We start from the raw sequence: 576,716 nt of genomic DNA, 5'->3' as shown, positions 1-576,716 counted from the left end.
CACAAAAATAGTGTTAAAGGTATTAGATCAGGGGACAGGAAGAAATGCCTCCCCTCAGAGAGCCTGGAAAACATTTGAAGAACAAACCTGCAGCCAACCATGTCTGTTCCAGCACTGCTCCCATACAGCACGAAGTCAGACAGGATAAATTCAACTCAAATAGAAAACAGATGGTCCTAGAAGTCTGTAGGCATAGAAAGATGTTTGAGGTGATTCATTACAGCCAAGTGAAGAAGGGTTTTGGTTGCTGATTTAATAAATTACTACAGAAACAAAAACTTGGAATTGGTTAGATATGGGTTTAATGTCTGGTAATCATAAGAAAAGGAGAAACTATTTAATCTTATTTTCCTTAAGCCTCCTAAAAAATTAAAATCTAAAACAAATGCTTTATAATAATTTAGCAAGTTTATATGCACATTTGAATCAATTAGCAGCATGATTTTATGAAGGAAATCATGCCAGATAAAACTAAAAGGCTTTAAAGATCACAACCTGACTAAAGGTTTGAAAGATATAAATAATGCTAGACCATATTATTCGACATTAGGAACATTAGTTTAAACAATCGTAGCTTCACAGTTCCTCTGTCTTAAAAAGGTTTGCAGTAAACAAGATACTTGGGATTTATGACCAATAAGCAACACAATGTCTTGAAATCTAATGTGCACGGTTGGTGTAATTTACTAGAGCTCAGGTCCAGCACTGAAAATCATTAGAAAAAGCACAAAGAAGATGAAAGACAAATTAATAGCACAGTGTTTCTCTGTAAATCATAATGCAATACTTATCAGGCATCAAAATGACTTTTTGTGTAGGCCGATACCAGCTTTCATCTTCATTATTATTGTTTTAGATGTAAAATATAACATCCCCCAAAATTAAAATGAAATATAGCATCCCTGTAAAAACACATATAAAACATAAATGGGCAGTTTAATGAGTGATAATCATAGTTATCCCTTTACTTCCCCCTCAGGGATAACTACCATCCTAAATTTTATGTTAATCATTCCCTTGCCCATTTTATAGTGTTTCTACTTATATGTGTATCCTCGGATAGCCATCTTGTTTAGCATTAGCTACCTGTGTCCTAGCCTTTGTGTTGACATTTAGAGTTTTCACCTTTCTACTGAGTATGAAATTATACTTCATTGTGGTTTTAATTTACATTGCCCAGTTACTGAGTTTGAGCCTCTTAGGTTTTATGGAACTGTGGGAATGACTCTTTCAATAGCCACTTTGCCCATTTTTGTATTAATTTCCTATTTATTTCTAGAAATTCATTATGTAGTCCTATTAGCTATATGTTCTACAGACATCTTCTAGTTTGAACAACCATACTTAATATGTCCATAATGTATCAATTCTCCCTCTATGGTTTTTGCCTTTTCTATTTGGTTGGGTTGGCTCTTGTCCTAAGCATAATCAGTTTTCATAAATGTTTCATGTAGGCTACATATTAGTATGCCAAATTAGTAGTGTATTTTCAAGTCATTTAATGATTATTATTATTTAATTTATTACATTAAGCTTAATTGTTGAGTTAAAATCTTCTATAGCTTTACCAATATTTGTCTGCCTGATCTATTAGTATTTTAGAGAGTACTACAGTAGATTTGCCAATTTTTTTTGTAGCTTGTCAACTTTTGATTTACCTGTTTCAAAACTACATTACCTTTATGTTTAAAGTTTAGATTTGCTGTACTTCAGAGTGAACTAAAAATTGTAACATTATATTGTGGTTTTTTAAAATTTATTATTGCTTTATAATCATTTTTACCTAATATTAAAATAACTGCTCATGCTTATTTCAGTTGTTTTGTTTATCTTCTTTTCCATTTGGTTCTAAATATTTAGATACCCTTGTGAAGTATGTGGTTTGTTATAAGTAGTGTAAGCCTGGGGGAGTTTTATGAGGTTTTTTTTGTGTGTGTGTTTTGTTTTTTATCTAGCCTAGCCACCTTTATACTTTACTTGCAGAGTTTAGTCGATTTATATTTATTGTTATTAACAATATAAAAGCATCTCCTGCTTAATGTCAATAATTCATTCTTAAAATATCAGATATTTTGCATAAAAAACTAACTAGGAGTTTATTTTCTTTTATTTTAACTGAGAAAATATAAAATGCATTGTATGTTAATCTCACCTCCCAACCATTTTCTTAAGTAAAGTACTTAAATGTAAATAACAAATTATCATAATAGGATGGAAATGTTTAAAACATTGTTTTCTGATTAACAAACATGTAAAGTCTACATGTGCACTTTGAATATTATGTTCGCAATTTGGCAAGGCAAATGACAACAGCAATGAACAGATTTGTTAGAAAAAGTTCAGTGAAATTTTTCCAGTAAAAACAGGATAATTACCTGTAATGAACAGTCAGTCACCAAGTAAGAAGAAAACTTAAAAACTGAGATAGAAGCAGGACTGACAGTAATCATCACTGACTGTACAAAGTGTTGATGTGGATGAATGAATTTATAAAGGGTGGTTTCAAGCAAATCATCCAACTCAGAAATTGATAGAAATTCTCCATCATTTGCACTGTTGAAGGTGTTCCTGAACAACAAGACATGAGAATTTTTCATATTTAAGTGTGAAAATTTTTGCAAAGTGGAGTTTTGTTTCAACTCCCATTACTTGCATTTGTTTTCTTTTTTCTTCATAGTTTCTTCTTTAGCTGGGTGTGGTGTTGCTCACCTATAATCCCAGCAACTCAGGAGACTGCAACTGGAGGATTCAAAGCTCAAGGTCAGTCTGGGCAACTTAGTGAGGTCCTATCTCAAAATAAATGTATAAAATAGAAAAATGTAAAGGGTTGTGGATATAGTTCAATGGTTAATCACCCCAAGTTTCAATCCCCAGGAAAAAAAAATATATATATATCCTTTTTTTAGAGGGCTAAATATGAAAGGCACTTTGGGAATGTGTTCAGGGTAAGCACACTATGGTGAAGGGTAGTTTTTGCTCAGTGTGAACTATGATGTCTTGCTCAGAGCCAGCATCCCTTTTGCTGGAACTCTGCATGCTTTTCAAAAGATCATCATATGATTATAATGATTCATCCATTGTATTGAATGCAACCTGATACCCTTTCAGCATATCATTTTATTAAAAATGCTTTGAGTACTTGGAAAGTAATTAGACACTCCTCTTGCATAACTACTAGCAGGTAAAAATCATATTCAGTGGTATGGAAGTTCTATGATATTTGGTTAAAAGGAGAGGTTCTACTAGAAAGATACTAGCTGAAGAAACCTCTGCAATATATGCCTGTTTTAGTTTACCTTTATAGTTTTATAATTCTTTTTCCAGTTCTATCCCTCTTCTCAGTTACCTTCCTTCCCTCCCTCTTCTTTTCTGCCTTCAAGTCCAAATGTGGGCTAGCTTACAGCTCTGAACTATCAGCAAAGACACTAGACACTTCTCTCATTCCCAACACCAAGTTTCACTGGGGCGGATCCTGCTGTCTCCTTCCTGGGAATGGGTTTCATTTCTCATTTTCTAAAGCTCTAAGTAGACAGCTTTTCAAAGTCCTGGTTTATCTGGAGGTCACCTCCGAAGGCATTCCCAGCTTTAGCTGGCTCCTTCCCCACATCAGTACCACTGCCAAAGCAGAAGCACGAGGACTCAGTACAAAAGCCAGCTGGGTGCACCCATGCTACCCAAGGTTCTGCCTCAAATCTCATCTCTGAGAAGTCCTTAACTGTGTGCCAGCTCAGCAATAAATTCAGAATTTTTTTTTTTTTAATGATTCAGTATTTAACTTTTTTCCGTCAAGAAGGCTGCTGCAGGCATCTAATCTGCCTGCACTGCAGCCTGCACGTCCATCCTTTTTACCATTGTTCCCCACGCCCAGCGAGCCAGAAGACTGTCAATTTACTTTTCCATTTATGCTAAATGAGTCCAGAAAATAAGCCAGCAGACCAAAAGTGCTATAATATTTTATTATGGCAAAATGAAATTTAAATCAGAAGAGTAAAATTAGGGTGAATCATATGCCCAACTGTCACAGAAGAGTTGTGTACATAGAGAGGCAGGTTGCTCACCAAATACAGAAGGATTTCAGTTTGAATAGGGCCATTACTATTTTGGGATATCTTTAAGGAAATGTTACACTGATTTTGTTTAAAATAGTATTCTGATCGGAAAAAGTGGTTTTATCTGGGTGATGGGAACTCTACCTGATTAGTACTTTATATCTGCTTATACTGTTCCCCCTAAAATATCTACAATAAACATGCCTCTTTCTTGTGAAAAGAAAAATGACAATAATTTTTTTTAAGGTCAAGATAGAACGTGAAATATATAGCATTTGGGGACTGGGAGGCAGTGTCTACCCGAGGGCTTCAGAAGGTCAGTACTTGGCTGTGGATACCATGGAGCAGACGGGTGCGTTTGATCAGAAAGAAGAAAAAAAATGATCAAATGACTTATGGTAGCAAATGATAGCAAGTGGCATGGAAAGTTTTAAGTAGGAAGAATTAATTTGGCAGAGAATGGATTCAGAATGTTATAGGTCTGCATACTTAGGGAGACATGTTCCTTTAACTCACAATACAATGATGTAACTAAAAGATTTAAAATGAAAGCGGTTCTTTTGAAGGCTGACAATGACAAAAAAAACTTCCTGAAATTGCCTAAGATTAGAAAATACATTTAAATTTTAATTAGGATGATGAATCGACTCAATATTCCTATACACACAGGAAGGTACAAGGAGAAAAGCAGGTTCCTCTTGAGGATGCCCAGGCTAAAGTCAGCAGAGAAGTTTCCTTATGTAATCCACTCATTCAATTATTGGGTGCCTACTATGTGCCAGCTACTATGGTGGAGTCTAGGATCCACAGACAAATAGTGCATCATTTGCCCTTAAGGATCTTAAGCTCTTTTTAGGAAGACAGATTTGTCTATGGTGCCACAGTATAGCATGATAACAGCATGTATGTGAAGGACTAAATCTTTTCATGAATTCCACACAGCACAGTGTCCTCTCTTGGTATCTGACCCATTCTCCAGCCCAGATGCATGGGTTCAGTTTTACTAGGTAGGCATTTACTGAAAGCAAAAGAGGCAACCACAACACCAATTTCTTGAACAAGAGAGACCTTAACTAAATTTACATTAGAATAAATAGAATTTCAGTTTGTGGTGGACTAGTCATGGCCAATCCCTGACCTTCTGGCTCCACTAAACAGTATCTGTGGTTAAAATACTTGACCACTGAATGTGGCCAAGAAAGAGAATTCAAATACTGGTGTTTTGAAGCAGAGAATATACACACTGATGTTCCCTGATCCAGAAATTTTCAGAAATTGATTTATTTTATAGTTTCTGCAGAACTGAACTGCTATTAAAAAAATGAAATGCTATAATGCAAATGATAAAGTACCGGCATGTGGTAGCATTGCTCCCATTTCCAAAGCAGCTCTAAGAAGTAAATGTGAGATAGTAAAGTCAGAGATGAGAAAAAAGTTCATGGTTTATCATGTTTCATAGCCTGGGCTTCCTAGCACCAATGTTATGATTTAGATATCAGGTGTCCCCTCCAAGCTCCTGTGTGAAACAATGCAAGGAGTTTTAGAGGAGAAATGATTGGGTTATGAGAGCCTTAACCCAATCAGTGAATTAATCCTCTGGTAAGGATTAACTGAGTGGTAACCGAAGGCAGATAGGGTGTGGCTGGAGGAGGAGGGTCATGGGGGTGGGGAGTATATATTTTATATTTGGCTAATGAAGTCTCTGTTTCTCTCTGCTTTCTGATCATCATGTGAACCACTTCCCTTTCCTACACTCTTGCTGTTCAGTCTCACTTCCAGACACAAGGAATGGAGTCAGCTGTCTATGGACTGAAATCTATGAAAATCATGAGTCCCCCAAATAAACTTTTCCTCCTCTAAAATTGTTTTTGTCAGGTCTTTTAGTCACGAGAGTGAAAAGGGTGACTAAAACGGCCAGTTCTAGAGAACTCGTCCCATCCATACCTTGAAAAGAAAATCCCAAAGGTGACACCATATGGAGAAGTTGGGCCAATCACATTTTCAGGAGAAGAGTTTCAGCAATAGAAATTGTAGGGAAGCAGAGGTCATGACAGAGTTGGAGCTGTGGCTTTGTTGTGTCATAGGCAAGATTAGTAAGAAAAGAAGCTGACCAAAAGAGCAAGAATAGTCTGATGGCGGTGAGGATGCGAAGAATGGTAGAATGAGATATTACCCTACATACAGGAATGAAAAAATTTTTTAATAAAAAATAAATTAAAAAAAAGAATAAACTGATGAGAGAAAAGCAGGGGGTCAGTGGGGAGGGGATAAAAATGGCCCTGAGATACAGGAAAAGCATCAGTCCTTCCCTTTTGTACCTGAATCCATACACATACATGGAATGACATGAGGTACCTATAAAAGAGCCCACTTTTTTTTTTTTTTTTTTTTTTTTTTGGATTCTAAAGAGTCCTGACTGAGACAAATCAGAACACAGTTGAGCAGAACCACTTTATTACTTGGCATAAGTAACATTCAAATGCTTCAGTGGGTAAACAAGCTCTATTAGTGAAAATCAACAGAATACTGCCAAGCAAATGGTGAAAAAAGCACTGCTGGCTACCTTAGCACCCAAACACGAGAGGGCAGAATGGATCGCATGTAACTTGGTTTCTTGGGAAACCAAGATGCATGTCACAGGGGACGCTGTACATGCACATCTCTGATGGAAATAACAGCCTGACTGCCTAGATCAACTACTGATCTCAAAAATGTTGTGAAATCAGGTGTTCCCAATAGCAGCAGACACATTAATTTAAGTGTAATTCATTATGTATTACAGAAAGATAAGGTTTCACAACAGTCTCTGGAATTTTTCAGATCACACTATAGTCTGATGGACTGAATGCATCAGCTTTTGTTTCTAGAACAGTGTTTATGTACATGAGTCATATATGCATTTACACAATCTTTTTCGATACTTACAAGTCATCTATTAAATGGTAATGGTCTAACCCTCCAATAAAGACAGATTAGCCTTCTGCTTAGGAGATAAACCTATAAACTGGTTTCTTGTCTATGACACTCATCCATTATAGATCTTGTGCCTTCTGAAAGATGAATAATTTTAGCCCCTGAAGATATTTGCTATATATATTACTGTGGTAGTCATCAAGTTGGAGGGAGGGCTGATAGGTGTGGGCAACAATGATAAAACGAACAGCCCTCCTGTCTGTCAGGCAGCAAAGTAAATGGGCAAGCACAGCCCTCATTATCGCGAGTTGAGTGGGTATGTGTGGCGTCCAATTTCTGGGCATGTACTCCTTCTCTCTGTGATGAAATAAATATGATGCCACAAAACTTACTTATCATAAATAAATTCATCTTATGAGTAAGTAAAAGAAGATCATATGTGACTTACAGATGAGTTCATTTGGGGCCCTGTTTTTTACAAATAGACTGCCCTTTAAAATAAAATAGCCACATTATTTTTTGCCGCACTGAAAGACTATATTCCTTGGGGAAAAATGGAAGATCAGAAATCAGAATCTAACAAGCTGTGCATAATAAATGTGTAGCATATGTTACGGCTGAATTCATTCCCACTGTTTTCAGGATATACATCTACCTAGAATTGCAGAAGTGCTTGTTATCTTGACAACACCAAGTCAAGGAGAGCAGATGACATGAAGCATACCATACATAGCTCGAGTTATTGCCTCCTGGGACAATATCAGGATTCCTAGCAATAAATCCTTGGGAATAAATTCTGGAATCACTAGGGCTTAAAATTACAATATCCCAATTATAAATTGTTCTCAGCAGACCCATAGTTCCCTTGGATTATTTTTATAAATTGTATTGATTTAATTACAATATACATCCTTTACAAAATGCAGGTTGCAAATAAATGACTTGAGCCTTCTATTAATTCATTCTGTTCTTTGGATGAATCTTCCCTAACAATTGTTACTAGAGTAGCAAATACTTCTCTCTTCTTCAAAATCCCCAGTTTCTTCTCCTTAAAATGTCTACATGATTTATTATCTCATCGTTCATTCAACAAATATTTATTGACTGCCAACTAGTTATAACATTATACTAAACACTGGGAGAGATGCAAATGTATAATACATACTCCTAGCCCTCTACAAATTAATCTTTCCCAGGACAATCTGACAAGCACACATGAAAAGTGAAATATCAATACAGAAATTAAAATAATGTAAGGTTATAAAAGAGATATAAAGCAGTACATTTTGAAATGCTATGCAACTGGTATAGGGAAAAAAAAAGAGGAAAATAGAAGAAGCAATAATATTTCAGTGCTGGGTGGTCAGAAAAGCTTCCAAAAAGAGGAGCAGATAAAATAATTTGAACAGTTTTACAGGAGGCAGGTCAGGCATGGTCGAGGGTACAGGTCAGCACTCAAGGTAGGATAGGCATGGTGTGTTGGGAGAAAATGTACCACTCCACAGGGAGGGGACAGGTTTCACAGGAATGCAGAAGAGAAAGCAAGAGAGACACTTGAGGATCGTGTGCAGTCTATGCTTAATCCTAAATGCAATGAGTACCCACGAAAGGTTTTTATTATTAAATGAACTTTTTAAAAATCTAATTTATATATAGTCAAAAGTGCATATTTTATTTTGCCTTTCTAAATTTATTTTTAATTACCAAATAAAATTTTTATATATTTATGGTGTATTACATAATGTTTTGAAATATGTGCTCATTGTAGAATAGCTAAATTGAGATATTAGCATATGAATCACCTCATATGTCTATCTTTTTTTGTGGTGAGAACACTTAAAATCCCTTAGTGATTTCCAAGAATACAATGCACTGTTATTAGCTGTAGTCACTACGACATACAAAAGATCTCTTGAACTTATTTATTATGTCTCAGATTTTGTATCCCTTGACCAACATCTCCCCAGACCCCTCAACTTGGCCCCTGGCAAGGATGTGAATTCAGCTTCTTTTGATCTCACATATAAGTGAAATGTATACATTTTCCCTATATTTCTAGTTGAGTTTTAACAAATGGAGACTGTCACTTCACTACCATAGCAATTGAACTATGATACCTCTCCATCACTCCGGAAAGTTCTCTTATGGCCTCTTGCAGTAAATCTTTCCCAACCCATTCTTTTGCAGCAATGCACTGTGGTCCACTACTTCCCGTCCTTTGGCATTTTGACTAGTTGCACATTAAACTAAGTTGTTCTATTATTTTTTTAAGTTGCTCTATTATATTTTGTATTTGCTACACCCATTTCAAAAAGAAGAGTTTTTTTCTTTTTTTAAGCTTTATGAATCATTTTCTTATGTCCAAGATTCCAAAGTGCTATTACTGGGTTAAACCTTGAGATACTCCATTCACCCCCACATGCACACCTGATTTTGAGTGTGGTGTTAAGTCCGATGCAATAGTTCTACCTTGCTCTGACTCCCAGCTTCCTGGGAGAGACAATAGGGTTGTTGTTGTTGTTCATTTGTTTGTTTTTGTTTTTATTATTATTTTGTAGTTATGCATTACAATGGGGTTCATTTTGACATAATCATATGTACATGGAATATAATTTATTCCATTTCAGTTCCCAGTACTTCTCCCTTTCCCTTCGCTCCCCCCTCCCCCCCGTGTCCTTGCCTCTACTCTACTGGTCTTCCTTCTATTTATTTTTTTTTAAAGTTGGTGTTTTATATATATAAAGGTGAAATTCATTGTGGTATATTCACATATGTACATGGCATAATTTGGTTAATTTAATTCCACAGTTCTTCCGTTTTCCCATTCTTCCTCCTTCCTCTCAATTCTCTTCCTCTACTCCATTGAGCTCCCTTATATTTTCATGGTGTACTGTTAGCCACTTGCACTTTTTCCCTTTATTTTACTCTAGTTTCTGCATATGAGACAAAACATTCCATCCTTGACTTTCTGCATCTGGCTTATTTCATCTAGCATGATGTTTTTCAGTTCCATCCATTTACCAGTAAATGCCATAATTTCATTCTTTATGGCTGAGTAAAATTCCATCGTGTATATAACCACATTATCCATTCGGTTCTTGACTGGCACTTGGCCTGGTTCCATAACTTGGCTATTGTAAATTTTGCTACTATAAACATTGTTATTCCTGTATCACTATGCTATACTAATTTTTGTTCTTTGGGATAAATACCAAGAAGTGGGATATCTGGGTCATATACTGGTTCTATTCCAATTCTTTTGAGGGATATCCATACTGCTTTCCAAAGTGCTTGTACTAATTTGCAGTCCCACCAACAACATATGAATGTACCTTTTCCCCCACATCCTTGCCAGCATTTATTATTCTTATTCTTAATGATTGCCATTCTAACTGTAGCAAGGTGAAATCTCAATATAGTTGTGATTTGCTTTTCCCTGATTGCTAGGGACATGGAGTCTTTTTAATATATTTGTTGGCCATTCATATGTTTCCTTTTCAGAAAAGACTGATTGTTAATTGGGATTATTATTATTATTATTATTATTATTGGTGTTGTTTTGAGTTCTCTATTCTATATATCAATCCCTTGTTGGAAGAGTAACTGACAAAGATTTTCCCCTATTCTGTAGACTCTGTCTTCACACTCCTAATTGGCTCCTTTATTATGCAGTCTTTTTAATGTGATTCCATCTCAATTATTGATTCTTGCTTTTATTTCTTGAGCTTTAGGGGTCTTGTTAAGAAAATCAGTGCATAAACCAATATGTTGGAGTGTTGACCCCATGTTTTCTTTTAGCTGTTTGCGAAGTTTCTGGTTCAATTCCTAGGTCTTTGACCCATTTTGATTTGACTTTTGCGCAGGATGAAAGTTTCATTCTTCTATATGTGAATATCCAGTTTTCCCAGCACCATTTGTTAAACGTGTTTTCTCCAACACATTTTGGGTACCTTTGCTGAATATCAGCTAACTATATGGGCTTGTCTCCATGTCTTCTATTCTATTCCACTGGTCTTCATGTCTGTTTTGATGCCAGTATCATGCAGTTTTTGTTACTATAGCTCTATAGTATAGTTCAAGATCAGGCACTGTGATGATGCCTTCAGCATCACTCTTCTTGCTCAGAATTGCTTTGGCTATTCTGGGTCTTTTATTTTTCCAAATGAATTCTGGGACTGTTCTTCCTAGTTAGTTCTGTAAAGAATGTCATTAGTATTTCAATGGGGATTGCATTAATTTGTATATTGTTTTTGGTTGTATGGCTATTTTGACAATATTTATTCTGCCTATTTAAGAACATAGGAGGTCTTTCCATCTTCTAAGGTCTTCTTCAATTTCTTTCTTCAATGTAGAGGTCTTTCACCTCCTTAGTTAGATTTATTCCCAATTTTTTTTTTTTGTTTTGTTTTCTTTTTCAATTTTTTTGTAACTGGAATAGTTTTCCTGATTTCTTTCTCAGCAGGTTCATTATTAGAACATAAAAAAGCTATTAATTTTTGTATATTGATTTTGAATCCTATTTTTTTTTTTTTTGGTCTTCTAGAAATAAGATCATGTCATTAGCAAACAGATAATTTGACTTCTTTTTCAATTTGCAGACCTTTAATTTTTTCTCTTGCCTGATTGCTCTGACTAGAGTTCCAAGGACATTGAAAAGGAGTGGTGAGTGTGGACATCCTTGCCTTGTTCCTAATTTTAGAGGAAGCATTTTTGTTTTTTCTCCATTCAATGTGAAACTGACTTTGGGTTTGTCATAGATAGCCTTTATAATGTTGAGGTAAGTTCCTTTAATCTCTAGTTTCTCCAGAGTTTTTAACATAAATAGCTGTTGGATTTTGTCAAAGACTTTTTCTGCATCTATTGAGATAATCATGTGATTCCTGTCCTTAATTCTATTTATGTGGTGAATTACATTTTTTTATTTGCATATGTTGAATCAAACTAGCATCCCTAGGATGAAATCCACTTGATCATAGTACATTATCTTCTTAATGTGTTTTTAAATACAGTTTGCTAACATTTTATTTTAAAATTTTGCAGGTGGGTGCATTGGTATATGCTTGAAATCTCAGAAGCTCAGGAGGCTGAGACAGAAGGATCATAAGTTCAAAACCAGTCTCAAAGGTAGATCAATGGTACAGAATAGAGGACACGGACACAAACCCAAATAAATACAATTTTCTCATACTAGACAAAGGGGCCAAAAATATGCAATGGAGAAAAGATAGCCTCTTCAACAAATGGTACTGGGAGAATTGGAAATCCATATGCAACAGAATGACACTAAACCCATATCTCTCACCATGCACGAAACTAAACTCAAAATGGATTAAGGACCTTGGAATCACACCAGAGACCCTGCAGATTATAGAAGAAAAAGTAGGTCCAGATCTTCAACAAGTCCGCTTAGGACCAGACATCCTCAACAGGACTCCCATAGCACAAGAAATAAAAGCAAGAATCAATAACTGGGATAGATTCAAGCTAAAAAGCTTTCTCTCAGCAAAGGAAACTATCAGCAATGCGAAGAAAGAGCCTACAGAGTGGAGAAAATCTTTGCCAATCATACTTCAGATGGAGCACTAATTTCCAGAATCTATAAAGAACTCAAAAAACTCTACACCAAGAATGCAAATAACCCAATCGACAAATGGGCTAAGGAAATGAATAGACACTTCACAGAAGAAGATCTACAAGCAATCAACAAACATGAAAAAATGTTCAACATCTCTAGTAATAAGAGAAATGCAAATCAAAACTACCCTAAGATTCCATCTCACCCCAATTAGAATGGCGATAATCAAGAATACAAGCAACAATAGGTGTTGGCGAGGATGTGGGGAGAAAGGTACACTCATACATTGGTGGTGGGGCTGCAAATTAGTGCAGCCACCCAGGAAAGCAGTGTGGAGATTCCTTAGAAAGCTTGGAATGGAACCACCATTTGACCCAGCTATTCCACTCCTTGGCCTATACCCAAAGGACTTAAAATGAGCATACTACAGATATGCAGCCACATCAATGTTCATAGCTGCTCAATTCACAATAGCCAGATTGTGGAACCAACGTAGATGCCCTTCAACTGATGAGTGGATAAAGAAACTGTGGTATATATATACAATGGAATATTACTCGGCCATAAAGAATGATAAAATTATGGCATTTGCAGGCAAATGGATGAAATTGGAGAATATCATGCTAAGTGAGATAAGCCAATCTCAAAAAACCAATGATCTAGCTGAGAAGTGGATGATGGCACATAATGGGGGGTGGGAGGGGTTAGTGTTAGGGTTAGAGTTAGGGTTAGGGAGGGGGGCAAGTATGGAGGAAGCAAGGATTGTATAGAGGGTAAAGAGGGGTGGGAGGGGTGGGGGGAAGGGAAAAAATAACAGAATGAATCAAACAACATTACTCTATGTAAATTTATGATTACACAAATGGTATGCCTTTATGCCATGTACAAACAGAGAAACAACATGTATCCCATTTGTTTACAATAAAAAAAAATTTTTTTAAATAAATAAATAAAAATTTTAAAAAAAATTTTTTTTTAATTTAAAAAAATTTTTAAAAAATCAGTCTCAGCAACTTGGCAAGGCTCTAAGCAACTTAGCAAGACCCTTTCTATAAATAAAATATTTTTAAAATGGGGTGTGTCTGGGGCTCGTTGTTAAGTATCCCTGGGTTCAATCCCCAATACCAAAAAAAAATTTTTTTGCACCTATGTTCATCAGAGATATTGATCTGTCTTGGTGTGACTTTGGTTTTGGTTATCACAGTGATACTGGCTTCATAGATGAAAGCAGGAGTATTTCTTTCCTTTATTATTCATGGAATAAATTGAGGAAGATTGGCATTCATTCTTTAAATATTTGGTAGAACTTGGCTGAGAATCCATCTGGTCCTGTACTTTTCTTTGTTAAAAGGATTTTAATTATTTCAATATCATTATTTGATATTGGTCTGTTTAGAGTTTCTATATTCTCATGATTCAAGTTGGGTTGGTCATGTGTGTTTAGAAACTTGTCTACATCTTCTAGGTTTTCCTGCTTATTGGAGTATAAATTTTCAAAATAGTTTCTAATGAAACTATTGGACTCTGTACTTCAGAAGTGTCTGTGGTGATATCTTCTTTTTCATCTCTGATTTTGTTGATTTGGGTCTACTTTCTCTTTCTTTTGGTTACTTTGTCTATGGGTATTTCAATCTCATTTATATTTTCCTGAGAACAACTTCTCAATTGCATTGATTATTTATATTTTTTAATTTTCAATTTCATATAGTTTGGTTCTGATATTAATTGCTTCCTGTCTTCTACTAATTTTGAAATCAGTTTGTTCTTCCTTTTCTAGGGCCTTCAGATATAATATTAGATTATTTATCTTGGATCTCTTTCTCTCTCTCTTTTTTTAATATAGTCACTCAATGCTATCTTTCCTCTTAGAACTGCCTTCATACTGTCTCAGAAATTTTGATATGCTAAAATTTCTGTTTTAATTTATTTCTAAGAATTTTTATTTTCTTTCCCCTGATTTCTTTATGACCATTCTTCATTCATAAGTATATTATTTAATCTCCAGGTGATAAAATAAAATCTATTTTTTATCTTGTTATTGACTTTGAATTTCAGCCCAATATGATCTGATAGGATGCAAGAATTTTTTGTTGTTGTTAAGACTTGCTTTGTATCCTAAAATACAATATATTTTAGAGAAGTTTCCATGTAAAGCTGAAAAGGAAGTAAATTCAGTTATTGATAGATGGAGTATTCTATATATGTGTTAAGTCTATTTGATTAATAGTATTTTTTAGTTCTGAAAAGTCTTTATTAAGTTTATGTCCGGATGACCTATCTATCGGTGAAATTAACAAATATTATTGTATTGGGGTCTATTTGACTCATTATATTGAGTAGGATTTATTTTATGTATATAGGTGCACTGAGATTAGGAGTATAAATGTTTACAATCATTATATTTTGTTGTTGGATGATTCCCTAACCAGTATGAAGTGACTTTTATCTCTTCTGATTAATTGTGCCTTGAAGTCTACTTTGTCAGATATAAGAATAGCTTCTCCTGCTTACTTTCAGTCTCCTATTTCACAGTATATCTTTTGACATCCTTTCACCTTTAACTTGTGGATGTCTTTGTCTGTGGGTGTCTTATAAACAACATATTGTTGGGTCTTGTTTTTTTCTTCATTCTGCCAATCTGTCTTTTCATTGGAGAGTTTGGGCCTTTTACATTCAGTATTTTCTAGATGGTTTCTGTTTACTACTATTTGATTTATTTTTTATGTTTAATTTAGACTTCATTCTACTTTGACTATTCTTCCAGTGAGAATCAGACATACACTGGCTTTGATATTTATTTTTCATTTTTTCTGCATGAAATCTCTCATTCAGTTTGTTTTGTAGTGCTGGCCTAGTGGTTATGAATTCTTTCAGTTTCTACTTATCATGGAAAGTTTTTATTTTAACTTCAATTCTGAAATTTAGTTTTGCTGGATATAGCAATCCTGGTTGGAACCTGTTATCTTTCAGGGCCTGGTATATATCATTTCAAGTCGTCCTGTCTTGTAGGGTCTAGGGTGAGAAATCAATACAAATTCTAATTGACTTCCCTCTAAATATGACCTGCTGTTTTTTCTGTGTCTTTTATAATTCTATCCTTGTCCTATATTTTAAGCATTTTAATTATAATGTGTCTTGGAGAAAATCTTTTTTGATTACATATCTCAAGTAAAAGTGTTCTTCGCTCTTCTCAGCTTTGTAGACTTAACTTATCATTGCTGAATTGCTGATTTGATTCACTCCTAGGGAGTTGCTATGATAGTGTGGCTCCTTCTGAATTGCTTATTCCATTCCCCAAAGGGATAAACTATGTGGTAAAAAGGGTACTAAATATAGAGCTCATTAAAAATAAAGAGGTTGGGGTATGAAGGCAAGGAAGGTTGGAATGTTCCAAAGTTGAGAGGAGAGAAAGTGGAAGTAAGATCATGCACAAAGGCTCTAAAGAGGAAGGGAAGTGATGGAGTAGAAGAGAGAGAACAAGATATTTCGTTATTAGATGAAGAAATGAGAAGAGTAAGACTAATAAAACAAGCAAACAAGTACATTAGAACAACACCAATTCCACAATATTAAACAAGAAAACTGAAAAATAAAAAAAGCAATTTAAGAAAACAAAACATACAAATGTTAGTACCTCTTAGAACAAGAAACCAAAATAGTAAAAGATAATAAAGGGAAAAAAAAACACAATGAAATAGGGGAGGAAACCCAGAAACATACATGTATATGTATATACATGAACAAATCACTTAAAATTAAAATACCCAGAAAAACAACTAAAAATTTTAATAATAAAAATGAAAAAGGGAGACTGGGGTTGTAGTTCAGTGGTAGAGCACTGGCCTAGCATGTGTGAGTCACTGTGTTCAATCCTCAGCACCACATAAAAATAAATAAAATGTGTATTGTGTAAAAAAATGAAAAAGAAAAACTTTAACTAAAAATACTTAAATTTTTTCATGGAGTATCCAAAGTTGAAAAGTTACCACTTATTCCGAACTATCCTTTTGTCCCTTACTTCTTGGGCTATGAGTCTCTTCAAGGGAGCCAAGACTTGCTAACATTAAACCCAAACTCATTTTGTAATTTTCACCACTCAGCCTGATAGAGTAGATTGAAAATGTAGTCAGTAGAAATGACTCTCAGCTTCTCTGCTCACCTATATAGGGAACATGGAAACAGAGGTACCTTCTATTGGGATTTTTGTCTAGATTTTTAAAATTGCTGCTATTACTGGTTGGAAGTGGTACAGAGATTTATTTGGGAAATTCCCACTGCTGGGGTTGAACTAGAACTTTGAACCTTTGTTTGGGGTACGTACTGTGGAGAAATTAAATCCTTGAACCCCTAGGGCTGAGTAGATGTTGATCCTGACAAGACATGTGAGTGTCTAGTGTCTCCCCAGAGTTCTACTCAAGGACAGGGTGACAGACCTCTCTGGGATGGGTGTGTGTGGCAAGTTTTCTGTGTCCTGCCTACCACCTGAATATGAATTTCCACCTCTCCATCCACAAGTGTAATCACACCCACCTAATAAATTTTCCTTGATCTTTTTCTGCTAGCCATTCCCTTTCTACCAGGCTCAAAGGGAGAGTAGAATGCATTCTCCTCTGTACCTCTCTGTCTTGAACCCCTTTGGATCCACTATTCTCCATAATTTATTATTATAAATTATCTCCATTATTTCAGGACTGTGATTTTTTCCAGGTGTGCTTTAGGTCAGGCAGTAAGCATGGATCAAAATAGAGTGGAAGTATTTGTTAAGGACTCTCGGGTTCCCATAGGAACAAGATTCAGCATAAATTTCTTGAGCTGGATCTCCACCTCAATTCTTCACTTAGATGTTGAGAAACATGGAGCACATTTTGTGAGTCACATTTGTCCACTGCACTGTCCCTCCCTTTTCAGTGACACAACACTACTGCTGCTGTTGGACTCAGGTATATTTCTTATATCCCAGTCACTACACCATAATCTCTGGACTTCTCCAAAACTCTGACAAACAAATGTTTTATGATGGTTTTCTTCACACACTCACCTTGTTATGAAGCTGTACTCATGTTATTCAGGTTCTAAACAACAGAGAAAGTGGGAAGTGCTCCTTCTACTCCACCGTCTTGCAATCCTCCTAGGTTTCTTAATTAGTGTTTTTATGAGAATCAGCAAGCCTGCTTCAGGCTTCAGGTTGAATATGCCAAATCAATCGCATTTATGCCCCCTGTCTCTCCCAAGACCTGACAAAATTAAAAAAAAAAAATGAGAGCATATATGTGTATCTACAAGGATAAAACTAATGAGGGATATCATCAGACAAGAAAATTTGACACAACTTGAGAAGACAAGAGGCAGATGGGGCTTCAGTAATTATCTTAGCAGAACATATCATATTTGAAAGAGCTTCCAAAAGGAAAAACCATTTTATCCACAGAATCTCTGAATTGCTCAGACTACTGATCAGACACTGCAGAATGAAGGGACTGGTTGAAAGTGTGTTCATGAAATGATTATACCCCCTGCTTCTCTCTCCCACGTTATTCTGTCAGAAAAATGCACCATCTACTCTCTCCAACCGATGCATCAAGCAGGAGATGAGAAAGTTACTTAAGAACCCAATAAATTTCAAACAGACTCATATTAAGACATACTATTATAAATTCCAGAACACTAGAGATAAAAAGTTTGATAATAATTTTTAAAGACTTTCTGAGAGAAAAATAAAGCCACACACAAAACAGCATGGATCAGAATATTACTAGATTTTTCAAAAACTACACTGGATGATGCAAAACAATAAAGCAATATTCTCAACCTTTGAAAGGAAAATTATTTATGAACTTAAAATGTATACCCAGCCAAACTATCATCAAGCATGAGAGTAAAAGGAAGACATTTCAGAAAGGCAATGTCTCAAAAATTGTTTTCCTAGGCACCATTTCTTAAGAAACACCTGAAGCATGTTTTTGATAAAAATAAGAAAATTTTTCAAGATAGAAAAAGGACATAGAATTCAGAAAATATAGCAATTCAATGGGAAAGAGTAAGTGAAATTTCCAGGACAATGCTGAAGGCATGTTTCCTTGTGACAGCTGGGGAGAGCGTGGAGAGAAGCAGGGGTATCATTTGTTCTGGAAGGGTATCTCCAGTGGGAAAAAATGAAATTGATAGACTATCTGAAATGTTTTAAAGAAAACTATATAAGGAAGAAGTAGGAAGCAATCAATAAATTCAAATTGGATATGTAACAATGCAAGTTAGTAATAAAAATAGCCAGGTGAGTTGTCTTTAAATAAATAGGTCCAATATGAGCAGGGATAGGTATTATGCAGGAGGTGATCTATAAATGCACATGTGTGTGCACATGCATAGGTAACTGATTTGCATGCTTGTGTTGTGTGTGCACGTATGTGTGTCACCTAGGCAGAATGTGAGCACAGAGGATGAAGGAAGAATCACATTGTATCTAGAGGTCCTATTGCTGACACAATCTCAGGATGCTTTCTGGAAATGTCTCAGGCGATTACAGAATCTGTTTGTTTTTGTTTGTTTGTTTTTCTAGTTTACTGCAAGGTGAGAGGTCTTTTCTATTTCTGCCAAGTGGCCTGTGGTGTGTTACATCTTCTTGGGAGCCATGTCCCAGGCATAGCACTTGAGTTGAGGCTTGAGAAGTCTGATGGTGGTGTGAAGTCTATTGATGTGAAAGGGTTTCCTGGGGTCTACCTTATAACCCTTATACAGGAGTCTGTTGTCACATCCCAGAGCTAAGTTGTGTAAAGTAGACCAAGTAGAATACAGCTCAAACATTACATTTTAAAGCCTCCGTGTGGTGCTTCCGCCCATTGAAAAGGCTTCAGCAAAGACTACATGAGACAGCTAGGCTTCCTGCTGATTTCGAGAAGGCAGACAACTCTCTGCCTTTTAAAAGTCTAGATGGAAGCCACAGTGGGAGTGCTAGTCTGCAAAAATGTTTGCTTTTTTACTTTTTTTCTTCTTTCACTCTGATTATGACTGTTATTTGTCGTTAAAGTCTGATGCTGTTGTAGTCTATTGATGTGAAAGGGAAACTGAAAAGTCTTTAAAATATTCTTTGTTTCACACAGCACAATGTGATAGGAATGTCACATTGTACTAAGATAAAGGTGGAATGACAACCTAGCCAAAAAGAACAGCAGGGATGTTGAGGGCACTGGACTGTGGCTGGTACCAGACCAATGAGGAGGATGCTAAATGGGTGTACCAGCTGGGCATGCACCCCTGGAACCTGGGCTTAGGGACTGGATTCAGGTGCTAGCACGAATGTATGCAAAATGATTTGACATGCTTGCAAAATAGAGACAATAATTCATATTGTGGGGTTATTTCAAAGAGCATATTGAAAGACTTTAAAAGTAAAAAGTCACAAAAGTTTGATTTATTATTATAATTCATGATAATTCATATACTATAGTTCACATCATATATGACATAATATAAAATTAGTATGATATAAGGTATCATTATTATTATACTCTTTATAATATAAAATATATTTCCATTTTCAAGTTGATTTTGATACATGGTTCCGACACATAGACAATTAAACTGTTTCTGATGTACAACTGAAGTCACTAAGGTGATAATTCTCAAATTCTCAAATTATACAAAAACCAACCTCTTAGCTGAGATAGCTACGAAATAGTAAAAAGTCCTGGAGACCTTAAGATCCAGGACCAGTTGTTTTCACTTTACCACTCCTTCCCATGTACCCTTGGTCAGTTCTACTCCCTGTCTGAGTCTATGTCTTCACATATATATAACAAAGAGGTTAAAAGGGTAGTCTCTAAGGTTCTGTGCCTACCCAGAAATTCTGTTTCTCATATGGAGTACTTGGGTTAGGCATAGGCATAGTCAGAAAATGTGTTAGTTATCTATTCCTGCATAAAAAATGACCCCAAACTCAGCAACTTAAGCAAAATCTATTATCCTACAGGTTCTGTAGGTCAAGAACCAGGGCTTTGTTTAGCCAGGGATCTATGACTGGGACCTCTGACTCGAGGTCTTTCAAAAGGTTGCATCCAGCTCTTGACCAAGGCTACAGCTGTTGCAGGTTCATTGAGGAAGGATCTACTTTTAAACTCATTCATATATCTGTTGGTAGAAGTCAGTTCCTGAAGATTGTTAGAGCCTCAAGTCCGTGCTGATCACTCTCTAGAGACATCCATTCCTTCCACATGGGTTCACCATAGGGCTACTCAAATCAGGGCAGCTGTTTTTCCTCCAGTGGGGGCTCTGGGAGAGTGAAAGAGAAAAAGAACCAAAAGTAGAAGCCACAGTCTTTTCATGACCAGATCTCAGCAGTGATATGCCATAATTTCTGCTAAATTCTGTACATTAGAGACAAGACAGTTAGTCCAGCTTGTTTTCAAGGGAAGGGTATTACACAAGGGTGTGTGCAATGGGGCATCTCAGAGTCTGCCAACAATAACTAAGGGAAACTCACCAGGGAATTGCCTCACAGTTGGAATCATATGCTACTGTTTACAAGTTTATTCATGCAACAAACATTACTCACTGCCATCCATGTCAATGCCTTGTATTATCTACTCTGAGGTAGCACAGACAACAGCTAAGAAGGTCCTTGTCCCCATCTACTTACATAGTTCTCTGTAAATGAGGGTGGGAAGCTACCAGAATCCCCTGGAGCCACTTCTAAACTCTGAGTGCCCTGAGAACCCAGAACACACCATGATTCCAACATGCTTTTCTGTTAAGAACTACTAATAAGAGAAGAGCTAAGCCTGGTCTCTATGAGCTACAGTAAAAAGTAGAAACATGGAGACCATAACAGGATCCTTCTGCCCCAGAGTCAGAAGTGCTTCCCCAAGAGGCTGTTCCAGGAGAGGTTATTAGTAGAAGCAAATGCCAATGCCATATTAATGTCATGTTCCAATAAGGAACTGAAAGTGATTGCTTCCATAACAAATACTCCCAGCCCACTTGGTCTCCCTCTACCTCAATTGAGTGTAATGGTTTGCATGCAGAATGTTTGATAAATTGTTGTTGACTTAAAGAGTAAAGTAAAAATGAGATACAGAGATACAAAGAGTACTACAAGTGTTTAGAAAAGGCAGTATACTTAACTAAGAATATTCTTTGAAGTCTTCCCAAAAGAGAGAAGGAATTTATATTTGCTTTCCTTTGAAATAAATTTTTCCTGTAAAGTTTTGACACCAGTTGCTGTTGGTGAGAGGACAGCATGGGTAGGAGGTAAGCCCCTTGTGAGAAACAGTGAGTGAGATGTGGGTGAGAGCTGCACATTCCTTCAGTTTTTAGCATGCTGAGTCTTGGGAATTTTCTGCCTCCTTTTATCTTTCTTCTGCCAAGACTCAAGGGGCAAACGATGTCTTCATCAAGAAAAACCACTGTGGTGGCTATAATCCCAGCTCCTCCAGAGGCTGAGGCAGGAGGATGGCGGGTTCAAGGCCATCATTGGTAACTTAGTAAGACCTCACCTAAAGATTTTTAAAAATGTAAAGGGCTGGGATCATAGCTCAGTGGTAGAGTGACCCTGGTTTACATTCCTAGTACTGGGAAAAACAAACAAACAAACAAAAAACAGACTACTATACATTGTGAGTCTGGTTGAAGTTAGCAGTCATATGAAGGGACACAAACAACCCAAGTGGGTTAAATAGTGTCCTCCAAAAATTCATGCCCATTCAGAACATCTGAATGTGAACTTATCTGGAAATAGGGTCTTTACTGATGTAATTAGTTATGAATCTTGTGATTATATCACCCTGGATTTAGGGTGGACCCTAAATCTAATGATTCGTGTCTTTATAAGAAAAAGAGAAGGCACAGAGACACAAAGGATATGTGAAAACAGAGGCAGAGATTGCAGTTAAGCCTACCGTAATACTGTGATTTAAAATTTTTAAAAATGTACATTTCACTCTGCCTCCCAAGTTCCTAGCAAAGAACTCTAAAACCCTTGTCATTTTCTGAGCAACAGAAGTCATAGGAGAATATTTTGTTCTAATATTTGGTCTTTGACCCTCATTCCCAACACAGAACAGCTAATCCCTTGGAATTTTCTGGCTGATAGTAGCAACTTTTGTTCAAATGAAGCTATTTTTAGTGGGAGCTAGTCAGGAAGACCAAGCCATGATTATACACTTGGCACTTCCAGTCCCATCCCCATCCTCCAGGAAGGGAAGAGGGACCGGAGATTGAGTTATAATCAATCATGCCCTTATGCTGTGGCTTTCGTAAAAGTCATTGAACTAGAGGGTCTCGAGAGTTTTCAGGTTGATGAACACAATCATGTGCTACGTGAATAGCACATCCCAATCCACAGGGACAGAGGTTCCTGTGCTCAGATCCTTCCTGATCTCCCCTGTGTATCTCTCCATCTGACTGTTTATCTATATTCTTTATCATATCCTTTATTAATATACCCAACTAAGAAATATAAGGAAATGGTCTCTCTGAGTTTGATGAGCCTCTTTAGAAAATTAATGAAACCCAAGAAGGTTGGTCATGGGAGCCTACAAGTTGGAAAGAAGTTATGAGTTGTGATTGGTGTCTGAAATTAGGAGCAACATTGTGGGATAGAGGCTTTAACCTGTGGGATCTAATGCTATCTCCAGACAGTGTCAGAGCTGAATTAAAATATAGGACACCCAGCTGGTGTCATAGAATTGCTTGGCATGAACAAAAACCCCACACACATCTGGTCACAGAAGTGTTCTGTGTTGAATGTGTATTGAATGGTTTGTTTTTTCTTATCTCTTACCCCTCCATGAGCCAAGAAATACCTGGAGCCACCAGAAATTGGAAGAAATGAGGAGAGATTCTTTGCTAGGCCTTTGGAGGGTATGCAGCCCTGAGGACACCTTGATTTCAGACTACTGGCCTCCATTACTGTGAGAGAAGTTTCTATTGTTTCAAACCATGAAGTTTGTGGTAATATGTTACAGCATCCTAGGAAACTAATACAGTCTCAAATACCCACAGAACTATGGGTAACTCCCAAATTGCATGTATCAATAATTATTTCCCTAATATGGGTGCTAAGTTTTTGAGTCCTCTTATGCCCTGGTGAGGTTATTTTCTGCTTTTTGAACATTGTGCACGAGAGGAAGAGGAACAGTATTTGCTTTACTATGGCCAAGGGGGTCCTTCGGTTACATCCTGTTGCAGCTTCTCAAAAGGGCTTAGCTCAGAAGATATGCATGGAACTTTAGAGTGTGTCCTGTAGAGTTAGGCAGGATAGTAAAATCACAGAATCAACATGTCCCTGTTAGATCAAGAGAACAGCAATTGTACCTCCCCTATGTGATGTCTGTGAAGAATTGATGCACTAACATTCATAGCACATAGGATTATATGCTTAATACATAGCTTAATCATCATCACTAGTATTATGAGCGAAGACACAGTGTTAACACGAACAAAAAATATATATTTTTGGAACTATCCTGATGTATGTGAGCAAGAAGGAGGTTTGTTTGATTAGAGAATCTTACAGGGGCAAGTCCCTTTCAGGCTCATTAATGAAACTTTCTTTGATCTCTCAACTGATCCCTTGAAATTCAATCAGTTGAAGTACAAACATATTCATTTTTATAAACTGAAATTTTGTAATAATTGATGATTAGGAAAGCAGTTAGTTTTATTTATAAAACAATTATTGAGAACTTTCAAAGATGTGAATAGGGAAATCAAGACAGTCATATTATAATGAATGTTAGCTAGCTTATGTTAGAAAGAATATAATTGCACTTTTGAGATAATATTCTTATAAAAATTAAAATATAACTAGAGGCAGACCATGGAACTGCACTGACAGTAACCACTAGCCACATAGGCTTGAACCATGGCCATATGAATTGAAAAGTGATGTGATTGTAAACATCATGCTCTAAAGACTTATTAGAAAAAAAGAACTTAAAAATATCTCATTAATTACTTACATTTCCAGGCATAATGGTGTTGCTCGTATGCTCCCAGTGACTTGTGAGGCTGAGGCAAGAGGATCACAAGTTTGAGGCCAGACTCGGGAACTTAGCAAGACCTGGTCTCAAAATAAAAAAGGACTGGGGATATAGTTCAGTGAGTGGTAAAGCACCCCTGGGTTCAATTCCTAGTACTAATAAATAAGTAAATAACTTTTATGTTGATTATGTATTGAAATGATTTTTGAAATATTGGGTTAAACACAATGTATTACTAAAGGTGATTTCACTTGTTTCTTTTCACTTTTTTAACATGGCCACTGGAGAATTTAAAACTGCACACATACACATCTTGCATTTGCTGTTCCACTTACACTTTGGACATAGTTGCCCTAGACAATGAGAGGCAGAAGTTCTTTCTACTTATTCATTAACACTTTTTTTTCTGCCATCGTTAGACCTTTGCAGTGGGCCTGCTAAGATAAACATGACAGTCCTGCCCCCACGACGGGCTGTAGCAATGGGGAGTTGTGGGGGTGCGTGGGCCAGCTCGCCCATTCCTGCTGTACGCCTCCGCAGCTGCAGGCCTCACCCCACACCTCTGTCTGCTTCTGGCTGCTCTACCCCTCATCACCCCATCTTCCTCTGCACCCCACTCACACAGCTTCTCTCAGCTCCAGGGGGAAACGGTCACTGTGACCTAACACACAGGGTCACACACAGAGCCTTCTCCAAATCACCCCCCAAGAGCCTTGAGGATTCTTTCCTAAAAGGTTCCAGGATTTTTTTTTTTTTTTTTTTTTTAACAAGAAACTATTCTACACAGGTCCAGATGTCAATACTTCTCTGCCTTCCTTTCTCTCTTCCTCTCCTCTGCCCCCACTCTACAAAATTCCACAGTGTCCCTGATAACCCAGTCAGTACCTAACAACCCAACATCGCACAGGAAGTGACTGTCACACCTGGATGCACCCTGCAGCTGTTCAGTCCCTCTCCGGTAGTTCTCACAGAAACACCGGGCACGCACGCTTGCGTGCAGTTGATGAATTCGTCTTGCTTTTTTTCCGAACAATTCTTTTAGTATTTCTTTGATTTTTGTTTGTTTTTGCCTTACCCTCGCCTTATTTGCCTCCAGTTTTGAGGCCGTAAACTATTTCATGCACTCTCAGGCTCTTATTTCCTAAAACTTGTTGTCTTTGATCTTTTTAAAGTCCCCCTCCCGCAAAGATCTTGGTGTTCCACTTAATAACTGAAAACAGAGCTTTAAAGCAAGATGCATGGAGTGAAAAAAGGACCCTTGGCTTCCACTTCCCACCCCTTCATTTATCCTCACACAGGTTTCCCTGTCATGGTAACAGGCCTGCGTTATTGATTCACGTTCTCCGCGCAGCCGCCCCTCCATCCCTTTCTGTCATTCTTGTGTTATCTGCGGTTCCCAACAGAGCATTCATGTCACAGTCTTTCCTGTTATCCTGCAGCTTTTCATCTGGATTCCATTCCCCTTGTTTTAAAATTGGCAAAGAAATAATATTAATAATGGTAAGTTTTGGATTGTGAGTAAAATTGTGTAAAATGGGAGTGCTAGTCTTTTTTATTTTTTAGTTTACCTTATTCCCAAAAGTGAAAAATGCACCTGCTACTTAAACCATAATTCTTTTGGAAGTGGTTTCTTGGTCTGAATCAAATTTCCTTTGCCTTTGAAATAGCAAATACATCAAGACAGTTGTTTCATTCTATATATTGAATTATAGAATACTCATAATATTTCCTGGACCTGAAGATTTTTTAATGCTTACAGGATCTAGTTCCAGAACACTATTGCTTCCTGTCAACCCAGCTAGAGAAACATAAAGAGCAGCATATGAATTTGGAGTCAGAAAAAAGATGTTTTTATACCTTGTTTTTATTGTTAGCATATAGATATAAAAGGCCAATTTGGGGTTGTAACATACAGTGGTCTACTGTGACTAAAAACACAACTGATAATTACAGCAGCTTTGTCAATTGATACAAGTTTTCAGTCAAAAGCTAACTTACAGAAATATTAAAACCACGTGCAAAGTAAAAATAAATTTTAAAAAATAAAATGGAAAAGAAATGAAACCCAAGGATTTAACTATCTTAATAAACTTATTGGTATATCCTAACTCTAAAAAATAATGCATTTCCATTATAGCTTCCCTGGGTAAGGACACAAAAAAGAAATTAAATTATTTTAGTGAGCTTTATTTTTTACATTTTTTAATTTATGGAATGGTTTTAATGTTTAAAAATCCTTCTAGCTCTTAATTCTTCTTTTTATTATATACTTCTCTCTCTCTCTCTCTCTCTCTCTCTCTCTCTAATCAATGAGAATTCTACCTGGGTTTCTTTTCATCCTCTTAATATCTACCATTTTATTATCTAGGTAGATCTCCTTCTCTACCAGCTCCTGAGTCTCCTCAAAAGCTTGATGACTGTGTGACAGAAAACAGGTTTCAATGTTAAGAGTTGATATGGAGTGGACCCTTCTGTGGACTGTGGAAGGTGTCGTGGTTCATTACCCCAGGCTGGTCTATCCCAAAGCTTATTTCACAGTAATATAGACTCTCCCTCACTTTTCTCCCTACCTCCCAAAGCATACAAAATTTGGGATTGGATCTCATATCACAAACTACAATCATGGCTTTGTTCCTGCCAGATACCATGTAACTCTAATATGGAATTGGGGAATCCATAATTTGCTGCAGAAGGTGGGGGCAGGATCATCCAATTTAATAAGCTATTAATTTATCATCATCACCCTCTCCCACCATGTGAGCTTGTCAGAGTCCCAGAAGCAATAAAATTCTATCAGGGTACCATAAATGTAAACATAACAGTCAGATATACTTTATAAAAGAAAAACCAGATACCTTCTACTTAGTGGGAAAGAATATTTGAACTCAACCTCACACCCTTTGGTCATCATGCCCTCATGTGTGGCAGAGTTAATTGGCACCAGAAACACAAAAGAAAAATGTGTTCTTGCCAGGAAGTCCTTTCCACCTCGACCTCCTTACTGGTTATATACCAAGAAAACAGGTAAAAACAGGTACTACCAGAGATGGTGTCAACATGAAGCTCCATATCACAGGAGGAAGAGAAATAAAAATTTTAGTTATATGACAAATACTTTTATCAAAATGGTAGCAAACACCCAGGAATTCACTTTTCAACTGTATTTTTTGTCAAATGTACAAAATCCTATTTCCCAAACCTTTGTGTTTCTCTGAAGACACCCTGCATTCTCTTTTATCGTATTGTCAGCCTGACTCCACATCTCTCTTGATCTCTGTTCCCATTCTGATCTCAGCTTTTGAAGAAATGTAAAGCAAAGCTTCCTTTGGCCTGGCAAACACAGAGCTTGGGTTAGTAACCTGACATATGTGAGTTTCCATAGTGGCTGTACCCTTTACACGATCTTAGGACATTACCTAAATTCCCTCACCTTGTTTCTCACCTATATACAAGGAACAGATAATACGTTACCAAAGAACCAGGAGTAGGGGCCCAATTAGAGATAGGATGGGCATGAATCCATTAGTTCTTAAGTGGAGCCTTTAGAAATTGGAGAATTCCAGAAGCTCCTTTCATGTGCAATACCCTTAGTGGATACTGGGAAGAACACAAAACCTTCAGTGAAATCACATACCTGCTCTCAAGGCAGGTACGGAAGCCCCGCCTGATCAAAATGGAGCCCTGAACAGAGCTGGAATAAAGGTGCTTTTGCAGAGACAGCTCTCCTGGAGACAGCTCAATCCCAAACCTGTTCTGTATTTCCCCGCAGGTGGGCAAGGGCTCGTGGCAATTTCCCTGAACTTTGACAGCCATTTAATCCCCTTCTGGAAAATATTTAAGTTGGCCTCACTCTGTTGGCCAGGCTCCCCTCCAGGGTACTTCAGCATTCAAGGATATCTTCTAGTTCTAAATACTCCATGCTCTGGAACTCCACAGGGCATCCTGCCATGAGAAAAAAAAAAAAAAAAAAAAAAAGTGCTAGTGATCTAGTGATGTTTCCTTAAAATTAGAATCCAGTTGACCAAGGCTGGCTTTCTTACCATCACTAATAGGAAAGTTTCCATACAGAAGTAATTCAGGTATTATATAAGGCATGGGTTTTTAGGATTGCATGACTTCTGGTCATGCAATTCTATGATTTCTGGTTTTCGACTTAATATAGATTATACTAAAATTAAACTTGGGCATGCACCAGATAAAGGGAACCCAAACATAGGATAAGAATTAGCATTGAATTTTACTAATGATCTTCCTTCTTATTTCTTTGAGTTGAAGAAAGATTTTTTTTTCTCAGCACTCTGTGCGACCAAATTAGGACCCTCCTACCAGGTTAAATTCTAAATCTAAAAAAGTTGGTTTCATATCCTCCCAGAATAATATTTAGGAGAATTTTGCTTACAATTGCACTTTTCAGGGAGACAGAAGGTTTCAGGGAAGTAGATGCCTATTCCCATGTGGTCGGCCTAATGGATCTGCCAGGAAAGGCAGCATTCCACCACTTGCTGTTGAGCATGATGGAGGGTCTCATGTAGGTGCTGTGAGATCTGCCACTTCATAAAGTACAACCATGTTATGATTCAAACTCCTGTGTCCTCTTGTTGCCCTGGTCACATAAAGCTATGAAAACACAAGTGGACTAAAGCACAGGTAGAGTGCCGGTAACCACAAGTGTTGGCCTCTGAGGAGAGGGGAGGACAAAATCATTGTCCGTGGGACCCAGGCCCACCTGAAGGGACCACTTAGGACCCAGCCTGGGGATCTATAGATTGAGAGGTATAATCAGCACCTTCCTGTTGAGCAGATACGCAAGGAGTGAGGACTCAGGGGCTTATGTGGGGCACATTGCCCACTCAACAGCTGAGGGACAGGGCCAGAGGCAGAATCCTGAGCTTGTGGGTCTGGACTGGCTACTATCCCCACTTCCCACCCCCAGACCCAGTGGACACACCAACAGGAGACTACAGATGTAGGTAGGTTGGGCTCACAATTTGATGCTAATGGTCAGATCCAGATACACAAAGCACACACCAAAAGAAAAAAAAAAAAAAAAAAGGCTGGGATTTTGTGATTATTCCTTCCATGGGATTAATACATCTTCCATAATGTGTACATGGGTGGCGGGTTTACACAGTTTATAAAATTAAATACTTGCTTTCACATCAGGAATGATGTTGAGACTTTGTGTTGGAGGGCATGTTAAGAAGTGGTGAGGAGCACCCCAAATGCATTCTGTGTGTGTCTGCTCCTCTCTCTCTCCCTCTCTCTCCCTCTCTCTCTCTCTCTCTCTCTCTCTCTCTCTCTCTCTCTCTCTCTCTCTCTCTCTCTCTCTCTCTCTGTCTCTCTCTCTCTGCCAGAGACAGGATATTTGGGGCATTGGTCCTTCTGGGGTGAGGAAAGACAGGTGGCCTGGAGCCAGGTCCAAGGAGCATGCCCAAGGGCAGCTATGAAGAGGGAGTCTCCCACAGCAGAGCAGCAGCAACAGCCAAGCTCGCGGTCAGGAAGTGCAGTCTCTGCACAGAGGACCATGGGTTCAAATATCTGCAGAAATAACCCAAAGGCAGGTGGATCAAGAGAGTGTGTGCTTTTGGCTAATAGAGATGCAAGGACCATGGCTCTCCCTGCAAGCCTCACAGGCCAGCTCTGTTCCTTCTACTAACATCTTCTCATCAGAGCTCTGACAACTGTTAATCTCTTACTTCAAAATATATATATATATATATATATATATATATATATATATTCATAATGTGCCACTTTAGAGGTGGTATTCATAAAAGGTGACAGTTGCTCCTCCTGGTCCCATTCCAGCTGCATTTCTACCCTGAATTAGCTGAAGCTGGGGGAGACGTAGTAGAGCAACTTGCTGGACCCCACACTGTCAGCTATGGGGAATGGGGTCAGGTCTAGACCCAGGTTTGAGCACACAGAGGACACAAAGAAGCATCAAATGGCTTCCACTGTGAGTGGAAGATCAGGAAATCAGACTTTCATGGCAACTTGGAGGAGCAGAGCTACAGATAGAGGAGAGTGGACAGAGGCATGGGTCTGCCCCTGACGGGTTGACCCCAGCTGAACTCAGAGTCTCTATTCCTAGCCCTACCTTGCCATGTCCTTCAGGTGCCTTCTACCTCTGGCCTCCATTCTGGGTGACAATGACCTGCCATCTTTGCTCAACCTAGAAATGTTAAATCAGTTTTTGCACAGTGTACCTTCTGATTCTCCTGGTCTTCATTCAAATGACCTGAGTTGGTCAGCTGAATGTTCTGTGCACAATAGCAGGGGTGATAATCAGTCAAGGCAATCCAGCTGCCTCTTCCTGAGTCGGGAATCTGGGGAATGATCAGCAGGCTGTTCAAGAGAGAGGAAGTAGATATGTAAACCACAGAACCAGGAGAGAGCCCTGGAGACAGCCACTGCTCCCTCCAACTACCTCCGGTCCAGATGGCTCTTCGTGTCCATTAACACCCCATCCATAATACTCTCCTCTCTGTGGCAATGCTCACCTAATGTTCTATTTGTCCCCCTACACTTCTCACTTCTCAGTCATTCCCAGGTAGACCAGTGGTACTAATGGGGCTGTGAGGAGCAGACGCTGTAAGTCATTGCTGAGTGAAGCTGTTGCAAAGCCCATAAGTGGCCTCCATTCTGCCTTTCCCTGCCTCAGTGGCCAGTGGTATTCCAAGCTTCTGGAGTTAAGTAACAGCAACAGCAGCATGGCCCCACTCCCACAAGCACCACCACTTCAGTTCCCAGCACAAGAAATAAACCTTGGGAATTTCAGGGTTACATAGCCACCACAGCGTCACCTCACATATCCTACCCAACGCATCCCAAAACCCTAGCCCTTTTTCTTAACCCAGTCTGAAAGAATTTTCTTATTCTTACAAGTCTAAGCCACCCACCCATATATATGAGATGACAGTCACAACAATGCTGAGGGAACATTTGACCAAAATGCACAGTCTCTGCCTCCGTCTTCACATCACCTCCTCCTACTGTGTCTATCTCACACTCCCTCTGTCTCTCTTGAGGATACATGTGATTATATTTAGGGTTCATGGGATAATCTGGGATAAACTCCTCCTCCGAAGAGCCTTAACTTAATCATATCTTTTTGTCACATAAAGTAATGTTCACAGGCTCTGGGGATTAGGACATGGACATGTAATTTAGTGGGGGACCAGGGGCACCATTTGACCCACAATACCTAACAAAATTTGAAGTTAGCATTCCCTAATATCTTTTAAACAGATCAATACATTGTAAGTTCATCACTCCTCAAAACCTTGACCTCCTCTGTGAAATTTGGTGCATCCTTCCACAGACTTGCCAGGGTCTGGCTTATGGACTCCCAGCTTGCTAGAAGCACGTCTACACCCAGTCTTCTCATAGCCTTCTAGAACTGTCGATTTTTTCATCTGCCTCCTCAAGCCACATCTCCCCACCCCAGAGCTCTTGAGGGCACAAACTGTGTAGCACAGTCTTATCTTTCTACTCTGGGGGACTTCCTTACTCTCTGACACAGAATTTAATGTTTCTTAAATAAACAAGTGACCTCCTCCTAAATTAACTACACGAATAAGAAAAACACTAAATTACTACACCTGAATCCTCACCCCTGGATATTTTTCTGGATTGCCATCGCTACATTTGACTGAGCCATAGGTAGGAAAAGACTTCATTGTGTCTACAGGAAGGTGCATTTGGCCCTGAACTTGTGGCCCTTGACTGGATTATACCTGTTGGCACAGTGTTCTTTTGGAAGAAAGAAGGCCTTGCTTCCCTTTGTCAGGTTGGTTGGTGGTTTAATAAAGTCAGTCACATGTTTAGTAAATCCACTGGAGTCTGAGGTTCCTTCTCTCAAGGCTGATGGGAGGATTAATCTCCACTGGTGAGACTTCTTTCTTTTGCCGTGAGTCAGCAGGAGCTCCAGGCTCAGAGTGTATCTCACCAGGTGGAAGGCTAGAGATCCAGGCACTGCCCAACATAGAACCAACACTATAATTATCAGTCACGTTAAAAAATCAAAGTAACTGAGCAGAGAGTCCTGCTATGGAAATCAGTATAAGGATCACTGGGGGGACGCGTGAACATCTCTTAGGCATGGCCCCATATCAACTCAGTTTTGGTGAGTGAACATTATGACTACTTTTCTTTCATAGGCAAATCACAGATGATCCATTTTTCTCTCAGGTGAACTGGTACTTTGCTTCTTGCAGGGACTTTGACTCATCTCAGGCATTATTTGAGATCTGCATTCCTAATCAAGCTGTTGTCTGGTGTTAATGTTAGAAACTCATACCATGGATTGACTTAGAGATAACTCTCCTCATATCAAATCTCAAATTTTGGATTGGTATGAATTCTCACCATCACTGAAGAATAGTAGGGCTGTCCGTAATGAAAGAATGCATTTGCCAGTGCACAGAACTGGGAACCTATTCTTCCCCAAAATTCTCAGTTGAGAACAGAATTGCTAGATTTAGCACACTGACATTTGGTAGTCCTACCTGCACCCGCCTTATCCAGAAATACGTGGCACGAACACACAGTAGCAAGAGTTCTCTGAGGAGCCCTGTGTTTCCAAATCAAAGCAAAAGCCAGCCCTCCTGCCATCAGGGGGCCAAAACCCCTGCGAAGGCAACTAGAGCAAAATGAACTTCTAGGTCTGATGCTGCTGGAAAGAACCCCATGAAATGTGAGAGCAGGGCTTGAAGATGTTCAGGGGACACAGCACAATGAGGAAAGGACCAGTCAAACAAAGGGAGGCAGCCTTTAGAAGGTGCCTGTTCCCGAGGGCTCTGGGCCCTGTGTGCGGTGCCATGAAAGCACCCTTAACCTTGAACACTAGTGTGGCACCTTCCCCTAGGTCCCTATGGTTCCATCTTGTGACTCGCATTCCTGCTTCCCTGCACATCCTCTTAAAAATCTGCTGCAGCTCTTTTCAGCTTCCTGATTCTCACTTCACCCCTCACAGCGGCAAGCCTTGAGCTGCCAAGAGGAAATAAAACAATCTCCACTAATCCATTTCTTCAAAACTGCTAGTCAATTAATGTGATCCTGACTTTCGAAAAATGAAAACACATATTCTTTTGCATATAAATAGAAAACAACTGGGAGAATGTACACCAAAATACGCACAGTGGTGCTTTGATTAGGAATAGGGGAAGGGATAAAAAACAGACTTTTACTTCTTTTTTGTTTTACTTCAGATTTTTTTTTTTTTTTTGCAATGAACCTACACTCCTTTTACAGTTAGAAGAAATCAATGAAGATATTTTCTATTTTAAAAAACAGCAGAGCAAGTACATTTTTGCTCCTTACTTTGCCAAAAGAAAGCAGAAAGATCATTCTGAAATTGCAATTTGTGGAGAGATGACACGTTTGGGTGTGTGTCCATGCACTCGCATTTCTCACAATGGCAAAGCATGCATGCACATGAAGAGTCCAGGAAAAACAGTGCCACACAAGGCTTTCGCCCTCCATCTGCAAGAGGCTGAAGTGTGAATGCTCCATCTGCACTTCCCTGGCTGTGTATGAGAAAGAGTCAACACTTCTTCTTCCTCTCACAGCTGTGCAGCAGGGACCTTTGTGCCACAATGGATTGGGCCTATTTTGGTGTATGCCAGGAATCTTCATGGAGAATCTGGTGCATTGTGACTGAAACACGTATCTTAAAATAAAAAAACATTGATTTAATGAAGATGATTAGGGTTGGGGATGTAGCTCAGTGGTAGAGTGTTTGCCTAGCATGCATGAAGCTCTGGGTTCAATTACCAGCACCACGAAAAAATAAAATAAATTGAAATGAAAATGACTGATAGAAACATACATGCACACATCAACCAACCAAGCATACAAAAAATATGGAGGCAAATAAACATCAAAGAAAGCAAAGAAAATAAAGGAGAAGAGATAGTGGGTATATTTGTCTGTTTTTCATTATTGTGGCAAATCACCTGAGGTAGGTTAACTTTATGAAGAAAAAAGCCTTCTTTTTAGCTCACGGTTCTGGAAATTCAAAGGCATGGCCCCATATCAACTCAGTTTTGGTGAGGATCTCATGGCAGATGTCATCAAGGTAGCAGGAGCACATCTAGGAGTAAAAGATCATATCACTAGAGAAGCAGCCAGGGATTCTAGGTGGGACTGGGCTCAGGCTTTTATAACAACCTTCTTGCAAGAACTACCAGGATCCAAAGAGAACTATTTTAGTCTCTTCCGTAGCTTCTTCAGAGACCCAACAACTTCCCATAGGTCCCAAATCTTAAGGTCCCACCTCTTAAGGTCCCACCACCTCTCACATCACCACATTGAAAACCTGGTCTTCAACACATGAATCCTTGGGGGACAAACCACATCCAGACCAAGCAGTGGAAATTACTAAAGTGATTTGGGAAAGGTGGGGTGAGCTAAAGATGGCCTTGTGTTGAGGGAGATGAGAAGGGGGAAAGGTGGTACAGAATCTCCCCTTCCTTACTTCTCGGCCTATAGTCATGACTTGGAAATACAATGACTCTCAAAAAAAACAGCAGGTACTCCTGTTTCCACCTTAGAAATGAAGACAGCATCGCAAACACACTTATAATTTAAAAAGCTATAACAAAGCACAAAATGACAACTTTTCTTGAGCCCATCAGAAAACTGAGTTCACAGGGCAAACATCCAACCTTGAATCAGAGAGATATGTCCTTTTGGGGATAAACAAAGTAACACATTTGCATTTGCATTTCTGGGCAAACATTGCCAAATACCAAATAAGTTGATAAGAGGATTTAGCTAAAATTTTAAAAAGTTACTAAAGGCTGGTCATGGGCTAGTGAGAAAGTACCAAGTCCCTGACGTACACAAACATAAGTGGGGTTCATATCCTTTTCAAGGTTTTACTCCACAGAAGCTCACTGGGAAAATCCTGAGAAAGCTTTTGTCCATGATACTGACTGGAAAGGGGAGAAAGCAGACAACAGTGAAACTTCACCTAGACTCATTTTTCCTCCCTCCCACATGGAGCAAAAGCTTTAGTCTTCAGGGGAAGCAAGAAAAATGGCCACCTAGGATCACTGCCAGAAGCCTACTGCCTCAGTGAGAAGGAACCTGAGTTTTGTAAAACTGTACCCAGAGTGGAATGGCAGGATCATACTCTAGGATCTGCACTGCTGCTAAAAGAAGACAGGAACACTGTGAGAGTCATGCCCCCAAGACCTGGGTTCACAGGGTCTGCCTAAGACTAAGACGGAATCAAAACCTCAGAGAACAGCTCCCACACACCCTGCCCCTACTCCACAGTAACAAACAGTGAGTAAAAACAACAGTGCAATACAGCTGGGGGAAGTATCAGTGATGGATTCTCTCTAGGGAGCAGAGAAAGTAAAGTCTTCAGGAAAAGTAGTAACCACCAGGCTTGGGATAGCTCAATGGTAAAGCATTTGCCTGTCATGTGCAAGGCCCTGGGTTTGATATCCAGCACCATGAAAGAAAGATAGAGGCAGAGGGAGAGAAAGAGTAACCCACATCCTACAAAGAAGTTATCACTAGAGAAACTCAAAACTTGTGGTACACTAAAGGTAACCCAGGGTGACAAGAAACTTCAAACAGCCTAACTCCTCACTTGGTTAACACAAATCCCACACTAAAGGCCTAGAAGAAAATAGGACATGCCTATCTCCAGGCATCAAAAAAAAAATAATAATAATTATCTTCTGTCTCTAAAGCATGTATAGCTATTATTGTGCCTAATAATTACTTATCTTCTACTAAACATAACACACATACATAAGACACAAAAAGGTCAGGAAAAACACATTTTAAAAGAGAAAACTTTCAACAAAAACAAATTATATATGACCAGATATTAGAATTATCAGAGAATTTAAAATAATTATGGCTTATATGTAAAGGTTCTAATGCAGGTTCATAAAGGTAATGTCAGCAGAAATATAGAAACTCTACAGAAGAATAAAATCAAAACCACAAGAATAGAGAGGAAAAATCCCTTCACGGAGCATCCGAGAGCCACAAGACAAGATCAAATGTCCTAATGTAAGTAAAATTAAAATCCCAAAAGTAGAAAATAGAACAGGTCAAAAGAAATACATGAAAAATAATGACAAAGAATTTTCTAAAATTAATGACATGCACCAAACGCTGGTTGAAAATCTAGAAAACACCCCCCAAAAAATTTACACATGCGCGCGCACACACACACACACACACACACACACACACACACCTGAGTTTATCATATGAAAAATTCCAAAAACCAAAGACAAATAGAAAATCTAATAAGCAGCCAGAGGAAAAAAACACATTACTGACAAAGGAACAAATTAAAACCACATAAGATATTACCATGTACCTATTAGAATGTCTGAAAAATAAACTGACAATATCAAGTACAGACAAGGATGTGAAGAACTGGAGATTTATATTACTGGTAGAATATAAAATGGTACAGCTACTCTGGAAAACAGTTTTCCAGTTATACATAAATATACATTTACCCCATGACCCAGCAATTCCACTCTTGATATTTATCCTGGAGAAATGAAAATGTCTATTCACACAAATGTCCTTTAATTAATAAACAACATGTATTATATCCTTAGAATGGAATTGCTCAGAAATAAAAAAGGAATAAACTACTGATACAACATCATAGATGAACCTCCAATGAATTATGCTGAATGAAAGAGAACAGTCTCAAAAGTTTGCATATTACATGATTCCACTTATAAGATATTCAGGATAAGGCAAAACTCTAGTAAGAGAGAACATCTCAACTGTCACCAGAATTTAGCGGTTAGGAGTGGGAAGGACTACAAAAGGGCAACATGTAGGATTTGGGAAAATGACAATGGTTTTGTATCAACATCGTGGTTGTTTTTACATGCATGGAAACCACAGAAACAGAGAGGAAAAATTCCTGCTCAGAGCATTCAAAAGCCACAAGACAATATCAAATGATCTAAAATTGGAATCCCAAAAGTAGAAAATATAACAGGGCAGAAGAAATATTTGGAGAAATGTTTCTAAAATTAATGAATTTAGATGTAATGTACTCTCAAAAAAGCCAATTTCACTGTGTTAATTTTTAAATATAATAACAAAAAAATAAGAAATAAAGATAGAATCAGACAGAGATGCTATGAAATTCTATAACCAGGAAATTCATACTCCAGCTAATGCAGCTTGTTCTTTAATACTTCAGACTAATTACTCTAGGTCCTGGTTTCTTCAATGCAAGAAGTTATCTTGACTCCTGGTAAGATTCTATTTATGTGTTAGGACAATCTCCTTTGCCTTGCTACCAGATAGCATACAACTTTGCATCAAGTTTGAGGTTTGCTCAGTGGAAGGTGACTTACTAGAGGTATGGTAGAGGGCTACCAGCACCATGATGAACATACATTTCAGAAAGCTGAAATGTCCTGACTCATTTTGATCTCACTGCAGCAGAATCATATTGAGTTATTAACTTAGGTTTTGTTCTTCCATATTTTAACTCCTACCTCCCATCTGAGCAGGTAGACAGACTTTTGTTAGCCCTTGTTTCAAAAGAGATTGAAGTCAGGGACTGAAGTCAGCCAGTCTTCCTGGCTTTGGTTTGCCAAAACTTGAGCTAATTGAGGGGACTATGCTTAGGTTTAAGGGTGATGGAGAGTTGTTAGGATTCTAAAGAGCAATGGCATCAGTCAGCAGCAGAAGAGGATTCAAACTTTCAAGTTCCAACAAATGAGGATCCATAGCCAAATGCCATCTAGCACCCTAGGGAGAACCTGGGAAAAAAGGGGAAAACAAAATGTGCCTGGGGAGACAAATCCATAGCTCTCAAGCATACAATCACATCTAAGCTTCCACACATTTTTTTTTTTTTAAATTGAAACAACACTGACTAAAACAATAAAACAAGGCTCCCCACAGAATTTCCTCTGCATAAATCTCCTGGAACCTTTGCCCAATCAGCAAAGGGCCAGGAAAAATACTAATAATAATTGGTGAGAAATTTTCTACCAGTTTTCCTGGGTGAGGGCTTGGAACAGGTTAACTCTCATCTAAAGACAATGAAGTATTGTAAAATCTCTTGAATCCAATCAATGTTATCAGGACCCCACCCCTACACCTTCAGCAGCCACTATTTCCATGCTTACAGGCCCAATTTCCAACTGCCAAAACCTGCAAGCCTGTTCTTCTAGGCTGTCTGTGGCTGCTGGAGTTGGTTCCACCCATAGGAGAGCAAGGCTTTTGAAATTCCAAAATCTTATGTACCTGAAAACAACTTCCCACCAATGACTGGTGGATGAATACCACAGCACCCTTGCCCCTCAAGCAGGATAATTTTAAAACATATGTTTTATACTGTTTCTCAAAGTTCTCCAGTGGGATTAAATGCCAGTTGTCCACAATGTAAGGTGCTTTATAAAACACCATATTGTCTCCCTGGAATTCTCTGTCTCACTTCCCCAATGATTTAGCTGCAAATAAATATCTATTACATGTTTTCATTTTTAAAATGATCTTTTAACTGATTGTTATTGGGAAAATCATTTATTCCCCCACCATTCCACTTTTCGTAATGGAAAGATAATTAAATAAATTAAATAAATAATAATTAAAATGTGATTCTTATTGCTCATTTACTCATACCCCTCTATGGGAAAAGTGAGTTATCTAGTGAGTTCAGAAAAATGAATTGAGAATGTTTAGCTGAACTCAGCCCATCTGGGCATCATTATCGTTTCAGATCTGTCTTCCTACAGAGAATATGCCTTCTGGTCTATCTGACCCTGTGGCAGTTACCAAAGCAAGATGTATTTGTTATTGCACAAGTAAATTTCTCACTCAGAGATTGCGGATTACTACTTAACCCAATTTGGTCACTGACCGAAACCATTCTCCATTTTTCTAACCAACTTGGTCAATAATAAAGCTCAATATTGATTTCTATTTCCTGCATTTTGTTTCTCAGCTAATTTCAAATTTAGGGGAAGAAGGGGGGAAAGTGAGATTGAATCATTTTTTAAATTGTTGCCCCAACTACTACTGAAATCAAGCCTAGCCAGGTGCTGTGGCACATGCCTGTAATCCCAGTGGCTCTGGAGGCTGAGGCAGAAGGATTGTGAGTTCAAAGCCATCATCAGTAACTTAACAAGGCCCTAAGCAACACAGCAAGACCCTGACTGTGACTCAGTGGTTAAGCACCCAGGGGTTCAATCCCCAATACAACATCAACAACGACAACAACAACAAAAAAGCCTATGTTTAATTTGTTGATAAGTAGAAAATTCTAAATTGACAGGGTTTTTATTTTCCTTTTAGTTCTTTAAAGTTGTTTTACTGTTCTGTTTCTAGGAGAAAAATTGCTGTTATATTTTATTCCTTTATAGTTACCATATTTTCTTTTCTGGCTACTTTTAATATTTTCTCTTTATCATTGGTTTTAGGCAATTAGAATAATAAGTACCTTGGTTAGATTTTTTTCATATTTTTTGAGCTCGGAGTTTTCAGGCCTCTTTTTGGATATACAGGATTATAATCTTCATCAAATTTGAAAAAATTTCAGTCTTTATTATGCAATTTTTCTTCTGTACTTCCCACATCAGGACTCTATTTGTACATGTCTGTGACTGGTGTTCCATAGTTCACTGACAATTTTAATCCTTTCTTCCTGTGTTTTCATTTTGGATAATTTTTACTGATGTCTTCAGGTTCACTAATTTTTTCTGCTGCAACATCTAATCAAAGACCAATTCTATCCAGAGTATTTTTTGTTTCATACCTTGAACTTTCTACTTCTAGAAGTTTCATTTGGGTCTCAGACCTTCCTTGACTTAACATTTTGAACAACTGGATTAGAGTTACAATAGCTATTTAATGTCTTTGTATGCTATTAACATCTGTATTAGTATTTTCTTGTTTGTTTTTTTATCCTCCTTATTTTGAATCATATTTTCCTGTATCTTCACATATCTAATAATCTGTGATCGGGTGCCACAAATTATGAATTTTACCTTGTTGGGTGCTGGGTGTTTTTATGTTCCTATAAATAATCTTGAGCAGCTTTGTTCTGGAATGCAGTTAAATTTCTTGGAAAGACTTTGATCTTTTGGGCTCTTACTTTTAAGACTAATTAAGTGGTCCAGAACAGCATTTAATCTAGAGTTAATAAATTTCTGCAGCTGAAGCAAGATACTACTGAGTATTCTACGCAATGCCCTGTGAATCATGAGGTTTTCCAATCTGGTTTATAGAAGCATTGAGCAAGGGCCACTATTCCTACTACTTCTGGGTGCTTTTTCTCATGTCTTAGTTTGTCTCAAATGCATGAGCTCATCAGTACTCTGCTGAGAACTCAAGGGTGCCTCCATACATCTCCAGAACTCTCTCTGGGACACTCTCTCCTCCCTGGGGCTTTGTGCACTCCAGACACTTTGGTCTCCCTGGATTTGAACTTCTGGATACCTCTGAGCTTTCCCTGGATTACCCTCACTGTGCTATGCTCTGAAAACTCAAGACAGTAAGCTGGGACAATTGTAAAAGTCACCTGGTTCAGTTCCTTCCTGTCCCAGATTACTCTTCTTCATTTCAAAAACAAAGATGAAATAAAGACTTTTTTTTCAGGCAAACAAAAGCTGAGAGAATTCATCACCAACAGATCTTGAACAAAACTGTTAAAGGAAGTTCTTCTGGCAGAAGAAAAATGATAACAGATGGAAATTTGGATCTACACAAAGGAATGAAGAGCACCATAAATGGTAACTATGTAGATAAATATAAAATCCTTTTATTCAAATGGATAGCCAGTTTCCCCAGTACCAGTTATTAAATAGTCCATGATTTTCACACTGAAATAAAATGCCTCCTTTATTATACATCAAATTCCTTAAATATACTTGGATCTATTTGTATATTGTCTATTCTATTCCAGTGGCCTGTTTGTCTATAATTACATGGTAGTACCATTCCATTTTTATTTCAGTCACTGTATAATTTAATTTGTTAGGACAAGTCCACTTCATTGTTAATATTGTTAATATTTCCTTGATAATTCACCCATAGTTATTCTATGATATAAACATAAAATGCAATGTGTCCATTCCTCTACCCTGCCCTGTGCAAAAATATGAAATCCTGTGGGGATTCTGACTAAAATTGTAATCAGTGCATTTGTTAATTTTCAGTGTAACAGTTAACTGAGAACATGTTTCCATTAAGATAGAGAAGGAAGTCCAGGGATTCTGGGTCTGGATAGCATCATGATATGCTTCACTTCATGCTGAAGCTGTGGTGGCTCAGAAAGTCACTCAATAAATGCTGTGTTGCATGCTGTCTAGTCAGAGGACATTGCTAAGGGAGGAGCACTCTTAATCAGCCAAGGAAGGAGGAGGGAGAGGAATGTATGCATAAAATAATAATTCTGACTTATCTGACTCAGTAGTCGCTCTTAGAAACATAGTCAGTGTCTCTTTGAGGGGTAAATTTATTGCCAGTGGATTTGTCTAGGAAAAAATGGGGAGGGAAGTTATCATAAATCTAAGGAGGTATGTAAAGACAAAAAAAAATGACCTGGATCTTTGATCATGGACTAACCCATGGTTCTGCCACTCATGCTATATGTGCTATTTATATGTGCATTCTCAAGGTAAAAGTAAAAGAGAACAGAAAACCATGATTTTTTTTAAAGACATGAAAAATATACCATAAAAGTGTTAAATACGTTTGTAAATAATGCCAGAATTCCAAGGATTTTAATTTCTCCAATGTGCATGGAGGGATCTTTAATGGGGACAGCTGTAACAGTCCCCATGGGTGAACTGCACCAGCCATCTGCCCCTGGAGCTTGCTGCAGGGATGAAAAGGATGAGGACAAAAACTCCTGAGCTTCTGGGCTCTAATCCACCTGAGGCAGATGCTGCTGTGCTTTCTACCTCAGAGACAGTGGGTGCCAAAAGGAATCCTTCTCTTATTCTTAGCTTTACTGAGAGCTGTCAGTTCTGTCCCTGGAATGGTTTTATTTCCCAACTGAAACTCTAAACTGTGAAGGCTTTGAGATAAAAGCTTATACCACTCACATATAAATGTACTTGTATTCTGCCTACATCCTTTCATATAAGAATCTCAGAGCACTGTGAAAACTACATGATGTCAAGGTTCACGTATCCCCATCTCTCATGTGAAGGAACAGAGGAGAAAGAAACATTGAAGCCCTTTGAGCTGGAGGACAACCTGAAGATAGAGCACAGAGGGGAACTTATGCCAGGAACATACACTTGAATCCATCCCACTCCGACTGTGGCTTGCTGCCAGCTTGAGTGGGCAGTTCAAAAATATTCATTTTGGTTCAGAGATGTTCCTGGGCGGTGGCCTGGTTACTACACATATTATAGCCTGAGCAAGTATTCCTGAATGCTCAGCCCATTAGCTACTAGAAAGACTCGAAAGAAGGGTTAAAATCCCTGAGATCAAGGGATGTAACATCCACTAAGAGGAGAAAATACACAGAAATATAATGTAGAAATGCTGTACCATGAGTTCCTGGAAGCCAGAACTGTTTTACTCGACTTTGTACCACCTACCTGGACCTGGCTCCAAAAAAAAGTTAGGGGTAATTTGAACTGAACACTTGCATAGTACACAAACGAGCAATCCGGGTAATCAGTGCTGAATGATTCCTAAGAACAGAGGGTTCCTGCTGGACTAAATGGAGAGTGAGGTCTACATGCTATAGGAAGGATTTGACCTATATCTCAAAATTCTTTGAGAATGAATTCCTGCATGACCATCTATCTTCATTACTTCTTTTACATTCTGTATTGTGAGAAAATAAGATATTCCAATTAACTCTTTTGTTTGTCCAATGAGAGCCAGCTCGTTCATTCATTCTACAAATAGTGTTTAGCACAACCTATGTGCCTGGCATTGCCCCAGGGCCCAGGGTTAGAAAAGTGAAGAAGTCAAGTAGCCTCTGCCCCTAATACTCCAGAGAGCCCTGGGTCCATATGCTGGCCTCCTCTTGCCTCTGACCTCCCCATTGTGTCCTAAGACCTTTTTCATATCAGAGGCTAATACATGCTTTTCTTTCTCCTTCCATCTGAAGACAGACAGCAGCCCATTAGGATCCCTCCATGTAGTGAAAAGGTTAGCAGTGACTGTAAACAGCAAATTATTCTTAGGCCCTTGGGAATCCCTAATGAGAAGAAACTGTCATGCTCAAATTCTCTAGTGACAGTTCCTTTGGGAATATTCCCTTGGGAAACATTGACTGGACAAAATACCCTTTTTTTGTGTGCTATTCATAATCCATTTCTACCAGGGAAAGAGTAGGATTGCAAATAATTCTGAAACCCTATAATTAGCAACATAATTCTCATAACAAAAAGGAAATCAGATGGGGACTCTGACCCCAGCAGCCCACCCACATCTTGCCTTCCTGCTCTTAGATTTTAGTTCCATTTTCATGGTTACCTCTCTGAGATAAAATGTGGACTATCTCCCATAAACACTAACTATATGGATTCTGACATGCCCCCAGATCCATCCTCTGACTTCAGTGGCTATGCACGTGTTCTCTGGCTCTATTTAAGTTCAACATATCCTCAGAGTTGCTTGAACACCTTCACTATTAAGCAGGGATTGGAAATCCATGGCCCATAGACCCAATATGGCCCAATGCTTATTCTTTTATAAATAAAGTCTTAAGGAATACAATTCTGCCCATTCATTTACATATCATCTAGGACTATTTTCCCACCATAACAGCAGGGTGGAACAGTTGTTTCAGGGACTGTATGACCCAGAAAACCTAAAATAATTGCTGATTCCTACAAGAGAGTAAGAGAAATTTAAGACAAATCCCATGTTTTTCATTGTATCAAAAATGCAAAAAAAAAGTATTAAAGAAAACTGTATTATTTTAAAATAATATGATTTCTATGTTGTTTGGGGTAGTTTAACTTCAAATATAAGATTCCAATGGGTTTTTATCTGTAGTTCTTGTTTGTTGGTTCCCAGTGTGTCAAAAGCCAATTAACAGTCTATTGGGTTCAAAGCAAAGCTGTTAAATGGAGAAGTAAAATGTTTGGGAATGGCCTCCTGTGGAGTTTTTGCCAGAATTTGTAGGGATATCCTGTCTTGACATGTGCCATTCTTTCTTTGTCAAACTATGAAGTAGAACAAAAGAAATAGAAAACCAGTCAAATAGTTCCTTATATTTAATGTCATTTTCATTTTACACAAAAGAAAACGACCTCAAAGAAAATTAAGGCCTGCCTAGGAATCAGGAGTTTCTGAGACATCATGTCTTTCCTTCTGTAAAGGATCTTAAAGTTATTAAACTTGCTAAAAGACCACAAAAGTTAAAAGACCTCTTATGAGCAAGTGGTCATTTTGGTTGATAAAGGATAATCTGTAACTACATATTCACAGCTAGCTGATAGTTAATTGTTTCTAAATTTTCTCGAATTTGTTAAATAAAGTTTCTTTCTATTGGGAGGAAAATTTGCTTGTCTAATGTCTCTAAGAGATGTACAGATCAACAGAGTACCATGTACATACTGAGTCACTGACATCCAGGGGCTGAATAGAAAAACTATTTCAATCCTGAGAAGGGAGACTAACTTGGGGGCTGAAAGGAGTCCCAGGAATAGGTCTCACAAGGTGGTTCTCAGATGACTTTGGTCACACAGGCAGTGTGAAACTTATTTACAGATGGCATAATTGTCTAAAAAAAAAAAAACTAAAACTCAGCCAGGTGTGGTGGTACACACCTATAATTCCAGTAGCACAGAAGTCTGAGGCAGGAGGATCATGAGTTCAAAGCCAGACTCAGCCTAAGTGAGGTGCTTAGCAACTCAGTGAGACCCTATCTCTAAATAAAATACAAAATAGAGCTGGGGATGTGGCTCAGTGGTTGAGTGCCTTTGAGTTCAATCCCTGGTACCATGGGGCGGGGGCGGGGGGGGAACACTAAGACTAAATGAATTAGAATTAATAAGGAAACTTGGTAAGGAGGCTGAAGATAAGATAAATATACAAAAAAAAAAGAAGTTGTTCTTTGTAATAGCAGTAATTGATTTGAAAATGGAAATGGAAACAAAAATTTTATTTACATTTTTTGCTATGAAAGTACAGAAGGACAGATGTCTCTTCCAGGAGGCACATCACAGTTTTAAAGAAAATATGTAGGACAAGAGGATTGATCTGATAGCACCCCCAGTCTTCCACAAGATTCTTAGGACTAGGCCCAACCTGGTTCCCATGTGTTTTTTGTGAGTCCCTTTTTAGAAGCCCAAGTCTTCCCACAGTGACTTGTCAAAGTCTCTGAGATGCTGCACTGCACTGAGCAAACCCTAATCACATCCCATTCCCACCCTAACCTCCCTCCTAGACTCTTTCACTAAACTCATTAATGCTCTCAATCTGTGATCAGAAACTAATCTCTGAATGGTTATCCACAGAATTCTTCCCCTTGCCTTCCTCTGACAGTCTATTCTTTCTTCCAACATGTCATGTTTCTTGGGACCAGGAAGGAAGTTAGCATATTTCTTATTCATCATTGCTGCTTTCCATTCAGAAACTACTAATGAATTCTCTTCCTTCGAACTCACACTCTCTCTCCCAAGTTCCCATTTGAACATCTTATCTTACACTTGAGTAAGAAAAGCAGAGCCATCATTAAAGAAACCTCCCTCCCAGCCTAAATATATACAGGCAGCTCTCAACCAAGAAAAATTTAACTCTCAGGAGACTTCTGGAAACATCTAGAGACATGTTTTATTGTCACATGTCTTAGGTAGAGGCTAGGGATGCTGCTAAATGTCCCATAATAAATAGGACAGTCACCAACTACAACGATCTATCTAGTCAGAATGTCAACAGTGCCAAAGTTGAGAAACCCTGGTTTTAGATCAACTTGCACAAATATTCCTTTCTTCTCTTGTTCCTATGAAGTATCTCTGCCCTTATCAAAACCAGTTATCTCTTATTTGCAAAGTTTCCTCCTGAAATTATCACCTCTTTTTGTACAGCTTCAGTTTTCCCTCTTATTGTATATATTTAAGCATTCAACAAAAATTACTATATGCCAGACCCTCTCTGTGCTGAGAACACAAAACAGTTGAAAGTTTCTGCCCTTTGGAACTTACATTCTAGGGGAGGAAAATGATCTCTGCTACAAATAAGTGAAACACACGGTGTTTACAGTGACCTAAAAGCGGGGAGTAAGAAGAGGAATCGAGAGTGCATGGGAGGACACAGGTTAAATTTTAAATAAAACGGCCAGGGAAGGACTCCCTGGTATACTGAGATTTTAGTAAAATCTTAAAGGAAGAGAGAGAGAGACCTATGCAAATATCTGGGGGAGAAGCTTTCTAATCAGAGGGATAAAACAAGTAGAAAGAAAGAATAAGGCGAGTCTGGGGTCTGATGGGTCCAAGGAACAGGAGGCAGGTGCAACTGGAGCAGTTTGAACGAGAAGAAAGTTGTAGAAGATGAAGTTAGAGAGCTAGTGAATGTCAGATCAAGTATAATTTTGACTTTTATTCATGTAAGTAAGAACCTTTAGGGGATTTGAGCAAAAGGAGTTGATCATCTGATCTATGCTTTACTACAGGGGTCAACAAACTACAGCCATCTACTTCTGTAAATAAAGTTATGTTGGAATACAGCCACATTCACTTCTTTACATATTGATTATAACTGCTTTCAAGCTACAATGCTAGAAATGAGTAGTTAGGACAGAGACCATATGGTCTAGAAAGTCTGGCATTTGCTGTTTGACACTGTACAGAAAAGAATAGAGAGACCTTCTTAATAAAGTCAGGAAGCTTAAAAACCATTCATGAAAAGATATATTTCACACAATAAAAATTCAAGTTTATGTAGCAAAAATTATTATAAACAAAGTACAGAAGCAAAATAAGAGATTGGACAAAATATTTATCACAAATAAAGAGTTAATATTGCTAATACACACAGTCCTTGCAAATTGACAGAACAGAAGCCTAAAATTCAGAAGAGAAAAACAGTCAAAGGATACAAATAAGCAATTCATAAAAGAGGAAATACAAATAGCCAATAAACATTAAAAGATGCTCAACATCAGTAGTGATCAGATGAATGCAAATTAAAACAATGAAAAGATACCATTTGCTACTTCAAAATTTAAAAGCATAATAACAACTAAAGCTAACCAGGGTAAAGGGAACAGGCACTTTCATTCATTGCTGCTGGGAATATGAATTACTTCAGACTTTTGAAATGGCCATCTAATGATAGCTATTAAAATAGACAGATACAGAGATAGACAGATAGATATCTTGAACAAGCAATCATACTTTAGTAAATGTATCCTACAAAAATAAAATATCAACTCTTATATTCAGGATATTTTTGCAACATTATTTGCCCAGGCAAATAAGCCCTGGGGGAAGAAAAGAGAATATCTAGTAAAAAGCTTAGATACTATATAATATTATGTAACTATTTTTAAATTGTATTTGAAGAATTTTCTTAACATGCAAAGAAGCCCCATGAATCAATATTGAAAAGAAATAATCCAATTTTTCTAATGAGCCTAGAATAAATAATTCACAGAAAAAATTCAAATCTCCTCAAAGATAGAAAAGACAATCAATCTCATATGTAATTTAGAAAATATAGATTGGAACTATTCTCAGATACCAACATTTGCCTATCAGGTTGGCAAGGAGAGAAGTTTAATGCCATATTGGCAAGGATGGGGATTCAAGCCCTGCTTTATAGTAGCTCTGTAAATGACTGGATTTCTCTGGAAGACAATTAAACTATGGTTGTCAAAATTAAAATCACACACTTAATTTAACAATTCCATTTCCAAAAATGTACCCTACAGATAAGTGTATATGTGTGCTAAACGATATAGTTATAAGGTTATTTATTGCATCACCATGAAAGCTAGACCAGGGGGAAAAATAAGCTAAATGTCAGATGATAAGATGTACATTAAATATATTTTGGGTTATCTGTATAATGGGAAGCTAGGCAGTCATTTAAAAATGTGAAATCAAATAATAAGAAAAAGAATGAGGCAGCTTTACCTGCACTGATATGGAACACTTCCCAAGACATGTATTTAAGTGAAAAAAGCAAGTGAAGACAATGTGGGAATAGTTCTATCCAGAATAGGACACACATTTTCATGCACAAAATATCTTGGTAGGGCCTCAGAAGATAAATGATAGCAGAAATCACTCTGTGGAGGGGAAGTGGGGGGCCTTGGGCCCCGAGTAAAAAGAACACTTAAGTTTCATTGAATAACACTATTCCTCTTTAACTTTTCTATCATGCTCATGTGTCCCACTTTACACAAACAAATAAAATTTAATTTTAAAAAGAAGAATTCTGATATTTGGACCTAGAGAGATGGCCACAATGTATTATTAAGTAAGAGAAAACTGCCGAGAAATATGTACAATGTAATTCCATTTTTGTTAAAATGCTAAAAAGTCAAGAAGTGTGGAATGAGCTACGAGCACAGGTTATCTTGGTAGAAATGAATTTGGAGAGAGATGCTTAGTTTTTCCTTATGTGCTTTTCTTAAAAAAATAGCTTATTTTAAAAGCATCATTTTTAAAACCTTAATAGTTTTAAAGAAAATTGTCTAGGTGGAATTGGGATAGATGTTTATTCTCTTTATTATGCTTTTGCTGTATTTTCTGGTTGATATCACAACGAGTTCAAAGTCACCAACAAACAGTGTCACGTGGTCAGCTTCATTCTTCCCCATCTCCCTCTCAGACATGTGCACTCTGGTCTGCATGCTCTCCTGTCCAGAGATGCAGTACTGAATACAGTTATTTCAAGACACAGTCCCACTTAACTCCACTCTACCCTTAAAAATACTCAAAAGTGCACATTTACCTTGAACGCACCCCACGCAGGTGCTTCCTGTCTTCATTCTCTCTTGGCCATCAGCATAAGCTATTGCCTCTCTGCATAAGCAAAAAGCCATGTTGGAGCGTGAAACAAAAGGGAAAACCAGTAGCACTGATCCTGTCTTTACTTAAAATGCTTTGTTGATCATGGATTTTGCAACATGAACCTTGACTTTTTAAATGGTGAATTACTATCCAAATGAATTTTTTGGCTTAAATTTTATACCCAAGGCAAATGTCTCACTCACCTTGCTCAAGCCCAGCACTGCTCAAGCCAAGAGAAAAATGAAAAGTAGGATGGACTTATCCCAGGAACCCAAAAATTATCCCAGGGATTTATGTACTGCCAAGAGTCACTGGGTGACTTCGAACACACCTGATGACCCAACAAGAGCATGACCTCTGCTTGGTTTCTCCTCTTACGCTACAGCTACTCTGTCCAGTACAATAATCTAGCCATGCGTGGTCTATAAATTTCACTGAATTAAAATTACAAGCACAGAAGGAAAAGGAAGTCCCTGATACCACTCTGAGGCAGTTCTGTGAGCTCCCGTTACCCTATCATATCCCTCCACCCTGCCAAGCTTCCCTACACTTGGCAGGAAAAGTATGGACAATAAGTCAGAGTAAGTACAAAGTCATCTGTTTCTTCATTGCTCCATCAATAAGCATTCATTAAGTACCTACGGTGTGCTCTTCTAGGTATTGAGGATACATTAGTGAACACAACAGACCAAAAATTTCCTTCCTGGTGGAGTTGACATTATAGTGAGCAAGGTAAAGCAATAAACAAAATAAATGAGCAGAACATGTGGTGTATTTGGTGATGGCAAGGGCTAAAGAGAATAAAGCAGGAAGGAGCAGGATGACTATGCGTGTGATGGCACTTGGGGAGGTGCCACAGGAAAAGGCACATCTGAGAGAGACCTAAGAGGTAAGGGGGGCAAGGTCCTGGCAGAGGGATCAGGGAAGACCCAGAGGCCCGAGAGGTTTGCTGCATTTAGAAAGGGGAGGAGCCCCTGCTCTGCAGTGGTGAGAGCAGGAGAGGATGGCAGTGGTGCAGGCGCCCTCGGAGCCCACTGGACTGGTGAGCTTTGGTCACTTTTTCCCAGGCATGGATCTTGCTACTCCATGGGAATATCCTTGCTCATTTGTCTTTCTTTCTCTTTGTCTCCTATTCTCAGCTCCCACGGGAGGCTCTGTCTACTCTCCCACTCCTTCCTAGTGGTCTCTGGAACCCCACTACCACCGCCTGCCTGCATTCCTGCAGACTCCCTTCTGAAGCTCAGAGTCCTCACTGGTTTTCTTTCATTCCACAATATCTTTATTTTTTTGAAGTTCCATTCCTTAGGGCCAGCCACCAACACAGTGCATGCAGGGAGTCCCTCTGCTTCTGACCATTAGCCAGGACTCTATAATTTGAGTTTATCATCCTCATTGCCTTGTCTTAGTGAATCAAAAACACTTAAGACCAGGTGTGATTTTTCAAATGATCAAGTACAGTAAGGTCCGGCAAAGATCTTCATGAACCTCACTGTGCCAGGTTTTCTTTTGTTGCTGCATGGCCAAAGGTCTTTGAGGTGACCGGAGAGGCAGGGACACTCAGAGATCAGGGCAATGGCTACTTCCTCACTGGCAGAGAAGCACTGAATATTTTTAAGAACTTGTCAGGCCATACCAGAGCCTGACAGCTGAATATGTGCCCTGCCTAAGGCCACATGTACAACTTGATAAAAACCACTCTAGTCTCCTCTGTGACAGCTTGACCTTAAAGTTACAGCCATGGGCTCCTCTAGCAATGATTCTTCAGGAAGCTAAGTTTTTCTTATTTGTCAGTGAGTCAACTACATTTATCAGCCCAACCTTCCCAGAAAGAGTAGGAGCATCTTCCTAGAATCGCCTGCCATAAAGGAAGAGGGGTAAATGGACAGAATGCATCCTCTTTGAACTGTTCAGAATTGATTTGCCGGCGTGTACCACCACCAACTGCTCCTTTCTGTATCAAACATTCAGATCATGTTCACTGTCACTGAAACAACAACACTCTGGCCTGCCGAGAGATCACAGACAACCAGCATAATCTCTGAAGCTAACAGAAGCTCATTTGTGACCCTGACAAGTAGAACTTGTGTAAAAGAGAGGGAGAACCACCTCTGAGTTTGCCTGCCTGCATGCTTCTCATTAAATCTGAAGCCAAAGCCACTTCCTAAAAAGTGCCTTAGCCCTGGCAGTTCTTGCTACACCCTTGGCCGATGCTGAAGATTGCCCACTTTGCCTGCATCCAGCACAAGGCCTGGAATGGAAAGTACAAGGGGTCTGATGCCTGGGAAAAAGTAGAAGGACTGGAGCTGGTGGGTGCACTTCCTGCTGCCTCTCAACAGCCTGCCCACTGGACGGCTCCCACCAGGGAACTCATTCAACGCATGTTGCAGGGGGGCACCATCATGAATAGCTACCTTGTCAGCTAAAAATGTTGACAGAGAATCTCGATTCATAATGGCCGACTAGTCACACATATTTGCCTGCCATCACTATCGAGAGAGTCTCCACCACAAGATAAATATGCCAGGCACCCCCGGCCCCAGACCATCAGCAGTATGCTGCATGAAACTGGCAGAACCAGGAGGGAACCACTTGGCAGAGGGGACTTACAGTTTTTTTAGGAAAGAGCCTTAGGGTAGAAGTTAGAAAGTATGGTCTAAAGGAGGGGCCAGTCAGAATTTCTAAGTTGGACAGTTGCTGGAACAGTCTGTGGATTTAGGAACATTTAAGTCCACAGGGATTATTATTCATACAGCAACAGACATTAGTTTAGCTTACCCATTGTGAGTATGGAACAGCTCATCTGTTTTGCTAGTTATGGTACTACTACTCATTGCAAATTGTAGTTTCTGTTTTTCAAATTCAAAGAGAAATAAATCCGTAACAGGGGAGAGAACAGAAATGTGAGGCCATCAGTGAATGAGAAATTGCAGCAAATTTCTGGAAAACAAAATGCAAATGAAAGGAGTTTGATGGATGCACAGATGGAAAAGAGGCAACCCAGAATATTCTATGAGAGAATTGAAAGGAGGGGCCACCTTTATGTGTGACCAGATATCCAATAGTGATAACTACTGTGTCATGTACCACCTCCTGGCCCATGCCCTGTGCCCTGGGCTTCCTTAGCTTATCTCACTTCATCCTTGAAATGACCTTAGGCAGTGGGTTACTACCCCTAAGTTACAGATTAATAATTAGAGATTCAAACCCTACAGTGGTGATCCCAGATAATTGGAAGGCTGAGGCAGAAGGATTGCTTGAGCCCACAAGTTCAAAACAAGCCTGGCCAACACAGTGAGACCTCATCTCAAAAGCAACAGCTGAGCAAGGTGGTGCACACCTGTAATCCTAGCAGCTCAGGAGGCTGAGGTAGGAGGATCGCAAATTCAAAGCCAGCCTCAGCAAAAGCAAGGAGCTAAGCAACTCAGTGAGACCCTGTCTCTAAATAAAATACAAAATAGGGCTGGGGATGTCACTCAGTGGTCAAGTACCCCTGAGTTCAACCCCTGGCACCCCAAAAAAACAATAAGACAAACAATCAGAAAAGAATCTGAGACTCAGGAAAATTAAATAACTGCCTGATTTTTTTTCTTAGCAAGCATCAGAGCTTTTACTCAAATTCACAGAACTTGAATAAAAGCTTCAATAAAGCAAAGGTGGTATCTCTGGCTCACTATCACATGCCCGGTTCTTGCCTGGCCAGTTCAGTACCTGGCACGTGGCAGGCACTATGCATGCACATGCAACACACACAGAGTGGGTGGGAAGTTCAGGTGGATGAGTAGGTAAGTAGAAGGGTGCATGAGCTATTGTCCCAACCCAGATCCAAATGACTCCAAAACCACAACAACACATTGCCTTCCCAGGGTTCTGAGGTATCAAGTAAGGCAGGCTCTAGACAATATTCACAGATGTTAGTTACAGCCAGAGACTACGGATCTCAGAAGGCAGAATTCAGGGTGAGCAGGAAGTGGGCAGCAGAGATGTGGAATAACAAAGATTGATGTCAGACAATGAAAGGTCAGGAAACTGGACCAAAGGGTCCCAGCAGGAAGAACCAAGAGTTAAGAGAGTCCTGAGTAGCAGGCCTGGGCCACTTCCCAGTACAGGAACAGAACCTGCTATTACCTTGTGTTTGGACTGAGCCAAAAGGCCAGGAAGCAGTGAAGCATGATGTGGAGCCAGAGGCTCAGAGAGCCAGGTGCTTACTATATTTATTCCTGTATTTTTACCCCGCTTGGTTCTAGAAGAGCATAAGGCTCCTCACAAGGACACAGAGAGTACAAGGTAACATAAATAAAAGCTAGATGAGAAAGGAAAAAGCAAATAATAAGGACTGGGTCATAAGAAGTAGACAGAAATGAAACCAACAGGGATATCTTAAGATCCTATGCACTGGCTGTGAAGAAATCCACACATATGCCTCTAAGCTTTCTAGAGGCCAGCATGAAACACACACACACACACACACACACACACACACACACACACATCCCTATCTATGAGCTATAAACAAACCAATTGCTCAAGAGAACACAATTCTTCTGGTATTAAAACCAGACAAGAATATATCCCTTTGTTCTTCCGTTATAAAGATATTCTGAACACCCTCAGAAACACCTGTGTGAAAGTGCTCACCAGGAGCTGCCAGCCATCACAGGCCTGCCTCTGGTCTTACACCTCAGGCTGTTTCCTTACTAAAGGACTAGAACGAGACAGGACCCCAGGCCTTTGGACACCAGGTGCTGAGGAAAGTCAAGACCACGTTTCCCAGGCAGAGCTGAGTCTCCCCAGTCCACACCGCTTTCTCCAGATGCCTTTGGTGTGTATTTACTGCCAACTATTAGGAGAGGAAAGTAGAAGAAGAAAAAGAAGGACAAAAGCAAAGAGAAGGAAATCAAGCTCTGTTATTTATTGTCAGACAGTGCATGTCAGCAGAGTGGGCACCCCGCTCCTTGGACCTGCACATGGCAGAATGCACCTAGCCTTTGCCCCTATTCTTTTCTCTCACTTTGTGTTTTAGTCATTTTTTTTTTTTTTTCAAAAGACCTGACAAGAACAACATACAGAAGGAAAAATTTTATTTTGGCTCACGACTTCAGTTCAGTCCATGTTTGGCCAACTCCATAGCTCTGGGCTCAAGGTAAGCCAGAACATCATTGTGGAAGGGTGTAGCAGAGGAAGCCAGCTCAGGACATGGCAACCAAGAAGCAGACCGAAAGCTCCACTCACTAGGGACAAAATATAAAGCACACCCCAAGTCACCTGCTTCTTCCAGTCACACCCTACCTGCCTATAGTTACCACTCAGTAAGTTCAGGCTAGTGGATTAGTCTGCTCACTAGGTTACAGCTCTCATAATCTAATAATTTCACCTCTGGACATTCTTGCACTATCTTACACATAAGCATTTGGGGGACACCACATTTCTAAACCATAATACTCTGTTCACCATGTAGGAGGAGTCCCTGATTGGCGAGTGACAGTCAATCATTTCTTGATGGGATAATTCTTGCCTTGTAAAAATAATAAGCATAGAGGATTTGGTTTCTGTATATCTCTCTTCATCTTTACCCTCTTGGGTAAGAGCACCAGGCTGCAGACACAGATCATCCAACAGGAAGGCAATTGAAGCCCTAGACTTGAGGGGACTATGCTAGTAAAGACCATTGCACATCTTAACACTACATTACAACCCTTTTGTTACCATTTTAATTTCTATATCTTATTTCCATGTCTATGTCTTAGAAGTTCTATACTTGGGTGGGGAAGAAAGTGATTTCAGGTCTTCTCAAACTCTTATAAAAAAATAAGTAATATTTCTCTAACTGAAAGATGTTAAAAACTAGAATAAATCATTTGCTATGGCTTCAATGTTTGTGCCCCTCTAAAATTTACATCAAAACTTAACCCCATTGTGTTGCTATTAAGAGGACTCCATCCTTCTGAATGGAATTAATGCCTTTATAAAAGAGGCTTAGGGTTCAGGATATAGTTCAAAGGTAGGGCACTTGCCTAGCATGTAAGAGGCCCTGTGTTTAACCACCAGAACCACAGACCCATTAAAAAAAGAAAGAAAAGAAAAGAAAAGAAAGAGGCCTTAGAAATCTAGCCCTTCCATTTCTTCTCCCATGTAAGGATGCAGTAAGGAGTGCCATCTTGGAAGCAGAGAGGTCACCAGACACTATCTACCAGCACCTTAACTTTGGACTTGCTACCCTCTAGAACTATAAGAATGAATCCTGTTATTTTATAACTTTTTAGATGCAGTCTAAGGTATTTTGTTATAATCGCAGAAACAGACTAAGACACCACTCAAGAGCAGATCTTGTGCTTTATATTTGTACCATCAATCATATACAAGCCTTGCACCTAGCAGTTTTCAAAATACATTTCTAATTCCTTGTGATTTTCAATGATCTTTTATGCTATGATTCAAGAAATATGACATCTGAGAACTATCCAAGTTTCACTACCAGAATCTATATTTTTATAAATCTCATCCCTGAAATATCTGTGGTAAGGGTGTTGGAGACACCATAGTGTGTAATAGGCCTGAAGTAATGGTCAGAGCTTAAACAATCAACCTCTTAGTATCATGGATATTCTTCCACAGTCTGACTAAGAACATTAGGAGCATTTTCTAAAGTAATTGTAGGAGCTATACTTAAAAGCCTTTTCGGGGGCAGGAAACTGTAGCTCTTGAACATGAAGCAAATTTCTCTCTCCCACTACTTTTCTTCAGGAAACTCAGAGATCCTCATTTGACCTGAGTTTTGATCTATATCTGGATCTATGTAGAACACCAAATCTGCTAATAGTGAACATTATCATCATGTTATTTTTAATATTTTGGCATCTAAAGTTCCCTGACTAATCAATTATTTCCAGTTCAGCTAATTCTTCCACCTAAAACTATCCAGTCCCTTGCTCTGTCAGTTCCTTTTTTGATCTGTTTCACCTCAGAGCCTGCAGAGCAGACAGGATGCTATAGGATCCTTCAGCTGTGAAGTTCGCAGAAAGAGCATCAGCCCTGAGAGCCGAGGTGAATTCCTGAAGGACATGGAGTAACTTAGCACTTATTACTAGCTTTCTTCAAAATCATTTTGTAAGTATCCCCTTTCTCAAGAAGTTATTATTATTAAGCTAATCTAACAAATTGATGTAAATATTATGTGTGGGGAACTAGAAAATATTAAAGTGTAGTTGCTTCCATCACTGCAATAGAGTTTAAAAAAATGGATATCCATATTCCACTCAATAAATGGTTGAGTAACCAATTTGCACATCAACAAATACAACCAGAAAATTATCAAAGATAGAAATGCTTGACTCCATAGAAATAAAAAGTGCCAATTTAAATAACTTCAAGTTATCATTACACATCAATTTACACAGTTATTAAACATTGTTGCTGAATCTGTTCAGAAATAGTGTTACATATTTTAGGAGAGCAACCCATCAGCAAATATCAAATTAAAAAGATATGATGCAATAATTCCAGTTTATGAAATTTACTACAAACAAAAACAATGTATTAAAATGCTCAGAGTGGCATTCTTTACATTAGTAGAAAGTTGTTAATAACCTAATTCCTAGCAATAGAAGGATGGCTATACAAATCAGATATGTCAACACAATAGTTGCTCTACTGCATTTTTTAAAATTGTAAACAAATGGGGTACATCTTGTTTCTCTGTACATGAAGTAGAGGCATACCATTTGTGTAATCATACATTTATATAAGGTAATGGTGTTTGATTCATTCTGTTAGTTTCCCCCCCCCCACCTACCACCCCTCTTTTCCTTCTATACAGTCCCTCCTTCCTCCATTTTTGCCCCCCTCACACCCCGCATTATGTATCATCATTTGCTTATCAGTGAGATCATTCCTCTTTGGTTTTTTGAGATTGGCTTATCTCACTTGGTATGATATTCTCCAATTTCATCCATTTGCCTGCAAATGCCATAATTTTATCATTCTTTATGGCTGATTAATATTCCATTGTGTATATGTACCACAGTTTCTTCATCCATTCATCAATTGAGGGGCACCTAGGTTGGTTCCACAATCTGGCTAATGTGAATTGAGCAGCTATGAGCATTGATATGGCTGTATCTCTGTAGTATGCTGATTTTAAGTCCTTTAGGTATAGGCCAAGGAGCGGGATAGCTGGGTCAAATGGTGGGTCCATTCCAAGTATTCTAAGGAATCTCCACACTGCTTTCCAGAGTGGCTGCACTAATTTGCAATCCCACCAGCAATGTATGAGTGTACCTTTTTCCCCACATCCTCTCCAACACCTATTGTTGCTTGTATTCTTGATAATCGCCATTCTAATTGGGGTGAGATGGAATCTTAGTGTAGTTTTTTTTGATTTGCATTTCTCTTATTACTAGAGATGTTGAACATTTTCTCATATATCTGTTGATTGCTTGTAAATCTTCTTCTGTGAAGTGTCTGTTCATTTCCTTAGCCCATTTGTTGATTGGGTTATTTGTATTCTTGGTGTAGAGAATTTTTAGTTCTTTATATATTCTGGAAATTAGTGCTCTATCTGAAGTATGAGTGGCAAAGATTTTCTCTCACTCTGTAGGCTCTGTTCACATTGCTGATAGTTTCCTTTGTTGAGAGAAAGCTTTTTAGTTTGAATCTATCCCAGTTATTGATTCTTGCTTTTATTTCTTGTGCCATGGGAGTCCTGTTAACGAAGTCTAATCCTAAGCCAACAAGTTGAAGATTTGGACCTACTTTTTCTTCTATAAGATGCAGGGTCTCTGGTCTGATTCAAAGGTTCTTGTTCCATTTTGAGTTGAGTTTTGTTCAGGATGAGAGATAGGAGTTTAGTTTCATTCTGTTGCATATGGATTTCCAATTTTCCCAGCACCATTTGTTGAAGAGGCTATCTTTTCTCCATTGCAAATTTTTGGCCCCTTTGTCTAGTATGAGAAAATTGTATTTATTTGGGTTTGTGTCCATGTCCTCTATTCTGTACCATTGATCTATCTACCTTTCTATTTTGGTACCAATATCATGCTATTTTTGTTACTATTGCTTTGTAGTATAGTTGAAGGTCTGGTATTGTGATATGCCCTGCTTCACTCTTCCTGCTAAGGATTTCTTTAGCTATTCTGGGTCTCTTAATCTTCTAGATGAATTTCATGACTGCTTGCTCTAGTTCTGTGAGATACATCATTGGGATTTTAATTGGAATTGCATTGAATCTGTATAGCACTTTTGATAGCATGGCCTTTTTGACAATATTAATTCTGCCTATCCAAGAACATGGGAGATCTTTCCATCTTCTAAGGTTTTCTTTAATTTCTTTCTTTAGTGTTCTGTAGTTCTCATTGTAGAGGTCTTTCACCTCTTTTGTTAGATTGATTCCCAAGTATTTCTTTTTTATTTTTTTTTTTTTGAGGCTATTGTGAATGGGTAGTTTTTCTAACTTCTCTTTCTGAAGATTCATCACTTATGTATAAAAATGCATTAGGTTTATAAGCATTGATCTTATATCCTGCTACTTTACTGAATTCACTTATGAGTTCTAAAAGTTTTCTGGTGGAATTTTCTGATTCATCTAAATATATAATCATGTCATCAGCAAATAGGGATAGTTTGAGTTCTTCTTTTCCTATTTGTATCCCTTTAATTTCCTTGGTCTGTCTAATTGCTCTGGCTAGAGTTTGAAGGACACTATTGAATAGAAGTGGTGAAAGAGGGCATCCCTGCCTTGTTCCAGTTTTTAGGGGGAATGCTTTCAGTTTCTCACTATTTAGAATGATATTGGCTATGGGCTTAGCATAGATGGCCTTTACAATGTTAAGGAATGTTGCCACTATCCCTATTTTTTCGAGTGTTTGAGCATGAAGAGGTACTGTATTTTATCAAATGCTTTTTCTGCATCTATCAAAATAATCATGTGATTCTTGACTTTAAGCCTGTTGATATGGTGAATTACATTTATTGATTGCCTGATGTTGAACCAACCTTGCATCCCTGGGATAAAACCCACTTGATCATGGTGCACTATCATTTTAATATATTTTTGTATGCAATTTGCTAAGATTTTGTTGAGAATTTTCGCATCGATGTTCATTAAGGATATTGGTCTGAAATTTTCTTTCCTTGATGAGTCTCTGTCTGGTTTAGGTATCAGGGTGATACTGACTTCATAGAATGAGTTTGGGAGGGTTCCCTCCTCTTCTAGTTCATGGAATACTTTGAGGAGTATTGAAGTGAGCTCTTCTTTAAAGGTTTTGTAGAACTCGGATGAGAACCCATCTGGTCCCAGACTTTTCTTTGTTGGTAGGCTTGTGATGACCTTTTCTATTTCATTATTTGATATTGATCTACTTAAATTGTGTATGTCCTCCTCGTTCAGTTTAGGTAATTCATATGTCTCTAGAAACCTGTTGACGTTTTCAAGATTTTCTATTTTGTTGGAGTATAGATTTTCAAAATAGCTTCTAATTATGTTTTGTATTTCAATCGTGTCTGTTGTGATATTTCCTTGTTCATTCCGAATTTTAGTAATTTGGGTTTTCTCTCGTCTTCTCTTTGTTAGTGTGGCTAAGGGTTTATCAATTTTGTTTATTTTTTCAAAGAACCAACTATTTATTTTGTCAATTTTTTCGATTGTTTCTTTTGTTTCAATTTCATTGATTTCAGCTTCTACCGCTTTTGGTGTTGCTCTGTTCTTCTTTTTCTAGGGCTTTGAGCTATAGTGTTAGGTCGTTTATTTGTTGACTTTTTCTTCTTTTATTGAATGCATTCCATGAAACAAATTTTCCTCTAATTACTGCTTTCACAGTTTCCAGAGATTTTAATATGATGTATCTTTGTTCTGTTTACCTGTAAGAATTTTTTGATTTCCCCCCTGATGTCTTCTGTTATCCATTCATCATTCAATAGCATATTATTTAATCTCCAGGTTTTGGAGTAGTTTCTGTTTTTTATTCTGTCATTTATTTCTAATTTTAACCCATTATGATCTGATAGAATACAAGGTAGTATCTCTATCTTCTTGTATTTGCTAACAGTAGCTTTGTGGCATAATATAAGGTCTATTTTAGAGAAAGATCCATGTGCTGCTGAGAAGAAAGTATATTCGCTCTTTGTTGGATGGTATATTCTATATATGTCCGTTAAGTCTAAATTATTGATTCTGTTATTGAGATCTATGGTTTCTTTGTTCAAGTTTTGTTTGGAGGATCTGTCTAGTGGTGAGAGAGGTGTGTTCAAGTCACCTAGTATTATTGTGTTGTGGTCTATTTGATTCCTGGAATTGAGAAGGATTTGTTTGACATACTTGGATGAGCCACTCTTTGGGGCATAGATATTTATGCTTTCCTTAAGCAGTACAAAATGTCCTTCTTTATCCCTTCTGACTAACTTTGGCTTGAAGTCCACATTATCTGATATGAGGATGGATGCTTTGGCTTTTTTGCTTAGTCCATGTGCATGGTATGTTTTTTCCCATCCTTTCACCTTTAGTCTGTGGATATCTCTTTCTATGAGATGAGTCTCTTGCAGGCAGCATATTGTTGGATCTTTCTTTTTAATCCAATCCGCCAGTCTATGTCTTTTGATTGATGAGTTCAGGCCAGTAACATTCAGTGTTATTATTGAGATATGATTTGTATTCCTGGTCATTTGGCTCATTTTTGTTTTTTGACATGACTTGGTTTCTCCTTTATTTGGCTATTCCTTTAGGATAGTTCCTCCCTTTGCTGATTTACATCATTGTTTTTCATTTCTTCCTCATGGAATATTTTGCTGAGAATGTTCTGTAGTGCTGGCTTTCTTTTTGTAAATTCTTTTAGCTTTTATTTATCATGGAAGGATTTTATTTTGTTGTCTAATCTGAAGGTAAGCTTTCCTGGGTATAAGATTCTTGGTTGGCATCCATTTTCTTTCAAAGCTTGAAAAATGTTGTTCCAGGCCCTTCTAGTTTTTAGGGTCTGGATTGAAAAATCTGCTGATATCCGTATTGGTTTCCCCCTGAATGTAATTTGATTCTTTTCTCTCACAGCCTTTAAAATTCTGTTTTTATTTTGTATGATAGGTATTTTCATTATAATGTGCCTTGGTGTGGGTCTGTTGTAATTTTGTGTATTTGGAGTCCTATAAGCCTCTTGTACTTGATTTTCCATTTCAGTCTTCAGATTTGAGAAATTTTCTGATATTATTTCATTGAATAGATTGTTCATTCTTTGGTTTGTTTCTCTTTGCCTTCCTCAATCCCAATTATTCTTAAATTTGGCCTTTTCATGATATTCCATAATTCTTGTAGATTCTATTCATGATTTCTTACCATCTCCTCTGTTTGGTCAACTTTGTTTTCAAGATTAAATGTTTTGTCTTCAATGTCTGAGGTTCTGTCTTCCAGGTGTTCTATCCTATTGGTTATGCTTTCTATGGAGTTTTTAATTTGGTTTATTGTTTCCTTCATTTCAAGGATTTCCATTTGGTTTTTTTTCAGTATCTCTAACTCTTTACTGAAATGATCTTTTGCTTCCCTGCTGATATCCATATTGGTTTCCTCCTGAATGTAATTTGATTCTTTTAACTGTTGAGTGGCGCGATCATTCAAAGCCTACATTTGTTCCTTCTTCTCATCGTTTGCTTCTCTGATCGTTTTAATTATGTACATTCTGAACTCCCTTTCTGACATTTTTTCTGCCATACTGTCATTGGATTTTATTGATGTAGCATCTAGGTTTGTTTGGGATATTTTCTTCCTTTGTTTTCTCATATTGGTCAGTTATCTACCCCTCTATAGTGAAACTCAGATATTGCAGATTTCCTCTGTTGACTTAGAGTGTCCCTGTAGATTTCCAGTAACTCACCTCCTAGACTTCAGTAGCCTGAAATCTTGGAGGAACTTGACAATGCAGTGATCCACAAGGAAACTCCCCGTCTAGAGGTGATGGCCTTCAGGTGGAGTATATTCCCTGCTAGTGGGCAGAGGCACCTCCACTTTTTGACCGATGGTCAGCAAAGGGGGACTAGACTACAGGCTGGGGCATGGCTGGTTTGGGCCTGTGTTCTGGTTCTACCACCCTGGTGGGAAAGCCTCGCCTGGCGGGGAAGACTCACCCAGTGGGAAAGTCACACAGGGCAGCTCTCCTCCGAGAAATACTGCCTGGGCTGGGCTACTCTAATCTGCGATGTTGCCTGGGTCATGACCTACCAGCTGGGCCTGGGACCCTCGCCTTGGGCTGAAGCCTCTCACTGGGTGTCCACTCCTCCAAGAAGCTTCCTGCAGTCCGGTCCTGCCACCCAGGCCTGGGACCCTCTCTCTGCCATCTACTGGATTTTTTAAAATGAGTGTTTACTAAATTCACATTTAACACTAGCATTGATACACTGTTGTTTCTATATGCCTCATAACTTTTGCTGTTTCTCTGGTCTCCTTTCACTGCCTTCTTTCACATTAAACAAACATGTTTTAATGTTCCATTTTAATTCCTCTGTTGATATTTTATAATATATTTTAAATTATTTTCTTAGAGGTTGCTCTAGAGATTACAATGTATATAATTTACCATAATTGACTTCAGGTTTATACTGACTTAATTTTGGCAGAATATAGCAAGTCTATTCCAATATAGCTCCATTCCCCCCTCCTTTGTGTTACTATGACTATATACATTGTGAATTATACATTATATAGACATCGTATATACTGTGATAATGTATCATATGTAACCATATATGAGATATATGATTTCATATATCACATATAATACATCATATTATATATTATATAGTAGAAACCCAACAATATAGTATCATAATTTTTGCTTTGAGTGTTCATGTATTTTTTAAGAGGTGAAAAGAGAAAAATGATATATACATACCTATGTATATGTGTATATATACACCTTCATATTATATATGCACTCCTTTATATTTACTCATATATTTAACATTTTTTGGTGCTCTCCATTTCTTCCTATAGATTTATCTCACCATCTTGTGGAATTTCATCTCCATATAACTAACTTTCTCACTCTCTTCAGTATGTTTTATAAAACAGGTATTCTAGCAATGAAGAAATTCCAGCAAAAAGAAATAAAATTGCTGTTTCTTGCTCTCTTTCTCTCTCTCTTTCTCTCTCTCTCTCTCTCTCTCTCTCTCTCTCTCTCTCTCTCTCTCTCTTTCTCTCTCTCTCTCTCTCTCTCTCTCAATTATCTTGGAGTGTTTTTATTTCACCTTTATTTTTGAAGAATAATTTCATTGGATGCAGAACTCTTAGTGACCAGTTTTTGTTTTGTTTTTTAATTTCAATACTTGCCTTCTGGCCTCCATTATTTCTGAGGGGAACTCCATTCTAATGCTTTCCAGTTTGCATTCTTCTGTTTTTCTTGTTTTTAATATTTCCATATTCAGATGCATTCATTTCATTTCATTATTTTCCTTTCTTTAGTAGAGAGAAATTTATTTGATCCACATGTAGGGAGGAAAACAGTATTGCTTGCTTTTAGATTTTGCAGATGTTTGCTGTATGTTGTTATTATTGCTCATTTAACTTTCCAATCTGTTCATATGGCCTTATATGGTGTGTGGTTTGACCCAGGTTCATTCTCTTCTAAAGTAAAGACTTCTTGTCTGGTACTGGGTCAAAGCAAGTCCAGTTGAACTCAATAAATGGTTAAGATGGGAACGGGACAGAGTTGAAGCACTGAGGACCTGTAGGACCCAGGTAAGTGATGGCCTGAGGAAGGTCCAGCAAGAGGTAACAAGATGAGTGACAGACAGGCAGGGCAGTCAACAGAGAACCTTGGCACAGGCAACATTCAGATGCATAAGCAGGAAAGTAATCAGAATTAAGGATGTCTACTACCATATTAGCAGAACCCAGCCAAGTAGCTGGGCTCAAAGCAAGATTCCAAAGTGCCTCTGTGGAAAGGAACTGGCTTTATGCATTCAAGAAGCATAGCTTCCTTCTGCCTCTGTGATCTTGAGCAAGTTATTAACCTCACTGAGCCTTATTTTTCTATTTGTTTTATAGGGCTAAAAAGATAACTATTGTTGCAGAGGTATTATAAGGATTATGTTTTAGTAAGATTTTTCATGCTGTGACCAAAACCTGACAAAAACAATTTTAAAGACAAGTTTTTTCAGAACTCTTCGTTTCAGAGGTCTCAGTCCGTAGACAACTGACTCCATTCCTTGGGGCCCAAGGTGAGGCAGAAACATCATGGCAGAAGGGTATGGAGGAGGAAAGTAGCTCAAAACAGGACAACCAGAAGCAGAGAGAGATCTTCCTTACCAGGGACAGTATACATAACCCAAAATGCACACCCCTAGGAATCCACCTCCTCCAGCCATACCGTACCTGCCTACAGTTAACACCCAGTTAATTCCTATCAGTATATTAATACAATGATTAGGTTAAAGTTCTCCTAACACAATCATTTCACCTCTGAACTTTTTTTCTTGCATTATCATACCCATGAGCTTTAGGGGAACATCTCATATCTAAACCATAAGAGACTAGATTTATTATACACAAAATAGGTGGTGCATAGTGACTATATTATTGAAAATATAAGGGCTGATAAATAAAGCAGAGCCTCACTCATAGAGGACCATTAAAGCCCTGGTGAAGAAATTGAAGATTCAGTTCTCCGAATCCCAAATCAGGATAGTATTCCATTTACCTGCATGGGAGCAAAGATCAGAGCTGGATTGTATTCAGAAGTCACCTAAATATTGCACTAGATACCTCATATTCCTATTTGAAGCACCGGATGACACCGATACAAACTTAGCATCATTTAATAGTTTGTGAAGTTCTTTTTCTACAATGAAGCCAATATGTTAATACCTGTTCTAGGTCTCATTACTCAGTAACAAATTACTTCAAAATTTAGAGGCTTAAAACAATGAAAATGCTTACACTGATTGTAAATCTTCAATTTGGGCAGGTCTTGGCAGCGTAGCTAGTCTGTGCACAGCTCAGTGTCAGCTAGGGCAACTGGAAGTCTGGGAACTGCAGTCATCTAAACTTGTTCACTTGCATGATGCTGGCTGCTAGCTGAGACTCTAGCAGGGTCTTGGCCAGAACACCTACTGATGAACTCTCCCTATGACCTGGCCCTGGCCCTCCTCGTGATATCATGGCTGAATCTAAGAGTGAATGGTGAGGCCACTGTGAAAGACACCCAGGGCCTTTTCTCTAGCCGCAGCTGCCGCCTACACTGCAGCTACCACCCCAAGGTTGCCTGCAGGTCTTCTCTCTGGGCGATGCTGCCCCAGCAGCCACATTTGTCCCACTACAGTTGCCGCTGACCTGCTGCCTGCTGCCACCAACCCCGCCACTACCACGGCCACCATCACCCAGAGATCTGCTGCCAGGAAGACTACAGGTTTGGTTGCACATGGCTGTGTCCATCTTGGAACACTGGCCAGAGGCTGGGGGCCAGGGGGCCAGAGGATTTGCCACTCCCCCCATCTAGGGGCACAGCCACTTCTGTGGGACTCCAGCAAGGACCTGGAGGTCCAGTGTTGGGGTGCCTACAGGTTTGGCTTCACCTAGGGTCCTCCTGCTGGAAGTGCTGGTGGCCACCATTTTGCTGCTGCTTCTCAGAGTCGCTCCTTTGTGTGAACATATCCCTGGTGGTCTCTCAGCAAACTGGAGCAGCACTGAGATCTTGGGACTGCAACATGGCTGAGTCTGAGATATTTAAAGCTCAGATATATGGTACAGTGACTGGGTCTGAGAGGGCTGGTCTGTGCCTGGCAACCTAGTGAGAAATCAGAGGCAGGGCTGTTCCATCAAGATTTATTTTATTTTATTTTATATTTTTATTCTCTAACATCTCTACCATATTTGTAGTAAGGTATTTTTTATGCATCAGTTTGTGAAAAACACTGATATGTGAATGGTATTTTTGAAGTTTTGTTGTATTCTTATATTTTTTTATTTTTTTTCTTTGTATGTAGTCTTCCTCTCTCTTTTCCTGGATTCTCTTTCTACCTTTCCTCCAACCAACAGCCAATCTCTGTCAGTTCCTCTCCCACTTTTCCTGTGGATTTCTACTTCTAACTTCTCTCTTCCTCCCTCATGAACATCATGTCCTATGCTACTTCTGTTCCCTCCTGGTCCACCATTTGGAACTGTATACCCTTTTAGCAAATTTTCTGTTTATATTGTAGACAGTGATTGAAACTGTCCTTTCTGTTTATTGCAAAAAAGCAGTAGACCCCTTAGTAGGCGCTATTAGGTTTAGGCTATATATTGTTTTCACTGGGTGCTGTTGATATTGGTCTCCCCCTTAAAGGCGAAGTACTAGAAACCTTCAGGGACAATATAAATCTACAGGGCAGAATCTGTACTGCCTCAGATGTATACCACTAGTTGGGAAAACACACAAACAACATGAAAAAACAAGGAAACAAAGCACTCCAAACAAACCAAGATGCTCCAATAACAGAATCCAAGAAGTGTCTGAGAAGGAGTTTAGAATGTACATAAACTGATATATGAAGTAAAGGATGGTATAAAGAGTGAAATCAAAGAGAAAATACAGGAAGTGAAAAAAATCAATTCAATAAAGAATTAAGAGATTCTAAAAAAAAAAAAATCCAAGGAGAAATCCTTGAAATGAAGGAACCAATAAACCAAATTATAAATTCAATGGAAAGCATAACCAACAGACTAGACCACTTGGAAGACTGGACCACTTGGAAGACAGAACCTTAGGCAATGAAGACAAAATATATAATCTTGAAAATAAAGTTGACCATGCAGAGAAGATGGTAAGAATCCATGACCAGAACTTCCAAGAATTATGGGATAACATGGAAAGACCAAACTTAAGAGTTATTGGGATAGATGAAGAAACAGAGATACAAACCAAAAGAATGCGCAATCTTTTCAATGACATAATATCAAAAAATTTCCCAAACCTAAAAATTGAAGTGGAAAACCAAATACAAGAGGATTAAGGACCCCAAAAGTATGAAATTACAGCAGATCCACACCAAAGCACATTATAATGAAAATGACTAAAAAACAGAATGAGTACAAAATCTTAAAGGCCATGAGAGAGAAAATAAAATTATATAAGGGGAAATCAATTCGAATCTCAACTGATTTCTCAACCCAGACCCTGAAAGCTAGGAGGTCCTGTAATAATATATTTCAAGCTCTGAAAGAAAATGGATGCCAACATATATCTGGCAAAATTAAGTTTCAGATTTGAAGATGAAATAAAAACCTTCCATGATAAGGAAAATTAAAAGAATTTAAAACTAGAAAGCCTGCATTACAGAATATTCTCAACAAAATATTCCATGAGGATAAAGTGAAGAAAAAAAAAAGTGAAAACCAGCAAAAGGAGGAACGACCCCAAAGGAATAGGCAATCAAAGGAGAAAATAACTCAAATTAAAAATGAGAAATAAATCAAAATGACAGAGAATATAACCCATATCTTAATAACATTAATGGCCTTAACTCATCAATCAAAAGACATTGACAGGCAGATTGGATTATAAAACAAGACCCAACAATATGATGTCTCTAAGAGACTCATCTGATAGGCAAAGACAACCACAGACTAAAGGTGAAAGGATGGAAAAAAATATAACACTCACATGGATTCTGTAAACAAGCTGGGATTTCCATCCTCATTTCAGATAAAGTGGACTTCAAACAAAAGTTAATCAGAAAGGACAAAGAAAGACATTTCATACTACTTAAGGGAATTATATATCAGCAGGACATAAGGACTGTAAATATTTATGCCACAAACAATGGAGCATCTACATATATCAAACAAATGCTTCTCAATTTCAAGAATCAAATAGACCACAACACAATAATACTGGGTAATCTTAAAACAGCTCTCTCACTACTGGACAGATCTTCCAAACAAAAACTAAATAAAGAAACTATAGAAATAAATAATACAATCAATAATTTAGACTTAACAGGCATATATACCATATTTCAACCATCAGTGATTGAATATACTTTCTTCTCAGCAGTATATGAGTCCTTCTCTAAAATGAGCCATATCTTATGCCACAGAGCAATTCTTAGTAAATACCAAAAAATGATTATACCTCACATTCTATCAGATCATAATGGAATGAAATTAAAAATCAACAGTAAAATAAAAAATAGAAACTACTCTAACACCTGGAGACTAAATAACACTATCAAATGATGAATGGATGGTAGAAGAAATCAAGGATGAAATAAAAAAATACTTAGAGGTAAATGGTATCAAAATCTCTGGGACACTATGAAGGCAGCACTAAGAGGAAAGCTTATTGCATTGAGCTCATAAATAAAAAGAAAAAAAAAAGGCAACAAATAAATGACCTAACATTACATCTCAAAACCCTTGAAAAAGAACAAATCAACACCAAAAGGAGTAGAAGACAGGAAATAATTAAAATCAGAACACTTAAATCAATGAAATTAAAACAAAATAAACAATTGAAAAAATTGACAAAACAAAAAGTTGGTTCTTTGAAAAAATAAATAAAATAGATAAACCTCTAGCCCTGCTAAAGAAGAGAAAAAGACAGCTCAAATTACTAAAATACGTAATGAAAAAGGAAATATCGAAATGGACATGACTGAAATACAGAAGATAATTAGAAACTATCTTGAAAATTTATACTCAAATAAAACAGAAAATATCAAAGACATCAACACATTTCTAGAGACATATGACTACCCTAACAGAATCAGAAGGTCATACACAATTTAAACAGATCAATTTTAAGCAATGAAATAAAGACACCATCAAAAGCCTACCAACCAAGAAAACCCAGGACTAGGGGGATTTGCAGCCGAGTTCTACATGATCTTCAAAGAAGAATTAACACCAACACTCCTCAAAGTATTCCATGAAATAGAAAAGGAGGGAACCCTTCCAAACTCATTCTATGAAGTTAGTATCACCCTGATACTACAACCAGACAAAGACACATCAAAGAAAGGAAACTTCAGACCAACATTCCTTATGAACATAGGTGCAAAAATTCTCAATAAAATTCTGGCAAATTGCATACAAAAACATATTAAAAATAGTGCACCATGACCAAGTAGGGTTCATCCCAGAGATGCAGAGTTGGTTCAACATATGGAAATCAATAAACATAACTCATCATATTGATAGACTTAAAAGCAAGAATCGTATGATCATTTCAATAGATGCAGTAAAAGCATTTGACAAAATACAGCACCTCTTTATTTTCAAAACACTGGGAAAAATAGAGATAGTAGGAACCTACCTCAACATCATAAAAGTCATATATGCTAAACCCAAGGTCAACATAACTCTAAATGGAGAAAAATTGAAAGCTTTCCCTCTAAAATCTGGAGCAAGACAAAGATGCCCTCTTTCACCACTTTTATTCAACATTGTCCTTGAAACTCTAGCCAGAGTAATTAGAAGAAAGAAATCAAAGAGATACAAATAGGTGAAGAAGAACTCAAACTATCACTATTTGCCAATTACATGATTCTATATTTAGAAGATCCAAAAAAATTCCACCAGAAAACTTCTAGAACTAAGAAATGAATTCAGCAAAGTAGCAGGATATAAAATCAATACTCATAAATCCTATACATCAGCGATTAATCCACTGAAAGAGAAATTAGAAAACCTATCCCATTCACAATAGCCTCAAAAAAATAAAATAAAATACTTGGGAGTTGATCTAACAAAAGATTTGAAAGACCTCTACAATGAAAACAACAGAAGACTAAAGAAAGAAATTGAAGAAGATCTTAGAAGATGGAAAAATCTCCCATGCTACTTGATAAGCAGAATTAATGTTGTCAAAATGGCCATACTACCAAAAGTGCTATACGGATTTAATGCAATTCCTATTAAAATCCCAATGACAGGGGCTGGGGAGATAGCTCAGTTGGTAGAGTGCTTGCCTTGCAAGCACAACGCCCTGGGTTCGATCCCCAGCACCCAAAAAAAAAAAAAAAAAAAATCCCAATGACATCCTTCATAGAACTAGAAACAGTAGTCATGAAATTCCTTTGGGAAAATAAGAGACCCAGAACAGCCAAAGCAATCCTTAGCAAGAAAAGTGAAGCAGGAGGTATCACAATACCAGACCTTAAACTATACTACAGAGCTATAGTAACAAAAACAGCATGGTATTGGCACCAAAACAGACACATGGACCAATGGTACAGAATAGAAGACACAGAGACAAACCCACACAAATACAATTATCTCATACTAGACAAAGGCGCCAAAAACATTCACTGGAGAAGATAACTTATTCAACAAATATTGCTGGGAAAAATGGAAAGTCACATGTAACAAAATGAAATTAAACCTCTACCTTTCATCCTGTGTGAAACTCAACTCAAAGTGGATCAAAGACTTAGGCACTAGAATAGAGACCCTGCACCTAGTAGAAGAAAAAGTAGTCCCAAATCTTCATCATGTCGGCCTAGGAACTGACTTCCTTAATGAGACCACTAAAGCACAAAAAGTAGAATCAAGAATCAATAAATGGAATGGATTCAAACTTAAAAGCTTCTTCTCAGCAAATTATACAATAACGTGATGAGAGAGTTACAGAGTGAAAGAAAATCTTTACATCATACACCTCAGATAAAGCATTAATCTCTGGGATATATAAAGAACTCAAAAAATTTAACACCCAAAAAACAAATAACCACATCAATAAATGGGATAAGGAACTGAACAGACACTTCACAGAAGAGGAAATACAATCAATCAACAAATATATGAAAAAATGTTTAACATCTCTAGCAATTAGAGAAATGCAAATCAAAACTACTCTAAGATTTCAACTTACTCCAATCAGAATGGCAATCATCATGAATACAGGCAACAATAAATGTTGGTGAGGATATGGAGGAAAAGGTACACCCATACACTGCTGATGGGACTACAAATTGGTGCAACCCCTATGGAAAGCAGCATGGAGATTCCTCAGAAAATTTGAACTGGAACTACCATTTGACCCAGCTTTCCCATTCCTTGGTTTATACACAAAGGACTTAAAATCAGCATACTACAGTGACACAACCACATCAATGTTTATAGCATCTCAATTCACAATGATTAAACTATGGAATCAACCTAGATGCCCTTCAATAGATGAATGGATAAAGAAAATGTGGTATATATATTCAATGGAATATTACTCAGCTTTAAAGAAGAATAAATTATGGCATTTGCAGTAAATGGATGGAGCTGGTGAATATCATGCTAAGCAAAATAAACCAATCCCAAAAAACCAAAGGCTGAATGTTTTCTCTGATATGCAGATGCTAATTCACAATGTGGTGGGGGGCCACTAGAGAAGAATAGAGTTACTTTAGATTAGGTAGAGGGGAGTGAAGGGAGGGGAGGGGATATGGGGATAGGAAGGATAGGAGGAAGAAACATACATTATTACCTCATATACATATATGACTGCATGACTGATGTGATTCTATATGTACAATCAGAAAAATGAGAAATTATACCCCATTTACGTATGATATATCAAAGTGCATAAATGCATTCTATTGTTATGTATAACTAATTAGAGCAAATAAGAAAGTTTAAAAAAGAATGAATGGGCGGGAGACTGAATAGCAGGAGGTATAAAAGCCTACCTTTAATGAAAGAGTGTCAACATTACAATTTTAAAAGAGCTTGTTGGGTAGGACATAATGAGGGAGTCATCTTTAGGGGAAAAAAAAGTCTGACACTGAGCTTGTATTTTCTTTTTTTTTTTTCAGAAATGTATAAGAAAATATCCAACTGAAAGTAAATGAAATTTATTTAGCACAGTAATTTGATCTAAGTGAGAAGTCATGACTCCCAGAGTGATGCATAATGCACTTTCTGCAGCCACACATGTAAATCACTGTTTTCAGGAATAGTTTCTTAAAGTAACTACTAATTTTTTAAGTAAATGCTGATGATTGTTCAGGAGATTTATGTCTTCTGGTTTTCATGTGATCAATGATATCACTACAGTCCACTTTGGAAGTTGATGAATTTCAACAAATACTTGTGCAAAGTTATACATTCCTTGCCAAATTTCACAAGAAACAAAAATTCAATACTCAATATTGAAATATTATATGAAACATGAGCTTCTGTATTTTGATCTCACTGCCAGCAAAAGAGGAAAAAATAGCAAGAAATTAAATAAATTGGATAATTCCATACCATGGAATGTTATTCAACCTTAAGAAGGAAGGAAATTCTGACACATGCTCCAATGTGAATGAACCTTAGACAGATGCTAAGTGAAATAAACCAGTGACAAAAGAACAGAAGTTCTACATTGTCACTTACATGAATTGCCTGGAATAGTCAAATTCATAAAGATAAAGTAGCATGGTAGTTGGCAGGCACTGGGGAAAATAGTTAGTGCTTAATGGAAAAAAACAAGTTCTGGAGATGGAAGATGATGATGGTTGGGAAATCATGTGAATATACTCAATGCACCAAACCATACACTTAAAACTGACTCATATGGTAAATTTTATGTTATGTTGATATGATAAAATGATGTAATAAATAAATAACAGATGCATACTTACCCTACATGTTAAGTGACAAACCATTATATAAACTATTAAGAATACTTTATGAGCTCTATTGAAAGACTGTTGTTTTTCCATGTCTTGTACATGTTTTTCTTGTGTTACAAAACCTATAATTTTCCAAGTCCCCCGCAGACCCTTCCAACCAGCACTGTGGTGGCTTCAGGCAAATAGTTCACTTAAACAGTCAGTTAGGTCACCAAGTCACCAGTAGGAGATGATTGCAGCATCACTACCTCTCCATCCATCAGCTGAAAATGGAAACAAGTAGTTATCTACTGAGTCTGGGTGAAGCTGGTGTTACTTAAAAGTATGTCTTCCTCCTGCCTGCTGCATGTAAGGGATGTTTTAGTTACTTGGCATCAGGTAAGGGTGAGGGAGAAAATGATCATCTTCCAGATTTAACATCTTAAGTAAGAATTCTGTTCTACGTATTCTCCTTATTCACTACAGGACAAGACCATGACAGAGGCTGGAAGTACTCCATGGACATGGTGCCAAACCTATCCCAGATTGTTTTAATGCAACTATTAATCATAACACTATATTTAAAAATGAAAACATCAGATTTGGTGGGGTGGTGCACACCTGTAATCCCAGCAAATTGGGAGGCTGAGGCAAGAGGATCACAAGTTCAAAACCAGCCTCAGCAACTTAGTGAGGTCCTAAGCAACTTAGCAAGACCCCGTCTCAAAATAATAAATAAATAAATAAAAAGGGTTGGGGATGTGGCTCAGTGGCTAAGCTATGGTTCAAACCTTAGTATTAAAGAAAGAAAAAAAATGGGAGATAATGAAATGAAAGGAAGCATTGGAAGAACAACATAAAAGAGGTCTTCCTTGGGTACAGTGGGACTTATGGTCACAAAAAAATGGGTGTGATAATTAAACATGGCTCATTACAAGAGTCATTGTGGGAAAGTGTTACATGAATACCTATCTGTATATTGATCCATATTTGCATCTTTGCCTACCAATTATTTCAAAAAGAATTTTACCATCATTTTCTAAATTTCCATAAAGTATCTTGCTGAGATTTTAATAAGCATTGCATTAAATCCATATATTAACCTAGGGAGAACTGTCATCTTCACTATTTTTAGCTCTTCAAATAAATAGTATGGTGTAGCTCCTCACTTTACCCAAGTCCATCTTTATTGTCCCCATTAGAGTGTTATAGATTCTTTAAATAAATCTTTTTGTCCTGAATTATATTAATAGCCACAGATTTAATGTCCTGTTACTATTTTAACAGAATCTATGCTTTCATTGCATTTTCCGGCCTCTCATCACAAGTATATGTGTTTTCGTCTGTGTGGTGACTTAATCTTACATCCTTGGGGTGGGGAGATAGCTCAGTCGGTAGAGTGCTTGCCTTGCATGCACAAGGCCCTGGGTTCGATCCCCAGCACAGCAACAAAAAAAAAAAAAAAAAAAAAAAAAAAATCTTACATCCTTTTCTCACACATTCATCCCATTTGATCACATTGCCTCTTATGTCTTCAATTCCAGAATCTTAACTCCAACCTCATCTCCTCTCTACCAGTCAATTATCCCATAGGCACCTCATACCAAATATAACCTGAAGAAAATTCATCTTCCTCCCCCTTTGATATCCTCAATTGCAGTGAACCACACACATTCCCTGTTATACTAAATTAAAACTCAGAAGTCAACCTTGATCTTTTCTGTGTTCTCTTCCTCTCCCACATCTCTCCAGACATCCAATTGTGTACACTCTACCTCCTACATATCTCTCGAATCCAGTGTATTCTCTCTTTTCAGGTTCAGGCCTAGAAATAAAGATAGGTTTGGGGGGTTTCGTTATTGTTGTTTTACTGTTCTCCCACCCTCCATTTTGCATGACTCTCTTCTTTGCCCCAGACCCTCCCAATCCCTACACACACTCAAGTTATTCTTCATTCTACAGTCAAAGGGATCTTTCTGGAATCATGCTGCTCCTCAGCTTAGATTCCTTCAAAAAGTTACTCGTAGATTCTAAGAGAAAATATGAGCTTCATCCTCCTGAGGAGGATGCAAAAATCCCATGACTCTGTGCTGTCTGCATCTGTACCCTGGTCTCTCAATACTGAACCACCTGTCTACCCTTCACCCCCTTTACTATAGCCACACTGGTGTATTTCGACGAGTCCTATTCCCTCCATCTGAGAACATTCTCAAGTCTTTCAAGTCTCCTGCAAGAGCCAGCCCATCTCCAGAAAGCCTTCTTTCACTCTTCTGCGTTTGATTGTCAGTCTCCAGATGCAAAACCAGAAGTGGGCACCCCTGAGTGGGCATATGCCAAGGACTACATAGTACATTTCTTGCTCTTAAAGTCTTAACAATCCATAGGGAACTCAGATGGCAACTGAAACAGATCAGCACTTGAAAGTTGGTAGTTATATGAAATCAGCTACCTAAAATGGGAACTGCAACCTCCTCTTGTACTTGCTCAGCTTGCCTGGTGAGAACAGCAAAATCTTTGTCATAATGGACTAAAACCAAAGATAAACTATGGAGATAACTTCCGGCTCTGTGTCAGATAGTGACTCCTCCTGCTTCTGCCTGGGCTACTGACCACACAGGTGAGCCAGGGCAGCAGGGTTGTGAGGTATCAGAGGAGCTGCAGCATACTCTCGCAAAACATGGGGAAAGCCCTTGTTTGCTGTGTGTTTAGTCTTTTTAAATAAGAACTTAAATAACAAAGATATGTTATTCTGGGGTTAACATTCACAGAGTACATTGACTGGGGATGTTGGGAAGGGACATGCAGGAGCCCAGGAGGCAATCTACTGGATCCAAGCCAGTCCTCATGGAGGGCAGGAATATCAGAGGCGTCAGTGGAAGATGCTTGTTTTCTGTGGTGAGTTTCTATCTCTAAGGTACAACACATGAACAAACCCTAGTTTAGCATTTGTCTGTTTTTCAGAAATTCTAGCATGCTGTAAGAAGAGACGACATGGACATTCCAGTGGACCATGTAGTCTCCCTTCATCACCAACTCCTACCAGGACAAAGCAGAGTTAGTGCTTTGTCCTGTCACATTTTCTTCACACCAGCATTTGTGCCCACTTTAGATTACATTCTAATTTATTGCCACTTAGCTGTATTAATTTCAAGCATGTCCTGTGTGAGGTACATGCTCAGTCCTGACCTATAGTTTCGCTTTTGTTTCTATAATGGATCCCATTACATTTATGTAATATTATATATATTGTCCTGGAAACTTCACCATCTTTCTTTGCTTTTTCCTTTTCTTTTACACAGAAGGAATGTAAAAAGTTAAGTTCTTTTTGTTCAAAAAAGAAAAGAAAAGAAAAAGGCAAATTAGCATATATGGGTTGAGCATATACCCAACCTGAAAATCTAAAATCCAAATTGCTCCAAAAGGAAAAATGTTTTGGGTGCCAACATACTCTGCAACTGGAAAATTCCATTTGTGACCTATGTGACATGTCGCAGTCCATAGGGGCGCTATTAATATTGCTTAAAATTATATTCACGCTATGTTGTATAAAGTGCATATGAAGCATAAATGAATTTTATATTCAGTATTGCATTGCATTTCCAAAATATCTCATTATGTACATGCAAATTTTCCAAGATCTGAACTCTGAAATTCTTCAAGTCTCAGACAAATTCCTATACGGAATACTCAACATGTAACCTGCTTTGCTAACCTCATCTTCAGCAGAGATGTAGCTGGGTTTTTCCCACTTGTCACTTTCCCTAACTGCCTCTATGATTATATCTTCTTTAAAATTCTATCTTCACACCTGGTAGTTTTCAGAGCATATAAAGTAATCCAAGTGATTTGCAAACTCAGTCAGGTGGCAGACCTCTTATAAGTAGTTAGGATATTTTTATATTCATTATAATACCATAAATATTCATTCAACAAATATTTATTGATGTCTACAATGTACCAAATTTGAGGGTGCAATGGTATTTAAGTTTACTTTTTTGATATATACTAAACACCTCTAAACTTATTGGCTCTGAACAACTATATGTTGTTTCTCACAATTCTGACTAGAGACAGAGCAGTTCTGCCTGAGCCAGCTGGAAAGACCTCAGTTAGGCTTGCACATGTTTATGGAAACTAGCGGGGGACTGGTGATTGGTTAATCTGGATGTCCTCACTCATGTGTCCTGCAATTGGTAGGTGTTGGCTAAGGAATCTAAGTTCCTCTTCATATGGCCTCCCATCCTCCCAGGCTATCTCAATATTGCTTACCTGGCAGTTTCAGGGATCCAATTACAGAAAGCCCCTTTACACCTCTACCTGCATCATGTTTGCTAATCCCCTACTAGTTAGAGGAAATTGTATGAGCAGTCTGATTCAGTAGGTGGAGAAACAGACTCCACCTGGTGAGATTATCTACAAAGTCACACTGCAAGAAGGTAGATGCAAGGAAAGAACAGTATGTGGCTACTCTTAGAATCTAGAGTAGCCTCTTCTGATCACAAATTATTCATTCTTCCCACATAAAAGGACTCCACTGTCACCCTAATGAAAATCCTATCCAATGAGAACAGTAGGTTTTAAGTCCAGAATCTCATGTCCTAAATCAGTTACCCCATCAGGTAACTCCTCTTGACTCAGACACTGATGAGCTTAAAACCCAATACACAATAGTAAGGCAAGGACAGGCTAGCTCCATTTCCCTAAAGGGAAAGGATAGGAGTCACCTACCAGTCACTAAGCCCATAGCCCATGAAACAAATTGAGCATGTGTTGTAGAATTCCCTGCTGTGATACAGAGACTGTTTCTTGATTAGGGATCAGTTTTACTGCCTGGGAATAGCTTCCCTAGATATGGTCTCTGCTCCTCCCTGAGAGCAGGTCCCTAGTCCATTTTCCTTCAAAGTTATGGCTTTACCCTCCGAACCCTAGGCTTTCTGAGAGAATCTTCAGAGGCATATTTATTGTCTCATTAGATTGGCTCATATTTGCAGTTGCCTGCTGTTGGGAGACAATTCTCCATGAGTTTTTTGCATTTCTCCACATGTTAAAAGTAGAGATACAGACCACTTTTGTTTTGAATCCTTTTCAATGATGTTTATATAGTGAACAGTCTTGGAATGTAGAGATAGTGTCCCCCTCTGGAGTAATAAGCAGGTTTACTCACAGTCATGGAAGATAGAGATAATAAATCCCTTTGGAACAATGGGCAGGCATACTTACTATTCCCTATACAGGTTCAGGTTTCTAATCTTCAGAGTTTTTCTAGTGTAATGCAGCCCAGTTCATGTCCAGGTGTCATCTGTCTCATTTTCTATAGACATTTGGGAATTAGATATCAGGGAACTAACACAAATAGAATCATGCTGCTTGCTATGCCATGAGCAGCAAGCTGTTTATTTCCTCTGGCCCAGGAGATTCATGTCTTTTGAGAGTACCCATGAAATTATGGCAGGCTAACTTGTTACCTTGTAAGTAGGATAAAATAAGAGACCTTTCAACATTCTTGACACCTGCTTTCAACACACAGAAATCTAGGAGATCAGAAAGCTCTTTGCAATTTGAACAATTCCATTCTCTCTTTAGAACAAATGTGTGGTCCTTTGTTGGCACAATTCCTTTAAAATATCTATGGGTTTTTTTAATCTATCAGATTATATCCTCTCCCTTCAACAAAAACCACATCCACAGTAATTTTCAAGATAGGCTTCTTTCTACTTGAGCAGTATGTTAGATCAATTTTGCTGAATGCCACAGAGTTCTTAGAATCCCTTTTGTCTAACTGAGCAGATCTAATAGACTTAAGTCTAAACCAAGAATCTTACCAGTACATCCTTGATTTGACCTTTGGTACCAGCACTACTTTCAATTCAAGAATCATTGCAGTCTTGTTTTGCTTTCCAACTCAGCAAGTCTTGGGCTCTCTAATTCTCTCCAAATTCCACTTGCAAATTAAAGAGTTCCTTCTTTGACCTAGTCTCTCTCTTTCAATAGCTGATTATGTACTTCAGGTGCGTTCTAACACTTCCAGTATTTTGTTTGAAAATCTGCTTAGCCAGATCTAAAATTTTATTAAGTTCATTTTCTATCTTCCAATTTATCACATGCAATATTTGTAATATTTTTGCCAATTGTCTTACTCCTATGTGACATGTGCAGTCATCTTTCCAGCCTCCCAACACAATTCCCCAAGACAATTATCATCTTTGTTTTGGCAGCACCTTACTTGTAGGTATCATTTTTTCTTTTTCTTTTTCTGGTTTTTTTTTTTTTTTTTTTTGTATGATTTAGACTTTTCCGATGTATCAGTTGTCTTTTGCTACATAACAAACCAACTGCCTCAAAAGTTAATCACTTTATTTTCTCAAAATTCTGGGGCTTGGCCATTTGATCAGGGTTCAGATGGTCCATTATTCTTCTGGTCTCTCCTAGGACCTCATGCAGCTGTAGTCTCTGGCAGTTTGATTGGGGTGAGATGGTTGGTTTAGGATAGTCTCATTCATAGGTCTGGTGGTTGATGCTGATCTTGGACCCCACAACATCCTTCATTGGAAGTAGGCTGGTTCAGATTTCTTTACAATATAGAATTTGGACTCAGGGCTCCAAAAATGAGAAGCAGAAGTTGCAAGACCACTTGAAACCTACACTCCATTTCACAAATAAACTCCACCTTTGGATAGGAAGTTTCACTATAGTGGATGCTGGGTTACACTACCCTGATCTCTCTTTCAAGACCAAAGTACTTCCTTGCCAATTCCTGGAAGTGTTGGTTGTTTACAGTGCATAGCCAAGTCCATCCCCAGGAACTGTCCTTTGCCAAAGGGAGTCTCCTAACCCCAGGTTACGACCTATCCTCAGGGGCCACACCAATCCAGTTACTCAGACCCATTACCTCCATGAGAGACACCTCTGAAGCATCCTTCCATATTCAGAGCTCCCATGAGATTAACTAAGTTCACTCTTGTAACTGTATTAAATTTTTTCCTCTGCCCAATCCCATATCCTCCACACCCTCAATGAGAGTCTCAAGAGCCTCCCTTAGTATATTAAATCTCCTCTGAAACTGCTTCATGGAAAACCAGACCTAAGAGAGCAAAGTCACATCACAACCTACTTGCACAGTAAACCACCCAAAATATAATGGCTTACAACAGCAAACATTTATTACTTGCCAGGATTCTGTGTATTGACTGAGTAGCTTAATCTCATGGCCTCACTTACACATTGGGCAGTTTGCAGTCTATCCATTGAGCTCTCCCAGTTCTTCATGTGCCTTTCATTCTCTGGCAGGGTAGCTCATATTGCTAGTTAGCATTTCCACAGATTTTCTTCTATCCCTGTACCCATACCTTTGCAATAGAATGTTGCAAATCCCATAAACAGACACATAAATTGAGCAGAGGTCAGCTGAGACAACCCAGAACAAAAGAATCATGAGAAAAAAAAATCAACGTTTATTGTTTTGAGTTTCTACATTTTAAGGGGAGCTTAGTTCATAGCAAAAGCTACATACATTAATGTGATATGTAATGATAAGCAAAACAGGCCTTCCATCACATCAACTAAATAATTGCATTAGTAATTATTTATAACATAAATGTATGCAACATAAAATCACAAAAAGAATGAACATATGTCCATACAAATCTAACTGGTCAATCAATAATGATTGTCCTTTCCTGAAATTTTCCAGTAGTATTTAATTTCTGTCTATTCTCTCATATAGCAGGTATGAATGTTTTAATTTTTTTTTTTTTGACGAGGGAAAGGAGGTGAATGTTGAAAGTTATATTCTTCAACTTAATTTTCTGTACATTGGGAAAAGATTCCAATCATTTTATTTTTTATTAGGACACTGATATTCTGCAAAAAAAAGCTTTTGAGAATGACGTCTAATTTACCTACTGATTTATTTTATAGCATTAATCTTTCCTTTTAAGGACATTCCAGTCCACTTATCTCTTCTTAGTGTCTTTCATCTACTTTCAAATCCATAAAAATTCCTTGTAATGATCATGCCAACTGTGAAACTTTGTCAACAATACATCTTAGAGTAAAAGTCTACTTAACCAGGCATAAAAATTATGGTGATAACTCGATTTCTCTTGCCTTGCAGATCCCCCATCTGAAGCCCTTCTTTTCTCTAAAACTGAAGGTCAACAAAGTCATTATTAGTGTGCCTAGAAGTCTTTCTGGTTTCTTCTTAACAACATGTAAGTGGACTTTAAACTGCTAATTTCATGACAAAAGCATAACTGCCTTGGGAGAAACCAGGTCTCCTGTGAGATTAGAAGAGTTGGTTTTTTTTGAGCAGGGCACTGTGGCGCACACCTGTAATCCCTGCAGCTCCAGAGGCTGAGGCAGAGGATTGAGAGTTCAAAGCCAGCCTCAGCAATTTAGCGAGGCACTTAGCAACTCAGCAAGACCCTGTCTCTAATAAAATACAAAAAAAGAGTTGGGGATATGGCTCAATGGTTGAGTACCTCTGGATTCAATCCCCAGTACCAAAAATAAAAAAAGAGAAAGAAAAGTTGGGTTTTATTTTCATTTTCTCATTTGCTTACTCCACAAATATTTATTAAGCATCTATGATATGAAAAGCACTCTGCTGTGCAATGCAGTTGACTTACAGAGCTTTGCCCGTATAACCACATCCTAGTCTGCTAACTTCTACTTTTTCTCATGCTCTGATTATTCACAAATTCCGTCTTCTGTGGTGTTTTCTCTGTATTGGTTCTCTTGAAAACTTAGCTCTGATTAAGCTTTGCCGAGCTGTAACCTTAGACATCCTCAGTTTTTCATAGGGTGGTGCCTCTCTGTCCCTATAGTAGCTTTGTTGTCATTGTTATTGTCATTATGCATAATTTGAATTGCAAATGTCATTTATGTTGTAACAAGATGAAGTGTTGACTATTCACTAGAATAACTGAGCACTGAACTCTGGAAAGACTGAAAGTAGGATTTCAAGTCCTTGGGGGACTTGAAAGAGGGGATAGAGTATTTTCTATTCAGAGGCACGAGATGACTACAATTCTTGCCAGAAAAACTTCTTATGTTTTAAATTACAAATTGTATATCTGCTTACACATCTATTCCAAAAATGTTGACACTGTAAGACAATGCTTAAGCTCCCAAGCTCTGGAGTCTAAATTCTAGTCTTGCCCCCTTCCTGATTCTGTTAACTGAGGCAGACCCTCATACTAAGTCTTGGTTATCTCATCTGTAAAATGGGAGTGATGGTGAAATTCAATATCTAGGACTGCTGTGGGGAGGAAATGAGATATTCCATGTAAAGTGCTTGACATTGTGCCTACTCTGAATAAACATTTAATAAATGTTAATTATTAATATTACAACTGCCATCAATACTGATCTTTAATAAATGAGTCATCTGATTTTTCTCAAGCATTTCTTTAGAATTATAAATTTGGTCTCATCCACTACTTTTATGATAAAGTCATGACTCTGACCAAGAGGAAATCACGAATTAACAAGCTTTGATAAAATAAATGCAAACAGAAGACAAGTAAATTTATCCCAAATGTATTGTGAACATTGACCAATGTCTGGTCGTAGGTCACATATATCTTTAACTGAATTCTCATACTACTCCCAACAAAAACAAATTCCTAATACTTGCTAAAAGCTATTTTGGAACTACTCAAAAAGTGAAATGAAAGAAAATTCCAGCATTTCTGATTTGCCTACAAGTCTTTAACATCAATCTGAAAGGAGCATCACTTTCAGGATTCGCATGGAAAATAAAATAAGAACATTTCCCTTCTAGAAGTTTAGATTCAAAAGCTTCAATACAATTTACAATTCTTTTTTAAAAAACATTATTGTACAAAGAGATAATATCCTTATAAAACCATAACAGTAAAATTAAATGGCCAATATAAATTCCCAGGACAGCCAAAGAGAAAATGAAATGAAAATAAAATTTGTGTTATTGGGTTTCTCATTCAGAGCAAAGCTATTCAGCTTCTGTAATATTTTGGAAGCAATAAGAAAGTTTTTCACAGAACTGCTTTATTTAAATATGCAAAATATATCTGACAAATCCTGAGGAGACAAAGAAGACAAAAGTGAAGTTTACTGAGAGATACGTGGCCCCTCCCGACAGAGTTGCTAATCCTGCTTCTTCTGGAGTGTTTGCGTTGCTGACAGAGTTTAACAGCCAGTTCCCTGGAAATCCCTCAAGCGAGACTTTCTAGGGTAAGGCACTGGCTTCCCTGGGATTCCAGGGACGCAGCCTCTCCAGGAGCAACACAGATGTAGATAAAGAACTTCATCCCCCAGCTGAGCTTGAAAAAGAAGACCTGATGTTTGAAGACACTAAGAAGATTAAAGCATTAAAATCTTTTTATAAGCTTCAAAACACTATCTTCCAGATGGTCCTTATTGAGAGAAGGGAGTTTGTTGGTTTTAAACGTGTAAGATAAGAAATCGTCAGGCTCCCAGGTTACGACCCTCACAGAACAGGACTTTCATTCTCACTTCTGCGCATGGCTCCTGACGCCCCCCCCCCCCCCCCCCCCCGCCCCAGGCAGAGAGAAGAGAGTAGCCTCGTAGCCTCGCAGAAGCTCTCTTCCTCAGAGAAACCCCACACAGTCCCCACTGCCATTCCCCTGGCCCCTGGCACCTGGAAGAGTGCCGAAATGCCAAGCGGTGACTATTAGCATGATTCCAACAATTTCGCTAAGACAAAGTTTAAAACATGAAAATCAAACCTCATCTTCCCTCCCACCAATCATTCACTGCTGTTCTCAGTTATGCAGGCCAGAATGGAGGGGCAGGTCTGGTGTGACCTATGTGCTTAAAAGACAAGACCCAAGGACCAAGCTGTGTGTGCATTTGGGGTGGGACTTCTACCCAAGCAGGTGGGAAAGAAGGTGCTTTTAGGTAGACAAAGAACATAGGGGAGGTTGGAGGGCCTTCATCAAAACTTTATTCAGTTCTTTGCTAAAATACCACCTTCCAACAGAGGCCTGTGCACAAACAGCACCCCGTTCAGCGCTCTCTAATCTTTCACTTTGCTTCATTTTTCTCTGTAGCACTTATCACTCCCCTGAGTTGTATTATATATTTCTTTGTCCATTGATTTATTTGTCCATTCATCAGCTCTTTATCGATTACCTACTCTGGCAGGTCTATTCCAGGCGCTAGGATTACAGTGCTAAATTAAAGGGACCAAGCGCCTGCTCTTATGGAACTTGCTTCCCAGTTAGGGTCGAGGAGAAAGATTGATGATGAAAAAAGAAATGTCTAAATACAATGTCTGTCAATAATAAGCACTCTTGAGAAAAAGAATAATATAGGAAAGGAGGATGGGGATGAGAGCATGTGGAGAATGACAATTTAAGACAGAAGGGTCAGATCATGCAGAGACCTGGTAAGGATTTTGCCTTTAACTTTGTTTGAGGTAGGAAAGCATTGGTCTAGCATCGCAAGACCAGTGAAATACAGGACACCTTGTAAATTTTAAATTCAGACAATTATTTTTTAGTATATCTCAAATTCTGCACAAAGTATTCTCAAACAAAATAAGTATTCGTTGTTTATCTGAAATTCTCATTTAATTGGGAATTCTGTATTTTTTTATTTGCTAAATCTGGCAAACTTAACACTGGAGGACTTTGAGCAGAGGCCCGATATCATTTGATTAGGTTTTAAACAGGATTGCTCTGGTCGCTCAGGTGAGAACAGACCGCAGGGGGCAAAAGTGGAAGCAGGGAGCTCTTTTAGGGGGCTCTTTTATAATCCAAGATTATGAGACCTTTCCCAATGTTGAGGAAATTAATGAATGGTACACCAGCTTGACTAAGTGTGGGGCCACAGTGGGCAATGGGCTGCTAACACTGGAAATGTCTACAGGGCCAGGTCAGAGCAGGCTCTTAATGCCAAGCAAGAGCTCTGTACTTCATCTTTTAGGAAATGGGAAGCATTCAGAGGTTTTGAGTAGGAAAAGGACACTCTGTTACCATTGGATTAAAGAGGAGTTATTAGAAGAGGGAAATCAGTTACTGGACAATTGAATCTCTGGCTTAGCAATGCTGAGGGCCTGACCCAGGGCGGGCCCTGTAGTACAGTAGCTCTAGACAGATATTCCTCCTTACAAATAGAACCAAAACCAAAAATATTAAATATGTCTGATCTACTGCAACATAAAGCAAAATATGAGAAGATTCACACATCTCAAAAGCTCATTGATCCAGGGAATAGACCAATGGTCATGGCTCAGCCCTCTTATCAGGGAACAGATTCTTTCCTCTCTCCATTCCACCATCCTCTGATCCAGACTCTACATTATCCAGAATATGAAGAGAGAGTGCTTTTATTGAAGCTCTACCTGAGAATCAAGAAAACTTTTCTCACAGTTTTCCTTGATCCTATTTTTCCTCTTATTCTGTTAGCAAGAAATGGGCCTCATTTCCTGTGGAGGCACGTTGAGTGGCACGACTTAAATGCCTTCATGTCTGGCCCGTAATGCCAGCATGGCTTCCCAGAGAAGTGATCAGAAATGGAGAGGTAGGGGATGACCTTCAGGAAACAATTAGGTGACCCACCCCAAACCTCTGTTTTTAAACCTCCAGTTGAGAAAACAATTCTGAAGGGAGGGAGCAATCAGAGGACCCCAGGGCTGCGGAAAGCCATGGTCACGCCTGCTTCCTAATAGGACTCTGGGTGCCAGGCCTCTCCCTTTCCCACACAGTTAGGGAAGAACTTGCACCCTAGCCCAAGGGTAGGGCTGTGTGGTCTAAAGGCAATTCTGCCTCCCTGGCTTGGGATCGGTGAAGAGTGGAATGAGGCCCATTTCTTGCTAACAAGATAACAGGAAAAATGGGATCATGGGAAGATGGGGGGAAAGTTTCCTTGACTCTCAGACAAAGTTTCAGAAAGAGCACTCTCTCCTTCTCTTTGTACTCTGGATAGTGTAGGGTCTAGAAAGACCAGTAGTCTGCCCTGCTTCTGCACTTCCTGTAGCCCGAGACAAATGTACATGCTGCCTACATCATTGAGATGAAGTTTGAGAATTTGTGCTAACCAGATGTCAGGTCATGAGCCCAGCAGCCCTACTAACTGTGACCCAGAGGCACCAGGATTAGGGAACACTAGTTCACACCTACTCCATGCAGGCCTCCAGCAGCACCACCACCAGGGCTTACTGATCATGTATGAGGGGCCCTTCCTCAATCTCTAGGAAGGGCCTTCAGCTGAGGTAGCCCTCCTTGCCTCTCCCCACCTATGTCTCCCACTCTGTGCAGATGAGGGATGATCTATCTGACTGATTAGTTTGGGAGAGAAAAACCAAGTCTTCTTGTCTCTGCCTCTTCTCTTCCTCCTGGAGACATGACTTCTGCCCCTGCATAAGCCCTGATCCCTGTGGTTGTCATTCATGCCAGAGATTAGGTAAGCCAGTCTATTTCCAAAGTAAAGTATTAGCAAACCCACTTGGCCACAATTTTAAAGCCACATTTTCAATCTAGTTTTGTCAGTAACAAATCAGGAAAAATATTTTGATTCTGACCTGTCTGAGTCCAGCATTTCTCTCTCACATGGTTCTAAACTCAGGAAAGGAAGAAAAGGTAGTTCACTCTCACCTTTGTATTAGTAAGATAAAGACCAACTTGCTGTAAGAAAGAAGCCCAATTGAACAGTGGTTTAAATTAGACAAGTGCATTTCTCTCACACACAGAAGAGGTGAGCAGCCTAGATTGGCCACAGGTTCTACTTCGCATTCATCTGGGGACCCAGGTTCTCCATCCTAGGGTTTTGTCATCCCCAATGTCAGCCTCACATGTGTGGGTCATTGCCATATCCATATCCCAGCCCCCAGGAAGGGATAAGAGAAGAGAGGAGAACAAATGCTCAGCACCATAAGTCCTAAGGTCACACATGTCACATCCATTTCCTCCAAACCCAGTCCTGTGGCCACAGCTGACTGCAAGGCAGAGCATACCTCTAACTTGATAGCCATTCCCTATTCTCTATTCTGTAGACCTCTGATTTCCTTGGATTATTTTCTGATTCCAAAGCTGCACTATCTTCCCATTAGCAATGCTGGGCTGGATTTGAACACCAGAGAAGAAAGCAGTCATTCCTGGACAATGTGACTGCCAGGAAGCAACTCCTTCACACTGCTGCCTCTTAGCAGGGATGCTGGGGGCCTTTCCTGAGCAGGGGATGAAGGAGCTGAGCTTTCTTTGCCAGTTGCCATGCCTTGGAGCCAGGTCTCTGCCTTGCCTGATACACAGAAAGCACTTCATAAGCATCGGAGCAATGAATGAATAAATGAACCTGTAGGAGGGTAGGATCCGTCCTTCCCACAGGCGAATGCTCTATCCTCTGAGCAATGCCAGAGCACTACACCTGTTCCGAAGTGGGCTGTCCCCAGCAGGAACATTCAGAGAAACAGCCAGCAAGCAGCAGCACCTAACTGAGAAAGCATGGCAGAGAATAAGCGTGCAAAAAACAAGAGCGAAAAATCCTTTGTTCGCAAAAAACAAGAGCGAAAAATCCTTTGTTCTTTGTTTCCTTTGTTGTGAAGAGTCTTGCTACAAAGATGACACTCTTCTTTCAATATCTACAAGTTGTTTTTTTTTTTTTTTTCTTAATTCTTTCTCTAAGGTTTCTGCTGCCTGATGTTGGCTATTTCTCTGGGTTTTAAAACATGAAAGCAAACAAGCAGTAAGGGTCTGAACAAGCTCCACAATGGAGGGGGTGTGCGTGGGCAGCCCTGGGAGGGCTGGTTTATCACCCTGCTAGGGCTGCAGCCCTGACAGAGCAGCCATTTCCATTGCAGAAGCCCAGACAAAGCTAGCAACCTGTGGGCTGTGGATTAAGATTTCCGGTCCTCAACAGGAACAAGCCAAGAGGCTCTTATAACATCCTGAGCTTCACTAACAAGTCCAGTGCCTCAGTTCCCCTCCTATAAAAGAAGGTCATATGCCAATTCACAATGTAACATTGTTTTGAAGAAAAATGAAAATAAAATGATATCAGCTAACAACTTTCCTAGGCTCATGCCTCAGGTCTGCCTCCTTCCTTCCGTTCTCTCTTGTCCTACACAACACCACCAACTGTGCTACTGTGTTACAGAATGCTCAGATCCCTTCCTAAGAATAATCTCACCTTCTGAGTTGCCATCCAAAAAGTTCATGGTGTGGACAGTTAGGATAACCCCGAAAAGGCTATAAAATCACAAATTTGCTCTGTTGCTAGCATCCTCTAATGGCCTTTAACCCTTCAAGTCCCAAGTTTCACTTCTGTAAATACTCCAATGAAATTGACATAGATGCAGTAAAATAGGTTGGAAATAATAATTGGAGCTTATTATATAACTTATTAGCATTAATAATATTAGTGAATATTATCACTAATCATTGACCTATAATTTTTTCAAAAGAATAGGACTCTGAAAACAAATATTTATTTTAAAGTAACTATAAATGGAACATTTTTTTGCTCAGTTCCACAGATGGGACAAAGGTACATAACAGGTTAAAAATCTCCCTTTTACAGTGAATTAGACAAAGGGGAATGAAGGGAAGAGGGGGTAGGAATAGGAAAGACAGTAGAATGAATTGGACATAACTTTCCGATGTTCATATGTGAATACATGACCAGTGTAACTCCATATCATGTAAAACCACAAGAATGGGAAGTTATACTCCTTGTGTGTGTAATATGTCAAAATATGTTCTACTGTCATGTATTAAAAAATACAAAAAACCCTCCCTTTTATAAAAAGATAGGTGGGCATATAATATGCCCAGGAGATTTCAATGGAAATGCTTTTATCCTCCTAAGTGTCCCCTTGATTCTGAAGATCAAGCCCCAAGTGCTACAAAGTAAAAGCAGCAATGCCTTGAATTTGGGGGGGACCCTTTCCATATGCCCTGAATTGGAAAGAAGAAAGTAGAGAAGGAAGAGAGGGAGGGGAGGAGGGAAGAAGGCAGGAAGGTTGGAGGGAAAGAGGGAAGGGAGCTTCTGCCCTGAGTCTGAAAGCTGAACTTAAAAACAAATGGCACTTGCTGGCCTGTCCTTCAGGGAAGTACTTTGCTGTAACCTTCTCCTGACCAGCTCTGACACTGGCAGGAAAACATGGGCCCTTGGCTGCAGCGTGTCCCTGAGAACTCAGGAGGAATGGAAACTTCTTCCATCCCCATCCCATCAGGCTGGGGTCTGGAAAGTACCACAAGCACAGAAGATTAAGAGCAAGCAGGAAAAGTGGAGGGATGGAGGGAGATGGCTGAAACCTCAGGCCAGGGCTCCTGCGTGTCTCCTTTTTTGTTTGTTGTAAATGCTGAGTGCAGGCTCTTGCTTGCCAGGAAACACCAGGTTTATCACCGTAGAAAGCAAACGTTTCGTACCTTACCAGGAGAGAGCTTTCTTTTTAACACAGTTTGGGAGGAAGAAGCAAAACCCTCCCTCCAAGAGGTCTGAGTATTGTGTTTAAAGCACTCTACCATGTCCTTGTGCTCCTCAGCCAGCCTCGAGCCTCATTTGGATTTTAATTGCCAGCTCCTGTTTCGGACTCTGTCTTTCAAGTTCTCACTCTGCCCTAGAGCAGGCCCACACCAGATCCAGAGGCACAGACAACGCTTAGTAAAATCTAGCATGCTGGTTCTCAGACCCTGTGGCACATCAGAATAGCCTGCCAAAATATTTACAATCCCATGACAAATTGCCCCCAACCAACTAAAGCAGAATCACGGGGGATGGGATCTGCACATCAGAACCCTAGGTGTGCATAGGATATCTCTTGAGAAAATTTTTCAGGGTACAGATGTCTCATCTGATCCCCAGAAATGGTCTGAGAATCCTGTCTAGTGAATGTCTTCCAGCAGCCGGACCAGTCTTCCACTCTGTTTGCCCCTCCTGAGCCCTGTCCCCCACAATAGTCAGGACCCAGGGGTTCTCAGGCATTGGCCAGTCAAAAAATTGGGACTGGAGACACTGAGCTAGTAAAATAATGATAATGCTAATAACAACAACTGCCATGTGCTCAGGGCCAAGCATTAAGAAAAGCGCTTTTACATATATTATCAAATATAATCCTCTAACAATCTTGTGTGCTGCTTTCCCAATTCTACAGATGAGAAACCATTTCAGAAAAGTGGCAGAACTGACTGCCAGGGTCACACACTTAATAAATGAAAGTGCCAGAAATCCAACCCAGTTCAACTGATCCCATGGTTGAAGCTTTTAACCACTTTATCTTAAACTTTTCATGCTTTCTCTGTTGATATCTGTGACCTAAATCCTCCCAGATCTCCAAAAGCCAGTTTTCTGAAACACAAGTTTGCCCAAAGCTAATTTGCCAATCTATCAAGTCACCAGAGGTGTCCATGAACCTTCAAAAGAGTACATGAGTATATAGTTGCTTTTAACATATTTTTGAGGAGTCCCCTCTCAAGTCATATCCAAATATAGGTTTTGATGTATCCAGCCTGGTGAAGGGGTGAGTTCCTGTTCTAACTCCCCTTGGCTCCTGAGGCAGACGCTATAGAAGACCCGTCTCCTGCACCCAAGCCCTGCACATGTGTCCCTACCCCTCAAGACGCTCCTGGCCACATTGAGAGAAAGAGAGCTCCCTCAAACAGAGTAACAGAGAGATGGCACGCAGCCTGCTATCCTACACCTACTTCCAACTTTGCTGTCAGTTGTGATAAATTGGTTACTCCTCCAGCTGATCTTCAATGGATTTACAAGAGCTGTCCAATTCAGACTGCTATGCACTACGATGGCACCCGATCCCCACCCAAGGCAAACATTTCTCCTGCTTTACTTCCCTCCCTCCTGCTGCAGACTGGGAGCCTCACAAGGGCAGGAACCCTCTCCCCAGTCCCTATCACCTTTGTACCTCCCGCACCTAAAATAGCATATCTTGTTGTTAGAATGACCATAAAATTTCTCATTCAAACAAGGAAATTTCAAGGCCAGAGGGGGTGCTATCTTAAAGGGATACCAAAACTATGGTTGTAAACCTGAGCAATAAGGATCATGGTCATTCTACTGTTAGTGAATGCTTAAATGTTGGTTAGATTAATAAAGTCACTGGGACGCTCACAGCATGGCCTGGGTGTCTCTCAGTTGAGATAGGGTTTTCATGAGAAGCCTTGGATGATATGAAAAACTCCACTGAGTTCTGAACATGCTTGTTCCACATCTCCTCTGCGCTCTGGTTTCACTGCAGGGCAAATGATATGGGACCTGTCAATGAGAAAACACTCCATAAATACCTGTTTGAATTGAATTAACACACTTAGTTGAACAGTCAAGTGATTGAGGTCAAGGAGGGTATTTTTTGTTTAATTGTGCCCCTCCCCACCAAAAAATCCAAGTTCTAGCTCTCCATAACTGAAAGAGATCTTATTTAGAAATACAGTCTTTGTGGATGTATTCAAGTTAAAATGAGGTCTTACCCAAATCCGATGACTAGTATCTAATAAGAGGGAAATCTGAACACAGGCACACAGGAGAGCATTTCATATGAAGGCAGAGGCAGAGATGTGGGATGGTGTGTCCACAAGCCAAAGAACACCAAGGATTACCAGTAACCACCAGAAGTTGGGAGACAGACATGGAAACCTTGACCCCTGCAGCCTCCAGTAGGAACCAACCCTATTGACATCTTTATTTAGGACCTGTGACCTCCAGAATGCTGAAAGAATAAATTTATAATGTTTTAAAACCAACTAGTTTGTGGCAATATGTTCTAGCAGCCCTAGGAAACTAACAAAGATAATGTATTTTATTGTGAATGAGAATAAAAATGGAAGTACAAACATCATAACCTGACAAACAATCCCTCATTCCTACCCCTAAACTACCTCTGTACCCTCCTTTGTATGACTGTCTTTGAAGCTCTCTGAATCCACTGTGCCTAGCACAGGACTTGCTGTGACATGACAAGAATTCAAAGGATAGATTGGAGAAACTTGAACCTAGGGATCAGTGAGATTGCAGTAAGTAGTGTGTACAGCTGGTTGACGTTGAAGCTGAGAGTAGGAAGATAAATTGAAGCTGAGATTAGGATGATAGGTTGAAGCCAAATTGTGAAGAGTCTGAGAAGCCATGAAGTCCTGCAGACTTCTCAGAGCCTGTGCAATTTTTTCGTCTGTGACCTGATCAGACAGGTTCTGCGGAACCACAGTTCTTCTGGTGGTATGGAAGACAGGCCAGTGAAGAAGACAAGCAGGTGCCATTAAAGTCAGTCAGGAGGCATCTGCCCTTCGGGGCAAGGGGCTACAAGTGAATGAACTAAGGCAGAATTGGTTCAACTGGACTCAAACGATGCATCTGCATCACCTCAGGGGTCAGCCAAATTGATGAGCAAAATAGTAGAGAAAAAGAACCAAGGAGAGTTCTGTGGCTTCCAGCTCATGAATAAGGGTAGTAAATGATACCATCCAACCTGAGAGGAGCATGTTTGCAGTCAGGACTGGAAGTATCCAAAGGGTCACTGAAGATACCCAGGAAACCATTGTCTACCTGGTTCTGGATCTCAGGAAGGATGCAGATTGGAAATACAGACATGGGGGTGGTGAGGCATGGGTATGAGGTACCAAGGCAGAAAGAGAGGATGAGATCTTCCCAAGGAGTGTACACACTGCAAAAGGAGAAGAGGGCTACCAACGGACCCTGAGGAGCACCAACGGCAAGCCAGAGCTCCTCCATCAGGCCCCTCTCGGGTTTCCTACCTCTGAACCAGCAATGAGGTTGCCCTGCAGTTCTGCAGCAGCTGTCCTCAGAGTCCCCGGGCTGCCTCTGCAACAGTTCTCCTATGAGGAATAATTCTTTCAGTCTGCCATCTCTCAAAATTATTTTTCTGTTTGTTAATAATATTCAGGCAGAAGAACTCTGGCTCATAAGCTGGGGTTTAATGTGATAAAAATCCATATTCACCTTGAACGGGCTATTTCAGATAACACGTATTTATTTGGTCAGACTCCATTATGCCCTCAGCTATATCCCTGCCTACAACAAAAAGGGCTCAGTCCAAGGTTTGGGAGACCATTGTTCAGGGTCCTTCAGTCCCTGGAACACAGTAACCACAAGAAGAGACATTAAAAATTAATGAATGTGCTGTACTCACTGTCTCGCAGTCAAGGATATTTAAGTAGATAAAAGAGGTGGTGGGGGGAGTGCTGCTAATGTTTTTCTTTATAATTATTGGGTGAAAAAAAATGGCGAAGAAAGTGGGGGAAGGCCACTGAGACAAAACGAAAGGCCCGCATTAAGGAGTAAGGCCAGAGGAGACAAGGATGTGCAAATGGAGTATTTTTAGGCGTGTGTCTGGGGGGCGGGGGGGGGGGGGGGGGGGGGCGGCGCAGGACAAAATAAGAGTGCAGAGCCTGTAGGGAAAGGAGCAGAATGTTTCCATGCGGGCAGCTTCCCTAAAGCCTGGCCAGCCCTCACTTGAATAATGAGGCTGTTTGGACTAGCCCGAGGCCAGGAGCAGAGACTTACGTAACTAAACAAAACAAAACAAAAAAAGTCTTTGGCTTAGCTACCTTCCTCAAAAAAAAAATGAGGCTTCCACACATGGTAATTGTTGGTGGTGGTGGAGTGAGTTTTGTGCAGCTGCTGGGCTGCGGTTACCACCAAAGGAAATGTGTGTTTCCTAATAAGAAGTGAATTAAAATGGTAGTAATCAAATTAAATCATCTCCCCATGCATTCCAAACACGTAAGTGCATTTGCTGAACTTTGAACAGACCCATACTTGTTTTTAATAAACTCTAAAATCCACCGGTTTTCCCCCTGAAACAGAGCACCTAGTGAGCTAGAAACAAATCGATCTATTTTCTAATCCTACTTCAGTACCACAAACCCAGAACATCCACAAGCTTTCTAAATCAAGCCTGAAGCAAAAAGGATTGTGTTTGGTTCACGTTGTGCTTCATAAAGTAGACTACTATTTAAGGAGATGACTAGAATTTTATGGATTAAATCCCTATGGAGAGCAGATATCCCTCCAATGAGGCACTGGTTAAGTGTTGTACTATCTGTGAAACAGCGTGGCTTTTGGCAAGTTAGATCGATTGGGTAAAGCTTGAGGAGCCACAGAGACAATATAACAGCTATAATGGCTTCAAGGACCAAGTGGTCCCTGTTTTATCTGATACCATGAGCCAAAGATATTGGGAGTGACATATAGTGTGCTTTTTCTCCATGAGGTAGAGCTGATATGAGTGTTCTTTTCCCAAGCACCTCACACATCCCAAAGTGCAGAGCCTGCTTAGTTCCCCAACATAACAAGTTGTGACACTTGCTGACCCAAGGGAAGCTTTATGTATCTATGGACACTCAGACATCGCCCAGAGATTCCAATGCAATGGTGGGAGTGAGGACAGCCCTGGCATCTGTGGGTCACTAAAGTTCTCCCAGTGCTTCCAATGTACAATCCAGTTGAGAGCTCTGCTTTCTCCCTTCCCAGCTCCTAATTAAGTCCCCTTCCCTTTGTTCACATTTCTTCCAGGAGCAGGGAATGCCATTAATATCTTCTCCTCCACCAAGCATCTGCAGATGGTACAAAACCCAGTCACTCTGAAAGCTAAGAGAGTCGGTGATTGTCTCCAAGCAAGGAGTGATGCAATCTGATTTGTATTTTAGGAAAGTTACCATGTAGGCAGGATGGCAGAAGGACTGACGGGGCACAGCCCGAGGACAAGGACACCAGTTGGGCACTTGACCGATGCTGGCTGTCAAGGCTGTGGAGGAAGGGGGGTCGGGATGACAGATATGGGAGAGAGTCTGAAAGCATGTCTGAGACTGAACTGACAGATCTGGTGACTGTGTGGGAGAGTAAGGACGAAGAGGAGTTGAGGGTACAATTTCAAGACAGGGAAACAAGGTTAAGAGTAACAAAATTACCTAAAAATAAGACCAATTGATTTGAAGAGGGGCAAAGAAGATCTATCAGCCTGGAATGTGCATCCCCTTTTCCCATCCTGGGCCCTGGAAGAACTGGGGCAGGTTACACAGAGCTGACCTTAAGCCTGGTACCATGGATTTATATGGCAATAATTTGTGGTTATGTCTTGATTCTGAGCAACTGAAGAGTGGGGACCAGTGGTGGGTAAAAAATGAATGACATAATGGAACTGGGAATAGCCTTACTAGGAAATCTCACTGCTACTATGTTGGCCTTACGACAAACAGGTTCTGTATAAAGAAGAGCCAACATACCTTGTTCACCTGGACTGCAAATGGCATATATGTTGATGGTGTTACCTGCAACCTCTTGGGGAGGAAGAGGTAGTGAGGCAAGGTGTTTAGTACTGAGGCTTCCCACTTTGGTTTCCGGGTGGCCAATCACCCAACAAAGGCCATTGCCGTGGTAGGTGCTGCCTTTCTGAATGTGGCAGAGGAAGGAGGTGACTGGCACCCTGAGCCCAGAGCCAGAATCTATCCTTATCATGGACACATTGGGGTGAGGGTGGGGAGACATGGGGCCAGAGGTGAACTTGGCCAGCAGAACCTGGGGAAATGGTGGATATGCCAACTGGCTCTACAACAGAGAGAACTCTCTTCAAATGGGATGTATGACAGGGGTGAGACCACCCCCTAACACACCTCAAGGAGGGCAATCTCTTCCCAGAGTACAAGGAGACAGATTTTATGGCTCCTTTTAGAACTGCTATTCTTTGCTTTCAGATCTCCCTGCAACACACCTTTTTTTTCCCCTGAGTTCCCTAAAATGACACAGTGAATATGCTTAATTATCAGTCAATCATAGCCAGTAATCATCAGACAGCAGCCATGTGCCTATCACAGAGGAATCTGCACACACTTAAACCAGGGGTTAACCTGGACCTGCACACATGTGTGACCCCACATGCCTCGGGCAGCGCTTGACCTGTTGTCCCCTTCCCACCTCTCCTCACGGATGCTTTCTAAGCAGTTTGACCCCTCCTGTCATAAGAAATTGATCACATCACCTTTAGTTATATTTTTCACATAAAATCTCCCTGTTTGATTTTTTTTATTGAGAGCCCTCTCTCTCTTCTCCCCACCACCACCATCCTACTCCAGTCCCTGCAGGGGACACTGCTGCATTGCCAATTAGAAGTCTGATACCCAGACTTCTTTGCAGTGCTGTGAAAGCTTCATTTTCACATTTCTCTTTGGCTGCAAGTGTTAACTTTCCCATTTTGGAAGGTAAGGGTGGGTTTTCCTTTTCCTATCCATGAAATTCAGTATCCATTTGTTCTCACTTTCCCTGTCCTGCAGTTTTTCCTTTTCCATTTCTCATTTCCTTCATATCAGAAGTCAGCAAAATTCTGTGCTAGGCAGAGTCTATGGGAGCTGTCCTTGACAGCTTGGGAGGGCAGAAAGGAAAGAAAAACAGGAAGAAGAGAAATAACGAAGAGACCAAAAGGAGAAAGGACTCTTGAGACAAAGGGGAAGTATTTAAATGGCTTTGGAAACAACCCACTGCTCCTGCTGCCTACCATGCCTTTTGTTTACAGCATCCTCAACTCGGTCACTACCTTATTTACTCAGTTCTGTGAGCCCGACTCAGATTTAACATTGCCTGATACATGTCTAAGCATACTTCCTACAAAGGCATCCATCATGGAAATGAAGCTATGTTTCAAGAAAACACAACTAAAACCGAAGGGAAGAATTTAAGCTATGAGATGAAAAAAATTAACATATAAATATTCAGAGCCTTACCCTCTTGCCTGCCTGAGAGAATTCTGGGCTTTGTCTCTCTGTAGAACAGAAGGTTTATGGGGAAGAACCTCAATACCTGGTTGAGTTTGCTTCAGAAAAAGCAGAGAATAGAGCAGAGGGAGCAAGGAATGAGGGACCCTGATCCCAGCAATGAGCAGGAGAATGACTGTGGGAAGGAGAAGCTCTTGGTTGGGGAAAGAGGAAGCGGCTATATTTGGGGAGGGAGAGATGGAATTTCTGGAAATTTCCTGTGCATTAGGATTACAATCTGTCTTCAGCATTTTCTCAGCAAACTGTAGAAGAAAAATTCAAGTACTTTTGACAATTGAGGGGTGGTAGTTGTACTTTGAACATGACTCCATGCTGAGAAAGGGACACATGGCTGCTCATTGTTGCACGGGTTACAGGTAGTCTATCACTGTAGACACCAAGTATGAGGAAGAACTGGCAAGGAACATGGGGTTAGTGGGAGAGGGCTTTTCAGAAAATAAAGTGGGGGAAACATGACTTTCATAGTTATAAAGAAGTCAGGCTTAATTTCCTACCAAACTGTCCTCACAACTAACCTCTGTCATTCATGGAGCAAGGCCAATCGTGACATTCCAAGGGTGTAACTGATATCCAATGTGCCCCAGGACCCCAGGTCTCCTCTTGATGAAACAACATCCTTGTCTCTAAATGTCAATGGTTCCCTCTGGGGCCAAAGAAGTAAAGCTGACCTCCTGGGGGGCTAATGGGGAAATTTCACATAATGAAGTCATGCTATTTATCATGCTTCACCTGTGGATGAGGTGAAGCCACGCTCTCCCTTGGCAGTGAATCTAGATGTATCCTCCAACTCGAGGGCTAAAGGGAACCTAGAGAGAACAATCCTCCCCTTGGGACTCATTGAAATTATTAACAAATTACCACAAATGAGACCTCACTTGACAGCAAAAGAAGTGATCAATTCCCAAAAGTCACTTTGCAAGATATGTGAGTGAGGAAATGTTTGCTGGGGAAGTGGGCAGAGGAAGCTCCCAGCTTTGATGTCATGGCTCCAACCTTTGGCTCTAAAAGTTGTGCACCTGGGACTCCATCTGGGCCCCCTGGGCCAAAGAGTCTGCCACCCAGGCAAAGAATAAGGAAGGACTGAGTTGGTTGGAGGGCTTGACCAGAGTGCACAGGCTCCAACCCTCCCCACCCCCACCGGAGCCTCCTCAAGCAGAAAGGGTCTTCTTCCACTCTAGAGATGTTACTTTGTCAGAACAGCCACAGCAATCCTATCCTGAGCCCCAAAGAATGGCCCAAGGAGTTCCAATTCTCCCAGAGATCCAAGATCCAGTCTTGGTGTTTGGTACTTAAAACTGTATAAATACCATGAACACTGTTAAACTATGTAGGAGAGGGAGCGACAGAGACAGAGAAATTAGAAACATAACCAGCGTCCACTTCAGTTCTTATTTTCTCCATTGAATGAAACTTTTCTTTTCCCAATTTTCAGCCATGATCTCTTGTAACTTTTACAATCAGAAAATGTCTCTTTCCATTGTGAAAAGAATTAAAAGTTCTTGCTTTGCCCCTGATTGCCCAAGGGTAATTAACCTCTCTAAGCCTTGGTTTTCTCATCTGTGAAATGAGAAGGTTGTGTGTGTGTGACTTGCTTGCTAAGATCCTGCTCAGCACTAATACTCTGGAAATCTGTGAGAAATTCGATTACAAATTATACTAATTTAGCCACAAGAGAGTACAGCCCTTACAAACCTGTGAAGAATCCCAATTATCTGTATCTAACTTGACAGAAAAAAAGTAAACTTCGTGGGCATAGGAGAAAATAATTATATATACTACTTATATATACTAATTCTATTTTATTTTTCATAGAGTTTAATGGTCCATTCCCTTATCAGACATTGTGAAGGGCCAGTTATATGTTAGGAACTCTATCAATCATTGTTATAATCTTTAAAACAATTCTTTGGTCTTGACATATTAAGATGCTGATAGCTGCTGTAACAAATAAAGCTCTCAGTGGTTTATGATATGAAATGTTTGTAACTCACTCACTTGAAGCCCAAAATGGATATTTCTACCTGGATTTGAGGGATAGGCTCTTCCAAGTGACAACTCAGGGGATAGTCTGCCCTGACTATGTCCCTGCTGCCTTCAAGGCATGCTTTAATAAGTCACAGTTCTCAGCTACTTCAGTTCATCGTGGATGGAAGGAAGCACAGAAGTTTTTAAGGCCCAGTGCAGTAAGTGGTCCTCATAACTCTCTCATATTCCTTTGATTACACTCAGTGACATGAGCAGGTATAAAAGGATTTGATGATTGGCTGTCAGTCTTTACTTTGACAGGCTTCACCCCCAAAGATGAGGAAACTGAGGTTTAACCAATGACAGCTCGATAATTTGAACTCAAGACTTATGACTACAAGACACATACCACATTCACATAAACAGTAAGTAGACTATAATTTTGAATACTGGAAAGGGGAGCAAAATGCTAGAAGAACTCACTGGGGGAAGAAGACTCAAGTTACCTGTTGGAGGTTGTACATGACAGAGGATGAGAGAAGTTAAGTAAACTACTCAAGACCAGCCTATAAGCCTGGAGCAATGGTGCACACCTGTAATTCCAGCATCCAGGGAGGCTGAGGCAGGAGGACTGCATATTCAAAGCCAAGCTCAGCAACTTAGAGAGGCACTAAGCCACTCAGCAAGACCTTGTCTCTAGATAAAATATTTAAAAAGGATTTGGGGGTGTGGCTCAGTGGTTAAGTGCCCCTGGGTTCAATCCCCTCTGCAAAAGTAGATGATTAAACTGAGACTCAAAGACCAAAGCCCCTTTCTACCATGGTAACATATTGCCTTAAACTTCATCTTGAAGGATACAAATGTGTTTACTGGCTGACAGGAGGAGGCAGGGCACTGCAGGCAGAAAAAAAACACAAAAACACGTAAGTAAGTTGAAAGGCAGGACAAAGTCTACAAAGAAAGAACAAGTCACTTTATGTAGTCAGTTATCTTTTACTAAAGCAATCAAACTGCCTAAAGCTAGTCTGAAAGCAGATTATGTCTGTAGAATATTATTTCTTGGATAGCCCAATTGTTATATTGCCTGTCATTTTTATTTTTGCATAAAACTGAACTTTATGGTTTTATAGTAATAAAATCCTTTCATTTATACCATGTTCCTAACCACTAACATTTCACTAAGACATACTCTTTTATGTTGCTGCTGTATACTTTGATTAAGGCAGTTACAGACTCATCTAGTCCCACATTCGAATAACTGCCCTGATCAATTTTTATTTTTTATACTTTCCTTTTTGATCCATTATCCCATTTCTCCAGAATGACTCTAAGATAATTTGCAATCTCTGGCATTTGCTCTATGTATAGGTGCTGACCTATGCTTAATACTTGTGCAAATCAGCCTGACTCAATCTGTGTTATTCTTCATTACTTGCAACCTGATTAAAGTCATGAATCTCTGAAACATAACTATTTTCAAGATTGTCATCTAAATTATGTAAATAACTAGCACCATAATTAGCTCTCTTCTTTGATGAGCTTCCGTTCAAGTTCAAGGTGTGTTGATCTATATTTATCAGTTCAAGGTATGCTCAACTCCCAGACAGGCATGCCTGTGCTGAAGGGGAACCTCCAAGAGAGGTGTCCTGTCAGCATCCTGACCAAGGATGGCCACCGGGCCCCCTCAAGTACTCAACTCACATGCTTGTCAGCCCTCCACCCAGAAAGATTCTTTCAAGGAATGAAGATAGTTGAATTCTTATTTCTCCTAACTACTTTTCAGGATCTTAAGACAGAGCACCATTTATCTTTTTCTATATTCTCTCTGTCAGGGACAACTGAAACTGATTCCTGCTGCTGGTCAGAGTGCATGATGGGAAACTCCAAGGCACAGCCAGAAGAAATCTGCCTCTGTAAAGCTCTTCTGCCTGAGTAGCTGCAATTGGCTCTATAGCCAAGTAGGGATGATTATACCATCAGACCAGAAGCCAGGGAATATTCCCAGAAGGGAAAAGTCCTGAACTGGATTTTAAAACAGGTTTTAAAACATCTAGGAATCAGGGGAGTATCTTGAGTCAGGAAAGGAGATACTATCAATATTAGCTATAAGGTTTTCAAGCCAAATATCTCACACTTGAGACTGGAAGCCTACAGATCCATAGAAGAGGAAGTAGATGACCAGGTCCCAGGGGCTGGGAGGATATGATAATGGACTGTGATAGCACATGGGTATGGAGTTTCTTCTGGGGGTAATGAAAATGTTCTAAAATTAAATAGTGGTAATGGTTGCATGACTCTGTGGATATTCTAAAAACACTAAATGGTATATTTAAGAGTGAATTTTATGGTAATTGAGTTATATCTTAATAAATCATTTTTTTAAGAAGAAGAATGGAATCCTAATATGATCCCATCATAGAAAGGTCTCTCTGTTCTGCTGGTTCCCCTTGGGAACTGCCAGGAAGCAGATGTGCTCTTGGTACAATGCCACAAACCATGAGGATAAGCACAAATATTAATTGATGGTAGCATTTTTTCATCTAGCTCAGTGCTTCACAACCGGGTGCAATTTTGCCCCAGAGGACACTTGGCAATATCTGCAGACATCTTTGGTTATCACACTTGGCCAGGGATGCTGCCAAACATCCTACAATGTACAGGACTGTCCCCCACAACAACAATTATCTAGCCCAAAATGCCAGCAGTGCTAAGACTGAGAGTCAGATCTAGCCAAAGTTCTACAGGTTCCTTTTACCTCTTTTTTAACACAAGTTGTTTGTTTGTTTGTTTCAGTTCAAAAATGAATATCTAAAACAATGAAAATTTCTCTTCCCAAAGCATTTCTCCTATTGAACATTGTAGTGATGATTTCTTAGTTTTAGTGTGTTCCAGATTCACAAGGAAAGCAGACTTTTCCTGTAATTTCCCAATTTAATTCTCTTTTGCAAGAAAAACAAGATAAATTCCTTTCAGGAATAGGGTATTTTCAGTGAAAGTTTGTGTGTTCAATTTGATTATTTTCTAAGTTTCCTATGTGTTCCTTGGGGGTGGGAGGAGCTCTTATTTAACTGAACAAAAATAATATTGCCTTTTCTCTTAAAAATGAAATTTAGAAGACATATCTATTGGAGCAACAGAAGTGTTTGTTTATCATTAAGAGGTATCATAACTGAGAGTGCTTGGTAGAGGGAAAGAAGCAGAGCTTTGGGTTAAAATAAGTAAGTATGAGTCTCAGGTCTGCCTTTATCGTTTAGTGGGCAGGTCACTGACCCCTCTTAACCTATTCTGTCTTATAGAAGCAGGGGTGTTAGCACCTACTGCTCAAGACTATTATGAGAATCAGCGAGATGGTGCATGTGGGAGTACTGAGCTGGTGCTCAACGGTATTTCCCACTTGGCCCCAGGAGCTCTTGTCATGGGTCAGCCTGGACCACCCAACATACCACTGACGCATACCATCTCCCACCCCTCACTTATTCACATTGGCAAACACTCATGGTACCCCAGCTTCTTGGCAGGCACCAATAGTGGTTTGTAGGCATTAGGAAATAGATTTGCCTTTGGAGGCAGCTCTGCCCATTGCTAGGGCTGGGACGAGGGTGTCGGGATAGTTCCGTTATCTCCCCAGCCTGACATCTTGGCATGCTGCAACAGACATGCCCTTCCCTGTGGTCAAGCAGACTCCCAGGGCTGCCCTGAGAAGGCATGGTACAGACACTCTGGAACCTGCTTCTTATTTGCTCTCGATTCTTAGGTACTCCTTGAGTTTTTGCCCCGGAATCCTGGTCAACTAGAAAGTGACTTCAAGAAAGGCCACTTTAATGCCTATTGCACACCACCAAGGGCAGTGCTATGCTAGGCACTTCATGGGCACATCTCACCTGACACTTTGCAAGAAGTAATCATGATTCTAATCATAACAGACCTTTAATCATGGCTTGAGTCCGTGCCAGGCAGTGCTCAACACCTCATGTAGCAACTCACTTTATTTTTATAACTTACTTTATTTTTACAACTTTAAGATGATACTAATACTATCCCCATTTTTCAGGAGAAAAAATTGAGAAGGAAATGTTTTCAGTAATTTTAAGACATAAGACGAAAGTCAGGATTTGTACCTTGTATATTAAGGGATTTTATACCATGTAAGAAGTGACATCTCTCTCAGAATTTAGCATCTTGCTGTCCTCATCCTGACCCACTATCTTAGCACCTTCTCTGCTGCTATAACATTATATCACAGACCAGGCAATTCACAGGCAACAGAAGTTATTCAACTTGTGGTTCTGGAAGTCAGGAAGTCCAAAAGCATGATGCCAGCATCTGACTTCTGGGTCATCATAGCATAGTAGAGGCAAGAAAGCATGGGTGAGACAAAATCAAAAGTGGATCAAACACTTTTATTACAAACCCAGTCTCTAGATAACTAGCCCACGCTTGTAATTGAGAGGGCCCAGCCATCACCTCTCATGAGGCCACACCTCCCAGCATTGTTGATTAAGTTTCCAACTCATGGACACTGGGGGACACATTCAAACAATAGCACCACCTTACCCTAAGCTGACTTCTTCCTGCTTAACCTCCTTTAGTTCAGTTAGCACATGTGGAGCACTGTCCAAAACCCAGTGTCTCAGGACCAAACCCGCCTGCCTCTAGTTTGAATGTGAACTGCCTAGAGAATCAAGCACAGTCCATCTTAAACCCAGGCACCAAATCTGACTTAAAAGTCTAAAGCATACTTTCAAAACTGGATAATACCAAGGCCCTGCCTTCAAAGTACTTTTAATTTTAAAATTGGGGCTATAGCTCAGTGATAGGGTGCTTGCCTAGTATGTGCAAGGTCCTCAGATTTCTGGAACTGCAAAAACTAGCAATGATAATAATAAATAAAATGAGGTAGCATAAATAGTTTTTCTTTCCCCTTGGAGAAACTTTAAGAGAGTCCTTCATGGGCCAGTTCAGCTCTCAATGAGAAAGATCCCATAGCCTTCCTGTATAGACCACTACCTCCTTCGGGGATCCTGGCCTATGATCCAGAGTCTCTGTTCTGCAGTGAGCCAGTTCTCCTCCCTTCCAGTAAATCACATTTCCACAGGAAGTCCTAGATTCAATATTGCACCTCCAGACCTACCATGACCACACCTCCCAGGACAGCTCTGAGCAATAATCAGTTCCCATGGCCAATGCAGTTCAGACTCTGAACCAAGAAATGACCTTTGGGAAAATGAAATGTAGGTAATGGCAAGTCCCAAACAGCTCAATATTTCATCACATGTCACAGGAGTAGAAAGAAGCACAAGTAAAGGATATATCACTGATGAATCATCCATCAGAGAGCCACCTCAGATGACATTTTCCCTCTGCTGAGAGTGCCTGTTTTCACTTTTCTCCCACCTTCATCTCATTTATCCTCAAGCGATGCAGCTCCAAGGTTTCCACCCCTGGGAAAACTTTCCCCTGCACCCACTGAATGATTGTTCCCACTTCCATATTCCCATAGTACTTTGTACCTACAGCAACTTTAGCAATGGCTGGGCCTGAAATGACCTGCTTGGGTCTGTGTCTTCCACCTCACTGAGCTGAGGGCAGATGCCATGTTTACTCCTGTTGCCCATCGCTAACAGTAGCAGTGAAGCCCTTCATGAGAGGAGGGGAACATAGTGGAAGGAGAGAGAAGGAAGGGTGTGAGGGACAAAGGAAAGGATAGTGTTATGGTTTGGATGAGGTGTCCCCTAAAAGCTCACATGTGAGACAATGCAAGCAGGTTCAGAGGAGAAATGATTGGGTTGTAAGAGTCGTAACCCAATCATTGATTTAATCCCCTTATAGGGATTAACTGAGTGGTAACTGGAGTGGTAGGGTGTGGCTGGAGGAGGTGGGAATTGGGGCTTGGCTCTGGGGATATATTTGTATCTGTATAGTGTAGTCTCTTTCTCTCTCTCTCTGCTTCCTGATCATGTGAGCTGCTTCCCACTGCCACACTCTTCCACCATAATGTTCACCCTCACCTCGAGCCCCAAGGAATACAGCCAGGCTTCTATGGACTAAGACCTCTGAAACCATGAACCCTAAAATAAATCTTTCCTCCTTTAAAATTGTTCTTGTCAGATCTTTTAGTCACAGCAGCGAAATAACTGACTAAATACATAGGATCCAGTAGAGTGGAGTGCACACATCCTTAAGTCTTCCTCAGAAATCAGAGGGCAGGGTGGAAATGTATTCATTTCCTAGGGTTGTTGCAAAACTGACTTAAACAACAGAAATTTACCCTCTCCCTGTTCTATAGGCCAGAACTCCAAAATCAAGCTATTGGCAAGGCCCCACTCCCTCCGATGGCTGGAAGGGAGAATCCTTCCTTTTCTCCTCCAGCTTCTGGTGGCTCCTGGCATTCCCAGGCTGTGGTTACATAACTCCAGTCTCTACCTCCATCTTCACATGGCCTCCTTCCTTCCTTCCCTGTGTGTGTCAAATCTCCCCTGCTTTCTCTCATCAGGATGCCAGTCACTGCATTTAGCACCCACTCTAAATCCATGATGATCTCATTTCCAGACCTTAACTTAATTACATCTGCCAAGACTCTATTCCAAATAAGGTCACCTTCACAGGAACAAGAAGTTAGGACTTGCACATATAGGAACCCAATTCAATCCGCTGCAAAAAGGAGATCCTCACATCCACAACAATGCCCATTATCCCCTGGGTCCCCAGAGGGAGCCACTCTATTCTAGGAGTTTCCAACCATGTTCACCGCGCACGCATACAGAAATGATATTTCAGTAGCACACTGGAGCAAGGACATAGCTTCTCATGGCCCAAGGCTGCCACTGAGCAGATCTGGCTGCTTCAAACCTGTCCCACAGCCCCAAGCTGAGGCAGTAATTATTTCTACAACCTTGTGACCCATTCCCAGCAGTCGCAGGTCGACCAATTGTCCATAAACACAACAAAGTCACAAAACTTGGTGTTACCACCTCTAATCTCACAGTATCTGAAGTTAACAAAAGGCTCCGAAGCAAACTTTCCTTTCGGGGAACCTCCTCCTCCTCCGCCTACTCCATCCCTCCTCCTCCATCCCCTCCTCCTCCATCTCCTCCTCATGTCCCTCCTCCTCCAACATCCATCCAACCAGAAGTCCTTGATCTCATGTCTTGACTTCTGAATGGCTAGAGGAAAGGTAAAACTGTCTCTGCCCTGGTCTGTGAGTTGTCAGAGGCTTCAGGAGCCCCTTTTCCCTGTGACCCTTCTCCTGCCAAGCAACACAGACCTCATCTTACTGACTGCAAGTCCAGATTGATTTTACATTTCTTTATCTCTTGTTATTACTCTGGGGGCTCCTAATCACATGCAGGCTATACTCAAGACCACACAGAAGATTGCTGCTTTTATTCCTCCACTTCTGTATGTGTCTGGGGAGGGGGCAGTTATGTGGATTTTTTGGCTAAGGTCTTGAGAAGAGGAAGATAGGATTTTCCCTTATGTGGAACATTTCCACCAGCTTCATTCTGGGATTCTGGAAGAGGCCTTTCCTAGATAGAATTCTATTCACATCTCTATTTTGTATTCTGATGGTGATTTGAGTATAATCTGTCCTTCCTGAAACACCCTAATCAACTAACTTGGCCAAGTTTTTCCCTAAACAAACCCTGTGCAGCTTCCAGTTCTTTTTCCATAAGAAATACTAAATTAGCTGCTTTGTGGTTTGCTGGTGAGCCTTGAGGCCTTCGTTTCATTATCAGGCACTCCCTTGCCTAAAGGGAGAACTGCCCAGAATATCTAAAACTGTCTATTGTTGAAGTTCATTTTGTCTCATTTCTGTGCCTGCTTCCGTTGTTGATCTTGAACATGGGCTGTATACCAAAATGCTACTAGAGAGGAAAGAATACATGAATAAGATGATTATGATGGCAAAAGAATCCAATTTGTTTAAAATGCCCACATTTCTTTTGAGATTTAATCATTCATTCTTTCATCTGTGCAAGCACGATAGTCAATGCTGGCTGATCATAAAGATAATCAGTTAAATTTCTCCAGGATCATATTCTCGAATATGCTGCATAATATACGTGGCTCCAGTTTTCATGCTTGAAAGGGAAGGTAATTTTTATAAAAGCAATTTTTTTTGCAGAGGATATTCAAACCATTGATAGAGCTGGGCAGATAATTCTGGTGGGTAGAGTCTCTCGATCCTTGCTAGGCTCACCTCTCAGCAAGGACCCTGACAACCCTGCAGATTTGACAAGGCTCATTTGCAGCTTCAAAGACAGGAACCATTTAAATTCACAGCCCCCACAACAGTTGGATGTAAGGAGTTATGGTAAGGCTGACATTTTGCCCCTTTACTCAGCTGTGAGTCAGAACACAAACTACCACAGTGCCAACATTCTCAAGTGATGATGTTAATGTTCTTATTGGATTAATATGGGCCATATATTTGGGCCCTGGGGTGACTATGTAATTTATGATACAAATGGGGATACTTCTAAGCATGAAAGGGGCTATCCTTTCATTAATTTGCAGAACCTTCCCAAGTAATATGGTCCATTCATCTAACACAGCTCCCACCCCTAGTTCTCTTCCCTTCTGCTAGGTCCCCATTTCATCCCACCTCATTCCTGTTGTTCAGTTCTTCATACCCCTAGTGATCTTGTGGACAGCAGTGCTATGGGCTGGGGCTGGGGCTGGGCTAGTTGAATGTCTGCGGCTACATCTCTACAGCGCCTCTCCCTCTCACCTAAAGATTCTTTCATTGTCACTGTGAGACCAATGGAGATGGCTGTGCACAGGCCTCAGCAGGGATGTATATGGCCCCAAATGGATTTGGAAAACTTTACTTCATCCTAGGTCTACTTCTCAATGATTATTATCTGCCTTGTTGCATGATACCCCACCGGCTCCTTCAACCCATTCGTATTATGGAAAGTAGGAGTGCCCAAATTTGTTCCAGCAAACTTAACAGCTCTTCTGGTTAACCAACATTTAGCCTTGATGTCAGAAACAGACTTAGGATCATAGATTTGTAAGAACCATTGAGAATCTGGCTGCTCTATCCACTGGTCCCAAAGGAAGATGTTTTAGTCACACAGAATAAATTTTGTTGCTAGAATTTATCTAGAGATGGAGCTTCCAAAAACTATTTCAATAAATCGGGTTTCATGTTTGCCAACATGAGCAGCCAGAAACTCCTTATGTTTAACATGCTCTGTGATTTAGGGCTTATTTCCTCTAGTCTGCTAATGTGCCTCATCCTCCATACAGCAATCCCTGCCATGGGCTTTTCCTTCTAGCACTTTAATCATCTGTCTGGTTCCATGGGGTTTCACAATCATTTTGGTTTCACAGACTATCAGGGAGATGATTTAGAAGTAACAGATTTTCTGCCTATTATTTCTAGATCCTGAAAACCTGACTTCTATTATGACATCATTATTTATGGTTTTATACAGTGACACCTATATGCATGCCCTTCTAGTCACTTGACCATTTCCTACCTTCACTTCTTGTTTCTAAATATGAATTTCACATCTAGAGAGTTCAAGGCTGCCATGTTCCCAGGTTGGAAGGTTCCCACTTGGTCATTGCCTTCTAACTCTTCATCTGGTTGATCAAGGACATTTGGGTTCATTATTGTTTCTCTACATTAATTAAGCCAATTAAGAAGAAAGTCAGGACAAAGTTAGTAGATAGAAAAGATCTATAAGAACCTTGTCTAAACCAGGTGCCATAGTGCATGTCTGTAATCCCAGAGGCTCAGAAGGCTGAGGCAGGAGGATCTCGAGTTCAAAGCCAGCCTCAGCAATTTAACAAGGCCCTAAGCAACTCAGCAAGACGCTGTCTCTAAATAAAATATGAAAAGGGCTGGGAATATGGCTCAGTGGCTAAGTGCCCCTGTGCTAAATCCCTGGGTCCCTGCTCCCCCAGCCTAAAAAAAAGAACCTTGTCTGGGGAGGACACACAATGCCTTACAATTATTAGGTACTTAGTGCACTTATTGACCTGAATTCATTTCAAGACTCAAATGTCCTGTTTTAAAAATGTACAGGCATGTTTGCCATGTCTCCAGTGAAGAATCTTCTGTCACTTACCCTGGAGTGTAGGGCATATTTCATCATTAAGAAGGCTTTGCTTAAGGGCCATGCTTATGATATATGTTGGGCAGAAAGCTATGGGGACTCTGGTGTAGATCTGAGCTCAATTCTGATGGTACCACTCTGTGACCTTAAAAAAAGAATTCACTTTATCTGTTCAAACTTAGTGTCCTCATTCATAAAACACAGTCCATAAGCTAGAATTATACTTTAATTTCCCAAGTAATAAATCCCATTATTTAATTCCTCTACTCAGGTAAACAGTGCATTTCCTTAAATTTAAAAAAATATATTTTTCACTTAAAACATACAGAAAATTACCAAGAAAAACTATAAAAACTATTTTCCAGCCACCAATATTTAACACATCTTAAAATTTGACCATATTTCTTTGAAATATTATCTTTTTTGCAAAAATGAAATAAAGGACTGGAGGTGAAGCTCAGTGGTAGATGCTTGCCTAGCATGTGTGAGTCCCTGTAGTTCATCCCGGTGCCACCAAAAGAAAGAAAGAAAGAAACAACTCAATGCATTTAAAGCCTTGTATGAAGTTTTTTCTTATCCCTTTCCTCTCTGTTTTCTCAGAATTTAACACATTCCTGGGACTAGTGTGCTGTTTATTTCCATCCTTGTTTTTATACTTTCACAACATATGCAGATAATCACAAACTATAATTACTATTTTCTGTGCACATATTTTAAATTTTATATAAATCACGTCATGGCTTAAACTCTTAAATCCTTCTTTCTTCTCACTTTAACTTTTGAGAGGTTTAAGATCAACACATATTATTGAATCCGCCTGTTAGATTTCTGGTGCAAGTTTATCTCACATAACAAATCCCTTATCCTATGAATCATTTTTGTCTTTCTCCTGGGAGTTCATTTTGATTCATTTGACTTCACTGAACTCTTTGTTCTTTTTTTGTCACAAACTGAAAGTGTATATTCTTGAAAGGAGAAGGGAAATTCTCTTTCTAAAGTTCAGAATTTATATACTAAATGAGAGCAACAATTATAGAAAATGATACCATTTTGTAGTGCAGTTTCTCTCAAGAATCATTAACGACCTCTAGTTGTTCTAGTTTGTCCTATGGAGAAACAATTTCCACAGGATGTAGGATGATGGTTTCATTTTATTTATAACCAGCATCCTTGGGGAAAGCCCCAAGAAAGGCCTGCTAAACACTTGGATGGACTGGTAAATTTCTCATACTTATTCATCAACGTTGTCTCCCTTACAAGGTAAGCCCCAGGGAACCCTTTGTGTTGTGGAGTGCCGTAGAAAATTCCAGCATGTAATAAAAGTTCTGTGATAATAATGATGACAGCCACTGTTCTGGATGCAAAGCACTGCAGAAAAAGGAGTGAGACAAATCAAAGCAGATGTTAACCTTTATTTGGACCAGAATCACATACTCTGTAATTATCAGACCAAAAGAAAATTAGAGTCAGCATTATTAAATCCCCTATAGCTAAAAATGGGTAAGAGTGATAATGACCACTTACTTTTGAAAATTTCACATTAATAACAGAGTACAAGTGGTATTTCAACATCTGGTGGAAAATAAAACTTTCTGCATTTCATCAATATCACTGCTGTGGGATTACTGAGAATCTGAGTTATTTGATAAAATTGTTTAAGTCCAGCCAAGATCTGGACTCTGATAACCATTCAAGAACCTTCCTGTAGGCAACGGAACACATCTCTAAAGCCAATGAACTACTGTGCATCTAAAATTATGAGCAAGTTAATTTCCCATTTGGGGAACATCTGCCAGATTGGTAGCTATCCACCTGAGGAAACAATCTTTTTCTAGGGCCCTATGAGACCAGAAACATGTGAGAAAATTCAGATTAGTATCCAATGGGGTGTGTCAGACAAAGCCTCTAGTTGTGGTGTTAAACTGTGTACCAGCCTGCATCTGAGACTCCAAATCAAAATTTAAAAAGAAAAGCTTCTTTGAACACCTTTCTGATAAAATGCCCAGGGAAATCAGAGATGATGAAGGGAATTTCTTAGGCATGAAAGAATAATATTTACAATGAGACACTATCACTGATCTTCTAGAAAATAGCAAAGGAAAGTCCAACACCCAGTGCAGACCTTGGTACATTTTCCCTTACCTTTCCAAGTTCTTCTCATCATTCATTACTGCAAAGGACAAAAATTTCACATTATTCTTAACTGCTAGGAAAACTAACACTTACAATGTTTAAATATTATATTGATTTACTCTCCTTTTGCCTTCACTGTAATAATGGTTACCATTTATTGAGTCATTTCCTCATATAAGGTACTGTGCTAAGCACTTTATATGCATTCTTCTGTATCAATCATCATAATTACCTGTATAAAGTAGCATTGGGGAATGCAAGTATATAACCCAATGTAAATTGACCTAAGCAAACAGAGAATAAAGCAAAAATATCACTTAATAATAAGTCCAAGGCAGGGCTCAGGATTTCTTCTCTCTTAACTCCCTGGCTTATTTTCTCAGGATTGGCTATCTTCTCCACTTGGCTTATACCTTACCTTCTCCAGATGGTGGCCAACAGGGCCAAATCTTATTTCCTGTCATGTTCAGGTCTAGAGGAGAAAATGTCTGCCCCTTTCCAGGATTTTCAGCAAATCTCTGATTCTAAGTGGGACACATTCAGGTCACAGAAACTGCCATTTCCTTAGGCCCAGGTCCCATGATGCACCTCTGGGTGGTAGAGGGAGTCCCACCCGGAGCACTTGGACTGGAAGCAGAGAAGGGGGTGGTTCCTAGAGGGAAATTCCAGAAGAAGGAGAAGTGGATTGTGAGAAAATGCCTCATACAAAATGTTAAATATTGAACAGAGGGCTAAACATATTCTGGGTGAGGGAAAGTACCATGATCCAAAGAGTAGAGTGAGATAACCATGGTTTTATGTAAGAACGTAGAATTTATTACATCAGCAGAATACAGTCATCCCTCCGTATCTACAGGGAACTGATCAGGATAGATAAAATCTTTGGGTGCTTAAGTCCCTTACATGAAATGTTGTAGTATTTACATATAACCTACACTTAGATTTCTATATACTTTAAATCATCTCTGGATTATTTATAATACCTGATGCAGTGTAAATCTATGTAAATAGTTGTTACACTCAATTGTTTGGAAAATAATGACAAGGAAAAAAGTCTGTACATGGTCAGTATACACATGAGTTTTTTCCCAAATATTTTTAATCCACCGCTGGCAGGATCTACAGAGATGGAAGTGGGGAATACTAAGGGCCAATCACTGTATTGTGATTGAACCATGGAAAATAGCACTGGATAGTAAGTATACATCCCAAACAGGAAAGGCTCTAAATCAGACCTGTAGTTTAGACTATAGTAGAGGCAGTAGAGGCATTGTATAGACTTGGAGAAATAGGTGAAAAATAATGAGAGTACATGGACTTTCTGGAACACCAGAAAATTGGATGCAGACTTGTGATTCATTTATACCTTTATTGTCCCATCCCAGATTGATGCTGAGTCTTATTGATACTGAGTTTGGCTTAAGAACAAGAAAATCCTGGGGGTGTTTATAAACATTCCTTTAAATAGAAACTCTTAGACCATTATTGTGAATTTTTCTGAAATATTAATATAATCCTTGAGATTAAAAGGGCAGGATCTTAGAATTGTGCCTTCATGATCTGGTCAGAACGACACAGTGTTGCTGGCAATGCCATGCCCTTTTAGGGATCTAAGGGTCCAAAGAGGCGCCACTGAGATAAGCGTAACTTGTCTCCCACAGCATGATCTCACTGATTCTTAAACATAGGCTGTTTAAGAGAGGAACTTTATAGAAATTTAAAGCTGAGGGTACTGCAGCAATCTGTGATCAGGGGCTGTATATACAGGTAAGAAGGGTTTTTCTGCCAATCTACATCCCAACTGTAACATCACAGTTGAATCAAAGTGAGGTTGGCACAAAGACTCTCCCATTAACAGAATTAGACTTTGGAAGAAGCATTAAGAGGTAAAAAAAAAAAAAAAAAAAAAAAAAAAAAAAAACTTAGATACAGATTAGATAGTCCATTAAGTGAGACTATGAAATTTTTAGATGAATTAAGGGAGAGACGTGTCAATAGAAATCATTGACTATTTCTTTACCTCCAACAGGTCAGCTCCAGCAGATTGTTTTATAAGTCATTCTCATGGTAAGATGTCCCTAGCTTCTCCTAAGTATGCTAATCATAGCATTGGGGACCATCAAAGATCTCTAAAGGAAAGGAAGGATTAGGACCCAGGAAGGCTTTGTTTCTTCCATCATCTGGGACAATGAAATGGAGGAGCCAGATGAGTCACCACCAAGGAGAAACTGGAAAACCGCTGAGGTTTTGGAAGAAGGAAGGTAGACGCACTTAGCTATTTACTTAACTGCTACTGTAGAACACGGTACTGTAGAACACTATAGGATGGCAGTTTGCAAGGGGAGATTAAGTCGATCCAAAAGACAATCCAAATAGCCTGTATCTAATTACTTTTTAACTCCTATTTCCTTCCTTTGACCTCTTGACACCTCTTCCAAAGTCCAATCCTGGTAATAGGAGGTCTTTGTGCCACACCCCCTTTGACACAACTGCCTTGATGCAATTGGGGTGTAGATTGTCAGAAATATTCTCCTTATCTGTATATACAGTCCCTGCCACCAATTGCTCATCTTTACTGATTTTTCAGGAGTAAAAATAGCCAAGGAGAACATTGGTTTCAATTTGAAATTTTTAATGGTGAGTAATTCTGTCTCTAAAATTGTGTGTAAAATAGTTCCCCTGACAGGCAAATCAGACCTTAAGACAGATTTGGAAAGATGTCCTGAGAACTAATTGAGTTAAATTTTGTTTTCCCAAGTTTCATGTTTCTCTTAAATAAGAGCATAGGATTTCCTTTGGGAAAAAGGTAGATAACTACTTCCTGAAACTTCTACTTGAAACAGTGTATACATGTGAACTGACACAGCAGCAAGGTACCTAAATGTATAGGCTGAACATAGAAGAAGAAGAATGTGAAGTACCAAGCAGATGCTCATAGTTTCCAAGAATACTGAATTAACATGACCTCAAGACAATTCAGCTAAAGCAGTAAGTATCTAATGTGGTTTAGACATGATTTTGTTTGGGGAATAAACAATCCTACTGGAGCAGAGCCAAAGAAGAGAGATAAGGGGAACCCTGGCCATGTGCCCAACATCTCCAAAGCTGGAAATCTTAGAGAAACAAGTGTTTTTTCTTTCTTTTGGGTTACCTTAGGATCTTGGCTTGAGGCCACAATTCCTTTTGTATATGAGTTTCTGTGATAAGAAGAACAATTAGACAGCTGCATCTCCCTACTTTCTTCAGCAAAGGGAAGTGCTGTAGAAGGTGGATATTTTAGAAGTGGGGGTATATGTGAAATGGATGGTCTTGTGTTGGGACTAATGACACGTTAACTAACACAGGCTGACTCCTTACTCCTTGGCGAGTGAGCAAGATCAAGGCCTCAAAGGCGGTTTCAAAAGTTAATGACACCCAGTACTGCAAAAAAAAAAAAGGTTAATGACGATAAATCGGTCCACCGTCAGGGATTGGTTAACAACAGTTCCATGAACGTGATCAGCTCGTGCTTGCCATATGGTCCTATGGGACTCTCACCTGTGTGAACCCCCCTGCCTTGCTGACCTTTAGGCTGATTGGTTCCCACCTAGCCCCCACCCTACATAAAAGCTGTGTGACTTCCTCAATAAACGAGTTCCTGCTGTGACTGGTCTCCCTGACGAGTCCGATTGTCCTCCGCCCGTACGGCTGGGTGCGGGCGGTCAGTCGGCCCTACCTTTCCTGGTCTGGCCTTGTTGGGGAGTGCTCCCTTCCCTTGTTGCTGGTCGAGAAGAGCAAGGGGGCTAAAGACCCTGACAGTCTTGGACAGAGGGCATAGTACTGAGTGTTGGAAGAGAAAAAACATCAGGGACTTTATTAGAAAATATTTCCTATTACTATGGTTTGAATGTGTCCCCCAAAGTTTATGTATTGGAAACTTCACCCCCAGTGCAGGGCATGGGGAAGTGGGGCTTTTAAGAGACAAGTGGTCAGTCAGGAGGGCTCTCTCTTCATGAATGGATTAGTACCATTACTGAGGGAGCATGTTCCTGATAAAAGGGTGGAAACCCTGTCCCTCTGTCATACATATGGGCTCTTCTTTTACTCTTTTGCTTTCTTCAAGGGATAATGTATAAAGAAGTCCCTCACCAGATACAGTTCTCAATCTTGGACTTCCCAGCCTCCAAAACTATAAGGAATAAATATCCATTTTTTATCAATTACCCAGTCTCCAGGTATTCTGTTATAGTAGCACAAAACAGACTATTTGAGAAAAAACAAAAGAAACAGAAAGAACTAGACAGAGAGAGATCACCAGGAAAAAAATGTGCACCTTTCCTTAGGGCACAGGTACAAAAGAAAGAACCAGACAGGGTAAGCAGGAGAGGAGCAAGTGGGGGAAGCCCCAGCCCCTGACTCCTAATAGGACCAAACCCTGACATCCACTCAACCTCCCTGTGCCAGAGAAATTGAGATGGCAGCCCCACCCAGCCCAGAAGAAGGACAAGGGAAAAAATCTTGCCAGCCTCTAAAGGAAAAGAGGGTGAGGAAGGGAAGGCTACATTCTTCAGCAGTGCTGCCCCAGACCTGGAGCCATGAGCACCCACTGCAGCCCTGCGCTTTACAGGGCCCTGTACGTTCATTCTCTCACCTGTTAATAGCAAATTTGAGAAAAAATAAGAAAGAAAACTTATGACTAGCTATTCAGAATTGACTGCAGACACATAGATTTGTTCAAGTTCCCAAATCAAACTACTAAAACACTCAGACAAAAAAGAATGTACTTAGAGAGGGTAGCACATCCCAGGACTGGAGACAGAGGTTGTTCAGGGACCCCAAGGTCTGCTGTTCTTGAGGTCAGTGGCCTTTGAGAACATGTGTGAATCTTACATGGAAAGGCAGGATAATTGAGCAGGACCTGGAATGGTAATATGTGCTAAGATCTGAAGTCCAAGCAGCACCAAGAACTGGTGGGAAACCTGGTATGTGGCAGGGTCACCAGCAGCATGGACCCCATAAGGAAACCTGGAGGCCATGGGAAGCCACCCAAAGAAAGGTCATCTCTTCCTGCCCTGATAGTTCACCTTACATCTTTAATACTTTGTGTTCTTGGCTAATGATCAGGAACTTAATGTCACCTCAATGTGAATGTGAGTTGTTGGGGGTGGAGGGGGTGTGGGAGGACCTCTTTTTGCCAGTCTATAACCTACTTGACACATTGCACACCTCATCTTGGAAAAGTGTTTACCTTAGCTAAACAAGCAGAAATGTAACTTCTGGGGCAAGTGAGAACGCTTAGATTTATCCACCGTCTATTTCAGAGAGTGCTCTTCACTGCTGCCTGACTATAAAGTTTAGCTTACAAATATTTTTCCCTTACATTCCACCAGAGGCTGTGAAATTTAACCAGAAGGCATTTATGATCTCTAATGAAAGGTGCTCATTAAGTGTAATTGTTATCATTACCTGAATTCTATTTTTACTTTCCTCATCTTTTAATATATAGATGATATAATGTGGTCCACAAGAGCTCAGGAATTAGCATTTTTACTCACTTTTCCATATGTCTCAGGGTGGAAAGTGGATATTTCAAAGCCCCAGGTCACTGACCACCGGCTCTGTGGCACCCAAGGTCTCCTGCTCCTGTAGGTGACACTTTCTGGCAAGTGTAACATTTCATTCCAAAACAAATGCGTTTATAGTTGGCTTGCTGTGGGTACAATTAGTCACTTTCTCAGAATGAGGAGCAAAGGGCTAATTGTTCTGCAAGTGGACAATTGTGGCTGTAATTATTAGCCCCTGTAATTTTTCATCCATACATAATTGCACATGAGGACGGGGAGGGGCTCAGGCCGTCCTCCTGCAATTCCGCCCAGGAGGCTTCTCATTGTTATGCTCAGGTTTTTTCCACTGTCTTGTCACAGTTCGTTGTGCTTTTCCATGATTGTCCTTTTTCACTCTGTAAAATATAAATGCAAAAGCAGTTTTTAAAAAGTTCCCCAGAACAATTTAAATACTGAATCAGCCCTCTAGTTATTTGGTTTGTATTAAATGTAATTTGTATTTACAAAGGCAAGTTTCTGGCTGACATTTATGGAATCAGAGAAAAGAAAGAAGCTCTGCTCTCCCTAACAGTCTGTGCTGTTCTCGAAGTCTCCAAGAAAAGGAATTGCACAGTCTTTCTTGGTAATCCCATTTCAGTGATATACCCCTAACTTTAAAATGTCCAAGCAGTGAGTGTTCCCAAACCCACTCAGGACTTCTAGGATCAGCATGGTGGCAGGAAATTAGTTGTGGGTTTCTCTAGGCATGGTGGAACCAAATTTGGTAGACCTAGGTTTATAGCCAAGAAACCACCTTGAGAGATAAACTAATTTGTTTCAGTTTTACATGAGAAGTTTAATACAAAATGGTTTTTGAAGCAGCTGCTATACTCATGAAGCATTTGACCAAAATCCACTCAGCTTCCCCGTACGTGCATCCCCAAGCCCTCAGCTCAGGGCAAAAAGCTCAGGACATCTGGGTGACCAGGGAAGCACAGAGGAGACTTGCTGCCTCCTCATTTGCCAAGCTGCTTGAGAACTCCTTGAACCAAAGGGTATCTCACTGTTCTCTTCTTCCAGAGCATGGCTGGGTGTCCTAGGCAAACAAGTTTACCCAGCACCTGCGGTGCCTCAGGCTTCTCTTCAGATGAAAACTCTGAATGCTTAAGAAAATTCTTTTCAGTTTTGTGAACTCCTATAATACAAGAAGTCAGAAAGCTTGGTAATGCTGGAAAGGCAAAATTGATTTAAAGGATTAGGGGGAGAATCGTGCCATGAGGCAACACTTTGATTTTTTTTTTCCTTATTCTTTCACTGGTTTCAAATAAAAGTGAAACTCGCTTTAAGAAATAATATGTACCTGCTGAAATTGAGAAGCGGGTTCCAGCGAAATAATTTACTATTAAGGTAAAGCTCAAAAAAAAAAAAAAAAAAAAAAAGAGGTAAAGCTGCACATGGACAGCAAATGGTCCCCCACATGCCTCAAGATCTCAATGGCAGCCTCAAATAACCATCAGCTGCTCCCGACCATATGACCCCTTATAGATATGACCCGAACCCCCATTTGAGAATGTTAATAGCTACTGCCAAGATTGTGCATTGCATTTCCTGTGCCAATATCCCCCTTTATTCCTGCTTGGAGTGAATAGGATCCTAAATGTGCCACATTTGCTTTTGTGAGGATGCATTTGCCAGTCACCCTCAATGCAGGCCCAAGTGCTTCAACAGCATTAATAAGAGGGGTGGTGATCTCAAGAGCCTTATTTTTGTCCCTAACATTCACCCCAAAAGGAAATGTGCTTCTTACTAATAATAGAGGATGTGACCAAAAGCACTGAGTCTATTTATCTGTTCCTAGTCCATTTTCCAAGGCTGATATTTCCCATCAGAGCTCTTTTAGAAAGGCTAAAACAATTAACCTCTTTCCCATTTGCCCTGCCAAACACCACGGTCTGGCAGATTTTGTATAGGAGTTTGGACTGAAGAGCAGCCACGCCTCCCTGAACACGCAAACCAAGCTGACATGTAGAAGTGATGACAGAGCTAACATTTATTGGGCTGGGTGCTGAGCACTGTTGTAGGACTTCACATGTGACTCATTTCATTCTCACAAGGACCCTGTGAGATACATCTCATTAGTCTCCTATTTGATAGTTGTGGAAACTGAAATACAGAGGTGCTGATTAACTTGCCATAGGTCACAGAAGCTGGTAAGTGATGCTCTCGACAGACTGCCTATATATTATCATTACTCTACAATGCCACCTTGGTGCTGTAGATCTTTCGGGTTTTAAGTTGTCATGAACTGACCCACTGCCCTCCAATTAGTGCCAAGTACCACAGAGCTGGACCAAAGGGCTCTCCCTCATACCTTAAAACCAGGGCTCCCATGAAGGATGCTACTATCATTCAGTACACTTTTGGTTTGGCTGGAATTCTGACTTGCAAGTCAAATGTGCTAAAAAAAATAATCTTGGGCCTTGTTCTACTACAGCTTCTTCCAAATTCGCTTAGAAGTCTCTGAATAAATTTTCAATATGGCACATATATTAGCAGGCAAGCTCATAATCAGGTTACGTATCTAAAGAAATAACAAGTAGCACACAAAATCCAGTCACATGCAATTTATAACCAATGAGCATTTGTCAACGGTAGTCACCCAAACTCATTGTTCTTTGAGAATTTTCCAAGAACTACAAAATCAAGCAAGAAGGCAGTTACAGATAAGCCTTGTTACCATTCATATCTTTGATTTGGTTTGTCTCTATATGCCATAGAACAATGATTTTTGTTAATTTGTACATAAATATTATTATTATTTTAAAATAAGCATTCAGAAATGTTGCAATAATTTGCAATAATTAAATGATCACTACTTTGCTGAGATTTTTTGTGTTTTAAACAAAAGTTAAACCTTTAAATGTTTTTCTAGCCTGATAAAAATGTATGCCTTCATTTTTAATACTTTCTGCAAAGTCTATATAGAAAATAAGCTAAGAAACAGAAATTGGCACCAAATTATTTTTCTTGATTATCTGAAGTCCAGGAAAATGCATGAGGGGGCACCAGATCTGTGGTCTACATGTCCTCCTGGGTGTATGTCCAGGTTCTGAGCCTTTTCCTCCTCCTGAAGTCAGCAAAGTCCACTGCCCTGTTTGATACCCAGTGGCCTACCCAACCCTTTCTTAAAGGGTTATAGAACAGCATCCCTCTAGATTGGATAAGTGGTGGTTTTTACTTTTTAATAGTGGGTCAGATTCACTGTACCTTTTAGGCCACAGAATGCTTTCCTCCACATGAGAAGCTTTGAGCAATATGGTTTCCAACTGTAGTCATCCAAGTTTTCTTCTCATAACTAATATTGTTTTTCTTCAGAGTAATTAACTCAAGGAGAAACCAGCAACCTGCCTTGAGCTTAACCTTCACTGGTTTCCAACTAAAAACAAAAGGAGAAGAATCCAACATCTGGCCCAGGGCCCAGCTTCCACTTCCCTTGCCAGGCATGTTCCCGACAGTTGCTGCTGCCAGCCGAGGGTGCTGAGACGCAGGGTTTGAGCAGCAAACCTTGTTTCCCTTCTGCCTTTGGCTTCCTTCTGCATCCCAAGACGATTGTGTTTAACAAGAGACCTACAGATCATGGAAGAGCATTTTTTTCCACTTCAAGTAAAGGAAAGCAGAAAGCCCAGGTTTATCAAAAAGGCAATTTCCAGGAGTACTTTAATTAAGTGTTAACCTTTCTGTGAAGAATTATAAATTGCATTAGAACATAAACGTCAACCGACGACATTTAAGACCTGAGCTGAACTTATGTAATGTTTCCAATAATAAGTGTGTCTATTTAAGATGTCAGTTAAAAGTTCAAAACCTTGATTTGTGGGTGCCACCAAAGAGAATGGAGAAAGCCCACACACTGGGGTCTTCAGAAAGAATTTCCAGAAAGGTAACAGATTTTGACCAGAATTAGCGCTTACTTTTGGCCTGAAGATGAGGTTGTTTTCCATTCTCCTGAGCCTCCTGGATGCTTGGGAAAATCTCAGTGATACTACATGTATTTACAAGTCAGACTCAGTCAATTTTATGGTCAAGATCCATCATGCCCCTTTCCTTTGTAACAAGCTGATAGCCTCCGACTGACATCCCTCACCCCCAGTGATGATATTGCTGGTTCTAATCTCCCAAATTCCTTTCAATCTGCTTACTGGTAGGAAATGGCTTTCCCTTCCGTCTGGCTGACAGATGCCATAAACTGCACATTATTTTGTCAGCCCTGAAGTGAGGGCATCGATAACTTCCACGGGGACAAAGTTGATGATAATCTCTTGGTATAAAATTGTCTTTTAGGAAATTAGATAAATGTGAGCCTCTCCACACTGTCAACCACGTCATTCAAGGCAGCTCAGTGGGTTTTGACAGCCCGTGACGCCAGGACACTGTGAGCGCAGAGAGACATGTGCATTTGTTTCCAGGCCTCTGGCTCTTCACAGCCACCTCCCTCTTCATTCCAAACAAGAAATGTGGCCCCGCTAAGCACCTTGGCTGCACCTGAAGGCTGAGCAGGCCTGACAACCCAGGGAACAGGGCCTGCGTCTCACAGGCCACTTCCCAGGCTGCCCTGCAAGCGGCTGACGCTGAGGAATAAATAATTCATCTCACTCTTGTGATACCTCTTTCTACAGAGATGTCTGTGGCAGAGACTTCAGACTTCAAAAAATGTCATTTTTTGTTAATTCATAGGTAGTGAGGAGCAGAACTGGGGAGGGAGAGGAAGCCCCAGCATGACTCTGGGAGGTACAGCACACTGTCGTCACAGTCCATGTTGGAAAGTGTTTTAAGGAAAAAAACCTTAGTGGATTGGTAGATGTCTGAACTGGCCATTGCTGCAAGAGTCTCTTTGGTCCCATCCGAGACGACGGCTGTTCTGTGGCTACTTCCAGTTTTCAGTTATCCAGGAAGGAATGGCTTTCCTCTGAATACTCTCTCTGCAGGTGGCACCTTTTCCTCCAGTGGTTTCTCCCTTCCCAGCCCTCCCTGGGTCACAGCAGAGGTTGCAGATCAGTGCTCCCAGGTGTCCCACCCCCACTCAGGGCCTAGCTCTGTGTGTTCCCATGACATACTGGTCACTCAGGTGCGGCCCTGCCCTTTAGGAGCTGATAAACTGAAATTTAAGATTTTGTGAGTTGGTCAAAGCCTGCAACCCTTCTCCACTTCAGTGTCCATGAAAGTTGCTACAGTCATCTTCAAGGTCGGCTTGTCTCTGCTGCTGCTGCTGCTGCCACCACACACATCCTGAAAGGTCTCCAGCCTCTCTCCAGCTCCTCTCCACCTGCCTGGCTCTTGCCTGAGCCCTTTATTCCATCCCACCTTAGGGCCTTTGCTCTGGCTGATCCTTCTGCCCTGAACTCTCAAACCTTGGCTCACTCTACCTCCCCTGCAGATCTTTGGCCAAATGTTCCCTTTTCAGTGAGGCCGGCCTGAAAATTCTGTGTCATACTTCAACCTCACCCTACTCCACACCCACACTCCTGACCCCTTTACTCTGCTCTATGGTTTTTTTCCCACATATTAATCACTTTCCAACAATTTTGTGTTAAATGGCTTGGTCCATGGTGCCGGGCTGTGTGGTTAAACATTACTCTGTGTACCTGAATGAGATTAACATTTGAATGAATAGACTAAGTAAAGCATATTGTCCTCCTCAATTGGGTGAGACCCACCTAATCCATAGGAGGCCTAAATAGATCAAAAAGTGGGGTAAGGAAGAATTTGCATTTTCTACTGACTGGTTCCAAGCTGAAGTATCAGTTTTCTCCCCCCTTTAAGGACTGTGAGAAATAAATTTCTGTTACTTATAAGCTACCCAGCCTCTAGTATTTTGTTATAGCAGTCCAAACAGACTAAGACACAAATGCACCTGGGTAGTTTTCACTCCATCATCCCTGGCTTTCAATCGCTCTGCCTTCTGTATTCTTTGTTTGAGTGCCCTTTGAAGCAGGGATTATCATCCCCATTTTGAATCTGGGATATTGAGACTCAGAGATAAGTTGCCCAAGTAACACAACTAGAAAGGAGCTGAGATTCAACCCAAGTCTGACCCCACAACCCAAGGCCTTTCTGCTGTCTCCCCAAGTTTGAGTCAAAATAGGAAAAGATGTGTGTGAATGAAAGCAGAAAACTGAACTTCTGTCCCTCCTTCCTTTGTGCCTAATAGACAAACATCTATATATATATATATATTTTTTTTTTTTTTTTTGAGAGGTCAGTGGAGAATCAAGAAAAGTACCAAAAATTGAGCCTAAAGGATCTACTGGGCATCATTGGGGAAGGCATTGGTCACTGAGTAGAAAACAAAAATGAAACATCAGAAAAACCCTTACTGAGGTTGAAAACAAAACTTTCATTCAGAGAATGAATAGACTGCACTGTGGCGGTGTAGATAGGAAATGATAGTTTACTTTGAAAATATTAGACCTGCCTATTGCTGCAACCAAAAAGGTCAGGAATATACTGAACATCATCCAGGACCATGGTTTGTACCTCCCTATGGTATCTCAGAACGACAGGGCAGATGCAGCTATGACGAGTGTGTGGGGCAGGAGGTATGGCCACAGAGGCCCCGGTTGAATCACCCACTTAGAGGGTAAGACCCTGCAGTTGGAGAAGACCTAACTGTCCCTGAGTTATATCTAGGATCCTCTCCTCTGGCTGGGGTGTACCTTTTGCTGCTTGTCTTTGTCATTGAGGGAACAAGAACAAGAAAGAGTTGGAACAGACACTTCCACACTCTGATACTCAATCTTAAAAACTCTTGTGGAGTTTCTCTCAGAGACAGACCTGGGCCAGGACATGGCCTGAGACCCAGGGCATATTAAAACTCTTCAAGCTGTTCAACTAGATTTGGTACTAGCTCAGGGGTCCACAGCTGCAGAGAGAGAGGGGACCTAGGTTGAGCTAGGCAGGGTACAGTCTTGGGATTTTGCCTTTGAGGCTTTTGAAATATTTTTTTAACAGGTCTTTCTATTTTGCCCAGGCTGACCTTGAACTCCTGGACCCAAATGATCTTCCTGCCTCAGTTTCCCAAGTAACGGGGCCTACAATGTTGCTGGCAAAGGCATGCTCAGCTGCCTTCAAGACATTTTACTGAAACTTCTAAATCCAAAGCAATGCCTGTATCATCTGGAACAAGAATCTCAGGTGAGGACAATGATGGAGATTGTGACTTCCTGGGTCGCTCTCACCCAAGTACACATATCAATACCACCACCATCCCTCACTCAAACGCTTAGAAGCAGAATTTTCCCCAATCTCCAGGTCCAACACAGGAACCCCCAGCACCCTATAGCCCTGATTCAGGGCCAGACCCTGGGCTCTGTTGTAAATGGCCTCACTCAGGGTCCCCATGATCACCCTGCTCTTAGTTCCTGGGGAAGGGGATACTTGTGACCTGGTGGGGCTCCACATTGGAAAAATGGAGGGGAATGAGTGCAGGAGAGAGGAGGGCACATAGCACAATGGGAAATGAGGAAAGCAAGTTGCAGAGAACAAAGGCCAGGCAGCCAGTCTGGCTCCCCATCCTAGTAGTGACTGAAGGAGGACCTGACACCGTCATGCAGCTCCTCACTGCACAAGGGTGTCCCTCAGAGTCCAGGATGCTTGCCTGACCCTCGACCCTGATACAGGGTTATGTCCACCCCAAGATGGAGACTTTTTCTTATTCACACAAAGATGCAGCATGCACAAGTGGCCAGCTCGGCACTTCCCACAAAGGGGTACTCAGCACACCACGGGCATGACTGTGATACAAGTGATGAGAGTGAGTTTCTTCCCTTTTCTTGCAAACACCAGGATTATGTCCAATGAGGTGCACCAGGGCATGGGCTAGCAGCTCACCAGCTCTGGCCCAGCAAAACCACATCCATGGTTGGCAAGTAGGGGAGAATACTATACAGGTGATGGGCTCTTTAATCTATAGGGAAAGTACCTGCCTAGGTTAGCCCAGCACTGAGCATCAGGTCTTTGCCTTCATCAAGAGCCTAAAGTGGTGGCAGGAGGAACCCTGCACACAGAACAGAGCAACGTCCCCATTGGGGCAGCCGCCCCCTCCCATTCCACCCATAGGCATAAGAATCCCTCATTCCCATTAACCAGCCATCTCCCAAGGTCCAGGGGATAATACCCTCCCGGTGGCCGCTCCACAGGGATGACATATAAGAACCATCCAAAGTGCAAGGGGATTGACCCTGCTCCGCAGCACGCTTTCTGCTTAATAGGAACAGCTGGTCAGTGAAGTGTTTGCTAGCAATTTAACAAGGCTCAAGCAGCAAGAGGCATCTGCCGATAAATCAAAAGGGAGCACCCAGCTAAATGAGGTTTAATTTAAATTCCGATCTCGAGCTCAGGGAAGAGCTTCATTGTGCCTTCCATTTGTATCAGTACCAGCAAGGCCTCAGCTGATGTGGCATCACCCCTCTGGCCTCCTGTTGGGGGGCTGTAGCCCCCCTGGGAACCAGCCAGAAGATTCAGCCTAACTGCTGAAAGGAAGGCAGAGAAAGAGAGGAAGGAGCAAAGATGCCGTTCCTTCTTTCACAGAAATAAAATAACAACAAAAAAAACTCTTCATTCCGTTGGAAGCCATAAAACTCATCATAGCCCTAAACACATCCACAGTGCTTGCCCCCACGACTGCAGAGGGCAGTAGCCCACGCAGGAGAGCACAAATGAGCCCAGCAGGGAGGAGGACTTGTTCTATGGAAATGTCACCAGTCAGAGCTGGGATGACACCCACAGAAAACAAGAAAGGCTTCGTTCCCATTGTTTCCTCACACAAAGAGCTGGACACAGATGTCACAACCCACACACCAGCCAGGGGTTCAAAGTCGGCCCTCCTCCCAAATGTGAACTGTTCCAGCCTTGCATTCCCACATGCAAATGGTCAGCCCGAGATGGACTTGATCCCCAGCCTTGCCTTCCACTTTCAAAGCAGGGCCCTTAGATTGACCACTCCAAACACATCCTCACTGCATGCGCATGTCCAGCAAAAGACATTCAGAAAGAGCCATGAGCCACTGCAGATGTGTCTTCCAACTTCTTGTCTCAGCATTTGTTACCACCTGGGCAGGGTGTCAAGGGTGTAGCAGGCAGCTCTGTTCCCAGAGTCCTTCAGTCAGGGGAAGAGACTCAGAAAGCAGCCCTGGAGGAAGGGTTCCCTCTGCCAGCTAATGCCAAAATATGACTTGACATTCATGTACATAATAAACATCATCCCTCATCTTCCCAAGGCAAAGTCCTTCCTCTTCCCCAACTATACACTCCTCTCCAACTTTGTCTTCCAAATTTCCCTTGAAACCAGCACAGATTCATTCAGAACAAGAACAAAGCTACCCCATATCCTTTTGGAACAACACTTAACACAGAAGCACATCTTTTTAAAATTTATTTAGCTTTTAAATTTTTACAGACTGCATTTTGATTCATTGTATACAAATGGGGTACATCATTTCGTTTCTATGGTTGTACACGTGTAGATTCATACCATTCGTGTAATCGTACATGTACATAGGGTAATGATGTCGGTCTCATTCCACCATTTTTTATACCCCCCTCCCTCTCATTTCCTTCTACATAATCTAAAGTTTCCCCACTCTTCTCTCCCTCCCAGAAGCACATCTTTTAGGAACTGTATTCAACTGATAGTGAAAAGGAAAAGACATGTTTATTTTTCTCTCAAATAAAACTTGACAGGTGGCAGTCCTGAGCTGGCATGTAATGGGCATCAAGGACCAAGATGGCTTTGATCTTTGAGCCTGTAGCTTTAGCTCCTGGTTTCCTCCCTGATATTTAATGCATGAAAATTGGTGCTGAAACATTAGCTACCACACCCAGGTTCCAGCAACCACAACAAGAAGCACTTAACAATTATCTGTCCTTTGAGAAATTTTTGTCTGTCTTTTAAGAAATGCCACCCACCCATAGCACAAGAAATAAAAGCTAGAATCAACCACTGGGATAGATTCAAACTAAAAAGCTTTCTCTCAGCAAAGGAAACTATCAGCAATGCGAAGAAAGAGCCTACAGAGTGGGAGAATATCTTTGCCAATCATACTTCAGATACAGTGCTAATCTCCAGAATCTATAAAGAACTCAAAAAACTCTACTCCAAGAATTCAGATAATCCAGTGGACAAATGGGCTAAGGAAATGAATAGACACTTCACAGAAGAAGATCTACAAGCAATCAACAAACATATGGAAAAATGTTCAACATCTCTAGTAGTAAGAGAAATGCAAATCAAAACCACCCTAAGATTCCATCTCACCCCAATTAGAATGGCGATTATCAAGAATACGAGCAACAACAGGTGTTGGCGAGGATGTGGGGAGAAAGGTACACTCATACATTGCTGGTGGGGCTGCAAATTAGTGCAGCCACTCTGGAAAGCAGTGTGGAGATTCCTTAGAAAACTTGGAATGGACCTACCATTTGACCCAGCTATCCCACTCCTTGGCCTATACCCAAAGGACTTAAAAGCAGCATACTACAGAGATACAGCCACATCAATGTTCATAGCTGCTCAATTCACAATAGCCAGACTGTGGAACCAACCTAGATGCCCTTCAATTGATGAGTGGATAAAGAAACTGTGGTATATATATACAATGGAATATTACTCAGCCATAAAGAATGATAAAATTATGGCATTTGCAGGCAAATGGATGAAATTGGAGAATATCATGCTAAGTGAGATAAGCCAATCTCAAAAAGCCAAAGGAAGAATGATATCGCTAATAAGTGGAGGATGACACATAATGGGGGGGAGGGAAGGGTTAGTGTTAGGGTTAGAGTTAGGGTTAGGGAGGGGGGCAAGTATGGAGGAAGGAAGTACTGTATAGAGGGTAAAGAGGGGTGGGAGGGGTGGGGGGAAGGGAAAAAATAACAGAATGAATCAAACAACATTACTCTATGTAAATTTATGATTACACAAATGGTATGCCTTTGCGCCATGTGCAAACAGAGAAACAACATGTATCCCATTTGTTTACAATAAAAAAAAAAGAAAAAAGAAAAAAAGAAATGCCACCCAATAATTTCTTTGCATATCCAACTGGTTAGAACTTAGTCATGGGAGACACAACAATAGTAAATATTTATGCCCCGAACAATGGTGCATCCCTGTACATCAAATAAATCCTTCTCAATTTCAAGAATCACATAGACCACAACACAATAATTCTGGGTGACTTTAATGCACCACTGTCACCACTAGATAGATCTTCCAAACAAAATCCAACCAAAGAAACCATAGAACTCAATAACACAATCAATAACCTAGACTTAATAGACATATATAGAATATTCCATCCATCAATGAGCAGATACACTTTCTTCTCAGCAGCACATGGAACCTTCTCGAAAATAGACCATGTGTTATGCCACAAAGCAGCCCTTAGGAAATGCAAAAAAATAGAGATACTGCCTTGTGTTCTATCAGATCATAATGGACTGAGAGTAGAAATCAATGACAAAATAAAAAAATGAAAATTACTCCAACACTTGGAGATTAAATAATATATTATTGAATGAAACATGGATAACAAAAAACATCAGGGAGGAGATTAAAAAATTCTTAGAGGTCAATGAGAACGATGATACAACATATCAAAATCTCTGGGGCACTATGAAGGCGATATTAAGAGAAAAATTCATTGCATGGAGTGCATTCCAGAAAAGAATGAATAGTCAACAACTAAATGACCTAACATTACAGCTCAAAGCCCTAGAAAAAGAAGAACAGAATAACAGCAAAAGTAGTAGAAGACAGGAAATAATTAAAATCAGAGCTGAAATCAATGAAATTGAAACAAAAGAAACTATTCAAAAAATTGACAAAACAAAAAGTTGGTTCTTTGAGAAAGTAAACAAAATAGACAAACCCTTAGCCACGCTAACAAAGAGAAGGAGAGAGAAGACTCAAATTACTAAAATACATGATGCAAAAGGAAATATCACAACAGACATCACTGAGATACAGAACATAATGAGAAGCTACTTTGAATACCTGTATTCCAACAAAATAGAAACTACCGAAGACGTTGACAAATTTCTAGAGACATATGCTCCTCCCAAACTGAACCAGGAGGACATACACAATTTAAACAGATCAATATCAAGCAATGAAATAGAAGCCATTAAAAATCTACCATCCAAGAAAAGCCCAGGACCAGACAGATTCTCAGCCGAGTTCTACAAGACCTTCAAAGAAGAACTCATTCCAATACTTCTCAAAGTGTTCCAGGAAATAGAAAAGGAAGGTACCCTACCAAACTCATTCTATGAAGCTAATATCACCCTCATACCCAAACCAGGCAAAGACACATCAAGGAAAGAAAATTTTAGACCAATATCCTTGATGAATATAGATGCAAAGATCCTTAACAAAATATTGACAAACCGTATCCAAAAACATATTAAGAAAATTGTGCACCACAATCAAGTGGGGTTCATCCCTGGAATGCAAGTATGGTTCAACATCCGTAAATCAATAAACGTAATCCATCATGTCAATAGACTTAAGGATAAGAATCATATGGTTATTTCAATTGATGCAGAAAAAGCGTTCGACAAAATACAACACCCCTTCATGCTCAAAACACTAGAAAAAATAGGGATAGTAGGAACGTACCTGAACATTGTAAAGGCTATTTATGCTAAGCCCATGGCCAACATCATTCTTAATTGAGAAAAACTGAAACCATTCCCTTTAAAAACGGGAACAAGACAGGGATGTCCTCTTTCACCACTTCTATTCAACATTGTCCTGGAAACTCTAGCCAGAGCAATTAGGCAGACTAAAGAAATTAAAGGGATACGAATAAGAAAAGAGGAACTTAAGCTGTCACTATTTGCAGATGATTCTATATTTAGAGAATCCAAAAAATTCCTCCAGAAAACTTCTAGACCTCATCAATGAATTCAGCAATATAGCAAGCTATAAAATCAACACGCATAAATCTAAAGCATTTTTATACGCAAGCAATGAAACAGCTGAAAGGGAAATGAGGAAAACAACTCCATTTGCAATAGCCTCAAAAAAAATAAAATACTTGGGCATCAATCTAACCAAAGAGGTAAAAGATCTCTACAATGAAAACTACAAAACATTCAAAAAAGAAATTAAGGAAGACCTTAGAAGATGGAAAGATCTCCCATAATTCTTGGATAGGCAGAATTAATATTGTCAAAATGGCCATACTACCAAAAGTGCTATACAGATTCAATGCAATTCCAATTAAAATCCCAATGACTTACCTCACAGAAATAGAGTAAGCAATCATGAAATTCATCTGGAAGAATAAGAAACCCAGAATAGCTAAAGCAATCCTTAGCAGCAAGAATGAAACAGGGGGTATCGCAATACCAGACCTTCAACTATACTACATAGCAATAGTAACAAAAACGGCATGGTATTGGCACCAAAATAGACAGGTAGATCAATGGTACAGAATAGAGGACATGGACACAAACCCAAATAAATACAATTTTCTCATACTAGACAAAGGGGCCAAAAATATGCAATGGAGAAAAGATAACCTCTTCAACAAATGGTGCTGGGAAAACTGGAAATCCATATGCAACAGAATGAAACTAAACCCCATCTCTCACCCTGCACAAAACTCAACTCAAAATGGATCAAGGTCCTTGAAATCAGACCAGAGACCCTGCATCTTATAGAAGAAAAAGTAGTTCCAAACCTTCAACTTGTTGGCTTAGTGTCACTGGCTCTTTGCGGTACCAAATCCGCAGATATTTGTCACCACTTGCAGCAACAATTTGCACGGGTTTTATGGGTGGTGGACTGGAAACTGAGCCACTTCTATCTCTGGGCTGCTTCCTTGCTTGCTTGTTTATAGAGGATAGAGGAAATGAGGCTTACTTGCTTTGAGAGAGAGAGGGAGAGACTTTGCTTAAAAGAGAGACTTTGAGAAAAGGACAGGCTTTACTTAGAGCTTAGAGGAAGAGAGACTTGCTACGCCTTAAAGTCTGCTGCTTCTTACTGGTGCGTTCTGCGTCCTGTGAACTAAGGGTGCGTCTACCTAATGTGCTTTAGTGATGCGTCTCAGTTCTCCGCTCTGCGATCTGCCTTCCACCGCTTTCTGCTTTCTACTAGCTGCTGCTCCGCTGTCTTTTCTTTCTGCTTGCCACTTCTTTCTGCTTCCTTTCTGCTAATGGCTTCTCTGCGCTTCTTTCTGCTAGCTGCTGCTCAGCTGTCTTTTCTTTCTTCTTGCCACTTCTGCTAGCTGCTGTGCTCTTCTTTCTACTAGCTGCTGTATTCTTCTGTCTCGCTCCACCTACGCTTATATTCCCTCCAGGAGGCAGAGAGCAGAGCCACACCTCTTACACAAAGATTAGGCCAGAAGCTAGAAGTCCGAGAAGGCACAATTAGGAGTGCTTGAGAACACATGAGCATACATTGTGTGTGTGGACAATAAATCACCTGAGTGTGCTTATGTCAATTAACCTCCTCGCTGCCGATGTGATCAGGCGCCGTTCTGGCGCCATCAATGTGGCACAGCCCCCAACAGCTTAGGATCAGACTTCTTAACAGGACTCCCATAGCACAAGAAATAAAAGCAATATTCTTGCTTTTATTTCCCAATAACTGGGATAGATCCAAACTAAACAGCTTTCTCTCAGCGAAAGAAACTATCAGCAATGCGAAGAGAGAGCCTACAGAGTGGGAAAATATCTTTGCCACTCATACTTCAGATAGAGCACCAATTTCCAGAATATATAAAGAACTCAAAAAACTCTACACCAAGAATACAAATAATCCAATCAACAAATGGGCTAAGGATATGAACAGATACTTCACAAAAGAAGATCTACAAGCAATCAACAAACATGAAAAAATTTTCACCATCTTTAGTAATAAGAGAGGTGCAAATCAAAACTACCCTAAGATTCCATCTCACCCCAATTAGAATGGCGATTACCAAGAATACTAGCAATAATAGGTGTTGGCGAGGATGTGGGGAAAAAGGTACACTCATACATTGCTGGTGGGACTGCAAATTAGTGCAGCCACTCTGGAAAGCAGTGTGGAGATTCCTTAGAAAACTTGGAATGGACCTACCATTTGACCCAGCTATCCAACTCCTTGGCCTATATCCAAAGGACTTAAAATCAGCATACTACAGAGATACAGCCACATCAATGTTCATAGCTGCTCAATTCACAATAGCCAGACTATGGAACCAACCTAGATGCCCTTCAATTGATCAATGGATAAAGAAACTGTGGTATATATATATATATATATATATATATATATATATATATATATATATACAATGGAATATTACTTAGCTATAAAGAATAATAAAATTATGGCATTTGCAGGCAAATGGATGAAATTGGAGAATATCATGTTAAGTGAGATAAGTCAATCTCAAAAATCCAAAAGACAAATGATCTCACTGATAAGCGGATGATGACACGTAATTGGGGGTGGGAGGGGGGCAAGAATGAAGGAAGGAGGGACTGTATAGAGGGAAAAGAGAGGTGGGAGGGGTAGGGGGAAAGAAAAAAATAACGGAATGAATCAAACATCATTACTCTATGTAAACGTATGAATATGCAAATGGTATGCTGTTACTCCGTGTACAAACAGAAACAACATGTATCCCATTTGTTTACAATAAAAATAAATTTAAACAGAAAAAGAAAAAAAAATAAAAGATTCTCCTGCAAAAAAAAAAAAAAAAAAAAAAAAGAACTTAGTCATGGAGCCACACATGGCTACATAGGAAGATAGGAGATGTGGTCAATTAGCAGGCATATTGCCACCTTCTACAATAAATAGGGATTCTTCTGCAGAGGAAGAGGAGGAGAATGGATTTTAGTGACAGCATTTGCATTTCATTACACTATTTAACAAGTCCTCCCATGAGATTCCGAGCTCAAGATGGGGCCACCCAGACTAGACAACCAATGTTGAGACTAATGACACGTTAACTAACTCAGGCTGACTCCTTACTCCCTGGTGAGTGAGCAAGATCAAGGCCTCAAAGGCGGTTTCAATAGTTAATGACAAATCGGACCACCGTCAGGGATTGGTTAACAATAGTTCCGCAAACGTGATCAGCTCGTGCTTGCCATATAGTCTTATGGGACTTTTGCCTGCGTGAACACCCCTGCCTTGCTGACCTTTAAGCTGATTGGTTCCCGCCTAGCCCCCACCCTACATAAAAGCTGTGTGACTTCCTCAATAAACGGGTTCCTGCTGTGACGGGTCTCCCTGACGCTTCTGATTGTCCTCCGCCTGGAGGGCTGGGAGCGGGTGGTCAGTCGGCCTTACCTATCCCGCTCTGACCTTGTTGGGGAGTGTCCCCTTCCCTTGTCGCTGGTCGAGAAGGGCGAGGGGGCTTAAGACCCCAACAAACCAAGGGATTCTGTCTATGCAGCCCTCAAAAGGTTTTATGACTGACAGCTGAGACAAAAGTCTAAAGTGACTGTCACAGGACCCAGCCCTGATCGCAAATGACATCAGAGGTGTAGATAAAATTTTCCTAGTGTACTAGAAGACAGGATCTTTTCGCACAGGGAAAGGGACACATAGAAAAAAGCAAGTAAATACACCACTATGTGATAGCATCTGGGGAGCCCCAGAGGAGAGGTTTCAGGACAAGGAAAGAGAAACAGAATGATTTGTCCTGAATTTGAACCCTAGAAGTTGGTCCTGGACCCTGGGCCCTCCCAAGGTCAGCTTGACATCTATGGAGATGCCAAAATAGTAAATAAATTACATTTCTTTTGCACACACTATGTCTATGCTCAGCAAATACGTGTCAGTTGGTCAAAATTAGCCACGAAGTTCCATACCATTAGTTTTCAGTGAAGTCAAAGAGAGGAGGAACCGACTCTGGCAGGGTGAGATTCATCTGCACTTGGAAAACCACCTTGGTTTCTCTCACACAGATATTTTCAGTTTGATGGTGTTTGATGCTCTTCAAGGAATTAGGTAAATTTGCCCCAAAGGAAGAGAGGCAGAGCAGGGTCTCTGGTCCAGTCAGAAATCCAGATCTGAACCTGAAAACTGCAGGTTTCTATGCCCAGTGATGGAAATTCTTCTTGTTCAGTCTTTCTGTTTTGCTTCATCTTTTACATTCTGTTTTGAAATAAGATTAGATTTATAAGACCTGTAAAAAGGAAAAGAAGGAAGGAAGGAAGGAAGGAAGGAAGGAAGGAAGGAAGGAAGGAAGGAAGGGAGGAAGGGAGGGAGGGAGGGAGGGAGGGAGGGAGGGAGGGGAGAAAATTCTTCCTTGAAGTTCTCCAAATTATTACAGCTTGCAAAACTGTAGGACAGCCTCAAAACCACAGGGTTGACATTGGTTCCATGTCATTACCTAACCTGAAGACCTTACTCATATTTTACTATGGTAGCACATGGATGTATTCTATAAATACCATAATCACCAGGACACTGAAGTGTCCTGTCACCAAGGAGAAGATCCCTTTTGTCTCTCCACCATCTCTGGCCCCTGGTTTTCACTGATTATTCTCCATTACTACGATTTTGTCATTTGAAAATGTTACATAAACTAATTGTGCAATGTGTAACCCTTTTAGATTTCTTTTTTCACTCAGTCTAATGTCCCTAAACTCATCCAAGTGGCAGTGTGTATCAGTAGCTTGTTCCCTTTTATCACTTAGTAGTGTTCCAAGGCATGGATGTCCAAGAGTTTATTTAACCATTTATTACTGAAGCAACTCTGGGTTGTTTCCAGTTTTTTGTCTATTATGAATAAAGCCACTATAAATCTATACATCCTGCTATAAACATTTATATACACATATTCATGTGAACATAAGCTTTCATTTTTCTAGAACAAATACCCAGGAGTGCAATTATGGGGTCACGTGGTAAATACATGTATAAGTCTATAAGAAACTGCCAAACTGTTTTCCAGAGTGGTCACACTGTTTTATGTCCTACCAGCAACATGAGAGAGTTCCAGCTGCTTCTCATCCTTGCCAGCAGTTGGTTTGGTAATGTGTTAATGTCGTCATTATGATGGGGTGCAGTGGCATCTCCTCCTGGCTAAGGAGGTTGAACATCTTTCCATGTGCTTATTTGCATCCACATGTTCAGTTTCGTGAAGTGTCATTCAAATCTTTTGCCTATTTTCTGATTGCATTTTTTTCCTACTGTCAAGGCCATATTTTCAGGATGTGAATTCTTTGTGAAATATGATTTGCAAATATTTTCTCCCAGGCTATGGCTTGACTTCTTATTCTATTAACAGGATCTTTCACATAGCCCAAGTTTTTCATTTTGATGAAGTCCTACCTAAAGAAATCTTCACCTAATTCCAGGCCACAAAGATTTTCTCCTATGTTTATTCTGAAATCTTATTTTTATATTTCACATTTACATATATGACCCATCTGGAGTATTTTTGTATGAGATGTGATGATTAGGTTGAGGTTTTATTCTGTTTTTGCCTACGGGTGCCCAATTTTTCCGATAACAGTAGTTGAAAAAAATGATGCTTTCTCTTTGAATCACTGTTGTGCCTTTGTAAAAGATCAGTTGGTTATACTTTCGGGGCCTTACTTCTGGCCTCCATTCTGTCCCATTGATCTATGTGACTGTCTCACATGGTTACTGTGGCTATATAGTAAGTCTTAAGATCAGATATTGTGATAATTTCAACTTCATTTTTCTTCTTAAAAATTGTTTCAGCTATTGTAGATCTACTGCCTTTACATATAAATTTTAGAATCAATTTGTCTATATCTACCAAAAAAAAATTCTGCTGAGACTTCCACAGAAATTGCATTAAACCTATAGATCAATTTTTGAGGGAACTGACATCTTTATTGGGTTGAGCCTGCCAATCCCCAAACAGCATGTTCTTACTTACTCAGGTCTTCTTCAATTCTTTTTGTCAGCATTTTGTAGTTTTTGGCATACAGAGGCTATATTCTCTCTCTCTCTCTCTCTCTCTCTCTCTCTCTCTCTCTCTCTCTCTCTCTCTCTCTCTCTCTCTCTCTCTCTCTCTCTCTCTCTCTCTCTCTCTCCCCCACCCCCTGACTTTCTTCCTCTCCCTCTCTCACCATCTCTCCAATTTTGGCATTATAGTAACAATTTCCTCATAAAAAGACTTGTGAAATGTTGTTTTCTCTTCTACTTTCTGCAAAAGAGTATATAAAACATGTTATTTCTTCTTTAAATTGTTGGTGGTAAACCTGAAGTTTTCTTATTCAGAAAAATTTTAACTATAAATTGTATTTCCTTAATAATTATAGGACTATTCAGATTATCTCTTCTATCTTGGGCGAGTTTTACTACCTCATGATTTTTGAATAATTGGTCCATTTCATCAAAGTTGTCCATTTTATTTGCATAGAATTGTTTGTAGTTTTTCCTTATTATCCTTTAAATGTCTATGAAATCTGTAGTAATATCCCTTCTTTCATTCTTGGTATTGGAAATTTGTGTTTGCTATCATTTTTCTTTGTCAGTCTCGCTAGAAGTTGTTCAATTTTATTGGTCTTTTCAAAGAATCAGCACTTAGTTTTACAAGTGTTATATTCTATTTTATCAGTTTCAGCTCTGATTATTTCTTACTTTTTTTTCTTTTCTTTCTCTAGTACCTTGAAATGGAAGTGTGGATTATTGGGTTGAGTCCTTTCTTCTTTTCCAATATAAGCATTTAATGTGCAAAGTTCTTTCCACACAATGCCTTAGCTGCTGTAGCACTGCCATCAAGATTTTGATGTGTTGTATTTTCGTTTCATTTGGTTCAATATATTTTACACATCTCTTGAGACTTCCTAAGGAAGATTCTGATGTGTTGGATGGACTGTTCTATAAATATTCATTAGAACATGTTGGTTGATGGTGGTGTTGAATCCTTTCATATCCTTGTTGATATCCTGTCTGCAGTTCTCTCAGTTACTGAAAGAGCAGTGTTGCAGCCTCTGACTACATGTGTATTTTCTTCTTTCAGTTGTGCTACTTTATGCTTCAGATATTTGAAACTGTCATTTGATGTGTACACATTTACATGTCTTCTTGGTGAACCAGCCCTCTTATTATGTAGTATTCTTCTTTTCTCCGGCAATTTCTTATGCACAAAAGTCTGCATTGCCTAATATAAACATATTCCGTTTCCTGTTGATAAATTTTGCACAAAATGCATATTTTTTCAGGTATTTACATTTAAGCAACCCTTATCCCTGAATTTGAAGTGAGATTTTACATACTACATAGTTATTTTATGTTTTGTAATCCATTATGCTAATTTTTCTTTTTAAACCGATGTGTCCAGACTACATCTAATGTACAGGCATTTTAAGACTTAGGTCTGCTTTTTTACGATTTGTTTCGCCTTTCCTGCCTTCCTCTGGGCTATTAGTGTTCCATTTTAATTTATCCACAATATTTTTGAGTATATATCTTTTCATAGTTTTAAGTGATTGCTGTAGTGATTACAGCATATTTATGTGTAAAACTCATTATAATCTACCAGTATCAACGACTTACCACATCAAGTGAAATATTAAAACCTTACCTTCCATGTAGGATTCTTCATAATCCCCATAATAGTATTGCCTCAAATATTGCCACAAATACATTGAGAACCACATCAGACTAATTGTTTTGCTTCTAATCATCCAAATGACTTAAAATTCAAAAGCAGTCTATTATTTGCCTAGATCGTAGTTATTGTTTATCTAGATATTTACTCTGTTTCTTTTTCTCCATGACTGATATCATCAGGTTTTCACTGTTTCTTTCTGTTTAAAGAATTTTCTGTGACAATTTTTTTCTTAGCATATTTGTAGACAAAAAATTATCTTAGCGCCCCTTCATTTGAAAATGTTCTTATTCATCTTCATTCCTGAAGGAAGTTTGCTAGATAGAGAATTTGGGATTGACAGCTCTTTTCTTTCAGCACATGAAAAATGGTCTGCTCCTTTTGTTCCGACTGCCACAGTTTCCGAAGAGGACTTTGTGCCATTAAGGCCATTCTTCTCCTTAGGTACTGCATCATTTCTCTGTGGCTATTCTCAAGAGACTGTCTTTACCTTTCAGGAATTTGATTATGTCTTTGAATGAATTTCTTTAAATTTGTCCTGTTTGAGAATTTCTCAGCTTCTAGAATCTGTAAATTTATGTCTTTCACCAAATTTGAAGGGTTTCCTGCTCTTTATTCTTTTTTTTTAAATTCATTTTTATTGTAACCAAATGTGATACATCTTGTTTCTCTGTTTGTGCATTAAGTAGAGGCATACCATTTGTGTAATCATACATTTACCTAGGGTAATAGTTTTTGACTCATTCTGTTATTTTTTCTCCCCCCCACACCTACCACCCCTCTTATCCCTTTATAGAGTCCCTCCTTCCTCCATTCCTGCCCCCTTCCCACCCCCTATATGTGTCATCATCCACTTATCAGTGAGATCATTCGACCTTTGGTTTTTTGAGATTGGCTTATCTCACTTAGCATGATATTCTCCAACTGCATCCATTTGCCTACAAATGCCATAATTTTATTATTCTTTATGGCTGAGTATTATTCCATGGTATGTATGTATGTATATATATATCACAGTTTCTTTATCCATTCATCAATTGAGGGGCATCTACATTGGTTCCACAAACTGGCTATAGTGAATTGAGCAGCTATGAACATTGATGTTGCTGTATCCCTGTAGTATGCTGATTTTAAGTCGTTTGGGTATAGGCCCAAGGAGTGAGATAGCTGGGTCAAATAGTGGTTCCATTCCAAGTTTTCTAAGGAATCTCCATACTGCTTTCCAGAGTGGCTGCACTTATTTGCAGTCCCACCAGCAATGTATGAGTGTACCTTTTTCCCCACATCCTCGCCAACACCTATTATTGCTAGTATTCTTGGTAATCGCCATTCTAATTGGGGTGAGATGGAATCTTAGGGTAGTTTTGATTTGCACCTCTCTTATTACTAAAGATGGTGAAAATTTTTTCATGTTTGTTGATTGCTTGTAGATCTTCTTTTGTGAAGTATCTGTTCATATCCTTAGCCCATTTGTTGATTGGATTATTTGTATTCTTGGTGTAGAGTTTTTTGAGTTCTTTATATATTCTGGAAATTAGTGCTCTATCTGAAGTATGAGTGGCAAAGATTTTCTCTCACTCTGTAGGCTCTCCCTTTGCATTGCTGGTAGTTTCCTTTGCTGACAGAAAGCTGTTTAGTTTGAATCTGTCCCAGTTATTGATTCTTGCTTTTATTTCTTGAGCTATGGGAGTCCTATTAAGGAAGTCTAATCCTAAGCCAACATGTTAAAGATTTGGACCTACTTTTTCTTCTATTATATGCAGGGACTCTGGTCTGATTTCAAGGTCCTTGATCCATTTAGAGTTGAGTTTTGTGCAGGGTGAGAGATAGGGGTTTAATTTCATTCTGTTGCATATGGATTTCCAGTTTTCCCAGCACCATTTGTTGAAGAGGCTATCTTTTCTCCATTGCATATTTTTGGCCCCTTTGTCTAGTATGAGAAAATTGTATTTATTTGGGTTTGTGTCTGTGTCCTCTATTCTGTACCATTGATCTACCTATCTATTTTGGTACCAATACCATGCCGTTTTGTTACTATTGCTATGTAGTATAGTTGAAGGTCTGGTATTGCGATACCTCCTGCTTCACTCTTCCTGCTAAGGATTGCTTTAGCTATTCTGGGTTTCTTATTCTTCCAGATGAATTTCATGACTGCTTGCTCTATATCTGCAAGGTACATCATTGGGATTTTAATTGGAATTGCACTGAATCTGTATAGCACTTTGGGTAGTATGGCCATTTTGACACTATTAGTTCTGCCTAGCCAAGAACATGGGAGATCTTTCCATCTTCTGAGCTTTTCTTTCATTTCTTTCTTTAGTGTTCTGTAGTTCTCATTGTAGAGGTCTTTCACCTCTTTTGTTAGATTGATGCCCAAGTATTTCATTTTTTTCGAGGCTATTATGAATGGGGTAGTTTTCCTAACTTCTCTTTCTGAAGATTCATCAATTATGTATAAAAATGCATTGGATTTATGAGCATTAATCTTATATCCTGCTACTTTACTGAATTTACTTATGAGTTCTAAAAAGTTTTCTGGTGGAATTTTCTGGTTCCTCTAAATAATCATTTCATCAGCAAATAGGGATAGTTTGAGTTCTTCTTTTCCTATTTGTATCCCTTTAATTTCCTTGGTCTGTCTAATTGCTCTGGCTAGAGTTTCAAGGACAATGTTGAATAGAAGTGGTGAAAGAGGGCATCCCTGTCTTGTTCCAGTTTTTAGGGGGAATGCTTTCAGTTTCTCACCATTTAGAATGATATTGGACATGGGCTTAGCATAGATGGCCTTTACATTGTTAAGGAATGTTCCCACTATCCCTATTTTTTCGAGTGTTTTGAGCATGAAGGGATGCTGTATTTTATCAAATGCTTTTTCTGCATCTATTGAAATAATCATGTGATTCTTGACTTTAAGCCTATTGATATGGTGAATGACATTTATTGATTTCCTGATGTTGAACTAACCTTGCATCCCTGGGATAAAACCCACTTGATCATGGTGCACTATCATTTTAATATATTTTTGTATGCAATTTGCTAAGATTTTGTTGAGAATTTTTGCATCATTGTTCATTAAGGATATTGGTCTGAAATTTTCTTTCCTCCATGTGTCTCTGTCTGGTTTAGGTATCAGGGTGATATTGGCTTCATAGAATGAGTTTGGGAGGATTCCCGCCTCTTCTATTTCATGGAATACTTTGAGGAGTATTGGAATGAGCTCTTCTTTAAAGGTTTTGTAGAACTCGGCTGAGAACCCATCTGGTCCTGGACTTTTCTTTGTTGGTAGGCTTTTGATGACTTCTTCTATTTCATTATTTGAAATTGATCTATTTAAATTGTGTATGTCCTCCTGGTTCAGTTTAGGTAATTCACATGTCTCTAGAAACCTGTTGATGTCTTTGAGATTTTCTATTTTGTTGGAGTATAGATTTTCAAAATAGCTTCTAATTATGTTTTGTATTTCAGTCATGTCTGTTGTGATATTTCCTTGTTCATTCTGAATTTTAGTAATTTGGGTTTTCTCTCTTCTTCTCTTTGTTAGTGTGGCTAAGGGTTTATCTATTTTGTTTACTTTCTCAAAGAACCAACTTTTTGTTATGTCAATTTTTTGAATAGTTTCTTTTGTTTCAATTTCATTGATTTCAGCTCTGATTTTAATTATTTCCTTTCTTCTACTACTTTTGGTGTTGCTCTGTTCTTCTTTCTATAGGGCTTTGAGCCATAGTGTTAGGTCGTTTTTCTGTTGATTTTTTTCTTCTTTTATTGAATGCGCTCCATGAAATAAATTTTCCTCTAAGAACTGCTTTCATAGCGTCCGAGAGATTTTGATATGTTGTTTCTTTGTTCTCATTTACCTGTAAGAATTTTTTAATTTCCTTCCTGATATCTTCTGTTATCTATTCATCATACAATAGCATATTATTTAATCTCCAGGTTTTGGAGTAGTTTCTGTTTTTTACTCTGTCATTTATTTCTAATCAATCCATTATGATCTGATAGAATACAAGGTAGTATCTCTATCTTCTTGTATTTGCTAACAGTAGCTTTGTGGCATAATATATGGTCTATTTTAGAGAAGGATCCATGTGCTGCTGAGAAGAAAGTGTATTCACTCTTTGTTGGATGGTAAATGTCCATTAAGTCTAAATTATTGATTGTGTTTTTGAGATCTATGGTTTCTTTGTTCAATTTTTGTTTGGAGGATCTGTCCAGTGGTGAGAGAGGTGTGTTAAAATCGCCTAGTATTATTGTGTTGTGGTCTATTTGATTTCTGAAATTGAGAAGGATTTGTTTGACATACATGGATGAGCCACTGTTTGGGGCATAGATATTTATGATTGTTATGTCTTGCTGATTAATGCTTCCCTTAAGCAGTATGAAATGTCCTTCTTTATCCCTTCTGGCTAACTTTGGCTTGAAGTCCACATTATCTGATATGAGGATGGATACTCCGGCTTTTTTGCTGTGTCCATATGCATGGTATGTTTTTCCCCATCCTTTCACCTTTTGTCTGTGGGTATCTCTTTCTATGTGGTGAGTCTCTTGCAGGCAGCATATTGTTGGATCTTACTTTTTAATCCAATCTGCCAGTCTGTCTTTTGATTGATGAGTTCAGGCCATTAACATTCAGCATTATTATTGAGATATGATTTGTATTCCCGGTCATTTGGCTCATTTTTTTTTTTTTTGACACGACTTGATTTCGCTTTTATTTGGTTGTTCCTTTAGGGTAGTTCCTCTCTTTACTGATTTACATCATTGTTTTTCATCTCATCCTCATGGAATATTTTGCTGAGAATGTTCTGTAATGCCGGCTTTCTTTTTGTAAATTTTTTTAGTTTTTGTTTATCATGGAAGGATTTTATTTCATTGTGAAATCTGAAGGTAAGCTTTCCTGGGTATAAGATTCTTGGTTGGCATCCATTTTCTTTCAAAGCTTGAAAAATGTTGTTCCAGGCCCTTCTAGCTTTTAGGGTCTGGATTGAAAAATCTGCTGATATCCGTATTGGTTTCCCCCTGAATGTAATTTGATTCTTTTCTCTCGCAGCCTTTAAAGTTCTGTCTTTATTTTGTATGTTAGGTATTTTCATTATAGTGTGCCTTGGTGTGGGTCTATTGTAATTTTGTGTATTTGGAGTCTTATAAGCCTCTTGTTGTTGATTTTCCATTTCATTCTTCAGATTTGGGAAATTTTCTGATATTATTTCATTGAATAGATTGTTCATTCCTTTGGTTTATATCTCTTTGCCTTCCTCAATCCCAATAATTCTTAAATTTGGCCTTTTCATGATATTCCATAGTTCTTGTAGATTCTGTTCATGATTTCTTACCGTCTTCTCTGTTTGGTCAACTTTGTTTTCAAGATTAAATATTTTTTCTTCAATGTCTGAGGTTCTGTTTTCCAGGTGTTCTATCCTATTTGTTGTGCTTTCTATGGAGTTTTTAATATGGTTTATTGTTTCCTTCATTTCAAGTATTTCTGTTTTTTTTTTTTTTTCAGTATCTCTAATTCTTTATTGAAATGATCTTTTGCTTCCTGTATTTGCTCTTTTAACTGTTGATTGGTGCGATCATTCAATGCCTGCATTTGCTCTTTCATCTCCTCGTTTGCTTCCCTGATCGTTTTGATTATTTACATTCTGAACTCCCTTTCTGACATTTCTTCTGCCATGCTGTCATTGAATATTATTGCTATACCATCTAGGTTTGTTTGGGACATTTTCTTCCCTTGTTTTCTCATATTGTTTCCCTCTAGTAGTGAAACTCTGGGATATTGCAGATTTCCTCTATTGACTAATATTGTCTCTGTAGATTTCCAATAACTCACCTCTTAGCCTTCAGTAGCCTGAAGTCTTGGAGGAACTTGATAATGTGGTGCTTCACTAGGAAGCTGGCCTTCTAGGGGTGGTGACCTTCAGGTGGGGATATTCCCTGGTGGCTCTGAGTTGGTCCTGAGTCTCTCAATACCTCCTCTTCTGGCTCCTGGGTCTTGTCAAAGGTCCTCTAGCCTCCTCTAGGTGTCTCAGGAAGGGAGTTGCCCTTCCAATGATGATGGCCACGACCTTAGGAGTAATTCAAAATGCCTGCACCAGCCTATAAAGAAGCCTCTGGCTAACTCCGTGATGGTGACAAACCTCAGCGTGGTGGTCGGGCAGGGTTGTTTGGTGATGGTGTCTGTATTTGGCCTGGTGATTAGGCGGGTTGGCTACCCACTGCCCCACTCCGCTAGGCAGGCGGGTTGGGTGCCCGCCTGCTACCTCCATGATACAAGCAGCCTGACTCTCCTGTCAGCTTGCTCCACGACTACGACCAACCAGTGATGGCACCAACCTAGGTGCAGGGGTCAGGCCCTGCCCTTTATTCTTAAAATATTTGTTCTGCCTCTTACTTTTCCTCTCCTTCTAGAACTCTGATGATATGAATGTTTGATCTTTTGTCATTGTTCCACAGGTCCTTGGGACTTGTTTTTTAAAACTGATTTTTCTTCCATCTTTCAGAAATAATAATTCTACTGAATTATCTTCAAGTGCATTCACTCTTTCATTTGTCTCTCCACGAGCCTATTGAACCCATTCTACAAGTTGTTAAGTTCTGATTATTTTGTTTTTCAATTCTACAATTTCCATTTTGTTCTCCTTTATATCTTTCACTTTTTTACTGAGAGTTTATAATTTTTTATTTGTTTCAAGAGCATTCATAATTGTTTTTTGAAGCACTTTTATGGTTATTACATTAAAATCTTTCTAAGATCACTCTATCACAATACCAGACCTTAAACTATACTACAGAGCTATAGTAACAAAAAGAGCATGGTATTGACACCAAAACAGCCACCCAGACCAGTGGTACAGAATGAAAGACATAGAGACAAACTCACATAAACACAGGTATCTCATTGTAGACAAAGATGCCAAAAGTATACATTGGAGAAAAGATAGACTATTCAACAAATGGTGCTGGGAAAACTTAAAATCCATATGTAACAAAATGAAATTAATCCTCTATCTCTCATCCTGCACAAAAATCAACTCAAAGTGGATCAAAGACTCAGACACTAGAACAGAGACCCTGTGCCTAATAGAAGAAAAAGTAGGCCCAAATCTTCATCATGTCAACTTAGGAACTGAATTCCTCAATAAGACTCCTAAAACACAAGAAGTATAATCAAAAATCAATAAATGGGATGGATTCAAACTAAAAAGCTTTTTCTCAGCAAAGGAAACAATCAATAATGTGAAGAGAGAACCTACAGAATGGGAAAATATCTTTACCACATGTATCTCAGAGCACTAATCTCCAGGTTATGTAAAGAACTCAAAAAAACACCAAAAAAACAAATAACCCAATCAATAAATGGGCTAAGGAACTGAAAAGACACTTCACAGAAGAAGAAATACAACTGATCAACAAACATGAAAAAATGTTCATTATCTCTAGCAATTAGAGAAATGCAAATTAAAACTAAGATTTCATCTCACTCCAGTCAGAATGGCATTTATCAAGAATATAAGCAATAATAAGTGTTGGCAAGGATGTAGGGAATAAAGGTAGTGGGACCACAGAGTGGTCTAGAAAGCAGTGTGGAGATTCCTCAGAAAACTTGGAATGGGACTACCATTTGACTCAGTCATCACACTCCTCAACATATACCCAAAGGACTTAAAATCAGCATACTAGTGTGACACAGTGTTTATAGCATCTCAATTCACAATAGCTAAACTATGGAACCAACCTAGATTCCCTTCAACAGATGAATGTATAAAGAAAATGTGATACATATACACAATGGAATATTACTCAGCTTTAAAGAAGAATGAAATTATGACATTTTCAGGAAAATGGATGGAGCTGGACAATGTCATGCTAAGTGAAATAAGCCAATCCCAAAAAACCAAAGGCCAAATGCTTTCTCTGATAAGTGGATGCTGATCCATACTGGGGGGTGTGTCAGGAAGAATGAAGGAACTTTGGATTATGCAGAGGGGAGTGAGTGGGATAGGGCAGTGGAGATGGGAAGGATGGTAGAATGAGACAGACATTATTACCCTATCTACATGTATGAAAAAAAAAATAAAATAAAATAAAATTTAAAAGATCACTCTAACACCTGTTTTCTCAGTGTTGGCTTTTGTTGATTTTATTTTCTCATTTGGACTGAGGTTGTTCTGGTTCTTGACATAAAAAGCTAACTCAGATTGTATTTTAAGAGTCATGTCAGGAGGCTCTAGTACATATTTAAATATTCAACTTCAGTAAGCCATCAACCCTTTTAGGTTTAGAGCACAAATCCTGACCCACTTCTGTGGACTTGTAGCTTAAATTTTGATTTAGTTTTCAAGACCTTTATGTAAGGGCCATTTTCCTCTGTTGCATTTGTATTCTACTGAGAGGTCAATCTGAAACCTGCATAGTATTATTTTGGTTTTCAAACCTTTTTGTGTGAATTCTGACCATTTTCACTCTGGGTCACTTGTGAGTCTGCCCATGACTTTATTAACGGATTTTGACAAATCCTTTTCTTTGGAGAAGATTGCAGAGAGGTTGCAGTAATGGGTGGGCAGGGCTAGGACGCCTCCTCCTTCATGCAGGGAAGAAATGGTCCACCAGGCTCAGACCATACTGTTCATAGCCACAGCAACAGTGGAAAGGGAGATGACTGCAACTTCTTTTCTTGTCCTTGCCTGATATAAGGTAGGAGCAATCAAAAGAATGTTGTCCTCCAGCACCATCCTTTTCCAGGTGTTTAAGCTAGAGAATGCAGGATTTTCCTGGGGCTTTTTCATCTTAGCCAGTAGGCATTTCCAGGTTTGGGGCCTCTCTTGTGCCTAGACTAGGATACACAGGAGGTATACACACACACTCACACATGCATGCATTCACACACACATTCACACCTCTAGTCATTCATATTTTTTCCTCCATTTTCTCAGTTTTCTGGTGGTTAGTGCTTTATCCAGGGTTTTTAGCTTTAACTATCAAGAGGAATAAATACCATCCATCTACTCCATATTGTCTGGAATCAGAAGCCCTTATTTCAATGGTTTTAATAGAAACGCTGTGCTCAGGCATTAGGGCAAACTTAACCTTGTAAACAGGAGCTCTCTGAAGCAAGTTTTGACCCATAGGCTCTGGGCTCAGCAGCCTACCTGCCATGCAGGATACCTCTGGTGACTGTGGGTTACACTCTGGTGACAAGATTGCATCCCTTCTTACTTCTCTACCAAACCAGAAGATCACTAGGTACGTATGCATGTATGTATGTATCTTTACATCAAAGAGAGGAAAATTAATTATTGGAGAGCATTAGGGTACAGCCCAGCAGACATTTGAGGGGTGATGCAGTTTTCTAGAAAAAGCAATAACCAACCCATGGAGTCTTCACCATGCTCAGAGGAGGGTGCATGAGAGAGGTGGCAAGAAATGAGGCATTTGCAACTTCTTGCTTACAAACAGTGATACTGGGCAAGAGCTGAGAAACAGCATGAGGCATTTTTCTTTGACAGGAGAGCTGTGACTCTAGTTCCCATGTGCCACACCCAGATCTCTAGAGAGAGGACATGACAGCATCACAAATAGAACACACAAATTCCTTCTCTTTGTTGAGCAAGGCCAGCTTGGCTTTAAATTTAAATACAGATTGACTTCAGCAACACACTTAGGCAGTAAGCAAAACCAAACAAGCAAAAGCAGAAAACGTTATAGGAGGAAGTGAGTTCCCTCATCACTGCAGTTTTGTAAGGAAGGGTGAGAACAGTGTGAATGACTGCAGTCTGTCACCAGGGTCTGATCATCACCCCAAAGCCAATCCTCTGGGGCAGCCTGGCAAAGACGCCAACTTCCTCAGCATCGGGAACATCATCTGCAAGACAGGGCTAAGGATGCCACCTCCTCTGAAAAGCACAAGTCCCCTTTACTAAGCAACCATGACAGACTCTGCAGGGGGAAATGCAAGACAGAAGCTGGGCGTCCTTGGCTTCCCATCCCGACAGAACGTGCTTTCTCTTCTTTCTCAGTGTTAGCAAGTAAATTCTCATTTCTGCTGTTTATGTGTTTTAAAAGCCAACATTCTCAGCGTGTTTTTGGTGTAGAAAATGATCGTCCCACAATTGGCATGATGAGATTATCTCTTACCAGGCATTTCCCTCGAGACTAACTGCCGTCGGTACAGTTTTGTTATTTGAGACAACACATTGCCTGGCTGCTCAAGGAACAGAATAGGCGTAAACTAAGGAACTTCTTTGGGAACTTAACAGCAGCGTCGGCTCCTGGTGAGGGAACAGACTGGATTTGGGAAAGCACCAGGCAGGAACAGCCATCTGCCTCACTTGTGATTCAGGCTCCAGGTTTGCCTGGCCCAGAGGACCCTGTCACATGTGTACCCAGCTGCCTGCTCCAAAGCCCTAAAGAGGCTTCTTACTCTGACCTCTGACAGTGAAACTCACTCAGGGTAGAAAGGCAGAAAAATGGCCTCTTCTTGAGCCTCATCCAAGTGGAATACGAGATCTGTGGGCCTGCTTTCTAGATCGGTCACTCCAGTGGGTGTTTGGGCTCCTCACACAGGTGCGTGGTACCTCGCCCCTCCCCTTCCTCATTCTCCAGGGTCTCAGAATGCTTGCTTCCCTGAGGAACTAGGCATTGAGCTTCAAAGTGCAGCACACTCAGCAGTTGGGGTGTATCAGCCACAAAATGAACTTCTTATGTGGTGCTTAGTGATCATATCCCTAAAGGTAAAGGCAGCAACTCAGGATGTTGGAGGATTTTTACTCAAAATAAACACCTAAGCCAGGAAGTATCACCTGTGGCTCTTGCTGTAAGTGTTTTTAGTGGATTCCCAGGAAATCCAATCAAACCCCTCCAAGACTAAAACGACAGATGAGTTTTTTTTTCATAGTCATGATCAGACCACCTCAAAGAGAAACGCTTCACAGTGGGCTGAACTGTGTCATCTCCCCATAAATTCCCTCCTCCCGATGCCACTCCACAGGGCTGGGTTTTCCTCCAGCTACAAACATACCACACAGCGGGGGAATCATTTATGTGGAAGCCAATCTTCCCTCTGAACTGTGTGCCTACACAAGGTTCCTAGAAAGAGCTATTGAATGGGGAGGAGGTAGGTGGAGGACTGGGGGGCAGGTGAAGGGGTGAGTAAATGGCTAGGTGGGTGAAAGGTAGATAAGTGGATGGATGGATGAATGGGTAGATGGATGGAAAAGGTAAAAAGAAAGCAAATGTAGACAACTCCATGACCCTTTGAAACCCCTGTCTGTGAGGCAATCTCCAGGCTTGTTGCCATCAGTGTCCTACAGGAAAGCCCTGCTTCTCCCTGGCTCTGCCCTAACTGGCGGATGCAGAAATAATGAGCAGGACTTGGAGTGTTCTCGCCCACACTGACATCTGTGTCTGCCGTGGCTGATGTAAAAGTATGGTCTCTCCCAAGAAAAGGAAGATAGTAATAGGAAAAGGCACTCAGCCAAGCACCAAGACATGGAGCTATTCAGTTTCAAGGCCAACATCAACCAGCTACCACTGCCCTATTCTTTATTTAAAAACTGATTCATCAGAATAAAAAAAAGAGAAAAAAAATTGTGTGCGGACACTTTAGTGTCTGTCCTAATAAATCCCAGCAGAAACAGGAACACCAGCATTAAAACAGTGTACCAGGCAGAGAGGTCCCTCCCTTCCCAGCTGCCAAGCAACATGGCCAAGAGCACCAGCCATGTGGTGGGTGGGAGCTGGGCTGGGATCCAGGACCTGCTTCCAGGCCCAAGCCTGAGGTTAGTGGCCCTGGGCAGCCGACCCCTGAGTCAGGTGCAGAGAAGGGACTGGCACTCAGGGCTCTGGGCAGTGCCCACTCTGCCCTGCCCTCCCTGGCTAACTAGGTACCTCCTCCCCCAGACTTCTTCCAGTCAACGTTTCATCATTGTGACACCTTGAGGAAAATGCTGCTGGCTCTGAGCTGGCTGGTGAGCAGAGCATGCGTGGCCCTGGGGAAGGAAGCATGAGTTCAGCAGGGGACTTCTTGGAAGGGGCACAAGTTTATGTCCTCTTCTTTCTGCCTCTTTCTACAACTTTGTGCTCTCATCTTAAACCCTTCCCTCTTGTCACTATTCATGCCTGCTGGATTGTGGGGGATGAGGAAACCCTTCCTTATAATCTACTCCTGCCCCCTCCTCTCCCAAACACATCACGAGAGCCTGCAAGGACCCAGCTTCCTCCTCAGTCACGTTAGCACCAGGCCACATGCTGGCTGAGCTTCCTAACAGCCCTGGCATTTTCTTTTAAGGGGTGATGTGTTATCTTCTTCCTCAGACCCCTAGAGCACAGAGGTGTAAACAAAATAATTACAATTACACAGAGTTTATAGTTCAATATTTCAGTTGCATGAGTCACTTTTCAATTGCTCAGTAACCACCTGTGGCCAGTGGCTACTACATGAGATGCTGCGGAAAAACATTTCTACCATGCAGAAAATTCTCCCAGGCAGTTCCTGTCCCCACAGGGTTTCACACAGTCCTAATGGCCCTGCTCCGAACTCTTCCCACCCAGAATATCCTCCTACGTGTCTTCCTAAGAATACTTTAGCATTAACTGTGAATCAGAAAGATCCCCACGTTCCCATACCTGAGCCCCAAATTGAGATTTTCAGCAGCAATCTTCCCGTGGTCACCACTGTCCATGACTCAAGACTTCACCCAATAACCAGTTCCTCAGTGAGCCCCAAGTACCAAACATGTGAGGACTGAGGGAGGGTAGGGGAAACAGGCCATGGTGCTAACCCTCAGGAGCTGGCTAGTCTTGCCCTCCAGGACACCAGTTTGAAGCAAGATACATTCTTTGAAATTTTCTCCAGTCAATGCCAGTATCATGGGCTGCCTCAGCTTCCCAACCCACCCAACTGATTGGGAAAAATGGCCAACAGGCTAGCTCCACTAGGGGTCCTCTGACCTCCATTCCATAGTCTAGCAGTCCTTAGCTAGAACCTAATTCCCTGTGTGCACAATGCAAGGACACGGGAAGCATGTCCTTGTCCCTGACCTCGGTCAAGGGGGGCAAGATCAGGTTGCAAGGCAGTTCCTATGAGAGATAAGTCTACCTACTGTGGCCATCTTTCTACCTAGTCCCCTCCCCAGGTTCCATCCTCACAGAGTCCAAGAGGGGTCTAGCTGCCTGGCCCCTTGCTTGCTTCTTGGAATTCATCCCTTGCTGGGTTGTGGGCTTCAGATCCCTTCCACCTAGTTCTCCTTCTCCCTGGACAACCTCACCTCTTACACAGAGGCACCTCTGTCTCACTATGTCCTCAAATACTGCATTTCCCACCTCTCCCCCAGACCCTATTGTCCCACTCCATCCACTTATGATGACTATTGTTCACTCACTGTTGCCAAATCCATTCTCCACACCACTGGGGGAGACAGGCCTTCACAAACTGCCTTACCACCTCCCTTGGCCTCTGGCCTCCAGCTGGGGTCAGTCAAGGAGAGATCTTGGCAGATCAGAGGCCGAGGGGACAGAACGCGGGGTATTGATGACCCTCTCCTCCTTGCCCCTTTCACAGTCTTGCTGAGATTCGGGGGGCCCTCATATTCCCCTGCCCCTATTTGTGTCCTCAGCAGCTGCAGACTCTGGGTCAAACCATCCCCTCTCCTTGGTCTCTTTAGTCCTAGGGCAGGAACAGCTCCTCCTGTTGTCCAGTTTTTCTACCTCAATGAGCACTTCTTTCAACGCTCTCCTTTTTACTCTTCTGCACGTACCACGTGTTTCTTGCCAGATGGAGAACAGGCAGCACCTCCCCATGCCTGCCATCATATCTGTAACTGCATTCGAAACCACCTGAATGCCACTCAGCACGGCACCTGCTTGCCTTTGCTCATGATTCTGGTGTTGACTTAGCCCAGCTAGGTGGCTCTCATTCAAAGTATTTCATGAGGCAGCTGTACATTAGCTGTGGCTGGGACATCCCAAAGGCTATCCCTTCTGCCTGGCAAACGGTGCTCCAGGATCTTAACTGGGGCATTCACCTCGGGCCCTCCCACCTGGTCAGGGCTTCCTCAGAGTTCCAAGGGCAGGAAGGAGTCACATGGGAGCTGTGAGGTCTTTAGGACCTGGTGTTTGGAAAGTCACATAGTTATTTCTGTCACTTCGTGTTCATTAGAAGTCAGTCACAAGGTAAGTCTATTCAGATTCAAGAACAGAATTAGACTCCACCTCTTGATGGGAATAGTGCTTTAATTTGCCAACATGTTTTAAAGCCAGCTTGGATGTCAAACTCCTGGTAACTTCTCCTCCAATCACAATCCTGAGCCAAGTCAGTCATGCCCCTTTGGGTCCCTGAGGCTGAAAAGAGTGATTCTACAAACCCCTGTAGATTCCACACCCACTGGGTGTCAGGTCCTGTGGACTCTACTTTCCAAATTTCCCCCAAATATCTCAGCTCCTCTCTGTTCCTCCTGCCACCGCTGCAGTGGGCTGCCACTGTCTCCTCTGGAGGGCTGCCAACCTCCTTCCTCACTCCAGGGCTTACTCCAGACACCACTGAGATGCACCTCAGACCACACCACAGTCCTGCACTCTGCTGCTTAGGAATCTGAGGACTAGAGAGGTAAAAGGACTTGCTCAAAACCACACAGCCAGGCTGGGGAGATAGCTCAGTTGGTAGAGTGCTTGCCTTGCAAGCACATAGGCCCTGGGTTCGATTCCTAGCATTGAAAAAAGAAAAAACCACACAGCCAACTGGAGGCAGAGGCAGGTTAGAACTCCGGGCTTCCACCCACTCCCTTCTTGAGGTTAGATCTCTGGTTGTTCTTGGAAAGCATACCCCTTATGGGGGCTGAGAATGGTCTCTAAGCCTCTTTGCTCCAGTCATGAAATATGGTCTCCATCACTGGATCCTGCAAAGAAACTAATGTTAGAGAAATAAAAGGCTACTTTTTTTATTTTCTTTATTCTAATTACCATTTAAAATAGGCGTTTCAGATTTCTGGGCATCATCAGCTCATGAAGGAACTATTCTTGCTCTTAAGGAACTTCCATTCTAAAATTATACAAGACACAGAGGAGATAGACACAGGGAGAGACACTATGCTTTTCTTTTTTTGGTAAGGGCTGGGGAAGTGCAGAGAAGGGAGAGAAAATAGAAAAGGATAGAGAACCATGGGCACTGTTTGGTGGATGGAAATAGCCTGAGAGTCAGCAAAGAACTTGATGGAATCTGTCCCCAGGAAGAAGGAATTTCGAAGCTGCACAACTATTTATTTATTTTTGCATATGGAATCTGCCATTTTATGCAACTGATAAAATCAAGGACAATTAGACCAAATTGAGCTTTAATTTTGGATTGAAAATGTAATTCTTCCACTGAGAACTCCCTCCCACAATATCTGAAATTACTAACTAGCTGCAGAAGACACCCAGAGCCATCCGCCTAGATAAGACTGAGCTTATTGCTTGTCAAAAATGAAGACACTGATAAGATCCAGTGAGCTCCTGCAGGGCATTAGAAAGTCTAGACAAGATGCAGATTAAGGATGCACTCCAGGGAGCATTATTTAAAGCAGTTGCTTATTTACATTTGGCTCAACTTAGGGACTGAGGAAGAGAAAAAGTAACCCCAGCACCCCAGAGGCTGCAGTGTTGCTGCTTATGGGTTATCCAGTTAAGAGCTAGATCTCTCCTTACAACTTCATTCTCCAAAATGTGCTAAACTTCCCTTATTGTTAAAAAGAAAAAAAAAGAAAGAAAGAAAGAAAGAAAGAAAGAAAGAAAGAAAGAAAGAAAGAAAGAAAGAAAGAAGAAAGAAAGAAAGAAAGAAAGAAAGAAAGAAAGAAAGAAAGAAAGAAAGAAAGAAAGAAAGAAAGAAAGAAAGAAAGAAAAATTCTATCACTTCTTTTCTCCAAATCTCCACCCTTTGCCAGTCTGGTCCTTAACAGTATAGCACCAAGGTTTAAAACTCTAACTCTCTGAGGTCAGACAGACTTGAGGTGTGACCCCCCTTTTTACCCGCTCATCTCCCAGAGACCTGGACAAGCAAATTCTCCTTGGGATTCAAGGCTGGGTGCCAGCAGCCACCACAACATCTGTATCCCAGGACATCTGATGAGATTAGAGCTTGGCCCAAAGTTGAAGTTCAAAAAATGTTGAACTTCATCATTATCATTGTTATTTCCTCACTTATTACTGAAAGGTCTGGATACACCTGGACATAAATTCTTTAAATAACAAAGTGCTGGGCTGGGGTTGTGGCTCAGTGGTAGCGTGCTTGCCTAGCATGTGTGAGAACCTGGGTTCGATCCTCAGCACCACAGAAAAAAATAAAATAAAATAAAGGTATTGTGTCCACCTACAACTAAAAAAAATATTTTTTAAAAAAGTGCCTAAATTATTTTTCAGGAAGCCTCCAGCATTCACTCAAGGATGGTTTGAAGATACCTGTACAAGAATGGACACCTGCAGAAGAAGCCACCTTTTCTAACCAATGACTTTTTTTTAATTTTTATTTTTCAGTTGTAGGTGACACAATACCTTTATTTTATGTTTATGTGGTACTGAGTATTGAACCCAGGACGTCATGTGTGCTAAGCACGTGCTCTACCACTAAGCCACAATCCCAGCCTCCAATGACTTTTTGATGTCACAAGCTCAAAATCCCCCATTCAGAACATGGAGAGAACTGGGACCATGTAAAGGTGTGGTGATCAGCTGTACAGGGGAACTCAAACTCCCCTTCTTGCCATTCTATCAGCTCATAGCTTCTCCCCTCTCCCTTTCTGCAAATTCCCTCCAAACCAACCAATCAGGGAGGCAGATGTGAGGGTTTTTGTTCTTTGCTCCTATCTTCCTTGTTGTTTAACCTCGCAATAAAATTTTCATTTTGTAAAAACCAGCACCATATTGACTTCTATGTATGTTGGACAGTGAGCCCTTGCTTGGTAGCACTGCTATAACCATATTGCCTGTCATACCCCTAGGCCCTTTTCTCCTAGCTCCTGCTGCTGACAATTTTCCTTTCCTCTCTTGGCCAGACTTCTGTTGGGAAGCTGAGAGGACTGGGCCAGTTTTGATATTCTTACTGGAAGGACTATGGGACTCTGCATCATTTTCTTACTTGTCCCCTTGACCAGGCAGAGAGGAAAAGGAAAATTTTCCAAACAGCAGGGTAGTGAGGTCCAGTTAAGATCAGAGAGAGGCAAGGACAGAGTGCATCTCTGGTCTTTATCCTTCAGGAAGCAAAATCCAAGCTGGCAGCTCAGGAGCTGTCTGATATAAGATGTAGAGTTTGCTTCTCTCTCAAAGGAATTTGATTCAGGCAGCATGAGGGGAACTGTTCAACAAGAGACCACACAGAGGATGGTTGCTTGCATGGCAGGAGAGGGACCTCCTGGTCCTCCCCTCTGTGCTTATGTGGTGGTGCCTGGGCTCCAACTAACATGGCAGAACCTGGTATCATGGGCCTTTCCCTTGGTCCTTCTGAAATTTGTTTGATTCCCCTTTCCATGTGAAACCTGGATTTGCCTCTCTTTTTCGTGGAGTAAGGGAGGCAGAAGTTGAGTAAGGTGTTGGTATGGAGGGGCCTTGCTGAGAAGGAGAACTCGAAGGAGAGAAGGAAAAGAAACAAAGTGAAGAATTTGCTCTTTTCTCTTCACTGCTTCCTTCAGGAATCAGAGTCACCTGGGCAACCTGTGGGCACAGTTCCTACCCACAAGGGGCTCACAGGGAAAGGAGTGACCAGGGAAGAACAGGAGAGGCACCCAGAGGAGTCAGGAAGGACTTTCTAGACAAAGAAGGGTCCAGACTAGGATTTAACAGGTAAGTCTGCAGGAGGTGGGGGTTAACTAGATCACGGGGTGGTGGAAGGCCAGTCCAGAATGACCACAGTGCTGGGGATGGGGTAGAGCTGGGAGTGTGACGATGAGCTTGTAGAGTGATGGGCAGGGCCAGTGTCACAGAGTTCCTGGAGAACATGGACTGGACTTTCTCTTGGAGAAGTTGAGACAACAGTGCTCTGGGGGAATGTTGGGTCTCAGATGGTCACACTCCTGGCTGCTGCACTTCTGCTTCTGTGAGTTAGTAGACGCGCGGCAACATTATCTGTTCATACGTGTGCTTAGGAATTGGAGCCAAACAAACTGATCTTTTGTGTCATCTTTGGCTGTTTTGTTGTTGTTGTTGTTGTTTTTAATCAAAGTTAGCACATGTGCCAAGGTTAAACAGGTCAAACATGGCCACCAGGTGTACAATAGAAAATACTGTGCCTGCCCCAACTCTCTCCCTCCTAATTTTTATTCCTCAGAGGCATTGTCTTTTGGTATTTACCTCCGTATACTTAGAAAGCTCTTTTCTTTTTTCTTTTTTGAGGGTAACAGGAATTGAATCCAGGGGCACACAACACTGAGCCACATCCCCAAACCTTTTTTTTGTTCTTGTTGTATTTTATTAGAGACAGGGTTTCACTGAGTTGCTAAGCATCTCTTTTGGGGAGGCTGGCTTTGAACTCTTGATCCTCCCAAGCTGCTGGGATTAGCGGCTTGAGCCACTGTGCCCACTCTTTTATTTTTTTCTTATTACTTCTTATCTATTATTTTGGAAGACCATGCCATCTTTCCTATATGTGTTTTGTAAAAATATATTGTATATATAAAATATATGTAAATATATATTGTAGAAGACATGATATACAGGGCTGGGTATGTAACTCAGCAGTAGGGCACTTACCTTGCATGTGTGAGGCACTGAGTTTGATCCTCAGCACCACAGAAAAATGAATAAACAAACATTTTTTTAAAAATGTTTTATATATACACAGTTGCCCTCTCCCTACTTTCTCAGTAATCAGTTTCCAATTAAATCAGTGGTTGGTTTAGAGTTTGTAGCAGAGCTGAGCCCCCTCATGTACTAGAAAAACACTTTAATCTTGTTCACTTCGTTTTCTTGGAGTTAGTACTAGAATTGTCAGTTGGCTTGTTCTTCCATGTAGCTGTCACTGATTCACTCGCAACCTCTCCAGCTGAGCCCCGTCTCCTTCCACAGAGTTCAGCACAACAAGTCTTGAGCCCTTTGCCTCAGAGGCCCTTTAAGGGAACATTTGAAGACCCTGCTTCCTCATGTGCAAGGGGCCGTGCAAAACATTTTTATTTAACTAGAATGATTGGGGGCTTTCCTTCAGTTGTATCAGAAGCTACTCTTACCCACACACATGCTTCAGCTTTGTGAGGGAGCAAAATCAATTCCCTTCCCTGGCTTCAAAGTCACTGCTGCCTCTATTTGCCAGTCTGATTTATACAATGGCATACGAGAAAATGCAGCTGGTATTCCTTCCAGGTGCACAGTAATTTAACTCAGTGCTATCAAAGCCATTCCAAGTAAAAAGGCCTCCTGGGCTTGTTTTAATGAATAGATAAAGATAATTTGTAATTAGTACATTTAGTTGTTAATATGCAAATTAGGCCTGCTGTTATCTGTAATTAGCACCAAATTCTTGATTGCTAAGGATACTGCTAAAATACTCAGGAAAGCCTGTAATCCTCGCTCAAGACCAATGACTGAGAACCCCCAGAACTCTCCTCCAGCCCAGATTCCCTCTGCACTCCCTTCCCAGGTGTTCCTGCCTGCTGGATCTGTGCTCTGCATGTTCTAGAAGCACCTAGAATAGTACAACTGAACTCAAGTTCTGCTCCCTTCCTACACTTACAGCCCCTTGTAGGAAATTAGGAGCTCTCTGCTTCTCCTCCCTCTTCACCTACATCCCACCTGTTCCCTAGGCTGCTACTGCTTCCTCACCTGCCCCCTCACCACCTCTAAGGTCGCCTCTTCCTGGGAGCCCTACAGTGGCCACCTCCTCTTCTCAGAGGGCCCTTCTATGTCTTATGTGGCAGCCAGTGTGGTTTTTCTCAAGCACCTGTTCAGTTTACACATTTCAGGTCTCAATTTCAACATGGTTTCCCCTGGAAAGATGTCCAAGATTCCAGATTCCCCACACCTGACACTGCACCACTTGCTCAGCAACCCTGCAGGGTTCAGGGACTTACCTGGAGTTGGCCTGGTGATGTGTCTGCTTCACTCCTTAAGAACAGGGCTGGGCTGGGGATATAGCTCGGTTGGCAGAGTGCTTGTCTCACATGCACAAGGCCCTGGATTCAATCCCCAACACCATAAAAAAAAAAAAGAAAAGAAAAAAGGGGGGAAAAAAAGGGGGGCCATCTGTGGGCTACCCTCATCAACTGATGCACATAGTAGGATATTGTTTTAGTCAACTTTTTCACTACTGTGACTGAAAGAGGAGAAAAAAATTGTTTGAGGGCTCACAGTTTTGGAGGTCTCAGTTGACAAACAGCAGGCTCCATTCTTTGGGGCTCGAGGTAAGGCAGAACATCATGGTGGAAGAGTGTGGCAGAAGGAAGCAGCTCACATGATCAGGAAGCAGAGGGAGAAACTCAGCTCAGCTCACCACATATATTCCAAAGGCACGCCTTCAACGACCCATCTCTTCAGCCATACACTACCCACTTCAGCTACCTCTCAGTTAATCCCATCAGGGAGTTAATGCACAGATTGGATTAAGGCTCTCACAACCCAATCATTTCACCTCTGCACCTTCTTGCATTGTCTCACACATGAACTTTTGGGGGTAACTTCAATCCAAACCATAACAGCCATCAATAAATGCTTGTCAAAAGCACAGTTGAGTCTCAGATTGTTTTTAAAAATTCCCCATCAATTCTTGTTACTTGATGAATACTTTTTAAGATATATATGTATTTTTTAGTTGTAGATGGACACAATACCTTTATTGTATTTTTATGTGGTGCTGAGGATCGAATCCAGAGCCTCACGCGTGCTAGGCGAGCCTGCTACCACTGAGTCACAACCCCAGCCCATACTTGATGAATATTAATGGCAAACTGTATACATGGGTAACCTTTGTCTTAACTGAACAATGGATGGTGAATTTAGAATGAGGAAGCCTGAGTGAGTTGTTTTCTCTAGCTTTATTGCTGCCCCCAGGTAAGTACACTGTTCACTCAGGGAGGGCGAGGTAGCCCAGAAGCTAGAGCCCTGCCCTGGGCACTGGGGGTTCAGGACCTTCCCATTCCTGGACTGTGGCTCCCCTGTCTGCCCTGTGTGGTTTCTCTGATGGGGCAGGGGTGCAACTCCAGGCAAGCCTCTCCTGCTCCGCCACATTGTGTCTGAGTCTCTCGCCACCACCATCGCTCACCCGCATCTGCAGCCACTGGCCCCAAATGCAGATTAAGTCTTTGACTTAAACACAAGGAAGATTTTCTCTTTGGTAGGAACATTTGAAATAACATCTTTTCAAGTGTGTCGAAGATCAGAATATGAATAGGATGGGGGGGTGGTAGGAAGGGGCTGAGGAGGGCCCCACAGCAGCTTGGACCACGCTGAAAGGGGTGGCATGATGCTCGCGTTCTCTACAAAAGGACAAAATCACTGTGGGGACATTTTCAGCCAGAATTTCTCTGACATTTTTAAATCTCCAAAATCATCAAAAATAAAACAGCGTATCATGTGCATTGGCAAGGGAAATGCTTTACATCGTGGGGTTGTTTAAAAGACACCAGTGGGGCCTGGTAGCTTAGTCAAGTCTGTGCCGAGTTTGGGTAATGAAGCATCCGTGGTAGTTTTCCAGGCAGCATTTCCTTGGTGTGGAAGCAGGTGGAGAAGACAAGTCACTCCACAAACCTACATCTCTCTTTTGTAAGAGAGGAAAGGGCAGAAATGAAAACATCTGGGGTACACAAGAGAAAGATGCATTCTCTGAATTAAACCAACCTTCAGAGTTGAGGCTTAGAGGTGGTACTGCATGCAGTTTACCGCTGCAGGTCTAGAAAATTCTAGGGGCCTTGGCTCCTCATTCAGAGGGTGAAGAATGGAGCCCAGAAATCTTTGGAGGGTCCTGGATTCTCAATTCCTTCCCTTGTTCCTTGGCCCTGGGTTCTGGCTTGTTGACCAAAACTCATGAATAAGTACTTTGCCCCAGAAGGCAGAGAAATGGTGACCCTGAAGGTCCAGCAAAGAGGTGAGTCAGCTCTCCTGCAAAGTTACTTGGCCACCTCTATATGAATCATATCATTTCCCCATTCACGCACCAGGTGAGATTTCATAATGACACCAGCCTCCAGTTTTTGCCCAGTTATTTGTCTTTTGGGATCCAGTGCAATGCAGCCCATTAGTGCTTAGACACAATTCCCAGCAAAGATGCCTGACAAAAGGGGAAAGCTTCAGTGTTGCAGGATATGCTATTCTTTGAGCAGAGGGAGCAAAAGTGAGGGAGAAAAAGGGTCTGGGCCTTGTAACCCCAACCTCAGAAAATGGGCTGAAGTGCACAGCACAGCTGGAACCTCAAACAGACTCCCTGGCATAGCTTGACCCTGGACTGTGCCTTCTAGGAAACCCAGGATATAACTGGGCGGGTTCTGAGGACCCAAATCAGTGATACCGAACTCTTTACAACTTTCTATTAACAGAAGCGTGGGCTCCACCCCAGCAGTATAATCCTGTCCCACGTGTAGGTTGGTCATTGCACGTGTAAACAGGGAATGGGCCAGTCAGCTTTGGAGCTGACGTTTCTTCTCCATCATCTTTGCAAATACACCCAGAAAAGTTTGGTAACAAGGTGCCAAGAATAAGGGGGTCTCCTGATCAAAACTTACTCCATGGCAGCAACCCACAATAGTTCCACACTGATACCCCAACTCCAAAATTGTCCAAAAGTTGCTTCTAGATTCTGAAACTTTTTAGATTATAAAAAGTTTGAGTATTAACTAGGCAGAAGCTCTGGACTCACATTGCACCAAAATTCTGCCTATAATTTCCTTTGAAATCAGGGACCTTTGGAGCTCATTTATAGTTTCCAGATAAAAGCCTGGCTTAGGAGTTGACCAACAAAAGCCCCTTCAAGAGGAAGATTCTTTACCATGGTGTGGAAATGATTTTCTCCCTGAATATATTATAAATGACTCATTTAACCAACATTCAAATTAGTTTCCATTTTTCTAGAAAGACTGCTGATGAAGAGACTAAGTTGGAGGGCATCACTGGGAAGGGTGTCTCCTGCCCCAGATGCTCTTCCTGAGCAGTGTTTGTCTAGCCCATGCTTAATGACAATGTCAGTGATGACACTGCCCAGGTCCCATCTTGCTGTGAGTTATTGCCAACTAGCCGGGTGGTGATTTTGTGGGCCTACCTGCCCCTGGAACAATTCTCTGGCAGTCAGGCCTCTTTCTGTCTATGTGGTTGCCACTCCTTCCTCCCTAACCCCTCAAAGCACTGTCTGTATTGGTCACCAGGACCAGGGAGGGGTTTAAGACTCACTATCCCATCCAGATTCCTAGCCGGGTTGGCAGAAGTGCTGGGTCACATTTCTCCAGGGGCCACTGAAACAGAGGAAGCTGCTGGCAGCTGGCACCTTTCTCTTGGAAGAGCTGAGGCGGTGACCAGGCCTGGCTCATGCCGTGTTGAAGATGCAGGAGAACTAGGAGCCTGCTCACTCTTGCCTTAGTAAGTTCTGTATCATTGGTGTCACATTTGCCATAGGAGGAGCTCTTTCTAATTCTCAGAGGCACTGTGTGGGTTTGCCAGGCGCTAGGAACCACCCCTCCATGTGGGGATGGTCAAGTCCAGGGAGGAGGTCGGGGAGGAAAGAAGGACCTGGGAGAGCAGGCCCGAGGCTCCACAGTGAGAACAGAGCACAGCCCACCCCTCCCCACTCCACTCCCCACCCCCACACCTGCTTGGCACCATATTCAGAAGAGGGGTTAGCTTCAACCTCCAAGAAACTCAGAACTCTCAGAGGAAGGAATAGTAGAGCTGGCAATGAAGAGGATCTGCATACTTGCTGCTTACAAGCTGGTGCAAATGTCTACCAGGGGTTTACACTGGGCACTTAATTTTCTCAACCTTGGCCTGAATTCTGCAAGAAGTGTGTCTGCCTTTTTTAAGGTCTGCCAAGTGCCACACCCACAGCAGCCCTTGGGGCCCTGGGTTCAACATACCTTTGTTACTCAGTCCCGACTCCCTCTGTCTCTGTCCACTACCAAGTCTGAAGTGACCTGAATACTCCCCACCCCAAAGACCCACCTTGAATGTCACTACGGGGTCATGTGGAGAAAGAAAACAAGGACCAAGTTCCAGCTCCCCCTTTTCCTGGCCCCATGGTCCTGGGCAAGTTGCTTGAGGCCTCTGAGCAAAGTCTTCCAATCCTGCACAGTGGGAGTGGCGTCTGCTTCCCAGAGCTGCATGAGGACTCGGTCACTGAGGGACTGAATTGTTCACCTCAAAGCTCTCAACAGTACCTGCCCATGATTATGGTCCTTCCTTCTGGAACTGGTTCCCTAAAGCCATCTCGGCCTCTCTTGAACCTCCATGGTGACCAGTCCCCTTCATTTCTTACACTTCCTGTCAGCATTACTAGTGTGCAATTTACAATAGTTGTCCCTCCCTGCCACCCTTGGCCCTGACACACATTCACAGACACACACACACACGCACACACACACACACACACACACACACACACACACACACACGCAGCGTCTAACACGGTTTAGGGTTAAACCAGCACTGCCTGGATTAAATCGTTGAATGTTGCAGGATAAATATTCAAGTTCTAAGAAGAAAAGTCACACATACACACCAGTGGGAGTGTTTCAAACTTGAAGATTTCCTCTGCAACAATACTGTTTTTCTATCAGCAGCAGGCTTAGCTAGCCATGTGAATAATTTTAAACAGCCTGAAAAATTACCATTGATTTCAAAGCATTGATTTTGTGCACCACAGTAATACATTTAATCTCTCTTCTGAATAAGACAAAGAGAACTAAAAGAATAAACTTTCACTCCAAAGAACAGGGTACAGGGTTACTTACGCAACATAATTAATTTAATAAGTTGCTCATTTCTATACTGGGTGACCTGCAAAGGACATTTTGCTTCTAGCCAGAAAACCCTGATATACAATAAGTGAAAGCTCGGCTGTGCCCCAAAGAAGAGAGGAGCACCAGGGAAGATGACTGCATGGTGGGGACCACAGGGACACCTCCTGCCCTGAGGCACTGGAATGGGCAGGAGCAGGGGCCAAGCCAGCTGTGTCCTCATGTCCCTATGTTGTTCTGCCTCTGAATCGAGTCTTGTCAATTGGGTCGTCCCAGGGTCTCATGTTTTGTTGTTGAAATTACACCTAAAAAGGAGTGTGGAGACTTTCATCATGACTCTCCCTTCTGCAGGAGTCTCCTCAGGCATGTGTGAAGACAGCAAGAACGTATTTTCCAAGTCAAGCCTGTTCCTGTGACCTTCCATTGTCTGGTTTTTCCCAGTAGGAAACACTTAATAACTGAAGCAGTTGCACTGTCATAACTTGGTTTCTACACTGAAAACAACTTTCCCCACCGTCCTCTACTTCCCCATCCCTCCACTGCTCTCCCTTCAAAACCCCCTCCCCCGAAACTTCCATACTTGGTTTCCAAACTCAAAGCAGATTTTATTTATTTATTTATTTTTAGAATGCATCAGTTAAATCTGTTCATCTTTTTTGAGTTGAAGGACTGGAAGAAATCACACATCGTTTCAGATGTGATATACCCATGGGCGGTTTTGCATCCTACCCAAAGATAGCTCAACTTCATTTTGAGATGTTTTGCCTTCTTTGGCAATCAAAATCAAACTTTTTAAAGTAGATGTGTACTTGTGGGTTACACAACGCCAGGCGCACATTAGCCTGTGCTGTGGTCTTCTCTTCACCTGGTATAAACTTCTGAGCCCCGGAGGTGTTCACGTGCACCAGGGCTCCCAGAGGGCTGGGGAGCTCACACTCAGTGTACAAGGTCAGGCTTAAGGAGACTGTGGGAAGAAAGGAAATCTATAAGAGGAGGGCTCAGTTTTGAGTGCATTCAGTATGAGGTGACTATTAGACATCCAAGGGAAGATGTCAAGCTGTCAGTTGGATGTTCAAGTTTAGCATTCAAGAGTGAGATGGGGCTGGAAATGAACTTGGAAATGGCTCGTGTCTGGGTGGTGCTCATGTTCAGAGATGAGGAGAGTTCACATGGAGTGTGCATGGAGGTTGGTGGGCCAAGCCTGGGCACTGAGTAGAGGTGGGAAGGTGGAGAGTGCTCAGCAAGGGAGACTGAGAGAGAGAAGCTGGAGGGAGGAGGAAAGAACCAGGAGAGCACAGTGGCCTGGAGGTCAAGTGCAAGCAGGGTCCAACAAGGTGTGTGTGCCAAGGGTGCGGGGTGTGGGGGAATCTTCCAGGTTTTAAAACAATCTTGTGCAGATGTGCATGAGCCAGTGGTGTGCAGATAAACAGGACTGTCATGGATGGAGCATTGCAGACTCTGGAAATTTCGCATTAAGACACACACACGCGCACACACACACAAGAAGCTGTGTAAAGTACCACTGACAGGTTGGTTATGAGGGTGGATCTGGCCCTGGAGAGGGCACTGATGGAAATGAGAGCCTAGGCAATGGGTTCAAGAGGTTCAGAGGGAAGGATATGGGGTAAACACATGAGATCAACTCCTTCAAGGGATTTGAAGAGCACTCCCCTGTGGACTACAGATTGGCTTTCTCAAAGGTCAATCTGTTTGCCTAATTGAAGGCATTTTTTGTTTTTTGTTCTTTTAGATCTTCATTTTTATTTCCACAGGGAATGCTGCCAAATGAACCAGGAATTAGAAGGGCACAGAACCAGCTGTGAGCCCTTGTTAAAGTCCCTTACTGTTCCCGAGTCTCTCCCTGCTCACCTATAAAATGGGACCAGATGGTTGTAAGGATCCAGCTTAAAGTAGTCTCTCAATTTTCTTTTCTCTGAGAAGATCCCAGGAGGTGATGAGGGTCTAAAAAGTAGCACCCTTCTCCCCAAACCTATTCCATTCAGGCAGCCTCCTGCTTGTTACTTCTTTCCCATCCTAAGAACAGTACAGGAAGACTGCGAAGAAAGCCAGTAGGAGTTGAGAGATGGGAGCTCCTTGATCAAGTCATTCTTGAAGCCACGTCTACATTCTATATTCTATATTCAGTCACCTAGAGTAGATGAGTTGGGCTTCTTGCTTGTTTGTTTGTTTTTGATTTGGAACCAAAAAGTCCTGATCCCTAGACTGGGGCAGCAAAGGCAAGTCAAGCATAAGAATAAAAAAATGGCAAGGCACATTCCCCACTGCCTGCTCTCCTTTTCTTCTTTCTTCCTTCCCCTTCCCCTTCTCCTCCTTCTTCTCCTTCTCCTTTTTTTTTTTTTTTTTTTTTTGAGTCAGTTATGTACTCTGATCTTGGGATCTGGTCCCTTTACTCTTTCTTATTGCCCAGACTGCTGTTGCCTTCTGACTTAATTTGATTTCTAGCCCATTCTGGGGTAAAGTTTGCCATCTTTCAATTTTCTGCTGTTTCACCTTGCTTTTCTCTGATCCTGAGCCATCAGGACAAAGTCCCCTACTCTTTTCCATATCATGACAGAAAACAGAAATAATATTGGAAAAGTGGTCTCAGGCAAACTAAAGAATTAGGGCATCTATATGGGTCTTGGGGAAGAAGCTCTTTGTATTTTCTTTATATCATATAGTTGTAATACAAAAAAGTAAAATACAAAGTCCCACGGAAGATATGGCTCTTATGAAACTTTGAAATAAGACCTTTACAAAATGTTAAGTGAGAAACTTGAGCTTGCGTCCCTGAACATAACTTTTTAATATCTGGTCTAATGCTTCAAACAGCTGTCCTCAAATCCGGATCAAATTTTTTAAAGATACACTCTTCAAATCCTTAGGAGTCACTATCAATGAGAAACTTTGCTCAGGTTGGAATAAAAATATTAAAGCCATGTTTTGCAACTTTTCAAAAATGTTATTGGTTCAATTATATTTAAAGAATCAACTTTTTTTCATTTCTACAAATTTCTTGCAATTTCTCACTGGCATTTCTTGTGACTTGTAAACAGACTTCTAATCCAATGGGATGATTTTTACAGCAATTCTTCATAAATAAGATGAGGCCCCAATGGGTTGAATGCACCAGAATTATTAAATCAGTCTTCCAGACCAGTAGGGTAAAGGAAGGGGGGTCAGTGAGAGAGGAAGGGAGGGAAAGGGAAGGTACTGGGGAATGAAATTGATCGAATTATGTTATATACATATATAAATATACCACCACAAATCCCACTATCATACATAATTGTAACACACCAATAAAAACATTAAGAAAATCAATTTTCCAGTACCTTCAAAATGGACCATCACATGTGAGGACAAAAACTCAGCACCACCTGCAAGAACCCTCACCAGACCCCCAGACACCTCCTTTCGCCAGCCACCCTGGCTGTGCTCTCAGCTGCTCTACAGGCCTTGTGCATGAGGTGGCTGCATCACACTCTGTGGCTAGCCTTTCCCTGTGGCTGGTCTCACCAGTCTCTGTGGTGGAACACCAAAAAGGCAGCCAAATGCACTTGAGCTGATCATGGTGCTTTCACCTGCAGGGACCCCAGAGTACTCTCTCAGGAGCCAGAGGCATCCATGGCTGGCAGCTACAGTCCAGGCCTCATCTGGCAACCTGGGTGTTCTTAGAGGGTCAACACCTATAATGCCCTAGGGACAATGCATTGGTGTCTTGAAACTAAGACTGGGATGCTCTGGACGGCCCCTGACATCACAAAGCTCATGTGCCCCCAGCAGCCACTACCTATGGGAACACCTGCTAATCACCTGTTGATACTGACTAAATGCCAAGCCCCACCACCTCAATTTCTTCCTATTTTCTCTTGACTTCATTCATTCCCATTTCTTGTCACCTACAAGCCAAATTCAAGGCCCTTTTCTCTGTCCTTGGCTGTCCCAGACTTTAATGGAGTGGCCACGATGCTTTTCTGCCTCTTGTAGAAAATCTTTCTTGAGTCTGTGCCATGGTGCATGAAATTCCAGCAACTCGGGAGGCAGAGGCGGGAGAATTGCAAGAGGCCAGGAGTTAGAGGTTGGCCTGGGCAACACAGCAAGGCCAGGCTTAAATTAAAAAACAAAACAAAAAGTACTTCTGCATTTCTTGAACCTCTTCTTGCTTCTTGACTTTTCTTTCCTTACTTCTTGATGCCTTACTTTCTTGGTTGGTTGATTTTTCTCATCCATCCATGGATGTGGGGGTCCCTGACCCTCTTTTTACTTCATCTCCTCTATTCACTGCTGTTAGCATCACTGTCTTGTAGGCAAATTTAAGGTCTTGCTAGCAATATGCCTATGTCAGGCAGCCCATCTGACTCCCAAACAGCACATAGCACTCATCAGAAACCCTCAGGCTTCCAGCCCCAAACCAACTCTTTCTCTCCCTCCTGCTTCTACCAACATGCCCTTGCTCCACCTTGGCTCAAACCCTCCACAGTCATCTTGGCTTCTCAAATGACTGTTGGATCTTGATGATTCTCCCTCCTGAAGGCCCATCACCTGTCTCTTCTATTTCTGTTGATGTCACCCTATACCCAGCTTTTGACTTTCCCCTGTATTATTCCATCACCTCCATACAGGTCTTCACCTGTTTTTCTTCCTTCTGTTTCTCAATTACCAGACTACTCTCACATAGCCAATTTCTTTGTTTAAAAGCTTTCAGTACTCCTTATAATTAATCACATTTAGCCAATCCCTTAATCTGCCCCCTGCCTATCCACATAACCCTACTTTATGCTGGAGATTTCAAGAAATATTTACTGAATGCCTATACTTTGTGCCAGACTGGCCCAGGTGATGGAAATACAGCAATGGATGGAATAAAATTCTCAATTTTCACATGGAACTTACATTCTAGAAAGGAGAGGTACAAGGGCAGACAAGTAAACATACATGCCAAATCAGACATGCTTGTAGAAAAAGGAAGCAGGGTAAAAGGATCAAGAGCAAATGGAATTGGTGTTTTAGGCAGAAGGGTCAGGAAGTTCCTTGTGAAGGAGAATTTATCTAGAGGTTTAAATAAAGGGAGGAATGAGCTTTGCAGAACTGGGGTAAGAGCATTCCAGAGAGGGGAGAGCTTGCTTGTCAAATTGGAGAAACAGCAAAGGAGCCAGTGTGGCTGAGCATATTGAACGAGGATGGCAGATGATATCAGAGAGGAGGCTGAAGCCAGGCGATGTAGGACTGTGTGGACTGTGGTATGCAGTTAGGACTTTATTCTAACTATGGTGGAATGCATTGGAGGGCTTTTGAGTAGTGGAGTGACATGTTCTAAAAAATATTACACTGACAGGATGCTTGAGAATCGACGGGGAGAGGGATGCAAGAATGGAAACTGGGGTAGCAGTTAAGGGGATATTGTGCTAGTCTAGGCAAGAGATGAGATGAGAAGTCCTGTAGAGAGTGAAGAGTTGTCAAGTTCATTTTGAAGGTAGTGGTAACAACATTGGCTGATGGATTGGACGTGAAGTGTGAGAGAAAGAAAAGCGTCAAAGATGAATCAGAAGCAAATGAAAAATGCAACTGCCATTAACTGAGATTTAAGAAGATTGTGGGAAGAAAGGAAGTCTATAAGAGGAGGGCTCAGTTTTGAGTGCATTCAGTATGAGGTGACTATTAGACATCCAAGGGAAGATGTCAAGCTGTCAGTTGGATGTTCAAGTTTAGCATTCAAGAGTGAGATGGGGCTGGAAATGAACTTGGAAATGGCTCGTGTCTGGGTGGTGCTCATGTTCAGAGATGAGGAGAGTTCACATGGAGTGTGCATGGAGGTTGGTGGGTCAAGCCTGGGCACTGAGTAGAGGTGGGAAGGTGGAGAGTGCTCAGCAAGGGAGACTGAGAGAGAGAAGCTGGAGGGAGGAGGAAAGAACCAGGAGAGCACAGTGGTCTGGAGGTCAAGTGCAAGCAGGGTCCAACAAGGTGTGTGTGCCAAGGGTGCGGGGTGTGGGAGAATCTTCCAGGTTTTAAAACAATCTTGTGCAGATGTGCATGAGCCAGTGGTGTGCAGATAAACAGAACTGTCATGGATGGAGCATTGCAGACTCTGTGGAAATGGAAGTTTATTGTTTGCTTTTGTCTGTGAAGTTTCGCATTAGGACACACACACACACAAGCTGTGTGAAGTACCACTGACAGGTTGGTTATGAGGGTGGATCTGGCCCCGGAGAGGGCACTGATGGAGATGAGAGCCTGTGGCTGTGGGTTCAAGAGGCTCAGAGGAAAGGAATGTGGGGTGAACACATGCAATCAACTCCTTCAAGGGATGTTGACAGAGAAACGGGGCATTGCCAAAGAGATCAAGAGGCCCAGGATGGGTGGTTGGTGTGGCGGTTAAGATGGAGTGATTACAGTTCTATTTCCAATCACTCCTCACACAGCTTTGGACAAACCCTTCCGTCAACTGCTTCCCTGCACTCCCTTGTCTGCACCTCCCTGCCCGGTTCATCCCACCCACCCGTCAAGGCCGAGATTCTCTCTCACTGTGTGCAGCACTCCAGTTGCACCGGTTGTCCCCAGTGTTCCACTTCTCCTTCACATATTTTCAACAAACTTTTAGACGTGTTTTGGTTGTGGTGTTATTCAATGGGGGTCTCTACAGCCCTCATCTTTTGTGTGTAACAGAACACACTGCTTATACTGAAGATCAAAACTACACGATGCTCCCCTGACAGCCTTCAGAAGGGAAGAACTCCTACAGAAACTGTAAAGTTTCTTATTCCTTTAGATCCCAGAAGAGAGCATTCAATAGTAGCCAACAAAAACAGGATCTTTCACTTGTCCTTCCCACTTGAAAAAACAAGGCTAGAAGCACCGATTCAAACTAAGGATCATAGGCTGGAATTTATTTTTCAAACAATCTGAAAAGCCTCAGCAGTTACCAAAGGATTTCTTTGAAAACATCAGAAAATGGGCGGGAACAGGTAGGTTGGGAGAACAAGCCTTCCAGTTTAAGGTAATGCAAGTTCAATGAAACTGCACTGAAAAGTAAGACATGGTTAAACACACTCCTCTCACACCTCCCTCAGAGTGCGTCACAGCAAGGAGACCAGGCACTTTCTTAAGATCCTTCCTGCTGAGAAGTTTCCCTCAAAAGCACTCATTTTCAATGCAAAAGGCAAGAACAGACAAGACACTTCTGATCAGGATTAAATATAAGATGTGTCAGAGGTGGCCTCTGAAGAAATTCTTAAGAAATGAGATGTTATCAGTGCTTCTGTTGTGAAAAGACTAGAGTGACCAAAATAAATAAATAAATAAAATAAAGTTTATGAATGGCTAACATGAGGGGGACAACAGCACAAAAGGGCATTTGAATGGATATGCCCCATTTCCTACCAAGTGCTCACTAGTGCCAAACTCTGCCATGGGTCACAGAGATGAGGCTCTGTGCTACGTCCAGGGCCCCTTGTCTTGACTGGAGACCAAAGGAGAAGAGTATAAATGGGTCATTCAGCAGACTCTCTGTAAGGGGAAGGCTCCCTTGATCCTGAGATGAAGAATTTGGGGGTTACCCACAGAAGTAGCACTGCCACCATGTGTGAGGGTTCTTGGGCTCAGAGAGCATGGGATTCTGGAAATAAAGAGCAGTGTCACTGCATTGCAGGGCAGGCCTGAGAGCAAACCCAGGTTGGGCATGGCACTAAGGAAAATAGATTGTGGACAAAATGAGTTGTTTTGTTTTTTGCAGTAGTGGAGACTAAATCCAGTGGTGCTCCACCACTGACCTACCTGCCCAGCCCTTCTTTAGTCTTATTTTTAAAATTTTGAGACATGAGACAGGGTCTCAGTAAATTGCCCAGGCTGGTCTCAAACTTGGGATCCTCCTGCCTCAGCCTCCTGAGTAGCTGAGATTATAGTTATGTGCTGCTGTGTTTTGCTTCAAGGTTGTGAAAATTGGTGGCACTCTGTTGGTCTGATTTGTCAAGGTCAAATTCTGTTTTTCTGTGTTGTTTCGTTATGCTCTGTCTGAGCCTCGAACAACTAAGTTTCACTCTTTTCAGGTATTTTAAAATATTCAGGTAACTCCAGTTGTCACCTATGTCACAACAGAATCAACTCCTATGATCAGCTACTGTGAAGCAGTCTATTCTGGCAACTCTGGTTATGGAAATGACCTTTGGTTATGGAACCAAGAACTGCTGCTGCTTTGAGTTTCCACGACCCCTTCCATAATGAGGAGTTCCTGCCTAGAATTCCACCTGTACAACCATGGTTTTGTACTGTGTGATTCCCAGCTTTAGTCCATGAAAAAGATTTCAACAGCCTGGGGTGAAATACAGAAGCAAAGGACAATGCAGTGAATCAATCATAAACTTTGTTCTATATAAAACCTCTGCTTTTTTGTAAAACAAGTCCTACTTTCATTTTGGGTGTTAAATTTCCTCTTATTTTATTAAATGATGACAATGAAATTGTTTTTGAAATGCCTTTGATGGAAAAATAGTTGGCAACCTCAGATCCATTCTCTGATGTCTTGGAATATGAAATCTGAGACTAGGTGGCCCCTGCTTGGAGTCCCCTCTACCACCTTCTTGTATCATGCAGTGGTCAGGTGTTAACAGTCAGGTGAGGGGACAGGAACATCCAGGTCAACCAAGGCTGCTGATGACCTGCCAAGTGTCAGAGCTAAAAAGCTAACTATACCACAATCAAGAAAATTTTGGCCCAGGATGTAATTTAATCACTTATTGCTTCCTAATTACAGCTCTGGAATTTAGCATCTTAATGAGAATATTAAACTTCCCTTCATGGTGGCTTAGTCACTCACATTTAAATATTGTTAATAGTTAAATAAGGTCCTAAAATATATTTACTTACCTGCTCTCAACTTTATGTCCTGTTGGAGAGAGGTGTGTAAAGCCTATCACTCTGTCAGCACCAAAGAAACCATTTAAATAATTTGAAACCCCTGGAGGAAGGGGTCATTCACCTAGGGACTTTAAGGAAAGAAGCATTTAGGAGACTACTGTGCAAAATTTTAGCCATTGGAGTAGAAAGACCTTATTGGGTCTCAGTTCACAACTTAAATCTCAGGTTCTTCACATGAAAAGTCAGTAAGAGTAACCTATCTGCACAGAGTGGCCACGTTTAGGACAGTCTTGGCTCTTGGTGAAAATTTAGTCAAGGTAATACAGCTATAATTGCTAAGACAGGAGATTTACAAAGTACTGGCTTTTACACAATAATCATGGTTGGACCTGGAAGGGTTCTTTTTATCATCTGGCTCAATCTTGCCATTTCACAAATGGAAAAAAGTGGGGGAAAGAGAAAAATCAAGAATCAGTAAGAGGCAGAGTCTGGATTTGTTTCTGGGTCTAACCCAGGGATTTCTTCACTACATAAGTTTTTTTCATGTGGGAGTATTAGGTTGTTGACTTTTCTTGAGCCAGGAAGAACTATAAGCATAATTCAAAATGGTGGTATCATTTAAACATTTAAGGACGACAAATTCCATACAAAAATGCATAGTCAACACAAAATCTGGTAGTTTGCTACTTCATCACTTTGTGTTATTTATTGCTGAGTATTCTAAAAGAATTAAATACATTAAAAAAATTAATAGAATACTCAAGAATAACCTGCTAAGATGAGGTAGATAAACAGAAAATATAAACATCATATAAAGATGTGCCTCCCCCTACTCTCCTAGTTTTCAAAAAGAAAATCCCATGTCAATCAAGTTTGTTTCATATGGAAAACAAAAATCAGTTTATCGGGAACAAAAACAAGATATTTCAAAGACTTTATGTCAATCTCTAGAGTACAACGAAACTAGATACATCACATTGGGTGTGGCTGAAAGGAGCAGGATCAGATACCAACAACAGAAGAGACACAAAAGCAACACCAAGGAAAACAAAGTAAGCACTCTTATTTTAAATCAGTAGTTTTATTACAATACGCACTGACACACAATTAGAGAAGGAATGTTCTGACGTTTCTGGGCATTTCACGGAAAGCAAATGTAACCATCCAGGCAGTAGAGTCATCCACATCTTTTCCAAACAAAAAGCAAAAGCTTTTACATGTGATAACTCAGGAAAGCAAAGTTTTCTTATCCTTATCTAAAAGTTCAGTCTTTAAAAATAGCTGTTGTGAAGTGACCCAAGAAGGTAAGGGTTTCCTTCATGATGTCTCAAGTTCTGCCTCTAGGTTCCCCTCCTACGCCTGACTGTCTAAATGACTTGTTATGATACAGTAGATAGTAGCGTATTTGGGGGCTAAATGGAATCTACTTGTAAGGCCAACTATTATAGTTCACTGTAATTGAAAGGAAAAGTTAAGAAAATTAAGTCCTGCTAAAATGTACAAGGGCATGGAAAAAATATCTGGGTGTATTAAAAATGAGATGCTCTTTTCACATGACTCATTTAAAAGGTTGCGATTACCATAAACATTTTAACGCTATTAAAGATCATTGGCAAAAGCTTGCTTTTATATCTGCAAAAGGGCTCTGCCTTTGTACTGGCTCAGAAGCAAGCAACATACCACGTGAAGAATTGCTAATCCCGGGGAAGCAGGCATCAGACTACTTGGAGTTGCATAGGCATTTTTTTAGATCCACTTTGTAAAAGACACATGGAATCTTGAGAATTTCCTCCTTTTCAATAGTCACTGTGGCATTCAGGTATCTGAATCCCTTTAGCGCCCAAACATACAAAAACACTCTAGGGGGGAAGAAAAAAAAAAAAAAAAAAAAAACATTAAAATGGCATTATGGATAAGTTCACTACTCATTATGTAACTTGGGAACAATAAAGGAAAAAGCCCAAGCATGACTCTAGAATTTCACATATAAAAGCACTGCAGGAGAAAACTGTTTAAAAACATTAAAACTCAGGTGCATATAAATACATTTTTGGTTAATCTGTGCTATGTCATATAGAAATCCTGTCACATATTCAGCCTGCTAGGTAACTCAGTTGGGTTTTCATGTCTGGCTGTATCAGTAGAAGAATATACACTGTTGCATATACTTATATGTATATGCATATATATATATATATAAAATTCAGATCATGAAAATTTGTTTTAAATACACATATTTAAAACCTGTACCTCTAAAAATAAATACATTAGCCTCTAATCAGCTAATTCTCAGAGTTCCTTCACAAACCAATCAGAACGTAGTTTCTCAACAAAGGCAGATGACCAATTAGCTGCCCTTTAAACCCATTATCTCTCAGCAAACATTTTTGGAATTCAGATGTATCACTGAAACAACATACCTAGAATAGAATATAGATACAGTTTTGGCTTTGACAGTAAATGTCTTAATTTCCTTGATGTTTAGTTTCCATACATGTCTCTACTTTGTCTCTGCATTTGTCTAGCAGTGGGAGAGCATTTTCTAGTGACAGCATTCCATTACATTGACATTACCTTCTAATCAAAGGAGTCAGCTGGCATTTCCTTGACCATTTTGTTTTGGGGAATTAACACAACATCATCTGTATTTGATATCACTCCCATAGATCACAGTGAGTTGTGTGTTTTAATGTAATTTATAATGTGCTGATACCACTGAGGTAAAGCAGCCCTGGCATTTAAAAACAGGAAAGTCTCCCAGGAGAACAACATATAAAAGACCAGGTGGTGTACATCTAAGTTCCATAAAGTAATTCAAAACCACTGCCAGAATGGACACACTGGATATCTGATATTGTACTCCAAATAACAGAAACAGATGAAAATACTCAAAGACTTGTTAAAGAAGCAATGCAAGTCACAAAAATGGAGCTTTACTTTTTTACTTTTACATTTCCAAAACGGACTTCTTAAAATTATATAAACCAGACTAAGTTGTTTAATACACAATACCTAACAACTCTGTCCTCTGTTTTTGAATACAGGAATTTCAGAAATGTAGGGAATCATGATAAATGACAGCAAGAACTTTTAATGCTATTGCCCAAATTTTTAAGAGGAAAATTTACCATAGTTGAAACCCAGCTTCTAAAAACGCAGTTTTATGTGCTCACAGTTCCAGATTGCTAACTTTATAAATTAAAGGTAAAGATTATTCATATATAAACAAAGCCTCTTTTTCATTGATTTCAATCTCATTTAAACCTTTGGATATTTCAATCTTCAGATTACACAAGGTAAGGCTGATATTACCAGATATAAATTAAATATTTAAGTCCATTAGGTACTGTAGCACTGAGAAAACAAATGCATCAAATAATATACAGGATGGCTACAATACCTCTCTTTTTCTTTTCTTTTTTTTTTTTTTTTTTTTTAATTCAAATGTGTATCAACATCAAACCACACTTGTTTCTGAATTTTTCTGGCTACAAAAATGGGGCAACAGCATTTTTTTTTTCCTCACTCATCCTTCCTCTTGAGCCTGAAGTTAGAGGAAGGTAGGTCTTAGGTTGAAGGGCGTGGCCTTCTGGGAGGTGGTGGTGGCATGAGCTCAGTGTCAGGATCCAGGTGATGCTTTCTCTTCTGCCCTTGAGAAGCTGCAGCACATCTGTCAATGAACTCAAACAGCATCTCCTTGGTGACAGGGTTTGAGATACTATTGCACACAGCTGTGGACAAAGGGAGACAAGAAACTCACGTGAGGGTTAATTAGGGAGGCTGACTCACCACAGGCTTGTGAGAAAGGTTTAAACACTGCCATTTTACCAAATAGATGACATGCTTCCGATTAATCTCCTCCCTCTGCCCACCCTCCAAATAACTGCTTTCCTAGGGGTGATTCTTTACCGGAATATTAATTTTAAATCAAAGCTTTAGATATTTAGGTTATCAACATGTCTTCACCATGGTTTTCTAGCACAGTACACTGAACTATAGTCCATATTTGACTAAAACATCTAGAGAAAAAGTGTTCCCTCAGGATGTTCACTCTGAAACATGTAGCACAGCATTACTTACCATGCCTATGGCAGACCACATTACTTTATTTTAATAACTTCTTTTAAGTAAGATAATTGTCTAATAAATAAAGCATCTTTTCTTGAATGATCAAAATTCAGTACCAACCATTTTCATTTTATTTGCTTACTTGGTTTTGGGAAAAAATAAAAAAAAACACTGGCTTAATCATTGCTACTTTTGACTCATCCAAACATGGATGCTACATCCAACAGGAGCCCTTAAATATACAATAATAACTTTTAAACTGCAAAACCTAAACTGGTAATTTCTGTGTTTTCTCAAGCTTATCATATCATTGACTAAGCCTGCTGAAAAGTACACAACTTTATTAACCTTTAATCTTATTTTTTACCTTTTTCAACTCCAGTGAAAATGTGATCTAGGGCAACTGCTACTAGTAATAAGTGTACCCTATAAACTTCAATTAATTTGTGTTGTTCCTCATGAAAAAGCTTAATTATTCTGAATCCCCAAAGCACTCAGATTGTACCCAAGGAATACTCTGAAGGATAGCATAGCAGATTTTGTGTTTTTTAAAATGGTTGTCATTTACTTTGTTCTCCATTGTTTGTAAAGCTATTTTAGGAGCTGGAAATTACATTTTCCCCTGCTAATTTTGTCTTTTACCATCTGGCAAACAATGGGTTTTATAGTTTTGAATAGATCTGAAATTATCATGGCTTTTGTTTTTGTTGTTCAATAAATTCAACTTGTACATAGCCCAGTATCCTGCCCTTTACACTTCTCTTCTGGGCACATGGCATAAGCCCCCTAGTTTAGAGAGGAAAACCTAAAGCTGACAGAAGCCAAATAGGGCGCCAGACATGGCACTGTTCTGGTCAACAAGTGTGAGGTCCAAATGACTCTATGTACCATTAAATAGAATGGCACATACAGCACAATCTGGGTTCTAACAACTTAGCTTTTTTTTTTTTTTTTTAATGTAATAACTACTGGTAGGTTGTCATACTCACCCATGGCAGTGTTGTAGGCATTAGGAAAACTTTTGTCTGTTCTCTGTCTCATGAAGACCCAGCTGTTGTTCTCAAATTTGCATTCTATAATTTTGTTGTCATACTGTTTTAGCTCTTTTGTCACCTGTTTTAAAAGAGAATTGACAAAAATATTTAAATCATTTGAAAGGCTTTTTGTTTCCACTATATGACAGACACATTAGGAAATGCCAAAAACACCTCAGTAACTCTTCATGCAGAGCTCTTTGTCATCTGAAGTGTCTAATCAAGCCTAAAGATATGGTGTGCACTCCCCTGTACACATGCTCATTTATCCGACATTTTATAAATAGTCATGAAAACGGCTGTCAATATATAGCAATTAAAAAAGCTAAGCAGATAGCAGCCACTTCTGGGCCAAATGCAAATATGTTACCATGGGGACCAAGCCTTCAATACTGTCTCTGTGGCTTTCAGAAATTCTGTATACTGCTTAGGTTTCGTCAACCTTCAGAAAGGTCTCACCATCTAAATTCGTATGTCAAAACCCAAGAATTTCCCCTTATTTGTAAACAGAAAAAGTTGTAGATAAAAAGTAGATGATAGGATTAAATCCAAGCAATGTGCATCCTAAATATTTTGCTTTTAAGCAGAGATAATTAACCCAAAACCTAATCTTTAGGCTACTTCCTTCCCATCTGCCAAACCAGCATGAATTTAGAGATGAAGCTACTTTGACTTCAGTTGGAGGGTTTCTTGGCTTCTTCGCTTCAGATGATTGAATGTGGATTACAACTTACTTTATCAAAGCTAAGGAGTATCCATGGTAACTACAGAACCTTTCAAAAGATATTCCATTGGGTTGTGAGGATAGTTTTCATAAAGAGGAACCTAAGCTTATCTTTGCAGTTTTCAAATCAAATGCCAGTCATGGTAATATTTTAATTCTGTCCTCATCTTTCACAGCTAACAACTTTTCCTCACAATATGGTAGATTGCAATCATTTAACTTCATTAGCATTATTTGAAATGCTCTCAGTTTTCTACTCACATATTCACTATCACCTAGGAATATGAAGGGAAGCAAATTTTTAAAAGACACTTTCAATTCACAGATTAGGCAGTGCATGTCTTCATAAAAACTTTCAAATTGGATTTCTTGTCCCTTAATGAGTATTATATTTGATTGGACTACTTGCATTTTCAACAAATCTAACAGGTCCAACATTTCCAGGGGTTCTGGAACTAGACCCAACTCTAAAAAATGATGGTCCACACTCTACTTAGCAACCTTGCTATCTTTATTCTCAAATATTCATCACTGTAGTCTTATCTCTCCTGTACTTCTAACTATGGATCTACCTTTTTACTTTGATTTACTATTTATATCCAAGTACTGGGCAACTCATTCAATTAGGTAACCATATTTGTATTATACTATGTGGAGGATCTAGCAGAAATTAGTTTTTAAACCTTTCAAAGTCTTCATTTTCTTATTTCCAAAATGTATAAATGAGTTCCTAATATACTGAGTCACTGGAAGAATAATGAATGAAAGTGTCTGGGACATCATAGACAATAAGTAAAATTGGTAATTGAATATAACATTGGCAATGAAACATTTTTTTAAACTGGTAAAAACCCAAATGTACCATCTTAGCAGTTTTTAAGTATACAGTTCAGTCATGCTAAGTATATTCACACTGTTGTGCAACAAATCTCTTAGGTTTTTTCATCTTGCAACACATAAACTCTGGACCCACTAAGCACTAATTATTCCTTCTACCAGACCTTTCTATTTTCTGCTTCTATGCTTTTGATTACTTAAGATACTCCAAATGAGTAGAATCCTACAGTATTTGTCCTTATGTGACTGACTTATTTCACTTAGCTAAATGTCCTTGAGGTTTATTCATGTTATAGTACATGACAAGAGTTTCTTCTTTTTTAAAGCTACATAATATTCCATCACATGTATATATCATGTTATCTTTAACCATGTCAATGGACTTTTGGGTTGCTTCTACTCTTGGCTATTATGAATGATGTTGTCATGAATGTGGGGGCACAAATATCTCTTCAAGACCCTCCTTTGAATTCTTCCAGAGAGTCAGAAGTGGGATTGCTGGATCATACAGTAATTCTATTTTTAATTTTTTGAAGAACTGCCATACTGCTTTCCAAAATGGCTGTACCTTTTTACATTCCCACCAATAGCAAGGGTTCCAACTTCTCTGTATCCTCACCAACCTCTGTTGTCTTCTCTTGGGAGTGGCCATCCTGTTGGGTTCCAGATATCTCATTCAGTTTTTATGTACAATTACCTAAGGATTGATGATGCTGAGTATCTTTTCATGTGCTTATGGGTTAAATACATCTTTGGAGAAATGTCTACTCAAATCCTTTGCCCATTTCTTAACCAAGGTTTTCTGTTGTTGAGTTGTATAGAAGTTTTTTTTTTTTTTAAATGCATATATATATAATATATATTTAAAAATATATATACATATATTTAGTCATTGATGGACCTTTATTTTTATGTGGTGCTGAGTTTCTTATACAGTCTGGATATTAGCACCTTATCAGACATGATTTACAATTATTCTACGTTGTACTCTGCTGATTGTTTCCTTTGATGAGCAGAGGATATTAAGTTTGGTACAGTCCCTTTTAACTATTTTTAATGTTACAGCCTCTAGTTTTGGAGTCATATCCAAGAAATCACTGCTAAATCTTATGTCCTAAAGTTTCCCTGTGTTTCTTTTCTTCTAGGAGTTTAATAATTTAAGGCTTTAAATTTTAGTTTTTAATCCATTTTTCCAGTTAATTTCTTATGTGGTATAAAGTCAGACTCAACTTCATTCTCTTGCATGTAAATATTCAGTTTTCCCAGCACCCTTTATTGAAGAGACTATCCTTCCCCACTGTGTCATCTTGCGACGTTTGTGGAAAATCATTTGGCCCATCTATGCACAGGTTTATTTCTAGGCTCTCTAGTCTGTTTCACAATTTTGTTTTGCTTTGTGGGACGGGGGATGGGTACTAGGGACTGAACCCAGGAATGCTTTACCACTAGCTATATCCCCAGTCTTTTTATTTTTGAGACTGGGTCTCTCTAAGTTGCTGGGGCTGGCATCAAACTTGTGATCCTCCTGCCTTCGCTTCCTAAGTAGCTAGGATTACAGGAGTGGGCCACCATACCTGGTGGCCTCTCTATCTTTATGCTGGTAATTATGCATGCTATTTAAATTACTGTTGTAGTATGTTTTAAAATCAGGAAGTATGAGGCTTGTAACTATTGGGGATTCACTGAGATTCCACATGAGTTTTACTTCTGTAAAAAATACCATTGGGAGAGACCAGCACAGGGCGCCAGGGACTCCCCCAAGCAGCCCAGCCCCCTCCGGTGGGAAGCGCCTCTCTAGGCTAGCTTCCCGGGGGCCGACCGCAAAGTGAGAGCCTCCTGACGCAGAGCCAACCACGGGTCCCCAAGCCAGTGGAGACATCCGATACACAAGCGGCTTCTGGGACCAGGGCTGGGCAGCCAGAGACCTCTCCAGGCAGCATCGTCCCCCTCCAGCTGCAGGCTTTTTCCACGGGGCAATCCAAGATGGCGGACTAGAGGGTGACTGCATCTCCAGTTGCCCCAGAACCCAGGATCCAAGAAGGGGAGGCATTGAGAGTCTCGGACTAAAATAGAACCACGGGGTGAGTCTCCCCCACCCAGCGAAGCTCAGCTGGGTGGCAGGCCCGAATTCGAGTGGCTTATTAGAGTGGGACAGGGCAGATAGCGTCTCCCCCAGGCAGCTCTGTGCAGTCTGGTGGTGGGCTCCGCCCACAGGGACAGATCCACCAGCCTCTCGGAACAGGCCCCCCAGTGAGAGCCCTTCTGCACAGAAGAAGCCCAGCCAGCTCCGGCCTGCCACAGCCAGCTCCAGCCCGCCCCACTGCCAGCTCCAGCCCACCCACAGGTTGCTTCAGTGACCAGCACAGGGCGCCAGGGACTTCCCCAAGCAGCCCAGCCCCCCTCCAGCGGGAAGTGCCTATCTAGGCTAGCTTCTCGGGGCAAATCACCCAGTGAGAGCCTGTCTACACAGAGCCAGCCACAAGTCCCCAAGCCAGTGGAGACCTCCAAACTACAACCAGCCTCTGGACCAGGGCTGTGCAACAAGAGACCTCTCCAGGTCTCTCTCCCTGGAACCAGTAGCGGGCTAGGGGCAGCGTTCTTCGGAAGCACTGCATTATCAAATTAATCCAAGACTTCTGGCTACTGAAGGCTGGTAGGTGATACACTGGAAATCTACAGGGTCACCATAAGCCAATAGAGGAAATCTACAATATCACAGAGTCCCATAGACATCTGACCAATATGAGAAAACAAGGGAAGAAAATGTCCCAAACAAACCTAGATACTATATCAATAAAACCCAATGACAGCACAGCAGAAGAAATGTCCGAAAGGGAATTCAGAATGTACATAATTAAAACAATCAGGGAAGCAAATGAGGAGATGAAAGAACAAATGCAGGCATTAAATGAACGCACTAATCAACAGTTAAAAGAGCAAATAACGGAAGCAAAAGAGCATTTCAATAAAGAGTTAGAGATACTCAAAAAAAACCAAACGGAAATCCTTGAAATGAAGGAAACAATAAACCAAGTTAAAAACGCCATAGAAGGCATAAACAATAGGATAGATCACCTGGAAGATAGAACTTCAGATATTGAAGACTAAATATTTAATCGTGAAAACAAGGTTGACCAAACACAGAAGATGGTAAGAAATCATGAACAGAATCTACAAGAATTATGGGATATCATGAAGAGGCCAAATTTAAGAATAATTGGGATTGAGGAAGGCTTAGAGAAACAAACCAAAGGAATGAACAATCTATTCAATGAAATAATAGCAGAAAATTTCCCAAATCTCAAGAATGAAATGGAAAACCAAGTACAAGAGGCGTATAGGACTCCAAATATGCAAAATTACAACAGACCTACACCAAGGCACATTATTATGAAAATACCTAACATTCAAAATCAAGACAGAATTTTAAAGGCTGCGAGAGAAAAGAATCAGATTACATTCGGGGGGGAAACCAATAAGAATATCAGCAGATTTTTCAGTCCAGACCCTAAAAGCTAGAAGGGCTTGGAACAACATTTACCAAGCCCTGAAAGAATATGGATGCCAACCAAGAATTTTATACCCAGCAAAACTTACTTTCAGATTTGACGATGAGATAAAAATCCTTCCACGATAAACAAAAGCCAAAGGAATTTACTAAAAGAAAGCCGGCATTACAGAACATTCTCAGCAAAATATTCCATGAGGAAGAGATGAAAAACAACGATGAAAATCAGCAACGGGAGGAACTAGCCTAAAGGAATAGCCAAATAAAGGAGAAACCAAATCATGTCAAAAAACAAAAATAAGTCCAATGACTAGGAATACAAATCATATCACAATAATAACTGTGAATGTTAATGGCCTGAACTCATCAATCAAAAGACATAGACTGGCAGATTGGATTAAAAAGAAAAATCCAACAATATGCTGCCTGCAAGAGACCCATCTCATAGAAAGAGATACCCATAGACTAAAGGTGAAAGGATGGGAAAAAACATACCATGCACACGGACACAGCAAAAAAGCTGGAGTATCCATCCTCATTTCAGATAATGTGGACTTTAAGCCAAAACTAGTCAGAAGGGATAAAGAAGGACATTACATACTGCTTAAGGGAAGCATAAATCAGCAAGACATAACAATCATAAATATCTATGCCCCGAACATTGGCTCATCCATGTACGTCAAACAAATCCTTCTCAATTCCAGAAATCAAATAGACCACAACACAATAATACTAGGCGATTTTAACACACCTCTCTCAACGCTGGATAGATCGTCCAAACAAAAATTGAAAAAAGAAACCATAGATCTCAATAACACAATCAACAATTTAGACTTAACCGACTTATATAGAATATACCATCCAACAAAGAACGAATACACTTTCTTCTCAGCAGCACATGGATCCTTCTCTAAAATAGACCATGTTTTATGCCACAAAGCTACTGTTAGCAAATACAAGAAGATAGAGATACTACCTTGTACTCTATCAGATCATAATGGACTGAAATTAGAAATAAATGACAGAATAAAAAACAGAAACTTCTCCAATACTTGGAGATTAAATAATACACTATTATATGATGAATGGATAACAGAAAACATCAGGAGGGAAATTTAAAAATTCTTAGAAGTAAATGAGAACAAAGACACATCATATCAAAATCTCTGGGACACTATGAAAGCAGTACTGAGAGGAAGATTTATTTCTTGGGGCGCATTCAACAAAAGAAGTAGAAATCAACAAATAAATGACTTAACACTACAGCTCAAAGCCCTAGAAAAAGAAGAGCAGACCAACACCAAAAGTAGTAGAAGACAGGAAATAGTTAAAATCAGAGCTGAAATCAACGAAATTGAAACAAAAGAAACAATCGGAAAAATTAAGAAAATAAATAGTTGGTTCTTTGAAAAAATAAACAAAATTGATAAACCCTTAGCCACGCTAACAAAGAGAAAAAGGGAGAAAACTCAAATTACTAAAATTTGGAATGAACAAGGAAATATCACAACAGACACGAGTGAAATACAAAACATAATTAGAAGCTATTTTGAAAATCTATACTGCAACAAAACAGAAAACCTCGAAGACATCAACAAGTTTCTAGAGACACGTGAATTACCTAAACTGAATGAGGAGGACATACACAACTTAAATAAATCAATTTCAAGCAATGAAGTAGAAGAGGTCATCAAAAGCCTACCAACAAAGAAAAGTCCAGGACCAGATGGGTTCTCAGCCGAGTTCTACAAAACCTTTAAAGAAGAGCTCATTCCAATACTTCTCAAAGTATTCCATAAAATAGAAGAGGAGGGAACCCTCCCAAACTCATTCTATGAAGCCAATATCACACTGATACCTAAACCAGACAGAGACACATCAAGGAAAGAAAATTTCAGACCAATATCCTTAATGAACATTGACGCAAAAATTCTCAACAAAATTTTAGCAAATCGCATACAAAAACATATTAAAAAGATAGCACACCACGATCAAGTGGGTTTCATCCCAGGGATGCAAGGTTGGTTCAACATCCGGAAATCAATAAATCTCATTCATCATATCAACAGACTTAAAGTTAAGAATCACATGATTATTTCAATAGATGCAGAAAAAGCATTCGATAAAATACAGCATCCCTTCATGTTCAAAACACTAGAAAAAACTGGGGTAGTGGGAACATTCCTTAACATTGTAAAGGCCATTTATGCTAAGCCCATGGCCAATATCATTCTAAATGGTGAAAAACTGAAAGCATTCCCCCTAAAAACTGGAACAAGGCAGGGATGCCCTCTTTCACCACTTCTATTCAACATTGTTCTTGAGACTCTAGCCAGAGCAATTAGACAAACCAAAGAAATTAAAGGGATACGAATTGGAAAAGAGGAACTCAAACTATCCCTGTTCGCTAATGACATGATTATATATTTAGAGGAACCTGGAAATTCCACCAGAAAACTCTTAGAACTCATAAGTGAATTCAGTAAAGTAGCAGGTTACAAGATCAATGCTCATAAATCCAATGCATTTTTATACATAAGTGATGAATCTTCAGAAAGAGAAGTTAGGAAAACTATCCCATTCACAATAGCATCAAAAAATAAAATAAAATACTTGGGAATCAATCTCACAAAAGAGGTGAAAGACCTCTACAATGAGAACTACAGAACACTAAAGAAAGAAATTAAAGAAAACCTTAGAAGATGGAAAGATTTCCCATGTTCATGGACAGGAAGAATTAATATTGTCAAAATGGCCATACTAACAAAAGTGCTATATAGATTCAATGCAATTCCAATTAAAATCCCAATGATGTACCTTACAGAAATAGAGCAAGCAATTATGAAATTCATCTGGAAGAATAAGAAACCCAGAATAGCTAAAGCAATCCTCAGTAGAAAGAGCGAAGCAGGTGGTATCGCAATACGAGATTTTCAACTCTATTACAAAGCAATAGTAACAAAAACAGCATGGTATTGGTACCAAAATAGACAGGTAGATCAATGGTAGAGAATAGAGGACAGGGACACAAACCCAAATAAATACAATTTTCTCATACTAGACAAAGGGGCCAAAAATATGCAATGGAGAAAAGATAGCCTCTTCAACAAATGGTGCTGGGAAAACTGGAAAACCATATACAACAGAATGAAATTAAACCCTTATCTCTCACCCTGCACAAAACTCAACTCACAATGGGTCAAGGAACTCGGAATCAGACCAGAGACCCTGCATCTTATAGAAGAAAAAGTAGGCCCAAACCTTCAACTTGTTGGCTTAGGAGCAGACTTCCTGAACAGGACTCCCATAGCACAAGAAATAAAAGCAAAAATCAACAACTGGGATAGATTCAAACTAAAAAGCTTTCTCTCAGCAAAGGAAACAATCAGTAATGTGAAGAGAGAGCCTACAGAGTGGGAGAATATCTTTGCCAATCATACTTCAGATAGAGCGCTAATATCCCGCATCTATAAAGAACTCAAAAAACTCTACTCCAAGAATTCAAATAATCCAGTCGACAAATGGGCTAAGGAAATGAATAGACACTTCACAGAAGAAGATGTACAAGCAATCAACAGATATATGAAAAAATGTTCAACATCTCTAGTAATAAGAGAAATGCAAATCAAAACTACCCTAAGATTTCATCTCACCCCAATTAGAATGGCAATTATCAAGAACATAAGCAACAATAGGTGTTGGCGAGGATGTGGGGAAAAAGGTACACTCATACATTGCTGGTGGGGTTGCAAACTAGTTCAGCCACTCTGGAAAGCAGTATGGAGATTCCTAGAAAGCTTGGAATGGAACCACCATTTGACCCAGCTATCCCACTCCTTGGCCTATACCCAAAGGACTTAAAATCAGCATACTACAGAGATACAGCCACATCAATGTTCATAGCTGCTCAATTCACTGTAGCCAGATTGTGGAACCAACCCAGATGCCCTTCAGTTGATGAATGGATAAAGAAACTGTGGCATATATATACAACGGAATATTACTCTGCCATGAGGAATGACAAAATTATGGCATTCGCAGGCAAATGGATGAAATTGGAGGGTATCATGCTAAGTGAGATAAGCCAATCTCAAAAAACTAAAGGACGAATGATCTCGCTGATAAGCGGATGAGGACATACAGGGGTGGGGGGTAGGAGGGGTTATTGTTAGGGTTAGGGTTTGGTTTAGGGTTAGGGATAAGGAGGGTGGTAAGAATGAGGAAGAAAGGAATGTAGAGAGGGAAAAGAGGGGTGGGAGGGGGGAAGGGAAAAAATAAAATGAATCAAACAACATTGCCCTATGTAAATTTATGATTTTTAATTAAAATTAAAAATTAAAAAAAAATACCATTGGGATTTTGATAGAGATTGCTTTAGGTAGTATGGATATTTTAACAATGATTACTGAATATCTTTTCATTTATTTGTATCTTTGACTTATTTTAAAATAAGTATTAGTTATCAAAAAACAAGGAAATTCACTAAAGAAACTATGCTGACATAAATGGTATTCTTTGAATATGGCTGTCAAGAAAATTATATTCACTTTATAAGAATGGGGCTTGCTAGTCAACCACAGGCAGTCTGTACTTTTACTGGATAGCAATTATGGTAATAAATCTTTATCATATAGCTTATCATTCTCATGTTCTTAGTTTCAGAATTGCTATAAATCATGTGTTGCTCAATCTGACTATAACAATTAGTAGTATTTATTAACTATCTGTGTATCTGTTTGGCCAAGCATTAACAATCTGGGAAACAGAGCTTTCTAAAAAACACATGCATCTGCCACTACTAACTTAACTGCATTTCCATGTTCAAGAACAGTACTTTCTTCATTGATCATGCCTGTTATGTTCCCAAGATAGATGCACTGCAAAGCCCTCATTTGGGTATTTGGTAAAATATATCTAACTGATAAAAATAATATCTCCCATATGTGTACAAACTAAAGACAGATTTCACTAATACTCAGATCAAAAGAATGACTGGCATACAGGGAAGTAATTTAACTTTAGTACCCATATTATAATTTGTTACTATGATAACAATCATCCTTAGTCAATTGCATATTATTATTTGTTAAACCAGGACCCTATCAGGCCTTCTAAAATCAACCATGTTATTCTAGTTTGAGTTAATGAGAGCTTCAAAGTAAAAATAATAAAATATTTACAAATCACATTTTCATATCTGCACCATAATTACACTGAATTGATGAGCTTTTGTTTTTTTTGGGGGAATGGGTAAAAGCAATACATATTTTATATGGAAAAAATTGTTTTCATGCATCCATCTTATTGAATACCATACTTCCATAGTATTTGAATGTACCAATAATCTAGGGTTAAGTGACTGTCATATGAAACAGAACCTAGTACCTCCAAAGATTGTAAATTAGCAATTCAAGTATAACACACAGCATGAAAGACCCAAAACAGATAGACAGAATTACAGTTGCTCTGTACTACCACTTTTTTACAGACTGTTTTTCCCCCCCAAATCACAAAATCACACAATTGGTGTTGGCTGAAGTGACGTGCACACAGTAGACAAAAAGGAGTTTCTATTTCTAAGGGTAGGACAGGAGCCTCTAGAATTACTGTCCCTGCTCTGTGGAAGTTCAGTTTCAGTATCAAAAACTCACTTTATTATTATTATTATTTTTAGTAGACTGCACAAAGGCTTAAGGGAGGGATAGTTTCTCTGAAGTAATTTGTTTTGAAGTCACTTTGAAATAACAAACACCTGCATACTGAAAAAGTCACCAGGGAGTTGGTTTTCTTCTTTTTTGAACTTCTAATTTTGAGATAATTATAGATAGAAAAGTTGTAAAGATAGTACAGAGAGTTTCTATATTTCCTTCACCCAACTTCCTCTAATGTTTATACTTTACATATTATGTTATATTATCAATTCTAAAAAAGTTAGCATTGGTACAACACAAATAAAACTATACTACATATTTTATTAGTATTTCCATTAACATCTTCATCTGTTCTAGGACCCCAAAGAGGAAATCATATTGCATTTAATTGCATATTGCATTTAATTTAGTGGCAATCCAATTTCCACATCTCTTTCCAGACGGTTTTTCATTCTTTTTGAAGAGTACAGTTTCTTAGACAGTTTGATTCTTTTGAAGAGTCCTAGTTAGATATTTTGCAGAATCCTCTTCAGTTTGGAATTTTCTGATGTTTGCTCATGATGAGACTAAGGTTATGGGTTTGGAGGGACGTATGCCGGGAATCACCCATAGCTTGTATGCGAACTAAGCTTGGTTGAGCTATTATACAGGAGGATCTAGCCTCAGAACTGCCTGAGTCATGTGGTTATCCTGTGTTGGTTCACCACGGAAGTTCAAGTGAAAAGCCCTGGACCCACTAGAGTCAAATGGCTTCCTTAACTGCACCCCCCATCTTGTTTTTCATTCAAAAAGCTCCTACCAGTCCCCTTTTGATCTATACTGCTATAAATAAACCAAGGATCCTTCCTTTGACAGAGCCAGACCCTTATGGATGGCTCAATCAGTCATGCCCCTGCTTCTAAGATAATTCTGTCTTCTGTCATTATTTCTGATAATGTTTTTATTTCAAAGTCAGCACATCCGTCCTACAGGAACCCTTGCCCTTGTGCACACAGGACATGTGGCCAAAGACTCACCCTTCTCATTTTATCAAATCTGAAAGTATTATTGGTGATGTTAACCCTGATTACATTTAAATGTGCCTGCCTGGTTTCTCTACTATAAAATTACTATTTTTTTTTTCTTTCTATAGTCCATGGTTAGTTGTAAGTCATTACATCTAGCTCTATTCAAGGAGAGGAGAATTAAGCTACACTTCCTAGTAGGAAGGGTATTAAAAAATTTGTGGTTACTTATTAAAATTATCATAGAAATTATAAAATTTCTTGGGGTAGATACTCTAACACTATATAAATAACCTGTTTCTCAAAGTTTCCATCAATTTTAGCATTCATACACAAATCTGGCCTGCAGCTATCATTACTGTAGTATCCCAAAGGAATTTTCTATTTCCTCAATTCCTTGTACATTTATTATCTGAACTTCTATAATGAAGATTTGTTCCTCAGCCCCTATTTAATTGCTTATTTATATCAATATGAACTCATGGATATTTATTTTATTCTTTGGCTTATAATAAAACACTGTCTTCATTTAGTTTGTTGCTCAAATTATTTCAATTTTGGCCACTGGGAAATTTGAGATTGGCTCCTGGGTCTTTTAAACCTGCTCCTACTTTTTTCCATGGGGCCCTCCAAGAGATTTTTTAAAAATATATTTTTAGTTGTAGATGGACATAATAATTTTATTTTGTTTATTTAGTTTTTATGTGGTGCTGGGGATTGAACCCAGTGCCTCACACGTGCTAGGCAAGGGCTCTATCACTGAGCACAACCCTAGCCCTCAAGGAATTTTTTTAAGAACAAAATTTTCTTTAACAGTCTAGGTTATGCTAAGGAAGTACTACCACCATCTGTTTTGGCCAAAATTTAAAATTACTATTGAAAGAAAGGGAGAGAAGCAGAAAGAAAAGAGAAGGAAGAAAGAGGGAAAGTGTAGTGAATACATGAGATGTAAGTACAGGTTCACACTTAAGAGTTTTTGTGACTTGCTGTCAGTAGTCAAATTAATTTGGCCATTTTTTCTTTCCTGAAGTTACAATTCTGTTTTTTGATCCTTCAAGTTCTACCTTGATAGTGTGACAAAAGGTGGATTTTTAAAAACATATCTCAAGAAATCAACTTAAAATCTTGTTTTCACATAAATAACTACATTAGAGAAAATAAAACAAATCAGAAACAAAAAGAAATGATAAAAAAATTTTCCTTGTGATGTCAGAATGATATGAACAGTGGAAGACTAAATTATTAGTTATATAATAATACATTAATACAATAAATAATACATCATGTTATTATTACTTTTAGAAAATGAATTCATTGTCTAGAGGATTGACAAAACTTACCTTTTTGTTTAAAAAAAAATTATTTTGGTACCAGGGATCAAATCCAGGTATGATTTACCACTGAGTCACATATCCAGCCCTTTTTATTTTGAGACAGGATTTCACTATGTTGCGGAGGGTATCACTAAGGTGCCCGGCCTGACCTAGAGCACGCCATCTTCCTTCCTCAGCCACCTGAGTAGCTGGGATTACAGGTGCATACCATCACACACTGTGAAAGTTACGTTTTTAAAAAACATGCTAGCTCTACCACTTTAAAAAAGTTCCTTCACTAATATCTATTATTTGTTTCTTTATAATGAAGAACTATGTATATACATAGTTATAAATAACTACAAATAAATGTCATACTTCACATTTGCCAAGGTAGAAGCTCAATAGCAAGAATTCTCTCCTTCATGAGCAGGAGATGTACCCATGCTTCTGGTAAGCTAACATAAAACCATCTTAAGATAGGTCCAAGACTGGTGCAGACATCACAGCAGGGTTCCACAGCACAAAATTACAAAAGACCCTTTGAAACAAGTTTTTCTCATCTATTGTAAGTTTTAAAGAGCCTATTCTAATACTACAATCAAAACAGAAGTAAATGTTTCAGGTAAACAAAAACTTATAAAATATACTCACCTATGTGGGCATATGAATGTTAGCTGATATACTGAACTCAACAAAAGACAACTGTGCTGGAGAGTAATAATTCTGTAGTTTACTATTCATCAACTAGGTGGGTATGGTGACTCACACCTGTTATGCTGGGTATTTGGGAAAGTGAGGCAGAAGGAAAGCAAATTCCAGGCCAGCAGGGCAACTTGGTGAGACCGTGTTGCAAAATAAAATAACAAAAAAGTTATTTCATATTTACTATGATGGGTATCATTCTTCAGTCTATTCCAGTGTGGCTTTCACTTTTCTACTCCAGCAAAACTTTTGTTGAGTTCATCAATGACCTCTATGTTGCTAAATCGAATGGACTCCTATATGAATCCCTCAGCACTGCTTTGGCACAGTAAACCCCTGCCTTCTGAAAACATTTGTCTACAGTCCAGGATGCGCAATCTGGCTTTCCTCCTCTCTCCTTTGCACACCCTTCTCAGGCTTATTTGCTGACTCTTCTGAAGTTATCAAGTTCCCATATGCTTGCACTTAAATGCCATTTATACATGGATAACCCCCAAATTTTATCTCCTCCTGTTTTCTGAGCTCTAGATCCATCTTCTCTCATCCATGCAGGAACAAATTGTGGATTGGTAATATAATAGAGAAGGCAGACACAATCCTTACCCTTGGGAATGTAGTCTGATTTGAAAGGCAGGCAATAAACAAAGAAATAATTACCAATTATGATAAGGTCTACCAAGAAAACATTATGTGTAATAGAGACTAATGCAGGGGGAAAGACATGTAGTTTTGGGGGGGATCATCTATGGAGATGATATTTAAGCAAAAATTTAAAGGATATAAGATATCAGCTTACAAAAGGGAAGAAGAAAGGGGAAGAGAGAAAATAAGCTCAAATAAGCAAGAGTGGAGGGAGAAACACATATATCAGACAGTAGTGGTTAACAAGGTTTCCAAAGGCATAAGTGAAAAAGATTTTATAATCTTGGAATGTAGAAGGTACAAAGGGAATGCAACTGAAAACAAAAACTGTCTCTGCAAGCCTTTGAAAGACATTCCACTAGACCTGACTTTCTCAAACTCTTCCTCTTATACTCTCTATGTACCTTTTAGAGAATACATACATATTGTATATACATTACAGCTACTTACCTAACACCTTTCTCTGCCCCTCTGTGGTGCTGGGGATTGAATCTAGGGCCTTGTATAAGCGAAGTTCCACCACTGAGCTACATTCCTGATACCTACTTGACACCTTTATTTGAATGTTCCACACCCTTCACAAACTACCCTGTTCAAAACTATTTTTCATCTTCTTTCAAATCTATTTCTTCTCAGGCTGGGGCTAAGGTTCAGTGGTGGAGTGCTTGCCTCACACATATGAGGCACTGGGTTTGATCCTCAGCACCACATAAAAACAAATAAAATAAAGGAATTGTGTCATCTACTATTAAAAAATATTTTTAAAAAATCTATTTCTTCTCTTGTCTTCTCTAACTCAAAAAATGGTGACTCCATTCACCCACTTCTTCAAGGCAAAAACCTAGGAGTCCTCCTGATTCCTTCCTTTTCTTTTCCCTCATATTCAATCCATTACCACATTCTACTAATCTTACCTCCAAACTATGTTTTTAATGTCTGACTCCTCTTTTTAAGTCACAGTCCAAGCCAGCACTGTCTCTCAGATTCCTGCAAAAACTGCCAAACCAGTGTCTTTGTACATTACCCCATCCCACTGATTGTTTTATACTGCTGACAGATTTACTTTTGAAAAATATAAATCCAATCAAGATGTTCTCTTGCTTAAAAGGAAAACAAATAAAAGACCTACAGGCTGGAAAGAGGGAAAAAGAGTGTCACTACTCACAGATGATATTATTTATGGAGAAGAAATCTATAAAGAGGTTCCTAGAACTAATGAATTTAATAAAGTTGCAGTATAAAAGGATATTAAAAACATATTAAAGTAGATATAAAATATGAATACCCAAAATTTATTTCTATACACCAATAATGAACAGATAGAAATTAAAAAATTAAAAAGTAGTATTTATAATAACACTAAAATATGAAATCGGTATAAATCTTTAAAAATTAAACCGTTTATATGCTGACAACTATAAAATGCTGAAAACTACGAAAAAAGAAATACAAGAGGGTCATATATTAATGGAAAGATATACTACACCCATGAAGTGGAAGATTCAATATTGTTAAGGTATCAATTCTTTCCCAAGTGATCTACAAATTGATACAATATCCAGAGAGAATTTTAACAGATATTAAAAGTCTTATTCTAAAATTAAATGAAAAATCAAAGAAACTAAACAGTCATAACTATTTTGAAAAAGAAAAAACTGAAGAAGTGATACTGACCTTCAATACTTAGTATAAAGTTACAGTAATCAAGACACTGGGGTATAAGACATGGAGTCAGGCATGGGTCAGAACAGAGAACTTAGAAACAGATCCATTCACATAAAGTCAACTGATACTTGACCAAGGCAATGCCCATGGATAAAGAGTAGTCTCTTCAACAAATGGTGCTGGAGTAACTGGATAGCCATACGTAAAATATGTAACTCAATCCATATTATTCACCTTATACAAAAATGAACTGAAAAGGGAAAGCACATCTAAACATAAAATCAAGAGTATAAAACTTCTAAAAGAAAACAGAAGAAAAATCTTTGTGAACTTGGGTTAGCAAGATTTTATAGAAATAACATCAAGAATATGATCCATAAAATAAGTAATAAATTATAAAAATGTAAAACTTAGGGCTGGGTTGTAGCTCAGTGGTAGAGTGCTTGCCTAGCATGTGTGAGGCACTGGATTTAATTCTCAGCACTGTATATAAATAAAATAAAAACTAAACATTTTTTTAAAATTTTTAACTTATGCTCTCTAAAGACACTATTAAAAGAATAATGAAAAAGCAAACAGATTAGATCAAATATTTGCAAATCACATAACACACAAAGATATATACATCTAGAATACATAAAAATATAAAGAAATCTTAAAACTCAATAAAAAGAAAATGAACAATCCATTTTTTAAATGGGCCAGGTGTGGTGGTACATGTCTGTAATTACAATTAAAACCACAATGAGATACTACTGTATAGCTATTAGAATGTCTGAAACAAAAATATATTGACAATATTAAGTGCTGACAACACATAAAGCAACTGATCTCACATATGCTGCTATTGGGAATGGAAAAATGGTATAAACACTTTGGAAAACAGTTTGGAAGTTTATTTATAAAGTTAAACATATACCAATCATAAGAACCAGCAATTACATTCTTAGGTATAACCCAAGAGAAATGAAAACAAACATTCACATAAAATTCCAAATTACTAGTGTTTACAACAGATTTAGCTAGATTAAAAAGCTACAGAGTTCATGACTTCATTTATAGGACATACCAGAAAAGGAAAATTAAAGAAACAGAAAACAGATCAGTGGTTGGTTTGGAAGTGGAAGAAGTGATTGATTACAAAGAAGAGTCATGTGAGAATTACTGGGGAGTGATGGAATTGTTTTGTTTCTTGATTCCAGTGGCAGCTATCTGCCTATATGCATTTACCTAAATTCGTAAGACTGTATACCAGGAGGACTGAATTTATTGTATTAAAATTTTAAAGGCAAGTTAAAAGAGAAAAGAAACGTCAATTAAAAAAAAAAAAAGGTAAATCCAATCATATCATCCCATCAATAGCTTACCATTGCAAATTACTAATGACATAGTCCCTGCTTATCCTTCTGGCTCTTATGAGTTATCTATGTATACCCTACAACTTTCCATTATTTATCATTACCTATAAATTATTTGTTGGTTATTAATTTAATATCTGCCAACCAGAATGAGTAATAATTATTATTTAATACTTCATCAGTATGGAATATTGTTCTAAGAGCTTTAAACGAATTTAATCCTCAAAACAAACCTAGAAAGCATTATTAGTATCTTCATTTTATATACAGGGAAACAAACACACAGGAGTTAAATATCCAATCAGGATTTAATAGATGGTAAGTGGTACAGAGACATGTTGTATCCCTACTACATTCTCTAATATAGTATCTAATTTAATCTGTACACAAATCCTGAGATTTCTAGAGGTGTGGAGACTGAAGCCAGAGAGTTTAAGTAACTTGCATAAGGACACAGAACTAATTTTGTTTTATAATCAAAATTCAAATTCTAGGCTGCGCGGTGAGACACCCCTCCCCCCGCTGAAGCAGCGAACTCGGACAACTGGGAGCGTCGTAGAGGAGGCCGCTCAGCACAGCGCTGGGACTCGGAGCAACCACTGAGGCTCCGCTGGCTGCCCAGGGGAGGACCGGAGAGGAGAGCTGTGTGGACTCAGAACACCGGGGCCTGCCCTGAGGAGGAGGAGGAGGAGCACGGCCGCTTGGATTCGGAGTGACTACACCAGAGCTACAGGCGGTTGCCAGAGGAGGAGCGGCGCGGCGAGCTGTATGGACTCAGAGCAACTGCTTCTGAACACCAGGGCCTGCCCTGAGGAGGAGGAGCATGGCCGCTTGGATTTGGAGTGGCTATACCAGAGCTACAGGCGGTTGCCAGAGGAGGAGCTGCGTGGCGAGCTGTTTGGACTCAGACCACTTGTGAACACTGGGGTCTGCCCGGAGGAGTAGGAGGAGAAGGAGGAGGAGTGCGGCGGGTCGTTTGGACTCGCAGTGACTGCATTAGAGCTCCAGGCTGCAGCTCAGAGGAGGAGGCGATTGGTGAGTGGTTTGGACTTAAAGCAACCGCTCCTGAATACAGGGGGGTTGCCTGGAGGAGGAGCACAGTGGGTCGCTTGGTCTCGAGTGGCCGCACCAGAGCTCCGGGAGGCTGCCCAGAGGAGGCGTGCAGCGGGTCACGTGCATTCAGAGCCACTCAGAGCGACCGCTCCTGAACACCCGAGGGGTTACCTGGAGGAGGAGGAGGAGGAACGGGGCGGGTCACTTGGACTCAGACTGACTGCCCAGGGCAACGGGTGGTTGGTGGGAGGAGGAGGCACGCAGTGAGTTGCTTGGAATCCTAGTGACTGCACCGGAACACCGGGCGGCTGTCTGGAGGAAGAGGAGTGCGGCGGGTCTCTGGGACTCAGAGCGATTGTACGGGGCCCCAGGTGGCTGCTCAGAGGAGGGGCCGCATAGCCAGGCGATTAGGTGCAGAGCAGGGTCCCAGGTTCTAGGAGGCTTCTGGGTGGAAGAGCCGCACAGAGACACCCTTAGGGGCGGAGCGAAGGTTCCAGGACTGCAGGCATATTCTCTGAGGAGGGGCAGCCTAAGGAGATTCATCTGCGAAGGGTGAGGCTCCCAGGCCCAGGAGGTAGGGCCGGGCCCCTGGGAACTTTGCAGAGGAAGGCAGCCCAGCCCAGGCGGTAGCTATAAATTGAGGGGAACCTCTAGGAGGGGAATTGACCAGCGAGACCTCCCCACCAGGTGAGTCTTCCCTGCCGGGTGAGGTTTCCCCACAGGGACGGTAAAACCAGAGACACAGGCCCAAACAGGCCTTGCCTCAGCCTGCAGCCTCGTTCCCCTTTGGATGACCATTGGTCAACAAGTGGAGGCACCTCTGCCCACTAGCAGGGAATATACCCCACCTGAAGGCCAACACGCCTAGAGAGGCAGCTTCCTTGTGGAGCACCGCATTATCAACTTCCTCCAAGACTTCAGGCTACTGAAGGCTAAGAGGGGATATACTAGAAATCTTCAAGGACATTGTAAGTCAATAGAGGAAATCTGCGATATCTCAGCGGTCCACTGATAACTGAACAATATGAGAAAACAAGGAAAGAAAATGCCACAAACAAATCTAGATGTTACATCAATAAAACCCAATGACAGCATGGCAGAAGAAATGACAGAAAAGGAGTTCAGAATGTACATAATTAAAATGATCAGAGAAGCAAATGATGAGATGAAAGAGCAAATGCACACACTGAATGATGAGATGAAAGAGCAAATGCAGACATTGAATGACTGCACCAATCGACAGTTAAGAGAACAAATACAGGAAGCAAAAGATCATTTCAATAAAGAGTTAGAGATATTGAAAAAAAACCAAACAGAAATCTTTGAAATGAAGGAAACAATAAACCAAATTAAGAACTCCATAGAAAGCATATTCAGTAGGATAGAACACCTGGAAGACAGAACCTCAGACATTGAAGACAAAATATTTAACCTTGAAAACAAAGTTGACCAAACAGAGAAGATGGTAAGAAATCATGAACAGAATCTACAAGAACTATGGGATATCATGAAAAGGCCAAATTTAAGAATTATGGGGATTGAGGAAGGCCTAGAGAAACAAACCAAAGGAATGAACAATCTATTCAATGAAATAATATCAGAAAATTTCCCAAATCTGAAGAATGAAATGGAAAATCAAGTTCAAGAGGCTTATAGGACTCCAAATACACAAAATTACAACAGACCTACAAATTATAATGAAAATACTTAACATACAAAATAAAGACAGAATTTTAAAGGCTGTGAGAGAAAAGAACCAAATTACATACAGGGGGAAACCAATACGGATATCAGCAGACTTTTCAATCCAGACCCTAAAAGCTAGAAGGGCCTGGAACAACATTTTTCAAGCCCTGAAAGAAAATGGATGCCAACCAAGAATCTTATACCCAGCAAAACTTACCTTCAAATTTGACGATGAAATAAAATCCTTCCATGATAAACAAAAGCTAAAAGAATTTACAAAAAGAAAGCCAGCATTACAGAACATTCTCAGCAAAATATTTCATGAGGAAGAGATGAAAAACGAAGAAGCAAATCAGCAAAGGGAGGAATTATCCTAAAGGAATTGTCAAATAAAGGAGGAACCAAGTAATGTCAAATAAATAAATAAATAAAATTTAAAAAATGAACCATATGACCGGGAAACCAAATCATATCTCAATAATAACCCTGAATGTTAATGGCCTGAATTCATCAATCAAAAGACATAGGCTGGCAGATTGGATTAAAAAGAAGGATCCAACAATATGTTGCCTGCAAGAGACTCACCTCATAGAAAAAGATACCCATAGACTAAAGGTGAAAGGATGGGGAAAAACATACCATGCACATGGACTCAGCTAAAAAGCTGGAGTATCCATCCTCATTTCCGATAATGTGGACTTCAAGCCAGTTAGTCAGAAGGGATAAAGAAGGTCATTTCATACTGCTTAAGGGAAGCATAAATCAGCAAGATATAACAATCATAAACATCTATGCCCCAAACAGTGGCTCATCCATGTATGTCAAACAAATCCTTCTCAATTTCAGAAACCAAGTAGACCATAACACAATAATACTAGGTGATTTTAACACACCTCTATCACCACTGGACAGATCTTCCAGACAAAAAATGAACAAAGAAACCATAGATCTCAATAACACAATCAATAATTTAGGCTTAACGGACAGTTATAGAATATACCATCCAACCAAGAGCGAATACACTTTCTTCTCAGCAGCACATGGATCCTTCTCTAAAATAGACCATATATTATGCCACAAAGCTAATGTTAGCAAGTACAAGAAAATAGAGACACTAGCATGTATTCTATCAGATCATAATGGATTGAAGTTAGAAATAAATGAAAGAGTAAAACACAGAAACTATTCCAACATCTGGAGATTAAGCAATATGCTATTATATGATGAATGGATAACAGAAGATATTAGGAAGGAAATTTAAAAATTCTTAGAGGTAAATGAGAACAAAGAAACATCATATCAAAATCTCTGGGACACTATGAAAACAGTACTTAGAGGGAAATTTATTTCATGGAGCGCATTTAATAAAAGAAGTAAAACTCAAAAAATAAACGACCTAACACTACAGCTCAAAGCCCTAGAAAAAGAAGAACAGAACAGCACCAAAAGTAGTAGAAGACAGGAAATAGTTAAACTCAGAGCTGAAATCAATGAAATTGAAACAAAAGAAACAATACAAAAAATTGACAAAATAAATAGTTGGTTCTTCGAAAAAATAAACAAAATTGATAAACCTATAGCCACAATAACAAAGAGAAGACGAGAGAAAACCCAAATACCTAAAATTCGGAATGAATAAGGAAATATCACAACAGACAGGATTGAAATACAAAACATAATTAGAAGCTATTTTGAAAATCTATACTGCAACAAAATAGAAAATTTCGAAGACATCAACAGGTTTCTAGAGACATATGAATTGCCTAAACTGAACGAGGAGGACATACACAATTTAAATAGACCAATTTCAAGTACTGAAATAGAAGAAGTCATCAAAAGCCTACCAACAAAGAAAAGTCCGGGACCAGATGGGTTCTCAGCCGAGTTCTACAAAACCTTTAAAGAAGAGCTCATTCCAATACTTCTCAAAGTATTCCATAAAATAGAAGAGGAGGGAACCCTCCCAATACTAAGGAATACAATTCTATGAAGCCAATATCACACTGATACCTAAACCAGACAGAGACTCATCAAGGAAAGAAAATTTCAGACCAATATCCTTAATGAACATCGATGCAAAAATTCTCAACAAAATTTTAGCAAATCGCATACAAAAACATATTAAAAAAGATAGTGCACCATGATCAAGTGGGTTTCATCCCAGGGATGCAAGGTTGGTTCAACATCAGGAAATCAATAAATGTCATTCACCATATCAATAGACTTAAAGTCAAGAATCACATGATTATTTCAATAGATGCAGAAAAAGCATTTGATAAAATACAGCACCCCTTCATGCTCAAAACACTAGAAAAAATAGGGATAGTGGGAACATTCCTTAACATTGTAAAGGCCATTTATGCTAAGCCCATGGCTAATATCATTCTAAATGGTGAAAAACTGAAAGCATTCCCCCTAAAATCTGGAACAAGGCAGGCATGCACCACTTCTATTCAACATCATTCTTGAGACTCTAGCCAGAGCAATTAGACAAACCAAAGTAATTAAAGGGATACGAATTGGAAAAGAAGAACTCAAACTATCCCTGTTCGCTGATGACATGATTATATATTTAGAGGAACCTGGAAATTCCACCAGAAAAATCTTAGAACTCATAAGTGAATTCAGTAAAGTAGCAGGTTACAAGATCAATGCTCATAAATCCAACGCATTTATATACATAAGTGATGAATCTTCAGAAAGAGAAGTTAGAAAAACTACCCCATTCAAAATAGCCTCGAAAAAAATAAAATACTTGGGAATCAATCTCACAAAAGAGGTGAAAGACCTCTACAATGAGAACTACAGAACACTAAAGAAAGAAATTAAAGAACACCTTAAAAGATGGAAAGATCTTCCATGTTCTTGGATAGGAAGAATTAATATTGTCAAAATGGCCATACTACCTAAAGTGCTATACAAATTCAATGCAATTCCAATTAAAATCCCAATGATGTACCTTACAGAAATAGAGCAAGCAATTATGAAATTCATCTGGAAGAATAAGAAACCCAGAATAGCTAAAGCAATCCTTAGCAGGAAGAGTGAAACAGGGGGTATTGCAATACCAGATCTTCAACTCTACTACAAAGCAATAGTAACAAAAATGGCATGGTATTGGTACCAAAATAGACAGGTAGATCAATGGTACAGAATAGAGGACACGGACACAAACCCAAATAAATACAATTTTCTCATACTAGACAAAGGGGCCAAAAATATGCAATGGAGAAAAGATAGCCTCTTCAACAAATGGTGCTGGGAGAATTGGGAAATCCATATGCAACAGAATGAAACTAAACCCACATCTCTCACCATGCACGAAACTAAACTCAAAATGGATTAAGGACCTTGGAATCAGACCAGAGACCCTGCAGATTATAGAAGAAAATGTAGGTCCAAATCTTCACCTTGTTGGCTTAGGACCAGACTTCCTTAACAGAACTCCCATAGCACAAGAAATAAAAGCTAGAATCAATAACTGGGATAGATTCAAACTAAAAAGCTTTCTCTCAGCTAAGGAAACTATCAGCAATGCAAAGAAAGAGCCTACAGAGTGGGAGAATATCTTTGCCAATCATACTTCAGATAGAGCACTAATCTCCAGAATCTATAAAGAACTCAAAAAACTCTACTCCAAGAATTCAAATAATCCAGTCGACAAATGGGCTAAGGAAATGAATAGACACTTCACAGAAGAAGATCTACAAGCAATCAACAAACATATGGAAGAATGTTTAACATCTCTAGTAATAAGAGAAATGCAAATCAAAACCACCCTAAGATTCCATCTCACCCCAATTAGAATGGTGATTATCCAGAATACAAGCAACAACAGGTGTTGGTGAGGATGTGGGGAGAAAGGTACACTCATACATTGCTGGTGGGGCTGCAAATTAGTGCAGCCACTCTGGAAAGCAGTGTGGAGATTCCTTAGAAAACTTGAAATGGAACCACCATTTGACCCAGCTATTCCACTCCTTGGCCTATACCCAAAGGACTTAAAATCAGCATACTACAGAGATACAGCCACATCAATGTTCATAGCTGCTGAATTCACAATAGCCAGACTGTGGAACCAACCTAGATGTCCTTCAATTGATGAATGGATAAAGAAACTGTGGTATATATATACAATGGAATATTACTCAGCCATAAAGAATGATAAAATTATGGCATTTGGAGGCAAATGGATGAAATTGGAGAATATCATGCTAAGGAGGAATGATATCGCTAATAAGTGGATGATGACATGACAGTGTTAGGGTTAGAGTTAGGGTTAGGGAGGGGGGTAAGTATGGAGGAAGGAAGGACTGTATAGAGGGAAAAGAGGGGTGGGAGGGGTGGGAGGAAGGGAAAAAATAACAGAATGAGTCAAACAACATTACTCTATGTAAATTTATGATTACACAAATGGTATGCCTTTACGCCATGTACAGAGAAACAACATGTATCTCATTTGTTTACAATAAAAAAATACATTATAAAAATAAAAAAATAAAAATAAAAAATAAAAATAAAAAAATAAAAAATTATTATAAGTAAAAAAAAAAAAATTCAAATTCTAGGTTTGAATCACACCTCTGTGCCCTCTATTTCCCTCAGAATCCAGGTTATAAGTTGAAAAAATTTGATGGGAGCAAAGGTAGACCACACTTATGAACAATTTTATTTCTTCAAAAATAAACTGCCACTCAAGTAATTATTTCCAAGGATTACATTCCACCTTGGAGAGTCCATTGGTGGGAAAGAAAGTAGCATGTGACTGATGAAGGGCAGAGGGCATACATAACATGTTGGCCTGAACCAAGCACAGTATCTGTTGTTTCTTTGCCTTCAATTTCCAAATGCACATCATTCTGACCTGTATCATCTCTGCTGTTTGCTATTCTAGAAGCAGGATAAACCACAAATAATAGCAAATTGCAGAATTTCTCAATCATTAAGGATTTACAATAGGTTAATTTTAAAATGGGCTACATTTCACAGCTGCAAAGCTTTTGTCTGATTTCTAAACCAAATGAAAAGCTATTATTGGACTGAATGACCTTTCTATGGGTACAACTAGCAAAAGGAAAAGGTCATGTGGAAAAAATAGTCACTTCTCAAGGTAAGGTGAGGTTATGGCAATGGCTTAGTAGAGTGCCAAACTTTATATAGCATAGTATGTTGGCTCCCAGTCTGTTTAGTACCAAGCAGGGTGAGAATTATAAGCAGATCATAATTTCACTGAATGTCTGAGATAATAAAACATACACAACCAAGGAAAGCATTATAATATACCATTAACACAAGGAGGATAAAATACAATATGTATGTCTGAAAGTTTTTTCAGGTTTATCTGATCTTGCTCACTTTTAAAGATGTTTGTTGTGCAATCAATACAAATAATTCATGAAGTTTATTCTACTGAATTTCATAAACAGTCTATCCACTTCTGGCACTAACATAAATCAAGCTGAAAATCATTTTAATGATTATTAAATATCCATGTTACCAAAAGTTCATAATATGCTGAAGCAGATATTTGAGCTAGGCAATTCATTAAGATGTCAATGTACATTCCTCTTTTTTTTTTTTTTCCCTCTGCAGTATTGGCAATTGAACCTAGAGCCTCACAGCTGCTAGGCAAGTGTGCTCTACCACAGAGCTATACCCCAGCTCTTTTCTAAACTTTTATTTGGAGACAGAGTCTTGCTAAATTGCCCAGGCTGTCTCCAAAGTCATAATTCTCCTGTCTCAGCCTCCCCTGTACTAGGATTAGAGGTGTGTGCCAATGCACATAGCAGCTGTCAATGTATAGTTCAAATGAGTTCATTATTTACTTTCAAGGACTTGCTAACAATTTAGATCGAACGATATTTTTAAATTCCTTTAGCAAAATGCAGGTTGGTTATATATACTATTATCTCCTTTCTCCCACATATTATAAACTCAAGGATTTAACTATGCTCTTCTTAAAAGGCTAGAGCCCTCAGACATCTACATGGGTATGTGGCAGTAAACTAAAATGCTTCAATAATAATAAAGGATTTCCTTCCCATTCAGTTTAGCATTTAAAACACCAACAATAATGCTGAGGTTCTTCTCCTCTGATCATCTAGAATAAGCACTTTCTCTTTAAAATGACTCAGCTTGCTTTAGTGGCACTATCAGAAACTAAATCCCACAGACCCACACATCCTTTGAATCATTAGATTAGATACACAGAACTCCTTAATTTAGTGAAAATGTTCCTGTGATTAGGATTCATCTGACCAAACAAAGCTTCCAGGATTCCTTCTTACAAGTCTGTACCTAAAATCAATGCAGCATTATTGAGACTTCTGACCCCAGCAGCTGTAACCTGACTTTGGTATGTCCAATCAGTCACTTAAAGAATAACTCTTTGCCAGGTACAAATTATATGCCTTCTTTGAGAAAAAATATTTGGAGTTGTTGACAGGTATTATACAAATCGAGATAATAATGCTTAGAATCAATGGGTTCCATTTTTTATGCTCTCTTTGAAAGACATGCATGATGGATTTACACAAATCTGCTTCATCAGCTCCAGATACTAGAAATATAAAAAAACATTCAAAAGATATTGAAAGTTTGAATATGATTGCAAAAAATTATCTGCATTGTGTCATACTTTCTAAATATCTTCCTACAAGAATTTTTTTTTTTTTCAAAGCTTACCTCAATAACCCCTCAAAAAATCAAATACTGAGGTTTTCAAGATGGCGGTCTAGAGGGTGGGTGCATTTCATGTTGCTCCAGGACTCAGGATTCAAAAGAGGAGATATTGAGACACTTGGGACCAACTCAAAGCAGCCGGGTGACTCTCACTCGTTGGGAAGGCGTCCCGGATGGGACGGTGGTCCCGGAACGCAGGAAACTTCGTGAAGTAGAGCTGCCGGTGAGACACCACTCCCCCCGCTAGAGCAGTGAACTCGGACAACTGGGAGCGCCGTAAAGGAGGCCGCTCGGCACACCGCAGGGACTCGGAGCAACCACTGGGGCTCCGGCGGCTGCCCAGGGGAGGAGTGGCGAGGAGAGCTGTGTGGACTCAGGACACTGGGGCCTGCCCTGAGGAGGAGGAGGAGGAATGTGGACGCTTGGATTCGGAGTGACTGCACCACAGCTACAGGTGGTTGCCAGAGGAGGGGCTGCGTGGCGAGCTGTTTGGACTCAGACCACTTCTGAACCCCGGGGCCTGCCCGGAGGAGTAGGAGTAGGAGGAGGAGGAGTTCGGCAAATCGTTTGGACTCGCAGTGACTGCATTAGCGCTCCAGGCGGCTGCTCAGAGGAGAAGGCGAGTGGTGAGTTATTTGGACTTAAAGTGACAGCTCCTGAACACAGGGGTCTGCCTGGAGGGGAAGCGTGGTGGGTCGCTTGGTCTTGAGTGGCCGCACCAGAGCTCCGGGCGGTTGGCCAGAGGACCCATGCAGCGGGTCACGTGGATTCAGAACCACTCAGAGCGACCGCTCCTGAACACCCCAGGGGGTTATCTGGAGAAGGAGGAGGAACGGGGAGGGTCACTTCGACTCGGAGTGATTGATTGCCCCGGGCTACGGGTGGTTGGTGGGAGGTGGACGCACGCAGTGAGTTTCTTGGACTCCTAGTGACCGCACCTGAATACTGGGCGGCTGTCTGGAGTAAGAGGTGTGTGGCGGGTCTCTGGGTCTCAGAGCGATTGTATGGGGCCCCAGGTGGCTGCTCAGAGGAGGGGCCACATAGCCAGGTGATTAGGTGCAGAGCAGGGTCCCAGTTTCTAGGAGGCTTCTGGGTGGAAGAGCCGCACAGAGACAGGCTTAGGGCGGAGCGAAGGTGCCAGGCCTGCGGGCAGATTCTCTGAGGAGGGGCAGCCTAAGGAGATTCATCTGCGAAGGGTGAGGCTCCCAGGCCCAGGAGGTAGGGCCGGGCCCCTGGGAACTTTGCAGAGGAAGGCAGCCCAGCCCAGGCGGTAGCTGTAAATTGAGGGGAACCTCTAGGAGGGAAGTGACCAGCGAGACCTCCCCACCGGGTGAGTCTTCCCTGCCGGGTGAGGTTTCCCCACAAGGACGGTAAAACCAGAGACTCAGGCCCAAACAGGCCTTGCCTCAGCCCGCAGCCTAGGTCCCCTTTGGATGACCATTGGTCAACAAGTGGAGGCACCTCTGCCCACTAGCAGGGATTATACCCCACCTGAAGGCCACCACTCCTAGAGAGGCAGCTTCCTTGTGGAGCACCGCATTATCAACTTCCTCCAAGACTTCAGCCTACTGAAGGCTAAGGGGGGATATATATAGAAATCTTCAGGGACATTGTAAGTCAATAGAGGAAATCTGCAATATCTCAGCGGTCCACTGATACCTGAACAATATGAGAAAACAAGGAAAGAAAATGCTGCAAACAAATCTAGATGTTACATCAATAAAACCCAATGACAGCATGGCAGAAGAAATGACAGAAAAGGAGTTCAGAATGTACATAATTAAAATGATCAGAGAAGCAAATGATGAGATGAAAGAGCAAATGCAAGCATTGAATGATTGCACCAATCGACAGTTAAAAGAGTAAATACAGGAAGCAAAAGATCATTTCAATAAAGAGTTAGAGATATTGAAAAAAAACCAAACAGAAATCCTTGACATGAAGGAAACAATAAACCAAATTAAGAACTCCATAGAAAGCATATCCAATAGGATAGAACACCTGGAAGACAGAACCTCAGACACTGAAGACAAAATATTTAACCTTGAAAACAAAGTTGAAGAAACAGAGAAGATGGTAAGAAATCATGAACAGAATCTACAAGAACTATGGGATATCATGAAAAGGCCAAATTTAAGAATTATTGGGATTGAGGAAGGCCTAGAGAAAAAACCAAAGGAATGAACAATTTATTCAATGAAATAATATCAGAAAATTTCCCAAATCTGAAGAATGAAATGGAAAATCAAGTTCAAGAGGCGTATAGGACTCCAAATACACAAAATTACAACAGACCCACACCAAGGCACATTACAATGAAAATAACTAACATACAAAATAAAGACAGAATTTTAAAGGCTGTGAGAGAAAAGAACCAAATTACATTCAGGGGCAAACCAATACGGATATCAGCAGACTTTTCAATCCAGACCCTAAAAGCTAGAAGGGCCTGGAACAACATTTTTCAAGCCCTGAAAGAAAATGGATGCCAACCAAGAATCTTATACCCAGCAAAACTTACCTTCAAATTTGACGATGAAATAAAATCCTTCCATGATAAACAAAAGCTAAAAGAATTTACAAAAAGAAAGCCAGCATTACAGAACATTCGTAGCAAAATATTCCATGAGGAAGAGATGAAAAACAAAGAAGCAAATCAGCAAAGGGAGGAATTATCCTAAAGGAATTGTCAAAGAAAGGAGGAAACAAGTTGTGTCAAACAAATAAATAAATAAAATTTTAAAAATGAACCAAATGACTGGGAAACCAAATCATATCTCTATAATAACCCTGAATGTTAATGGCCTGAATTCATCAATCAAAAGACATAGGCTGGCAGATTGGATTAAAAAGAAGGATCCAACAATATGTTGCCTGCAAGAGACTCACCTCATAGAAAAAGATACCCACAGACTAAAGGTGAAAGGATGGGGAAAAACATACCATGCACATGGACTCAGCAAAAATGCTGGAGTATCCATCCTCATTTCCGATAATGTGGACTTCAAGCCAAAGTTAGTCAGAAGGGATAAAGAAGGTCATTACATACTGCTTAAGGGAAGCATAAATCAGCAAGATATAACAATCATAAACATCTATGCCCCAAACAGTGGCTCATCCATGTATGTCAAACAAATCCTTCTCAATTTCAGAAACCAAATAGACCATAACACAATAATACTAGGTGATTTTAACACGCCTCTCTCACCACTGGACAGATCTTCCAGACAAAAATTCAACAAAGAAACCATAGATCTCAATAACACAATCAATAATTTAGGCTTAACGGACAGTTATAGAATATACCATCCAACCAAGAGCAAATACACTTTCTTCTCAGCAGCACATGGATCCTTCTCTAAAATAGACCATATATTATGCCACAAAGCTAATGTTAGCAAATACAAGAAGATAGAGACACTACTATGTATTCTATCAGATCATAATGGATTGAAGTTAGAAATAAATGAAAGAGTAAAACACAGAAACTATTCCAACATCTGGAGATTAAACAATATGCTATTATATGATGAATGGATAACAGAAGATATTAGGAAGGAAATTAAAAAATTCTTAGAGGTAAATGAGAACAAAGAAACATCATATCAAAATCTCTGGGACAGTATGAAAACAGTACTTAGAGGGAAATTTATTTCATGGAGCGCATTTAATAAAAGAAGTAAAACTCAAAAAATAAACGACCTAACACTACAGCTCAAAGCCCTAGAAAAAGAAGAACAGAACAGCACCAAAAGTAGTAGAAGACAGGAAATAGTTAAACTCAGAGCTGAACTCAATGAAATTGAAACAAAAGAAACAATACAAAAAATTGACAAAATAAATAGTTGGTTCTTCGAAAAAATAAACAAAATTGATAAACCTATAGCCACAATAACAAAGAGAAGACGAGAGAAAACCCAAATACCTAAAATTTGGAATGAACAAGGAAATATCACAACAGACAGGATTGAAATACAAAACATAATTAGAAGCTATTTTGAAAATCTATACTGCAACAAAATAGAAAATTTCGAAGACATCAACAGGTTTCTAGAGACATATGAATTACCTAAACTGAACGAGGAGGACATAAACAATTTAAATAGACCAATTTCAAGTACTGAAATAGAAGAAGTCATCAAAAGCCTACCAACAAAGAAAAGTCCGGGACCAGATGGGTTCTCAGCCGAGTTCTACAAAACCTTTAAAGAAGAGCTCATTCCAATACTTCTCAAAGTATTCCATAAAATAGAAGAGGAGGGAACCCTCCCAAACTCATTCTATGAAGCCAATATCACACTGATACCTAAACCAGACAGAGACTCATCAAGGAAAGAAAATTTCAGACCAATATCCTTAATGAACATCGACGCAAAAATTCTCAACAAAATTTTAGCAAATCGCATACAAAAACATATTAAAAAGATAGTGCACCGTGATCAAGTGGGTTTCATCCCAGGGATGCAAGGTTGGTTCAACATCAGGAAATCAATAAATGTCATTCACCATATCAATAGACTTAAAGTCAAGAATCACATGATTATTTCAATAGATGCAGAAAAAGCATTTGATAAAATACAGCACCCCTTCATGCTCAAAACACTAGAAAAAATAGGGATAGTGGGAACATTCCTTAACATTGTAAAGGCCATTTATGCTAAGCCCATGGCTAATATCATTCTAAATGGTGAAAAACTGAAAGCATTCCCCCTAAAAACTGGAAGAAGGCAGGGATGCCCTCTTTCACCACTTCTATTCAACATCGTTCTTGAGACTCTGGCCAGAGCAATTAGACAAACCAAAGAAATTAAAGGGATACGAATTGGAAAAGAAGAACTCAAACTATCCCTGTTCGCTGATGACATGATTATATATTTAGAGGAACCTGGAAATTCCACCAGAAAACTCTTAGAACTCATAAGTGAATTCAGTAAAGTAGCAGGTTACAAGATCAATGCCCATAAATCCAACGCATTTTTATACATAAGTGATGAATCTTCAGAAAGAGAAGTTAGAAAAACTACCCCATTCACAATAGCCTCGAAAAAAATAAAATACTTGGGAATCAATCTCACAAAAGAGGTGAAAGACCTCTACAATGAGAACTATACAACACTAAAGAAAGAAATTAAAGAACACCTTAGAAGATGGAAAGATCTTCCATGTTCTTGGATAGGAAGAATTAATATTGTCAAAATGGCCATACTACCTAAAGTGCTATACAAATTCAATGCAATTCCAATTAAATACCCAATGACGTACCTTACAGAAATAGAGCAAGCAATTATGAAATTCATCTGGAAGAATAAGAAACCCAGAATAGCTAAAGCAATCCTTAGCAGGAAGAGTGAAGCAGGAAGTATTGCAATACCAGATCTTCAACTCTACTACAAAGCAATAGTAACAAAAACGGCATGGTATTGGTACCAAAATAGAAAGGTAGATCAATGGTACAGAATAGAGGACACGGACACAAACCCAAATAAATACAATTTTCTCATACTAGACAAAGGGGCCAAAAATATGCAATGGACAAAAGATAGCCTCTTCAACAAATGGTGCTGGGAGAATTGGAAATCCATTTGCAACAGAATGAAACTAAACCCACATCTCTCACCATGCACAAAACTAAACTCAAAATGGATTAAGATCCTCGGAATCAGACCAGAGACCCTGCAGATTATAGAAGAAAAAGTAAGTCCAAATCTTCACCTTGTTGGTCTAGGATCAGACTTCCTTAACAGGACTCCCATAGCACAAGAAATAAAAGCTAGAATCAACCACCTGGATAGATTCAAACTAAAAAGCTTTCTCTCAGCAAAGGAAACTATCAGCAATGCGAAGAAAGAGCCTACAGAGTGGGAGAATATCTTTGCCAATCATACTTCAGATAGAGCACTAATCTCCAGAATCTATAAAGAACTCAAAAATCTCTACTCCAAGAATTCAAATAATCTAGTGGATAAATGGGCTAAGGAAATGAATAGACACTTCACAGAAGAAGATCTACAAGCAATCAACAAACATATGGAAAAATGTTCAACATCTCTAGTAATAAGAGAAATGCAAATCAAAACCACCCTAAGATTCCATCTCACCCCAATTAGAATGGCGATTATCAAGAACACGAGCAACAACAGGTGTTGGCGAGGATGTGAGGAGAAAGGTACACTCATACATTGCTGGTGGGGCTGCAAATTAGTGCAGCCACTCTGGAAAGCAGCGTGGAGATTCCTTAGAAAACTCGGAATGGGCCCTCCATTTGACCCAGCTATCCCACTCCTTGGCCTATAGCCAAAGGACTTAAAATCAGCATACTACAGAGATACAGCCACATCAATGTTCATAGCTGCTAAATTCACAATAGCCAGACTGTGGAACCAACCTAGATGCCCTTCAATTGATGAGTGGATAAAGAAACTGTGGTATATATATACAATGGAATATTACTCAGCCATAAAGAATGATAAAATTATGGCATTTGCAGGCAAATGGATGAAATTGGAGAATATCATGCTAAGTGAGATAAGCCAATCTCAAAAAGCCAAAGGACGAATGATATCGCTAATAGGTGGAGGATGACACATAATGGGGGGGAGGGAAGGGTTAGTGTTAGGGTTAGAGTTAGGGTTAGGGAGGGGGGCAAGTATGGAGGAAGGAAGTACTGTATAGAGGGTAAAGAGGGGTGGGAGGGATGGGGGAAGGGAAAAATAACAGACTGAATGAAACAACATTACTCTATGTAAATTTATGATTATACAAATGGTATGCCTTTACGCCATGTACAGAGAAACAACATGTATCCCATTTGTTTACAATAAAAAAATAAATAAAATAAAAAATAAAAAAAGAACTAAGAGATTAGAAAGCAGACTTTGTAACATGACCATAAGAGGTCATCATTTATAATTCCTTAACCTATGGTTGAATCAACAAAGGAAAGGAATATACTATTGTTTGACTTTCTTACAATGAAGATTTATTAAATTTTGTAGCATAAATTTCTTATTGACATACAAACACATGCAGAAAAGTACACAAATCCCAAGTGTACAACTCCATGACTTTTGCAAAGCCTGTTCACCCAGCAACCAGTACTCCATTTGCAATACAGGACACCATCGGAATTTCAGAAGTTTATGTCTCTTTTACTTACTACCACCTTTATCCCAAGGATAACACACACACAATTTTCCTTCTTGCTGAACTTTCTATAAATGGTGAATTATAATAGCTTTAATATATTTTGATAGTTTTCCAAAGTGGTTTTATAAATCTACTGCTGTCAATGATTTCAGAGTTCCAATTGCTCCCATCCTCACCAACATTTGATAGTGTGCACATATTACTTTTTTAATAGCAATAATAATAATTGTTAGTAATAAAATCTTCTCAAGTCAGAGGAAAAAATATGAGGCCCAGACCACTTACAAAAAAATAGTAAATTTTATACAAAAGACCACAAGTATTTTAATTCTTAAATTATTATGAAAATATTTATTCATACAAAGTTAGAGAAGAACACCACGTTTTAGTAGTAATTGCTATTGCGTTGCATTGCTTAACTTTTTCTCAAGTATTTAAGTAAATTACAGATGTCAAGATATTTCAACCTAAACATTTTAGTGTTTAGTTCAGTTCCACTTTTTTATGGAGTTACAGTACTTTTAAGACATCTAAAACATTTGTAATTCCCTTATACAATACCTAATCTATTCTTACCTTTTCCCTACTTATGCAAAATATCTTTTAGGACTGTTTTATTTGAACCAGAATTTGTTCAAGAACCACACATTGGGATCCATTTGTGTGTTTGCCTTTGAAGTTTTTGATTAAGAGCATATGCCCCCAATATTTTAAACAAGATTGACTTGTTGAATAAACAAGGCCAGTTGTCCTGAAGAATGCAAATAACCCAATCGACAAATGGGCTAAGGAAATGAATAGACACTTCACAGAAGAAGATCTACAAGCAATCAACAAACATGAAAAAATGTTCAACATCTCTAGTAATAAGAGAAATGCAAATCAAAACTACCCTAAGATTCCATCTCACCCCAATTAGAATGGCGATTATCAAGAATACAAGCAACAATAGGTGTTGGCGAGGATGTGGGGAGAAAGGTACACTCATACATTGGTGGTGGGGCTGCAAATTAGTGCAGCCACCCAGGAAAGCAGTGTGGAGATTCCTTAGAAAGCTTGGAATGGAACCACCATTTGACCCAGCTATCCCACTCCTTGGCCTATACCCAAAGGACTTAAAATGAGCATACTACAGATATGCAGCCACATCAATGTTCATAGCTGCTCAATTCACAATAGCCAGATTGTGGAACCAATGTAGATGTCCTTCAATTGATGAGTGGATAAAGAAACTGTGGTATATATATACAATGGAATATTACTCGGCCATAAAGAATGATAAAATTATGGCATTTGCAGGCAAATGGATGAAATTGGAGAATATCATGCTAAGTGAGATAAGCCAATCTCAAAAAACCAATGATCTAGCTGATAAGTGGATGATGACACATAATGGGGGGTGGGAGGGGTTAGTGTTAGGGTTAGCGTTAGGGTTAGGGAGGGGGGCAAGTATGGAGGAAGCAAGGACTGTATAGAGGGTAAAGAGGGGTGGGAGGGGTGGGGGGAAGGGAAAAAATAACAGAATGAATCAAACAACATTACTCTATGTAAATTTATGATTACACAAATGGTATGCCTTTGCGCCATGTACAAACAGAGAAACAACATGTATCCCATTTGTTTACAATAAAAAAAAAAAAATCAAATACTTTGGAGCTGAAACTCCAAACAGAAAATTTGGCAATCATCAGATCAAACACTTTCATTCTGCAATATTCAAGTCCTAAAGTGCCCCCCATTCTCTGTATTGATTAGTGTACATGCACATGCATGCACATATGCATGACCATTCATGTATAAAAGTGGTACTAAACCAGGGGAGACAGCAACTTCATTATTTTGATAACCTATACTCAAAACTATTTTAAGACTTTTCAACCAAGATAATTATTCTCATCAGAGATATTTATGTTTAATTATTGACTGAGTTTTTTTCTTCATGGAGAAAAGAAAGGGAGACAACATTTATTAAATGTTAAATTAAATACATTAATGAATTAAACAAATATAAGATACATAGGATGGCACTTTGCAGGTATTACTATCCTTTTTATAATAACAAAGAAATTAAGGATCAGAATAATCAATTCTTGCAAGGTTGTATTTGGATCTAGAGCTATATATTGTATTTTCTCTTAGTAATAACAGTAAAATTCAACATACTAAAGAAAAAAAGCCTTTTTATTGTCATTTGCTCCTAATCAAGAAATTTCAGGGACTGGGGTTATAGCTCTGGGGCAGATGTGCTTATCATGTGCAAGGCCTTGGGTTTAATCCCCAGCACCAAACAAATAACAAAAAACAAAACCAAAAAATTTTTTCCTAAATAGCTAAACCAAAGAGCTAATGGAGTTGAACTAATGAAGTAGCCTTCATGGTCACCATAAACTAAGAGACATGTGGACTCCAGTAATCGTGCTCTGCTCAATGAAATATAATCATCCAAAATGCAAATTTTTTTTTTTTTTAAATAGGCTGCATATGAGAAAAAAACAGAGCCAAAGCGTACCATGAGCCTCAGTGCCATGTGCTGGCCAATACCTGCTTGGAGAGAAGAGGTCTAGAAAGAAGATAAGACAAACAAAGTGCAAGAAATCTCATATGTGGGTAGTAAAAAAGATTCAGAAAAAGAGACTAAGTTTTAAGTGTCCTAGGTTAGGTCTGTGGAATACAGTGCTTTTCAGTTGAGTAATATGCAAGATTTCACTGATAATTAGTGCTATTTAAATATTTTAGCAGGTCCAGTGATTTAAAGTGTTCTCTTCCCTGGCAGAGAACCTGCTTTTATTTTTAAACCTGGTTTACCTGCTTTTATTTTTAAACTTAAAAAGAAGGTGGGGTGGTTTTGTTTAGAATTTTTCATGTATGTAAAGTATATGCTATTATCTTGAAAAACATCTACATTTAGAAATACTGATCACCTGCTCTTTCAAAGATCACAATTCACAATTTTTAATTCCTAAAGATTACATTTAGAATCAGATTAACTTGTCATTTTGTTCCTTCCTTTCCCACTTCTTGAACTTTCTGAGCTTTTTGTTCTCTTTCCCAGTTAGGATAATTGGAATGTCTCCTAGTGGTAATAAAGAATAAAATCTGAAACTACATGAGCAAAAAAAATCTCCACACTTTTGGATATTCACCACCCAACTGCTCTTATCAAGTCTCCAGAGGATCTATTCTAAATGAGGCAGCTGTGGTTATCTATTATTTGCTGGGAAATTATTTTCTGGGTACTTGAAATTAAGTCAGAGAACGATTAAAGTAGGTGGCTTTTCACTTTTCCTCTAAAAAACATATAGCACAATCTTGGAGTTTATCAAAAATAATGTATCAGGTAAGTAATATGCTTGGCAAGAATGTTTACCAGTTGTCAGTATTTTATAGGACAGTCTCATGCTAGTGTGTTGACTCCCTCTAATTTTGACACAGTCAGCTCAACTCTATGAGGGTTAGAAATCACTGTGTGAATCTTTGAAGAGTGCCATGCTGTACCTTCACCAACTTTTACACAAGTACACCTGCAATACTGAGCTCCTGAGGTTCCCACTATGGTGACTGTTGTGTAAGTAGCATACTTGCTATGGAGGCTCTGCTACAATCCAATGATAACACAGGAGGGGTGTTTGGCGGTTTATTAAAAATCAGACAACACTATGGAGCATTAGAACACAAAAAGCAGAGAATACATCACCAGCTTTGTCAGCTGCCACAGCGGGCACAGTGGATCACTGCCTGGTGTCTTTCTGTGCCCAGAAGCTCCAAATTATCACTTCTTTAACTGTATCAGCACCATGCTTCAAATGTTACCACTATCATTTCCAGTTTTGTTTTTGGAATATTCCAGAGATAACAGTCCTTCAAATCCTACCATCTAATCGGTGTTAAATTTAGATATAGTCATGCTTCCTTCATTCTGTTGTAAAATGAATATTCTAGTCATTTTCTGGCCTTAGGAAAGGTGTGTGGGAGGGGGATGAAGATCCCTGTTTTCAACTATTCCCTCTCTTGAAGGTTCACTAGCAAATGAATGCTGTGTAGCCCTACTTCAGAGGCTGCTCATGGCAGAACAAACAGCTGAATTTGACCTTAGATTAATCATGAAATAAGAACTCAAGAGTTAAACAGACTACCAATGGATTGGAAAGGCAAGAGAAGTAGCAAAGTGAATCTTTCATCATATGACATGATAAAAGGAAAAACTCATTCTTATTTTGTTTTTTTAGCAGCTTTTTTTTTTTTTTTTTTTTTTTTGCTTAAATAACTTTTCAGAAATCAGAGCTCAACAGTGAGAACAATTATGTTAATAATGCCAGGAAATTTGTTTGCTTTGTCAAATTGAGCTTCAAAAGCACTTCAATTGAACATACATTTGTGATTGCAAGTAACGCCTATTCTCATAGCCATTTAAAATGTTTACTTTATTACAGCTTATTATAAATGTGAAGTCTGAAATGCAGCACCATGGCTGCTCAATTTCCAGACCACAATTATACGATAATCATATGAAATGTATTCATGTGTCAACAGAACTGCTTCACAATGCCCCATATGGAGCTGTTAGCAGCTCTGTTTTTCTGATGGTCACACAGTTCTTTGCTTCATTAGAAGCACAGTTACAATCAGAGAGCTCTTCATTTGAGAATTTTAACTTTGTAACATGCGCTATTTTGCTATACTTAGTTTAATTGCTATTATTCAGCATACAGGTAAGCTCTTACAGGAAAGGACCCTAAATACACAAACATATGAACAGAATAAAAGGGTTCTGTTACCTATTATATGGCTAGACACTCTTTTTAGGCAACCTTCAAGTACCAGAGGAGTTAAGAATACAAAATTCCTCAATATTTACTGCACGGAGGTGGAAGATACTTTCTCTTGGCATCTCACAAAGAAGTGAGGGAATCACATATAATATATGTATATCCAATAACTGGAAATGAATAACAGGGCTAGACATGTCCCTTCCTCCCCAGTAGTATCTCCATGCTTCCTTCATTTTTTTGACAAGTAGTCCATGTAGCCATGTCCAGCCTAGAGGTCAAGATCTCTAGCAACACTTCTTCATTTAAACCCACATTTTGTTTGCATGCAGTGAACCATGCACTTTGGGAGAGACATCAACCATCAGAAATCAGGATCACATGATAGCAAGGTATGTATATATTTGCTTCAGGCTTTAAAAGAAAAACAAAAACTCCTAGGACCACTTTTCTGAACTGATAATAGGGTTCTGTGCAACTTTAACAGCAATTCATTTTTTTAATGCCTAACTGCTTCTGAAGGAATATCATGTCCAAAATCTTGGCTGGAAGGGAGTATAAAAGCTCAGCTAGACCAACTCTCTTTTTAGATGGAAAACACAGGTTTACAGAAAATCTGCAACTTGTCCAAAGCATATGTCTCTTGGGTGCAGAACTAGAACCAGGGTCCACACTTCTGGCATCTTAGTACAGTGCAATGACTCTGAAATTTTCTACAGAACAATAATTAATAAACAAAGGGGAGAACATTTTGCAAGTTTCTTCAAAGTGGAGAAAAATGTTGATATAATACATTGTGTTATTTCCTTTACTATTTTAGTTCATTAAAACAAAAACAAAAACTGAACGAGATCTACTACAATGATTTCAAAATAATCACCAAAGTTTGGGGGAAAACATGTAGAGTATACAAAGAAAACAATGGACAGATTAAACAAGCAGCAAGGAAGTAAAGAAAGCAATTTGCCTTTTCTATATAAACAATGGAGGTGGCCAACTCTCAGGACAGAAGTCTTGCTCAGAATGCCACCTTCCTTTCCCACTGATTGCCTCCTTTCCAACCACAATTGCATTATGAAGAGGTTGCGTGGCTGGGCAAGCACTCACACCCATCTCTTCTACAGTACCTTTGGTATAACACACATGTAAAGTGTAGCAGATGCTTGACTTTAATGATTTCAGATGGCATTTTTCTCCAGAGAATTGAAACTATTTTGTCAGCTTCTGCAATACTACATGGCATATTATTTTAGAATATAATTCCTTCTTTCCATGTACATTCTGCCATATAGATAATAAGCTCAAAATAAGGACCATTATTTTGTTCACTGCCAAATATCCCACTGAACACATAACAGGTGCTCAACAGTCATGGCATTATTCCTCCTTCTGACTAGTACATCATCATCTCCACTCTGCTAACCACTTTCCTTTTACCAGGATCACTTTTTCTACAAAATCCTTTCTGATTCCACAGATTCTATGCTTCAATGATAACATACCTTATTTCCCCCTTATCTTGAAAAGATAATGTGTTGAATTCTCTATGTGACCAACTTGACAATAACTTCACCCAGTATTTCTTTTCTTCTTCTTCTTCTTCTTTTTTTTTTTAATATATATATACATAATAAAAAGTTACATACTTTGGGTCTGAAAACCAAACCAAAACAGAATAAGCCTAAGCTAATGACCCAGGCGTGTGGGTACTTAGAAGTTGGATCAACTACAGCTATCTGAGTAAAATTCCCTTAAAACCATGTTGCAACATAAAATTAGTCTTCTCCTATCATTGTGGCAGTATATATGATTTCTAGCCAAAAAAGAAACAGAATGTTACCTATTGGGAAAAAGTAAAGAAGGCAAAAGGGACAAGCAGGAAGTATACCTTCTCCCACATATTTTTATGTCAGATGGAAAATAAAATGGCATCCTACTACATCATATTCAATATAAACCAAGAATTTCCTGCTTTCTAAAATATGAAAGATGACACACACACCCAGCATTTATCAATATTGTTCACAGTAGGGAAAAAAAAAAAAGATAAATACATCATTCCTTTTTGCATGAAGTGTCCAGTTAGGAGAAACATTATATATACACTGTAAATATGCAAACATTAAATAAGAAATGAATCTTACAGAGCAAAACCCATAGGCATTCAAAGGTTTTATGAACATTAACCCTCCACATTCTTGTGAGTTAGTTTAGTGAACTCTGGATCATGTAAACAAGAATGAATTTAAAACAGGTTTTGGTCTGTCTGCCACTCTAAAATAAGCCTACAACATCTCCTTAAAACAATTTTCCATAATAAAAAATCTTAAGAAATGTCTCCAACATAATTTCCCACCAAATCTATAGATAGAAAGATCAGTGAATTTTTCTCAATAAATATGACTTGCCGATTAGTTGGTAATAATTTTAATTTGGACTACACAAGGCTGAAAATCTACAGAATGAGAAAAGATATGAATCTTAAATGAAGTATTTTTGCAAAAAACATGCAGGAAATATAACATGCAAAAAGTATAAAAGATTTTGTCCTTATAAAATTTAAGTGAAAACAGAAACAATCACTGGGGAGAGAAAAATGACAGTAAAAAACCAGAGCTGGATTTAAAACAGAAAACTGTATTTTTATATTGTTATTATTAATAATTCTCAGTCTACCTGGAGATGAGGTAATAGGGGAGTGCATTTGTATCAGAAAAACCAGTTACAATTCCTCTATGGTTAAGGATATCCATAGTACCTGACCTGTTGAGGAGAAAGACCTGGCCCCAGAACTTCATTTGAAATCTCTAATACATATACTACCAAACACACTGGAGTTGATGCAGTTCTTTTAGGAAAAGTCAATTTGGTTGGAGCCTCCTATAGATTTAATTTATTCTGAACTCTGTGGTAAAAGAAAGGCTGTTTTAGGGTAAATGTAACTTATTATATTATTATAATATATAATTATAATATATATTATTATAATTTATTGCCTTCTGGCAAACTAGATCAAATTTGTAAGGAAAAGCAGATAATATATACAATATATGTTATATATTACTAAATATTATATATAACATAGTTTTATATATACATATATATATATGATCATAGACAGTTTCAAGCTTACTTGACCCAACTCTAAAGCTATTGCCAATATATTCTGAACAGTAGTCTCAAAGCATTTATATTCTTTGACTTTTAATAGTTTCACTTTTCTTTTCAAATCCTTGAAGTCAAAAACAAAATATATACAATTAATAAATGTCAATAAATAAATAAGATAAAATACAGTAGTTACCTCTCATCCACAGGTTATATGTTTCAGGGACATAGTGGATGCCTGAACTGCAGATAGTACCAAAACCTATGTATACCATTATATATCATTATACATGTTAGTCAGCTTTCCACTGCTGTGACAAAACACCTGAGATAGTCAACTTACAAGGATGAAGGTTTTATTTTGGCCCACCTTTTGAGAGGTCTCAGTCCACGGCCACTTGGTCCTGTTGCAAAGAATATGGCAAAGAAGGCCTGTCCACCTCAAGGTGGCCAGGAAGCATAGAGAGAAAGAGAAGAAGGGACTATGGTTCCAGTGTACCCTTCAAAGGTATGCTCCTAGTGACCTAACTTCCTTTCAGTAGTCTCTACCTCTTAAAGGTTCTACTGACTTCCAATAGTGCCATAGGATGAGGACCAAACCTTTAACCATAGGCCTTTGAAGGATATTCAAGACCCAAACTATAGCAGTATTAAAGTTTAATTTATACATTACACACAGTAAGTGATTATCAACAATAAGCAATAATAAACTATGAAAACTGCAATAATACACTGTAATAAAAATTATTTAGGAGTTACAAACTGTTAATTTCTGTAATTTTCTGTTTAATATTTTCAGATCACAGATGACCATGGCTAGAAATCACAGAAAGTGAAACTGTAGAAAAGGATGGGTTACTATGATCATGAATGACTTGTTTGGGTTTTTGTTTAACAATAACAAAAGCTATAAAGTGTCCTGGACATGATTTAATTAAAACCACATTTTAATTTAGTAATAGTAATTTTAAAAAGTGTTTTAAGGCAAAGATGAGAACTTCAAATCTCACACCCAATTCTGAGCTCCTTCCAACATACCATACTGCTTCCTTTTTGCTTCTTCACAGGTAACTACATATTATGCAATTTAAGGACAACTCTGGATAGTAACTTCTTCATCTTTTTAGCAACTTAGGAAAGAGAACAAGAGACTATAAATTACTCTGGAGTAGGCAGAACAAGATTAAAACCCTGCATCAAAGCTTTGGATAAATGTGCATTGTGTTCCACACTTCAGAAACCTTCCATTATTCAATGTTTAAGCTATGTAACCTAGAGCACAATGCTTAGAAACTGACAGATGGTTGCTATGGGGTTGAAGGAGTCAACCTATGTAAACCATTTGGTAGAACATCAGGGGAATTGCTTCTGCTAGTTTGTTTCCCAATATTTCCTGGAATTATTCTATACTCAACTTATATAAAAAGTATAATATATTACATAAACAGAAGAATTGTCTTCTATCCCATCACTGAGTTCCATTTTAAACAGCAAGAAAATAAAACTAAATCACATGTGATTCACTCTTATTCAACATATGCTTTACTATAAAACTATTAGTGGTGGTAAATGAAGGCAAATAATAGACTCCTTGGTTTATTTTCATTTGTCAACCTGAATTGGAAAAGCCTGGCTAATCTATAAGGTATTTTTGAATTATAAACAAAGTAGTGGCTTTGAAACAAAATACCTTGAGCTCAAAATGCCTCCATAAAAGGAAACTCTATATTACAGATGTGAATTCCCATGCACAATGCCCCAAACACCTTACTTTTTTCTGGAAATGGATATCAAGTTCTAGGGATCTAGAATACTCAAAAAACATACCCTGTGTTTTTAGTTATTTGCTTGATCAGTTTCTCAGGTCACATTTTCTGATATGAAAGAAAGATACAAAAAGAAAGTACGTCTGAGGATTCTAATGATCTAGATCTCAAGGCGATAAGAAAATAAGGCCCTCATAAGTGTGGTTTATAACTGCCTAGGAGAGAGGAGGGGTGGGGGTGAAACAAACACCATTTTTATAAGAAACTTTTATGGGCCTGGTATTGTGCTTAAGTATTTTATTCACACTACTCCATATAATTCACAGAATTCTGAGAAGTATATATTATCATTCCCATTTTATAGACAAAAGCTCAAGGCACAGTCACTACTACATTGGATAAGAATTTCTCACCATCCCCATTTGTATAGTTCTAAAATCCATCCTAAGGTTCAGGGATTAGTGTGCTTTCTAATTGAATAGCAAATCATCCTTGTGTATTTTAATAGATTCATGGCAAAACATTTTCCATAAAGATTTCTAAAAACTAATTATGAAAGTTAATCCCACACCCCATAAAGGACATAAGCATATCTCATACCAGCCTGCCACTTCTCTCAATCTAAGTAAAAAAGCACAAAAGTCAAAACAAACTAAAAAACTAGAGTTTTTTATTTTTTGGATACGATATGCTTTATCTCTAACCTGCCAAATTTCTCTATTCGTTAGACAGTGTGAGCAGTTTTCTCACAGGAAATCTCTTTTATTTATAGCAAGCTAATTGCTTTTCAGAAGTGACTGTCACATGTATGTGGATGATTTTAAGATTCAATTCTGTCAAAAGCTGGAAAATTAATTCATGCTTCATCCCAGGCAAGCCTCATGTTTTAAGAGATTAAAAGTCAATGCAAACACCTATTATCATGGAATTTCTAAAGTCTGCTCTTAACTAAGAAATCCATTCATCTAATTTTGGGGGGTGATCTAATATACAAAATAAAGGATATGTTTATTTTGATAAGTTCAATGTTCTACCAATTATGAAAGAAATGTTTGATAAAATAGTTTTAGATTTTAAAGTTTAGATCAAAAAAGAGCTTGCATCTTAATCACAAAAGTGTACTGTACTGACATTAAAAATTTTTTTTCCAGAAAATAAAATATTCACTAATTTTTCTTTCTTTTAGTAAATAAGGTTTATAAAATTCCTGGCTGCAACATGTTCAAGAAGGTCCTACTTCAATCACTAGCACCCACAAAAAAGCAAACAATAATAACACAACATGTGAGATGTTAATACTAGAAAACACTGGTCTCCCACCAGTTAAACAGGCATTTTACCATCTTTACAGATGTTACGTTTTTAACACACACTTTCCTCAAAAGCTTCAATATGCTATTTGCTAACAACTGTTTTCTTTTGGAAGAGAAATGTTAGCATTTTGGAAACTTCAGTTTGTTGAAACATGCAGCCTTCTGTGAGGCTCATAGTTTTATCAGCAAAAGTGAAGTATGCTACTTTTGCTACTGTGTCAAACAAAACAAATTTTAAATGATTACCGATTTTGATTCTTATTCTAATTTTTTTTTAGTTCAAAAATGATGTCAAGGTGCCACTTTACTACAGGAAAACATTAGAATAGATATTTGTTAAAATCAACAGATGGTGCATCCATGAAAAACTTTTTTTTTTTCAATTTCAGAGGAGGCAACATGTAATTTTTCATCTGCACTGAATCCCTCTAAAGTGTGTGACACTATTACAATAAAGGTTTTAAGCAACTGTGAAGCTTTCTAAGTAACTCTAAAAAGTGTAATAAGCTTTTAGAACTATTTAACATTTGAAGCACCCTACTATTCATATGCATATACTTCAGTCTGTAAGATACATACTTTTTTTCTCCAAATGAAAAATTTTAAATGGTAAAGACATAATGCAAGTAAAATCTTAAAAAAGTAAATACATGTACAAAAAATATAAAATTTCATAGGCAGTAAATGAGTACTTGCCAAGTAAGTGGCATAAATCATATATCACACTCCCAGAGGGAAAAACTGCTCCTCACCAGAAATTGGCTTGCACTTACCTTATGGTTTCTGCAATATTATTCTTTACCCTGTTTTAGAAGTTTCACATGCATCAAATAATGTACTATTATTTTTCTCTTGGTATCTCTACTTTATAAATGAGGGAATGAAGGCATTGAGAAAAATAGATTGTCCCCACTCATCTAATTCCTTTCACACCCTTCAGTTATTGGCTTAAAGATGGCTTTTTCAGGGAGGTCTGTGACCCACTAGATAGGCCTAACTGCCCTTGCCAACCATATGTATAGTCCCTTTATTTTCCCTATTATTATATCCATTACTCCTGAGGTACTTGTTTAATTAGCAGTCAGCCCTTTGGACGGTAAGCTCCAAAAAGGCAAGGCCTATGTCAGTCTTATTCAACAGTTGAATCCCAATACCTATCAAAGAACTTGGCATATAATGAGCGTTTAATGAATATTAGTTTAATTATTGAATGATGCATAACATATGGTAGGTATTCATTAAATGTTCACTTACAGAGTAATAAAAATGAGTGACTCTAATGTGATATGAAAGTCAATGTGATGGCCCAGCAGGCTGCTGAAGATTCAAAACTAAGGTTTCAGAGAAGAATAAGGATTAAAGAACTGAAAGTCACTAAGAATTATTATCCCGTACTTACACATGACTATGACAAAGCTCAGACACTGCAGTTGACTTAATGCTGAATGCATACTACTTGCATGGAGTTTAAGTTGTAAGTTCTCAAAATAAAAATTTGGGAAGGATTCCAATTAACTGATAAGAATTGATCAAAAACTGATGAAAGGTTCTTCTGCATAGTAATGATAAGCTGCTTGAGTTGTTTTCATGTTTAATAATATACTGCTTCTTTGACAGTACCTGGAATAGGCTATTAACACGTTTCTATTGGGTGGAAAGCTCTTAATTTTAAAACAGCTGTGTGGTTTTTGTTTGTTTGTTTGTTTGTTTGTTTGTTTTTTGGTACTAGGGATTGAACCCAGGGCACTTTACCACTGAGCTACATCCCCAGTCCTTTTTATTTTTTATTTTGCAACAGAGTATCCCTAAATTGCTGAGGCTGGCCTCAAATTTGTTATCCTCTTGCCTCCCAATTTGCTGGGATTACAGACATGCACAACTGCGACCAGGGTGTGTTTTGTTCAAGTCAACCATGGTGAAGCTGAAATACAGTGCACCACTATGATTAACCACCATAAACACTCAGATGTCAGAGATGAGTTGTGTACTGAAGAGACAAGCAAAATATTTAAATCTGCCAGTGGACTTAAAAGAGCAATAATGGATTATAAACCATACTACACTGTTACTGCTAAGACAAAGTGAAAATTCCAGCAAGTTACAGACTGACAAGAGAATAGCAGAACTGTTTCAGTCATTTTGCTGGAGAAATTTGAAGATACACATGTGCAAGTTAAGTTAAAAGAGAAGTATTTTAAGTTTGAAACCTGTTTTACATCACTTGGTATAGCTGTGAGTTACAGTGGCAGAGACATCAGCTGCTGCCAGAGTGAAGAAAGGGAGATATTTTGAGTAAAAGCAGCAGGTTCACTGAAGAAAAGAAACCAGTGCAAATGAAAGAACATTCTTTCTGAGCATAACTGCTGCTGCTATTTTTCTTCTGGATTGTATTCACACATACACATCCAGTAAGTAGCATTACATTAAGATATTTAGGAACACAAAAGCAGTAAATTTAAGTATATATAAATGTAGGATAAATAAAAGTCTTTAAGCATCTAAGACAGGGCACTAGCATAGGACTCCCTTAAGAAAACCAGAATTAAACACCCTTTCAGTGGAAAGAAAAAACAGGAATGCAATGCCAATGAAACAAATTACTATACAATTCTATAGAAGGGTATAAAGATATCTTTAAGCCTAAAGGTCAAAGGTTACAGATAAAATACACTTCAGTTCAAATTAAGATCACTGATTTAATAAGTCTAGTTACCAGATTTTCCCTATTAACATCAATACTTCTAAAATTACTAGCGGAGAAACAACAAAAACAAAACAACCCAGAAGCAGCAAGAAAAGAACTATCAGAATTTGATCTTAAGAAATAATAATTCTGATCACCAACCTTGTAACTGTGGGTCACTTCTCTAGGCAGTAACTGAATTAAGAGATTACAATTCCTGAAGACGTTACTTTTAAAGTACCAGGCAATAGCCTAAGATGATACCCAAAATAAGACATTAAAACATAATTACGGCAAATTTTGTCTGAAAAGGTATTTCTAATTAACAAAGGAAAAAGATTAATAGAAATGCTTACTTTAAAAACTACATGGAAGCTCAGTGGTAAAAGTGCTTGCCTGGCATGTGCAAGGACCTGGGTTCAATATGCAGCACTATTTTTAAAACTAACAAAGGATCTAGACCTAAATGTAAAAAGCTACATGAAAAATACTTCCTTTAAAGCAAGTGTTTACTATTTTGCATCTCTGTAGAGCTTGCTGTTTTCAATGCACTGACTTTATATGTTGGTTCCCTCAAAAGACTGGATTGACATTCTCAAAAGAAAAATTTAAGCCAGCTATAATTACACAAAAACAGTGTAATAAGAACAAGAAGAGTAGGTCCAGGGAGTTGGAGAAACCTGGGCTCTAATCTCCATTCCATCATTTACTTGGTGCATGATCATGGGCAAGTTATTTAACCTCTCTATATCCCAATTTTTCTATGCAAGTGTGAACAGAAATAATATTTACTTTACAAGACTGCTATAACTATTAGAAGGCATAATATTGGCCACACATATGTGCTCAATAAAAATGATTTCTTAGGCTTCTTTATAAAATACTTTATTTTCTTTTACACCTAGTACAATTAAAATCATACAAGCCTGTTTATGCCAGTGTTGTTTTTAAAAAAGTATCTTTGATCTCAATACAAACATCTAATTTTGAACACATCTAAGATTATTTCCTAAAAGAAAGTATACATATTGAAGCAGATATATGTGAATTCTATTATTAGACAGTATAATGCCACAGTACAGGTTTCTGCTTCCAGATTACCATGTAGAAATACTGAAAGAAATGTAATAGAAATGGTATACTACAGAAACTAGATTTTTAGACTTATATAGTATTTACAGTTTATATAAATTTACTTACTTTTTACTCAATAACAGACTTTTGAAACTACTTTTTTAAAAGCCACAATTATGAAAACAACTTTCTGAAAAAGCTGTGAATACAATAAAGGGTAATTATTGCCTTCAATTGAGAAAAGGGTGCAATGAACTGGTTTCTCTTTCACAACAAAAATCTGCATTGAATGAACTTGAACCAATCAATCTGTTATCATTTCTTAGAATACAATTCTCTTGTGAGAAAAATATGTCTAACAGACTTAGGCTTAATCTTAACTTCTCAAGAAACAAAACAAAAAATGAAAGTGACTCAAAGAACAACCATGGAAAGGCTGAATCCTCCATGGCTTGAACTGTCAGATTCAAAGATAAAACTAGCCATATTCAGAAAGGCTCTGTACCCATTGCATTCATTCCCTATCACATATAATAGTTCAAAGTGAGCAGCAACAGAATGCCAGAAACAACAAACAGAAATATTAACTTGAACTATCCTCTTTGTTTTTTTGAGAAATCTGTATTTCAAATGTGAAGAAGATACAAAAATATATTAACCACCTGACATTTAGGACTTTAGGAATCCACGATACTTTTGTTATCCATGACAATATCCATTCATTATTAGTTTCTTTAGCTGGAACCTAAAAAAGCCATATGAAACACTGATTTGAATTACCAAGAAAGTATACGTTCTCTATGCTAAGAATGGTTCTTACCTAAAATTCTGTTGTTTCTCTAAATAAGTATTGATGATTTCCTCCCACTAGTTCCAATTTAGAAATTCTCAATCTTGCTGTTAGTACAGTCATGTGCTGCATCATTTTGGCCAATGATGGACTGCTATATAACAGTGGTCTCACAATGGAGCTGAAAACTTTCTACTGCCCAGTGATATCATAGCTATCATAACACTATAGTACAATATAGTTATTCACATGTGTTGTGATGATGCTGGTATCAACAAACCCCAAACCTCCTGTGCTACCAGTCATATAGAATTAAAGTTCAGTACATAATTCTCAGTCATGATAACAAATGATAAGGTTTCTGATTTCTGGTTGACATATTTACTATATTTTTAATCCTTATTTTAGAGTGTACTCCTTCCACTAATCAAAAAAGAAAAAAGAAAAAAGAAAGAAAAGAAGAGAACACATTAACTATAAAACAGCCTCAGACCCCTCAGGAGGAATTCCAGAAGGAGGCTCTGTTATCACAGGAGTTGACAGTTCCATGCATGTTCTTGCTCCTGAAGACCTTCTAGTGGGACAAGATGTGGAGGTGGAAGACAGTGATGTATTGATGACACTGAGCACACATAGATTAACATATATGTCTGTTTGAGTTTTTAACAAAAAGTTTAAAAAGTAAAAATATAAAGACATTTTAAAATAGAAAAATCATTGAGAATAAGGATATAAAGAAAAAAAAGTTTTGTACAGCTATATTATGTATTTGTGTTTTCAGTTAAGTGCCATTACTTAAAACAGTTGGTTAAAAAAAAAAAAAAAATCAAAGTTTGCATGGTAGCACACACCTGTAATCCCAGCAACTTGGAAGGCTGAGGCAGAAGGACTGCAAGTTTGAGGCCTGCCTCAGTAATTTAGTAAGGCCTGAAGCACCCTCTAAGACCTTGTCTCAAAACATAACATAAAAAGGTCAGTGGTTAAACACTCCTGGGTTAAACCCTAGCAACACGCCCCCACCCAAGTCAAAGTTTATGAAGTAAAAAAGCTACAGTAAGCTAAGATTAATTTCTTTGTGAAGAAAGAAAAAAAAATTAAACCAGGTAACCTATACATAGAGTGTTTAAAAAGTCTATTGTAATGGACAATAATGCCATAGGCCTTTACATTCACTCACACAATGACACCCAGAGCAACTTCCAGTGCTGAAAGCTCTATACATGATAAGTGCCATAGGGTATGATCATTTAAAAAAAATCTTTCACTGTATTTCTTCTGTACTTTTTTTATGTTTACATATACAAATACCATTGTGTTACAATACATTGTGTTACAATAGCTTACAGTATTCAGTACAGGAACATGCTGTATAGGTTTGTGACCTATAGGCAACTGTTATAACATATAGCCTACGCACATAATAGGCAATGCTGTCTAGGTTTGTGTGAGTATGCTCTTAAGATATTCATACAACAAATTTCTCAGAATGTCAAGTGATATGTAACAATATTATATAATATGTTTTTGCCTTTAATTCTCTAACACCAATTTACCTCTTCAACTATATCACCTATTATTTCCCTATATAAATCTTTGCTCCTATTGAACTACTGCCTCCTGTACTCAAGGAACAAATCTCCACACTTTCCTTTTGCCATCTTTCTATAATACCAAGCATCCTTCTATCTCCATAAGAGGCAAAAAGAGAAAGATACATGGACATATTCTAATGATCTACTATTCACCTGTACTGGTGGTACAAAATAGTTCCTGCTTTCTTTGTCAATCTACCTCACCTGCCCCAATGCACAGTCTTCCTCAGTTTTTGACATTTATAGTCAATTCCAAGAATTTGACATCACATGCAACCTTTTGGTGAAGGTATTTCTTCACCAAACAGTAAGCAAGTCAAGGACATGTCAAATATCTTGTTATAAAAATTAATGGAAATTAACAATAAGGAAAGTGACACAGACTTATTTTAGGCATCCAGAAAAGGAGAATATTAACTATTGTGGCTGACAGAGTTTACTTTAAGGAGGGAACTGGTCTTAAAATGTCTCTAGGAAGCATATTTGGGACTTTACCAATAATAACTGAAATTCAAATTGTCTTTTTTCTCCCATAATGTAATTTTTTTGTAGGGAACATTCCTCATGGTCATGGTCTAAGTAAACCAAACAGTCTAGAAAGAGAAACTGAGGTAATGGTAAAGACTCGCCATGGAATGAAGATCTTTGCAGCTGCTGAGGCTGAGTTAGAAGCTGAGGGGAGGCCTCACTTTTCAAGCATCCCAGCAAGCTGTGATGTGAGCTCGCCCCGTGCTGCCTTGCCTCATGCTGTGTGCAGGAGCTTACCGTCCCCCCAGTCCTTTGTCTCAGACCTGTTGCTGGGCAGAATTGCTTACACATGCTTGCTTTGTTTACACTACCTTGACGTATAGTTCACCTATAGGCTGATTCTGTTACACTTTAACAGGCGTGTTAACCTGATTGGATAATATGCCTATAAATGTCCTATACAATCCTAAGTAAAATTAGATCTGTGCCTTCAGAGCCTGATCTCCGATGTCTGAGTGCACTGGGGTAGACATCGGTACATCCTCATCCTCAGCAGACCCCTGTTTCCAAACATCCATAATTTTTCATATTTTTGATTCATTAAATCATTCAAGTCAGTAAAGGTATTTGAAAGTCAACACTGAACTTAAGATTTTACTTATTATGGATAAAAATGACTCCTAAAGGGGCCTAGGAAGCTGAATACAATAACCTCCTCTCACCAATACAATGCCCATTTTATCCTCATGTGGCTCCACTCCACTCCAGACCTGTCCACTTGGTGACATTTAATGACCTATACATGTGCATATTACTTTATTTCATTCATCTGTTTTTTGCACCATAACTACCCTGGGAACATCTCCATGATTATTCTCACAGTCACTGCCTTTTACATCATCCAATTACCCTTGTGCTATGCAACCAACCTACTCATTCTGAAGCTTAAAAAACATCTGTTCCATCTCCCAGCAATTCTGCTATAATTCTTTTTGCAGCTAAAATCAGCCTTGAGTCATCAAAATGCCTCCAAGATACACTGATATGGAAAAACATTAAAATGTTTTAATTCCAGCTATGCTCACAAGGCATACTCAACTTCAAGATAGAAAATGAGAAACTGTTTTCCCTCTATCTCGCATAACTGCCACACCTGCTAGAAAAAAAAAATCTGGCAAATGAGATATTAACTTTTTCTTTCTGAACTAATCAGAACACTCAAAGGCACAGGCAATTTGTTTAGATACCTGATTTTCCTATCAGATGATTCTCAAAGAAATAAAATAATTTCTAGAGACTTTAAAATTAATAACTATATAATACTTTAATCCAAATATTTCAGATATTAAAAAGTAATAAAAATAACTTTGGATTATGTAGAGGGAAATGAGAGGGAGCGGGTATGAAAAATGGTAGAATGAGACAGACATCATTACCCTATGTACATGTATGATAACACGAATGGCATGAATCTATATTGTGTACAACCATGGAAAGGAAATTATGGAACCCATTTGTGTACAATGAATCAAAATGTAGTATGTAAAAAATTAAAAAATAAATATTTTTTTAAAAAAGCAATAAAAAAGTATTTCATACAGAAGAAAAGTGAGTAGGGTTGGCTCTTCTAAAAAATGATGTCTAGAAGAAACATATCACTAAGTGATATGTAAACAAATATGACACATTGTGGGTACAGAAAGGAAAATACTTTATAACTGTATAGAAGATAGTATAATTAGATGCCTTTTAATTCCTCAGAGATTCACAAGTTATTACCAGTGTAAGAACTCTTAGCTCTTCCTATTAACAAATAATGAGTGTAAACACTCAACAATGGCAAAATATGTAGCAGAGGTAAAATCATTATCCCCTTTCTTTTTATGTATACAAAACACAATGATTCTCTAGTTTGACCTTTGTAATAACACCACATTCCTTTGGTCAAGTCACTTACTCCAGTAAATGTCTTTAGTAGTATTATAGAAATTATAATTTGGGTCTGCTGCACAAGCAAAACTCAGAAGGCTTCAAGAACTATAATAATGTACTATACATGATAATAAATCAAAAAGAACCATAACTAATTATTTCAAAATAGTATAGACTGAAATTACACTAAAAGGCAATTTAACTCTCCTATATATTAGTTTTGTTACAGGGCCACATAGAGGAGGAAAAGTTTATTTTGGGCTCACAGTTTCAGTTCATAGATGGCCAACTCCACTGCTCTGGGTCCACAATGAGGCAGATCATGGTGAAAGAACATGGTGGAGGAAAGCAGCTTGAAACATGGCAATAAAGAAGCAGAAAAAGTGTTCCACTCCCCAGGGACAAAAAATATTTCCCACAGGCACACCCCCATTGACCATCCTCAGTGACCTGCCTCCTCTATCCACATGATACCTGCCTACAGTTAGCACCCAATTAATCAATATCAGTGGATAAGTGAACTGATTAGGTTTAGGCTCTCATAATCCAATCATTTCATCTCTGAAAATTTTTAGATTATCTCACAAATGAGCTTTTGGGGGACACCTCATATCTAAACCATAATACCATGTTACTAAACCTTCTTCCTTATCTACAAAACTGGAATGTTAATAGTACCTATACTTTACAGGTTGTTTGAGAATTAATTAGAATAGTGCCTGGCACATAATGCTTAACATATGTTGGTTACGGTACTTTTCTATTTGATAACAGTACTAACTTTAAAGGTTCAAAATGCAATTGCTCATTCCTTTGGATTTTTGTTTTGTTTTTATTTTTAGTACTGAGAATTAAACCCAGGGGTGATTTACTACTAAGCAACATTATCAGTCCTTTTTATTTTTTATATTTTGACACCGGTTCTCGCTAAGTTTTTGAGGGCCTCTGAAAGTTGCCAAGGGTAGCCTCCAACTTGCCAAGCCCGTGGTATTATAGGCATGCACCACCATAACCAGCTGCATTCCTTTGGGGGTTTTTGTCCACATTTTTAAAAATTTGTGCATTATAGTTGTATATATTGATTGGAAATGTTGTTACATATTTGTATATGCACATAATAAAACAATATAATTTGACCAGCACTTGCCCCATCCCTCCCTGCCCTCCACCCCTGGGTCTCTTTCCTCTATTGATCTTCCTTCGATTTTTAGGAGATCCATCCCCACCTTTCTTTTCCTTTTTTCTCTCTAGCTTCTGCATATGAGAGAAAACATCTGACCCTTGACTTTCTGAGTTTGACTTATTTCACTTAACATGATGGTCTCTAGTTCTATTTTCCTACAAATGCCACAATTTCATTTATGCTTATGACTAAATAAAATTCCATTGTGTATATGTGCCACACTTTCTTTATCCATTCATCCTTTGATGGATACCTACGCTGATTTCACAGTGTGGCTATTGTAAATTGTTCTGCTATAAACATGAGTATGCATGTATCACTTGAGTAAGATGACTTTAATTCTTTAGGATAAATACCGAGAAGTGGTTAAATTATCCTGTTTTTATTTTTCATGTTAGAAAGTTAGAGAATATTGATGGGGGGAGAGGATGAGATTTCCAAAAAGATATCAATATAATTATAACACTTCATGGAAAAATGGAAAAACTACTATATATTAGTGATATATTAAATTTAAATATACATCTACAAAGTCCCTGACTTATGACAGTTCCATTTAAATATGTATTATTTTACTTTACGAATGATGCAAAAGCAATATGCAATCAGCAGAAATCATATTTCAAATTTCAAATTTTGATGTTTTCCTAGGCTAATTATATGCTGCTGTACAATAGTCTCTTGTGAAGTTGAACATATCCCAGTCAGCCAAGCAAATAATCAGGGTAAACAATGGATACTCTACTATGTACTATGTTGCCAGCATTTTTTGGCTATAATGTTTTGTGTTTTCATATCCCATCATGTCTACAAAATGCCCATCTGTGTGTATACATGAGATATTCCAATACTTGCTTATAAAATAGGCTTTGTTAGGTGATTTCTCCTAACTGCAGGCTAATGTAAGTGTTTTGAGTACATTTCAGGTGGGTGAGAAAAAGCTATGATGTTTGGTAGGTTAGCTGTGCCAAATGTATTTTGACTTGTGATATTTTCAATTTATGATGAGTTCACCAAGATTGTAAACTGAGGAGCATCTGTATATTACTTGTTTCTCAATGTTTCTGACTCCTCTGCCCTCCCCCTGCCTAAATTTATTTCAAACAAGACTTTCTACTAGAAAAGTTTTTATTGACTAAGACTTAGAAAGTCTAAAATGCTGCCTACTGAGAAGAAATTCTGGTTAGTGAGATGACCTAAAATGTCATTTTATGTTTATTCACATATATTGTTGATAGATTAATTTTTAAGAAGAGTGATACACATATGTGTTCACTTTTAACACTTTGACAGTTCTCCAGACTTAAATCCTGACAAAAATTTAAATAACTTATAATTTTTGACTATTATTATTAACAAAGGAAAGTTATCTGAAACTATTTTAATCAGAAACAATATGTTTGTTAGCAGATGAATGATTACTTACAAAGCTATTTCCTGGGTATCAGAAATGTTCTACCCTAGTGACTTGGTATAATTTAAATATTAGTTTAGTATTTAATACATTTCAACATATTAACTATAAATATCTAAATGGGACTTCAATGTGGATGTATTTCCAATGTTAAATTTATAATATTTTCTCCAAATTTTATAGTTCACTGAATTTAGCATTGTTTGCGAACTGAAAACTTGTCATTTTTAGCTATAGGCAATTAATTCTACAGACAATGAAACCTCATGACATGGACAAATATTTAGCTTGCAGTTTAGAAAAACACTACTTCAAGAGAATATCAGATTTACTTGAATCTATCTCTTTGTTTCTATTTAGAAAATTCAGATACCTTCCACCCATAACACATTTATTTATGACAGGAAATCACCTGTTCAGCAATATCAAACTTCTGAAGGTACTCAAGTATCAACTTTAATATTACCTATCGCCATGTTTGGCAACATTTATAATTTGTATTATCTAGACTGTTACTGCTCTTTTGGCAGGGGCAGGGGGAATAATCAGGAGTAGGAGTCTTGCTTTACTCTCTAGGGGATATTTGAAATGCAGTGTTGTCAGAAGAGTCAAGGAAAAACAGCAGCAGTTTGGAGCTTTCCTAATTGCCTAAATCATGGCATGGACCAGCTAAAATGGGTCTTTCTTATTGTACCTGCATTTGGGTAGGAGTGGGAGAGCTGTTTTGTATTCTGAGACTATGAGGAAAGAAGACAAGAGAATATTCTTTTATTTACTAGAGAAATAACTTTTCTCCTTTCAGTGAGAACAGAAGTAGCATACATAACATCTAGATGTCTAATATAAGGCCAATCAGAAACTGGGGACTGGGCCCAGAGCGCAAAAAATAAAAGCAAGAATCAATAAATGGGACGGATTCAAACTAAAAAGCTTTTTCTCAGTAAAGGAAACAATCAATAATGTGAAAAGAGAGTCTTCAAATTTCCACACATACTTCAGACAGAGCACTAATCTCCAAAACTTATAAAGAACTTTAAAAACTTTACACCAAAAATATAAAGAACCCAATCAATAAGTGGGCTAAGGAACTGGGAAGACACTTCACAGAAGGTCTACAAGCAATCACCAGATATATGAAAAAATGTTCATCATCCCTAGTAATTAGAGAAATGCAAATCAAAACCACGCTAAGATTTCATCTAACCCCAATTAGAATGACTATTATCAAGAACACAAGCAATAACAGGTGTTTGCATGGATGTTGGGAAAAAAATATATTCATACACTGTTGGTGAAGTTGCAAATTGGTACAGCCACTCTGGAAAGCAGCATGGAGATTGCTCAGAAAACTTGAAATAGATCCACCATTTGACCCAGCTATTCCACTCCTCCATTTATACTCAAAGAACTTAAAATCGGCACACTACATTGACACAGCCATATCAATATTCATAGGAGCTCAATTCACAATAGCTAGATTGTGGAACCAACCTAGACGCCCTTCGATTGATGAATGGATAAAGAAACTGTGGTATATATACACAAGGGAATATTAATCAGCCATAAGGAAGAATAAAATTATGGCATTTGCTGGTAAATGGATGGAGTTGGAGAATATCATGTTAAGTGAAATAAGCCAATCCCCCAAAACCAAAGGCCAAATGTTTTCTCTGATAAGCAGATGATGATACATAAGAAGGGGGGAGGGTAGTGGGAGTTGGCAAGAGAAGAATGGAGGAACTTTGGATTGTGTAGAGGAAAATGGGGCAGAAGGGGGTGGGGGAAGGAAAGATAGTGAACTGAGACAGACAATATTATCCTATGTACATGTATGATTACATGAATGGTGTGAATCTACATTGTGTACAACCACAGAAATGAAAATGTTGTACACCATTTGTGTACAATGAATCAAAATGCAGTCTGTAAAAAAATTAAAACTAAAAAAACAAAAAACTCACTCCACTCAAAAAAAAAAAAAAAAGAAAGAAAAAAACAAACAAACAAACTGGGGACTGGTGAAGCATCTCGGTGTAGACCACTTGCCTCGGATGCTTGAAGCACTGAGTTTGATCCCCAGCACTGGGAGAAAAATACTATTTAAATCTAATCTGCAATGGTACCATTATTTGTCAGACATATGACTTCCACAACAGCCATTTTAGATTTAATTTTTCATATTTTCATGACTATTAGTTATGAAATTCAAATCAGAGAGCTGCTTTTTTTAGAGGTAAAATAGCAACAGGGAAAAGTCCAAAGGAAGAAGAAGTACTACATTATTTCCTTTCACCATAATGGGAGGTCCACTGCATTGCCTACTGAGTAGACAAAGTATTGCATGAGATCATTACTTCCATTTTTCTTTTTTTTTTTTTTTTGAGAACTTTTCAAATTCACAAAATAGCAATTATATACTCTTTTTTGTTATTCTAAGGCATGTTTAATAAGAACTCACCTTGATATGATAATACAATGTTTAAAAAGGGATTAGAATAAGCCAAAATAAATTTCAATATTTTTCAAGAAAGTATCTAGCTCAAGACAGAAAGACACTGCAACTTCTAGCTAAAAAAAAAAAAAATGCTAACTTAATAGGAAAACAATTTTTGAGGGCTATTTTAAAATGCTCTTAGCATAATGTATTCCTAAAAATCTACATTTCAAATAAAGCTGCTAATGTTAATAATAATTCACAACCACAATCTTACATTAGAAAATAAAATTAATTTATATTGCTACAAAGCTAATCACACTTGAAATGTAATAGAGATTGGGAAAGAAAATTTTAAGGCAATAACTTTTTATGTAATTAGAACCAGAGGTTTTAAATAGCTTGATAAACTTTATGGTGAATTCTTAATGGTAAAAAAAAAAATTTTTTTTTTTTTTTTTTACTTTCTAAGCATTCTTCAATAATGTTAATAAATATTTATTTAATGTTTTTATGTGCCAGGAACTAGGCTAAAAGCTGAGGATACAGAAGTGAACAAAACAGTCCAGCCCTAATGGAGCTGATTATTCTTGTTGATATAGTATCTGAAGATTTGAAGATAAGAATACTGAGGTTAATATATGTAGATCATAGGCCTTAGTTCTCACTCTTTAGGCAATAATGCCACTACCTAGGCAGGAAAACTGGAATTAGAGTTATACTTTTTACAAGTCTGGTCTGCAATTACTGTATGACCTATTAAAAAAAATGTATAATTTTTAACATCCAGAAAGTTACTATCCATTTATTGCTGGGCTCATGTGAAAGCCCAGCAGTGACCCTGAAGCATTCTCTCAGCAATTGTGGAGGACAAGAAGCTGTCAACAATTTAATAGCTATTTCCTGGAAGTAGAGAGAATTTCAGGTTCCATGAGAATTTTTGTTTTTGTTTTGTTTTTCAACAAAGGGATAACCCCTTCATCCCTATTACTACAATATGTGACAAATGAAAATTTGCCTCATTATTAATAGTACTACAGAAAATTTACCCATTGATCAGTGAATATAACTACAGATCTAGGTCTGATTCTCACTCATCTTAATTTCTATTTTTTTCATGTAGTGGAGAATTTACCTTGATTTCTCTATCTTCAAAGTACATGAAATCACTTGGAAGACAAAGTAGGTGTGGATGGTGCCCTCTGTTTTTGAGAATTAGGATTTGTGAAACAGAAAATAGCTTACTTGGTTCCACAAGAAATGTTAATTCATTTCTCATTTATCTCTTTGTATTATCTCCTCCTCCCTCCTCTCAGGAACTATGATTTCTCATCTTTTTCTTCCTCTCCAAAGCCACTCTAAGGGTTACCATCAATTCAAGGGCAAGTAGCTCCCTCACTATGATCTGTTTCACATCAATGTGACATTCTCCTGCCAGAAGCATATGGCAGCATTAGCTGGACAAGTCCTACCCCAAAGCACTGTTTGCCAAACTGTGAGTCATGACCCACTTTCAATAGAGAAATTAATTTCATGGGTTAAGACCAGCATTTAAAATTAAACACAGTGGGTTGGAGATATAGCTCAATGGTAGAGCATGTACCTAGCATGCATGAGGCCCTGGGTTTATCACCAGCAATAAACACACACACACACACACATACACACACACACACAAATAAGTAAAGCACAGAAGAAGAAAAACAGTGTGACCTTGCATCTATTTTGAAACTTCAGTTTACATTTATGTGTATAATATGTGAATGTATGTGTATGTATATTGGATCCTGATATGCACTTCTTATCTTCCTACAAGTTGTGGTCAAAAGTTTGGAAGTCATTAAGCTAGAATATTCAGTTCTAGGGACTGCATCTTTATCTGAATACTTCTTCAGATAGTTTAGAGATTTTAAGTATGGTGTTAGATAGTTTCTTTAAAGCAAAAGTAGTGTTGATCTAATAGGCCAAATATTTTCCAAACAATTTTCAGTCAATAAACAAACCAAATCATTTCCATGAATTTTCCTAGAACAGTTAATTATTTTCATAATAGAAAAATCCAAAATAAAATACCTTACTTTTAAATTTAATTTAACCTTAAAATTAAAATTTCCTCAAAAAATATTTTTTAAATTAACAACAACCAAAGCACCAAAGTACCTTAAAGAAAAAATAACCTATCTGAGGGGATGGTTTGATGCTCTTTTCAAATATGACTTCAAAAGAAAACAAAAGATAAATATTTCTTTGTATCTACCATGTATGGCACCTGAATACAGACACACCAACATTATATTCCTTAGCACTTTTTTAGATATTATATTCCTTAGATATTTTTTAAAAATTCAAATTCAGGAAGCTTAGAGTATGTGACTGTGACTAATTGCACTCAGTCACTCAGCATGAATAGAAGCAGGAATAACTTAGCTGTACTGACTGTAAAATAACTAACTGCCTCAGAAAAAGTAATTCTGAATAATAGTTATAGCCTCACTTTTCACATATAATTGCTACATGGAATTCATATTTAAAATATGGAAGACATCTTCTTAGCCTTTCTGCAGTGTCAACATTGAAACTTGGGTCTCAGCCTCACAGCCTCTTACACTTCTTGGGATGTCAGAACTGGAAGAGGCAACTAATATCAACCCCTATGGGAAGGGACAGCCCTGTGGCCTTGAATCCTTCCATAACAACCCTTTGGATGATTAAAAGTGATGCTGACAGGCTTCAATCCTTTTTGGTTTTATGAATTTTGACTGCTAAGTGGAGCCTCCAGGACTAGAAAGCAATGAGAATTAGTTTTAACTGGCTATGAAATGTTTAAGAAAACAACATAAATGAAAACTATTTCTGAAACCTGACTGTATCTATAAAAATAAGGCATGAATAATCGAATACATACATAAAACACACAAAGATAAAGGTATTATACAAAGATGTACAGAAATACCCAACCCCAACTTCCATATAAAGGACTTCAAAACAAAAATGTTGATAGCTTGAAAGGAGTAAACCAAAATATTATTTTAATCAAACTTCCCTTTTTAATTTCAAAGTCTACATATACACATATACACCTATCTCTTAATAACACCCTAAGTTGTAGACAGTTCACTACCTTTAGAAACTCAAGTTAATCTTGATAAAGTTAAAAGAATTAGTCTTAGATGAGGATGAAATCTGTTTCCTTTACAGTACAAAACAATAACTGAGGACACATGAGGCAATTCCTTCTTTATTCTGTGTGTAATTCATTATAAAAGAATCCGTTTTATTTAGATTATTATATTTTAAAAAGACAAATAACCATACATGTTTAAAACTGAAGTTTTAAACTGAAGTTGAAAACAATAAGTTCCCCTGAAAACTTAAATTTTCATGTATCCAATTTTTTTTGCTTAATAGAAAAACTTAGGGAAACATTCATCTGTTAGGATTCTTAATTTGGTGGCCTTTAATACACTGAAATTAGAAGCAGAAGTGTGTGTGTGTGTGTGTGTACATTTTTCTAGGGAAAGGATTCATAACTTTTAGAGATTTTGAAAGTGGTCAGTGATCTGACAATAGTCACTGCTTTGGGTGAAAGTTTTGTACAGGAGGACCTTCCCATGAGTTACTGAAAATGTTGAGATAAAAGTTGGAATAATTTCCCGTAACAACGAGACCTGTAATTAGCAGGAAGATACACCAGTTCTAAGATGCTGAAGATTATATATATTTATGTCCTTATGTAGGGCTTAGATAAACAATGAAAAGTGTGTTTGTTCAGCAAGAAGGATGGTTGTAAGGACCTGTGTTATATGCTAGTAGTACACATATCTACTAGCATGCTGCACCACATTTCTGAACTCATTCAACATTTGTCCAAGTATCTAGTATCCTTTTTATGCATTTTTTTCTTTTTCTGACCTTTACAAAATGGAGCTCCTTTTAGAAATACCTCTTTGGCAAACAGAGTCTCTAATACCATACTACCCATACTGAGAAATTTTTAAAGTCCTATGATGTTAATAAATGAGAATTCTTTTTCCTCAATAATCAAGAAAGCAATTTGACCCTGATTTGTTTTTAAAAATATCAAACCACTATTCTCTTAAGAAAAGCAAAGCTATCTCCATTTTTCAAGGTTTTACTTGATACCTTTGAAATATAATACATTATCATTACACTTAGTTTAATGTGAGTAAAAGAAATGTAACAAATACTGGTATTTCATGTCCAACAGAAATTAGGTATAAAGTAAGGTAGGAAATGAACCTTAAATTTCTAGCCTAATCTTCAAGCAGTTATACACTGATGTATTTTACTATTTTCCAATGAACTCATAAGTATTCTAATTAGGCAAAGATCTAATTAGGTAGAGCCATAGGAATTATGGAAGCACATCAATAATTAATAAGGATCAGAAATCTTTTCATGGTGAAACCATTCCCATAAAAACATGAAAGGAAAAAGACAACTTAAAATAATGGAGTTTTCTTTTCAACAAAGTTGATTAACCAGGAAGAAAGGGTTGACAAAGAATTGACCTCTGTCACTAAGCTTTGTTAGCAAAGACCCAAATAAAGAAAATATTACATTAATGAATCAAATGAGTGACAGAGAAATTACCATCACATACATACTGAGATTATGCGTCTGGGACACCATGTAACTCACACCCATACACAAAAAATTTTATCCTTCCCTAAATGTATCAGATGAGTCTCTCACTTTTTAGTTATTTCAGTTCTAATAAGGAGGAACAGGATTTTCCAAACCACTGGACAGAAAAAAACCAGGCTGTCAGAAATGGTTCTTGCTGAAACCTATTAGGATTTCTGACTTTACTTCTAAATTCAGTCAATGGGATAGTGAGGGGGTTTAGGAGACTCTTGCAATACCACTTATGTTTCAGAGAAATTAAAAATTGAAGGAAAAAAGCATACCAGAGTGTCTATCATTACTTAAGTAAAATTTTAAAAGTCTGGAAAAGTTTAACAGGGCCTATAATTTGAGATCCTGACAGATTTTTAAAAGTGCTTTGATTTAGGTTAAATTAATGGAGGTATTTAAAGAGGCACTGATTCTACAGTAACTAAGATAAAATTTCTCATTTAATAATGTTGATACTGTGATCAAACTCCCTTAGTATTAAATATTTCAAATATCCTATTCAGGATCTACTCTGAAAAATCTGTGTTTTTCAAAGCAAGAAATATTTTAGAAATATACAGGTTAAAAAGAGTTTAAATTTATACCCCTGAAATAAACTGAGAAAAGTAGCTTACGTGTCAAAGAAACAAATGTAAAGAACAATTTTAAAAACCAAATAATGATAAAATCTGTGAAACAAACTACACAGCTCTCTCAGAAAACGTTTACAGAAAGTTATAAAAAACAAAGAAAATGATCTCAAACTTTCCTTTCTATTAACTGTCTTGAATATTTTTTCATTTCTTACAAGAATGCTCAGAATTAATCAATCAATCCTTAAGTAATGTTACAATAAAACAACTTTGATGAAAGATTGAAAGATTGAATTTCACTCTAAAATTAGGAATTAAGCAAGAATGTCTGTTGTCATCATTTCTATTCAACTCCGTACTGTAGATTTTAGCCAATATATTTAAAACAAAGCAAAAGGCATCTAGACCAGAAAGGACTCTCTTTTTTCAGTAGATTATATGATCGTTATATAGAAAATTCCATAAAATCTACAAAAAAGCTATTAGCACTAATAATTGAGTATAATGGGATTTCAGAATTTTAAAAATCAACACATTTAACATATCAGCTTTTTGCATACTAGCAATGAACCAGAAACTAAAAGAAAAAACTACTTATAATAGTGTCAAAAATACAAAATATGTATAGACATTTATTTTTTAAATGTGCAAGATCAATATGCTGAAAACAACAAAATATTGCTAAGAGATATTAAAGACCTAAATAAACAGGAGAGATACAGTCTTCGTGAATTGGAAGAGTCAATATTATTAAGATGTTAGTTTTCCTCAAACTGATCTATGGATTCAACATAATCCCAACCGTATCCCAAGAGCCACTTTTATAGAAATTGATATAATGATTCTAAAAATTCACAGACATGAAAGGAACCTAAATTACCAAAACAACTCAGAAAAGGAATGAAGTAAGAGGATTTAAACTATGTGATTTCATGACCTATTGAAAAGCTACAGTAATCAATTGATATTGGTAGAGGAATAGACACATAGGTCAATGGAACAGACCTATGTGTTTACCCAAGAGAAATACAGGATAATCCATTACCCAGGAGAAAGAAGGCATATGTCTATACAAAGAATTGTACACAAATGTTTATCTGTAATAGTCCCAAATTAGAAACAACCCAGATATCCCTCAAAGGGTAAAAAGATAAACAAATTATATTCCAGTCATATAATGGGACACTACTCAGCAATTAAAAAAAAAAAAAAAAAAGAATGAACATTACCAGTATGACTACACCATATACAGCCAGAGGAAGGAGAAGTTGTGTTTCTTTTGTGTATATTCTGTCAAAATGCATCTACTGTCATGTATAACTACTTAGAACAAATTAAAAAATGAAAAAAGAATGAACAAGTGATAAGTGCAAGAATGTAAATGAATCTCAAAATAACTGCTGAGTCAGAGAAAGAGAAAGAGAATATTATCAAATGGTTCCATTTATACTAAGTTTGAAAAGATGAAAATTCATCCATAACACAAATCACATTAGTGTTTACCTGAGGACTGGAAGGGAAAAAGTAAAGGCGGAAAAGGGAAATTTCAAGGGACACAAGTAAACTGGGGTGATGGATATGTTCATTATCTTGACTGTGGTGGTAATTTTCACAAGAGTAAGCATGTCAAAATTTATCAAAATGTACACAGTTTATTATCTGTATTATCTTCATCAATAATGCTGTGTAAAAAATTTAATGGCAAAAGGAATTTCCGAAAGATGAATCTGTGTAAATCTTAATATACTCTTCAAAATTAATCCTGAACTGCTTAATCCTTAAATCTAAAAATGCAGCTACTGATAAGGTGTATTATAGTATTTATTTATCATATGAAAGTAGCAAAAGGTGCTTGCTAATGGAGGAATCCAGTCAAGTTTGAATAGATGAGATTTGAACTTAGCCTTAAAGGGGAAAATTTAAACAAGTTTCTGAGAACAAGGTTATTAGCAAGGTTTGAGTGGGTTCTGGACAAGTGATGTCTAGGAAAAGTACACTAAAAATGAATGATCATACCTTGATTTGTGCAAAGGGTCTCTCATAACCTCCAACATAGAGAAGGCCAACATTCTGAGGAAGTAACCTATAAGGTGGAAGAAGAAGCATTATTTATAAAATACTCTTCCTTAAATGTGATGTTGTACTATAATAAAAATTTTATAATAGGTACTATGAAAAATTAAATGTCTATGTAATAATCCTTGTCCTTTGCACTATGGGATAGTAAACAGCAAAGGAATAATTCTTGTATTTCAGAAAATAATGGGAAAATGTTAAAAATGAAAACTTACATGTAGAATAACATATTAGCAATTCTAATAAAATTACTAGTGTCTCTGAGAAATATATGTATCTAAAAATTATAAAGTTTCAACTGACGAAATATTCAATGCATGTCAATACTATGCACTGCAAGAGATAATATAAACCTAAATAATTCGGTCCCAAAATCCAACAGAAAAAACTTGACATACAAACAAGTCTAAAAATGCAGCTACTGATAAGGTGTATTATAGTATTTATTTATCATATGAAAGTAGCAAAAGGTGCTTGCTAATGGAGGAATCTAGTCAAGTTTGAATAGATGGGATTTGAACTTAGCCTTAAAGTGGAAAATTTAAACAAGTTTCTGAGAACAAAAAGAAGTCAAGACAGAATAGACAAGTTGGAGTAAGGAATAATTTAGTTGGAGATAAGAACCCAAAGAAAATTAGGAATGGAATATGAATAATTTTAAATGCCAAATACTGAATTTTGTAAGTAATCTGGGACCATACTTTTTAAAGATGTACTTTATAAAACAACAAATGCACACAGAAATAAAAACCAAACCATATACAGGTCATAAAATTAGGAAATAGTGGTTACAGATGGGTATGGTGGTATATGCCTGTAATCTCAGCAACTCAGGAAGCTGACACAGGATTCCAAGTTCAAGACCAGCCTCAGCAAATTAAAAAGACCTTTTATTGAAAACAAACAAACAAAAACCCTAAAAAGTGAAGGGGCTATAACTTAGTGGGAGAGCACCCCTGAGTTCAATTATCAATACCCACATCAAAAGCAAGAAAAAGTAGTTATCTTCCCTACTCCTTCCTTTCTTCCTAGTTCTACTTATAAGAGGTCTATCATTCTTGATTGCAATGAAACATTGTGAATGACAAAATGCCACATTTAGATCTATATTTGTGAAATGTATAAAGAGGAATTGGTAGTGGTGCAGGCTACAGGAAAGACAAATGTTCTTGTGTTTAATTAAGCTAAATGTAGATATATATCATCATACTTTTATCATAAATCATTTTCTAATGGACATCATGAATAAACAAATACAACTCCAGTCTTAACACTACTATACATAAAGAAAGAGCAAAAATAATTGCCTTACTCCTTTGCCAAAGGTTTCTAAACCAAAACACTTCTCAGAGTCTGGAGAATTAGTTAACAGCCTTTAAAGGCAAGATAACAAAACACTAATGATCTCTCTGATAGTTGTAAATTCCATCACATGAACCTGAAATGGAGAAAACAAGCCCTGCAAACTTAAAATATTCTAACGGAAAATTCTCAGTATACCATACTGTCCTGATGATAGATTACCACAACCACCTTAAAATTTTAGTTAGTGGCTTAAAATAACCCTGCTTCAACAATTCTAGGATAAACACTTATGTATAGCTTCTCTGAAACTGGGGTGCCTCTGATACTTGATGATATCTTATAATTGATGTCACCAGGGTAACAGTTGTGAGGTAACAGTGTTATTACTTTCCACTGACAGGAACTAGTAAGATCATGAAAGTACACTCTCAGAGCAACTTAGATTCTATGAAATAAAAGACATTTTTTCTAGTCTCCTGGGAATATCTTCTGTTACGCACACTGTACAAGTGCCCATAAAGCACCAAAGGTCACTAACGGAATGTTAATAAGAGGAAGACAATCCTGAATTAAGCCAACTTAGTAAAAAGTTTTTTTACTTTTGGAAAGCAGTGATGAACTGTAGTAACACATATTAACATATTGTTTAAAGTTACAAGCAAAACTAAAAGCATTTGTTTACTGTATTCAAGTAGAAAGTATAGGAAATGTCCCCAATCTTAACAGTGAAATGGAGAATTTAGCCATCACTTGACAAATAAGAAATTAATCCAACTTTAAACCATTTCTGGTTCCACAAATTTAGAATCAGCTGTATATAGCAGTGGTAATTTATTTCCTGTACAACAAATGTTCACAGAAAGCTTGATAAAACCCCTTCAGGAGTAAGAAATAATCAATGTTCTTACAAATAGATGCTAGGAAAGGAAGAGAATAAAAATTGGCTGACATTTAAAATTCAATATGCTTCTAATTACTATGCATATACATTTCAGGAAGCTTGCCAATATACTATTTAGTGTGTTCCCCTTCAATGTGCCTATCTAATAACTACCCTTTTCTAAACAAAGTTCCTAAATGTACCTGTTAAATAACATATTTCACTTTTAAATTATAGTTCTTTCTTATTCATGTACCTAATATTCCTTACCACACATTTTATTACTACTTTCATTTGAATAGGTTTTAATAAGTATCATAATTTAAAGGCCTACTAAGTATAAGATACATATTTCCATTTTTAAAATGGAACATTTCTTTAAATGTTTTTACCTTTAAAAAATTATTTTTTTCAAATTGCATACATAATTACTGCCAAGTAATAGGCACCATTTTGTCATGACAGGGTTCTTGTATACAACACAGCAATCACACATTTTAAATCCCCAGGGTAAGGTATTAATTCAGCACTGACAGACACATTCATAAGTATATTTTAAAACAGAAATCCTGACTCATTTAACACTAAGTAATTATTTTGGCCTTAAGTTAGATGAACGTTACCATAATCTTTGTGAAAATGCTAACAATCTCTAAAATATTTGCTTGTAACTAAATTCTTCTAAGTGTGGCTACCAAAAAGGATGTTTTGGGAAAGCAGAAATAAGAGGCATTGTGGGGAGTGGAAAAAAAAATGTCTACTACAGCTTTTGAAAAAGATTAATACTGATTTTATATTGCTTTCAATTTCCCAAACACAAATATTAACAAATATTTATCCTTAAAAGGAAGTCCCAATATTGTTTCCAGAAATCTTTCACACAAAGGAAAGTAAAACCCATCAGGTAATAAAAGAAACATTTAAATAAATTTCATATATCTGAGATATATTGATACATCACATATACTGATGCATTAAATACAGAAAAACTGTATTAAAGGGGAATTGAGTCTATACTTATTTCAAATTTAAAAATTTTAAGAGACCTTTCAAAAATGCTAAATAAGTAAAAAGTAACTTCCGTCTATAAGTTATAACTATAGTACCTACTACTAGATATACTCTAAAATTACAAAAAAAAACTTGAAACAACTTATAGTATGTTGAATATCAATTTACATAAAATCCCATTTCTTAGCCAGTAAGCTATTACATCAAATTACATCCTATGTATATACTAGGATAAAAATCAACAACCAAAACCAAGCACTTCTGTACCAGAAAGAAAATGCACTTAACATGAAATCAACAATACCATTTTTAATAAAAGAAAATGAGACGCTCTCTGAATCTTGTAATAGATATAAAATTTAAAAGCATGCCATAGGGCAGAAGACAGGGTCTCCCTAAGTTGCTTAGGGCCTTGCTAAGTTGCTAAGGCTGCCCTCCAACTTGCATTCCTCCTGCCTCAGACTCCAGAGTCAGGGTGGGATACAGGTGTGCACCACCATAACTGGTCATAGGGCAGTTTCAAACAAATGATTCAAATTGTAGTTTCAGAACACAGTAATTCAGCCAGAAATCAATAACATAAAAAATAACTGGAAAATCTCCATGTCTGAAAAGACAGAAGTATACTTATAAATAACCCATAGGTCACAAAGGAAATCTCATTTGAAATTATAAAATATCTTGAACTGAATAATGAAATAACAATATATCAAAACCTATGGTGTGCTGGGCACAGTGGTACTTGCCTGTAATCCCAGCAGCTCAGAAGGCTGAGGCAGGAGGTGAGTTCAAGGACAGCCTCAGCAAAACTGAGGCATTAAGCAACTAAGTGAGACCCTGTCTCTAAATAAAATACAAAATAGGGCTGGGGATGAGGCTTAGTGGTTGAGTGGCCCTGAGTTCAATCCTGGATAACATACATACATACATACACACATACATACATAAATAAATAAATCTGTGTTATGCAGTTAAATCAAGATTAAAGAGAAATCTATCACCCCATTATATACATACATATATGAAATGCTTTACACAAATTGATGAGGTATGTGTCAACCTCAGGAAATTTGAAAAAATTAAATCCAAAGAAAAAATAATAAAGAGATAAAATTTATGAAACAAAAGTTACACTAAACAGGATCAAAAAATTAAAAACTATTTTTTAAAATAACACTGAATTGATTCCTAATTAAGACAATGAGAAGATAAAGCACATAAAACCAGTAACAGAAATTAAAAACATATTAATAAAGAGGACATTATAAACACTTTTATATCTACAAATTTCAAATCAGAATAGAAAAACTGCTACAAAAATACAATTTAGTAAAACTGACACAATAAAGAGAAAATCTGAGTAGTGTTACTATAGAATTTGTAAAGTTATCCCCACCAAGGACACAAAAGGCCTAGATGGACTTACCTATAAATGCTACCAAACATTTCAGGAAAAATTAATTCTAATCATACACAAAGGAAGAAATAGTTCCCATTTTATTTAATACTTAGATACAAAAAAAATGTTGATCAAGACAGAATAAGACGAGCTATAGACTGGGTGAGAATATTTGCAAAGGACACATATTCAAAAGGACTGAAAATATTTGCAAATGAAATATATAATAAAGGATTGTTATCTGAAATACACCAAAAAAACTCTTAGATCTTGGTGACAGGGAAATAAACAACCCTACTGAACACTGGGTAAAAGACACCTCACAAAACAGAATATATACATAACAAATAAGCATATGAAAAGATGTTCAGCATCATATATCATTAGGGAAATGCAAACTGAAACAATAAGATACCACTACATACCCTTAGGAATGGCCAAAATCCATAACACTGACATCAACAAATATTGGTGAGGATGAGGAGCAACTGGAACTCCTTCATTGCTGGTGGGAATGCAAAATGATACAGCCAACTTTGGAAGACTGTAATTTCTTACAAAACATACTGTTAACATGTGATCTAGCAATCACACTCCTTAGTATTTATTTATCCACAGGTAAAAACTTATGCCCATAAAAAAAATCTGCACAGGGATTTTTATAGTAACTTTATTCATAATTGCCAAAACATGGAAGCAACCAAGATGTTCTTTGGTAGGTGAATGGATAAACAAACTGGTACATTCAGACAATGGACATTTTTCAGTGCACAGAAATGAGTTACCAAGCCACGAACAGATATGTATAAATCAAAAGTGCTTAATATTAAGTTTTGGGGTTTTTTTTTGGTATCAGGAATTGCTTAACCACTGAGCCACAACCCCAGCTCCCCCCACCCCGCTCCCGTTTTAAATCTTATAACAGGGTCAGAAAGTTGCTTAGGAACTCACTAACTTGCTGAGGCTGGCTTTGAATTCACGATCCTCCTGCCTTAGCCTCCCTAGCTGCTGAGATTACAGGCATGTGCCACCTCACCTGGCTAATATTTTTAAGTCTTAAAAGAAGCCAATATGAAAAGGTTATGTACTGTATAAATACACCTAACAAACATTCTGGGAAAGGCATAAGTCAGGAGATAGTAAAAAGATTAGTGATTGCCAGGGGCTGATGGGAGGGAGAGATGAATATGCAAAGCACAGATTATTAAGGCAGTGAAATTATTCTGTATGACACTACATTCTACAGATATATATCATAATGTATTTGTCAAAACCCACAGAATATACAACACCAAGAGTGAACCTTAATGTAATCTATGAACTTTGGGTAATAATGACATGTCAATACAGGTTAATAAACAAATGTACCATTCTGATACAGGTATACTGACAGTGGAGATAGGTAGTATATATTGAAGGGCAGGTATTATATGAGAACTATGTACTTTTCACTCAATTTTTGCTGTGAGCCCAAAACTGCTCTGAAATACATAGTCTAGTTTTTTGGGTTTGTTGTTGTTGTTGTTGTTGTTTTAAGAAAGAAAGGAGCTATCAAACCACAAAGATATAAAGGAAACTTTGAAGTGCATATTACCTAGTGAAAGAAGCCAATCTAAAAAGGCTACCCTATATGACCTTCTGGAAAACACAAAAACTATGGAAATAGTAAAAAATTCCATGGTTGTCAAGAATTCTGGAGAAGGAAGAAAGGGATAACTATGAGAAACAGGGACTTTTTAGGGCAACAACAGTATTCTGTATGACACTCTGGTGATTAATTCCACTTGGACATTATGCATTTGCTTAGATTCAGAGAATTATATGACTATGGACTTCAGTTAATAATAATGTTAATAATAATATTGATATATCAATCTTATACCACCCAAATACAAGATGATAATAGGGGAAACTGTATGCTGAGGAAAAAGACTGTAAATGGAAACTCCTTCTGTAAACTAACAAATAAATTAATTGAAAAAAGAAAAAAAATCCTTAAAAAAAGCCCTAGTAAACAAAGTCCAATAAAACTTTTTAAAGAAGATAGTATATCACCATCAAATTAAGTTTATTCTAAGAATGCTTTATCATTAAGTAACCCATCATGGTAATTCCACCCAATGAACAGGACAGAAAGAGAATACCGTATTACAATGACAGGAAAAAGTTGAAAAAAATTAAAAATACCCTTATGTAAGTACTCTTAGCATACAAGAAAGGCAAGCTAACCTCTTCAATTTCATCTGAAGGATATACATAAACAAATATCCTATAGAAAACACACTTCCAGGGAATCTTTAAATTTTAGACTAACAAGAATGCAAGAATGCCTTCCCTCACTACTTTGTTAATGATATACTACAGGTCCTTGCCAATGCAATAAAGAAAAAAAAAAATAATGAAAGGATTAGACAGAAAACAGTCATCTTAATTATAAATGAATTACACAATTACACACACACATACATATTCCCCAGAGAATATATAAATAAATTATTAGAATTAACCAGTGAGATTTATGAAGATTCCTGGGTTCTAGATAAATTAGAGGAAAATACCAATTGTGTTTCTATACCAACAACAAGCAGTTTTAAAAGAGGAAACTAGGGGCTGGGGATATAGCTCAGTTGGTAGAGTGCTTGCCTTGCAAGCACAAGGCTCTCGGTCCAAACCCCGGCACCACAAAAATAAATAAATAAATAAATAAAGGAACATCAACAACTACAACTAAAAAATATTTTTAAAAAACCATTTTTAATATAGGAAAAAATAACAAAAAAGAGTGAAAAGACTTCAATTCATAAAATTATCAAACATTACTGAAAGAAACTTAAGAAAACCTAAATAAATGAAAGAATATATTATGTTCATGGGTAGGAAATCTCCAATCTCCAAGTTGTTACCATATAAAAATGACTACAACCTAATCTATATTGCTCAATGCAATCTGAAAAAATCCTGACAGGATTTGTCTGAGAAACTTTAACTCAGTTGAAAACATATAACAGAAAGCAAATGAACAAGAATAGAAAAGATTCCCCCCGAAGAAGAACAAAGTACTAGGACTTGCTTCACTAGATATCTAATATAGACTTTTTATCAAGTTTCAGCAACAAAGATAATGTGGTATTAGCAATAAGGACAGAGAAGTAAGTCAGTCAAATCTGCAAGAAAACCTGGAAATGGAACTACACATTTATAACAAAGAGCAGTAGAGAAGGAATAATCTTTCTAATAAATACTGCTAGGAAACCTGGCTATCCACATAGATAAAACCATACCACAAAGGAAAATACTGATAAGTGTGACTACATTAAAATTAACGATTTTTAGACATCAAAAAGACAATTCACTTACACAAAAAATAAAACATGGACATTAAGCATATGTAAAAATATTCAAACTTGTAATTAGAAAATGCAAATTAAAACAACATTGAGATTGCACTCAGGTTGACAAAAATTAGAACATAAGGGAAACATTCTGTTGACAAGGCTACAGAAACAAATACTTTCATATACTGTTTTGTTTGCTTTTTTGCAGTGCTGGGGATTGAACCCAGAGCCTGATACAAGCTAGGCAAGTGTGCTACCACTGAGCTACATCCCCAACCCTTTCATATACTGCTGCTGGAAATGCAAACTAAGAAAACCTTTCTGGAGGGAAATCTGGCAATATCTTAAAAACTACATATGCACTTCACTTTTGACCTGGTATTCTTTCTTCAAACTAAGCATGATGGCACATTCCTATAATCCTAGCCACTCAGGAGGTTGAGACAGGAATGTTCCAGGTTTGAGGTAGTCTTGGCAACTTGGTGAGATCCTGTCTCAAAATAAAGTTAAAAAGGACTGGGGGTATAGTTAAGTGGTAGAGCACCCCTGGGTTAAACCTCCAGTACCACCAAAAAAAAAAAAAAGAGGCAAAAAAATGAACAAAAACCATATGGGCAAGGCACTGCAGCATTGTTTACAATTTCAAAACGTTGGAAATAATCTAAATGATCATACATAACAAAATGATTAAATAAGTTATGATAAATCCACACAATGGAGCAATATGTCACTGTAAAAAATAATGAGGACAATCTCTACTAACAAGAAATGATTTCCAGGATATTGTTACCATTAAGTGGAAAAAAAAAAGAAAGCACAGTAGAATATATGGTACACTACCCTCTGTGATAAGAAAAAGTAAAAAATATTCATATATTTGTTCATTTGTGCAGAAGAATTACAAGAAGACTAAATTGAAATTACAGAAACTAAAGAGATTGGTTTCCTAGAGGGGACAGGTACAAATAGAGAATAAAACAATGAGGAATAAATAGTGTAGTGGGAAAAGTAGAACGATATTTCTAGGAGAATGATTTTTGTGTAGTTAAGACTTAGAATCATTAAAATATTTCACACACCAATCAAACACTAAAATTAATCAGTATGTTGGGAGAAACTAAAATGGAATAGAAATAATTGTATTACAGATGAGTTAAGGAACATGGGGAAGAAAAAGTACTAACTTAGGTAACTTTAGAAAATAGTATTTTGGCTATATTCTGTAAAGCTATAGGGAAAAAACACTGTACACAAGTATTGAATTTTCTTTGTTTGTTGAGACAGGGTCTCTGTATGTTGTCCAGGAGATAAAGGCTGTCCTACTTTAGCCTCCTGACTATTGGGATTACAGGTATGTGTCACCACACCTGGCTTACAAATATAGTTTATGTTAGTAAACTTTTTTTTTCCCATAGGGCTGTGAGCCAGTTATTCTGTAAACACTTTATATGTATACTAGAATTTAACAAACAAATATATCATGGATAGTGTGATGCAGACTTCTCACTGTACAAAGAGAGACAAAAAAGAAAAGGTGAAAGGCAAGTTGTTCCTTGGCTAGGGATTCAAAAGGTGGAAATAGTGCTTCTCAAAGAGGTGGGAGAAGAGGGAATTCACGGAAATGCAATATCAGACGGTCTCTTAGATATATACTCAGAAATTTGGGTGCATTGAACAAAGAACAAAAAAGAGTATATTGGAGACAAGTTGATTACTGCAGTGGCTTTAGTTCACCACAAAGGGAGGGATAACAAAAAGAGAAAAACACAATGGACAAATCTGTCATGAAAAAACCTGCAAGAAGAACAGTCTGCACTTAGCTGATTCGGAGACTGCACAGTGAACTGGTATTTGAAAATGCTGTTTCTCAACTGGCAGAGAGCTAAAGCCAGGAGTCACCTTGAGGAGGCTAACTTACTGCTGCAGGAACGCAGGACATTGTAGCAAACTGTCATACTGTCCCAGCCCAGCAAGCACCTACTTTGTGGCCTAGGGAGTACCTAACAGAATGTGAGTGAAGCAGGCACAGAGAAGACTATGCCCAATGGGATTCAAGTCAGAAATATGGAGGAGAGTACAACTAATTTTCTCATTGAGTCTGGTAGTTTATGTGACCAGCTGAAGAGGGTTAGGGAAACTGAACAGGTGGGTGTGAATACTCTCAGGGTCTAAGCCTGGGAAGGCTGTATTCATGGTCAGTGGACTGTGTGAGACTAGTAGAGGGTTGGCTATCCTACCCTGCAAGTATAATTCTTGGGAGGTTTCTGAGACCCAGAATTCTAGCAGAGATCAGCTTCTGCCAGGCCATAGGGGTGTGTTAATCTAATCTCTCCAGAGCATATAACACCCAACAAAGTCCCTAAGGCCTGATTAGAGCTAAGCCCCAGTCACTGAAATTCCCCTCCCAGAACTCTGCAACAGCCCCACCTAGGAGCGCATCAATCTGCTGTACAGACAAAACTCCAATCCACAGTACTTCCTATTACATCCCACCATATTCTGGTGAGAAGGAAAGCTGAGACTAATTTCAAAGAGCTTTACTTCTAGGTTACCAGCTTGCAGTTCAGTGAGCAACTCAAAAAGAGGAAAGGGTTAACAAACCCCAGTCCTTGCTCATGCACTCACTCCCTGTGCACACCTGTACTCTTCCCTGTCCCCCACACCCTATCTGTAGCCCAAGAAGAAATGGAAAAAAGGACAGTTGGGCATAGACTCTGAACATCCATCCTCATGAATAGTTTTGATCACCTCAATGGAGACAATTCTTTCATTTTGCATTAAGAATCTTTTTATTCTCCTCTTTGAATGTGTTTGTTTTTGTGGGTGTATTCTTGTTCTGCTGATTGGTTCATGGATATATTTATATATGCATATTTGTTTCTTTGTTCCTCATTTTCAGCATTTTTAAAAAATTATTACTTTTCTTTTGAGGGTTCTGGGTTTTTAATTATTTATTTTGTTTTTGGTTTTATTTTTACTTTTTTCTACTCTTCTCATACTAACAAATTCTCTTGTTCTCTCTCTCTCTCTACTTTTGTTCTTTATTCTTCTCCTTTATAGCCATCACTTGTCTCTTCTGCTTTCTCTGTTCATATTTTGAACATTTTAAACTTCCTTGTACCTTCCTATTACATTTTTTTCTCATCATGAACTGCATTTTTACTAACTTTTTATATAACTCCTGCTTCAATCATTCATGTTGCTACAATTATTATTATTGTGTTTGTCCCAGCTGACAACTGTCATTCACTTTAATGCCAGATCAAGTTAATTGCTATTTATTATTTATACTGTTGACAACTGCTGACCCCACCACTTCTGTTTTTGTGGTAGTGTTGTGGATGTCATAGTAGGCACCAGGTGTTTATTTTAATGTTATATACTATTTGCTGCCGAAGTTGCGATTATTTTTCCCCCTTTTCTTTGAGGTGCTGGAAATCTATAGGAATACCCCAAGTTCACAGGGTAGAGACTCTACTGCTGAACTAAAATTCAGCAAAGGGACAGCACCCCCTAAAATTTCAGTAATACTTTAATAAAAAGAATAAAACAGACAACACACCCAAACAAATGACCACACCCCAAGTAGGAATGGCCAGCTAGGCCCTCAGGCCCCATTCATGGACTTCTGCTACTATAGCAAAAATATAGAGAATTAACACAAACTCTGTGGATACCACCCTTGTGAAGGGTTTCAATCTAGATCACTCTAGGACACTTTGTTAAGAGAAAGCTGGGACCTTAAAAAGGGCTCACATATAAAAGTGAAAGAGAAATCAATTCAAACAGATACATAAAACACAGCACTGGATTAAAAGAAATTAAAAAATAAATATAAAAAATACCAAGCTAACACAATACCTCATAAAGTTCATAATTCACTAGCAAATGAATCAAAAAATATTGAATTGGATGAAATATCAGATAAGGAATTCAAAAGAGTCATTTTTAAAATGTTCAATGAATTCCAAGAGAACACAGAACAACTGAATGAATTAAGGAAGTCAGAGCAGGATATTAATGAGAAATTCAATAAGGAGACAGAGATAAAGAGAAAAAAAATCAAACAAATCTTAGATATGAAAGACACAATAGATCAAACAAAATGTTCAGCTGGAAGTCTCTAATAGAGTACATCATGCTGAAGACAGTCTCAGAGCTAGAAGACAAAGGGGCCAGCTTTGATCTTTCATATAGTATTAAAGAAAATAAATGACTAAGGAGGCCGAGGCAGGAGGATCATAAGTTCAAGGTCAGCCTCAGCAACTTAGTGAGGCACTAAGCAACTTAGCAAGACCCTGTCTCAGAATAATAAAAAACAAAAAGGACTGGAGATATGGCTCGGTGGTAAAGCACCTCTGGGTTCAATCACCAGTAAGTAAGTAAGTAAGTAAGTAAGTAAGTAAGTAAGTAAATAAATAAATAAATAAATAAATAGAAAAGAACCAACCATGACCAGAATATACAAAATCTCTCGAACACCATTAAGAGAACAAATTTAAGAATTGCTGAAATTGAAGAGGATTGTGAGATGCAGGCAGGTCAATGGCATAGATAACCTTTTCAGGGAAATTATACCAGAAAACATTTTCAAACCTTGAGAATGAGATGGACATCCAGATACAGGAGGTATTCAGAACCCCACACAGATAAGATAAAAACAAACATCCCCATGATGCATTATATTTTAAATGCCTAACGTAATTCTAAGGATATCAACTTTACTGTATCTAGCAAAGGTATATTCTTCAGAATAAAGGAGAAATAAAAACCTTCCAAGATAAGCAGAAACTAAAAACATTCACAACTACTAAGTTGGCACTATAGAAAATATTTAAAAGAAATAAAAGAAATCAGATACAAATCTTAGAGCTCACAAATGGACAAATCTCATCTGAAGAGTAGCTAAGCAAATAAGAAATAGGGCCAAATTACACATTAGAAATAAATAAAAATGGCAGGAATTAACCTTTTCCTATAATTATACGGAATGTGAATGGTCTTAACTGTCCAATCACAAGACATTGGCTGGTGGAACGGATTTAAAAAAACAAGTCCAAATACCTGGTGTTTGCAAAAGGCTCACAGGCAAAGATGACTGACACAGACTGAAAGTGATAGGATAAAAATTAACATACCATGCAAATTGGACCTGAACACACAGAGTTGCTACTTTTGTATCCAACAAAGCAGACTTCAAGTCAAAATTAATCAGAAGAGAAAAAGGTTACTTCACAACCATAAAGGAAACAATCCAACAAGAAATATGCTGATAGTAAACATCTATGCTTCAAATGTTGGTGTACTTAAAGCTCTTCAGACCTTAAAAATTTCATAAATCAAATTAATTTAACAGACATCTCTCTCATCCAACAAAAACCAAAATACACATTCTTTCAGCTGCTCATGGAATCTTCTCCAAAATAGACCATATTTTAGGCCACAAAGTGACTCTAAGGAAATAGTAAAAAAAAAAATTTAATATAACTCCTTGTATCTTATCTGATCTTAATGGAATGAAATTAGAAAACAACACAAAATAAACCTACATAAACTATATAAACACATGGATTGAATAATACACTTTTGAACAATGGTTGGGTGATGGAAGAATCAATAGAGAGATTAAAAAATTCTTAGAAACAAAAAAGAATAGTGATAAAATATACCAAAACCTCTAGAACACTCTGAAGGCAGTTCTAAGAGGAAAATTTATAGCTATAAGTACCTACTAAGAAAATCAGAAAGATCCAAATGAACAACTTAATGACGCATCTCCAGGCCTTTGAAAAAGAACAAAACTATTCCAATAACAGTAGAAGGAATAAAAGAATTAAAATCAGAGCAAAAAATCAATAAAACATAATTTAAAAAAACAGAATCAACAAAGAATTGGTTCTTTGATAAAATAAACAAGATTGATAAACTCTTAGTCAAACTAACCAAAAGAAAAAGAGAGAAGACTCAAACTAATAAAATTAGGGATAAAAAGGAGAAATCACCACAGACATAGAAATGCAAGGAATCATTAGGGACTATTTTGAAAACTTACACTCCAATAAACTGAAAAACCTAGAAGAAACAGATAGATTTATGGGCACATACAACCTGTCAAAATTGAATCAAGAGAACACAGAAAACCTAAATAGACTAATAACAAGTATCAAGATCAAAACAGTAATAAAAAAACCTTCCAACCACAAACAAACACCACACTCAGAACCAGATCACTTCTCAGCTGAATTCTACCAGACCCTTAAAGAAAAACTAATAGCAATGCTGCTCAAACTATTCCATGAAATAGAAAGGAACAGTACACTTCTGAATTCATTCAATGAAGTCAGTATCACCCTCTTACACTTAGACTTGATAAGGACACATGAAGAAAAGAAAACTACAGACCAATATCCCTGATAAAACTTAGAAGCAAAAATCCTAAAACATTAGCAAATTGTATTCAACAACATAGTAAAAAGATTATATATCATGACAAGTTGGTTTCATCCCAGGGATTACAATGACAGTTTAATGTACACAAATCAATGAACACAGTCATCTACCACATAAATAGAATTAAGGATAAAATTTACAAAGTCATTTCACTAGGTGCAGAGAAAGCTTCTGACAAAATTCAGCATCCATTCATAATTAAAAATACTAAAGAAACTAGGGACAGAGAAAATTACTTCAATATCACAAAGGGTATATTTAACAAACCCAAAGTCAACATCATAGTGCACATGAAAAAACTGAAAGTATTTCCTTTATAATCTGAACAAGGCCAGGATTTCCACTCTCACCACTCCTATTCAATATAGCCCTAGACATTCTAGCCAAAGCAATTAGGTGAGAGAAGGAAATAAAGGGAATAAAAATAGGAAAGGAAGAAGAATAGGAAAGAAATTATCAGTGTTTACAGATGATATGATCCAATATTAAGATCAAAAAAAGCTCCACTATAAGACTGCTAAAGCTAATAAACAATTTCAGTAAAGTAGCAGGTTACAAAATCAACATACAAAAATCAATAGCTTTCCTATACAATAACAGTAACTACTGAGAAAAAAATCAGGAAAACAATCTCATTCATAATTGCAATAGCCTTAAAATAAAATTAAATAATTGATTAATAAATAACAAACCTAGGAGTGAATCTAGCTAATGAGGTGAGAGACCTCTATAATGAAAACTAAAGAACACTGAGAAAAGAAATTGAAGACGACACAAGATAGAAAGAACTCCCAGGCTCAAGGACAGGCAGAATTAATATTAAAATGGGCATACTATCAAAAGCAATATACAGATTCAATGAAATTCCCATCCAAATACCAATGACATTCTTCAGAGAACTTAGGGGTAGGGGGAACAGTCCTAAAATTCATTTGGAAGAAAAAAAGACCATGAATAGTCAAAGCAAGGGTGGAAGCATCACAATACCTGCTACCAAAATGGATCAAAGAACTAGGAATCAGAAGGAAATATACACAATGGAGTTTTATTCAGCCATAAAGAAGAATGAAATTATGTCATTTGCAGGAAAATGGATGGAACTTGAAAACATTGTGTTAAGTGAGATAAGATAAGCCAAACACAGAAAGTCAAGGGTCATATGTTTTCTCTTGTATGTGGAAGATAGAAATGAAAAAGAAAAAGAAAGATAGGAGACAGATCACATGAGTATCAAGGGGAGATCAGTAGAGGAAAGGTACCAGGGGGAGGGATCAAGGAAGGGGAGGGGAAAGGAAAATGTGGGGAATAGTACTGGCCAAATTATATTGTGTGCATGTACCAAAATGTAACAACACCTCACATTATGTATTGCTATAACGCACCAATAAAAATGGAAAAAAGAAAAAGAAAAGGAGAAAGGCTGGAAGTAACATCACAATGTTGGATTAGAACCAGTGGCATCAGGAAAACCTCATGGCTTTTAACATATTCATAGATGGATAAAGAAATGGATCTTGTTATATTATATATAATGCATTACCACTTCTGACAACTGAAAGCCTGGAATGATGCTCTACAACAATGACCACACCTGGGGATCTAGATTTTTGTTTCTAATTATCATTTACCAATAAAGGAAATCAGGGTTTCTTAGAGAAATGGTGATTGCCAAGCTAAAGGAAAAAACAAACAGAAGATCATGAAGATTTTGGGGTAGCAGAAAGTAAAGAAGTGCTAAAAATGATGGGAGTGTGCCAAAAAAGCAGAAAACCCAACCTAAAGACGCTCCCAATGGCCAAAGTCAAAAGAGCAAAATAAACTGATAGCACTGGATCACCCCTAGAATAAAGAATTCTTATGTTCAAAAATAAATATATGGGGAAGTAAGGACAGTTCTTCTTTAGCATAAAAGTTTATTGATAAACAGAAAAAGAATGAAGGAAATTGAAATTTACCATTATTTGAAATATTCAACAAACTGAAACACCACAGTAATGATTGCTGCAAGAAAAAATATTGAAAGATTTCATTTCTTCCTTTTTCATTAAAACATGAATTATTAAAGACAGTATAAGTTCAGTTTGGGGATGCAGCTTTGTGGCAGAGCACTTGACTAGCAAGCTGGAGCCTCAGGGTTTGATTCCAACACCACAAAAATAATAATGTTCAGCAAGAGGAATATGGGGGACAGGAGGGGAAAAGTCACCATAAAATACTAAGCATGTCTTGGCACAACCTTGAGTATTGTACACCCAAAGACATTTATGGTAAAAGGAGTGGGGATATAGCTTTGGCCTAGCCATGTACAAGCCTTAAGTTTGGTCCCAATTGTGGGGGAATCGAAAACAAAACAAACAAAAACAAAAAGAACCCTGCTGCAACAGGAAAATGAAGCTAATTTTCTTATTCACCAATAGCTTGAGAAATCTGGCAGATGCCAGCTCACCTATTTTAGTCCCTAACTCAGGCTGTATTACTAGGTGAATAGACAGCAGCACATATTCTTTCTGTTGAAAGACTCCACTTCCTCTCAATTATTGAGCCATTTTCAGATATGAATCACAGCAATGACTAAGCCTCTTGCTGGTTTCAACACATTTCCATGCCCCTTTCATTGCCCAGGGGTAACTGGCATTAGAATACTCCTGGGAACCTGGAGAACACTTAAAGTTTATAGAAACAGGAATTCCTTCTATAGGTTAGAAGCTAGGATTCGTAGTAACTTCCCCAACTAAGACATGAATATCCAAAGCAGCAATACCAAGTACTATACCTGGACATGAATATATAGGAAATAGGGCTAAAAATAGAGGACATCAGTGTCCTCATAGCAGGATCCCAGTATAATACCCTCTAAGGAAACCAGTTTTCCCTTTTCACTCCCAAAGAGCTTCTGTCCTATTCAGGAGTGGGCAGCATAGACCAGGAACCATGAGGCCCAAGATTCTATCCACTCCACTGCCCCCACGCTCAGTCCTTTACTTCTCATTCCAAAATATATGTTGGTCTTACTTTTGAAATTAAGAACTGATTCACTGTTGGGTCTAGCAGCCTAGAAATTCTTATAGGCTGGCCAGCAGGATGAAAATCAAGGAAATCTAGGTAAGAGTTTTTGTTGCAAAGGTCAAAGTCACGCAGCCTCTCAGATGTTTTCCTCAAGCAGTATACGGAATGGTTTTAAAATTAGAAACTATGATGAGAAACCTGATATATGCATAGTCTCAAAGTTTGTCCCCAGAAAACAATTAACAAATTACAAAAATAAAAACAGAAAACAACCTTAACCAAGTAATTAAAGTTAACAACAAAGTATTAAGTTATAGCAGCATGGCTCCTCATCACTATCAAATGACGTACTAAGAAGGATACAAAATCATTCCCATGATGTTCCTGACCAAAAAAATAAACAAACAAACGAAAAAAAAAAAAAAAAAAAAAAAAAAAATAACCAACCAAACAAACAAACGAAAACATCCCAAATAGGGGTTAGGCCACAAAATATCTTACCAATAGTCTTCAAAAAGTGTCAAGGTCATTGCTGTGATTTAGATATGATATGAAAGTACCACTGTTTAGGTCTTCAGTGTGAGTACTGAGATAGGGAAATCTTTAAAAGCTGGGATCTAAAATCAGGGAATTAAGTCAGTGGAGTGAGTTAGACATCATGAAAGGAAGTTGTTAGAGCAAGCCTGGCCCCGAATCACTCCAGATTCTTGTTTCATGGTGTGATCTCTTCCTCTTGTCCATACATACTCCCACCATTATGCTACCTGCCACATTGTAATGGAGCCAAAAGTCATCACGAGAGCTGGTAAATATCAGCATGATGCTCTCAGACTTTCAGATCGATGAGCAAAATCAACCTCCTTTCTTTATAAAGCACCCAGTCACTGAAATTATGAGAGATTTGATTAAGGAGACATGACAACTAAATGCAATATTGGATCCTGGATGAGAAAAAGCACATTAGTGGGGAAAATGGCAAAACTAGACTAATTAATATAGGAAGTTAATAGCACTTTACCAATATTGATACATGTTTATATAAGATGTTATTAACAAAGGAAGCAATGTGTGGCTGATACAGAAATAATCTGCAATATTTTGCAACTTATTTCTATGTCTAAAATTATTTTAATTAGACATTATTAATAGATAAAAGATGCCACAAAATACAAGAAATTTATAATACACATTATCTCCTAAGAGGAACCATACCCTTAGCCTGACAATTGTAATTCTGGGTATATACCAAACAGACTTGAGTGAGTATGTGAGTATATGTGAATACGTGTGAGAAAGTATGTTTGGATATTATTGGTAATCACCTCAAACCACTCTCCATCCAGATGCATGTGCATACACACACAGTATTATATATCAGTGAAAATGAATAAATCCATACATCACAAATGATTATGAAAATAACAATACCAGAAAAGAAGTCAGACATGAAAAACAAGAGATAAAATACGTCAAAATATACTCTTTTCATGTATATCTAAAAATAAAAAATTTTTGAAGTATTAAAAACTGTTGTATTTATGAAAAATTCACAAGCATATAACACCAAACACTTATACATTTATAAAGATGCGTACCTAAGTAGTAAAAGTATAAAGAAAAGCAAGGAAGTAAAAATGACAGGTTGGAAGAGTGGCAGCTTCTGTTGGGAGGGAGGAAATTATGATTAGGAAAGGCATGCTAGAAAGTCTGGGATGAAAGCAATATTTTCTTTCTTGTCCTGAACAGTGGTTAAATGGTTATTGGTTACATGAAATTTCATTATATATATATATATTATACATATATATATTTCACAATTTAAAAGATGTTAATAAATTCAAAAAAAGCAAAGAAATATGTCAACACAAGCCATCAGTGTTCCTTCCTAAAAAAAAGTGGTACAATACTAATTGATATAGTAACATATTCCTGTATAAATGGATGAGTATTTTAAGATACAAGCATCTGTGGTTTCCTAAAGCCATTCATTCTCTTCTTACTGATGGAGCTGCATATTCTATGGCATAAACATAATAAAAAATCAAAGAACTAATATATCTGGGCGTAATGGTTTTAAATATTAACATATGAAAGCTGAAAAAAAAAAGTACATTCAAATACACAGATTTTCCACCAAGACACAGGAACAGACTAGACTAGCTCCCTATTCCAACTAAACAACTGAGAACATAACAAAGAAAAACTGTTTTCAGAAATGGGACCATAGTGAGTACAAGTCAGTGGTTCTAAGAGTTTATAAATGAAGGGCATCCTGGGATAGCTCCAACTTACTACCTGGAGTTTTCAGACTGCAGTGCAAGGATGAAGAATACAAGCCTATGAAATCTAAAATATTTGTCATCTGGTTCATTTGGGAAAAAAATTGTCAACCCCTCCTCTAAAGAAATGACAGCAGCTTTATTTTAATAACCCAAATTAGAAACACCCTAAATGTTCATCAACACATAAATAAAAAAGAAATGGTGATACAGCCATACAATAATGTACCACTGAGCAATTTTAAAAAACAGACTGATGCGCACAACATGGATTAAACTAATATTGAAAGAAACCAGATCAAAAGTACATATTGTATGCTTTCACTTACATAAACTTCTAGAAAATGAATACTAAACAGCAGATGGTTGCCAGAGAAGGCAAAAGGAATAGACAAAGAGGGATGCAGGAAGAAAAGTATTAGGATTAAGATGAAATTTTTTGTAGTGTTGGGCATGTTCATCATTTCACACTAGAAATGATGATTTCACCTGTAAAAACCAAACTACGTAATTTAATCATGCACAGTTTATCATGCCTATGATAAACAGATATATCTCAAAAAAGCTGTAAAAATATGACTTCATTTTCTAAACTGCTGGTTTTTTTTTTTTTTTTGGATGCTAAGTTCTAAATTTCATTTTTCCCAGCCAGCTTTTTATACATTAAAAGGTTGACAGTTACACATGTTTTTCCAGAACAGAAAAAGATCACAAGGAAAAATAACAAAAATATCTTGTGTAATCATTACTAGTCCAGGCAATGAAGTATTATAATTATTTTTAGTAATTGCTTACTTGTGATAACCTATAACTAAACAATAAGACATATTAATATTGCTTAACTAATCATACAGGTTAAAGGAAGTTCAACAGGGTTGAGTAAATGTCAGCTGTGTGGCTGTTGTGGTTAATAAGTGCTAGACAGTTTAAGCTAACAATAATATGACATCATCTTCTACTGTGTGAACTTAACATTCTAAACTGCTTTATATAAATACACATACACAAATGTTTACATCTATACAGAGAACTGAATCAACAAATAACTCTACATCGAGAAATTTTTAAAGTATCTTGAGAAAAAAAATGGAAACAATAAAAGTTGAGGAAATCAGTCCTTGGAGGGAAATTTATTTACTTTTTTTATTTTGATTCATTGTACACAAATGGGGTACAACTTTCGTTTCTCTGGTTGTACCCAAAGTAGAGTCACACTGTTTGTATAATCATACATGTACAAAGGGACTTTTTTTTTTTTGGTCTCATTCTATTATCTTTCCTTCCCCCATCACCTCCCCGCTCCCCATTTTCCTCTAAACAATCCATCCTTCCTCCATTCTTGCCTGCCCCCTATCCCTGTTATGTATCATCTTCCACTTATCAGAGAAATTATTCTGCCTTTGATTTTTTGGGATTGGTTTATTTCACTTAGCATGATATTCTCTAGTTCCATCCATTTACCTGCAAATGCCATATTTTAATTTATTTTCTTTATGGCTGAGTAATATTCCATTGTGTATATATACTACAGTTTCTTTATCCATTCATCAACTGAAGGGCATCTAGGTTGGTTCCACAATCTAGCTATTGTGAATTGAGCTGTTATGAACATTGATGTGGCTGCATCACTGTAGTATGCTGATTTTAAGTCCTTTGGGTATAAACTGAGGAGTGGGATAGCTGGGTCAAATGGTGGGTCCATTCCAAGCTTTCTGAGGAATCTTCATACTGCTTTCCTGAGTGGCTGCACCAATTTGCAACCCCACTAGCAATATATGAGTGTACCTTTTTCCCCACATCCTTGTCAACACCTATGTTGCTTGCATTCTTGATAATAGCCATTCTAATTGGGGTTAGATGAAATCGTAGGGTAGTTTTGATTTGCATTTCTCTAATTACTAGGGATGATGAACATTTTTTTCATACATCTGGTGATTGCTTGTAGACACTTCTGTGAAGTGTCTGCCCATTTCCTTAGCCCATTTATTGATTGGGTTATTTGTATTCTTGGTGTAAACTTCTTTGAGTTCTTTATAGGTTCTGGAGATTAGTGCTCTATCTGAAGTGTGTGTGGCAAATATTTTCTTCCATTCTGTAGCTCTCTCTTCACATTGTTGATCGTTTCCTTTGCTGAAAAAAAGCTTTGTATTTTGACTCTATCCCAATTGTTGATTTCCTGCTTTTATTTCTTTATAGCCAAAAAAAAAAAAAAAAAAGAAATATCCCAAAGTTACCAGAAAGAAGAATAAAATAAAGGAAATAATAATGATCAAGGCAAAAATAAACAAAATAAAGATTAGGAAAAAAATAATGGAATTAAGAGTTGGTTCCAGAAAGATAAAACACAATCTATAAACCCTTAGCTAGATTATGAAAAGAAGATATGACTGAAATAAATAAAAACCAGAAATAATAAAGTATTAAAGAGATACTATGAATAATTATATGCCAACAACTAGGATAACCTAGAAGAAATGGATAAATTTTTAGACACACACAAACTACCCAAATGAATCATGAACAAATAGAAAACCCTAATAGACACTTAATAAGGAGATTAAATCAGTAACTAAAATTGTCCCACCAAATATAAAAAGCCCAGGACCTCATCACTCTCCATTGCTGATTCTACTAAACATTTAAAGAACTAATACCAATTCTCAATTTCTTCCCAAATACTGAAGAAGGAATATTCCCACTCTCTTTACAAAGCCAGTATTTCTCTGATAACAATGCCAGACAAAGACATTACAAGAAAACCAATATTAGTGATAAAGACAGATACAGAAATCCTCAATAAAATACTAGCAAACCAAACATAAAAGCACATATGCTATGATCCAATGGTATTTATCCCTGGGATGCAAGGCTTGTTTAACATATGCAAATCCATAAATGTGATACATTATATTAATAGAATGAAGGGCAAAAACCAGATGATCATCTCATTATATGCAGAAAAAGTATTTGACAAAATTCAACTCGTTTTCATGATAAAAACTTGCAAGAACAACACAAGGAATGTGTCTCAATGTAATAAAGGATATAAATGAAAGCCCACAATAAATACTATACTAAAAAGTGAAAATGTAATGGTTTTTCCCTCTAAAACCAGGAACAAGTCAGGATGTTTATTCTCATCACATCTATTCAACATGGTACTGAAAGACTTGCCAGAGCAATTAGGCAAGAGAAAGAAATTAAAAAACATCCAAATAGGAAATAGTGAAATTATCAATGTTTGTTGATCTTATACACAGAAAACCACAAAGGTTACACCAAAAAAAAAAAAAAAAAAAAAAACTGTTAGAATGAATGACACAGTAAAACTGCACAATACAAAATCGACAAAACAAAAATCAATAGCATTTCTATACACTGACAACAAACTATCTGAAAAAGAAATCAAGAAATAAATCCCATTTACAGTACCTACAAAAGAAAAATACTGGGTATAAATTTGACAAAGCATGAAAAGACATAGTAAAAACTATAAAACTGATCAAAGAAATTAAAAGAGGCACAAGTAAATGGAAAGATATTCCTTGTTTATAGACTAAAAGAATTAATATTGTTTAAATGTTCACACTACCCAATGCAATTCTTATCAAACTTCCTGTGACATTTTTCACAGAAACAGAAAAAGTAATAATTCTGTAATTTTTAAAAAACCACACACACACAAAAAAAAAAACAAAAAAAAAAAAAAAAAAAAAAAAAAAAAACCTCTGCAAATAGCCAAGGCAATCATCATTTGCTTGCAAAGGACATGATTTCATTCTTCTATGTGTCTGATAAAGTTTCACTATGTCTACATACCATGTTTTCTTTATTCATTCATCTGTTGACAGGGCTGATTCCATGACTTGGCTACTATGAGTTGTGCTACTATAAACATTAGAATACATGTAACTCTAAAGTATATGGAACATACTTTGTAAATAACTCAGAGACACTCTTAATCTCATAGTAAAACTAATTTAATTATTCCCAGAAAATGAGATGGAGGTTATCTAACAATCACAATATTTTTCCATTTTATTAAGTGACTTACGTGATATGAATTTTGTGTGTATGTGTGTACATGCATGTACATGTTAGGGATTGAACACAGGACTTGTGCATGCTAAGAACATGTACCCATGGGCTACAACCCAAACCGAATATGAACTGTGAAACAGACTATGGTCATCATAACCTTAGAATGTGCTCAGCAAAAACATGAGTAGCAGTCATATGTTATCTGCTCCTCAGAAAAATTAGACTTTCTAACTAGTATACATGGGAATATACTTAATGGTAACATTTGCATATTTCAAAATGCTTAAAATGGTAAATTCCATGGTATGCATATTTCATAACAAAAAATCCATTCTAAAGCACAACTGTACCATGAACTTCCAACATTTTTCTCTTACTGACTGAACACTAAGATTCCCACAGAGACTGTTCTGGACCTTATCTTTTCTCCAAATCTCACGTCCATTCTTTTCTCTTCTCATGTAAGAAACAAACAAAACCCAAAAACCCAACAGTTTCATTTCTCATTGAGGAGAAATCTAGACATGATCTTCATGTTGTACACCTATTGATTCATCTGTTAGCCCTAGACACACATTGATTGTTTTCCTTCTTTCCTCCTCCTTGCTGAAGTTGTCCTCCAATTATTGGATCCCTTCCTAGCTTAAATACTTATTCTTTCTCTTCTCAAGTATTTTAGTCTCTTTATTTTCTTCTACTCTGCCAGTTAATAAGGAGGGTTATAAGATTAGGAAAGGTTATTCTGAAGTTGAGTAAACTAAAAATCATGACACATTGGATAATAGTTATAGAAGTAATCTACACTAAGAGAGATGACTCATAAATGATGGCAGTGCTTTGAAAGGGTGAAATCATGAAGAAAATCACTATATAACTTTAGGCAACTCACTTAATCTCACTCACTTTAGCCTCAGTACTTGGTGGAACAAATGGATAAGACTTCCTTCACAAAGATGTTTTAAGAAATAAATGAAGTAATACATGTACCTACTTGATGTCTACATTAATCACATATATTAAAAGGACAATGTATATTCTCAAAAATACATATGTTGAGTCCCTAAGTAGGGACCCACTCAGCTAATTCCAGTCCCAGAGCTACATATGACATGCCAGCCAATATACCATCCTTGCTGCCATCTTTCTGCCTTACTCTTTTCTTCTCCCTTCTGCTCAGTTTGAGAAGTATAAAAGAAGGTCCTGACCCCTTTTTCTGCCCATCCAAAATGACACTACTGGTAAGCCCTCATCATTTCCTCTCTATTCCTGCCTCTTCAGCATAAGGCAGATATATTTTTGATGGTTGTATTGAAACTTGCTGGCTCTGAAGACCATTTTGTATACACTGAATTTAGGGAGAAAGTCCCACCCTTCTCATCATTGGTTTTAATATGGCAACAGTAGAATATAAGAACATTTGTTTCAAAATGTGGGATGTTGGTGGTCAAGATAAATTAGGCTAGAATGCCCAGGACTTATTTTTGTGGTAGGTAGCAATGATTGTAAGAGAATTCAGGAAGGAACCCAAGAACTGCACAAAATGCTTGAGAAAGAGGAGCTGTGAGACGCAGTGCTGCTCCTCTTTGCAAACAAATAGGATTTGTTAAATTCTGTGGCCATCACTGAAAATGAGAGATAAATTAGATCTTCAGTCTCTTTGTAACAACATGATCTATTCAAGTCACTTGTACAACACAAGGAACTAACCTCTGTGAGGGACTTGACTGGCTATCAAATGAGCTTTCAAAACATTAAATAAAAATGTATACCTAACAAAAGACACACTTAATTGGTATCGGCTTGTTACAACAAAATTACGTTGCATCTTGGTTATTAATCAGGATATGGGATCTCCTATGTTCATAGATAGAATTAATATGTTAAAATTGCCATATTACCAAAAAATGGTCCTAAAATTCACTTGAAAGAATAAAAGACCTAGAATAGCAAAGCAATTCAAAGCAAAGCTGAAGGAATCACAATACCCAACTTCAAATTCCACTGCAGAGCCACAATAACAAAAACTGCATCATACTGGCATACAAACAGACACACAGAACAATGAAATAGAACAGAATACACAGAGACAAACACACACAGATATTATCATTTGATCCTGAAAAAAACAACAAAAATATACATTGGGAAAAAGACAACCTATTTAACAGATGATGTTGGGAAAACTAAATATTCATGTTTAGAAGAATGAGACAAAAGTCAATCCAGAAGGAATCAAAGACCTAGGAATAAGACCAGAAACTTTGCGACTTCTAAAATAAAACACAGGTTCAAACCTGCCACATACAGGTGTAGGCAAGAACTTGCTCAACAGGACACCTTTTAGCTTAGGAAATAATATCAAGAATTAATAAATGGGTTAGGACTGAATTAAAACACTTCTGCCCAACAAGAGAAACAATTCAGTGTGAAAAGAGAATATACAGAATGGGAGAAAGTCTTCACTAGCTAATCTTCTGGCAGAGAATTAAGATCCAGAAAACATAAAGAACTCAAAAAACTTAACACCAAAAATCTGATAACTCAATTAACAAATGGGCAAATGAACTAAACAGACATTTCTCAAAAGAGAACCAATCGTCAAAAAAACCCAAGAAGAGGGGTTTCAAGATGGCGGCCTAGAGGGTGGCTGCATTTCATGTTGCTCCAGGACTCAGGATTCAAAAGAGGAGATATTGAGACACTTGGGACCAACTCAAAGCAGCCGGGTGACTCTCACCCATTGGGAAGGCGTCCCAGATGGGTACGGTGGTCCCGGAACGTAGGGAACTTGTGAAGTAGAGCTGCCGGCGAGACGCCCCTCCCCCCGCTGGAGCAGTGAACTCGGACAACTGGGAGCGCCCGTAAAGGAGGCCGCTCAGCACAGCGCTGGGACTCGGAGCAACCACTGGGGCTCCGGCGGCTGCCCAGGGGAGGAGTGGCGAGGAGAGCTGTGTGGACTCAGAACACGGGGGCCTGCCCTGAGGAGGAGGAGGAGGAACGTGGCCACTTGGATTCGGAGTGACTGCACCAGAGCTGCAGGCGGTTGCCAGAGGAGAAGCCGCACGGCGAGCTGTTTGGACTCAGAACGACGCTTCTGAACCCCGGGGCCAGCCCTGAGGACAAGGAGGAGGAAGAGGAGCGCGGCCGCTTGGATTCGGGTGACTACACCAGAGCTACAGGCGGTTGCCAGAGAAGGGGCGGCGTGGCGAGCTGTTTGGACTCAGACCACTTCTGAACCCCGGGGCCTGCCCGGAGGAGAAGGAGGAGGAGGAGGAGGAGCGCGGCGGGTCGTGTGGACTCGCAGTGACTGCATTAGCGCTCCAGGCGGCTGCTCAGAGGAGAAGGCAAGTAGTGAGTTGTTTGGACATAAAGTGACAGCTCCTGAACACAGGGGGGCTGCCTGGAGGAGAAGCGTGGTGGGTCGCTTGGTCTTGAGTGGCCGCACCAGAGCTCTGGGTAGTTGCCCAGAGGACCCGTGCAGCGGGTCACGTGGATTCAAAGCCACTCAGAGCGACTGCTCCTGAACAAAACACTAGAAAAATTAGGGATACTAGGAACATACCTCAACATTGTAAAAGCTATCTATGCTAAGTCCATGGCCAACATCATTCTAAATAGAGAAAAATTTAAAGCATTCCCTCTAAAAACTGGAACAAGACAGGATGACCTCTTTCACTTCTGTCCAACATCGTCCTTGAAATCCTAGCCAGGGCACAGAGAGATGAAGAAATTAAAGGGATACAAATAGGAAAAGAAGAACTCAAATTATCACTACTTGCCAATGACATGATTCCATATTTAGAAGATCCGAAAAATTCCACCAGAAAACTCCTAAGACTCATAAATGAATTCAGCAAAGTAGCAGGATATAAAATCAATACCCATAAATAATCAAATATATTTCTATACATAAGCAACAAATCCACTGCAAGAGAAATTAGGAAAACTACCCCATTCACAGTAGCCTCAAAAAAAAAAAAAAAAAAAACCTTGGGAATCAACCTAACAAAAGAGGAACTCTACAATAAAAACTATAGAACACTAAAGAAAAACAGAAGAAGACCTTAGAAGAGGGAAAGATCTCCCATGTTCTTGGATAGGCAGAATTAATGTTGTCAAAATGACCATACTACCAAAACTGTTATACAGATTCAATGCAATTCCTTTTAAAATCCCAATGACATTCTTCATAAAAACAGAACAAGCAATCATGAAATTCATTTGGAAAAATAAGATACACAGAATAGCCAAGGCAATCCTTAGTAAGAATTATGAAGCAGGAGGCATCACACTACCAGACCTTAAACTCTATTACAGATCAATAGTAACAAAAACAGCATGGTATTGGCACCAAAATGGACATATAGACCAAAGGTATAGAATAGAAGATACAAAGACAAACCCACATAAATAGGGTTATCTCATACCAGACAAGGTGCCAAAAATATACCTTGGAGAAAAGACAGCCTATTCAACCAAAGGTGCTGGGAAACTAGAAATCCATATGTAACAAAATGAAATTAATCCTCTGTCTCTCACCCTGCACAAAAATTAACTCAAAGTGGATCAAAGACTTAGGCACTAGAATAGAGACCCTGTGACTAATAGAAGAAAAAGTAGGCCCAAACCTTCATCATGTCAGCTTAGGACCTAATTTCCTCAACAAGACTCCTAAAGCACAAGAAGTAAAATCAAGAATCAATAAATGGGATGGATTCAAACTTAAAAAGCTTCCTTTGCAGAAAAGAAAACAATCAATAACATGAAGAGAGAACATGCAGAATGGGAAAAAATCTTTACCACACACCCCTCAGATACAGCACTAATCACTATCAAGAACTTAAAAACTTAACACCAAAACTACAAATAACCCAATCAATAAATTAGCTAAGGAACTGAATAGACACTTCACAGAATACAATCAACAAACATACGAAAAAATGTTCATCATCTCTTGCAATTAGAGAAATGCAAATCAAAACTGCTCCAGAATTTCATCTCACACCAATCAGAATGGCAATTATCAAGAATACAAGCAATAGTGTTGGGGAGGATGTGGGGAAAAAGGTACACGCATACATTGTTGGTGGAAATGAGGATTGGTGCAACCACTTTGGAAAGCAATATGGAGATTCCCCGGAAAACTTGAAATGGAACCACCATTTGACCCAGTCATCCTACTCTTCGGATTATACTCAAAGGACTTAAAATTAACATACTACAGTGATACAGCCACATCAATGTTTACAGCAGCTCAATTCACAATAGCTAAACTATGTAACCAACCTAGATGCCCTTCAACAGATGAATGGTTAAAGAAAATGTTGTACATATATATACAAAATGGAATATTACTCATTCTTAAAGAATAAAATTACAGCATTTGCAGGTAAATGGACGGAACTAGAAAATATCATGCTAAGTGAAATAAGCCAATACCAAAGTAACCAAAGGCAGAATGTTTTCTCTGATAAGTGGATGCTGATCCATAGTGGTGGGGGGGTGGGTACAGAAGAATGAAGGAACTTTAGATCATGCAAAGGGAAGTGAGGGGAGGGGTAGAGCAGTGGGGATGGGAAAGATGGTAGAATGACACAGACATTATTACCCTATATACATGTATTAAAATTTTTTAAATAAATAAAATAAAAACAAGGACAAGGGAAGAGCAAGGGAAAAAAATCAGGTCACACTCCTTTTCTTCTTGGTTCTCCCCCATCTTCTCTCCAATCATCCACTGTTTAATCATTCATTATATATCATTTACTTATAGAATATGTCAGACTTTGGACAGAGATATAAGGATGACCCCACCTTTTTAGGAGCTTAGTGTCTTAAAGCAGCAGCAAGTCTGAAGAAATTAAATTGCAAGAAACTTAGACCAATGGGCAAATTCAATTATGAACTCACATGAACCATGTACTGTGCTTGTCTCCTGACTGTTAAAAACTTCTAAAATGTGGAAAATAAAGGCATGCATATTATATTCATGCTAGTTTTATGACACTCCTTTATATATACTATGACTCAACACTGGAACCACTGATGTTTTCATATTTTAAGATTCTCTTATCTTATACTGTCTATGCTGTCAAGAGTCACCATAAAACATCTCAGCTTTTATCTGAATACTCCACTAGAGTGTGTGACACATAGCAGATGATCAAATGATTGCTTGGTAAGAAATCTAAGAAAAATCAAAAGAAATAAAAAGGAATGCATACTTCCTTAGAAAAAAAACTAACAAGTGATACAATGTGATTATACTTGAAAAACATCAGTACGTAGACTTCAGTGAGTGAATACAAAGCAAATTTATATGTAGATTACTCTTCCATAAAATATTTTGATACACAAAACTAAAATTGAAAGCTGAAGTTCTGTGTGTTCTAAACAAGACAAAAATTACCTGGGTCTTAGGGAAATTTAAAGATGGACTCCTACAAATGGGATGACAGATGAGTTATACTACCAATATAAAGAAGTTTAAAAGCTTCTTAAGGCGGATCCAAGACGGCAGACTAGAGGGAGGCTGCATTCCTTGTCACTCTGTAACTCCAGTTTCAAGCAGAGGATATCTGTTTCTTGGTGAGGCAGTTTTTGCTGCTTCTTGATCGCCTGCTGTTTACCTCATTTGTATGCTGTGATCAGCTGCAATCTACCAGCATATGGACGCCTTTTTTGAGTGCAGATTGCTGTCAGGCGCCTATCATCCGCCATTTGCCTGCCTCTCTTCTGTCCATCGTCTGCCTTACACCTATCCATCACCCAACGCACGAGGTTCACCTCCCAATCGTCCAACAACAGTCAGCAAACTGATCGCCGACTGCCAGTGGAGCACCAGCTGCCTGCTATTGCCTGGAAGTTCACTGTTACAGTACCTGCAGGTTTGATTACACGTGGCTACCACCATTTTGAGACAACAGCCAGGCCCCATAGGACCCCTGGCCAGACTGACTGAGCCCCATCTCCAGGATCACTCAGCCCGACTGATCACTCCCTGCCTCTGGGGCCCTCACATCGACTGATTGCTCCCTGCCACCAAGACCCCCAGACCAACTGACTGCGCCCTATCACTGGGAACCCAGACTGACTGATTGCACCCGGCCTCCAGGATCCCACAACAACACCATACACACCCGACCTCCAGGACCCCTGCCTGACCAACCGCATCCTGCCTCCAGGATCTCAGCTGACCATGTCCACACCCTGAGCTGCAACTCCCCATTTGAAACACATTTCAAAGCCAGAGCGGCCATCCTGGGCAATCCTGGAAGCCGCAGCTCTGATCTTTAGGTGGGGCAAATTCCATCCTGAGACGCCTGCTGGAGATTTGAAGCTCATTGCCAGGTACCTCTCATGCATCAGGCTACTGAAGACTGGGAGGTATCATTACTACATGACTGTTACACTGTAGATTTTCTTTTTTTTCCTTATTGAAAAATTTTAAGTTTTTGTTTCTTTACTTCTCTTGCTCTCTTTTCCCTTTGTTTACTTGTTCCCTCAGAGTCTCTTTTTCCCGTTTTTGCATGCTAACACCCAATTTCTTTTTATTACACTCTCAACCTTTCTATTATCTAGAACGTCTGGATATTCTTTTCTTATCCCATTAACACCTACATTCTACACATCCCTCTGCATCCTCTTTGTCCTCCATTACAAACTGCAGACCTTATTGCAAATCTGTTTGTTTTACTGAAGATAATATCTGAACTCATTTTGTTTATTGTGACAATTTTGTTATTGTCCTCATAGGGGCTATTTGGTCTGGGATTGCATACTGTCTGAATTGGGCACTGCTAATATTCATCTCCCCTTAAAGAAAGGGTGTTAGAAACCTATAGGGCCACTATAAGCCTATAGGGGGAAATCTGCAATACCCCAGATCTGCACTGCTAGAGGGGAAGATACATGAACAACATGAAAAAACAAGGGAAGAAAATGATCCAAACAAATCTAGATTCTATAGTAATAGAATCCAATGACAATAGGTTAGAAGAAATGTCAGAAAAGGACTTCAGATTATAAAAGATTAAGATGATTTGTGAAGCAAAGGATGAGATAAGAGAGCAAATGCAGGTAATGAATGATAATACCAATAAGCTGAAAGAGCACCTGCAGGAAGCAAAAGATCATTTCAACAGAGAGATAGAGATTCTCAAAAAAAAAAAAAGGAAATCCTTGAAATGAAGGAAACAATAAACCAAATAAAAAACTGAATGGAAAGCATCACCAAAAGACTAGACCACTTGGAAGACAGAACCTCAGACAATGAAGACAAAATATTTAATCTTGAAAATAAAGTTGCCCAAACAGAGAAGATGGTAGGAAATCATGAACAAATCTCCAGGAACTATGGGACATCAAGAAAAGACCAAATTTAAGAATTACTGGGATTGAGGAAGGCACAAAGGAATGAACAACCTATTCAATGAAATAATATCAGAAAATTTCCCAAACCTGAAGAATGAAATGGAAAATCAAATACAAGAGGCTTACAGAACACCAAATGCACAGAATTGCAACAGATCCACACCAAGGCACATTATAATGAAAACGCCTAACATTCAAAATAAAGATAGGGTTTTGAAGGCCGCGAGAGAACAGCATCAGATTACATATAGGGGGAGACCAATACTGATAGCAGCCGACTTCTCAACCCAGACTCTATAAGCTAGAAGGGCCTGGAGCAACATATTTCAAGCTCTGAAAGAACATGGTTGCCAACCAAGAATCCTATACCCAGCAAAACTAACCTTCAGATTTGAAGATGAAATAAAATCCTTCCATGATAAACAAAAGTTAAAAGAATTTACAAATAGAAGCCTGCACTACAGAATGTTCTCAACAAAATATTCCATGAGGAGGAAATGAAAAACAACAATGGAGGTCAGCAAAGGGAGGAACTACCTTAGAGAAAAACCACTCAGGCTGTTTTCAAGATGGCGGCCTAGAGGGTGGCTGCATTTCATGTGGCTCCAGGACTCAGGATTCAAAAGAGGAGATATTGAGACGCTTGGGACCAACTCAAAGCAGCCGGGTGACTCTCACCCCCTAGGGGAGACATCCCAGATGGGACGGTGGTCCCGGAACGCAGGAAACTTTGTGAAGTAGAACTGTCGGCGAGACGCCCCTCCCCCCGCTGGAGCAGTGAACTCGGACAGCTGGGAGCGCCGTAAAGGAGGCCGCTCGGCACAGCGCTGGGACTCGGAGCCAGCACAGGGGCTCAGGCGGCTGCCCAGGGGAGGAGTGGCGAGGAGAGCTGTGTGGACTCAGGACACCGGGGCCTGCCGAGAGGAGGAGGAGGAGGAGCGTGGCCACTTGGATTCGGAGTGACTGCACCAGAGCTACAGGCGGTTGCCAGAGGAGAAGCCGCGCGGCGAGCTGTTTGGACTCAGAACGACGCTTCTGAACCCCGGGGCCTGCCCTGAGGATGAGGAGGAGGAAGAGAAGCGTGGCCGCTTGGATTCGGGTGACTACACCAGAGCTACAGGCGGTTGCCAGAGAAGGGGCTGCGTGGCGAGCTGTTTGGACTCTGACCACTTCTGAACCCCGGGGCCTACCCGGAGGAGTAGGAGGAGGAGGAGGAGGAGCGCGGCGGGTCCTTTGGACTCGCAGTGGCTGCATTAGCGCTCCAGGCGGCTGCTCAGAGGAGAAGGCGAGTGGTGAGTTGTTTGGTCTTAAAGTGACAGCTCCTGAACACAGGGGGGCTGCCTGGAGGAGAAGCGTGGTGGGACGGTTGGTCTTGAGTGGCCGCACCAGAGCTCCAGGCGGTTGCCCAGAGGACCCGTGCAGCGGGTCACGTGGACTCAGAGCCACTCAGAGGGACTGCTCCTGAACACCCGGGGGGTTATCTGGAGAAGGAGGAGGAACGGGCAGGGTCACTTCGACTGGGAGTGATTGATTGCCCCGGGCTACGGGTGGTTGGTGGGAGGAGGAGGCACGAAGTGAGTTTCTTGGACTCCTAGTGACCGCACCGGAATACTGGGCGGCTGTCTGGAAGAAGAGGCCTGTGGCAGGTCTCTGGGACTCAGAGCGATTGTTCGGGGCCACAGGTGGCTGCTCAGAGGAGGGGCCGCACACCCAGGCGATAAGGTGCGGAGCAGGGTCCCAGGATCTAGGAGGCTTCTGGGTGGAAGAGCCGCACAGAGACAGGCTTAGGGCGGAGCAAAGGTTCCAGGCCTGTGGGCAAATTCTCTGAGGAGGGGCAGCCTAAGGAGATTCATCTGCGAAAGGTGAGGCTCCCAGGCCCAGGAGGTAGGGCCGGGCCCCTGGGAACTTTGCAGAGGAAGGCAGCCCAGCCCAGGCGGTAGCTGTAAATTGAGGGGAACCTCTAGGAGGCAACTTACCAGCGAGACCTCCCCACCGGGTGAGTCTTCCCTGCTGGGTGAGGTTTCCCCACAAGGACGGTAAAACCAGAGACTCAGGCCCAAACAAGCCTTGCCTCAGCCCGCAGCCTAGGTCCCCTTTGGATGACCATTGGTTAACAAGTGGAGGCACTTCTGCCCACTAGCAGGGATTATACCCCACCTGAAGGCCACCACTCCTAGAGAGGCAGCTTCCTTCTGGAGCACCGCATTATCAACTTCCTCCAAGACTTCAGCCTACTGAAGGCTAAGGGGGGATATATATAGAAATCTTCAGGGACATTGTAAGTCAATAGAGGAAATCTGCAATATCTCAGCGGTCCACTGATAACTGAACAATATGAGAAAACAAGGAAAGAAAATGCTGCAAACAAATCTAGATGTTACATCAATAAAACCCAATGACAGCATGGCAGAAGAAATGACAGAAAAGGAGTTCAGAATGTACATAATTAAAATGATCAGAGAAGCAAACGATGAGATGAAAGAGCAAATGCAAGCATTGAATGATCGCACCAATCGACAGTTAAAAGAGCAAATACAGGAAGCAAAAGATCATTTCAATAAAGAGTTAGAGATATTGAAAAAAAACCAAACAGAAATCCTTGACATGAGGGAAACAATAAACCAAATTAAGAACTCCATAGAAAGCATATCCAATAGGATAGAACACCTGGAAGACAGACCCCAGACACTGAAGATAAAATATTTAATCTTGAAAACAAAGTTGAACAAACAGAGAAGATGGTAAGAAATCATGAACAGAATCTACAAGAACTATGGGATATCGTGAAAAGGTCAAATTTAAGAATTATTGGGATTGAGGAAGGCCTAGAGAAACAAGCCAAAGGAATGAACAATTTATTCAAGGAAATAATATCAGAAAATTTCCCAAATCTGAAGAATGAAATGGAAAATCAAGTTCAAGAGGCTTATAGGACTCCAAATACACAAAATTACAACAGACCCACACCAAGGCACATTATAATGAAAATACCTAACATACAAAATAAAGACAGAATTTTAAAGGCTGTGAGAGAAAAGAACCAAATTACATTCAGGGGGAAACCAATACGCATATCAGCAGATTTTTCAATCCAGACCCTAAAAGCTAGAAGGGCCTGGAAGAACATTTTTCAAGCCCTGAAAGAAAATGGATGCCAACCAAGAATCTTATACCCAGCAAAACTTACCTTCAAATTTGACGATGAAATAAAATCCTTCCATGATAAACAAAAGCTAAAAGAATTTACAAAAAGAAAGCCAGCATTACAGAACATTCTCAACAAAATATTCCATGAGGAAGAGATGAAAAACAAAGAAGCAAATCAGCAAAGGGAGGAATTATCCTAAAGGAATTGTCAAATAAAGGAGGAAACAAGTTGTGTCAAACAAATAAATAAACAAAATTTTAAAAATGAACCAAATGACCGGGAAACCAAATCATTTCTCTATAATAACCCTGAATGTTAATGGCCTGAATTCATCAATCAAAAGACATAGACTGGCAGATTGGATTAAAAAGAAATATCCAACAATATGTTGCCTGCAAGAGACTCACCTCATAGAAAAAGATACCCATAGACTAAAGGTGAAAGGATGGGGAAAAACATACCATGCACATGGACTCAGCAAAAAAGCTGGAGTATCCATCCTCATTTCAGATAATGTGGACTTCAAGCCAAAGTTAGTCAGAAGGGATAAAGAAGGTCATTTCATACTGCTTAAGGGAAGCATAAATCAGCAAGATATAACAATCATAAACATCTATGCCCCAAACAGTGGCTCATCTATGTATGTCAAACAAATCCTTCTCAATTTCAGAAACCAAACAGACCACAACACAATAATACTAGGTGATTTTAACACGCCTCTCTCACCACTGGACAGATCTTCCAGACAAAAATTGAACAAAGAAACCATAGATCTCAATAACACAATCAATAATTTAGACTTAACGGACATTTATAGAATATACCATCCAACCAAGAGTGAATACACTTTCTTCTCAGCAGCACATGGACCTTCTCTAAAATAGACCATATATTATGCCACAAAGCTAATGTTAGCAAATACAAGAAGATAGAGACACTAGCATGTATTCTATCAGATCATAATGGATTGAAGTTAGAAGTAAATGAAAGAGTAAAACACAGAAACTATTCCAACATCTGGAGATTAAACAATATGCTATTATATGATGAATGGATAACAGAAGATATTAGGAAGGAAATTAAAAAATTCTTAGAGGTAAATGAGAACAAAGAAACATCATATCAAAATCTCTGGGACACTCTGAAAGCAGTACTTAGAGGGAAATTTATTTCATGGAGCGCATTTAATAAAAGAAGTAAAACTCAACAAATAAACGACCTAACACTACAGCTCAAAGCCCTAGAAAAAGAAGAACAGAACAGCACCAAAAGTAGTAGAAGACAGGAAATAGTTAAACTCAGAGCTGAACTCAATGAAATTGAAACAAAAGAAACAATACAAAAAATTGACAAAATAAATAGTTGGTTCTTCGAAAAAATAAACAAAATTGATAAACCTATAGCCACAATAACAAAGAGAAGACGAAAGAAAACCCAATTCACTAAAATTCGGAATGAATAAGGAAATATCACAACAGACAGGATTGAAATACAAAACATAATTAGAAGCTATTTTGAAAATCTATACTGCAACAAAATAGAAAATTTCGAAGACATCAACAGGTTTCTAGAGACATATGAATTGCCTAAACTGAACGAGGAGGACATACACAATTTAAATAGACCAATTTCAAGTACTGAAATAGAAGAAGTCATCAAAAGCCTACCAACAAAGAAAAGTCCGGGACCAGATGGGTTCTCAGCCGAGTTCTACAAAACCTTTAAAGAAGAGCTCATTCCAATACTTCTCAAAGTATTCCATAAAATAGAAGAGGAGGGAACCCTCCCAAACTCATTCTATGAAGCCAATATCACACTGATACCTAAACCAGACAGAGACTCATCAAGGAAAGAAAATTTCAGACCAATATCCTTAATGAACATCGACGCAAAAATTCTCAACAAAATTTTAGCAAATCGCATACAAAAACATATTAAAAAGATAGTGCACCATGATCAAATGGGTTTCATCCCAGGGATGCAAGGTTGGTTCAACATCAGGAAATCAATAAATGTCATTCACCATATCAATAGACTTAAAGTCAAGAATCACATGATTATTTCAATAGATGCAGAAAAAGCATTTGATAAAATACAGCACCCCTTCATGCTCAAAACACTAGAAAAAATAGGGATAGTGGGAACATTCCTTAACATTGTAAAGGCCATTTATGCTAAGCCCATGGCTAATATCATTCTAAATGGTGAAAAACTGAAAGCATTCCCCCTAAAAACTGGAAGAAGGCAGGGATGCCCTCTTTCACCACTTCTATTCAACATCGTTCTTGAGACTCTGGCCAGAGCAATTAGACAAACCAAAGAAATTAAAGGGATACGAATTGGAAAAGAAGAACTCAAACTATCCCTGTTCGCTGATGACATGATTATATATTTAGAGGAACCTGGAAATTCCACCAGAAAACTCTTAGAACTCATAAGTGAATTCAGTAAAGTAGCAGGTTACAAGATCAATGCTCATAAATCCAATACATTTTTATACATAAGTGATGAATCTTCAGAAAGAGAAATTAGGGAAACTACCCCATTCACAATAGCCTCGAAAAAAATAAAATACTTGGGAATCAATCTCACAAAAGAGGTGAAAGACCTCTACAATGAGAACTATACAACACTAAAGAAAGAAATTAAAGAACACCTTAGAAGATGGAAAGATCTTCCATGTTCTTGGATAGGAAGAATTAATATTGTCAAAATGGCCATACTACCTAAAGTGCTATACAAATTCAATGCAATTCCAATTAAAATCCCAATTGTGTACCTTACAGAAATAGAGCAAGCAATTATGAAATTCATCTGGAAGAATAAGAAACCCAGAACAGCTAAAGCAATCCTTAGCAGGAAGAGTGAAACAGGGGGTATTGCAATACCAGATCTTCAACTCTACTACAAAGCAATAGTAACAAAAACGGCATGGTATTGTTACGAAAATAGAAAGGTAGATCAATGGTACAGAATAGAGGACACGGACACAAACCCAAATAAATACAATTTTCTCATACTAGACAAAGGGGCCAAAAATATGCAATGGAGAAAAGATAGCCTCTTCAACAAATGTTGCTGGGAGAATTGGAAATCCATATGCAACAGAATGAAACTAAACCCATATCTCTCACCATGCACGAAACTAAACTCAAAATGGATTAAGGACCTTGGAATCAGACCAGAGACCCTGCAGATTATAGAAGAAAAAGTAGGTCCAAATCTTCACCTTGTTGGCTTAGGATCAGACTTCCTTAACAGGACTCCCATAGCACAAGAAATAAAAGCTAGAATCAACCACTGGGATAGATTCAAACTAAAAAGCTTTCTCTCAGCAAAGGAAACTATCAGCAATGCGAAGAAAGAGCCTACAGAGTGGGAGAATATCTTTGCCAATCATACTTCAGATAGAGCACTAATCTCCAGAATCTATAAAGAACTCAAAAAACTCTACTCCAAGAATTCAAATAATCCAGTTGACAAATGCGCCAAGGAAATGAATAGACACTTCACAGAAGAAGATCTACAAGCAATCAACAAACATGGAAAAATGTTCAATATCTCTAGTAATAAGAGAAATGCAAATCAAAACCACCCTAAGATTCCATCTCACCCCAATTAAAATGGCAATTATCAAGAATACAAGCAACAACAGGTGTTGGCGAGGATGTGGGGAGAAAGGTACACTCATACATTGCTGGTGGGGCTGCAAATTAGTGCAGCCACTCTGGAAAGCAGTGTGGAGATTCCTTCGAAATCTTGGAATGGACCCTCCATTTGACCCAGCTATCCCACTCCTTGGCCTATACCCAAAGGACTTAAAATCAGCATACTACAGAGATACAGCCACATCAATGTTCATAGCTGCTCAATTCACAATAGCCAAACTGTGGAACCAACCTAGATGCCCTTCAGTTGATGAGTGGATAAAGAAACTGTGGTATATATATATATATATATATATATATATATATATATATATATATATATATATATACACACAATGGAATATTACTCAGCCATAAAGAATGATAAAATTATGGCATTTGCAGGCAAATGGATGAAATTGGAGAATATTATGCTAAGTGAGAGAAGCCAATCTCAAAAAGCCAAAGGACGAATGATATCGCTAATAAGTGGAGGATGACACATAATGATGGGAGGGAAGGTTTAGTGTTAGGGTTAGAGTTAGGGTTAGGGAGGGGGGCAAGTATGGAGGAAGGAAGCACTGTATAGAGGGAAAAGAGGGGTGGGAGGGCTGGGGGGAAGGGAAAAAATAACAGAATGTATCAAACAGCATTACTCTGTAAATTTATGATTACACAAATGGTATGCCTTTACGCCATGTACAAACAGAGAAACAACATGTATCCCATTTGTTTACAATAAAATAAAAAATAAAAATAAAAATAAATTAAGAAAAAAAATAGTACATTTGAATTGATGACATTATCAATACCCTCTACGACTTATGGTTGAAAAGATGAGATTTTTCTGGAGCAGGCAGGAGGTTCCAGGGAGGGAAAGGCCCAGGGAAGGAGGGATGAGGGTAGCCTCCCAGAGGATGCAATCTAAGGGCTCTATTTTCTACGCCACAGAGAAAAATTCTCTCTTTATAATTCCTTTTTTTGGTGTCATGGAATCTAGAAGGACCTCTGCAGCCAGCTTAGTATCTCTAAGTTGTTAGTTACCTCAAGACCACTAACTCAAGGATAATAGCCCTGCTTTCTTAAGGTAACCTCTAAACCTAAATATATATAAATATATATATATATATATATATATATATTTTTTTTTTTTTTTTTTTTTTTTTTTTTTTTTTGCTTATTTGCTAAGACCTTCTCCCTCTAGATATTTTTCAACAACTTTCATCTCTCTTTCTTCCTTTCCCTGTACTGGAAACTATTGCCTGATCTTAGATCTCACCTTTGACCACAGTGGTTCCAGCTCCAGTTTTTGGAGCTCTCTATGCCTTATGTAGCCCATCAGAGTCAATGTTTTCTGAAACCTGTCACCAGTCTGACCCCTTGGCTCTTCCCAGGCAGCAGTCTGACACTCAGTGCTGTGAGGCAGTATTTCAGTCACTTGTGGTAGCACATTAGAGTTTGAAGTTTGGTGTTTTTTCTGTCTTCTAAAAATGGAATTTATAGTTCCATTTATTTTCCCTGTTGTTATATATGTTTTCCAGAAGGAAAAGGGATGAGTTTTGATCCTAAACTATAAGCTTCAGACTTTGGCATAACATAAAGAAGCCCTATGCATCCTTCTATGAAAAAAAGAGAAATCTGAAAAGTAGCTGTAGATTTCACTTTTTCAAAACACATTGGATTCAATTATTCATATTTAATGCCTCTGACCTGTAGAGAAAGGAAGATAAAAATCTCGATTTATAAATATTTATTTTTAAATATTAGAGGGACTAAGAAAAGAAAGAAGAAAATCCTATGCTGGGACACTAGCATAGGATTCAAAGTGAATTGGGAATGAATGGGAGGGAAAAATATAAAGAAGGAAAAATGAGGCCAAGACAGGCCCACCATCTGAACTGCTTTTAGAAAATAAGTTAAGCTATAGTTATCTAACACATTTGTGCATTTTAATTTTTAAAACCATATAAATTAGTGATGTCTAATAATGCTGTGTACAGATGTGAACAATATATATTGTATATATATATTATTTTTAAGTTTTGCAGCAGTACATTAAAAATAAGGAAAATAATGAAATTGATTTTAATAATTTTAATTGAATATTCTAAAATATCAGCATTTCAAATAATAGTAAATAAATATCACATATTTGTGAAATACTTTGTAGTTCCTTTTTTGTATCAAGTCTTCAAAATCAATCTCATTCCAGGCTAGACACATTTCAGGAGCTCAATTTCAAGTGCTCAACAACCTCCTACTGCACCTCAAGGTAGAATCTGTTGTAACCATTATAGCCAGGGGTGGAAAGCAAATCACCATGTATTTCTTGCCCCTGAGAAAACTGCCTAACGAACTGTCGAGGACCTTGAAGCCAAGACCTACACTAAACACCATGCAGGAAAATTACAAGATAGAGCTGATATGCAATAAGTAATCATCTTGAGTCTAGAGGTTATCCCTTCCTTGTAGAAAGAGATTGTATTCTGATTCATCTCTGTTTGAAATCAAACAAGTAATCTTATCATTTGTGCATCTTAAGTTTTTTTTACTAATTTATTTTTTATTTGTTCTAATTAGTTGTACATGACAGTAGAATGCATTTATATATTTTGATACATCATACATATATGGAGTATAATCTCTCATTTTTCTGATTATACATATTGTACGATCACACCAGTCATGCAGTCATATACGTAAATGAGCATTTTGAGTTTTTATAATCTATGTGATACATATATAAACACCACACTACTTAGTCACATTTTTTTCCATGTTTAATAATCTTTAATTCAAATGTAAAAATTCAGTACAAGTCATTTGTAGGACTTGGGATTTGTTGATTTTACACTTAGTTAACTTCTTTTATAATGTTATTGTATTTTTATACCTTATTTTAGTTATTTACTTATTTGTGGTGCTGAGGATCAAACCCAATGCCTCTCACATGCTAGACAAGCACTCTACCACTGAGCTACAGACCTAGCCCCCTTAGTTAACTTTTAAAATCAACAATGTTAACTATATTTTATAGTCAGTTTGCCATTTCTCTATTTCTCTCATTCAACTTTGTACTGTTACACAAGTGAGCATATGCAAAGTAGAAGTTATAGTAGACACTGTAAATAGCATATTGTTTACATACAAATGAATAAATTTAAAATTGCTTAGTGATTGTTTCTTCTACCAGTAATATTAAACATACTTTCTTTAAAGTATTTATAAATAGCAATTTTTTGAGCCAGTTTCTCTATAAAGTCAATATAAAAATGACTTCTACTTAATCTATATCATATTACATTAGGCCTTACAAGAGTCTGATCTAAAAATAACAAGATCTCATTATACATAAATAATGAAGATTACATTTACATTAAATGGTTATTTTATTTATTAAACACTGGATTTTAACTGTCCTTCATATATTTTCCAAATATAAGGTCTGAAATTATTCTTTTTTAAATGCTGCATTGCAGCCACATCATCTAAACAGTTAAGTTCAACTCGTTTATAACTACAAGTAATAGAGGTGTAGACAGTAAATGATCCCTCAGAGGACATATTTCCAATGAAAAATAAATCCACAGCATATTGTACTATACCCTATTATATACAAATATAAGAACAACATCAGAACTGCATTATCAAAAGGAAATTTTATAGAAAAGGGTAGATGCTTTCTTTTTGCATGAGAAAATTATATGGGTTTTAAAGTTTCAGCATTAAAACTAGGAAACATATTTCAAAGTGACTTTAAAGTTAGATTATCCTTTGTAAAGTAAAAGGCCAGATAGTACTAATAAATATTCCCTTGGGTAGAAGTAGGAATCATTTCCAATGACACAATATATTTGCAACTATAAAAAACCCATTTCACTTTTCTTCATCATTTCTAACTTTAAATACACAGAAACTCTACTCTTGTTCTTAGATAATTCATTAGACAAGTTTAATATTTCAATGTTCAGTCTTATAATATTTTGTACAAATAAATCTGTACTAATATTTCATCCAAGATGAACCCCATAAAGCTTCACTTTTTAATTATAGCACTGACATTTAGAAATTTGCTCTCTAATAACAATCTATTGAAAGTATACACTTCAGGGACTGGCGGTATACCTCCACGCTAGAGTACTTGCCAAGCATGTATAAAGCCCCAGGTTTGAGGTCCAGCACAGGGGAGGGGGAAGATACAATAGAGAAGAAGAAAAGGGAAATATACGCTGTCAACTTTGTTATTTATAATCTTCATCATAATTGCATCCTTCTAGCTATTTAGAAACACTGAAAGACACTTTACCAAGAGCTTGATACTCCTACAGAGCTTAATTCCAATCTTAGTCATCTATAAACAGTTCAGTCCACATGATCAAACACACTGCATATTCTTAGAAATGAAATGATACATTTTGCATATTCTAGGAAGTGTAGTCACAGTCCAGTCATACTGTGTAACGTCACATTATCGATTCCACATTAATAAGGGTTTGCTTAATGAATAGACTAATCTTTGTGTAGTACTTTATAGACTCCCTTCATGCACACTGTATCTCATATAATTTATATAACAATTCTATGCAATTCTGCTTAATGGTCCCAAACCTATCAATTTACTTTGCAAAACTATTAACTTGATGTATCTTAACAGATTTTATGTATGTTCATGTCCACTTTTTACCATACAGGACTTTAAATGAAGAACTTTCAACAACCACAAATACTTGAACTAGCAACTATGCCCATAAATACCTAAATGGATAAACAATCAAATGGACAGTAATAAATACCATTCATTCCATAGATCATTTATTTATTTTTGAGCACCTACAGTGTGACAGACATCATTACGGTTGGATTAGGTGACTAAATGGCAGCTATTAGAGTGAAATTTACAATTATAAGTAAATGTAATCTGTTTTTGCCTTATAAAATTAAAAGATTCTAGGGGAACAAAATCTTAATAATTCAACCAGATGAAATAAACAATCAGTATATAATTCGATAGTCCAGTGATAGGCAAGCTTCAACAGAAGCTCAACATATCCCTATTAAAAGATCATATATCAAAGAAATCACAATGATCCTTTCTTCAGGGAACAAAATTTAATTCAAAACATGTACCTGAAAATAGGTAATTTTTCAGGGTCAGGTCAACAGCTCTGTATGATATAAGGCAAAATACAATTAATGCTAATAACAAAGAACTGAGACTTCAAAGATAGGGAGAATTAGTGTGGGCTTAAAGAACAGATTTTATAATAATTTCATTTCATTCTAGGCTTTCTTAATCTTACATAACTGAGACATGGGCTTTAATTTTAAACTTCTTTAGTATCATCTCAAACTGGGTCATTTGAAATAAAATACCCAACATGAAAAATGCAAGCACTGAATGGAAACACAATATATTATTATCTAGCTTTACCTGCTGTTGACTAGAATTTTAACAATAGAGTACAAACAGAGCATCTTAGGAACAGAGGAAAAGATAAAAAGAAAAAAAAAAAAGCATAAAAGAAATCTTAGTTGAGCACAGTGGCACAGCCCCAACTACTAAAAGGGCTGAAGCAGGAGGACTGCTTGAGCTCAACATAGGGGCCAACCTGGGCAATATAACAACATCCCATCTCTTAATAATAAAAAGAAAAAAAGATATAAAGAAATCCCCATGATGCTATGATACAAATAAATGCTACATTGGGATTCTAACTTCCAAAGACAACACTGCAAATATGCTTTCATGACCAACATATTTAGTAGAATTAAGAAATTTAGAACTCAGGCCCTTAATACATGGTGACAAATTTTTCCCAGTACATTAAAACAACTGCTCTGGAAAAAACAAAAACAAACAAACAAAAAAAAAAACACCAGCATTTCTTTTATTTTAGGGGCTGTACATGTGTCCCTCCAAATCATATACTAACATGCTAACCTAAAAGATTTGACAGTCATAGGAGGAGTCTTTCAGACATACTTAATTCATGAGGATGGAGCCCTCATAATTACATAAGTGCTCTTATATGAAAAGATCTTGTTCCATTCTCTCACATAAGGATGCAATAAGAAGGCAAGCCACTGGCGAACAAGGAACAGGGCCCTCACCAGAACCCAACCATGTAGGCACCCTAATCACAGACATCCCATCCTCCAGAACGGTGAGTGTTTTAGTCAGCTTTCGCTGCTGTGACTAAAAGATCTGACCAGAATAACTGCAGAGGAGAAAAGTTTATTTGAGGGCTCATGCTTTGGCCTCACAGAAGGCCAACTCCATTCCTCAGGGTTCAAGGTGAGGTTGAACATTATAATGGAGGAAAACACTCACATCTGATCAGGAAGCAGGGAGTGTCTACTCACCAGATACAAATATTTATCCAAAACCATGCCCCAATTTCCACCTCCTCCAGCCACACCCCACAACTTCAATAACCACTCAGTTAATCGCTATCAGGGGATTAAATCACTAATTGGGTTAAGACTCTTACAACCCAATCATCTTTCCTCTGAACCTTCTTGCACTGTCATACATGTGAGCTTTGGGGGGATACCTCATATCCAAACCATAACAGTGGGAAATAAATTGGTTTAAATCACCCAGTCTACTGCATTTTTATTACAGCAGCCCAAACTAACACCATATTTACACAAATATTTCAAACTCAATGAGAAGACAAATATGGAATGAAAGATAAACCAGTTCCAAATTTCAGTTTAATTTACACAATATTATGCTAGCACCAATAAGTTTGTAAGCCTATCAGAAATTTCAGTAAACCTTATATTTTATATATGTAATATGTAAAATATAGTTATATAATAAATTAATGGCAAGTATATGCACTGTATTTTTATTGTTTGTTATGCATACCATATTTCTTTAAATACTAAAAAATAAAAGGAGTTATTTTGAAATAACTGTCATGTTTCTTATTAAGGAAAAATACTTTTTTAAAATTATTGTCTTATGTCATGGGCTTTTTATTATGCTGCATTTGAAAGACAGGATATGATAATGATGAAAACATTCTTGATGCACCAGACTGAAAAATTAGATTTTATGGACCATGTCTGAAACTGGGTTCTAACTGGAAAATCCTCTTCCCCCCTTGCTCTCATTGTGAAAGATACATCAATTTAATTTGGTTCCTGTTATGGTCTGTTAAACTAAGCACAGGATGGTAGTAAAAAAATATTTAGAGTTCCCATCTTGATCTATTGTTCCAGTTCTAATCTCAAATTCACTGTATGCTCTTGGATAAGTCATAAACTAAATGACTTTTCTCAATTTCTTCATCTGTAAAATGGAAATAACTATCCAACCTCTTGATGACACTAATTAACAACTGGGTAAAATACTGTGAAATTGAAAATGTTCAGCAAAATTATAATTTAAATTTAAGCCATTGTTCAAACTGAAACACAAATTAAAGCATTTTTAAAAATCTACACTGAAGAGCATTCTTTAAAAGATCACCTAACTTCATCTAACTATCTTTCAGGTTATAGGACAGCCTCAAAATCAATTAACAACTTATCATTTAAGAGAATGCTTTTACTGGCTTACCAGCTCTGTGCTTTTGTAATAAAATATGAGGCTCATTTAATCCAAAGCACCAGAGAAGAATTAAAGATTATCCAGAATTTCATGTAACAGAATCAGTTTGTAGATAACAGCAGAAATGATACTAAAAGACTAAAGTTATTGTTCAATATAATACTATCTACATTACAAATTATGTTTATTAAAAAAGTACAGAAATGGATATATTTGAAAACTAATTTGGTGAAAATGCTGCAGGTATTGATTTTACTCATCTCCTCCTCCTGTCAAGTCAGAGTTCTTTGATGGAAACAACTTTTCTAAAGAAACATGCACCACCACTTTGGATTCAATTCAACAAGTAATTAGTGAGCAATTAAATACAATGTTAATCATTCTTAAAATGTTATACATTATATAATATTTATAAATTAAATTATAAGTTACTTGAGCCTTCTGCTTATGGATGGAGTAGACATACTTTCCCCTATTCCTTTCACTAAACAAAACTAAAAATTACTGGATATAACAAAACAAAAGATAGTTCTAAAAAGTGTAAAGATGGTAGTAGTACAACTAAGGAGCTCAGGACCCAAGGTACTGCATGATGATGAAAACCCTGAGATTACTGTTTGCCTTACAATTTCAGACTGGTGCTAGAGAAACTAGCAACCCAAAAAATGCCAATGGAAGGAGATAAAAGGAAAGGGAGTGGGGCAGCGGGGGCCTCAAGAAAAGCCTTGTCTCTCTATCCAGAACAGAGGCATTGTAACAAGACAGAAAACTTTTCAATAATCATCACTCTAAAGCCAGCCAAAGAACTGGCCCACCCACAAGTAGACAACAAAGGTAGCCAAGATATCCATCCACCAGACCAGATGGAGTCCCAGTCCCCTGCCAGGATGGAGTCAGAGAAGGCTGAGTGGGAAACCAAGGGGAACCCCCACCCACCTGTCAGTGAAGAACAGGCAAGACAGCAAGACTTCCATTCCACCCTTCTGTAAATAAGTACCTTTCTACCTCTCTTCATGGTGGTATGAGGCCAGGCCTGGGAGAATCAGGACTTTCACCGTCACCTGGTGCTGATAAGGTATACCTCCCTAGCCCATAACATCCCTAGGGGCCACATGGAAAGCATGAACTTTCAACTCCACTTAGTAGTAACAAGAAGTACCCTCCATTCCTTTACCCATAGAGAACACAACTTTCACCCCCACCTGAGAGTAACAAGGCAATGCCAGCCTTTTCCCTGCTGAAGTGGAGTCAGGGGAGGTCGGCAAAAACAAAAAAACTGATGGAAGACACAGGATCTCCAAAATGGTTTCAACCAAAAATCACTAGTCACACCAACAATTAGGAAAACTGCAATTTAGGGAATAAGAAATATATACTTCTACATACTTTTCCTTAATTTACAGATATTCTTTCATCATTTTCAATTTTCATTTTTATTTTTTGAGGCAGGCAGTAACTGGGAATCAAACCCAGGGCCCCAGACTGAGCTGGAAACATGTGAAGAAAACCCAAAATTCAAAATGCTTCAAAATCTAAGAAAATTCTGGCTGTCCTAACAGTACTTAAGAACTTTCAGATTTTAGAACAGTTAGGATTCAGATATTTGGATTAGTGATTCTCAATCAGTAAAGTCTATGGAAATATTTAAAAAACCCAAAACCTCTGAAATATGAAACACTCTGGTTCTAAGCATTTTGGTTAAACAACAGTCAACCTGTAATACTGTCATGTTAATTTATGTCCTCATATTTGGACAGATTGGAGAAGTGAAACTAGAATGGGAAACACAAGAAATATGAATGACTAAACAATATTAGGTTCACTCAAGTCTTAAAATATCGGCCCATATCTGATGACTAAGAAGGAAAAAAGTTGATGGAATAGATTTACAAAATGCTTCAGGTTGGTATTCCTACATTCCCTTCAGAATTCAACCTTAGGATTCAAGGAAGCATTTACATTCTTATTAAGGACTCCAAAGAGCTACGGTTGTTAAGGGTGATGTTCTGATGTTTACTATACTAAAAGAAAAACAAATTTTTTAAACCCATTTAAAAATAACCAAGGCAATCCATTATGTATTAACATAAATAATATTTTAATGAAAAATAACTATTTACAAAGCAAAAAGGTATTTAGTTAGAAGGGCTTTGTTTTATGTTTTTGTTTTGTTTTGTAAACCTGTTTACTGTCTGGTTTAACAGAATTTTCATATTAAAGTACATGAAAAAAAAAAAAAATCAAGCCCTATACAGCTATGTAGTTAGAAAGGGGAAAATTCTATTATTGAGTTTTCAGATACTTGTGGACAGTCTTTTCAGATACTGATGGATATTCTTCTTTGATACTATGTCAAAACACAAGGGCCAGTTTTATGTTTATTTAATCCCTTTATTGTGAGATAATTATAGACTCATAGAAAGTTATAAATTACTAAGATCACCCAGCCTTCTCCAGTGGTATCATCCTATATACCCAGAGTGCATTATGAAAACCAGAAATTAATACAATTAATTAATGTAATTAATTAGACAACAGACCTTATTTGGATTTCACCAGCTTTTGTAAGAACTTGTATTTTTTTTTTTTTAATCTTTGTGAGCAGTTTCTTAAAAGGTCAGTTGTGAACGAAAATCTGAAAATATAACAATGAGCTATGTATATTCCTTAAAGAATAATATGTTTAAGTATTATTATAAATATAGTTTTGACCTCAAAAACCCCTTTAAAGGGTCTCAGGAACTCCCAGAGTTCCCACACCACATTGAGAACCATACCTCTAGACCACACCCCTACTGCTCAGTCAGAGCTACATAATAATTATAGGCCTTGTTTAATTGTGCTTCAATTTATTGCACTTTATAGAAATTTTTTAATTGAAAATTTGTGGCAATCCTACATCAAGTAAATCTACTGATGCCATTTTTCCAATAGTTCGGATGATTGTTAGCTTTTTTTTTTTTAACGATTAAGTATTTTTAAAGTAGGGTATACACATGTTTTTTAAAAACATAATGTCACTGCACATTTAACAGACTATAGAATAATGCAAATATAACTTTTATATGCACTAGGAAACCAAAAATTTCACTTGCTTCATTCACTTATTGTGATAGTCTGGAACTGAACCCACAATATCTTCAAGGTATGCCTGTACCTGCAAAATGCTAAGAGACGCAGTCCATTTCCAATGATTTTGATTTAATCAGTATGCTTACGGCTCAGGTAGTATGTATTTTGTACTAACTTAATGGGTGATTTTAAATGTGCAACTGGGGCAGAGAAAAACTGGTTTAGGCAAAAGAGATTCAGTAAATGATCTAGAACGGATTTCACGGTTTTTTTCCTACTAAGTAGTGAATACAGTAGGATTTTAAACAATCATTCCAATGTTATGCCACTCAACCTTGTTCTTTGGTTTTCTCTTTTTAAAAGTAGCTACTTCTGCAGCAATTTGGTGTGATTAGGACAAGAGTTGAATACAATACAGGAATGCAGAAGAAAGTGCTGACTCGCCAATTAAGTACCATTTATAGAGTTCCTAAAGTTTTATGGAACTATGCTAATATTTTTAAAAATTTAAGAGATGAATACTGACCTTTTAACTCAATCCTGTTATTTAGCCTAATGACAAAGAAAGCTTACACTTTTTTATAATATAAAAATGGTAAACTGCTATTATATACATTTAGAGTTACAAAAAATAAATATTTAAGTAACAGTTTCAAGGATAATGTGCGAGTCATTGGGATAAGAAAAGATGAAAAGAAAATAGCAGGCCTGAGATTAACGCTCACTATTACTATGTACTTCTAGTATATTACTGGTAAATTCAATAGCCTTAGTGAGGTGGTCATGGTTATTGACCCTCTTCAATCTCTCTGCCTAGTCTATTGCATGCTACCTGTAAATGCTTACTTAATTTGCATGCTACTGTATATGCTTACATAATGCAAGAGAATGCCACATCTGACATTGGGATTTCCCTTCATTTGGTGTCTATGAAACTTTTCTGACATGCTTGAAAATGACAAGTCATTGCTTTGAATTCACTTACATGCTATTCTTAAACGTTTTGAAGCATTTTATTTCTTTCTATTCATAGACACTGCAATTTTGAACTGAAATAAATGGGTCATCCTCTAATCTAAATGTATTCAACTAATTGCCAGGAAATTTTTAAATGTTTAAACCTTTAAAACTTTAATACATGTGTTCCAAATGTTCCAATATTTTTCAAATATTTTACCTTTGTAATAAAATAATTTACCTTTGTAATAAAAACAAATATTTTACATAATAATTATTACCTACCAACTTCTGTTTTCTCTGTAAAACTTGGGAAAAGTTGGCATTTTTTTACCTTGTAGGTTTATTCAGTTTAAATAAAGAATTTGATTTTTATCTATACAAGTTGAGTATCCCTTACCCAAAATACTCAAGATCAGAAGTGTTTCGATTTTGGAGGTTTTCAGATTTTGGAACATTTGTATAGACTTTAACAGCTGAACATCTTTTAAAGTTTCAGATTTCAGGGCATTTCAGATTTCTGTATTAGAGAAACTCTATACTAGAAAGCCTCTGAAATACAAGGACGCTTGTCTTTTAGTTTGCATATCAAAGATCTGTTTCAACAAAATGTTTTTTTCTTTCAAAAATATTTAATTGTAGTTCTCTTACTACTTGTATCAAATTATATACTATCATGAAACAGGTAAAAAAATTCACAGATGACCTTCGAGACTATCTTTGCTATCCTTTTGGTTATTCATCTATCAGTTCATTTATCTACTTCATTATCCAGCAAGTGTTGAGTATCTCCAGGCTGGCACTAGGAATTCAGTAAGAATGAAAATACTATTGAAAAATACTATTGAATGAAATAAGAATGAAAAATACTATTGAAGGGAGGTCCCTACCCTGTGGCTAGTAGAATAGGAGGTCTAAAACCTTGGTCAATCTCAACTCCTAATCTAATGTGCTTAAATTATATTGGTTATAAACTCAAAACTCAATTTTAGGATATTTTATTTCCCAACAATGGTGTGTGTTACTAATAATTAACTTTGCCATTCATTAGCTAGAAGATTCTAAATATAAAAGTTAAACTTTTCCACATTTAGTAAAGACTTTGGTATTATTAATATGCTACATAGTTACTATGAGAAGAAATCACTAGTAAATCCATACTTGGTTTGGTTTCAAAGCCTTCACATATTTAATGACCTACCTAAACTTTACAATGCAAACACATTTCTCTTATCATCAATCTCTTTATCAATCATTTTCTAATTTTCCAATCTTTACCTAAATATGTAATCCAGTCTCTTAATTTTTCACAAAAGTGATAAACTTCTTTGGCACCACTGCGCCAAGCTTATGTTTTTGAGGCTATTGTGAATGGGATAGTTTTCCTAATTTCTCTTGCCGTGATCACTGATATCAGGAATGCAATTGATTTATGGGTGTTAATTTTATATTCGGCTACTTTGCTGAATTCATTTATGAATTCAAAAAGTTTTCTGGTGGTTTTTTGGATCCTCTAAATATATAATCATGTCATCAGCAAATAGGGATAGTTTGAATTCTTCTTTTCCTATTTGTATCGCTTGAATTTCTTTCTTCTGTTAATCACTACGGCTGGCATTTCCAGGACTATGTTGAATAGAAGTAGTAGTGAAAGAGGGCATCCCTGTCTTGTTCCAGTTTTTAGAGGGAATACTTTTAATTCTTCTTCATTTAGAATGATGGTGGTCTTGGGTTTAGCATATGTAGCTTTTACAATGTTTAGGTATGTTCCTGTTTACCCTAATTTTCTAGTGTTTTGAACATGAAGAGGTGCTGTACTGTGTCAAACACTTTTTCTGAATTTATTGAGATGATCATGTGATTCTTGTCTTTAAGTCTACTGACATGTTAAATTACATTTATTGATTTCCATATGTGAAATCAATCTTGCATTCCTGGAACGAACCCCATTTGATCCTGGTGCAGTATCTTTTTTAATATGTTTTTTGTGTGTGATTTGCCAGAATATTTTTAAGAATTTTCACTTCTATGTTCATTAGGGATATTGATTTTAAGTTTTCTTTCCTTGATGTTAGATTGGGTATGTTAACCAACTTTTTGTCACTCTGACCAAAATACCTAAGAACAACAACTTAGAGAAGGAAAAGTTTATTTTGGGGTCACAGTTTGAGAGGTCTCAGTCCATGGTCAGTGGACTTCACTGCACTGGGACTGAGATGAGGCAGAACATCATGGAGAGAGCAGAGAAGGGTTAGCTATAGTGCAGGGTCACACCTCCAGTGACCTACTTCCCCAGTCATGCATCATCTGCCTACAATTATCACCCAGTAATCCATTCAACTATGAATAAATTAATCCAGTAAATGGATTAATCCATTGATGATGTCAGATCCCTAATCATAGCCTAAAACCTACACCTCTGAAACTTGCTGCATTGGGGGCCATGTATTTAATAATGAGTTTCTCAAGAGATATTCTAGATTTAGACCATAAAAATGGATAACAGTTTATAAAATTCGGGATTTTAGGGTTTCCAGTAAACAGAAATTTATAATGTACCCAAAACACTCCAGGATGCCTAATATACGATATCCTTGAAAATAGACATTAAGAAAAAAAATGATGCTACCTATTTCATCTTTAAAAATTCTGTACAATTATGTAACTAAAAAATTACTCTGTGAAATTCTGGTAAACAATCATGGGAAAACTGCCAGAAAATTTCTAATACTGCTGTTTCAAAAATACTTCCAAGGCTTTCTTGTAAGTATAAGGATTTAGAATTTATGTTACTTTTAAAATGAAACTTTTGGTTCCCAAAATCATGAAAATATTCTGGCACCAAAAAAAAATCCTTCCATCAGTTATATCTGTATAGAACTCCAGAATGAAGAAGAGGATCCATCTAATTTTACTCCTCAAACATAAAATTCTAAAAGAATGTAACATTCCAGTTTTGTATCTCTTAAAAATAAAAACTATTCAATGCTTATTTATTTAACAAATATTTACAAGTCACTTTTGAGAAAGAAACAAAAACTGATTAGAAGGGTATTTATTAAGTACTGTCAAAGGACAAAACGGTAGGTCCTAGGGAAACAAAGAATAATCGCTCCTTGATGAGCAAGTTCCTGACAAAGGTAGAAAAAAGTACTGTTTTTTTGTGAACCTCTGATCGTGACATTTTCATTCCCTCAACACACAATTTGTTTTCTGTGTGTTTCTCTTAAGGATACCTTTCTTTCTATACATGTATATCCTATATCTAAAATAACACATATATATATATATAATTCATTATAATTGAACCCATTGCCAACTGCACTGTAATTCATGTTTAAAAGACGCTTGTCTAACACATGTATTTCTCCATAAGACATCATAGTCATCTTGCAAGTAAGAACACTCTGTCAGTACATCAGCACTACACTTGAAGACCATTTAAACAGAAAAATCACCAACAAAAAGCACAAAATTGTGAAACACATGGCACTAAAAAGAATGAGAAAAGGACACTTATTTACAATAGAAAATCTAAAACAAGAAAACAGTACTTTTTTCTACCTTTGTCAGGAACTTGCTCATCAAATGACTAATTTTTCCACCACTTTATGCATATCTATAAATGACTACCAACATACAGCAAGTATTAATTTGGGGGTTACATATAAATTTTATTGAATAGGCAAATTTGCAACTATGAATTCTGCATAAAGGTCAACTGTATATAGTTGATCATAAATTTAAAGCAGAATTACTTTGGAGATCATGTAATGAGGAAAAAAAAAAAAAAAGGAAGAAGAGTTACATGATATATGCAAAGTCAGAATGTTAATTAATGAAGGTTCCCAAACAAACTCCTATGGTTCTTCACACAGAATGAAGAATCTGAGAGTGTTTAAATGACTTCTTTTGACTTGGTCTCACTTTCCATTTCCCTTTCTTTACCTTCTAGAAGGACACTGTCAATCAACAGGGAAATACTGAACTTTCTCAATTTATTTATATATATGGGGAAGGTTGGACACAGAGTCTCACTATGTTGTCCACACTGGTCTCAAATGATCCTCTCACTTCAGCCTCCCCAGTGGGTGTTATGCATAATGATGCCCAGCTACATTTCACTTATAAGCATTATTTGACTAAGGTTATCATTTCCAATTCCTTCATAAACTTTTTCAACATGGCTTCCAAGACATTATCTTTGCTTAGTTTTATTTTCACGTTAGTCTTTTTCGTTGATTCCTCTTCTCCCTAGCCTCTAAATGATGATGACAGGCCCCAGAGTTCAATCTTTCTCTTCTTTATCCACATTTCCTTATTTAGCAATATCATATAGCCTCACAGTTTTAAATTTCATCTACATAATGTCCAAAGAGCTCTCCAAAAATCTAACCTCATTAAGTTTATCATCTATTTGACATATAAAATAGATAGCTATTAGTCTATGAAATGAAACATATTCAAAACAGAACTCCCCAAGTATCTTCCTAAACTCACTCTGCCCACTTTCTTTCCTATTCCCAGAGGACAGCAACTTCAATTCTAGTGTTTAGGCAAAAATCTTGGAATCAACCTTCATTCTGTTCTTTTTCTTTCTCTAAAATCTGTCATGTGTACATTTCAGTTATGGTTTAAATTTGGGAAGCAGAAACAGCCACTGAACTCTATTCAGTGGAATCAGGGATTCATTATATGGATTAGATCTTATACCACTGTTGAAGAAGATAAGGAGATGGCTGAAAAATCACAGAAAAACCACTAAGTAAGGACCATTAATGGGAGCTTATGAAGAAGTCTACGGAGTCTTCTATAAAGTCTATTGCCTCTGTATTTGATGGCAGATCTATATTTGAAGTTGATGACAACAGGGCAAAAAGGAAAAACCCCAGGATATAAAAATAGGGCACTGGAATGCCTGAGAACAAACTGGAACTCATGAAGATAAAATGGAACCCTTGTCTGGATTATACCCACATGTAAATCTTAGGCTGTAAAGCATCTGTGCATCTGTGTAAGAATGTTTTCTTTTCTATAGAGCTACATATGTTCCTGATCCATGACTCAAAGAAGTTAATGGAGAATATTCAGGGAGAAGCTGTCAGACCAACTGCTGCCCCACACCAACAAGGTACGCCAGCAGAGCAATGACAAGGTGTATGTATGCCTGAATTTAATAGCTGCTGCTTTACCTAAGCTTTCCAAGTACCACACATTTTCCATGGCTAGCTCTATCCAGAACCATACAATAAAGAGAAATCTAGGAAATGTAATTTTTCTTTACCACAGTAAAGAAAATCACCACAGTACACCTTTAAAAGATATCTAGAATCTGATCATTTCTCACCAACAAATGTTACCATCCCAGTAATATGAATTCTTGCCCGAATTCCTGCAAAAAATTCCTATTAATTTTCTTGACCCTATCTGTTCACTCTCAGAATAGCAGTAAGAGGGATTCTCATACAGTAAGTCAAATCATCTCAATTCTCATATCCAAACCCTGCAATACCTCCTACTTCTCTCAGAGTAAAAGTTGAAGTTTTTACAACAGCCATAATATGATAAGTAAGGTTGAGGTCTAATCTCTTCTAATTTTATCTCCTTCACTTAGTCATCTCTTGTCACACTTGCTGCCATGCTGATTTGGGGATCTTCTGCTCTCTTTCTTCTATGTTATGTTCCTTTCTCATATATCCAGTTGGCTAATTCCCTTATCCCCTTTAACTCTTTGCTCACATATTACTTTATCAATGAGACTTACAATTTGTCCCTCCTTTCCATCAAACTGGAATGGCCAATCACTCATTTTACCTTTTTAAAAGTTGCTAACTAATTAGTGTAAGTTTTTCGGTGTAGTTGTGGGGTTTTTGTTTGTTTGTTTGTTGTTGTTGCTGCTGCTTTGGTATCAGGGATTGAACCAAGGGGCACTCAAACCACTGAGCCACAATTGCCAGCTCTTTTAATTTTTATTTTGAAAGAGGGTCTCACTAAGTTGCTGAGGTTGGGTTTGAACTCACAATCCTCCTGCCTCAGTCTCCTGAGCCACTGGGATTACAAATGGGCACAACATTGCCCAGATACAGTGCAAGTTTTAATTCTTTACTCTACATTTCTTGGTCTATCACAATCTAGTCCTGGTCTACTTTTATTCAAGTCTCCACTTCCATAAACTCTAGTTAATTTATATTCTTTCAGACTATACTTTCCATCTTCAATGCCATTCCTATGTATTTATAAAATTCTATTCAACTGAACTATCCCCTACAGAACATTCTTTGTGCTTTTAATAACAATGTAAACATTTTCGTGCTTCACTTTTATACTTTATATACACAAGATGCAAAGTTATCTTGAGTTCCTATAGCACTTTATTCACACTAGCAAATTCCATAGCATTTCTCACACTGATAGTTAACTTTAATCTATTCTAGTGAGGTTACTCACTCCTTCAAGATGGAAATTATTCATCTTTTTTTATTCCCAGCATCTTACAACATAGATGGTTTTCAATAAATGTGTACTAAATAGTGATAAATCAGTTATAACTAGCACTGCTACTTACGCTAAAAGTTGAAAAGTAAATGGAAGACAAGTAGGATAGTGAATTTTTCCTTTCACATAAATTAGATTCTGAAAAAAGATAAAAGGGTCTTTGTTCCTTAGTAATGAATTCATGTAATTTACAGTTAATTTATTCTAAATTCTCTTGAGACCATGTAATATGGTCTATACCTTCTACAATGAACCCACAACTTAAATGCTCATGCAATTTTTAAATCTAAATACTATATATTCCAAATCTACTTATACAACTTTAAATATTACCAAAAAGATAAATTTAACGATATTTAAGGAATTCATGTAACTACCTAGTGGTCAGTAAAAATATTGTTAATATTACATGTTAACTTTCATGCAGTTTAGATAATTTGTTTCAAACAATTAAATGAAAATAAAATGAACATTTAAAAAACTGCATAATCTAAGCTCCCTCTGATAACTGAAACATATTTCTAAAACCTGCAATGGCTTCTCTTTAACAATATGAATATAAAGTATCTTAGAGTTAGAAATATAATAATTTAGCTATAAATACAATTGCTAAATCCACAGCATTTATGTTAGACAATGCAGGTATAGTAAAACCTAAACTGCTATTACCCAGTAAAATGTATTCCTGTGATTAAGTATACTTTTCTAAACAAAAATTATAAAAAACAATTACTAACATATCAAAATTAAGATACTAAAAACTATTATCTTACCACTAAATGTAGCTTTGCAAAAATCTTATAATTGTTCCTACTATCCCTTTATTCAATACCTGGAAGTCTAGTTTTCTGATGTACACAAAGAATAATGTGAGCCTATCCCATACCCTCCCCCATATACTCTCCCTGGAGATTCAAAGCTTAATATGAGTTCCATTTTCCAGAGATAAAAGGCCTGCATTAACAATGATGTATCCTAGCTTTCTTCTTCTTATAATAAATTACCATATTTATATTTTGAAGCTGTCATATGCTACAGGATATTAAATATCCTCTCATCATAATTAACTCTTTATACAAAAATAAATTGGCCTGGTTCAAAACAAACTATAAAAGTTAAAGGAATATGATTCTATTATTAATTATTTCACAATTATTTTTACAATTAAAGCTCTTAAATTTATTCCTAACTTTAACTGAGAAATGCACACTGGCTAAAAGCTCAAATCTTTCTTCCCCTTATTCTTAAAATATAAACAAGAATTTGAAATAAGGGTGTTTAGCAATACATACATAAAGCAACTTCATAGATACTTCAGAGAAAATCCTAATATAGCAAACTGTAACTAATAGATAATTTCAAAATTCCACCCTCAATGATGTCAAATATAAGAAACTGGATTACAACATAATTGCTTCATTTTACTAGGGCTTAGTCACGTTTTCATTATAAATGATTGTTTCTGCAGTAGACTAATATAAAGTCACAGAAAATATTTTAACCCTTTAATCATATACAAAATATGAAATTAGAAGGAGGAATATGTTTTTAGAAGTAAATATGAATTCACTACTTTAAGGACAATCTAAAGATTTGTGATGATCTTAAGACATTAAGATTCTTTGAAAAAAAATTGTACAGTTTTTAAAAAGTTTCTGATAAAAATAAAAATAATACAATTAATAATTTCAAATGAACTTTTAAGATTTTGATAAAAAACAAACCAGTGAAGGATGTTGAATGAAGCCTTATAGTCTCCCTAAGATTAAGATAATTTTATTTTGTTACAAATTAAATCATAATAGGAACATTCCTTCTTCAAAATATTATGTAAATCTGTATTTCAACTAAGAAACAAGTTCTGAAAAGGGGATAAGGTCAAATATGAAATGACTATCAATGACAGTGCCAATAAAAGTATGGCTAACTTTAAATAATTATTAAATATGAACAAAAAAGACATTTAAATATAAATGATTTTAATCAATAAAAAGTCAATTAGATAATTAAAATATAAATGTAAGAAAACTTTCTGAAAGAAAAGATGAAAAATACAAACATAATACACGACTTAGATCTAAATGCATACAGTATACTGATAAAGAGCAAGAGAAGCAGAGAAATGGCTGAACAGTATATTGAGCTTCTCATTTTAAAGGGAACAGGGTTCACTCTACATTCAGATACTTGGCAAAATACAGGTTTAAAGGGCCTTTGACACATTTAAAAGTGATTACAAATAGAAGCTAACATACAGTATTAGACCATTTTTAAAAAAACATCTATCTCCCCCTTCCACCTCCCTGCCAAGGAACTATTTAGGAACATTATGTCATAATTTATAAAACAATTAAAAAATAACAATGAAGCCAGAAAACAGAAGAAAAGGACTACTTAGAAATTAAAAGTAAACTGCTTAGAAAACTGATCATTTAAACATCATATTGCTCATATCCAACTTCAAATTATCAGTCTGTTAAGCCAAATTATCTGTTGACCAACAGTTAGTTACAGAAGTTGAGTGCTTTCTGGCAGGAGAACTAATATCTATCTTTCTCCTTCAGAGGCTTGTAACAGTCCCAAGATGATGAAGACTGGAAATATGCAAATCCTGAGAGGAGGAGGACATAGTCATCTGCACAAACCCTGAAGATAAAGTTAACACTGACCCCAGGCAAAGTGTCTGAATTTCCTACCCACTAGGAGCTACAGCTTCAAGTGAGGTCTGAGGGGGAGGACAGTAGAGAATTGAGGAGAAAAGTTCTGCACCAGGGACTAAAAGTTGATACATAATTGATCCACCAAAATAAATTACTCATATTCTTCCCTCTAGAGTGTACTGCCACCACTGAGAGGACCCTAACAACTAGGTTTGAACCCAGTGAGCCAATAAACAAAAATAAGAACAAGATAACTCACAAAGAATCCAAAAGGCAATCCAAACAAAGATGTACATCTTGAGAATTCTATATCAAGGTAAGATATGATTAACCTCTCAAGAAAAACTAAAATACTTGCATATATGTAAGACCTCAGATTAATAATCTATATATACCCTTCTAAGAACAATGCTCCAAAGAACAAATAAATCTAGATGAGAAAAGGAAAATGAAGATAAGGGAAAAAATGAGAGGCAATAATTCTTGCAAAGTATAAATACTACTAATTTTACATTGGATAATGGTAGGCTGATTGGAAGTGCACAAGGTAGGAAAAAAAGGATTCTTGAAATAAAAGTCACATGCCTGGCTGTAAGAGAAATTCTAAAAAAAAAAAAAAAAAAGGAAAGTATTAGGAAATGTCCCAAGATTTTAATATGATGCAGGAATAGTGAAAAGAGTATCTTAATAGGTAATAGAGCTGGAATCATACTTTCACACAACAGATAAATATATCTGGAAGGGAAGAGAAGGGTAACAAAAAATATAATGAAAAGGTAATAAAAATTTCAAGCTAAGAAGGAGGAATATGCAATTCATAATCGTGATTATATAGAAACAAATATTAAAGGGAAATTAAAACAGGGAAAGTAATAATATAAATTAAGGTAGAAGAAATAGAACCACAAACTTCAGCACACTAATTGTTCATGGACTAAATTCTCTTGCTAAAAGGAGGCTAAAGATTGAATTAAATAAAACCAACTATATTTTTGAGCACACACTTGAAGTAACAGAATTTTTCCAAGGAAGGATTAGGTTTGATACTTGAAAAAAAATTAATCCATTGACAATAAACAAATTATACTTTATCATTACATTTTAAAAAGATATCAACAGGGTTTAGGAAGATAGTATCAAATCAGGAAAACTCTGGAAAATACGATAACTTTTGAGGTTTTGTTTATATTGTTCATTTGGAGGTAAGTGCTGGCAATAATGAGGAAAATGTCCAGATTGAAAATCATGGAAAATGCTAGGTGGAAATGCATGAAGAGGAAAGGGTACTTGCTTTTCATACCTCTTTTACCCAGACTGAAATTCTAGAAATTGTATCTAATGTAATGTTTTAAAAATTGTCTTTAGCAAGCCAAATACCTGGTTTACCAACAAACATTCACCATATCACACTGCTATATTACCAACTGATTTCTTAAAAAGGAATAGTCATCTATCAAACATGCACAGTTGCATTTTAAGTGTATAAACTGGTCCATGAGGATCAAATACTTGTTGTGTCCCAAAGCCCAGAAATCATAAGCTAATAGTTTTGGTCACTCCTACCAAAGTGAACAAAAAAGCTGCAGATGACCAAACAGAGAAGATGGTAAGAAATCATGAACAGAATCTACAAGAATTATGGGATATCATGAAAAGGACAAATTTAAGAATTATCAGGATTGAGCAAGGCACAGAGTAACAAACCAAAGTAATAAACAATCTACTCAATGAAATAATATCAGAAAATTTCCCAAATCTGAAGAATGAAATGGAAAATCAAGTACAAGAGGCTTATAGGACTCCAAATATACAAAATTACAACAGACCCACACCAAGGCACATTATAATGAAAATACCTAACATACAAAATAAAGACAGAATTTTAAAGGCTGTGAGAGAAAAGAATCAAATTACATTGAAGGGGAAACCAATACGGATATCAGCAGATTTTTCAATCCAGACCCTAAAAGCTAGAAGGGCCTGGAACATCATTTTTCAAGCTATGAAAGAAAATGGATGCCAACCAAGAATCTTATACCCAGGAAAACTTACCTTCAGATTTGACGAGGAAATAAAATCCTTCCATGATAACAAAAGCTAAAAGAATTTACAAAAAGAAAGCTGGCATGACAGAATATTCTCAGCAAAATATTCCATGAGGAAAAGATGAAAAACAATGATACAAATCAGCAAAGGGAGGAACTATCCTAAAAGAATAGCCAAATACAGGAAAAAACAAGTCATGGAAAAAAAAAAAAATGAGCCAAATGACCGGGAATACAAATCATATCTCAATAATAACCCTGAATGTTAATAGCCTGAGCTCATCAATCAAAAGACACAGACAGGCAGATTGGATTAAAAAAGAAAAATCCAAGAATATGCTGCCTGCAAGAGACTCATCTCATAGAAAGAGATACCCACAGACTAAAGGAGAAAGGATGGGAAAAAACATGAACTCAGCAAAAAAGCTGGAATATCCATCCTCATTTCAGATAATGTGGACTTCAAGCCAAAGTTAGTCAGAAGGGATAAAGAAGGACATTTCATACTGTTTAAGAGAAGCATAAATCAGCAAGACATAACAATCATAAATATCTATGCCCCAAACAGTGGCTCATCCATGTATGTCAAACAAATCCTCCTCGATTCCAGGAATCAAATAGACCACAAAGTAATAATACTAGGTGACCTTAACATACCTCTCTCACCACTGGACAGATCTTCCAAACAAAAATTGAACAAAGAAACCATAGATCACAATAACATAATCAATAATTTAGACTTAATGAACATATATAGAATATACCACCCAACAAAGAGTGAATACACTTTCTTCTCAGCAACATATGGATCCTTCTCTAAAACAGACCATATATTATGCCACAAACCTACTGTTCACAAATATAAGAACATAGAGATACTACCTTGTATTCTCTCAGATCATAATGGATTAAAATTAGAAATAAATGACAGAATTAAAAACAGAAACTACTCCAACACCTGGAGATTAAATAATACGCTATTGTATGATGAATGGATAACAAAAGACATCGGGGGGAAATTTAAAAAAATTCTTATAGGTAAACGAGAACAAAGATACATCATATCAAAATCTCTGGGACACTATATAAGCAGTACTTAGAGGAAAATTTATTTCATGGAGCATATTCAATAAAAGAAGAAAAAAAATCAACAAATAAACTACCTAACACTACAACTCAAAGCCCTAGAAAAAGAACAGAGCAACACCAAAAGCAGTAGAAGACAGGAAATAGTTAAAATCAGAGCTGAAATCAATGAAATTGAAACAAAAGAAACAATACAAAAAATTGACAAAATAAATAGTTGGTTCTTCGAAAAAATAAACAAAATTGATAAACCTTTAGCCACACTAACAAAGAGAAGACGAGAGAAAACCCAAATCACTAAAATTCGGAATGAACAAGGAAATATCACAACAGACAGGATTGAAATACAAAACATAATTAGAAGCTATTTTGAAAATCTATACTCCAACAAAATAGAAAATATCAAAGACATCAACAGGTTTCTAGACACATATGAATTACCTAAACTGAACTAGGAGGACATACACAATTTAAATAGACCAATTTCAAATAATGAAATAGAAGAAGTCATCAAAAGCCTACCAACAAAGAAAAGTCCGGGACCAGATGGATTCTCACCGGAGTTCTACAAAACCTTTAAAGAAGAGCTCATTCCAATACTTCTCAAAGTATTCCATGAAATAGAAGAGGAGGGAACCCTCCCAAACTCATTCAATGAAGCCAATATCACCCTGATACCTAAACCAGACAGAGACACATTGAGGAAAGAAAATTTCAGACCAATATCCTTAATGAACAATGATGCAAAAATTCTCAACAAAATTTTAGCAAATCACATAAAAATATATTTAAAAGATAGTGCACCATGATCAAGTGGGTTTCATCCCAGGGATGCAAGGTTGGTTCAACATCAGGAAATCAATAAATGTAATTCACCATATCAACAGGCTTAAAGTCAAGAATCACATGATTATTTTGACAGATGCAGAAAAAGCATTTGATAAAATACAGCACCCTTTCATGTTCAAAACACTTGAAAAAATAGGGATAGTGGGAACATTCCTTAACATTGCAAAGGCTATCTATGCTAAACCCATGACTAATATCATTCTAAATGGTGAAAAACTGAAAGCATTCCCTCTAAAAACTGGAACAAGGCAGGGATGACCTCTTTCACCACTTCTATTCAACAACATCCTTGAAACTCTAGCCAGAGCAATTAGACAGACCAAAGAAATTAAAGGGATATGAATAGGAAAAGAAGAACTCAAACTATCCCTATTTCCTGATGACATGATTATATATTTAGAGGAACTGAGAAATTCCACCAGAGAACTTTTAGAACTCATAAGTGAATTCAGTACAGTAGCAGGATATAAGATCAATGTTCATAAATCTAATGCATTTGCATACATAATGATGAATCTTCAGAAAGAGAAGTTAGGAAAACTACCCCATTCACAACACCTCGAAAAAAATAAAATACTTGGGAATCAATCTAACAAAAGAGGTGAAAGACCTCTACAATGAGAACTACAGAACACTGAAGAAAGAAACTAAAGAGAACCTTAGAAGATGGAAAGATCTCCCATGTTCTTGGATAGGCAGAATTAATATTGTCAAAATGGCCATACTACCAAAAGTGCTATACAGATTCAATGCAATTCCAATTAAAATCCCAATGATGTACCTTACAGAAATAGAGCAAGCAATTATGAAATTCATCTGGAAGAATAAGAAACCAAGAATAGCTAAAACAATTCCTAGCAGGAAGATGAAGCAGGGGGTATTGCAATACCAGAACTTCAACTATACTACAAAGCAATAGTAACAAAAACAGCATGGTATTGGTACCATAATAGACAGGTAGATCAATGGTACAGAATAGAGGACACGGACACAAACCCAAATAAATACAATTTTCTCATACTAGACAAAGGGGCCAAAAATATGCAATGGAGAAAAGATAGCCTCTTCAACAAATGGTGCTAGGAAAATTGGAAATCCATATGCAACAAAATGAAACTAAACCCCTATCTCTCATCCTGCAGAAAAATCAACTCACAATGGATCAAGGACCTCGAAATCAGACCAGAGACCTTGCATCTTATAGAAGAAAAAGTAGGTCCAAATCTTCACCTTATTGGCTTACGATCAGACTTCCTTAATAGGACTCCCATAGCACAAGAAATAAAAGCAAGAATCAATAACTGGGATAGAGTCAAACTAAAAAGCTTTCTCTCAGCAAAGGAAACTATCAGCAATGTGAAGAAAGAGCCTACAGAGTGGGAGAATATCTTTGCCAATCATACTTCAGATAGAGCACTAATTTCCAGAATACATAAAGAACTCAAAAAACTCTACACCAAGAATACAAATAACCCAATCAACAAATGGGCTAACGAAATGAACAGACACTTCACAGAAGATCTACAAGCAATCAACAAACATATGAAAAAATGTTCACCATCTCTAGTAATAAGAGAAATGCAAATCAAAACTACCCTAAGATTCCATCTCAACCCAATTAGAATAGCGATTATCCAGAATACAAGCAACAATAGGTGTTGGCGAGGATGTGGGGGAAAAGGCACACTCATACATTGCTGGTGGGGCTGCAAATTAGTGCAGCCACTCTGGAAAGCACTGTGGAGATTCCTTAGAAAACTTGAAATGGAACCACCATTTGATCCAGTTATCCCACGCCTTGGCCTATACCCAAAGGACTTAAAATCAGCATACTACAGAGATGCAGATACATCATTGTTCATAGCAGCTCAATTCACAATAGCCAGATTGTGGAACCAACTTAGATGCCCTTCAGTTGATGAATGAATAAAGAAACTGTGGTGTGGGTGTGTGTGTGTGTGTGTGTGTGTGTGTGTGTGTGTGTGTGTGTGTGTGTGTGTGTGAATGAATGGAATATATATATATATATATATATATATATATATATATTATGGCATTTGCAGGCAAATGGATGAAATTGGAGAATATCATGTTAAGTGAGATAAGTCAATCTCAAAAAACCAAAGGACAAATGATCTCACTGATAAGCGGATGATGACATATAATGTGGGGTTGGAAGGGGGACAAGAATGGAGGAAGGAGGGACTGTATAGAAGGAAAAGAGGGGTGGGAGGGATGGGGGAGAAAAAAATAACAGAATGAATCAAACACTATTACCCTATGTAAATGTATGATTACACAAATGGTATGCCTTTACTTCACATACAGAGAAACAGCATGTATCCCATGTGTTTACAATAAAAATAAATTTAAAAAAAAGAAAATGTATCTAAATAGGCAGATAGAATTGGACTTCAAGGGAAAAAAAGATTTCACATTTAATTAATAAAAAAATTTACTTTTAAAAAAATTCAGTAACAATAAAAATAAATCACCAACATTACCAAATATGTCTAGGTGAAAACATAAAGATGTATTTCCAAGTTACACCATAGAATTTCAATAATATTCAAAATTTGATGAGCCTATCACAAAAGTACATCTTACAAGTTAACCTTAAACCCCTTTTGAAATTTTCAAGCATCAAATAGCAACTTTTACTCTTATCTTTACATGTTTAACTAAAGACTTAAGCAATCTCCATCTGTCAATATAAACATTATTTTATGTTATGTTTCAGTATGCTAAACATCAGACAAATGTTTACTTAAGTAATTCAAAAGATTTCAACAGTACTTTTTTAAAAGATTCCAAAGCTCTCTTTTTTTTTCCTTCTACTATACCTCAAATTGAGTTATCTCAAATTGTTCTTGCTAACTTGATACTTTTGACTCTCTATACTGCATCATTTAAAAAGGTCAAGAGCTCACTCCTCATAAGGGAAAACAAAAAGTCTTTAAGTGATTAATATTTTGAAGTGTTTGTGAATTGCTCCACAATAATGAAAAGACTGATAAGAAATCACCAAAATAATTTTATAACAGTGCTGTGATAATTGTGATTCAGAAAATAGTGATTTAATTTAGAAAAGAATCACTGGATATACTTCAGTGCCTGGTACACAGGAAGGAAAAAATGAACAAATGCTCAATAAGGAAAGTGAAAGCAAGGAGTAGGGAAGTATCTCAAAGTTATTACACTTCTCAGACATAATATACTTTTATGTAAAAAGTTATCTATTGCTCCAAGTAGTAGCTGACCTCCTGAAATTGTATGCTACATTATATGCATGCATTTCTCAGATTTTCTTTAGGACCCTGACATATTTGCATAACATAGATTCCTTTAAAAAAAAAAAACAGAATATTTCACATATGAGATCTTTCTGTTCTCTCATCATAAGATTCGAGCTATACATCCACAGTCAGAATACTAGGTAACTGAAACACAGGATGTCCATTTTATTTTCTCTTCTAATGTTAATTTTCATAAGCAACTATATAGTTACCATTTTTCCCCTTGCAGATTATAAGCAATCTACAGAAAGATATATTAAAGCCGAAACTATTCTACTCCTCATATAAATTTCTCTCCTTGACTTAGTATGCACTTATTATTTTTGCTGGAACCAAACTTTATTCTGATGGTGACAAAATGATTCTCCCAGGACTCCGTCCATATTTACTAATATGCATTCTACTAAAGACAAAACCACTTCTTCTCATTTACAATCACTATGGACTCATGGATTCCTATTTTTGTAGATTTTTCTTTGTTTTCTCCTTCGGGCGGCCAGGGATTTGAACCATGGTTCCTTGCGCATGCTATGCGAGCGCTCTCCGAAAGGAGCTATTTCTTCAGCTCCATGGATTCCTATTTTTATCACAGTTTATAATTCATTAATGTCCTTTTGGTACACAAATTATCACAGATTTGACAAGGTAGCCCCTTCAAGTTCCTTCAAGTATGGGTTCCTTTAAGTTCTGTATCTTTTTGACATTCATTCTCTCTTTTTCTCTCTCCCCCCACCTCTCTTTTTAAAAGGGGTAAGAAGGTGTTCCATGTTTATCTTGCATCCGCCCTATCCAACCCTAAAAATAAGTCATTTCTCCCAGGACATCTGGTAAGTGAGGAATGGTATTAGACAATATTCTGGGTGACAGATATGCTCATTATTACTAGTGTATCTCTGTGTCTAGACCTTCTTAGTAAGGAGCTAAGAAACCTGTGTAAATGTGTATCACCCACCATATAAAAGAATCCACATATTTATATGTATTTGAATACATGCATATGTATGTGTGTATATATATATATAGAGAGAGAGAGAGAGAGTCAATAATTTAAATTTTTTTATCCATTCCACAGGGTTCTTCACTGTCTTCCTCCTCTCATATTTGTATCTTCTTTCTTCCTCACAGAAAAACCCTCATGCTCAACAATATCTCTACTCATTTTTTCAATCCTATCTCACTTCTAAAATAGTTTATAGTGTTTCCATACTTATAATACTTTAAATTAAAAAAAACAAAGCTAGTTAATTTGTTTTCAATTCTTCTCATCCCATCCCCTCAAGAGGCTCTATAAATATTGTGTTCCTAAATTACCTGGATTAGTTCCCCCATAACCTTCAATGTGAAGTAAAAATTAACTAGCATTTAATCTATGTAAAGTAACAAAAATCTCATAACAAAAACAAATGGTAAATTAAAGAATTGCAATTAAGGAAAATATGCATTGAGAACAAATAACACAAGTAAAAGATTCTCAATATAAAGAACAGTGTTTAAAATTAATAAACATGAAAATTTTTATAGATCCAAATGATGAAACAAAAAAGTATCAATTTCTCTTTAATAAATTAACAAATGAAAATATCAAAAGCAGAAAACTACGTTCTCCTTTTCTCCTACTAGTTATTCATAGGCACTTTGATTATGATATTGACTTTTAAAAAAATATTTTGTTTTAGTTACAGGTAGACACAATACCTTTATTCTACTTTTATCTGGTGCTGAGGATAGAACTCAGGGTCTCACGCATGCTAGGTGAGCACTCTACCACTAAGCCACAACCCCAGCCCAATATTGGCTTTTAGTAGGTGGCCTGGAAATAACTTTTCTGTAAGAAGTAGGGAGGCTGAAAGAAAAGGCTTAATAGGAATCAATAATACTTAAGAGATATCCGAGCTGCGGAACTAAAGTCAGTCACAGGCCTCCTTTCCTCTCCCAGGCCATACCAAAAATAAAACAGTCAAGAATATTCAGGGCTGGGGATATAGCTCAGTTGGTAGAATGATTACCTTGCAAGCATGAGGCCCTGGTTTCAATTCCCAGTACCACAAAAAAAAAAAAAAAAAAAAAAAGAATATTCATAGTAACCATTCAAAAACTGAAAGTCAAAGAGGCATTAGTCTTCAAAAATGCTTGGGTGATAAGAATATTTTCAAAGAATAAAGCAGTTACTTTAAGCTATTTCCTAAAAGATGAAAGTACCCATTGTTATACATAGAAATGTATATATGCTATATGCCAAACAGTCTTAAGTCAGAAGCATATTATGTATTAATATTGGTTATATTGAGTTTTTATCTTTAATTTCACTTCAAAATATTTTTTAAATGAAATAGAAATAAAAGGGTCAAGCTTCCATTTCAAAATAGAAGGGGGAAGAGCTCTTCCGAGCAAAGTAATAAAAGGCTTTTCACCCCACACAGTTCAGTTTACTAACTATATTCTTGCTGTCTTAATCCTTTTTTATATAAGAACACTTTTTCAACATTCTGAATATATTTACCATTATAATTTCTTTCTTTAAAATAATACATTCAAATAAGTCTGAAAAACAGAATTAATCACTATTTTTTAAGTAAATATAAGCAAGAGGAAAAAAATGTTCTAGTCAGCAGATTAAGAGAACTTTTTCAAGAGCAAGTAAAGCAGAGCCACTTAATCCATTCTACATATTCCACTGAGTTTCTATTAAGCTAGCATTTCTCATCTTCAAATGCACAGACCTTAACTGGCTAATAGACCTGAGCCCCTTTGAGCCAGATTCCCTTGCAGAAGTACCCTACAACACTATCACAAGGGTATACTATAAACTCGAGTTGGCAAACTACAGTTCTCCAAGCCTGAAACCAGCTATTGTAAATAAATTAAGTTTCATTATAACATAGTCATGTTCATTCATCCACATACTGCCTATGTTCAATTTTGCATTACAATGGCAAAAGGGAGTGGCTGAGACAGAGACTGTAATGAACCACAAACCCCAAAATATTTACTATTTAGCCTTTTAAAGGAAAAAAAAATGTGCTGACCCTTACTACAAATCTTCCAACTATTTTCCAAAGGACTGGCACCATTTGCTCGGATGACTATGCACTTGAAAAAAGGAATGCCAGACCACTTGGAAAATTACAAGATACTCACTTTAAAAAGACAATTAGTCAGGGACCTAAAATGCCCTCATGATCCATCAAGTAAACAGAGAACTTAGAATATCTGGGTGATAAATGTGTTTCTGGCTGAAAAATGAAATTCTGCCATTAGCAAAAATCATAGATGGAACTGGAATCATTATGTTAAGTGAAATAAGCCAGGCACAAAAAATCAAGTATTATGGGATCTCACTCATACTCAGAATACAAAAAAGATAATCTTAAAGAAGTTGAGAGTAGAAGACTGGTTACCAGATGAAAGGACAAAGAGATGATCCAGGGGACTACATTACAATTACATAGAAGTAAGAAATTCTGGTGTGCTACTGGCACAGCAGAGTGACTATAACTAGCAATAATATGTTTTTTGTTTTTGTTTTTTCAAAAACCTAGAGTGAAGATTTTGAATGGTTTCACCATAAAGAAATAGTAAATGAAGGGACAGAAGTTTGACCTGATTTAAACATTTAACAATGTAAACATGTATCATAATATCACATGGTATCCTTAAATAAGTATAATTTTTATGTTTTTATGTATCAGTTAGAAGTGAATTTAAATAAATTTAAAAAATAAATCTAAGTGGACTAGCATCTCCATAAATACAATCTTGGCTATTTTCATTACTGGATGTATAACTGGGAAGAAATACTAGGCAACTGGAAGAATTTCCACAGTGGCTGTCTGACCCATTGAGTAAGAGTCATTATTCTAGGAAAGACCAAATGAAAGCCCCTACAATTTGCCGTCCCCACCAGAAAAACAAACCAAAAGCAGTTATGCATCCCCAAGGGAGATACAGAGATAAGTGCCATCCTCAAAGACTTAGAATAATTATGAATTATCATAAATTTAATCAGGTTGTTATACCAACTGCAGCTGCTATTCCAGATGTGCTATCTTTAATGAAGCAAATAAACAAAGCCTCTGTGATTATACACAACCAAAAAACGACAAATGCTGTTATTTCTATACCAATCTGAAGTACTATCAGAAGATATCTGCCTTTGCCTGGCATGACCAACATTATATCTCACAGCCATAGTACATGGCTCTTCTGTTTTCTGCCATAGGATATTGTAAAGAGGCAGTAACCTTTTTAAAATTAATAAAAACAAATACATATTTAGTATTCATTATGAAATATGCAATAATCTTAAATGTTTTACATGTATTATTTTATAAAACTCCAACAAGAGGCAGGCACTACAGTTATCCACATTATAGAGTTCTAGAAATACACAAGCAATAGAAAGACTAAGTAACATTAATAAAGAGTGGCAGAGTTGGAATTGAAATGCAGGTGGTATAAATCCAGAGCCCCTTTGCTTAAGATCTACTACACTAGTGTGATGGATAGAAGAGCTATTTTGTCTGCATATTAATCCATTTGTCAATTGGCAGATATATGAGTTGCTTGCATCTTCTATTATAAATAATGTTGCTAAGAAGAATTATGGATTATCATTTCTCTTGGGTATGTATACCATGAAAGTAGAATTAATGGGTCATATGATAAGTCTCTAGCATTCTGAGGAACTACCAAACTGTTGGCCAAAGTGGCTGTACTAATTTACAATCTTAATATCAATATCTGAGGTTTTCTATTTCCCCACATTTCATCACCACCTGTTACTGTCTTTTTCAGAGACAACAGTCTCTTTTTAACAATTTATAATTGATGAAACAAATGAGCCCAAGATACATGCATTTTAAAAAGGAAAAATTAACAAAGTTTGGAATCAAAAAAGGAACAGCTCACATTGGAAGCTGGATTTATATGGTACACCAAGTAACAGGTAAAACTGTAGGAGTAACAAGAAAGGAAGATGGACTTCTAAATCCATTTCAATTAAAACAAAAATAATAGCAAACACTGAAATGTTTATCATGTGCCAGGATCTGTTCTTGATACTTTATATATTTAGTCCTCAGAAAAGTCATATGAGGCTGATTTCTATTTTACTGATGAAAAACCTGAGGCACCGAAACAGGTAATAAGAGATAGTCTTGTATAAAAAACTTCCCGAGAACTTTTCAAATCTTCACCAGCTTGCATGATTACTGATTTTCAGGTTCCACAGTTAACTGGCAACCCAGAATATCTCTACACCATACATTTGGTCAGGAAGAATAACCTTGAATTTACAAATAAATATTTATCCAACATTTGGATCAGAGGAACTATTTTGGAAACTGCCCCCAAAATCATTCATACATGTGTTTATAAATATGTGTTCTACCCATTCCTACCAATAGTAAAAAATTATCTATCCCTAGATTAAAATCAGCCAAGAGTGTAAAATACCTATTCAGGGGCCCCAGAAAATTATTCTCTAGCAATTTTTTTTGCCATTAAGTCTCAATGCCAAAATAAGTTCTAAACAGGATGTAAGGATGTAAAATATTAAATACCCTATTTTTGAAAAACTAACATCCATATGCCTAGTTAAACCCCTTTCTTACTTAGGATTCACCACATTGCACAGTATCCCTTCTTTGAGAATTTTTGCTCTCTTAAAAGACTATTTTAATCTTATGGAGTCTGGATTCCTATAAAAAAATAACATCCTTTCTTTAAAAAAAAAAAAAGTTTTCCACCTTTACTGAGGTATACATGACAAATAAATATTATTTAGAGTGCACAATGTGGTATTTTCATATCCCAATACATTGTGAAATGAGAAATATGACCACAATCAGGTTAATTTTCATACCTATCACCTCACATAGCTGCTATTTTTTATGTGTGTGAGTCTTAATACTTAAGATCTACCTTCTTAGCAAATTTCAAGTGTATAGTACAGCAATATTAACTATAGTTACCATGGTATACATTAGATCTCAAATTATTCATCCTGCATGACTGAAACATGAAACCCTTTGATCAACATCTCCCCATTTTCACCATACCCAGCCCCTGTCAAAGACCATTCTTCTCTCTAGTTCAATGAGTCTGACTTTTTAGATTCCACATACAGTATCTGTCTTTCTGTGTTTATTTCATTTAGCACATTTTCCTCCAGGGTTATACATATTATTGCAAATGGCAGGATTTTCTTCCTTTTAAATACTGAATAATATTCTATTTTGCATAGTAAGTTACAGTTTTCTTTATTCATTCATCTATTGAGGAATATTTTGCTTTGTTCCGCATTTTAGCTGCAATAAACATGGGTATACAACTCTCTCTTCAAATTATTCAGGCTGTTCCTTTGGACACACCAAGTTATGATATTGCTGGACGATCTGGTTATTTTATTTTACTTGTAAGACCTCAATACCATTTTCCATAGTGACTATGCCATTTCACACTCCCACCAATAGTGCACAGGAGTTAGGGGTTCCCTGTTCTCCACATCTTCTCTTACACTTGTTATCTCTTGTTTTGAGAATACCTATTCTAATGTATATCCTATCTACAAAAGGCACATCTGTTTTAGATTTGACAGGTAGAATGAATGTCATGGCATACATTGGTAAATTTTAATCTCTTTGCTACTGTTATCATATTTACATTTTTATGATTTCTCCTTTTGTTTAAGCAGTTCTTATTTTGTATTTATTTAAATGTCTTAAAAATGTGTAGAACAAAGTGAAATAAAACAATTTGAAAATATAATAAACATATTCGCATTAAAGCATCTTTTATTCTAAAACAGCAACCAATAAAATCATAAAGGAAGCACTCTAATAAATGAAAAACTTAAAACCTAATGAACATCATAAAAAACTTATTGTCAACATGAAAACCTTACCCTAATGAAGTATGAATAAATGTTTGCTGTGCACATGCAAATATGAAGTAGTATCCTTCAAAGTAAAAAATACTTATTTTCAATAAGTCTCATCGTAATCCCTTCGATTATATCTTACACTTATAATTCATTTGGTAAGATTAACTTTATTTTAATATTGCTGATAGCTATTTAAAATTTTAAAAAATTTTAAGGCTAAAAGTAAAATTTAAAGGTTGCTACAAAATGTTAGTCTCTGTAGGTCAAAAGAACAAGTAATTTGTGGAAATAAGAGAGATGTATACGTAAAGTATAAAATATTTCACATTCTTTTTTAACATATTGCAAAATACCCTAGAAATAGTGAAGTCTTAGAATATTATTTAATGTAAAAATCACAGATGGGGGAAAGCATTGGTGAGTGGGACACTTACCCTTCTCCTCCCATTCTTGTTATCTTTAGGCGAAAATCTACAGAATTCAGACTGGGAGGTTTCCATTTCAAAATATCATCACATCGACCAGGCTTATATTTCTAAAGTGAATTAAAATGATGGTCATAATTAGTAAGAAGCTAAAAAATTAAAGATTCAATTTATTAAATTCAACATTACTTTTACTAATAAGCAAAATTATTTCTTTTCTGAACATAATTTTTTTAATCTTCTACAAACATATGAGACTAAATATATCCCTCCTAACTGATGGCCTTTCTCCTTTTCCTATCAAGGACACAGACCCTTGTTTATGAAAGCCCAAAAAAATAAAACCAGTTATTTAATCTAATCTTTCTATGCCTTAAAAGAAAGCTTGACGATTTTTTCAAAAACCTATCTTTTTCCTTATTCATATTTCCTGAAGGACAAATTACAATGAGCAAAATTAGGCAATGAAATTTAACAAATAGATACAGTCATATAACTATCACTACAATCATAATACGAAACATTCCAATGACCCAACAGTTTCATCCTGACATTTGCAATCAATTCTCTCTCCTTAATTTTGGTAACAATGAACAGCTATCTATCACTAAAGTTGTGTAGCTCCTCAGGAATACATAACAACAACATAAGATTTTTGAGGTATAGTTATGCTGGTTATATATTAGTAGTTTGTTCCTTTTTATTTGAGTAAGATTCCTTTGTAATACATATAACACCAATGGCTTATGCATTTACAAGTTGATGGATATCTGGGTTGTTTACAGGTTTTGTCTATCATAAATGATGCTGCTCATCATTTATATACACATTTTCTTAACTCCTAGATAAACACACTGAAGAATGGAATGACAGTGTCATACACTAAATGTATATTTAACTTTGTACAAAATCATCAAACTGTTTTCCATCAAGGATGTAATATTTCCCATTCCCACCAGCAATGTATTTGGTTGACCTATTCCACATCTACCCTAGGACTAGGCATTGTCAGTCTTTTCAATTTTAACCATTTGCATAATTTGCATTACTCTAACAACAAAAGATGTTGAAGATCTTTTCATTTGCTTAGTTGCTATCTGGATACCCTTTGGTGAAGTGTTCAAATCTTTTATTCCTGTTTTTATTAAGTAGTTTGTTTCATAATTGACTTACAAGAATAGTTGTTTATATATTTGGACAAATAACCTTTGTTTCATATATGTATCACAAATATTTTCTAACCAGTCTTTGGACTCCCTTTTCATTTTCTTAACAATTTCTTTTGAAGAGCAAAGTATTGTTTTTTATTTTAGAGAGGTCAAAATTACTCATTTTTAAATTATATAATTTGCATTTTTGTGTCCTGTTTAAGGAAACTGTTTCTAATCTAAAGTCACTAGATTTTTACTACGTTTTTTTCTACTGTGTTTTCTTAGAGAACTTTCATAGTTTTCATAGCTCTTATTGTTAGGTCAATGATTCATTTCAAGTTTACTTATTTATATGGTGTAATGTAAAGGCTTAGGTTCACTGGCAGATATTAAATTAACCCAGCACCATTTGTTGCAAAAACTGTCTTTTCCAAATTGAATTGCCTTGGCATCTTTGACAAAAATCAGTTGTTAGAAATATATTTCTGTCCTCACTAATGACATTGACACATATGCCTTTCTTTCTGTTAACAGCACGGTCTCAACTTGTAAATTCTGAAAGCAGGTTGTGTAAGTCCTCAAAACTTTTTTCTTCTTCTTCAAAACACTTTTAGCTAATGTGACATTTGTATTTCCACCTAAATTTTTAAAAAAGCTTGTCAATTTGTATGAAAAACAAGCCTACTGGGAATTTAATCAAAATTGTACTAAATCAATAGATTAGGGAAGAAATGGCATCTTAACATGAATCTTACGATTAATAAATACTAAAAATTCCTGCACTTATTTATATCTCTTTAAATGAGCCTCAGCAATGTTGTTAGACAGTTTTATTAAATACATTTCTAAGAATATTTTTGGTGATATTATCCATGCAAAAACTCAGCTTTGTTCCTATATACCAGCAATAAAAATCCAAAAAGAAAATTAAGAAATTAAGAAAATTGACAATAGCTTCTATAAGAACAAAATACCCAGGGGCATATTTAACTTAGAAAATGAATGATCCATATAGCGAAAACTATAAAACATTGATGAGAAGTTAAAGAAGAACTACAAATGAAAAGAAACCACATGTTCATGGATAAGACTGAATATTGCTAAGATGTCAGTACTATTTAGAGCAATCTACAGGAGAATCAATGCAATTCCCATCCAAATTCCAACATTTTTTATAGGAATGAAAAGGCCAAACTTCAAACTCATGGAATTTCGAGGTATCCTGAAAAGCTGAAATCATCTTTTAAAAAGATCAAAAATAGTCTCACTTTCTACTTCCAAAACTTATTCCAAAGCTACAGTAATCAAAGCAATGCCTAACTGGCCTAAGGACAGACACAAAGACCAATGAAAATAAACCTATACATTCATAGACAAATAATGTTTTACAAGGGCACCAAGTCCATTCAATGAGGGAAGAATGCTCTCTTCAAGAAACAATGCTGGAACAATGGGATTTTCACATGCAAAACAATGAAGATAGACTCCCCACTTCACACTAAAAATTAACTAAAAATGGATCAAAAACCTAAATATAACAGCACACTAAAGTCTTAAAGGAAAACACAGGGGTAAATCTTCCTGACCTTGGATTTAGGAATGGATTTAAACTGGGCATCAAAAGTACAGACAACAAAAGAAAAAAATAGATAAAACAGACTTCGTCAAAATTTAAAACCTTTAACATACCGCAAGTGGTGCATACCTGTAAATCCTAGCTACTCAGGAGGGTAAGACAGGAACATTTTAAGATGGAGTCCAGTCTAGGCAACTTAATAAGACCCTTTCTCGGCAAAAAGTTTTAAAAGGTCTGGGGATGTACCACAGTTGTAGAGTGTTTGCCCAACATGCACAAAGTCCTTAGTTCAATCACCAGTACCAAAAAAAGTTAAAAACTTTGTGCATCACAGGACACTACCAAGACAGTGAAAAGATAATCTACATGATGGGAGAAAATGTTTGCAAATTATATATTTGATAAGGATTTAATATCCAGAATAAAGAACTTCTATAATTTAACAACAAAAAGACCAACAACCCAATTTTAAAATAGTCAAAACATTTCTCCATAGAGATATACAAATGAAAAAAAAAAAAAAAGCTGAACCCTACAGTTAGTCATTTTAAAAAAAGCAAGTCAAAACTAAAATGAGATGACATTTCACACATCTATAAGGATGGCTAAAATCAAAAACACAGAAAATAACAAGTAATGGTGAGGATGTAAAGAAATCCCAATCTGTATACATTGTCGGAAGAAATGCAGAATGGTGCAGCCACCATGGACAGCAGCTTGACAATTCCTAAAATACGAGATATAGAATCACCATCTGACACTGCAATGCCCTATGACACTGCAGTTCCACTCCTACCTGCACACTCCGACAAATTGAAAAGTTTATGTCAATGTTCACTGCAGCATTATTCACAAAAATCAAAAGGTGGAAATAACCAGTTTCTATCAACAGAAAGAAGAAACAAAGGGAATATATACATACAATGAACTATTATTACTCAGCCATAAAACAGAATGAAGTTCTGACACATGCTACAAAATGGATGAACCTCAAAAGCAGTATGTTAAATGAAATAAGTCAAACACAAAATAATATTGTACTATTCCACTTCTATAAAATATCTAGACTAGGCAAAATCATAGTAACAGAAAATGGATTAGAGGCCACCAGGGGTAGAGGTGAGGATAAGGGAAGTCACAGCTTAATGGTTACAGAATTCCTGTATATTGTGATTAAGAGTTTTGGAAATACAGAGTGGAGATAGTTTTATATCACAGTCAGGTAGTTAAATAGACTACTGGGAAAAAAATGTTTTCTTAAAAAAATACATGTGAACATTTACTGTGCTCTTATTATTGATTTCTTATATATAAATGTAAACATGAATAAATCACAGTAATAATATATTCATATATTCAGTTTATGGTTAACCCACTGGAATGCATTTATTCAACACAATCAAAACTTATTTGAATGGACTTTATTATAAATATTAAGGTATACAACATGATATTTTGATATAGTGAAACAATTACACACAAATTAACACATCCATTTCTTCACATTATTAGCATCTCTATGTGCATAAAAGAGTATGTAAAATCTATTTTCTCAGCAAATTTCCAGTACATAACATAATATTATTAACTATAGATGTTTTGCTGTACATTAGATCTTCAGGCTTATTCATCTTATATAATTGCAACTTTGTGCTCTTTGATCAGTCTCTCATATCTGACCCATGATAACAACTGTTCTACACTGTTTCTATGTAATTGACTTTTGAAGATTCCACACAGAAATAAGGTCATACAGTATTTTGTTTTTTATGCTGGGCTTATTTTACATAGCAAAATGGCCTCAGGTTCTATCCAAGTTGTCATAAATGGCAGAGTTTCCTTTTTTTAAACCTGAATAATATTCCATTTCATGTATATACCACAATTTATCCATTCATCCACTAAAGGACCTTGAGGTGGCTTCTATATCTTGGTTATTGTACATAATGCTACTGTAGACCCAGTAGTACATATATGTCTATAAAGGTGTTGATTTTCATTTCTTTTGATGCATCCCCAGAAGTGGCAAACAGCAGCTCTATTTTTAATTTTTTACAAAGTATACACATTGCTTCCCATCATGGGTATAACAATTTACATTCTCACTAACAGTGTTCAAGGGCGCCCTTTTCTCCATATCTTTACCAATACTTGTTATCTCCTGTCTTTGTGATAATAGTCCATAAAATATGCATGAAATGATACTACATTCTGGCTTTGATTTGCATTTGCCTATTGCCCAGTTTAATGTCTTCTTTGGGAAAAAGACTATTCAGGTCCTTTTTCATTTCTTAAAATTAATTATTTGGGGGATGTTGTTTGTTTAGTTGGTTGTTTGCTATTGAGTTCCTAATAGTGTACAGTTGATAATAACCCCTAACCAGATATATAGTTTGAAAATATTTTCTCCCAATGATAGGCAGCCTTTTCATTATGTTGTTTCCTTTGCTGTGCAGAAGCTTTGTGGTTTGAAGTAAGCCCACCAACCTATTTTTTATTTTTGTTATTTGAACTTTGTCATTTGGTATTAAAAAATCATTGCCAAGACTAAAAAGTCAAAATGCTTTCCCCTGTTTGCTACCAGCTTTACAGTTCAAGGTCTTAACATTTCGATCTTTATCTTTAGTTGATTTTTAATATGGTATAAGAGTTCAATTTCATTTTTGTATGTGGTATTCAATTTTCCCACTGCCATTTATTGAAGAAATTACTTTTTCTCCAGTGTATTATTGGTGATCTTGTCAAAAATTAAGTTGACTTGGAGCTGGAAGTGTAGCTCAATGGTAGAACAAGACGCACTTATTTTAAGAAGCCTAGGTTCAATCCCAGTAAAAACAAAAAGAAAAACTCAGTTGACCATAGATGTTTAGGTTTATTTCTGGACTCTCTATTCTGGGCCATTGTTCTATGTGTTTATTTTTACATCAGCACCACACTGTTTTGATTAACAGAGATTGATAAAACAACTTAAAATCAGAAAGTGTGATGCCTCCAAATTGTTATTCTTTCTCAAAGCTGCCTTGGCTGATATTCAGGGCCTTTTATGGTTTTAGATAAATTATACAAATTTTTTTCTAGTTCTACAATTCTAGCTCTATGGAAAATGCAATTAGTATTTTGATTAGGATAATGTAAATCTGTATATAGATCTGGGTAGTATGAAAAACATGAAATAAATTGAAAAAAAAAACAAAAGTAGAAAAATGCAGATATACTAAAGGAAAAGCAAGTATGTCAATTCAAAAAGGACATTATGGAGTTAGGAGCATATTATGAAAAAGATAGGAAGAAAAAGCTGCTGAGTATCCTCATTAATATTATTTTTAAATGTGAAAATCAAATTGCTTTTCTGAAATCTAACTGATTTTTATAAATTTGAGAAAAACTGCAAAACCCTAGTCATAGGATCACTAATTTCAAAGAGAAGTCTACATGACAATTTAATATAACTTAAGTTTTGCTATACCTTTTATTTGCAGCATATTTAAGAACATCTATTATGTTCTCCCAGGTCTTATGTTTAAACATGAATGAATATAAAATAAGATATAATTTTTCAGCAGAAATTTTTTCCATGTATTTATCATAAAAGATTCATTAGGTAACATATATACTTCTAGATGATCACAAATAAATTCCTCTAGATGTCCTTTAAATATAAATATTATAAAATGTGAACTCTGAAAAAAAAAAACTCTCAATCCATTAATGAAAAAAAATCTGATAAAAATTAAATCATTTTCCTAATAAACCATGTTTAACAGAAATATTACAAACCTTTTAGTAAAGTAGCTCAGTATGGTAATAAGGGTTCAACCAGAGTACAGGAGAAAGAAGTATCAGTAAAGTAAAATGGACTGAAAAAGAAATACTGATTCTATGTACTTTGAAAAAGGTTATGTCCATCCCTTTCCTACCCACTTAGCCTCTGAGACAAAAATATCATACATGTAGACAAATCATCATTTACTTTTGTTCCTTCTTTATTTATATGTGACTATGAGTATAGGATACTTAGAAAATAACAATCCAAGTTATTAAATTTAGTAACGTTTAATGATTATACAGTTTAAAATTATCTCATAACAGGCAATGTTATCATTTAAATGTGTCCCCCCCCAAAAAAAAAATTCATGTGTTATAAACCTCATTTCCAAATTTATAACTATTTGAAGGTGGTCCTTTAGGAGATAATTAAGATTAGATGAGATCATCACAGTGGGGCCCCTATAATGGCATTAGTGGCTTTAAATAAGAACACACACTGGCTCTGTTTCACCATACAATGTCCTCTGTCATGTTATAATACAACAAGAAAGACTTCACCAGATGCTGGTACCATGCTAACAGACTTCTAGAACTAAAGTCAAATTAGCACCTATTACATATAAACTACCTGGTCTCAGCTATTTTGTTAGGGTAACAGAAAACTGCTAAGTCAAGTACCTAACAGAAAATTCTAAAAGTATTTTAATACATAATTTTATTTGTATAATAAATATCAAATATCATTCACATTCTCCCCTTTAGAAATCAAGACTCTTCTCTAATGAAATTTCAGAACTATTTTATGTGAATAAATGAATGTATGATAAAAAAATTTAGGAAATGATATCTTTTAAGTACTGTAGTTTCCAATTTTTAAATGTAGATTCAACAAGAACACAGATTCCATGGATAAAATTATTGAAATACCTATTAGAATGTAACTTCTACTTCAGTAAAAAACATCGACTTGTATCATATCAACAATATAAAATGTGAGTGAAAGCTCAATCAGTACCTTGTAAAGAATAAAACAACAAGAGTCTAGAGTCTGGGAATGTAGCTCAATGGCAGAGCTTTCACCTAGCATGTGCAAGGCCCTAGTGAAAGAAGAAAGGAAGGGAGGGATGGAGGGAGGGGAGTGGGAGAAGAGCGAGGGGGAAAGAGGGGAGAAAGAGTTGAAGAGGGGGGGAGAGAAAGACAGGGAGAGAGAGATAGGGATGGGCGGGGTAAAGAGAAAGAGAAAGAAAGAATGAAAGAAAGAAATTAACAGAATTTTAAGACTTGCTATAAAATATCTGCCTCAGATATATTTAAATATATTTATTTTAAAATAGAATATCTCAAATGATGAAATAACTTAAGCAATATTCATGAAACAGTGTATCAATCACTATCAAAAGAACCATATTTATGATCTGCAAATAAGGGGGAAAACATTATATAATACAGATTTAAGCCTTTTAAAAACAAATATTCATGATCTATCACTTGAAATATAGAATCTTGCTGAACTATAAACAAGAATAAACAAGGGGTTGGGGTTATGGCTCAGTGGTAAGAGCACTTACCTAGCATGTGTGAGGCACTGGGTTCAATTCTCAGCACCTCATACAAATAAATGAATAAAATAACGTTTCATCAACATTTAAAAAATATTTTAAAAAGAACAATAAAAAAGAACACAAAACATCCTTTCAAACTATATATTCTAGTATTTAATTAGGTATTAGTGCATTTTAATTTCACTAAATTTGCCTACGTGGATCTAGATTAAAATAATTATCAAAACTGTATTTAACTGATAAATGCAATACTTAGTTCTGTAGAAATAAATCTAATTTTATCCAGTGAGCTATTAAATACAACTAGGAGTAGATTTGTGTCTGAATGCAATTTTCAATGTGACCTAGGATATTCCATTACCACCTTAATGAAACAATGCAGTGAATGTAAATATCAGGCAACAAAGTAATGTTAACACAGTATTTAGCAAATATGTGCTGACTCTGGCTTTCATGCAGATGGCCATATGCCAAGGAAATTCTCTAAAACTACAGAAGACAGAAAACTCACTGAAAGTTTAAGTGTTGTATTCCTTGTATAAAGCGGTGGCTCTCAATAAGGGGTGATTTTGCCCCAAGAGGATATTTGGCAATAGCCTGTCATTTTTGGTTAATGCTGGAAAGGGAAGGAGGTGCTACTGCCATCTAGTGGGTAGAGGCTGGGGATGCTGTTAAATAGCCTACAATGCACAGGACAACTAGCTATAACAAAGAATGATCCAGCTCAAAATATCCATTGTGTCAGGGTTGAGAAACCTTGATGTAAACAAATCTAGTGGTAATAAACAGAAAACAGGGTGAGATATTAGTCCTTCTGTGCTTCTATCAACTTAATAATTTTAAGCAAGTTCAAAGTGTGAGCTTCATCTATCTCATTTGTAAAAATATAGTAACAGCACTTTGCTTGCCTGAAACAAAATTTCTAGACTACAGGTATCTAAAATGGCTTGCAGCTGTTGGAATTATTCAATAAGTTCCAACTAGAAAAATGTGAGCAGTAATGATATCAGAATATACATTACAGGTTCTTCACTGAAATTAGAAACATACAATACCTTCCTCATGAGGCTCACATTAGAGCAAAGAAAGATCCCTGTCCTCACTATATTAGTTTAATTACTTATTGTTCTAGCAATTCATTTGAAAAAAACCCTAAAGAAATTTTTGATGGTAGTGCTACCAGAGACAGCAAAACAATGGAATCACTTTTTAATAATACACATTCTTCATACATTAAATTCTCCCCCTTTATTTTACTGGTACTCACTGTATGTAATAATACACTCTCTTGTAAGACTCCACATATATCCAAAATGAAAACTACTACCAAATCATCATTTCTGGTTCCAGTTTTTCTCTCAAGGAAATCTAGATTCTCATTTTCAAACATAAAAGTATGTTGATCAAAGACTTCCTTCATTAACATCTTGATGGTAGCCTGAAGTTTCAATTCTACAACTGAATCATTTTATATTTTTAAACAAAAAAACTAGTTCCTCTCCATTCTAATTTTCATTTCTGATTATTATGAATCTCCCCAAACAGGCAGGTTCTAAACTTCTGAATCATCTTGATACAATCTAAATCGTTCTCAGATTTCATCAATTATCTCCATTATTCTTTCATCCAGGCTACCATGATAACCTAATAGGTAACCTGACTATCAACAGGCCCTATCAAATATAACTGATCCTGACTACATCTGATTAGATGGTTTACTGAAATAATACAAGCTTCTTAACCAAACAACCAAAACCTCCCCACATCTAGTCTTATTAGTCCTCTCTAGTTTTGTTCAATCCTATGCTCTTTACATAGGAAAATAAAGACAGTAATAATTTCTAATGGCTATCATTTATTATTTATTTTCCACCAGTCTCTGAGTCTGAGTGCTATTAAGTCATTTTATTTTCAGAATAAAATTTATATAAATATAAGCATATTTATGTTCACAGATCACAAATCTGAGGTAATAAGGAAGTTGGGTAAGATGACCAGACAGGACAGATATTCAAACCCAGTTTTTTCACTCCAGTTCCCAAAATATATATTAACTACCACATTCAACTGAGCCAATGTCCTATAGTACATGCCAGGAATCCCAGCAACTCCAGAGGCTGAGGTGGGAGAATCACAAGTTCAAGACCAGCTTCAACATCTTAGCAAGACCCTTAGCAACTTAGTGAGACTCTGTCTCAAAATTAAAAAAAAAAAAAAAAAAGATGTATCTCAGTGGCAAATCTCCCCTGGGTTCAAGCCCCAGTAATACCACCACCCCTCCAAAAATCAAACAAACAAAAAGTAACAATTAAATAAATAGAACCAATGCAAAAACTAAAGAGTTCACACCATGACACATAAATGAACTCAAAATGAATTAAAGATTTAAAATTAAAACTTGAAACTGGAAAAATCCTAGAAGAAAACATAGGGAAAAATCTTCACAGTGGCCTTGGCAATAATTTTCTGGATATGACACTAAATGTATAGATGGCAAATGTACAAATAAACAAGGGGGGGACTCTTCAAACTAAAAAGCTTCTGCACAGAAAAATAATAATAATAAAAGGCAACTTACAGAATGGGAAAAATATGTGTAAAATATATCCAATAAGGGGTTGATATTCAAAACATATACATAAATCATACAATACTAGAAATATAAATAACCTAATTAAAACATAGCATAAGGACCTAACAGACACTTCTCAAAAGAAGAAATTCAGATGACCAACAAGAATATGAAAAGGCTCAAATTTCTAATCATCATTCTGATGCAAATCAAAATCTCATTGGGAATTTGCATCATACCTATTAGATGGATAGTACCAAAAGGCAAGAAATAACAAACGTTGTGGAGGACATAGAGAAAAAGCAACTCTTGTATGTTGTCAGTGGGAACGTAAATTGGTACTGCCACTATGGAAACAGTATGGAGATTCCTGAAAAAAATTAAAAGATAAAGCCACCATATGATCCAGCAATCCCACTTCTAGGCATATCAAAGAGTAATGAAAACAGGATTGCTAAGAGATATCTGCATTCCCATGTTTATAATAGGTTTACTCATAATAGCCAAGAAATGAAAATGGCCTTCAATATATGAATGTATAAAGAAAACACAGTATATGTTTAATGAAAAATTGTTCAGTCTTTAAAACAAAGGAACCCCCTACCACTTGTAGCAACATAGACAGAGCTAGAGAATATTGTGCTCAGCAAAACAAGCAAACACAAATGAGAAATACTGCATGATCTCACATGCGGAATCTAAAATAGTCAAACACAAAAAAGCAGAGAATAGGGTGGTGGTTGCCAGGAGCTAGAGGGAGTGAAGGAATAAAGTTGGCCGAAGAGTCCAAAAGTAGTGTCTATATAGAAATGACTGATATGTTAATTAGCTGGTATGCAGTAATCATTTCACCCTTGTAAAATCAAAATATCAAATTATATAACTTAAATATAAACAATTTGTACAAATAATGTCAAAAATAAAAAATTAAAAAGAAGAAAATGTTAAGGCATCATCTGTTGCAGTAAATTCAAAAGTTTTTAAAATTTTATGAATGTATAAATCTAAGATAAAAAGAAGTGAAAACTAAATCCAAGTCTAAGGCAGGGTTCTTCAACAGCAATACACTGACATTACTGACAGTAAATCTTCATTGTGAGGACTGTTCTGTGCATTGTAGGTTTTAACAGCATCCTTGAACTTTATGGTATGCCCAGTAGCAAAGACTACTACCCCCACAGTAATGACAACCAAAAATAACTCCAGATGCTGTCAAAAGTAAAATCATTGTGAATTGAACTGCTATAAATATTGATGTGGCTGCATCACTGTAGTATGCTGATTTTAAGTCCTTTGGGTATACACCAAGGAGTTGGATAGCTGGGTCAAATGGTGGGTCCATTCCAAGTTTTCTAAGGAATCTCCATACTGCTTTCCAGAGTGGCTGCACCAATCTACAACTCCACTAGCAATGTATGAATGTGCATTTTTCCCCACATCCACGCCACCATCTATTATTGCTTGTGTTCTTGATAATAGCCATTCTAATTGGAGTTAGATGAAATCGTAGGGTGGTTTTAATTTGCATTTCTCTAACTACTAGAGATGATGAGCATATATTTGATATATTTGTTGATCACCTGTATATCTTCTTCTGTGAAGTGTCTGCCCATTTCCTTAGCCCATTTATTGATTGGGTTCTTTGTATTTTGGGTGTAAAGTTTTTAAAGTTCTTTATAATCTCTGGAGATGAGTGCTCTGCCTGAAGTGTGTGTGAAAAAGATTTTTTCCCACTCTGTAGGCTCTCTTTTCACATTATTATTTCCTGTGCTGAGAAAAAGCTTTTTACTTTGAATCTGTCCCATTTATTGATTCTTGCTTTTATTTCTTGTGCTATGGGGGTCTTGTTAAGGAGTCTGGTCCTAAGCCAACACGACGGAGATTTGGGCCTACTTTTTCTTCTATTTGGTGAAGGATCTGAGGTCTGATTCCTAGATCCTTGATTCATTTTGAGTTGAGTTTTGTACAGGGTGAGAGATAGGGGTTTAATTTCATTTTACTGCATATGGATTTCCACCATTTGTTGAAGAGGCTATCTTTTCTCCATTGTAAGTTTTTGGCACCTTTGTCTAGTATGAGATAACTGTACATATGTCTCTGAATCTTCTATCTTGTACCACTGGTTTACCCTGTCTGAACCACAGTGCTATTACTATATTTTTACAAATGAGATAGATGAAGCTCACACTTTGAACTTGCTTAAAATTATTAAGTTGATAGAAGCACAGAAGGACTAATATCTCACCCTGTTTTCTGTTTATTACCACTAGATTTGTTTACATCAAGGTTTCTCAACCCTGACCAAACGGATATTTTGAGTTGGATCATTCTTTGTTACAGCTAGTTGTCCTGTGCATTGTAGGCTATTTAACAGCATCCCCAGCCTCTACCCACTAGATGGCAGTAGCACTTCCCTTTCCAGCATTAACCAAAAATGACAGGCTATTGCCAAATATCCTCTTGGGGCAAAAACACCCCCTATTGAGATGCTCTTCAACTGATGAATGGGTAAAGAAACTGTGGTATATATACATAATGGAATATTACTCAGCCATAAATAAGAATTATAGCATTTGCTGATAAATGGATGAAGCTGGAAAATATCATGCTAAGTGAAATGGGCCAAGCCCAAAAAACCAAAAGCTTAATGTTTTCTCCAATTAAGTGGATGACAATACATAAGGAGGGAGGTGGTGGGTGGCAGGAAGAGAAGAATGAAGGAACTTGGGATAGTGTAGAGGAAAATGGGGTGGGAGGGAGTGAGGGAAGGAAAGATAGTAGAATGAGACAGTATTACCCTATGTACATGTATGATTACATGAATGGTGTGAATCTACATTGTGTACAACCATAGAAATGAAAAGTTGTACCCCATTTGTGTGAAATGAATTGTAATGCAGTCTGTAAAAATTTTTTTAAAAATTTAAATTAAAAAAAAAAGCAAAATCATCCCCTGGCCTGAAGTAAGTATTCATTCCCCCAGCCAAACCCCCCAAAATATCTTATCAATAAACTACTAGGTCTGTGTCTACTTCTGTGCAAGAGGCCAGAGATAAAAACAATGCAAGATTTCAGACAAATTAAACAGCTACAATAAACTGTGAAGAACCTAACAAAATATAAAGTTTAGCATGCTATGATAGCATGGGAAATATGATCAGAAACATTAATAGAAGCTTCCCAGAGGAAATATATTTTAAGCTAAGAATTATAAAGGCAAAAAAAGATGAGAGTACATAGATACAACAGAAAGTACAGCAAAATGGAGGGACTAAGACATTCAGAATGCTTAATGTAAAACACAGTACTGAATACTCATCCCTGAGAATATACTTTTATAGGTACTAAAAGTATTACTGTAAACACAGTTTCTGCCTTCATAATACTTAGTCTAGTGAAAGAAGCAGAAGTTTTAAACATAACTAAAAATCAACTATGGCCTCAAAGCCCTTGGGAAGTCATGCTCCCTAAGGTAGCACACCTAATGAAATACTCAAAAAGAATGAGAGTAACACAGAAAAAAGAAAATAGTTGAGGCAGAAAGAACAACTTGTGTAAATAAGTACATTTCACAGATTATTTTGGTATTAGCGCTTACAAAACAAATTGGTCTACCATAGAAAGAGCCACTACAGTTCTGAACTTTAACAACAAAAGGAAAAATCCATTTTCAGACTCTAAATTGGCAAAATGTGCCCTATTAAATATTTTCTTCTAAAATTTGAAACAGTTGTAAGATAAGGAATAGGAGATGTCAATAAGAAATTATATTTTTTTTGCTATGATTCTCTTTTGTCCCCAGATGCTAACATCAGAGCACTAATGAAATATACATTTTAAAATATACATGAACAAACTTTGAAAAATAAATTACAAAATAATATGCTACCTTTCTTGGAAATTACAAAAGGAATAAGAATGTATGCTTATAAATGCATAAAGAAACCATGGAAGTATAGATATAAAACTAACTGGGGGAGGGAGGAAGCATGAGAGGGAAACTTCTATATTTCTTAATACATGTTACAATTTCTGGATCATGTATCTAGTAAAAGACTGAAATTAAAAACATACCACTATAAAACACAAATTTTTTAAAATGCCTATCACTAGTATTTCAACATTAACTGTTATCAACAAACAGAATCATCCCTAATTTATTAAGTGCTTAATACATATCATTTACATAAGAACTGATTTTGTACTCCATTTTTTTCTTCAAGGAATTCAATGATTCATTTGTGTGAAATTCTTATTTCAATTAGTTTGCCTTTCTTTTCCACCAATATATCACCATTACCAATTCCTTTTAATTATACAGTAAAATTATATACCTCTAGCCAGTTGAGAATGATTACAAATTTATCATCTGTAGCTTTTTGTCAAAATACACTGGAAAACATATTTTATTTATTAAGAAAACTAGAAAATGATATTCTTCTTCTACCTTACACAAAGTGGGCTAAGGAAATTTTGTTGTACTTTAAAAGTTCAATAAGAAAAAAAAACTTTAAATAAATGAAGTGTATTTTCCTTTATGGCATTTCACTATTACAATTCCCTGGAAATTATTATATTTTTTCAATAAAAAATAACACATTTTGGAAAAAGATGACACTTTCCCAGTCTGCCAAGAAACAGAGCCCTTCTTCAATTGAAGACCTATCAAAATATGCAAGCAAATGTCATGGAAACAGAAGCTCTCACCATGGTAACACCATCACTGCTACAGAGGAAAGCCACTCTAATTCGTCATGTACTTTAAGACAAGGTATTAGACTAATTCCAATTTTCATTTTACAATCTATCCATAACAGTCAATATACATGGCAGTAGAAGAGATTTAATAAAAATATTAGTATTTCACAAGAATATAATATTAAAACCAAAGCTGACTATAAATTTACATGCAACTGATTAATGCCGGAGACATAAAAACAATCTAACCCACCTTAGAGAAAATCAAGATAGTAATGAAAACATTAAAAAACAATTATATCACTACTGCTTGAGAGTAAATACTCAATCCAGAAACAATTATACGTTTTACTGGTAGATTTTTTTTAATTGAACAAAAATACTTTAAATATTTCTATCCTTACCTTGATTATGCAATCCACCATATATAATTGTCTATATTTCATTGAATGGATTATTTCCCCACATTTTTATTGCTGCATTATAGTTATACATAATGTTGGAATTTTTTGTTACATATTCATACATGCACACAATATAACAATAAATGATGGATTATTAATGGCATAAAAATTCTTGTTTGGAAACATAAGTGTCTGCAGATGATAAAAATAATATCAAAAGTGATTCTTAAAAGGCTGAAAATTAATTCATTCTGTTATTACCAAAAGTAAAAGCCTAATATGCTACATAAATCACGATTAAAATTCCCTTGTAAAAGCTGGCAAACAATATTTAATGTTATTATCAACTTTGTAAATTATATTACATGACCTAGTAGCTATCAAGTAAAATATCTACTACCCATAACATTAAAATGTCTATCATTTCAAAATATTCATTTTAAAGAAACCACAAAAGAAGAAATTCGAAATGGCAATAAAATCACAGAACTGGAAAATATATAAATAAAGGAGTCTAATAAAACCTATTTGGTTTATGATATACACTGACATAAGACAGAAAATTCAATTTGAAAGTGGTTCTTTCTTAAAAATGATCATTTCAGTTTGATGAAGTTCTGAACCTAAGGAAGAATACAGGTTTATACTGAAAATAAGCAGCTAATTCTTTTCTTTTCAAAGAAAATACCAACTTTCTTTTTCTCAAAATATTTAAATATTTTGTCACATACAGCTTACCTTTCAAATTAAAAAAAAACAAAAAACAAAAAACAAAAAAACACTATATGGTAGACTGAATGTTTGTTTACCCCAAAAATTCATGTGGTAGAAACCTAACTCCAATGTGATGGTATTAGAAGATAAGGCCTTTTGGAATGTGATTGGCTCATAAAGCTGCTTATGATGGTATTGGCATTCTTGGTAAAAAACACCTGGGAGAGTTCCTTCACATGGAACACTGAGAGGATGATCCTCTATGAGGATGATCCTCTATGAACCAAGAGGTGGGTCCTCACCAAATGTTGAATCTGTACACAACTTGATCTTGGACTTTCCAGCCTCCAGAATTGTAAAAAATAAAAATCTGTTATTTATAAACCATTCAAGTTTAGGGTATTTTGTTATAGCATACAAAATATATCAAATTAAGATATGTTATTTATGAATAATACAATTAAGTCACCTTTAAATTTAAAGTTATTTTTTTAGAAAATCATTAAACACCAAGGAAACCAAATGGCAGCATATGATAAAGAAAACAATGCGGGGGCTGCAAGTATAACTCAGTGGTACAGTGCATGCTTAGCATGTGTGAGGTCCAGGTTCAATCCCCGGAGGGAGGGAGGGAGGGAGGGAGGGAGGGAGGGAGGAAGGAAGGGAGGAAGGAAGGAAGGAAGGAAGGAAGGAAGGAAGGAAGGAAGGAGGGAGGGAGGGAGGGAGGGAGGGAGGGAGGGAGGGAGGGAGGAAGAGAGGGAGAAAGAAACCAACTGACTTCAAATCTAATTTTGGTCTCTAACCTGAAAATAAACGGAATGTACTATAGTTTAAGGAAGACCACTCTGGATATAGAATGAAGACTGGAAAGAGAAGGAGTAGATGTTGCAAGACCAGTTAGAATACCACTGCAATTTTCCAGGCAAGAGGCAATGAAGGAAAGCAAGTTGAATTAATGTTTTAACAGTGGCAATGGAGAGAAAAGGGATGCTTTTAAGAGATGCTTAGAATATAAAGTAATACTTGATAGGGAAAGGAGAAGGTGACAAAGATGACAGCTACATCTCTGATGTAAGTAACTGAGGTAGAAAAGGGCCGGGCTATACAGTTAGTATATTTGCTTACTTGGTAGTTTTGGGAGTAGAAAAGAGTTCAGCTTTAAAATATATTGAGTTTCTGGTGTTTCTTGTAGCAGTATCAAGGTAGGCAACCAGATATCGTGGATGTGAATGAGATTCCTAAAGGGAGAGTAGAACATGAGAAAGAACGAAGGTCCAGGGTCCCAAGCTTCAAGAAACTCTAAACTTCAATGACCAGTAAAGGATGAAGTGCTTGAATTGAGATAGAAAAGAAATGCAAAAGACTAGAAGAGCATCAGGACCATGTGGTATCACAGAAGTCATAGAAGACAGTATCTCAAGAAAGAGCTGACAACATTACAAACTAATACTAGAGGATCAGTGAAAAACAAGGTTGAAAATTATCTTGGTTTTTCAGTGGCAGTCACTGGCAACCTCTTAAAAAAGAGATTCTTCAACATCATTTACTTAGCCAGCAAAGCCCTTTTAAAAATATAGTTTTATCAAGAAGTACAACATATAGAAGTAATAAAATCAAGGCCACTGTAATACAAGCAAAATATTTACCTAGTATCCTATGTCTTCATGTGGTACCCCTGAGGCAGTTCACAGAAACCTAGTATTCTAGAGATTATGGATTGGAAACCAATGGACTAGAAAATCCTGAAGGTACCTTTTTCAGCTCTGAAATTCTATACTTCTGTCAATGTAATTTCTTTTACTTTGTTTGAATCAGGGCTTCCATGATGATTGTTAATGGCTGCTCTGTGTTTTAGTCAAAATCAGATACTGCTACATTTCATTACAAACACATAGAAATATCCTAAGCTTTATTTTCTTGATTAAATCAGTGATGGGTTATCCCTCCCCTTTTTTCTTATAAAAGTAGCAAGTAAACTATGTGCCATTCTGGGTGCATCCCTAAAAACAGAATATAAAATCAAAGCCTAAACACATTTGCTTCTAAGCTTATTTTGGGAGGTTAGCCCTAAATAGAATTATCACTTTAAAATAGTGTTTTTAGTATTATCATCAATATTTTTCCAGGATTCAAAACAATACTAACATCGTCTATCTTTTATTTGACTTAATTTGTTCATTATAATTAATGTAACATAGAAGAATTAACTTCTTGCTGAATTTTAAGTAACCAGGACCAAACACATTTTGGTGAAGGAATTCTCTTCCAAATAGATGCACAAGGAATCCTCTTCATCTTTCAACATTCATTTGCCTATAATATTTCTGTGGTGCCAAGGGATAGAGAATGAGCTAACATCAAACTCTGCCTGCCCTTCATCAGAACGTCTCCACTTTAGACGGACTCACTCATTCACACTGATAGTCCAATCACTCAAAACAATCCCTTTCTGATTTAGCTGAATTATTGAAGGATAACTATAGTGTGAGAATTTTTAGAGGATTTTTGGTATGACAGATTAAGCACATGCATTTATATTCACTTTAATTTGAAACCTCACTAAAATGACATTTACAATAAAAAAAAAGGTACCTATGGAAAAGGAAAAAGAAAGGAGGAAAGCCGACAACAGCAGAAAAAACATGTTAACACATTTATGAAAGCTAGAAAGTAGATGGAGAAGTTAATAGAGGTTAGGGGTAGGGAGGACACTGAATACTAAGTACTTGAAAAAAAAAATTTTAAAAGATGCCAGTGCAAGCACTTTACACACACTGCAATACTGCAGATCCAATCAAGTAATATAAGGATCAGATAACTGAGAAGAATTGCCAGGGTGAGACATGACACTGAAAACAATGAGTCTGATGAAAATCTATCTCAGGAGCATTAAACCTCTAGGTTCCCTACTCCACCCTTGACAAATAGCAAGAGACTGATGTCTATTACAAAAACACTAAAGGATGGAAGCTTCAGTCCAGAAAATTCTTTAAAACAGAAGGTAAAGTGAAAGTTTATCTACTGTAACTTCTTTACTCCATGAATACAGTTAGCCAGGGAAATGCCATTAAGCCAGAGACTGGAGAACTAGTCTCTGGACAGACAAGAATTCCAGAGAAAAGAACCACAGATTTGGATGGCTACCCCCCAGTTTAAAAGAGGGCAAAATTTATATACACTTTAACATTTTTTAAAATAATGTTACCTCCAATACATTGTATTATTTTTTCATAAGTTTATGTATCACTTACCCTGCACTTAATTACTAAAACTAAGTTTATCTAAAGTTTTGACTTTCCCAGAAGAAAAATTCTTAAATATTGGTAAATTTTCTATTAAAATTTTAGTCTGATTGGGGGATCCTAAATTTTTCATTTAGAACCTGTTTTGAATACAAAGCCTACAAAGATGGAATCAGGAGTTACACTGGACATTAGGGGCTACAGTTATTATTTGGTAATGTCATACTAAACTGTGAATATCAGTGTTAGGCTGAAAAATGGCCCCCTGAAGATATTCAAGAAACTGAGTATTACCTTACATGGCAAGCTTCATGAGTATGCTTAAATTAAGGGTCTTGAGATGGGGTGATTATCCTGGATTACCAAGATGAGTTCTAAAATGCAAACTTTATATGAGAGAGGTAAAGGGAGATTAGACATAAAAGATGGAAATGTGACCTCTGAAGCAAAATATTACACTCCAGACGTTGAAGATGGAAGACGGGATCACAAGTCAAGAAATGCAAAGAATACAGTTTATAGAAGCTGTACAAGGCAAGGAAATGTTTTTTCTCCTATAGCCTTCAAAGGAAGCATGGCCCTCCCAATGCCTTGATATCAACTTAATGAAAATGATTTTTACATTTCTACCTTCAGAACCAAAAGAAAATAAATGTATGTTGTCTTAAGCAACCAAGTTTGTGGTAAGATATTAAAGTAGCCACAGGAAACTAATATACTAACTAACACACACCACAGTAGTCTCTAAATTTTAATCTCTCAGGCAGGTACAGTCACATGCTTATGATACTCAGGAAGCTGAGGCAGAAGGATCACAAGTTCGAATGCAGCCAGGGCAATTTAGCAAGAACATGTCTCAAAATAAAAAATAAAAAGTGCTAGGGGGAATGGCTCAGGTTAGAGTGTCCTTCTGGTGAAATTCCTAGTACTTATAAGAAAAAAAAAAATATTTTCTATTTAATGCTCTCATGATTTTTGCCATATTTAAATATCACCATACTATAATCTATATTTCTTTAATTATTTCAGTCTAAAATCTAAAACATATATTTGTAAGTGGCAACTTAAAACAAATGGTATACCATTTATATCATAGAGAAAATGGTATTACTTATCCTAAATAATAATTAGTCCTAAAATTAGGTATGATAGAAATTAATAATTACAGAAAATATGCTGCTTAAGGAATAGTCTAAAATTAGACCCATTCTTTTGTTAAAAATGGAAACATGAGCAAGTCACAGATATTAAAAACTAGAAATAAATTTTCACCTTACTGAAAAACAAAAAATGGAATGGAACTAAATTTCTCATTGTATGAGGCAATGTCATTTAATTTCTTGTCCCTGGATCAGCTATAATCATGTATCCTCTCACCACTGGATGGTACACCTGTCTGTAATCAACAATCTTACTTTCTTATACAGAAGATATAGAACTGCTGAAAAGGAAAATTAAGGTGTTTCCTTTGAATATGTGATAGCAATAAAAAAAATTTCACCTGGTAAAGAAAAGGAACTTGATGAAAATATGTAAGTACAATAACTTTAATTCCAAAGAATTAGGTGAGAAAACTCTTAAGTATGCCTTCTTTAAAAGCCATTAAGAGAAATCATTAGTCAAGAATGATTAGAAAAATGTCTTAAATTCTGCTTTTCTTATCTCAAATATAGTGTTTCATAATGTCATTCTAGTTCACATTTTAATGGAAACGTGTGTGTGTGTGTATACACTTCTTTTTAAAGAGACAGAAAAGTCATATATTTCTGTGTAAGAGATAAGTAGAATCTCAACCTGGGGTTTTGGCAAATCGAAAGTCTGAAAGTAGACAGCATTGTTGTAGTGGTAGCATTTAAGATAAAGACATAGTAAGTACAAATTAGGAAAATCAGCCCTGCAGGAGAATCTAAGATCAAAACTACAAAACAAAGATAATTTCAAAATAACAAAAGTTACAGAATTGAATATAAGAATTTTTACGGGGGGTGGGGGGTGTGGGGGGTCTACTGCTTACCCTGAATGTATTCATGCTAAATTAGAACTTAGTCTGGATAGCATAGCTAATATAGACCTACATTAGAATACCTTTATAACGTTTGGCAAAAAATATGGTAGGAATGTAAAAGAACCACTGAATTAAAGAGAATGAGAATGTGACTACATACCACATCAGTGTAGCAAGATGCTGTTTCACTAATGGTGAAAAGTCACTAAAGGACCTACCATGAACCCAAGGAAAGGCATATATTAGTGGTAAAAATTGAGAGTTAAAGTTGGCAAAGTGTGTTTTGAAGAAATAAGAAACTAGATAGAAAATGATCATAAGAAATTGTAATGACAAATGAAGCATATCAAGAAACAAAGACTGAAACATTAAAATTTCATGGAAAATAAAAAAAAAAAACAGAGACTAATAAGTAGCCCAGTATAATGCTTTACCATCAATTAAACTTTAATCAAAATAGGCAGTTTGAAACATCTTTTCTAAAAAGACAAATGTTTCATAAATATAAATGAATCTGTTATGATAAATTACTATTATTGAAAGAAACTGAAAATGTCCGCTCAGAAATGTGATACTTTTAAGAGCCATTCCATACACTGTACAATCTTAACAATGTAGGAGGTAAAGTACACAAAAGTGAACATTCTAAAGAAGTGAGTGATGTCCGGAGAAAAATTAATAAGAATATAGTCACATAATGCTCATATTATCAAACTTTATAAGAAGTCTGTCTATTTTAATCATCTAAATTTCCATTTAAGAGATATATTATCTTTAGGAAAGTAAAATAAGAAGAGTTCCCTCCTCTTTTATTAATGAATTTTTATTAAAAATTCATTACTCAATGCATTTCCACTGACAGAAAGAATTCTTAAGTACTAATTAATATTCATGTACATTCATCATCATATGATCATCAAAGAAATTTCAAAGTTAAACTGTTATATCCTGTATTTTATAGATGAAGTACAGGAAAATCAAAGAGATATTTAGTGGCTTATCATAACCAGAGACCAATGGGAAATCTCACAGGAAAATGCAAGAAGCACAAAGTTGATGGTATTGTTTCAGGAAGAAGAGGTATAAGGATTCTTCAAGAAAACAAAAGGGAATTTAAAGAAAGTAACAAAAATTTCTTGAAAGAAAAGAGACATAGCATAATAGATTATACATATGCATTTGTAGCAAGGAAGACAGCAATCAATTTAAAAGATGTTTACCTACCTTGGTAAAATATAAAAGTAGTCAAATCTGAAAGGCTAAGGGAAAACAGAGACAAACATTTCCTAAGACCTACTGAACCAAAACCACTATCCTAGACACTATACACTTAAAGAGAAATAAGAAAGGACTAATTACCTTTAAAAAGATCATAGTTTCTATGAGACAGAAACCTAATCGTCAGATATTTGTGAGGTGGTGGTTAACTTCCTTTTCTGGTGTAAGCCAATAGCAAGGCATCTTGAGGGAGATGGGTTTTGCTGTGAGAATAATCATTTAAGTAGATGTTCATTCTAAAAAGACATTTGGCAATTAAATAACAACTGTTCAATTAGAAAGATGGAAAAGGACATTACTTTTGGCTCCACAAAAGCAAAGTACTCCCCAATAAAACCTATGTAACAGGAAGCAAAGAAGGGATTGAATATGTACAGGAATCCAAGATCTCATTGAGACGCAAACTGCCTCTCTTTTTAGAGATATAACATCTTTTTTGGATTAGTAGCCTCAAAAGGAGATCAAATGGTACCAGAGAACCTAGAGACTGGAATGAGGACCCTTTGACTGGAGTTACTTTAAAATCCTAGGATGCAATTATAAAAAGGAGGAATATAAGAAGTAGAAAAGCAATCCATGCAATATTATTATATACTATGATTTGGAAGGAGGCGAAGAACAGCGGGTTCAGCTATTTCATTTGAATAATAAGGAAATATAACCTTATTTTGTCCTGTCAGCTGGAAAATAAAGAAAAACATTATTATGTAGAGAGTTACAAGTAGAAGACAACAAATAAATTAAGTTCCATGAATGTATATAAGAAAGGGGACATGAGAAGTCAACGTATCTATGCCCATACTATTCAAGACACACATGTTCAAGACACATATGTTCATTAAACACTTGAAAACTAAAAAGTTCAAGATGTGCTACAAATAAAAAATTCTTACTAAATTTCAGTATGAAAATAATTTCTATACTGAGTAAATGTTTAAGTGATTTTTTTTACATAGTAGGTTAAACAAGTATATATTGTTAAAATTAATTTCATTGGTTTCTCTCTATTTTTCTTAGTGCGGATGCTGAAAAATTTGAAGTATATGTGTGGCTAACATTTGTGGTTTGCGTCATATAGTTAAGAACTGCTTAAGAATGGAAACAAGTATTAGAAATGTGTCAGAAAGCAATTCTGTAGATAAACAAATATCACAGACTAAATTTACACGAACTAAGATATTTAGGATACCACTAGGCAATATAATCTTATAGGACCAGTCTTCTACGTAGTACTTCATTGACTGAAACATCCTATGCAATGCATAACTGTATTTCTATCAGTTGTCACTGGTCTCCCTTCTATCATTCAGCCCTGGTCTCCTCCAAGTAGGGCTCTCTCCAAAATATAAGTTTATAAGGTTAAAAACTGGGGTGGATTGGAAAGATAATACACATAAGAGCAATTAAGAATCTACCACAATAGCTTAAGTATTAAACAATATGGATCAAATCTGACACAATTAAAAAAGAAATAGTAAGGACAGTCCAAAAGGACAAAGTGATGAGCAACTTAATACAGTTTAGTGATCATTTTAAAATACAACATCCTTCATAGAAATACATAATGTGAAGAGGTATTAAAGATGAAATAAAAGATTTGGGAGTCTACAACAGTTACAGACATAAAATAAGTATATCTCTCTAAAAAGAAGAAAAAAGGATAGCAATACTGTAGAGGAAAAGGATAAAAGAAAATATGTAAATTACCAGTAGATCTAAAACTTCTGGAAATTTCTGACATGTAGACCAGTGATCATGAGCTATAGAACTTACTGTGCTTTTTGCTAATACTCCAGTATACATAATAAAAGGTTGAGTCAGTCAAAATCATAGGAGGTACTGAGTCCTTTTTAGACTACTGAAAACAGACTCCTGAGTTTATAGCTGAAACAAAAACCTTCTAAGGAATAGTTACATTGCATCTGGTTTGCAAGATCACTCAAACCAAGAAAGCAGAAAACATATAGTTCAAGAAGTGGGGGATGGATCAGAGAAGAAAGATAATGGAATTTCCAGAATAAGACAGTAAAATGGAATCATTAAAACAAAAGGTCATGCAGTAGAGCTAAGAGAACAGAGTGCTCAGAAGGAATCCTTTTAAGTAAAAAGTGAACCTGATAAATTAGACTACACTGAAAAAAAGTTTTAGAGTTCTTTTAGAAAATATAAAGGTACATGTACCTAATAGGAGAAAAAGTAGGCCCAAATCTACATCATGCGAGCTTAGGAACTGACTTCCTTGACAAGACTCCTAAAACACAAGTAAAATCAAGAATCAACAAATAGAATGGAATCAAACTAAAAAGCTTCTTCTTAGCAAAGGCAACAATCAGGAATGTGAAGAGAAAGCCTACAAAATGAGAGAAAACCTTTACCATACACGCCTCAGATATAGCACTAATCTCCAGAATTCATAAAGAACTCAAAATACTTAATTCCAAAAAAGACAAATAACCCAATCAACAAATGGGCTAAGGAACTAAACAGACACTTCACAGAAAAAATATAATCAATCAACAAACATGAATAAGTGTTCATCATCTCTAGTAATCAGAGAAATGCAAACAAAAACTACCCTAAGATTTCATCTCACTCCAGTGAGAATGGCAATTCAAGAACACAAGCAATAATAGGTGTTGGCGAGGATGTGGGAGAAAAGGTACACTCATACATTGATGGTGGGACTGCATCTTGGCGCAACTACTATGGCAGTATGGAGAGTCCTCAGAAAACTTGGAATGGAACCACGATTTGACCCAGCTAACCCACTCCTCAGTTTACACCGAAAGGACTTAACATACTACAGTGACACAGCCACATCAATGTCTACAGAAGCTCAATTCACAATAGCTAAACTATGGAACCAACCAAGATGCCCTTCGACAGATGAACAGATAAAGAAAATGTGGTACAAATACACGATGGAATATTACTCAGCCTTAAAAAAGAATAAAATTAAGCCATTTGCAGGTAAATGGATGGAACTAGAGAAAATCATGCTAAGTGGAATAAGCCAATCCAAAAAAAAAAAAAAAAAAGGACAATTTTTTTTTTTTTTTTTTGGATAAGCAAATGCTGATCCATAGTGGTGGTTGGGGGAGGTAGTTAGGAGAAAATGAAGGAACTTTGGATTGTGCAGAGTGGAGTGAGGGGAGGGGTGGGGGATGGGGCTAGGAAGGACACTAGAATGAGACAGACATTAATACCCTACATTCATGTGCGATTACTCTACTGGTGTGACTCAGCACCATGTACAGTCAGAGGAATGAGAAGTTATCTTCCATTTGTATACAATGTGTCAAAATGCATCCTACTGTCATGTATAATTAATTAGGACAATCAACAGATATATGAAAAAATGTTCAACATCTCTAATAATAAGAGAAATGCAAATCAAAACTACCCTAAGATTCCATCTCATCCCAATTAGACTGGCTATTATCAAGAACACAAGCAACAACAGGTGTTGGCAAGGATGTGGGGGAAAAAGGTACACTCATACATTGCTGGTGGGGTTGCAAATTAGTGCAACCACTCTGGAAAGCAGTATGGAGATTTCTCAGAAAGCTTGGAATGGAAGCACCATTTGACCCAGCTATCCCACTCCTTGGCCTATACCCAAAGGACTTAAAATCAGCATACTACAGAGATACCGCCACATCAATGTTCATAGCTGCTCAATTCACCATAGCCAGATTGTGGAACCAACCTAGATGTCCTTCAATTGATAAATGGATAAAGAAACTGTGGCATACATACACAATGGAATATTACTTCGCCATAAAGAATGATAAAATTATGGCATTTGCAGGCAAATGGATGCAGCTGGAGAATATCATGCTAAGTGAGATAAGCCAATCTCAAAAAACCAAAGGACGAATGATCTCGCTGATAAACAGATGATGACATATAATGCGGAGTGGGAGGGGTTCGTGTTAGGGTTAGGGTTAGGTTTAGGGTTAGGGTTAGGGAGGGGGGCAAGAATGGAGGAAGGAAGGACTGTATAGAGGGAAAAGAGGGGTGGGTGGGGTGGGGGAGAAGGGGGAAAAAATGGCAGAATGAATCAAACAACATTGCCCTGTGTAAATTTATGATTACACGAATGGTATGCCTTTACTCCATGTACAGAGAATCAAAATGTATCCCATTTGTTTACAATAAAAAAATTAGGACAAATAAAATATATATATATATAAAACCTTCATTATTATGAATATATAAAAAGAGGGAAAACTAAGAAGTAACACAGTAGAAATCCTCAAGAAACTATTACAACCATATCCAAAGGAATAATTTAAAAATTATATATATCATGATGAAGTAGTGTTTATCCCAGGAATACAAGGATGGATCAACATGAGAAAAATCAATGCAATTTACTACATGAAAAGTATGAAAAAGAAAATGGCATGATCTCAGCAGATAAAGAAAAGGCAGTAATGCCTTTAGTCCCCCAAAAGAAACTTTTGGAAGAACATTAAGATAAGTATGTCTTAAACAATAAAGGGTATCTAACAAATCTATCATAAACATAATTAAATTGAGAAAATTTAGCTAGCTGTCTATTGAGGTTGAGAACAAAGTATACTGTTTTCCACTCTTCCATGCAATTAGAGTTAACATTTATTCAGTAGCAGAGATTCTGGCTAATATATAAAACTAAAATTAAGAGTATTCATCATGATAGCTTAATCAATAAAAGAAATCAATGGTATAATGATACACTAGAAGTACCAAATAAAGAGAAAACAAGACACCATTTACTGTATAAATAGAAAATGATAAACATCTAAAAATCAATCTAACAGCAATAAAAAACTTAAATTAGGTAACAGAAAAAACCTGAAAAGAGCCATAACTTATTCATTGAGATGGTTTAACACTGTAAACACATTGCTTTTTTCCACATTAATCTAAATTCAAAGTTATTTCTACAAGAATTTTTGGGTAACTGGACATACTTATTGTGAAATTTATATGTTAAACCAAATGTCTACAAATATTTGAGAAAATCCTAGCAAACAGAATTGCCTTACCAGATATCAATTACAAAGTCATTGTGAAAAAAATAAAGTTACTGGGATGGGTATAAGAATAACAAATCAACTGAATTTACAATACATCCGAGAAAGAGACTCATGTATTTGTCAGGTATTTCTCATACATACACCAAAGCGCATAAATGGATAGGTTTGAAAAATGAGTTTCACACACTTAATTTTCTGTAATTTAATTTTTCTGTAATTGCTGTTATATTTAATATTAAGTCTTTACTTCTTTTAATCTAGGGAGGGTAGGCCTAGAAAATTCTGGAACTTCAAGGTCCAATGTCCATCTTCCAAGCCTAAGACAGCATTTTCTATAATTTCTTTCCCCAGCTTCTAGTTCTCCTATATTTCCTCCTCCCTCCACATAAGATTCCCACCCCCCACCCCCGGGGACCTGTGAGAAAGACAAAAGGAAATTACATAGTTCATTATATCTAAATGTGCATTAAAACAGTCTAAATGTTTTAATGCACATGTAAAACATCTATAATATAGTGTTCACAATGTTAGAGTCCTTCCCTTTCCTCCAGTTCCCAAATTGATATCTTTATATGTAACTTCTCAACAAGCTCAGACCCATTTCTAAAGACAGAGTTGGTGAAGGCAAAATGCAACGAATGATAGATGATCACATAAGAAATACAACCCTTTACTACAGAGTAAGTAGTTCTCATAGTGGAACATGTTCAGAACCACTTAGATTATTAAAACACAAACTGCTAGACCCCATGTACAGTTTCTAATCAGTGCATTGAAGTAACTTGCACCACTAACTTCCTGGGTGGTGCTAATTTTCCTCTCTGTATCACAATTTTAAAAACATGCCCTACAGAGCACTAGTTATCAAGTGGGGACAAGGAATGCTAGTTATTATGTGGGGACAAGTATGCTGCTAACCATCTTACAATGCATAAGATAGCTCCCACAGCAAATCAAATCATTATCAGGCCCAATACATCAATGGTGCTAATATTGAGAAACTTATTCCAAATACATGATTTGATCATTAAATTGATAAAAATTTTTCTTTCACCAAGAAAATTCTATTTTTCTTTAGGTATTAACAACTCTTTGAATTTTACTCATTTATGGCAAAAAGAAGTTTTGAAGACATTAATACTTAAAGGTATTAGTTATTCCCTATTGTGGCACTTATTTAATGCTACTGGTGGATTTCTAGTAAAGAAATACAAATTAACATTCATTTTGCAAGAATTATAAGAAAACTAATTACATTAAAAGATTAACTTCCTTGAAAAATACTATTTCTTAAGCTGAGTGAACAGCAAACTGATGTTCATTTTAGTACTGTGTGTATGTGTACACACATATACATATATATATGTGTGTGTACTTTATATAAATGAAATCTTTAATACTGCACAATTTACCTTAAGGGAAAGCAGTGATCATGGCAATAATCAATCCTAAGTAAATACGACTGAGGAAAATGTACTTTCTATACAAATGTATATATGTATATGAACATACAAAAACAGACAATTGAACTTACTCCAATAGGTTGAAAAATAAGTCCATCCATTTCATGACTGACTTCTTTGGCAAAATTTCCTTCAAGTAGCTGTAAAATAAATAACATATATTCTTTAAAAATATAATAATTACTTTCAAATTATTTGAATTTCTTGATAAGCTCTATAAAAACATAATATATAACCCATTAGAATTGAAATACCAAAATAGGAGAGATGCATACAGAGGGATCTAGGTTAATATACTGTAAGATTTTTTTTTTAAATAATACATGAAGATTTCAATGTTACTCTTATTTCAATAAGTTACTCTGAACAATAATCCTAACTCAACCACACACAAAAACATGGATAAAAAGAGTGACTATAATTAATAATAACACATTGTATGTCTCAAAATAGATAAAACGTTTTTGAATGTACTCACGCTAAAGAAACAAAAATGTTTAAGGTGATGGATATGTTAATTACCTTGAGTTGATAATTATCCAATATACACATGAATTAAAACACTACATTGTGTCTCATAAATATGTACAAATATCATGTGACAATCAAAAAATAAAATAAAATAAATAAAATGATATTATGAATGCACTGCTAAGCCAGTACAAAAGGAAAAAAAGATGTACAAAAAATAAACTGAAAATAGAAACTCTGAAAAGTAAGTAATAAAGGGAGAAAAAAATAAAAACACATAAAAAACAAGACAGCAATGAAGCTGTTTGGGGACAAGAATTTGCAACCACAAACTAGTTTAAACATGAGGATTACAGTCCAAAACACGTTGACTGTTTTCCAAAAACCCTCAATTTTTTGACTCTTTCTTTTTTGTCTTGCTTTTCGCCTTTTTTTTTTTTTTTAAGCAAAGAATTTCATTACGAGAAATACAAGGACAAAATAAAATCAACAGTTTTTTCAATGTCTTATCTACTAAAGAGCAGATTTACAGGCGAAATACTTATAAATATACGTTAATGTGGTGGTGACAATTATGTGGTGAAATACAGTATACTTTCACAGTCAGGTAAGGCCATGTTACCAAGAATCTGGCCAATTAACAGAAAATTCAGGATAGTTGTGGGGCTCAAATATGTATCCAAAATTTTGCCTAAGTTGTGTTATGTATCCCCTTTATCCCAATCACATCTTTGTGAAAGCACTGATCTCCTTTTAATGGCAATGGTCTTTTATCACACTCAAAAAACAGAAAAAGACCAGTGTGATTGCCAGAAACTAAGGACTGAGGACAGGGAATGGATAGCTACAGTTTAATGTGTTTTGGTTTTAGAAAATAAAAAAGTTCTGCAGATGGATGAAGGTGATGGTTGTACAACAATGTGAATATAGTTAATACCACTGAACTGTATACACGAAAATAGTTATAAAATTGTAAAATCTATATTTATATGTAATATGTACACGTTTTTAACTGGCCTTAGTGGGGTTTTTGTTGTTGTTTTTATTGTTGTTGTTGTTCTTTTTATTATAATAAGAAAGCAGTTAGCCAGCTCAGGAGGCCGAGGCAGGAGGATTGTGAGTTCAAGGTCAGCTTCAACAAAGAAGGTACTAAGCAATTCAGTGAGACCCTGTCTCTAAATAAAGTACAAAAAAGGGCTGGATATGTGGCTCAGTGATCATGTGCCCCTGAGCTAAATCCCTGGTACCAAAAAAAAAATATATATATATATACACACACACACACACACACACACACACACACATTAGAGGAAAAAACTTTTGAAATTATGCTTGTACTGAGAAAAGACACACACTCATTTATTTATATATATATATATATACACAAATATATATATATATATAAAAGCTGAACTCTTTTCAAATATCCATGAACTAATGATGAATAAAGATTCAAGAAAAAAAAATGAATGACCTTGATATTTCTTGTTAAACATGATGTTAAAAAAAACTACTTGCTAAGATCATAGCACAAATTATGTTAGGCAATGATGCAATAAACACCAACTATCACAATCATCTCCTCTAAAAAGAGGAAAAAGATTTTAAAAAATTAACTTTTGATTTTTAATTGGTTCTTTTTATGTAATCATCAAAGCAAATAAATATAGCTTTCCCATTCTTCTATCAAACATCTCAAGTTCATATAATGGAATATATATATGTATATATAATATAAAGTAACAAAATGTATATTTTATATACACAAAGTATTAAGTAACAGTAAGAAAAAAACAGAATTGGCAAGTCTAGATAACATGATGTTACCAGCTACAAAATAAAAGTATGTTATAGAATTATCAAATTAAGACATTAAAATAATCTCAGAATTTTAAAACATCTTGAGGAAAAAGCTGAAATATGCATAACCATATATGGAGTTTCAGCAAAAAGATGGAAGATTTAAAAAATGAGACAGATGAAAATTCCAGAAATGAAAGACAATATCAAAGAAAAAGAATTCTAATAAATGTGAATGGTAAACAATGAGATTATCAGCAGATAGACACAGCAGAGGAAAAAATTCCTGAATTTGAAGAAAGGTGTATGGCATTCTTTTTAATTGAATGCAAAAAGAAAAGGGAAAAGAAGCAGAACTGGAAATCAAAAAAGGGAGAGACAAGAAGAGAATGTAATAAACTATATAACACCTGTTCAACTACATTGTGATACAGAAAAGATATAAGGGCGCAGAAAAAAACAATCAGGAAAAATAATGACCCCAGATTACTATTAATTAAGAATACAAAAACATATACATACACACATGGACTGAAAAAACATGAAGAAGGGTGTAAGAAAAAAATACATGTGGGTATATCATAGTTAACCACAGCAAGAAATGGGGAAATTACACACAAAAGAACAAAAATAAGATTGACGGCAGACTCCTTATCAGAAACTCTCAATATCAGAAGATAAAGAAACATCAAACTTTAATGTACTAATTAAACAATGTCGATCTAAAAATGTTAATTTAAGCAAATGAAAATAACTTTCAAAAGTGAAGACACAATAAAGATGTTTTGCTAAAAGACAAAATCTGTAAAATGCATTTCTACCAGACCACAAATTAAGGAATTTTAAAAGAAAAAGTTTCAGGCAGAAGGAATACAATACAGGGAAAAAACCTGTAATGAAACAAAAAAATAGAAAAACAAGAAAATGAAAGTATAAAAATAGTTTAAAGCTAGAATAAAATGCCTATTCCTCTTTTTTTATTTCTTTAAATAGCAATTAACTACACTGAGCATGGTGGCACATGTCTGTAATCCCAGTGACTTAGAAGGCTGAGGTAGAACAACCACAAGTTGAAGGCCAGCCTCAGCAACTTAGCAAGACCTTCAGCAACACAGTGAGAACCTGCTTCAAAATAAAAACTAAAAAGGGCTAAGAATGTAGTTCAGTGGTAAAGCATCCCTAGAACTCTCCCCACAAAAAAGGTAATTAACTAAAGCAAAAATACAAACTGTTGGAAGCTGTATACAAATTATGGGTTCGATGAAGCCAACATAGAAAGGAAGGTTACTTTTCTGGGAACTCTTGGGTGAAATTCCCCTCTTCGAGAAAGCCCAGATCATGCTGGCACCCTGCCTTAGATCACAGCCCCAGGTTCCAACACAGCCACCCAAAGATGGGGTAACTTGCCAAGTGGCAACCAACCTGTTTTCCCCACTCTTATCCTGTTTTCCTGAAGAGCCTGCCACACTGAAACCCTTTGATGTGTTCCACTATAAATAAAGCATTGGCAGTCTTCTCTCTTTGTTAGGATCACACCTATTGGGTCTACCCAACCCATCAATGCCCCCACTTTTAAATATATAATTCTTATCTTTTGTCTTTATATTTTAATATTATTTTTCTAGCTTTTACTTCCAGCCAGCCCACACCTCCAACAGTTACTACTCCCTCCCTACGTACTACTACGCTGTGGGCACAAACAATGTATTACTGTGTTAATAATGTATGGAGAAGAAATACATAAGAGAAAATATAATGATTCTATTATATGGTTTGTAACCCAACTATCAAGTGATATAGTTATTTTAATTGGTTCCTTTAATTACACATGACAGTAGAATGCATTTTGATATAAAATAGCTATGAAAAACTGAAGATTAAAAACCTTAAAACAACAACTACTACAATATAAACAATGATGATATGCCTGATACAACAAAAAAATGAAGATACAGTAGAATTAAAACTCTCTAACAGAATAATGGCAAAAAAAAGAGGAAAATATAAAATGGAACTACATGAGAGAAATCACGTAGTAAGATGGTAGATTTAAATAAAATTTTAGCAATAACTGTATTAAATTTAATGATACAAATACTCCAATCAGACAAAGAGTGCCACACTGAATTAAAAAAAAAAAAAAAAGATTCAGCTAGCTTAAAAGTACAAGAATGGAATAAGATGTTAAATTCCAACAGTAATGAATAGAATAGAAAGGTGACTTCCACAGGCTTACATTAATTAAGGACTTAAGAATAAGAAATATTTCTACATCGTGTACAATCATAGAAACAAAATGATGCACCCCATTTGTGTACAATGAATCAAAATGCAGTCTGTAAAAAATAAAAATAAATAAGTAAATAAATAAATAAATAAATAAATAAATCTTTTGTGACTTAAATTAGGGAAAAACAAAAGTAAATTCATCTCTTAAAAAAAGAATAAGAAATATTAATAAAAAGCAACAATACACCCTAAGTCAATTCAAAAGAATCTATAGTAATCTCAAATGCATGTACACCTTTTAAAAGAATCTCAAATGCTTTTTTAAAAATTCTGATATAATAGATAAGAAAATAGGAGGGAAATCCTCAGTTATACATGAAGAATTTAATACTGCTCTCTGAATAAATGAATTAACATACAGAAAAGTATTCATTAGGAGTCAAGACATCTTGACAAGACTTACAGAACATCAGCAGACAGAAAAATCAATATGGATATGAACAACTAGAAGATCACCATAAAACCTGGCCTAATATCATTTATAGAATACTCCACTCAACAACAGAACACATATTTTCCCAACTGCACATAATACATTTAAAAATTAAAGTCATACAAAGTATGTTCTCTGACCACAATGAATAAATTAGATCTTAATAATAAAAATATATTTGAAAAGCTGCCCAATGCTCAGAAATTAAACAGTATACTTCTAAAGAATTCATAAATAAAAGATTAAACCAATAGGAAATTTTTTAAATATTCTGAACTTAAGAAAAAATACAAAAGACTGACACCTGAAGGATTCACACTTTACAGGTAAAAAAAAAAAAAAATTCACTGCATTAAATGCCTACTTAAAAGGAAGATAGGTCACAAATCAGTAACTTTAACTTCTACCTTAAGAAAGTAAGGAGAACCCTAAAGAATTTAAGAGTCACAAATGTAAAAGTCACTTGAGATAAGCTAGTATATACACAAAGAAGATCGCTTTTAACACCAGGGATAAGTGCCAGTCCTTGCTGAGGAGGGTATATAGCCAAAGCTCAGTAAGCTGCAAAAAAGTTGTTAAAAAGCATCAATAGACTGTCTCTACATTGTTTGTTTTTAATATTTTTTAATGGCCAATGGGTCTTTTATTTTATTTATTTATATGTGGTGCTGAGTATCAAATACAGGGCCTCACACATGCCAGGCAAGCACGCTACCACTGAGCCACAACTCCAGCCCCAATGTCTCTGCATTTTTAAGGATGGAAGTTGTAGTCAGAAAGCAGCATATAAGCAAGGTGTGGTAGCAAATGCCTGTAATCCCAGCAGTTCAGTAGGCTGAGGCAGGAAGATCCCAAATTTGAGGCCAACCTCAGCAACTTAACCACACCGTCTCAAATTATAAATAAATAGGGGAAGGGCCATGACTCAGAGGTTAAGCGCCCCGGGGTTCAATCCCTGATAACAACAACAACAACAAAGCAGTATATAAGTTTTCAAAGTAAAAGTGACTAAATCAAAAGAAAGTCAATAAAATGAAAATTTCATAGAAATAGGCCAAAGTGATCAAAAGGTCAAACCAAACATGAACAAGTTGTATTCAGCAAGGATGATGGGCAATCTTTGAGGAAGAGTTTAAGTTAGGAATAGTATCCATGGAAAGAGGAAGAATTACCAAAAAGTCTTAGTGCACTTGAAGTAGCATAGCTTAAAAGGTCACATTTTACTTACAAACTTAAATGTCAAAAACAATTTAAAACTTACTTTGGTATTATTTTGTCTCTGATATGATATTCCAAAATAAAATATCTTATATTTTTAATTTACACCCTATCTTTTTCTCCTTTTCTACATTTTAAATAAAATTTAATCAAGTGTTACCCTGGAATACTAATGTAAGAAGTACCAGCTAAGCTTTTGTTAGATAATTTACTGGATGATCAACAGCTCAATAAAAATAAATTTTATATGCTGTGTTCATTAGGTAGTTATCTGCCAATTGTCTAACAATGCTAGAAACCAAGCAAGGGATACTGGGAACTCAATGATAATATAAGCCTAGACCAAAATGGTTAATTAATACCTTCATTTTAATATGATAGTAAAAATTATTAAATTAAATTATGTCATTAGTCATTTTCCCTGTCAATCTTTTGTCAGAAATACAGTTCTGGGGGCTGGGGCTCAGTGGTAGGGCCCTTGCCTAGAATGTGTGAGGCCCTGGGTTAGATCCTCAGTACCTAATTCATCTAATTAAGTAATTAATTAATCAAATTATAAAAAAACAGAAATACAGTTCTGCTTAAATTAACAAAGATGTTTCTAAAACATTTCTGATAAATAAAAGAATCTTGATTTAGAAATAACTGCAAAACTCTAGAGAGAATAAGTAGGCTATGTGTTCAATTACCTAAGTTAGGATACATTCCTTTTCAGAATTATAATAATTTTCTTGATTATTTTCCCTCTAGACAAAATTAGAAGATACCTGGATGAAAGGCAAAATGGTAGACATATCAAATAGGTTTAAATAAAACACAGTACTATTTCATAACATTTTATTTATAAAACAAATTTGCTCACATATATATAATCTTATCACTTGAATACCATTTAAAATATCAGACAGAAGGCATGCAACTTTCCATGGACCAAAGATCGCAAGAACTGACAAAGGTTATGCCAGATGACTGACTCTGAATTGGCATTTTAAATGCATAAGCAGAAAACAATAATGCATAAGGGCTTGAAATTAGAAACATGAGAAGGCAAAATAGAAACTGTGAAGTTACAAAGCATGCAAAAGAGCCTTTTAGAAATAAGGAAAATGATAGTTTAAGACTACATAGAAGAAGAAACTAAAATGACAGTGTTATCTGGAATACAAATTGGTATTATTATTTCATTATAGAAAAGAAAATACACCAAGGGAATATTTAAACAGGAAAAGAATAAACTCCACCTTGCAGTTCTGGTCTATTTTACTCACATTAGATATTTTCTGGACAGTCCACACAACCTCAGTTGACTGAGAACACTCAAATGAGGTAATCATATCTGCTGATCTCTATAACATGTTCTCATTGATCCCCTAATATCTGAGGTTTAGTTTTAACAATTCCCTCAAAATGGAAATTTGTACTCTCCTACATATTAGTACTTATTGTTTTTTCATTCCCAAAGTCTAATTCTGGTTAAGGTTAAGATTATTCAATGTGTCTTAAATATTCTTCTAACCAGAAAGTAATCATTTTATAATAAACCATCCTTGTTCACCACAAAGTCAACATAGTTATCATATTTTAAAATGAAATTATTTGATTATCACTATTTACCAATGTTACCTAAAACAACTCCAGTATCATGAAAGTTAGCTAATCAAAATACAAACAGCTTTTTTAATACTATTATTGGCTTTTTCATTATCCTCCCTAATTGTAATTAAAATTAAGCTTAATAGTTCTGGTGAATCACCAACTGATGAGGTAAAAAATATAAAAACAAAATTTTTCTAGAATAGTTTATTACTTTCATTGTTGTTACTGTCATTTTAACCAAAATTCCCCTGTAATTACACAAAGAAGCAGATGACTATACTCTAATAAAATGATTAAAGCTTTCTTTCACCAGATTTCCAATTTTCTTAATTTCATAATTCAGACACCATTTATTCATTTAACAAACATTCACTTAGTGTTAATAACTGAATCTTTAAAGATTTAAAAGAGATTAAGCTTCAATTTGAAAGAACTAATGGCAAGGTTCAGAGTCAAACTCAAAAGACTATAGGTGCCACGACATAAACCTGAGTTTACAGTAATAGAAACTTGTAAGATCTATGACCAACTATAGAGAGCATCCTCAGTTATAAATAGTCAAGTTTGATATTTTTTAATTATTATGAGTTTAAATTTATAGGCCTCTCCAATTTATGATTTCCAGCTAATAAGGATTTCTCTACATAACTATATGTCATTTTACAATAAGTGCCTTTAATAGAGATGTTCAAAGACTTTAAGGGAAGCGAAAAGCAATTACATTTTCACCTATGATTCAGAGATATATTGAAATGTTTACTGAGTATTAACTATATATCCTTTTTTAAATGATAAGAAGAACAAGAAAAGGAAGAAGTAATACATACAAAATCTAGGTACTTCTAAGCACTTACCAGTATTGACTCAGTTTAGCCTCCTAACCATCACATGAAGTAGGGACTACTACTATTACCCCATTTTAAAGGTGAGAACTTGCCAAAAGTCACAAAGCAAGCAACTAAGAACCCAAATTCATTCCAGCTCCAAAATCCACATTCTCAACTGATATTCTAAACTAGAACGTCACAAGCCCAGAACTTACTATTCTCTAGTCTAGATTAAGGCTCTTTCAACATACTCTCATAGTACTGTGTGCTTCCCTCCATTAGAGGTTTTTCCCATTTGTCTTACTATCAAATTGATCTGTAGGCATTTCAAGGTCAAGAATCACATTTGTCTAAGTTCCAGTAAAAAATTATTTTAAGACAAGTAAAATCTATGACTTATATTAAACCACCAGTTTTGAATTCTTAATTTAGTTTTTCTTGTTTCACAAATTTATAATTGTTTCATATTCCATTTAAACAATAATAATGTTAAAGAACTCAAAAAATCACATTTTATATTCATCATATCTTCAGCATCAATTATAGTAATCTGACACCCAGTAAACTCTCATTTCAACTAATGCATACTAAATTAATATAAAGTGAGTAATAGCGTAAGGATCTATAAAAAAAATGGATATATTATAGTCAGAGGTTATAGTACAAAATAGATGGAATGTAATATACCAATAAGTTGTGTAAAATAAAAACAAAAAAGTGTGAATTTTAAAGTCACAGATTTTTGACTCATGTGGTAGAGATTATTAAGAAGCTATGATTTAATAGAAATATGATTTTAAAAGAAAAAAACTAAAATAATAACTTTCTCACAAACAATTCCTTATTTCTTTCATCATTTCCAGTGGAGACAACAGTAAAAGTATCCAAACTGATCTGTTTGCTTGTAGGTTAACTTTCTTTCTCCAAACTATTTTTATTCCCTGATGTTAGAACTGACTGCAAAACAATTTGTCATGTATCACAGCCATTTCGAAAATGCTCTGAATGTTCTTCTTTTTATACGTCAATGTACCTTAGCCTAGCTTTGGGGTTTTTTTTGTTGTTGTTGTTGGTGGTGGTGGTGGTGGTTTGTTTCTTTGTTTTGTTTTGCTTTGTTTTGTTTTGTTTTGTTTTCAGTTTTTTGTTTTGTTTTGTTGGTACTAAAGATTGAACCCAGGGGCCCTCAACCACTGAGTCACATCCCAAGCCCTTTTTTGTATTTTATTTAGAGACAGGGTTTTGCTAAGTTGCTTAGGGCCTCACTAAGTTGCTGAGGATGGATTTCAACTCAAGATACTCCTACCTTAGCCTCCTGAGTCACTGGGATTATAGGCATGTACCACCATGCCCTGCCCGTTAGCATAGTTTTTAAAGTTCGCTTTTTTCTAGACAATCTTTCCTGTATGTATCTATAATCTAAACAAAATAAAAACACTCCCTTTTCTAAAATGTGTATATACTTTGATGGCATTAAAACTTTGTTCATCTAGACTCTGTATCCAGACTGTAGCTGTACGACATATATTTGTTTTGTGGGTAGAAACGCAAGATCCACTGGTTGGGAAGGCTATTAAACAGTTTTGGAAGGAATAAAATATGATAGATACTGTTTTAGTTAGATTTTTTGTCACTGTGACCAAAAGATAGGTCTTTCCTAACAAGAACAATTAGAGGAGAAAGTTTACTTTGTCTCATGGTTTCAGAGATTTCAGCTCATAGATGGCTGACTCCACTGCTCTGGGCCCCAAATGAGGCAGAACATCATGGCAGAAGGGTATGGAGGAGGAAAATACCTCAGGACATGGCAACAGCAAGCAGAGAAAGCTCTGCTCACCAGGGACAAAATATATAAACCACAAAGTGCCACTCCCAAAGTCACACCCTCCTCCAACCACACACTACTGCCTATAGTTACCAACCATTAATACATATTGGCAAATTAATCCAATATAATAATCTACCTACCATATTCTAATCATTGGGTCACATCTGTCATGATTTAATCATTTCATCTCTGGACATTCTTGCATTGTCTCGCACATCAACTTTGGAGGGACATCACATATCTAAATCGTAACAGATTCCTAACCATAAACAGGTACTGCAGTAAAAAGTAAAACTGAACTGCATATGTGCTTGGTCCAAATGTCACCAGGAATAAGAAGCAGAAAATTTTTTGTTTTAAATTCATTCTCTGTTTAAACAGGTGTTTATGGAAGAAATTAATTTTACCAAAAAGAAGTCTGGGTTTAGCCACTAGAAGATGATCTCTACATCCCTGGAATAACCTGCCTTATAGGAAGGCCTTTGTTGTTTGCCTGGTGGGTTTGGCCAGTGGAGAGTATAACCACCTAATTTTTAGATAAGGACACTGGGCTATGCCATAAAGTTCAGACCTCCAGAGGAACTGAAGACTAAAAGTATAAGCCTGAACTTCCAAGAAGGGATGAGACTTAAGGTCAAACACACAGCATTTGATTGAACACCTGTATAAGCTCTGAACATAAACAGCTTGTGTAAGTTTCCATGGTTGACAATAATCTTTGAGTATTATTATACATCACAGCCTGAAAGAGGTAATGTTGTCCATGACTCCTCTGTGAAAAGATAACCAGAAGCTTTGCGCAGGCCCTCATCCAAATTTTGTCATATGTGTCTCTTCATTGACTGGTTTTCATTTACATTTTTCATGCAATAATCTGAAATATGGTTCTTCTTGAGTTCTATGAGCCATTCTAGTGAATTATAAAACCCAAGAGTTACTAGGGACCCTAGAATTTACAGCCAGCAGTTAAAGAGAAGGTAAAAGGTAAAGTAGGGGCTCCCAAACTTAAGCCTGTATCTGAAGCAAGGGCATTCTTGTGGGGACTATGCAGTTGGCCTAAACTCATTCCAAAACATTTATCACTGTTTAGGTTGTCCTCAAAGTCATACCCATCTATGGGATAGTTTATAAATTCCACTGTGGGGCATTATTGCCAAGAGGCTATTCAGAAAGTGGCAGACTATAGAAAAATGCCAGAGTTGCCCTCTCAGTTAATGAATATAATTACCTAGTTACCCAACACAGATAGGACCTTTAGCTTAGTTTTAATAGGTCTTGAGTATCTCTGGATGAAAACAACCCACACTGGGATACTGAGTGGCATTCAACTGTAAACAGAACATGTTCTGTAGCCTAAAAAAGTATTAGAAAGCAGAAATGAGACCTCAAGAAATAAGCTTTTTCTTCCACAACATTTCTTGATTCTTTGTATCAATTTTAGCTAGGATAGAAATAGAAAGGTCAAATCATACAAAAATAAGACCTAAAATTCATATTAAAATTCTGTATTAAATTACTTCTTGAACAAGACAGCAAAATATGTATACCTCTATTACAGTGCTTTTATTTTCTGTACTTAAAGCTAAACATTTATCAACAATTTAATGCAGCAAATTAATTATATATTCCATAAGAATTTTACAAAAACCTTTACAATGTGGTTTTTCTGATTATCCCATCAAAACTAGTTCTGTGTGTGTGTTTGTGTATATATGTGTGTACTGAACTTGAACCACATCAACCAACTCAAGTCTGCCTAAAGATTAGTACCTATTTATTGATAGAATAAAACTGTTAAATCGGTAACCACTTATAACAGTTTAAAAAGTTTTGTCACTGTGCTGCAAAACCTGTAATCAACAGAAGAAAAAGAATTTTTATAGGATAAAGAATAATTTTAATAAAATTAGTTGATCTTTCCTCAAATCAGTAATGAACATGATCTTATAAATGTTTAAATTATTTCTTTTCTGCATAGAACTACATTTAGGTCCCCAAGATCACTAAAGTGACCATATATCTTTCTTTTTCAGGTTCACAGTAAATAGAATAAAAGTAGACTTCAGTTAATAATGACTGTTTTCTGATGAGTAAACTATATTCACATTACAGTTTCAATAAAGATAACACAAGTACTTCTTTAATATCTTCAAACTACTTTCATTGAGTTCAATATACAATAAACAAGGCAAATTATTGAAGATTTTAATTCTCAAATATGATTATTATAACACCTGTGAGGATAAGAACAAATCATTTAAAATCAAGAATAGTATTCCTCATAGCCTTAAGTGCCCCCAAATTAGATAAAATTTTACACTTTTTAGAAGATAAAGGAAGTAATATAAATCATCTCTTTTTCTAAGATGATTTCTTAGCATCCCAGATGAACTACAGAAAAAAGAACATCAAGAGGAAGGTTTCAAGTATTCTGTTACTCTAATAAGATACCGTAACAGAGAAGTCAAGGTTGGGCTCATGGATTAAAGAGCCCCAGCAGCAGCAGCAACTACAACAACATCAACAACAACAAAAGTGAAATAAACAAGTTATGAGTTGGGTGCTTCTGAAAGAGCTCAGTAACTGATAAACATGTCTAGCATCATCATCCAAATGGTAGAAACTACATACTCCTGAAAATTTAATCTTATTTACAAGATTTTGCATTTACTTTTCTGTAAAGAGTCCTAATACTTAGGTATTTTGTCTACCAACTAACTCTAATTTTTCAAAGCCACCTATAATTGTATCAACAAGGATTTTAGCTTTGAGTCATGGTCATCTTTTTCATGTCATCATCCTGTCAGCATCCATGCAAACAATCCACTCAGTATCATAGTGTCAAAGTTCCTAAACATTTTTTAACTTCACTGACAATCACTTCTACCTTACCTCAGTGGTTCCATATAAACAAACAACTGATAATAAACCCTTCACTATTTTAAATTAATCCAAATCAAATATATTTCCCAATAGATCACTCTTTGACAGCATTCACTTCCCATAGCAATAAAAGGGGTATTGCGATCTACTTGCAATAGCTGCCAATCTTATACCTTACCTTCCAAAAATGATTTCATTTACTATGACTTGACAGAAATATTTCATACTCATCCTCACACCCTCTGTCCACAAATGCCCCTCTAGGACTACAATTCTCAGCATGACTAGTATAACTAGGAATGGGATTGCACAGAATAGGATATGGGATAGTTTTGAGATTTAAGAAACAAAGCTAGAATATGAAGAATTAAGCCCTGGAAAGCCACACAGTAATATAATCTTAAGTCTGAACTCATTTATTATTTATAAAAGGAAAACCTACCGATTATCCAGTGAGAAAGTCTAATTTTAATATAATATACTACTGATGAGAATAAAGGTGATGATGGAAGACTTCTCTGAGGTTAGTGGATCCAAACTATTAAATAAAGAAAGCAAAACTCAAGAAAGTTAGTCTGCTATCCAGTTGTCTATATTTGGCTAATATTACATGGAGATTCGAAGCAATCAGGGGCAGGGAATGTAGGTGAGTGGCACAGTGCATGCTCAAGGCCCTGAGTTCAATTCCCAGCACCAAAATTATTATTATTATTATTATTATTATTATTATTAAAAATATAAAATTCAGAAGCTTTCTTGCCAAGGAAAATATCTATCCTTGGCACTCTTTTTTCAACATCAGACTGGAATTCCTAGCTAAGTGAAGTATAGCAAGCAAAAATAAGTAAATAAAAGATATACAAATTAAGAAGTATGAAATAAAACACTCTATTCATAGGCAGCATAACTATGTAGAAAGTCTAAAAGAATAAACAAGAAAACTCATGAAACTAACACGATTATAGGACTGTTGCAAGATTCAAAGTTAACATACAAAAAAGAAAACATAAGCATTTACCTATATTCTAGGAATGAAAAAGTAGAACGTGAAATTTAAAACGCATTACCATTTACATGAACATCTAAAAAATGAAATACAGGTTGAGTTTCCCTTAACCAAAATATGTGGACTAGAAATGTTTCGGAGTTTTTCAGACATTGGAATATTGGCACAGACTTTACCAACTGACCATTCCTAATCTGAAAATTCAAAATGCTCTGAAATTTGAAACTTTTTAAGCATCATGTTGGTGCTCAAAAACTTTTACTTTCCCAACACTATTGTGTAGGCTCTGATGTTGCATTCAAAAAGTTTCAGTTTTCCCTGATGCTGTTCTATAAGCTCAAGTATTAGATTCTGTGCCTCTGAAGCGATAATCCTAGAATTCTCTGAGTTTCCCAGAGCAAAGAAAATGAATACACCTCCAGAATCATGGTGCAGTCAAGTGCATAATAGTGACTCTCTTGATCAAACACCAAAGGCAATTCCAGTACCTTTCCAGCACCAATCTTTTTCTACAATCTTTCCCAGAGAAAAGGGTCACAAGACCACTCGCTGCTGCTGCTACTGCTGCTGCTGCTGTTGTCGTTTTTATTTTGCAATTTATCTGGGGTTTATTTTTCCCTTTTGTGGTGCTGGGGATAGAGTTCAGGATTTCAAGTACACAGGCAGGTACTATGTCACTAAATCACAGTTCCAGCCCAGCTGAGAGGATATGCACCTTGCTTCAGCCATGACCTAGTTCCTGGATCAAACTTTGGCAGTTACTCAACTTAAATAAAAAGGGGGAATAAGCCCCAGCCAAGGACCTAACCCCAATCAGGTACAGTTTGGGGGATCTGAAGGCCTACTCCTAGACACCCACTCCTTAGTAATGAGAGAAAAACCACCATCATACCCACAAAGATCTTCAGCATCAGTCACCTTCAAATAATATCAGATAACACACTGATGACAAGACTGGAGGTGAGTACACACATGAAGGGATGATATGACCCCAGCTCCTCCATCTCCCCATAAAACACCAAGATCTGCAGAAGTGTCTAAACATGGGATAAAATCTTTAGGCATTTCACTATAACTGGAACAGTCAGTTCCGGAATCACTTTCAAGTAACAGAACCAATATAATCAATAACTGAGGAGAATCCCATTACCTGATTGGAATTTCCAATCCCATTGTAACCACAGACAGTGAGTGCTACTTACTCTGCTGTCAATACCACACCTGCTAGAACTATCAGAGTGTTCAAACTCTTGCAAGACTTACAGAAAACAGTGGATTTATCAGGTTCCAACAAGGTACTCATCATATCAAAATCCACTAATCACAGTCAAAGAAGATAAAGGGAGACAACACTACAAAGAATAATACAACACAACAAAGTAATACCCAAAGTACATCAATAGCAGAAGGCTGCTTACCAAGAAGGCATATCTATCCTCAGGAATAAGAAAATATCAATACAGAAACAGAAGAACAATGAAAAGACAAAGCAAAACTTAAATTCCTAACATATCAAAGTAGATGAAATACAGGACAAAAAGTTCAAAACAATGACTTCTAAAAATCTCAACTCCGAGAGAATGCAAATAAACAACTGAATGAATTAAGAAAGACAAGGCAGGATCTGAATGAATATTTCAATACAGGGATTTTTTTTTTTTCTTTGAAAGACCCAAATGGAAATGAATAACTCAGTAAATCAGATTTTTTTAAAAAAATCCACCTCAGGTAAAAACCTCAAGAACAAACTAGATCAATCAGAAGAAAGAATATCAGAGCTTGAAGGCAACTCTGCAAATATTATATTCTGATAACAATTTTAAAAAATAAGAGAATGAAAAGAACCTACAAGATCTCTTTAAAAATATCAATCATCTGCATAATAGACACTATGAAGGGAGAAGAACTACACGATAATGATGCATAACGTATTCAGTGAAATACCAGCAAAAAATTCACCAAGTTTTGGGAAAGACATGGACATATAGATATAGAAGGCATAGAACCTCAAGTAGATTTGACCACAATCTCTCCATATTATAATTAAATTGCCAAAAGAACAAAGAATATTAAAAGCTGCAAGAGAGGAACGCCAAGTCACATTTACAAGCACACTCAACAGAATAACAATTTCTCAGCAGAATTCTAAAACCAAGAGAGAAAGAAATGATGTATTTCAAGTCCTGAAAGAAAATAACTGCCAACTAAAATTACTATATCCAGCAAAGTTATCTCTCAGAATTAAAAAAAAAAAAAAAAATAGACCTTTGAAGAAAAGGGTAAACTAAGGAAATCTGTGACCACTAAATGAGCACTAGAAAAGACACTTGAGGAAATCCTACACCAATAAACACAATCAAGAGAGCATGGAAAGAATCAGACATTATAAATATAATGTCTAAGATTATAAATATAATATCCAACATTATAAATATCATTATAAATATCAATGTCGAAGATGAATGGGAGGAAGAAATGAAGAAGAAAAATCAACAAAATGAAAGGAACAACTACAATCCTTTCAAAATTACCCTAAATGTAAATGGTCTTAATTCACCAATTTAAACACACAGACTGGCTAGGCAAAAATACTGCATGACTACAATATCCGTGACTTAGGCTGAGGCAAGAGGATCATAAGTCAGGGCTAACCTCAGCAATAGCAAGACCCTCAACAATTTAGTGAGACCCTGTCTCAAAATAAAAATAAAAAGGGTTGGGGAAGTAGTTCAGTGGTAAAGGATTCCTGGGTCCAAACCCTAGAATCAAAGATTTTTTTTTAATTTTTTAAAAGAAAAAGATTGGCAAATCAGCTTAAAAAGCAAGCCTCAACAGTAAGATGCCTGCAAAAAACTTACTTCACCTGCAAAAATAAACAGACTGAAAGTGAAAGGATGGAAAATGGTATAAGAAAATTGAATCTAAAAGTAAGCAGCAGTAGCTACCCTTATATTTGACACAATAGCCTTTAAGACAAAATCAGTTTGAATGATAAAGAAGGTTATTACATATTGATCAAGGGAACAATCATTATATAAAGAAGATATAATGGTTATAAATATATATGCACCAAACATCAGAGCACTCAATTTTATAAAACAAATACTAATTGCCAAAAAGGGAAAGATAAGTCACTAACAATAATAATGAATAACTTCAAAACCCCACTCTTACAAATAGATCATGTACATAAAAGCGTTTCCAAAGAAACACTGGAGTCAAACCACACTATAGATCAAATGAACTTAATAGCTACAGAATACACATTCTTTTCATCAGCACATACAAATTTTTCAAAAATAGACTTTATATTAGGTCATAAATTAATATTAACAAATATTTTTCAATGACTTCATTTCTTGCATCTGATCAAGGTCACTGGAATGAAACTGAAAATTAACCCCAGGAAAAACACCTCTGAATGAACACTAACTCACTAAAGAACTCAGGGGAGATTTAAAAATTCCTGATATCAAACAAAAATGGAAACACAGATGAAGCTATGGAATGCAGTAAAAGTATGAATAAAAGGAAAATTTATAGCAGTGACTGCCTACACTTTAAAAAGAGGGATCTCAAATAAATAACTTAATAATACATATCAATGTCTAAGAAAAATAAGAACAAGTCACACTCAAAATCAGCAGAAGGAAAGAAATTATAAAGAACAGAAATAAATGAAACAGAAACTTAAAGAACAAATGGGATCAATGATATAAAAAGTTGATTTTTAAAAAAGATAAAATTGACAAATATTTAGCTAAGCTAACCACAATAGAGAGAAGACCCAAATAAATAATATTAGAGATGAAAAGAAAATATTACAACAGGTACAAATGAAATTCAAAAGATTAGAGAATATTTTTAAAAACTACATTGCAATAAATTTGAGAATCTAGGATGGACACATTTCTGAACACATATGACCTAACAAACTGAAGCAATAATCAAGAGTCCCCCCCCAAAAAAATCCAAAAATCAATTAAATTTGCTGCTATATTTTGCCAGCCTTTTAAAGAAAAACTAGTAACAATGTTCCCCAAATTATTCCATAAATAGAAAGGGAAGGTGTTGCTGGCTCTTTGCGGTACCAAATCCATGGATATTTGTCACCGCTTGCAGCAACAATTTGCACGGGTTTTATGGGTGGTGGACTGGAAACTGAGCTACTTCTTTCTCTTTAGTGCACTGCTTTCTTGCTTGTTTGTTTATAGAAGATAGAGGAAATGAGGTTTACTTGCTTTGAGAGGAGAGAGAGAAAGAGAGAGACTTTGCTTATCGGAGAGAAAGGGAGACTTTGCTTAAGAGAAAGAGGGACTTCTTAGAGCTCAAAGGAGGAGAGACTTGCTACGCCTTAAAGTCTGCTGCTTCTTACTGGTGCGTTCTGCGTCCTGTGAACTAAGGGTGCGTCTACCTAATGTGCTTTAGTGATGTGTCTCAGTTCTCCGCTCTGCGATCTGCCTTCCGCCGCTGCCCCTACTCACTGCTTCTATCGGCTAGCCACTTCTTCTTCCTAGCTGCTATTCCGCTGTCTTTTCTTTCTTCTTGCCCTATTCCTGCTAGCTGCTGTGTCTGCTAGCTGCCGCAGCTTTTCCCTACTAGCTGCTGTGTTCTTCTTTCTACTAGCTGCTGTGTGTCTTCTTTCTGTTTGCCACTTCTTCTGCTCACTGCTGCTGTGTTTCTTCTGTCTCGCTCCGCCTACGCTTATATCACCTCCAGGAGGCGGAGAGCAGGGCCACATCTCTTATGCAAAGATTAGCAAGACGCTGGATGTCCGAGCAGGCACAATTAGGAGTGCTTGAGAACACATGCACATACATTATGTGCATGGACGATAAATTACCTGAGTGTGCTTATGTCAATTAACCTCCTCGCTGCCGATGTGATCAGGCGCCCCTCTGGCCCAGCCCCCAACAGGAAGGAACCCTTTGAAACTCACTCTACAAAGCCATTATTAGCCTGTTTCCAAACCTGGCAAATACAAACAGAAAACTATATACTAATATCCTTAGTGACCACAGATGCAAAAGTCCATAATGAAAATTTGCAAATTGAATTAGCACATTAAAAAGATCACATGCTACGATCAAACTGATTTCATTCCAGGAATCTAAGGATGGTTCAATGTATGCAATGAATATAAACACTGCAGTTCATAAATAGAATAAAGGATGAAAATCACATGATTATCTCAATAGATGCAGAAAAAGCCTTTAATGAAATTCAACAGTCCTTCATTATAAAACTCCTAAATAAATTAGGTATAGAAGGATAACAATTCAACATAATACAAACTCATAAAACAATTCAACATAAAACAAACTCATAGTCAACATCATACTGAATGGGGGAAAACTGAAAGCATTTCCTCTTAGATCAGGAATGAGACAATGGGTCAACTCTCACCACTCTTAGTCAATACAGTACTTGAAATTTTAGCTAGAGCAATGAGTTAAAGGAAAGAAAGAAAGAACAGGGATATGAACAGAAAATGAGGAAATAAAATTATTCCTGTTTTCGGATAATGTTGATTATATATACTAGAAATCCCTAAAAACTCCACCAAAGACTCTTAGAACCAATAAACAAATGCAGTAAAGTAGCAGGATACAAAATCAACATGCAAAAACCAGTAGCTTTTCTATTCACCAATAATAAACTCACTGAGAAAGAAAACAGGAAAACAATCATACCCACAATAGCATAAAATGAATGGATGGGTAGATGGATGGAAGGAAGAAGACAGAAAGGGAAATAAACCTAAAACGATCACAGAATTCTACACTGAAAATTACAAAACACCACTGGAAATGGTGGAACATGCTTATAATCCCAGCAACTCAGAAGGCCGCAGTAGGACAACCACAAGGAGCCACCCTCCTCAACTTAGAAAGACTCTGTCTCAAAATAAAAAATAGAATAAAAGGACTGGGGATGTAGCTCTGTGGTAAAGAGCCCTGGTTTCACAAGGGGAGAGGACAAACTGAATAGAAAAGAAAACCCAAAAATAAACCCATGCATCTAGAGCCAACTGATTTTTAACAAAGGTGCTCAAACCATATACTGAAGAAAAGACAGCCTCTTCAATCAATGGTGCCAGGAAAACTGAACACACACATACAGAAGACTGAAACTAATCCCCTCCCACCCCTGTACAAAAAAAAATAACTCAAGTGTTGGGATATAGCTCATTTGGTAGAGTGCTTGCCTTACTAAGTACAAGGCCCTGGGTTCAAATCCCAAGCACTGCAAAAAAAAAACAAAAAAAAAAAACCTCAAAATGGATCTAAAAATCTTAGTATTTGACCTGAAACTCTGAAATTATTACAAGATATTGGCATAAGCTCAAATTTCCTAAATAGGACTCCAGTAGCTCAGGAAACAAAAGTAAGAATTGACAAATGGGATTACATTGAATTAAAAGGCAAAGGAAACAGGATTGAGAAACTGCCTATAGAATGGGAAAATGTCTCCCAGTAATTCATCTGACAGATGGATATGTCAAGAACTCAGAATATATAAAGAACTCAAAAAATTCAACACCCAAAAAAAAAAAAAAAAAAAAAAAAAAAACAACCAACTAACTTAATCAACAGATGGGCAAAAGAAATACAAAATGGCAATTTCTGAAAATGCTCAATATCTTTAGCCATAAGGGAAATAAAAAACAAAACTACATTGAGATTCCATATCACCCTAGTCATAATAGTTATTATCAAAAAATAATAACAACAACAAATGCTGGTGAGAATGTGAAGAAAAAGAAAACAGTATATACTATTGGTAAGAATCTAAACTAGTACAGCTACTGTGGAAAACAGTATGCAGGTTCATCAAAAAGTTCAAACTGCAACTACAGCCTAGGTGCCCATCAACAGCTGAATGAATAAAGAAACTATGGCATAGATATACAATGGCATATCAGTCATAAAGAAGATTGAAATTATGTCATTTGCAGGAAAATTAATGGACCTGAAGGACACTGTGATAAGCAAATAAGAGAAATGCAGAAACACAAGTATAATGTGTTTTCTCTCATATACAATCAATCAATCAATCAATACAGATGACCTGAAAAAAGAAGATGGACTATTAGGGAAGAGGAAGGGCACCAGAAGAAAGGGGAGAACAAAGGGGTTCAAAGGGATAGTAGAAATGATAAAGGCACAATAGATGCATGCCACAGTGAAACTCATTAACTTGTAAAATTAATATTTGTTAATAATGTCTTAAAGCTTCAGATTTTGGAAGATTTTTGATTTTTGAATTAGGGATGTTCAATCTGTACTCAGGTACAATTTAACAAAATCTGTTCAAAAGCTATATTAGAACAACTACAGAACTCTTATGAAAGAAATAAGAATAGAACTAATTTCAGTGGAAAGATACTGCAGGTTCTGAAAGCAAGATAATATAATCATGATGCCAGTTCTTCTCAACTTGATCTATAGATTAAACATCATTAAAATCAAAATCTGAGAAAGCTATTCTCTAGATATCAAGAAACTGACTCTAAAATTCACATGGAGAGACAAAAGACCCAAAATGACCAAGACATTACTGAAGGAGAAGAAAAAAGTCATGAACTGACACTGCTGGACTCAAAACTTACTAAAGCCCAAAAATAGATATACATATATGTAATCAAGTGATTTTTCACAAAGGAGCAATGGCAATAAATGGAGAAAAGGCATGGGACCAGTAGAACTGCATGTGCAAAAAAATTAAAGCTGAGTTGCAGACTTATGATTCATGCACATTTTGGAAAATCTGTTACACATCATTGAAAAAATCTGCTTAAACAACTACATAAAGAAAGAATGTGCCAACTAATTTTAGAAAGCAATTTCTCAAATTTCTGAAAAACACAAATAAATCAAGCAGAATCAACTATACTAAAAACCAGATGTGTGAGATATAGGGCATGTCTAGAAGTCATCCAATAATACAAAAGAGGAACCAATAAAAATACAAAAGATAAAATGTATAAAAGAAATATTTTTAAAAACATGTAAAACAACATTTTAAACAAAACACAACTATAAGGCAAAAGTGTAGTAAGATAAGTTAATATTTCTAAGCAAATATGACTAGGCAAAACTCTCAACAGAAAAAAATATCAACTTATTTGGACAACGATTCACAATGGAAAAATAAGTGATAATGGTTTATGTGCTAAAAATGTTTTATATTAGAAAAAAGACTGTAATAGCACTGAAAGATTTTAATATTCCCCTTACTCTACGACAAAACTTAGAATAAAAATATGTTCATACAACATAAAAACTGCTGCTATATTAGGCAACAAAAATTCCAGTAAATTCCTAGAAAGAATTATACCAACTACAATCACTAGTTGGGGGGGGGGGGGGGTTTAGAACTACAAATATAAGTTTTTAAAAATGGGGGGTTTGACAAATTGGAGATTTTAAAACATTCTTTTAAGTATTACTCAGTCACAGTAAATGAAAATTGTAATGATCAGTGTGTGAGAAGGATGAAATATTTATGGCAGCCAATTTTCCCCTGGAAGCATTTCCCAATTCTAAACTAAGAGTAACTAGATTTTCCCTAAGAAAAGGACCACTGTTGAGGGACACATAAGATTTTGGTAGATTTACAGAAATAGAAAAGATTGGAAGGGACTGAAACACATAGGTGGACCTCCCCTTACTGTTATAGCAAATTTTTGAAGTTAGATAAACAGAAGACAAAATTTTGAAAACACGTTATGTTCAACACTAATACAATAAATTTGAAAATTCTGATGAAATTGATAATTTCCTAAAATTTACATATTAACAAAATATTAACCATTCAGCAATTTTAGGCTATAGAAACACAGGAGTAAATTTTCTATCACATTATCTGTCTCATCAGAAAGTATGCAACACATAAAATGTAAAAATGCATAGGATACCAATTAAAATCAATGATTAAATTATGATATTTTATACTATAGAATGTTAATATATGACAAAGGTGTCAATGCAATTCTGTGGAAAAGGAAGTCATTTCAACAAACAGTGCTAAAATATCTAGATATCCTTATGGGGGTTGCGGGGTGTCAGGCATGGAGCAGAGAACAAACCTCAATTCCTATCACACACTGTACACACCAAGATGAACTATACGCACAACTATAAAGGCTAGATTACAGGTTCTAAAAAAAAAAAAACAGAATACATTTCTGACCTTGGGCTAGGCAAGTTTAAAATTTTTTAACAGAACACAAAAGAACAGTAACCATAAAAGAAAAATAATTAACAAGTTGAACTTCAATGAATTTAATAATTCCAACTATCAAAAGACACTGTTGAGGAAATGAAATAGCAAGTTGCACAGACGATGAATATATTAGAAAAACATACTTACAAAAGACCAATATGCAAGATATGTAAGGACTTCTCAAAAATATCCAAAAGAAATTAAAACTGAAAATAAATGGAAATCTATAATTTATTATACACAATAAATACTACAGACAGAACAGGAAAATTACAGAAGTAAGCTAGGCAGCAAGTCCTGATCTCCTCACAACACAGAAAGGAGACAGCAAAGGAAAAGCAGAATTAGGCAGGCCCTTAAAAGAAAGAATAATCTTTCGCTTAAAGAAGAAATCATAACAATAAGTAATCTTTTGCTTAAAAGAAGAAATTGTAACAACACTGAAGGATGGATAGACACACAAACAACATGAAAAAGCAAGAAAACCATCCCAAACAGACCATAATGCTTCAACAAGAGACTTCACTGACACCACAGTGGAGGAACTGTCAGAGAAGGAATCTAAAAGTTCATAGTTAAACTGTTCTATGAGCTAAAAGACAACATAAGGAGTGAAATCAGAGAGAAAATTCAGGAAGTGAAAGAGCACTTCTATAAAAAGATGGAGATTCTGACAAAGAACCAAATGGAAATTGATGAGGTTAAAGACTCAATAAACAAAACTAAAAATTCAAAGGAAAGCATCACCAATAGAGAAGACCATTTTGAAAATAGATTTTCAGACCCTGAGGACAAAGTATATAATCTGAAAATAAAGTCAATCATAAAGAAAAGATGTTAAGAGACCATGAAGAGAATTTTCAAGAAATCTGGGATAACATTAAAAGGCCAAACTTAAGATTCATTGGGATAGATGAAGGCTCTGAAATATGAACTAAAGGAATGCAATATCTTTTCAATGAAATAATATCACAAATTTTTCCAAATCCTAAGAATAAGATGGAAATTCAAATAAAAGAGGCATATAGGATTCTAAATTTACAAAATCACAGTAGATTCACTCCAAAACACATTATTATGAAAATGCCTAACCTAAGAAAAAAAGGATAGAATTTTAAAAGCTGCAACAGGAAATGACTCGTCACGTTTAGAAGTGAACCAATCTTAATTCCAACTGAGTTCTCAACCCACACCCTCAAAAACAGGTGAGGTTTGGAATAATAAATACCAAGTTCTGAAAGAAAATGGATGGCAGCCAAGATTATTCTATCCAGCAAAATTAAGCTTCAGAATTGATAAATAAAAACCTTCCATGATTAAAAAAAAAGCTAAAAAGAATTCATAACTAGATAGCCTACACTACAAAATATACTCAATAAAATATTTCATGAAGAAGAAATTAAAAATGAAAAGCAGAACTGAAAAGAATTACACTCGAAGAACAGTCAATTAAAGGAGAATCAAGTCCAATTTAAACAACAGAAATGAATCAACATGGCAGGAAATAAAAATCACCTGTCAATAATAACATTAACTACAAACAGTCTAAACTCTTCAATCAAAAGACATAGGTTGGGGCTGGGGAGATAGCTCAGTCGGTAGAGTGCTTGCCTTGTAAGCACAAGGCCCTGGGTTCAATCCACAGCACCAAAAAAAAAAAAAAAAAAAGACACAGGTTGGCAGATTGGATTAGACCCAACAATATGCTGTCTACCACTGACTCACCTCATAGGCAAAGACATCCACAGACTAAAGGTGAAAAGACAGGAGAAAACATACCCTTTACACGAGACTCCTAAACAAGCAGGGTTTGCTATTCTCATACCAGATAAAGTGAACATCGAGTTACAATTACTCAGAAGAGACAAAGAAGATGACTTCATACTACTTAAGGCAATCATATATCAACAAGATATAATGATCACAAATATTTATTCCCCAAATGACGGAGCATCTATGCACATCAAACAAACTCTTTTAAATATTAATCATCAAATAGACCACAATATAATACAGTGTAACTTTAACACACCTCTCCCACCACTAGATAGGTCATCCAAACAAAAATGAAGATTTTACAGAACTGAAAAAATAAAATTAATAATATTAATAATAAAACTAACATCTATAGAATATTTCATCCATTAATAACTGAATTCACTTTCTTCTCAGCACCACATGGAACACTTTCTAAAATAGACCACATTTTAGGTCACAAACAAATCTTACAAAAACAAAAAACTAGAGATAATACCTTTCATTCTATCAGATCATAATGGAACAAAATTCGAAATCAACAATAAGATAAAAAATAAAAACCACTCTAACATCTGGAGATTAACATCCAGAGGAATTGGGAGAATTTTTAAAATTCTTAGAAGTATAATATATATTCTATATTCTTAGAGTATAATGATACAGCATATCAAAATTTCTGAAACAGTAAAAAGGCAGTTCTAAGAGGAGAGAGTTCATAATCTTGAGCTCATATATTAAAAGAACAGAAAGATACCTAATAAATAATGTAACATTACATCTTAAGATACTAAAAAAAGAACAAACCAACACCAAAATCAGTAGAAGGAAATAAGCAAAATCAGAGCCAAAATCGAGAAAATTTGAGATTTTTTGAAAAATGCAAAAGATCAACAAAACAGAGTTGATATTTTTTGAAAGAATGAACAAAATTGGTAAACTCAGCCAAACTAACAAAAGAAACAGGGGAAAACCCTCAGATTATCAAAATCAGAGATGAAAAAGGAAATATTACCAAAGACACTACTGAAATCCAGAGGAACATAAGAAACTATTTTGAAAATAACAAATTCCTAGACATATATGACCTACCAGGATTATATAGAAAACTTAAACAGATCAATTTTAAGTACTGAAATTGAAGCAGCTATCAAAAGCCTTCCCACAAAGAAAAATCCAGACTGGGAGCAGTGGCGCATGCTGTAATCCCATGAACTCAGGAGGCTGAGGCAGGAGGATTATGTGTTCCAAAGCCAGCTTTAGCAACTTAGCGAGACCCTAAGCAACTCAGTGAGGCTCTGTCTCTAAATAAAATATAAAAATTTCTGGTAATGTGGCTCAGTGGTTAAGTGTCCCAGGGTTCAATCCCAGGTACCAAAAAGAAAAACATAAGACTAGATGGATTCTAAGCTATGTTCTACCAATCCTTTAAAGAAGAACTAACACCAATCCTCCTCAAATTATTCCATGGAATAGAAATGGAGGGAACACTGCCAGACTCATTATCAAAACCAGACAAAGACACATCAAGAAAAACAGAACTTCAAACCATTTAGACCAATATCCTTGATGAACATAGAAGGAAAAATTCCTAATAAAACACTGGCAACCACATACAAAAACACATTAAAAAGACAATGTACAATGATCAAGTGGGTTTCATTCCAAGGATGTAAGGTTGCTTCAATATATGGAAATCAATAAATGCAATTCACTCCATAAACAAATTTAAGGACAAGAATCACATGATTATCTCAATACACGCAGAAAAAGCATTTGACAAAGTATAGTACCTATTCATGTTTAAAACACTAGAAAGGATAGAAGGAACTTACCTCAACATTATATATGATAAACCCAACATTATCTGAATGGAAAAAAACAAAGTATTTCCTCTAAAAACAGGTACAAGACAAAGATGCCCACTTTTACCACTCCTATTCAACATAGTCCTTAAAACTCTAGCCAGAGCAATTGGGTTAGATAAAGAAATTAAAGGGATACAAATAGGAAAAGAAGAGCTCAAATTATCTCTATTTGCTGATGACATGATTCTTTATTTAGAAGACCCAAAAAACAAACAAAGAAATAATTCTACCAGAAACTGTTTAGAACTCATAAATGAATTCAGCAGAGTAGTGGGATTCAAAATTAACACCCATAAATAGTCATGTTCCTATACTCCAATGATGAATCTGCTTGAAAAGGAAATTAGGAGAACTATCCCGTTCATAATAGCCTTAAAAAACAAAAAAAAAAAAAAAAAAAAAAAAAAAAAAACACTTGGGAATCAATCTAACAAAAAAGGTAAAGGACCTGTACAGTGAACACTATAGAACACTGAAGAAAAAAACTGAAGACCTTAGAAGATTGAAAGACCTCTCATGTTCTTGGATAGGCAGAATTAATAATCAAAATGACCATACTACCAAAATTGCTATGCAGATTCAATGTAATTCCCATCAAAATTTCAATGACATTCTTCACAGAACTTGAAAAGGCAGTTATCAAATTCATTCGGAAAAATAAAGAGAACAGAATAGCCAATGTAATCCTTAGTGAGAAAAGCGAAGCAGAAGGCATCATAATATTGGACTTCAAATTATACTACAGAGCTCTAGTTTAAAAAAAAAAAAAAAAAAAAAAACCAGCATGATACTGGCACCAAAGCAAGCATGAAGACCAGTGAATAGAAGACAAAGGTACAAGCCCATATAAATACAGTTATCTAATACTAGACAAAGATGCAAAAAACATACACTGAAGAAAAGACAGGCTTTTTAGCAAATGGTGCTGAGAAACTGGAAATCCACAGGTAGTAAATTTTATTCTCTTTCTCATCCTGAACAAAACTCAAAGTGGATCAAAGACCTAGGAATTAAACCAGAAACCCTTAACACAGTAGAAGAAAATGTAGGCCCAACACTCTAGTACAGAGCTCAAGAACTGACTTCTTTAACAAGACTCCTAAAGTAGAAGTAGTAAAATGAAAAATCAATAGGTGGGATGGAATCAAATTAAAAAGCTTCTTCAAAGCAAAGGAAGCAATTAAGAGCATAAAGAGAGAGCTAACAGAATGGGAGAAAATCTTTACCACCTGCTCCTCAGGGCATTAATATCAAGGATACAGAAAGAACTCAAAAAACTTAACACCAAAAAACAAATAACCCAACCAATAAATGGAAAAGGAACTACATAGACGCTTCATAAAAGAAGAAATACAAATGGTCAACAAATACATGAAAAAAATGTTCAACATCTCTAACAATTAGAGAAATGCAAATTAAAACTACACTAAGATTTCACCTCACTCTAGTCAGAATGGCCAATTATCAAAAATACAAATAAAAATAAATGTTGGCAAGAATGTTAGGGGGAAAGGTACACTTATATGTTGTTGGTAGGACTGCAAATTTGTGCAGCCACTCTGGCAAAGTATGGAGATTCCACAAAAAACTAGGAATGAAACCACCACATGACTCAGCTATCCCACTTCTCAATATGTATCCAAAGGATTTAACATCAGCATAACACAGTAACACTGCTACATCAATGTTTATAGCAGCACAAACCACAGGAGTTAAAGCTATGAAACCAACCTAGATGTTCACCAACAGATGAATGGATAAAGAAAAATGTAGTATACATACACAATGGAGTATAACTCAACCATACACAAGAATGACATTATGGCATTTGCCAGTAAATGGATGGACATGGAGACTAACATGCTAAATGAAATAAGCCAGTACCCAAACATCAAAGGTCAAATATTTTCTCTGATATGCGGAAGCTAATCCAAAATACGGGTGAGGAGGGTTATTAAAAAAAAAAAAAAAAAAGAAAAAAGAAATAGAAGATCAGTGGAGATGACAAAGGGAAATGAAGGGTAGGGAGGAGGGAAGAGATAGGGAAAGAGTGGAATGAATATGACCTCACTTTTCTATGTATATATATGAATATACCACAGTGAATCTCACCATCACGTACATCTGCAAGACACTAATTAAAAAAAAAAAAAAAAAAACTAAGTAAATAGCAGAAACATCAGTAGAGTAGAGGGAAAGAAACAGGGAAGGTAGAAAGAGAAAAGGGAGGTACTGGGGACTGAATTAGAACAAATTATATTCCATGCTTTTATAATTAAGTCAAAATGAATCATATTAACATGTACAACTAAAAAGAACCAATAAAAAAATAAATACTTCAGACAATAAAACTCAAGTTTTTATATATTTATGTACTTTCTAAATAAAATGTTGCTGGGAAAAAAATCAAACTCATCAAAGATTTGAAACCTTGCTGAGAACTAGAAAGAGGTAGTCACAAAATCTAAGGACAGTTTCAAACACAGTTTGAAAGTCTTAAAATAAAGTATCATGTATGGAATCCATATGTGACAAAAACACCAACAGACCTTTTAGTGAGTGAAAGAGTAAAACACCAATAGACATTTCAGTGAGTGAAAGTCATAAAAATTAAGCAGCGAGATATGTAAAAACTACATCATACAGGTTACTATACATAAGATAAATAATTTAAATTTTACTTTAAATCCAAAATAATCTATGATATAGGTTCAAAAATCCTAAATATCAGTAAATTAAATTTAGATATAAATGTAAACTGTGTCATCCAATACAGTAGTCACGTGTGGCTATTTAAATTTAATTTATATGAAACGAAATGAAAAATCCAGTTCCTTAGTGGAACTAGTCACAATTTAAGTACTCAACTACCATATATGGCTAGTAGGTATAATAACAGCAGATTCTAGAACATTCGACTGAACAGAAAATACACATATCATAAATATGTCAACAAAAGAAACCATATTAAAAACTGAAAGCTTGTTATGTTTTCTTAAAACATGTTAGTAATAACTGAAAAGAATTAACCTGAAAAATTACTTACAAAATGCCAAAATTCATGACAAATGAAAATACTTAAAGGAATTCTATCAGTTATCATCGGAGCAAACAATGAATGGTACATTCAGAGTTGAGCTTATACTGTGACAACCAATACAATATCCCAGTTATTTGGCCATCTAGTGTTCAGGAGCAAGCTAAGAATCCTATCTACACTGAGGAGAAAGGGATTATACAGTCACCTTTAAATTCTGCCTACCACATGAGTGGGGGTAAATAGTAGCAAACTTGTAGTGTATTTGATGACATAGATCAGAACTCAAATTCCATTTTTTTACTTTATCCTAAAGAAATACTCATGAATTTTCACTAAGTTATCTATACAAATATTAATCGGAACACTGTAACAAAAAAATTCAATAAACATTCATTACTTTTTTAAAAAAGCCTATTTCCAACTCAGTGTGTATGCATATATTTGCAATATATACATCTTTTTTAATTTTTTTTCTCATGCATGTAAATTGTACCTGTGTTTTGTGGCTGTAACCAGTTTGCTATACAGTAGTGTTAGTGTTTCTCCCATTGCAAAGCAGTGTCCTCTGCTGGTCTTCTATTGTAATAGTTCACTATTCTTTCCAGCAACTATTAGCTATCACAAAATTGCTTTAGTTATGATCACTGTCTTAAAATGTTGCCTCTGCACATGACACTTATGGTTGCCATATTCCATGTATTCATAATACTGTTTAAAAATGTCCCACTATCTTACGTCATCCCCTACACCCAGTACACATGTTCAACCAAATAAGGGAAGTCTTATGGCTAGTGGTAAAAAACATCTCAGCCTAAACCATATCTGGTTTATTAGAACCAATTTCAGAAGCTAGCATATGAGGAAACACAGTTTCTCCTTCAATTATTTCATAGCCCACACTTTTAAATTTCCAAAAGCAGGACATATCTTACAATAAAGGATTATATCATGGTTTAATCGGCAGAGGTTTCTCTTTCCAGTAATACATAAAATAAGGCCTGGTCTTCCAGTTGATGGTATCTTATTTGGTTTTTAAAAAGAAAGAAAGATACAGAAAACGTGGATCTGTGAACAAAGTTTTCTGACAACCTTCATGAACTTCATTATTTAAAAGCTGCAGATCCAATTATTCACTAGAATAGCATCTAAAATTTACAGATTTTTCTCATGTACTTATCTTAAAAACCTTAAGTCTTAAGAAAATTGCTTGATAGCTGCTCAATTCACAATAGCCAGACTGTGGAACCAACCTAGATGTCCTTCAATTGATGAATGAATGGATAAAGAAACTGTGGTGTGTGTGTGTATATATATATATAATATATATACACACAATTATATATATATATACACACAATGGAATATTACTCAGCCATAAAGAATGATAAGATTATGGCATTTGCAGGCAAATGGATGAAATTGGAGAATATCATGCTAAGTGAGATAAGCCAATCTCAAAAAACCAAAGGTCGAATGATATCGCTAATAAGTGGATGAGGACACATAATGGGGGGAGGGAGGGGTTAGTGTTAGGGTTAGAGTTTGGGTTAGGGAAGGGGGCAAGAATGGAGGAAGGAAGGACTGTATAGAGGGAAAAGAGGGGTGGGAGGGGTGGGGGGAAGGGAAAAAATAACAGAATGAATCAAACAACATTATCCTATGTAAATTTATGATTACATAAATGGTATGCCTTTACGCCATGTACAAACAGAGAAACAACATGTATCCCATTTGTTTACAATTTTAAAAAGTAAAAACAAAAAAATAAACATACCAAATTAGCATGATTATGCTATGTATCAGAGGTCATCATTCTAATATTCTATGACTAAACAGTCTATAATATATTTAAAGTAATCTGTAAGTAGAAAAGTACATAAGATAAAGAGCTATAAATAAATATTCCTAGATACTTATAAATTACTTTAAAATTTTATAGAAATACTTCAATGACAACACACAGGTTTCTATAATTTTCCTTTTGGTAACATTGGCTCTGGTTGAGGTATTAAGAAATATTATATGTGTTCAACAACCAACAAATATAATCCAAATAAAAAATAAGTCCTTGATTTTTCTTATCCACCCTAAGAGTTTATGTTTTTCTCGACCATGTCTTAAAGTTCATTCTCCTTCACACATCGCCCCCTGCAGTCGGTATGACAACACACACTGCAGGTTTTAGGCAAGTTTGAGGTCTTCAAATACATACTCTTCCAGCAATATGATGAAGATAGTAGTGAATTCCTTAATTTAAAAAAATTAAGATGTACTATAATAAAAAAAAAATTTACTTGTAGGACTGGGGATATAGCTCAGTTGGTAGAGCGCTTGCCCTGAATACATAGGCCATGGGTTCAATCTCCAGCACATCCCAAAAAAAAATGACTTTTAACCTTATGTGCTGGAACTAAATAAACTCCACCATTTCAACAATAACCAATATAGGGTTGGCTTCAGTTTTACACAACTGGGAAAGGCAGAACCTATTACTTAAATTTTAGCATTGTATTTTAAAATTTTAGTAAACCTAAGAAGTTGGTTAGACATTAAAGTATCTCTTCATGTTTCGAGAGTTTCTCACTTCTGAAAAACTGTACAGTTGAAGTGAACACAGTAATGAGATGTTAATCGTGAGCCTTTATTCACTTGCAACAAACTCACAATTGTAGTTTGTAGAAAAATTAATTGATCCAATTGTTAAGCAAAGTAGATGCCTCTTAATTTTTGCCAATATTTTTTCTTCTGAATCTCCTAATAGCTATCTCCTGAATGTGAATTGTAAAATAATTAAAATTTACTATACTTAGCAAAAAATACATGTTATGATTCTTTTCCACAGAAATGTTTAAAATATATTTGGCACAGGATATGATTTCTTCATGTTTCAATGAACAAACTTACTACCTCAAAAGAAGTTTTCTGGTATGATAAATCTTTAGGTACACTATACAAAAGCACTTAAGAATTTTATTATTCCTATCATTTTCTTAAATTCACCTTTAAAATGATAAATTAATGAGACTAAAAGGATATATCAGGCCATACTGAAAATTAATAATAAATAACATGTTAATAGAATAGATAATGTAAAAATGAAAACCACAAATAGGAGAATATATAATTACTATCATTTTATCTTAGATCCATCTGCCCTCAAATAAATATGCAATCTGACCAATATATCTGTAATGATGCAAAAAATTAGGCATATCATTGAAAACCTCTATATGTGAACAAAAGATCTTCACATTTAAGTAACTAATCTGTCTTCTCTTCAACCACAGTCGCATTAACAACCCCCCAAAGGTTCTTTTTTTATTATAATACAAACAATACAAAATTGATGAACAGAACATTTATATAAAAATAACAACCCTTATGGATAGATTTTTCTTTGTGAACTACTAGTCTTGGACAAACACTGAAAATTTAAGAACTGCAAATTTATATGTAAGGATAAAATAGAGAAAAGCAGCGCAATACCTAGGGCGAAAAATGAGTGTGAAATTAAATACGTAAATACATAGAAAGTCTAAGACTACAGTCTAACACAGTATGCAAGTAATAGATAAACATTTGTAAAATTCTTTTTAAACCAGATTTGTACATGCCCTTGGTAAATTAAATGCAGTTACAAAAACAGCTTTTGTAACTCTCATTTAATCCTTTCAACAGTTACTAGAAAGGAGATCTTAACACATGCTACTCCCTCACTGTAACAGTAAACGTTCACTGTTGAAACAGCAATAAACAAATTATCAAAATATTTTCAACAAATTTTTTCTAGTTTAACTGGACATGAGAAAATAAATGACCCCAAACAGAGAAAAGTTTTACTGCTAAGAATTTGAAAGAGATTCGATTTTCTTTTTTCTTAATTTTTAAAAAAATTTTATCATGAAATGGAGGAAGGGCAACATAGGTTTATTTTTCTAATTAAGAATAATTTCCTAAAATCATTCAAGATTGATTCTTTATGTGTGTTTTTTTCTATTTCATTTTCTTTATTCCCCTTGCCTATTCTTTGACTGGATGGTAAATGACACAACTGACTTCCATAAGGGAAAAGTACAGAGTTCAGACAGACAGACAATCAGGAATGAAGAAAGAACTTACTCTTCAACAGAAACAGAGCTTTACAAGTGGAATATAACCCAAGATCAGTCTTAGTCATAGTAAAGTAAAAATAGGAAGTGCATCAAAGAAGAGGATGAATTATTACTTTTGTCAAAAAGAAAAATAAATAAGCAATTAGATGGGCAGTAAGTCATGTCAATTTTACTGCTTTATAAATGTATCCTATTTTAGAGTGGTTTTTCCGTCTACTTATATACATAGATAACTACTATGTTATGAAAATAAGAAAAGAGGAAGAATTATAAAATGTAAAAAGCAGCTCCTTTGACTAAGCAAGCAATAATAGAGGATTCCAGTTTAAAATACCATCTCTGCCAAATGTAGTGACAAACGCCTGCAATCCCCACTTGGGAAGCTACGGCAGTAGCTCCAAGTTCCAAGTCATCTCACCAACTTGGGGAGATCCTGTCTCAAAATAAAAAATAAAAAGTGGGTATGGTGGCACAGGCCTATAATCGCTGCAGCTCTGGAGGCTGAGGCAGGAGGATCACAAGTTCAAAGCCTCAGCAAAAGCAAGGGCTAAGCAACTCAGTGAGACACTGTCTCTAAATAAAACACAAAATAGGGCTGAGGCACATGTGGCTCAGTGGTCAAGTGCCCTGAATTCAAACCCTGGTACCTAGCCTCCCTGCCCCACACCCCAAAAAAGGGAAGAGAGATGGGAACATAGCTTAATGGGAAAGCATTCCTTATTTCACTCCCAGTACAATCAATCAATAATCTGATTAACAACTCTGATAGAAACTTTGGAAAATAATCTACTAAAATGCCTATGGAAAACACAGGTAAAATCTTTTAACCTCAAATCAAGACAAAAAGTCAATATACTACCAGAACCTCAAGGTTGATAGATCTGCACCAAAAAGCTTCATCTACATAGTTTTCAAAATGTGCCTATGGACCAGTATGTGAGGGCAAAACTACAAGCTATTCATAATAGTACCACAAAAACAATTTGCCCTTTTAACCCCCAGTCTCTTTCTAATGTACAATCCAGCTTTTCAGAGGCTATGTAACATATGACAGTGTAACAGTCTAAATGAAAAAGAACAGGAAAATCCATCTGCCTTCAATTAAACCATTCTTTAATTTGCAAAAAAAATTAAAACAATGCCACTCTTCATACTAAGTTATTTTCTGCTTTGAATATATAATTGCTTTTCACAAAAATTATTTCTATCAATATAGTATACTTTTGTTTTTAAATGAATAAATACATATTTCAAGTTTTAAATTCTATGGTAAATATCATTAAATGTAATCTATACAAACAAAAGCTCTCCTCACTGCTTAAAGAACAACAACAAGGAGGAGATATAAATGCTCAAGAAAAAAGGTGGTATAATAAGTGAATAAGATTAGTAATTGTGACAATATCTGGAAAAATTTCAAGAGGAAAAATCATCCTCACAAAATATGAAGGCACAAAGGAAAAAATATAATTTTTAAAAACAAAAATAAAGGACATACAAAATTAAATACAACACAGAAAAAAGTTTACAAGAATCAGAGAATCAGCATTAGAGCAGTAATTCTCAAAAGTAGGGTATATGGAACAGCAGCATCAGACCCACTGAAAAACCTGACAGAAATCACAAGTGCTTCACCACCAAAAGCTGCAAAATAAGGAAATCTGAAGGTGGAAACTGGCAATCTATTTCAACAAGTTCTCCAGATAATTCTGCTGCACACTAAAGTTTGACAACTACTGCTTGAGAAGACAGAAAAGGAGACAACAAAGTCAGATTGTCTAAAGAGGAAAACCAAACGATGTAACGTCACAAATATTTAAAAATAAAAGTCTATAAGGGAATAAATACCAGAAAAAAACCTGATCTGACACAATCAATCCCAAAACATATCTAATAAATTATTGAAGTTTAAAGATAAAGAAAGAGTTAGGGTTAATAATTAAATGGCAATAATACAAAAAGTCAAATAGCATCATGTTGTTTCACAGCATCATTAAATGCTAGAAGATGATTGTTAACAATACTTTCAGGTTAAATGTGAGCCGAAGTTTTTATATTTATCAAATGAGCCTTCAAAAATAAAGATTGTCACATAGATATAGTTATCTCATACTAGACAAAGGTGCCAAACACATACAATGGAAAAAGATAGCCTCTTCAACAAATGGTGTTGGGAAAACTGGAAATCCATATGCAGCAAAATGAAATTAAACCCCTATCTCTCACCCTGCACATCACTACTCAATTCAAAATGGATCAAGGACCTAGGAATTGGACCAGAGACTCTGTGCCTAATAGGAGAAAAAGTAGACCCAGATCTTCATCGTGTCAGCTGAGGACAGACTAGACTTCCTTAACAAGACTCCCAAAGCACAAGGACTAAAAGCAAAAACCAATAAATGGAAGGGATTCAAACTACAAGGCTTTTTCTCAGCAAAAGAAACAATCATGCGAAAAGAGAGCCTACAAAGTGGGAGAAAATCTTTCCCACACACACTTCAGATGGAACACTAACCTCCAGAATTTATAAAGCACTCAAAAATCGTAACACCAAAAATACAAATAACTCAATCAATAAATAAATGGGCTAAGGAACTGAGCAGACACTTCACAGAAGATATACAATCAATGAATATATGAAAAAATGTTCAACATCTCTAGTAATTAGAGAAATGCAAATCAAAACTACCCTAAGATTTCATCTCACTCCAATTAGAATGGCTATTATCAAAACAAGAATGACCTATGGGTTACCTATAAAAATAGAAGTTATAAAACAATGACAGCACTCATATTCAACATACACATCATATGGATAACTGTAACATTGGAATTATCACTTTAAAAAATAATAGTTATACAGATGGTCATACAAGAACTTTTATAAAAAAACATTTGAAGCAGAATAATCAGCAAAAACAGCCCAAATATACATCAACTGAGGGATGAATTTTTAAAAATGTTGTGTATTCATACAATGAAATATCATTCAGTTATAATAAATAATGAATAAATATTGCAACAAGGAAGAACCATGAAAACACCAGGCTGTGTGAAAAAAGTAGTCACTCATGTATTCTCATATAAGTACAATAAAATTAAATTTTTAAATTAATAATAAATAAAAGGCTCCTCCCCTAGAAATGTTAAAACTTTAACAAGCTTGGGGTGACAGAAGGGAAAAACTTTGCAGTATTCTTAAAAGCTTCTTTACCGGGCTGGGGAGATAGCTCAGTCAGTAGAGTGCTTGCCCTGCAAGCACAAGGCCCTGGGTTCGATTCCCAGCACAAAAAAAAAAAAAAAAAAGAAAAAAGCTTGTTTACCAGAGGAGAAAAAAAATTAAACAGCTACTTTTATTTTTTAAAATCACAGCAGAGAAAAGAACCACAAAAACAGAAGAAATGTAATGCCATGTAAACAATTATTTTCTTAAACTTTAGCAAATAATGTAAAAACACAAATGAAAGAGACAAATCATTAAGAAATCTTAAATTACCACACAGAATCTGAAAGGGCAGTGGTTTGATATTCAGCACCATATACAAATAAATGCAATAAAAGATCCATTGACAAATGAAAAAAAAATTTTTTTAAGTACTGGTAATACAGTGTCCTGCTTATTCTCTTCAAAGGTAAATCATGCAGTGAACACATAATAGAAAGACATAAAAAGGAAAAAGTGGGACACAGGCCAAGTTTCTATTTGTAAAGACAAAAGACAAAAACCTGATTCTGAGAAATGACAAATTTCATAAAAGGTATATATCATTCCTTGAGGCTTCTTAGGAAAGGTAAACTAGACTTCTTTTCAGTGCCAAATATGACACTTTATCCTTTCTAAAACTTCTAAAATGTTTTAAATGTTTATGTGTTCACAATCAAGAACAGGATCACATGATACGAATGCTCAAAACGCATCTATGATCTGATAAAGTAGATCTTACAATAAATTAACATATTTTGAACAATTAAAACCATCAATTAGAGTTATTAAAAATGTTAGCCACTACCAAAGCAGACATTCAAAACTGTGAAGAAATAATAAAAAATAATAAATATTTTTATAAAAATAATAAAAAGGAGAAAAGGGAGAGAGGAGAAATTAAGAGATAAATTCAATTCATAAACAGCCTAACACACCAGAGGAACAGAGAACACACTATATGAAATTTGTAAGGTAAGTAAGAATCCCACAAAAACACTAGTAAGAAATGGAGAATGTTTTAGGCAATAATTAGTCAATATGCATTATATGCATCATATCTTAAATGTAAGAACTATGTAAACTCTAATGTAAACAATAACTATTCAGTAGTAATAATTGTAGTGGGATTATCTATTTAATATAATAATATAAGAGAAAAAAAAAGAAAAAGGAGAATAAACAGGAAAATGGGCAGATTAAGCATAAACAGAATCAGTGTGGTCATGTGGGATCACAAGGGCAGAAGAGAACAATGAGTAAAAGAAACTGCAAGATGATAGACTACAGAAACAGAAGATAATTCCCTGACGTAATAAAAGAAAAAAATATAGCACCTAAATGGATCTATAAACAAAATTCTAACAATACTATAAAATAATTTAAAGAAAAATTTGGAGAAAAAGAGCTTCCTAAGCAAGACAGAAAACCTAGAAGATGTAAGAAATACATTACCAAATTTGACTACATAAAAATTGAACTTTGCATTTATGGAAAACACTATACATAAATGACTGAGAGAAAGTATTTATAAACCCATACAATAAAAATAACAATAATCAGTTCACATTTATCAGGTGCTTTTCTACACATCAGATACTTTTCTAACAGATTTACATGCAGTGCTTCAATAAATCTATATAACAAAACCCATGATTTATAACCTCAAATTACAGATGAGTAAACTTTGGCAGAAATTTTAAGTATCATAGAGAAGATCCCAAAGCCAGTAAGAAACAGAGCAAGTCAACACTCCAGTCTCCTGCTCTCGAACTGATGCTCACCTGTACCTCTGCCTTGCCTGCAAGACAGGAAGGAAAGGAAGTAGTAGGCAGTAGTCAGAGAAAACAAGTGTCTCATTGCTAGAGTGGGAATGGCTTTATATGGAAGGCAAATTGGTAGTAGTTACTAATTCTGTCTATAATCTTTACACCAAAATTTCTATTTCAACATACCTGAGGAAATGCCCACTCATATAAGCAAACAATGAAACAATATTGTTAATAGCAAGAGTAGAAGCAATCTAAAAGTGTATGTGTGTATATAAAATGTATACAAATGTTTAAGTGTGCATGTAAATATATTTATATGTTACATATATTTTATACAATAAAGTACACACACACACACACACACACATGCACCCTGTCTTCATTTTTTTCATGTGAAGGATTTATAATTTCTTATTCCATACACTGCAGACAAATTTAAAAAATCACAATCTCCAACTGGACTGTGCCTGAATTAAAGAGAAAATTTTTCCAATTTGAACCCCAACAACTAACTCATCAACATAATTATCAAGGCAAACAGTGTGTGTGTAAAATATATTTTTAAAAAATAAGAATACACACCAAACAATGTCTACCTTCAGAAGGAGTAGGATTACACTTAAAAAATGGTTTTCAGTCTAAAACATTATAAGTTGTTTCCAGCTTTTTAGAAAACAGAATATAGACCAACCAAGTGTGGTGGCACATGCTTGCAATCCCAGCAACTCAGAAGGCTAAGGCAGGAGGACCACAAGTGGCCAACCTCAGACCTAGTGTTAAAATAAAAAGGACTGGGGATGTAGCTCAGTGGTAAAGTGCCCCTGGGTTCAATCCTCAGTACCAGAGGGAAAAAAAGAAAAAAAGAAAAAAAAATAATAATAATAATCTGTACCAGTGGCCATTAATCGAAACCTATTATAAGAAGCAGGGAAGCAACCTAATTTAGGTTTCTACCACTGAGACTATTACTAGAGAGGTCTGAGAATCACACAGGTTTGGTCAAAATATATCAATTCAAGTAATTTCTGGTAAAGTTAAGAAAATAGGCAACAAAATGTCATCCATATTCCTCTCACAAAATGAATTATGATACATGAATTAGAAAACAAAAATAACTTTACCTTCCTTGAAGTATATATGTCAAAAAATGGCTTATTTCTGACACTAAATGGTTCCTGTGTTTTGTCAATGAGCCCAGTCTTCATTTTTTCATGTCGAGGATTTATAATTTCTCGTTCTATACACTGCAGACGAATGTTAAAATCACAATCTCCAACTGGCTGGGCCTGAATTTAAAAGACAATTTTTAAAATTTGAACCTCAGCAACTAGTTTATCAACATAATTATCAAGGCTGACACAATGAATACAATAGTCTATGTAAACAGAATCCTGTACAGTTGTCCAATGCAAAGCCTATACAACCACCCATGCGAGTCCAGATAATTAGTCTGAATAATGATAGAAACATATCTTTATATACACACAGTTATTTAAAAATTGTAACTGCATAAAACACTATGAGAAAGTACCATAATCTAAGTTGATCCAGAAGTCTCACATCTGAATCTAAGCATTATTATACTCTCTAGCCATTTTATTACTTACATAATTCAGTAAAACACCTGTATAAAAATTAAAATCCACATAATTCAGGAAATGGCACATCAAAATAGCAGAATCATCTACAATGTTTTTTCGCTGTTTACTTCTAATACCTTAAAGCATTAACAATTTAGTAGACGAATACATCCTCTGAAAATACAAAATAAGTTTACATAATATGTTCAAAATTACGGTTATAAAAACATAGCTTTCTTCTCTTCTCTCCAATAAACTTTTCTTTTCTTGTCCTTAAAGCATATATGTTTGAATTATGAAATACAAACTGCGTGTACACTTTGTCTGAGTTGAGAATGTGGACTTGCCTCATCTAGACATACATAGGAATACAGGTATAATGCATCCTGTGGTTGACAGTAATCATCTAGTTAGAAGGCAGCATCTCAAAGGCATATCAACTACTCTTCTTTACTTTGCAACTGGTAACTTTTTCATGCATTTTGACCCATCTTTTCTGTCTTCTTTCTCTCCTCCAATCTTTATATCTAACCTAACATTTATCCAGCCTAATGTTCACACAGGGACAGCAGCACTTGCCTCAGGGATGAACATTAGATATACCTGGGCTTTTCTCAGTTTTAGAAGGATGATGACTTTGATGACCCAAAACAATAAGGTGTAAGATAAGACAACAAGAGCTAGGATTTAGGTAAAATCTATTCTCTTTACAAAGTGTACAACTGTTTTTAAAGGATATTTATTGAGGGAATGCTAGTAAATAACCACACAGTCCTCTTCTGTGTGTGACCTTTTCTATACAACCCACATCATCAACAAGGCTGAAAAACTAAAATGTTAGGCTTGTTTTTTTAGGTCTAATAAAGGAATTCAGACACCTACAAAATTAAAAGTGGAACAGGCAAGACTTTCTTTTTTTTTTCTAACAACTATTCAAATCTATGTAAGTAGTCTAAATTCCCTCCTAGATTCTTTCCAACTTAAAATATACATCAACTCACCAAAATAACAAGAAAAGACTAAAAGCAAGTTCACCTTCAAGTCCACTGTGCCTACAGTAAAGGAAGCACTTGACAGATATATGTAGAATCATTATGAATAGACTAGGGAAAACATTCAATAACTGCTGGCGAACATGGCCTCCCTCTTTTCTGTTCTTCCTCACTTCAAAACACTATCCATGCTTGTCACTGAAATTCTCCTTCAAAATGATAGCAATATAATCATTTCACTACCTTAATCAGTATCCTACTACATGAAAAACTAAGTTAAAATGCCTTATTCAAATAAACTGGCCCCTTCTCATCACTCTGTATAAATTAAATCTTAAAAATTTGTATACAGGTAGGACTGTATAATATATGTTAAAAATACAGCTTTCTTTTCTTCTCACATTCAAGTAATTTCTGGTAAAGTTAAGAAAATAGGCAACAAAATGTCATCCATATTCCTCTCACAAAATGAATGATGATACATGAATTAGATACATGATACATGAAGTATGATACCTGAATTAAAAAAACAGAATATGATTATGATACTTGAATTTTTTAAAAATAGAACAAAAATAAATAGTTCTATATTCTTTCCAAATTCCAATAAACAATTTATGGAAATGGACTTCTTTGGAAGCCAGTGCACTAATATATGAATTCTCTAAAACCAAGAAATCATGTATTATTCATCTCTATGTAACCCATACCTATAATACTTGACATATAAAAATGATCAATGAACTTTTTCCTTGTATTATTCATCTCTATGTAACCAATACCTACAATACTTGACATATAAAAATGATCAATGAACTTTTTCCTAGATAAAATAATAAACTAAGGTACTCAAAGGATTTTAACTAAGATTTGGGGCCTCTAGCCACCATAATTATGAGCCAAATAATCTTATTATAATATGTATAATAGGATATAATATATGTAATATATAATATAATATAATATAATATATAATATAATAATCTTAATAAATACCCAGGCTCAGATATTTTGTTATAGTACTGCAAAATGGATAAATCAATGAAAGTAAATAATTCCTACATATTAAGAAAAAAAGACAGACAACTAAATAGAAAAATGTTAAATTTATAAACAAAATTAAACCACAAAAGAAAAATGCAATAAATATAAATATGAAATATGTTCAACTTCATTAGTAAAAACAGAAAAACAAATTAAAACAGGATGAAATAACATCACTAATATTCAATTGGTAAAAACTTCACCGTTTCATAAAACTACAGTTAATTAGTATAACTACTTCAGAGAGGAATATAGAAAAGCAGCTAATGAAGTTGCTATTGAGAATTTAATGTGTACTATGATATAGTAATGAGCTACTGGACCTTTAAAAACACTTTACATGAAAAAAACAAAAACTTCCCAGGTGAATATATCCCAAAAATGAGAATGATTATCCTAGAGAAACTTTCACACATGTACAAGGAAAAACATACAAGACTTAGACACTTTTAATTCCAGAATTCTTAACTGTTTTCAGTTTAGCTTAAATAATAAATTATACAATTTGAACAATATACATGTAGAGGAATGATTATACTTTTTCAAATAAGTACACTGTTGAGGTTTTCACATTTATAGAAGTTGTCTTGTACTGCCTAAATAATTTAGACATTCATATTTTAATTAAACATGAACAGGAAAAGATTTTTGGGTAATCTAATATTGTAGTAAATGGGTAGAAATTTAATTTCTAATATTTTATATCTATTTTGCTTTTTACTTTGGGAAATTCTGCACTGTATATTTGTTTCTTGCTTTATTCATGAATAACATATTTGTACCTACAAGTTACATATTCAAACTCATAGCTTCATTTTCTTTTTTTTTTTTTTTTTTGTTTAAGTGATAGAAATAAAACTTATGGGCATTTTCTTAATCAAGCAAGGTAACTAAAACCAAAAAACATTCATTTTACAAAAGAATATTATTCTATCAGAATTGAACTGTTTTTCTTAACTCAGTTGAAGTTAAAGAAAACTAAAGGCAAAGATATATGCAAATATATTAGGCAATAAGAAAAAGAAAAGTAGATATGAAAGTGTTAACAAAAGAGGTGCTCAACAAGTAACCTGAGTCACAATTTTTCTTTGCTTTGAGATAGTAACAAATTTGTTACAAATATATCTATTGGGTTGGGATATGGTTCAGTGGTAGAGTGCTTGTCTAGTATGTGTAAGGCCTTGGGTCTAATCTCCAAAACCACCAAATAAATAAAGAAATGAAATTAAAATATATCTATTATTTCAGTGATAATTTTATTCTATAAAATATAAATTTTATAAATTACATAAGGTACTTACATTGAATTTAATTATGTCATATATCAAATATCTAGGAACGGCCTGTCCATTTACTCTGTCAATAATCATTTCCTTGAAAAAGAAAAGAAGATAAGTATCTTCATACTTTAATAGCAATGTATTTGATTGAAATATAGTACATAAAGCACATAAATCATAAGTATACAACTTGCTGAAATTTCAAAGTGAACTTAACTATACCCAGACCAAGTCTTAAATAGCACTGTGAAAATCTTCATTATGCATTCATTATACACTGAAATAAAAATCATACAATAATATCTCATTATATTTTTTATATTAAAATTGCTATGTAATATTTTGTTTAATGTCTGAATTACTAGGCAACATTTAAGGGTAAAGAGACTACAAACTTTAAAATTGGGGTCTAAAACATAAAAATCAGGGTTATTTTTTAATAAATTTTGTTTATTGCTTTAAATTTTGTTACTCTGATCATAAATTCTACAACTATAAATGGCACCCTTATTAATTCTGGTTTATGAAGAGATCTCTGAAAATCTATCAAAGTTAATAAAAAGTCAAAACACATTCTGCACTCTGACAGAAGTAATAGGGAGGAAGGGAGGAAGGTATAAAGTGCTGGGGAGTGATACTGGCCAAATTATATTGTTATATTGTGTACATGTTTTGAGTATGTAACAATAAATTCCATCGTTATGCACAACTATAATTCACCAATAAAAAATGTAGAAGGGAAAAAGAAGAAATGAGGACAATAAATGATGTTTACAAATATATAATGAATTATTTGATAAAAATTTTAATTCTTTATAGGTTTTTTTGCCTAAAATTATTTTTCTTTCCTCATAATCTTCCTGAGAAATTAGACGAGTTTTCTTGCTATCTAAGTTCATGACAGAAAATTCAAACACTACTTTCTAAAATTATTTTTAAAATACTAAGAAAAAAATATTTTGTCATTATAAGAAAATATTATCAATTAATTCATTTCCTAAATATGTATTTGTTAAGTTAGACATTAACTTATGGTTATCATCTTTAATCAAATACTTGACACAAACCATATTTGTTTACTGAAGTATTTTTATTTAAATACTTGCATCTAAGCATTTTACACTATCACAAGGTAGTACAGCAATAACAGATTTCAATTAATTATTGTTTTTGAAAATGCAAGGTTGGAAATAAAGTAGACTACCAGGTTCAAACAGTAGACACAGAATTTTTCTCCCCAATTTACCTGATAAAATGAACGTGAACATATTTTCCTTTAGATATTATGTTTAAAAGTCAAAAACCGAATTTATTATTAGTAAACAAAATAAATAAAAAGGAATAATAAAATATGTGAACTTTAAACTGACAGCCAAGAAACTACCAAGAATCTGGTATTTAAAAAAAAAAAAAAAAAAAACACTCAGCTCTAAAGACACTACACCCCTAGAAGTCCTATTTGTAAGAAGACAAATAATTGATAATTCTCAATATTATGAACAAATATAAACAGAAGCAAACTAAGTGGCTTTACTTTCTTCTTTTTCCTCTATTCTGACTGAAGAGTAATAAAAATAGCTGAACACTTTTTCTGTCTGAAGTAAAAGTTCTAAGAATCCACACTGCAATGGAATAACAAGCTGAGCATTATTGCAATAAAATACTGCTTCCAATTAAGTGAATAAGACATTCATAAAAAAATTCTTGTAAAAGAACAGAACCTCTGGGTTAGCTGGTAATACAAAAATACTGGGATACTGCATTCTTCCAAAAGACTCTACCATCACAATATCCCCCTTCCCTACAAATGCCACCACTGCCCTAGGCTAGAGAAAAGAGGGTAGAAATGAAATATGCAGCTTAAAACTTATAGTGAAATTGGAACCCCTGTGTACTGCTGCTGGGCTTGTAAATGATACAACTACTATGGAGAACAGTATGATAATTCCCTGAAAAGAATTTAAAACAGGTACCATATAACAATGGGATATTACTCAGCCATAAAGAATAATAAAATTATGGCATTTGCAGGCAAATGGATGAAACTGGAGAATATCCTGCTAAATGAGATAAGCCAATCTCAAAAAACCAAAGGATGAATGATCTCGCTGATAAGCAGATGATGATACATAATGGGGGGTGGGAGAGAGGCAAGAATGGAAGAAGGAGGGACTATATAGAGGGAAAAGAGGGGTGGGGAGAGGAAAAAAATAACAGAAAGAATCAAACACCATTACCCTATGTAAATGTATGATTACATAAATGGTATGCCTCTATTTCGTGTACAAACAGAGAAACAAGTTGTACCCCATTTGTTTACAATAAAAAAATAAGAAGTACCATATAATCCAGCTATCCCACTTATGGGCACATAGTCAAAAGAATTTAAAGCAACCAAAAGAATTTAAAAATTAAGAATTTAGAATTAAATGTAGAGTCTCAAGGAGATATTTGTACACACATATTCATAGCAGAATTAATCACAGCAGCCAAGAGGTGGGCATAACCCAAGATTCTACTGATAGATGAACAGATAAACAAAATGTGGGTATGTACATGTGGTGGAACATTATTCAGCCCTGAAAAGGAAAAAAAAACTATCACATACACGGATGAACTTTGACTTTGAGGATATTATGCTAAAGTAAATAAACCAGTCACACAAAAATATAACTAATGTATTATGATTTCACTTTCATGAGGTATCTGAAGCAGTTCAATTCAAACAACAATAAAGTAGAATGGTGACTGCCCAAGGTAGGGTATGGGAGAAGGAGCTTTTAATGGTAAAGTTTTGCTTTGCAAGATAAAAAAAAAGTTCTAGAGAACTACTACACAATAATGTTAATTAGCACTTAAAAATGACTAAAATGGTCAATTTATGCTGTTTCTTACCACAATTAAAATTTTTATAAGGAAAAAAAACTGTAGTTAAGAAAAGATCAAAAGAGCATAAATGCATTGGATTTACTCTTCTGCCTGAAACAACTAAACATATGAACAGCACATGAAGCAATGATTTTTCTTGACACTAGATATTTGATAACAAAGGTCAGTAAATCAGACTCAATGAACCCTGCAATTGTTCCTAGTATTGTCTAAGGAGTTTCCTGAATCCAATGCAGGCAAGGGGACCATAAATGAAGCCTAGTGGGAGTTGTGATGCATGCTTGTAATCCCAGAAACTCACAGGCTAAGGCAGGAGGATCACAAGTTCAAGTCTCAGCAACTTAGATCCTGTCTCAAAATTTAAAAAAAAAAAAAAAAATTAACAGAAAATAAATGAAGACTTGGTGGTCTCCATGAGTTTAAAAAAAAAAAAAAACTGAACAGGTTGTCTAGGGAGATCAATAAAATAAAAGTATTATGTCCATCTAGAACTAAAAAGAAATAATAATTATTAAAATAAATAAATAAAGGACAGAAAAAGCTAACCAGAGAAAGAACTCCAAAGATCTGTCAATGTGCATACGTCCCCTGAGCCCCACAGATATTTAGTGGAGTGCTCATCAGTACATATATCAGTACTTGAATATTCAGTAAGGAGACTACCCAAGAACAGGCGAAAAAAACCACCTATTGGGAACAGAAACCAGTACAAGGACAGGAATAATTTAGCCTATTCCCACCAGGTGGATGAGAAAAATCAAATAATTCATAGGAGATGAAGTACTGAGAAGGATCTGTCTTGATAGTAGAAAAGAACTTTATGTCTCTGGTCCATCAAACAACTCTCAAAAGCAAGATCTGAAAGCAACAAATTAGTTCCAAATAATGTAACTGATTCCAGAACAAAGCTCAAGAAGATTGTATGAGCCCATCCCAACAAGGTAAAATTCAAAATGCCTGACATTCTATCAAAATTTACCAGGTATTCAAATATGCTCCATAAAAATAAAATCAATTCAAACAGACCCAAAACTGACAGAGACATTAAAGTTAACAGATAAGAACATTAGGACAGCATACTATATATTCATGTATAATATAAAATTTCAAAAAGCTAAGTGGAGTCATAGAAGATACTAAAAAAAGACTCAATAAATTTCACGGGTGCAAACAATATTAGATAAGAATTACTATGGTTGGGATTAACAGCATTTTAGACAGTACAGGAAAAAAGGGGTTAGTAAACCTGAAAATAAAGGAATAGAAACTATCCAAAATAACCAGGAAAGAAAAAACAATTATTTAAATGAAAAGAGCATAGTAATTATATCTCCAAAGGGAGAGATGAAATTTTTTCTACTTTCAATGTTTGAAATTGTAAACTCACAGATGAAAAAAGTTCAACAACTCCCAGGCACAAGAATCTTGCAGAAAACCACATCAAGGTGCATCATCAATTTTATATTCCTCAAGAACTCACTAAAAATTGCACATTTGTTTTTTTAATGTTGCTGTGGAAAAATCTAGGGCCTGCATTCTTCAAAATAGCTCCCACCATACCCACCTATCTCAAAACAACTCAGTATGCTCATCTTTCTATCCACTGCACTTTCTATATTCAAAGGCACCCAACCCTTCTGTCTACCCAACCAATATATCTTGATCCAAACTAAGAATCAAGTGCTAGAGAAATAAACATCCCCAGAAAGAGAAGAAAATAATGACCATGTAATTTACTGTTCATACCAGGATACTTTTGAGAATGAAACAGTTATTTATAATGATACCTAAACAACAGGCATGTATCTATACTATCCCAGCCAAATTAGGACCCATGGTATAAGCCTATGTAGTAGTAGAACAAGAGAAAGTTTACAATAAGGTACATGACCACTAACTGAATCCTGAAAAAAGTGGAGGATGTTTTCCAGCAGGAAAGTGAATTGACCAAATGGTATAAGAAAAACATGAACATGTATGATTATACAAATGGTGTGACTCTCCAGCATGTACAACCATAGAAAAGAAAAGTTGTACCTCATTTGTGTACAATGAATCAAAATGCACTCTGTAAAAATTAAAAGAAAAAGAAAAACATGAAAAAAGATGGTTTTAGATAAATTGTCCAAACATCAATATAGTGGAACTTAAGGTTTAGAATTACAATAAATGAGACCAAAGATACACGCATGCTCCAAATATAAAGAATTCAGGCTGAGTAGTTTGGCCTTTATACTATAGATAATGAGACTAATGAAGGGTTTTAATGAAAAGAATAAAGTAATCTCTTTCCTCTCCTCAACTGTTCTCTGAAAAACCAGTGAACCTTCAAAGGTCATCCTCAGTAACCCATTCCTTCAAGTCTTTCAGATAAGGCCACTTGGCTCTAATTATTATAGTCTTTCTAGGTGATGGAATGTTCCAAAATTAAATAGCAGAAATGGTTGCCAATCCTGTGAATATACTAAAATCTACTGAACATCTAAAAATGGAATGTGAGCTGAATCTCGATTATTTTCAAAAAACTTAAACTAAATTTAAAAAATCTAAAAGCAGTTCTTCAGACTAAAGGAAATGATAAAATCCCAGATACACAATATATATTAAATCTCAGCTACTTATGAATCAGTTATACATGGTTTATAATATAGATACCAAAAAATGACTAAAAGGAAAAAAATCAAAATGTTTTCAAAAAACCTTTTCCAAAATTCTCCTTATTAACTTAAATGACTAACTGCTAAATCCTTTTTTTTTTTAGTTGAATGTTAAATTGATTAAATTTCATAGACTTGGTTCAACTGAATTGATGCCGTATTTCTGAACTCCCAATTCCACGTTTTGTGGGTTAAGGAACATAATTTAGCAGGGCAAAACAAAGCCTTGGTGCTTACATCCAACAGCTAGACAATTAGGTGGTTTCAATTATTCTTGAATTTGGAATGTTACAAAAACAATTTTCAAATAAAAATATAGAAGAAACAGGAAATTACAGTGGACTGTTTTAATTAACTAACTAGAAAAACCAATAAGGCAACTATAATTCTGGCCCAAGAAAATTGACATCATGAATCATATTGCTATTTCAAAACCTCATAAGAATTTATCATATTTACAGGGTGAAAATAAGTACTATTACTAGGTTAAATCTGTAAATGTTTAAACATCTTTTTAAGGATTATTTCCTACCTGAAATGCACTCAGCACAACTCCAACAAAAATCTTTTTCTATAACAATCTTCTATTTCTAATGCCAACTCCTACATCTTTAGTTCAAGTCTTCAGATGTGACTTATTTTTCCTCTGAACTACCATAGCACTTGTTTTAAATACCTCTTTGGGTTATGGTTTTATTTAAAGTTCTCTTTCATCATTACCAGTCATTCTACATCCTGCCCAATTAAGTAAAGTGTCTCAAGAGGATGGACCTCTAAACAATCCTCTAAGTAATGCCCATACTTTTGACACAGCAACTTGAAAGGTACTCGACATATATTCATTCAGTTATAAACTACACTAAACTCTGGCAAATGCTGTTACTTAAGAGTTCATTTCTTCCTTTTATTTTATTAATTATAATGCTAAAAATACTACACCTTGGGAAAAATTTATTTATTTATTTTACTATGTGCCACACATTATGATCATTACCTTACATCTTAATCTTCATAAAGCACAAAGAACTAAGTACCATTATAACCTCATTTCACTATAAATAATAAACTAAATATACTGAATAGGGTCCCTCAGGTAATAACTGAGGAAGCTAGTGAGGCGCCTGAAGTAAAGGCACTTAGTCACCGCCATACTGTCCCTTAAAATAGAAAGCCATTCTTTCCCTTATCAAATTAGAAAATATTAAACCAAAACAGTGTTTAAGGCAATATGCAGATCCTCTACATATGGCTACTATAACTGTACATGTGTCCAGAAATAAAAGTGATAATTATAAATCTTAACATTTTAAGTGGGCTATCCTTGAACCCAGCATGAGGTGCATGCATTTCATGGGAACAGTACTCCTACTACACTCCAGGTGGAAATGCAACTAATGAATTCCAAGCCTCCAATGTCATTGCCCCATTTATATATAAGAAAGATAGATGCTGAGAGAAAAAGTTCTCTAAATTTGGGCTATAATGCAACTTGTCTCCCATGTGGAAAGAACCTTCATTCAGAAAGAGACCAAGCAGAAAAGTAGAACAAAAAGATGGAAAGAAAAATGGAGCATAGCCCATATCATTTGAGACCCCAGATCAAACCATGTCTGAAGAAAATCAAGCTGAAACTCAAGCTGTTTAAACCAATTCAGATTTTTTTTAAGCTGAACTTCAATTACTTGCAACCAAAAGATTATTAATACACACTATAATCTCACCTATAAGATTCTTCTTTTTCTTTGTTTTATATTGTTTTTTGCGGTGCTGGGGACTGAACCCAGGGCCTCAGGCTTGCAAGGCAAGCACTCTACCAATTGAGCTACCTTCAAATGATGAATGGATAAAGAAACTGTGGTATGTATACATAAGGGAATATTACTCAGCCATAAAGAAGAATAAAATCATGGCATTTGCAGGTGAATGGATACAATTGGATATCATGCTAAATGAGATAGGTCAATCCCCCAAAAAACAAAGGCCGAATGATCTCTCTGATAATCGAATGAAATACAAAACAGGGGGTGGGAGGGAGGCAAGAATGGAGGAAGGATGGATTATCTAGAGGAAAAAGAGGGGTGGGTAGGGGCGGGGGGAAGGAAAAATAACAGAATGAGACAAACATCATTTCTGTATGTACATGTATGATTACACAAATGGTGCAACTCTACTTCATGTACACCCAGAGAAATAGTTGTACCCCATTTGTGTACAATGAATCAAAATAAATAAATTTTTTTTAAAATATTCTTCTTAAATGTAAAATCACAAAATTATGAAAGGAGAAAGATATAGGAACCCTGGCGTGATTCCATCCTGCGGTATCTTCTCTATGGCAGTAGCCTATTATCCGTCTGCCTTCTCTCCCATCTGTGTGCTACCACCCCATGGAAGATTCAGTGGATATGGACATGAGCCCCTTGAGGCCCCAGAACTATCATTTCAGTTGTGAACTAAAGGATGACAAAGATTATCACTTTAAGGTGGAAAATGATGAAAATAAACACCAGTTATAGTTAAGAATGGTCAGTTTAGGGACTGGTGCAAAGGACGAATTGCACATTTTTGAAATATGAAGGCAGTCCAATTAAAGTAACACTGGCAACATTGAAAATGTCTGTACAGTCAACAGTTTCCCTTGGGGGCTTTGAAATCACACCACCTGTGGTCTTAAGGTTGAAGTGTTTTCTGGGCCTGTGCATATTAGTGAGCAGCACTTAGCAGCTGTAGAGAAAAATGTAGAGTCAGAAGATGAAGAGGAGGAGGAGGATGTAAGACTCTTAAGTGTATCTGGAAAGTGATTTGCTCCTGGAGGTGGTAGCAAGGTTTCCCAGAAAAAAAGTAAAACTTGCTACTGATGAAGAAGGAAGGAAGGAAGCAAGCAAGCAAGCAAGAAAGGAAGGAGGGAGGGAAAAGGAGGAGGAAGGAGAGGACGAGGAGAAGGGGGACAAGGGGGGAGGAGGATTCTGATAATGAGGAAACTGAAGAAAAAGCTCTAGTGACGTAATCTATATGATATACTCCAGCCAAAAATGCACAAAAATCGAATCAGAATGGAAAAGACTCAAAACCATCAACCCCAAGATCAAAAGGTCAAGAATCCTTCAAAAAACAGGGAAAAACTCCTAAAACACCAAAAGGATCTAGCTCTGTAGAAGACATTAAAGCAAAAATGCAAGATGGTTCTCTTCCCAAAGTGGAAGAAAAGTTTGTCAATTACGTGAAGAATTGCTTCCAGATGACTGACCAGGAAACTATTCAAGATCTCTGGTAGTGGAGGAAGTATCTTTATGAAAATAGTTCAAACAGTTTGTTAAAAATTTCCATCTTATTTTGTTTCTGTAATAGTTACTATCTGGTTGTCCTTTTTATAATGCAAAGTGGGAACTTTCCCTACCATGTTTGATAAATGTTGTCCAGGTTCCACTACCAAGAAAGTGTAGTTCAAAATTCCTGTTTAGTTTTTATTAAAAAATGGAACTCTACATTTGGTTTGGTTTTTAAGTATGTATGGAATGTTATGATAAGATATAGTAGTAGTGGTGGTTAGGCATGAAAATGGTAGGGAGACAAAAATATACACATAAAATAAAGTCAGTGTTTCAATAAGGTTAAAAAAAGGTGAAGGATATACATTTGAAAGGTATGATATATAAATTTGAATATGTCTACCAAAAGAAAACTGGTCAAATAAATTATAGAACTGTTTCTCAAACTTGCCTAATTAGAATCACCTTGTCACTTTTGTACAGCTACCTAGGTCCTGGTAGATTCCAATTCACGAAGTCTAGGATCAGCCATTGGAAAGGGTCATATTTTGAACAGGCAATCTTTAACCCTATAATTTCCACCAATGAGACAGTTTAGACACTCCAAACTTTGATCACTATTTATAGAGGTATACTATTCAGACATTTGTAAGAAAATCATGTCCAAAACAAATTGTTTGGTGGAAAATTGTTATTTCACACAAAATTATATAACTATCCATGTTTGCACATATTTGATCAGAGCACTCATTTTCAACTAGTGCAGAGGTAATGACTATTCATAACCTTTTTGGGATTGAAAGGACTCTAGCCTTCCTAAAGATTCTGACACACTCTGTTTAAAAATGCATATACTACATTGCTATTACTAATATGAATGTGTTACATCCTTCAGGAGCAGATAGAAGATTGAGCATCCTGCATTAGGTCTGGAATAATGTCATCAAAATGGTAATACAAGTTACTCCTACATTAGGAGTTCAAGTGATCTTACCAGCTTTTTTGTAATGTTCTGCATTATTTTAATTTTTATTTAAATGAGCTAATGTTTTTAGATTTGAGGAGGGGAAGGCTATTTTCATGGGAAAACTATTTTTAATTAGGCAAGTTTAAAATTACTAAAAGCAGATTTTCTAGAACAGTAAAAATTTAATAAGCTTTTTAAATTCAATTGTAAAAATAACAGTGGTTACTTTTCAAAGGCATAATTCTCTTTAAACAGGGTTATCAGTCCTTATAGTTAAAGAGCCAAGGGAAATGTGATTATGTAGTATTACATAATTAAAATTCAATTCAGAAGTAAAATAATGCAATAAAATTAGTCTTTTTCAACAACAAAGGAAAAAAATTAAGATTTAATTTTGTACACTTAATTCTCATAGCAAGTAACAATGATAAATAAGTTCATTTAACTCACTTTTCACATCTTTGATAATTTTTTCCACTACAGAAAACATCACAAAATCCTGTATAGGTTTACAGATTAAGTTGGCAGATCCTTTTTTAAAAGAATGTCAATTTGATATAAGTGCAGATAAGAAATAAAATTTAACATTCAAATAAAAATTAGACAGGCTTGGTGGCACATGCCTGTAATCCCAGCAGCTTGGGAGGCTGAGGCAGGAGGATGGTGAGTTCAGTCTCAACATTAGCAACTTCGCGAGATCCTGTCTCTAAATAAAATATAAAAAGGGCTGGGGATGTGACTCAGTGGTTAAGTGTCCCTGGGTTCAATTCCTGGTTCCTCCCACCCTCAAAAAAAAAAAAAAAAAAAAAAACCCTCAGTTCTTAACTTCTTAATACAAATACACATTAACTTAAAAGGACAAGAAAAACAGCAATGTTTAATTTTGTACACATAAAAAAAAATATGACTCACCCCATCCAAGAGAGTGTTTGATAAGTGCATTCGGAGATCTTTACGAAATGGAAATTCCAAATTTGAAACGTGAAACACTGAATTATCTCTATCAATCATAAACACTTCATTTGTGCCATCAATTAACATCATATAACTGTAAATAAAACATTAAACAGGTAACATTAATAATTACAAGAAAAGCATTGTAAGAAATAATAGTTGAACTAGTTTTTCTTGAGTTTACAACATCTTAATAGAATAATGTTCACTGGAGTCCCTTTTCTCTATCATAAGAAATAAAACATCACAAGCAACTTTTTTTTTTTTTTTTTACTTTTTCACTTACTATAGAAAACAGAGTATAGGGAAACCTATGTTTTTTTATAGAGGTAATGTAATGTCCAGGAGCAACCTTATGACCCACTTTAAGAGAGAAAGTTTCTCTAATTTTTAATTAGATCTTAAACATCTAAGTCTCTCAAAGTTTACAAAACACACATACACACATATGTAATTGCATTTTAGGGATCAACAACTATATGAATTAGATATTACTCTCTCTACTTTGAAGTGAGGGGGGAGTGAAAAATTAAGGGATTTGCAAATGGTCAAATGATTCAATGTTCTTTCTACCATACCAGTTAGCAAAACAACTAATTCCTCTCTTGAATCACTATTTCTCATTCATAAATATAAAATTAACATTTTAAACACAAGCCACAAGAATTCTTTTCTAAAACCCAACATACGGAGGGATTTATATACTTAATTTGTCTCTCTGAATGGTCAAGTTAACATCTCTGATTTCCCACTGACAGGTCATCAAAAATGGAGCTCTATTTCACACCATATAAAAATAAAGTCCAAATAGATTCAACTTGAGGGAATTACACACTAAGAGGTTATGCTACCAAATGAACAAAGGCAAGACAGAGTGAAAATGGAGACCAAATCTAGGCACCAAAGTTGTCAAAAAAGAAAAGAAAACTGACAGCAAAAATGAGGGTTATAAAGTTAAAAGACATGAGCCTCAAAGAATCAGAATCATTTTAAGCTATTTTTATTTGGTGTTAAATGAAACAGTGGAAGAATAACCTAGGTGTACACTGAAAATGGAAGAAAAACTGTATCACACAACCTCCTACTCACAAGGTGTATCAGGTATATCAGGAAAAAAAAAATCAACAACTAAAAGATGGAGCTGAAGCAAATTAAGGTAGAGGACAGGAAAAAAAAAGTAAGATATGGAACATAATACAGTACACAGAGGCTAGTATAACAGAGGATAATTTGTTTACCATAAACCAAGTCCTAAAGAGCAAAGCACACATGTTTAGGATAGGTCAGGAGAAATAGGAGAACTGATTAAGGCAAAAGAAGTGTGCAAACAGGAAAAAGCAACAAGGAAGAACGAAGGAAGCTTGTATTTGGGGACTAGCATGCTGTGACCTGATGCTCCTAAAATCATTAGTTCCGGCAGACCCCTGGGGAAAGGACGGATTGCTCAAGACCCTGATACATATTGAACTGGTTGCAGCCCTGGTAGATGGGAAGTGTGTAAACTCAGGTTTCACTAGAAAAATAAATCAGTTTCAGTCTGGACTGAATGTGCATCTGAGAACTATTAGACCAAATGCTAGACTAGCAGTATCACAAAACACAAGTTATTTAGTCCCTCTTTTTATTCGCTCTTCAAAAGTAGCACTGGAGTTGTGGCTTAGTAGTAGAGCACTTGCCTGGTATGTGTGAGGCCCTGGGTTTGATTCTCAGCACCACATATAAATAAGTAAAATAAAAAGATCCACTGACAACTAAAAAATATATTAAAAAAAAAAGTAGCAACTCCTGGTGAGTAGGGAGAATTCAGGAATCTTAGAAAAAGTAGGATATGCTCTGGATTGTGTTTCAAAAAAAATTTAAATCAACATAAGAAAAGGTCAAATAAAAAGTAATTATGATATTAGTTACAAATATGATACTGAAGATTCACAATCCATAATGTTGTTTAAGGACTTGGGCGTGCATTCTGCAAAGCTCAATCAATGTTCACTAAAAAGGTATTTTATGGCAACACTGTAGGAAAACATTGCATCTTTCTTTCAGGAAGTCAAGATTAGGATATTTAGTCATAAGAAAACATACAAATAAGTCTGTTTATCTTATTGAGCCCATTGTTTCCTAATATCTGTTAATATTTAATAAAATTTGTGTTCTATATTCACAATTTGGGGAAAGCTAACTTAATGCTAATAAATTTTATAATTCAGGAAAAACAAATGGTTTGCCTGTTTTGAACATATGATGACAAATTAAATTTCATTAGCTTCCTATAACAGAATTAAATTTAATGTTTAAATAGAATAAATATTAAACATCTGAGCACACTAACTTGAGATATATCAGATCTTTCTTTTTACTTTATATACAGTATCATTCAAAAAGAAAAACATATCTATCAACAGATTTAAAAGACCAAGGAAGCAAAGGCTTTAGAGGACAGAACTTACTATAAAGGATTGCTTACAGAAAACATAACTTGCATCTGCAGAGATACCAGAATAATTATTCAGCAGTAAATATTTAGGGATTCTCACACACATATAAATTTTGAGGCTTTGGAACCAGTTGCTGGGCTATGATTTGGGGCTTTAATACTAGTCATTACATTACAAATGATATTACTTTTGTTGTGTGATACTTATAAAATGTAATGCACTATTTCATGTTAGGGAAGGAGGGTAAAAAAGGGGGAAAGATTTTCACGTCGTTCCAAAGTCTCTGAAAGCAACCAAATAACTTTGAAAAAAGGCAACTATCTCACATGGCAGATTCTTTTCTTAGTATATAACTATGGTTCTACTTTCAGTGAACATGAACCACTAGTGTAACATAATTTCTTACTAACTGGAAATCATTTCAATTATAAACAACATTCAAAATTATTTATAGGTATTTATATTATATCCATCTTATTAAAAGACAAAGTTTAATTAACTCAATACAAGTTTCACTAAATTAGAAAACACTCATTCACTTTTTATATTAAAGTGTACACATATCACAGAAAACTACACAGATTACAGAAAAGTCAAATTTATAAACTACTTTACTATAAATGCAGGTTTTCTAACCTGACTAGAAACAATCTCAATCTTTCTCTGTCATTGAAATGTGAGATGTGAGATATATGTTCAAAGCCCAAAAACATGTATTAATAAAATTTAGGCTGTACAGAAAGAAGGGAAAAACTGATAGAAAAATTGGCAACTTATAGCACCTAAAAATCCTTCATTCATATTCCTACCAGTAGTCTGTAAGTAAAATGGTTTCAAATATAATTTTATCACCTATTCAGATCCAACTCTGATAATCAATTATACTTCTAAAAATTCAACTTACACTTTGAAAACAGAGATCATATCTATATTTTATTCTTTCCCAGACCAGACACCTTGCACTGTCTACCTGAACACACACAAAAGACACTGGATAAACACTTGTTAAGCAATACTATACATTCAAGGAAGTTCATCACAGCATTTCATAACAGTAAAAAGTGAAAACTCAAATATCCACCAAAGAGCAGATAGGTTATGTAAATACCACATATCCATGTAAAAGCATACTATTCAAGCATTTCCAAAACAAGGATTAAAAACCATGATATGAAAAGCAATTCATAATCCGGAAAAAAACAAGTTGAAACTCAGAATGCATAACATGATTACAGGGGAAACAGAGAGGATAAAATTGTGTGTATATACTAGATAAAGACAAACAGGAAAGCCTAAACCAAAATGTTAACAGCTGCAATTTCTATGCAATGGAACTATCAATGATATCTGCTTGCCTCATTATACTTTACTCTCAGAAATAAAACACAAGTTGCTTTCTAAAGCATGGAGAAAGGTGAGAGATTAAAGCTACCAAAAAATAAATAAGAAGGGAGGAAGGGAGGGAGAAAAAGAGAAGGGAAAGAGAAGTAATATCTAATCAGATCTGGAGAAATATTTTCCCTTTCGGAAAGTGGCAATAAAATAAGGATGCTAAACTTCATTCTTCATAGTACAGTAGCTTCCAAACAGCAGATATTCTTCCTCCTCTAGCATAAAGTCTTCCATACAAGTATTTTTTAAACAGGCAATACAAACAGAAAACATTGACCATTTTAAATTGACTTATTTTTACCACCATCCCTATCCATTTTTGCTAACCCCTATCAAACTCACTATGTTTTTTTTTCTTTAAAAGATTTATTCAATTTTAAAAATACTTATTAGAGAACGAACCAGGAGTCAAGCCAGTGCTACATGGATGTAAGAGTGAACAGCACAGATTTTCTTTCCAACTTCATATAATTTATATCCTAAACAAGAAAATAAGACATTAAACAAATAATCCCAGGCATAAAAAGTACTGCAGAGATGAGTACAAAGTATTAAAGGAGAATGCAAAAGACAGAACTTGTCAGAGTTTGAAGATCAGGGAAGATATCCCAAAGGAATTCATGTACAGCTAATAACAACAATGGGTTACATTTATTGAGCAGTTAAAATGTGGTAAAAATAAAAAATAGGATTCAAAAAACTTTACATTTCTTAGCTCATCTAATCTTTACAATAACTTTACCAGGTAGAAAAACTACTATCCCCATTTTCAGATGAGGAAACTGAGACATACCTAAGTTAAGTGACTTACCCAAAGTCATAATGCAACAAAGCTGGTAGTAAGCCCTAGACAATAGTTAATCTCTACAACCTCTACAGTATACTGCCATCATGTAGAAGTTAGCCAAGCAAACTACTGTGGGTGTGCAGGGAAGGGGAAAAGAGGAGGGGCAAGATACACACTTGCAGGAGCAAAATCCTTGAGAAGAGACAGAATGTAGCTCGTTCTGGCAACTAAAATCTGCAGAATACTGATACATAAAGAGGAAGCAGGAAAATGGCATGGCACAAAGCTAGAGAAGTAGTAAGGTACACAGTAATTTTGAAACTTTTTTCACTTTATCCTAGAAAATGAAAAATCATTTGTACAAGACAAGCAGAAACCATATGGGTAACTGACATATGGGATATTTAATACAGAAATTAGTTACACAGATACTGGAAAGCTGAAAAGGTAAAACAGGAAAGTTGAAGTAACCCAGAGACTAATAATTCCAGGAAGTACTACTATCTGTAGGACTGGGGAACAAATGGGAGGGGTGTGTTATCAGAAGCTAGCAGCTTAGAAAAAAGGCAGTATGAGAGAATATGCTTGGAAGAGGATGGAGGAGGTTCAAATCTCTAAGGTTGGCACCATATGGTAGGTACCTAGACCTTTAAGAGGAGCCTACAAAGCAAGTTTGAATCCCTATTAAAAAGGCCCAGAATGGAGAATGCTCAATTCACAGTCCAATGGGTGAGAATGTGATATAAGTGGCACTTCATCTCCTATGATTCCTGACCCAAAAGCTGGTAGCTCTGAGAGGGAAACAACACTGATGGTGAATGCTCCAACAGAAGATGGAGAATGGAATGACAGGGGACCTCAGATGCTGGAGGCATCACTACAGAAACTGGAAATGAGAAGTCCTTTCTCCCACCTTCAAAATTCCTGCCAGTACCCACAAATGATAAAACTCAACAAGAAGCATGCCAGTGAGGTAATAGGGAAATGTATTTTATAGACTCTCGGCACACCCCTACCACCACCAGTTTAAAAAAGAGTAGATTGGAACCAAGAAAATTGGAAATAAATGCAGACCAATGAGAAGTTTTAAGCAAACTAATATTACACAATTTTATAAGCGTTTTTAGAAGTTCACCCATATATAATATATACCTGAACAGGGTAGGGACCAATGAGTACACAAGAGAAATTATGAGACCTCTGTAATAGATCAAGTGAGAAATCACAGTGGCTGAGACTATAAAGATAATCATAACTTAGAGATAAGTGGACAAATTCAAAACATTTAAGAGGTAGAATGACAAAACAATAAACTATTTGCTTGATATGAGGCTGAGAGACGGGAAAAGTCAAGGATAACTTCCAAGCTTCTAGTTTGAAAAACTGGGGGTATTTATTTGTTGAGCCATGCAGCATTTAAGGAAGGAATAATTGTTTCATTTTGTTTAGGACAAACAACAGACACCATGAGTTCGATCTTTGACATGGATAATTTCATTTTTACAATAGAAACCAAAGGCCTGGATTTCCTCTATCCCCATCCCCAATAAATAGTTTGGAAATAGGCTCAGGATCTAAGCCAGACTTTTTAGCTAGAGTGAGTGACAGAAGAACAAGAACAATTGAAAAATTACTCATAGCAACCACTCAGACATTGTCAGCAAGTGTCAACGGTGGCTTCCTACTCAAAGTGTTCCTGTGCCCTCACTTTGGCTCTTGTCCTTGCTGCAGGTTACCATTGTTCCCATCCACTTTCCAAGACCATTTCTCCCAAGTGTCTTCAATATACTTCTTTGCATAAATAGCCAAAGTTGATTTCTATTGTCTATCGTCAAGAATGCTAATAGATAGGCTAGTTGTTCCCAACCCCATTTCCTTTTTGCCCATTATGGCTAAGTTCAAGTAAGTTAAATGTGCCTGTGATGTAATTCCATTGTTATGTCCCCAACATATCCTCAATACCTACCAAGGATTACATAATACTATTTATATATAACTTCATGCCAAGTGATATGACATCTACTTTTCATCCTTCAACAGAGACAAGTGGTAAGCCCAAAGTTAACTTTCCCTATGTATCTTTTCTTTCGTAAGAATCTACTTCCAAATCTCTGTTCTTCCTATACCAGCTATATTCCCTTTCTACTCCAACAGAAATGGCAATCAAGCCCCTGAACCCTAATTCTCAAGGTTGTAGAGCTATACGGAAATAAATTCAGGTATAATAAAATTTCTTATAAAGAAAATTCAGAGTTTACATCCATTTTCCCAGATACAATTTATAAACCTTCCTAACCTAAGAGCAGTTGATCAGACCTTGACCCTTGTCCACCAACGCCTGTCATAACTTGTTCTAAAAACAATATAAGAAGACCTGACTTGCCAAACTCCAGCTTTCTTCTTCTCCATGGATCATGCACACTTTGCCTGTCTTTCTCACTAGCTCACTGCTCAGTAAATTCTACTCTGATCGTATCTATTACAAAGTATATCCATACCCACTTTAACCCATTTGAAATTTTTTTAATTTTTTTCTTACTCTAAAAAATTCCATGTTGAAGAAGCTTTATCATAGTCTTATTAAAAAGAAAAAAATATTTTCCTCCTTCTCACCTCCATTACTTAGTTCTTCATGAATTTTAAGTATGATCAAAACAAACAACAGATCTGTACCAAGCAAAATTAAAAGTAGTAAGATTTTTAACCCATCTAGACAAAATAATGTCAGAGTCCCATTCACAATCTCCATAAGAAGTCACTATCTCCTTGTCTTATAAAATCAAATCAGTTTTCCAAGAGTTTTTAAACATTCAAAGTGGTTTTTATAAACTTCTTATGCTTCAATTATACTTTAATCACTGGTCATTGCATTAATATTATTTTTGTAACAGATAAAAACAGTAATTTAACTATCCTAGAAATTAAATAAAATTTACAGGCTAAATTGGGAGCCCAACAAATGAATATACTATAATTCCATGAAAACACAGATTAAAGTTAAGGAGTCTCAGAAAAGCACTTCAGGTTAATTTAAAACATCAGGGCTAGGGATATAGCTCAGTTCATAGAGTGCTTGCCTGTCAAAGCACAAGGACCTGGGTACAATCCCCAGCACAAAGAATTAAAAATACATAAATAAATAAATTACTTCATTTTATCACTGCTGTTAACAACCACTGAAATGAAAACACATTATATTCAATTTATCAAAAAATATCAAAATTTTCATTTGGCATGATGAAAAGATTCCAATCCTATAGGTATTTTGAATGTGGTTTACTGAAAGCACAGCAGTCTTCTTCAAAAGGATTAGCTCCTCTTTCATCCTCATATCACATCGATTTAAAGTCATAAAACAGATGTGATTAAGGCTTTATGGTCTTAAATTCACTTTAAGCCCACAGCTTTGTTCTATTATGTGATCACTTACACACACAGTAATTAAACGGACAACATGTATTATTTAATTCTAAATTGCAAAGCTCATTCACTACCCCACCAATGTAATTGCTAAATCTGTCTAACCAGTCTTTTATCTTAGAATGTTAATTGTATATTAAATGGCAGGCCAGCAGCATATCACAGAAAATTTGGACAATCTGCCAACAATTAAATGTCTTCTAGGTAAGCACAGTCATTTCTCTTTTATATTTTGTTTACAATACAAATTTTTTACCATGTTCTGTTCACCAAGTTTTATTTAAGCTTAATTCAGTCCTTATTAAACTTTGCCTGTGAAAAAAGGTCAAAAGACTATCTTTAATTTCAATTTAATTCATTACAAGTAAATTTTGAAGACCTACCATAAAGAACTGCAAAATCTCCAAATTGTCCTGTGTATTTATTTCTATTAACAGATATTAATCATTTTCAAAATCATAGATGTTTCTGTTTAAAGAAAGCATATTCAAACGGCAAGATTAGAGTCTTCTGCAAAGTTTCCCATCAACATAAAAAATCAACACTATTAACAGAGTCTGGCACACCATCATAGGGTGCAATGTCAGTTTATGAATTCCTCTCTCCTATTCCACAGAATTAATGACATATAATAAAAATAATCAAGTGTATAGATAGATAAAAAGCATGTTTGTTCCAAACAACCCAACAATTAAAAAACAATTTAACTATCAATCAATGGTGAGGCTGCTATGGTTATGGGCTTAGGGGAAAGTTTCTAGTTCCAGAGCCTGTAATTGCAGACCCAATAGTGCTTGCTATCCAGATCCTTAAACAAGAGATTAAAACCAAATATCTCATCAAATATTATGAAATGATTATAGATGCCCAATTCCTAACTATATACTTTAACTTCAGAATTGCAACATCTTTATCCCCTTTTAATTTTGCCTTCCTCCATTGCTCAGAAATGTGTACATGTCTGTTTCCATGCCTATATATCTGTACTACTACAATATGTCTTAAACCATTTTTTCAAACTCCCGTTCAAAACTCACCTTCATAACATCTCACATACCACAAATATTAGATCATATTCAAATTACTCTAACATTCCAAGTTTTCCACAAATTATATGTCTACCATGTGCAACAAATAATCACCTCATGATGGAAAAGAAGCACACATGGAACAAATACAAAACTAAAGACGCAGTTCGAAGAATTTTAACTTCATTTTTTAATTTGGCTGATTTATAGTTCATGCAAAACTTTTCTAATAAATAAAGTTCATTTGCCAATGTAACTATTAAAGCTATTACTTATCATTAATTACATACTAATATACAGTTTAATAGAGATATAAGCAAATAAGTAATATAAGATATAAGTAAGCAAAATAGGCATTGTCAATATATAGAAAAACCTCTAGAACTGTATATGAAAATGTATATCTCTAATATTGTACATTAAATACTTTTTTTACCTTGTATGTGAGACAGTCTAGTCATTGCATGTGAATATAATTTATCATTTATTCTTTGTTATAATCAAACATGGATGACTTACTTTTTTGCTGGTAAGTCAACATTCACTAGATGTTTTCTCAAGTGAATGTTTTTGAAGCAATAATAGATTACAAGTCAAAATAAAAATATTCTAAGAAAAGAAAAATCTCTGGGAGTCTACTTTAGTGGCTAAGAACATGCATCTCACACAGATACTGGCTCTTACTATGAGATTTTGTACAAGTTACTTGTTAGCCCTGTTTCCTTATCAAAACTCCTTACCCTATTAGGTGGTTGTAAGAATTAAATGAGTTAGTTCAGAAGGAAAAGTGGAAATACTGGAGAATGACATTAGCCAAATTATATTGTTATATCGTGTGCATGTATGAATATGTAACAATAAATTCCAGGATTATGTAAAACTATAAGGCACTAATAAAAATATGACCAAAATTAAAAATGAGTTAGTTCAACCATGTTCTTAGCAGTATTATTCACAACAGCTAAAACATGAAAACAACCCACTGAAGAATGAATAAGCAAATGTATGTACTCACACATGCACTCACTGGAATATTATTTGGGCTTCAATAGGAAAAAATTCTGACATATGCTATAACATGGATGAACTTTGAAGATTTTATAGTAAGTCAATCAGAAAAAGATAAATTTTACCTTCCTTATATATATTTATATATTCCATATAAGGTACCCAGAGTAGTTAAAATTATAAAGAAAGTAGAGAGATGCTTCCCTGGGCTAGGGAGAAAGTAGAAATGGGGGAGTTCCTATTCAGTAGACAGAGTTTCAATTTTCTAAAATGAAAGCGTCCTGAAGGTATGGACAGTAGTGATGGTCATCCAATTATGTGAATATACTTAATATCACTAAATCTCTACACTTAAAACTAGATAAAATGACAAATTTTATGTTGTGTATTTTACTACAATTTCAAAAATTAGAAAAAAAGAATTAAACAAGTTAATATATAAAGGGTGTAGAATAGCCAATTGGCACACAGTAATAAAATGTCACCTCTATGATGCCCAAAGCACACAGTAAGTACTTAATTAAGTCTGGTGATGGTTTAGATGAGTGTCTCCACTGTCCATATATAAAAGCTTGGTCCCCAGAATGAAAGTATTATGAAATGCTAAGGACTTTAAGTGGGAGGTCCTTAGCTCAGCAGGGACATGCTCTTGAAAATGATTGTATGACCCGAGTCTCTGGATCTCTTTCTGCTTCCAGGTTCACAATGTGACCACATGCTATAACACACACTCCCCCACTGCCATCTGACACCGTCATAGCAGTCAAGCCAATAGCGCCCACTGCACTTGGACTTCAAATCTGCAAAATTATGACACCAACTCCCCCCACCAAAAAAAATTTCTATTCCAAATTAGCCTTTCTCAGGCAATTCATTGAAGAAAACAAAGTTAATAAAAGGCTGAATATTACCACTAGTACTACATTACACAATCCAAAAACAGAGTTGGGGTTAATAATGAGACCCTATATATATAAAGCACAAAGGATTAGCTTAAGAACCCTATAAATAGGAAAGAGAATAGAGAAGAGAAAGAGATGAGTAAACCCAGAAATTTTAAAATGTGGAGCAACAAAGCACACGTAACTTCCTGAAAAGGGTTTCTCATAGACCACAAACCCAAACTCATGAATCTATTTACTTAGTCAAAGACATTTTTTAAAGAATAGGTGCATTTTTCTACGAATACGTATAACTAAAATAAATCTCATAAAATTAGAAGCTCTACTAGCTTAGCACAGCAATAAAGCTGAACAATAAAATTCAAAAGAGAAAACTCAATCCAATGGATCTCTCAATATGTCTAAGAACTTATTTTGTAAACATCAGAATGATAAAATCAAGCCAGAGTCTAAAAAATAGTCCAATATATTGAAACAGTTGCTTAAGATTTACTGATTAGATCCAAGATGGCAGACTAGAGGGAGGCTGCATTCTTTCTCGATCTATAACTCGGGTTTCAAGCAGAGGATATCCATTTCATGGTGAGGCAGTTTGTGCTGCTTATCGTTCCCCTGCTGTTTACCCATTTGTCTACTGCAATCACCTACAGCCTGCCAGAATATAGACTACTTTTTGAGTGCAGACTGCTCACTGACTGGCACCTACCTTTGGCCTACTGACTGCCTCTTGCCTGTCCATCACCTGCTTTTCACCTATCCATCACCCACCGCCTAAGGTTCACCTGCAGATCATCCGACAGCAGCCAGCAGACTGACCACAGACTGCCAGTGGAGCGCCACCTGTCTGCTGTCGCCTGGAAGTTCACTGTCACAGTACTTGCAAGTTTGGTTAATCGTGGCTGCCACCATTTTGAAACAACAGCCAGGACCTGTAGGCTCCCTGGCCGGAATGACTGAGTCCTGTCTCCAAGACCACTTAACCAACTGACCACTCCCTGCCTCCAGGGCCCTCAGACCAACTGTCTGCTCCCTGCTGCCAGGACCCCCAGACCGAGTGACTGCACCCCGCCTCCAGGATCCCGCAACCAACCAACCACACCCCACCTCCAGGACCCTTGTCCAACCAACCACACCCTGCCTCCAGGACCTCCAACAAACCACATCCACACCCTGTGCTGCAGTTCCCCATTTGACAACACATTTGAAAGCCAGAGCGGCCATCTTGGATAATACTGGAATCCATATCTCCCATCTTTAGGTGGGGCAAATCCCATACTGACATGTCTGCTAGAGACTGGAAGCTCACTGTAAGATACTCCCATGCTTCAGGCTACTGAAAACTGGGAGGAATGAATACTATATGACTGTTACAATGTAGTTTTTTTTCCTCCTAATTGAAAAATTTTAAGTTTTTATTTCTTTACTTTTCTTACTCTCTTTTCCTTTTGCTTACCTGTTTCCTCAGACTCTCTTTCTACATTTTCTCATGCTAACGACCAACTTCTTTTGATTTCACTTCCACACTTTCTATGATCTATAACTTCTATATATTCTTTTCTTATCCCATTAACAGCTACATCCTACACTCCTCCCCATCCTCTTTGTCCTCCATTAGAAACTACACACCTTATTGCAAATCTATCTGTTATGCTGAAGATAATAACTGACCTCGTTCTGTTTATTATGACAATGTTGTTAATATCCTCAGAGGGCTATTTGGTTTAGGGCTGCATATTGTCTGTACTGGGCACTGCTAATATTGATCTCCCCATTAAAGAAAAAGTATTGGAAACTTACAGGGTCACTATAAGCCTACAGGGGGGGGAAACTGCAATACCCAAGGTCTGCACTGCTAGAGGGGAAGATATGTGAACAACATGAAAAAACAAGGGAAGAAAATGATCCAAACAAACCTAGATTCTATATTAAAAGAATCCAGTGACAGTATGGTAGAAAAATTTCAGAAAAGGAGTCCAGATTATACATAATTCAAATGATTCATGAAGCAAAGAATTAGATAAGAGAGAAAATGCAGGCAATGAACGATCACTCCAATAAGCAGATGAAAGAGCACCTGCAGGAAGCAAAAGATCATTTCAAAAAAGAGATAGAGATTCTCAAAAAAAACCAAACGGAAATCCTTGAAATGAAGGAGACAATAAACCAAATAAAATACTCAATGGAAAGCATCACCAAAAGACTAGACCACTTGGAAAACAGAACCTCAGACAATGAAGACAAAATATTTAATCTTGAAAATAAAGTCGCCCAAACAGAGAAGATGGTAAGAAATCATGAACAGAATCTCCAAGAACTATGGAATATCATGAAAAGACCAAATTTAAGAATTATTGGGATTGAGGAAGGCACACAGAAACAAACCAAAGGAATGAACAACCTATTCAATGAAATAATATCAGAAAATTTCCCAAACCTGAAGAATGAAATGGAAAATCAAATACAAGAGGCTTACAGAACACCAAATGCACAGAATCACAACAGATCCACACCAAGGCACATTATAATGAAAATGCCCAACATACAAAATAAAGATAGGATTTTGAAGGTTGCAAGAGAAAAGCATCAGATTACCTATGGGGGAAACCAATATGAATATCAGCAGATTTCTCAGCCCAGACCCTAAAAGCTAGATGGGCCTGGAACAACATATTTCAAGCTCTGAAAGAACATGGTTGCCAACCAAGAATCCTATACCCAGCAAAATTAACCTTCAGAACTGAAGACGAAATAAAATCCTTCCATGATAAACAAAAGTTAAAAGAATTTACAAATAGAAGCCCTTCACTACACAATACGCTCAACAAAATATTCCAAGAGGAGGAAATGAAAAATAGCAATGTAGGTCTGCAAAGGAGGAACTACATTAAAGGATAACCCATTCAAAGGAGAAACCAAGCCAAGTCAAAAAACAAAAATAAGCCCAAATGCCTGGGAATACAATCATATCTGAATAATAACCCTGAACATTATTGGCCTAAATGGATTGATCAAAAGGCATAGAATGGATTAAAAAGAAAGATCCAACAATATGCTGTCTTCAAGAGACTCATCTCATAGAAAAAGAAACCCACAGACTAAAGGTGAAAGGATGGGGAAAAAACCTTACCACACACACATATAGGGGACACACCCTATAATGGCGGCTGCACCCTCATGGCAACCTCTTCCTCATACGTGGCACTGCCTGACCCGGACTTGTTTGTACTGCCACTCTCCCCTGGCAACTGAAAGATGTGTTCTTACCCAGCAACCAGTTATGTGTAACTCCCTGACTGGCCTGCTTATCTCCACCCCCTACTGTCAGGGATTGGTTAGCAACAGTTCTGTGAACGTGATCAGCTCGTGCTTGCCATATCATCCTATGGGGCTCTTGCCACGTGAATCCCCTGTGCCTTGCTGACCTTTAAGCTAATTGGGTCCCACCTAATCCCCACCCTACATAAAAGCTGTGTAACTTCCTCAATAAACGAGTTCCTGCTGTGCTTCGTGCACTGACAGACCTCCCGGCTCTGGTGGGTTTCCATTGCCATCGACACACATCATCCAGCTTGGGCCCCGTATTCTCCTCAGGCGGGCCCTGAGGAGATACATCGGACCTTGTTGCTCAACAGGGAGCAACACACATGGACTCAGTATAAGATCAGGGGTTTACATCCTTATTTCAGATAAAGTAAACTTCAAGCCAAGTTAGTCAGAAGGGATAAAGAAGGATATTTCATACTGCTTAAGGGAACCATAAATCAGGAAGACATAAATATTTATGCCCCAAACAATGGATGTACTTAGTACATCCAACAAATCCTTCTCAATTCCATGAATCAAATAGATCCCAACACAATAATTCTGGGTGACTTTAACAAACCACTGTCACCACTGGATAGATCTTCCAAACAAAAACTAAACAAAGAAAGCATAGAACTCAAAAACACAATCAATAACTTAGACTTAATAGACATATGTAGAATATTCCATCCTTCAACAAGCAAATACTTTCTTCTCAGCAGCACATGGAACCTTCTCGAAAACACACCATGTGTTATGCCACAAAGTAGCCCTTAGTAAATGCAAAAAAATAGAGATACTGCCTTGTGTTCTATCAGATCATAATGGAATGAAATTAGAAATCAATTACAAAATAAAAAACAGAAATTACTCCAACACCTGCAGACTAAATAAAATGCTATTGAATGATGCATGAATAAGAGAAAACATCAGAGAGGAGATAAAAAAGTTCTTAGAGGTCAATGAGAACAACGATACAACATATCAAAATCTCTGGGACACTATGAAAGAAGTACTCAGAGGAAAATTCATTACATGGAGTGCATTCAAGAAAAGAAGAAAAAGTCAACAACTAAATGACCTACCATTACAGTGCAAAGCCCTAGCAAAAGAAGAACAGAACAACACCAAAAGAAGTAGAAGACAGGAAATAATTAAAATCACAGCTGAATCAATGAAATTGAAACAAAAGAAACAATTCAAAAAATTGACAAAACAAAAGGTTGGTTCTTTTGAAAAAGTAAACAAAATAGACAAACCCTTAGCCACACTAACAAAGAGGAGAGAAAAACTCAAATTACTAAAATTCATGATGAAAAAGGAAGTATCATGAAAGACACCACTGAAATATGTAACATAATGAGAAGCTACTTTGAAAATCTATACTCCAACAAAATAGAACATACCAAAGACATTGACAAATTTCTAGAGACATATGATTATCCAAAACTGAACCAGGAGGACATACACAATTTAAACTGATCAATTTCAAGCAATGAAATAGAAGAAGCCATCAAAAGTCTACTAACCAAGAAAAGCCCAGGACCAGACAGATTCTCAGCTGAGTTCTACAAGACCTTCAAAGAAGAATGCATTCCAATACTTCTCAAAGTATTCCAGGAAACAGAAAAGGAGGGAACCCTACCAACTCATTCTATGAAGCTAATATCACCCTCATACCCAAATCAGACAAAGACATATCAAAGAAAAATATTTTAGACCAATATCCTTGATGAATATGGACACAAAAATCCTTAACAAAATCCTGGCAAACCGCATCCAAAAACATATTAAGAAGATAGTGCACCATGATCAAGTGGGGTTCATCTCGGGAATTCAAGGTTGGTTCTATATCCATAAATCAATAAATGTAATCCATCATGTCAATAGACTTAAGGATGAGAATCATATGGTTATTTCAATTGATGTAGAAAAAGCATTCAACAAAACACAACACCCCTTCCTGCTCAAAACACTCGAAAAAATAGGGATATTTGGAACATGCCTCAATATTGTAAAGGTTATTTATGCTAAACCCACAGCCAACATCATTCTTAAAGAAAAAAAAACTGAAAGCATTCTCTTTAAAAACTGGAACAAGACAGGGATGCCCTCTTTCACCACTTCTATTCAACACTGGCCTTCAAATACTAGCCAGAGCAATTAGACAAACTAAAGAAATTAAAGAGATACAAATAGGAAAAGAAGAACTCAAGCTGTCACTATTTGCTGATGACATGATTCTATATTTAGAGGATCCAAAAAACTCCTCCAGAAAACTTCTAGACCTCATAAATGATTTCAGCAAAATAGCAGGATATAAAATCAACATGCGTAAATCTAAAGCATTTTTATACATAAGCGATGAAACATCTGAAAGGGAAATGAGGGAAACACCTCCACTCGCAATAGCCTCCAAAAAAATAAAATACTTGGGAATCAATCTAACCAAAGATGAGAAAGATCTCTACCAAAAAATCTACAAAACATTTAAGAAAGAAATTTTAAGACCACCTTAGAAGATGGAAAGATCTCCCATGTTCTTGGACAGGCAAAACTAATATTATTAAAATGACCACAACAGAAAGGTGCTATACAGATTTAACGCAATTCCAATTAAAATCCCTATGACATTTCTTATAGAAACAGAAAAAAGCCATCATGAAATTCATCTGGAATAACAAAAGACACAGAATAGCCAAAGCAATCCTGGGCAGGAAGAGTGATGCAGGAGGTATCACAATATCAGACCTTAAACTCTACTATAGAGCAACAGTAACAAAAACGACATGGTATTGGCACCAAAATAGACAGATAGACCAATGGTACAGGATAGAAGACACGGAGACATACCCACATAAGTACAGTTATTTTATACTAGACAAAGGTGCCAAAAACTTACAATGGAGAAAAGATACCCTCTTCAACAAATGGTGCTGGGAAAACTGGAAATCCATATGTAGTAAAATGAAATTAAACCCCTATCTCTCACCCTGTACAAAACTCAACTCAAAATGGACCAAAGATCTAGGAATCAGACCTCAGATCCTTCACCAAATAGAAGAAAAAGTAGGCCCGAACCTCTATCACATTGCCTTAGGACCAGACTTCCTTAACAAGACCCCCACAGTGCAAGAACTAAAAGCAAGACTCAATAATTGGGATAGACTCAAACTAAAAAGTTTTTTCTCAGCACAGGAAACAATCATTAATGTGAAAAAGAATCTACAGAGTGGTAGAAAATCTTTTCCACACACACTTCAGATAGAGCACTCATCTCCAAAGTTTATAAAGAACTTAAAAAACTTTACACCCAAAATACAAACAACCCAATCAATAAATGGGCTAAGGAAATGGGCAGACACTTCACAGAAGAAGATACACAGGTGATCAACAAATATATGAAAAAGTGCTCATCATCCCTAGTAATTAGAGAAATGCAAATTGAAACCACCCTAAGATTTCATCTCACTCCAATTAGAATAGCTATTATCAAGAACGCAAGCAATAATAAGTGCTGGCGTGGTTGTGGAGAAAAAGGCACACTCATACATTGCTGGTGGAGTTGCAGATTGGTGCAGCCACTCTGGAAAGCAGTACGGAGACTCCTCAGAAAACTTGGAATGGACCTACCATTTGACCCAGCTATCCCACTCCTCAGTTTATACCAAAAGAACTTAAAATCAGCATACTACAGTGAGGCAGCCACATCGATGTTCATAGCAGCTCAATTCACAATAGCTAGATTGTGGATCCAACCTAGATGTTCTTCAGTTGGTTGATGAATGGATAAAGAAACTGTGGTATATACACACATTGGAATATTACTCAGTCATAAAGAAGAATAAAATGATGGCATTTGCAGGTAAATGGATGACGTTGGAAAATATCATGCTAAGTGAAATAGGTCAAGCCCAAAAAACCAAAGGCCGAATATTTTCTCTGATAAGTACATGACAATATATAACAAGGGGGGAGGGGGTGATGGGGGGAGAGAAGAATGAAGGAACTTTGGAAGGTGTAGAGGAAAAAGGGGTGGAAGGGGTGGAGGACAGAAAGATAGTAGAATGAAACAGACAGTATTACCCTATGTATATGTATGATTACATGAATGGTATGAATCTACAATGTGTACAACCATAGAAATGAAAAGTTGTACCCCATTTGTGTACAGTGAATCAAAATGCAGTCTCTAAAAATAAAAAAGATTTTAATTAAAAAAAAAAAAAAACTAACACAAACATCCTGACAGATAGTGCTTTTAAGATGGCCTTTAGAAGTTTAGAGGTACCAACAACTCATAGTAAGCGAAGTAGAAATACTAGAGCTACTGAGACAAAGGGTGGAACAAGGACTCATAGGGCGGACTGAGGTATGTATAGCTCAGTTGCAGAGTGCTTGCTACAATGGGATTTTGTAACTAGATCACCCAAATGGTTAGCTGGCAGTGAAAAAACCTCTTCAATAGTAAGAAGAGGTGGAGCAGATAAGTTCGGGTCCCAACAAAAAATAAAAGATTCATACAAGTGGATGTGCTAGAATGGATATACCATATACAACCAGAAAATTCCATTAGATGGCTGTTCCACAGAAGGGCCCAGTGGACACTCCATTTGTCAAAGCAATAGGAAATGTAACTGTGTTGTGTAAATGTAACAACTCTAATGAAACCGTGTTGCTCAAAAGCTCAATGGTGGCTGTCCTCTGCAGGCCAGGACTTGCAGTAGTAGATCTGCCTGCAGTTCTGGGCTCCAAGGTAGCAGTGGGGATGATAGGATCCAGAACAAGATGGGCACAAAAATTATAATGAGAGGCAAGTTCAGAATGGTAGGAAAGGGTGCCAGTGCCAGAGAACTCCAGAGATGGTCAATGAAACATGGTTTCTCTTCGGGTAAGATAAACGGGCAATTATTGAGGTGCTAATCCACACAATAGGAAGAAATCATGAATATTTCCTTGACAATAAATAGTCATGACTCCTTGACCAGTTTCTGGACCTGAGTCAGTTTCATTCCCTGACTGGAGGAGAATCTGAGTCTCAGGAGAAAGGAACCTGTGTCACACAGTAACAGCAAGTGCACACAGTAAAAATTGCGGCCCCCATAACATAGGTCTCCAAAGGGGTCTGTGGCCATGTATATACACTTGGGTGAGTCTGAGTCTGTCCTCTAAGTTCACATGTTGGAAACTTAATTCTCAAGTTCATAGGTTGATGGCATCTAGTGGTGGGGCCTACGGGAGATCACTAGGATTAGATCAGGCCATCAGCGTAAGGCTCCCATCATTAGGCTGGTGGCCGTACAAGAGGCGGAAGAAAAGGACTAGCGATATAGCTCAGAGGCAGAGCACTTGCCCAGCAAGCATGAGTTTCTGGGTTTCATTCTTAGCACCAAAAAGAGGGAGGAAAGAAGGGAGGGAGGGAGGGAGAAGAGATCTGAGTTGACATGTTACCTTCAGCCTTACTATGTGCTGCCCTCCGCCATGTTTTGATGAAGCAAGAAGGCCCTCCCCAGATACTGGCTCTTGCACTTTCCAGCCTTTAGAACTTTGAGTAAATAAACTTCTGTTCTTTATAAATTAAAAAAAAGACATTCACTGACTAGAATGATACATATAACACTGCAGGGGCACATGGGCCGCCCGCTAGACATTCCAACCAGCACCTGCCATCCTGGGGCTCTTGGATTTCTGCCTCTGGCCAGGGATGCTTCCATTCCTAATAGGGCCCATTTTGGAGGCCTATGGGTGCAGGTACCAGGATCACTTTCTTCCCCAGGGTTTTCTGCAGACCTTCCCATGTTGGACAATGTGATTCATCAGAGAGAGAGTCCCTCATTCTCTTCCTATCCATGAGACACTCTTCCCAACTGCTCTCTCATCATCCACTGTCCTCATGTCTACCATACTCCTGAATCTGGATTTGGGGGGCTCTCCACCTGAAAAAGGCATTAGAAAGAAATGCCAAGCATCGAAAATTTGTTAAGAAGCACAGCTCTTGGAACAGAGAGGCTTTCTGATGATGATGATGTTGGTGATGATGATGATGATGATGATGATGATGATGAAGAAGGAGGAGGAGGAGGAGGAGAAAGGAAAAAGGAGAAAGAAAAAGAAGAAAGAAGAAGACCCCTAGCAAGGTGCCTCAGTTGCACTCAGAACCTCCAAAGAAAGGGGAAAATGGCACTTGGAAGATTCCTCCCTTTCAAAAAAAGACAGCTGCACCCAGCAGTGGGTCAGGGTTGTCCCTGGACAAGAAAGCTGCAGTGTCTTGGTTGACCCTTCCCATTCAAAGAAGGCTAATTCTGTTGCAGCTAAAGTAGATTTGCTGGTGGAGTTCCACAGATCAAGAACCACTCAACTCACTCCCAGAAGAAGGGCCACCAGAAGAAGAACCCTCCTCAACAATGCCATACAAAATTCCACCAGAGTTCACTGAAAGAATAAGTGCTCTGGAGCAGCCCAAAAGTTACAAGGGAAAGTGGTGACTGTGAGCTGCTGGGCACAGCAACCAAAAGGGCAATTTAGTTCCTTGGCTCAACATAGCATTGTCAACTATGATAGATATAAGCTTTATGGCAAATACAACTTTCCAGCTGCCACACTGTGGACTACGAGACCAAATGGAGTGGTAGCTGCAAGAAGCACACGATAAATACTGCACCCTTCAAGACTGCTCGGAGCCAGCCAGATCTAGAAGATACTCTTGGGGAAGATAGTAGTACCATCCACAATAACTTCAAAACAATGCAATACTTTTACCCCAAGTCCCTCACCCAAGACACCTCTCAAATACCCCTCCTCAACCAGAAGGCCACCTGCCCTGAGAATGCCACCAAGCCTTTGAAGCACCTTACCAGGCAGCTGCTACACAAGGACATTCAGATCAGGAAAAGGGACATTCCTCCATGGAATGGACTGTACAAGTTGGTTGAAGTTGAATGAGAACAACATCTGGTTCCTCCCAAAAACTAGCATCTGTGGGGAGATAGAAGCAGAACCCAGGAGAAACAGGGCAGGTGCCTGGCTTTACCAGCTTCACACCTATGGAACTTAGACTTCTTGTGGAGACCCACTCTATCCCAGGCTTAATATCCATTGAAATATCACCTCAGCTCTTATGCCCTGTAACTGGTGAAGTGTCCCATGAAAGGAGGAAACCTTCATGTCAGATTCCAGCCTTAGACCATTTACCTTAAATGTTGCTAACCACAGGTCCTGAGTGCTTTGTGCCAGACAAACTTCTTGATTTCCAGGGTAGGGAATTCTGGGAAATGTAGTTTCCCACACTGCCTTATCACTAGGGTTTTGGAGACTGTTTGGGAGAAGGTGGTAATGGCCAGGTTGGCCTCAAACTCCTAGGCCCAAGTAATCCTCCTACCTCAGCTTCCTGAGTAGCTGGAACTACAGACCTGTGCTACCATGCCCAGGATTTTTTATTCTCAAGTAATTAACAGCATCCTTTCACTTTCAAAAGTGTCCTGGTTGGATACTGAAGTGTATGGTCACATTACATATCCCAGACCCTGTTTTTGGCTTAGAGTCTACATTCAGCCTGCCAGGATACTACAGATGCCTTTCAGAAGAGCCAATGTTAGTGAGGTTTCATTCTTAGGGTTATAAGACAGTGAGGTAAGTGTGTAGCGTAGAAATCAACTTTTCTAATTAAGAAAAGCAGTATCTTACCTAGAATATTAGAGGATTCATTTAATTTAAGTTCTACTTGGAAGGTTGAAAATGATTTACATGGTTTTAATGTTTTTGTTTTTGTTTGTTTTTGTTTAGCAGTCTTTTACTGTGCTAAACCAAACCTCTAAAAGTCAAATGATTGCTTTGATAAGTTTTTATAATGGAAATAAAAGGTACATATACACAATAAATCCAAAGGTTATTATATCCATGAAAAATCATCATGTTCTTTGCCCATAATCTGTCAATAAAATAAAAATTAGTAAAAGCATAAATTATAATTAAATCTACATGGGTTTGGGACCTTACAAACCATCCGCCCAAAAAAATAACAATTACTGTAACAAGAAAAACTGACTGATAAAGTCACCCTTCCGTCTATAAGTTTATAAATTCAAATAATTAAAAGAGTCTGGAGAAGTACAAGTGGAATTTCAAAGCACACCTTTTAACTAGTGAAAGAACTGTCAAATCGGGATTTAATTTATTTGCCACCAACGACATGCATCTTGCTAACTGCCACTTCTGAGAGTTACAGTATGTGCCTTCCTTTCCATTAATCTACAAAGAATTAGAGAATTATGGAATCCTCATGGGCTAGAATGGTCCTTGCAGTCCTATTTCATCCAAGTGGCATATGCTCACACACATATATATAACCCAACTCTACCCTTGCAATAACAGCACTGAAGGCACAAGAAAAAAACAGGTTAGATTCAAATACAAAAGCGAAAAGTATTCATATAGGCACTACCACAGACATAAACCATCTCATTATATCACCTCCTCCATCCCTAAATGTCTAAAAACAAAGAATAAACTAGCACTTTACATGCACATGTGTGCGCACACACCCACAATGACTTACCCTATCGCAGCAAGAAGTTTCTGCATCAAAAACTACATTTTAATATAATATAGATATTTTAGCTTCTCTTAGGTTCACTTAAATTTCTTAGCAGTTGCCTAAAGTCCAAAATGTAAAGACTCTAAGATAATAATTGGGAACAGCATATACAAATAAATCAATGTATCCATTTGTTTCTATTTCTTCAAATCCTCAAAAGATAAGAACAGAAGAGAAAAATCTTAAAGAGATGTATCTTAAAGATAATAAAAGTTTAGCTTAATCATGAATTACCATTTAATAAGGTAGAGAGCTGAGTTTTTAAATACTTCTTTATGCTGTGAGAGATGACTTTTCTAACATTATAAATTAAAAGTCCACCATTACAGATTAGGTATAAGACGGGAGCAAACCATTTGGTCTTTCCAGCTCTGATATCCTCATGCTGAGAAAATGAAGTAAAGTCTTGCTACATAATGTGTGTTCCCTGGACCAATAGCACTGGCATTACATGGGAGCTTGTAAAAAATGCAGCATGTTGGGCCCCAGTCAAGTTTGAATAAATAAGAACTAGTAGTTTAACAAGAAATCCAGTTATATTAAATAGCCTCTAGTCACCCTTAACACTCAAACTGCAAAAGAAAATAGCAAAGTCAGAAAGCAGATGTCAAAAGAAATTAGAATTTATTAAAACACATGAAAAAAGGGGCTTCCACTGAAGAATCTGTCCAAAAGTTACATTCAATTTTTCCTTTCTTAGAAATGTTCTTGTCTGTAATCCTAGCTACTCAGGAGGTTGAGGCAGGAGAATCTCAAGCTTGAAGCAATTTAGTGAGATCCCTGTTTTAAAATTAAAAAATAAAAAAGGATGGGATGTAGCTCAGTGATAGAGCAAACCTGTTTTTATTACTGGAGTTGGAGCAGGGGGAGACAGTTCTTGTTTTGATCCTAACTAAGATAAAAAGAGCCAAGGCAGGTAAAAAGAAAAAATGGAGGGGGAAAAAAAAAAAAAAAAAAAAAAAAAAAAAAAAAAAAAAAAAACTAAGCATCATCATAAGTAAGTTCCAATCAGTTTTCTAATTTTCAAATTATTATACAACTTTTGAAATTCACTATTATGAAATTTCAAAATAAATAAATGCTAATGTAATCTACCTTTAGTCAAAGCTTTCACTAAATCCCAAAAAAGGTTCATCTAATACTCCCTGAATTATAACTAAAAATGAGAAAGTGCTGGGCGGATAACTGGGAGATAACTGATATAGGGTCTTCCAGTGCCTCCGGCTAGGAAGGTCCCTTGGTGATGTCTCCCAAGCTTCACTTTCTGGGACATCACCTTTGGTGAAGCACCTCTCCATCCACTACCACAGCAACTGTTACACAAAGTGTTCACTGCCCTTCCTTCTGTATAACTATGGAAAATATTCTCACCATACTCTATATTCAATTTCAAAAACAACTCTTTTAATGTCTCAAAAGCCACTGGGCTAAAACCCACTAACTCAGCACTTGGTGACCCTAATTTTTTAAAAGATTGAAATGAGGACCTCCCATCTTTCAGTTTCCTAAGAACAAGTCAATGACAAAATGTGAGTTGACTTAATAGTCAAAAAGTCAGAGACGCTTGGTTCAGCAAACTCTGATACTCTTCAAAATGTAAATAAAGGGTTTAAAAGCAGCAACTAGTACAACAATGTTCTTCCTCTAGCCTAAGCACCTGACTGCCAAGTGCTCGGAACTTACAGAGATTCCCGGTTCATAGCCAATTATCAGTAAAATCAGTCCTACTGAGGCTTTTTAAACCTCAGGACTTCCTTCTTGTCCTTGGCTGACATCCTCCCACCGAGACCTCCTCCATTCTTCCAGTACGTATCATGTCATTTATGTACAATTATACTTCATAATGTTCTCTCCTCTTCTCATTTTAATACCACAATTAAATTTTTACCTATTTAAGGGCATAAACATGTCTTAAGTTTTCTGTTTTTAATTATGCAAATTTATTCTCCTCCCAAAACTTTATTGGCACACATCAAAATATTTTATTTGGCAGATCCAAATAAGTTGTCCAAACAGTGATCACTGAAAATTTGTCAGAAATTAGAAACTTTGTTTAAAACAAGCTACATCTTTTTCATGTTTTCATGTAATTGCTACTCAAACAATGAATATTTTCAAAACAATATCTTACTGAAAGGGAAAGACCTAATCCACAAGAAATTTGAGAAAAGTTTACTTTTTTGTGTGTGTGTATGTGGTTCTGGGGATTGAACCCAGGGCCTTGTGCATGCAACTTACGCACTCTACCAACTGAGCTATATTCCCAGTCCAAGAAAAGTTTACTTTTAACGTATTCTATCATAAACATTTTACTATAAAGATCCTCCATTTATTTTAAATTTAGGAATGAGCTAATAGCATATCTAGGGGTTTCACTGATACAATAAAAAACATTAAAAGTATAACATTAATGGGCATCACGCAATGTTAGATATATGTATATATTACATGTTTAAGTCAAGTTAAACATACTTATCTCCTCAAACATTTATCATTTAGTTTCAAAATTCTTTCTTCTATCTTTTGAAAATGTACAGAACATAACTGTTATCTAGTCACCATACTATGCAACAGAACCCCAAAGCTGCTTCTTCCTAATATACCTTAGTACCCATTGATCAACTTTTCCCCATTCCTCTCCTACTGCCCTACTATTCCCAGGCTTTAGTAACCACTGTTCTACTCTAAACTTCTATGAGATCTACTTTTTACATTTCACATATGAGTGAGATCATGTCAAATTTGGACTTCTGGGCTCAGCTTCTTACACTTTACAAATCATCTCCAGTTCCATCCATGTTTTCAGAAATGACAGAAATTCATAGTTTTTATGGCTGAATAGTATTCTGTTGTGTACACTTACCACATTTTGTTTATCCAAACTAGTTCTACTCTTAGTTTTGTGAGGAGTCTTCATACTGTTTTCCACAATGACTATACTAATAAACACCCTCCCAGTAGTGTACGAGGGTTCCCTTTTCTCCATACCATAGCCAGCACTTGTTCTCTTTAGTCTTCTTGTTATCAGGCATCCTTATTAAATGAGGTGATATCTGATTATGGTTTTGATTTGCATTCTTCATATATATATGTATTAGTTACATATGTATATTAGTTGTAGATGGACACAATAGCTTTATTTATTTTTTTATTTTTATGTGATGCTGAGAATCAAACCCAGTCTCTCACACATGTAAGGCAAGCAATCTACTAGAGCTACAACTCCAGCCCCTGATTTGTACTCTTCTTCTGATTAGAGATGTTCACAATTATTTCACTATCTGTCAGTCATTTGTGTGTCCTCTTTTGAGAAATGTCTATTTAGATCTGTTGCCTATTTTTTAAATTGGGCTTTTTTGCTATTAAGTTTTGGGAGTTCCTTATATACTATGGATATCAACCCCTTGTCAGATGTACACATTGTAAATATTTTTTCCCATTCTGTAAGTTGTTTCTGTGATCTGTTGACTGTTTCCTTTCCTTTTTAGAAGCTTTTCCATTTGATGTAATCCCATTTATTTATTTTTTGCTTTTTTTTCTTCTGATTTTAAGGTCATGTCCAAAAAACCCTTGCCCAATCCAGTGTCCTGAAGTATTTCCCATGTTTCTTCCTAATAATATCATAGTTTCAGGTCTTACATTCAATTCCTTACAACTTTTGAGTTGTTCTTTGTAAATAGTAAGGAATGGACGTCTAGCTTCATTTTTCTCCATGTAGATATCCAATTTCCCCAACACCTTTATGATAAGTCCCTTCTCCAATGCATGTTTTTAGCATCTTTATCAAAAAGGTGCAGATGCTGGGTTTACTTCTAAGCTCTCTATTTTGTACCACTTCTTTGTGTGTCTGTTTTTATGCCAATATCATGCTGTTTTGATTATAACAGTTTTGTAGTATGTTTTCATATAAGGTAGCATAATGCCTCCTGCTTTGTCCTTTTTTACTTAAAATGGTTTAAAAAAAAAAAAAAAAAAAAAAAAAAACTCTTAGGATGTTGTCCAAGTTAGCCTCAGATTCAAGATCATCATCCTGCCTTAACCTACGAAATAGCTGGGATTACGGGTGCAGGTCACCATGCTTGGCAACTAAGGTATTTTTAAGAGAGATAAAAACACATGTGGAAAATGCACAACATGATAATGCTTGATTGCATTTAGTATCACTGCATGTACACAGGAAAAATGTATGTAAATAAGATTATATTTAAGTGTACCAAGTGCTTTAAATGAATTTTCATCTCTTCATTTGCAAGAGTCAAAAATAAAAAGGGGGCTGGGGTTGTGGCTCAGTGGTAGAGCACTCACCTAGCACACATGAGACCTTGAGTTCAATCCTCAGCACCACATAAAAGTAAAATAAAGGTATTGTGTCACCTAGAACTAAAATACATATTTTTAAAATAAAATAAAATCAGGGGCTGGGGATATAGTTCAGTTGGTAAAGAGCTTGCCTCCCATGCACAAGGCCCTGGATTCAATTCCCAACACCATAAGATAAAATTAAAATTAAATAAGAACAAGTTGGGAAAAATTGAAAATTTTTATTGTCATGTAAAAATTACAGATGGAAATCTGAAAAAATTCAAAACAACTGGTAAGGAACTGCAGTTACAGCAGTTTATAAAGCATAAAGGAGGAAGTATTTTGACCTTTCTTGTATTTAGACCTTTCTTGTATTAGATAGTAACATCCTTCTTAGGGTAAGTAAAGCTGTTTAATCAGTTATCTATAGCTAATTTGTTTGATTTGTTTTAAGGATAAGAACAGAATCATGTTGACAAGGACCAAAAGCTTATGTTCTGTGTTTCTTTTATGAGTATAGATAGCATTTCAGGAAATCAAAATTATTTCAAATTTGGGTTTCAAGTGTTGGCCTTGGTGTATAGCTAAACTATGATCTCCATTTTCATTTTTACTTAATACTAATAAGTAATGCTTAATGGATCAGACTATTAGAAATCAACTGGTTGCCACTAGTCTTTATTCATGTTCACATAAAATATCAGAAGAAATTCTAGATGTACTGTCTCAACAGCTAAATACTAAATACAAGTGACCAAATACTACTGAGACTAAAAAAATATAATATGGACTGACATTAATAGATGCAACTACCACAACCAGATTGCAGCATAGTTTCAATGTGCATTTGTTTGAAATTCATCATTTACATGGCAATTTGATTTATTCTGGTCATATACTGTATTCTATAATTCTAGTCAACAGTTTACATTTTATCAAGCTAGGATAACATATAAAAGGCTTAAATACTCTTCTAAATAATTCATGAGGAGCCAAAATTAAGTTCTTTGACCATGCAAAACTATTTTTAAATTAAATTTTCTAAATTCTAAAATGATACTAAAATAAAATTTTCCCAAGAAGCTCAACTACCAGCAAAAATATTAGCAACAGCAGCAACATTACAGCTGAAACAAAAGCCAGAGATGCCCTGTACTAAGAAAAGATGCTTACAAACTCTTCATATTGAATTTCACAATTTTTTAAAAAACTGTCAGAAATACAAATTTTTCAATTACTTTACCTGGTTCACAAACACTAATGCCTTTTAGGGACCAAAGTACCATCAAACATCAATATAGTTTCTCAAGAAAGCATAATTAAGTAAGTACTTGATAATATATAATTTTTTAAAATATGGTTATGGAATCTCCAAATATATAATTAGAGCACATTTATTAAAATCACTTTTCTTCATACCATATGCACGTAAATTAACTTTTCTACCTTATGAACATAAATTTCAGCATATAAGATAAAAGAGCTACATTCCAACATTGAGTTTTTCTATTAAACTACTTCACTCCAAACAGAAACAACTAAGGGGAAAAAAAAGAAAAAAGAAAGAAAAAAAAAAAAAAACCCACATAGGATAAAACAGAATTTTCACTTCACTCTCTTCCTTCTAAAATTCCAACATAAGAATATCTGAGTTTCCTGAAGCAGACAATACACTTCTAGAGACTTTATTATGGCTAATTTTTTTTTTACAAAAAACAATTTTAAAAAATAGCACTTTAAGGTCATCTACAAATAATTCAAGGGTCATGCACAAAAGAACATGTTAACATTGTCAAATAGCTATGCTTTCAATAATGTTGTATACATGATCCTGCTAATCCTTACTAAATTTTTTAAAAATCCCAAACTACTATTTTGAGATGTATTAGATATAAAATGCACTGGATGTCATCAGAATTCCACTGCAAGCAGCCTGAATTAAAGCTTGTCCTCTGCTGCCATCTAGTGAAGTCATGAAACATCAAAACTAAACCAGAGGGGACAAAGAAATTTTTCAGCAATAAATCTATTTAATAAATCATTGAAACATGTTAATCATTTTAAAATATGATCCATGAAATGCCACTGCAGAAAATGCTATAATAATAAATAAATGCACTGGAGTTTTTTAACTCTAAAAATGTGTATGTGTTCCTACAAGTGTCTTCAAGAGCAAATTAATAAACAATAAGATGAATACTCATTTGAAAAAAGTTAACTTGGGGCTGGGGGTTGTAGCTCAGTGGTAGAGCATTTGCCTAGCACACATGAGGCACTGGGTTCGATCCTCAGCACCACATAAATAAATAAAATAAAGATATTAAAGAAAAAGTTAACTAGAATAATATTATCATAGTATTGTTACAAAAGCAAATGTCAAAATAATCTAAATTTACAACCACACAGGAACTATCAAAGTAGTTACGATGGCATTCATACGATGGCATTACGAATCCAGAATTATTCCTCTTCCTCCCAAGTCATCATCAAAATAATAGCAAAGTTTGTTTTTCTTCTTAAAATATAAAGCTATCTGGTAGTTTTTAAAATAAATAAATAAATGTCTATAAGTCCACAAATTCTTCGATCGTCAAGAGACAGAGATTAATTTCCCTCCCCTTGAGGGTGGGCTAAGTTTATGTACTACTTCTAAAAATAACATGTGGTAGAAAGTGATTGCATGTCATTTTTGAAATTAGATGATAAAGGTACTACTACTTCATCTTGGGTGCTCTCTTTGAGCAATTGCTCTGGAGGAAGCTAATCACCATGTTGAGAGGCACTAAGGCAGCCTTGGGACCCCATCTGGAACCCTAGATTTAGTATGAGGATTATTTTAACCTGAAGATATTTTGAGATTCAATAGATGCAGAAAGAAGCCTTCTAGGATTTTCCCTTGTATAACTTAAAAGCAGAAAGTTCTGGAAATAAGGGTGCCATAAATCCGCTCCTTCTGGAAACTCTGATCCCAGAAAGAGTTAAATTTTCATAAATCCCCTCTGTGGAGAGTTTTATATCCATAAAGAAGACTTCTTCCACCTGCAAAAACAAACTATCACAAACTTAAATTACCATTTGTTTCCCCTAAACACCTATTTGTTTTCCTACAGAAACCCATTTATTCTCCCCATAGAAGCCTATTCTCTACCTTTCCTTTCTCTTATGAAGTTAGGTAAGTTCAGCAAACCACTCCTTTTGTGTATTGTCACATGCATATGAATAGTTAAGTTTTTTTCTCCTGCTAATCTGTTTTTTGTTAATATAATTTGCAGGTCCCCAACTACAGAACCTGAGTGGGTACAGAAAAGCTTTTTCTCCTAAACAGCTGATAGAGAAGCACAGATAAGATATGGAGGTCTCAAACCAACAGCCAGTGAGGAACTGAGGCCTACCATCAACCACATAAGTGATCTTAGAAGTGAAGCAATGAAATAAAGCAGCCCCAGTCAAACGTTTAGCTTCAACCTCATAAAAGCCACTAAGTCAGAACCACCCAACTAAATTGTTCTCCAAAACTAGGAAATAATATAGTAGGGTAAGATAAGAGCCTAAATGTCCTCATTATATGGTGGCCAGCTTCCTCCAGAGCAACTGATTCAAGAGAACACGAGAGAGAGAGAGAGAGAGAGAGAGAGAGAGAGAGAGAGAAACACAAGTTGTCAAAAAAAAAAAAGTAAAAGCAGATAACAAAAATGTATGTACTCTTAAAAATTAAAAGCTGCTGTGGTAAGTAATTTAATTAGCAGACAGGAAAATGACAAAACGCTCTAGAAATCTGAGAAAGAGAAATGATTAAAATTATAAGAATAAAGTTTAGAAATGGAAAAAAAAAAAAAAAAACCAGGAGGATTAACAATCGATAGTAGTTCTAGAAAGTGAAAATGGAAAAAAAAAGAGAGGAAATAAAGTGTCAGAGATAAGATCAAATTTACCTAAATGGAAGAACCCAGGTTTTCAGATTCAGAGATCACCAAGTACACAATCAATAGGGGAGAGGATATTAACACGCATGTGTGCACACACACACAAAATTACATATCATTGGGAAATTCTACAACAAGTATAAAGAGAAAAGTCTAAAAAGTGTTCAGTGACAGGGCAGACTAATGACAAGGAATTCAAATCAGAATAATATGAGAACTTTTATCAGTAACAGAGGTTACTAGAAGACACAGAAGTATGGGCTGGGGTTGTAGCTCAGTGGTAAGAGTGCTTACCTAGCATGTGTGAGGCACTGGGTTCAATTCTCAGCACCACAGAGAAATAAGTAAAATAAAGGTCCATTGACAATTAAAATAATATTTAAAAAAGAAGATACAGAAGTAAGGCTTTTTAGTATCCTAAAGGAAAACTATTTTAACCTAAATTTTATTCACAACCAAACTATTACGTATAGGGCCAATGCAATAGCATTTTCATACACCTAGGCATGGATATGGATTACTTCCTGCATATTCTTAGGAAGTGACTGAAGGTCACCTCTTAGGAGGGGTCTCTGTACAATGTGAGAAACCAGAAGAAAAAAACTAGAGGAAAGCCAAAGCAGTGGTGCACACCAATAATCCCAGCAGCTTGGGAGGCTAAGGCAGGAGGATCTCGATTTCAAAGCCAGTCTCAATAATTTAGTGAGGTGCTAAGCAACTCAGTGAGACCCTGTTTCTAAATAAAATACAAAAAGAGGGCTGGGGATGTGGCTCAGTGGTTAAGTACCCACCCAATACCAAAACAAACAAACAAACAACAACAACAACAAAAAAAAAAAAAGCCTAGAGGAAAGAGGGAAGAAAAACATAAAACCCTGAAAGCTAGAACCAACCAGAGTAACAACTGAGAACACTAGAGGCTAGAAACCATAAAAAGTTGTAAAAAAAAAAAAAAAAAAAAAAGAAGTCTTTGGAACAACAAAAAAAAAAGAACGGATAAAACAATTAAAATCTTGAAAACACTTCATAATAGAGTAAAGGCAATTAGTGAAGTATGAAAGTAACTTCTATTTAAATTCAACAACAGGCACATTTTATTTGCAAGGGCAGAGGGGTCATGGCATTAAACCCTGGGCAAGTTTGCTATATCTTGGTGCTCTAGCACACCTGGTTTGAGAAATAATAGACGCTTCCCTGAGCTCACAGGAGACTAGGAAAAAGGAAGGCAAGACCTACTTATTTCTTGCTTCTGGCAGCATCTCAGAAGTCACTAAAGCAGCAGCCATGGGGCTATGGGCTCCTCAATGGAAATTCCTCGTGGGGGCTACTTTGCTGCAGCAGACACTGTACTTCCAACAGCAGCAGCAGACCAACAGCTAGTGCTAACCAGGTTTAACCAGAAGTAGTTCACTAATCTCAAGATGACCCTTTTCTTCCCTTTGCATCTACACCTTCTGATGTCTTTGTAAGCAGTTCTAATTCTCTGTATTTTATCCTTATACCTTTCAATTATAGTGATTTCTTTCTTCTTGACATTAAAAACGAAATTTAAGCCTTTCCACAATCTAAACAATAGTTCCAGTGGGAGGGGAAAACTTAAGTATTTTCACTATTTAAAAATCAACCACAGAATTTTTTAATTTTTTTCAATTAATTTTTAAACTATGTTCAGCAGTCAACATGAAAATGCAATATAAAATTTGCAGGTAACAATATAAAATTGAGGGCATGTGGGGTTGAGGATGCAGCCTCAGAGGTAGAATACATGCCTGGCATATGCAAGGCAGTCCTATTTGATCTCTAGTACCACAAAACAAATTAACCAATCAATTAATTAAATAGAGCTGGCATAACTTAAGAGCTAGATGGAAGACAGGGAACTCTACATCCTCATCTTACAAGATGAAAAGTCAAAAAAAAACCGCTTTTAGAACATGAAAGAAAGGATTAAACATATAGACATGCTCAATGAAGAAATAACTATAATGGAAGACTTTAAATGAAGGAAAAGGGGGAACAAAAATTCTGATATGCTACATCAGAAGGAACTCAACTAAATTTGATTAATAGTGATAAAAGCATATATTAGAAACTTGGGGATAACCACAGAGAAAAATGTAAAAACTTAAAAAGTAGTATCTTCTGGGAGTAGAACTGATACAAAAGGAGGAGGAAAGGCTGCGGAAGAGTTCTAGCACTCTCTATTACCAACTTTCCAGTTCTACTTCACTTGTTTAACCACAAACAAGAATTAAAAAGAAATAATTTTATGTTTATATCCAATCCAAAAAGATTTACTGAAGTGGGAAAATACTTAGCTGCAAATAGCAAACTGTTAAATAATAAATCATGTATAATAAATAACTTCTATAGAAAACACAATTCACCTAATTGAAGTTTTAATATACAGGGTACACTGTAATTTTCTGCACCTTGAATGGGCACCAGGCTTATAATAAACACTAAAAAACTTGTGGAATGAATACACTTTCATTCAACTGATTAAAACACAGAGACATGGAGGAAGACCTAAAAGCATACACAACAAGATATAAGCAGCAACCACCTCTAAAAAAGTGAAATTACTGATTTTTTTTCATTTCTGTCCTTTGCCTAAATTCCCTACAATGAATAAAAATTACTTTATAATGTGAAAAATACTTTTAAAGACATTGTCACTTTTTTCAGTATTACAAGACCAGAATCACAAGACAAAAAAGATATTTTTACTGAAATGCGTATCAAGTCAAAATAAATTCACAACTACTAATAATGGATTAGGCTTAGTAAGGTACAGATATAATAACTGATCTTGACCCAGTTATAGGATTGGAAATGCTTCCAAAGTAACAAGATACTACAAACTCATTATTCATAGCATAGATCAGGTAATTAGTTCCAATACTAGTAAGTAAATCTCACCAACCTATAGCTAAAAAACCTCTTGGTTATTTTAATTAGTTACTTTTAGATTAAACACCTTTATTCATAATATATAGTGTTTTTATCAAACTTCAAAGTATAAAATCAAATGATTTATTTGCACTGAGTACCATGAATGCTACAGGTTATGCTTTTCAGAACTTCACAAACAAATATGTAAAATACTGCATTCTTTTCAGTGGTTTTCATCAGAGACTAATGCCACCTCCATTGCTCTGATATACCTTGATGTGGAATAAAATTTAAAAGTTACCCAAAATGGTTTGGGCAGCACAACATACAACAGAGATACAAAGATATGAAAAAAATCTTAATTTTTATATAACAATCAGTTTCCGTAAGAAGAAAAGATTAAAAGAAATAGACTTTTATTTTACACTTTTCACTGAAGTGGCTGATTATAGTGAATGTGGCTGTATCTCTTATTTATTTCACTATAAATTTCAAAATAAATCTGTCATCAATAAAAACTAAGGAAAAATATATCTATGAACACTCAATATATATTACTAAAATCAAAAAGAGCAGCCATATTTTATATGGAACATCTTTGGTACCTCTCCTTATTTATTTGTCTTCTACAACAAATAATTTGACTACATCTTTTAATTATCTTCAAGCTACTTGAGGGCAGGAACTGTACTATTTTGCTACTGTGTCTTGTATTACCTTAGATACTCCACAATTATAATGTAGGTAGAGCATCCCTAATCTGAAAATCCAAAATCCAAAATGTTTAGGTTAGAATATGAAGCCACAAGTGGAAAATTTACACCATGAAACTTTGTTTCACACATAAAAGACTACTAAAATATCATATATAATTACCTTTAAGAAAAGTATACAGGGTGTACATGAAACATAATGAATTCTGAGTTTAAACTTGGGTACTATCTCCAAGATATCTTATATGCAACTATTCCAAAATCTAAAAGAATCAGAAATACACAACACTCCCTGTCCCAACCATTTCAAATATGGGACATCCAACCTGTAGGTTAATCGTTATTAAATCAACAAATTATTTCTAAAAAGATACTGATCTCCCATTAGGTGAAAAGTGATACTAAATTTCAGTTGTCATCACAAAACTATGTCAAAGAAACTGTTTCTGTGGCTTATCTAAAACAGAACAATAGATATAATATACCATTTAGATGGAAAATCAGGAAGTAAGGAAAGAAGACAGTAGGTGAAAAGAAGAGGACATTACGTTTGGAGGAACCAAACATCCAACTCTTATCATTGATTATCCTAAGGGGTAGGATAAATGTTTTCATAGGGAGAACTTTTAATTTCTCTACATAATGTTTTATAAGGAAGACATTATCAAAATCAATATATTTAAAAAACAGAAAATTTGTCCTTGAGAATCAAACAGTGGAAACACTGAAAAGGAATGAGAACATCATCTGGTAATAAAGGAAAAAAAATCTACTCATGATACAGTAAAGTAGTAAAGATTAGGGGCTCTAGGGCCAAACCACTTGCATTCAAAATCCAGTTCTGTTACTTATAATCATGTAAGGCCTTAGGAAGGTTACTTACCTTTATATGAAACATTCTCCTAATTTACAATGGAAATAACAAAAGCATCAACTCCACCGAGTTGTGAAGATGAAATGAGAATTTCTGTGTAAAATTCTCAGAACAAAGACTATTACACGGAAGTATTCAAAAAGTCTTAGCTGCTAAAATTGTTCTTGCAGTGAAAATACATAACACATTTGTGCAATCACAATGGTATTCAAAAATAGTAGGGCAGTAATAAAATTACATTGTCCTTTAATTAATATTTGCATCAATGAACTTTAGGAAAAATATTTATTTTCTAATTGTCAACTTGGCTACATTATATTTATATTAAATCAAATTACCTAAAACTGCCAAAGATGCAGTGACAGGGGCACTCCTGGGCGATACTGTTAGGGATGTATCACTACAACCTTTGGCAAGGTATATTAAGAACTTTAAATGTTTTCATACTCTTTAAGTTATATTACTTTTATTATAATTGATACAAAGATCATTATAAGGAAATCAGTACATCTATTCATAACCAAAAAAAACTGGTAATTCTCGATGCCTTAAGAATAAACTATTTTATTACCATGGCAGCAATTAGGTCATGTTTTTGAAAACTATTATATACAAGAACCATTGATGCATCAGAAAAATAAATATATTAAAACAATGGAAAAGTATGTTAGGATAAAAGACAGAATACAGGGGATGCAGGTATAGTTCAGTGATACAACATTTGCATAACATGCATGAAGCTCTGGGTTTGCGCCCCAGCACTGTGAAAAAAAAAGAAAGAAAAGCAGAACACAAAAATAACCATATTATATATTTATTTCAAATTTCCTGCTAAGAATAGTAAACCTAACATAATTTCTAGCATATTGTAGATGTTCAATAAGTATTTGTTGAATACATGAGTGAACAAAGAGATAAATTCAATCTTTTTATCCTATATTATCTGTTTCTCATATATTTGGATCTAGTTGTCTCTTGAACAAAGTATTTTTTTAATCTCTCCAAGTTTTACATGTTTGCTACCCCTAATGTGAACAAATGAAAATTCTAATTTAGGATGATACCTAGAAGTTTTACCTTGTATCTATGTAACACTAAATTATCTAGCTGGATTTTGGGAATAAGTAATAAATTCAGTTGATTTTTATTTTTAACCTATTTTGTTTCATCATCCTAGATGGGACACTATACATATTTAAATACAGTATATAATATATAATTATATAACATAATTATGATGAGAAGAATATAATTATATTGTAATAATGTTAATTAATATTAATTAATATATTATAAGCTCTAGATTATGATTTCCAACCTATTTTGATACAACTATCAATTTTGTTAAAATATTCACAGAATTGAAAACTTGGAATTGAATGGGTCAAAGAGCATTTCAATGACTATATTTCTATTAATTAGCAATAACTCTAATACCTAGGATTTCATTAAAGAAATTATTATTTAAATGACATTTTACTCCTATATATATCCCAAAGATGTAACTAGCCAAGAGGTATTTCAAAGGTTTGGTTTTAAAATATTAGAAAGTTTTGCTCTTAATTACTTTTCTTGTACAACAACTACACCACACCATAAGAGAATTCAGAATGTACTCTGAGAAACTAAATGTTGATTCTCATATAATAATGGTTTTCAAAAAGAGTCCTCAGCTATGACAATAACTAACATTGAGCACCATACTAAGCATTTTATGTAGATCTCTTTAATCAATTAGTAGACAAGTTCTCAGATATAGCCTTAAATCAAAGGCTGGCTAAATTATTATTCTGAATTAGGTCACTGATGTTTAAACCGTCACTGAACATAAAGGAAAGTGGATCCCAAACCTAGCTAAAATTCAGTCAACTGGGGTGCTTTTCAAAAACACATATTCTCAGAGCCAAACCAAGTCTACTAAATTTGAATCTCTGAATTTTTCTTTCCTTTTCTTTTCTTTTTTTTTTCCTTTTCTTTCTTTTTCTCTTCCTAGTATAAGCTTCCTATGGTGGTAATGTAATTGGTGTGTGGTAACTGCTGTCCTAAAAAGTTCCACAGTAACTTCAAAAACCATGCCAGAATCCAACTCCACATGCTTTCCTGCAATGTGCAATAACCAAAGCAGTAATGCTTTTGTCTATTTAATATACAGAGGCTCTGAGTAAAATTCAGACTAGGGGAAGGAGTCAAGTAAGTTCTATTACTTTCTTTATTAACCAATCAACACCAGATATCATCAACTATGTAGTGTCAGATCAATAAACAGTGGTTCTAACAGAACTCTAACCATTCTTTTAGACTCTTTTCCCCGTGATGAAAAAGAAACACTGGAACCATGGCTTTATCACGTCCTTCCAGCCTCAGCAACAGGGAGGCGCTAAGCAACTCAGTGAGACCCCATCTCTAAATAAAATACTCAACAGGGCTGGGGTTGTGTCTCAGTGGTTGAGTGCCCCTAAATTCAATCCCTGGTACAAAAAAAAAAAAAAAAAAAAAAAAATCTCAAAACATAGACTATAGAAAAACAAACTAAAAAGCTGGAAAAGACGAGAGTTGTATTATATATTTGCCACAAACTACTGTATGATTTGAAGCAAATATTTTACTTTTCTGATTATGGACTTACAGGCACTTCCCCAAAAACTCTAAGGTTCCTCAGAACAGTTCAAAAGTTGTTGGGAAAAAAAAAAAAAATCCTTTCCAAGAGCTGGTGATGTAGCAAAAAGATAGAATGCTTGCCTAGAATGTATGAGGCAAAAACCATTACCAGATACCACTTTATTTACTAGTGAGCTTGTAAATATTAGATATGATGTTTTGGCTATAATCAATATTTATTAGTAAGTAATTAAGACAGAAGATAAATTCTTATTTAATAACAAGAGTCACGAAAGTTCTTACATTATATATGAGAAGAAACAATTTGCTTTCCTGTAAAAGACAACTGAGTTAAATTGAAATTTATATCTGGTCTTATCTCTTCCTTCAAGTGGGACTATAAAAAGAACTAACTGAACAAATTAAATAAAAGTAGAATATATAATAACTGATCATAATTCGATTTATTCATTCTGTTCCTAAATTGTATAAAATATAGTTTTTGGTTCACTGAATATTATTCAAGATACCTGAAACCTATTTAATATTCCTCTCAATATGTATGACTTTTCTAGTCTAGCATTTTATCTATACTATTCTTATCTGAACATTCAGCTCCAGTCTATTAAAATAAACATCTACTACAAACATTATTAATGAGATACATATCAAGGGATTCAAGAAAACTACTAACCACCTGAGATAACTGTGGTTACTTTTTTAAGGCACTGTTCTTAAAAAAAAAATCTATGACAGCAGCAAAAATAGAAGTTGCCTAAACATACTTTATTAATATAACAGCTATTTCTACAACACACTATTGACAGATCACTAAATACTTATGTCACAGCACATACATTGAGTGTCCATGTTACACAAAGCCAAGGAACATCATTTTAACTAGGAAAGAAAAAGCCTAAAATTGTCTTTCCAATGCACACATTTAATGAATCAGCTGCATAAAAAATTAAGTACTAATATATTTAGAACTAAGGAGACGAAAAACTTATTTCAATATTCAAAATTTATTGAAACAAAATTTTAAATAAAACTATCTTTATATTAATATTTTTCTGCCTTAAGCACTTTTTACACTTTCTTATAAAGAAAGAACATTTAAGATATAAAGATTATCGTGTGGGTTGGGGTTATAGCTCAATGGTAGAGCACATGCCAAGCATGTGTGAGGCACTGGTTCAATCAGCACCACAGAAAAATAGAATAAATAAAATTAAAATATTGTGGCCATCTACACCTAAAATTTTCTTTTTTTTCCACTGTCTTTTTATTACATGCATCTGATCCCACCCCAACCATACAACTACAAATATTTTTTTAAAAGATTATCTTTTAAGAAGAATGTCAATCATAGGTTGGAAAACTATGGCTCAAAGGCCAAATGCAGTGTAATGTTCTGTTTAAAAAGTTTTACTGAAACACAGTCACTGTCACTTATTTATGTGAGAGCAATGGGATATGGCTGTTTCTGTGTCACAATTACAGAGGTGAGGTAGATGAGACAGAGACCACATTGTATAACCGAACCTAAAGTAAGCATTGGTATGCCCTTTACAGAAAAAGTTTGCTGAGCCAAGGATTACAGAAAAAAATTGAAGGTTTTGTTTTAAATAGTCCTGATCCATGCATTAGCTAACACAAAGCCCTTGAGGTATGCAGGTTTCAATATATTTTGTGAATGAATAAAAGAAGGGGCTTCCCAGACCAGGACCCAGAAGGACAGATTTTGTCTATAATTTACTTCTAGAAACATATAAATGTATATTGCTTAAACAGATGTGTTAATAAAAAGTTTAATAGACATTAAATCTCCATAAATGTCTAAATGGGTTTCCTTTTTAATTTCTGCAATATGTTTTCTTACAGAGCAAGTTACTTTATACATTCAGTTCTTCTTGAAGAAGGCCTTGCCTGTATGTGTGTGCTATATATGTAACTCAGAAAATGTATATATGGACATATATATATGTATATATACTCACATATAAAAATTAATAGATATCTTCTATTGAGTGTATGCTAGTTGCTTTAAATTACTTCACTGAATTTATTTATAATTACTCCAAGGGTTATCATCCCTATACTATACAAATCTAAACACAAAATCTACTTTCTCAGGTCCATCTGGCTTGAAATCCAATTCCAGCATATTGTTTTCCTTTGAAATATGCTCTATTTAAAATTACTGTTAAAGGACTTACCAAAATAATAAATAAAAGAAGGGGGTTTTATTTTTGTTTGGAAATTAACTGAAATAAAATCATGGTTTCTTTAAATTTCAAAAACTATGGGAGATCCAAGATGGAGAACTAGAGGAAGGCATTCCTTGTCGCTCCATAAACTTGGGTTTCAAGCAGAGGATACCTGTTTCTCTGCGAGAAAGTCTGCTACTTATCAATCCCCTACTGTTTACCCCATTTGTCCACCTCAATCACCTGCAGTCTGTCAGCATATTGACTACCTTTTGAGTGCTCATTACTGACTGACTGGTACCTATCATCCTCCATTACCCATTTGCCTGCCTCTTGCCTGTCCTTCGCCTGCCTTTCACCCACTGATGACCCCCCACACAAGGTCCACCTGCTGATCATCCACCAGTAGCCTTCAAACCAACGTGCAGACCGCCAGCATATCACCAGCTGCCTGCTGTTGCATGGATTTCACTGTCACACTACCTAAAGATGTGCTTACAAATGGCTGCTCAATTTTGAGACAACAGCCAGGACCTGCAAGACCCCAGACTGTCTCATTGAACCCCTCTTCCAGGAACCCTCAGACCAACCAACTGCACCAAGCCTTAAGGAACCCCGCCTGACTGACGCCCTGCCCCGTTCCCAGGACCCCTCCGCAAGAACCCCCAGCCCGACCAAGCTCACAACTAGAGTTGCGGCTTCCCATTTGCCAACACATTTGGAACTCAGAGCAGGCATCTTGGAATATCCTGGAAGCGGAAGCTCCCATCTTTAGGTGGGGCAAATCCCATCCTGACACACCTGCTGGAGACTGGAAGATCATTGTCAGCTACATCTCATGCACCAGACTACTAAAGTCTGGGAGGTTTGAATGCTATATGACTGTTACGGTATAGTTTTTTTTCCTCCGTTTTGACAATTTTTAAGTTCTCATTTCTTTACTTTTCTTGCTCTCTTTTCCTTTGTTTACCTGTATCCGAAGTCTCTTTCTCCCTTTTCGCAAGCTAACAACCAAATTCTTTTTATTTCATTTCCACTCTTTCTATGACATAGAACTTCTATATACTCTTTTCTTATCCCATTAACAATTACATCCTATACACCTCCCCATTCTCTTTGTCCTGATTAGAAACCACAGACCTTATTGCAAATCTATTTGTTATACTAAAGATAATACTTGAACGCATCCTCTCTGTTTATTATGACAATAATGTTAACATCTTCATAGGGGATATTTGGTTTAGGTGTGCTTATTGTCTGTATGGGGTGCAGCTAATATTGATCTCCCCTTAAAGAAGAGGTTTTAGAAATCTATAGGGTCATTATAAGCCTACAGAGGGGAAACTGCAATACCCAAGGTCTGCACTGCTACAGGGAAAGATACGTGAACATCATGAAAAAACAAGGGAAGAAAATGTCCCAAACAAACATAGATGCTACATCAATAAAATCCAATGATAGCATGGCATAAGAAATGTAGAAAGGGAGTTCAGAATGTACATAATTAAAATGATCAGAGAAGCAAACGAAGAGATGAGACAGCAAATGCATAAATGATCGCACCGATCAACAGTTAAAAGACTAAATGTGGGAAGCAAAAGATCATTTCAATAAAGAGTTAGAAACACTAAAAAAAAAAAAAAAAAGAGATCCTTGAAATGAAGGAAACAATAAACCAAAGTAAAAACTCCACAGAAAGCATAACCAATAGAATAGAACACTTGGAAGACAGAGCCTCAGGCATTGAAGAAAAAATATTTAATCTTGAAAACAAAGTAGACCAAACAGAGAAGATGGTAAGAAATCATGAACAGAATCTACAAGAATTATGGGATATCATGAAAAGGACAAATTTAAGAATTATTGGGTTTGAGGAAGGCACACAGGAAAAAAAAAAAAAAACCAAAGGAACGAACAATCTACTCAATGAAATAATATCAGAAAATTTCCCAGATCTGAAGAATGAAATGAAAAATCAAATACAAGAGGCTTATAGGACTCCAAATATACAAAATTAAAACAACCCACAACAAGGCTCATTATAATGAAAACACCTAACATACAAAATAAAGAGAATTTTAAAGGCTACGAGAGAAAAAAATCAACTTACATTTAGGGGGAAACCAATATGAATATCAGCAGACTTTTAAACCCAGACCCTAAAAGATAGAAGGGCCTGGAAAAACATTTTTCAAGCTCTGAAAGAAAACAGATGCCAACCAAGAATCTTATACCCAGCAAATCTTACCTTCAGATTTGAAGACAAAATAAAGTCCTTCCATGATAAACAACAGCTAACAATTTACAGATTCCTCAACTGCATCTTCAAGACATGAGGAGAGATCCAAGATGGTGGTCTAGAGGGAGGCTGCATTCCTTGTCGCTCCATAACGCCAGATTCAAACACATGATATCTGTTTCTCGGTGAGGCAGTTTTTGCTGCTTATCGATCCCCTGCTCTTTACCCCATTTGTCTGCTGTGATGACCTGCAATCTGCCAGCATATCAACGCCTTTTTCGAGAGCAGATAGCTCACTGTCAGGGATCGATCATCCACCATTTGCCTACCTCTCACCTGTCCATCGCCTACCTTACCCGTATCCATCACCCAACGCTCGAGGTTCACCTCCCGATCATCCAACAGCTGCCAGCAGACTGACCACAGACCACCAGTGCAGCACCACCTGCCTTCTATCGCCTGGAAGTTCACTGTCACAGTACCTGCAGGTTTAATTACACGTGGCTGCCGCCATTTTGAGACAACAGCCAGGCCCCATAGGAACCCAGGCCGGACTGACTGAGTCCCGTCTCCAGGATCCCTCAGCCCGACCAATCACTCCCTGCCTCTGGATCCTCACATCAACTGACAGCTCCCTGCTGCCAGGACCCCCAGACCTACTGACTGTGCCCTATCACCGGGAACCCAGACCAACTGATTGCACCCGGCCTCCTGGATCCCACAACTACACCAAACATATCGGACCTCCAGGAAGCCTGCCGGACCAACTGCATCCCGTCTCCAGGACCCCCAGCTCACCACGTCCACCCCTGAGCTGCAGCTCCCATTTGCCAACACATTTCGAAGCCAGAGCAGCCATCTTGGATAATCCTGGAAGCCACAGCTCCGATCTTCAGGTGGGGCAAATCCCATCCTGAGACGCCTGCTGGAGGCTTGAAGCTCATTGTCAGGTACCTCTCATGCATCAGGCTACTGAACACTGGGAGGTTACATTAGTATATGATTGTTATACAGTAGATTTTCTTTTTTCTCCTTTTTAAAAAAAATTTAAGTTTTTATTTCTTTACTTTTCTTCCTTTCTTTTCCTTTTGTTTACCTGTTCCCTCAGAGACTCTTTCTCCCTTTTTTGCATGCTAACATCCGATTTCTTTTGATTATACTCTCAAACTTTTTATTTTCTAGAACTCCTGTGTATTCTTTTATCATCCCATAAACATAAACATGTTCTACATCCCTCTGCATCCTCCTTGTCCTCCATTAGAAACTGCAGACCTCATTGCAAACCAGTTTGTTTTACCGAACATAACATTTGAACTAATTTGGTTTATTATGACAATTTTGCTATTGTCCCCATAGGGGCTATTTGGTCTAGGATTGCATAGAGTCTGATTTGGGCACTGCTAATATTGATCTCCCCTTAAAGAAAGGGTTTTGGAAACCTATAGGGCCACTATAAGCCTATAGGGGGAATTCTGCAATACCCCAGATCTGCACTGCTACAGGGGAAGATACATCAACAGCATGAAAAAACAAGGGAAGAAAAAAGATCCAAACAAATCTAGATTCTACAGTAATAGAATCCAATGACAGTATGTTAGAAGAAATGTCAGAAAAGGACTTCAGATTGTACATGATTAAGATGATTCGCAAAGCAAAGGATGAGATGAGAGAGCAAATGCAGGCAATGAATGATAATACCAATAAGCTGAAAGAGCACCTGCAGGAAGCAAAAGATCATTTCAAAAAAGAGACAGAGATTCTCAAAAAAAAAACAAATAAAAATCCTTGAAATGAAGGAGACAATAAACCAAATAAAAAAACTCAATGGAAAGCATCACCAACAGACTAGACCACTTGGAAGACAGAACCTCAGACAATGAAGACAAAATATTTAATCTTGAAAATAAAGTCGCCCAAACAGAGAAGATGGTAAGAAATCATGAACAAATCTCCAAGAACTACGGGAATCATGAAAAGACCAAATTTAAGAATTATTGGGATTGAGGAAGGCACAGAGATACAAACCAAAGGAATAAACAACCTACTCAATGAAATAATATCAGAAAATTTCCCAAACCTGAAGAATGAAATGGAAAATCAAATACAAGAGGCTTACAGAACACCAAATGCACAGAATCACAACAGATCCACACCACGGCACATTATAATGAAAATGCCTAATATTCAAAATAAAGATAGGATTTTGAAGGCCCCGAGAGAAAAGCATCAGATTGCATATAGGGGGAGACAAATACGGATAGTAGCCAAATTCTCAACCCAGACTCTAAAAGCTAGAAGTGCCTGGAGCAACATATTTCAAGCTCTGAAAGAACATGGTTGCCAACCAAGAATCCTATACCCAGCAAAACTAACCTTCAGATTTGAAGATAAAATAAAATCCTTTCATGACAAACAAAAGTTAAAACAATTTACAAATAGAAAGCCTGCACTACAGAATGTTCTCAACAAAATATTCCATGAGGAGGAAATGGAAAACAACAATGGAGGTCAGCAAAGGGAGCACTACCTTGGAGAAAAACCACTCAAAGGAGAAACCAAGCCGACTTAAAAACCAAAAATAAGCCAAATGACTGGAAATACGAATCATTTCTCAATAATAACCCTGAACGTTGATGGCCTAAATTCATCAATCAAAAGACATAGACTGGCAGAATGGATTAAAAAGAAAGATCCAACAATATGCTGCCTGCAAGAGACTCATCGCATAGAAAAAGACATCCACAGACTAAAGGTGAAAGGATGGGAAAAAACCTACCATGCACATGGACTCAGTAAAAAAGCGGGGGTTTCCATCCTTATATCAGATAAAGTGGACTTCAAGCCAAAGTTAGTCAGAAGGGATAAAGAAGGACATTTCATACTGCTTAAGGGAACCATAAATCAGGAAGACATAACGAGAGTAAATATTTATGCCCCAAACAATGGTGCATCCCTGTACATCAAACAAATCCTTCTCAATTTCAAGAATCACATAGACCACAACACAATAATTCTGAGCGAATTTAACGCACCACTGTCACCACCAGATAGATCTTCCAACCAAGGAAACCACAGAACTCAATAACACAATCAATAACCTAGATTTAATAGACATATATAGAATATTCCATCCATCAATGAGTGGATACACTTTCTTCTCAGCAGAACATGGAACCTTCTGGAAAATAGACCATGTGTTATGCCACAAAGCACCCTTAGGAAATGCAGAAAAATAGAGATACTGCCTTGTGTTCTATCAGATCATAATGGACTGAGAGTAGAAATCAATGACACAATAAAAAAGGGAAATTACTCCAACACTTGGAGACTAAATAATATGCTATTGAATGAAACATGGATAACAAAAAACATCAGGGAGGAGATTAAAAAATTCTTAGAGGTCAATGAGAGGGATGATACAACATATCAAAATCTCTGGGACACTATGAAAGCGGTACTAAGAGGAAAATTCATTGCATGGAGCGCATTCCAGAAAAGAATGAAGAGTCAACAATTAAATGACCTAGGATTACAGCTCAAAGCCCTAGAAAAAGAAGAACAGAACAACACCAAAAGTAGTAGAAGACAGGAAATAATTAAAATCAGAGCTGAAATCAATGAAATTGAAACAAAAGAAACTATTCAAAAAATTGACATAACAAAAAGTTGGTTCTTTGAGAAAGTAAACAAAATAGATAAACCCTTAGCCACACTAACAAAGAGAAGGAGAGAGAAAACTCAAATTATTAAAAAACATGATGCAAAAGGAAATATTATGACAGACATCACTGAGATACAGAACATAATGAGAAGCTACTTTGAAAATCTGTATTCCAACAAAATAGAAACTACCGAAGACATTGACAAATTTCTACAGACATATGCTCCTCCCAAACTGAACCAGGAGGACATATACAATTTAAACAGATCAATATCAAGCAATGAAATAGAAGAAGCCATTAAAAATCTACCATCCAAGAAAAGCCCAGGACCAGATGGATTCTCAGCCAAGTTCTACAAGACCTTCAAAAAAGAACTCATTCCAATACTTCTCAAAGTGTTCCAGGAAATAGAAAAGGAAGGTACCCTACCAAACTCATTCTATAAAGCTAATATCACCCTCATACCCAAACCAGGAAAAGACATATCAAGGAAAGAAAATTTTAGACCAATATCCTTGATGAATATAGATGCAAAGATCCTTAACAAAATATTGGCAAACCATATCCAAAAACATATTAAGAAAATTGTGCACCACGATCAAGTGGGGTTCATTCCTGTAATGCAAGGATGGTTCAACATTCGTAAATCAATAAACGTAATCCATCATATCAATAGACTTAAGGATAAGAATCATATGGTTATTTCAATTGACGCAGAAAAAGCATTTGACAATATACAACACTCCTTCATGCTCAAAACACTAGAAAAAAAAGGGATAGTAGGAACATACCTGAACATTGTAAAGGCTATTTATGCTAAGCCCATGGCCAACATCATTCTTAATGGAGAAAAACTGAAACAGGAATAAGACAGGGATGTCCTCTTTCACCACTTGTATTCAACATTGTCCTCAAAACTCTAGCCAGAGCAATTAGGCAGACTAAAGAAATTAAAGGGATACGAACAGGAAAAGAGGAACTTAAGCTGTCACTATTTGCGGATGACCTGACTCTATATTTAGAAGATTCAAAACCTCCTCAGAAAACTAATAGACCTCATCAATGAATGCAGGAAAATACCAGGCTATAAAATCAACACACATAAATCTACAGCATTTTTATACGCAAGTGACGAAACAGCTGAAAGGGAAATGAGGAAAACAATTCCATTTGCAATAGCCTCAAAAATAATAAAATACTTGGGCATCAATCTAACCAAAGAGATAAAAGATCTCTACAATGAAAACTACAAAACACTGAAGAAAGAAATTGAGGAAGACCTTAGAAGATGGAAAGATCTCCCATGTTCTTCGATAGGCAGAATTAATATTGTCAAAATGGCCATACTACCAAAAGTGCTATACAGGTTCAATGCAATTCCAATTAAAATCCCAATGACGTATCTCACAGAACTAGAGCAAGCAGTCATGAAATTCATCTGGAAGATTAAGAAACCCAGAATAGCTAAAGAAATCCTTTGCAGGAAAAGTGAAGCACGGGGTATCACAATACCGGAACTTCAACTATACTACAAAGCAATAGTCACAAAAACTGCATGGTATTGACACCAACATAGACAGGTAGATCAATGGTACAGAATAGAGGACACGGACACAAACCCAAATAAATACAATTTTCTCATACTAGACAAAGGGGCCAAAAATATACAATGAAGAAAAGATAGCCTCTTCAACAAATGATGCTGGGAAAACTGGAAATCCATATGCAACAAAATGAAACTAAACCCCTATCTCTCACCCTGCACAAAACTCAACTCACAATGGATCAAGGACCTTGAAATCAGACCACAGACCGTGCATCTTATAGAAGAAAACGTAGGTCCACATCTTCACCTTGTTGGCTTAGGATCAGACTTCCATCACAGGACTCCCATAGCACAAGAAATAAAAGCAAGAATCAATAACTGGGATAGATTCAAACTAAATAGCTTTCTCTCAGCAAAGGAAACTATCAGCAATCGAAGAGAGAGCCTACAGAGTGGGAGAATATCTTTGCCTCTCATACTTCAGATAGAGCACTAATTTCCAGAATATATAAAGAACTCAAAAAATTCTACACCAAGAATACAAATAACCCAATCAACAAATGGGCTAAGGAAATGAACAGACACTTCACAGAAGATGTACAATCAATCAACAGATATATGAAAAAATGTTCAACATCTTTAGGAATAAGAGAAATGCAAATCAAAACTACACTAAGATTCCATCTCACCCCAATTAGAATGGCGATTATCAAGAATACAAGCAACAATAGGTGTTGGAGAGGATGTGGGGAAAAAGGTACACTCATACATTGCTGGTGGGGCTGCAAATTAGTGCAGCCACTCTGGAAAGCAGTGTGGAGATTCCTTAGAAAACTTGGAATGGACCTACCATTTGACCCAGCTATCCCACTCCTCGGCCTATACCCAAAGGACTTAAAATCAGCATACTACAGAGATACAGCCACATCAATGTTCATAGTGGCTCAATTGACAATAGCCAGACTATGGAACCAACCTAGATGCCCTTCAATTGATGAATGGATAAAGAAACTGTGGTGTGTATATATATATATATATATATATATATATATATATATATATATATCACACAATGGAATATTACTCAGCTATAAAGAATAATAAAATTATGGCATTTGCAGGCAAATGGATGAAATTGGAGACTATCATGTTAAGTGAGATAAGCCAATCTCAAAAATCCAAAAGACGAATGATCTCACTGATAAGCAGATGATGACACTTAATGGGGGGTGGGAGGGGGACAAGAATGGAGGAAGGAGGGACTGTATAGAGGGAAAAGAGTAGAGGGAGGGGTGGGGGAAAGGAAAAAATAACGGAATGAATCAAACATCATTACTCTATGTAAATATATGAATATGCAAATGGTATGCTGTTACTCCATGTACAAACAGAAACAACATGTATCCCATTTGTTTACAATTTAAAAAAATATATAAAATAAAAATAAGAAAGAAAGAAAGGAAGAAAGAAAAAAAAAAAAGGATTTACAAAAAGAAAGCCAGCATGACAGAACATTCTCAGCAAAATATTCCATGAGAAGAGATGAAAAACAACGATATAAATCAGCAAATGGAGGAACTACCCTAAAGGAACAGCCAAATAAAGGAGAAACCAAGTCATGTCGAAAAAAAAAAAAAAAATGAGCCAAATGACCGGGAATACAAATCATATCTCAATAATAACCCTGAATGTTAATGGCCTGAGCAAATCAATCAAAAGACACAGACTGGCAGATTGAATTAAAAAGAAAGATCCAACAATATGCTGCCTGCAAGAGACTCATCGCATAGAAAAAGACATCCACAGACTAAAGGTGAAAGGATGGGAAAAAACCTACCATGCACATGGACTCAGTAAAAAAGCGGGGATTTCCATCCTTATATCAGATAAAGTGGACTTCAAGCCAAAGTTAGTCAGAAGGGATAAAGAAAGACATTTCATACTGCTTAAGGGAAGCATAAATCAGCAAGACATAACAATCATAAATATCTATGCCCCGAACAGTGGCTCATCCATGTATGTCAAACAAATCCTTCTCAATTCCAGGAATCAAACAGACCACAACGCAATAATACTAGGTGAACTTAACACCCCTTTCTCCCCACTGGACAGATCTTCCAAACAAAAATTGAACAAAGAAACCACAGATCCCAATAACATAAACAATAATTTAACTTAACGGACATATATAGAATATACCATCCAACAAAGAGTGAATACATCAGCAGCACATGGATCCTTCTCTAAAATAGACTATATATCATGCCACAAACCTACTGTTCACAAATACAATAAGATAGAGATACTACCTTGTATTCTATAAGATCATAATGGATTGAAATTAGAAATAAATGACAGAATTAAAAACAGAAACTACTTCAACACCTGGAGAGTAATAATACACTACTGAATGATGAGTGGATAACAGAAGACAGCAGGGAGGAAATAAAATTCTCAGAGGTAAACGAGAACAAAGATACATCATATCAAAACCTCTGGGACACTATGAAAGCAGTACTGAGAGGAAAATAAATTTCATGGAGTGCATTCAATGCAAGAAGAAGAAAATCAACAAATAAATGACCTAACACTACAGCTCAAAGCCCTAGAAAAAGAAGAACAGACCAACACCAAAAGTAGTAGAAGACAGGAAATAGTTAAAATCAGAGCTGAAATCAATGAAATTAAAACAACAGAAACAATCAAAAAAATTGACAAAATAAATAGCTGGTTCTTCTAAAAAATAAATGTGATAAACCCTTAGCCACACTAATAAACAGAAGGAGAGAGAAAACTCAAATTACTAAAATTCGGAATGAACAAGGAAATATCACGATAGACACAACTGAAATACAAAACATAATTAGAAGCTATTTGGAAAATCTACACTCCAACAAAATAGAAAATCTCAAAGACATCAACAGGTTTCTAGAGACATATGAATTACCTAAACTGAACCAGAAGGACATACACAATTTAAATAGATCAATTTCAAGTAATGAAATAGAAGAAGTCATCAAAAGCCTACCAACAAAGAAAAGTCCAGGACCAGATGGGTTCTCAGCCAAGTTCTATAAAACCTTTAAAGAAGAGCTCATTCCAATACTTCTCAAAGTATTCCATGAAATAGAAAAGGAGGGAACCCTTCCAAACTCATTCTATGAAGCCAGTATCACCCTGATACCTAAACCAGACAGAGACACATCAAGGAAAGAAAATTTCAGACCAATATCCTTACTGAACACTGACGCAAAAATTCTCAACAAAATTTTAGCAAATCGCATACAAAAATGTATTAAAAAGATAGTGCACCATGATCAAGTGGGTTTTATCCCAGGGATGCAAGGTTGGTTCAACATCCAGAAATCAATAAATGTAACTCACTATATCGACAGACTTAAAGTCAAGAATCACATGATTATTTTGATAGATGAAGAAAAAGCATTTGATAAAATACAACACCCCTTTATGCTCAAAACACTAGGAAAAATAGGGATATTAGGAACATTCCTTAACATTGTAAAGGCTATCTGTGCTAAGTCCATGGCCAATATCATTCTAAATGGTAAAAAACTGAAAGCATTCCCTCTAAAAACTGGAACAAGGCAGGGATGCCCTCTTTCACCACTTCTATTCAACACTGTCCTTGAAACTCTAGCCAGATCAATTAGACAGACCAAAGAAATTAAACGGATACGAACAGGAAGAGAAGAACTCAAACTATTCCCATTTGCTGATGGCATGATTATATATTTAGAGGAACTGAGAAATTCCACCAGAAAACTTTTAGAACTCATAAGTGAATTCAGTAAAGTAGTAGGATAAAAGATCAGTGCTCATAAATCTAATGCATTTTTATACATAAGTGATGAATTCTCAGAAAGAGAAGTTAGGAAAACTACCCCGTTCACAATAGCCTTGAAAAAAATAAAATACTTGGGAATCAATCCAACAAGAGGTGAAAGACCTCTACAATGAGAACTACAGAACACTAAAGAAAGAAATTAAAGAAAACCTTAGAAGATGGAAGTTCTCCCAAGTTCTTGAATAGGCAGAATTAACATTGTCAAAATGGCCATACTACCGAAAGTGCTATCTAGATTCAATGCAATTCCAATTAAAATCCCAATGACATACCTTACAGAAATAGAGCAAGCAATTATGAAATTCATCTGGAAGAATAAGAAACCCAGAATAGCTAAAGCAATCCTTAGAAGGAAGAGTGAAGCAGGGGGTATCGCAATACCAGAACTTCAACTATACTACAAGGCAACAGTAACAAAAACAGCATGGTATTGGTACCAAAATAGACAAGTAGATTAGTGGTACAGAATAGAGGTCACAAACAAACACAAATAGATACAGTTTTCTCATATTAGACAAAGGTGCCAGAAACATGCAATGGAGAAAAGATAGCCTCTTCAACAAATGGTGTTGGGAAAACTGGAAATCCATATGCAACACAATGAAACTAAACCTCTATCTCTCACCCTGCACAAAACTCAACTCAAAATGGATCAAGGACCTTGGAATCAAACCAGAGACTCTGCATCTTATAGAAGAAAACGTAGGTCCACATCTTCAACATGTTGGCTTAGGATCAGTCTTCCTTAACAGGACTCCCATAGCACAAGAAATAAAAGCAAGAATCAATAACTGGGACAGATTCAAACTAAAAAGCTTTCTCTCAGCAAAGGAAACTATCAGCAATGTGAAGAGAGATCCTACAGAGTGTGAGAAAATCTTTGCCACTCGTACTTCAGATAGAGCACTAATTTCCAGAATATATAAAGAACTCAAGAAACTCTACACCAAGAATACAAATAACCCAATCAACAAATGGGCTAAGGAAATGAACAGATACTTCACAGAAGATCTACAAGCAATCAACAGATATATGAAAAAATGTTCAACATCTTTAGGAATAAGAGAAATGCAAATCAAAACGACACTAAGATTCCATCTCACCCCAATTAGAATGGCGATTATCAAGAATACAAGCAATAATAGGTGTTGGCAAGGATGTGGGGAAAAAGGTACACTCATACACTGCTGGTGGGGCTGCAAATTAGTGCAGCCACTCTGGAAAGCAGTGTGGAGATTCCTTAGAAAACTTGGAATGGACCCACCATTTCACCCAGCTATCCCACTCCTTGGCCTATACCCAAAGGACTTAAAATCAGCATACTACAGTGATGCAGTCACATCAATGTTCATAGCGGCTCAATGCACAGTAGTCAGATTGTGGAACCAACCTCAATGCCCTTCAACTGATGAATGGATAAAGAAACTGTGGTATATATATAAAATGGAATATTACTCAACCATAAAGAATAAAATTATCGCATTTACAGGAAAATGGATGAAACTGGAGAATATCATGTTAAGTGAGATAAGCCAATCTCAAAAAACCCAAGGACGAATGATCTCGCTGATAATCAGATGATGATACATAATGGGGGGTAGAGGGAAGCAGGAATAGAGGAAGGAGGGACTGTATAGAGGGAAAAGAGGGGTGTAAAGAGGGGAAGGAAAAAATAACAGAATGAATCAAACACTGGAGAATAGCATGCTACGTGAGATAAGCCAATCTCAAAAAACCCAAGGACGAATGATCTCGCTGATAATCAGATGATGATACATAATGGGGGGTAGAGGGAAGCAGGAATAGAGGAAGGAGGGACTGTATAGAGGGAAAAGAGGGGTGTAAAGAGGGGAAGGAAAAAATAACAGAATGAATCAAACACCGTTACCCTATGTAAATGTATGGTTACATAAATGGTATGCCTCTACTTCATGTACAAACAGACACAAGTTGTACCGCATTTGTTTACAATAAATAAATAAATAAATAAATAAAATTTTACATAGCAAAAAAAAATTAAAAGACAATTGGAAGGAGGCAAGGACAGCTAATTCTCAAAAAGATAAGCATAGCCCTTTAACATGTGAAGATGTTCAACCTCATTCATACGTAAACCTCAACTGAGATAACATTTCTCATTCAACTGAGTAGTGAAAATTTTTAAAATTGATGGTACTTTTTTTTGGAAAGACTGTGAAAGTATAAGCATTCACACATGCAGCCTGTGGAAATACAAGATGGCCTTTTAGAGCATAAGTTGATAATATCTAATAAAACTTCCCATACATTTTAGCCCCTGCCTCAGCAATCTATCCTGCCAGGAATTTACCCTGAATTTATACCTTCTGGAGTAGGGGGAAGGGTTTAGACCTGAGGTAATTTTCACATCATTTTTAACTGCAAAATATTGAAACCAATCTAAATACCTATACAAAGGAGTAGGGTCAAATGCACTATGGTACACCCACACTATGCTGCTGCAAAAAATAAATGAGAAACACAGAAATGCCAAGGTACGTATAAAGTCATATGTGCTGGTTCCTAAAATACAGTGTTAAATGGAGGGCAAGGAGGACAAGGAGCAAACTACTATCCAGTTCTAAAGTGTATGGTATATGCTATAGTTTGCAGGTTGAATAACCCTCAAAAGTTATGTGTCAAAGGCTTAGGCCCCATGGTGACACTATCAGAAAGCAACAGAACTTTTAAGAGGTAGCTATTGGGAGACCCTTAGGTAGCTAAGGACATGCCCTTAAAAGGGACAATGGGACCCTGGTCTCTGCTTCCCTTTTGCTTCCTGACCATAATATAAATGGTTTTACTATGCCACATGCTCCTGCCATGATGAGTTACCTCTCCACAGGCCCAAAGCAACGGGGTCAATCAATCGCGGACTGGAAGTTCCAAAACCATAAGACTAAACAACCCCTTTTTCTTTGTAAGTTCATTATCTAAAGTATTTTGTAATTATGGTCAGGGAAAGCTAATACAGTATCTTTCCTATAATAAGGGGGAAAAGGAAAATGGACATACATATATCTTCTTATCTGTACAAAAAGGTACACAAGAGGATAAACCAGAAAACTAAAGAGACTGGTTATTTACAGTAAGTGGGCAAGAATATTACAAAAAGATGGACAGGAGAGAGTGACATTTTTGTGATTATTCCACATTGTGTAGTTCCGACATACAGAACAATGTTAATTTTCCTGCATGCTAAGAAAATTAAAAAATTAAAATCCATGCTGGGAATATAGCTCAGTGGTAGAGTACTTCCCTGGCATGTGCAAGGCCCTGGGTTCAATCCCTAGTGCGCACACACACAAAATTGAATCCAGAAAAAAATGAGGGTATACTCAAAATAGAACACAAACAGAAACAAATAAAACTAGTTGTATTATAAATGAAAAGAACTCCTTTGGAGAGGTTGGCAGGGAAAGAGAAAATAATATAAGCTACTATGGAACATAGTATACTTTGTATACAACCAAGGTTACTGTCAGACTGAACTATATTAAAATATGCTCTATTCAAATGGTTTTCTCAGGGAGGTTTGGAATAGAAATTCCAAAACTATGTGAATAAACATGGATAACAAAAAACAAGTTTCCTATTGTCAGAGAGGAGGTGCAAATAGGAAAGAATAATTTGAATAAATCCTACAGTGTTGAATAAGAATTGACAATATCAGTATAAACCCATGATTTTAAAACAAACAGAAATATATATAAATATGTGTATATATATATATATATGTCTGTCTGTACCTCTCTCTCTCTCTTTCACGCGTGTGCACATACACAAATATATGCATGCATGCACACATGCTTTCCTAACTCTTTTGGGAAGGTGTAAAAGCAGTGACAGCCTAGTACTAATGAGCCCACCTAGTGCCAAAATATTGGTTTCTAAACACCACTCTTTGGAGAAATGGTTGATTCCAGGGCTGGAGAAGGAAAAGTAAAAAATAGGCCTTAAACATGTAAGGGAGAGAGGTCAAAAAGTAAAGAAGGGTTCAAAAACTGATGGGGAGATGTTAAAAAGACAGAAATCACTTGAAGGGACTTTCAGTGGACAAATGAGACATTCTGAGAAATAAAATGATTATCAAAATAGATTATAACCTAACAAATATAATACAAGTCTATGAGTTCCTATTGACAGAGAAAAATAGATGAAGAAAAAGGAAAAGCTCCCCCTTATGGTTGAATTCTACTATTCTCCTTAGCAAGCATTATAGCAGTAACTATTTCAGGCAAGAATCATTAATGAATGTTAAAATTAATGGGATTAAGTATGATAGGAAATAGGATACTTACACAGTCTCACAGTATCTCGCCCACAGATTCTTACCAAGAACAAAAGGAAAAAGAGTAACTATCACAGACAAATCTAGTAGATACCAGTTTAACCAAGATTAATATGACCAGTAATGAGATAATTTAACATTACATGCCTCCTGAAATGATTATGATGTTTTTGCAAAATCTACTGCACAAATCATAAGGAAACATCAGACAAACTCAATTTGAGAGACAGGCTATGAGATAACTGGCTAGTACTGTCCAAAGTGTCAAAGTCCAGATGGCCTAAGGAATTGTTCTAAAACAAAGAAAAGGAAGAGATGTGAAAATTAAGACAACACATAATTATGGACTGGATCCTGGACCATAAATGGGACATAAATTATTGAGACTTCTGATGAAATCTGAATAAGGCCAATAGTTAAAAATACATCTGTGTTAATTTCTTGATTTTGATCATTTTGCTAGTTAAATACTATGTTAATATTTGGAGAATCTGAAAAAAGGGTACATGGGAATTCCTTGTATTTTAGAACTTTAAGTCTGAAATAATTCCAAATGAAAAAATTAAAAGAAAATTTTTAAAATTTTTTAAAATTAAGTCTTACAAACTAAAAATGTAACCAAAAGCAATCAGAGCTATAAAAACTAAAAACATCTTTTTTAGTTTTTCCTGGTACTAGGAACTGAACACAGAGGCACTTAACCACTGAGCCACATACCCAGACCTTTGTGTTTTGTTTGTTGTTGTTTTCTTCCTTTCTTTTTTTCTTTTTTTTTTTCCTGGGGGGGCAGGGCGGGGGAATGCCAAGGATTGAACTCAGGGGCACTCAATCACTGAGCCACATCCCCAATTCTATTTTGAATTTTATTTAGAGACAGGGTCTCACTAAGTTGCTGAGGGTCTTGCTAAGTTGCTGAGGCTGGCTTAAAACTTGCCATTCTCCAACTTCAGTCTCCTGTGCCACTGGGATAATAGGCATGCACCATCATGCTCAGCTTAGACATTTCATTTTCTACAATATGGTTTTACTTAAATACTAGAAACACAAATCTTCCATCACACAAACTTTGATTTCACCTGTTTCCGAGACTACAGTGGCTTAGTGTTTATCAATTTACTTATAAAACTAATGTAAATTTCTCACTATTTCATTTTTATGCACTTCTATATTCCTATCTATATTATTTGTCTTTACATTTAGAAAATATTTTACAATGTTTTAGAATTTATTATAGTATTCTAACAAAACTATAACTCACTGTTACCTCCAGGCCTTGACTTGGTTAACACAAAATTCTCAGGCAATATCTTTAATCGCTAACTATAGGACTCCTATTACGCTCAGTTCCAGAGATCCTTGAATCTAAATAGTATTACTAGATACAATGATTGGACACTAAAATATAAAATAAGGATATTAAAAAGAGATCTCATACTCTTTCCTGATAAGGCTTTTAACACAATGTAGCATGGGGTTCAAGGCTGTTAATCAGCTCTTCTGATTCCATGGCATCCAAGACCATTCTATAGCCCTCTCAGGTTCTTTTCACCCTATAAATCAAGGAAGATCCCTCTCTCATACTTTTGGCCTTAAGTCCTACTGCACAAAAGATAGAGTTTCACACTGGTCCAGAAAATATTTCCCATAAGTTTTCTTCTCCAAGAATAAAGTAGCCAAAAACAGAGGAGGTATTTAATTAATACTTAAAGGGTTGTCCTTTTGTTTTTGGTGAAGCATAGTTCTAAGAAATTTAGACATTTCTACTATTAAAAACACCTTCACTCAAATTATTTTAGCCAGTATCTAAGGGTCTGATGGTACTGAGAAACAAAGAAAGGGGTATACAACTACAGAGGAGGGAAAGTAAACAAAAGTAAGATAGCAAATTATAGGCACCAAATTTTTACATGCCTTATTATTTTGCCCAAGATTTACCATGATCATAGCCTGAACACTATGAAGAAGGCAATACAGGAAGTGAAATTCATAAAAACATGAAACTTGTCACAGAATGAATCTGTCTTAACCACAAATCCCTAGACCATTTTTGTAAAGTCTAGAGACAGAGTCATTGATCCTCATGTTTTTTCACTTTCTCCTCTCAAAGAGTATGAATTAAATCCATCTGTTAAGACACTGTTATATAGCTATTAAAAATATACACCTCAACAACATCATTAATGTCTGTTAATTCTAACTACCAATTTAACAGATTCAGATTTTAACCTTATCAAAAACAATTTTAAAATGCATTTAACACTGAAAATCAAGCATTAGAGTTTTCACTTAACCTTCAAAAATACATAACCACAGTGAAGGAGGGGGGCAGGCACAGAACAGGTAAAAATCTATATCTGTCTCTGTAACTATATCCATTTTTATAACTCCTCAAGCACACAAAGCAAACTGTTTCATTTTATTTCTATACTGAATGAATTTTATATCCTAGATTAATTTTTAAAGCTAGTTCACTTTTCAAGTAAATTCAAAATAAGATGAATAAATGAACACATATTGTTAGATACACTTTGTTATTTAACTATTTGAATTAGGATATGAAGCACTGGTATTAAAAATAGTAAATGCTTTCAATCCCCAGTACCACAATAAAAAAAAAAAACAAAAAAAACAGTAAATGCTATATAACCCAAAGAAAAAGGTCAAATACCACAATTATAGTGTTTTCTCTAGGTGATAAAATCACATTTTTTTTTTTATTTTCCTCTTTTTGTTTATAGTATTTTCAGAACTTTGTTAAATGAGCCTCTTACGAAAAGCTAGAAAATGCTAAATTGAGGGGAAGGATTATTGCCAACAAAAAAGGACAACCAAAATGAAAATATTTTATATATTCCCAAATAATAAAACTCAAATACCATAAAACAAACGTACTACAAAGCATACTGTGCCATATAATAGCAAGTTCACCTAAAACTGAAATCAAATTCACGTTTCCAGATGCATCTTTTAAGGTCATCAAAAGTTAAATGCAGGCTGGGGAGATAGCTCAGTTGGTAGAGTGCTTGCCTTGCAAGCACAAGGCCCTGGGTTCGATCCCGAGCACCGCAAAAAAAAAAAAAAAAGTTAAATGCGGATGAAGACAGTGTACAGCTGCCACTTTTACATTCAAAAACTTTTCATAAAAATGCATCCAACATTATCTTTAAACTAATATTTAAACACTAACATGTAGATGCACTAATTACTCTAAAACATTTTATGATGAAAAGTTAATAGGACTTTTTTTTATTTTTAATCCTTTTTTAGTTATAGGAGGACACAATACCTTTATTTTATTTTTATGTGGTGCTGACAATCGAACCCCAGGCTTCACACATGCAAGCACTCTACCACTTAGCCACAACCAAGCCCAATGAATAGGGCTTCTATGTTAACATCTGTTGAAGTCATTACTACAACTATTGTAACATTTGCTGAATGAATAAATATAAATAGTGAACTGTAATGGATGCAAAAAATATGGATTACAAAAGAGAAAAAATTTAAGTTTATTGAAGAACCATAAAACTTATAAAAACTTAGAATCATAAAACTTAAGAATATGAAATTTGAAGTCAAACTTTGTTCTAAGATTATAGAAATCTTAACGGTACATAAAATTATAAACAGCAATAGTAAAGACTAAGAGAAAAAGGAAAACTATTCAAAGGAATAAAACATATAATGAGTCAGGAAAAGTTTAAATTTAGACACGCCAAACATCCATGAAACAATGTAGTAGGCAGTAGACATCAAAAATCATCTGAAATGCTTTCAAACTTAACATTTGGAATAGATTTATGTCAAAGTAACAGAACTCTAAAATCAAAAATTTAGCAGAATGAGAGAACTTATTACATAGCCTAGAATATCAGCAAAACAAAAACTGTACAATTTTTGAAACATTTATTTTGCTATTCAAATCAGAAATTTACACTCCCAAAAGAGCAAACTTACCCAAGAACAAAGTAAAATTCTTACAGCATTACAATAATTTGTACGATTTTTTTAGAAATCTAACTTACCGAGTACCATCTGCTTTCCAGCTTACTTTATATGGCTTCTGCTCTAAAAGTTTAATATTTTGCTTGTCCATGGAAACAGGCTGTGCTCCAGGGAATCCAGACCTTAAAGAAGGACATTTTATTACTATCATGGTTGATATCCATTCAAAGCAATGCATGTCTTAAACCAATTCAAATGACTCACCCATTTATCAAAATGTTCTCCCTATCATGAGATCAATTTCAATTCAAATTTCACCTTTCACAAAAACACTAAAAATGATTGTCTTGACATTTTAGAACATAAGTTTACAAGGTTCTAAATTGCCATTCTATATTATAATTATTGGGCTAATTTTCAAATAATGGTATGCATGACTTAAATGGTAAAACAGGTACATCCACAAGTCTTTTACTTCAGGAAAAAGTTTAATCGTGGATTAATTACCTTACACTATCCTAGACCCCATATTTCTCCATCATGACACTGCCAACTTGACATAACTCTGCAGAGTTGGCAAATTTCTGTTCCAAGGATGCCCAGAAGTGACAAAACAGAAGAAACGTAGGTAAAAATTAAGGTACATTGGCAAGGGTTTAACATAACATTAAGGCCCATATTATTTCTTCATTATTTTCACCTTTTAGCTAAAATTATTTCTAGCTAATTTATCAGAGGTGTACATGCCAGTAATAAAAGTTCTTTAAGAATTTATATTATGTTAGGGAATTATATTAGGAACTTTTCACAAATAACAATCCTCGTTTCCTGGTGTTCAAACTCTACCATAATTTTCTGCCACAGACCAAGACCTGAAAGTAACAGATAAGCAGAGTAAACTTTCTCCTGAGTCCTCTTCCCATGAAAGTCCGATAAATATTTTTGAGTCATGGTAGGGAGCAGAACATATTTAAAAGTGACATTCTCAGGCTTCTGATTACAAAACAACTGAAAAATTAGGCACATTCAAGTTTTACCCATTTTCCCTGAATAAATTGATAAGACCAATCCAAACATTCAATCAGCAGCCCAAAATGATAAAATAAGTGCTACGTAGTGACAACAGTAATTTCCTATTGCTTTAGGAAGATAAACAAGTCATCTAATTTTGATTCAATCGTCTGTATATTACACTGATCATCTTGAAAAAATCTGACATTTTTTAGCATTTCATGGAAACATATTATCTTTAAGAAATAAAGCTGTGTCAATGTCTGTATTAATTTTAAATATACAAAGTAAGAAATCTTATTTAAAACTTTAAAATGTTTATTACCCTTCCCAGCCACAGAACTGATGACACTTCTGCTGTACCTCTCCTAACTTTGGTTGAGTTGTCACTTGAGTTACGCCTCTAACAGTTACACCTTCCAAGAAAATAGCACCCTTTAAAAAAAAGAAAAAAAACGGGGGGAGAAAAATATTTCATTAGAGGTCCAATCCATTTTCAAAGAAGAGATAAATTAGCCTATTTTCACAAATCTAAGCAAATCAATATATAAAGCAGAAATGGTCTACCCCCAGAAGCTCCACAAACTCCCCCATGAATGTACAGGAGTTATCCTTAAATAAACATGATTTTCAACGTATGTACACAGTCCAGTAAATGCAAAAGCCAAATTAGCAAATCTTAGTAATCATGACAGTAATAGTAACTTACCTATTGAGAATCAAGCAGAGTATGTGGTATTCTACAAACACTCTCTCTAATCCTTTTCAACAAGTATGAAAAGTAGTGGCATATTTACTTCACAGATTAGTAAATGATGTATGAAGATTTTATTTATTCAAGGGGTAAATGATACCTGACATGGTGGTACATTCCTACAGTCCCAGCTACTTGGGAGGCTGACATAGGAGGATCACTTGAACCCACAAGTTGCTAACAAGCCTGGGCAACTTAGCAAGGCCTCATCTTTTCAAAATTAAAAATTTTCAGGGGGCTGAGGAGATGGTTCAGTCGGTAGAGTACTTGCCTTGTAAGCATAAGGCCCTGGGTTCGATCCCCAGCGCCCTCAAAAAAAATTTTTTTTCAAAAAGATAAAAAGAGGGTGGACAACAAAATTTGAACCCAGGCCTACCACTATACCATTCACTGATTGGTTGGAGGGGTGAGTTTAACTGGTAGAATATGGAGTTTACGAAGCTGAACACCCAAAATTTGTATCTTTGTAAACTAGAATAGAACAACAATGTAACAGTTGAGGCAAAGTGGCTAAGCCACAGTCTTTGATGTATCAATATAAAAGTGAGATTATTTATTGAATTTTTAACCTAAATTCTTTAACTCAGATTACATAAAATATTTTATCTCATAGTAATCATATTTTTGAAATATTACAGAAGTGAAGTGGGCAGAGAAGTTATATATCTAACAAAGAACAATACTGGAAAGTTTAGACTAAAAAATAGTTTAGATTTATGCTACAATTACTTTCAGATCCATACAAGGGCTGGCACTGATCTCAAGAAAAAGTACAAAACAATTCTAGGTATTAATGTAATTAAGGAATAAAAAATATGATCTACAAATCCCATAGATCAACCTTCAGGCAAAGACTTGGCAACTCAATCCACTTGGGAGCGGGGGAAAAAAGAACACAATATTTGTCCACATACATCCATGTCAAATCTAAAAGAGTCCTAAGTCCTTGCAGCAGACAGTGGTCCTACTTTCTGCCCCTAATTACAAATCACTTTTCATTGTTATAGTCTATCTTCTGTTTCGTCTTCCTTAAATAACCGAACTGGAGGTTTCATGAGTCAAAGAATCAAAGAATACCACCCCCCTCCTATTATATCATTGTGTCTCTTTACCTCATCAATGTAATTTCTGAAATGGGCAGAATAAAAGCAAAAGCCATATAAGCAAGTTTGTTCTAAAAAATAAATAAATAAATAGATAGATACTACTTTTTTTTTTTAAGCAAACAATAAAAAGATAATATTAGGAAAAAGGATTAAGTATTAAAGTACTTTCCCAAAATATTACCACAGAAATATTTCACTAAGTCCATGCAGGTGAACAAATTCAGTATTTTTAATTTAACAAAACCAGTAAGTACTGAGAATCAGTACAGATTTAACTACTGTGTTTGGTTATAAAAATAATAATAATAATAATAACAACAACGACAACCCAAATAATGTAGTAAATGTCTGCCCTGGTACCCAACTCCCCACCTCCAAAAAAAATCAATTTTCTCCACTTCCTATTTTTTTTTTTAATTTATTAACCTTTTTTAATTTTTTAATTTGTTCTAATTAGTTATAAATGTATTTCTTCTTCTGTGAAGTGTCTGTTCAGTTCCTTAGCCTATTTATTGGCTGTGTTGTTCTTTGTGTTATTAAATTTTTTGAGTTCCCTATATATCCTGGAGATTAGTGCTATAACTGAAGTGTGTGTGGTAAAGATTTTCTCCCATTCTGTAGGCTCTCTTTTCACGCTACTGACTGTTTCCTTTGCTGAGAAGAAGTTTTTTAGTTTCAGTTCATCCCTTTTTTTTTTTTTTTTTTTTTTGGTACCAGGAATTGAACACAGGGACACTCCACCACTGAGTCACATCCCCAGCCCTAGTCTATATTTTATTTAGAGACAGGTCTCACTGAGTTGCTTAGCACCTTGCTGTTGCTAAGGCTGGCTTTGAACTCCTCCTATCTTAGCCTCCCAAGCCACTGGGATTACAGGCATGTGCCACCATGCCCAGCAAGCAATCACCTTTATTCTGCCTTTTTTTATCATAACAAAGGCATTTGAATGAATAGTCAATACAAATGTACAGAAAATAATTAACATAACAGAACTTGCTAGCAAAATTGGCCCCTGAAAAGCACCTAGGAACCTAACTTTCAGTGTTTTCAGTTCAGTGACAAGGATTAACCATGCTTAGATTATTTATGCCAACAATACAGTTTATGCTAAACAAAGCTTTCATCCTGAGATTCTGGCATTTTGGTACCTGCTAGGCAGAGGATGCTTAAACAACCAAGTCATCAATAAAAACCCTTGGCACTGAAAAATTTAATAATCCCAGGAGAGAAACACTCTCTCTCTCTCTCTCTCTCTCTCTCTCTCTCTCTCTCTCTCTCTCTCTCACACACACACACACACACACACACACACACAGAGCTACAGAGTGAGTTTAGAATAATTCCTCATAGGAAAGAGTATAAAAAAGCCAGCACATGGACTCCTTCAAACTGTACATGTCTTTGTTCCTAATGATTCCACTGTATATCTTCAGTACATTACTGTAATAAATCTGAGCTACGAGTATAACCATATAATAGGTCCCCTTCATTTCTAGCAAATCCCCAAAAGTGGGATCGTACTAAGGACAACATAACTGTCTCCACTTTCTTACTTTCCATTCATTAGCTTCATGAAATAACTAGTCTGACCCAGCTGCAGGCACCACAAAAAATAATCCTAAAATACTTTCTGTTCTTACTTTATTTTGTCCTTTTGACATTTCACATTGTTAAATCACTCACTATATATTAACTCTAAACTATTTTTAATTTTATATACATGTTAACTCTAAACTATTTTTCATATTTTACATTTCTTTGTCCTTTTGTGCTGCATCCCAGAAAATTTTCTTTGTTGGGAAGAATTACTGGGAATTGAACCCAGGAGCACTTTACCACTGAGCCACATTCCCCCATTTTAATTTTTTATTTTGAAACGAGATCTCAAGAAATTGCTGAGGTTGGCCTCACACTTGGAATCCTCTTTAATCAGTCTCCAGAACTGCTGGATTATAGGTGTGCACTACCACACCTGGCCCTAGAAGAATTTCTTAATTAGATTCTCCAGTTTGAGCATTTCCTCTTCAGCTGATTTCATTCTACTATGCAGTCCACCTACTTTTTCTTTTCTTTAATCTTATCATTTCCAAGATCACTAACTGGGGGTTCTTCTTAGTAGTCTGCCTTATTTTATGAACTGACATTCTGTTTACCTTATCCACTGAGTTTCCTCTGGTGTTAACTAAGAAGAATGGGCTACTTCTGTATGAAGAAGAGGAAGGAGGACAAGGAGGAAGAGGAGGACGAGGGGGAGAGGGGACACAGCAAGACCCCAGTAAAAAATGAAGCTCAAATACATTTATATTAAAGGGGGGGGGGGAGATTCAAAAGTGAATCCATGTACAAATGCACAGAAAAAAAGAGTATAGAAGGATAATCAAAGAGCAGAGAGCAATTTTTAACTCTATATATTCTTAGATATTTGAATTTTTACTTTCAAATACAGCTTATCTTCATGTCATTTGCATCTTAAAATTAAATGGGGAAATTCTTCTAAGACAAAAATGCCAGTGGTTAATATAAAAGTTGAAGGATAGTAAATTTTTTGATCTTTAAACTTTCCTTAATGTAATTACATTGCTTCTATAAAGCAAATAATTGTAGTATTTACCAATTATGGCTTGAAATGAGGGTGGGAAATAAATCAAAATGCTACAAAACGCTATCCAATTTTTTTCACAACTCTGCTTTTGGAAGTATAAGCACAAATACTGTCAAAAATTACCATTCCTCAAGATCAAACCAAACTTAACTGCATTCTCCAAAATGGAAGAAAGATTGGTGCTTTGACAATGGAAAGCCAGTTTATAAACTAATTTTGCAGTCACAAGTGAGGTTGTACAAAAAGTTAAAAATGCCTGAAGACACCAAAAAAGCAATAAGACTGAAAGGGGTCAAAAATTCAAAGCCCAGAGAGGTAAGCTAGATCTCAGCTCAGTTTTTCCTCCCTAGGATTTTTCTCCAGAAGCACTATTAACAGATTACCTCTCAATTAAAGTCTAGCTTCTAAAAAGAGTTCAATCCCTGATTAAGTCAGTGCTCTCTGCTCCTAATTCTGCATAGAAACAAAAGTAGATCCTCTCTGAATGCAGATCAGAGCCTCAATTATGCCCATAGTTTTTCATAAATAATGTTTGATAATTCAATCAAAAATACTAAGTATGCAAAAAAAATTATAATTGGCAAATAATCAAAAGGGCATGAAAAGAAAAACTAAAAAAGATCAATAGGAGATCCGTACCTTAGTTATTTCACATCTGCACTAAAAAAACAGACAGTTGGGCATGGTGGCACATATCTGTAATCCCATATGTAAAAGTATTTTAACTATGTAATGATTTAAAAGCATTAGTAAAAATTCCTGCTTAGATATTTGGTTGGAATTTCATACTGCTTTGTAAAGAAACAGTAAATTTTTATATTAATATCTAAGATTTCTTTGGTTTACTTAAGAAACATAAACAGGATGAATTTTCATAAATACAATTTTTCTCTTGGAAGACATACTCATAGCTATCAAACACTTTCAGATATTTCCAAATACACACCATCTAAAGAAACGTGGCCACCATGCCACTTTCCTAAATCTCAAAAAGCTTACAGAATAAGGTAAAGAATATGGTAATATTTTTAAACATTACCAATTTTAAACGTTCTTTTCTCCTCTTGCCAAAGGAAGCACTTGATCCAGGTTCTGATTCTTTTTTTCCATCCTCATCTTCATCTTCATCTTCATCATCCTCAAAACACCAATCTGGCAATAAAGGTGGTGGTGGTGCTTCCTCTATATCACCGTAGCGACGAAAAAGTTCCTTCAAATAATCACCCTTATAAATTCCTGGTGGTCTGGCTTGGGCAAAAGTAGCAACTGCTGCTTCAATACTACGGAAAACAAATGCCATGCAATTTCTTCACTATCCTCCATTTATTCAGACTTACTTATATTCAAGGTATCACAGAGTATAACAGAGGTTTATAAAATAGGTAAACTATAGTCTTCATCCTCAAGGCATTCAATTATTAAGGAACAAATTCATTCAGAAACAGTTTTAATATAAGGCATAATTCCTCAATTCTAAAAGTGAAGAATTTCAATAAAAATTTGAAGGATGAGATCCAAGATGGCGGACTAGAGGGAGGCTGCAATCCTTGTGGCTCTGTAACTCGGATTTCAAGCAGAGGGTATCTGTTTCTCCCTGAGGCAGTCTTTGCTGTTTATCAATCCCCTGCTGTCTACTCCATTTGTCTACTGCCATCACCTGCAGTCTGCCAGCATATCAACTACTTTTGGAGTGCAGACTGCTCACTGACTGGCCCTTATCATCCACCATTTGCCTGCCTCTTGCCTATCCATCACCTGCCTTTCACCAACTGATCACCCACTGCCCAAGGTCCACCTGCCAGTCATCCGCGAGTAGCCAGCAGACCAACCAGTAAATCACCAGCTGCTAGCTGTAGCCTGGAAGTCCACTGTCACAGTACCTGCAGGTTTGGTTACACATGGCTGCCACCATTTTGAGACAACAGCCAAGACCTGCAGGACCCCCGGCCAGGCTGACAGAGCCTCACCTCCAGGATCCCTCAACCAAACCAAACACACCCTGACTCCAACCTTACCCCACCTCCACAACCCCCGGCTGACCACACCCAACCACAAGCTGCAGTGCCCATTTGCCAACACATTTGGAAGTCAGAGCAGCCATCTTGGAATATCCTGGAAGCGGAAGCTCCCATCTTTAGGTGGGGCAAATCCCATCCTGACACACCTGCTGGAGACTGAAAGCTCATGCATCAGGCTACTAAACACTGGGAGGTTTGAATACTATATGACTGTTATAGTATAGTTTTTTTTTTTTTTCCTCCTTTTTGAAAATTTTTAAGTTTTTATTTCTTTACTTTTCTTGCTCTCTTTTCCTTTTGTTTACCTGTTTCCTCAGATTCTCTCCATTTTCTCATGCTAACAACCAACTTCTTTTGATTACAATTTAACTCTTTCTATGAGATAGAACTTCTATATACTCTTTTCTTATCCCATTAACAATTACATCCTACACACCTCCCCATTCTCTTTGTCCTCCATTAGAAACCACAGACCTTATTGCAAATCTATTTGTTGTACTAAAGATAATACTTGAACTCATCCTCTCTGTTTATTATGACAATATTGTTAACATCTTCATAGGGGATATTTGGTTTAGGTCTGCTTATTGTCTGTACGAGGTGCTGCTAATATTGATCTCCCCTTAAAGAAGAGGTTTTAGAAACCTATAGGGTACTATAAGCCTACAGAGGGGAAACTGCAATACCCAAGGTCTGCACTGCTAGAGGGGAAAATATGTGAACAACATGAAAAAACAAGGGAAGAAAATGATCCAAACTAACCTAGATTCTATATTAATAGAATCCAGTGACAGCATGGGAGAAGAAATGTCAGAAGAGAAAATCAGAATATATGTAATTCAAACGATTCATGAAGCAAAGGATGAGATAAGAGAGAAAATGCAGGCAATGAATGATCACTCCAATAAGCAGTTGAAAGAGCAACTGCAGGAAGCAAAAGATCATTTCAACAAAGAGAGATTCTCAAAAAAAAAAAAAAAAAAATGGAAATCCTTGAAATGAAGGAGACAATAAACCAAATAAAAAACTCAATGGAAAGCATCACCAACAGACTAGACCACTTGGAAGACAGAACCTCAGACAATGAAGACAAAATATTTAGTCTTGAAAATAAAGTCGCCCAAACAGAAAAGATGGTAAGAAATCATGAACAAATCTCCAAGAACTATGGGACATCATGAAAAGACCAAATTTAAGAATTATTGGGATTGAGGAAGGCACACAGATACAAACCAAAGGAATGAACAACCTATTCAATGAAATAATATCAGAAAATTTCCCAAATCTGAAGAATGAAATGGAAAATCATATACAAGAGGCTTACAGAACACCAAATGCACAGAATCACAACAGATCCATACCAAGGCACATTATAATGAAAATGCCCAACATACAAAATAAAGATAGGATTTTGAAGGTTGCAAGAGAAAAGCATCAGATTACCTATGGGGGAAACCAATACGAATATCAGCAGATTTCTCAGCCCAGACCCTAAAAGTTAGAAGGACCTGGACAACTATTTCAAGCTCTAAAAGAACATGGCTGCCAACCAAGAATCCTATACCCAGCCAAACTAACCTTCAGATTTGAAGACAAAATAAAATCCTTCCATGATAAACAAAAGTTAAAAGAATTTACAAATAGAAAGCCTGCACTACACAATATGCTCAACAAAATATTCCAAGAGGAGGAAATGAAAAACAAGAAGATAGGTCAGCAAAGGAAGGAAGTACCTTAAAGGAAAAAAACAATCAAAGGAGAAACCAAGTCAAAATAAAAACGAAAAATGGGCCCAAATGACTGGAAATACACATCATATCTCAATAATAACCCTGAACATTAATGGCCTATACACATCAATCAAAAGACATAGACTGGCAGATTGGATTAAAAAGAAAGGCCCAACAATATGTTGTCTTCAAGAGACTCATCACATAGAAAAGGACATCCACAGACTAAAGGTCAGGAAGACATAACCATGGTAAATATTTATGCCCCAAATAATGGTGCAACCAAGTACATCAAACAAATCCTTCCCAATTCCAAGAATCAAATAGACTACAACACAATAATTCTGGGTGACTTTAACACACCACTGGATAGATCTTCCAAACAAAAACTAAACAAAGAAAGCACAGAACTCAAAAACTCAATAACTTAGACTTAACAGACATATATAGAATATTCCATCCATCAATGAACGAATACTTTCTTCTCAGCAGCACATGGAACCTTCTCTAAAAGAGACCATATGCTATGCCACAAAGCAGCCCCTAATAAATGCAAAAAAAAGAGAGATACTACCTTTTGTTCTATCAGATCATAATGGAATGAAATTAGAAATCAATGATAAAATAAAAAATAGAAATTTCTCCAACACCTGGAGACTAAATCATATGCTACTAAATGAAGCATGGATAGCAGAAAACATCAGAGAGCAGATAAAAAAATTCTTAGAGGTAAATGAGAATGATGATACAACATATCAAAATCTCTGGGACACTATGAAAGCAGTACTAAGAGGAAAATTCATTGCATGAAGCACATTCAAGAAAAGAATAAAAGTCAACAACTACATGACCTAATATTACATCTCAAAGACCTAGAAACAGAATAACAGAACACCAACAAAAGTAGAAGACAGGAAATAATTAAAATCAGAGCTAAAATCAATGAAACTGAAACAAAAGGAACAATTCAAAAAAGTTTTGAAGGTTAAAGTCTTACTCTAACAGAAAACAGTGGTCAAGAAATGTATAGTAATGTGAACAAAAATAAAAGCATGTTGTTCTTCAGGAATTTCTGAAAGACCCAGGCCCTGAGAATGCAGGTCATAAGCGAAAGGTATGCATGGGCTGAGTATGGCCTAAAAGCCTGGGGTTATGGTACAGAGCTTCTCAACGGCCAGAGTTAGAGAAAGTACATGCAGTAAAGAACCACAGAGAATGTATACAATGGAATAAGTACAATGAGATGTGTACTTTGGCTGATTATATTTAAAAAAAAGGACCTACTATGTAAACATAAATCATGACAATAAGTCAATGAGAAACTCAATTAGTAATATCTCATGCCCTTTGAAATTTTAGGTAACTAATGTTCTACTTTCTCAGGATCTAAAAATGTATGTCACAAATTTCTGGTGCTCAAGAAGGATATGCTGAGTGATTTAAACGAAGTAATTCTGTCCTCAAAAGATTTCCTTCATATAATATTATAATTTGTTCCAGTACTTAACAGCTATACAAAAGACACTATTAGAAGAGAAGTAACAACAACAGTAATTTTCAAAGCTGAATATAAACACAAAATATTGAAAAAAATCTGTCTCTGGTAATTCTACAAAATGAGAAAAAAAAATATGGAGATGTAAATACATAATTTATGGAATTTGTAATCACTCAATGTGCTATTTAATACAAATAACCAGTTAAGAGTACTCTAAAGATTAACCATATTCAGAATGAAAACCATTTCAAATTATATTAATCATGAGTTCAAAAAACTTGGCAATATGCTACAATTAAAATATCATTGAAAAATTTTATCAATTACTAAATATATCTTATTCATTTATAACAAGATACAAATACCTCCAATCCATCTTCTCCACCAAAAAGGCACATATAAGGAAACCAGTGCGATTGAAACCATGGGTACAATGAACACCTACAAAATAAAGTAACTTGGTTAAAATTTAATAAATCACAGCAGAGTCTACATTTTGCTTTAAAATCCCAACCTGTCATCAAAACATTTCAGTTATTTTGCAAAATTACACTGTACATTTGTACATTTAAAAAGCTTGAAATAGGGTCTGGGTTTGTGGCTCAGTGGTGGAGCACTTGCCTAGCATGTGTGAGGCACTGGGTTCAATTCTCAGCACCACATATAAATAAATAAAATAAGGTTCACTGACATTTCTCTCTCTCTCTCTCCCTCTCCCTCTCTCTCTCTCTCTCTCTCTCTCTCTCTCTCGCTCTCTCTCTCCTTCTCCCTCTCTCTCTATATATATATCAATGAATTCTTTAAAAAAATTAAAAATAAAAAGCTTGAAATACATTTTAATTTAGTAACTTCTGAATTCAAGTTGCTTAGAATCTAATTTATAGCATAAGCTAGAAGTTTAAATATAATATATTGGTTTATAGGTTTAAAACTATCTCTAGGGTCTAAGTACCAAGTGTTTTAAACAAGGAGATATTTTTAAATACACAACTCAAAAGGACTCACACAAACATACTCTATTCCACATATTTGAATAAAATTTTCTAGTCCTTGTAATCAATGACATCATTATGAAAGATAAAAATCATATTTTTTTAAATCCAGAAATTACAGCAAAACCAAGACACTAATGGAAATATAAACTCATCTGAAGATTGATACTAGCTGAACATAATCATTCAAAGTGACTTTCTACAGAAAACAATTAACTAATGAAGATACAGTGTAATAAAAATAAAACTAGCCTGTGCTTCTCTAGAAACCAACTGTCTATATCTTCAATTTGCCTACTGTCTTTCAAAGTAAATTATCAGAAGAAAGAAACCTACTGAGAAAAAAACTATTTTTCTTAAACCATCTTTCAGTACATATTCACAATTATCTTAACTACTTTAAAGTAGTAATTATAATAGTTTAACATAAAAACATTGATGCCAGCATAACTGACCCCTGAAGATCTCACAATAGTTTTTCTTGTAATGTCTGTTTAACTGAAGGATATCCTGATATTTAAGAAAGTATCTTTCTTTTTATGCTACCTTTTACAAAATATTCTTCTCTGAATACAGAGATCATCTTAGAATGCAATCAAGATCAAATATAGAGGAGATGGGGTTGTGGCTCAGTGGTAGAGCACTTGGCTAGCATGTGTGAGGCACTAGATTAGATCCTCAGCACCACATATAAATAAATAAATAAATAAATAAATAAATAAATAAATAAATAAATAAATAAATAAATAAATAAATAAATAAATAAATAAATAATCAAATATAGAAATAGTCAGGCACCGTGGCACATGCCTATAATCCCAGTGGTTCAGGAGGCTGAGGTAGGAGGATCACAAGTTGAAAGCCAGCTTCAGCAAAAGCAAGGCAATGAGCAACTCAGTGAGAACCTGTCTCTAAATAAAATACAAAATACGACTGGGGATGTGTCTCAATGGTGAGTGCCCCTGAGTTCAATCCCCAGTTAAAAAAAATTATCTATATTATATATTTTATATATAATAAATATTCATGTGTGTGTATATATATTAAAACATAAAACATTTAAAAAGTAAGAAATAATAGGAAGTTTTGATAAAGTAGGTTACTTCAAAACAGTAGATTTTTGCTCTTTGAAAGATGCCAAAATTGGAAACAATACAGACGATTAGCCTGAATCCTGAACAAGGATGACATACAAATTCATGAAGTATTCTGTATTTTTCCAGCCTATAACAGCTTTAAGTGCAAAAGAAACTATTTAGAGATACAAAAAAGAAAGAAAGTAAGGTGGGGGAGGGAAGGGGAGATACCATTAAGAAAATAAAAACATCAGCCCCAGAAATATTCTCAATACACATAACTGGCAAAGGACAAGTATGTAGAATTCATAAAGAACACCTACAGGGCTGGGGGTGAGGCTCAATGGTAGAGCACTAGCTTAGCATTGCCCAGCATAGATAAGGTCATGGGTTCAATCCCCAATAACACAAAAAGGAAAAAAAAAAAAAAAAAAAGAATAAGAACTCTCACAATTCTTTAATGCCTGTTAATTAAGATAACACATTTTTTTTAAATCTAGGCAAAAGATGTGAGTATTCACTTTTTACAGAAAATATGCAAGGCAAAGATGTATATGATTAATTACCAGGAAAATGGAAATTAAAGGCATGATGAAATCCTATTATACACTCATTAGAATTGCTAAATTTAAAAAAATCTGACCATATAAAATGTTTGTGAAGGTGCAGAGGAACTGCTAGTGGAAATGTAAATTGGCAAAATCACTTTGGAAAACAATTTGTCAGTTATCAAAAAGTCACACACACACCTGTAACAAGTGACCTGGACATTCTAATCCTATTTAATGAAGAAAAATAAAATGCTCATTCAAAGATTTGTACATAAAGATAAATGTCCACAGCAACATAAAGACAAATATCTATAGTAATGTCATTGATGATGGCCAAAAACTGGCAACATCTCAAATGTCCCTCATCAGCAAAATATATATTCATAAAATGAATGCTTACTCATAAGAAAACTTAATGCAACAAGGATGATTTCAAAACCATTATGCTATGTGAAAGAAGTCAGATAACAAGTACATACATAATTTCATTTTCAAAAATTTCTAGAAAATGCAAACTAGTCTACGGTAACCAAAAATACAAAATGACTGCCTAATCTACAACCAAGCAAAGAAGAGAGAATGGACACAAAAAAGCATGAGATGCAGGGCTGGGGCTGGGGCTCAGCGGTGGAGCGCTTGGCTGACACATGTGAGGCATTGGGTTCAATTCTCTGTACCACATATAAATAAATAAAATAAAGGTCCATCAACAACCAAAAAAAAATTTTTTTAAATAAGCATGAGATGCAAACACTCTGGATCATGACTGTGGTTTCATTGGTGTCTACATCTGTCAACTCATCAAATTGGACATTTTAAATAAATAGAATTTAGTATATATAAATTATACCTCAATATGTCACTTTTTAATTTGACACTGGTTCTAGTCTCTAATTGGCTTTAATAACATAATCCAAATGTTGGTATTTATCAATATGGCCTTGTTCTCAGCAACTGACCTTACCAAAAATAAATATAATAAACTTCACCAGGCATAGTGGTACATGCCTATAATCCCAGTACTTGGAAGGTTGAGGCAAGATCATAAATTTGAGACTAGCCTCAGCAACTAGACTCTCTCTCAAAAAATAGAAAGGGCTGGGAATGTATGCAGCTCAGTTTGGCAAAGCAACCCTGGGTTAAATCTCCAGTAGAGGAAAAAAAAATGTTATAAATTTGATACATTAAAAAAAAGCAGCAATGAAATATCACTCTCATCTCATTTCTATATTAAGGAAATATTTCAAAAAAAATGTAAAAAGGAAAGATTTCTTTCAAAAAGATTTTTGTTACTTAAATTTGAAAATCACTATCAACTGAGTCAAATGACTAATTCTTATATCCACAGTATAATAAAATGATCATGAGTAATTTGAATAATAACTTTTTACTGAACAACCCTCAACAAACAAGGATATAAAGGAGTTGCAGATAGTAGGAACTATCTTCACAAATGTAAATATACAAATCAAAAAGCACATTTGGCAAACTATAAATAAGTCAGAATGGCTAGAGCATGAGGTGTGATAAGAAAGTAATACCAAATACAGTTGGAGAGCCTGAGAGGGTCAAAATCCTGAAGAAACTTGAGCACCATGCTAAGGAGATCATAAAAATAATGGAAAGATTTTGAGGAATTTTAAGCATGGAAATAAAAATTATCAGGCTTTAGAAGAAGCCACAATGGGAGGGAACAACAATAAAGACAAGGAAACCATCCTAGTAGTTAATATGTGAAATGATGAGTGACAAGGGTTATGGGATGAGAGCACAAGGAGCAATAGACTGAAGAGACATCTAAGGTTAAGACTCTGAAAGCTGAAGGGTAAATGACTGTCAAGATTGAGGAAAAAGATACATTAGGAGTCTTTGGTTTATGATTTAAGTGACTGCTTGAATAGTGGTACCATTTAATAGGTTAAGAAGTACAAGCATTTAAATCAGTCTTACCAGTAAGACAATGAGTTCACTTTCAAATATGCTGAATTTAAGATTCTTATGGGCTTACAAGTAGTTGATAAAAAACTTCAAAGAAAGTTCTGAATGGAGCTATAGATTCAAGAATAATCATCATCAACTCCAGAAGAGATCTGTGGTATAGATAAGACTACTGAGAATGGATATGTAACATAGGAAAATTTAAGGATGGAATCTAAGGAAAACCATCCTTTCAAGAATAGGAAAAAGATAATCCATTAAAAAGAAACGGAGATTGGGAGGCTGGGGAGATAGCTCAGTCGGTAGAGTGATTGCCTCAAGGCCCTGGGTTCGGTTCGATCCCCAGCACCCAAAAAAAAAAAAAAAAAAATAGAAAGAAAGAAAGAAACGGAGATTGAACAGTCATGACCTTAACAAAACAAAGAGAACGGGGTCATACAAACCTAGAAAAGAGGAAGTTTCGAGATATGGGTATTCAGTTGTTTAAATGTTATAATGATTAGAACTGAAAGTGTATTTAATTAAGAGTGCTGAAGGACAAATCCAGACTGCAAAGAAGTAAACAGACATACATGGACCCAAGTATGGATTCTTTTAGAGTCAGCTGAGACCAGGGTGTGGCTCAGTGGTAGAGATACACGGTTGAGGAGGGGAGGCTGGGCAGGAGAAGCAGCACATATGACACTCAGCTAAGGGAAGGGGAACTGCAATCAGAAAGAAAGGCCTGGAGGTGGGAGCTACTTAATAAGAGATATTTACATGCATTTACAGACTGATGAAAGGACCTAGTTAAATGGCAAATGTTGACAATAGAGTTGAATTTATTCAACTGAAGTTTCTGAAAGGAAAAGATGAAAAATGGAAATCAGCTTTTAATAGAAAAATCCCTTAAAAATAAATATCATCATAAAAATCTATTAAATTCTATTATCTCTGTTGCCTTTTTTATTTTTTAAGTCTCTAAAAAATGACACAGAACTAAGTATGGTGGCACATGCCCATAATCCCAGCTGAGGCAGAAGGATCACAAGTTCCAGGACAGCATTAGCAAATTAGCAAAGCCCTAAGCAATTTAGCCAGACCCTGTTATCTCAAAATAAAAAATAAAAAGGGCTGGGGATATGACTCAGTGGTTAAACACCCCTGGGTTAAATCCCTGTGCCCAAAAATAAAAAAGTCACATAAAGATGTTAGCTATAAACATATTTTTTTAAGCCAACATTGGTCTTAAGCCAACATGTTAATATCTCCCTACACCTCATATTTTCAAGCCAACTTAAGCAACAAGTATTTCAACATCAGATGTGTTTCGCCAAAATTACCACTGCTTTTGTATTCAGTTTTTACTCTAGCAAGATCAAGTAAATATTTTGAGTAAGAAATGTAAGAATAATTACCAATTAGTAAGTCATGTGAAAGTGTGTAATTTTTTTAAAATACCATTTCTCATTTAATACTCCTTACTATACAAACACAGTTTTAGTCTTTTTTTTTTTTTTTTTTTTTCAGTACTGGGGATCGAACTCAGGGCCTTGTGCTTGCGAGGCAAGCACTCTACCAGCTGAGCTATCTCCCCAGCCAGTTTTAGTCTTAATATTCAGTTCTCCATCAAAATATAAACATAGTGGAAGGCTGAGACAGGAGTATCTCGAGTTCAAAGTCAGCCTCAGCAATGGCGAGGCACTAAGCAACTCAGTGAGACCCTGTCTCTAAATAAAACACAAAATAGGGCTGGGAATGTGGCTCAGTGGTTGAGTGCCCATGAGTTCAATTCCCAGTACAAAAAAAAAATATATGTATACATAAATAGAGGACTAGATTTTTAAAAATAAGGGATATAAAATTACAAAACCAACAAAATCTCTATAGAAAAAAAAATGTGCATTTAATGTAAAAAATTCCATTAACTAAGTATACTACAAGCTTAAATAGATCTTTGAAGTTAAAAAATTACTTTTCAGTTTTCTTCATTTGATTATGAGAATGGGTCCATCTAGTGGAATACAATAGTTTTTTTTTTTTGTTTTTTTTTTTTTTTAACAGACTGTTTTGATTAAGACATAAGTTTATAACTAAAGATTAGTTTACTACTAACAACTTCAAGGAAACTTCTTAATCAAATTTTACTTTATCTTCTAGGTAAGCTAATCAAATGAAATAAATTTATATGACAAAATCAAATTAAGAAAAGGTCCCCAACAAAAAAAAATATAATAATGAGGTACAGTTATATAAATGTATATACTGAATACAGAAATATAAATTAGGGAGATGTGACTAGAAATGATAGTCAATATATACAACTTCCAAGTTATCGTACTAGGCTGATAAATTTTTAAGATTAAAAAATTCTCTAGGGGCTGGGTTAGGGCACTGGGTTTGAGTCTCAGCACCACATAAAAATAAATAAAATAAAGGTCCATTGACAACAAAAAAATATTTTTAAAAAGTTTCTGATTAGTCTTAATCATTGCTCTTCCAGGGGACACTAGCAATGTCCAGAGGTAATTTGAATGGTCACAACTTGTGGGGTGCCATTAGTAAATAACAAGGAAACACTAGTGATGTTATTAGGCATCCTACAATGCATAGAGTAGCACCCGGAAATTAAGAATTATCCATTCCAACATGGGCGGAGCACACCAGTAATCCCAGAGGCTCAGGTGGCTGAGGCAGGAGGATCATGAGTTCAAAGCCAGCCTCAGCAACTTAGCAAGGCCCTAAGTAACTCAGTGAGACCCTAATCTCTAAATAAAATATTTAAAAAGGCTGCGGATGTGGTTCAGTGTTTAAGTGTCCCTGGATTCAATCCCTGGTACCACAAAAAATAAAAAAAGAAAAAGAATTATCCATTCCAAAGTATGTCAATAGAGTGTTAACAGAACCTGAGATACTCTAATCTAAATGAGCAACAAAAATGTTAAGGACAAAAAAAACTAACAATTATTAAGGATCTATTATGTGCCAAATATGTTAAATATTTTTATCTAAGCCAAAGAAATGTTTTTTTACCAAAATGAGCATGTGCTACTCATGAAAAGATATAGTCACAAATCTGTCACACATAAGTATAATCAGAAACACCTAGAAGCATTAGATAAGACACATATCTGACATAGACTACCATTAACCAATAAATTAGCTGTTTCTCTTCTAACACAAAACTTCTCCAGTCTACAAAAATACTCTCAAATGTGTATTTCTGTGTATTGTAAATAATGTTCACCAATATCAGAATCTCTTATCTTTAATTATAAATTCAAAAACTCCAAAAGAATAGTTTTTTGGTAAATAATTTAAAGATAAAACCTGACCTGAACTCATGAGACATTATTTATAGCCTATTTTTTCCACACATTATGAATATTCATATGTTTAACTCCAGAAATGTTTAGGGGTTAATTTTAGGATGCTAACACCCAGATTATCTCTAATTACTATTTTTCCACTAAAAGCAACCAGATTCCGTAGAGCAATAATTGATTCGTCTAGAAAACAACTTTTGCCAAAAAAAAAAAAATAAGAGAGAGAGAGAGAGAAACCATCAAATACTGATGAAGTAGTATCAAAAAGATACTATAACAAATGTGAAGGGGCTCCCACTGGCAGCAATCTGGACATTCAAATAAATATTAACTGCAACTGATTTAATACTTCAGACATACAAAAATTCATGAGTTCATGGATACTCCAATCCATTAATTTGAAAATTGAAAAATGAAGAATCAAATATTTGACTTGCTTTTCCAGTACAAACTGCATTTCAGGATAACCAAATTGTTGTAAAGAAATAGGTTTTCATCAAAGAATTCCAGATAATACATAAAATTAATTTTAAAATACCATTTTTTTTAGATAATCAAGGAAATCTAAAATTAACTAGGTTTTAGATGGCATTAACTAGGTTTTCAAATTGCATTCTACTTGGTATAAAAATTGCATGGTGATTACATAAAAACTGAAAGTCGTTAACAAAGATACATACTGAAAACATTGTTAGTGAAATGACATGGTATCTATGATTTCCTCTGAAATATTCAAAAAATGAATAAGGAAATGGAAAGGAAAGATTAAAAGTTCAGCAAAATGATAATTACTAAATAAATTATAATTACTAAGTAAATGTTAATTACTACTCTCACTAGTTTTACATGTTTGAAATTTTAAATTAAAAAAAATTACATGTACTGCCCTAGGGGAACTAACAGAAATATCTGACCACAAAGTTCAGATTTGGGACTGCAAAATTACTGTTTCCAATATTCAGAAAAGAATCCAGGCTTTTGTATATTTCAAGAACTTTAAATTTCCACTAAGCCTATAAAATCAGCCAACCTCCCACCCCATCTATTATCAACTGATAATTTAATTAACTCTCAACTCTGATGAAAGAATTAACAATTACACCAGCTAGTTTAGAGATGGTTATTTTTAAACCCAGGACAGCTTTGAAAATAAATGTTATGAATTCTGCCACATCACAAATGTTTATTACTGTCACAAGTATGCTTCCACATTATAAAAGAAGGTCAATATTTTCAGATCCTAGGAGTCCTTAAACTTAACTCTTTAATGTCTTTTGTTGAAAAAGATGTTATCAGCAATGGTCAGTGTCTGTTATTGTCTTTAGAATACTCAGTAAATAATTGCCAATACATCCTGCACCCCCAAACTTAGCAGGATCAAAGCAAATCTACTTCAATTCACTGTATCACTGTCAGTAATAAAAAACAAATAATATTTAACAGTACATACTATAGCAGGTTTTATGACTTTTATAACCTGTAAAATACTCAGTTTGAAAATTTTTCCTATCAGTCCTTCCAAGAATACAACTGTACAATCTATAACAAAGGGGGACTTGTTTTCCTAAACCAGGAGTATGAATCATGCTGAAATCATGGCATCTGAATCCAGATGTTAATTCTTCTTGCTGGGCATGAGAGCACCACCTATAATCTCAGCGATACAGGAGGCTGAAGCAGGAGGATCACAAGTTCAAGGTCAGCCCTGCCACTTAGTAAAGCCCTAAGGAACTTGGCCAGACCCTGTCTCAAAATAAAAAAGGACCCCTGAGTTCAATTCCCAGCACTTTAAAAAAAAAAGACTGTCCCCTTTTAAATTCATCACTACTGATTTAGGAAAACAAGTCCCCCTTATTATAAATTTTTGTGTCACATGTTTCCTGAATTCCCTTACTAACCGTTTTTCAGTTATTGTGTGAATGAGGAAAAATACAAGCTACTTAAAATCAAATAAAGAAATCAAAACAGAAAACAATAAAATCTGACATCAAAAATATTTAACAATAAAAAATATTTTCAAATATATACATATGATAACATAAACACCAGGAAAAAAATTAAAATTAAAACCAAACCTTTAAAATTCAGGAAGATGACTCCTAGCAACATTTTTAATAATAGTGAAAAAACTTGAAAATAACTCAAACATCATTTTAAGTAACTGTTAAATTTTAGGAGAATTTGTTTACTATCTTCAAATTTATTATCTGCTCTCAAATACTAGAATTCAAGCTCCACAAAAACAGAAACTTTTTTTCCATTTTCTTCACTGATGTGTTCCAAGAGCCTATGGCTGGCACAGAATAGCACTCAGTCACTATCTGCCCAAGAAACTGTCCATCCACAGGGGAATGCATACAATGTAGTATGTTCCTATGTTTGAATACTACTACACAGTAACAAAAATAAACTACGTTTATATACATCATAATGGATCACTCTCAGAAATGTAATACTGAATGAAAAGAAGAAAGCTTCAGGGAAATACATAAGGTACAAAATGTAAACAAAAACAAAAAAATTCAGTGGTTAAGATAGAATTTTCCCAAAAGTATACCTTGAATGGGAGTAATTAGAGATTTATCTTAGAAATCACAAAAACTGTGAAAATATATTTTTCATATAACTCAAAAAAGTTACTCTCTTACTTAATAAACACTACTTGGTGATTATTTAAAAGAGAAAAACAACTTCCATATCAACCAACTTACAAAGAACAGAAATACAAATACAAAATAAAATAGTCAACAGTGGTAAAGCCAAACGTTACCTATAAGTTCAGGTGGATTTCTTTCATTAAATCGCTCACACAAACGAATGAAAGTCTCAGTATTCTCAGTTGTAGGGCATTCACCATGTCTAATAACACAGGGGGGGGAAATTTTTTTTGAGAAAAAAAGATTTACAAATTTCAAGAAAAGTTTCAATTTAAAAAGTCTTAAAACATAACTTACCCTTTACACTGAAGCTTTATATATTTGATTCCTTCTTTTTCTATGTCATTTCTGTCATAGAATCTCGAAGTATTCGTCAGGTCCACCAACAAGCCCATTTTAACCTTAAAAAATAAAAAAGCAGATTTACTAGTAACTGAATTTGTTCCAAAACAAGTTGACTAGCCAGACATGGTGGCGCACACCTGTAATCCCAGCAACTCAGAAGGCTGAGGCAGGAGGATCACAAGTTTGAGGCCAGCCTTAGCAATTTTGCAGTGCCCTAAGCAACCTGCCTCAAAATAAAATAAAAGCAACCCTATATTTAAATTAAAAATTTAAAAAGGGCTGGGGATGTGCTCAGTAGTTAAGCAACCCTGGGTTCAATCCCCAGTACCCAAAAAAAAAAAAAAACAAGTTGACTAAATGGCAGTACTACAGTTCATCCATCCACATTGAGGGAGATTTTATGTTCACTCTGCCACTGAACAATTTACAGTGATAGTACCACTTGGCTCAGTCTTCTTCAAGACAGTATAACTTAGCAAGCACTCAATGAAATAAATTAACTCCTAAACTAACAACAGAAGAGGAACATAAGATAAACAGCCACTCAGAACATCACAAAAGCTTACCCAAAAATAAAACACTGACATAGTTTTCTGCACCTTTTTGCACACTCATGATTTACTGGACAACAGCCTGGAACAGGAAGAACATCCATCTGAAATATCCCACAGCTCTAGCTCCAGGCACACATCATCCCATCATTCCAAGAAGCCACCACCAATCATTCTGTTCCTATCTATTGACTATATCTCAGACATAAAATATGAGACAAGTCATTTATACCATAAATATCTACATACATATGGCTTGTGCAGTCCCCTATTTGATTAATAACCCTTCTATCTATTTTCTGAAAATATACTATAAAGCCTGAAGTTACACTCTTCAAAAAGATGCAAGGTGAAATAAAAAGAGACTTTCAGGCAAATAAATTTTTTAAAAAAATTCCCTCCTCTCTTATTGGATATCATAAAAAACAAGGTAATGGTTTAAAAAAGAAGGAAAAAAATAGAACCAAAACCTCGTTTTCAATGAATATAAAAGGCACATAAAATCTACAATTCAAGACAATGTCTAAGTTCTGCCAAAAGAAATTAAGAGCACTGCAGAAGCTATGTGGGAAGAAGGAAAAAATAAATAAGAGAAGCAGTTTAGAAAATAAGAGCTCACCCAAAATGATAGACACGTCTCTCATTTTACACAAAAGCCAAAGAATCTGGGAAAAACCTGGAAGACTACAGTGAAATGAAAGTGGAGAATGGAAAAAAAGCAATAAAGATACACAAAAATAGTAAAAATGACCCAGTGCCAATAAATGTCATAAAATGCCTGCACAAACACACTCCATCAAGGAACCATTCACAAAAATCAATCAACAAGAGACTAATTAAATTGTGGTACATACTTTAAAGGAATACACTATGATGCTATTTTTAAAAGGATGTTTGTGGTGTATTAATATATGCAGATCTTCCAAACAGATTCAGTTTGAAATTCAAGATTCAGGCACATGCCTTTAGTCCCAACTACTAAAAAGGTTGAGGATAAGGGTCGCTTGAGCTCACAACTGAAGACCAACCTAGGCAACACAGCATGACCCTATCTCAAAAACAAAAACAAGAAAAGCAAAGTTCAGAACAGTATATATGGTATGCTACCTTGAGTGTAAAGGGGAGAAAATAATAATCTCTATTTCTGTTGCTAATTCACACATAAAGAAAGAATACATTACAAACCTTGGACCTATGGGAGTTGTAGTGAGAAATGAGACAGCAAAAGAACGGAGATTTTACAATCTCAACTTTTTAAACTTAGATTTTGAAACAAGTGAGTGTATTGTCTTTTTTAAATTAAAAGATAAAAATCAGAGTAGAATCACATCTTAGGCAGTTAAATTCTAATTCTAACTATATATAGTAAAAAAGTATACACAGTTAAAATTCCCTCATAAATCCCTTAAGTAACCAACAAAGAATAGTACACATAGCCTTATTTGTGCATCTCACTGGAGACTTAAATCTCATCTCTCAACAAATCCATTACAGCAAATTTTTCTTTCTAAGTGGAACAAAAACCATAAATTCTTCTGCCAAGCACTATCTGAAATAGCTGACTTGAGTTCAGGGGCCATGTGGTATGAAAAATTCTTAAACACTACAATCACAACCAGCCTATCAAGACAACTAAAGAAATGCATGCATGAACTAAGCCCAAAGGAACAGTTAATTCACATCTCTTCCACTAAATTCTGTTGAACATACACTCTGGAAAAAAAGGCAAGAGAAATAATCTCCACTTATTAAACAATTTTTTCTCTTTTTCGTAATTTTATTTTGTTTTTATTGAGAAATAATTGTTGGACTTGCCTAATAAAGACTAGTTACATAATGATAGGGTCCATTGTTACAAGGGGGGAAAAAATGGCAAAAAATTTAAATTTCATTCATAACAAAATAGACAAAAATGCACACTTCTAAAATGCATACTCTCAGTTCTAATAATGAACTCTACTAGTTTTTTGTTGTCGTTGCTGTTATTTTGAGGATTTTTTTTTTAATTTTTTTAGATGTCGATAGACCTTTATTTTATTCATTTATTTATATGTGGTGCTGAGGATTGAACCCAGTGCCTCACACGTGCTAGGTAAGTGCTCTACCACTGAGCTACAACCCCAGCCCCTGTTGTTTTGAGTGTTTTGTTTTGTCTTGTCTTGTTACATTGCCCAGACTGGTTTTAAACTCCTAGACTTAAGTGATCCTCCTGCCTCAGACTCCACCACAGCAGAAACTACAGGCGTGTGCCACCACAGCCATGGTTAATATTATTGCTTTCTTCAGGGACTATGTATTGCTAGACTCAAAGATTTACATACCATAAAACAGCCTCTCGGTATGCTAGGATTAGAACTCAAGTTGTCAGTTACCAGGCTCAAAGTAAAAACAAATGTGGTAATAAGCAGGAAAATGTGTATTGTCTAACTACACAGGAACATTTTAGCCAAGGAAACAAACTGTTAATATACCTTAAATGCCCACAAGACCCCCATATATGTATATGTATCAATAGGTGTGATAAGTTTGTGCAAATAATGGTTTATATGAATGTGTGTATACACACATATTACATACACCTATTTTCATAATAATCCCAATTCATGGAGCTAAGGAAATAATAGTATACCTCAGAGTTGATCTAAGATTTAAATGAAATATACTTACTCTATGCCAATTACTGTTCTATACTTCACATGTATCAATTTTTTTAAAAGATGCAGAAACTGGAATATGAAGAGATCATGTAACTTGCTTACAAAGCTTTTAAGTAGCAAACTGGGATTCAAACCCAGGTTACCTGGCGTGTAAGCCCAAACTCTTAGCACACTACCTAGAAAATATTAACACTCCAAAAAACATTAGGTTAAGACGTCCAATATAATTACTAATAATGAAAATTAAAATAAAAAGTATACAAGTAAGCTAAAATGAAAAATATAAACAAATGACTCAAAGTTACCCTGAGGAAAAGGATGAATAACAGGTTTTAAAAATCTAAGTGGCTACTTTTCTATCCCATATGAACCTTGCACATACTAGACACTAATATTCATTCAGTGTACTAATAAAGCATACAGCAATAAGATTACTGAGAGTATAAAATATATATAACAAGGACTGATACTGTGGGTTGAATTATGTCCTATAAAAAGATGTGTTCAAATCCTAATCCCAGTACCTGAGAATGTGACCACTTGAAAATGGAGTAACTGGGTTGGCAGGTTTGACCAAGTTAAGATGATATCATACTAGATTAAGGTAGGCTCTAATCAAATGCATTACAAGAAAAGGGAAATTGGGGGCCGGGGCTTCAGCTCAGTGGTACTGAGGTTGCCTAGCACATGTGAGGCACTGGGTTCTATCCTCAATACCACATAAAAACAAACAAAATAAAGGTATTGTGTCCACCTACAACTAAATACATATATATATATGGAAAGTGTTTATATATTTCATATATATATATAGGGGTGTTTATATATTTCATATATATATATATGAAATTTGAACACAAAGACACACAAGTGGAATATCATGAGCATAGTGGCAGACACTGAAATGATAAAGCTACAAGCCAAGGAATACAAAGGACTACAGACAACTGCCAGAAGCTAGAAGAGGCATGGAAAACATTCTCCCTCCAAGCACCCAAAAGGAATCAATCTTGCTAAACCTCAATTTCAAACTTCTACCTTCCAGAATTATAAGAAACTAAACACCTTTTGTTTCAAGCTGCCAGTTTGTGGTAATTCGTCATGGCAGCCCTGGGAAACTAATGTAACCAGCATTATGATAGATTAATGTGAAAAAACAAAGTTTCATCTACTCCTAAAAAACAAAAGCTACCTGCTGGGCACAGAAAATGGCATAGTCACTCTGGAAAATAGTTTGGTAGTATTTTGTAAAACTGAATATGCATTTATCATATGACCCAGTAATCATACTCGTAAGCATTTATCCCAGAAAAATGAATATTTATGTTCACACGAAAGCCTCAATATGAATGTTCACAGCAGCTTTATTCATAATCCCTCACAACTGAGAACAATCCAAATATTCTTCAACAGGAAAACAGTTAAACTGTGGAATAACCATACAATTTAATACTACTCAACAATGAAAAGGAACAAACTTTTGGGTAATACATGTAACAACTTGGACAGAACTTAAGAAATAGATATATTCCCAAAGTGAGAAAACTACAGAGACAGACAATGGATTTGCAGCTGCCAATGTACCTGGACAGGAGCAGGAAGAGGTTGTGACTACAAATGGATACTTTTCTCTTTTATAAATAGGTAGCATGAAGGAGTTCCTCCTTGGAGATGGAATAGTTCTGCAACCATCACCAAGAATTTACACACAGGATCAAATTGTACAGAATGATACACACATACACATACACACATATGAATGTGTACAAAAACTAAATGAAATCTGGAAACAGTACTGTACCAATGTCAATTTCCTGCTTTTGATAATATCCTACAATTATATAAAATGTCACCATTAGGAGAAGCTAGGGGAAGAGTCACAGAACTCTATACATAATTTTTGCAACTTCCTCTATTGATTATCTCAAAATAAAATGTTTGCTTCTAAAAAGAGACCTAAAGAACAAAAGAGGAATAAAATATGTTAAATCAATAGCAAAAAAAAAGTTTTGCTTCTTACCTTTAGACTCTTTAGATAATTTGAGAGCATACTGGGATGGAATCGATTTTCTTCAGCAACTTGACTATCATATCTTGGTCCCAGCATTGTCTTCAGGGGTAAAAATCTTCCTAAATGACATTAAGATGAGTAATAACTTTCATTAAAAAAAAATGTTTCAGATTAAACCCCTATAATTAGGAATTCTCAAAATCATCCTTTTAAACCATGGTAAATGGAAAAGTAATCTGTAGATCTAATTGTTCATGAATACACTGGTTCAGCCTTGGCATTTTTAAAGAAAAAATTAATTCGAGAAATTGAAAATTAACTTAAGAGCAATAGAAAAATCACCAGTGAATCAAATTTCCATACTCTTCCGCGCCAAACCACCATTACTTAAAAGACGCAATGTTGCTCAAGTGGTAGAGTGCTCGCCTACCATGCATGAGGCCCTGGATTTGATCTCTAGTACTGACGGTGGGTTAAAAAAAAAAAAGGGGGAGAAAAAAAAATAACTCTTATAGATCTGCTACTAAAAAACTGATAATGAAGTAAATTAAATCAATTCTTTAAATTTCTTGATTATATGGCTTTTAATATGAGGCTGGAAGTTTCTTCATCTTATAGACTTCAACCTACATCTCAGGATAAAGATCATGCTAGGATATGCTACTGTGTTGAGAGGCTGCTAACAAATATTACTCTCCAAAAAACTATAAGTGAATATAACCTCAGCAAAAAGATTGACCTTTATTTTACCTTTTCTTTAGAATCATAGTACAAGCATAGAAGTCACCTTATATAATCACATATGTATATATAAATATATAATTTTAATACCTATTTAACTGATTTATATTTTCAAACAAAAAAATAAAAATATCTACCCAAAATAATATCTAAGTGAAATCTTAACATCTGTCCAGAAGCATTTAACCTAAATTTCATGAAGATTTTTCTTTTCTACAAAACCATTTAAAATAACACCCCCATAACACAAGAAATAAAAGCAAGAATCAATAAATGGGACAGATTCAAACTAAAAAGCTTTTTTACAGCAAAGGAAACAATCAATAATGTGAAAAGAGAACCTACAGAGTGGCAGAAAATCTTTCCACACACACTTCAGACAGAGCACTCATCTCCAAAGATTATAAAGAACTTTAAAAAATTTACACCCAAAATACAAACAACCCATTCGATAAATGGGCTAAGGAAATGGGCAGACACTTCACAGAAGAAAATATATAGATGTTCAACAAATATATGAAAAAGTGCTCATCAATCCTAGTAATTAGAGAAATGCAAATCAAAACCACCCTAAGATTTCATCTCACTCCAATTAGAATGGCTATTATCAAGAACACAAGCAATAATAAGAGTCGGGTGGATGTGGGGAAAAAGGCACACTCATACACTACTGGTGGAGTTGCAGATTGGTATAGCCACTCTGGAAAGCAGTATGGAGACTCCTCAGAAAACTTGGAATAGACCCAACATTTGACCCAGCTACCCCATTCCTCGGTTTATACCCAAAGGACTTAAAATCAGCATACTACAGTGAGGCAGCCCCATCAATGTTCATAGCAGCTCAATTGACAAAAGATAGATTGTGGAACCAACTGAAATGCCCTTCAGTTGATGAATGGATAAAGAAACTGTGGTATATTTACATAATGCAATATTACTCAGCCATAAAGAAGAATAATGGCATTTGCTGGTAAATGGAAGAAGCTGGAAAATATAATGCTAAGTGAAATAAGTCAAGCCCAAAAACCAAAGGCTGAATGTTTTCTCTGATAAGTGGATGAAGATATATAACAGGGGGAGGGGAAGGGGGCACGGGGGAAGAGAAGAATGAAGGAACTTTGGATGGTGTAGAGGAAAATGGGGTGGGAGGGGATGGGAGACAGAAAGTAAGTAGAATGAAACAGTATTACCCTATGTATATGTATGATTACATGAATGGTATAAATCTATATTGTGTAAAACCATAGAAATGAAAAGTTGTACCCCATTTGTGTACAATGAATCAAAATGCAGTCTAAAAATTTTTAATAAAAAAAATAAAATAAAATAACCTCCACATTGCTAAATCCAGTGGTCAAGTCTCAGTTCTCACCTACTTAAGCTCTAAGTAACATAAAACAACTGATCAGTTTCTGATTAAAGAAAGAGTTCTTGAATCATTTTCTTCAGATTTCAGGGGAATATGTCTTCCTTGTTTTCCTTATACCTCTCTGGCCCTTTCTTCTCTGTCTTTTCTATTGGCTTCTCATCTCCTTGACTGCTCCCTCTGGGTTGTGTTTGTTTGTTTGCTGTGGTCCTGGAGGTGCTTTGCCACTGAGTCACATCTCCGGCCCTTATTTTTTATTTTGAGACAAGGTCTCACTAAATTGCTGAGGGCCTTGCTAAGTTGCTGAGGTTAACCTAGAACTTGTGATCCTCCTGCCTCAGATTCCCAGATTGCGGGGATTACAGTCATGTGCCAGCCTGCCCAGTATCCATTACCCTGCCCCCCATGTTTTGTCTCAGGCTTAGTCCTTCACCTCTCTTCTATCTGCATTCATTTCCTTGGTGTCTAAACCAGTCTCATGAGGGTTTTGAGTTCTTTTGTTTGCTTGCTTGTGTGTTTGTTTGTTTTGGAAGCCCTGGACATTGAACCCAGGGTCTCCTGCATGGTAGGCAAATGCTCTAACACTAAGCTATAGTCTCCCAGCCTTAGTCTCATGGCTTTCAAAGCCACCGATGTGCTGACAACTTACAAATTTACATCTCCACTCAAAACCTCTCCCTTGACTCCAGACTCAAATACCAAACTGCGTATCTGATTTAGCAGACATCTCAGATTTGATACCCAAAGGTGATCCCTCAATATTCAAATTCTAAAACCTATTCTTTCTCATGGCTTCCCCATCTCAGCAATAGTAATGTAATTCTTTTAGTAACTCAACACATAACTCTGTGGGTTATCCTTGACTCCTTTGTTCTCATGCCCCCACCTAATCCATCAACAAATTCTGTCATATCTACCTTCAAGTATCTGACCATTTCTCATCAACTCAGTCATCATCTCTCAGTCAGTCATCTCTCCTAGACAATTACAGATCATTTAGTTTAACAGATATTCAGTAAGTACCTGCTATTTATTAGGCTTTGCTCTAGGTGCATAGAATACATTAGTGAAAAGAAAAACAGAAAATTGTCTGCCCTCATCATTTACAATTGATTAGGAAGAGATATGCCATTAATGATAGCCTAAGAAATAAGTACTATGTAAAAAGATTCTTCCCCTTAGACCTTAGTTCCTTCTCATTGTTGCTTCACAGATCTAATCCTATTTCCATCCGCTCCTTCACACTTCACTTTCCTTCTTATCCCAAATCAGAGTCCATACCTGATCATTATCAGTTCCCTGCAAATAACCTTAACTCCCTGCTCTGCCCCCATGACTCAATGAACTCAATCACTGACTTCTGTGTGCCTACACCTAGCATCTGAGGCTTCCGAGAGAATCTCACAGCACAAATGATGACACAATAAATCATAACCACCAATTCCCAATGCAATCCCACCACATACTACTAACTACATGATTATATAATTGTATCACACATTTTCCTCTTTACTGAAACAAAGCAAGCTTCCCCACCTCTTTATTTTTTCATTATTTTTACTGTGCACTATACTTATACATAATAGAATTTGCTGTTACATATCTGTATGTGAACATAACAATATAACTTGGTCAATATTGTTCCCCAATACTTCCCTCTTCTCTCTCCTCCATCCTCCCCCTTGTCCCTTTCCTCTAGTCTACTAATATCCCTTCAATTTTCATGAAATTACACACGCACACACACCTTTCTTTTCCTTTATCCTCTCTAGCTTCAATATATTAGAGAAAACATGAGAACCTTGACTTTCTGAGTTTGGCTTTTTTTGCTTAACATAATGCTCTCAAGTTATATCCATTTTCCTGAAAATGACATAATCTCATTCTTCTTTATGGATGAACAAAACTCCACTGTGTATATATAACATATTTTCTTTATCCGTTGATGGACACATAGGCTGGTCCTATAATTTAGCTATTGTGATTGTGCTGCTATAAATATGGTGTACACATGTCATTACAGGATGATGACTTTAATTTTTTAGGATAAATAGGAGTGGTATAGCTGGATCACATGGTAATTCCATTCCTAATCTTTTGAGGAACATCCTATTGGGTTAAATACTAATCAGTGTCTAGGAAAGCTTGCAGTGAAAGAAGACTGGTAAAAGAATGGGCTAAGGGGCTGGGGATACAGCTCAGTTGGTGGAGTGCTTGCCCCACATCCACTAAGCCCCTGGGTTCAATCCCCAGCACCACAAAAAAAAAAAAAAAAAAAAAAAAAAAAAAGAATGGGGTAATGAAGGTAATGAGGAGGGGCCACTTCCCTTATCTCCAATCCATAGGAGAAAATTTATAACCAAGGTTATAAAATAAAGAGGCCTCATAAAAACAAATCTACCTGCACAGTGGGAATGCAACCTATCCTACATATTCCCCCTACTTGCAGGCAATGGTACAGCATGACCTTCCACAATCAAGAAATAGGTAATAAAATGTCCAAATCCTCTCCATAGCTGGACATGGTGCACATGCCTGTAATCCCAGTGGTAGGGAGACTGAGGCGGAAGGATTGCCAGGTTCAAAGCCAGCCTCAGGAACTAGGAGAGGCCCTAAGCATCTGAGCATGGCCTTGTCTGAAAATAACAAATAGGAGTGCGGATGTGGCTCAGTGGTTAGGCACCCCTGGGTTCAATCCCTGGTACTCAAAAACAAAAGCTCTGTTAAGTCCTCTAAATTCTGTCTTCAGAATTGAAAAACTAAACCACAGGGGTTTTTTTGTTTGTTTGTTTGTTTGTTTTTTGAGACAGGGTCTCACTAAGTTGCTGAGGCAGGCTTGGAACTTGCAATCCTTATACGTCAGCCTCCTAACCCGCTAAGATGACCTGGAGTATTTTCTCTTTTGAGAAGAGTCTGTCTAGTGATTTGCCCATTTATTGAGTTACTTGGGTTTTTGGTAAGTTTTCTGAGTTCCACTATATATTCTGAATATTAATCTCCTCTGTCAGAAGAGTAGCTAGCAAAGATTTTCTACCATTCTGTAGAGTCTCCCTTCACATTTTGAATTGTTTACTTTGCTGTGCAGGAATTTTCTAATTTGAAGCCATCCCATTTGTGAATTCTTGGAATTATTTCCAGAGCTTTAGTGGTCCTGTTGAAGTTGTTGCCTGCATCTGTAAGTTGGTTTACCCCACATTTTCTTCTATCAGTTGTAAAGTTTCTGGTGTAATTCATAAGTCTTTGAGTCATTTTGAGTTGACTTTTGTAGATGGTGAGAGATATGGATCTAGACTCATTGTTCTATTATGGATAATCAGATTTCCCAACACCATTTTTTTTTCTCCAACATGTTTTTGGCACCTTTGTCAAGGATCAGACATATCCTCAGTGCCTCTATACAGTTCCATTGATCTCTATGTATTTATGCTAGTACCATGCAGTTTCAGTTCTGAAGTATAATTTTAAGTCAGGTACTGTGATATCTCCAGCATTGCTCTTATAGCTTAGAATTGCTCCCTCTATTCTGGGTGTTTTATTCTTCCATATGAATATTAAGACTTTTTTCTAGTGATATGAAGAACACCATTGGTAGTTTGACAGGGACTGCATTAAATCTGTATATTGCTTTTGATAGTATGACCATTTTAACAATATTAATTCTGCCTATCCATGAACATGGTAGATCTTTCCATCTTCTAGTTTCTGCTTTCTTTCTTCAGCACCTCTTTTTCAAAGTAGCTTCTCATTATGTTCTGTAGCTCAGTGATGTCTGTCGTGATATTTCTTTTGGCATCATGTATTTTAGTAATTTGAGTCTTCTCTCTCCTCTTTGTTAGTGTGGCTAAGGGTTTGTCTATTTTGTTTACTTTCTCAAAGAACCAACTTTTTGTTTTGTCAATTTTTTGAATAGTTTCTTTTGTTTCAATTTCATTGATTTCAGCTCTGATTTTAATTATTTCCTGTCTTCTACTACTTTTGCTGTTATTCTGTTCTTCTTTTTCTAGGGCTTTGAGCTGTAATGTTAGGTCATTTAATTGTTGACTCTTCATTCTTTTCTGGAATGCGCTCCATGCAATGAATTTTCCTCTTAGTACCGCTTTCATAGTGTCCCAGAGATTTTGATATGTTGTATCATCCCTCTCATTGACCTCTAAGAATTTTTTAATCTCCTCCCTGATGTTTTTTGTTATCCATGTTTCATTCAATAGCATATTATTTAGTCTCCAAGTGTTGGAGTAATTTCCTTTTTTTACTTTGTCATTGATTTCTACTCTCAGTCCATTATGATCTGATAGAATACAAGGCAGTATCTCTATTTTTTTGCATTTCCTAAGGGCTGCTTTGTGGCATAACACATGGTCTATTTTCAAGAAGCTTCCATGTGCTGCTGAGGAGAAAGTGTTATCTGCTCATTGATACATGGATGTAATATTCTATATATGTCTACTAAGTCTAGGTTATTGATTGTGTTATTAAGTTCTGTGGTTTCTATGGTTGGATTTTGTTTGGAAGATCTATCTAGTGACGACAGCGGTGCGTTAAAGCCGCCCAGAATCATTGTGTCGTGGTCTATGTGATTCTTGAAATTGAGAAGGATTTGTTTGATGTATAGGAATGCACCATTGTTTGGGGCATAAATATTTACTATCTTTATGTCTTCCTGATTTATGGTTCCCTTAAGCAGTATGAAATGTCCTTCTTTATCCCTTCTGACTAACTTTGGCTTGAAGTCCACTTTATCTGATATAAGGATGGAAATCCCCGCTTTTTTACTGAGTCCATGTGCGTGGTAGGTTTTTTCCCATCCTTTCACCTTTAGTCTGTGGATGTCTTTTTCTATGAGATGAGTCTCTTGTAGGCAGCATATTGTTGGGTCTTTCTTTTTAATCCATTCTGCCAGTCTATGTCTTTTGATTGATGAGTTTAGGCCATTAACGTTCAGGGTTATTATTGAGAAATGATTTGTATTCCCAGTCATTTGGCTTATTTTTGGTTTTTAATCGGCTTGGTTTCTCCTTTGAGTGGTTTTTCTCTAAGGTAGTTCCTCCCTTTGCTGACCTCCATTGTTGTTTTCCATTTCCTCCTCATGGAATATTTTGTTGAGAACATTCTGTAGTGCAGGCTTTCTATCTGTAAATTCTTTTAACTTTTGTTTATCATGGAAGGATTTTATTTCATCTTCAAATCTGAAGGTTAGTTTTGCTGGGTATAGGATTCTTGGTTGGCAACCATGTTCTTTCAGAGCTTGAAATATGTTGCTCCAGGCCCTTTTAGAGTCTGGGTTGAGAAGTCGGCTGCTATCAGTATCGGTCTCCCCCTATATGTAATCTGATGCTTTTCTCTTGCAACCTTCAAAATCCCATCTTTATTTTGTATGTTGGGCATTTTCATTATAATGTGCCTTGGTGTGGATCTGTTGTGATTCTGTGCATTTGGTGTTCTGTAAGCCTCTTGTATTTGATTTTCCATTTCATTCTTCAGGTTTGGGAAATTTTCTGATATTATTTCATTGAATAGGTTGTTCATTCCTTTGGTTTGTATCTGTGTGCCTTCCTCAATCCCAATAATTCTTAAATTCGGTCTTTTCATGATGTCCCATAGTTCTTGGAGATTCTGTTCATGATTTCTTACCATCTTTTCTGTTTGGGCGACTTTATTTTCAAGATTAAATATTTTGTCTTCATTGTCTGAGGTTCTGTCTTCCAAGTGGTCTAGTCTGTTGGTGATGCTTTCCATTGAGTTTTTTATTTGGTTTATTGTCTCCTTCATTTCAAGGATTTCCGTTTGGTTTTTTTTGAGAATCTCTATCTCTTTTTTGAAATGATCTTTTGCTTCCTGCTGGTGCTCTTTTAGCTTATTGGTATTATCATTCATTGCGTGCATTTGCTCTCATCTCATCCTTTGCTTTGTGAATCATCTTAATCATGTATAATCTGAAGTCTTTTTCTGACATTTCTTCTAACATACTGTCATTAGATTCTATTACTATAGAATCTAGATTTGTTTGGATCATTTTCTTCCCTTGTTTTTTCATGTTGTTCATGTATCTTCCCCTCTAGCAGTGCAGATCTGGGGTATTGCAGATTTCCCCCTATAGGCTTATAGTGGCCCTATAGGTTTCCAAAACCCTTTCTTTAAGGGGAGATCAATATTAGCAGTGCCCAAATCAGACACTATGCAATCTTAGACCAAATAGCCCCTATGGGGACAATAACAAAATTGTCATAATAAACAAAATGAGTTCAAATATTATCTTTGGTAAAACAAACAGGTTTGCAATAAGGTCTGCTTCAGCACCTCACTGTAGATGTCTTTCACCTTCTTGGTTAGATTTATTCCTAGGTTGTCATTGTTTGTTATTTTTCTTTTAGGCCATCATGAATACTTTCCCAACTCTTTTAAACCAACAACTGTATAGCTTACTAATAAGAAAAAAAGAAACATGCCACAGTAAAAAAGATAACTTTATATAATGTTTGCCACATGTCAGACATTTCTTACAAATTTTTTTACATAATTTATTTACTTCTAACAATAAATACTACTAGTATTCCAATTTTAGATAAGAAAAACAAGGCAAAGACAAACTGACAGGTGTCACACTATTAATAAATGGTAGAACAATGATCCAGAGGTAGAGCAAGGTGACTAAGATCCTCCAGTGATATTCTCCAAAGTTGGAACAGATTCATGCACCAAACTGAAGGCAGAATTAAGGACAGGTAGTGTAGAAATAAGGGATCGGGTCGATTCGAGGAAATGAAGCCATGAAGCCATCTGCCTCTGGAAGTTGGAGACTGTCCCTGGAAGAATGGAATGTCAAGGATCTCTGGAGCCCACTGATTACCAAATTTACCTGCCTTTATCAAGGACTGCAAGCAAGGAGCTGCTAATTAATGCCCCGTGGGCCCTTACCTGCCTGAATTACCGTGGCCCTCCCCCTGTCCGTGGCTTCTCACTTAATGCAAAACCAGGCCTAGTCACGTAGGCAGGAAGGAGAGATAAGGGGGAGAGAACTGGAGAACAAAAGAGAATTTAACCTATAAAAGACGGAGGGTGCGCTCACTTCTTGGGACTTTAGAACATCAGCCATGGCCCCCTTCTTCCTGCCGGGAGACTCTGTATTACCTTTAAATAAAACCTGCATAATATGCTTGCCTTGGCGTGCTTCTCTAGTGTTCAATCTTCAACATTAGAAGGAGCAGAACTAGTCACCAGTAAACGGCGGTACCAGATTTGGAGGTTCCACTGAGATTTACGCCAAAGTAAGTGAGCCTCTCTCTACACGCACCCCACATCTGTTTGAGGTGCATCTTTCTGGCTCTTTATATTTGGAGGGCAAAATGGGCACCCATCGGCTACTTAAATGCAGTTAGTGCAGCTGCCATTTTTAAGACTTGGGTGAGATTTCCCGGCCCAGGCAAGTTTCCAATTACCTGCTCTGTAGGCATGTTGGACTGTGCTGAAGCCGTTTCCTACTTTTCTATCCAGGCCCGGAGGCAACTGCCGCCAGTACACCGTGTTCCTAGTCCTGATCTGCCCAGGATGCGTGGAGGCGGAGGAAGGGTTGGAACAACAGAGGGGGTTCTCGGCCCGGGCTACACTCAGGTGGACCCCAAAGGCTACTTCTCCGGACTCCCCCTCCCGACAGCCCTGAGGGGTATCCAGGGTGATCGGTAGATGAATGGCACTGACGGAAAGCGCCAATTACCTTTGCCTCAGTATGGGCCATATAGTGCACAACACTCCCGCACATCCATTCCCTCCTGGATGCTCCCCTTCCCTTGCCAGTCAGACATTAGGAATTCAAACTGTAGGATTAAGGCCTGGGATGATTAGTATGAAAATGCCCAGGTTCCCTTTGTTCGCATAGTTAGCCTTCACTAGTCTAGATATCTAGAGTCTCCCCATTACTGTTCCTGTGCTTAAATGTGCTCACGGTGTTCTCTTTAAGCTGCAAGAGGGAGGCATTTAAAAACTCCTCCCGTGATACCCTCCAAGCAAAGGGCGTTATATGCCTAACAAACAATAGATGTCCCCTCACCCTCCGGAGATTCCTTTAGTCTACAGGGCAAAAAGATAGGCAAAAGGCACACTTTTTACTTTTGTCATCGTTTTTCATAATTAGGAGTTTATAGTGGCAGGAGGAAAGCAGTAATGCCCTTAAGTCTGAACCCTCCCAGGGTCTCTAGCACAGGGCAAACTAGGACCCTAGCACTTTGCCGAAGAAGGCCAGAAATAACTTTGGCAAAGCCAGGTAGTGAGAGATGGGTTTTTCTGGACTGTAAGGAAGCTCAAAGTTAGGGAGACATCCCTAATACTTCTAACTCTGAAGGGAGTTTTTCTCTCAACAGTATTGCCAGGTTCACCACTAGCCTGCATACTGCTAAACTGCAAATGATCAAGAAAAGTGCCTTTCATATGTTACCATGCTTGACATCAATAATCTCTACCATGAGAGGAGAAAGCCTTGAGGAATCTCCTACTAAGGGAGGAAAATCGAGGGGACCCTCCCAACTTAAAACAGACAAAAATAAATTCAAGGAGGATTTTGGAGGATCCTAATAAATATTGAGATGTTTCAAACTTATGCCAGGTATCTGACTTCACCTGGAAAATTATACTATTAACCATCTAGAGAACAGGCAGTTTCCAGAAACCATCCTAACTGGGATTCAAATAATGAGTAGGATGCCTAAAAAAACTATTATGCGGCCTTCAGGAAAGTCCTGCTATTTTCATGGAGAGACTTAGGAAGGCAATAAGAAAACACACCATCCTGAATCCTGAATCAATAAAGGGCCACCTACTTTTAAGGTATAAATTCATCATTCGGTCAGCCCCAAACATTTAGAGGGAATTACAAAAATTGGCACGTGGCCCTGATCAATCCTCAGATGATCTTCTCCAGCTTGCATCTTCCGTTTTTTTAATAGACATCAAAAAGAAAGAAAAGGAAACATATAGGCAAGAAAAAGGACTTATTAAGGATCATTCAAACTGATAGAAACTTTTAATGCCTTGCAATAGCCCATGCAATTCACCCATTTTAGGAGTTAAAAAGCAAACTGCCTAGTCCAAAACCTTAGAATAATGAAGCAATAATTTCCCCCACCCTGTAGTTCTGAATCCATACACTTTTATCTTGGATTCCAACTTCTGCTTGGTTTACTAAGTTAGATTTAAAAGATGACTTTTCCTGTTTATGCTAGACCTGAATACCAATTTCTGTTTGCCACCAGATACTGTATCTCAACTAACCTAGACAGTGTTGCTTCAGGATTTAGATGGCCCTCACCTGTTCTGGACAAACCTTAGCTAAGGACTTAACAAAATTCAGAGATAAAACATCTGTGATTGTTGTCCAGTAAGTAAATGACATCCTTTATGTGCCTCCACCCAGGAGGAATATCAAAAGGCCATTGCAGAACTCCTAAACTTCTTAGCTAATAGGAATTAAAAGATCTCAAAAAGTAAAGCTTAATTATGTCATCCACAGGTTCAATACTACAGGAAATATCCACCATAGGACAATATTCTGCCCCAGGAATATCAAGAAGGGGCCTGACTTCAAGCTCTTGTCCTCAGTTTACCTATGAAGCAAGATTTAACCTGTTTGTCACAAAGGGGAAAATAAATCCTAGATAAGCAGCCATAGGCAGCTCAGTAACCACTGGCATATCTCAGTGAGGAACTTAGCAAAGTAGCTTCATTCTCAAAAGTAATGGAAAATAAGGTCTCATAATTTTCTTTGACATCCAACCTGTCCTGATGAGATGGCTAAAATGCCCTAGGCACAAGGTTTCTGTTAAAACCTGTTAGATCCTTCCAGATCTCAGTCAAGGCTTACATTGAAATGAAAATAAAGGAAGCCTAAAGGCTCGGTAGGAGACGGGTCTCAAACCAAAGGAAAAAAAGGCAAAAAGAGTCTTCCTAAACTCCAGCAAATGAAAATTTTATGGTGCTTTACTAAAGTAATTAACGGCCGTATCATTTTTCCAGGACTCTTGTTTTTTTTTAAATTCTACATTTTTTTGAGCTCATGACTTTTTGATTAGTTCTATTTTTTTATTCAACTAGAGTTTTTGAACATCTGTTACACTGCAATGGAGATTCACCTATAAAGTTACAAGGCCTTTGATTTTGTTTTATTTGTATGTCATGCTGTCTGATATCATGTTTTGTCTGTATCAAAACTGAGCGCTCCTAAAATTAAAATTTAAAAATGGATCCAGATACTTTTAATTCACGTGATTTAAAAAGGTTCAATTCAAATTGGGTAAACTAATAAAAGTAAAATGTCTTTGAAAATAACTCGCCAAGTCTTTAGGTGGTCAAGCTAATAAAATATTGATGTTAATAAAATGTCTAATTTCAATTGTTTCTAGGACTTTTCTTCAACAGGAAAGAGACAGCAAATACTGTTCAGGACACTTGTCTGATATCTTGCTTTTTACAGAATAAGTGAATTAGAGTTAATATGTATCGGTTTACTCAAATGTGTTTGTAGAGACAACTGATTAATTTACAAAATTAAAATGCGAATTGTTAAATAACATCGAGTACTTTTAACTCCTTAAATTCCATGGGGTATCATACTTAAACATTATTGGTGTTTTCATAGGTTGGTAAATAAAAAGGGTTTACAATTACTTTGTGTCCTCACTAAACTAAAAACAAGGTTACTAAGAGTTATGTCCTAACAAGTGCAATTCTATATACACAGGGTCCCAAAAGTTTCAACTGTGTTTCAATTACAGTACTATAAATAACAAAATATTTAATATTATTAAAATAGAGTAATTTATCTAAATTCAGAAATTTCATAAGAGTTGTTTCAGAATGTGAACAAAAAGGGGTCAAAAGATAGGAAAGATGTGAAAGAGAGCCTACAGAATGGGAGAAAATCTTTACCACACACACCTCAGATAGAGCACTACTCTCCAGAATTTATAAAGAACTCAAAAAACTTAACACAAAATTTAAAACAAATAATCCAACCAATAAATGGGCCAAGGAACTGAACATTTCACAGAAGAAATACAACTGATCAACAAACATATGAAAAAAATGTTCATTATCTCTTGCAGTTAGAGAAATGCAAATCAAAACTGCTCTATGAGTTCATCTTACTCTAGCCAAAATGGCAATTATCAAAATTACAAGCAATAATAAATTTGGGGGAGGATGTGGAAAAAAAGGTACACTCATACATGGTTGGTGGGACTGTGGATTGGTACAACCACTTTGGAAAGCAATATGGAGATTCCTAATAAAACTTGAAACTGACCCAGCATTTGACCCAGATATCCCACTCCTTGGTTTATACCCAAAGACTTAAAATCAACATACTACAGTGACACAGCCACATCAATGTTTATAGCAGCTCAATTCACTAAAGCAAAACTATGCACCCAACCGAGATGGCCTTCAACAGATGAAGAGATAAAGAAAATGTGGTACATATACACAATGGAATATTACTCGGCCATAAAGAATGAAATTATGCCATTTGCAGGTAAATGGATGGAACTGTAGAATATCATGCTAAGTGAAATAAGCCCATCCCAAAAAAAAAAACAAAGGCCAAGTGTTTTCTCTGATAAAAGGATGCTGATCCATGGTGGGGGTAGTTAGGGAAGAATGAAGGAACTCTGGATTGTACAGAGGGAAGTGAGGAGAGTGGTGGAGTGGGTGGGGATGGTATTACCCTACATATGTGCATGAAAAATTTTGAAAATAAATAAACGAACAGTGACACAAACCAAGAACTGGATCTAAAATCCAAGCATGTAACTGCTATTCAACAACACCTCTCTACCATCAGGCAGAATTTTACTTCACCTTTGCAGTTAATCTAAAAACCTGTCTATATCTGACCCCATTTTTTCTTCTTCCAACTGCTATATGTACACCATCTTTTGTCCTCACTGGCCTCTAGTAAATTAAATCCACTACATCCAGCCTCTGAACATTATTAGCTTCCATTCCAGAAGCATCTGCTTAGATGATTAAAGCCCATCCACAGCATTGGTGGATGGGCCAATGAAAGTTAATCTACATCTTCCTTGTTCTAACACCAGACTCCTTTGGGTGAGTTGGCTCTCTCAACTCCTAATTTCTGGGGCCACTAAAACTTTTGACCACTCATTCACATCTACATGGTAGGAATTAAACTTTTAGGTAGGTCACTACCATCTATCCATGTTCTCAGCGATTTGCTGCAAAGCTCTAAGAGATCTGAAACCAAGAAACTCTTCAATCATTCCAATCTAGCTTCTGAACCCATATTCAAACTGTAAATAGCCCTCATGGTCACCGAACGACTTCCAAGTTATTACTAACTTTTCTAGTATCTTAACATCACAGCAGGGGCTGTGGTAGAGCGCTTGCCTGGCATATGTGAGGCCCTGGGTTCGATACTCAGCACCACATATAAATAAATAAAAGATCCACTGACAACTAAGAAAAACTTTTTTTTTAAGTTTAAAAAAAATAACAGCAGCATTTTATATAGTATTTCAAGAAAAACTTTCTTGTCATCTAATTTCTGGTTATTCCTCTTCAATTCCTGTTCTGCTTCTGTGTGTGTGTGGAGAGAGAGAGAGAGAGAGAGAGAGAGAGAGAGAGAGAGAGAGCGCGCGCGCGCGAGCGCGCACGTTAGAGGCTAGGGATTGAGCCCAAAGCCTTATGCATGCTCAGTAAGTGCTTTAGCACTAAGCTATTTATTTTAAGACAAAGTCCCACTAAGTTGCCCAAACCGGTCATCAACTTGCAACCTGCCAGAAAAGATAGGTTTACAGGAATGAGCTACTGCACCCAGCCCTCTGTTCCCTCTTTTATTCTCTACCCAGTTTCTAAATCAGGATTCTATTGTTTTAGTCAGGTTTTACATCCCTGTGACCAAAAGACCTGATAAGAACAACTCAGGAGAAAATTTTTATTTTGTCTCACCGTATCAGAAGTCTCAGTACATGGTTGACTCCATTGCTCTGGGCCCAAAGTAAGGACTAACATGGGGGAAGAGGGTGCAGAGAGAAGTTGTTCCGTCATGGCCACACAGAAGAAGAGGTGGGGAGGGACCACAGGGAAGAACCATCCAGGGCATGCCACCAGTGACCCACCTCCTCTAGACATGGTCCACTTGCCTACAGTTACCACCCAGTCAACATTCAAATTAGGATGGGCTTATCAGATTACAGCTCTTATAATTCAAACATTTATACATTAATACAGGGACTTTGGGGGACATCTCATATCCAAACCATAACATACGGGTTCCATTCGGGGTGTTCTCTAATCTCCTTACATTCTTCAATCTGCAAGGTCTTTTCCACTGTCATTGCAGAAATAATGCTATCTAGTCACCAAATTCCATTCATTTTCTTCTAGGATACACAGAAAGACAACATTTCTCAATTTCTCTTGTAGTTCAGTGAGGGTCATGTGAAGAGATTCTAGCCAATGGCATATGGGCCAGAGTAAGCTATACCACCCAAGGTTAACCATAAAACCACCTAAGAGATCACCTATTCCTGCTCTTCTTCCATGGCACCTTATAGGCCACATGTTTAAGAGGACACCATTGCAGATAAAAAGAGTCCCAAGAATCATCAGTCAGGACAGTTGCCCAAGGAAGTTGCCTAAAACACAATGTAAGAAATATAACTGAGAAATAACCATATGTAAATCAGAATTCCTTAGTTTGGAAAGTTGTTAGAGAAACTAACTTTTTTTTTTTTCCTGCGGTGCTGGGGATTGAACCCAGGACCTTGTGCTTGTGAGGCAAGTACTCTACCAACTGAGCTATCTCCCCAGCCCCCTAACACTATTTAAATACTGAATGATCAACTACCAAGTATTTAATATATTTATGTCAGTGATTCTCACAAGTATATCTCCCAGCTCAAACTTCTTTGAATTCCAGATCATAATCCAATAGTTTGCTCCAATTGAGCAACCAGGACCTTTTAAAGAGTATCTCCTGTCTTCCAACCTGCAGCTCTCCCAATAAATCCTAATGTAACAATCATCGCACTGCAGAAGCCAGAAATTTAAGGCTCAGTTTTGACACTTTTCCCTCACTCTGAATCTAACACTAACTTTTGTCCACTTTTCATATTTAATGTCTTTCAAATCAGCCTTTTACTCTTCATTTCCTTTCTTTCATCTGGACTACCACAAGTTCCTAACTTATACTATCCCCACTTATACTCTCATCTCCTTCAATTCTTTAAATACAGGAAAGTCAAAGAAAGCTTTTTTTCAACTGAGGTCAAATCATCTCATCCCAATGCTTAAAAACTGCAATGTTGGGCTGGGGAGATAGCTCAGCTGGTAGAGTGCTTGACTCGCAAGAGCAAGGCCCTGAGTTCGATCCCCAGTACCGCAAAAAAAAAAAAAAAAAAAAAAAAAAAACTGCAATGTTTACCTGTACACGCTAAATATATGTAAATATTAAAATTCCTAATCACACCCTACTAGCCTGTATGATTTGGCTCCTATCTTCCAATCTCATATCTTCACTGATATCCCCCAGAACACAGATACTTTCAGTCTAAGGTCTCCCCCATTATATTCCATCCTAACAGAACTTTCCAAACCTTCCCTCCTGCAATAATCTATCTAAGAAACTTCTGTAGACTCAAGATAATTAAAGTATCACCTCCTCTAGGAAGCTTTTCATGATCTTTTTCCTTCACAGCTCTTCTTCCTTAACTTTAGTGCAAATAATTAAGTTCTATGGCTCTGGTATCCCTTCATATTCTATAATACAATCATACTGCATTTGCTATAACAGTACCATGTTTAAACTTGTTTGTTTGCTACTCCCACCAGACTGCATGTTTTGGGGTTTTTCCTTTTTTGGGGGGAGTGGAGATCAAACCCAGGGCCTAACATATCACTGAGTTATATCCCAAATTTCAGACTGTGTACTTTTTAAGATGTGGTACTATATATATTACCCATCTCTCTAGCCCTAAGGATTAAGTAGACACTTAAGTATTTACCAAATAAAATGTCTTCAGAGTCACAACACTGTGTCTCATATTTATAGTTCCACAGTACCTAATAAATTATTTACACATAGTAAGTATAAAATAATTTTATGTTGAACTGTATATTTTTAAGAAAATTAAAATTTGGCCAGGCATAGAAGTGCGCGCCTTACTCTCAGGTTGAAGTTGAAGCAGGAGGATCACAAGTTCAAGGACAGCCTCACCAATTTGTGAGATTCTACTACTAAGATGCTTCTTAATGTTTATAATGAAAATATTTGAGCAACCATAATAGTTTCCTCAATACAAAAAATATCCAAAAAATACAGTAAATATGACTATTTTCATAATCAGAAAAAACTGGAAAACCAGATGTCGTAGCACACACCTATAATCCCAGCTACTCATAAGGTTGAAGGAGGATTGCCAACTGAAGACCAGCCTGAGCAACTTAGCAATACCCTACCTCAAAATAAAAAATGAAAAGGTCAGGAGACCCAAGATGACAGATGACAGGGCTGTGTTCCTTGTTGCTCCGCAATGCCTGATTCAAGCAGAGGATATCTGTTTCTCGGTGAGGCAGTTTTTGCTGCTTATCGATCCCCTGCTTTTACCCCATTTGTCTGCTGTGATCACCTGCGATCTGCCAGCATATTGACGCCTTTTTTGAGAGCAGATTGCTCACTGTCAGGGGTCTATCATCCGCCATTTGCCTGCCTCTCGCCTGTCCATCACCTGCCTTACCCCTATCCATCACCCAACGCTCAAGGTTCACCTCCCGATCGTCCGACAGCTGCCAGCAGACTGACCGTAGATCGCCAGTGGAGAACCAGCTGCCTGCTGTCGCCTGGAAGTTCACTGTTACAGTACCTGCAGGTTTGATTACACGTGGCTGCCACCATTTTGAGACAACAGCCAGGCCCTGTAGGACCCCTGGCCAGACTGACTGAGTCCCGTCTCCAGGATCCCTCAGCTCGACCGATCACTCCCTGCCTCTGGGGCCCTCACATCAACTAACTGCTCCCTGCCGCCAGGACCCCCAGACCAACTGAATGTGCCCTAACATCGGGAACCCAGACCAACTGATTGCACCCAGCCTCCTGGATCCCACAACCACACCAAACACACCCGACCTCCAGGACCCCTGCCGGACCAACTGCATCCTGTCTCCAGGACCTCCAGCTGACCATGTCCACCCCTGAGCTGCAGCTCCCCATTTGCCAACACATTTCGAAGCCAGAGCAGCCATCTTGGTTAATCCTGGAAGCCGTAGCTCCGATCTTCGGGTGGAGCAAATCCCATCCTGAGACGCCTACTGGAGGCTTGAAGCTCATTGTCAGGTACCTCTCATACATCAGGCTACTGAACACTGGGAGGTTTCATTACTTTAACTGTTATACAGTAGATTTTCTTTTTTCTCCTTTTTTAAAAAAATATGTTTTTATTTCTTTACGTTTCTTGCTTTCTTTTCCTTCTGTTTACCTCTTCCCTCAGAGTCGCTTTCTACCTTATTTACATGCTAACATCCGATTTCTTTTGATTACACTCTCACCCTTTCTATTTTCTAGAACTTCTGTATATTCTTTTCTTATCCCATTAACAGCCATATTCTTCATCCCTCTGCATCCTCTTTGTCCTCCATTAGAAACTGCAGACCTTACTGCAAACCTGTTTGTTTTACCAAAGATAACATTTGAACACATTTTGTTTATTATGACAATTTTGTTATTGTCCCCATAGGGGCTATTTGGTCTAGGATTGCATAGAGTCTGATTTGGGCACTGCTAATATTGATCTCCCCTTAAAGAAAGGGTTTTGGAAACCTATAGGGCCACTATAAGCCTATAGGGGGAAATCTGCAATACCCCAGATCTGCACTGCTAGAGGGGAAGATACATGAACAACATGAAAAAACAAGGGAAGAAAATGATCCAAACAAATCTAGATTCTATAGTAATAGAATCTAATGACAGTATGTTAGAAGAAATGTCAGAAAAAGACTTCAGATTATACATGATTAAGATGATTCACAAAGCAAAGGATGAGATGAGAGCAAATGCACGCAATGAATGATAATACCAATAAGCTAAAAGAGCACCAGCAGGAAGCAAAAGATCATTTCAAAAAAGAGATAGAGATTCTCAAAAAAAACCAAACGGAAATCCTTGAAATGAAGGAGACAATAAACCAAATAAAAAACTCAATGGAAAGCATCACCAACAGACTAGACCACTTGGAAGACAGAACCTCAGACAATGAAGACAAAATATTTAATCTTGAAAATAAAGTCGCCCAAACAGAAAAGATGGTAAGAAATCATGAACAGAATCTCCAAGAACTATGGGACATCATGAAAAGACCGAATTTAAGAATTATTGGGATTGAGGAAGGCACACAGATACAAACCAAAGGAATGAACAACCTATTCAATGAAATAATATCAGAAAATTTCCCAAACCTGAAGAATGAAATGGAAAATCAAATACAAGAGGCTTACAGAACACCAAATGCACAGAATCACAACAGATCCACATCAAGGCACATTATAATAAAAATGCCTAAATAAAGATAGGATTTTGAAGGCCGCGAGAGAAAAGCATCACATTACACATAGGGGGAGACCAATATGGATAGCAGCCGACTTCTCAACCCAGACTTTAAAAGCTAGATGGGCCTGGAGCAACATATTTCAAGCTCTGAAAGAACATGGTTGCCAACCAAGAATCCTATACCCAGCAAAACTAACCTTCAGATTTGAAGATGAAATAAAATCCTTCCATGATAAACAAAAGTTAAAAGAATTTACAAATAGAAAGCCTGCACTACAGAATGTTCTCAACAAAATATTCCATGAGGAGGAAATGGAAAACAACAATGGAGGTCAGCAAAGGGAGGAACTACCTTAGAGAAAAACCACTCAAAGGAGAAACCAAGCCGACTTAAAAACCAAAAATAAGCCAAATGACTGGGAATACAAATCATTTCTCAATAATAACCTCAAACATTAATGGCCTAAATTCATCAATCAAAAGACATAGACTGGCAGAATGGATTAAAAAGAAAGACCCAACAATATGCTGCCTGCAAGAGACTCATCGCATAGAAAAAGACATCCACAGACTAAAGGTGAAAGGATGGGAAAAAACCTACCACGCACATGGACTCAGTAAAAAAGCGGAGGTTTCCATTCTTATATCAGATAAAGTGGACTTCAAGCCAAAGTTAGTCAGAAGGGATAAAGAAGGACATTTCATACTGCTTAAGGGAACCATAAATCAGGAAGACATAACGATAGTAAATATTTATGCCCCAAACAATGGTGCATCCCTGTACATCAAAAACAAATCCTTCTCAATTTCAAGAATCACATAGACCACAACACAATAATTCTGGGCGACTTTAACGCACCCCTGTCACCACTAGATAGATCTTCCAAACAAAATCCAACCAAAGAAACCATAGAATTCAATAACACAATCAATAACCTAGACTTAACAGACATATGTAGAATATTCCATCCATCAACAAGCGGATACACTTTCTTCTCAGCAGCACATGGAACCTTCTCGAAAATAGACCATGTGTTATGCCACAAAGCAGCCCTTAGGAAATACAAAAAAATAGAGATACTGCCTTGTGTTCTATCAGATCATAATGGATTCAGAGTAGAAATCAATGACAAAGTAAAAAAAGGAAATTACTCCAACACTTGGAGACTAAATAATATGCTATTGAATGAAACATGGATAACAAAAAACATCAGGGAGGAGATTAAAAAATTCTTAGAGGTCAATGAGAATGATGATACAACATATCAAAATCTCTGGGACACTATGAAAGCGGTACTAAGAGGAAAATTCATTGCATGGAGCGCATTCCAGAAGAATGAAAAGTCAACAACTAAATGACCTAACATTACAGCTCAAAGCCCTAGAAAAAGAAGAACAGAATAACAGTAAAAGTAGTAGAAGACAGGAAATAATTAAAATCAGAGCTGAAATCAATGAAATTGAAACAAAAGAAACTATTCAAAAAATAGACAAAACAAAAAGTTGGTTCTTTGAGAAAGTAAACAAAATAGATAAACCCTTAGCCACACTAACAAAGAGAAGGAGAGAGAAGACTCAAATTACTAAAATACATGATGCAAAAGGAACTATCACAACAGACACCCCTGAGATACAGAACATAATGAGAAGCTACTTTGAAAATCTATATTCCAACAAAATAGAAAGCACCGAAGACATCGACAAATTTCTAGAGACATATGCTCCACCCAAACTGAACCAGGAGGACATAAACAATTTAAACAGATCAATATCAAGCAATGAAATAGAAGAAGCCATTAAAAATCTACCATCCAAGAAAAGCCCAGGACCAGACAGATTCTCAGCCGAGTTCTACAAGACCTTCAAAAAAGAACTCATTCCAATACTTCTCAAAGTATTCCAGGAAATAGAAAAGGAGGGTACCCTACCAAACTCATTCTATGAAGCTAATATCACCCTCATACCCAAACCAGGAAAAGACACATCAAGGAAAGAAAATTTTAGACCAATATCCTTGAGGAATATAGATGCAAAGATCCTTAACAAAATATTGGCAAACCATATCCAAAAACATTAAAAAGATAGTGCACCATGATCAAGTGGGGTTCATTCCTGGAATGCAAGGATCGTTTAACATCCGTAAATCAATAAACGTAATCCATCATATCAATAGACTTAAGGATAAGAATCATATGGTTATTTCAAATGACGCAGAAAAAGCATTTGACAAAATACAACACCCCTTCATGCTCAAAACACTAGAAAAATAGGAATAGCAGGAACATAGCTGAACATTGTAAAGGCTATTTATGCTAAGCCCATGGCCAACATCATTCTTAATGGAGAAAAACTGAAACCATTCCCTTTTAAAACGGGAACAAGACAGGGATGTCCTCTTTCTATTCACTTCTATTCAACATTACCCTCGAAACTCTAGCCAGAGCAATTAGGCAGACTAAAGAAATTAAAGGGATACGAATAAGAAAAGAGGAACTTAAGCTGTCACTATTTGCGGATGACATGATTCTATATCTAGAGGATCCAAACACCTCCTCCAGAAAACTTCTAGTTCTCATCAATGAATTCAGCAAAACAGCAGGCTATAAAATCAACACACATGAATCTACAGCATTTTTATACGCAAGCGATGAAACAGCTAAAAGGGAAATGAGAAAAACAACTCCATTTGCAATAGCCTCAAAAATAATAAAATACTTGGGTATCAATCTAACCAAAGAGGTAAAAGATCTCTACAATGAAAACTACAAAACACTGAAGAAAGAAATTAAGGAAGACCTTAGAAGATGGAAAGATCTCCCATGTTCTTGGATAGGCAGAATTAATATTGTCAAAATGGCCATACGACCAAAAGTGCTATACAGATTCAATGCAATTCCAATTAAAATCCCAATGACGTACCTCACAGAAATAGAGCAAGCAATCATGAAATTCATCTGGAAGAATAAGAAACCCAGAATAGCTAAAGCAATCCTTAGCAGGAAGAATGAAATGGGTATTGCAATACCAGAACTTCAACTATACTACAAAGCAATAGTAACAAAAACAGCATGGTATTGGCACCAAAATAGACAGGTAGATCAATGGTACAGAATAGAGGACACGGACACAAACCCAAATAAATATAATTTTCTAATACTAGACAAAGGTGCCAAAAATATGCAATGGAGAAAAGATAGCCTCTTCAACAAATGGTGCTGAGAAAACTGGAAATCCATATGAAACAGAATGAAATTAAACCCCTATCTCTCACCCTGCACAAAACTCAACTCACAATGGATCAAGGACCTCGGAATCAGACCAGAGACCCTGCATCTTATAGAAGAAAAAGTAGGTCCACATCTTCACCTTGTTGGCTTAGGATCAGACTTCCTTCACAGGACTCCCACAGCACAAGAAATAAAAGCAAGAAGCAATAACTGGGATAGATTCAAACTAAATAGCTTTCTCTCAGCAAAGGAAACTATCAGCAATGCGAAGAGAGAGCCTACAGAGTGGGAGAATATCTTTGCCTCTCATACTTCAGATAGAGCACTAATTTCCAGAATATATAAAGAACTCAAAAAACTCTACACCAAGAATACAAATAACCCAATCAACAAATGGGCTAAGGAAATGAACAGATACTTCACCGAAGAAGATCTATAAGCAATCAACAAACATATGAAAAACTGTTCAACATCTTTAGGAATAAGAGAAATGCAAATCAAAACTACACTAAGATTCCATCTCACCCCAATTAGAATGGCGATTATCAAGAATACGAGCAACAACAGGTGTAGGAGAGGATGTGGGGAAAAAGGTACACTCATACATTGCTGGTGGGACTGCAAATTAGTGCAGTGTGGACTCTGGAAAGCAGTGTGGACATTCCTCAGAAAACTTGGAATGGACCTACCATTTGACCCAGCTATCCCACTCCTCGGCCTATACCCAAAGGACTTAAAATCAGCACACTACAGAGATACAGCTACATCAATGTTCATAGCGGCTGAATTCACAATAGCCAGACTATGGAACCAACCTAGATGCCCTTCAATTGATGAATGGATAAAGAAACGGTGGTATACATGTACAATGGAATATTACTCAGCTATAAAGAATAATAAAATTATGGCATTTGCAGGCAAATGGATAAAATTGGAGAACATCATGTTAAGTGAGATAAGCCAATCTCAAAAATCCAAAAGAGGAATGATCTCACTGATCAGCGGATGATGACACTTAATGGCGGGTGGGAGGAGGACAAGAATGGAGGAAGGAGGGACTGTATAGAGGGAAAAGAGAGGTGGGAGGGGTGGGGGGGAAGGAAAAAGTAATGGAATGAATCAAACATCATTACTCTATGTAAATATATGAATATGCAAATGGTATGCTGTTACTCCATGTACAAACTGAAACCACATGTATCCCATTTGTTTACAATAAAAATAAATTTAAAAAAAAAAAAAAAAAAAAAAAAAGAAAAAGTCAGGGATTTGAATCAGTGGTAAAGTACCCATGGGTTCAATCCCCAGCACCCCTCAAGAGAAAAAAAAAGGGAAGGAAGGAAGGAAGGAACACAGAATATACAATCAATCATAAAAGGGAATGTGTATCCTCCTTTATTTCTCACTAAAGCTTGCAAAAATACAGCTGGCAAATCTTCTCCCAGCCCCACTGTAAAATACTGCTTATCTGTGCACTTCCAAAATACAAAAAACGGCAAGAACACGTCTAGGACTCTGAAACAGAACTTAAAAGGAAAGCAAGAGAAACATAAGAATTCTGTTAGACTCAACTTCCTTTCTACTAAGCATCAAAACCAAAGTAGTATAAATTACTAACAGAGAATCAGATTAGTTGTTAGAAGGTTTGAGATTCTTTTCAGAGACCACATAGCAAACTTAGTGACTCAACACAAGAGTCTAGCTTTGGAGGCCAAAATACTCCAATATCATTAGAAAATTAAAAATAAATTTTAAAATATATACATACACACACACACCCCTTATTCCTGACCCTTCTCATTCACTGCACAGCAGGGAAGTGAGACACACAACCCCATTTCTCAGACAAGTATAAAGCTGCCTAGAGCTTAGCTCCTTACTTGCCACTGTGCACCCTCAGTTAGACTCATATTTGTGTCATTAATCTAGCAGTAAGTCACTTTTTTGTTTTTTGTTTTTGTTCTTTTTTTTTTTTTTTTTTTTTTTTTTTTTCGGTGCTGGGGATTGAACCCAGGGCCTTGTGCTTGTGAGGCAAGCACTCTACCAACTGAGTTATATCCCCAGCCCAGTAAGTCAGTATTCTGATATTCTGTCACTGACATCTTTCACATCTTATGCTAAAAAATTCAAATTAAAAACAACAACAACATTAAGAGCCAGGTGGTGGGGCACCAATTCTAGTACTTATGAGGCAGGAGGGTTGCAAGTTCAATGCCAGCCTTAGCAACTTAGAAAGGCCCTAAGCAACTCTTATAAAAATTTTGTTTTATCTCAAAACAAGATATAAAAAGATCTGGGGATGTAGCTCAATGCCTAAGCACTCCTGGGTTCAATCCCCAGTACCAAAAATAAAAGAAAGAAAGAGGTGGGGGAGGGAGGAAGGAAGGAAGGGAGGGAAGAAGGAAGGAAGGAAAAGAAAAACTATAAAGGCTAGTGGTGGGGAGTGGTGTAGGTCAATGGTAGAGCACTTGCCTTGTATGCACAAGGTCCTCAGGTATGTGATCCTAAGCAACACATATCTGTGCAAATTCTAACGTGTAAACTGTTTTTCTAACTCCAAATAACAATGTTCGCTTTGACAAGAACTTCTATATGATTTTGTTTTCCTTATAAAGAGAGTGCAGTAGATAACTGTAAACAAGGGATCCAGGAAACATGCTCAGACTGGGAAAGTCAAATCTCAGGTTAAAGTTTTTTTTCATAATTCCATACAGAAAATACACATAGGAAGAAAAGTATTATGCACTGTTAGAGACTGCAAGAAATAAAGTGAAAACAGCTGGAAATTGGGCCTACAAAAAAATGTAAAGAATGACAAAGTGATCAAATTTTTTTGAAGAAGACAATACAATGTTTATCAGGTAGAACTGTTTTCATTACAACTGAAAATATACATAAAACCAGAAAATTTTTTAAAAATCAATTCATGTTTCTTAAAGATTCTCACAATGACTTGCTTATATTCTCTTTCAATATTATTTTTCTCCACTGTTTATGTCTTTCCTGAGGATTGCATACAAAATGTGAAGAAAAGCTGACAAACTGACAGAAACAAAGTTTGAGCAAAAAAGTGACCACAGAATCTCCTCTTCGGACAATTCTGAATAATTAGATGGGAGGGAATGTAGCTCAGTGGCAGAGTGCTTGTCTTGCATGTGCAAGGCCCTGGGTGCAATTCCCAGCACTGCAAAAAATAAATAAAAGTAATTAGACAAATACACTGTAAATAAGTACATAATTAGTAAGTACTCTTGGCTTACTATAATCCTTTCATTTTCACATCAAAAGCAGTAAGTTCAAGTTAGTTAAAATACGAACTTTCGCTCTTCAAATGAAACTATTAAAAGAATGGAAAGGTAAACCACGGACTGGAGAAAATATTTGCAAAAGCACATATTCAACAGAGGACTTGTATTTACAACATAAGAAAATCTAACGCCCCAATAAGACGAACTGATTTAAAAACCAGCAAAGAAGAGTCAGGCATGGTGATGCACACCTGTAATCCCAGTGGCCTGAAGAGGCTGAGGCAGGAGAATAACAAGTTTATAGCCAGCCTCAGCGATTTAGCAAGGCCTTAAAAAAATCAGTGAGGCCCTAACAACTTAACAAAACATTGTTTCAAAATAAAAAAAGAAAATTCATCAAAGACTTTGGACACTTCACAAAATGATACATGAAAGACCAAGAAGTAAATGAAAGGACACTCAATATTGAACTACAATATTACTACACATCTACAATGGCTGAAATTAAAGACTGATCACATCAAGTGTTGCAGAGGATGTAGAACAAATGCAACTGGCACACACTGACAGTGGGAATATAAAAAGTTACCACTTTGGAAAAGAGGTTGGCAGTTTCTCTAAAAAAGTAAACATAAGCATACTTTACAATTCAATCATTCCTTACTTTGAAATTCACATAAATGAAAGCACATGTCCATACAAAGAACTGTATACAAATATTCATAGCAAGATTTATTTGTAATAACTAAAAACTGGCAAAAAAACAAAATGTCAACAGATGAATGAATAAACAAATTATGGTGTATTTATAACAATGGGAATACTACTTGGCAATAAAAAGGAATAACTACCATATGCACAAATGGATGAGTCTCAAAATAATTATGTGGAGTAAAAGAAGCCAGACAGCCTGACACAAGAGCACATGCCTATAATTCCAGTTACTCAGGAGACTGAGGCAGAAGGATCAAAAGTTTAAGACCAGCATGGGCAATTGAGCAAAAATGTGTCAAAAAAAGAAAGAAAAAGAAAAAAGGCTGGGGGTGTACATCAGCAGTACACCACTTGCCTAGTTTGTGTGAGGCCCTAGATTCAATCCCTAACTGAAGGAAGGGGGGGGGGGGAGGATGTCAGACAAACACTCCTCCAAAACAAATACCTAAGTGTTTCCAGTTATTAAAAAATTCTAGAAAATGCAAACTAATCTATAATGACAGGAAACAGATCAATGAGAAGAAAGGGATTACAAATGGGTGACTGGATACTTTGAGGGATGATAAGAGAAAAATTCCAGAGGTCCTAAATTTAATTAGAAGGGCCAGAAGATGGAGAAAGAGATAAGGGAAGTTAATCAGTTAACCACTGCAGCCCCAAACACAAAAACAAAAGTTATTCTAGGGCTGGGGAGATAGCTCAGTCGGCAGAGGACAAGGCCCTGAGTTCAATCCCCAGCACGGCAAAAAAAAAAAAAAAAAGTTATTCTACCTTTCTAAATGTATGTTGAAATCCTGACCCAAACCCCAAGTTGCTGGAACTGTTTACAAAAGAATTTTTAAATTATTGACCTCGACCAATCCAATAGCAATACTTCTCCTTACTGACAGTCCTCCTAACCTAAAACTCACCCTGCTTTCATTATCAGGTCCTGCTTACCTATAGCCAATGTAAATTCCATGTAAACAACTCATGTATTCCTCCTTCAATTTTTATTATAAAATCGCTCTGGGTTCCTAAATTAAACCTACATCGATCCAACTGCTCACAACCATTGCTACTGGGAGGTGTGGAGCCTTGTTCAGAGGCTGTAGCTTTTTTGTTTTTATTTTTTTGTTTTTTGTTGACTAGCATCTATAATGGCTCAATAAACCCTTTTATTTCAGAGAACTCAGCCTCAGGAGTTCTGTTTGAACAAAAGTGATAGGATGGGGCGGGTGCATGTGGTCAAAATGTATCAAACTGTACACTTTAAAGTTTGCATGTTAAACTCAATAAAGATGAAAAATCCACAAACACAGTCTTAAAAACCAAAAACTTTCCAAGTCGCAGTCTTGGGGTCGACCAATTTCACTGCTAGGAACCGCCTCTCCTCCTCCTTGGTCTTCCCTATATCACAAGACCCACATTCGTCTCTCCTTTGCCTCTTCGAGGGGAAGGTTGAACCCCAAAAGGTTCACAAACTTCTGACTAAGCTTTAAAGTACTGCCCACTGTGTTCCGGGGTCCTCAGTTATTGCCACAGAAGCCTTGGGTCTACCTACCTGTTCACAATACTTACTTAGCCTTATAGGAAGAGTGACAAGTGTCCCCCCATCCACCGACCTTCTCGCTCCCGTCCGTGTTGCTTCTCACCCACTAAGCTTCACCCGAGCACTCCTCGGTCTTGAAATACCGCTAACGGGCACAAAACCCCACCAAAAGCTGCGTTCTTCAGTCCGCCCACCCCCTGGCCGTCGGGGAGTAGGATTCGAACATCCCCTCCAGGTTACCTGCCACTGGCTGGCCGCGCCGCGGACAGTTCAGCCACCGCGGCGGTATCTTGTTATGAGCCATGTCGTGGGGCCGCTCAGAGCCGCGCCCCTTCACCAACGCCCCCCGTGCCACAGCCGCCGTCTCCTTGCGGTTAGGTCCGCACCGGAGGTCCAAGACTCCCGAATCCCCGCCGGGATAGGAATGCCGCCCGCTCCTATCCGGGTAACGTCAGCGGAGGCGCGTCACTTTCATTCAGGATGAACTCCACGGCTCTAAGCGAGCCCACAATACACCGCGACTTCCGCCCCTGAAGGCTCCGCCCCCTTTTTTCCGAGGTCAGAGGGGAAGAAAAGGAAGTTCGGAAGAGCGACAGCAAGGAGTTAAAGCCACCGCAAATGGGAGGGGTGGGTCTTCCCTCGCCTCGCCCCGCCCCGCGCCTCACCCCGCCTCTCCCCATGGAGATTCGGGAGGGCTGGTTGCCTTTGCGCATGAGCAATCGCTGTAGTACCGGACTGACGGGGCAATTTTGCCCCTTTCCACTCAGCAGAACCGAAAAAAAGCTTCCAGAGGTGAAAAAAGCCTAGGACCTTACCACGCGTAGACTTAGCCTCCCGCTTTCATAAAGGCATTTGTTTTACCGCCTGTTGTCCCTGCCGGATTTGGATTTGATTTAGCATTTGGGAAAGTTCTCCCTAAAGTGGATCAGCAGTACAAGTTTTAGAGAAACTCTGAGGCCCAGCGACTCGGGGCGGAAGGGTAGCAGGTTTGAGGCCAGCCTCAGCAACTTAGTGAGACCCCGTCTCAAAATAAAAAGGGCCGGAATGTAGCTCAGAGGTAGAGCCCCACTGGGTTCAGTCCCCACGACCGCAGGAAAATAAATTCTAAGCGCGAGAGATCAGAACACCAGAAATGAGGAATTTCTTTTTTATGGGAGTATTGCTGATAATCCGTGAAGCACTTGAGATTAATTCCAACACATTTTTAGAGCTTTGTTTTCTTGGGCAGTTTCAAAGCATATTTGAAAGTCTCAGAAGGTCTGTCGCAAACGGGCGCGGTGGCTCAAGCCTATAATCCCCGCGGCTCCGGGACGCTGAGGCAGGAAGATGACGAGTTCAAAACCAGCCTCTTCAAACCCTGTCTCTAAATAAAATACTTTTAGGACTGGGGATGTTCTTAGTGGTTCAGTGCCCCTGGGCTCAATCCCCGGTACCAAAAAATAAACAAATGAAAAGAGGGTCAGATTTTTTTAAAAGTTACTCATATTGGGTATAATTGGCAAAGGTAGGAAATGCCCAGCGGAGTACTCTCTGTGGCAATGTGCTTTGCCTGCCAAAATAAATGGTTCCTTTTATTTTCTCTTCAAGTTAAGCACAAGTGCTTGGAAGCATTTTATAAATGCCGTCCTGTAATGAATTTTCTTTAGTTACCAGACTAAATTAGTGTAAATCTGTGTGATGGAAAATTAACTATAACAACTTGACTTTGTGCACCAGTGCTATATTTGCAGAAGAATAAGGCTACAGGAAATATATTTTTAAAGTGTCAGTGGGAAGCTTCCTGGGCAACGCAGCTCTCATTGAATGCCTAGACCTTCTCAGTAAGTCAGGATTTGCCTATAAATAAAGTGCAATGGTTCTCTCTCTGAGGCAGCTTGAGCTAGTTCACACTCTCAGTCTGTCACACTGTTAAATTTATTCAGTCCTATTAGTGAAAGTGTCATTTCTTCCCTGACAAGACAAGACCCAGTTTCCTTTCAGACCAGCAATCTGCCTGAATGATGGCCAGTTAATCCCCTTCTCTGCTGGCACGTGTGCCATCCCCAAGGTAGTGATACATTTGATCCAAAACCCCCTCCAAGAATGGGAAAGGTGAGCCTGGTCTCATAGAAGGATATCCCAGCTTCTGATTCTAGGGAGGACTCCCCTTGAAGACTAGCCTTCCATACAAAGTATATCAAACTAAGAATCTCAGCTGCAGGCACAGGGAGTGCTCCATACCACAGATGAGCAACAATTATTGACTGTAAGGCGGAAATGTATGTGTTTTTTACTCCATTATCCAGTTACACCCTCTTCATCCTCAACACCACAGATTGGGAGTACCCACCCTCTGGTTCCCATTTGCCCACAGTAGATGATCGAGGAGGAGAAAAGCATCCAAGTCAGTGAGAGGTTTCTCCCCCTACCTAGAATTTCATGCTGATGAGAATTTCTGCATACATGGCTCCCACATCCCAGGTGTCTCTGCTGGTCAGTAAGGAGTAAATGTCCACAAAGGGACAAACTCAGCTCTTCCATATTTTCCTAGAACCCCCAACTCAACCTTCCCAAATGTCTTGGCTTCCTCTTTATTGGTCATAGATTCTCTACACTGTGAATTCTTCCATCAAACATCCATTTTGCCCAGAAGAAAGGGAAGGAATGGTGGCGCATGCCTATAATCTCAGAAGCTAGAGAGGCTAAGGCAAGAGGATTGCAGGTTGAAGGGCAACTAAGTGAGGCCCTAAGCAACTTAGGGAGACCCTATCTCAAAAGAAAAAGGGCTAGGGATGTGTCTCAGTGGTTAATCACCCCTGAGTTAAATCTCTACCAAAAAGAAAGGGGTAGGGAGATAAAAATAAAATTGAACTTTCCCTGTTGACAAAAGGGAAAGAGATTTTCTTGGAGCATTTCCTTTGAGAAAACTTAAATTCATAAATTCTTCCTCTTTACTTTGATATGTACATAAATCCTTAAAAAGTTAAATGAGCCTCTTGCCTCTTTTACAACAGAGAGCCTCTGAGCCACCTCTTTAGAATGTAAACATCAAGAAAGATAGTGCTCCTATCTCCCTGTGGCCTTAGGAGTTTTGCTTTTATGTAAAGACAAATTGTTTACCTTGAGAACATGCATGTAACAGGCTGTATATGTTTGGCAATGTCAGAGTGAGGTTTCTTTCTCTTTGCAACCTCATTAGATTATGAGGTGCATTGCAGTCTGGCTTAATGTTTATTCAATAATAAAACTTTATTTTATTCATAAGTGGAGAGGAATTTTTCTGGGTTCGCAAATTATTTTCTTAATTTTTTCCCCAGTGTGTGTTTGTGTCTCACGGAACTTTCAAAGACTGTTGCAAAAATGTGCCCCTTCTGAGACTGAACAATGCTTTCTCAAGCCTTGTTTTTGTGGAGTTCAGTCTCCTGCTCCATGCCTTTCTAGGAATGGTTGATTAAGGGATGAACCTATTTATTCTCACAACTTATTATTCAGGGTGTGCAGAAGGACACTCCCATCTGGCTCCAGAAATTGGCAAAGTGTTGGAGAGGGCCATCACCTACTTTGATCAATCCCCATCTTCCTTAACTGGTAGGAACTAAGCTGAGCCACCTGTTCCTCATTCCCTTTCATATACTAGTGAGCCACTACCTCTACCTTCTTCGTACTTTCCTGGTTAGGTTTAGAGCAGAGGGGGAACACTACAGAGTTTAGGTTCTAAACTCAAGGTTTGGGGCAAAAAAGACAAATTTAAAATTATCCTCCATTGTTGTTTTTTCCTTTGAGCACCAACTAAAATCGTTGACTGGCATTCAAGGCCATGTTATTATGCAAACACAGCAATCTGGACAGAATCTCCCTTTTCACAGACAAGATTCTCCTTTCCAAGAAGTCTCAATTCACATTTTACTCCAGGGCACAGGAAGCAAAACAGTGAGCAACTTCTCTCTTGCAGGCCTACACTGGTATAGGTGAATTCATAAGTATTAAATGTGGTACAATATTACTTCATTGTGGCCAAATTGATACATGCCAATAACTATTCTAATGTCATAAGCCAATTCCAAGCTCCTTCCAAGGCCTAACTAGGTATGTGTAATTTTATATCCTTAGTCTTACAGAGGGTCCCACAAATTATATAAGTTCAAAACGAATATGGGTTGAATTGTGCCTACCACAAAAGGAATGTTGAAGTCCTACTCCCCAGAGCCTCAGAATCTGTATATAGGTTATCAAGTTAAAATGAGGTCATTAGGGTGGGCCTAATTCAACATGACTTACATCATAAGACTGGGAAACTTGAACGTAGAGATGGACATGGACAAAAAAAAAAAGTATGTGAAGACATGGAGCAAGAAGATGGCCCTAAAGAGCACAAAGGCTTGTTGGCCAGCAGCAGGTGTTTGAAGAGACAAGGATTCTCTGCTAGAGAACAGCCTTGCCAACACCTTCAGTTCAGACTTCTAGCCTCCAAACCTGTGAGACAATATAATTTTTACTGTGTTAAGCCACCGTTTTTGTATATGTTTTTACAACAGCCCTGGGAAAATAATACAAGGCCTTGCAAAACCTGAATCTGCTTTCTGGTTATAAAGCCCCTGGAGTCCTTGTTCTCTGACCCAAAGTCTCTCACCTTCTCACTTTTTTTTTTTAAACTGGAGAAATAAAAAAAAAAAAAAAAAAAAAAAAATCACCAGGGGTACTTCACCTCTAAGCCACTACATCCGCAGCCCTTTTTATTTTTTATTTTGAGACAGGATCTCACTAAATTTCCCAGACTGACCTGGAACTTTCAATTCTTCACCTCAGTCTGACTGCCAGTATCTCCATAGCCTTCCCTGACCGAGAGTTCACTGTCCCAGTTCCTGAGGTAGAGCCCACCCCCAGAAAATGCCCTGTGACTCCAGAGATCCATCTTTCATTAGAGCCACCACTCACCCATACTGTTTTAGTTGCCTGAACCCAATAACACAAACTGGGTGGCTTAATAGGAATATATTCTTTTGCAGTTCTACAAGCTAAAAATCCAAAATAAAGGTAATAGTAGGCCCTCTAAAGGAACATTCTTCCTTGGCTCTTCCAGCTTCTGGTTGCTTCAGGAATTTAACTGTTATATATCTTTCTTCTTCAGAAAACAATAATTTTTTTTTTTTTTTTTTAGGAATTTCGAGACTTAGAGCTGGGGGTGTAGGTCAATTGCAGAGTGTGCATAAGACCCTGGGTTCAATAAAGAAGGAAAGAGAAGAGAGAAGAAAAAAAAGAAAGTAACTGCAATAGTGACTGCAGAGAATGAAATGTAAGCAAACTCAAGTTTACCCTGTCTTCCTTTCTTCTGCCAACATCCCTGAACCAGCCTAAGGAATTTCAGATGTTTCAGCATCTGATCTTTTTGGAGGTTCCTGGTGTCCTCTTGGTGATCAGTGACTTCTGAAGGTTCACACTCATATCTCCACATCAGTTCCTCAACAAGGTCTCATCATGAGATGACTCTTAATTCTAGGGCTACAAATATACACTCCATCCTAAACAAGATCCTCCATAGAGAAAGCTAATTCTTCAGCCACAATCCTGTGCGCTGGAATATCACATCTCTTTATTTTCTGTAAACAAACTTCATATTGGTTCTATTTTCTTTTCTTACTAAACAGGTAGGAAATCCAAGTCCTTGTATTCTTGGGGCTTCCTGCTCCACTTCTGTCCCTAGAAATACATATTGGTTCTAGGGGCTCAGATAACTCATTTCCAAGAATTGTGTAAAAGGAACAGTTGGCCCCTTTTCATTGACCATCTGGTCACACAGCTTACACTGATCTTTGATGGTTCCCTCCAGTTCGGCAGCTCTCTACTGCTTCTCAGACACACTGCTGGGAAAGGATATCTTTTTTGTGAGGATGGAAACCTTCGCTCAAGCCTCCTCTTTCTGGATGCACCTACAACCATTCTTCTCCAAGTCACTGCAAGGGAGCAGGACCTGGATGCCCCAAATCAGCCTAAACTAATGTTCAACTTCTTCCTTCACTCAGCAGACAAACCCAAAGTAAACATTAAATTAGGACACCGTGATGGGATAATAGTCTGAGAAGTAAAGTTTTGGGGGTACTGGTGATTTCAGCCAGGGACAATTTACCACTGATCTACATCCCCAGCCCTTTCTATTTTTTATTTTGAGAAAGCATCTCACTAAGTTGCTGAGGCTGGCCTTGAACTTGTGATCCTCCTGTTTCAACCTCCTGAGCCACTGGGATTACAGGTGTGCACCACTGCACCCAGTGAGAAATTGATTTTTCAGGGCATGACAAAAGAATGAACATAACAAGTGACGGAAGCCTCAAAAATAATCCCAATCTTTCAGCTCTATATAAGACCTCCAACTTTCCAATTAGCTCCAAGGATCCTCAGCCTTTTATTTTAAGTATAACGAGTAGATCCAAAATGTGTATATTAAGTCATTTCCCCTGAATAGTGAGAAGTAGAATGTGTGTGTTGGGTGGCAGAAGCTGGGGGGTGGATCTTATGAAAATAGAAGGGGAACCAGTAGAGACAGGGAACCAGGAGGAGAGAGGAAGAGAAGGAAGGGGGAGATACTGGGAGATTAATTTGACAAAATTACGTGCATGTACAAATGTGTAACAACAAATCCTTCTATTTTGTATAATTAGAAGGAACCAGTAAAAATTAAGATTAAGAAAAGATAAAACTAGAATGATTTTTCTACAACCTAACTAAATCACACATGGTCACTAGATGGAGCTAAAAAACCGCATAATCTAACCTCCCACAACTTTGGTAACCAAGAAAGTAGGTTAGTGAGTCAGATTCTTCAATTACCATATGTGTGTCTATCCAAAGATTGGATTTGGTCCCGGTCTCTAAATTCTTAGTAACAGAGGTCAGTGTAACCTACCAAGTGATTAACAGTGACCAGCAGGGTACTTATACTGTCCGGCTTATATAAGTTTCTTCATTTGAAAAGAGCAAAAGAAAAAAAAATTGCTTTCTAAATACTGTCCAGGCATGAAGGATTTCAAAGATAAAGAGTATCTGCTTCTGTGTACCATACAAATTTAATCCTACTGTTTAAATTATGTGGAACACTGCCAGTCTTTCCATGTGAGTATAACATAACTTCACACCTGGATTGTGCCTTTCCTTGCAGGAAGCACTTTTTCAGAGATTAACATGAGCTAATCCTTGCAATTACGTGAAGCAGACATTACCATCATCCCCATTTTAGAGATGAGGAAATAGACTCAGAGAGAGGTTTAGTAATTTGTTCAAAGCCTCCCAACCAGGAAGTAGAAGAACCAGGTTGGTAGGGGGAAGAGGGGATGCTGAAATCTGCCAGCAGAGTCAGAAAACCTTTGTTCTAATTAATACAAGCTCTGCCATCCATGTATACATTAGACCTTGCTGAGGGGAATCACCCTTCAAGCCTAGGGTTTTTTTTGTTTTGTTTTGTTTTTTTTAAGTATAAGATGGTTCCTACTTTGGTGTGCCTTAAATGCAGGAAATCATCTAGAGATTAAAATGTAGCTTCTAATTCAGTAGGTTTGGGGTGGATCTGAGATTCCACATTTCAAACTAGTTCTCAGTGATGCCCAGGCTGCTGTTTAGAGGTCCACACCGAGTGGCTTTTCAATTGTGGGAAGGCTAATAACTAACATCTGCAAAGGAAAATATTTTCCAAAACTAAGAAATGGATTAATTCTATATCTGCATCAATGTTTGCAATTTGAGATATTAACTGGTAGTTGTCGATTTGAAAAATACTACTTTGCTTTTGGTACTGATATAAATGTGACTTTATGTTTCTAGATTAATTGGAGCCTATCAAATTCTATTGGGTAATGAAACGTCTTTATCCTAGTTATTAGCCACCAATATATCCCTATCATTTGCTTCTTAAGTTGCTTTTAATTTCTGATTGATAAAACAATTGTCATTTCATATGAACCATCCCAGATTTCCTAGTGACATCCGATATGAAGCCAATGTTTTATTTCTACAACATGAAACCATCATCTTTACCCAATTACGTGGGAAAAGGAAGCACCCTGTTTCCCAAATAACCTCTCCAACTGGATCACTCTTTTATCTCCTTACAGATTCCATTTGCTTGCTAGAGTCATAGCATGTGCATAGTGTAGATTGAATTTGTGTAGCAATTTTGCATTCATTCCATGTAGTACTTTGCAATTTGCAAAAGCACCATCTATGTTAACTCATCTCATCATTCAGAACTTAGCGAATTAAAAAGGGAAAAGAACGCTTTTCCACATTGTATATTAAAAGAAACCAGAAAGTTATGGCACACAAGAACACAGCCAGGCTGGCCATAGTGGCACATGCCTGTAATCCCAGTGACTCAGGAGGCTGAGACAGGAGGCATATACATACATATGTACTAACCCTAACCCTCAGCAATTTAGCGAAGCTCTAAGCAACTTAGTAAGAGATCCTGTCTCAAAAAAACAAAATAAAATAAAATAAAAAGGGCTGGTTTGTAACTCAGTGGTAAAACACCCTGGGGTTCAATTCCAGGTACCAAAACAAACAAAAAACCAAAGTCAGTGTGTTTTTGTTTCTGTTTTTTAGCCTCACTAAATTGCTGAGGCTGCCCTTGAACTTGCAGTCCTCCTGAGTTGCTAGGATTATAGGCATGAACCACTGCACCTGGCCAGCCAGTATCTCTTGACTCTAAAACCCAAACATCTTTTTACTGCACCACACTGCTTCCCTATTTGTGATTCAATGAGCATACTGTTCTGTGAACAGTGTGTCTATGCAGGATATAAAGAGGAAAGGAGGAAATAGGGTAAGTGTGGGATCGTTTTTTGAAAGAGAAACAAGGAAATAAGAGTAATAAATCAGGACAGGTTGATGGCTAGGGTAAATCTTAATTTTCTGGTGACATATTTTAATATTCCAGATTTTTTTTCCACAGAATCATAATCTCAAAGACTGACTCACTTCTCAAATGGCTATCTCAAATTAAGCCCTTCAAATTATATAACTTCTCTGTGTGTTGATTCCCTCGCCTATAAAATAGAGATAATGGGGTACCTACTTCATGGCATTGTTAGGAGTATTAAAGGAGTTGATAAAGGAAACGCACATGGAACAAGAAACATTCTGCCAGATTTGGTTACTATAGCCCGTTTTTCTTTTTTTATTTTTTAAAGTTTTTAATTAACTAATTAATAAATTTTATTTTTACTGACTGCATTTTGATTCATTGTACACAAATAGAGTACAACTTTTCCTTTCTATGGTTTTACACAATGTAGATTCACACCATTCATGTAACCATATATGTACATAGTAATACTGTGTTTCATTCTACTATCTTTCTGTCCCCCACTCCCCCATCCCATTTTCCACTACACTATCCAAATTTCCTTCATTCTTCTCTTCCCCCCGCCACCACACCTGGTTATATATCATCATCCACTTATCAGAGAAAACATTTGGCCTTTGGTTTTTTGGGCTTGGCCTATTTCACTTAGCATGATATTTCCCAACTTCATCCATTTACCAGCAAATGACATAATTTTATTCTTCTTTATGGCTAATAGTCCATTGTGTATATATACCATAGTTTCTTTATCCATTCATCAATTGAAGGGCATCTCGGTTGGTTATAGCCCATGTTTCTTCTTTCCTGCTGTGTCTCTGTTCCTTAGAATACAACCAGCCACAAATGTTTGTTCTTTTGTTTTTTTTTTTTTTAATTAGATCATTAAGCAAAAATCAATGTTCAGTATATATGTATGTGTATGCCACTAAAAACATTCATTGAATCTGAAGCTAAAACATTAAATTTGCTCATAAATCATGTCATCACACTTTCTAAGGAACTTGGTAAGTAAATATAAAATAAGATGATAGTAACTTTTTAAACATATGGTCAGATATTAAACCTTAAATTTTACTTAGTCATCATCCAAATAATATTTACCTTAGATCAGAAGAAAACTATGTACAAGTGAAAATAGTTGACTATTAAGATTATGAGCAAAGAACTGGGATTGTAGCTCAGTGGTAGAGCATTTGCGTAGCAAATGTGAGACACTGGGTTCGATTCCCAGTACCACATAAAACTAAATAAACAAAGATATTGTGTCCATCTGCAACTAAAATATTTTAAAAAAATATTATGAGAAGGGCATGGTGATACATGCCTGTAATACCAGCAACCCAGGAGGCTGAGGGAGGAGGATTGCAGGTTTAAGGCAAACCTCAGCAATTTAGCAAGGCCCTAAGCAACTCAGCAAGACCTTGTCTCAAAATAAAAAATTAAAAGGGCTGGGGATGTGATTCAGTGGTTAAACATCCCCTGGGTTCAATCCCTGGTACAAAAAAAAGAAAGAAAGATTATAGGATTACAGTGATTTTTTACCCTTTTCTCACTTTTAACTATTATATTATTTTGACACCATTTTTTCCTTCTAATGTTAGACACAGAACAGCTTCATATATTCTTGAGAAGAAGAAAAGACAGAAAATAGCCCAATAGTTGAGCTGAACTGAACAGTTCAAGTCTGCCGTTCACACATACTCTCACCCCCTCATACTGGAGATTGAACCAAGGTCTATCACTGTGCTCTACCACTGAGCTACATCCCCAGAACCACCCCACCCCTTTATTTGCGGAAGGGGGAATACCAGGGATTAAACCCAGGGGCACTTAATCAGTGACCCACATCTTCAGATCTTTTATATTTTTTATTTGAAACAGGATCTTGCTAAGTTTCTTAGAGCCTCGCTACATTGCTGAGGTTGGCTTTGAACTTGCCATCCTCCTGCCTCAGTCTCCCTAATCACTGGGATTACAGGTGTGCACCACCAAACTAGATGCAAGGTTGCCCTTTAAACAGCCATAATTTTTTCATGGCAAGATTCCAGCCACTCTCTGTCTTGTGAAAAAAAAAAAAAATCATTAAAGAAGCTTCTTTCTTATAAGCAATTTATAACCTTCAGGGAAGATGGATCAAGGAAATGTACAATGTGCCTATGTCATCCTTAAAATACTGGCATTTTCTTCAATCAGCTTCTGTAATGGGGAAAAATATAATACCACACAAGCTCTGGAGACCTGTTATCACTTTGTAGATCGAGTAACCCTTGGAGACAAGGCAATCTAGTGGCTAGACAGCCTGGAAACAGCAAATGGACCAATCTACTGCCTGAAAACAGTTCTTGGACCAATCAGTCACCCAGAAACAGCACCCGGACCAATCAGCTGTTTTCTGAGAACTATTTTTCCCTAAAATCTGCCACTGCTGCCTTGCAATCAAAAATCAAAGGAATAAAATGCACCTGAATTGTTTCTATACTGATTTCATCTCTTCTAGACCGTCTTTGGCCTCTTTGACACAAGTACCAAGCATTCTGTGCCCCTTAATGGAATTCATTCTGGACCGAGTAATATGTTAGCCACATCATATCCTCTGTGGGAAAAGGTAAGGAATATGTCATTTTGTACATTATAGTCATTCTAATGTCATTTTCTATGAGGATGTTTATTCTAACTGTTTGGTTCTCAACTTTGGCTGCACATTAGAATCATCTGGGGAGTATTTTAAAATCCCTATGTCCAGGCCTCAACACAGATCAATTAAATCAGAATTTCTGTCATTAGTATTTGTTGAAGTTCCACAGATGATTCTAGTGAGCATCCTAAGTTGAAAAGCATGATTTAACTAAATCTTAAAATAACCTGAAAGTTCCACAAAGGTGAGGAGTTTCTTGTTATTTTGCTTTATCCCACCCCGTGCTGCATAGTACAGTTTTCTGCCTAGACAAAACTAAGCAATCAATTGATAGTTATGTAAATATAAAGGGAGTTACAGAAAGGTGCCTAGACTTTGGAAGGCCAGGATTATGTCATTCTTGGAGCTAAGGGAATAGCATTAGTGGTAAGAACTTGTTCTTGGGGACTCAGACCTGCACTTGGAGTTCAATTCTATTCTTGCCTAACTGTCCTAAAGCAAGTGAATTCTAAAATGGGGAAATAAAAGTATGTATTGCAGGGGGATATCATAGAATTACATTTGATAATGCTGATAAAGCACTTAGCTTAGCCCTTGGGTCATGTTCCAAAAACAGTAAACTAAGAATCAACACAAAATGATTGAGATGACCCACTTGCAAAAGTAATCCTTTGGGGCTGGGGATATAGTTCAGTTGGTAGAGAGCTTGCCTTGCAAGCATAAGGCCCTGGGTTCAATCCCCAGCACCACACACACACACACACACACACACACACACAAAAGTAATCTCTTTCTAAGAGATGGTTTGTAACATGTAGTAGTAGGAAGGTTTTGACAGGAACCTGCAGTGACAGTGTTCTTGTTATTTAACCAAAGAGGATGTAATTGAATCACTTCTCCTATAATTTGAACACTCCAATATTATAGAAATGGAAATATTGTTGACTACACAGGCTAGGGGAAAAAATAACACGATAGAGGTGGGGGCAAAAAGAGAAAGTTTATAGAGCATCTCTAGTACTATGTGAAAGAGAGAACATATTTTCCTTGGTGGGAGTTTTTGTCCCAGAACTGGGAGACTTTTCTGAATTATTGGAAGGAGAGGAAAGAAACTGTGCTGCTACTCTAGCTGCAACTTGATCCTCTGGTGTCAGTAGGCCCTTCTGGAAACAGAAACCCCTTGGGGAATATGAAGCCTGACCCAATTATAAAGGTCCCTGGATCTGGGACTAGAATCATATAGCAGCCTGACTTTTTGCCCCAAGAAACTCTTCTCAAAAACACAATGTGTAGTAGGAAAAGGTGTTCACATTTTAATTCCATTAATATTTTACTTTGTTAGAACAGATACCTCTCTGATTAACCTACATTAGTCACAATGATATCAGGTATTATGCAGGAATATATAGTGAACTTGATTCTTCTGGCATCTAAAAGATGCCTTGGAAATGAATTATAATAGACAACTCTTTCAAGCTATTCAGCCACTGGTTTGTGAAATTTCATTTTGTGTAAGGAGATGGCATCTGTCCCTCCATCCCAACTGGCAACCTCACAAATACCTATCATTGGTCATAAATGGAATTAGAAATTTCTCTTACTTTGTATGTAGAAGGAGGGACTGAAAACAAAAAGCCATTTTTATTATATTATCCACAATATAAAATGTTATATAATGAATTCAGACTATTTTCTAAATGATGTCCTGGTGTCCTCAATGTTATTTCAACTCTTAACAAAATTTACTTAATAAATAATACTCCTATGGCTTGTAAAAATTAGTATAGCAGCAACAGATGCATAAGCTATTTTCCAGAACATGGATGACATAGCTTGGAATTGTAGCTATCATAAATACTTATTACAAATGTAAAATACAATGGCAATTTTTCCATATAGAAAAATTTTCATATAGTATCATTTCTTTGCATTGGGAACTTTCAAAATATTCTCTAATAACTATTTTAAAATATTCAATCAATTGCTGTCAACCATAATTATTCTGTGTTGGATTCTATTCTGTTTCATGGATCTACTTACATCAGTACCACACTGTCAGGATAACTGTAGTTTTGTAGCAATTCTTAAAATCAGGTAGTGAAGTCTTCCAACTTTTTTTCCTTTTTCAAGATTATGTTACTATTCTAGATTTTTTACAAGAAGCTCATCCTGTTCTACTTAAATAATCCTAGAATTTTGATTGGGATGGCTCTGACTGAATAGGCCAGTGTTAGGGGGTTGACATCTCAGTGAGATGGAGTTTTCCAATCCATAATCCATTTACTTAAGTCTGTCATTTCTCTCTGTAATGTTTTATATTCTTAAGTGTAGAAATTTTGTACATTTCTGTTAAATTTATTTGTTCCTAGGTATTTTATATTTTGTTGCTTTTGTAAATAGTATTATTTTTAAATTTTATATACGGCCCAGCAGCATCAGGTATATCTTGGTGAATATAATGAACTGGAAAAGATTATATTCTCTGAAATTGATGAATCATCTAAACATCTCAATTAGGTCACTTTGGTGAGACTGTTATTTAGATCTTTTATATCCCACTAATATTTTGTCTACTTATTCCACCACAAACTGAAATAGAAATATTAAAATCTCCAAGTATGATTGTAGATCTTTTTCTCCCTTGTCAATTTTTGCCTCCATGCACTTTAAAGCTGTGTTACAAAGTCCACACACAATTGGGATTGTTGTGTCTTCCTGTTAATTTATTGACCTATGTAACATTACAAAATGATCTTTATCTTTGGAAATACTCTTTGTCTTTAAATCTTCTTTTCCTGATATATAGAAATATTAGCTTTCCCCAAACACAGTAGTGCATGCCTTTAATCCAAGCTACTTGGGAGACTGAGGCAGGAGGATCATAAGTTCAAAGCCAACCTTGGCAACTTAGCAAGATCCTGTCTCAAAAAATAAAAATAGATTTGTGGGGGCTGGAGTTGTAACTCAGTTATAGAGTGCTTGCCTAGCACATGTGAGGCACTGGGTTTGAACCTCAGCACCACATAAAAATAAAGATACTGTGTTCATCTACAACTAAAAATATTTTAAGAAAATAGATTTGTGTATGTAACTCAGCGATAGAGTGCCACTGGGTTCCAAAAAAAAAAAAAAAAAAAAAGGAGAGAGAAATATACTACTATCTTATGAATCTTATGACTACCCTTTGCATGAGGTAGACTTTTCCATCATTTAGCTTTCAAACTATCCATGCCTTTATATCCAAATTTCTTGTCTTGTATACTGTATATAATTGGGTTTTACTTTTTATCCAGGTTCACAATCTCTGCCTTTTTATTTATTTATGTTTATGTGGTGCTGAGGATCGAATCCAGTGCCTCGCATGTGGTAGGCAAGTGCTGGACTGCTGAGCTATGCCCCAGTCCTACAATCTCTGCCTTTTAATTGAAGCATTCAGTTCATTTGTATTTGGTATAATTATGGTATTGGTAGATTTAAGTCTACTTAAATTTTGCTGTTTGCTTTATTTGTACCCTCTGTTCTTGCTCCTTCTCCTTTTTGGTATTCTTTTGAGTTGAGTATTTTTTGCACCCCAGTCTATCTCCTTTATTGGCTTTTTAGCTAATATTTTTTCAGTAATTACAAGTGATTATAATATACATCCTTAATTCATCAGTGTATCTTAAATTAATGTTATAATTAATTATAATTAATATTCCTTACATAAATTAAGAAACATAAAATGCTATATGATGATAATTTTTGATAAAATTTGTATCTTTTTAAAATTTCAAATATATACATATTTTTTTCCAGATAGATTCTCACTAAGTTGTCAAGGCTGATCCCATATATATTAAAAAATATATACTTATATATATATATATATGTTTTCATTTCACTGCATACAACTTGTGGACCACAAAAAAGAGATCCACAGACAAATATTAAACTCTAAATAATAATAGGCATACTGACATATCTAGGGATGAAGTCTGCAGCTTATCTTGATGTACATTGAAAAATAAGATGGATCTATGAATGGATAGAAGAATTGTTAGGTGATAGTTACATAACAAAGCAAAAATAGCAAAACATTAGTTATCAAATCAGGTACTTTGATTACTTATCAAATACATTTACTTTTTCACATTGTTTGAAAATTTTCATAATAAAATATTGGGCAAAAAAACTAGTCTTCTAATTTGACAAAAATATTAAAATTTCAACTGTTTTGCAATGTCAGTTGATTATGTAATGAAACTTTAAAAGGAGAAAAAAATTATGCAAGTAAACTTTATTCTTGTTATGGCCTTGAATCTTACCTTGGTGATTTCTCGACTTTCTTACCCCTAGACCTGGCCTGAGTCCTAAGTTGACAACACTGTCTAAAGAGTATTCAGATCTCACCCTTGATCTCATCTGGTGTCCCCTTGTTCTTATTCGGCATGTCAAGGTAATGAGACTTTCAGGTCCCTGAATTCCCTAGACTCAGGCTTGCCTGAAGCCCTAAAGCCACATAAGCAGTTATCTGACTTGGAACGCTGCTCTCACTAACCCTCCCATTCTGGATAAATCATCTCATCATTTAGGCTTTGACTGAAATATTTCCCCAGTGAAGCAGTCCCTTACCTCCCAAACTAGGCCAGCTTTCAGTCCTGGGGAATCCACAGGAAAGCACCTCATAAGTTCTAAAATTCCCCAAAGTCAGAAATGGAACCATGGAATTTCCTTTTTAAAGAAAGCAGATGTCATGAATAGATTGTGTAAGTTGTTTTTAAGCAAGGTGTGCTCCTTCTCAGAGACAAGGAGGAGTGTATGTAACATCTAAAAATCTCCAGTTAAAAGCGAGATTTGATTTAGGAGTCATAGTTCCTTGCTTTGCATGTTAAATAATAACAGAAATACACTTCCTCAGTATCCTAAACAAGATAAAAGAGATGTAATTAGAATTTACTGTGGACCTACAGCTTCTGCTGCAAGAAACAGTAAGATGAGTCAGAACACCAGTACACACACACACACACACACCAGGACAGCAGTCAAATAGTCTATGCAGCGGTTCAGCATCAGGCAATGGGCAGAACTCGTTTGTCACCTGCCCCCGGTCTGCTCTATCTGCAGCTGTCAACATGCACAACCATGTCAGCGGCTCCAGAGCTCCACAAGCAGTGCCATTATAACTGAATATTGATAAACTGGATTAACATGGAACCCAGAGCAGGTGAAATCTAGATCAGTCTCTGCCTTTCAGTGCCCTGGGATGTCTGTCTCACTGTAATCAGAAGATTTAGAATGATATCTGATTCTGATCAAGTGGCTCTAAGGTTGATAAATCCTAGAATAACCCTCATCCCCCTGCCCTTCTCTCTGTAAAACTTATTTGCAGTCAGTTCTTCAATAGTTATGCTCCCCATCAGATATATGCTCCAAGAAAGGCAGAAATAGGTCCAACTTGCTCCCTGTGGCATTTTCAGCAAGTAACATGATACAACGTCCATAAATATTTTGGAAAAAAAGAATCTGTCTCTTCTTCATTCTACCACCATTTATATGTTTCATAAGGACTATTCTAAATGCTCTCTCACTGTGTGTATACTTCATGATATTCATCCATTTTATCTTTCATTTAATCACTTATTTAACTAACATTTATGCAATATCTGCAAAACATCAAGGAAGCAAGTATTAATGGAAAAAATTCCCAGCTTTTAAAGAGCTCATAATCCTCAAGAGGCCCACAGATTAGCAAATAAACAACCACCATATGATGCACAAGTTTCACAACTGAGTATAAAAAGAATACTCTCGACTTAGTGGTTAAAGTAGCAATGAGGAACTTTTTCCCTACCAAATGAGTAAATATAAAAATAAAACAATAGTAACGAACTCCCTCTTGTTCCATCCTAACAGAATCCCAGTTTTCCTTCAGGTACATATGCCTCATCTACTGTACATCCCTGTAACTTGAGATGCTGACTTCATTCTCAACTTCAAAGGTGATTCTAAACTAATCAAAAATTAAAACTTCATCCAGTGAGATTACCAATGATTTATTGAAGAATACAAGCTTAAACAGGGCACAGTGGTGCATGTCTGTAATCCCAGTGAGTCAGGAAGCTAAGGCAGGAGGACTGCAAGTTTGAGGTCAGGCTTAGAAATATAGGGAGACCCTGTCTCAAAATAAAAAATTAAAAGACTGGGAGTGTAGCTCAGTGGTAGAGCACCCCTGGGTTCAATCAGAGGTTTTCTTTAAATAAGTCAAAAGAAAGAACCCAAGTTTAAACCAAAGATTAAGCTTAGGGATAGATCAGATGTCCCTGGGGTCTATTCTTTGTCCTTAAAGAAGCATGTGACCTAAAATGGCCAAATCAGGCTGAAAAGTGGAACTTTGTTCTTTCATTAGGCTAGCATTTCTCCCCCTCTTGGGTTGAACATAAGTAGAAAGGAAGCTACCCAGTTTTATAGTGTAAGGGATCCCTGGCATTGGTGCTAGTCCATCAAAGGGCTAGATTTCAGATGTGAAATAACTGTAGAAAAACAGGGCTGGAACCCAAATTATGACACACCTGGAGCCTGCCTTACTTCCAAGTCTGCTGGTTTTACACCAATCATCATACATTCCTTATTATTTAAGGCAACTTGAATTGGTTGTTCTCTGCTTATACACAAAAGTCTCTTAAATGATAAAGCAAAGGTATTATGAACTTGTGTAATCTCATGGAGAAATGTTTATATCAATATTACTAGTCCCCAAAATGTAAAATATAAAATAATATGCATGCAATGATTATAACATAATTCAAAGGTCTGAGAATAGTTACAAAAATACTAACTTTCTGTAATAAATACATGTTTCTATTACAATGAAAAAGTTTGTAAATGTTATGGAAACTAAAGAAGGAATATTTAATTCCACCCAGACAAGGGTGGTAGGCTTTATAAGATATGAGCTGACATGGTGAGAAGTGTCACTTACCGGAGGAAAAAGACAGATGCACATCTAGGTCACATCTTTTGTTAGGTTTGGGCAAATTAATTAACTTCTATTAGGCTTGCTTTCCTCATTTATAAGCTGGGGATAACATTATCTACCTTGCAGAAGTTGGGTTGAAATTTTAAATTATTATTACTGATCTTGTTATGTCAATGGCAAGGACTCATGAAAGTATGTGGCCGGTTTAGGAAGATTCTAATATTATAGTACATTCAATTATTCAGTTCATTTGATACATAGGACACGTGGAAGAAACTGGGCTGAAAAGCTATGCAGTACCAGGTCATGAAGGCCCTCCTATGCCATGTGAGTGATTAAGTTTCATATAAGCTAGAAGCCTTATCCTATTTGGAAAAGTCAGATTCAGAGGTCACCTGAGGTTGTTCTTGGATTCCACCTGGGCCCACTGTGGCTGCTTAGAAATGTCTTGGAACTGATTTCCACTGTCTGAAAACCAAACTGAAAAGAGGAAGGTAGGTAAATATCTCCAAAGCAGGGTGCATTCATAGATTGCACCAGCAGGCTGTCAGGGAGACTGGCCTCTCAGAATAATTGGGAGAGCCATTCTGAGAGGGCCCAAAATGAGCAATTCTCTGACAGTGCTGCTGAGGTGGTTGCGTCAGGCTAGGATGCCACTATGGGAACTTGAAGGCAAGGAAAGCTTGACTCTGAAGTAGGGAGGGTGCTGTCAAGACTTAAGTTTTGCTGACCGTGGTGGCCCAAGCCTGTAATCCCAGTAGCTGGGGAGGCTGAGACAGGAGGATCTCAAGTTCAAAGCCAGCCTCAGCAACTTAGCAAGGCCCTGAGCAACTTAGTGAGACACTGTCTCTAAATAAAATATAAAAAAAGGGCTGGGGATGTGTCTCAGTGGTTAAGTGTCCCTGGATTCAATTCCCAGTACCAAAAAAAAAAAAAAAAAAAGAAGAATTTTGTTTATGGGCACTCACCTTAGTGGAAGCTTTGAACAGCTACCAGAATAAGTTCTAAGCTACGTGGCATTTAGGTCTTTACTGTGCCATCTCCCTGCAAGTACAGCAACCCAAATTCTCCAATCTGGCAAATGTTTATGATTTATAATATTAAGCAATGAAAATGACACAAAATAAATTTATCAGAAGTTCTGATTCTGGAAATGTGCTAAATTCCCTATAAATAAAAATTTTATTCCTAAGGAAAAAACAAACTGGGCACAGTGGTGTGCCCCTGTAATCCCAGTGACTCAAGAGAGGCTGAGGCAGGAAAATTTCAAATTCAAGATCAGCCTCAGTAATTTAGTGAAACCCTGTCTCAAAATAAAAAATAAAAAGTGCTGGGGATGTAGCCCAGTGGTAGGGCACCCCTGGGTTCAATTCCCAATACATAAAAAGGAAAAAAAAAAGGAAGAAGAAAAAGAAAAAAACAAGACTAGGAACAATTTTTCAGAAAGCATTATTTTATATTACACAAAAATCTGTTATTTAAAGTAGACACCTAGACACGATCAATTTTTAAAAGAACATAGAGTACTTGTACAAAGATTTATTACTGATATGGATTTCCTTTTTTAACTTAATGACTCACCAGCAACATCCTTCAGAATTGGAAGCCTCTGTACTTTGAGAGATTGCCAGTTAGTCACTGATTTTTCCCCAAGTGTAATGTGAAAGAACCTGCTGTGTAAATCTGAATACCAGAAACCTGCAGACCACGAATCTTTTCAAAACCAGTTTTCCTAATTATTGTGCCTAATGCTTAAGAATAGAATTGTGACATATATTTGGGGCAGGGGTCTGTGGGACCTTTAATGTGCTTAAATTCTATCACTGAACCTACAGCTGAAAGATTGGCAGCATGAAGAGCTAGGATGGCAGCATTGAGTTGGATCCTTGGATAAGCAAGCCTAGCTTTACAACCAAAGTAACAATAACTAATACCTTTGGGTGGGGTAGATACTCAGAGTTCTTGAATTTATCACAGGAAAGGGACTCTGAAAAGTTATGTCATTTTTTAGTTACATGTATTATTATAGATTGCAATATGTGATTTATGTATGTATTGATACTGGGGATTGAACCCAAAGGTGATTTATTACTGAGCTACATTCCCAGTCCTTATTTATTTATTCATTTATTAATTTATTTATTTTTAATTTTGAGTCAGAGTCTCACTAAGTTGCTGACGCTGTCCTCAAATTTGCAATCTTTCTACTTTATCCTCCCAAATAACAGGTAATACAGACATGGACCACCATGCCCAGCTGTAATAAGTGTTCTAAAGGAAATGTGCATAGTACTGTGATAATGTCTAATTGTAGAATTAGCTAGGCATTAGAGTGTTACAGGAGTTTTCTTGAGGTGCATAACAAAATAACCAAAAACGTAATAGCTTAAAACAACAACCTTGAAGAAGACAAAGGGATAAAGAGAGGAAACATTGCATCTGCTCACAGCTCTGTAATTTGGGCTGGTCTCACCTGGTCAATTCCTCTACTGTTTTTGTCAGTGGTCAGCCACTTGGCTGCATTCAGCTGGCACATGGGCTAGGGCACAACTAGGAGTCTCTCATGTAGTCTCTTCCATTTGCTCTCTCCAGCAGGATAATCAGATCAAATCCGAGTACAATAGCACAAGTCTCTAGCCTTTCTTAAGGCATTGACTGGGAGTTGACACAGTATCATATCTGTTTAATTCTGCTACTAAAGTAGTCAAAGGGCCAACCCAGAGTCAAGGGGAAGGCATGAATACTAGGTGTCATTCACTGAGAGCCACCTTGTTACTATCAGAGTGACATTAGGCAGTGATCTGAAAGACTAATAAAAGTTAACTTGGGCAAGGAGGACGGAAGAGTGTTCCCGGCAGGAACAGTAGTATATACAAAGCATTTGTGGCATAAGGTGTGGCTTAAGGTGTTTCTAAGTAACTAAAAGAAAACTGATGTCACTTGGGGTGCAGAAATCAAGGGGTATGTGGCTATAAGCAGAGAAGGGCCAGATCATGTGGTACCATTGAGAATCTTCAGAATGTGAGCAGTAGAATTCCAGTGCACACTGAGTTAGGTAGCACATGCCTCTAATCCCAATGGTTTAGGAGGCTGAAGCATGAGAATTGCAAGTTTGAGGCCAATCACAACAACTTCATAAGACCCTGTCTTGTAATAAATGAAAAAGACTGGGAATGTAGCTCAGTGGTAGAGCACCCTGGGTTCAATCCCCTGCACAGAGACAGAGACAGAGACAGAGAGAGAATATCCCAATGCAAACTGGCTTAAGTAAAACTATAAACAAAAACAAAGAGAGAAAGAATGTGTTAATTCCTGACAAGTCCAGGACCCAGTTTGATTTCAAGTGTGGTGTCCATGGCTTCAAATGAAATCACTAGGAGTTTGTCTTCCTCTGTGCAAAGTGCTTTCCACCTTGGTGGCTTTGTGTTCAGACTTATGAAAGTAGAATTCTGAAGTTCCAGGTTTAGATCCATCAGATTTAAGTCTAGAAAAAGAAAGTTTCTTTCTCTAAACAGCCAATATTCCAGATTTTTATCAACATCTGTCTAGGGCCCAACAGGAATCAGATGGCACACTCAAATTGGGATAACTCAAAGATAACTTACTTATAAAGGGATTATTTCAATGGGGTGCTAGAACTGGATTATAACAATTTGCAAAAGCTGATTCTTAGCATTTCTTCCCAACTCTGCATGAGTGACTTCACATTGGTAGCTTAAGATAGTTGATGATGGAAATATTTACACCACAGCAATTGGCAAACACTGCACATTAGGGTATCCCCCCAGCCCACTCCCACACACAGCTATTGCTGTAGCTACCAGTATACCACTGAACTGTTTACTAAGTGTTGAAGAAGTATAGGAATCCTGCAAGGAACTTGATTAATAAGAGCAGAGGACTAAAGGAACAGAGGGAGTTGCCAAGATCTACAAGTAAAGAGGAATAGTGACCTTAAGTAAGGGACATCAGTAATCTAAGGGATATCATAGGAGGGGAGCTGGAGAAAAAAAAGAGTGACCTTTCTTTCTCTTCCTCTCATCTCCTAAGCAGGCCTTCCATTGGCTAAACCAAACTGAAGTCCAAAGGTACAAGAACCCCGTTTATCTAATCTAAACATATCAATTTCCCTAGGTAGAGAGAGTCTGGAGACAGGTAAAGAGTGGATCTAGAGAAACAAAAGAAAGATTGAACAGCAATCACACTGGATCTCATTAGACAACATATACATACCAGAACTAATCATGCAGTCTAGTGGGGTGCTGTGCTGATGGGCTTGGCAAAAGTCACATACATACCTTCCATGAGGCTGAGGGTAAGTTAACCACACACAAACCACTTGAAGTAAAAGTAAAGCCTTTTATGAAGAAGCAGAAATAGGCAAATCGCCAAGTGCCCACCACACACGTTAAGAATGTATTATTCTAAGAAACTGTGGTATATATATATATATATACAATGGAATATTACTCAGCCATAAAGAATGATAAAATTATGACATTTGCAGGCAAATGGATGAAATTGGAGAATATCATGCTAAGTGAGATAAGCCAATCTCAAAAAACCAAAGGACGAATGATATCGCTAATAAGTGAATGATGACACATAATGGGGGGTGGGAGGGGTTAGTGTTAGGGTTAGAGTTAGGGTTAGGGAGGGGGGCAAGAATGGAGGAAGGAAGGACTGTATAGAGGGAAAAGAGGGGTGGGAGGGGTGGGAGGAAGGGAAAAAATAACAATGAATCAAACAACATTACCCTATGTAAATTTATGATTACACAAATGGTATGCCTTTACGCCATGTACAAACAGAGAAACAACATGTATCCCATTTGTTTACAATAAAAAAAAGAGTGAAAAAAATAAAATAAAATAAAGAGGTTTATACTCAAAAAAAAAAAAATGTATTATTCTGCAGCTGGGGGTGTAGCTCAGTGGTAGAGCACTTGCCTAGCACGTGTGAGGCACTGAGTTCGATCCTCAGCACCACATAAAAAAGTAAATGAATAAAATAACTAAAGAAAAATAAAAATTTTTGATTCCCCAACATTTATTCTGTTTCAGCCACTGTCAATTACAAAAATGATCTGGTTCCTCTGCTGCCATACAGAGAATTGAATTCTTTTCCATCAGTTACTTTCTCCAAAAGTGAAAGAAACAGACCAACAAAGAGCAGGTGTTTCTGTTTTTTTAAGTGATTCTCTAAATACAGAAACTTCACAAGAAGAATACTTCTGAAGTATGGGCTTAATTGTTGGGCTGAGCATGTGAGAGCTTTCTTTTCTCTTCTTTCCCGCTTAGCTAACTATTCACTTACCAGTTCTACCCATTTTCTAACTAGAAGTGATTAAAAACCTTCTTACTCCAAAATCAAGGTTAAAATCTGAGGTTTTAATCCCAGCAGCTCAGGAGGCTGAAATAAGAGTATCAAGAGTTCAAAGCCAACCTCAGCAAGTGAGGCACTAAGCAACTCAGTGAGACCCTGTCTCTAAATAAAATACGAGATAGGGCTGGGAATGTGGTGCAGTGGTGGAGTACCCCTGAGTTGAATCCCTGCTACCCCAACCCCGCCCCCCGAAAAAAATCAGAGGTTTTCTCCACTTCCTCTTTTTTCAATTTATTGATTTTTTTGTTTTACAGTTTGTTCTAATTAGTTATACATGTATTTCTTCTGTGAAGTGTCTTTTCAGTTCCTTAGCCCATTTATTGATTAGGTTATTGGGTTTTTTGGATGTTAAATTTTTTGAGTTCTTTATATACCCTGGAGATTAGTGCTCTATCTGAGGTGTGTATGGTAAAGATTTTCTCCCATTCTGTAGGTTCCTTTGCTGAGAGAAGATTTTTAGTTTGAGTCCATTCCATTTATTGTTTTTGTTGTTGTTGTTGTTATTCCAATTGATTATGCATGGCAGTAGAATGCATTTTGACACATTGTACACAAAAGGAGCATAACTTGTCATTCCTCTGACCGTACGTGGTACTGAGTCACACCAGTAGTATAACATATTAATAATGTCTGTCTCGTTCTACTGTTCTTCCCATCCCCACTGCCCCACCCTGCCCTCACTTTGTGCACAATCCACAAGTTCCTTCATTCTTCCCTACCCACACCAGCTCTATGAAGGATTAGCATTCGGTTATCAGAGAAAACACTTGGCCTTTGTTTTTTTGGGATTGGCTTATTTCACTTATCCATGATATTCCTACAGTTCCATCCATTTATTTGCAAATGCTATAATTTCATTGATCTTTAAGCCTGAGTAATATTCCATTGTGTATGTGTACCACTTTTTCTTAATCCATTCATTTGTTGAAGGGCATCTAGGTTGGTTCCATAGCTTAGCTATTGAGCTGCTATAAACATTGATGTGGCTGTGTCACTGTAGTATGTTGATTTTAAGTTCTGTGGGATAGCTGGGTAAAATGGTGATTCCATTCTGAGTTTTCTGAGGAATCTCTGTACTACTTTCCAGCGTGGTTGCACCAATCTGCAGTCCCAACAGCAATATGTGAGCATACCTTTTTCCCCACATCCTTGCCAACCCTTATTATTGCTTGTATTTTTGATAATTGCCTTCTGACTGGAGTGAGATGAGATCTTAGAGCAGTTTAAATTTGTATTTCTCTAATTGCAAGAGGGACAGGGCCGGGGAGATAGCTCAGTTGGTAGAGTGCTTGTGTTGCAAGCACAAGTTCTTGGTTTCGATCCCCAGCACTGCAAAAAAAAAAAAAAAAAAGATGATGAACATTGTTTCATATGTTTGTTGATTGATTGTATTTCTTCTGTGAAGTGTTTGTTCAGTTCCTTAGCCCATTTATTGATTGGGTTATTTGTGTGTGTGTGTGTCAAGTTTTTTGAGTTCTTCATAAATTCTGGAGATAAGTGCTCTGAGGTGCACGTGATATTTTCTCCCATTCTATAGGTTCTCTCTTTACATTCCTGATTGTTTCCTTTGCTAAGAAGAAGCTTTTTAGTTTGAATCCATTCTTTCATTGATTCTTGATTTCACTTCTTGTGTTTTAGGAGTTTCATTGAGGAATTCTGTTCCTAAGCTGACATGACATGATAGAGAGTTGGGCCTACTTCTTCTTCTAGTAGGTGCAGTAGGTCTTCTAGTAGGTCTAATGCCTAGGTCCTTGATCCACTTTGAGTTGAGTATTTTGCAGAGTGAGAGAAATTTCATTTTGCTACGTATTGGTTTTCAGTTTTTCCAGCATCATTTGTTGAAGAGGCTATCTTTTCTCCAATGTATGTTTTTGGCACCTTTGTCTAGTATGAGATAATTGTACTTATGTGGATTTGTCTCTGTGTCTTCTGTTCTGTACCTTTGATCTAAATGTCTATTTTGGTGCCAATACCATACCATTTTTGTTACTGTTGCTCTGTAGCATAGTTTAAGATCTGGTATTGTGATGCCCTCTGCTTCACTCTTCTTGCTAAGCATTGCTTTGGCTATTCTGGGTCTCTTTTTTTTTTTTTTTTTTCCTTATGAATTTCATGTTTGCTTTTCGATTTCTATGAAGAATGTCATTGGGATCTTAATAGGAATTGCATTAAATCTGTATAACAGTTTTGGTAGTATGGCTATTTTGACAATATTAATTGTGCCCATCCAAGAACATGGGAGATCTTTCCATCTTCTAAAGTCTTCAATTTCTTTCTTTAGTGTTTTGTACTTTTCATTGTAGAGGTTTTTCACCTCTTTTTAAGGTTGATACCCAAGAGGTATTTTTTTTTTTAAGCTATTGTGAATGGGACAGTTTTCCTAATTTCTCTTGCAGTGAATTTGTCACTTATGTATAGAAATGCATTTGATTTATTTTTTTATTTTATATCCTGCTACTTTGCTGAATTCATTTATTCTATAAGTTTTCTGGTGGGGTTTTTTGGATCTTCTAAATGTAGAATTATGTCACTGGCAAATAATGGGGGGGGGAAAGGCTATATTATTCCAAGTTAGAAGTTTGAGTAACAGGAAGCTATTTAATGATTTAAATCAGATGGTGGAGACTGAATAAACAGATTAGTCTGTTTGGGAAAAAAAATCATTCTTGCCAGTACAGTGGTCTACACCTATAATTCCAGATACTTAGGAGACTGAGGCAGGAGACCAACCTGGGCAATTTAAGGACACTGTGTCTCAAAATTAAAAAAAAAAAAAACAAACTTGCTAGGGATGTAGCTCAGTGATGAAGCACCCCTGGTTTAAATTCCCAGTAAAATATGTGCACACACACACACACAAATATTCTGACTGCAATAGAAAAAAACAAATTGAAGAGGGGAAATCAAATTCTAGAATCTTCCTTGGTACAGACCTAAACTTGACACATTGCTGATCCTCCTTCCCTCCATATAATTTTACCTTGATTTTGTATACCAAAGAGGGTAACACTGTTTTATATATTTTGGAAAGAAAAATCAAAAATGCATAATCAATTATTAAATGAATTAATACTATTAGGATATGGAGTATTTATCTACCAGTTTATTTGCCTAAAGCTGAAAAGTATAGTGCCCAGTTAGAAAGTCCCCATGCTTTCTTCTGCTGGAAACTCCCATGGTTAGACAGTTCCAGGAACGAAGCCCAGTTCTCTTTTCATATGCTTCTTCTGCCCCTCGTTTCAGATTCACTTCTACATATAAATTTAAGATTTTCCATTTATGTGGGAATTTATTCTATAAGAAAAAGGATTGCAAAACATTAGAGAATAGATGAGGTATTCATTTACTAGCACTGAGACAAGTGTGTAGTCATTTGAAAAATAAAATCCCTACTTCAAATCACAATCATGTTTACAATCTTGGAGATAGAGAAAGCCCTACATAAAACACAAAACCATGAAGTAATGACTAGGAATAAAATTTGTATATGTGAGTATGGGGCTGAGAGTGGAGTCAACTACACACAAACTACTGGAAGTAAAAGTTAAGTTTTTTATGAAGCAGGAGAATCAGGCAAGTCCACAGGTGTCCACCACATTTGTTAGGATCATGTTATTCCATGTTAAATATTTGAGTAACAGAAAGCTATTTAATTATTTAAATCATGAGTCATAGATATTTACATAGGTGTTTACTAAATAAAAACATATATGGACATAGATACTATATAGGTATTTCTTACTTTTGGGGGGAGGAGGAGTACCAGGGGTTGAAATCAGGGGCGCTCAACCACTGAGGAACATCCCCAGCCCTATTTGTATTTTATTTAGAGATAGGGTCTCATTGAGTTGCTTAGTGCTTCACTTTTGCCAAGGCTGGCTTTGAACTACAATCCTTCTGCCTTAGCCTCCTAAGCTGCTGGGATTTCAGGCATGTGCCACCAAGCCAACTTTATGTAGGCATTTCTCATACAAAAATATATGTAAGACTACTAAAGATCAAAAATTTAAAGGCAGTTGGTAGCTGGGTGCAGTGGTACACACCTATAATCCCAATTTGACTATACTACATCTTCTATTTCTTTTTTTCAAAATTTTTTTGGCACTGAGTACTGAACCCAGGGGCACTTTACCACTGAGTCTTAGGGCCTTGCTAAGTTGCTGAGGCTTGTCTCTGACTTGTGATCCTCCTGCCTCAGTCTCCCAAGTTGCTGGGATTAGAGGTATATGCTGCCTTGCCCAGCCAGATCTACTTTTATAATTAAAGTGTACTTGTATGATTCAGCTATTCTACTTCTCTGTGTTTACTCTAAATTAATATTCAGACATACCCACAAAGAGATATAAAAGGATGTTCATTCCTATATTAGTTGCAAAAATGAGAAACTAGAAAAAACCTAAATGTCCTTCAATAAGGGAATGCTAAATAAATTAGGGCCTATCCATGCAATGGAACACTATATGGCAACTAAAAGGAATGACACATACATATGTGGACTGACATGGAAAGCTCTTAAGAGTGAAAAAAAGCAAGATAAAGAATGAAATACAGGGCGGGGTTGTGGCTCAGTGGTAGTGTTTGCCTAGCATGTGTGATGCAAGGGGTTCAATCCCCAGCACCACATAAAACTAAATAAACCAAATAAAGGGAAAAAAGAATAAAATAAAATATAGTATGATAAAATAAAAATATAAACCAAACTATGGAACCAGCCTAACTGTGCATCAATGGATGAATGGACAAAGAAAGTGTGGCACATATATAAAATGGAGTTTTATTTAGTCATAAAGAAAAATGAAACTATGGAATTTGTAGGAAAATGGATGATGCTAGGGACCATCATGTTGAGTGAGATAAGTCAAATTCAGGAGGTCAAGGATCAGATATTTTGTCTCATATGCAGAAGCCAGAGAGGAAAAAGGAAAGTAAAGGTTGGGATGGATCTCCTAAAAATCAAAAGGAGATCAGTAGAGGAAAAGAATCAAATGGTGGGAGGCTGGGAGGGAGGGGGGAAATGCTGGGGAGTGATATTGGCCAAATTATATTGTTATATTGTGTTCATGTGTGCATATGTAACAATAAATCCCATCATTATATACAACTATAATGCACCAATAAAAAATGTGGGAAAAAAAGAATCTCAGAAGGAATACCCACATATTTACCAGTTAAATAAATAAATAAAATTAAAATTAAAAATAACAATGGAAACCCACACATAAAATTAATATATTTAAATTAAATATCAATCAATCTATCTATATCTATCTATCTATATCTACATCTATATCTATATCTATGTCTATATCTATATCTATCTATCTTCCCAGCCCGGTCATTATATCTTAAACATTGTGAGAAACTGCCAGACTATTTTCTTCAGTGACTACACCATTTCACATTACCACCTCATGCTTTGTCTTTTGCAAATTGCACTATAAGTGAAATTATGGGAATCAGTAGCTGTTTTCCTTCATTTAAACTACCTCAAAGTCAGGCACAGTGGTGCATGCCAGTAAACCCAGCAACTCCACAGGATGGGGCAGGAAGATTGCAAGTTCGAGGCCAGTCTTAGCAACTTAGAAAGATTCTGTCTCAAAATAAAAAATAAAAAGGGTTGGGGATGTGGCTCAGTGATAAGAGTACTGAAATCCCCAGTGGTGCAAAAAAATAAAAAATAAAAATAAAAATAAAAAATAAATAATAAAATAAACTCCCCACAAAAGTACTTTAACCCATAGTCCTAACATAACTCATAGTGCAATTTTTGAAGTTTTATATATATATGCTTACATATGTATGTATGTATATGTGTGTATACATATATAAACATTCTATATATATATAGAAGTTGTTTATCGAGTGAAATATATATACATACACTATAAGTGTATATATGTGTGTGTGTATATATATACACACACACAAAGCAATATGTGTGTTTAATAAAATTTGCAGTGAAGAGGGTTGGTGGAGTGCTTCTGAGACACTGGGTTAGATCCTCAGCACCACATAAAATTAAATAAATAAATAAAGCAAAGGTATTGTTTCTATCTACAACTAAATTTTAAAAAAAGCTTAAAAAAAGTTTTAAAAACTGCATGGTTTTGGCACCAAAATAGACAGGCAGACCAATGGTACAGGATAGAAGACATGGAGACATACCCACATAAGTATAGTTATATCATACTAAACAAAGGTGCCAAAAACATACAATGGAGAAAAGATAGCCCCTTCAACAAATGGTGCTGGCAACACTGGAAATCCATATGCAATAAAATGAAATTAAACCCTTATCTCTTACCCTGTACAAAACTCAACTCAAAGTGAATCAAGGATCAAGGATCTAGGAATTAGGCCAAAAACCCTTCACCAGATAGAAGAAAAAGTAGGCCTAAATCTCCATCACATTGGCTTAGGACCAGACTCCTTAACAAGACCCCATGGCACAAGAAATAAATGCAAGAATCAATAAATGGGACAGATTCAAACTAAAAAGCTTTTTCTCAGCACAGGAAACAATCAATAATGTGAAAAGAGAACCTACAGAGTGGCAGAAAATCTTTTCCACACACACTTCAGACAGAGCACTCATCTCCAAAGATTATAAAGAACTTTAAAAACTTTACACCCAAAATACAAACAACCCAATCCATAAATGGGCTAAGGAAATGGGCAGACACTTCACAGAAGAAGATATATAGGTGTTCAACAAATATATGAAAAAGTGCTCATCAATCCTAGTAATTAGAGAAATGCAAATCAAAACCACCCTAAGATTTCATCTCACTCCAATTAGAATGGCTATTATCAAGAACACAAGTAATAATAAGTGTGTGCGTGGATGTGGGGGAAAAGGCACACTCATGCACTACTGGTGGAGTTGCAGATCGGTATAGCCACTCTGGAAAGCAGTATGGAAACTCCTCAGAAAACTTGGAATGGACCCATCATTTGACCCAGCTCCCCCACTCCTCGGTTTATACCCAAAGGACTTAAAATCAGCATACTACAGTGAGGCAGCTACATCAATGTTCATAGCAGCTCAATTCACAGTAGTTAGATTGTGGAACCAACCTAAATGTCCTTCAGTTGATGAATGGATAAAGAAACTGTGGTATATATACACAATGGAATATTACTTGACCATAAAGAAGAATAAAATTATGGCATTTGCTGGTAAAGGGATGAAGTTAGAAAATATCATGCTAAGTGAAATAGGTCAAGCCCAAAACCAAAGGCCAAATGTTTTCTCTGATAAGTGGATGATGATATATAATGGGGAGAGGAGGAGGTGGTGAGGGGAAGAGAAGAATGAAGGAATTTTGAATGGTGTAGAGGAAAATGGGGTGGGAGAGGGTGGGGGATGGAAATAGTAGAATGAAACAGACAGTATTACCCTATGTATATGTATGATTACATGAATAGTGTGAATCTACATTGTGTACAAACATAGAAATGAAAAGTTGTACCCCATTTGTGTACAATGAATCAAAATGCAATCTATAAAAATAAAAAAGATTTTAATTAAAAAAACCATCTAAAAAAATTACCTGGAGAACAAAACCCTGGATAAATAAGTATCATGTTGAGAAGTCCCCTAGGCTGAGGAGAGGAGATGGCAAAAGCTAGAGTCTGCAGTTACTGATTAGAATGGTCCAAAAGGGCAGGGGGAGGATAAAAAAGCCTTTTATCAGATGCGGGGAAAAAGGTACACTCATACATTGCTGGTGGGGCTGCAAATTAGTGCAGCCACTCTGGAGAGCAGTGTGGAGATTCCTTAGAAAGCTTGGAATGGACCTACCATTTGACCCAGCTATCCCACTCCTTGGCCTATATCCAAAGGACTTAAAATCAGCATACTACAGAGATACAGCCACATCAATGTTCATAGCTGCTCAATTCACAATAGCCAGATTGTGGAACCAACCTAAATGTCCTTCAATTGATGAATGGATAAAGAAACTGTGGTGTATATATATATATATATATATATATATATATATATATATATATACACACACACACACAATGGAATATTACTCAGCTATAAAGAATAATAAAATTATGACATTTGCAGGCAAATGGATGAAATTGGAGAATATCATGCTAAGTGAGATAAGCCAATCTCCAAAATCCAAAAGGCAAATTATCTCACTGATAAGCAGATGATGACACATAATGAGGGGTGGGAGGGGGGCAAGAATGGAGGAAGGAGGGACTGTATAGAGGGAAAAGAGGGGTGGGAGGAGTGGGGGGGGAGGAAAAAATAACAGAATGAATCACACATCATTACCCTATGTAAATGTATGATTATGCAAATGGTATGCTGTTACTCCATGTACAAACAGAAACAACATGTATCCCATTTGTTTACAATAAAATTTAAAAAAAAAAAAAAAAGCCTCTTATCTTGGAGGATGGAGGAGAGAACCAGTAGTCAGGAACCATATTTCTCTGCTTCATCTGAGACTTCACAAGTTCTAGAATTAGGAAAGCTTGAGACATAATAAATGTGATTAGAAACAGTTTTAGGGGAAGAGTTCAGCTGAGAATCATAACCAGGTGCAAGGGTCAGTGGAGCTGGTTTTGACAGTACCTGCTTTCTGGGGCTGCAGAACACCAGGCAGCAGAGCCATGTCCTTAGAGTGGTCAGACATGATGGGAGCTGGGTGGCCTTCAGACCCTAATCGCCAGTGCAAGGAACTTTTTCCCAACTGCCCAGCGGAAGGGTGTTTGGATTTTGGTTTTGGTACTGGAAACTGAACCCTGAACCCAGGGGGTGGTTTACCACTGAGCTACATCCTGAGCTCTTTTTTTTTTTTTTTTTTTTTTCTCTCTTTTTATCTGAGGTTTTTGTTTTGTTGTGTTTTCTTTTGTTTTTTATGAGTCAGGGTCTCACAAAGTTGCTTAGGATGTAAAATTCTAAGAAGCTGTATGGGAAAACCTGAGTGAATAGACACCATATGCTAATTTATTCACAAATGATTCATACCTCTCCTCCTCTTCTTCCATACTGGGGATTGAAACCGGTGTGCTCTACCATTGAGGTACATCCACAATCCTTTTAGGGTTTTTATTGTTGTTGTTTTTAATTTTTTTTTAAGTTGTCAGTAGACATTTGTTTTATTTACTTATTTATATGTGGTGCTAAGAATCGAACCCAGTGCCCTCATACATGCTAAGCAATTGCTCTACCACCGAGTTACGACCCTGGCCCCATAGTTTTTTGTTGTTGTTTTTGTTCTGTTTTTTCAATTTGAGACAGGATCTCACTAAGTTGCTGTGGCTGACCTTGAACTTGGGATCCTCAGGCTCCCGAGTAACTGGGATTACAGGTATGTGCCACTACCTTCAACAATTTGTGCCTCTTTGAAGCACTCTGGTCAACTACACTCCAGCTTTGTCTGTAGTATTTACATTTTCTGTAGTTACAGTCTCTTGGGGTAATGGTTTCTATATTTTCATACCTGCTATATAAAGAGGGTATTTCCTTTTATTTTTGTTGGAAGAACTATCAGGATTCAAGGAATAATACCTATGTTTGTGTTTTTAGGATTTGAGAAAATAATCCATGATATTCTTCATGAGTTTAAGGTTGACATTTTTGCAAATGAAATCTTTTTAATTTTTATCAACATACATGATTTTCTGCCCTTGATCATTTTTAGTGTCCTTCTCTGGATCTCTTCTAGCTCTAGTATATCTTCGAGAAGTTGAGACTATGAAATATTCATCATATAAAACATTCTGGGGATGGGGCTGGGAAGATAGCTCAGTCAGTAGAGTGCTTGCCTTGTAAGCACAAGGCCCTGGGTTTGATCAGACCAGAGACCCTGCATCTTATAGAAGAAAAAGTAGGTCCAAATCTTCACCTTGTTGGCTTAGGATCAGACTTCCTTCACAGGACTCCCATAGCACAAGAAATAAAAGCAAGAAGCAATAACTGGGATAGATTCAAACTAAATAGCTTTCTCTCAGCAAAGGAAACTATCAGCAATGCGAAGAGAGAGCCTACAGAGTGGGAGAATATCTTTGCCTCTCATACTTCAGATAGAGCACTAATTTCCAGAATATATAAAGAACTCAAAAAACTCTACACCAAGAATACAAATAATCCAATCAACAAATGGGCTAAGGAAATGAACAGACACTTCACAGAAGATGTACAAGCAATCAACAGGTATATGAAAAAATGTTCAACATCTTTAGTAATAAGAGAAATGCAAATCAAAACTACACTAAGATTCCATCTCACCCCAATTAGAATGGCGATTATCAAGAATACAAGCAACAATAGGTGTTGGAGAGGATGTGGGGAAAAAGGTACACTCATACATTGCTGGTGGGGCTGCAAAGTAGTGCAGCCACTCTGGAAAGCAGTGTGGAGATTCCTTAGAAAACTTGGAATGGACCTACCATTTGACCCAGCTACCCCACTCCTCGGCCTATACCCAAAGGACTTAAAATCAGCACACTACAGAGATACAGCCACATCAATGTTCATAGTGGCTCAATTCACAATAGCCAGACTATGGAACCAATCTATCCATTCAATTGATGAATGGATAAAGAAACTGTGGTATATATATATACAATGGAATATTACTCAGCTATAAAATGAAATAAAATAATAAAATTATGGCATTTGCAGGCAAATGGATGAAATTGGAGAATATCATGTTAAGTGAGATAAGCTATTTTCAAAAATCCAAAAGAGGAATGATTTCACTGATAAGCGGATGATGACACTTAATGGGGGGTGGGAGGGGGACAAGAATGGAGGATGGAGGGACTGTATAGAGGAAAAAGAGAGGTGGGAGGGGTGGGGGGGAAGGAAAAATTAATGGAATGAATCAAACATCATTACTGTATATAAATTTATGAATATGCAAATGGTATGCTGTTACTCCATGTACAAACAGAAACAACATGTATTTCATTTGTTTACAATAAAGATAAATTAAAAAAAAATAAAGTCATTATGCTAAATGAAAAAAAAATGATGTTGGCCATGGGCTTAGCATAAATAGCCTTTACAATGTTCAGGTATGTTCCTACTATCCCTATTTTTTCTAGTGTTTTCAGCATGAAGGGGTGTTGTATTTTGTCAAATGCTTTTTCTGCATCAATTGAAATAACCATATGATTCTTATCCTTAAGTCTATTGACATGATGGATTACGTTTATTGATTTACGAATGTTGAACCATCCTTGCATTCCAGGAATGAACCCCACTTGATCGTGGTGCACAATTTTCTTAATATGTTTTTGGATACGGTTTGCCAATATTTTGTTAAGGATCTTTGCATCTATATTCATCAAGGATATTGGTCTCAAATTTTCTTTCCTTGATGTGTCTTTTCCTGGTTTGGGTATGAGGGTGATATTAGCTTCATAGAATGAGTTCGGTAGGGTACCCTCCTTTTCTATTTCCTGGAATACTTTGAGAAGTATTGGAATGAGTTCTTCTTTGAAGGTCTTGTAGAACTCGGCTGAGAATCCGTCTGGTCCTGGGCTTTTCTTGGATGGTAGATTTTTAATGACTTCTATTTCATTGCTTGATATTGATCTGTTTAAATTGTGTATGTCCTCCTGGTTCAGTTTGGGAGGAGCATATGTCTCTAGAAATTTGTCAACGTCTTCGGTAGTTTCTATTTTGTTGGAATACAGGTTTTCAAAGTAGCTTCTCATTATGTTCTGTATCTCAGTGATGTCTGTTGTGATATTTCCTTTTGCATCATATATTTTAGTAATTTGAGTCTTCTCTCTCCTTCTCTTTGTTAGCGTGGCTAAGGGTTTGTCTATTTTGTTTACTTTCTCAAAGAACCAACTTTTTGTTTTGTCTATTTTTTGAATAGTTTCTTTTGTTTCAATTTCATTGATTTCAGCTCTGATTTTAATTATTTCCTGTCTTCTACTACTTTTGCTGTTATTCTGTTCTTCTTTTTCTAGGGCTTTGAGCTGTAATGCTAGGTCATTTAATTGTTGACTCTTCATTCTTTTCTGGAATGCGCTCCATGCAATGAATTTTCCTCTTAGTACCGCTTTCATAGTGTCCCAGAGATTTTGATATGTTGTATCATCATTCTCATTGACCTCTAAGAATTTTTTAATCTCCTCCCTGATGTTTTTTGTTATCCATGTTTCATTCAATAGCATATTATTTAATCTCCAAGTCTTGGAGTAATTTCCTTTTTTTATTTTGTCATTGATTTCTACTCTCAGTCCATTATGATCTGATAGAATACAAGGCAGTATCTCTATTTTTTTGTATTTCCTAAGGGCTGCTTTCTGGCATAACACATGGTCTATTTTCGAGAAGGTTCCTTGTGCTGCTGAGAAGAAAATGTATCCACTCATTGATGGATGGAATATTCTATATATGTCTGTTAAGTCTAGGTTATTGATTGTGTTATTGAGTTCTATGGTTTCTTTGGTGGATTTTGTTTGGAAGATCTATCTAGTGGTGACAGCGGTGCGTTAAGGTCGCCCAGAATTATTGTGTTGTGGTCTATGTGATTCTTGAAATTGAGAAGGATTTGTTTGATGTAAATCGATGCACCATTATTTGGGGCATAAATATTTACTATCTTTATGTCTTCCTGATTTATGGTTCCCTTAAGCAGTATGAAATGTCCTTCTTTATCCCTTCTGACTAACTTTGGCTTGAAGTCCACTTTATCTGATATAAGGATGGAAACCCCCGCTTTTTTACTGAGTCCATGTGCATGGTAGGTTTTTTCCCATCCTTTCACCTTTAGTCTGTGGATGTCTTTTTCTATGAGATGAGTCTCTTGTAGGCAGCATATTGTTGGGTCTTTCTTTTTAATCCATTCTGCCAGTCTATGTCTTTTGATTGATGAGTTTAGGCCATTAACATTCAGGGTTATTATTGAGAAATGATTTGTGTTCCCAGTCATTTGGCTTATTTTTGGTTTTTAAGTCGGCTTGGTTTCTCCTTTGAGTGGTTTTTCTCTAAGGTAGTTCCTCCCTTTGCTGACCTCCATTGTTGTTTTCCATTTCCTCCTCATGGAATATTTTGTTGAGAACATTCTGTAGTGCAGGCTTCCTATTTGTAAATTCTTTTAACTTTTGTTTATCATGGAAGGATTTTATTTCATCTTCAAATCTGAAGGTTAGTTTTGCTGGGTATAGGATTCTTGGTTGGCAATCATGTTCTTTCAGAGCTTGAAATATGTTGCTCCAGGCTCTTCTAGCTTTTAGAGTCTGGGTTGAGAAGTCGACTGCTCTCCATGTTGGTCTCCCCCTATATGTAATCTGATGCTTTTCTCTCGCAGCCTTCAAAATCCTATCTTTATTTTGAATGTTAGGCATTTCATTATAATGTGCCTTGGTGTGAATCTGTTGTGATTCTGTGCATTTGGTGTTCTGTAAGCCTCTTGTATTTGATTTTCCATTTCATTCTTCAGGTTTGGGAAATTTTCTGATATTATTTCATTGAATAGGTTGTTCATTCCTTTGGTTTGTATCTCTGTACCTTCCTCAATCCCAATAATTCTTAAATTTGGTCTTTTCATGATGTCCCATAGTTCTTGGAGATTCTGTTCATGATTTATTACCATCTTTTCTGTTTGGGCGACTTTATTTTCAAGATTAAATATTTTGTCTTCATTGTCTGAGGTTCTGTCTTCCAAGTGGTCTAGTCTGTTGGTGATACTTTCCATTGAGTTTTTTATTTGGTTTATTGTCTCCTTCATTTCAAGGATTTCTGTTTGGGTTTTTTTGAGAATCTCTATCTCTTTTTTGAAATGATCTTTTGCTTCCTGCAGGTGCTCTTTCGGCTTATTGGTATTATCATTCATTGCCTGTATTTGCTCTCTTATCTCATCCTTTGCTTTGTGAATCATCTTAATCATGTATAATCTGAAGTCCTTTTCTGACATTTCTTCTAACATACTGTCATTGGATTCTATTACTATAGAATCTAGATTTGTTTGGATCATTTTCTTCCCTTGCTTTTGCATGTTATTCATGTATCTTCCCCTCTAGCAGTGCAGATCTGAGGTATTGCAGATTTCCCCCTATAGGCTTATAGTGGCCCTATAGGTTTCCACAACCCTTGCTTTAAGGGAAGATCAATATTAGCAGTGCCCAAATCAGACACTATGCAATCCTAGACCAAATAGCCCCTATGGGGACAATAACAGAATGGTCATAATAAACAAAATGTGTTCAAATGTTATCTTCAGTAAAATAAACAGGTTTGCAGTAAGGTCTGCAGTTTCTAATGGAGGACAAAGAGGATGCAGAGGGATGAAGAATATGGCTGTTAATGGGATAAGAAAAGAATATACAGAATTTCTAGAAAATAGAAAGGGTGAGAATGTAATCAAAAGAAATCGGATGTTAGCATGCAAAAAAGGGAGAAAGAGACTCTGAGGGAACAGGTAAACAAAAGGAAAAGAAAGCAAGAAAGTAAAGAAATAAAAACAAATTTTTTTTTAAAAAAGGAGAAAAAAGAAAATCTACTGTATAACAGTCATATAGTAATGAAACCTCCCAGCATTCAGTAGCCTGATGCATGAGAGGTACCTGACAATGAGCTTCAAGCCTCCAGCAGGTGTCTCAGGATGGGATTTGCCCCACCCGAAGATCGGAGCTACGGCTTCCAGGATTATCCAAGATGGCTGCTCTGGCTTTGAAATGTGTTGGCAAATGGGGAGCTGCAGCTCAGGGGTGGACGTGGTCAGCTGGGGGTCCTGGAGACAGGATGCAGTTGGTCCAGCAGGGGTCGTGGGGGTCCAGTGTGTTTGGTGTAGTTGTGGAATCCTGGAGGCTGGTTGCAATCAGTCTGTCTGGGTTCCCGATGATAGGGCTCAGTCAGTTGTTCTGGGGGTCCTGGCATCAGGGAGCAGTCAGTTGATGTGAGGGCCCCAGATGCAGGGAGTGGTCGGTTGGGCTGAGGGATCCTGGAGATGGGGCTCAGTCAGTCCAGCCAGGGGGTCTACGGGGCCTGCCAGTTGTCTCAAAATGGTGGCAGCCACGTGTAATCAAACCTGCAGGTACTGTGACAGTGAACTTCCAGGCGATAGCAGGCAGCTGGTGCTCCACTGGCGGTCTGCAGTCAGTCTGCTGGCAGCTGTCGGACGATCAGGAGGTGAACCTCGAGCGTTGGTGTTGTGCCCAGCGGCTTGAGACCCCACAACGACCACCAGAGACCACGATTAATGCAAGCAACAACGTGTCATTTATTAGCAAGCTCGAGCCTGGTCCTCTGCGCACTCGGTTACCAGTGACGCTAAGAAGCCCCGAGCCTTTGTTCAACAGGCCTTTTATAATGAAAAGCAAACAGTTTTACATAGTTCTTTTTAATTGGTTAACATTTGAACAGCTAAACATTAGTCCTCATCTAGTTGGGTCCTGCGATTCTCATTGGGTCCCACCAGAACTGTACGGTCCTTGAGGAAGAAGGGAGGAAGGAAGGGGTGAACTATGCAGGAGATGAGTCGGAGTTAGGCCCCCCTGTCCTTGATAGATAAGGTTTCTAGGCAGCTGCACATTTCTCAAATATTTCTTAACAATCTCGATAAGCATGGGGACCCAGCAGTCCTGTTTGCGCTGTATTGGCTTTTGAGGGTGCAGTCACAACTGCCTGCATCCTGGTAATTAAGACAGTTAGCTGCACAGATATCACCCTGTTCTCAACATTGGGTTATGGATAGGGGTAATGTAGGCGATGGACAGGCGAGAAGCGAGAGGCAGGCAAATGGCGGATGATAGATGCCTGACAGTGAGCAATCTGCTCTCAAAAAAGGCGTCGATAAGCTGGCAGATTGCAGGTCATCACAGCAGACAAATGGGTAAACACCAGGGGATGAATAAGCAGCAAACTTAACTGCCTCACCGAGAAACAGATATCCTCTGCTTGAATCCGGCGTTACAGAGCGACAAGAAACGCAGCCTCCCTCTAGTCCGCCATCTTGGATCTCCTTATATTTATTTTGAGACAGGGTCTCACTAAATTCCTGAGACTGGCCTTGAACTTGGAATCCTCAGCATCCTGAGTCACTGGGACAATCTCTTTTTCTACGATAATCCCCAGGCATGTTTTCAATCATTTCCCCAACACATCCTCCAGACCTGTGCTTGTCAGAAATTGAACCTTATTTGAGAATCCACATTTGGTTCTTCTGTTTTCACATGAACTGAATCCAACCAAAACAAAAGTTGTACTTGAGATCATAATCTTTTCTTCACCACATACCTAGTGGACCTTGAGGTAGTATCAAGCAGTATGTTGAATGTGTGGAAGTAGGATTAGGGCGTAGTTTCAAACATTAAGACACAGACCCCATAAGAAATAGTCTAACAGGGCTGGGGATATAATTCAGTTGGTAGAGTGCTTGCCTCGCAAGCACTAAGGCCCTGGGTTCAATCCCCAGTACTGCCAAAAAAAAAAAAAAAAGAAAGAAAGAAAAGAAAAAAAAAGAGAGAGAGAGAGAGAAATCTAGTCTAATAGGGGAGACCAAATCTAGATGTAAATGCTATGTATTTAATGTATTTAATCCACCTCAAAGAAATTATAATTGTTTCCTATTACTGCTGTTTAAAAAATTACCACAAACTGAATGGATTAAATCAACACATTTATTCTCTTAAATAGTTCTGGAAGTTAGAAGTTGAGAAATGTGTGGTAAAGGCTATTGTTCAAGGTATCAGCAGGGCAGACTCCTTCTGGAAGCTCCCAAGAATTGCTCCTTCCAGCTTTTAAAGGTATCTGCATTCTTTGGTTCATGGCTAAGACAGTGAGGGACCACCACAGGGACAAAGGGTAGATACACTCCTGGGGTCTTCATTCATGACCTATTATCTATACAAAGTACCACAAAAACTGGATACACCCGAGCCTCCAGGATTATAACAGGAACTTGAAGACACTGCCTTTGCTAAAAAGTGCTGACTCTTCACTTGGTTGTGCTGATGCCTGATAGGTAACTAAAAGCAGGATAAAGCTTGGCATCTCTGCCTTCATTTTGTATCTGTCTCCTTTATTACCTTAAAATTTGGGTCAAATTTCTGCTGAGCTCTGCATGAAGGCATACTAATTACTCAAGGAACATCTATCTAAAAACTAGTAATACAAGGTTTATTATCCCTAAATTTACCTAACCTATCTCATTCTCTTTCAAGACTGAGAACACCAACATAAGAGTGACTAAGGTATTTTCAAGATTAGCATGAACATTCAACTGCCAGCTCTTGCAGTGTCCTATTCCTGACCCCTTGGAGCAATGCCTAGATGTCTTCCAGCAGCAGAGGCTTGCAGACAGGACAACCCTCCAGGATCACAAGTCTGATAGATAAACATCCTGCATGCAAATGTAGACTGCCCACTCAAGCAGTAAAGACTTCCCTGGAGCCACCTGGCAAAACCAAAACTGAGATCATGATAAACCAGACCCTTGCCCACTGCAATGGCTAGATAAAAGACTCATCCCTTCCTTTATTCAGGGAGTGGCCTGATATCTCTCGCCCATTCCCTTTCTCTCCAGACATCAGACTCATCTAGATAATTCAGGATATGCCCCCGTCTTAAGATCCATAATTATATCTTCAAAGTTCCTTTACCATCTAAAATAATGTGCTTACAGGTTCCAGGGACATCTTTGGGGAGCCATCTTTCAGCCTACCACAGAAGTCAAGAGACCAATGATATAAATGTTGAGTAGTAGCAACTTCTAACATTTATTGAACCTTTGCTCTGTGCCAGACATTTTACTAAGTGGTTTACATGTAATTTCTCAGTCCATCTTTACACTAATTCTTGGAGGTGGTGTTTGTTATTATCTCCACTTTACAGATTAGGAAAATGAAACTAGAGGTTAAGTGACATGCCCAACACCCCAGCTAGCAAGCAGAGGAGTCAGGATTTGAATAAAGTGACCCAAGCACTACGCTGTACTGATAAAAACAATACGAAGGAAAAGGGCATTTGAGGACAGGGAATCAATGTATTGAACATCCCAGAAGCTTGAAGGAGCACAGAGCTTTTGAGTTCTAACTGGAGTTTTAACTAGGGTAAAGATATGAGACGAAGAATGGTGGAAAATAAAGGTGGGAAGGAAGACAAGGATTCCATGGTGGTGGTCTCCATGTTGGTAATGGTGGGGATCGAGGTTCTGAAGATAATGGTGAGCCATTAAAAAGGGATGTAGAAAGAATGATCAGATGGTTGTTGAGGAAAATAATGATGACAGCATTTTGAAAGTAAATGGTGGAGGAGTAATATTACAACAGGAAGACCTGCTCTGAAGTTATTCTAAAGATCCTGAAAAGATGAAAACCTGAACAAAACATGGCAGGTGGGAGTGGAGAAAAGGGACAAAAGGAAGTGACACAGAAGAGGCAGGACCCAAGAGTCTTTCAGATTGTACCAATTTGGGTATTGAGAGAGGTAAAGAGGGAAGCGTTAAGGATGTCTCAAGTTTCTGGCATGGGTAACTGGCTGTCAGCAATTGAAAGGAGCAACAGGAATTGCAAATATCAGTCAGGCACAGTGGTGCATGCCTATAATCCCAGTGACTCAGGTTGATGAGGCAAGTTCAAAACCAGCCTCAGAAACTCAGCGAGATCCTAAGCATGGGGCTGGGTTGTGGCTCAGTGGTAGAGCACTTGCCTAGCATGTGTGAGGCACTGGGTTCAATCCTCAGCACCACATAAAAATAAATAAAATAAAGGCATTGTGTCCCTCTACAACTAAAAAAATTTAAAAAAAAAAAAAAAAAAGATTCTAAGCAACTCAGTGAGTGAGACCCTGTCTCAAAACAAAAAAAGGACTAGAGATGTGACTCAGCGGTTAAGTGCCCCTGGGTTCAACCTCTGGTACAAAAAAAATAATAATAATAATTAATTTTTTTAAAAGTTCAAGTATTAGACTATATAATATAAGGGCCTCTTTTTAATTGGTAAAGTAAATAGGGTTTTCCACCCTCTGAAAAACTGAACTCTTCTGAGTTTCTCCTTGAGAAAACCACAGCCACTCAGGTCCAATAGCTCAGTTCCAATGCCCCCATATTCTAGTTACCTGGTCTGTTCCTCTTCCCATAACCTAATGGAACTGGTGGTGTCAACAAACTAAACTAACATAGTCAAAACATGCATAATCTTGCTCAGTGAATGGGGTAGACATTCACAGGGAACTCCCCAAAAATAGAGCCTTTTTCCTCTCTTCTGGGGTGTTGTAGGCTAACTGAAAAAATAAGACAAAGGTCGCATGAAATAGAGCCAGAATACAAGGGACTTTATAATTAAATGCTAAGTTACAAAGTAAATTCCATTTGGAGAAATTGATGTTATTATTAAACTAGAACAGCCGGGAAATACATTTTATTGACCATCCACAGCCAAAGTGCCACCTGGGAGGTATTAATCCATTTTCTGGGGAGAATAAAGGAACTTCCCTAGGTCACAGAGTTGCCAAATGACCTAGCCAAGGCATGAAGTCAGGAAGGAATGTTTCAGAGCCAAGTCTGGAGCCAAGTCTCCAGGAAGGCACAGCACAAACTAAGACTAGAAGGTACATGGAGTCTTGCACAGCCAGGAGGGAAGCAGGGAGCTGGAGAACCTTGTAAGTAATGCCAGAGAGGCAGGTCACACATAGGTCGGTTGTTCATCATCCCAGAAAGGACACATTCAGACTGGAGGTTTTCAGTTTGCCTAACACAACTGCACCTTTAAGGCATTTCAGTTTGGCAACAACATAAAAAGTTTAGTAACACAACCATAAGCCTGGAATATTCACTGACTGTTCACCATCATGAATAGTTATGACAAAATAACCACTGTGAAGAGACTGTGAAGAGATCATGACTCAGCGTGTCCCACCTAAGGACTTTCCAGAGTCTGTGGAAATCAGGTCAGCTGAGCATTCCAATCACTGCTCAGTTGGAGTCACACTCCAGATACGAAGTGTTATTGGTAAGAATGATGACTGACTATGACTAATTAGCAGAATGATTTACATGCAAGTTGCAACTTGGCCTGTTTCCTGTCAGCAAAATTTACAACTATCTTCTATCTACCTGCCCACTTCAGTATTAAAAATTGTTACAACACTCCCAGCAGTGAAGTACAGCCAGCCAAATGACAAAGATTAAGGAGAAGTGCACAGATGTGGGCTGGACTCTTCCAGGAAGACCAAGGGCAGCTGCTATCCACAGAGTGTTGCAAGTAAGGAATGTTCTGGCCTTATGCAAACTCTGGTAATCCTGGGCAATGTTACAGTTTCACATCTGGTTTATATTAACTAGTACTAGAAACACATAATGAGTGACCTAATTCTTTTCAAGTGGATTTTCCTTTTATTGAAGCTGTGTTCTCCTAGGCTGCTTAATAATTTTAGAAATCAGCACTGAGTACAACTTTGAGCTCAGTCTTGACTTTACATTTCAAATGTGTCATTTCAATGTTTAATAAGCATGAATTCAGTTTTCAAACAGTCTTTCGAAGTGTGATTTTATATTCCATGAAATACACCCAAATTAAGTATGTTGAGAACAGGGTGATATCTGTGCAGCTAGCTGTCTTAATTACCAGGATGCAGGCAGTTGCGACTGCTCCCTCAAAAGCCAATACAGCGCAAACAGGACTGCTGGACCCCCATGCTTATCGAGATTGTTAAGAAATATTTGCCTGAGAAATGTGCAGCTGCCTAGAAACCTTATCTATCAAGGACAGGGGGGCCTAACTGCAACTCATCTCCTGCACAGTTCACCCCTTCCCTCCTCCCTTCTTCCTCTAGGACCGTTCAGTTCTGGTGGGACCCAATGAGAATCAAATAGATTGGTAGGACCCAACCAGAGGAGGACTAATGTTTAGCTGTTCAAATGTTAACCAATTAAAAAGAACACTGTAAAACTGTTTGCCTTTCATTATAAAAGCCTGTTGAACAAAGGCTCAGGGCCTCTAAGCGTCACTGGTTACCGAGTGCGCGGAGGACCAGGCTCGAGCTTGCTAATAAATGACTCTTTGTTGCTTGCATTGATCGTGGTCTCTGGTGGTCTTTGTGGGGTCTCGAGCCGCTGGGCACAACAAGTACACAACTCAATACTTTGTTTATTCATTTATTTTGGTACAAGGAATTGAAGTACATAGACAACTTGGGCTGGAATTTACCAGGAAGAATAAGGGCAGATGCACAAAGAACAGGAGGCACATTACCACTGAGATACACCCCAGTCCTTTTTCTTTAACCATGGATTGAACCCATTGAACCCAGGGTGCTTTACCACTGAGCCCTTAGCTCTTTTTATTTTGGGAGACAGGGTCCCATTAAGTTGTTTAGGGCCTCACTAAGTTTATGAGGCTGGCCTCGAACTTGCAATCCTTCTGCCTCAGCCTCCCAAGCTGCTGGGATTTCAGGCCTGTGCCACCATGTCTGGCTTTTTTTTTTTTTTTTTTTTTTTTTTTTGAGAGAGGGTATCATTAAGTAGCTGAGGGTCTTGCTAAGTTGTTCAGACTGGCCTCTAACTTGTGATTCTCCTACTTTAGCCTCAGTTGCCAGGATTACAGGCATGTACCACCACACCAAGACAAAATTCGGAAATTTATATCTTTTTACAGAGTTGCTCAACCATCGAGTAGACAGCAGTGTCTGTTGCACTCAGCTCTTTCAGACCCTTGCGTTTGGACTAGCAGTGTCTAGATGTGTATATTGCTCAGTTCACTCTGTGGCTTGGCTGTTTATAGATTTCCCCTGAAGTGAATGACCACTGAGTAGGAAGGGTCGTTTATTCTAGGTCTCATCAACACACATGCAGCCAGTGACAAATGACTCCTAATGTTACTGATAAGTGCTTTCAAAGTATCATAAAATCAGTTATTTTTAATGATCCTTGACAGGACTTGTGGGAAATCTCATGGTTCAACAATGGGTATTTATACTTTTGGTTTTCAACCTTGATTTTCCTTTCACCCATCTACCTAAGTCACTGACCTTGAAAAGTGGGATAAATCTCTTTCCAGATTCTTCCCTCCCCACATTGGCTTTTTAAATTTTGATTTGCTTTTCCTCTGAGCTTGAAATAGTTACTAATGTACCTTTCTGTTCAAAGGCATCCTCAATACTGTCTCCTGTCTGTCCTCTCTTCATAAATTATTGCCACAGCACATTCCAAAACTTTACTTGTGAGAGCCTTGTACAGTCCCATGAAGTGGCACATGCCTGTAATCCCAGCTACTTGGGAGGCTGAGGCAGGAGGATCACAAGTCCAAGACCAGTCTCAGCCATTTAGCAAGACCCTGTGTCAAAATAAAAAAATAAAAAGAACTGGGATGTGTCTCAGTGGTAAGACACCCCTGGATTCAATCTCCAGTATTCAAAAAAGCAAAAAACAAAAACAAAAAAAAAAACCAAAACAAAACAAAAAAACCTCACACATAGAAATTTAAAACCTTGGTCTTAAAAGCTTCCAAGTGCTAAGGTTCTATAGCTACCTCTTTAAAGAGTTGCCTTCAAAATCTCAGTCTCAAGTATTCCACTTTCTGATCAGATCTGAATACAGCTTTCCTATCTTCTGCCTTCCTCACTCTGAATAAAGTAATTCTCCCTCTGCCTGGAAACTACAATGCCTCAATCCTAGAATCATTTCACTGTCGGTCACAATCTCACATCTTCCCTCAACCAGCTTCTGTCCATGATTCATTATTAGCTACACCTATTCCTTTATCAAACTTGCCCAACAAAACCATCTCTCCACTGCCTTTGCATCAGTGCAGTTGAACATGCCTGGAGGGGAACAATTAGCCATATGGAGTGGCACTAACCTCAGGTAAACCCTTTGTTTTGTCTGACAATCTTACATTCCCTAAATCCTTCACTGTCTCACACCTCTTTTTGTGTTGAACCTTATTCAGCTGATGACCTTACTTCCCGTTTCCCTAACTTTTCTTAGAAAAGTTAGAGAAGCTCGAGAAGAAACCAGAAAAACAGTCTACTATATGTTCCCATCATCACATCCAGCACATCCTCTGCCTTCTCCAAGGTCATTGTCTCTACTTGGATATAAATCCAATATTCTTTCAGCTACTAAGACATTAGTTTAGAAATTAACCCTCACAAAGAAGCTCATTGGATTAGATAAAAGGTTGGGAATAGGAAAGACAGTAGAATGCATTGGACATAACTGTCCTATGTTCATATATGAATACAAAACCAGTATAATCACATCATGTACAACCACAAGAAAGGGAAGTTATTCTCCGTGCACGTATAAAACGTCAAAATACATTCTGCTGGCATGTATAACTAAAAAGAACAAATTTAAAAATTAAGAAAAATGGAAGATCTATATACGTGTTGTTTCCACGTTGTACGATGGTTAATTTCCATGTTTTGCTATTGTACTATATTTATGTGCAATGAAACTATTGTTGGACACTGAATGAATGGTACAGGGAGCCTTTCTATCTTACCCAAGCAACTCCCTGTGAATATGTAATTACTTAGAAACAAAAAGTTTTTTAATTTTATGTTCATGTAAAATAAAAATAAGGAAGTTATAAAAGAAAGAAGAAATTAGCCCTCACTACTGCACAAATTTTCCTCTCTACTAAATCATTTCCATAGGTCTTATCAACACACTTTATAATATCCTCATCTTAACGTGATAAATCTACCGCCCAACACAGTGTCTCTCTTCTGGCTGCTACCCTATCTTCCTGCTTCCCTTTAAGCAAAACTTGAAGGCATTGTCCATACATACTATCTTTCTTCTCCTCCCATTCTCTACTGACCTTACTCCAGTCATGTTTTCACCCCCCCTACTGTTTTTGAAGTCACCTGCATTGTTAAGTCCAATGCTCAGTTCTGAGTCCACATCTTATTTTCATTACCTTTTACCTCTATTATTGCATTTGCCTCCTAACTGGTCTCCTTCCACTAAAATCTCATCTTAACATAAGAACAGCTGGATGATACAAACAATTAAGTTGTTTAGAGCCTTGATAAATTGCTTAGTCTGGCTTTGAATTTGTGATCCTCCTGCCTCAGCCTCCTGAGTCACTGAGATTACAGGCAAGTACAGTCACACCCAGCTCAATATATGCATTTTGAAAGGACACAAACATTCAGACTACATCAGCACCTCTTCCTCTAGGTGGTCTGAGAAGAGGTCTTCAAGCTAGGTGTGGTGGTAAACACCTAAAATCCCAGCTGCTTAGGAGGCTGAGGCAAGAGGAGTGAAAATTCAAGACTAGCAGGGTGTGGTGGCACACACCTGTGATCCCAAGGGCTAGGGAGGCTGAGACAGGTAGATCACAAGTTCAAAGTCAGCCTCAGCAAAAGTGAGGCACCAAGGAACTCAGTGAGATCCTGTCTCTAAATAAAATACAAGATAGGGCTGGAGATGTGGCTCAGTGGTCGAGTGCCCCTGAGTTCAATCCCTGGTACCTGGAAAAAAAAAAAAAAAAAGTTCAAGGCCAGCCTCAGACTCAGCAACTTAGTGATACCCTGTCTAAAAAGTTTTAAAAGGGTGTGTGGGGTGGGGAGAATATAACTCAGTGGTAAAGTGCCTCTGGGTTTGATCCCCAGTACCAAAAAAAAAAAAAAAAAAAAGTGTTTTTTAAGAAAGAAGTGATCAGTTGTGTCAAGTGCTACTGGGAAGTGGAGTAAAATAAGACCAAAATTTGATCATTGGATTTGGCAATGGAAAAATCACCTAGAAAGAGGTTTCAGTGATGTGGTGGGGAGGCAGAAAGCCTGATTACAACGGGTTGAAGTGATCAAACAGGCTCAGGATCAAGTAGTTCTAATTATAGGTCTTGGGCAAATAGTCTAACCTCTCTGCCTTTCAGTTTTCTTATGTGCTAAAGGGGAATCATAACTCCTTCCTCATAAAAATGTGGTCCAGATTGAATAAGAATCTAGAAATTCTTAAACTATATGCAAAATTAATTTGAATGCTTTAATATGCTTGTTATCATGTTTAATGATACATGTTTAAAAATGGGAAAGACTTTAATATGTGTTAAAGGACTACTATAAGAAAAGATCTTTATGTGTTTTTGTTTGTTTCTGTGGTGCCAGTGAGTGAACACGGGGCCTGACACATGCTAAGCAAGTACTGTACTATTGAACTACACCCCCAGCTTAATCTTATTTAGTTTTGACTAGTCTAAACGTAAAAACACTGAAGTGTTATCACCTCTTTTTTAAAAAGATAAAAACAGGGCTGGGAGGGTAGCTCAATGGTAGAATCCTTGCCTGGAACGTAGAAGGCCCTGAATTTGATCCCCAGAATCAAAATAAACAAAACAAAACACCTCACCTCTTGGACTGGTAGTTAAAGAAGTTCTGGTACCTGGGCATGGTGGTGCATGCTTGTAATCCCAGTGGCTCTGGAGGCTGAGGCAGGAGAATCTCGAGTTCAAAGAATCTCAAGTTCAAAGCCAGCCTCAGGAAAAGCGAGGTACTAAGCAACTCAGTGAGATTCTGTCTCTAAATAAAATACAAAATAGGGCTGGGAATGTGGCTCAGTGGTGGAAAGCTCTGAGTTCAATCCCTTGTACCCCTCTGGTATGCTAATGCACATCAGGGTCATTATATATAACAATAAGTTACCATATATTAGCTTCAAAAAGCTAGGAGAAAGGATTTTGAATGTTTATCTTTTATTTTTTCCTTTCGTGGTCCTGGGAATGGAAAACAGAGTCTTGCACATCTACCAGCCTACCACTGAGTTACATTCCAGTCCACAATGTATTTTGAAAGTTTTCAGCATAAAGAAATGATAACTGTTTAAGGAAATACATGTTTACCCTGATTTAAGCATTGCACAACATATTAATGTATGGAAACATAACATGGTATTCCCCCCAAAAGAAAGATGAAATTGAAACAAAGAAATACCTCATTTAATTTTCCTTACGCGACCTTGAACATTTCACTTTTATTATTATTAAAATAATCTGCGCTTAAAAATTTTCTAGGAAGCTTCCTAACTACAATCTAGACTTCTCATATTCCCTTTACAGAAAGTAAACACCCCACTTTGTGGGGTGGAGCCAAGATTTTTTTTCAAGACGTGTTAACCAACCTAAGTACTTAGACATGCCACTCCTGTATTAATTTGCGTACAAAGTGTACACTTGCTTCTGTGTTCCTGTGACTTTTATTCTAGTCAGTCCTTGAGAGCCGGCTCTGCCCTGGGCGGGGCCGCGTGTCCCACGTGTCCTGAGGAGGCGTGGCCTACCAGGGGAGCAGAAGTCCTGAAAACCTCTTCCTCAGGGCTCAGAGGTCGTGCTGCTGCTTTTCTTTTTTTCTGTTTTACAGACTGCATTTTGATTCATTGTACATAAGTGGGGTATAACTTTTCGTTTCTATGGCTGTGCACGATGTAGATTCATACCATTCGTGTAATCATACATGTATATAGGGTAATGATGTCTGTCTCAGTCCACTCTTTCCTTCTCCTGCCCCCCCCCTCCCATTTCCCTCTACACAATCCAAAGTTCCTCCATTCTTCTCTTACCCCCCTGGCACCCCATCCCCGTCTGGCTTCATTTTAAAGAGTAGTCTATTCTAGCCAACAGGAGGGAGATCTAATGATCATTGTTTTATTTATTTCATTTTCATTTATTTAGCGATCCTGGGGATTGAACCCAGAGGTGCTCTACCACTGAGCTACATCTCCAGCCCTTTTCGGAGTATGCATAACTGGGGACACAAAGATGAAACGTCCTCTTAAAGCATCTGACTTCCTCTGTGTTCCAGGGCCTCTCACAGCTGGCCTCACTTTTCCTTGGCGCCACCCTCTCGGCTGGGGTGGGTTTAGGGTTGAGAAACCAGATTTGCTCAGGGCAGATTGCCCTGAGCACAGCCTCTCTCACGCTGCCCAGTGTGTGGAGAGTGTACTGGCCTGAATGGCAGCTGATTGGGCTTCAAATTCCAGCTTCTCCAGACGGTCGGCACACAGTCAGGATTCCGCCTATGGTTTTGTGTACTAGTGTAAAAAACTTGGACCAGGAGTGCTGCCAAGTTCCCACTAACCTTGTTCCTCAATTGAGGACACCAAGGCATGGAGATGGAAAACTTTAATGACTGTGGATTCCTCTGAGGCTGTCAGAGGAATAAAGAGTGGACTGAGGATAATTCATTGTTCGATTACCCTTAGCAAAGAAAATTATATGTGATGACTAAAAATCCATCTGCTGGGGCCAAATTCCTACTGAAGCAGTCTATCGAAGAGAAATAACACCTTGGTACAAATCAGATTTTTCTTTCCATAAGACCAAGTAATCGAAATTTCAGACATTTCTTAGAAATTCTAGTAAAGATATTTTTTGAGAGTCATTTTTAAAGTGGTTATGTCTCTTAGGCCTATGATTCGTGGGTAATTTCTATCTTATCTTTTTATGTCTTTTCTGCATCTTTTATTAATAATTGATAGTATTAAAAGAATTAGTAATATTAATTCTGAATCAGAACAGGTAGTTTTTAAAAAGATTTAAAAAAAGACTTGTGCAAAAGGAAGAGAACAGAGTGAAAGAAACTTAAATTAATGATGAAACACATTTACTGAATATCATGTAATAGTTACTGGACAATAACTGACTCATTTGTTCCCTCTCAACTCTGAAAAAGAAGCTATTATCTTTAGTTTATATATAAGAAGAAAAAAAGAAAGTCAAATAATTCTTCCACAGTCACAGAAATGGTAGGTGCAATCACAGGAACTTGGTCTAGGTGGTGAAGTTCAGGGGCCCTGCTTTTTGTCATTATGCTCTACTGCCTCTTAAATAATCTAAAAAATAAGTAAACTTGATTTGGGGGGAAAAGTATAGTTTTTGAAAACAAATTTATTATGCAAACTATATTTTATTAGGTTCATTTTCCTTGAACTCACCTTAATAGAAGGCTGGAGGAAAGTAGTTTGAAACTGTGATAGGTTTGTGATTTAAATTTCACCATGGACAAATAAGAGTGGATAAAACAACTTCATGCGAGAGGTAATTGTTTAACAAGTATTGCTCTGTGCTGAGATCTGGAACATTTTGTATAATTACCTCAAAGGAATTTGAAAGAAAGATAGAATTTCTTAGAAAAAGATTGGGAACATTAGGAACCGATGATCAGTTTTTTGTACCAGGGATTGAACCCAAGGGCACTTAACCACTGAATCATATCCCCAGGCCTTTTCATTTTTTTATTTTGAAAGAGAATCTCATTAGGTTGCTTACAGCCTCTGTAAATTGCTGAGGCTGACTTTGAAACTGCGATCCTCTTGCCTCAGCCTCTTGAGTGGTTGGGATTACAGGTATGCACCACCACACCCAGAAATCAATCAGTTCTTAAAACTGAATGTTTCAAAAGGCACCATCCAAGATTCCTTCAGCACAGAAAACAGGTGTGCACATGAACACACCATATGTTTTATGGATAAATGAATACTTGCTTTAGGTGTGATTGTTCTGCACAAGCAATTTCACCTAATATCCCAGCATGGGGAAGGACAGACCGCAAGAGGCAAGAAAAATTACCTACACTAACCAAATTAAGTTCTGGTGGGAAGAGGGATGGGGGCTTGAGGAAGCAGGAAAAGCTGGTTATACTTTACATCCAGATAAATCTGGTTCTTCTCCTTACTTAGCATATGACTTCAGTTTCTTTTCTTTTCTTCTTCTTCTTCTTTTTTTAACCCAGGGGTACTTAACCACTGAGCCACATCCCCAACCCTTTCTTATATTTTATTTAGAGACAGGATCTTGCCGAGTTGCTCAGAGCCTTTCTAAATTGTGGAGGCTGACTGAACTTGAAATCCTCCTGCCTCAGCTTCCCCAGCCTCCCCAGCAGCTGGGATTACAGACTTGTGCCACCACACCAGGCCAATTTCTTTTCTTAACCTGAGCTTTTGTTGTTGCATTAGAAATGACTAGCTTTCAAGGAATCTTGCTGTTATGGTTTGGATCTGGAATGTTCCCCAAAGGCTAATATGTTAAAGGCTTAATCCCCAATGCATCTACATTCAGAGGAAGGGATTTTTAAGAAGTGATTGGATGGCAAGTGCTCTAACCTCATCGATGAATTAATCCAACAGGGTATTCATATTTGATGGCATTATTGGGAAGTGGTAGAAACTGTAGGCAGTGGGCCCCATTTGGAGGAAGTAGGTGACAGAGGTGTGCCCTGTAAGACTATATCCTGTCCTAAGCCCCTTTCTCTATGTCTGCTTTCTGGCGGCCATAAAATGAACAAATTTCTGTGCCATGCACTTCGACTATGATATTCTGCCTCACTTCAGGTCAAGTGAAGGATTATGGAAAATAATATTCCTACAAGACAGCTCCCCAAGAAAAATGGAGGGACAGTGTAGCTTGGGAGGTGGGAGGGGAAATTGGCCAAACATTAAACCTCTCCCAGTAAATCCTTTCCTAATAACAATGGGCCCTAAAGGAAAGGGGCTGATACTGAATGCTGGGCCCTGAACTTTGACCTTCCCCATCACAAATTAGTCCTAAATGGAGGCACAACAAATATTGAAACTCTGGGGAAAAAATAGCTATACATATGTATATTTTAGTTGTAGGTGAACACAATACCTTTATTTTATTTATATGTGGTGCTAAGGCTCAAACTTAGTGTCTGTTGCTATGATTCAAAATTACAAACTAAAATCATGAAATCATCAATAGAGGGGGAAGTGCGTCAAAACAACCCTTACCTGGGTACAAACTAAAGAATGGTTACTAACACCCAAACAATCATTGTTCATGTGGTACATTGTTTAGGAGAAATAGGAATCAAAAGAGAGCAATTTTTCATTACATAAGAATTGTCATTTTGTATTGCCAAACATGTCACGCTAAGTAACTGATGATGGGTACAGAGGCGGGGTGTTCCCATGGGAGAAGCTTATTTCCTACATAATATGGAGTCTCAGAGCAAAATGGGAGTCTGTCCAGTCATTTCCCCCATAGTCTAGCCTATAACATTCCCATGGAGCCAGATCTGTTAGCCCATCACACCTCTTAAACTTTTAAAAATTGTTGAGGATTCCAAGGTGCTTTCTTTAAATGGGTTGTGTCAACATTTATTGTACCAAAATTAAACAAAAACTTTAATAATATTCATTAATATATTTTAAATTAACAATAAAAATCTATTACACAATAACATTAAGTACTTTCTTATTTAAAACATAGCTATAGTTTCCAAAATGAAAATTACTGAGTGGCATCTGCTCTTTATTTTTTCCCCCAATCTCATGGGTATGGCTTCATGGAAGACAGCTGGATTCTCTTCTCTGCTTCTGCAGGTCAATCTGTTGTAACATGTTTGGTTGAAATATAGTCTTACGGTAGGCAGTTGGAAAAGGGAGGATCACATGGACCTCAGAAGTTCTCTGAACACATTCTAAAAACAGCAGTCCTGGAGTAGTTGCTGCAGCAATAACAATGATCTCTGCTGAAGAGCCCTAGTTCTCCAGGACTCCCAAGCCCTAGTATTAGGACGGAAGCCCAGGTTCTCAATCTCCTGACCTCCACCTCTTCCACTTAAACTGCATAATTCAACAATGAATAAAACAGCTTGAGCAATAAGATTGGATAAGAGGCAGTGCCTGGGAAAATATGTTGGTTTTAGGTAAAAGGAAATGGATTTGACCTCCTAGAACAGGGATGAGGAAAAGAAAACACATCATGCATTTTAACGAGGAGAGATAAGTCAACAAGGTATAGTTCAGTGGTAGAGTGCTTTCCTAGCATGCATGAGTTCCTGGGTTAGATCCCCAGCACCACCCTAGGAAAAAGAAAAAAGAATAAGAAAATTTGTGTACAAGTTTGCCCATGCACATCTTTTTAGTTCTCTTAAGTATACACCAAGGAATGGAAATTGTTGGATCATTAATAACTCCATTTAACATTTTGAGGAACAAACTATTTCCAAAATTGCATGATTTTCAAAACACACAAATGAAGGATGAAAGTTCTAATTTTGCCACATTCTTACCAAAACCTATTATTCTCTGTCTTTTTTAAACTCTAGCTAGCCTACCAGATATGAAGTGGTCTCTCACTGCAGTTTTTAATTTGCATTTTCTTAATAACTAATACTATTGAGCATCTTTTCATGTGCTTATTGGCCATATGCATATCTTTGAAGAAATGTCCATCCAAATCCATTGCCTATTTTTAAATTGGATTATTTATCATTTTATTATTGAGTGGTAGAATTTCTTATATATTCTGGATATCAGATATATAGTAATTTCTCCCATTCTGGATTCTATCCTTAACTCTAAACGTCGGACAAATTACTTCCCTTTCCTCATCTGGAAAATGATCTCGTTCAGAAGAGTCTACAATTTATAGTTTGGGGTGCACACACACTGGAGAGCAACTGTGATGGAGTATAAGACACCATAGAATTCATGGAACTGATCTAAAATTGTCAAAGATTTGTGGTGTAAGCAGAATCTTACTTTTCCATGGTTAAGGTCTGGAGAGGAAAAAATAACCAATATTAGGTGAGCAAATGGAAATTTTGATACTTTTGAGAACCTGGTGGCAATGACGTTGCTGTAATCCAAATAGCATTTCTGTCAAAGTAATCGGGTTGAGTGGACTTTGGAGAGATAAATTATGCTTGACCATTGGAACCTGTAAACTGAGCATGTGACTTAACAACAAGCCTTCAATACTGATTTTTTAAATAAAGAAAACAAGTTAGTCAACTTACAAGCCAGTGTTTATTTCATGACTTCTAGTTTTTGATGGTTCAAAAATCATTAATTCACAGAATTCAACTCAGTTTCCTGCTGCTAATATTTATTTGCCAGGCTCTGTTTAGTTCCACTTCCTACCAGTCTGTTAGTTTCCTCAAAACAAAAAAATCAGGATGAGCGTGATGCTGCATCCTTACAATTCAAATGACTCCTGAGGCTGAGGCAGGAGGATCACAGGTTCAAGGCCAACCTTGGCAACTTAGACTCTCAAAATAAAAAATAAAAAAGGCTGGGGTGTAGCTCAATGACAAATAACTCTTCTGGTGTGTGCAAAGCTTTAGGTTTGATCTCCAGCACTACAAAAAAAAAAAAAAGAAAAAGTACTTTCTTCTTTTGATTTTTTTCTTGTATGTGTGTGTGCGCACCACATGCAGAAGGTGCTAGGGATTGAAATCAGGGCCTCATGCATGTTAGGCAAGTGCTCTACCACTGAGCTATATCACCAACCCAGTTGTGTTATTTTTAAATTTACCTTAAATAATTTTGAAAACCTAAATTTTCTTTATTTTTCAAATTAGATGTGTAACTGGATGACAGAACTCATTTGTTCTATTTCATTTTAATTTTTTGTCGTCCTGGGGATAGAACACAGGGCCTTAAGCAAGCTAGGCAAGCACAGTACCACTGAGCTACAGCCCCAGCCTGAAAACCTAAATTTTTTCTTTCTTTTCTTTTTTCTTTCTTTCTTCCTTCCTTCCTTCCTTCCTCCCTCCCTCCCTCCCTCCTGCCTGCCCTTCCCTTCTGCTCCCCATCCCTCCCTTCTCCCCTTCTTTCTCTTCCTTTCCTTTTTTTTTTTTTTTTTTTATACTGGGGATTGAACCTAGGGGTGTTTTTTTTACCACCAAGCTATATCCCCAGCCCTTTTTATTTTTAATTTTGAGATAGGGTCTTGTTCATTTGCTTAGGCCCTTGCTCAATTGCTGGGGCTGGCCTCAAACTTGTGATCTTCCTGCCTCAATCTTCTGAGTGTCTGATATTACAGGCATGCGTCACCATGCCTGATGCCAAGCTTGAAATTTAATCTCAAAACAGTCATAAGGAAAAAAAAAGAAAAGAAAAGAAAGTTAAGAATAATCTGAAACCACTGACAGTTGCAATAGACATAGCATTTACTGTCCCTAAGTCACTCCATGATGAATTTGAGAGAACAGAAGATGATAAATAGCACTTCTATTACCGAAATGATTGAATCAATAAATGTTGCAATTTAATCTGTAGCAAACTGCATAAAACAAAACCTTGCGTTTTTAACAGTTTCCTGACAAAAAATGGTAAGGGATTTTGCTCCTGAAACCAGTTTAAAAACCAATCATGTATATCTAATAAGAGTGTAGTCTAAGAATATATAAAGAACACTTATAGTTCAACAACAACAAAAATATAAACAATCCAATTAAAAAGGGAAAGGATTTGTCTTAGTCTATTTAGGCTACTATTAAAAAATGCTGATAAGCGGATGATGACACATAATGGGGGATGGGGGCAAGAATGGAGGAAGGAGGGACTGTATAGAGGGAAAAGAGGGGTGGGAGGGGTGAGGGGGAGGAAAAAATAACAGAATGAATCAAACACCACTTCCCTATGTAGATGTATGATTACACAAATGGTATGCCTCTACTTCATGTACAAACAGAAACAACATGTATTCCATTTGTTTATAATAAAAATAAATTTTAAAAAAATGCTGGGCTGTGATTGTGACTCAGTGGTACAGCGCTTTCCTAGCACACATGAGGCACTGGGTTCCATCTTCAGCACCATATAAAAATAAATAAAATAAAGGTGTTGTGTCTAATTACAACAAAAAAAAATTTTTTTAATGCCATAGACAAAGTGGTTTATAAACAACAGACATTAATTTATCACATAGGATCAAAGCACCAGCAGATTCAGTGTTTGGTAGAAGCCCTAATACCTTACAGATAGTCCAACTGTCTTTTCACTATAACTTATATTGTGCAAGAAGGCAAGGGATTTTTCTAGGATCTCTCTCATTTTTCTTTTTAAAAACTGTATTTCATTAAAATGTAAACAAAATATGTACTGAAAATCTTACTAAATTTACTTTATCTGAAACATTTTTATATGGAGGACAAACATACAGGAATTCAAGTAATGTTTTATTTAACTTAATTAATAATTAATTAATTAATTTTTGGTACCAGGGATTGAACTCAGGGGCACTCAACCACTAAGCCATATCCCCCGCTCATTTTTAATTTATTTTGAAACAGGGTCTCACTAAGTTGCTTAGGGCCTCCATAAATTACTGAGACTAGTTTTGAACTTGTGATCCTCCTGCCTTAGCCTCCCCAGCTGCTGCAAATACAGGCATGTGCCACCTCACCTGGCTAATTTATACTATTTAAAAATATTCTTCTTTCCTTCATAAAAATTCTTCATCAAAAGACAAATTTTTTTTTTCTTTTATGCTGCATAAATGTTAGATACAAACATTTCCTTCTCAACTCCTATGAAGAGGGAGGCACAAATATTCATAGTACCTTTCAATGATACAAGCAAAAAGTTGTCTCCTTCAGATACAAATAGAAGTCTCCATTCATGCCTCTTATGATTGTACCATATAATTAATCCTCATGCCAGGTCACTTCTTTCCTTTTCATTTTCTACTCCCCTTTCCTTGCTGAAGACTTTGGTGTGTGATATGTGTCTGGCTAGTACATTTATTTTTTTAAGGGTTAAATATCATTTCTGGCAAATGGGTGAAATAGATTTTGACATCCCAAATCACCTATCCCTATCCCATTCTTTTTTTTTTTTTTGGTACTAGAGTTTGCACCCCAGGGTGCTCTACCACTAAGGTACATTCCCAGCACTTTTTCTTTTCTGCTGGGACAGGGTCTTGCTAAATTGCTAAGGCTGGCCTTAAGCTTGCCATCCTCTAGCCCCAGCTTCCTGAGCCACTGATATTATAGTAGCGCACCACTGTGCCCAGCTTAAAATTTTTTGAGACAGAGTCACTAGATGTTGTTGAAGCTGGCCTTGAACCTGGCACCCTCCTACCTCATCTTTCTAACTTGGGTTAACAAGTGTGTGATAGAGCTCCCATCACCTTCATACATTTAAATAAAATGCAAAAGTGCTGTATATTGTACTTTTTAATTTTATAGGTAAACTGATGACTTCCTATTATAAAGATGAGGTTTCTTGCTTTTTCTTTTTTCTTTCCTTTTGGTCCTGGGGATCAAACTCAGAGCCCTGCCCATGCTAAGCATGAGCTCTACCACTGAGCTACTGAGCTATACCCCCGGCCTGAATATGAGGTTTCTTAGCTTTGTTGTTATCCAGAATTCCATCTATAGATATTTAGATATTTAGATATTCTCCTTCTCTATCGTCCTAGTATAGTTATGTCACAAGTTTGGATTCTCTTCATATTTGTGTATACATATAATGAGTTGTACCATGAGGATTCTCTTTCTTATACTTTTCTTTTGAATTACCCTGCTTTTTTGCTTGACTTCATTTTTCATTTACCCAACATTTATTTCCCCAAGCTCTGCCAGAGGAGTACATCTGTTCTCAAGACCTTCAAACATCTTTGTCTTTGGAATCTCTCCCGCCTCCGACCTTCTCAGAATCATCCATCCTCCACTGCATTTGAGCTGGCTGTTCTGAGTCACCTGTCCAGCTATTCTACAAAGATCACCTGTCACCCTTAAAAACCCAGCAATCTTTTCACTTGTCTCCTGAATGAACTCATAATTCCAAGCCTTTCCCTATCTTGGTTTGCTCTCTCCCGTGAAACACTTTTTCCAGTAGCTTCCCTAGAAAGATTGCATGGGGGTAAATTTCTTTTAAACATTTTGTTTGAAATATTTTTATTATATTCTTATGCTTGATCCATAGTTTAGGAGGAAACAGACTTCTAAGTTGGAATTCATTTAACCTTGGAATTTTGAACTCATCATTCAATTATCCTGTAGCTTCAAGCTGAAATACGAATGTTTTGTGTGTGACCTTGTTTTCCCTAGAAAGATTTTAATAACCACCTTTTTTTTTTTTTAATTAAATTTCTCATTGTAGGCCTATTTTCAACCCCCATGCTAAGTACACAGTGAGCCATTTCAACCTGCAGGTTCATGTTCTTCATGTACTATACCCCCGATACTCTGAGTTTCTTAATTAGAGGGTGTTATAATTTGGGTCTTGAATGTCCCCCAAAGGCCCATCTGTTGAAGGCTTGTTCCCCAGCCTGTGGCACTACTGGGAGAGGGCAGAGCCTTTAGAGGGCGGGGTCAAGTGAAAGGAAATTTGGTCATTGGGGTGTATTCTTTAAGAGGATAATGGACCCCAGCCTCTTGCTGTCTCTCTTTTTGCTTCCCAGGCACCTTGAGGTGAACAAGCCTCCTCCACGATACACTCTTGCTGTAATACTGTGCTGCCTGTGCTGCCTGTGCTGCCACAGACCATAAGGAATAGGACAAGCAACCATGGAATGAAACCTCTCAAACCATGAGCCAAAATAAACCTTTCTTCCTTATCAGTTGATATTCTCAGGTATTTTGTAACAGTGATGGAAGGCTGACTAATACAGAGGGGCCTCTTAAATTTTTTTAACTGTTTATTCTTTTTAGTTCTACATGAAAGCATGTACTTTTGACATATCATACACACATGGAATGTAACTTCCCATTTTTGTGGTTGCACATGAGGTGGAGTTACACTGGTCATGTATTCATATATGAACATAGGAACGTATGTCCAGTTCATTCTATTGTCTTTTCCATTCCCATTGCCCCCCCCCACTTAATTTTTTTCTTCTGCTGGTTATATATCCTATAAATTTCTTCTATTCCTGTTTGGTTTTTTGATCCTCAAAAATTTGCTGATTCTTTTTTTTTAATGATATAACCATTTTTATACCTTTATTTTATTTATTTTTACGTGATGCTAAGGATTGAACCCGGTACCTTGAATGTGCTAGGCAAGCACTTCCACTGATCTTCAGCCCCTGCCCCACAAAGCTGCTATCTTGCCTAACTGCTTGCACTTTAGAATAGAGCAATAAGAGATTGACAGTAGGCTCTACGTCATGGCAGGAATATGGGCTATTGGGAGTCATTAAGGGATGATCTATCTGACTTGGATGTATTTATTTATTTTTTATTTTTTGGTACCAGTACTTAACCACTGAGCAATATCCTGAGCCCTTTTTTGTTATTTTATCTAGAGACAGGATCTTGCTGAGTTGCTTAGGACCTTGCCGAGTTGCTCTGGCTGGTTTTGAACTCTCAATCCTCCTGGCTCAGCCTCCCAAGCCTCTGGGATTATAGGCATGTGCGTGCCACTGGGCCTGGTAGGGCTGTATGTTAAAGAACAATAAAATTAAAGAAATAATAAATTAAAGAAATATTGATGTCAGTATTTAAACTGACATCATATGTACTTGTACATGTTAGGAATAACTATAATAAGCTAACTTACTAGTTATGCTATACTATCATCCTCTTCTTTCTCCTGAAACTCAAAAGTTAATGACATCACTTAAGAGATAGCATTTACAGTAATGAGTCATATTTGGCTGCAAGTCATAATCAATATCTGAAATAAACTTGGCAAAATATCAACATCTGAACCTCTCTCTGTGGCTGTGGTGGCTGTGTTTATTCTTCAGCTCTGTAAACCAAATATTCTTTTGGTCTTTCCCTGTTGAATTTTTTTAAATAGTGTAACTTGCCAGGCATGGTGGGACACATCCATAATCCTAGTGACTTGGGAGGCTGAGA

At 36.9% G+C, this 576,716-nt stretch overlaps 1 protein-coding gene, 2 long non-coding RNA genes and 2 pseudogenes across 6 annotated transcripts; 4 read left to right on the top strand and 1 right to left on the bottom strand.

Moving 5' to 3' along the window:
* The first annotated feature begins 54,506 nt into the window (after nucleotides 1-54,506).
* Nucleotides 54,507-75,864, top strand: LOC306665456. Its single transcript, XR_013765029.1, has 3 exons — nucleotides 54,507-54,605; nucleotides 56,428-56,569; nucleotides 75,769-75,864. It is a non-coding gene; the product is annotated as an uncharacterized lncRNA (long non-coding RNA).
* A 92,565-nt stretch (nucleotides 75,865-168,429) lies between these two features.
* Nucleotides 168,430-172,630, top strand: LOC306665458. Its single transcript, XR_013765031.1, has 2 exons — nucleotides 168,430-169,157; nucleotides 169,222-172,630. It is a non-coding gene; the product is annotated as an uncharacterized lncRNA (long non-coding RNA).
* On the bottom strand, nucleotides 171,828-515,932 carry RNGTT (RNA guanylyltransferase and 5'-phosphatase). 2 transcript variants are annotated; one of them, XM_079146976.1, is made up of 16 exons: nucleotides 515,657-515,932; nucleotides 487,051-487,160; nucleotides 481,775-481,878; nucleotides 481,591-481,679; nucleotides 471,324-471,399; nucleotides 466,752-466,992; nucleotides 461,576-461,685; nucleotides 460,320-460,421; nucleotides 400,249-400,384; nucleotides 389,576-389,647; nucleotides 385,780-385,944; nucleotides 345,405-345,473; nucleotides 315,883-315,983; nucleotides 241,611-241,677; nucleotides 175,823-175,946; nucleotides 171,828-174,496 (listed from the first exon to the last, which is right to left on the bottom strand). In XM_079146976.1, the coding sequence occupies exons 1-16, from the start codon at nucleotides 515,718-515,720 to the stop codon at nucleotides 174,333-174,335; spliced, it is 1,794 nt and encodes a 597-aa protein (XP_079003102.1). In that variant the 5' UTR covers nucleotides 515,721-515,932; the 3' UTR covers nucleotides 171,828-174,332. The 2 variants fall into 2 exon arrangements, with proteins under 2 accessions (XP_079003102.1, XP_079003103.1); XM_079146977.1 differs by lacking the exons at nucleotides 171,828-174,496; nucleotides 241,611-241,677 and having other exon boundaries at nucleotides 175,817-175,946.
* LOC306666920 (nucleophosmin-like) lies at nucleotides 396,120-398,506 on the top strand (annotated as a pseudogene). Its single transcript has one exon. The product of its transcript is annotated as a nucleophosmin-like (transcript).
* Nucleotides 419,428-423,319, top strand: LOC306666919 (interferon-stimulated 20 kDa exonuclease-like 2; annotated as a pseudogene). Its single transcript has 2 exons — nucleotides 419,428-419,456; nucleotides 420,633-423,319. The product of its transcript is annotated as an interferon-stimulated 20 kDa exonuclease-like 2 (transcript).
* Nucleotides 515,933-576,716: the final 60,784 nt, after the last annotated feature.

This window comes from Sciurus vulgaris, assembly GCF_902686455.1.
Source record: "Sciurus vulgaris genome assembly, chromosome: 7".
NCBI lineage: Eukaryota > Metazoa > Chordata > Mammalia > Rodentia > Sciuridae > Sciurus > Sciurus vulgaris.
Note: the sequence above shows the minus strand (reverse complement) of the source record. Positions and strands in the feature narration are given on the sequence as shown.

Bases quoted from the DNA above. Each gene is read 5' to 3' on its own strand.
- RNGTT (XM_079146976.1), bottom strand. From the start codon at position 515,720: ATGGCTCATAACAAGATACCGCCGCGGTGGCTGAACTGTCCGCGGCGC. The intron at 461,686-466,751 runs GTAATGTTTAAA...TTTTTTTTAAAG, and splicing joins GAAAAGAACGTTTAAAATTG to GGTGCTATTTTCTTGGAAGG. The intron at 174,497-175,822 runs GTGAGTATGACA...CTTTGTCCACAG, and splicing joins TGCCTACAACACTGCCATGG to CTGTGTGCAATAGTATCTCA.